The sequence below is a fragment of the Calliopsis andreniformis genome, chromosome 4 (genome assembly GCF_051401765.1).
Source record: "Calliopsis andreniformis isolate RMS-2024a chromosome 4, iyCalAndr_principal, whole genome shotgun sequence".
In the NCBI taxonomy this organism is placed as follows: Eukaryota; Metazoa; Arthropoda; class Insecta; order Hymenoptera; family Andrenidae; genus Calliopsis; species Calliopsis andreniformis.
The window spans coordinates 1,267,505-1,755,091 of NC_135065.1; the positions used below are offsets into that span (position 1 = coordinate 1,267,505).

The 487,587-nt window shown below is 31.6% G+C and overlaps 13 protein-coding genes and 2 long non-coding RNA genes across 27 annotated transcripts; 7 read left to right on the top strand and 8 right to left on the bottom strand.

Moving 5' to 3' along the window:
- Positions 1–1,943: 1,943 nt before the first annotated feature.
- Positions 1,944–42,185, bottom strand: LOC143178569 (midnolin-B). Of its 2 annotated transcripts, none has more exons than XM_076377307.1 (5): positions 41,066–42,185; positions 35,539–35,626; positions 7,070–8,155; positions 5,648–5,987; positions 1,944–4,874 (listed from the first exon to the last, which is right to left on the bottom strand). In XM_076377307.1, exons 1-5 carry the CDS (start codon positions 41,536–41,538, stop codon positions 4,627–4,629), a joined length of 2,235 nt encoding a protein of 744 aa, XP_076233422.1. In that variant the 5' UTR covers positions 41,539–42,185; the 3' UTR covers positions 1,944–4,626. The 2 variants fall into 2 exon arrangements, with proteins under 2 accessions (XP_076233422.1, XP_076233421.1); XM_076377306.1 differs by having other exon boundaries at positions 7,040–8,155; positions 41,066–42,184.
- A 3,397-nt stretch (positions 42,186–45,582) lies between these two features.
- Positions 45,583–52,752, bottom strand: Pmp70 (ATP binding cassette subfamily D member Pmp70). Of its 3 annotated transcripts, none has more exons than XR_013001693.1 (13): positions 52,334–52,752; positions 52,223–52,265; positions 51,967–52,154; positions 51,819–51,888; positions 51,571–51,668; positions 50,862–51,042; positions 50,577–50,789; positions 50,426–50,495; positions 49,869–50,344; positions 48,692–48,991; positions 48,444–48,605; positions 48,166–48,356; positions 45,583–46,455 (listed from the first exon to the last, which is right to left on the bottom strand). XR_013001693.1 is itself a non-coding variant. In XM_076376361.1 (13 exons), exons 1-12 carry the CDS (start codon positions 52,447–52,449, stop codon positions 48,279–48,281), a joined length of 1,995 nt encoding a protein of 664 aa, XP_076232476.1. In that variant the 5' UTR covers positions 52,450–52,752; the 3' UTR covers positions 45,583–46,455; positions 48,240–48,278. The 3 variants fall into 3 exon arrangements, 2 of the variants coding, with proteins under 2 accessions (XP_076232476.1, XP_076232477.1); XM_076376361.1 differs by having other exon boundaries at positions 48,240–48,356; XM_076376362.1 differs by lacking the exon at positions 45,583–46,455 and having other exon boundaries at positions 46,644–48,356; positions 51,967–52,167; positions 52,334–52,437.
- A 1,567-nt stretch (positions 52,753–54,319) lies between these two features.
- On the bottom strand, positions 54,320–68,898 carry Tbph (TAR DNA-binding protein-43 homolog). 5 transcript variants are annotated; one of them, XR_013001796.1, is made up of 7 exons: positions 68,014–68,403; positions 66,796–66,965; positions 66,378–66,518; positions 62,054–62,729; positions 61,768–61,975; positions 56,254–56,430; positions 54,320–56,150 (listed from the first exon to the last, which is right to left on the bottom strand). XR_013001796.1 is itself a non-coding variant. In XM_076377193.1 (5 exons), the coding sequence occupies exons 2-5, from the start codon at positions 68,249–68,251 to the stop codon at positions 63,816–63,818; spliced, it is 1,383 nt and encodes a 460-aa protein (XP_076233308.1). In that variant the 5' UTR covers positions 68,252–68,566; positions 68,870–68,898; the 3' UTR covers positions 63,172–63,815. The 5 variants fall into 5 exon arrangements, 2 of the variants coding, with proteins under 2 accessions (XP_076233307.1, XP_076233308.1); XR_013001795.1 differs by having other exon boundaries at positions 54,321–56,150; positions 61,768–62,729; positions 66,796–66,923; XR_013001794.1 differs by having other exon boundaries at positions 54,323–56,150; positions 61,768–62,729.
- Positions 68,899–69,071: 173 nt separating this feature from the next.
- Positions 69,072–71,838, bottom strand: Slv (sugar transporter SWEET1). Of its 2 annotated transcripts, XM_076377196.1 has the most exons (5): positions 71,298–71,345; positions 70,956–71,033; positions 70,749–70,836; positions 69,490–69,772; positions 69,072–69,411 (listed from the first exon to the last, which is right to left on the bottom strand). In XM_076377196.1, the coding sequence occupies exons 3-5, from the start codon at positions 70,811–70,813 to the stop codon at positions 69,196–69,198; spliced, it is 564 nt and encodes a 187-aa protein (XP_076233311.1). In that variant the 5' UTR covers positions 70,814–70,836; positions 70,956–71,033; positions 71,298–71,345; the 3' UTR covers positions 69,072–69,195. The 2 variants fall into 2 exon arrangements, with proteins under 2 accessions (XP_076233311.1, XP_076233310.1); XM_076377195.1 differs by lacking the exon at positions 70,749–70,836 and having other exon boundaries at positions 71,298–71,838.
- A 174-nt stretch (positions 71,839–72,012) lies between these two features.
- Positions 72,013–73,079, top strand: LOC143178485 (alpha-ketoglutarate-dependent dioxygenase alkB homolog 7, mitochondrial). The gene is made up of 4 exons (XM_076377194.1): positions 72,013–72,337; positions 72,410–72,583; positions 72,656–72,783; positions 72,861–73,079. The coding sequence occupies exons 1-4, from the start codon at positions 72,086–72,088 to the stop codon at positions 72,988–72,990; spliced, it is 684 nt and encodes a 227-aa protein (XP_076233309.1). The 5' UTR covers positions 72,013–72,085; the 3' UTR covers positions 72,991–73,079.
- Positions 73,080–73,827: 748 nt separating this feature from the next.
- Positions 73,828–77,202, top strand: LOC143178612 (uncharacterized). The gene is made up of 7 exons (XM_076377368.1): positions 73,828–73,939; positions 74,510–74,928; positions 75,007–75,230; positions 75,299–75,354; positions 75,580–75,799; positions 76,415–76,623; positions 76,756–77,202. Exons 1-7 carry the CDS (start codon positions 73,863–73,865, stop codon positions 76,832–76,834), a joined length of 1,284 nt encoding a protein of 427 aa, XP_076233483.1. The 5' UTR covers positions 73,828–73,862; the 3' UTR covers positions 76,835–77,202.
- Positions 77,203–77,391: 189 nt separating this feature from the next.
- On the bottom strand, positions 77,392–169,913 carry Centrocortin (cerebellar degeneration-related protein 2-like). Of its 2 annotated transcripts, none has more exons than XM_076377367.1 (7): positions 169,228–169,913; positions 90,497–90,609; positions 90,254–90,402; positions 85,421–85,604; positions 84,826–85,115; positions 83,290–83,434; positions 77,392–79,296 (listed from the first exon to the last, which is right to left on the bottom strand). In XM_076377367.1, exons 1-7 carry the CDS (start codon positions 169,298–169,300, stop codon positions 78,043–78,045), a joined length of 2,208 nt encoding a protein of 735 aa, XP_076233482.1. In that variant the 5' UTR covers positions 169,301–169,913; the 3' UTR covers positions 77,392–78,042. The 2 variants fall into 2 exon arrangements, with proteins under 2 accessions (XP_076233482.1, XP_076233481.1); XM_076377366.1 differs by lacking the exon at positions 169,228–169,913 and adding an exon at positions 92,689–93,112.
- LOC143178194 (uncharacterized) lies at positions 126,431–129,309 on the top strand. The gene is made up of 4 exons (XR_013001732.1): positions 126,431–126,720; positions 128,064–128,293; positions 128,742–128,817; positions 128,934–129,309. It is a non-coding gene; the product is annotated as an uncharacterized LOC143178194 (long non-coding RNA).
- LOC143178050 (uncharacterized) lies at positions 161,384–162,922 on the top strand. The gene is made up of 3 exons (XR_013001714.1): positions 161,384–161,608; positions 162,021–162,100; positions 162,185–162,922. It is a non-coding gene; the product is annotated as an uncharacterized LOC143178050 (long non-coding RNA).
- Positions 169,914–230,848: 60,935 nt separating the features above from the next.
- Positions 230,849–233,268, bottom strand: Prp31 (pre-mRNA processing factor 31). The gene is made up of 8 exons (XM_076376365.1): positions 233,004–233,268; positions 232,584–232,781; positions 232,292–232,496; positions 232,041–232,210; positions 231,790–231,947; positions 231,409–231,699; positions 231,118–231,342; positions 230,849–231,023 (listed from the first exon to the last, which is right to left on the bottom strand). Exons 1-8 carry the CDS (start codon positions 233,119–233,121, stop codon positions 230,919–230,921), a joined length of 1,470 nt encoding a protein of 489 aa, XP_076232480.1. The 5' UTR covers positions 233,122–233,268; the 3' UTR covers positions 230,849–230,918.
- A 1,560-nt stretch (positions 233,269–234,828) lies between these two features.
- Cta (Guanine nucleotide-binding protein subunit alpha cta) lies at positions 234,829–238,633 on the top strand. 2 transcript variants are annotated; one of them, XM_076376574.1, is made up of 6 exons: positions 234,829–236,068; positions 237,059–237,319; positions 237,511–237,561; positions 237,671–237,888; positions 237,965–238,029; positions 238,132–238,633. In XM_076376574.1, exons 1-6 carry the CDS (start codon positions 235,847–235,849, stop codon positions 238,320–238,322), a joined length of 1,008 nt encoding a protein of 335 aa, XP_076232689.1. In that variant the 5' UTR covers positions 234,829–235,846; the 3' UTR covers positions 238,323–238,633. The 2 variants fall into 2 exon arrangements, with proteins under 2 accessions (XP_076232689.1, XP_076232688.1); XM_076376573.1 differs by having other exon boundaries at positions 237,965–238,633.
- A 6,637-nt stretch (positions 238,634–245,270) lies between these two features.
- On the bottom strand, positions 245,271–327,063 carry Frl (formin-like protein). Of its 3 annotated transcripts, none has more exons than XM_076376571.1 (17): positions 326,566–327,063; positions 277,848–277,931; positions 259,661–259,747; positions 258,526–258,605; positions 256,474–256,613; positions 256,180–256,358; positions 255,006–255,082; positions 254,612–254,927; positions 253,694–253,810; positions 253,375–253,615; positions 252,689–252,960; positions 251,992–252,259; positions 251,795–251,922; positions 251,274–251,718; positions 249,801–250,075; positions 249,510–249,623; positions 245,271–245,801 (listed from the first exon to the last, which is right to left on the bottom strand). In XM_076376571.1, the coding sequence occupies exons 1-17, from the start codon at positions 326,782–326,784 to the stop codon at positions 245,589–245,591; spliced, it is 3,255 nt and encodes a 1,084-aa protein (XP_076232686.1). In that variant the 5' UTR covers positions 326,785–327,063; the 3' UTR covers positions 245,271–245,588. The 3 variants fall into 3 exon arrangements, with proteins under 3 accessions (XP_076232686.1, XP_076232685.1, XP_076232687.1); XM_076376570.1 differs by having other exon boundaries at positions 258,526–258,632; XM_076376572.1 differs by lacking the exons at positions 258,526–258,605; positions 277,848–277,931; positions 326,566–327,063 and having other exon boundaries at positions 259,661–259,721.
- Positions 327,064–327,382: 319 nt separating this feature from the next.
- LOC143178190 (uncharacterized) lies at positions 327,383–330,071 on the top strand. Its single transcript, XM_076376712.1, has 3 exons — positions 327,383–327,486; positions 327,552–327,968; positions 328,060–330,071. The coding sequence occupies exons 2-3, from the start codon at positions 327,591–327,593 to the stop codon at positions 328,519–328,521; spliced, it is 840 nt and encodes a 279-aa protein (XP_076232827.1). The 5' UTR covers positions 327,383–327,486; positions 327,552–327,590; the 3' UTR covers positions 328,522–330,071.
- Positions 330,072–344,835: 14,764 nt separating this feature from the next.
- Positions 344,836–468,837, bottom strand: LOC143178080 (uncharacterized). The gene is made up of 11 exons (XM_076376523.1): positions 468,739–468,837; positions 464,943–465,195; positions 462,306–462,453; positions 458,357–458,371; positions 434,188–434,333; positions 433,519–433,616; positions 426,283–426,492; positions 381,482–381,601; positions 377,404–377,675; positions 365,249–365,368; positions 344,836–345,289 (listed from the first exon to the last, which is right to left on the bottom strand). Exons 2-11 carry the CDS (start codon positions 465,142–465,144, stop codon positions 345,076–345,078), a joined length of 1,545 nt encoding a protein of 514 aa, XP_076232638.1. The 5' UTR covers positions 465,145–465,195; positions 468,739–468,837; the 3' UTR covers positions 344,836–345,075.
- Positions 468,838–470,051: 1,214 nt separating this feature from the next.
- Positions 470,052–471,671, top strand: LOC143178283 (uncharacterized). Its single transcript, XM_076376822.1, has 2 exons — positions 470,052–470,106; positions 470,983–471,671. The coding sequence occupies exons 1-2, from the start codon at positions 470,052–470,054 to the stop codon at positions 471,669–471,671; spliced, it is 744 nt and encodes a 247-aa protein (XP_076232937.1).
- Positions 471,672–487,587: the final 15,916 nt, after the last annotated feature.

Here is a 487,587-nt window from a genome sequence, read left to right on the forward strand (position 1 = left end):
CTTTAAACATTTGATACATAATACTATTTTGTCTAATTTTAAGTTAACAGTTACTTCTCATCAAGTTTGTGATTCTAATAACAGTGATAAAGTATTAAATTACGTATTGTCACTGCGTAAGTATTGAGGATAGAATCTACTTTTTCATAACGTGTTTTACACAAAAGGTTTTTAAAATTGGTCAAAACTTATACTCGCTCTGAACAATCCTAATGTACATGTGTTTTTTAAAAGAAACATATACGTACGTGATGATTAAAAATGATGACATATAAAAAGATAATGCAGTATATACGATATTAACGCAAACAGTTAGGTAAATAAACTTAAACTGCCAAATACTGCCACTTTTTTCAAATATTCAATATATAATGAAAGGTTTTTTTTACTGCACTTCTGTCGTGCCATAGTGAATAAAATCCATAAAACAAGTCACCAGAGCGAGTGTCGTATCTTTTGTGAATGTTACAGTTAAATTGTGATATATTTTAGTTATAATAGACTTTAACCCTTTGCAGAGTGCCCTGCAAATAGCCGCCCGAAAACTTTTGAAATTAAATAGTTCTGTCCGAAAAGGGTTAATAGTCAAAAGTTAATATAAATACAAATTAGATATGAAAGATTTATTAAACACTGTCCTGCGTTATTTGAGATTAAATTTAAAACGTTGATATGTTTTTATTGGTACATTTTGATAAGTATATTTCCTACAGTTCACAATTTAACTATAACAAGTATAAGACATTAATGTTTCACTTCGTTTTCTATTTTTGTAAGATGCATATTATTTATAACGTTCACCATATTATAATTGAAACAAAATCAATTAAGGGCAATATATGCAGCCACGAACTTGGGTCGAAGTAGTATCGACACGTTTGATATCACTTAGCGAAATTACGTTCACTATGCTCAATGATACTCAGTCTATGAAAGTGCCAAATTAATATTACCGAATTTTATAGTGAGCAAGTGAAAATTAATGAGAAAACAATATCGCCTTTGATTTGACTCTTCAATTATATGCCACATATAATTCAACAAAATTATTGCTTGGATTTAGCGCATTTTCGATTTGCGATTATTGACGAGCATTACCGAGCATTCGGCAAAGATCATTGAGCGACGTCAAATATGCCAACGCAACTTGGGCCTAATCTGTTAGCCGTATAAATTGTCCTTCAAATCTTTGTTAGGCCGTGGTGACAGTAAACATGATTTTGCGAGACGTTTGAAGTCAGAGAAGTGCGCGCGAAATCATATTCACTGTAATCACGGTATTATCATTTTAATGACAGTTTATCAGCCAATTGATTCTGTTTTGACTAGTAGGTGTGGAGTATGTCTTTTATTTCGAATGACACTTCGCCCGTTATATCCCGTCCATTTTTTACCATTATTTGAAAATATAAGTATCTTGAAAGAGCCTCTTCTTTCTTGTAAGTACCTTAGCATTTTTACACGAAACTTCATCAAATTCTCCAAAATGTTACCGTAAGCAAATGGTGTTAAGAAATTGTACTGCGTTTAAAATGAATTGTGAAGTTCCATTTTATCAATACTTCAAGGAACCTAATGTAAAGTTACGCGTTAACGCAGTAAATATTTATGTAAATAAGCAAACTTCTAGATTTACGTACATATCATAAATATCTTTCCATGATATATAATCTATATAGTTATTAATTGTAGAATATACAGCACTTTCTATTGTTTTGTATGTAATATCAATGTGACATTAGTATCAATATAAGGTTTAGTATGTATGTAAAAAAGATATCGGAGGATATCATTTCTAGCCAAAAGTAATAGATAATGAAAAGTTTTTGTGATTATACAATAAAGAAAGTAATTGATTATTTCTAAAAAAATACTTTTCCATCTTAAATATATACCAGAATAAAATACAGCTGTTTAAGAATATGTTCATAAAATTAAAAAGGTTTGTCATAAAGAACAGACGGTGTGCAATTATAAAGATAGTCACACTATTTCTTCAAATGACAGCAAAAACATAGCTGGAGAATATATAATTGTCTTCTAAATAAATCGTACAGACTTTACTGAAGATATTTGTTAAATTGTGTTACTATATTTTCCAAAATTGAATTATGAATTATGTGCGTAGTTACGCGCAATATATTGTATTTATAATAATCCGATTCATAAAAAAACACAATGACTGTTTTTTTCATGAATGATGGTTGTATTGTCGCAAAAATTTGCGATGCTGTGTAATTACCACAAATCATTAATATAAACTATGAGATTAGTGTACAATTCGTCAGCGTCAATCAATTTTTATAATTTTTGCTTGATTCAAAATATAATATAAATAAACAATTTAAAAATGAATAACTTTAATGAAAACTTCATATTTCTAAGTTCCTTAAATCGTATCATTTTTACAAACTAAAACGAAACATATTCTCAGAAACGTGAAGTCCAACTAAAATATAATCAATTAGAACTAAAATAGCATCAATGGCGTGCTTTCTTTTTTTGTTTTAAGGCAATAAACAGCGATAACAATAACAAACACTCAATAGAGATGACATCATTTTCAAAACAACACTAAAAATGGACTTCTTTCATCTTTTTCTTATATCTTAGCAAGCATTCTTATTTATTTTGGTACTCGATAAAATTCCTTAATCATATGTTACAGTATTGAGCCAGTTTGCAAAACTGTAGCGATAGTAATGATAATATAATAATAGTAATAATATTTTTTTCTCCTAAGTAACCTAACGCAATGTACTATCATTATATAATATTGTATCATTTAGTACCTAGATGAACTTAAATTGAAGTCTGGCATTGGAGCCATGCGATAGGATTATCTAATTTCTAACTATAGGACCATTTATCCATTTATTCATGTGCTTTGAATTCATTCTTCTGCCATTTAATTCCCTCAAAGGGCAATACATAATGATCCTTAGATCTTTAGAGCAACCAAGTTTACCATTCAACGTTTAGAGTTAAAAATACAGTCTGTAGCTAACTTTTTTACATATACCAAAACTGATATGAAATTGTTAATGTTGAATTCACTGATTAATGTCATATCTTTAAATTGTACCAATACGTAAAAACATGAGAAATATCTCTGCATTTAAACAATCTTTGTCAATAAATTCTGTAATGAGTTGTGAATAAATCTTTCTAATTGTAGAATGTATAAAAAGTAATGGTTACCATTCCCAGAGTGAAAAATAGCTTACAATATTGAAAATTAATGTTAAATTACAAACTTTAATTTTTGCGTAAATTTTAAATAGTTTTGTACCGAAACGATAGGTATGCGGTGTAGAATTTTTGCTAAGCTTTAGTTTTTGTGTGTGAGTTAGTGTATGTCTGGGTAATTGGTCAATTTAATATTAACTTTTACAGTTATAAACAATTTATCGCAAATTTTTGTATACACGTTTATCCAGATTTAGAAAGCCAGTTTTATCATTCCTAAAATTATCACTTTCTATACATTCAATACAGGATGATCGGTTTAACTGGAAACCCTATACAATGAGTTAATGTTACTCTTGAGTACGGAGAACGCCGGTGCCATTATATGTAAAATGAAACGTGATATGAATTCAATCAGTTCATCCAACAGCTTTGCAGATATTTCAATAACAACAAAAAAAAGAAAAAAAAAAGAAAAAAAAGAAATGCTTTTATCTTATAATAATTTCCGAAGTATTCATGAGTAAATATTTGTAACACTGTTTTTTCATTAACAGTCTTCCCTGTAATTCGCAAAATTTGATGAATATTTAAAATGCTACTCATGTCTACTAAATTTGAGTATACGCTGATACCAACGAGATGATAGTGATCGAAATAGCCATTGTTCTTTTAATATGAGGCATCTATCAACAAATGTTTCTCTAGCGTATAATTTTCATTTTTTTCATGAAATTTCGCTGCTTTCTCGTCGATTCTCGTTTGTAATCAATAATGTAGACATATGCACCGTGTCACAATTATTGTCACCTACGATCAAATCCTGAGTATAGCCAAAACACTGGTTAATGCAGTTTAGTTACTTTTACATTATATAATTTTCTCTATTAAATAGCATAAAAGTTTCGAGGCGTCGTACACATGTGGTTCCCTGTGAAACTTCTCTCCTACTTAATTACTGTTTATAATCGCGCATAAGGAGGATCGCATATTTTCATTAAGTATTGTTAAATTTCTTCGTTTCTTACTTTCGATACACGTGCCAGTTGTTCGGACTAAACGGAGTCCAAGGTATTTTTGGATGTCCGAAGGTACGTGTCGCCTGGCAAAAATACTGCAAATTATGCGTATAGATTTTTACGTGCATAACTATATAGCATTAGTTGATTGAACAGTCCGTTCGACGGTAGGTGATTGATGCACTTTCGAGTACAATTATATTATCTGCATTATTGTGTGCATGACTTGTTGAGCGTAACAAAGTATAAACAAGGTATATATGTATAGAAGATCAACTTCGCATTTGACAAACAAAACAATTTTTTGATGCAAAGCAATTGAGTCTGGTCGTTGTGTTAAATCAGTGCGATTGTTAGAGACTCATTGCATGTACAATGAGAAAGGGAAGTATTGTGCCGGTGAGATTGATAGACATGTTCAAGCTACAACCGGTTCAGGACTGCACGGTTGAAGTTCTGGTTCATTTTGGGGTTCAGACGTGTTCGTAGTTACTGTACTTGATGTATTTGGGTCGGAATCAGGTGTAACCGCTGCCCATTGCGTAGTGTATGGCGCTGCTCTCGCCTGCCTTCTAGCTTTTCTCTCGGCACGTCGTTGCTCCATTACCAAACGTAAACGTCTCATCTTCCCTTTAGTCGCTTCATTCTCCTTTGATAGTTCCTCTGCTACAGAAATTAATTCATTCATAGACATTAAATTTCACATCGATAATACAGTAAAAATTGAAACTACTGATTTCTAGTTCTATGCTAGCTTCATGAGTCTATGCTTGTTTAATATTAAAGCTTTAGTAAAACGTAAACATTTCAATTATCAGGATAAAATATTTGAATCAATGAATCAAAGAATGTTACCAGATCAAAATTAATCATTTTTAAATAATCTAACAGTTATATCTAGACCCTAGAGTCTAAGTATTAAGTTACACAAAAAACAAATGGACTTAATACACTCTGACTCTGGGGTCTAGATATGTGAAATGCACACAACTAAAGTACTGTGCATAAGTAATTGGACAGCTTCACATTATTAGAAATGCATAAAATACACTTTTTTAGCTATACTTACTAATATCAAATGTTATTCTCATCAATATCTGTAAACTTTAGATAATAATTATCTGAGATCACTTTTGCAGTCAAAACAATAAAGAGAATTTTACTTGAAATGTATTTTATGCATTTCCAATAATACGAAAATGTATAAATACTTACGTACAGTAGTGTATGTACACATTAGGATCAAATATTTTATAACGTGATTTTTATACATGTACTGTGCTTCAACTCTCTAATTTAATTGTTATTTAAATTAATGTAGTAATATTTAACACCAGAATTTAAAAGAACTTGAAATGAATCGCTTTATTTTTATCTAGCTAATGTTGATTTAAACTAAAATGTCAGATTAAACATTTATATTAATGCAATTTAAGTACCAGTAGAGTATCCTGGTGTAGAGGAATCATGACAAACAGTAGGTGTAGAAGCACCATTGACAGTGGTTGTCGTTCCGGAGGCGGACGGAGATGAAGATTGCTGTTGTCGGCCACTCGAGTACCTCAGGTGATGCCTGTAGTGAAATGCAGTAGCATCTGCAGGCGTAGCGCATAGCAAGTCATTTAAAATGTGAATTATGGTACTAATATCTTGTTTCGGACGTCCGTGTCTATCCTGAAGGGCTGGATTCAGAGTCCCACTGAATGTTCCGGAATATACACCCCTTCCATGATGATGCATACTTTCTATTATTGCACCTTGCCTGCGTCTTGCATTTTCCTGTATATTTACAAAATATACAAACGTACTTATTAATATTCTTTATAGATTTACATATTTATGTAATAACTACTAATAATATAGACAAGTTAACAATGGAAAATTTGTTACAAGAAATTAATTCCTTTAATTTTTTATTGATATAATAATGAAAACGTAAAATTTTCTCATTGCTATATTTACCTCGATACAACTGTTAAAAAGTTTAGAAATATTAATTGAAACATGCCTTAACAAAAAAAAAACGAATTAAAATATGTAACGATTAGACCAAAACAACGCAGTCAAATTTTGCTAATTTGTAAATGGTGCAAGTCATAACTTCCACTGAGTAATCTAACTATCGAAATAAGATACATTTCTGTAGCTGTAAGGCAAAACAACCTATGTCACATTTTCAAAAAATTGAGTTAAGGCTTTAATTGAGATCTAAAATACAGAATTTATATTTCTAGAACGAAAAAAGTACATTAAAAGAATTTGATCGCTTAAAAATAAGAGTTCAAGAAGGCACAAGTTTATAAAACAGTATTAAAGTTAAAAACTATAAACACCAATATCTCAAAAACAAAAACTGACTTAGACTTAGGTCGTCGTGTTTTACAACCACAGGTTTAAGGACCTGAGAGAATTTTTAAGTATTTCAACATATGATTTCCATTATCCTTTATGAAGTATACATCAAATGGTTTTTGATATTTTATATAAGTTCTAATGTTTACGTACACACTAACAATAAATATAGTTTTCCCAGAAATATAGCGTGGTAAATTGAGACATCGAGTGGAAGTATCACCTAATATAAACAGATATTAACAACTGATCGTAGTCTTGTAAGAGACTCAAAGCAATCATCTTCCAATATTCCCGTCACTTCATTCCTAGTGCCCCAAACACATTCATTTTACTGTTGAATTAATTTTACGACCATACTATATTTTTAGATTAACTGCACTACAATCTGAAAATCTCTTAGGGCCTTAATCGATAAACTGCTCTAAATATATATGAAATAGTACACAGGGGGAACTGGCATCGGTAATAATGTATACCTCTGCGAGGTCGACCCGCGAGGTGAGTACCTCAGAGGAGAGTTGCTTCAATTTCTGCATCAAGTTATGGGTGGCTTCAGCTAACTCCCTATCGAGAGTCGCGGCTTTCTGTTCCGCCAACGAAGAAGTAGGACTCTGCGGACTTGAGTCTCCGTCTATGGCGTTACTCCTAGAGGAGTCTGTGCCATTTCCATTCTGTTCCATTCTGTTCCGTTTTTGTTGAATATAGTGATAAGCGGTATATAGTTTTTTCCTTGGCGGTATTTCGTAGGACGTCGATTCCGTACATCCAATAGAGGTAGACTGTTGCAGATGGTCCATGGAGGAGGCTGAGGACGAGGATGAGGATGAGGATGGGGATGAGGATTGGGAAGTAGTCCAAGAAGTGATAGGTCCGTGTTTCAAACAATGATGACGGTGGTGAAGGTGGTGGTGGTGATGACTATGATGATAATTGTGACGATGATGACTATGGTGGCGATTGTGATGGTGGTGATGGTGGAGACAAGACCGACGCGTGCTCGAGTTGTTAGGCGCTGCGGAGTTGTAATTATTGCCAGTACGTGGAGTTTGCGATTGACTGGGACAAAATGGTGAATGTGACGGACTGACTGAAGAGTATGAAGACGTCGATGACACAGAGGAAGTAGTGGTGGCGCGACTGGAACAAACTGGACTGGTGGTGGTGGTGGTGGTAGCCGTGGATAGGCTGGTACTGCAACTAGCAGCTGCTTGTAACGCTGATGCCAGAGTGCTCATCAGAGATGTTCGTGCAGCCGTGGTACCGTTTTGCAACCTAGTTGAAGCACTGGCGGTCGAGTGGGCAGCCAGAATTGCAGACCGTCTGCTTTGCAGGGAGGTTGAAACGTGTCTGCTTGGTAAATTGGATCCATTGGAGTTGTTTCCACCAATTGTGAACCCTGTTGTGTTATTGGTTGTCTGGTTAGTCGTTGGCAAAGCCAGTGATACAGTAGACAGTTGCAACTGTATCAACATCATGTGATCTCCCAATCGCATAGTAAGATTTAATGGAGCCTTGCCAGACAGGAAATCGTTCACCTGAGAATCGTTTAGGCTCTCCAACGCTTGCATCACGCTTTGCTCTGGTCGTTGTGCCTGAAAATGTTTGCAATAATTAAATGTAATGTATAGTCAAACATTTGTTAATTTTATCTTATAGCATTGCAATTATAATTCTTAACTAAATCAGATATAAGTACTTGACTACTATACTAGGTGTTCGGCTATGGGCGTGGGCAAATTTAAAGAATGATTGTAGACAATTAAAACAAGACATTTCAAAATTAGTGAAATCCGCCTAAACCTTAACAAATCGAAAAGCACAATGACCGTGACAGACGCTAGACTTTGGAAAGGAGTAATTATCATACTCTATGATTGTCACTGCTTTCTTTAAACGCTTATATTTAACAAACGAAAGCATAAATTTTATTTTGCTTAATATTTTTTATTACATTTAAAATCACCTTTCAAATTTTCCCCCATCAGTAACCAAACACCATATATATAATATATTATATCACTTTAAATTGATTAATTGTAGCCTTATTAGCAACAGAACATAATAAAATTCAACTAAACATTTTGCAACAAGATTAAATTTGTTCTATTTAATTGAGACTAAAAAGACAAGTAAAGAAAACTATGATGCTGAATATTTAAATTAACTGCCCCTTGACGAATTGTATCTACAAAACATATTTTATCAATTGTATTAAAACCGTCTCAAAAAAACTGTCTAGGTTTCTTCAAAAGAAGTATTCTTTCTTTATCAAAGAGTATCTACTCAATGAGTAAGAAGATGTAGAGTAGTACAGAACATCAATGAAAATGGAATATTATTATACGAGGACACTCGATAGTATCTAATGATATCCTAACTGTTTCTTGTACATTGCATTCCCTACACTCTTTACATCCTTTCCATTATTCTTTTTCTTTCTTCGAGATATTAATAAATAGCAATAACAACGATTCTTCCCTTGATTATTCCCCCATCGTGGTAAGATGAGGTTCGAATCGATGAACCTACGACGAGAGATGGAAACGCGAGAAGACCTGCAGAAGAGAGGAAACCTCGCGGAACCGCGGCTCAGACCCTCGACGGCTCGACTGGGCATCCCTCAGTACACCTAACGGACTTCCTTTTACTGACGGTCATCGTATATTCGGTAATTCGATTTGTACACGTTTATTTCGCGGAGAATCTGGGCTTCAATGAATGGATCCTGCGAACTACGTAATGCTTCCTTAACGACTTAGTATCGAGTGAGTTTCGAATAACAAACGTAGCTAGAATGGATAGATTCTATTTTACTCATACGTATATGGGAATAGAATATTCGTATTACATGTGTCCTTATTTAAATTGACTATAAATCTGAAACAGTCGCGTACTGATGCATTTCCCACTATGTAAGCTATGTAATTAAGCTCTGTAATTAGTTCAGCCATGAGATACCGCTATGTCATCTAACAGTGACGTATTTTAATAAGAATGTCAGGCAAGTTCTTCTTTAAAAATTTCACCTGTTATATGGAATTGTGTTGTAAGTTTTACTTATACATTATGTATTATATATGTAAATATGTATACAAGGTGTCGCAATCAAAGCTAGCATCTTGATTATCATAGAAACTATAAGGATAACAGAAACATTTTTCGGTTAAAAATTATTTGGCGCTAAAAAGTTCAATATAAGGTCATATCGATTTTCTTGTAAGTGGAGTCGCTTAAGAGAAGGTTATTTCTGCTTCTTTTAATGGCATCCTATATTTTTCTGTTTATCATTTAATAGTAGCTCTCAAAATGAATACAAATTCCTGTAACACAATGTTGCATAACCTTGACCGATCTTGTGTTATAGATATTTGTATTTATTTTATCAGATGATAAAGAAAAAAAATAGAAATGACCTTCACATCTCTTAAACGGCTCCTCCAACTATTAAAAAAATTGATAGTTTTGTTACTTTTATAGTTCCTGTATACATAAACTATATTACTTGGTGATGTCAAATTTTCATAAATGATAACTTTATAAATCTTCTTTTATCGCGTGAATATAAATAGTAACGAATTGTATCCATGAAGAACTGTTACAGTCTAGATAACTCAGTGATAAAAACAATGCAGATCAATGAAAGAAACCATTATTTGAAGAGAATACAAATCTATAATAATATATTTTAAGGATCGAAGTATCCACAGATTTATAAAAATACAGCTGACGTTAAGTTTTGTCTCTGGATATTTCTCATGAGCAGCACTGAAAAAGCGTTGCATCAGCAAGAAGTTCGAGAACCTTTGACAAGACTGCAATGTCGCAAGTGTAGTATAACAGTCGCCAAGAAAGTTAACGTTACACTCATTCCCCAACCTGTTAAGACAAATTTATATTTCACTTTTGGTAATAAAGGAGTGTTAATAAACAATATATCTACATATATTTTCGGTCAATTGTCCCATTCAATAAGCCTCTAATAAGGAAATATTTATCTTCAAATTAAACATTAATCCACCATACCTACTGAAAACTAAATGCTACAAATTTAGTATCGATGAAATTTGTAGTAAAGAATATTTTCATTTACAGAGTTCTAAAAGACAAAATATTTGAGAATTTTTTTCGTATAGAAAAAGAAGAAACAGGCAGAAACTACTAATCTAGATAAAATAAAATTTCATTTTTATGTTAACAAATTTATTAGTACAAAGAAAATTCCATTAGTCTTAAAAGGTGGTGTTTTTATCCAAGTTCAATTTCTTGTTTCAGTTCAGATAACAAGTATATTCATTTGAGTGAACGATATCTTCGAATTTTTTGCTTCAAATAATTCTGATGCTTATGATCATGTCAATTGTATACAAATACATGCGCCAAAGGAAGTTCAACTCTTTACTGATAAGAGAAGGTCGCAATAAAAATAAACGCTCTACACTCTACAGGGTGTAACAAAAATGTCGCAGTTCCTTAAAAGGGGTGATTCAGGGGGTGATTTGAAACAACTTTTTCCTTAGCGAAAATGTAAGATGAGGCTTCGTTAACGACTTATTAATGAAAAACACCGGCCAATGAGAGCGCGAGTTTGCCGTCCGAGCGACTGCGGTAGCGTTGGGTACGCGCTGGGTGCTACGGTTGTACTCCGAACAAGAAAGTCGGCATGCGTCGAAGGAAATAGCATTAGTATGAAAATATTTGCATAACGTATAAACGAAAAAGCAATGCAACAAAAGAAATGAACGGAGAATTGGAGAATTAACGTTGAGGATAGAAACGTTGAAAGTAGTCTGCGTTAGATTTAAAAAATAATAATCATTAATGAATTAAATGCATTTCATCTGTAGTTTGTAAATCTGTGTCACTGGGTCACTGTACCGATACTGGTCATCGACCGTCGGAATGGTTTGGGTTAGGTTTGGGTAGAATTTTTCCAAAGAAGCTCCTTGTACCCCCCACGTAGTTTAAGCACCTCAGACCTTCCTTGTTCGGACACTCCGAGATCATGTCTCCTTTGAAACCAAAGCAATAAAGCCATAAATTACCTAAACGCGTGCCCTAGCATAAACCATTTCGACGGTCGATGACCAAGATCGGTACAGTGACCCAGTGACACAGGTTTACAAACTACAGGTGAAGTTTGTTCTCCTCTTCCTTTATTTTTTGTTGTATTGCTTTTTCGTTTATACGTTATGCGAATAAGAAATTTACATATTCGTGTTTTTACGTTGCACGTAGTTTTCCTCGATTTTAAGTAATTATTCACTTCAAGTGATAAACAAAAAAAGGACTCGGTATTATTTATTATGTCGCTTTCAGTTTTCATACTAATGCTATTTTCTTCGATGTATGACGACTTTCTTGTTCGGAGTACAACCGTAGCATCTAGCGCGCCTACCCAACACTACCGCGGTCGCTCGGACGGCAAACTCGCGCTCTCATTGGCCGGTGTTTTTCGTTAATAACTCGTTAACGAAGCCTCATCTTACATTTTCGCTAAGGAAGAAGTTGTTTCAAATTACCCCCTGAATCACCCCTTTTAAGGAACTGCAACATTTTTGTTACACCCTGTATAGTCATGATATGCTCAAACTGTAGATTCCAATGCTGATTATGAGTTCAGACCATTCGCGTTGCTTCGAAGCACGGTCACTTGTAGAAGCTAATACATATGTTTATCACAATCTTTCCTTGCTGCAGCTTCGTTATTACGTTTGCTACAACTTAAAGTTAGTTAAAGGGGACGAGTTATATTTACGTGCACTTTCACTCACAATTTTTGATAAGACTAAAGTAGGATACCATGAGTATCAGATGACCTTGAAAAAGCGTCCCACGCTATAAACTCGCTAGTGAATAGTATGCTTATATCGAGAAAACATTGTACAGCTTCAAGCACTTCGAACAGCGCAACCACGACTTCAAATTCTCGTTTGTGCTGCTTGAGGTACTTGCAACATTGTAGATTCGCCACGTGATTCGCCAAGGCCTCGCCTTGTGTCACTTGGCACGTGGTGAGTCCTTACTAAGGATTGCTAAGGACTCCTTAGCAGTCACTTTCTGTACCTTCATTACATTCGTAATTCAATGGGATCACGTTTATTTGTCTACTAACGACATGGCAAACTAGGTCCTGCAAATTCTTTTCAAACCTGCCCTATAATAATACTTTTCTACTTTTTAATATTTTACTTCAACTAAGTAAATTCTTTGCGTAATTAATATAGCTATAAAACAATGGATGGCACATTTATTATATGCAATAATTGTTTGTTTTCTATAATCAATTGAAAGTTTTTGATACATTCGTAGAAGGATCATATTCGAAAGATATTGTATGAGCATGGAGTTGTATCGACATTTGGATAGGGAGCTATTTTGGAGGCGCCGAGGTCCTTAGGAAAGAATTTCTTAATTAGTCGTTCATTTATTAAGAGTTGAAGTTGTATTAACCTTCTTAGTACCAAGGTATTGATCCATCGGTATTTACTTTAAAACTCTTTTTTTACTGTTACATATGTGAAAAAATACAACTTTCTTTGGTTGGTGAATTTTTTCTTGATGCATGAAAACTAGGTAAATATTGGTTTGGCAATTTTCACTCTAAATACCTGTGGTCAGGGAGTTGTCATTAAAAGGATTAAAGTTGATGCGCGGAGGAGATTATGATTATACTAAGGCTAATCGGATCTCTCTTTCGCTAGACTTCTTTTCATCTCTGCATGATGATACAAATATCTGTTTGACAAAATCCGAAAGGTTTTGTAGATACAGCTTTTTTGTGGCTCCAGCTTTGGGACTGATCTGGTCCCACTATCAAGTAGATACTACGAATTTTGACATCACATTACACCGAAATGAAGATCGGTGATTTGTTTTTCTTGCAGAAAAGGACAGTGATTGAGAGAGAGAGAGTCGAGGTCCCGAAAAGGTTTAAATGCCTACATATCAGTGAGACAACAATAACGTAACGTCATTAAAAAGTATAAATTAAGCTATCTTTATTAATTCATCTCCCTCTCCCTCTCCCTCTCCCTCTCCCTCTCCCTCTCCCTCTCCCTCTCTCTCTTTTTTAAATAAAAATTTCACTATCATATTGAGGAGAATTTTCTGATCAAAATGATGCCAAACATGTTACGATTTGATTTATATTTATCGGTTTAACGAATGTTAACATTTCTTTCATTACTTACATATCGCTTTTCATAATTTACAAATGGTCAAAATTATGTCATGCTTGGTTTCATTTTCACTTGCTGCAACATCTGAGCTAAAGAACCTCTGAATGATAACGAAAACGAAAAGCAAAACGGTTGAAAGTGTACGAAATTGGTTCATGAAACCCGATCTATAAAGTATTACAAATATAACTATATATCATATAAGAATATCAACATATCATTAAAGCTGAGTATGTACTGAAGTGTCAAACGAATTTTATTTTATACTGATAAAATACTACATGTACATATATCACTTCTTCTTTTGAAAAGTTTCACAGTACATTACATTACAAGTAATATTGAAACAGAATAAATTATTAGCATTTATTAAAAAGTAAATATAATCGAAATTATATCGTATAAAATCATTTTAATCAGAAAAATTTTACTAATTAATTTGTGAAATTTTCATGAATGAAAACCTAAAAATAAAGAAGTTTTATCAATACATTAGTATTGTCTTATACAGAACCTAGATAGATTAGTACAGGTAAGTTGTCACTAAAATCCCACCCACTTCAAGGGGTCCCCTTGCTAGAAGTTGCAATAGACACAGTAGTATCACTAACGTGTAGCTCCAGAGGTCCGCTATTGCGAGAATACTGTACGTACATATTTAACACATTCGTATTGTACTTCAATATTCAATCATTCTGTTAGCGACAACGTATTTTTGAAAGTTGGCAAAGACAATTAAACCACCGCTATTTCGCTTTCGTACGATTTACGAGGGAGCCACTGAGACTTAAATACTTCTAGCAGCAGGGGATGATTAGTGACCATGTTAGATCTTCCAACTATCGGCTGTTTGGCATTGCTTGTTATTGGAAGAATGGTGATGGCGAACGACTCGACATCACGTTGCAAAAGAATGATATTGTTCCTAAAGTATCTAGTTACGGGGTGGAGAAGCTTGTGCTTTTTGGTAAGATGACTGTGGCCCCAGGACTGCGAACACCACAGCATTTACCCCAGTACCGTCGATCAGGACAATTTTCTTAAAGAATTTCTATATAACGTATGTATAAAAAGGAAAAGAAAAAAGAAACTGCGTGCAAGACAAAAAGGCAGCAGGTTATGGGAAGTCAAACAATACAACTTTAAATAAAGCAAAACAATTTTTATGTAAGTAAAAGAGAGTTTTCCTGACTTTGTTTCTACAATACTAATTTATGTTGACTACTGTAAATGCACAGTATTGATCAGCTTGCACCTGCCAATGAATCAGACCTAGCCAAAGACTAACAATCCTGTTATGCTCGCAAATCTCATTCATGTTTTTGCTTTGACTCAAAAAGCTCGAACAGAGATTTCCGATACTTGCCAGCAGGTCAGAGAACGGTACGAGAAAGGCGGTTCTAGATCCGTTTCTTGATTCGTCTCACTATTAGTTTTTTTCCTTTGCTTTCTTACCAGTTTGCACGAAAAGAAGGCAAATGCTTAGATGCAACTCAAATGTACTTGTGAACGGTTGTGCTTGCAAAACAGCACGAATGTCTGGACCCAGCATAAGGCGTATAAAAACATTTAAAAATTTTAGGGGTTTCTTTGTAACTATTTTAATAAAAAATAGCTTTAAACATTGGTGTCTTGCTAAAAAGTACTTCGAACATGAACGATTTGTCAATAGTGACATATTGTAAATGAAAGAATAATGTTATACTGTGTCTAGACACGAGACTTGTTTCCTTTTTGCGCAAACTGATACCTAGAATACAGAAAAAACTGAAACCAACAGCATGATGAATTGAAGGGTCAGATCTAGTACCATTTTTCTTGTCTGATTTTACCAGACTTACCTGGTATGGGTAACAGAAAATTATGAACAAATTCTCAAAGCTTTTTTATGTAATCCATGCGGACGCGAGAGCTTCTGAATATAACCCTTTTTGGAATGTACCGAAAAACTTCAACTGATTATAGAAAGTTAATCGTGCAGGATATATGGTCATCGTGTATAAAATTTTTGTGTATAAACGTTTGAATTCCTCAATATGAAGACATTTTGTCATATAGACATATTTAATTATGGGAAAAAATTAATTGATTAAAATTGATTTCTCCTCCACCTCCTGAAAACATTACTGCAGTACTATACTATATTTAACGAGTTGTGACACTAGCTATAATATAAACTATAAATAAACGCACGTAATGGCATTTTGTCGGGATAGGGGCATAGTTCTTACACAGCGTATAATTATTTGATGTAAATATAAAACAAAAGGAGACAAGTATAACAAATTAACAAGAATATAACAAATATAACTGTAATACATTAACTATGAATACAAATAGAAAATACACAAAAATAAGGAGCGGGTAAAAATGCAGACTACAGTAACTTGAAATTTTTTAAGACTTCATACAAATCCGCCCTTTGATATTTACAATTGCCTAACTAGTTTGACTCTCATCGTCAGTCAATAGTTATGATTGCTGCTTCTATTACAACATATGCTTTAACACGTGAACATCTAATACCGCGCCTGGATTAACCCCTTGACCTACGATTTTCTTTCGTAATTTTATCACCTTCACTGCCGATCTGCAACGGGTATCTATCCTAAACTGCCAACCGCAGAAGACCCATTAAACGAACATAGACTCCTCACGCGATAGTGCGTGATCGGTTACTTGCAAAACATTCTTATCACGCGTTATCGCGTAATCGGCAGCAAAGGTACTGTAAAATGTGCACGAGCCTAGAGGCCTTATTTTTTCACATACTCAAATAAATTTCTAATAATATGTACTTAAAGAAAAAAGTTTCTTTCGATCTATTAATGGTTTTCTTAAAAAATAACATTTACTATGGAGCTTTGGAGTTTACTTCGGCCCAAGCTAAGGACTGAAAATAGTTATCCTTTATAAAATCCCCTCAAAAGATAGGGGATACCCTAGCATAGTGTCCCATGTGCTTAAACACATATGTATTGTTTTATACATGTAATTCGGTAAACAGGTATTGTAATTCGTGTAATTTTTAACACATGGATATCAGAATATTTAAATACAATCACTGGAATAATCCATCAAATGAGAGTATGGTTTTACAAATGCGTTACAGACTCGTTAATACAGCTGTATTTAAATATATCTAAAATAAAAGATAAATAAATAAGAATTATGAATATCCGTGCAATAAAAATTTCAAATATTGAAGTGTGGGTATGTTCAATGCACTTTTACACATGTATTTACATATGTATGCATGAATCATAGGCCATAAATGCTAGGCTATGAGATCAGGACCCATGGAAAAAAGAAGTAAAAGTAAGAAGCTTTTCTGTCTTTTTAAGCTCATTTTCAAATTTCTGTTTGTTTTCTTTATTAATGATCTATGAATATTATACAAGAATTATAGAATTGTATAAATATTATACAACAGTAAATGAACTGTTTTGATGAAGAAAAAATCTCTTTTTACTGTGACAGTGGATTATATTATCCGCTCTCAATGTTTCAATTGAGATTGTATTTGAATGGATTCCTATCAGCCAAATTTTGCCAACGTAATACAAATTTTCTTATTGGCATAAAATAGAAACTGCAGTAATACCTTGATTATCTGAAGTACCATGAAATTCAAACATGAAACATCCTTTGGTTAGGTTTATTGTTTACAGCAAACTACATACTGTTTGTTCTACTATACTCTTATTATTATTACACTCAGTATGCGCAATTTTAATTACCAGAAATGTTGAATATTCGAAGTTCAGCTAATCGAAGTAGGTATTATTGTATAAATGTTTGATTTCCCATAACTAGCTCATCGTCTGGCGCATTATGTTTGGAACACCAGGAGGTCCGAGGGTTGAGCGCAAGTGGCCTGTACGACCCCTTGGTTGGGTCGAACCCAAAAAGTGGTAGGGATCATTTCCGTCAATTTAACGAGTCCGCTCCGCGTTAATCTATCGGGACATCAATGTATCCCTAAATCTATTTCGAGACATTACAGCAGCATAAACAGTTCGTAACATAGCTATATTTTTTCTCCACGATTGGTTTTTACTTTCTCGTGATTCTCTAAAACAGTCTATTATTAGTAAAAACATATAATTCTATTTTGTTTATTGGTTCCCATATTTTCATAGGATACTCGTAGGATTCTCATTAGCATACGTAACAATACTAATAACTTTATCATCCATAAACAGTTCGAAATAGTTCTCTGTTGTTTGAACATTTTAAACTGCCATTTCGAGAAATATTATACAACATTCTTGGAAACTATAACTGCAGGAGCAATAATCAGATGTTGGTAGTTTGTATTATAAATGTATTATATTTAAGATAAAACAGTTTACAGAACACAATACAACACAACTGAACTTTTCGATTTACATTCGACAATTGACCCAGAACCATTCACTCTTTTCTTTTTCTTAAAGACTTACATAAACATCACACAACCAAGCCTTGTATCTCTGGGTTCTCGATGTTATTCCACGCATTCTTAGAAGCTCTAATACTCAACACACAACACTCGGTCTATAAACAGTAGTACGAAATTCGTCGATACGCAACTAAACAAATTTCAATCACCCAACAATAATCACTCCTGTCGGCAAGCATAAACTGGCTCACATACCACCTAAATAATAATTAGCACGTTTGTTGAGTGACTTTAATTACGAATAATAATTATTGGCGATGGAAATTGTTTCCGGTTACCGATAACCACTATCGATGACGTTTGTCTCCTTTTCGTAACAAATAACCATTTTTGACAGCGAAAAATTTGTTGATTACTTTCAATCACTGTCAATTGTTATTAATATTAATGATAGTTCGAATCTATTGACGATGTAAAAAGAAATATAGGATTTATATATTTTAACAAGATAAGAATGTTATAAAAATTTTGATACGAAGAATGGAATAAGATATTATAGTTTAATTTGTATGTTTAAAAGTTATACATACTAATATTTAATGTGTGAAATCTGCATTTAATTTTATGACTTAGTTTTAGTTTTATGACCTAATACTCCGCCGATCGTTCAGCGTCACCTCGGGAATGAAAAAGTTCTTTTAATACTGACTTTGATAGTTTTATGGTAAAAACCAAGCAAACAATTGACGTTAGTTTTGCTGTATATGGTACCTGGTATCACATACTTCTCCTTTTAATGTTTTAATTAATTACTTTTAATACATCATTATTTCAATATCGATATGGACACGCTTTGCTTTATAATTGTCAAATTTATTATATATTTTCAAAATTTCTTGAGATTTACATAGTAAGATATTATACATAGTAAGATGATAAAAACATAGAATTTACATTTACGTTATAATACGTTTGAGTTCCTCATTTGTCAAATTAGTTAACTTCACAAAGCAAAAGTATTTATTTAAAATATAAAAAGTTAAATATGAATCAAGTGCTCTAGCAGTAAAATTTAAAAAAATTCAAAAAGTGGAATTAATCAATTTGGCTCGTAAACTACTTAAATAATAATTATTTTAATGTTAACATACAGGGTGTTTAGTTATACGTAAGTAGCACTTTAAGTTATGCTTATACTACTGATATAATGAAAAAATGATAGGGTACCAAAGTATTTCATGGTTTTTTGAAATCAATCTATAGTTTTAATCTGAACAATTTCTTTTCAGACAAATCTATGTATTTTGTTTATTATGAAAGACGATTTAGGAGATATACTTAAATAAATTTGAAAGAAATTTAATATATTTCTTGAGTAAATAATTGCATTATTTTTCTTCTTTTATGCTGTTTTAATGTTTTATTTAAAATGTTACCTTACACATGCATTAATAAATAAATCGAAGCGTATTTTGTAAATATATACGTTTCTCCATGTGGACAGTATACATAAAGATCAGAGTGAGAAACTATAGTAGTTAACGAGAAAATATAGTAATCCAAATTACACTATTTAGCGCCTTTCACTAAAGTAATACAGTATTCTTGTAGAAAACTTGACAATGTAATTCGTAGGAAATAAAAAAAGAAAAATGAAAATGTTATAGTTAAAAAAAGTATTGACACAGATCGGGTTTATTTAACAAATATCAGAATTTTTTATTTATTATATGTAAAAGCAGTGTTTAATATTTCACGTATTTTTGTAGTGTCAACTGCTGCGTATAATCGACTTGATATCAATTCCACTAGTATTTCGTTTTAACAAGATTTTTTATGATTCTATTCTCAGAGTATTTTCCAGATCATTTTTATTGCTTAATTTTTTTTCGGATCTCTCAATCCTTTATACATTAAAGATTTTCATTAATATCTGGCGATTACGGTGGTGTAGAAAGCTGTTCAAACACATTTTAAAGTAGCCATTCTCATGCTCTTCTGATCGTATGTTTCGGATTATTATCCTAATGGAAATAAAATGCTTCGCTTGTACCCAATTTAATTGCATGCGGTACTAAATTTTCTCTCCGCATATACACATAAACTTGAACATTCATTATACCGCCAATAAACACAAGACTTCTTACTTCATTTTACGATAGACATCTCTGAACCATGTTGGTATATTTGTAGGATCCTGCTATTTTCTACCTGATTTATACATGTAGAGTCAGGGAGCTGACGATACGACCCAAAGAGGAACGAATTTGCATGAAAAAATAAGTCGAAAATATAGAATAACATCTTTTCATACGAAGCTTCACTTCAGAATAAATCAGTGGTGAAGATTCGTCGAATACTACTAATGTTATGGCTCGTTATCGTGTATCCAATGTAGATTCTCAGTCTTCGTCGCGCAGTCATGATAGCCATATACAAAAAATATTTTTATACTATTATCCATTCTCTACTATGCAATGTAATAATACCAAACAGTTTGTTTTAGAATAAAATTTATATATTATATATTATATTTAAAATAAAATAAATTAAAATAGAATAAAAATTGTTAGACAAAGATATCAGCAAGATCAGGTGTAACTGCACACGTACTCATCAAATCTTTAACATTGATTTTTTCGGAAATGAAGATTTGCATGAAAAATGTTCATCCAGATATATTTATTACTTATGTTTCTATGCAGATTTACTCCTCTTCGGATTGTACTAATTGCCTGACATCCTGTATAGTCAGGGATATAACGATTTCAGTAAAATAGCAGGGTATCGATCCTCCATATTTCTAACAATCGACGTTGCAGTGACAAACCAAGGACCCAGGTACAAACCAACGTATTTTTTTCCGACCTCTTCTACTTCGGGGCCCCAGGAGTTGCAAAAGGGGCGTTATCATTAATGCAGCGTTGTCACTTAATTACGTAATACCAAATGATGTAAAAATTGCTAAAACTCATCATTTAACATCTACTTTACTAAAATGTAACATTTTTTCTACGATACTTTCTTTATTATTTATAATATTTAATTAATTATTAATGTTGTACTGATGATAATAAATTGTAAAATAATGAATCTTATAGAATTAAGACTTGCTTACCGCTTTTGCTACCTCTGTGGTCTTGAACTGGCAGGAACCAGGAAAAAATAGGTTGGTTCATACCTGGGTCCCCAGTTGGCTACCTCAACGCCAGTTATAAATAGTATTAAAGACCAATATCCTGCTGTTTTATTGGAATCGTTATATCCCGCCACCGACTATACATGTTTCAAGTAGGTATGTAATTACTTCGATTTACTCATATGCATACAGTGTGTTTGACAACAATTATCAGAAGCTTTAAGGAATGATTCTACGTGTTAGAATGAAATGGAAATTAAGAGTAATGAAATTGCATTTAAGGCTTCCTTACCGAATTATTATTATCAAAAATATATGTACTAGCTGGAGATCTCACTCTACTACGTCAAACCTGTCTAATGTACGCCGCACTGGCAGTAGTAATAAGTCTCTAATTCAGACACATTTCTCACGCATTTTAGGTTTATCATTAATTGTTATGTATATATATCAAGAGTACAGTATTTACAAGGCACTGGCAGTTTCCCAAAAATCAAATTGATAGATATATTATTGCTTTTGTATGGTTTACAACAGTCGTCATCACACATCCGTTCGACGTCACAGTCGCGACCACGAGAGAGAGAGAGAGAGAGAGAGAGAGAGAGAGAGAGAGAGAGAGAGAGAGAGAGAGAGAGAGACTGAGACCGAGTTCTTCGGCTTCTCGGGCTTCGTCGTAAACAAAGTCTTACATAGAGAAAAATGTACGTATCTCACTCATAAATTTTGTTTGCGTGGTATTATTCAGACCTCATATAACATAATCGTATAACATATAAAATAATTAATTACTGTGAAAAAAGCCTTAAATGCAATTTCATTATTTTTTATTATTCTGTTTTGACATGTAGAATCTCCCCTTAAAATTTCTGATAACTGTTGTCGAACAACTTGTATGTGTATATGTATGTGTGTAGGTATGTTTGTGGATATTTGAAGAAGTGTGGATCCAAACGCTGTATTGGTAAGACGTTGTTATGTAGTGGAACGAGCACTGCGAAGAATTATGCGAGTCTCCAACTATTAATTGATTTGGTGGAAAAGAAGATACCGATTTAGCTAATAGTATAAGTTTATTAAAGAAAAATTGGTAATTATACAAATGTCGCGCGCGTCAGCTCGAAAGTAACTGCTGTCCTCCGGATTTTAGGAGTCTGTTTTGTAAATGCTGTCTCGCAATGCAATCTCGAATGACTAATCCTTGTATTAGTCACCTGGAGTTGCACTTTGAGGTGACTGGGTCAGACCCTTAAAACTTTCTTTCATTTGTAGATGATTCCTTTGCAGTGAATCATTTAGGATCTCTACATAACAACGTACACGAGTTGACTAGACAAGTCGAGGGCAGGCGGCCTATTAATTATACACCTCTAATTTCGTTTTGTTCCTTTTATTTCTATATTCTAAAAATGAGTGTGCGTGAGTCGAGTGACTTTCAATAATTGTGTTAATGATATTAAATTCCAACAGTATTAAATTCTGCCTAAATTCCACTTTCGACTCTATGTTCCTCCCACACTCTTGCACAACACTCTTCGGTTCTAATTCAATGTTACGTTTTCTCTATACAAATTATTTCTCATCAGAGTTCAAAATGCCATCTTTCCTCTCATCAGAGAACATAACGTCTTTTCAAAACGCAATTGGCTTATTTACAGGGAGTCGAGACCGAAAGAATTACGGTCACGGTCACGGTCAGATCAGAGAGCCGACCAAAATGACACGACGGGTCGCTCTCGGGATTATTGCGAGGTTTGAATGGTTACAGGTTTCGTCTCACTCGTATAATCTGACCAAAACAAACGGTCAAGATTTTTGGTCATTCGTGAGCGGTTATAATCGGTCAGGAGCTTTGTCTTGATTGGAATTCGAGAGCAGTTATAACCAATCAGGACTTCGGTCAGGACTCTGGTCTAGACCGTTTTTCGTGAGAGGAAAAAACTGTCAGGTCAGGAGTTTCCTCTCAACCAGCATCGAGTTAATTTGGTCAACTGACATTCTTTAAGGATAGAAATTCACTCAAACTGAATTCACGACCAGAGTTCAGCTGTATCTAATAATGTTATGATTACCTCTGTGATCGATTATTGAAGTAATCATGGTAATTATAATCATTATTCACAGATTAATCATTATTGAAATAAATCAGTAATTATAGATAATTTTTTAAATCTACAATTATAAATGAATAATTTATATTTTAGTAAATACAGTAGATACGTAATAGAATATTTTAAATGAGAATTAGGTAAATTAATGTTAAAGGTAGATATTTAAATTATACTTCTATACCAAAATCATAGTTTTCATCAATTCTCACTACGTAAAAAAATTATTTGGTCATTTAATTATCTAATAGATATGTATTTTCAAACACATGTACACAATATTATTATTATTATTATTATTATTATTATTATATATTATTGAGGAACACTTCGAGGCATGAATCTCCAATTTTTATGAAACTTGACAATTGCATATTTTTGAACGACAAATGTAACTATGTGAATAGCTTTGTAAAAACATCTATTTGTTTAAATGATGTATTAAAAATAGCATGTTTTCGTTATTGTTTCTAAATAAATGTTGATCGATCTTTTTTTAAGCCGAAGTATTAAATACGGGTAAAATAGAACTTTGGATTTTTGCGTTGTAACAAAATAAAAATAATCTGTTCACATTTTATGCAAGATTGAGCCTTGCAACGAGTAGTTTTGAAAAAATATATTCTTACATTTTTATAATTTTATTATGACATATATATATATCCCCACCATTTCATTCTTTCTATGCCATGGAGTAAACAAATAATGAAAATCTTCGAACTCGAACTCTACGCCCACAAAAGACAAGGATAAGAATAGGGATTAAGAAATGTAGAAAGATAAATTTCTTATCTGCTATCAAATTTTAACGTAAGTAACCCTAATCGATCCCTTATGCACTGCCGATGAAAATGGTACCAAACAAAACACGATTCAGTTATTTATAACAAAGATACAGAAAACTTGATTTGTACAAGAGAAGGTCTTCCTCATCCTACTCCAAACCTTTCTATAAACCAAGTTCTAAATATCTTTATTATAAATAAGCGGAATCATGTCGTGTTCGGTATCATTTTCATCGGGACAACAAAAGAGATTGATTGGTGTTACTTGCAGAAAAATCCGATAGCAAACAAGGAACTTGATTTTTTCGACTTCATCTTTCCTTCTACATTATTCGTCTGCTCACGAGCAGAACCGCTCACAAGCCTGCCTGAGCCTGCTTTTGAGGACTTGTATTCCCATAAGCGAGTATAAGCTCGAAGACCACGATCACCACGAATGAGCTACGAATGCTCATTTGTGCTGTCCATGATACCTTCCAAGTATAAAGGTCTTTTGAAGATTCTCTAACTCCAGGGGGCCCCGCCTTTGTCACTCGACACTTGGTGGATCTTTCACAGATATTTTCTGTACTTTTATGGTATTTAGCTCGAAAAGATCATGTTTATTTATTTGGCGACACGACAAACCACACTGTTTCGAGAATTTCGTTCCAATCTATCCTGCAGTACCTACTACTTTCAGGAGGCGGCACAACAACCCCCTTCAGCCAATTAAATTCTTTCCAGAATTAGGTATGGCTGTAAAACAATACGTCTTTACATTAAGTAGTTAAACTGTTCATACATGTAAACCTTTTACACTTGGTATAATTGATTTGCAATCCATAATTAATTGAAGATTGTCACTGCCTTGGGAGAAGGATCATACTCGTAGTACTGGAAGCTCAAAAGATGTCGACCAGAGAGGTAGAAGGGTAAGAGAAGTGCAAAAAGTATATATGTTTGCGTTTAAAAAGGTAACTTTCAGTGATTCAGATCACCCACCGGCTGAGACAATACCCTTCTCCTCACAAGTCTCATTCGTGACTTTAACTCGTAGTCAAAGTCTCTTTAACTCGGAGTCAAAGTCACGAACAGACACTTCTGAAACTTACGAATAGACCCAGAATACGAAATGAGGAAGACGATGCTAAGGCAGCCCCTCGATCCGTCACATTATTGGTTTTCCTTCATTTTCTTTCTCATCATTTTACGTGAGAGGAAGATACGCGCTCTAGAGCTGGCCCAGGCAGGCTTGCGAGCGGCTCTGCTCGTGAGCAAGCGAATGATGTAGACATACCATTATGGTTTACCACTAGGGACCGATCTTCGGGCCTAGGACCAAATTGTAAAACTTCGAGACAGGACTGATGTACTTATGTCGAAATGTGTAAGTACTGGTGACCAAAAAATGTTAACGTAATCGATAATGGTTATCGGTAACTAAACTAAAATTCCCGTGTTTGATAATGGTTATCGGTAATCAAAATAAAATTCCCATCATCGATAATGGTTATCAGCAACCAAAAACAATTTCCGTCACCGATAATGCTTATTTGTAACCAGACATTTATATTTTTTCAAACTTCTTTGAGATTTAAAATCCAACTTCACAATAATCTTTTTCGAACAAATTTAGAAACTGTTATTGTTTTATCTTATACATTTTAATATACGACTAAAAATAATTTGATCTCTGTTAAAGCATTTAGTACCCAAGTATTCATCTTCATTTTCCACTGCAGAAAATGCGTTCAACAATACTTCATCGTTATGATTCCCTTATGATTCCTTTTGATTCCATTGTAAAAATACACCATAAAGGCGCAAACATAATTTACTCAGCTTGCCTGTTAGACTCAATACTGTCTGCTAGAGAGAGAGCCCCCAACCCCCCACCCCAATTTAAAACGTAAAAATACCAGGTAGTTGAGTTCGGTTTAAACTCTGGTTCCCACAAAAAAATCTCCAAAAATGAATCCACCCGAAAAAGCACCTAAAAGATATTAAATCTCGGCAATTACGAAGCCACCAGAAAACATTACTGTATTGAACTTGAAGAAGGTACTGAAATCAAAAGTGGTTGCCCCGTTTCTACAGTATGCTCCACAACACATTAATTAAAAAATCGCAATAAAACATCAATAGTTTAAATGGATTCACAAATAACGGATATATGTGAAAACCAGGAAAATTAAACCTAAGATATATTTGGCGGGCCCTTTTTATCAAAATCAGACGATCGACTTGTGGCGTCATGTATGATAGTGTCCTCGATAGTATACAAATAACGACATTATTTGAAACATTATTTAACACGTTCACGCCGGCACTGCAATTCGAGTTTCTCGAAAATGGACGGCTGCTTTAAGAGCGCTTTACTTTGTCGAACGGTGGAAGCCACTAATGGTACGTGCCGCCTGATGGGATATTCAAGTGTGAGCCACCGGTGGTACATGCCAGCGTGAATGTGTTAAATATACACTTTATGACCTTAAACCTCATTTGTAAAGGTTACATGTTTTTGGAGTTTAATATCTTTTGAATAATTGTTTGGGGGGCGTTTAATATCGTTTAGAGGTTTAATGCTTGTTAAAATTCATTTTTGTGCGTTAATACTTTCTGGGGTTTATATATTTCTTCAATTTAAATTGTTACACCAATTTTACATGTATATGATTTTGATAAAAAGGGCTCGCCGAGTACACTCTTAGGTTTCATTTTTCTGCTTTCCACATGTATCCATTATTTGTGTATCCATTAATATCCATTTAAAATATTAATGTTTTATTCCGATTTTCTAATTAACGTGGCGGAATCTGTACAAACAGAGCAAGTACTTTTGATTTCAATAGCTTCTTCACGTCAAATACATTAATGTTTACTGGTGGTTTCGTAATTACCGAAATTTAGAACACTCTTTATAAATTGGTCAGCTACCTTTAATTTCACTACTTTTTCGAATCAAATGATAATAAACATTCTTTGAAATGTTTTTTAATTATATTTTTTTGAAATTCAATATTTTAGTTTTATTTAAGTTCAATATTTTTTCTTCTTTAGGTGGATCAATTTTTTTTGGAGATTTTTCGTAGGTTAATTATGTGGGAAACTTTTTGTAGGAACCAGAGTTCAAACGGAATTCAACAACCTGGTGTTTTTATATTTTAAATGTTTCTTCGAAGCTATTTGCACTGTCGTAGTAGGCACAGCTTTGATATTATGCTTATTAATTTTTAGAACGATATATATAAGCTTTTATTATTAATCTTTTCATTTAAAACTTGGCGGATTTTAACAGCTTCCTAGTTGCGTAGCTAAAGCCATCTAGCGACAAAAATATAAACGCCTGAAAAAAGTATTGCCGTCGGATGAAACTGAGCTTGTTAAATTACTCCTGCACGTAAAATTAAATATTTCTATATTTCACCTCTTCCTATCCCAATTTACATACGTGAGGGCTCATTTTACGCGTATGGTAATACTTAACAATGTGACAATCGTTAAAGTACATTACGCACTGTGTCAAAAAAAATCGCTATTAAAGTTTTTGGACGTTTTGGTCGCAGAAAAGATACATATACTGCTAGCGTCACGCGCCACTCAACTGCTTGGCGCGAGACACTGACGCGTCTCCTGACTCTCCACGCAGTCATCGTAAATGTTAAAGCGATAAGACTGATTGTTACCCCAGCAAACGAGCAAACGTTACCGTTTCTCTACTTTGCTGCTCCCATTGAATTAAAAGTGATCCAGCATTGGTTGAGCAAAGATTAAAAAATGTATTCAAAATATTTTATATCTCATAGTTTTGATCACCTACTTAACCACTTGTGCTGGAATGACGTGTCACGCGCATTGAAAGGTTTTTGTTTCGCAATTGGAAATGACGTGCCACGCACGTCGAAAGGTTTTTGTCTCAGATTTGGAAATGACGTGTTACACACGTTGATAGTCGGTTATCTCGAGTATAAGGCCGATGTGGTCACGCGTGTCCACGAAACAGTTGCCAACGTAAGTGGTTAAATATCATTAAATGAAAAAGATGAAGAATGTGAACTTATAAGAGTAAAATAACTAAAAATAACACTTCCCATGGTTTCTTAAATGTAATGATACATCTAGACCCTAGACTCGTACAAACTGGGATACAACCGCTAGAAATTTTGTATACTGACCATCTTCTTATCCATTAAATAGAACAAGAAGGATTGCTGTTGTCGTCATGTGTTTTCAGCGATTATATCCGAGTCTGTATCGGTGGCTTGTGATATTTTCTTTGTTTTCATAGTTCCTACTTCTGGAGAATACTAGTATGTAAAACAATTTTGTATAAAAATAGCTAAAAAGAAATTCTTAATACTTTATAACCATTAGGGCCTACAATTTGAGCCCGATCACGATCAAACTATGTTTGTTCGAATCGCGACTTTGCCATATACCCTTACCTTCTAAATTTTCAGATATTTCTTATACAGCTAGACCTTTAAATGGGAGTACCCTCCTAATTATAATTTCATTGGATCATTTTCCATTACATTGTTGGAGAAATATTGTAAGCGTTTAAATATTGTATACATTTGTTACAAGCGACCTATCTCTCGTTAAGAAGCACAAGATAAAAACTGAATTGCAACGCGACCTCGCGACTTCTTTTTATCTCACTGAAATTGAAACGCTTGAAACGATGACATCATCGCATTTATACCATTTTCGTTATTCGTGAGGCGATACAATTTAGTCTGTTTTTCCTTTGGTCAATACGAGCAACTGTCTCTATCTTCATTTAGTAACGTCTGCGATAATTAATCAAGCTCTACGAAACTACAGAACTCATACATCAAACAATCATAACACGATTCCGTGAATTACATTTAATGCTGTTTTTGGATGCATCTTGCATATTATGTGTTAAAGATACTGTGAAAACAAGTATCATTTCAGAGAGCTTCCATATATGGCGATCGATAAAACTTTCTGCCGAGGCATTTCAATTACTCCTTGGTTAACAAATTTTAAGCTTATTTTACGAAATGGCGGTTCAATTTAATGGCGCCTGCATTTCTCACCTGAACATAACCTCGATTTCATTTCTGTAATCCTTATTAGATAGACAAAAAGGTTAAGGATCTCTAACGTGATACGTTTCTAATATTTAACATAGTGTGTCCTTCGTTCTTCATTAAATAACGTAGTACATTTTATGAAAGATGAACATTACGCAATAGTATTGAAAATCCTCATTAACTGTCCTTAACAGTATACACATTGTTAGAATGAGTATGAAGAAAAGAGGTTTAACCATTTTTTCCACTACCATAATCTTAAAACTACAGATCTATGAAAATGCAACCTGAAACATTAAGAAGTTAGAAAAAAATGACAAAAGTTGGACTCTGAATTGACTTGTATAACTTTGTTAATGTTAATATTAAAATTCATGTTTTAATGGAAAAAAAAACGTTTGATTAGTGTTCTAAAGACTTGCCATGACAAAATTCATATAAAAAATTACAGTGAAAAGTATTTTCGAATTTATCAAAAATTGTCAAAAATGATGGTTTAGAAGAAGAGTTTCAAAGTTAAGCCCCTTTTTTCTCACGTACTAAGACTGCCTAATACAGGATGTTTTAGAAATACATGTCAATATCTAGAAGCTGAATCCACACACTAAAACAAGTAAAAAATATCATATGAACATGAACATGTGTTGCATATCTTACTTTTCGAGTAATGAATGATTCAAGAAAATGTTCGAAAGTATCTGCCACGTGCCTCAAGGAACACTATTACATGTTAGTATGTATCAAGCTCAAATAAATAATGTGCATGAACTGTAAGAAAAGATACAAAATGGTTTGAGCCTATTCGAGGAACGCCTGATATTTTTGAACGAATGCGAAACTCAATGTTAAGAGTTCTTTCACACGGCGATTCCTGAATCGTGATTCACATATGATGGATACTGACTATACATGTAATTCAGTGGGACCATTCACGCGACGATTCTCGAAATACAGAATCAAGATACGAATTTTATGTATTCCTGATCGGTTGGCCGCTAGCGGCGATTTTTTACCAGAAAACTGGCAAAATTCATTTTTTCAATTTATGTGTGGGGAAAAAATCAAATGTAGGAAGAATTAAATATATTATTGTTGCTTTCATTCATTATTTTTATCTACATATAATGATATTTATTTTCTGACCTATAAAAATTCTATGTCGGAGTATATCTACATGTTACTCGAAGATTCTATAGTTATTTGAACATGTTCAGAAAATACCAGAATTGTGAGATATTTGTAGAATAGTTAGAAATATTCATATACATACGTGCATTTTGATTGATTTTATAATCTTTTTTTTTAGTGATATACTGCCGCGCATATTTGTTTCGTTCTTTATTATTGAATATTGTATATTATTAAGACGTTCTTCAAATGATATACTAGACACGTGAAAATAATTAAAGAATTTATTAGAGATCCTTTAGAATTCTTCAAATAATACGTGGAAAGTTCCTTTTTATTTTCTTAAGCTATTAACCGAATGAACCCAATATTTTTTATTCACTTTCCTTTTTTTATTACTTCTTTTATGTAGAAGCCAAATGGATAAAACTTCAATTTCATCCATTTTCTCGGGAAAGTTTTTAATCAAAAACGCGTACATCATGAACAAGAACCAACAAGTACAATACAACCGAAGCAAAAGTATATAATCACATTTAAAAAAAACTTGGTCAACTTGGTTTTTTCTTAACAAAAAGTTTTTTTGGAAATTTATAATATCGCAATATGTAGCTCATTTGAAACTGACTAACTTTTGCTGGAAAATCTTTTGTTTTATGATTATCGGAAAATCCTACAAAATTAAGTGATATTTTGACGCGCGAACTTGTTGCAATCATATATCTGTCTTTTTTGTCTGTGATTGGGGAAAACAAAGAACAACATAGACGTGAATCCCGATTCCTGAATCGCCTTGTGAAAGAAGTTTAAGGCGTGCAGTACTGTGTGTTGAGGCACGTGGCCGACATTTCGAACATTTTCTGTAATAATCGAGAAGTAAGGTATATAGGGCATATTGATGACTTAATGCGCAAACGTTGAATGTCCATTTTTGGTCAAGTTTGAGATTTTATAACATAAAATCTATTTACAATATAAAACCCATTTATACTATAAAAACTCAATCCTGATCAAGAGTAGACATACAACGTTTGTGTATTAAGTCATCAATATATTCATATGACATTTTTTACTTATTGCAGTGTGTAAATTTAGCTCCTGAAGTATTCACAGGTATTTCTGAAACACCTTGTTTAGATGTTTTTTGTGAAGAAAGTAAAATAGATTTTGGTTATGAAATAAAATGATTTATTTATAGTAATTTTCAAAATTTTCTTGGTTACTTTTTTTTAAATAAGGTGCAAATATATTTACTTTTTTCTGCTTCTGAACATTCTACATGAGCTCAATCATTGCGTTACTTATAAACACTTATAAACTTATGTACTTATAAACACGGCGTCAGATAATTTCCCTGAAGCAAAGATAAAATATCCACGTAATATCACATGTGGGCAAGGTGTATAAGCTATGCTAGCACGATATATATTACCTATGCACTTTTAGAAGAGCGATATACTAATGTTTTAAACATTAAAACCTATTTTAACGTCGACTTGAATATGTTGTTAATTTTTCTAAGAAATAAATAAATGTATACATATATTCTTTTTAAAGTATGCAAGATAATATTTTTGATAGATATATATTTTAGTCATTAATTTTTATTTTACTTTTTCAATTGTAATTAGTGCTCATTATAACATATTTTGGAGATTATAATTTTGCAAAATTTATTTTAATTCGATATTAAGAAATTGATAATATTCTGTAAAAGGTGTCTGATTATTTTCTTAAAACTTATTTTAGTTCAACTGTTTGAACGAAAATTATTTATTTCTAATTGTAGATTATAAAATGAAATAATTTTAGTCAGTCTTGTGCGTATTTTAGTTTTATTATAAACTAAATTGTTGCCTATATATTGTTGTGTTTTTCCTTGCAATCTGGAACACAGCATGTTTGCATCATTTTTAATAATTTATAATGTAAGTTAATAGCGTGTCAACTATTTTGAATCACCTCTTGCCCACATCATCTGAATTTGAATCATTTTTTGACGTTACACTTTCCATGTCATCTTTGCCTAATTCGATTCCTGCATTTCCTATTCACGCACTATACACAAGCCGCGTCTAATAGTATACATATATGGTCTAAGGAAATTTTTCGCAAAAGATACAGATGGCGTCGTTGTTGGTCAAGTTAATCACTTGAAAAAGCATAGGGATCCGACTTAGAAAAGAGGATTATTTCGAAAACATGCGTGATTTACTATACCCCGTAAGAAACAGTTAAAAAATAGTAAACAAGAGAAACTAATACTTAACACTTTGCAAGTTAAATTATGTCTAAGAGAAAACACAATGAAACAATTTCACAAATCATAAAAATTGGCAACTCGGTTACGATACTTTGTCGACATCGAACGAGTAGCTTATTATCAAAATATAACAGTTTTAGTTCTGGGGTGGGAAGGGGTATTTAAGAACAGTCCTTTTTGCCAATAATACTGGTTTATAATGTGTTAGAACTCGATACAATAAAACTGTCTATAATATTCCGATAACCCAGTCCAGAGATATATAGGAAAATAGACGCCACATACATACATACATAGCTCAGGTAAAGCCCCTCCCTCCCACTTGACCAAATCTTTTGTAAATCTAATATCATCAATGCCTCATATACAGAAACCGCCATACCAAATTTCATCAAATTTCGATAGCTCAGTCTAAAAATATGTAGCAAAAAACAGACACGCGCTCACACACAGGCACACACGAACGCACATCTATACATACACAATTTAGTTATCAGTCTTTTGACTTTTTTGGACTCAAGAGATCTCAAAACGTTGGGGTAATGCAGGGAGAGGGGGGGCTGGACTCAAAATTTAATCCGTATCAATACTTTCCCCCTATTGTTATAATATAATAATAACAGTCGAGAAACTAAAAATGACAATTAACGCATTCTTCACTAATACTAAATAGCAAATAGATGCAATACGATTCCATTGCTTTATAATAGTATTCTAAAATAGTTATGTGGCTCATTACTCGAGTGCAACACATATTGAACGAAATAAATCGGGTGTCCGACATAGGGGTAGGGTCCGGATTTGATCACTTTCCTCTGCCAGTAACTAATTTACTTTGGACGCTGCAACTACACCGTATTGATCAATTTACACCTCCCACTGAATCAGACTAATCCGAAGGCTAACAAATTCCCTTATGTCCGCAAATCTCAATCGTGTTGTCGCCTTAGATTCAAACAGCTCGAAGACAGATTTTCTACTATTTGACTATTATTTCGAAGTTGCTATAAAAATAATTGGAATGAACAAAGAGACCTCGATCTTATTAGACACGAGAATTCTATCGCAAAAGAATGAATGGTAAAAAGGAACTCGAGGTATGCTCGTCGATTGAGATTTTCAGTCGAAAAGAACCGATCAGACTGGCCAACTGTGTAGCGCAAGAACCGGCATAGGTCTCGCCCCGTTTCTTCGTAACCACCCACGAAAGCACGAATCGTGTATGTAGCCACTAGCAGTAATGCTGGGTGGAGTTGCCTCGGCTAGTACGTATACCACCTACACACAAACGCACATTAAAATTGACTGCGGGTGACCGAGACTCGAACAGGCGGTCCCCTTGACAGCCATGCGAACGAGTCTCGGTCGCGATAAGGACCTAAGATGCGCTGTTGCCAGCGCTTTAAGCGCAGACTAGACACTATTTCAATGAGAGTGAGATCGACCGTGTCCTTTGTACGCGCATGCACCGGCTGCCTGCACAGATGAGCTTCCTTTTTATCGATTCAAATCGAATAACTAAGTTCAAACTACTTGTCTGTCTTTGCCTGCGAAATTGAGAAACATACTGCTGTTAGTAGCACCTGTGCGAAATTCTTTAACCATGTGACAGTTTATCCTGAATGAGACTTGGGCATGGCAAGGTGTCGATGAAAATAAAGAAAAGTAAAACGTATTTTTTTTTACATTTTTTACAATGTAAAGAAACATTTTAAAGAATAAAAACCATTTTTTTAATCAAAATTTGCAATTTTATGAAGCTATTGTAGGGTTAAAAAACGTTCCAAATCGATGGTTCTGAGATAAGCGTCGTGGTATTCATCACAATCCTCTTACCAAAAGGCATTGCTCTAGGAACAATATTCTTATGCTTTAGCAATACGGCGTCGGGCCGCTTGCCATTCTCAGTCTCCTGTGTTCAAACAATTCCATGACACTCGATATCTAGAAGACCCAATGTGATTACCAGCCGTTGCCTGCCGACAGGTCTAGGATTGCTTAGTCTCACTCTCTTTCCATGTTACATGCACACTGAGTCCCTATCATAAATCCTTCAAAGGTGGAATAGTATCGACCTTCCCACTTCAAAACTGCCCCAAAACAAGTCATCACTAACACACTTTGGTAAATAATTGGACAGCACCTAACTCCACTATTGCCTACTAATTCTTATCAACTGGGATATATTTACTAACAGCAATACAAATTTAAACGACAACTTTCATATAAGAAAATTGTTTATAAATAATATAATAAAGCTTCCCTAATCCTGCGTTGCGAAAGTGTAAGATGTCTATTGATGAGGATAATGTGAAACACAACGACACCTTCGCGTTAGAAATTTGAACGCCACAAGCTAGGCTAAATTATAGTTTACGAATGCCACTTAACTCACCTTGGAACAATGAAAATGTGAATTGACGGCGCTTATTTTTGTCAAATCACAGCGACACCGTAGAAATTTAAGAGAAACGGGTAACGAGATAATATATACGGAAATATAACAGCGACGATACGGTGACCGAGAAACCAAGTAACCCGATGGTACACGAAGGATGGAGTTAACGGCGTTTGCACGGATCGCGACTTTGCGCGCGTTTTTTGCTCTTGTGATAATTCCTGTTTCAAGCATCCCTCCCTCTTGTATCGAGGAAAGAGTCGCGATTACGGATGTGGTGAAAAAAAAAACGTCTGTAGTGTTGTGTTCGTCTTACAATCGGCAACAAGATCGATCAGTTTTATTAGCAAATGTTCGAGAGTCGTCAATGGTAGAGTATTATACGCACACAGAAAGTTGATTCCTACTTTCAAGAAGTAATTCTATATCTAGAGGTTTTATATTATACGTATAAGAAAGATAATCAGCTTGGCAAAAACAAAATAATTGTTCCAAAATCAGCATTTTTAACTAATTTGTGTTGCAATAGATTAAAAATAAAACTTACCAATAGGCCGGTTTCCACATTAGGCAACAATGTTAGTCGACTGCCATCTTGTAAGCGATTTTCCTCGAGCGTACCCTCGCACAATTGCCTGAAAACACAAATTTTTAAATGTTATTGAAATATTCTGTTAACAAAATTTTTGTGTTAATAATTAAATATTTAAAACAACGAATGGTTTATTACTAAAATCTGTGATAATTGTAAATAAGTCTGCCACGATTGAGATATTATGTACTCATTCTCGCGCAAAACCTAGTACGAAAAGTTTTAAGAGATTTAAAGTTTGAGAACAATTCATTCGCAATCGTTTACCATAATCTTTAATATTACTTGTTCCATCCTTTACAGACCTCAAGTGTAATTGGACATACCTACTGATAATACATTTACACAGCATATAAAATCATGAAAAACCAATTGAAGTTACTACGGCGAAAATGAATTGGAAAAATTCAAAGAAAATAATTGGAACTAGATTATTAAAATTGGAAAAAATAAATTGGACTACAAGGGGTTAACTAAAATATACGTGCCAGTTTGAATAGTTAACAATCTCGATATCATTAGACATTTATTACTACACCTGAAAATAAAAAATATAACAAACCAATATAATTTTAAAAATTAAACAATTCACCAAAATCATACATAATCAGACAATTAATATCCAATGAGCCATAAATAGGGCATGGAGGAATTGGTATTGACTCAGCACATTGCAGAAGTTCTTGAGCAACTTCCTGTTTAAACATTTCACTTCATCTTATCGAAAACGCTATATCTGTTATTGCTTCTATTCAAAAGTTAGAACTTTATTTTACTTTTACTTTATATATTTACGAAATAATTGATTAGCGGTGTTAGAATACGAATTTACATCTAATCAGCACGATTAACTACACCCTAATGCCATAGACTACAGGAAGAGACTTAGGCGTTATTTTCTGGCAGTATGTTACTACTCCCTCTCCTCTTTTCCTCTATTCGCTTACCAATTCTTTTATTCACTACTAATCTCATATAAAAACGGCCTCAGCGTGACAGTACCAATAATAAACATTGACAACGGGGTTGCAATATTTTTCCGACACCAGATAAGTAGTTTATTACCAGAATTCAGCATATTTGTGTATGCGTGTATGCGTGTATGCGCGCGCGCGCGAGCCTGGGGCAGAAATCTTTTTTACCCATAGTATTTTTATAAAGTATTGAAAATTTGATTGAATAAAATGTTTTGTAACTTCAACTTCCTTTAATGATGACACACGGTACTCCATACCTCCGTATCTTCCCGCCCACTTGATCAAATTTTTCAAAAATTTAATAGCATTAATGCCGCATGTACAGACATCACTATACCAAATTTTATAAAATTCTGATAACTTAGTCCAGAGATATAAAGCAGACGTCAACACATACACACACAGACACACATGCTATACATACAGAATTTAGTCATCGATTTTATGATATTTTTAAATTCGAGGGCCCTCAAAGAGTCGAAAAATTAAAAATACCAGTGGAGTCAAAATTTGACTAATAGTAATACTTTTCCTGTCATACTATAATAGTCGGGAAGATTAATAAATTGAAATTCGTATACTGTACGGAGTAATATGTAATACGTATAAGTAATAAATTTGTTAATGCAATACTTCACGTAACGTATATTTGGAAAAAAAAATATTTTTCTGGATATTTTCAGTTATAAATCTCAATTCTTGATAAGCACAGTAAACATAATGTAATACTAGAAGGGCTAATATTTATTTAACACATTTTCAATTTAGCATAGATACAAGCATCAATAATCTAATTACTATACATTCAAATATACAGGCGTGTTTGAAAGTATCTATTACCGAATTATTTAAACAATTGGAAAAATACTGGCATTCCATCATTTATTATTTGTACGGCTCACTTCGATCCCAAAAATACATTCACAAGCAGCTCCAAAAATGGCAAAAAATTGTTTCAGAATTAAACGTAAAGATTTTTGACTTCATTTCCCCATAAAATCGAAATAAAATGCATCTTGACAGCTAATGGACTATTAAAGAAAACGGAAATGCGAGGGTGGTGGATCTTGAAGACTCAACCGCGACCCTGGCGCCACGCGCGTGCACTGTAACCAGCTTAACGGTTTTTCCGAAGATCCTGGTGCGATCGAAGTCGCTGACCTTTATGCCTGTCCACAGTAAAAACGGTCGATATTTAGCCTTTCATAAACGAACAACCCGAATTAATATACTGACATATATTCCAATTTACCAATGGTGACAATATTTTTGAACATTTTTCAGTCAAAAAAATAAATTAATCAAATTAAATTGAAAAATGTATTTTATATTTGGTTCTACACATTTTATCTTAATTTGTGTACCTGTATTGAATTTTTCCATCAAAACGATAAATTAATTAAACAATGTAAAATACAAATACATATTCCTTTCATTACAATTGCAAAGCCTGAACGTTTAAGCAAGCGATACGAAGGCACCAGTCACGTTTCTATGACTGCAGTTTATTACGAGTTGACGAAGATAAAGTGTTTGTTGGGATAAATCTAAAGTTGCATTTTATGTGTAAGATAAATCATAAAGAAAGATATTCAAAAGCAGACCGTGACGTTAAAAGACTTAATGTTGTAAAATTGAACTTTGGCTAAAAAACATGGCTACACGATTGTTCTAAGAATATACGCGAAATCTAAATCGAGGCAAACGTAAGTACACACACAAAGCAAGATGGGACAGGAACACTCATTGTTCACACTACAAGTATTCTCTCCTTATCGTTCCCTTAGGTCAACCCACTATCGTATTCCAATTCCATATTCCGTATGAAAGTAGCTCTGCTTGTTTGTTCGATAGTTTTCTCCGATTACTCGCAGAAAAATCATTGATCATCGAAAAATCATTAATAATAATTTTGTGAATAATTTTCACGTCCATCAACTATACCTACATAAATTAATGTTGTTCTACATATTATACAAAGACCCATTGCATTATTACAGACATTTCAATTTAAACCTTTAATTAATTCTGCAAATTCTGCATAATCTAATTAGGACCTTTATCTATTACAACATGATCTGGCAAAGGTTTCAACGTGTTTCCGACAGATGACCCTCAGTAACAAAAATACGTAGCATATGCAAGAAAGGTTCCGTGCCTTGTATGTACAAAGAGGATGACTGACTAACAGGTATGAGTCTTTTATGATGACACATACTGAACAACGATGCAAAACTGTTAAGGTACACTACCGATAAGAACTCGATCTCTTTTTTCAAGATCCCTGTTCTGAACGAAACAAAGGATACAATTGTTTATTAACCCCTTCGTGGCCGAATGATTTTTTTTAATTATGTTTCCAATGTTACTAGATGCAATGATAGAAAAAAAATACCTGCAGCATGTTTATCCTACTAACCATGAAAGAGTTGCACAAGATCGAGTAAAATTTTTAATAAGTATTGTAAAATATTGGAGGTATTAAAAACTGAAAGAATATGCTTAGTTGGTCAAAAACATTACTAACAGGATCAACATCAGTTGAAATATTCCATTCGATTGACAATTGAGCCCTTCATTTTTCGAATCGATTACCTATATAATACCGAAATATTTATATTTATCTTAAATGCAAAATGTTAAGAATCAGTCAAGTATTTGGGTACTAAAATTTAAAAAAAAAAAACTTTAAAATGGACTTAATCGCTTTGACCTATGAACGGCTCAATTATAGCGAGTATAATTTTGTGCAGTAAAAATCCCTTAAAAATGTGTAACCAATAAAAGAGCGTCAAGTCCACGAGTTCCACAAGGAAAGTAACACTAATACGATCGAATTAGACCGTCGTGAGGCCATGGTATTCTGCATTTAACACGATACGCATGCGTCTCAAGGAGCTGTAAAACGACAGAACAGAGAAAGAGACACAAACAAGCACACATGGACGTGCAACCTTCCTCCCTAACTGCATGCACGTGTCACGTTTACACACAGGCGCACATGGAGAAACGAACACACATGTATTAAATACGCGGCGAGGAACCCGGCGCGGCGCGTGTGCTACCTGCGCCTGAAACTGGCCCGGCAGGCACGAAGGAGCAAGTAGTGATGGGCAGCGTTCACTTCTCCTCGTTGCAAGTTTTCGAGCTATTCGATCGTGCGATGCAGAGGTTCTCAACATGGTCCCTAACGACCACTAGGGGCCATTCCGCTTTACTTGCTACTCATTTTTCTTTATATCAATAAAGCAATCAGTACACAAGGTATCATAGTATTAATATCTTCGATGCATGAATTTAAGTTTCAATTTAAAATCTTCAAAATATTAAACATGTCAAAATTACATTCACATATCCCACTTATCTTGAAAATTTTTCTTTCGATTTCATACACAATTTCTTAAATCTCTACTAAAAGTGTTCAGAATTCTTAATACGCTACTGCGTAAGTGCAGATGTACTTAATGTGAAGTATAACACGCTGCCAATTACTTCAACTAATGTTTCAATGTAACGAAATAGAGTACTCGTTAAGTTCTCACTTCATAAACTTTCATTTACGCTAATATTGAATTGTCTTGAAATTTGAATGTAAGGAGATTTAAGTACCAGAAAACTTACAACAGAGGAGAATTGGATGCTCTATTGTTACCCGAGATACGTAAGGGATACAGAAACAGAGAGCAGAGTAACGAGATCGGTGGAAGGGGAGAGAAAGAGAGAAAATTCCAGCGACGTGTTGCGTACGGGAATAGCCAACTCCGTTGTCATCGTTGCCGTCGTCGTCGTCATCGTCATCGTCATCGTCATCTTCTCCAGCCAACTGTGCCTCTTTCTTTGTCTGCCTCTTACTACGGAGAGCTGTCACCGTTCCACTTTACGGGAACGCGATTCCCAAGATATTCTACCTACTACACACCACCTCCACCTCCTCCTACTCCCAAAGTGAGTCTATGGTATGCCAACCTTCCTCTCCACCATGTTTCATTCGCGTGCTCGTACGAAGGAGGAGGATCAGTCCGTGCCGGCAGCCCCCACGACGCCTACGAATATTATGCCCACTCTCTTTTTCTCGTCGCGTCAATGCCGCTGTTTTCGTTCTTCGTTCTTTCTCTCACGCGCACCTCTCGAATTCACTGCCCGACACAGCACACAACAGAGTGTCGCGCAGTGCAGTTCATGCACACACATTCATCTACCCAGACCTTCTTTTCCTTCCTTTTTTTCCACTGAGGGGAGCACGGAACGAGGTCTATGCCTGATCCCCCCCTGCGACTACTTCATGAGAAAAATCTAACGAACCGATCAACCAGGACACATCATCGACGTATCTGAGATTGAAGAATACCCACTCCACTACAATCCTTTTCTGACCTTTACCCCAAGGATGTTAAATAATTGTTCCCTAATCGACAAACCTAATCTCTGCATATTTCTCGGTATAATATATTCTACGTAGGAATAATACATACGCACATGTGTACTGCCTTTAGCGCGATACCAACCTTTCACGATGTAGTAAACACATACGTTCCTTAGCGACCTTCAGTCTCTTAGAAATGGTTTTCTTAAGATTCTCAACGGTATCGGTCCGATCTACGGTGAGATCAAACTGTCCACCGGTGGTCGGCGTGATGCTAATGGTGATTTTGTTGGGTTCGAGGACGGTGGTGGCGACGCAGCCACACCCCGGTTGCGCCGGCGACGACGTGGAAGAGAAGGAGGACAACGACGACGACGAAGACGAGGCTGTACAAAGCGGAGAAGCGGACCCGGCCCTTATCGAGCTTTGTCCGCACCGTTCCGGCTGCGACGTAGAATATGTCGAAGTGGCGGCATTCGAAGCGGCGGCACTCGATGTGGCAGAAGACGAGGCAGTCGAGTCGTCCGAATCTCGTCGTACCTTCGCTGATCCTTTGTTGTTCTCATCTCCCATCGCCGTCGTCGTGTCCGTCGGCGAACCCGTGCTACCGTCCATTCTACCACAGTAACCGCTAACGACACCTCCGCGATCGTGTCGGCGAGTTCGCGCACCTACTTTGTTCCAGCTCACGTTCTCGCGTCACGCACGCCTATATGTGTACTCGCAGCACCCGCACCTGCACCTGTGCTTCCCGGCGTTCTACTCGTCCGAGACGCGCTCGCCCGTGCTGCACGATCGTACCACCGAGGAAGGTCCGAGTACGGTGCTTTCGGGAACGCGCACGCCACGAGGAACGACACGAAATAAGAGAGAGAGACGGAGAAGGAGGAGAAACGGATACGGTGAGATGATAGAGGCGTAGAAAAAGAGGGAAGGTGACGGAGAGAATTTTTATGCCGTTCGAACACGTACAGAGATCACTCTCGCGAGCGACTTCACGTGAAATATTTCAATATTTCATCCAATTCTTACTATTCTTCCTATCACTAACACACTAGTTGCCCGTCACTCTGCAGATACCCGATGTGCCGAGGATTCTCTTTTTCTTCCTATCGACGGTCTTTATTCTTATCTTCTTTACACATGCGCACACCACAGGCGGCCCAACCTCGACCGCTGAACCCTGCGACCTGCGACCAGCAACTGAACAGCCAATAGCCCGGACTTCTGCTGGCCCAGCAGTGCTGGGTTCCTAGACCCGGCCGAGATTCTCCCGACTGATCGACGGTCAATGAACATGGCGGATTCGAGTCGGTCGAACACTATTTGTCATCGAATATAATGCGCGCGCTTTTTCAGTGCACCGAGATAAATTCGAAATTAGAACGTTCGATATTTTAGCGGTGCACTGTTCGAATATTTTTACACATATCACTCTAATGTAGTAATAGTCACTACTTTTTTATTCGAACAAAAGCGTGTATGTAATTATGTATGATGTTTGTTTCATTAATATAGGGTGTCCAATTTCACTAGAACCCTCGGAAGTGCTATCGGCCAGAGGTGGAAATACAGAGGTATTGTTCCCATTCTAGATATCTCTTAAACGCTGGCTGTAGCCTATTGTGGAACTGTCAGTTCTGTAACCTAAATAAATGCGAACGAATCGATTCTTTACTAATAATTATTTGCATCGTCAGTGCTCAAAGTTTTCAGTTGTAAAATGTTTGCAAAGTATTCGTTTGATTTAATTTGAATGTTTCATTCGATGTCATCTAAAAAATATGAATATAATGATAATTGGTTGAACAGTGCACAAGGATCAATGTGCGTGATTAATAACTGTTTGGACATGACAATATGATGAAACAATAATTTCATAACCCACTAGCATAGGAATGAGATGATGAAGCACCGTATTCCCTAATTTTGAAAGATAGAAGGATAGGTTACCCAATCTAATATTTTATAGGTTATATTGTATATCCTAAAACTTGTAAATTTATTATCTCTCGTATACTTTAGCTTATTTATAACAAATTTCTCATGTCAGGTATTTTATCTGAGACGTAAAAATTGAGTCTTGTTACTTCCGTATTTAAGGGTAAAGACAGATTTTTGGTGAGCAGTAAAGGCCAATAGATAAAGGAAACCTTATGTCGAAGATATCGGAGAACATGATTTCTGATAAATTATTGTTATTATTAAACAATATATCAACTGAAAAAGAATGTAGTTATGTACTGGCTGTTCTACTTTAATCAGTTTAACGAATTATAGTTGTTTCATTACAGATGTCATTGAGGCAAGACATCAAGTCAATGTAGTATACTCTAATTTTAGACAGGCTTTTGTCTCTCATTCCATATTACTATCTAAACTATCTGCTATTAGCTTTAACCGTCCACCCTTTGATTGAATCTCAAGTTTTATAACAGGTAGATCCTAAATAATAAAATTTAATGACAAGCAGACTAATTTAATTAGTTTAGGTGTCCCTCAGGGATTCTATCTTGGATATTACTCATTCAATCTTTTTCAATGATAACTGTAGGGTTGTTATTAATAGTATGTTTTTCTATTCTATGAACGGTGTACAAATGTTTTGCACTGTTGTATATAAACATGATACTATTTCCTATGGATTAATCTTTTGAACTAGGAAAACTGATGTCTCGAAAGCAATCTTAGATTCAATATATTCAAGTGTCTTATGATCCACTATTGCTAGCATTTCTCCTTTGGATATCATATTTACTTCCTATTTATCTTTTAATGATTAGTATCAGAAAATAGGCTTATTCATCGTTGCTCCATACTCTTCGCCGCGAGCGGTTCACGTTTCACTTGGGATGGCTGTTCATACAGGTACACCTGTTTGTGCGTGAATGTTGAAGAGTGCGCGGGCTGGCCACGTTTCGAACAGGGTTGCGATTTGGCAGCGATGCAGAGGGGAAGGGAAAGTGACGGTAGCTTATCGTTCCGTGCTGAAGCTGTTCGAAGCTCGAAGCTGTCCTATGATCTAAGGACCGGACCTCTTTGAGCTTCGGCTCTCTTTATCTCTCTCCAATTTGCAGTTCCTCTCTTTCTATCTACGGACGGTGGCACGTTACTGTTTCCACCCGAACCATTCAGTCGATGATTGCGAGAAAAGATTTGAGATGAAAGAAGAGAAAGACGAGTAAGACCTCCCTTTCTGCGAATCAAATTTTATGTATCTTTGTTATAAATAATCAGAATCATGTTGTGTTTAGTATCATTTTGATCGAGATAAGACAAGGGACCGATAGATATTATTACCTGTATGAAAATCCGTTAGCAAATAGAGAAGTTGACTTTTTTCACTTCTTAATCGCTATTCTTATTCTTAGCGACGCGACTTTTCCCTCGCGCTCATCGACTGAATGACTCGAGTGGAAACGGTAATCTACTATTTGTGTCTCACGACAAGTTCTGTGGAAACAATTGGGGGCAATGATTTCCAGGAGTTTTCTCCTGAGGCACGAAAAATACTCACACTCATACATAAAAACAGAAGGGTGCAAATTGGAGAGAAGCTAGCGCGGGCCTAAGCTCAAAGGGGTCCGGGCCTCAGGTCATACGTAGGCCTTCTTCGGGCTCGAAGGAACAACTTCGAGCTAGCGAGTTCAATACGAGATGACAAATTACCAACTCCTCTTCTTCTTCGCACCCCTATTAAGTCGCAATCCTGTCTGAAACGTGGCTAGTCCGCGCGCTCTTCAACATCCACGTCCAAGCAGGTATATCTGTATGAACAGCTATCACGAGCGAAGCGTAAACCGCTTGTGACAAAGAGTACGGAGCTACGATGAATAAATCCAAATAACTAAAAAATTGAATTACCTAGTTTCTGATAGTGATCATTAAAAGATAAATAGGAAACAAATATGATATCCAAAGAAGGAATACTGGCAATAGTGGATCATAAGACACTTCAATATATTGAATCTAAGATTGCTTTCATGACATCAGTTTTCCTAACTTAAAAGATTAATTCATAGGAGAATAGTACTGTGTTTATTTACGATAATGCAAAAGATTTTTAAGTTATTTGCATAAACGAGAAACTTGCTATTAGTAATAACCTTACACAGTCATTGAAATAGAGTGGAAGGTACAAGTTTAACAATGTGATCCTTGAGGCACAATTGATCTAGCTAAAACTTTTTCAACATACTTATTATTAAAATTTACTATTTGGGATCTACCTATTATAAAACTTGAGTACCCACAAAGAGGGACCACTAAAGCTGATAGCAAACAGTTTAGATAGTAATATGGAATGAGAGACAGGATCATTTCTGGAAGTAGTGTATCGACATGATGTCTTGCCTCAATGGTACATACAATGAATAGATTGTAATTTATTAAACTGGTTACAGTAGCCAGCCACAGAATCCTGTTGTTCTTCAGTTTATATGTTTTTAACTAGAAATAATAATTTCTTAGAAACTATGTTCACCAATATCCCTGACGTAAGGTTTTACATAGTTATCTGTAACTAGAAACCAAAAGACTATCTCCACACTGAAGTACAAGAGTAATAAAACTCACTTTCTACACCTCAGGAAAGATACCTGGAGTAGAAGATTTATAAACAAGCCAAAGTATACGAGGGACAATAAATTTACAAGTTGCTTGAAGTAGCAGGTTGGATAATTTATCCTAGTCTTCACAATTAAGGTACATGGTGTTTTATCATCTCATTTTTATGCTAGTAAATCATTAAATTATTATTTCATCATATTGTCATGTCCAAACGATTATTAGTCACGCATATTAATCCTTGTGCGTTGTTTAACCAATTATTATTATATTCATATTTTTTGGATGACATGAAGTGAAAAACTCAAATTGACCCAAGCAAACATTTTACAACTAAAAATTTTGTGCGCTGATGATACAAATAATTAACAAAGAATCTATTCGTTCGCATTTATTTAGGTTACAGAAATGACAGTTCCATAATAGGCTACAAGCTACAACTAACGTTTAAGAAGTGGTATCTAGAACGGGGACAAGACCTTTGTATTTTCATCTCTGGCCGACAGAGGTAGCACTTTCGGGGGTTTCCAATTAAATGGGACACCCTATATGAAGTGTATGGCATATGATGAAACTTTGAAAATAAAAACTAATCAAGTCCATTTTTTATCAAATTTTTATTTTATCATCCGAACTTATGATTAATAGCTAACTTTTTAAAAAACCAAAATTTCTCCTGCTTATTTATATCTACTTTCACAAAATAATAAAATTATATATGATTGCTGCATTACGACGCTTCATGTATTTCTATAACTATTCTAAGGAATTTTAAGTATTTAGTCAAGAATCCTATAACTCAGGAACAAAAATGATAGTCTCTTAAGCTTAAATAATGCAGCATATTAGATCATTTCATTTATTTACCTTATGCTGTATTGTAAAATGCATTATTCATTGTATCCTTATTTTCTCAATTTTTTCTTTAGTAGAGTTAATTAGTTTCATGTCGATGAATAGTTTTTACTGAAAATGAAAAGAGAATTTACATTAAAAATGTATTATTTAAGAAATTTTAAAATTGTATGTATTAGGTATGGATCTAAGTTCGAATAAATTCTTAGTGAATATGATAATATATTCATTATGATAAAAATTGATTTTTTAATTCTAGTTAGATTGATGTTTAAACAAAAAAATGTTACACTTTTCTAGTACAATTCTATTTATGTAGCATTTAGTAAGACAATGCACACAATATTTCGTAATAAATGAGAAATATTATAAAGAAATTAGCTGTAAATATAAATTCATTGATAGTTTTGTTCATTTAGCCTTTTTATCATTATAATAATTTTATTACACATTCTTATTGTCCAGCAATCCGATATATATGTATTCTGACAATGCCTATTCAATGTGGTCCACACATAACAAATTACAATTACATTCTTAAAAATAGGAAACAAGTCAATTACAATTTCTTTCTTATATATGTACATCTATAATAATTTTGTAATGTATATGGTACATTAAATAGTAGCTAACGATATTGTACGATAAGGTGACAAGTCATTAAGTATCAAAAATATATTGGTTTCAACAGGAAAAAAATGTTATGTCTCAATACTCAAGGACAAAAAATTATATCTCTATACTATTTTCTCCTTTTACATCATTGGAAACAAAAAACTGTCACAGTACGATATTACCTCGATCGAAGTCTCTTTGTAACTTTAGATCGACGTGAATTATCTTTATAACTTTTTGCTTCTTTATGAAACAATTTCGATTCGCAACTGCAAAAGTGAAAACATTAGGTTTAGTTTCTCATTAGATTTTCATGAACGTTACACCGACATATTCGAGGGGTTTTCTTGATTAAATTGATTTCATACGTAAAATTAGTCGGGTCATTTAATGCTATTACATAAAAGAGTGAATTGCAGAATTTAAAAATTATCACTTTAAATTTCATTACACTTGATATCATTTTTATCGGGAGATCACTTCTACTAATAATATTTTCGTAAACATTTAAGAAAAACTATAGATATTACATTTTTATTTATATATATTTACTAATCAGTCGATTACTCTGCTTTTTCAAGTTACCGAGGAACTAAGTATCGTCTTCACAATGATTTATGATTTTGTCGTGTAAATGAGACGATTTGTAATAAGACAAAACCTAAATTCAGATTTTATCCAATGTCGTTAAAATAGTTCAAATTACTCCTTTTTTAATGACATTTTCTTTGTGGAAACACTAGAATTCCAGTGACATAATTTGTATGAAAATCTAGTGAAAAATATATCATTTGAAATCTTCATTAGCCTATTCCTGTCTCTATTTTGTCGGTTGTAGCTATAAATGATAGATCAATGTTGTTGGACAATCGAAATGCTTCGTTTGATTACAGACCCATTAAGGATTATAACAAATCATGTTCCTTTTTGGTTCAAAATTAATAGCTGGTCAATCGACTTCGATCGTGGCAATACTATAGTACTCTTGGAATATACACTGATACAGCAACACTTACACATAGTTATAGAAGGTTAATTACATTAAGGCCTCAATCACAATGTGCGTTAACATTTTCACGTTATTCATTCCATATTGTATATAAAAATTTGATATAAAAATATACAATTATGTACTACAGTTAAAATTATGATATACACAATACTCGCGAATCTGTGTGAATTGCACAGAACACATATAATACGTACATAGTGTTGTACACTATATGCACATTAAATATAGATTCAGTATTGAATCAAAACATAATGTAAATGTCCCTTACATTTTAGCTAGTATTACCGGATGCAAGGGACACAAAAATTCACGATCCAAATTCTTCTGTATCCGGTTTAATGGCTTTGAATTCGTAACCTCCTTTTCCGTCCATTTGTAAATAATACTAAGAAAAAGAAATATATAGAAAAATAGGTATTTATAATTAATAATAATCATTAATAGTCAATAAAAGTAGTAGTTTTTTCGGTACCTCATGATGTTTCCAAAGCGATCGTCGATGTGAAACGGTGAATAAAGTGATATTTGCCTGCCTACAATACGAATACATTGAGTCTTCTACATCGACACTAACAGCACTTGTGCATTCATCTAAAATCGCAAACTGTGGTTTATGGTAAAAGAGTCGAGCCATCTGTGCGAAAAATAAAAACAAAGATTTATGATGAAATTATTATATGATATAAACTATTATATCACATGTTAAAGAAAAAATGTTACCGCTATACGCTGCTTTTCACCACCTGACAGGACATCCATCCAATCAGCCACAACATCCCAACCTTGTCCTTTGCTGTTCGTAAGATTTTCTCTTTCTAATAGGTGACCCAATTGAACTAGATCCAGTAGCTTTTTCAGGTCATCATCCGTCATTTGTCCACGCCTTATCATTTCTGCCTTCGTGTGAGGATAAATTACTTGATCCCTCAGAGTACCCAAAGTCATGTAAGGACGTTGAGGAATATAAAACAGTTTAGTACGGGGTGGTTTAGTAACTGTCCCACTCCAAACTGGCCACAACTGATTAAATAAATTGAGAAAGTTAAAAATTCGTATATAGTATAGCGGTGTATAACATTCTAATCTACTACCATGTATATCTTAATCTATTATTGCTAATATACTGCAAAATATGCTGAGTAAAAATAACACTTTGGTGAAAATATAAGATTTCGAGAGAAATATGAGAATATGCAAATAGAAGAATTATCAGAGGAGGTGTTAAGATCTGGTAAAGATCATTTGCGTTTTTCCCCCTACATTACAACACACTTGACCCATACACGAACAAAAGTCACATACAATAAATGTTACATATATAATGAATGTGTCAAATTGCATATGGTATATTTTTATAGAATGACAGGAATCAATGAAATAAATTCAATCATAGTGTTATCAATATGACCGATTTTGTTAAATAATTCTACGCAATAAAAGGATAAAACTTTTTCAATTCTTTATAATTTCCTGTTGTCGACAAGAAACCAAATTCATTAGATATGATAAACCATATGCCAAATTATTATTAGTAAAATGAGAATAAATTGTATTCAGACAGTCTTGCTTATCCTTAATATGTAAATGAACTTCTTGAAGTTGATATTTCCACTGAATTTCACACTAAGTTTTGGAAAAACTTAGTTGCTTCACTTCACAAATGATTCAACAAATTAGTATGTAAAATGGTGAAAATAAATTTATATTATTACCCCTTAACATCGTGTAGTAAAAATTGTATCATGTACCATTCACAAACGTGCAAATGACTGTTCCTGACCATAACACTTTCACCTGCATGTTATGATGATTTCCTAGAACTCAAATCTTACTACATTTTTTATCTAATATTATTTGCAATAATAGATTAAAATAGTTAAAAAGTATAATGATTTACTTCTCCAAGGATTCTGAAGAGAGAACTCTTTCCGCAACCATTTGGTCCGCATACTAACACATTCATTCCCGATTTTACTTCAAATGATAATTCTTTAACAAGAATATCTCCATTTGGAGTTATCAATGGTACGCAATCAAAACGTATAACGTTATCTTTAGTGATGATCTTTCCACCGCCTGGATATCCAATTGGCTCGTCTTTAAAGTCGGAAATCATTGTCCTCTCATATTTTCCTGTGTTCAGATCTTCGAGAACGACCTTTATCTCCGTGACTCTCGCTGTGAATCCTGCCAGTCGTGTCATTTCTCTTCCAGCTAATACTAATCTTCCTATAGCTTCAGCTAATTTTACCAACATTCGGCCATATGTGTAATAATTCTTAAACCGATGATCAGGAGTTCCCGAAAGCACAGGATGATTTTTTTTAAAAAATGGTAAACTCACTGCATAAAAACCAACTATTGTTGCCACATCTAAAAAAAATAAACTGGTATTACATATCAGTATCTATTACGTAATGATTATTTACACAGTTAAAAGTAGTTACATCTTACATTTGCCAATGAAATTATCTATTATTCCTATTAAAGTTTTGAATTCCAAAAATTTACGTAGATGTGTTACCTATAAAAATTATGAATATGTTTATAAATTCATAGAGTAGAATATTTGCAGAACACTTAATGTGTATATGACAGCACTTACCAGCTTATAGAAGCTAGCTAACAAAGTTAATTTCTCTCTATTATTCCCTTGATAAAATGCAATCTCCTCAGAATTTGTAATTAACCGTGAACTAATATGTCGATATTCACCCTCAAGTCGTTGTTCCTTCACTGTCATTGGCCCAATAGGTTTACGAAGATGAGTTAATACAGTACCAGCAAAGACAAGGTAAGATAACATAATCAATGGTGTCTAGAAAACATGATGCAAATTAAATGATATAAAAAAACATAAACATTTATAATAAACATTTGTTTAACATACTTCACCACCAAGATTAGTTGTCAATCTATAAACGTAGATAAAAATATCCAATAAAGGTTTTGCAATATTACTGTAAAGATCTGTGCAACTTTCACAAAATTTATCAACATCAGTAGTTAAGAGTTGATCTGGATTTGCAATACGGTTATCTAAATTGCTCATTTTATAATATGTGAAGCCCCTGCAATAATTATAAACACATCTACATTTTAAACATTTTAAGAGATAAAATATTCATTATACAAAAATAACTTAATTCAAACAGTCCCTCATTTCAATATATCAAAGTCCTTTGCAGAGTCATGATTCAATTCATTTTATACCAACCTCTGACACTATAAAGTAAGCATGTATAAATTTGTTTTGAACAGAGATTAGATTTTCTGTTTTGCTTATTGACAAAAACTGAGAAAGACTAAAAATGAATAAGTATGCTATTTAGTATTCATATTACTTCATATCAGAATTATATGCTGAGTTACTTCTTTCATTATTTCTCATTCATTTTCAGTGCCTTTCACTCACCAAGGTCAAACAAAAGTAAACCAAAAATTCTATCTACCGTGAGACAAGGTAATGATAAATCCTAAATAGTCATCCTGTTTTGAAATAAAATAATACATGACTACCACAATCAATAATAAATAATTTATTGAACATTATTTTGTTCAAGGTAAATGAAATGAATAATGCAAAAAATTTAACTTACTTAAGGTACTCGTTCATTAAATCTCGTGTGATATTTGTACGTAACCTCAACTTCATTTCGAATATACCATATTTCAGTACGTTGTTCACAACAGATATCTAAATAAATATTAATCATGGAAGATCATATCAATAATTTCTTCCAATTGGTAAAAAGATAAAGCTGCTTGGCAGCCTGAATGGAAAGACCATATTAGCAGCCTACAAAAGCAACTTGGGCTACACTTTATACCAAATAATTCTACTTACCACCGGTAGTACAGCTAAAAACCTCATTAATCTCTTTTTAAATAAAGGAGCATCCATATTAACAATTGATCTAAAATGGAAAGATAATATATCCCACAATTTTTATATGAAGTACATAATTTCATCAAAAATAAAAAATGTAACATACGATTCAATCAAAGTGCCTATGTTTATCATCCAAAGGTCACAGAAAGATCTTGCAACGAGTGAAGCAGCAATAAGAAGAACAAATCCAAATTCGGTAGATATAACTGAAGGTATACCAATGGCAAGTAATTGACGCAGTTGTCGGAAAAATCTTGCGTTAACATAAGCCTTTGGACCTTTCGGTTTTTCCTGAAAAACGTTACTTTTACGACCAACAATTACGGTCTGTTTAATTCTAACATATTTTTCATTTTTACCTCTTTAATGACATACTGAATATCAGCAGCGGGCCACGCGTTTCTACGAAACAAAAATAAGTATTGAATGCTTCAATGATAACGATTTCGGGGTTCGTGTGTACGGTTTACCTGTTCTTGACAAATTGCTTTTTGCCTCTTCTTTTCAAAATCCATATTAACGCGGTTAATGCACAAGCACCAGCCAACGTGCGCCTGCTCGCGAATTTGCTAAGTGCTGGTGCCATTCTTTTTGACACTAGAAGAGATCGATGAAACACGCACCGTCTTCCACGACGGCCTTAACTCTTCTGCGTCAACTTCCAGTTCCAGTCAGCTTCACTAATTTGCGATTTGCGATGGTGAACGTGAACAGATGGTGGGGCCGAGGGGCGAATAAGTTTGAATGAATCAGCTATATTTCACACCACTTATCGACTTCACAATTTCTGTACTTTTATCAATTCTAACCTTTTCATATAGATAAACTGCTTCATACTTTGTACTTATCAAACTTAAACGTAATCCCAATAGTATCAGATTATCAGATTAAAGCACTTTAAATGTTCTCTGGACTTATAATTGAATGTTTTTTAATATAGCAACGTGTACAGAACACATTCACCAGAAACAACTATCGAATTCACTTTATTTGCGGTGGACGAGAAAGTGAAGTTTCAAAAACATACACCTATCGCTCATTTGCTGTAGCACTGACATAACTCAGAAATCACAATTTTTCGGGAAATGAGATGATGTCTTCGTTTTGTGTCGACTGTAGACTGTTCTTTTTTGGATCAGTACTTAAAAAACTGTTTTTTCCCTTTAGTTATGTCGTTATTGTAACAAATGAGCGATATAATCTAACATAGGAGATGTTCTGTTTCTATTACTACTGTGTATACATTCAACGATATTGTATAATATTAAACAAACGCACACTTTTACTTGATAAGAGATGTGAATTTTTGAAGGATTATGTAAAATTATACACGTATAGGTACAACATGAATAGTTATCATTAATCAATTTGCATTATTATATGTACATATGTATGCGCTTGATTTACTTAGTCATTATCAGAGCGCATACATATATACACAATGTATTTACCTCATTCATTTTTTCGTTCAGAAATTATGTACGTAATTAAAATATTGAGTTCTCACTTGTTATTTATATTTTACTGTATATTTTAGTTTTTAGTATAAATTGTTTATTCTATGAAAAAAATTTCCATGATTTGTTATATAACATTGTAGTCAAGTAAACTGGAAAAGTGTACAGAAAATTTCAAATATGTTTAATTACATATCCTAGAAATCAAAATACATAATACAAAAATCACGAATTATGAAGTTGTACTTAAGTGTTCCTGTGTTAATTACAATGGTTTAAGAATTACTAAAGATAGTTTGAATTTGACAAACTAAATGCTTCTATTATTAGTGCAAAGTTCATAGCAGAGCCATGCGGGATCAGTCATTATCGTATTCATTGTTCAGGTTGTGTTGTCAAATTCTGTTATAGCTGCGAGACAAATATTCTCTTACATTAATGGCTATAACAGTTTTTTTAATACTTATGATTAGACTAAGGGTGCTTATGCAAATTCCAATTTTCATAAACAGAATTAGAGAAGTGCAACATAGTTAAAAATATGTTTCTCCCTCAAAATACTATAAAGTATATTTAACTTTCAATATTTGATAAAATTTTCTATATTGTATAAATACTGTATGTTTCTGCATATTGAAATTTGCCATAAATTCATAAAGATTCGCAGTTTACTTATAATCAACAAATAAATGTTTTAACACAATTTCATTATTCTTAATTTATTCTATTCTTCCTCTTCTACTATTGGTTATTAGACAGTTAGTATTCATGTTATTTTCTTTATTCAAATGAAACAGGATTATCTTATTTTTGTTCTTAAAAGTTCTAATTGCTATTATGTATTTATATGACATGTAAAATGATTGAACATTATATAAATATGAAACAACAACAGTTTTTATTAATTATTAACACCATAAAATACATATAATTATTCCATATATGTTACATAAAAATGCTGTGATCACAGATTATCATTAACGTATTATTTGTCTGAAAAGAAAAGTTCAGTATATCTCATTTTCTTTTCTCTTTAACATTAAAATTCCTACGATGACTTACCATAAAACTATAACGATTTGCATAATTGTTACATTATCACTTTTCAGATACTTATTTGAAATCAGAAAGATTAATAAATATAAACTATTTACATTAGCTATTTAAGGGTTTATAGCGCTTATAATAATATGATAATAGAATTGAGCATATTGAATTAGATGTAAATGTATGATGAAACTGTTATTGAGTTTCTTATTATTTGTTGGTTTAACCATTCATTGATGGTATTCATTTTTAAACAATATTTAAAGGCTATGGAAGTAAAAAAATATATTGCAAGCATGAATACTGACAAGGTAAAATATATAAAATACTTGCTTCAGGTAAAATGCCTTCATCCTTTGGTGACGTCTTTTGCAAATATAAAGAATGCTTCTTTTAAATATAAAGACTTTATCAATCTATGTATGTATAATTAAAATAAGATAGTCCTCAATTTGCATTGAAAATTTGTGCATTGTTATCGATGTAGGAACCTTGGCTTTTTGGTAAGAGTGGCCTTCAGTGCATATGAGTAAAGGCTCGAGTAGTGTCTTTTTATGGCTCGAACAGCCGTAAAAAAGTGAAAATTATAGCGTAGTGTAAGTAATTAAGAATCACCAGCCTTTATATTCACAAATTATTTCATTGAAACTTTTGCTTCTGGGACAGCAACCATAGGTTTGATTGCTTAAAGAGCAAGTACAGCTTTTTGCCATCTATGCAAGCTAATGCTTAGAAGGAGTATGCACGGTCTTCTAAGTTCCGATTAAGTTAACTCTATGCACGTTTGATTGCTTACTTATATCGTAGGTAAAAAAAAACTATTAGGTGTATGGACTATCATTTTTGAAAAATTAACCAAAAGCTTTTGGCATGCGGAATGTGTCCAAGAAACAGGTATCATTTAGAAAGAACATGTGTCAAAGAACTTGCACACTTGGATGAGAAAGTGCTTTGAGTTTTTTGTTTCCGTGCTAGTTGAAAATTTGAATCTCAGCAGATATAGGTTTTTACCTTTTTTTACATACTTTTTCATACATTTCATTATATTTCTTTAATATTTATGAATTATTTTTATTCTTCCATTTGAGATATAAAAATTAAAAAGTACTATTTTTTATTTCTATTGTGTATTATAAAAATCAGGCACTTTTCTACCACAATGCATTTATTTTTGAATCATGCAATCTTTATTTGTATAGGAAACTAAAGATTATTATGAAACATTTAAAATTGATTAAGACTATGAATATTTGAGCAAAGTTTACTTTAACATATTACTTATTGTCATCACCAGTGTTCAGCTCCATGATATGGTACACATCTAAATTAGTCAAAGAAAGAGATACATTTAAAAATGCTAATTAGTTACGTTTATAACTTTGTGAATATAGATTTACAAAAATTTTCCTGCAAGAATGCTTTTATAAAATAATTATAGATAAAAGGAACACTTTTTCATTTAGCTATGTTACGTTTCTGACACATCCTTTTTCTTAAACCTCGAATAGCCGACTGTTGTGATGATACGATGGGTCATGAATGCCCCGCTGTTGGTTAGGCGAAAGTTAAATATATTTAACTGAACACATCTAAATGTTTAAAGTTTTTGTTCAATCTTTCGAAAACGAGAATACACACACTCAAGCAGTTCTGGGGTATTTTTACCTACAATCTAAGCGATTGGATACGTATGGAGTTCGAAGTTCGTGCGTATTCCTTGTTAAATAGGCCTAATTGTTATTTAAATGATTGGTGATAAAGCAAATGTAGCAATTGACATCATCTGAAAACAAAAATAAGAAAATATTAAATTTCCTTAAAACTTATTATGAAATATATGGAAAACTTCTTTAGTTTGAAAACACTAATTTTCATTATCTACAAACTTTTCATAAGTCTGTTGTGGTGCATCCAATTTATGCTATTTACTCTGATATTTCCTTTCTCTCTCACATTTTTATCCATTTTCCTGTATCTCCTTCATTGTTCTTGGCTATTACTTGTAACATTTGTAAAATTTATCAGTCCACATGGATTTTTAGACTACAATTCATTCAACTGAGCTGTCAAACAGAACGATAAGCAATTAATATTTGTTTATGTGAACTGTTTCATAAATATAATAAAAAGGAGATTGATTACAACGCGATTTTTTACTCTTTTTTTCCTACTAGATTTTCTTTAAAATAAATACTTAAACTTTGATCAAAGGGTACCATCTACTTGTTTCTTTTTAACTTACAAATAACATTTACATACATGAAAGATGAAGGTTCAAAGAATTGTTCAATTCTAAATTCTAAACAGACGAATTTTACAATGTGTATAAAAAATATACAATTGAAATTATTTCTGTTCTTTCTGAATAAATAATTGAATAATACTTCAAGGTGAAATTTAATGAATAGAAAATAAATGTCTGATATCAATAAAGAGGAGATTAACTCAATGAACAAAATATATCAGTATAAATCACTGATAAATTGTGGAATCAATTATTTTCTTCAAGTATTAAATGTCAACTATGTAATAAATAGAAAAATTTTAAAATGCTAGAAAATGATCAAATGTGGGGGAATAATGTCAAAACCCTAAAAGAAATAATGAAAGGAAATCTCTATACCAAAAATCTTTTGATGAGCATGTTTCAATTTTGATAATGCAAACCCATACTATGTTAGTATTAATTTCAGATCGTAGTCACCTGTTTTTGACGTTCAGTGGACGCTTCCATGCCTCTCGTTTACTTCCAGTCATCATAATCATCATAATCATCATCATCATCACCACCCTCATCCTCATCCTCATCCTCATCCTCATCATCATTATCATCATCATCATCATCATCATCATCACCACCACCACCACCACCACCATCACCATCACTACTACTACTACCATCACCACCACTTCCACCACCATCAGCACCACCACCACCACCACCACCACCACCACCATCACCACCACCACCACCATTACTATCACCACCACTACCACCACCCTCATCAGCATAATATTCATCCTCATCCTCATCCTCAAACTCATAACCATTATTCATCATCATCAACATCCTCATCATCACACTATCACTGCCACCACTATTATCATAATCAAAATCATCACCTTCATGCAAAAAAATGTTGGCAATTTTTATTGTGTAATTCGCAAAGGATTTCATAACTCTGTATGATTCTGTGGATAGAACTGTTCACTCATTCTCTCTTCCCTTTTTCGTCATTTAACAAGACAGTGGAATATAAAATAATACTATGCATATATAAAGGAGGTCCAAGCTTTTCACATTAAGTGTTGAAATTGATGTAATGTATATTCTGTAATTTCCTATTGCTTGTAGTTTCTAAGATTTCAGGTGTTCAGTCAAAATATTTTACTAAAATTTGAAAAGACTGCCAACTAGCTTTATCAAGATCCAAAGAGGTCAATTTGGAACCTAATTGTAATAAGATACTGTTTTATGTTTGAAGAGTAGGAATGTAAATCATAACATTTTAAAAAACCCTAATTTTTTGAATCAAAAGATTAAAACAAGATTTAAAAAATTCAGACCTTCAAACATATTTAACCATTATATCATAACAAAAGAATAAAATTTATAAATAAATCTACTTAGTAATATTTCTTAAGAATCTCAAAACTTGAAGACAAATATAATATCAAATTTTAAAAGCTACACGTAACATGTAAGAATAATATAGAGCATATAGTTCTTTGTATCTTGTAAATTTTATCTAAATTGATACTGAGTGGTTTCAAATGCTTGAACCACCTTGTAACAGGTAATAGCATATATTAGTCTTAAATACAAGAAATATTGAATCTGAAATAAATATAAAACTGTTAGAGGGATGAGTTTGATGCCTAAAAAATTACCTGATCATAAATGTTATTAACTTTAGATGTAGGATTTATTTATTATGTACTTAGTGAACAAAAATAAAGACAGCTATGAAAAAATAGTAGTAAATGAAACACTGTTCTGATACTATACATTATTTTGCGAACTACACTTCATTGGTAAAATTTGCAAAAAAAGTAAAATAAATTAATGTAATATATTCAAGCAGATGTTTAGGTTTATGTTATCTTGTTTAAGCTTAGAGACTGGATAATTAACAAGTGGTCTGATGAAGGAGATTAGAGAGTGTAAATAAACTATTGCCAATTTATCAGTTTTTAATCATACTGTAATGAACTTATTGAATAAGAATCAATCTCTGCTACCTATCAAAATGACATTCTCACATGACAAAACTTTATCGATCTTAATCATTCAATATCTCATTTAAAACGCAATCTTGAATATAATTTACAATTGAAGTGCTACAACAAAATCTGTAACGTTCACGAACGACATTAATGTTCCTTATGTATATTTACACACTTTATGGATCACTTCCAAATCGTTCTGCAAGGCATGTTTTTGAGCAAAACAGTTGTTTCTAGTTGATACTTAAGTATTTAATGTATAAATAGAAACCAACTCAATGAAAATCTTGCACACTCTCAAACAACTCGTATTCTAAGAATGTATAATTGCACAAAATGGAATCAGTTGGGTTATCAAAGAAACTTAGAATGCATTTACTATTCGGCGAACGATTTGAAATAGATCAACCGGCTATAATTATGACCTAGAAACGGCTTTAATGTCTGTTAAAAGTTGTCTTAAACTACAGTCTTTGTATATGAGTTATCATTTACAGAAGGACGTCAATAATTAAATTTGACGCACTTTCTTCCCATCAAAGTTCTCTTTACATTATGTATAAACATTCTGAATCAATAAAGATATATATATGTGTATATATATATATATATATATATATGTGTGTGTATATAGTATACATCAGGCATTCAATAACGACTGTCCCATTCATAAAATATTATTTTCACAATAATTACCTCTCGTGTCACAATTATTTATATACTCACTCACTATATATCAACTCATATGTTTTTCTTTTATCCTTCTCTTTTTCATCAAATACATGTTTCTTACCGTAAACAGCAAATCACTTCTCAAATGAACTTTCATGCCTGTAGTTCTGAGACGACCATTAACAAATACATTCGACCGCCATACACACACACACACCGAGAAAGAGACACATGAGGTAAAACAATCCAATCTAAATCGATTATAATATATAATCTTCTTATTTGTTACTTAAAAACAAAAAGAAAAAAATTATTTCTTCAGTATAAGCAATTTTATATTCCCCGAAACATAGGACATTAGATGTTCCTTAAATATTTGGCTAAACTAGATTAGTGTATATTATTAATTGTAAGAATGATAAAATGTAAATAAAATTGTGTACCAGACTGAGTTTAGAATTTAGATATTACTTTGTATTTTAAATGTAAACAATTAATAATGTATTTTTTGTGCTTACAATTAAAAATATACATTTATAGCAGTTCAGGAAACATTTTGGAAACATCCTCAATTGTAACATAACTTGCATTAGTGATAATAATTGATAAAACTGTTTGCACGTCAAATAGGAAATATCCGTGAGATTTCTACAATAATGTTGTGCACGGAAGATATAACAGCACAAATGTCTCTTATAAGAATGTTTTTATTCTTCTAGAATGTGTACTCATAAATGTTTGAAATAATCACCCTAGAATTAATTTCAATGCAGCATATGATTAACGTTAGAATGTAATTATCTCTGTATTTTTTCCATAAACTTTGTAACTATATAAAAGTTATTGACTATAATCGTGCATCGTGAATGAAACTGTTCATTACTATCTTTGGAAAGTAAATACTCAACTTTCAACTTGTAAAGCTATTCTTTACTTTATCGTTTCGATTTTTAATTTCCTTGTTGCAAAAGCATTTAGAAAACTTGCAACAATTTGTACGATATTGTGTCTCTAAATAAGTATACTGCAATGAGAATTTAATCCAATTTGAAATACCATCTTTCACACGCAATCAACCAGTGAAATTTTGGACACATCATCTATCATACCTAATTTAAAACACATTTCTCATATAAATCGTTCGTGTGCACACGCTAGAAATAGTCTTTAAGGCGACACTTTTCAATAAGTAATGGCATTTTATACTTCGGGTAGCTACGATCAATCTGTATGCAACTGCGTTTCATACATATGCTTATCCACACATTCGTGTTTCTCATACAAGACAAATTTACAATGACACTTACATCAAACACGTTGCATTGTTTTCTTAAAAAAAAGAAAAAGGTAGTGGGAAAGTGGAGAAACAACCTCTGAAACTCCTTTTAGATGCTTGAAAATGTTACTTGTAATCGTGGTTACAAGGTATTAAAAAACAAATAAAAGGACGACTGAATTTTATCTAACATAATACAAGATAAATGCATACTAAAATATAATTGGAAAAATTTCCAAAATTTCAATTTTCATTTGTTTCTTTGGAAACTTTATTCCTTCTGATTGAAATAAAGAATCTGATTTTTATATAACAAATACTAGGAAGAAAAATATTCTATGTATGTGAAAACGAAAGTTATAAATCCACTACATTAATAAGAAATACATTACGCATTTAACTGAATGAATAAAGATTGAGAATAAATTTTAATCTAGTTTTTAGACTGATTATTTTTTACTTTTGTCATTCATGATTACTGATAATGATTTAAGTAAAATGACTAACAGATCTCTAGGGTTTTAACATGTATAAAAATAACGTTTCTCGATTACCTGCGAGTTCAGAACTCAATTTAAAGTACTATCATTACACAATTAAGAAAGGACCAAAGTGAAATTTAATCCAATTGGTTCACACGCAAGAACCGAGAATATTTTGAAATTTTTACGTTCTAAGAACTCTTAAGAAATATGTATGCACACGGTTAATTCTCAGATGTACATTAAACAGACGGTACGATACCTTGCCTTAAATAAACGAACACATATGCGTACTCCACTATAATAAATCTCGTTCTGTTTCTTCTACAACACATTCACGATCATCATCAATGTCGTTATCATTTCAATACAATAGTTATCTCTGAGTAGATTAGACTACACACTTGAAATGAGATCACACAATTAGTATGCAAATTCAGATGATCGAAGCTATCCGTTCTGTACCACACACTTTTATTTATCGTTCGAAAGAAAGGAATTGTGCTAGTCGTTGGTGAAGCTGATAAGAAAGTGAGAAATGGATCAAAATAATTCATCATGTGACGTGCAATGAGGAAAAATGGTACTGTTGTTACTTTGATATTCGACGGAGCACGCTATTTATGAAATGTAATCATACACGAATTGAATTGAACAAAACCGGTTTTTCCGTTACTGAAACCTGTTCCCCATTGGACAGAGGCTTTGGTTCTCATACTTATGTAACATGGTTTATTTTGTACCTACGCGCACAGTTGTCTAAACCACCCTTTTGCCACTGGTTAACCGTATCGGGATCAAGGAACGGAATCGCCGCTTTCCACGATTACACTCGGACCCTCCACGCAGCTTACTCGTACTTGAGAAAGGTATTTGATTTCTGGTCACGCTGTCCTGGATGATTCTGCCAAGCACCTTGGGACGCGTTGGGATTATTTGGACCTGGTCCACCTGTTCCGGGATTGCCTGTATTACCATCACCTCCTCCCTGATTCATCCAACTGAGAAAACCAGAGTTTCCACTGTTACCAATACTATTGTTGCCCGAAGGTGGTTGACCAGGTGGGCCAGGCTGGTTTGAATAGCCCTGATCGTTTCCCTGATTCTGCAAGTTACCGATCAGACCCCAAGATGCTTGGTTCAAGGCAGCGGCAACCAGAGCTGGATTTACGGGTAAAGCTGAGAGATTTAAACCACCCATCGCCAGAGGATTCGACATACCACCGCCGCCACCGCCGCCGTTATTTTGCCCGGTAATTCCCAGCGCTTGGAGATTTGGCATGTCCAGGTTGCCCCGATTCCCTGGATTATTCCAACCATTCGGACCCATGTTGTTACCTGAGTGTCCCATGTATCTGTTACCCTGATAGTTTCCCTGTACATTATTTTCAACGGGGCCTGGCGCGCCTCTGCGCATGTTTGAATTCACTTGGTTATTAAAATTTTTATTATTCCCTTCGGATTTTGGCGCGGCATTCGATACGTGTACCGAAACTCCTTTTATTATGTGATCCTCGCCGCACAGAGACTGGGCTACCTCAGGATCTAAGAAAGTAACAAATGAAAATGCACGGAAAGGTTTTGGGATGAACACGTCCGTCACTTCGCCATATTTGGAGAAATAGTCGCGCAGATCATCAGCAGTTAGGTCTTCTGTACAGCGTCCCACGAATACCTTGCAGGGTACTTGCTGAATCATTCCCTCCTACGCACAAACGCACAATCAATCAATCATGTACAACAGATTTTCACAACGTTTTTTGTTCTGTTATATATCTAATAAAACTTGCGTACAGTGCACGTTATATTAATTGTACTAATTATGTATATAAGAAAATCTGTTTGATAAAAAAATTCAGTATTTTCTCATGTTTAAATACACTATTAAAATTCCTGTATCGATTGTTTTCGTAAAATAGGTATCGAAAATAATATGAGGAAACAATACATTAAACGAATACATATCATGAATCTGTGACAACTAATTTGCACTAACGCCAAGTTTTATAGAAAATTCTTTGATACACAAGTCTAGTTATCGATCTCAGAGAAAAATGTGTCGGCTGGACAATTTACATTTAATCTCCGTGTGTATATAACACTTAAGCACTATGGCCTCTGGTAAATCCATGCATAAATCTGTACAATGTCCTTTCTTTTTCCTTTATATTCGATGTTAAATTTCATGCTATATAAATATATTACATCATCTTAAACTGAATAAGCACAATAGTTGATAAAAGAGTACTCAGTTATTCGAAGCTATTACTAATTATTAAACAATAGTTCTTTACTATTTGTAACAGAGATCACGAATCAAGGGGAATACATACGTACATAACTATCAGTGTTTACCAACCAGGCATTAGTAGTTCTTAATTAACTAAGCAAAATTTAATTCAATTTTAATTCAAATGATCTGAAAGCACAGTTATAATCTTTCCATAATCAACATTACCAGTCAAATAAAAGAAAAATCTGTATTCATTTAAATGCAAGATAATTGGTGTAGTTGATATGCTGCCAAACATGTATTATAATGTAAACTTGTAACTTGATCAATTCAATCAATGAATATTTTATGTAACTCTTATTTGAATCAATTAAAAGAATATTAAGTTTTACATAACTAACAACTTTAAATATTCCTCTTAATTTGAGTTTAAGGGAATTCTTACTGTTGATGGATAAAAAATTTGTACATAATCAGCTTTAAAACAGTTGAACAAAAAATGACTACTTATTCCCATTGAAGCGTGACTTATGTATTTACGGATAGTAACAAAACTCATCAGTATCTTGACGTGTCCGAGACGTGATGATCCCTCGACGGACGGTGTTTGTAATAACGGTCATAATAATTCTCTTTAGGGGGATATCTTGCTGTATCCGCAAACCTGGCATCCACTTCCTTACCGTCCGGAGGGTATCTGGCTTCAACTTCCCTACCGTCCACTGTATATCTACCATCTGGATCCCTACCATCGTATCTTCTATCCATATCACGATTGTCCACAGGATATCTACAATCAGCCTCTCTATTGTCATTTGGAATTCTATTATCTGTGTGTCTGGTGTCTGGATATCGCACGTCCAACGGATATCTACAATCTGTAGATGCATAACGACCATCCGCCTCATAGTAATTTCTATCATAACCATAATTGTATCTGGCTTTTTCTGTATAATCAGGATTTTCCATAACCGGGTACACAGCTCGACCTTCATAGTTGGGGTATCTTCCGTACTCTGACTCAGATGCATAACTGGGATTCGGTGGTGGATTTGTGTGCTGGACCATATAGTTTCTCGCATCATACCCAGGATCCTCGTAAGATGGATAATTCGGTTTCTCGTAGGTATTGTAATTATTCTGGCCCTCGTACTTATATTTACTGTTATCGTCGTATGGATAATTCGGCGGGTATGATGGATAATGGGTGGTTTTATAATCATACTCCGATTCGTACCTAGGTGCGTTAGTAGCCTCGGTTGTATTTAAGTTGATATAAGGTTTAGCCACAGGTACTCGTCGACTACTTGGCGTATGAACCGGTATAGGGCGGTAGCATTCATTGTGTTTGCTCGTATCATACTGACGAGCCATCATTAAGCCATCAATATTCTGCAACCAGATACACCAGCCCTCGACAATCACATACAACTTTTTCTTATCTATATAATTTGTTCGATCACACACATATACGCATTCTCGCACATATCGTAGTAACTAATGACATACTTTTAGATTTATCTGCAATAGTGTCATTCTACATACCAAATATATTATACATTTCAAGACTATGTAATACACTAATGAAACTCTGAAATACTTTGTATCAGAATTTACGAGTTCAAAATAGACAATTCTCTTTAATTTTCACTCATCTATGAATTTTACATTTACCTGTTTCATATAGGGCGTTAACCTACAAGTTTCTACTGAATTTGATTTATGCTTACTAGTGTACTGAATATCACAAGATATTATGTAAAAAGATTCTATTTCATTCTATCATTTCCTGTATCGCGATTTTAAAATATCTCTTTTAGTTCGCAAAATTCCGGTCTCACTTCGAGAAGCATGACAATTTGTAACGTAACGCATCGCATGTGGATAGAGAGTTTCGATCGCACACACTGTCACACAAACCATACCCATTACAACGTTCATTATTTTTAAGAAAAGAAAAAATGAAAAAGATACAGCTTTAAGAGTACTTGAATCTCTATCAGTTAAAATCCACTCTCATTATTAGAAGCATACTACTTGGATAAATGAAAAGGTAATTTATCTCCTTAATTCTTTCAGATTTAGGATTACAATGCAAACTAAGTTTTGTTTGTTACACAAAATTGCATTCAAATTCGCATAGAACTGAAATTCAAATTTATAAAATTGCACCTTGGCTTTCTGCAAATTCTTTTTTAAATATTACGTAAACTGGGTATGTATTCTGGAGTCATTCATAATCTGTTTAAATATGACAGTGGTACTCTCATAACATACTCGAAGATTCCACCACACTTTTTAAGGACACAAACACACCAGGTTATTTACAAGATCACGCAAACATACTTCTTTCTTAAAGTAAACCCCCTTTGTATCATACAACACTCATATAAACATTCATTCACATTTATCACCTGTCTGTATAAATTTATCACTTAGATAGATTACACATTCATCTATTTATACCACAATAGACTTTCTCAAAATATATATGTATATTTAAGTGACATTCAGCGATATATAAGCGGAAATCAATTATGTCGTAGTCTTTTGCAATGATTCAGAATAGAGAAAAAAATTTTTTTAAAGCAAAATATTCATTGTTGTGCTATAGTCAGGTTTCTTGAGTATGTTAATTTCCTTATAATTCGAACTATACTTTAAGATTCAATTAATATTTCATTGCATGCATCTTAGACCTATACATGGCTAAATCAAATATTATTCATAAAACAAAATTTGATTTCAACTTATGTAAACATAACTTCTACCGTTTTTATTCGCATACATTTAAATACACGAATTTTCTACAGAATATATAAGATTCATCATTTTATTATTGAATCTACTAGGTTCATACAGTTTACAACTAGTAATAATTAAAGAAAAATATTAAATCTTCCAAATAATCATTCATTGAAAAATTATATGACAAGAATTATTACAATTATATGACTTGACAACGTATAAAGAGATATGTAGAGGTCCATGATGTGCACGCAAATAATGTATACACACATTTTAAACTTAAATAACACATCAAGTATTTAAATATTTGAAAATTATTTAAAAATATTTAAAGAAATGTATGTTTCTTATTAAATATATTGATGTTCTTACCTTACTGTTGGGAACCTTGACATCACACCATCTGCCATCTATCATATGCCGCTGTGCAAGACACCTTAATTGGGATTCATAACTTCCAAATCTAATAAATCCAAATCCTTTGCTTTGTCCAGATTTTGCATCTTTTTTTACCTACAACAATGATAGGAAATTTTAATAATAACATATTAATTATAACTGTTCAAATAACAATTTCAAAATTATTATAACAATAAGAAAAACAATATATTGTTTATATCTATACAATAAATAAATTTGAAGAGATATTAATAAAGATAACTGTTGTACAATATTTAATGAAATATAAATTTAACTTTTAATTTAGGTATCATATTAATGTCTTTTAAGAATAAAAGAAAGTAGTTAATATTTTTAAAAAAATTTCTGTTAAAACTAAAGAATGACCTACCTGAGCCATGAGTACTTCACCAAAAGTTTCAAAATACTCTCGTAAGTTCTGCTCGGTTGTTTTCCATGGCAAACCAAGTACGATCAAGTCTGTGCAACGCAACTTTGTTTCCATTCTTTTAGTCTTAGCTGTGGAATTTTCCAAATTGTCATCAGATTTACGTTTGTTCTCTGAAAAGATATAAGTGTTCATGTCTACTAACATTTTTTTTGTTTACTAGTAACTCTTCCAAAATTTGAATCTTATATTTCACATTAAATGAAAGATAAATATAACTGCAATAAAAATAATAATAAAAAAAAAAAGAATTCAGAAATCCAGTACAGATAATTAATAATAAAAAATTATGATAAAAAATATGTGTATACGTGTATGTGTATATGCATGTGTATAGTACATACTTTTATTAATCTCTTATATTCTATCTATAAGCATATAATTGCATAGTAGTTTAAATGCATTTATAGAATTTATTAATAGACAACTATATAAATAGGTATAATCAAATAATACTTTGAAATATGTATTAACGATATTATATAAACTAAATTACGACCTACATCTGTGAATGTTAGTATATTCAGTTCAATATTAACATTTGCTTATGTTATTGTTTATATGCAGCCTGATTTCATTCTATGATTTAGAAGGCAGAAATCTAAACTTAATCATACAAGCACTAATCATATATATAAAGACTACCATTATTAATTTTTTCTTTAAGAAAATCATACACGACTCAAGGTAAGTACTTACATTTAAAGTAAACTAAAATAATAAAAGAAAAGAAAATCAATTTGTTTTAACAATTAGCCACATGATAAACACAAACACAAATACTGGACGTTAAGAAATTAATATCAAATGATCACGATGTAATGTTAACACGAATTTCGAGCGAATTATCGATGAAAAAGAAAATTTGTAGAAAAAAAGGTGTTTAGCACGGCTGCATGATAAAAATAGCATATCAAATAGAAGTTGTCCAAAAAAAAAAAAAGGAGCAAAAAAGGTAATGCGACGGAATCGCACGAAATCCTTAGAAATAACGCAAAGACAGAATAATGGCTCAAGCTCGAGCTAGTCCACACGAAGAATTTACGTGTCAATCGATATATACAAAAAGCTCAGTAGTCGGTTGCTCCGTGGCGTTAAGTTGTGTAGAGGGGGTGAGAACGGGGTACATATATGCATATAAATTTGCAATGAAATAAGCACCTTTAGGAAAGACACAGAAATAAACTGCCTTGCCCCATCCATTCTCGGGTGGATGAAGACGTCCGTCAACGAGACGGATACCACGCATCGTCCGTGACTCTGGATTGCGATATTTCAGGCCACACGTTCCGGGAAACTGGGCGGTCACGGTGGTCAATAAGAGCGTGCTATCGTCCTCCGTCGGCAATTCTATCGGCTCGTCGCCTTCGTCCTCAGCAACCTGGATGTACGACGACATTTTTCCTCCTCACAACGACCGCTTACGGTTTTTTCTTTCCCAACAGAGAAAGTAGAATCAGAAAATCGTACAACACAACAAACACACACGCTCGCTCGTCTCGCGGCCAGTCACGCAACACCGCACCTCTTTCTTTTCACCCAGCCAGTCAATGCTGCCAACAGTGTTTCCCCTCCACTCCCGAATATTCCGACATTTTTCAATATGTCTGAAAACTTCTGCACTTGATTTCCGGTCTGAGAATAAGTCTTTTCAACGGAGAAAGTTAAATATCTATATATCTTAAAAACTTTGCATCAAATCGATATTTTTTTCCTGGAAAAATCAAATAATTTGTGAACCATAATGAATCTTTTTCGGGATATTTGAAAAAGAAATGCGGGTAATACTGTAACCAAGAGAGTTACTTATTTACTCATTACTTATTTACGATTAATAAAATATAAGGTCGTTCATTTGTATGAACTTGTGAGAAAATATTAAAAATTTGAATTATAGATAAAACCGTCATTCAATTCTTCAAATTAACACATCGCTAATTATAATATTTTTTGATCTATATAAATGAAGTGTTATAAGTTTAATAAATGTAGTTTTATACTTTAATGTTATACCTACTTTTCAATCTGTTGAATTAAATATTCAACTTTATTCTTAGCGTTACATTCCATTATGTGAACTGATTTACTTATTAGTGTGATAGGGAATTTTTGTAGGTATCTTAGGAGCCAATCAAAATGTTGGATTATAGTAACGCTTAGAACTACTTTTAGCGCCAAAAAATTTGAATTCAAATTTTATTCTTTTTTAAAAAACGACAACAATTGATTCAAAAATATATTTCTCTTTTGAATGGTACAAATTAGATGTTTAAATTATTGATACTAGTACGTAAAAAAATTCAGTACGCTATGTATTTACAATAAATATTTTGAAAACAGTTGTTATATCAAATGATTCTCGCTGGTTTCGTTACTTCGGTACATTAAGAAGAAACAAAGTTGAAACGTGGATAATACACAGCCTAACAAGTTTGGTATTTGTATGAAAGGATCATTAATAAGGCAACCATATGCAAACCACTGAGAAGAAACTACCAAAGAAGCCACTATAATGGGAAATGGTAAACTTTCTGTACTTTTGATCCTTATTACATGTGCCTACAAAATATTGCATGTAATTATCTATTTTGAACTATTATTTTAATTTCTTTTCCTGAAAATTTAGGAGAAACTTACCATCATTACTAAAGGGGACGCAAAAAATAAAACTGTTACTGTACAGCTAAGAAAACCAATATATTTTATAGCTAATGTCTTGTCTTCCTCGTAAAAGCTATAAAAATACACAGCTCCAAGAAAACAAGTTGCTGCGATCATTTGTTTTATAGTTCTAAATTTTTTTACACTATATAAAATGAATATGCAAACATATGATGCTTGAAGTATTACTCCAAAAATATTTACTAATAATATGAAGTGGTCTTCTATAAGCATACCATATCTCATCCATAAGACACATCTGTAACATATTATACAAAACAGTAATTATATTTACAAAGAGAGATGGTCAAATATCATGTAATTTATGGTTCTTTGGTCACTTAAAATTTTAGTACGACATTATCCTATACATGTATATTTCATGGTATCATGAAATATAATTATTTATGGTAAACACATTTAACAGAATTAGTATGAAATGAAAACTTAAACACATGTTGATCACAATTTCAATTCACTGAAGTTGCAGTACTTAAATTTTTCCTACAATTAAATATTAGCAATCTCTGTTTATATTTATTCAAACTCCATTAAATAAAACAAGCTGTAGGATATTATGCTGATCACTTAGATGAAAGCAATGGTTTCAAATTTCAAGTAGAAATAACTACTTTACCAATAAATTACTGGAAATATATCAATTCACATATTAATTTCATAAAATATTTGATATATGTATTGTTACATAAAAGTAAAAGCAAACTTTTTACAATTGTTGGATACACTTATGGGTATGAAGTAGACCAATGTCTAGTGGAATGTTATTAACATGCTGCAAGATTATTGTGGTAATTTGATTTTACTTAAGATCAAATTTTCATATATTTGCCTGCTAACTTCCTCAACCAATATTTTATTGAAAGAATATCATTCAAAGAAAAGGAAGATGAAACATGACAATAATTCTTCAGGTTCTTCAGGTCATTTTGTTTTACAAGTAAGTTATAGTACAACTAGAAACATATTATTTGTATCTAATACCTTATTTTAATTTGTTGTATTTTATGGTTATTAATTAATAATTTGGGCAATATTTTTTAACATATTATATAAATATCAATTTTCCTTCATAAAATAATGTTTGAATTTTTGCATTTTATGCATTCATTTGGAAGTTATGATCATTTACAGTCTTTCCCATCACATTTGTCAGAACTATATTTTCATGATACCTTGGAATATATAAAGTTATACCTTATTAAAACTTTAAGTACCTGAAGAACATAAATTTTATGATTTTTGATCCTTTTTTTACAGCTTGTAACTTTTGAATTTTCATTTATGTTTCAACAATATGTATTACTGTAATAAGAATACAAATAATTATTGTAAAATTAATATTATAACATATTAAAGATAAAAATACAAAAATATTGTAATTGTAATACACAGGTTAGAAGTGTTTAATGTAAAACACTTACGATGTATAACATGTTACAAATGCCAATGCAGAACTATTTCCTGTTGATCCATTTTTAATAATCTTCCTGCAAACCAGCCTAAAACATAATCCTAAAGTTTTTAACAATGAATTCTGTTTATATAAGAGACATTTTGTTTAAAAATTCAATTATTGTTCATGTTACACATTTTTTCAATCTATTATTATTAGTCTAAAACAAGTATATTTCAAATTTGACCCATCAGCTATACAAAATTATATCTTAAAAATCTATTTTACTAATTGTATCTTAAAAGTCATTATCCTTTGAAATGTTTTGGTGAAGAACGTGCTTAGAGAATAAATTTGTTTTTTTACTTACACGCCGGCTAAAAATTGTAAAACAGTACAAATCGATGCTGTCGAAGCTAACGTATCTTTAATCCCTGCTGAAATCATGATTTAAAACGCTCATATGACTTCCAATTCCATACAACATCTGTGATTTGGATTTGTAACCTTGAATGTGCAAGGAACCGATCTAGTTTTATAGCATGAAAGATGAAAAACGAGTGGAGTGATCGATATACATATAAACTGCAGAAATCATAAACGAAGCTGGTGGAAATCGAAAGTGACGAACAAGACAACATGCTCAAATTTAAAACTAATCACTTCATTGTTTTCATATAAGTTCATCATTCTATTTTAAAAATTTTACGTTAATATGTATTATTAAAAAATATTTTCGTATTTTCCTTTTCCTCTGAAATAAAAAACTAATCATCTTATCAGACGTGTACTGAGTACTATTTAATTATAAGCCGTTATAATGACAACAGTATTTTTTATTTATATGTAATATAACTTAACAAATTAATAAATTATAATATAAAGAATTAAAAAATATCCACTATATAGAATGTGCAAAACCAGCTACACCTTTATATTATTATAATCATAACCTAATTGTCATGTATCTAAGTAATTTATAAGTTATCAAAGAAATTCATAATTACATTTATCTATTTATAAACATTTATACGTAAATCCATATATAAAACGGATCTAACCATCCGGTGTATTAGTAGTGACTCTTTTATATTTTTAAGTTATCAGATTTATTATAAAATTTTTTATTTCTAACCTTGTTAAAGGAATTTGTGCAAAATGAAAATTATATTCTGTTCCTTGACTAATTTTGTGAATAGACTTTCTAATCGTATCAATTCAAGGCATTATATACTATCGAATATTGTATGTAACAAAGTTGATACAAATGTTGATAATTGGAAAACGGAACTTCACAATACAATGCTCATTCTCCAAAATTTTATTAGTGTTGAAGAAGAGAATTCATTAATTGCAGAAATTGAGCCTTATTTGAAGACACTTCGATATGAAGAATCACACTGGGATGATGTTAGTATAATAAGAATTCAGAGAACATTTGAATTGTTATTTAATTACAATTGATTTGCTTGACCATTATAGGCAATACATGCTTATAGAGAAACAGAGCGGAGAAACTGGAATGAAAGGAATTTGAACATAATAAATAGAATTCATGAGAAAGCATTTCCTAAAGGGTTGCAGCACCTTCCATTGATACATGTATTGGATTTAGCAGCAGAAGGATGGATAAAACCACACGTTGACAGCGTTAGAGTATGCATTTAATTTAGTTAGTTTTAATTTTGAACAAAGACTGATTTCTTACTTTTTTTTACTTTTTCATAGTTCTGTGGAGAAATTATTGCTGGTTTAAGTTTATTGAGTGATAGTGTAATGAGACTCACAATGGTTGGAAAGGAAGCAACGCATAAAGAAGATTTTCTATTGCCACAAAGATCTTTGTATATAATGAGGTATAAGAATTTTTTTCTAATCTATATTTAACTACTTAATAAAATTAAAGAATTTATTATTCATGAATATTTTATAGTGGTACAGCCAGATACGATTACAATCATGAAATCTTGAAAAATGAAGAATCATACTTTGAAGGACGGCATATACCGAAAACTCGACGTATTTCGATAATATGTAGAACTCAACCAAATCGTAGTACTTAGATGTTATAAAAGTATATTAGGATGTAATAAATTTAATATGAGTACTATTGTTGATTTTAGTAGTTTTCAACAATAAAAATTAAATATTATTTTATGAATACGAATATGTTGGTTCAGATTAATAAGTTTACCAACTGATAAAGATGTTATAAAACATCTTTCAAAATACATAGAATTTTAGAAACAAATACAAAATTCAATGATGTAAAATTATTTTAAAAATTCTAACCGAGTTAATATTTTAAACGTTATGTTCTTAAACGATTAAAATATTTTATAGAATTTAAATTTAAATTTTGGAATTGAAATCTTCTCCATTTGTTAAGTGGTTATTCCCCCTTGTAGGCGTTGATGATAGTACTTAATTCTCTGTGATGATAGGTGATTTGTAAAATAAAAAATCATATGGGTATACAATTACAGACCAAAAGTTGAAATTCTTCTTACATGTTTAGTCATTTTCCAGGATGACACAATGTAATTTTCATGCAATTATCTGCATTATTGAAATTCAAGTTATTGCATGTTTGCCGCATTTTAATACGAAACACCCTATGTAGCACACTGTGGCAAAACTCATTCCTTTTATTCGTCTCACTCTCTATAAGATTCTGTTAAGAAAATAAGAATGCAATGCATACATACTTATTTGTTGTATTTAATCAAACGTGTAATTATCTTCATTTTAATTGCAAAACAGTTAAACTGAAAATTACTTTTAATCTTAAGATACAATACTATAAGGCTGATATACAATTTATTTTAGTAATGCATAACCGACTATTACATGTGGATGTGCCTTAAAACATGAAATGGTTTATAATTTTGATTTCATGATTCGCGTCTGTTTCGAGTAGTCGAATTGGTACGGTATGGCTGATGCGGGCCTAAGTTTAGATGACATAATTAAGAAATCAAAATCGTCAGGAATGAGAAGCAAAGGTGGAGGGTGAGGAAATTTAAAAAAATTAGTAGTAAATTTAGTTCTGTAGTGCTTACTGTGTTATTGATTTCTGTATAACCTTAAAAATGTGAAATCCTTAATCATTGAAGAAGAAATTTACTCTTTGATATTGTCTACAGATACCTGTAGAAATTCCTAATTGTCTATAAGGATTTTTAAAAATCTTTTTTTATTGAGCTAGTGAATTTAACTATCCTGTTTACTAACTCAGTACAAAAAAAATAATTCTTTTATCAAATTGAAAGCTTTTATTCAAGCACACAGTATTGTCATAATCGATTTAAAATTCAATTTTTTCTTGCAGCTATTTTCCAAATTTTATTAAAGACTATTCCTATTACCATACACTCTTCTATTATTTCATTTGTAGTATGAGTTTTAATTAGTATATGCATCGAACAATGATATGTGATTGACATTTACTGTTGTTTAACCTCACTCCGTATTATTATTTTTTTATAATATTATACTAGGTAAACATTTATTTTTGTACATATATAAGTCAATGAAAATTTTATTAAATTTAATTATGAAACTTCATGATTATTTGCTCAGAATTAGAAAAAGAATCAACAGGGGTGCGCGTGCTAATGGTTCAGTAAGAGGACGTGGTTCACAAGTAATTACTGATGCACGCTTTAAAATTATACAAAAGAATCGAGAGAAACTTACAGATGCAAGAGACAAGCTTGCTGAAATTGCCAAACAAAGCGATGCCAGATTGAAGTTAGATAAAATTCGTGCATCTCAATTAAAAAAGATAGATACGCAGTTGCCTGGAATTTCTCGGAAAACAGGTCGTAATGGAAGGCTATCCTTATCAACTAATAAAGTGCCTCTAATCATGCAGCATGCTGTACCACCAAATATTCCAAATAATTACATGCCACCGCCCACAAGAGCAGTGGGTTATAGACCACCTCCAATTGCAGAACATCCTTATATGGGAGACATGAGCATGGATTACAATGATGGTATAAGATAAGTTGGTTCAAAAATTTTAAGTAATCAAAATTCATAAAAATCATTTAATATATGTTTACTCAAATTAGATTATATGATGGAAGCAGCACCTTTGAGAAGGACTGTAAGTAATGAATATGCTCCTACACCACCTCCTCCACCTCCTGTGTTCAGTATTAAACCTTCATCACCATATACTTGGGTAAAACCTACAAGCAGCAATGCCACGAGAATTATACCTTCTCATAAACCTGATATTGATAGAGAGCGAGAAAGACCGAGAGATTATAAAATCATTGCACGTTCTTCAATGGTAAATATCTTCTTAATCAAATTATCATATTTATTTTTTGAATTTCATTTTTTGTATAATACTTTTAGACAAAAGCTCCCTCCCCTTCATATAAAGAAGATTGGAGTTTTGGCACAAAATCACGGTACATACTTCTGTCAGTTCATTTAACACTTTATGGTCCAGTGGTTACAAACTGAAACCATATTTTTGTAACTTCTTAGCATATGTTGCTGCTTATACATTGAAAAACTTGAATTAGAATTGTATTATTTTATTTTAGAATTAGAATTGTATCTTGGGCCACAAAGGGTTAATTACTACAACATATGATATTGATTTGTAATGTTAAACTAGAAATTATTTATAGTACCATATTAGCGGAGGACTCAATAGATTCGAAGTATTATGATTCAAGAAGTCATAGAGATATCAGTGTAAAATCAAGATTAGATTCAGTTCCAAGTAAATCACGAAGTATGGGTGTTTTATCTCGGCCGAAAACAAGTTCTGCTCCGGCATCGCAATCAACTGGTTATAGAATTGTAGTATCAAATTTACAAGCAAATGTTACTCAAGAAGATATTAAGGTACAGTTACTTAATTTTGGAGTAGAATCAATCCTAATTTAAGTAAAATGTAGGGAGGACGAGCGGGGTTTTAATAGGAAAATTGAACGGTTATCATATAGCACTAGTAGTTTATTTTAAGTTCGTAATCCCGATCGACTGCGACCGACTCGTGGACTTCTGACCAGCACGCGGATCGTACACGTTGCTATTTCAATTCGTTTCTCAGACAGACTCTCTGCTGACACGCTGTCTCCCTTAAATCTATCCTGCGTGGTTGTTTTTCCCCACTACGTCCGATCTGCGGAATATTTGGAAAAACCCACCCGCCTAAAGAAGTCAGCGGAGTAAGGGCACGTGGATACCATGGGGTGCACTCGCCCGAGCTCTCGGCCGCTGCCTGGGTTTTCCCCATCTGGCCTGCAGGATGGAGTTTTACGGCGCGTCAATGTCCATTGACAACTTTCGTAAACGCGATTCTTATAATTCTTAAAAATCGCCACGGGTCACGTCTGCACCATAAACTCCACCTCGGTCTCATCAGGTCGACCTTGCGCCCATGCCTCGGCCACTTGCACCCTTACTTCGCTCACTAAATTGCCTACAAAAAACAAAATTAATGTTCTTGTATTTCAGGAATTATTTGAAGATGTGGGAGAATTATTAGTATCCAGATTAGTACGGCCAGGTACTGCAGAAGTAATTTATAAAACATTAAAAGATGCTACTAAAGCTGTTGAAACTTATCATAACAGGCAGTTAGATGGCCATCCAATGAAATGTCTTCTTGTTAATCCACGACCAAAAAATAACCCAACAGGTCCTGCTGTTAGGTCTCTTACAGAGTGAGTATGTTAAAGGATATAATTGTTGTTCAATTTGCAAAAATATCGATGTCCTGTATCTCTATATCTCTTTTTATATTATAGTCATAAAATATTGGTTAAGTTTAAGTATTTTTGTATATGCTTTTACAGATCCAGGAGAAGTGTTAGTTCCAGTTATGTACAACCAAACTTGGGAGCAGTGCATCGTGCATTATTCGATGATTCTTAATTAAATATATCAGTTTTACCCAGAAAATGAAATGTATATTGATAATCAATTTTATTCTTGAAATGTCTGAAAAGGTATAAAAGCGACGAATAGGGATGGAATCATGGGAATAACATACAAGCAAAATATACAGAAAATTCTCGATAAAATTTGTATGAATAAAACAACACTTATTTTATCTTTAATTTGTATGGAATACAGTATGCCTCTATAATTAAAGTGGTGGAATATAATAGCAAATGAATTTAAAATGTAAACGAAAGACAAGACGCTTCTTGTACATTTAATATACTCAAATAAAACAATAAGCATTTAGGAATTTCTAATATTTCGTTTTTAATGAAATTTACAAAAAAGAAATAATGAATACATAAATGCCTCTTAAGATTAAAAAAGAATGTATGATAAATCACTTACTCAGGATATTTATAACGTTATACATTTATTGTTTATTTAGTATTTAGATAGTTCTATAACGTTATATTGAACAATTGAAGAAATTCAATAGCATTTTTTAAAGTTTGCTATAGGTGAAAGAATGAAATATTACTGCGATAGAATCTAACATGTTAAAGATTTTATTTGCTTGGTATAAGATGATCACAATGTTGTAGTTTATAATTACGAGATATAAAAGCTAGTATACCGTACATGCTGTTAATGACATGCACCGAGTCTTTATAGGAGTAAATATTACGTTACTGAAGGAAGTGTGAAGTATTCGGAGTTTATTGATGATTGTAATTCGACGTAGTAAATGGCACATAAATAATTTTATTCTTTCATTACAACTACAATTTCTAGGGGAGAATAATTTTGCGAGATACGACACGATTCAGCCCGTTTACTTTAGTCTCGTATATCGGTTGACAATATATATTAACGTTGCGTACCGTCGTTACCCTCACACATCCACATGAAAAAAGATATACAATTGAGATACAAAATATAATAAAAAAATTAATGTAAAATAGTTTAGGATTTAGTACAGATGTTATGCAGAGTCGCTTTTCTTAGATATTTACAAAGTGTGTTTAATTAGCACTGCTTACCAATACTGAATCTTACGTCTGAAATAATTTAATCTTGCCCTGCTTAAGTATTTGCTTGACATTAAACTTAAACAATTTTGAACTTAATCTCACTTGACTATGCCTTACGTATAAAAGTCTTTCTTTTTTCCTTTGTTGTAGTGTTAAATACATGATTTAACTTCTACGATGATTGCTCGCTTTGGATTTGTTTGGCAACCGTAGAACTTCCGCATAGGACATTTCTAAACGTTTTAATCGGGCAACCTCTTTCGATGCTGTACTTGGCGTGTAGTCCCTGTATTCGAAATTATTATGATGCTGATCATTGCTATTACGTGCATACGTGTTGACTCTTCTTCCTGTGTTGGGCGATTCCTTAGTCCTGTTCGCGTAACTGTATCCGTTGTATCCATTGTACCCATTGCATGCAGTTCCGTCTTGATTAACAGATGTGAAGGGCCTGAATTTTTTCTTTCCACCACTGCTCGACTTTGGAGAAACAAATTTGGGATTGGTCGTTGGGATTACATCGGGTGTTGCCGGCGTCTCGCTGCCTGTTGATTTTCTATTACCATGTCTTCTTGACTTTTTCGAGCCATGAACGTTAATTAACAGATAATCCCCACGAATTACGCTTCGATGGTCTGTGGTCTTTGAGCTTTTAACAGGAGCACGAGTCCCTTCGTTATTTTGTTCTTCACTTACGCCATTTGTTGGAACTGGAGTTCGTATTCTGCATAATGGTTCGGATACAACGGAGGATACAACGGAAGATACAACGGATGAGATAACGCTTTGATTATCGTCTGTGGTTTCGCTAGGAACGTCTTCTGGAACCATCACGGAGGACTCTGGTTCTGAAGCAATTGTACTCGTAGAATTGTCCAACAATGCTAGTAGTTCGCTCTTGGCTTCGGTCGTTCGCTTCAGAACGCTGAGTATTTCGCCGAAAACGTGTCTACATTCTGGCGTTTTTTGGAATCTACTTTCGAAGGGACTATTATCGTCGTAAATGCTGAATTTGCAATCTTCTCCATCAGCGATAGAACAAAGGAACGAACCAGGTCTTCCTTCGGTTTGTGTTGCCTTATTGCTCATCTCGTCCGAAAAACCGGAAGACGAAGTCTCCGTTTCAGAGAAGTCTGTGGGGGTAGCGGAAAACGGTTTCTTACCGCAAATTTCTGTTTTGGCACGTGAACTGCTTCCATTTACAGATTTTGTCGACTCTTGCTGTATTTCTGTTTCCAATGTTTGAGTTTGGAAACTGTTGAATTCACCTGACATCTCCAGTTCTTCTTGCAAAGACATACAGGCTGGTACATTGTCCTTCCGCCGAGGTCCAGATCGCCTTTGAACTTCTAGCAGTGCTTGATACTTTTCTACGAGAACTTTATATGGATTGACCAAATCCTCTTTGTTTTGTGAATCCTGTAACCAACGTATTTGCATGTTTTTAGAATACTATTACGCCATATATTCAATTACTTTTGTTCTACTGTGATGTTATTCAATTTATATTTGTGATTGTAAAGCAAAATGACCTAAACTATGTTCTTTTCTCGAAATATTAACATTTAAAATTTTTTATTTCAATGAACTTATGGACTTGTGTATTCTTGAATATTTAGTGAAAACAATTTTTTAACGCCGTTTCTTCTTTCTGAAAATATAAATTTTATATTCTAGGTCTCAATTAACATGCTTGCTACTGCGTCGAACTCCTCACTCCTCACGACTGTCACAATTAACGCGGATTTGTGTCAACCGCAGCGACCGATAAAGCATTTACTCGAATTTTTTGAAAGTGTGACATATGTAGGTCGTTTTGTTTTACAGTTAAATATGTTTGTACTATCTTATGAACTTTTGTCTTATTGAACCCTTCTCTTCAAGTGAAAGAAGTCTTTTAATGCCTTTTTTCTTTCTGCAAATATAAATTCTATGTATATTCTAGATCTCAATTAAGGCTTTCACTTAAATTTTTTGAAAATGTGACATAGGTCGTTTTGCCTTACAGCCACAGATGTATCAATCAAAGTGGAATTGCAAATTCTGTAGACTGTTATTTTTAGTGTAACTTTATATGTATCTTTTCCTTACAGCACTTTAATTCACTATTAATTATAAATTAAATTATCATAATGCATTATTCTACTAAAAAGGAAATTATCCGAAGTAATAATTTCCGGTTTTTGGAAATTTTGCAGGTTTGTACAGTAGCCAAAAGTATTCGACAAATTTTTTTTATCTGTTCTTATCCATATTAAAGGCGTACAAATCTGTTCAACCAGTTTTTAAAACTAGGTACTTATTTGGTCAAAAAGTATATCGAAGAATGACATATTTTTTATGATGTTTTTAATACAATGTTAATTAATTTTTTTCGTGAATTCGCATTGCACGCTTTGCGATGAAACTATGATTCTATTAGTCATTTTAAGTTATGTTTTTTTTCATTATTTAGTAAGCAATTTATCAATCTACATTGTAACATAATAATAATAATGTAAAAATATATTCTTTTTCCAAAATAATTCGATCTGAGACAATTGTATAGGAAACATGGTAACATATGAATGCAATTATTTTTTAATAAAATTCTAAACAATTCATATATGGTGTTTCGGTCCACAACATTTAACGAGTACACAAACTTTACACAAATTTACAAAATTTATGAAAAATGTTATTTTTTGTTAATTTTTTAAAAAATATAAATTTTCAAGAGTTATTTGCATTTATAAATTCGTTGTTTCACAATTCTTACTTACCTAAGTCACGTTTTTTTTTTTGCTATACTCAATAGTTTTCGAGGTATAGAACAAATATGGATAAGAACCAACAAAAAATATGAGTAGAATACTTTTGGTTACTTTATAAGGTTGCACGGTTTTATAAAAATTAGAAATTATCACTTTGGGTAGTTTCCATGGTAGACATGATTAAGTACATACATTAACTACTAAATAAGGGATTGAACATGGTTTTTTATATTGTACATATTTAAATTTCAAAAATTAAATTTTACTAGTGATGTAATATTTATAAAATATATAGGTAGTTGAAAAATTAGTTTTATAACATGAACAAGATACAAGAAAAAAAGTTCATAGGCGTTATTTCAATTGTATTCAGAATGCAAGGACTATTGGATTGAAGGTAAAGGAAACGCCAGATTTATAGGATATTAAATAAAAAAAACAATATTTGTTGAAAAAAACGTTTTATTTAAGATCGTATAAATCTGGCACTTACATTATATAACACAATTTTAATAGCTACTTCGACTAGATGTACCTACTAATAATATTCAGTCATGCTCGACATAGAATACACAACATTGAAAAGAAAAAACTGAACAGAAAAGTGAACTTAATTGTAAAAAGTCTGCAGCATCACCAAATCCAATCTACATTTAATTTTATACAATTATTTCGAAACTTATATAAACAAATAAAACTTATTTAAAAATTCGGTCATTTAACGCAGTCTTGTCATTCTTTGGAAACTAGTTATTAGTTCTACATTCCATTTCAATAATATTTAATATCTACAAATTCTAAAAACCCCTAATTTTCTTAGTTATTAACATATGAATGTGTAAAAGCGTCTTCGTAACATAGTTTGTATATGGTTAACTTATAATATTAAATTCGTTATGATATTTTAATAATGTAAGTGCTCAGTTTTAAAGTTGACCTAAATATATTGCGTTTGAACAGACTGAATGAAAATTACTAAACACTTTACGATGCACCTAAAAGTATGTATTCACCAAAGGAATAAATAAGAATATTTTCCTTGATGTTACGTGTTTTTGTAAGTGTTTATATGTATTTTTTAATCTTATTCATTGTTGGAGAAATAAAATATTACTACGTATTTCATGTTTTTGTAAAAGAGTAGTAATATTACTACTAATAAAAAATGTATGAATTGTTTTAAATTAAATGAATCATATGGTAACTATGAATTTTTATAAAAGTTTTTTAATTCCAACATGTATACTTTACGAAATGATGAAAGGAGCAATTTTTTACAGTTTGTTGCAATTGCTATAAGTACATTTTTATAATACATGGTTCAAATAACTTTGATGCTCTGTTAACCCCTTGAGCTAATAACGAGTCAGACTCGTGCACTTTTTACAATATCTTCGCTGCCGACTACGCGATAACGCGTGATGAAAATGTCTTGCAAGTAACCGATCACGCACTATCGCGTGAGGAGTCGCGATCAATATTATTGATACTAATACTGTTAATTCAATTTGATAAAAATTTTGATAATCTGCTTCAATCTAAACGTTTGAGTTATAAAATATACAAATTTCATTACTATTCAATTCTCATTTCTCCAATATCTTTAGAGATAGGTATCTACTTAATTTGCAAAACAAGGTATGAAAGTTTAAAAATTAAAATGAAATTAATCCTGATACGAGTACACTTATCAGATATCATCGTTCCTTGCGGATATCTGAACCTTTACTACGTAAAGAAAATAGTAAGCAACAATTCCTAAAAGATTTATCCGTGTTCGTTTGGTGGATACATATCTTTGCCTTTATAAATATCAATGTAATTATCTTTAGTTATTTCGGTAAAAAACGTAAAAAATAATGCAATAAAAACTCTGAACATAAAATCTATAGACATGAAATTACAGAAAGTTATTTAAACAGTTTTGAATTTTAAAAGAAACTTTTGTACAATTTAATGAAAATTAGTTAATATAACTGCTGTCAACTCGATTAATATTAAAAATGTTCATAATTTTGGTTGCAAAACGCGAATTAAAATAAAAGGATTAAAAAGAATCACTCAAATGGTTAATGCACATTCTATTACATAAAATGCAAGAGTTATCGTTTTACTGCATGCAACGGGCGAAATATTTTGACTTCTTTTACTTATAACGAACATTCTACAGTAGCTTTTTGCGTCCTTTCAATGGTAAAAGCTTTTCCAAAATAAATATTGGTATTCGAAATGGTTTCAAGAATAACGGTATAAGATATTCGTTTTTAATATAGCATATTGTTTGAAAAAAAATCAAAATCATTGACGGTGCTTTCCATATAGACGCGAAAGTTGTCCACAACAGAGAATGAAATTCTTTAGTCTCTTTATTTGCCTCGGATTTCTTAATCTTAGTTGTGGATGCGCCCTAAAGCAAATAAAATGTATGTTACTCGTAAAACCCAATTCTTGCGAGTATTTCAAAATACACTGAACACAAATCGGTTCATCATGGTATTGTTTTGAAGATATTCGAAACATACGAAGCTAAACGTCGCTCAGAAATAAAAAGTCAAGCATAACAAGGAAGCAAAATTAGAGAATAACGAAATAAAATATTTTTAGGTTTGTATGGTTCGACAAAAAAAGCTTTAATAAAATTAATGAGATGATGGTTTACCTGTGTTAGTGACTCAATTTCGTGTTGACGATCGAAGGAATCTGCTATACACATGTCTTCGTAGTCCTCCTCCAACATCACAGCAAGTTCATCGTGCGTTTTCGTTTCCATTCCACGTAAACATCGACCACATAATTGCCCTCGTCTATAAAAGTTCAAATTTTTATTATTGAAGCCTTTTCTTTGTGCTATACAATTATACATGTTTAAATTATTTAAAAAATTCACGTTTAATCAATTTTAATTGAAGTTTGTTGTATAAAATAATTTCAATGCTCTAATTGATCTTATAACTATATTAAAATTCAAAATTTAAATACTCTAAGAAAAATGAGTTTTTTATTACTGAACACATCTTAAATAGAGGCTGTTTGGTAGCAGGTGTTAGAAATTGTAAAGGGTGATCATACATGTTGAAATAAGACGAAATTGAAGATACACGAAATTATGTTTCAGACTTCGTTTTAGAGTTATTAATTGTTCAAAAATACTTAAAATAAGTGTGAATTATGTCTGACTCAGGACTGATTTTACTGATTTTGCTGTGCCTGATCTGACTGCTAATGTACGCTGCCCGCAGAATAAGTCCTAAGTCAGGCTAGTCAGATATTCATGCGAAGTTTAGACATTTTTGCAACAATTAATAACTCTGAAACGAAATCTCAAACGCAATTTTGTCATTCTTAATTTTCGTCATATTTGGACATGCAGAATCGCTTCTTCAAATTTTTTACATCTGTTGTCGAACACTCTGTATACTTCAAGGCGGAACACCACTCTGGAGCGTCAAAAAATAAGCAATGTTTTTAGAAATCATTTCAGAGGTAGAAAAATTAGCGGAGAAAAAGTTTCATCCTTAAGGAACAATACAAATGTAGGTATCAGTTTTATTTTTAACTGTTTAAAAGTAAGAATATTATAAAATGTCGGAATTGATCGGTATTCTTTACGGTAGAACATCGATTGTTGGTCGTCGCACTAGACAAGAACTGGGAGGTCTGAAATAAAGAGCTTTTGTTGATTCATAAACTAGAAACTATTATTTACAACGTAGCGCACCAATTTTTTTGATTTCTGAATTAGTTGATTTTTTATACATGATTAAAGTTAGAAAATCATTGTTCTTCTTTGAAAATGCTACTATTTCCACAATTATTAAAATTTTTGAAAACTTGTACGCTACATTTTAGGTAATAGATTCTAATTTATGAATGAACAAAAGTTTTTTTATTTCAGACGTTCTAGTTCTTGTCAACTGTGATGATCAGTAATCAATGTTCTACTTGCAGGAATTTCGGGAACAGCAAGCAACAACATCATTTTCTACCATTTTTACTTTTAAAAAATTAAAAAATAAGATTGGAACTTACATTTATATTTTCTAAAGATGACTACACTTTTCATTCAGTAATTACTTATGAAAAAAATTCCCAAACATTACCTATTTTTTGATACGTCAGGGTCGTGTCCCCCTTTAACAAATACAGTGCTAAATTTATAAAAATGTTCTAAAGTAGTACTTCAGGTTGTACATACCTCACTTCTTCGAGTGCATTTATTTCGTCTTGAAGATTTTTTACGTCTTGTGCCTTACTACGCCAAATATTTAGCTGCTCTTCTAAAGCATTGTTTTCCTGCAATAGGGAAGTCAATTGCTGACTAAGTTCCGTCACTTTCTTTTGTTCCCTGGACCTTTGATTTCGAGCCTCCTGCAACTGCCTTAACAATTCAGTAACTTCTTCTTCATTTTCTAGTGTTGTTATCTGTCGAACATTCCCATCAGCACCCGCTTCTTGAAAAGACTTTTGGCCAAGTGGGGCAGCGTTCTAAAAATTTTTTCACAACATTCTTAAAATTAACAGTTCCAAAAATATCAGGCAATGTAACTCAGTTTTACGAATCAACTTACATCATTTTTTTCATTTACAATTTCAATGTTATGAACTAATTATAGTTTCTTTTGAGTATTCTAGACTTGGTGAAGTTTTGAATCTTTTTACAGAACTTGTATCGCGAAATAAGTAAAAACTCCGCAATAGAATTTCAAATTTTACGAAGAGGCCATGATATACGATTTAAAGTTAAAAGACTAACGGAATAACCACTGAAAGTGAATTTGATTGTACTTTACCTCTAGTATGCTGCCACCTTGCGTGACCGATGCTTTCCATAAAGCGGTCTGTGTTTGTGCGGTGTTCGTCGACTGGTTTGCAGCTTGTTGCCGAAGTAGATTTTCATGTTCTTCATTTATTTCGTCGATTTTCTTCTGAAGTTCTTCACATCGAGCTTCCAAGTTTTCAATTGTTAAACACTGACTGTTGACGAATAGAAAAAAGAGTTTGTTAAATAACATTTATGCATTGTCCTAATTGTTTTAATTTGTGATGATCATTAATCAGTTATTCCGTGTCTACAGGGTGATAAAAAATTTGTTTATAACTTGTAGGCTAGACAAGATTCGCCAAATGAAACAGAGTGTTTCTAATAAACATGAGTCGAAAACTAATATTTTCAAAGTTATAAACAGCATTTTGTTTCCGTTTAAGTGGGTGACTTGTTCACTTTAACAGCTACTGTACCGTTAACTAAGACGTGTAACTAACATTTCTCTAGCGACACATCTCATTATTATGATATTATCTTATTAGATAATCCTGTGTTATGACAGGAATATGATAGGATAGAATGGATACACAGATACTTCATTGTTTGCACATGGTATGATAGCTTTTGAAAGGAACAAGTCACTCACTTGAACGGAAATAAAAAATTATTTATAACTTTGAAAATGTTAGTTCTCGATTCATGTTTATTAGGACCTACTTACTCCATTTGGCGAGTACTACTTACCCTAAAAGTTATAAATCCTTTTTTTGTCATCCTTCCAGAGAGCACACAACGTCTTGAAGACGTCCATTTTATGTCTGAAAATATCCGACAGTGTACGTCTTATGGACTTCCGAAATTTACGTCCATAAGATATTTTAAAGACATACTACATGGATGTCTTAAAAACGTCTGAAATTTACGTCCTTAAGACACCTTAAAGACATACTACATGGATGTCTTAAAAACGTTTGAAATTTACGTCTTTAAGACGAATCAGGTAGGTATCTTAAAAGCGCTGAAATTATTGTTTTTAGATATCTAGGAGACATATCCCAGATAGCACACGACGTCTTGAAGACGTCTATTTTATGTTCATTTTATGCCTGAACGTCTCACGACATAGTTTAGACGTCTTAAAAACATCCAAGAGCGTACATCTTAAAGACTTGCAAAGTTTACGTCTATAAAACGTCTCAAAGACACACTACATGGACGTTCTAAAGACTTATGCTTTTGGACGTCTTAAAAACGTCTAATTTTTGTCTGAACGTCTTATATACGTAACTTGGACGTCCTTAAAACGTCTTATAAACGTTTCTTAACACGTCCTAAAGACATACTGATTTGTAACATCGGACGTCTCAGAGACGTCCTTTGGACATTTTTAGAACTTTACTGGATGTTTTTAAGACGTTTTTATGATGTCTCTGTGCTATTTGGGATCGTACATCTTTTATTTATTACAAGTTTCTGTCTTCTACTCGATACCTGTATCGACCTAGCATCCAATGTGTTAAGATGTACTGGTATTCGTACTGGATACGTATTAAAAACATTTTATTTTGTAACATAAGACGTTCGGAAGGCATGTGTAGAACATTTGCAGAACATTCCCAAATAGCACAGAGACATCTTAAAAACGTCTTAAAAACATCCAGTAAAGTCCTAAAAATGTCCAAAAGACGTCTCTGAGACGTCCGATGTTACAAATCAGTATGTCTTTAGGACGTCTTAAGAAACATTTATAAGACGTTTTAAGGACGTCCAAATTACGTATATAAGACGTTCAGACAAAAATTAGACGTTGTTAAGACGTCCAAAAGCGTAAGTCTTTAGGACGTCCATGTAGTCTGCCTTTAAGACGTTTTATAGACGTAAACTTTGCAAGTCTTTAAGATGTACACGCATGGATGTTTTTAAGACGTCTAAATTATGTCGTAAAACGTTCAGGCATAAAATGAACATAAAATAGACGTCTTCAAGATGTCGTGTGCTATTTGGGTAGTAACCCACTGTTGAACATGTTTATGTAAATACTGCATATGCATTGACGTAACTGTTGATGTTTAAAAAAAATGTCTGAAGAGGATTTGAAATGCTTCTATCAGCTCCATATCTAGCAAGAAAAGTACATAATACTGAAGCAGAGCGAAGTGTTGGGGCTGACAGAGAAAAGTATTCAAAAGAAGACATTTCTAATAGAGTAAATTAAATAAATGATTTAGGTACTGAATAATAAAAGGAAAGTCAAAAAAATGATCACAATGTCATATGAAGACTGTAAGAACTTACTCACAATCAGTATAATTATTAAACCACCAATGCTGCTAAAGCAATTCTTAAAAAAGTCAAAGAACATGATAGGAATCTACACACTCGTGTATTGATCGTAAACATCAGCGTAAATTTAAGAATCTTCCTAAGCCTAATGGGCAAAAATTGTAAATTTTTTCTTGTACTTTTTTTACAGTTTTTTATCTAAAAAAATGTAATCCTAAAACATCATAAACAAATTTGAAAAACTAGCAGTGTTACAATAGTCTTCAAAGATAGCGACGTGTAAGACGAAATCGGCGTGCCCATGCAGTTATTTTAAACGCATTTTTCTCAATATGGAATGTCTTCAACTAGCATCCATAATATCTCAAAAACCAGTCATTCGATTTACTAGCAACTTGACATGGTGTTATTTAATTAATGAAATATTTGTATTGGCTGACATTCTGATTTGAAACCCATAATAGAATAATTATAGATTGTGTAACTATTTCAATTTTCATAATTTTTAAACTGAAATGATGCCGATTAATAGTTAAAATGGCGGTAGCTAATTTGAAATTATTATTGTATGCTGTATATGATTAATTACATTAGACCACAAATATAGAGCAAATAGTTTCATGAAAAAATATATGTAACGGGAAACCAAAGATCATTAAAATTAAAACATCAAAGTCGATCGTATAATAGAGATCATATCACAAATTTGCATAACCATCCTAACTCCTTTTGCTATTCCATTATGGTATGACGTAATAAGAAATGTTTATTCTAATGAGTAATACATTACACCTTTTACTTCAATTACGTATAATATAGTGTGCTCGAAATTTTCGTCCACAAAGCAAGTATGACTATTACTTTTCAAAAAAGTCAAATCCTTTATTCAAATAAATTAATTGGATTAAGAATACACCACTTATGGTATTATAAAGATTAGATGATAATATTCAAAAGGAGTATTTCAAATTTCAACGTAATACTATTTCTCGTAAAAATTACTTAAAACCGTGTATATGTGTAATATATTATATTACGTTGTGTCATTTGTATATATCTATATTTAGGCACGTACATATGTGTAGAGAGTGCTTCTAAACATGTGGTATATTTTTGGAGGGTATTGTCGAGACACGAAGACAATGAAAAAAGTTCATGTGCATACATGTCTGCAAACACTTAGTTTTTTAGTTATATGCTATTTTATATTGTATACGACGTGATACTTTCTTTATGCCCTATCACTGTGTGTCACTCATTCAAGAGGCTGGAATATTCCTGAGTCTAGTAGGACTTTAAAGAGGATAGCACACCGTGCAGGCAAACAATGGACTAGCTTTTATGTAATATAAAATAGCATGTAACTCAATTATTATACGTTTTCGAGCATTTGTGCATTTGAAATTTTTTCATTATCTTTGCGTCTAGAACCTATCCTTCAAAAGTGTTTAGTTTTTCTTATTTTTTACAGGATTTGAGCGGGTATTTTAGGTAACAAAAAACAGTGTACCTATAACTAAAAAACTAAGTATTAGCGGGCATATGTTCATATGAACTTTTTTCATCGTTTAAGTATGTAGAACCTATATTGTACCTATATTGTACCTATATTGTATTTATTTCAAAATGCAATTAAATTAGATGTAAGTAAAACCTTATGCTTCTAATAAGACAACAATTTGAAACTGTTGGCCTAAAAAAAATATTCATAAGATTAATTACTACACAATGCATTCAAGCAACTCTGTACAGGTCTGATACCATCGCAATCTTTAAACATTAACCCCACGGAACACCTATTACACTTATTATTAGAGATTTTGGAAAGAAAAATAAGAAATAAAAATGATTTTAAAAAAGCATTAATCAAAGAATGGTCGAAAATTTTTCCGGAAATTGTAGAATCAATGCCGAATCTATTACAAGGAATAATTAATACCAAAGCTATGCACAGAGAATAGTAAACACTCCTTCTGTATTATGCATTTTCATAATTTAAAATTATGTACCTGCCTCTTTTCTAAACAAATCGCAAGTATGCCAATACCATTTTGATTATGAAATCTTCGTTTTCGTTTTATGTAGTTTTCTGAACCTATATTTACTATATTATTGAGTGTTCTCAATAGGTACATTACTTCGTACATTAAAAAGCATTAAAGAACATACTTGATATTAATACATACATATCAATTCAGTGTGCAAAGATATTAGAAAGAAGGTTTATTTTAATACTTTTTTTTTTTTAGAAAATTTAAGTTTAATAAGTTTTTCTCATTTAATAATTTTATGATTTCGTTTTTTACACAAAGAGAAAAATTATAAATATAATATAATGCAGAAAAATTCATTCCTTGCCTAATTATTGCAGATATATAATATTGCAGCTGTAAATGCAACTTACTCTTTGCTACCTTTTTTGCAACCACTATGAAAATTCAACATATAAAAAATATGTTCCTTCTTAATGATTGTTAACGCTTATAGAATTAATAGAGTATGATAAATAATTAACGTAAAAGAACTTTAGAAAGAACAAGTGTTAGTAAAACACTGAAATAGCTAGTTTTCATACCTTTTAATGAGTTTTTTGTCACTAGTATTCTCTATAACAAGACGGTGATTCGCTCGTTCCAAATCCTGGATGCTGACTTCGAGTTGCTCGTAAATTTTTAGTCGTGAATCGTTCACTTCCCTCAGGGCAGCAGTTTGTTTTTTCATATACTGTAAAAGAAATCACGTTCCAGTAGGTATACGCAAATAATCACTGGCCATTGTGGCTGACAAACATTTTAAAATATAATTATCTATCAATTACCTCTATTTCTTGTGCCTGTTCTTCGACGGTAGATTGGTGGAGTTTAATGATATTTTCCAGCTCTTTATTCCGCTCCAGGAGTGTTTTACCGAGTTCTGCCGCTAACTGCAAATCTAAAATAAGTTATCAATTAATTGGGTGTTCTCATCTTATTTGGCTTGATTTTTATTTTCGGCTTATTTTTTGATAAATTTTGCTAATAAACGTGAGTAATTTCAAAAAGATCAGAAGTTTTTACAATTGCTGTAACTTATGTATCGTACTATATCGATTTTGCGAATTATTTCATCCTTTAAGAACGGGAATAAAAATTTATAGGTAATTTCCGTTCTATGACGGAAATATATATTTCACTTTTTGAATTATAAACTAAACAGATATATTTTACTTTTTGAATTATAAACTAAATGGGGCATATGTACTATGTACTATTTATTTTTTTCTATTATCGCATCTAGAATAACATTGGAATCCTAGTTAACAAACAAAAAGAAAATATATATATATATTGTAGGAATAAAACTTGCTCAAAAAAAATCATTCGGCTACGAAAGGATTAAACTATTTATAAAAAAAAACTATTTCGATAAAAAAATAATTTTCGTAATTTGAACTTTTGTATCTTCAAATTTACTTGTCGCTTGTTTCATACTGATAATTAGTTTTAATTATTTAATTAATTGTGCAAACAATCAGATTTAAAGATTCATTATTAATTCAGTCTCCAAATATGTTCATTTATTTTGTTTTAAGATGATTGGTTATCAACACTCAAATACTAATGATTTCATTAAATCTTTTAATTATACCATTCACAAAATTGTTTCCTTAATTCACTACTAGTTAATTCAGAGTCTGTTTAAATGATTACGAGGAAGATGCAATCTGACTTTATAATTTTTGAAAAAATCCTAATAATCCACTTAAAGTTGGAGTGGCAAAAACCAACGTGTGAATCAGCCGCTGTGCATCTTGGTTTCACTTCTAGCAAAACTACAAAGGATGTGTGCGTGTGAAGATCGACTCGTTGATTTGCCTTTGCTTTAATTATGACTGGACCTACCGCGATTCGATCTATGGTTAATATATTTTCTCGTTAGTGATGACGAAGGCATCGCGTGCTAAAGATCGAGTTAGTCTTCGCCCAACTTGAAAACGATTGCGAATCAAAATTGTGAGAAAATACATGTTCCGAGTAGCTGAACTCGATGGTGAACGCTCTGGTTCGTAACACTCCCCCGTTCTGAAACTGACGACCTCCAGCGAACCCACAGTCGAGGAACAACCGTGTTCCAGCTAGAGCCAAGGACCTTCGTGGTAAGCAAACGACTGAACTATCATTTTCTCCCGACATTCTTCGCCGTAACGTTTTCCAACTCGTTTCAGTACGAAATGACAATGAGGTACCATCACATTATGTCACAATGATACAAGATATGTATACAAGACTCGCGACCTTGAATATGATATTCAAGTATGTTGTCAAAATTCGAACCATGGGTATTATGAATCATTTTAGTAAACGATCTTAATATATGCCAAAAATAAGTTTTCGGTGAAAAATAGGTTTAGGTATTTTACAGGTGTTTAATTTTTATGTAGATTGGAAATTTAAATAATTTTAATCAGTATTGTCCTCTGTTCCAAAATCCAAGAATAGTTTATCTAAATAGTCCCTCTAATGTATATTATACAACTATTGTTTGTGTTATTAGTTCCATGCATATTTTATACAATTTCAAATTTAGTTTTCAAAGGAATGACTCAATTTTAAAAAATAAGTATTTACGGTTAAGATTTTAAACATGCATAACGTACAAGAAAGAATTTAATGAAATTTTTACATAATAAAGCTTATTTGAATACGTGGCACTCTACTTAGAATATCTAAAACTATTTCACTTTTACTATAAAATGTTTTTTATAACATTGTCCTTGACAAAACGATCACTGACATTTAAAACAGAAATATGAAGACCAATAAATGACTTCCACAACTATTGAATTTTTAGAAGTAAAACAATGCTCTCGTATCACAGATCACCTGTTTACAGGTACACGTATCATATCTCTCAAATGCATCATCGTGTTAACTGATTACACAAACGTCATCTTGCAATTCACTTAATCGAAGTGAACGAGTCGTGTCAACAAGCTTTCCATTTCGAATTATTATATCGAAGGTGTCGTACCTTCTGGACCTTGAAGGCAAGAGAGCTCGATGGAGTAATCCCAGCAATCCAGCGAACTCATCTGTGTCTGTGGATCCCAGACGACATCCACGCTAGGCCCGTTCATCCTCTCCACCCCGGAATTCACCCGTTCACTCCAAATTCCGTTTCTTCGTCGTTTCTCCACTTCACTTTCCACTTTCAACTCCTGTCACTCCAATTATCCAACGCGAATTTCCTGACACGAAAACGATTCCAACGCAGCTCCCGACAATTGCTCCGCTGCAAGGTGCTCAATCTTCGCGAGGTGAATTTCGGTTGCCATCGAGGGCGTCCATCCAGGTGATATGATCCGCGCAGAGCTGTTCCACGCGGAGAGACTGGGTTATCGACCACAACCGGTTCCACCAAAGGTAGCCGGTCTTCTGTGAATCGGTAGGTAGCCGTAGAACGTGTGCAAGCCCAAACGTCGAATGCCCATCGAGTGGTAACTCAACCTCCCCCTCTTCCCGTTCTTCCCTCCCACCCACTACGCATTCCTCCGTTCTCTCCCTTCCCCTACCCTTCCCCACTCAGCTCTCTGTTTCTCCCGCAAAATACCTCTCCTCTTTCACTTAAGCGTAATTCCCTTCCGACGGTGGTGAGCACCTTTCCTTAAATATTGCCTCCCTCAGGTACTCTCACTCCGATCGGCCACCTCTTCTTCCTTTCCCTTCTTCCCATTCCGTAAACGCATACGTATATCTGTTTCTGCAGGGTAAACCTTAATGCACGTGCAAAACCTGGCCCACTTCTACCACTTTTATTTCGAGCATGTGTTTTCCTGCATGGGAACCTTCGCTGCAACCTGTCGCTTCTTCGCGTGTTTACGGTTTTCGGAGTTTCGGCTGCAAATTATCAGCTGTTGACGCGTTATAAACGAGTTGATTGATCCATTCACTGGTCTGGTCACGATTTCAAGGAAATTGCCTTCTTCTGGGTTTTGATGGCTTTCAAAATAGACGTATTAAAGTTGAGAAAATACTTAAATTTTTTATATCATGTCTCTTGGTAATACTGTACTTTAGCTCTTTTCCGTTATGCTTATTTAAAGAACTATCTCGCGACTTCTGAGAAAGTCATTCAATTTATGAAATTTATATTGAATATATCGGTTCCTATGCTTTCACGTGAAAGTATTACGAGGCTCTATCACTTCTGTTATCTGTAGTTTTCATACCTTTTGCATATATTAAATAACTCAGTCAAAATTTGGCTGAGCCTTTAGCTGCTGTTTGTATTATGGTAGATATATGGCAAAATCGACGCCCGTTATACCTGCCGACTTTCCATTATTATTTGCATTTCAATTTGCAATGTAAAGCGGAATGCAAACGTAGGAAAAGGATGTTTGCGAGCACACATGCATACAGTAACGGTACAGCGCTATTTCAATACTGGAATCTATTGAAATGTACATAGGAGACAGTCAACCCGACGAAGGTAATTTTTTTCAATTTGAAATTCACGCGATTGCTCGGATCCGTTGCTTTTCCTGGCTGGATAATCAGTTTTGGGTGAAGGGAACCACTTTCTTCTCGCGTATACGTGTCCAATCTATGACTAGGTAACGATTTATTGCTTGATTCGGAAGTAAACGATCTGATTCTGAGTGCATGGAAACCTCGCAATATGTAAACAATTATCTATGGAACATGTCAAGAGGTATTTCTGTGTATGTTCGCGATTAGTGTGTTTGTTTTGCAAAGAATCTAGGTTGTAAGCACTTAGGATACTTTTCCTTAGATTCTTAGATTATGAAGTATGCTACGATACATACCTATAATTACAAATTTCACTAGAGTTTGGGGTTCGTAGTATAATTTTCGCACGGTAGCTCAAAATTTTGTTCCAGAGAAAAGCTCGAATTCGGACAGGCTTCAATGGGTTTGAGTTACAGTGATCTCGAGATCACGAATAGTGGGGCTGGATCATTGAAATTTAAGTGTAATAATTAAAACAAATTTCAGTGAGGGTATATAAATTTAATGCAAGCCTGGCCAAAACTAAGCGCTTACCACTCACTTTGTTCCGTTTTAGTGTTACCCTTTGATGCTTAGTGCTATGTAAACGCGATATTACATTTTAATTGACAGAAGGCATTATTATACTTGTTTTTCATGGAGTTGAGTACATACACTATTGGTTCTTGAATAGTAAATACTAAACTAAATCACACAGTGCTATTAAATTTCATATGACAGTTATTCAGGCTTCTATTAGATACTTAATAACTCATAAAAAAAATTGTGTATAATCAAACAAAATTTAGTTTTGGAAAGGTTCAGAAGATTTAACAAAAACAAAATGCAATATTTTATAAAATATATAAAAAAATATATATGTAAAATAGTATTATAAATATTAAATTATTTAATATTTAATGTTAAGAATACCCTCATAAAACATGAGCATAATGTTAAATTTATTTATAAGAAAACATCAACAAATTTTCGTTATTTTTCAATTATTGCAAATACTTCAATAATAGAATAAGCGTTTAAATAAGGAAATATATAATTCCCGGATTTCCTTATTCAACTGATGTAAAATTCACGGTAAGATTTATCATTTAATTTTGGCGACTATTCTTGTTATTTTTTTTTTATTTGGTCTTTATTCTCTTCTTTAAACTACTGATTGAATCCAAAGAGTGTACGTAAATTTCTGTGACTGTTTGTACTATACATACATGTTTTGTTGTTTACAGTATTGCTTAATGATGTTTATGTTTACTCAAAGTATTTTAAAATTACGAGTATTTTAGAACGCTCCATTTTATTATTTTAATTAAGTTATTCTTAACTAAGTTATTTCAAAAAATCTGTCTGTAGTGAGTGAAAGTTTTATACAATTATTCTTTCCTAATGTCAATAAATATGTTCTTACGAAAATTAAATTTAATTCGTTCAAAGTTGCAAATTGTGGCATCAATTTATGTTAATCGATGTGGCTTCATCGAAAATAGGATTTGTAAATTAATTAATTTTTTTATTCCCTTTCATGGACGAAACAATTTTTGTATTGAGGTTTGAAAGTCACGCTGCGTAATGAAATCTTGTGAATTTAATAACAGCGATATTAATGTGTGATTTCCTTAACGATGCCGTGACCTCGTGACTACACGCAAATTATACATTTTGTTCGTCCTCGTACGTGCAGCAACGTTTGTATTAACAAATGACGAATCACAATCGGATATATTGTTAGAACGTTTAATTTAAACCTACAACTGGTTATTAAAATTAAACCGTTTCTTTAATCGCAAGTATGCAAGTGATGATATTTGTCTTGAATATAGGTATGTAGATACTCATGAAAGTCTTGGTAAAACGTATGAAAATTTCATTTGTATTTAGGATTTTAGTTAACCCATTAAGATCCAAAATTGGGTCAAGCACAATACAAATGCATGAAAAACATAAATATATAGATTTTATACATTGTACACGCTCACAAAATGAGAAAAATGTACACCAAAAATCTGTGACTTATAAGAAACTAACAACAATCATGTTCTAAATTAGGTAAAATATGCAAAGTTGAATGAGTTATTTTTAAATCTAATTTAATTTGTAAAGTAGGTATACCTATGTATCAATCAAACAAAAATCATAGAATAAAGTGGGTTTTCATTTTCATATGCGAGATAATAATGAATTTTTTGTAGTTGTTCAACCTTATTTTTACACTTGGCTGTTATATATACAGACACAGTTATGTTACAGTTAGTTACGAAATAGTTAAGAAATACATTATTTTCTTTTTCTCGCAATATTATTTATTTAATAACGTTAAGAGAATACAACTAAGTTAAGATATTACATTTTTACATACCTATACAAAACACAAAATAAAAACTTGACAGCAATTCTAGCTATTGGTCAACAACGTACACATACCAACTAAAATACATTTGTAATGATTGTAGATATTTAATTATAAGTATCCAAATTTTTTTTTACTATTCATCATTATTTATATTTTACTTATTATGTAAAAAAAACATAGATAATGTGCTTTCATATCTAGTGTTGTGACACAATCATTAAGATATCGTTAAAATACTTTGATAGCTACTCTCTGATCCATTACTGATTCTATTACGATATCGAATCGAATTGTTTTGATAAGAAAGTTACATATTATGTTGTAGACGAACATTGTTTTTTGTACCGTTAATTGATGTCTACAGAATTTTTCAGTAGAATATGAGTAAACATTTCAGATCAGGCTTCATTAGTTTGATTTTACTTGTCCACATTAAACTCGGGAGAATAAAGCAAATACAAATCGCATTCCCAGTCAACACTTATAATGTTTTCACAGTGTGTATTTCAATAGATAGGTACTAGGTACTAGTGCAGCTCAGAGATTGCCTTATCGCGACATTATCGCCTTATCTTATTTATGTGCAATTGATGTTTATATTTATTGCAAATTAAAAAGAATTTAAATGATTTAAATTGTCATTTTTTATGTTGTAATGGGAGCTCTACTTGCATCAGTAAATAATAAGTCGAGTAGAAATTGATTTTATTAATGGATTCGCTGTTTTAGTACTTGTTGATTACAGGTTTTTTGATATTAATGATGTAGAACATTCAATATTAGTATGATACTAAAGATATGTATATACTAGAAAGTGTTAGAAAATATGCACTAATTGTAATTTAAAGAAATTAATTATTAATAACATTTATAAGCAGTGTCTATATTAATAGTGATGCCAGTAGTATGTAATAGTATTGAAATGTTGACGTAGCTAAATACTAATAATTAGAAATTACCTAATATCTAATAAGTTTTTAACAAATTAAGAAGACTGATACTTATCTTAACACGAGCCTTATCTGTTATATAATGTAATATGTATTTCCTATACGGAACGTATTTACATTTTCAGTTACGTTCATAAATTACATACGGTGTTTATAAAAACGGTTAATACTACTTATATGGAGGATTTACATGCCTATAAAGTTTCTTTTTCTTTTATTCATGGAAATGATGATGTTCAATAGATTAAGTAGGATTGAGTTTTCGAAAATAAGATACATTTATTACATTTATTAATAGGATGCATCGTATAAATGCTAATATCTTTTGGAGCATTGAACGAATAAAAATTAATCCATAAGAAGCTAGCGAGGCGACATAAAAATATGGATATCAAATATATATTATGAGTGTGAATAGTAAAGGAAAAATCATAATTATTGCATTAGGTACGTGTACTTTTGAACCCTTGTGTTAGGGTCTATTAAGTCCACTCTTTTTCCGTGTTACTTAATACACTTTGGCTCTGAGGTTCAGAATTAGAAAAGAATAAACAAAAATAAAGAAGCATACGTGTGTATATGATTAAATAAAATTTTTTTTCGAAATGAGCAAGCAACATTCCAGTTCTCAATAAGGAACGTAAAAATATGTCAAGTTCGTAACGTATTACATATAATCTACTTGCTAATAGGTAAGTTAAATAGTAAAATTAGGACTCTTGAGAGAAGCAGTGACTCGTTCTAAATATCTAAGTAAAAGTTCACTTGATCGATACTCGTTGACAGTAAATTACATGCTATAATGTTCACACAACCGTGAATACCATGGAACGATAAGCTTCGAATTGTCTATTTCTATTAATATATCTATTGGATTCCTCTAGAATTGCTCGTGTCCCTGCAATAGGAAATGGATTTATTTTTAATTCGCACAGGCAAACATTGGTTCGCGCAGAATATCGCGATTGCGAAATGTGCGATCTCAGATTCGGTTTTGCAGTGAATGTTGCTAAAGTTATCCAAGTATATTTGAAAAAATTGAATACAAATTTGAATTAAAAGGGAACATACATTAGATATCATACGATTATTAAATATTTAACCTAACTATTAATAATAAACTTTGGGGATACACGTGTCACAATTTTTTATGTTAAATAAGGATAAATCTCTGTGGGAAAACTTCACAATCCTATGTATGTGTATTGTTCATTATGCATTAATGCGTTTTTAAATTCCAATGCGGGTCACAGTTCCATATAACGGGGTTTACAGTCGATAATGCTTTCGATAGTAGGTAAACGTTCACAAAACTGAGTACTGAGTTGCATGAAAGAATAAGCCAGAAACATAGAGACACATTATCCATAAGTGTTTACAAATGCCATTATTAATTTCTTTATTTTATTAGAAATCACTGATAAGAATACAATCGAATCATCATGGTTTATTCTTTCACGCAGAAATACTCTACCTATACCTATACAGTGTAGGTTATTCGATATTTTTATTTTGATTTACGTCAATACCTACATACTACTATTTGTAGGAAAAAATAAGTTACACTAAAGTTGCATCTGAAATGAAATTTTTGTAGCTGGAGATACTTTAAAAATCTGATGATAAGTTTTAATTTTTTGACTGAAAGTTTATCTGAATCTATAATCACCGTAGATTTCAATAATCAGGTTCTGGTAAGTACCACAGCCAATTGTTTATAGCGCTACATTTATATTAGGCAGTTTTTGGACAATCGAGTTATGCAACCTGAAGTTGATCAAAGTTGTCGTTATAAACCCAATTTCAACCAAATTGAAACGACAATTTTGATCGACTTCAGGTTGATTAACTCGATTGTCCGACCAAAGGTTGCCTAGTGTAAATGTAGCTTAAGAGAAACAGAACTGTAAAAAAAACGTATATCATGTCTCTCTATTAATTTAGGTAATCTTGATACTACCATATTTAATTGTAGCAAATAAATGTTGTATATAAACATAGAATTTTTCGAGTCCAGTTCAAGTACAGTTTGCCTACAGATATAGCGTGGTAAATGGTGGTACGTATTGAGTAGGAGTGTCGCCTAATAAAAACAGATAATAACAACTGATCCTGTAAGGAGCTGTAGCTCTCATTTTCCAATATTTCTGTCATTGTACTTGTCCCAATGTCCCCAAACATGTTCACTTTACCACTTAATTTATTTTCCAATCACGCTATCTTTCTAGACCAACTATCCATCGAACGTTACGCAATAAGTATGCGGAGGATTCTGAACCGCGGCTTTATTCACCGCGAAACGTGAAATCCCTCGGCTGGTCTTGGCACTCGTGGAAACGCTTCCTCGTGGTATTTCGATTTAAATAACTTCTCGCGATCCCGGGCTTCGCCGCTGAATCGATTCTCCTGCCGAATACTTTCTCTTGAGAATGCCTCGCGAAACGTTATTAATCTCTTTATCGGTCGAAATAAAAGAGAGAAGGCTATTGTTGGCGTGGACCCAGCGGCGCGCAGCCATTCACAGTCGCACAGGTGCACGTGTAATTGTTATATCGTGCTGACCTTTCGAGACCGCGGAGAAGCACAGAACGGTGTGAAAACGTTTCGAAGATATTACTGATATTAACTAGAGTAGATATGCACACCAGCAGGGCCATTATCGGTTCACCACACCCTGGAATAATGTTTTGTATCCTAACAGTGAACTGTGTATTCTAACTTGCTCTAAAATATAATTCTATTCGTTGCTCTCGCGCGATACCGCCATCATTGTGGGAATTTCTTGGCAGATATAGGTCAAAGTGTATATCGATGATCTTGTGAATTTCCATACTTTCTACCGTTCTTATTCTGCATGGCTGTTTTATTATACATCGACTAACGTTGATTTTAAGTTAGTGATATATTTTACAATGATACGCGGTTGATTTAATGATATATTTAATGACATAGTTTTGTTAGCGTTAACTTTTGTATACCTACATACTTACTTATAGGTTATTAATTAACTAAGTGTCTTCTTCTTGCAACTAGCTTACGTATTACTTGTTCTCGTGTGGAAATAGTATAATAAAATCCACTATACGCTGCGTCAAAAGAATAAATTGCTATCAAAGTTTTTGGACGTTTGGTCACCGAAAGGATACGTTGCTAGCGTCACGCGTCACTCAACTATACGTACATGTACTTGGCGCGAGATGTCGCGTTTCCTAGTAACTATAATATTAATGATACTACTAATTTAAATTAGTAATTTAAAAAATAGATTTATAAATCGGCTAAAATAAGAATTACTTTTCATTCAAAAAAGTAGTAATCATCTATTTTACGGACTTAATAACATCTACCTACTCTACAGTTTTTGGATCCTAAATGTACAAAAGATACACAAATATCTAATTCTAACTAGAAAGTGATCGTGAATATATTCGTTTTACAAAAAACAAAAGCTAGTTCAGAGTATGTAAATGAATAGTAGAGCGTCGACTATCGATTAATCGATTGATTGATTATGGGAACAGAACGAATCGTGTGTATTGTGTATATATAATACATACCACCAGTTCTACGCTAACAGCACATATGTACACTTTAAAATTTGTAATTATACCGAATCAAGTGTTCAAACTTGTGATTGTTTGCTGTGTAACACGTTTTGAGTTTAACAAAAAACATTTCATGATAATCCGTTTTAGTCTTATTAAAGGTATGACTGACTGCACGCAAGTCATAACTCATTTTTTTTAAATAATTTCAAACATAATAAATGTAAGGAATAAGTTTACAAGGAAATACTGAAATGCTTTTTCATATTATGTTTACCATTTGCTTCTTTTTTAAATAAATGTGAACCTTTCAAAATTATCTTTTTGTTCTTTTGCTATGTTCAATTTATTTCTTATTTTAATATTTTTAGACATATTAAGGTAAATGTCCCAATACCTCGACACGTAAGGTATTAAGTGTCCCAATAAGTGGACAAGTTTAAAATAAATGTCGTGGTACCTGAATTGCATCCTCATAAGTATATATAATATTTTTCATTTTTTCAATTTAAATTTAAAATGAAATAAAATTAGCATTAGTATCCAGGTACAGCGGCCGGTTACTGTGACAGTTACCTTATCTAAAAAAACGAATATAAACTATTAGTTGGGGTAATCAACCTAGTTAAAGGCAAAAGCATCTGTAAGTCAATACTATACACATGTACACAGCCTATGTCAGTTTTCCTATAGCAAGGTAACTCGTCGTCCTTCCTTAACAGGTTAAACGAATGTGCTATTCACTTGCATTTCACGAAAAGAATTGCTCGTTCTGATAAACTATGGTTACTGTACCATTCTCGCTTGAAGAGAATACCGTAAAAAAAAGTTGCCATTGGCTGAAATGAAGCTGCTTCCGTGAGCGGCAGAAATAGGTGGGCTTGGTTCCCATCATTGTGCCGGACGGTGCATAAAGCATACGAGCGACGTTCTAGAAGCATTTCTCTCGAAGATGCTCGCACCATAAATTCCGCGAGCCTCCGTCGTTGTCCTGAATATTATTATTTATTTTCACACACCTTTCCAAACGTGGCGCCATTCGAGCGAGGCTTAACGGTGTAGGAAAAACAGTCTCGTGAAATTGTACGGACGATAAAGGAATATGTATAATGATAATTATACTGTGGATGTGCAAATTATACAGTATTCCTGTTCAACTTTGCAAGTCTAGTACAGTATAGAATTTTAAAAAATTACTTTGTTTACCATCATATTTTTTTATGACTTGGTATCTCAAAAACTTGTATAATTTCTATGTTCTCGACATATATTACCTACTGTGTTAGTACGTTCGTATTTACAACTTTAACAACTTTTGCTCGAAGGTAGACATATTTTTAGAGATGATTAGATAGTTGTAGTATATATATATGTATACAGGGTGTTTCATAACATGTGGGACTCACTTCAAGAGTTGATTGTATGCTTAAAATCAACGAAAAAAAGTCATATAAACATATGTCCTATCTGTCTTCATTTATGAGATATAATGAATTTTCTGATTTAATTACTTTTACAGAAGATACTCAAAATGACCACCTCATGTATTACAACGAGTAGGCCATGCAATAGGACCTCCACGATCAATTCATTTATTTGCAAAATGTTGATTTAAAAATTGCCTAATTGTTGCAATCTATGGAAAGTGAGACCGAAGAGTTAATCTGTTTATAAAATTCATTATATCTCATAAACAAAGATAAATAAGATACATGTTTATGGGATTATTTTTCATTATTCTTAAGCATACAATCAACTTCCGAAATGGGTTCCACATATTATGAAACACTTTGTATACATGTACCTACAATATGTATTATAAGATATATTATAGATATTTCTTTATTATTTTAAACTACAAAACTTTTACTTTAATTTACGTTTTTTTAAACATTAAAGTTTAAAATTTTTATAAGAAAATATTAAAAACTGTGTACGTATATTTGTGTATGTAATTGTAATTACATATCACTCACCACCATTCCCCCTCCCTCTTGCAGTTTCCACTCTGAATCAATAATTTTTCAATTATTGAGACTTACTTTTGAATTGTTAGTTTATGAAATAATCAAAGTACTACTTAGTTTGTTTTTTTTATTTATTTAATATAAAATACAGTATAACGCAAAATGAATCCCTTGAATTCCTATTTAACTTTAAGGCGTACGATAAAAATCAACGATTTAATTTCACTACTTAACGGTTGAAAATAAAAACTGGACTAGTCATAATTAATTTTGGCACCGAAACTCGATGACGACTCGGACTGGTCATTTTAACCTAAAAGGTTATTACTATCGTGATTGAATTTTGCTTTGAAAAAGAACAGTAATAATCCAAGTTGATTATTTATTGAATTGTACGTTATTTCTACATTGAATATACAATAATTTATTACTATATGCTTTTTTAGTAAAAATGAAAGTATATTCACTGATTTTTCTCCAAATTGCAAAAGCAAGCTTAACGGGTTCCTTTGCAGACTGTCTCACTATGTTCTGTTTCTGTTTATAGTATGCCAAGGAAAAATTCAAATGTTTCATTCATAATCAAGTTTAAACGAGCTACGCGAGTATTATGCACACCAAACGCCCAGATTTTCTCATGAACCAGAAATCATAACACAATGCGTAATAACGAACGATCTTATCCAAATTACGTCCTAAAGATTCTGAATATTCCAGGCAAGTGGTATAAGTACATAAACATGCGAAGGAGGCTGAGTTGAAAGTTTGAAAGCAAAGGATGAAAGCCGGGGAAAAATTATGGACGAGTCTCAGCTCGATCGACGTGTGACAATTAGTCAAGTCGCACGCATAATGACGTCCCCGATATCCATCTAAATGAGGCATGAAGATTAAATAATTTCCGAAGGCTGCAGATCGTCAGTCAAGATAAAATGAATAGTAGCGTCAATTAGCGCGTAGAGGTTAATGCCCTAATCCGTGAGCATCTCCTGTGGAATGATCTATAATCTATGGTAATCATAATGAAAGAACCGATTACTTTCGATCAATTCGAACTCACTTTCAAATACGTTTTGCGCGAATCGTTAAGCTATGATTTTATAAGGTTTCCTGTCATCATGTACTTTGATTAAATTTTGCGTGTATTAAAGTTAGCAGCTGAGTACGCTACAGTAGTATAGACATCATGTTGATATTGCAACGACAGAAAGGTTCTTTCGATGAGCTAGAGTAATAGAAATGATTACAGGAGAAACCATTTTCATGATTACTTACAATCTTACATGCGAAGTTACAGCGATTCGCATTAATACTCGGACACCACGGTGTTTGAGTTTGAAAGTGTAGAGCTGTATACCTTTGTTTATAACAACGTTAATGCATTGATTGTTATTGAGTTGCCTGGAAAGTTTCTACCGATTTTTAAGTAATGTTTTGTAGTAGTCTTGTATTGTAGTTAGTAAAGAAGTGGTACGATGTAAACTAGAGCTATTTAACTATTTAGCACATTTTACAATCTGAGTTAGTTTGAATCGTCCAAACCAAATTAAGTGTGTATTTGAATGTTTAAGTAAACTTGATTATCCAAGCAAAGTTGATTATGTATTCTTACTTAATTATAATATTAAACTTTAATAATAAAGTTTGCTTGGATCAAATTTGGATGATCCAAATCATCAGGTGTATTAGGATTCCACTCATTTGATAGCATTAAGTCCTGTAATGTTTTTTTAATAGAATATCGCAGCAACATAGATATGCGATCAACGCGCATTATCTCAGTAGCTCCATTAAATACTTTTAAACATTCTATGTATTGTTTTATCGTTGTCCATTCATGGCTTGTTATATATTATCAGGCATTTTAGGTTCACAAAGTACAGGATGTAAAAAAAGTAATGGTCACGGCTTCTAGAGGTGAAAGTAGACCTCTGGATTGGTGGACATTTGAAAAAAAATTGCCGCAAAATTATTTACAGCAATGAAAAGAATATTAAATTTTTTTTTTGCATAAATGTGTTCTATGTGTTGAGTAGAAAAAAAATTCAGGCGCTATCCAAAATTTGTAAAACCGTAATAACATCAAAAGAAAAACTAAAACTATGATTAATAGAAGAGTGGAAGACTCATCATTGTTTGACAAAAATTATTTCTTACGCGTCCAAACAATTCAGACACGTTATTAGTAAAAAAATATTCGTAAAAATTTTAATACAATAATCGTTAACAGTCTTGCATATGCAGCGAATAAGTTCACTTATATCGTAGTGCTCTGAACAAATACGAGTTACTGTAGGTATGTTATTTTCTCAATATTAAATATTTCAGCAAATAAAGTTTATGCAGTTACTGAATTGAATTTGATATAAAAAACCTTATTTCTTTTCAAAATTAAAAAGGAAAAAACTATTGCACTTTTTAAATATTCAGGAATGTAATAAACCAAATATTTCGAATTATAATTAATGATTTTATTGGTAATATATGCAACTGCCAAGTTTATCTTTGTATTCTACCAGTTATCACAAGAGAAGCAATCGCATCTATAAGTATTTTTTGTCTGATTGCAGAAGAATAAGTGTGGCTTATCTTATCTACATCTTCAATATGCAATTGTCCAAGATGATACTAACTCTAAGAGTGGTAAAAAAGTTGATTTTCTAAACAGATACAATAGTATAATTACACCTTCCAAAGCATTTTTTTCGTCAGCCTGCGTTTACTATTGGACGTTCTTGTGTGGTTAATAATTTGCCACGCTTGGGAGAAGTGTGCTTAGTGCTTATATATTTGACAAGCGCAGTTACGCGCAAATTACTATCTTGGCGATAAATACTGAATGGCTACTCTCACATCCTCGGGGCTTCCTCTATTGTGAAGAGAAGTTTCTGTGACAAAAATTAATGACAGGTTTTTATCGTCGATGTCTGATGAATTTACACAGGAGAAAATAATTTTATCACTAATATTTTACGACTAAATTCATAGTTATACATATGTATACATGTTTTTATTATTGTTATTTCAGAGTTAAGATACGTGTTCAGCTGAGAAAGAACTATCGCGAGTTGCTCTCGAGACTACTCTCGGATAGTGTATCTATCCTGGACAGTAATTCTCAGTTATTGGATAGTGCTGGGCAGCGATCTGAAACCACGATGGTTTTCTTTCACGTGGATGCGTATTCTTACAATTGTACGGGATATACATACATATACATAGTGACGGCCAAAAGAAAGTTTAAAATTGATTTTTGTATTATAGAAGTATTGATAATTTCTATAATAAATATTTTAATTTATATTGATGAGATTAATTCATCCTGGGATATCCTTATATTCTGTGTAATATACATAAATACTCAATAATTTAATTTTTTTAAATTAGTGTATTTCTTCATTTTGCTTTCTTTATAAACTTGGTTTTGTCTGCTACTGGATATGTCGTATCGCTTTAGTTTTATATTAACAAATACAAATATTTATATATCATTCCATTAAAAAGAAATGAAGGGATCTTCTAATATGTATAAACATAGATTTGCAAAAGCGTTTGTTGCAAAGATGACATGTACATATTCGTTTAAATGGACAGGTTCATGAGTGGTTACCATGCATTCACGAAGAAATGAAACCTGCGCGCTTTGCTCATTTCATTCTAACCACGCGACAATCTAACCTGTGTAATCAACTACATGCAGGAAAATGACATGTCGAATCAATTTTAGACGTTTTCACAGTGTGCATTTGTAGTTGCGTGACTGCAAGCAAGTGAGCAGAGTACATAAGAACAATTTATAGATATACTGGATTTTTCATTTAACCTCGCGTACCCCAAATAGGTACATCATTTGCATTAATAGAACAAAATATTTTCAACATTTGGATGATTAATGAAATTAATCTTAAAAAATAATAGATCAAATATAAAATAAAAAAGAGTAATTGTATAAGAGATAACGAGAAATGATTTTTTTATGAGGATAATTTACTTATTATTATAAATAGTAAAAGTTTAAATAAATTACATGCGTAATATTTTGTACCAGCAAATATGTGTAAGATTCTAAAATTTCGCAAATAGTACCTACTCGATAAGAGAGTATACCAAAGATTTGTTCTTAGTAGATCTAGTTACTTACTTTACTCACGTAGTGTTTTCATCATATGAATTTCAATGTTTTATGTATGTATCAACAAGTGGAATACAAAATGATTCGTCGTAAGTACTATTCAATATGTACATAATTAACGTACATAGTAAATGGAATCACGTTTACCTTTAAAAGACAAACGGTTTATTTGCAAAAAGTTTCACATCCAGAACAAAAATGCCTGAAGTATCTGTATATTTCACCTTTTACTATTTATTACATTTATAACACATTTACCGATATATGTATCGTTAAATGAAAAGTTATGACTTGTATATCTGTTACACGAAGCGAAAGAAACATAGGAGATACTTTTGATTTAAATAGCTGATAAAGAAAGTTGATTCTTTTCCATTTCGTTCCCTAACGTTTACTTTCATCTGGTTTAAACATATTTTTCTTTCTTGAGTTATTTTCAAGACCATTACGTCACAGGTCGTTAAACTCTTCTTCGTGCATTATGTAAGAAAAACATGAAATGCTTTAAAGTAATCTTCAGACTGACCTTGGAGAGGTATTTTTTGTTATCATTAAATGCATCTCATTGTATTATCAATTATTCTTTAGCCATTTTTTTATGTTTTCAAAGTAATACAAAGAATAAATTCATAAGTGTGATTTATGACAGACGTTCTCTTTATTGAAAACTATTTACATTGCTTTCTTGAATATCAGGATAATATTCTCTTGTGAATTATAATAAATTATAGTGTGCAAATAGATTTGCTCAAAAACATATCTAATGATTTGTTTCATAGCATGTCTCTCAACTAATTTTTTCTTTGAGGGATGTTTTCGAAAAATCAAGAAAAATAAAACGGAACTCTTCGTATCAGGTTTACTAAATCGCTCATTCGCCCTCCAAATTCATACTATCCTTCTCACGCACCGTTATCATTTGCTTCAACTTCACACCGTCAAGACTTATCTAATCAAAACTTATTCCGCAACTTACAAACGTATTTGTTCATTTTCTTTACGTTACATATATTCCATGAAACTTATCCACATATCTTTATCGCTGTTTCAATTTTCACTATATCTGAACTAAAAATAGATAAGCTCATTAAAAAGATTCTATTTCTTGCAGTTGACATAGCCGAGAGTTTACTAGAGCCTACTTAGCGTCAGGAACCAAAAGTGAACAATAAGACAGCTGGCGATACGGCGCGGCATACGGTGTAAGGTCGGCGTAAGGTCTTGGAAATGACTTTCTCAATAATAATCCGGAAATTCAGAATGATTGTAAAACTCCTAGACTTCCTACAAATAATAGACACTTCGTAGTTCTCACTACGTGCACTTGCACGGCTCCGCCAGTTTCCGTACATTGTACGATCAGCTGTTGTTGGTGCTGCCAGTCAAGGTAAAAACGTTTTTATTGATGGGCAATTAAACGTTCTTACTGAAGTGCCAACATCGTTAAACAGTAAAGGTTTATTATACTACTGGCTCGTGTCATGCGGTATAAATAGACAGTAAAAACGGGGGTGAAAGGTACGAAGGGACTCTGCTGCAACGTCCTTTAGGTTTCAAGCGCGGTAATTTTAATCCTACTTTTGTATGTAGAGGTAGACTAATCCAGAGCTAAGGGCAACAGAATTTTGACGATAATTGTAGGTCTGCATAAGACCAGCGGGAGGTGACGCCGTTAACGAGCGGCGATAATAAGAATATGACCGGTCTTCAGGTATGCCCAACCTCTTCTTGTGTGTTTGGTATGACTACCAGATGCTCGGCTAGAAGGTAAGGTCAAAGAATACAGTCGTTTATGATGGTACAATTTCTCCGACTGCATGGAACTGTAGTATGTAAACCTTTTACATATATATCATTTTTAGTTTGAATCTTCTCATTAATATCTGGGTACTCTAAGCTAAGTGATCCAATATCGTTGCTTTTTAAAAGCAATTTTTACCATTTATAAAAGATTTCATTTTTTGTATATGGAGTGCTGCGCCGTTAAGATTGACGCGATATCGAACTGGCAGGGTTAAACTAGTTTTACCACTAGACTGCGACAAGGAAGGAAAACAAAAGCGTGGGAAAATAGCAAACTTTCTGATCAACAGCGTTTAATCGGGTTATGAGGCTGCATGTTACATGAATTTTTTGTAATTTCTATTTTACGTCGATGAGAAGGGTTTTACTGGATCAGCAGGAATCGGATTATTTTGTGTTAGTAATAATTTCACCACTATGATGTTTTCGTATGATAGTCGTGAATTTTGGAACTAGATGGATTAATCTTTTACAACTGAATGTTACTTATGAACGAATTGTGTAAATAAAACTTTTAATAGTAAGAGGAATGAAATATCACTAATGCTTCTATCTCACATCGTTTCGTTATTTTTTACAAGTTTTGTATATAATATAATTCAATGAAATAATCCGATTGAACTCGTATTTGAAGTTATTTTTATCAGCAAGATTTTGTTAACATAATAAAAATTGCCTCTCTAACATAAAATAGAAATCACAAAAATTTCATTTGTTATAACTGGTTCATCAATTTTGTTTTGAATAGTTTTGATACATCTAATTGGTACTTTTACTTGGTAAAAAATGTGCATTATACTAAGCATTGTATATGAACATTATATTATACTAAAAATTCATTTTTCAACATTATGGACAGAAAAGCAGACAATATGAAAAGACTTTTATCTGTTGACTGTTGACACTTTAAAACGAACACTATTTTACCCTGATCATCTTTTACTTATATATGTGCAATAATTGTGTTAGTGTTATTAATGATCGCTGTTTCCTGCATTTTGTGGTTTTGCGGATATTAAAATATCTCTGTGGCCGTCGATTAGGTCATTAGATTATTATTCACGGATACATGAGACAAAATGTATGTTTCAACAAAGATGAAATTACAGTTCTTGTATTATGTTGTCAAAATTTGAACTTAGTTTTAGAGTGTTACTATGAGAAAACTGAAAAATTTAATTTAAAACTTTATAAGAAGGGAAAGGTTTCAAACTGCAGTTTTTGTCGTGGTAATTCTGAAGTTAGCAGCTTTGATTTATATATGTATGTCTCTGAGTACTCAAAATTGAGCATCTTTACGTATTATGTTATGTCTTAAGGAGACCTTGCATTTAATTTTTTTTCTCGAAGGAAATTAAAAGATATTATAGTAATATGCTTAATATGTATTTCATATTTATTTTATTTTCACTAATTTCCACGAAATTATAAAAAAATATGGTCATCCTTTATTTCAAATTTTGAACGCCATTTCTTGCTCAGAATAAAAAATTAAATATTAAAACAATAAAGTTCCATGACGTCTCATAGACATAAATAGATACTGTAAACGCTAACAACAAAAGTATTTTTATAAAAGCGTGTACGAACATCGTGTCGGTAAGTTTGCTTAATGAATCTCTCGGCAAGCATACTTATTCAATCACAGATATTTGACAGTCTTGACGCCATAAATAAAAAATATCGAAATTTATGACACAAAAATTCGAGCAAAATGTAAGAACTTATACGTCCCTAATTTATTTATCATTTTCTATTCGTTATTAGTATCTACATATCACATATTCGTGGAACAGTGCCTTCTCACTGAAAAACCACCGGCTACAAAATAAAGTTCAATGGCTCAATAAAGTTCACATTCCAATGTGATAGATGCTTCATCACTCGCGAAATGGATGTCGCAAAAATGAGGACAAACGTGATCGTTTATTCATTAAAGTTACTGGTCTTGGCCTCCCGGATTGTTGTAACGGCAGTGACCTCGAAACTGAGAAACTGTTAGCGATAGGGAGTAAGATCGTGTGGGCCGTGGGTTTTCGTTCGTGTCGTATACTGTAAGAAAAATCAATTCACAGAACACGAGCATTAATTACAAGATGAAAAAGGCGCTAGCTCTAATGGACAGTCTGGTCCGTCCTTAGTTCTGATCTATCACGACCAGGCCCGAGACTAGCCTCTGGAAAGCGTACATTGTTCCCCGTTCTTCCTGATTGTGCTTCTCATTGTTTCGCTCATGTACGTTCACACCTAAATCCTCGGGCGATGTTAATCGTCGTCCATCGACCAGGAACAAATCGCTTCGTTTCAACGGTGGGCTATTTACTTAAGAGGAAAGTAGTCGTAATGGTCGAACTGATCTCGGAGCCGAGTCTTCCTGTACTATGGAGCAACTGACTCCCTAACGATTTATGTAAACGCATTTCGAGCAACGGCATTCGCAAACGCGTGCGAATGAAGAATATCTGCAGCGTGGCAATAGCGATTCGTGGCTGAATGGAATCGCTAAAGTTTCTTTGATATTATTCAGTCAAGCTAACTGAAGTTTTGAGAAGCTGTTTTGAGACCATCGAATTCGGGTAACAGTAGGTATTCATCCGTTATGACGAACTTGATCTCTCAATTGTCTCTTTTGTCTTTAGTAATACTGGAAAGTGTTTAGGTACAACATAAATAGAATTATTCTAGAAAGACGGTGTAGAAAAGTTTCTTTTTAATTTTTTTCAAGGTCAATTTTTTAATGAATTATTTATGGGGTAATTTCTTGAAAGTTGTCAAATTTTTGCAAGTAAATACGCATACATGTATCTTTATTGCCTCTCTATTGGATGTAAAAAGGTTTGAATGACAATTTTACAGTGATCCTGAGGAAACGAATATCACTTTGAGCACTTATTAATCCTTAACTGTTGACATGAAATCTAGTAGTCTCTCTGTGATATATTTTTATTATTGCTCTCATTAAAATATCAAAGACTTTATAATGAAAGTTGGAAATATGTCGTTCCTTGTCCAACTACGGAGAAAAGCTATATTTATTAAAAATATTTTACTGCCATTTTCCACTAAAACAACATGTAAAAAACTCAATTTCATATTTTTCTTTAGTTACTGCCTTTCATCAAAGTTGGACAGCATATCAATTTTATAAATATTTAATATCGATAGGTTTTAATCGAAACAAAAGTCAAACGTGTTCGAAGTTGATGAGATTACAGTTTCAGTGTTTAAGATATTATATATTATATAAGATTAAAAAACAGGTCCCGAGGTCGTGTTCCAGATATTCTTTAATACATTTTTAAATGTATTACTTCAAATATTGCTTTGTACTGTATTTTTCTTTTGAAACTACTACTATTACATAAATTATTGATAAAGTCAATATTACCATTGCAGGATGGAAAATCCATACAGTTCCGCCGACGAACCACAAAGTATTAACAATTAATATAGTTCGTTAGTACAAGTGTCTTTAAATACTATTTTATGTAGGGTCGGATTAAGATTTTGCGAGTCTCAGGGTTGAGCACTGGAGGGGGGATATTATACTAAAATATTTCTTAGTTTTCGACAGGATTTCACAAAGGATAATTGTTTTCAATCCCTGCGCAAAACTAAACTTTAAGGCTCCACAGTAAATGTGACTTTTGAAGAAAATCATTAATAAGTGGAAAGTACATTTTTTCTTATGTATCTGTAGGAATTTATTTTAGTATATGAAAAATGAGGCTCCTTGAAGTGTAAGACTTTGGGCTACCCGCCCGCCTCCCTATTTAACCCAGACCTAATTTCATGTATTTGAATAGTTCAATACACGTGAAATAATACAAAGATACCTGTGCATAAAAAGTTACACAAATTGAAGTACGGATACGTTAAACATGTGAATCAGAAAACTCTAATTCTATAAAATGAGTACAGAACATAAAGACTGTAACAATAGAGATGTCTGAGCACTTTTGAGACCTATCAGTTTAAATTCAAATCAATGCACGAAAAAAGCACTACTTCTGTAAAATTTGGAACCTGTTGCGAATCGAACCCAGGTAATGGGCATTGAATATGCACACCACAATTCTCATAAGTGAAAGTATAAATTGCAACGTACTAGAGGGCCTAACATGATAATTAGATACAATAGATATGCGTTTGTTAGCCACACTTGTAAGCGATAGTTGAGCACAGAATCGATAGTACGTTTGATGTGTAATCGATTTATTCGACGCCTACTTGTTTTAACTTATACATTATTATCGGAGGCAGGGTTTGATCATAACTTGGTCTTTGAACGTTCGTTCACTTTATTGCCTTTTGTCTTCTCTCACGGAGACAACGAGACACGTCAAGATACACGCATTTGTTATACAATACTTACATAGATTCGGTACACTCCTATACCTTGATTATGCGATCTATCTCTCATAATAATGGGAAACATTCGGAATTGTTTGGTTGGGAACTCGAGTGATCAATGTAAACTCGATGCATTCATCTAACTGTACCAATAAGTATTTGAGTAACATTCTGAAATCAAAAGGATGCTTCTTGGAATGATAAAGATAAATGATTCTCAGATAATCCATCTTTACCGTCAATATTTTAGTATTGTTAATGTTATTGAAGATGTGCAGTAATAAACTAATGTACCTATTGTGAATATTTAATGATTAGAGGCATCGAAAGAAAACAGGCTACATTATGTGAAAGAAGAAATATAATTCATTGATGTAAGAATTAGTCTTAGAAATGTATCTAGTATTTTTATTTTATTTATTTATTTGTACTTAATCTTTACTTTCCTTATAGTTCTATAGACATAATGTACATCTGTCTCTTATCACAGCATGTATATATATATAGTTATAAAATTATAGTAGAAATATATCTAGTACACTCTACAAGTTCATTCCTGGCAATAAGCGAATGCTGTAGCTTGTAAATATTGGATACGCCTTTTATATATTTTGTAAATGATTAGTATAAATAGGATTTACAGCAGGATCTCGAATATACTCTAAAATTCAAATTTGAAATATCCTGTTGATGTCTAGATTACGACAGTCTATTGCTAAATAATTCTTTAAGCCTCAGTCAATGTTCTATAATACTCTTATTTCTGTTACACGTTATACCGAATATTCATAACTCTGAATACATAATAGAAAGTGTGAATGATCGAGGTTTCATTGTATTTCTTTTTATTTTTTGACTCATTATTATTTTTTCTTTAATGACACTAAAAGAAACTCAAAAGACATAAATAAACACTTTTCTAGAAACTTGTCATTTTAGTCACTCTGATAGAAACAAATAATTTTTATTATTTAAATTCAATTCAAACATTAGCCATGTGTGAAGTGTTGTATACAATTTGTTAATCCAGACGAAAATTTAAATTAGCTGGTTGCTTGTTTACAAATCTTTGCATTTCATTTACTCAACGATCGAAAGAAGCCATTGCTTTAAGAAACTGGTTATCGAAATGGCAATGAATCAAAACCATGATCAGTAATGGAATCCCAGAATTGTACTCTTTCCTTTCTTTCGCCCTTTTTTCAAAATAGTACTCTGATAGCCGCTTGGCAACGCTACCCACACAAGGTGTATGACTCACGGGTCTTGTTCAGAAGTCAAACGAGTGCTGTATTCACTTCCGTCACAGCAATTTATTGCATCACTGGAATTATTTGATAGAAAACTGTATTCGAGTGTCTCTACTATACTTTTACTCGGCTTTTAGAGAGAATGGAATCGTTGTAATAGAGTTCCACTTAAAATGTATTCCAGTGTTACTGGAACAGTATTCCAGTATTCCACAATAAATGTTTTTCATGCGTTTATATTAAGTACAGTATTGTTCAAAAGTATTTGCCCACTCATTGTTGCAGCAAACATGACGAAAGCAACATGTATATATGTATATGATCAACATTCATTGGCTATTTTAATTAAATTATACAAAATCAGTCGAAAATATGCTTGCCCTTATAAACAATAACAATAAAACTTCTGATACATACATATAGGTAGATAAATATTTTCCATTTTAACGTAATCTTTTAAATTTTTGGAAGAGTTGTTCATGGATGTCGTCAAGGTCATAACTATCAGCTCAAGAAAACAGAAAAAAGAACTTTAATATCAGAGCTATTCAATATCCAGTATCCACAATGAACACATAACAATCTTTATGAAAAAAATCAAAATGGTCAATTTAAAAAAAATTCGTACTTAATTTAGACAAATATTATTTATTTATTTCTTTTTACATTTTTATATTAATATTTCTAAATTACTGTTTATATAAATGGTCTGTATTCATTATATTCATATATATTATTTATTCTTTATATTCTCAATATTTATTAATGAGAATTTGAAAGAGTTCTTTATTACACAAGCTTTTTTACTCAATTAATAAAATGATACAATTAATTACTCATGCCAGAAATGCGTGTTTAGTTCTGAAAGTTTCAGAAAAATGTGTGAAAAGCCAGAACGTTTGGTTTTTCAAGCCAAGTTAAGTTTTAAGATTTAGGCATTTTTATCATGGGTCAAGAAATTCGTTTCGGAATGAAGACTGTCGAAGCACACGCGTAATTCTGTCGTAGAAAACGGAAGTTACAAGAGAGCCAGAGAACTCTCGGTGATCTTTGCAAACGAAGGAAACTCAATCGGCGAGAGTTTATCCGTCGGTTACTTTTTAACCACAACACTTTCCAGCCCTTCTCTGCTACTTATATTTCAGACACGAGGTAGGAATAGTCGACCACGAAAATAGTTCGAATATAATCATTATACGATGTTGATTTCCTATAATGACGTGACGTTATGTCGTGAACTGAAAGAACTGATTTCGTTACTCTATCACAGCGAGATCTATAAATTCCAATGTTCAGATTAAATGTGCTGGTATACATAGATCTTATGGTAAGTAAATCAGTTACATACAGGGGAACTTAGCGATGCTAAGCCATGTTCAAATTTTAGTTGCGCTATTGAGGTTATCGAACAGGAGTTTTTACTCTAATGTGAATGTATTAATTGCTGGTGTCAAATAATTAGGTATGCATGAAAGTTTTAAGGCCAAGTGTACCTGATCATATCCTTTCAGTTTCCCTTCACTTTCTTTACTGCCAATGTTATTGTCTTTTTAATATTTTGTATATTAGAATACAGCTGATTTCTGATAAAAGTTTACTTTCTATACTTAAGTACAAAATAAAGTTTTATATTTCGTCAAGATATCTATAACTGATGGTATTTATATTCAGAGAATTATAATTTTGTGTTGTGTCAAATACATAGCACAGATACCTACAGCTATTATTAGCGTAATTACTAAATTAAACATCAATTATAATACAGTACTGCGCATATTATTCGTACAAAATTATTGGTGTATTAAACTATTCGAACGATCCTATAATAACACTAGATACATGTATGTATACAATAAAAACACAGAATTTAAACTGATTATGTTAAAATATATTCGGTTTCTTTTGTGGCGAGAACTTTCACTATTTTGTCTAAGTTTTGCTTCTGTACATAATTCTCAGATAGATTTTAATCAATCATTCCATAACCTTAAATGTAGCGTCAATATATTCCACCGATTTCATCTCACGTATTTTTGGCATTGTTAAGGGTCAGACATCATTTCCTGAGATAAGTACAATCTATTGTCAGTGATACATGGATACACTTCAATCACTTTGTAATGTCTGTATATTTATTATGCGAACGATTGTTCTTTGCCCTATGAAGAATGTGCACTTTCTGAAGGTACATTTGCAATGACATCTTTCACACGGTACACATACATATTAGGTCATAATGCGAATAAATTTGCGGAGTATCACGATCAGTGCTGCAGAGTGATCAGAGCACAATTAAAAATACTTTCACAGTGACATCAGTGAATAATTTGACGAACCAGATTTTTAACTATCGAGATAGGTTGAATAAAACAGGACATGTACTCATTATTGCGTTTGTAGGTGTTACTATCTTATTGATGACAGTATAAATGCTTTCTGTATGAAGTAGAACTACAAGGAAAACAATTGAAAATCTTAAACTATACGTATGGTGGACACATAGTGAATAATATTACATCATATATTAAATAAACTACTAATGGTATGTCTGCGTTCAATAATATAATACAGGTATGTACGTATATATGTAAGTAACAAGAAACTAGATTAACTATTTAAGATATTGAATAATATTATTAAGTGGGAAGAGTTATTATAACGAAATCATTGAAAAATCTATTTTTAGAAAAATACTGAAGAATTTTTTTGGTTTTTTAACTTACACCAGTTTCATAATTACCGGCACATTTTATGTTCACAGGGCTATAAAAGTAATCAGCGATGCGTAACAAAATTACATGTAATTACTTAAAAAGCTGTGTTTAATTGTCGGTACCAAAAGACCATCGCTACCGTCAATAAACAAGATCGTTTTCCAGAAGAACAAAAAAGGGAATCTTTTAGACAGTAGGGGTAATTCGCTCCCAGTTGAGGGGGAGAAATTTATGTTAATTGGTCGCGAGTGAGTTCCACTGATCGTTCCAACAGTGACCCGAGAGTGTCGCGTAATTTTCGAAAGTCGTAACGATCGTGTGGCCGCCTATCTATTCTCTCCTTATTCGATTTGGATTGCCGATAGTTCCGGTTCCGAGAGATATTAACGAGTATCTAAATGATTGTTAAATGCATATATGTATGAAGTTGTTTTCCTTTCCATAAAAGGATATTACATTTGAGATAAGCTGGTTTTCTAAAGGCTTTTACATTGCTATGTACTTTGTGTCATGTAACTTTTAGTTTGTTAGAGTTATTCATGCTCTTTAAATGTATTAACTGTTTTATTTATCGTGTCGGTCTTCACATGTGTGTTGTTCTATATATTGTGGTAGGTAAGTATATACAACGAGTAATATTTAGAAAGGAGTCGTTTCCTTCAACAGAGAGAAATTTTAATTTTAATCTGAAAGCTAAATCCATCTTCTTCGAACTTTTTTGTAATAAACATGTAATAACTTCACACGTAATAAAAAAAATTAATATAGATATGTACTGTGTATGATGTGTTAACTTTCAAGTAGCCTTGAACGAGGAAACAGTATGGTAATTTAAAGGACAGAAAAAGATGACCGAAGTTTTAAGAGATGTTTTCAATTACTTGGACTAAGTTTAAGACATTTTGTCTTTTGTCTTCTGACTGATAGCTGGAAAAAATGTTAAACTAGAAATTACCATAATGTTACCAGAAGGATCTATATTTTTCCCTTACTTTTTGAAACGAAATTCTAAAATTCCCTGAAATAAATCAATAACAGCAATAAGATAAGCAAAAATAAGAAATGAAGTTGTATATGAATAAAATGGTATCGATAAATTTTCTTTTGACCACCTATCATTTTTACATATATCTTTTCATACTCATATATCAATTATCAGCTTAATTTTTTTCTTACTTACAATTATATACATAGTCAAATATTACACAAATTCATATTTAGTGTGTTTATACATAAATTAAAGTCGATAGGTTTAGTCTGATCATTTTATCTGGAATTTTACAATTTTACGTAGTTGTATAATTATTCAAAGAGTATTCGATTAATAAATATTTGATTGATAAATTGCATATAATAATTTGACCAATAACAAGTTCTGAGAAATGTGTAAAATGTACTTTTGCAAAATTCTGTACAGAATAATCATTTGTAGAAAAAGTCATACCGAGATGATTAAAAGAAGTTTTTAAATATAATGAATTTCTTTTATTTATTATTTCCCTTATTCTTCAAATTGAGGCGAAAAAATACGATGATAAAAAGTGTAGTTCATGTCGCTGAAGAAAAATCACCACGACAGGACGGAGTAAGGCGTCTAACTTTCCTCGTATTTTAATCAGGGAAAAGTTGTCTCGGGTTTTGTACCACAGCACCGTGGACGAGATAAACGCGGGAAAAGTAATTTCTTTAGTTGAAAGGAACTTTCAGGCTTTTTGCTCTGATTTTTTGCCAACTCGCCACTTGTTTTTTGGCGTCTCGTTGCTCCGAGGATCGCCGCCATTCCGGAAGTTCTCTCTTTCACGCGCTGCGGTACAGTGTAAGAAGAGAACTAATATAACAGGTATAATTAACGAGATTCCATTATCCCGTGAGAACCGCGTATTTCATTCAGAAAGAGATTGTATATGAATAAATCAGTTGCCACGGTTAAAATGGTTACAGTAAGAGGAATTTTCCAGTTCTTCGCACGCACGTTTACGCGACATACCATGCTATCTCTCTTGTTCCAGTTTTTATGGTGGTGCTGTTCTTAACTGAGTCTTTTTATTGTTTCTCTTCGCGCAGTGTGCGTGTCTTGTCATCCCATAACGAAAGATTGTGAAACACATGGAATGAATTCGAACAATGAAATCAGTTTATTATCAATATCTGTGCCCGCGATTATGAAAATAATCCAATGGGGGGAGAGCTGGAAGTACTTCCGTTGAGTTTCTACTTGTTTTTGCTAGATTCTGCTAGAAAAGCACCTACTTTTACGTATAAACTATTTAACTCTTTTAGTGTCAACCTAAAGCTACGACTATTTAGCAGTACATCTTAATATCAATATGTTGGTACCTTGGCACGAAAAGGTTTAAATTAGTACTTTAGCATTTTTTAAAGGTGTGTAAGGCGTGACAATAAAGTATCGAGAATAATTCATTAAAAATTTTTTTTTCGAAATAAAACAGATGTGAGATCATTGTTTTTAAAGAGTAGTTTTGAGGTTATCTCTACAGGCACATTTTAGCATTGGATCTGTTAATCTTAACATTTTATGTGATTATATTTCGATTACTGTTTTAATGCCTGCATTATATTCGCGTGAACTTTACAAATCTGGCTAGGAGTATCCTTTTGCAGATATAAAGAAATCGCAAGGAGACAGATTAAGTGAAAATACTGACTGCAACACTGCATCATGACAATGCTTGCGCTCATTCAGTCATATTACTAAATGTATGTAAAGTGTTGTCTCGATGCAAGTTCAGTGGACATTCAAGTTCCCTTGGAACTATTCTTTCAGCTATATATCTTATTCTCGATTTCAGGAATGTAAATTCAAGCTGCTAAGGCACAAGCTTATCTTAGGTGTAAGTTTTCTTACATTTCTTGTGCATGTAACTGATTACAAATGATGAATTTGTATTGAGACTACTGTATGTAGAGAAAAAGTACGTATCTACTGTTAAAGCTGAAAATAGTGCAAAGAAAATAGCCTAATTTTTCAATAACTCAATATTTTCTGCGTTCTTTACATTAAGTATAATATGAGTTAGCACCTAACATATTAGAAAATAAGTGATAAGCACAAAAAACAACCTTGCCTTCCCTTGAAAGTCCTGAAAAAGAGACTTGTAAGCAGACGAAAATTACACTAGACAAAAATTGTATTTATTAGAAAGGAACATTGGCATATAAGTTAGCGAAATATATAACAAAAACACCAAAACTAGAAAGTAGATACTGTTAAAAGTTAAAGATCATATGAAATAGGAGATAATTAATAGCTAAGTAGGCAAATAGAAACAGACAGGAAGTGAATTTTTTATACTAATATTGGCGCGATTTCTACATATTATATGTATCCGGAGCAGTAAAATCGAGCATAAAGTTAAAGGTAAAATTGATAATCAATCGTAGGTTTCAAACATCGTGTATCACTTTGGAATATTTAACAGCGGAAGATCTATTGCATTAAACGATATCCGAAGTCATAATCGTTTGGTCTATACCAGCTCGGAAATAAACTTTCGATATTAGATATCTAACAAATACAGGTATCTGTTTCCACTTGAAGAACATTATAGACTTCGCGTATTAAAAAAATTATGACTAATCATGTCAGTATTTGTTAAAGTTAAGAAATATCATTGCAATTAAAAAATAATTGAAAAAGTAACAATGATAGTGGCTTATGTTTCTTGCTGCTTGGTAAACTTTTGATAAAATTCAACTTTTTTTACATGAGAGGATAAAACCAATAGAGAAGTAGAGGTATAAACATACCTGTAACGAGCTTGTTACTACAGTTTGAGAAATCTAATTGTACTGGTCACACTTTTCAATTGTTATCAATTATTGATACCTACATTATTAATTGATTTACTTCTACACTTTCCCATGTTTTTGTTTCTGAGATATCAACGTTTAAAGTTTTCAACTTCAATACTGTCTCAGATTGCGGTTAGGTGAATTATTTTGAGATGAAAAAATTTGTTTATTGATCTTTTTTCTTTCTGAAAATATAAATACTACGTTCTAGACCTCAATTAGGGTCCTAACAAGAATTTTTTGAAAATGTGATATAGGTTATGTTGCTTTACAATCATAGAAATGTGACGTTGCTCTGGTAAAGAAGGAACAGTCTCTTCAAATATGTACCTTGGATTTTAGGAGATACTGTCGTTAGCTAACGGTGAGTTTTGGCCTTCTTATGGCACACCTGGTGTGCAGTCATCTAGGAGTCCCTACTTTGAAAACCCTTGATAATAGATCACCTTAGGGCCCGGTGCAGACGTTCGACAGAATGTCGTTACGATTTCGCGCAGACGATGTAGTTTCATTCTTGTATTGTTGAACGAACAGTTGACAACGCTCGTGTGCATTGATTCATCGAAAATACAGGGTGAGCTAGGCCTGATGGTACAAGCGGAATGGGAACGATGCTAGATGAAAAAATAAGTCGAAAATGAAAAATAAAATTTGTTGGCATTATGTTTCGTTTCCAAGAAAATTGACTTTTCATTTTAATTTGTTTGTTTCTCTTGTGTTTCTCAAAATTGTACTTCCTCACGCTTATACCCGACCATAATTGAGAGGAAATTTTCTCGAAAATGAAGCATGATACCAACAAATTTTATTCTACATTCCCGACTTATTTTTTCATGTAGAATTACTCTGTTCCTACTTTTACCAGTTCTAGGACACTTTATATGAGTCTGCCAAATAGTATAGACTTATAGACCATGCCACGACCCTTCAACAGGGTGATTCGCGACACTAAAATCGAAAATGAAGAGTAAATATGCTAGTATGGGAGAGTTTACTGAGGCAATACAATACGTCCAATTTTCTAGACGGTTGCATACTGCATATTATCAAATTGTTACTTCACTTATTATAACAGAATGTCATTTTTAGACCACAGCATTTAATAGTTATATGCTTATCTATTCCCCTTTTGTTTTCAAATTATTTTTCATCTTATTTTGCTTTCAAAAATTTCAAAAAAAGCTTTCATGACTGGTAACGAGTTGCAACATTATAGCGAGTAGAGATTGTATCCTAGACAATAGCTTCGCGTGTTTTTCGATTATCTGAAGAAGTAGTAAACTAATGGACCTACATTTATTCGTGAATCCTCGATTCAATTTCCAAACGCAACGTGCAAGAAATTTGAACGCAATGCACCGTGTAGAGTGTAGAAGAAACATTTTACGTTAGCTTGCATGCAATGTGTTGTTAACTTCGAACCATTGGGAAAGGAAAAAGGCTCTTTCGAATGCTTTCGAGACGTATCCATTCACGATTTATCGCAGCTCCTTTTTGTTTCATTGACCGTGGGAAGTTATCAAGACTGTGGAAGATAAAACCGAACTAGCTCTTTCTCCCGATTATTAGATATTTTAGCCGACCTTTAATAACCGTCGTACAATTTCTAATTGTACGTAAGAACTTCGAGTTTGTAGAAAGTGCAAATTACAGTAACCTTTTTCTAGAATGTTTATTACGTTAACTGCTTCCTAATTTCGTGGCGCAGGTAATAATAATGATACTTTTTCTACTGATAAGATATAGAAACCAGTTGGTATGTATTTTCGAGTGTATTAAGACGCTGGTGTGTTCAATGAGAGCAACGTCTTTTGCACCAGAATGTAAAAAGCGTAAGATTTGCTGTTTTTTGTTAAATTGACGTGACACAAGATACAGTTGTTTCCAGATTTTATAATAAAATCGTGGAATAAATGGATATATGTGCCGGTGATTGTGAAAGTAGTATAAGTCCAAAATTTGTTCTAAAATGTATGTTTTCGTTTTTTATGATTTGTTTCATTTCCATGTGATTCAATTAATAAATTAACTGTTTTTCATGATCACCAATACATTATTATCATTCTTTTATTTTTCATTGCCTTTTAGTTTTAGTGTTCTTACCTTAATGATTTATACAGGGTGTTCCAACGAACACTGTACAGTGCAGTGCAGTTAATTCCTAAAATATTAGAGATAAAAAAAAATTGTTTATACAGAATTGCATGGTTCGAAGGGGCCAAATTATTAGCGAAGGTGAATTTTTGGTAACATTATTATTACATGAGATATGATGGTCAAGTTTGGTTTTTCAAATGGAACTATATATTTTTTTACAGATCAGTTGATAGTGTGTTTCAAGATGAATCCAGTGACGTCTAATTTATATACTTTTTGTAACTAATTTTCGAGGTATTGCGCCTACAAATTTAGTGATTTTCGTAGGAAGGGAACATTTCTGTCCAGCAGGTACTGCGGGCGGTCTGTTGTTCCCTCCCTTAGTATCGGTTTCAAGGGGTAATGCCTAACACGCGCCATCAGGAGGGAACAATAGACCGCCTGCAGTACCTGCTGATCAGAAAGGATTTCTTCCGACGAATTTCATTAAACTTGTAAGCGCAGTATCTTGAAAATTAATTAAAAAAGGTACATAAATTAGACGTCGCTGAATTCGTCTTGAAACACACTATCAACTGATCTGTAAAAAAATATATAGTTCCATTTAAAAAACCAAACTTGACCATCATATCTCATGTAATAATAATGTTACAAAAAATTCGCTTCCGTTAATAAATTGACCCTTTTGAACCATGCAATCCTATATGAACAATTTTTTTTATTTCTAATACTTTAGAAATTAACGCACTGTACAGTGTTCGCTGGAACACACTGTATATTAACTATGTATGTACATACGTAGTTCCATTTGTAGAAGTACATATTGAAAAAAAAGTTACTATAGGCACTTTTATACAAAACTATAAGCTACAAAATTCAAGAATAAACGTGGAATAGATAACTTTTTAAAATTACTGTTCATCTTTCTATCACGAAGATTGTAAAAATATGTGAAAATATATGAAGCAATATTCGGTGCTTAATGTGCTATTTGATTCTATTAAGAATTTCCTTGTAGTATTTACAGCCCGTAAATATTACACATATACGTAAGTAAATAGGTACAGTAGTAATCACTGGGATTGCATTACTTTAAATATGTATATCAATACTTTTAGTTCAACTTTCACATCAGCATTGACCACCACAATTCTTGAACATTACAGCTTGCATTCATAGTCATTACCTAAAGGTTTCATTACTGATTAGTGAAAGAATTCTCTGCAGTTATCATGCTCGCAATGTATTTACATATTAAATAAACTGTATTTTTAAGCAGTGGAGTAATGCTTTTGATCGCTATTCCTTATATTTTAATATATTCAATAAATTCGGTTACATAAATTGATAAGATAATTTCTTGTTAGGTATAGGTAGAATTCAAATACTTTAGAGGTTATAGTACGCACACGTTCACCTAATCTTATTCTGAAGAAATAACGAAAGCATGTTCGATCAGTTTAATTTACTGAACGCATTCAATAGCTTTTTAAACATAGTAATGACACATGTTCACAATTTATTTGATTAGAAGCGTATCTCAGAAATCTTATCCTTTGACGTTGATACCGCCTTATTAGACTAGACAATATCGGAAGGGAATGCGAAAGACATTTCCGGAGAACTGATCGTGTGCGTGACAGCGTGCAAAATCGAACTGTATAATACGACAAGCACGTTTTGGTGTCCGTCATCTTTCAAGTAAAAATTTTTGCTAAGCAGAATTACTTTCATAAAACACGTACATTCTACTGAACAAAATGTAATTGAAAGAAACAACGTCATTATGTGTAGAAAAGAATGCGTTTAGGTTAAGGTAAATTCTCGTAATCAGTTAAGGGATATTCATTTTTCTCCCCCAGATTTCACGCTACACTTACTTACATAGGTATTACATGTTAGTATGTTTTATTTTTTGTAGATGACAAAAGGCAATGGCAAAAGTCTATAAATCACATGTAGTATGCAAATAAAAGATATTTGTATCTACAAACATGTTAAGACGAAACGGTTAAGGGAAAAGAATAGTAATATATTTATATATTTAAATTACAGTAATTTTTAAGAAGTAATACCTTTGAGCATGTAGACATTCGACGAAGTTTATTAGTTTAGAAAAATATATTCCATAAACGTAGATGACCTTCACCTGTTTTTAAAGCGTAAAGTTAGTAACAAACATTTATTTGCATATTATGCTACTCCTCTTGTAATTCCTATAATCACAAGAAAGTACTTGTTTAAGTTTAAGATATTTTAAATTTTTGTTTAAAATGTAGGTAAACTAATAAGATTGCATGTAATAAACTGTGAAAGTAACAAAAAAAAAAAAACAATTTGAATTGAATTTAGTATCTATTGTATTATGAAGATAAGTCATTTTAGAAACTTGTTCAAAAAGTGAAAGTAATATGACATTGCAGATAAGAAATGAATCAGTAAACCAATTTTTATTGCTTATAAACAAAAATCGCACACATTTTATTCGCATGATTCATGCTTCCTACATACGTGTTACTGTTACTACTATATTCATCTTATTTTTCTTGATCTATAATTGTCTGTTGGACCTGAGACTCGGAGAAATATTCGTCCTGTGTATGTCTACATGATTATGAAAGAAAATACCTAAGTTTAATGTCTCACGTGGTGGAATGGTACATGAACACTATAGACTGATCGATAAAGATCTCAAAATATATAATAAAAAGCATATATCTATGTCTGTAAAGCAAAACAACCTATATCACATTTTTAAAAAATTTGAGTTAAGGTCTGAATTGAGATGTAGAATACAGAATTCATATTACAGAAAGAAGAGCACTGAAGACATTTTTTTACGTAAAAATAAGTGCTCCAGAAGTCAGAAATCCATAAGATAGTCTTGAAGTTGAAACTTTTAAATACCATTATCTCGAAAACAATAACCCGTGATTTAGGTCATTCTGCCTTGCAACCACAGATTCTGCCGGTTATTATGTTATTTTTATATTATGTTTGGTTATTCGGCGTCTGAATTGCAAGAAAATGTAATTTGGTTGAATTTCCGAAAGCAAAGGGTTAATCTAATCCTTCTTCCAGTATCTAAACGTGTACGTATTTATGTGCATGCAATCGGTGGAAATGATAGTGCATTCTAAAAGGAACACGTGGCTAGGAATCCGAGGCAGTGTGTCATGTGTCAAGCGTATTTTTGCACGCCGTTCACTCATGAGCAACAATCGATTCCTCGGCCCTGTACATCGAGACGAAACTAGGAACTGGTAACACAGGCTGCGTGATCGGGGTACGGGAAAAGTCGAAGCACGAACGGAATGATCGTTTCGATCGGGTTGGTTTCAATTCGCTAGAAACCGCGAACAGGCTGTCGAAAGGAATTACGAATAAATCCGATCGTAGATTCTGGTGGAAATCGTCGGGTGAATTCAGCGTAAGGCAAATTGGAACTATGCATCGACGAGGTCGATCGTCTGACCCGCGGACCGTTACTTTCCAAATCGAAACTTGTAATTCCACGTGGCCGATGCACATTATGGCCACGAATCGAGACATCTGAAAGGTGACGGATTAAAAAGCTAGCATACTTACATAGTTGTAGTGTGAGCGTTATCAGACCAACTGATTGTGAGTACAGAGATGATCAAAAACTTGTTTAGTACTACAATTGTCTTTTGCGAGGGAGATCATTTTAATTTTATATTTTATTCGTTATGTTTGTATGATTGACCAGTTTTGGGGAATTTTCTAGCTCCATCTGATACTGATGAGGATGCATGTACATTACTGGAAAAATTTATTACTTCACTTGAATACTAGTGAAAAATTATTAAAGCTCATAGTGTTATTTACTTTGTTAATATTTAGGTGTTCGAATTTGATACAACAAAAAGTGTATTAAAGCTTGAACTTTTTACATTTTGATTCTTTTATCCGATTTCATTTAAAATGGTATCTAAGAGTAAAATCTTTCCCTAAATAGGTGGTCATCAAATCATAAAAATTTCTTCACGTCTAACAACCGATATATAGACAATAGTATCTGCTGTTTTAGTGTATATTGAAAACTGTAATCATTTGTTTTCAAAACAACTGAAACTGAGTAAAAAAAGAATAATTATCGAAGTTATAGTCGTTTAAAAGAATATCTTAACGAATACGATAACAAGCACCCTTTTTCATGTAGTTTTATTGGTTTCGAAAAAAATGATCATTTTTTTCGGCACTAGGTGTATGCCAAAATTGTAAACACTGTTGCCTACACGATGTATAAGTCGTCAAAGATGAAGAAATTTTTACAGTTTGATAACCCTCTATTTAAGGAAGGGAAGATTTTATTCTTTATCGGTAATTCAAGCTTTAATACATTTTTAATTGCTTCGAATGTGGGTGGATATTAAAAAAGTTATGAAACCTTGAAGTTTGACAATTTTCACTAGTATTCAAGGGATGCAATAAATTTTTCCACTAGTCTATACTTACCTATACTTTCCTGTTGATATAGTAGAGTATAGGTCGTTCAGTTTTCAAAATATCTTTTGATGCGTACCTACGAAATAGTTGTTCGTTGGTACATCTGTACAGATAATGAAATTGAGCGTCTACATGTATTATAAAAAGAAACTGTATTTCTACATGTATATATAATTGAGTTTTCACGAATTTTAAAATACAAAACTCTGTTCTGTTATAATACACTTTACAATCATTGTCTCACGTTTTAATTTTAATTCTTAGACAATTTCATACTTTAGTTATTTTCGAAACTGTTGTTCTTTTTAAACATTCAACATTTTATTCATTTCACGCAAATTATTTATAGATTATCTTTGTAATCCTTAGAATATGTCATTTTCATGAAGTATTCATTACTCAATATTGAAAATACACTTTATATAACCTTAGGATGCTAATAAAATCACTGGAAAATTGGGTTTCTCCTTTGACGGTTAACTGAAACTCATGCGCGTTGCGATAATTGCCAACGATGCGCGGTGAATGCGTTAAATGAACGTTAAATGGCGCATTTAGGTCAACTGTTGCCGCGGGTACACGACAAACGTGACGAGTAAATTCATTTTCGTTTGCGATATCACGTCAAAACAACTTTTCAATCTTCACCTAGAATACTGAAGGTATCCACAACTTTCAGCATATTTGTATGGGGCAGTAAATAATTACAAGTATTTTAAACGCATGAAATCATTTGAATACAATTGACCAAACTTTTTAGGTACTACAATGATGTGGTATTCAAATTAATGGAACATTTTTTATATAAAAAGGAATCAAGAGGGATGATTCTAAGCTATTTTTAATTTTAATGCTTGAATTAATATAATTGTGAGTAATATTAATTAACAAGAATTTTTAGAGAGACCCATAAAATATAGCAAGTACAAATTAATCAAATAATTCATTAATATGTCACTAAACATGTTATATTGGTAATAACAGCTTGCTTTCATTTTCTTATTGTTAGTGAATATGTTACATTTATCAAAACTGTAATTAACTATAATATACACAGCGATAAAAAAGCACTCTAACGTCTGAATAATAATAAAAACATTTTAATTTTAGAAAAACTAAATGGCTTACACCTAATTGAATAGAATCAGAAAATTCCGCAATTCAAATCAAGAACATTAATTGGCAGGTAAAATGTGGAATTAAAATGATGTAATATATACATGTACATAAATATTATATTATAATATTATACTCTGTATTTGAGAATCATAATCATTTTCTTTTATTTTTTATATATCGAAGGAGAAAGGCTAGCATCCCCTGCATTAAAGAGAAAATAAGAAATTATATACATATGTACTTACACGTTTCACTCGAAAGGAATGAAACAATTGAAACATCGATTTACGATAACAGGAACAGCTGTTCTACGTCGAAGCTATCGACATTTGTCTCCGTAAATACAGTGTTCGCCACAGAAACGAAGGTAATCTTTCTAAAGCTGTGGTGCATCGTTATACGTATCTGGAGATACTATAGAAATGCGAGTTGAACAGGCGCGGTGGTACAGATTACCTACATACTATATTTTTTTCTACTGCACCCACAGTCCCACGTTTCTAATCATATTAAAGTCGTATCCAATTAGATACGTCAATATTATACTTCTGTTTGAACTTATTTTGTTCTCCGCTTTGTTCCACATATAAAACCGAATAATTTTTATCACAGACTAGTTGATCCAATTTTTTTTAAACATAGTATACTGAATGAAGAAGCTTTTCTCAATGCATATTGAAGTACTACTCATACTCCTTCATCTCAATTTTAATGATTTCATACAATTCAATTTAATAAATGTAGTATATTTTCCGATTTCCAGAAACAAGAGGTCATCACTTTGAACAATCGGTTTAAATTAGTTTAAACCAGTACAAATCAATGTAAAATATAGTTTCAAATGAATGATTTTAATTAAGTTAAGTAGCCTGAATGATTACTTGTGGTTTATACATACTACTTTTTTTTCTATGTCTCGAAAATGAGGACAAATCGACCCATAGTATACACGTATAACATTTTTTGCGCAGAAAGAATTCCCAAACATGTTGATAAAGTTTATCGGCTGAGATTTGAAACACCCTATTTGTAATTTTGGAACGTACCTAAAACCAATTGCTTCTTTACTTTGATATGCAGACATAGTTTGCTTTTACTGTAACAGCACTAAGTATTTAAGGCGCTATGAAAAATTTATGAACTTATACTGTGTCTTTGTCTCTCTAAAAAATAAAACAACTTATAAAATAGTTGACCTAGTACTTGATCAGTACCTAGTAGTCGATCATTTTAATAAATAATCAGACAGCGTTAGTTGAATTTTCTGAAATTAATCACACCATAACTTTAGATATCTCATTATATCAATCAATAAATAAATGAATAAATAAATACTTTTAGATCATTATTTATTGAGGTGATCGATTACTGAGTACTGATCGATTATCGAGTCGTAATTGACTCAATATTCTAGATATAGCTATTAATTTTTCTTTGTTAACAAATATCAATTAATTTAAACGATGTAAATTGACTATTAAAAAAGTCCTTCCTTTTTCTTCAGTTCAAACGTATTTTTTCATTAAAAGAATCAACATCTGCTTCTAAGTAAGTGATCGTCCACTGGTCGTAATATAATATACATGTGATAATCGTTCAACTAATTACAGATTAGTTGCTTATTAATGATTACAAATGATTACATAATTATAAATGCTGTACAATTGTAATGTAGTGATTACTAATATCACTATTAATGATTATGGTTACTATGGTTACTTTCAGTAAGTGATCAGTTACAGTAATTATCAAAATGTAGTTGATTACTGCTCAAATCTGTCTAGGACGACAGTGACAATGACAGTATAGCTGTGGAAAATTGCCATAGCTTTTTGGTTACTTATCACGCGAGGCAAATCTGGATCAAATGATAGACCAATAAACACACTTTCTCAAAACATAAATTTTATTTTTATATCTCTAAAAAGTAATTGACAGTTAGTCCAAATGTAAAAAATACATATTAATTTTCTCCTTGTTCTCCTATAATAGTGACACAATTCTTTTTTTCTTTAACGAAGATCTAGAACGCAAAGATGAAGAATTTGATGCAATTTTAATAATATCAATCACTTTACGATACAGTTTTATTGTCACGATAATGATCGCTATTGAACGACGTACGGGAAGCTGAAAACGAGGACATTCGATTCGTTCGACCGATTTGCATTCTTCACTTCGCGATAGGTATCTTGAAGACACGAAAAGTCACGTTGAGGAGGAAGTTTCTGGTCTGCAATTTGCTGCCACTGCATGAATTTATTTGTAACTACGGTCAAGAATATTTAACACTTGCTTACAGTGAAGTGTTATGTATAGTGAAATATTTATTGTCTAAAAATAAATATAATGAATTTATTTTAAACAAACAGCTATTATATTATGCATATACTTTTATAATGTATTTCTATTATAAATATTTTAATCAAATTAATTTTAATACGAATCTTTACTTGAAAATATTTGTATCACAATTTAATACAAGTTTATCATCCTTTCTCATATTTTTACTATGAATATGCTACGATATTTGCAGCAAATAATTTTTGTAAAATAAATTATTATAGACTTAGTAATGCTTAATATTGCTTAGAAAATTTTAAGACAATCTTAAGAAAGATGCAATAACATATAGGTAGGTAGCACGTATCTTTATAGCTTTCTATAATACAGAACAATTACAAATTAATATAATTTGTCTCTGTTTAATTACAAAAATAATTAATTATAATATATGTACATAGGTAGATATATAAAATAATATAATATAGAACATTGATTTTGCTTAAACAGGAAGATAGAGCAAATTCCAGATTAGTGACAGTAATTCGTGTCCTTTCTATATGTATCTCTAATCCAGGAAGAGGTCTAGGTTAGGTCTGGGTTGAGTTTCGTGTCCTTTAGGTTCGTTAGATTCGTGTCCTTTCTATATGTATCTCTAATCCAGGAAGAGACGCAAAGGTTTCTTCACCCTTGACTGATTTTCTCACAACCAATAGAGCTGTTCGTCGAAGAAAACGAATCAGGCGTAGATGAAAAAGAGTAACGTGCAGTCAGGGAACGACAGATGAGAATGATGAGACCGCTACTGAAAAAAGGCTGTCCCACTTCTCACTGAATCTTCATGAGAACGTTACAGATGAATTATAGCACGACACCGTTTGATTTATTGATTATAAAATTGATTTTTACGATAATGTACATTCCGTTTTAGATCGACAAATGACCGCGGATTAATCTTCTGAAGAAGATACGCAGCTGGCGTGAGGGATTCAAAGCATATAAAGTTTCGTCAAAGTGTGAACGAGAGATATACACTACTACTGATTCACGCTGGCATTCTTCTATCTTAATATACCTACACAAGTGTCTATCTAACTAATACGCCTAGGTTCCTGGGACACGTGTGTACTGGTGCAACCTATGGAAGCAAATCTGAGTTATGTGGGTACGTACAATCACCCATTAAACGGCTGCACATACTACAGAAGGAACACGTGGAAAAATCTACGCCTACGTTCGCCAATGTCGACGACAGCTACGCACTAATTGTCGTGGAAAATATGTCAAGAAAGGGAATTGAAGAGTATTGGACGTGAACTGAAGTCTTCTACTACAAGTATGAAAATATGATACTGTTCATATCGACTGCTATAACTATACCATGGAAGGTTTGCAGCAATATTAGTATTTGTTAATGAATTTTTCTTGTCTCTTTTTTATACTTACGTATTGTAACTATATATGTATGCAAATTGGATCAAAATATATCATCTGTGAGGTATTTTATTACCTTTGAGATGAATGTAATTTAACATTGTTATTAATTACAAATGCCTTTTCAGTTTCTTTACTAGTGAAAATTTGGCTGATAAGTTAATCGATTCTTAACATATTAAGTATTTATCAATTTGTAAGCAAATATCTATAGTTGTTGATATTTCTTAGACAAACTGAATTATTCACATCCAAACCTAATTTTTGTACTGTTTCGAAGTTTTCAAAAATTGTGGAATACGTATCAGAGTTTCTTTGAAAAAACTCTAAGGAATGTAGGATTTTGCTCATGTTTTTAAAAACTCATAATCAGATTGTCTACAAAGGATTAATATGGACGCTGGAGTACCTTAACGAATGCTTCAAATCTGTAATAACGATTTTTTAATTAAAATCGTACGAATATATTATATACGTCATTCTTCATGACAGGTATTTGTCGTTAAGAATTTATGCCTGAAGAAATGAATTCTGACACACGGTTCCATGCAGCGGGAGTAAGTACCAAAGAAGGGAGCATACCATACAGAATTTGCATTTGTACAACTGCGTACGTATGCGGAACAGTGATGTGAGTACGGCAAGTGAATGGAGTATGTATTTTCGACGCATCCTTTATGCTTCTTCCTCGTAAAAAGAAGGATCCAAGGATGTGCATCAACAAGTAATTTATTATCCATAGAACTTTTTCAGCGGATTTCGCGAGGAATATTCAACGGATCGCGACGTGTCGTACGAAGTGCATGGTCAATGAGGAATGATATCGCTTGTAAAACTGCTTTTTCTTTAAGCATAAAATATTTTCCAACTTTGTACTGAATTATGGTACTATAATATTCATGTGCAAATGCAATGTGTTTCAGACTGAGGGTAAAAGAATTTTAATATAAATATTATTTATAAGACTATTTGGAGAAAAATGCGGTATACGAACATATACACTGTTTTTAATGCTTACGTAACTATAAAATCGTAAGTGCACGAAGGTGTGTTTAAGAAATTAATTTCTGTGAAATATCAGTCGTTTATGTATAATTTTATTATCGTAAATGCTTGAAATGTATTTCGCGAGTTTGAATGCAAATATTATATTCGCAAATTGGTAGATCGAAATGATACATAAATTATTATATGATAAAGTTGTTTATAGGTGTATGTGTTCCAATACTATTATGGTATATCATTCGTTGAAAATGTCTCTATGAATAGTTTTAAGAATTTATGAGCCAGAACAGGAGGAAGGAATCTGCTGGGATATTTTACCGTATAATTCTACCGTATTTTACAGCATTATACAAATTACACAGTATTATTAGCAAGCAAAAGTTCACAATAAACTTCAAATATACATTTTATATAGGAACAGGATCTGTGTTTATCTTTCTATTCAAAATGATATATTTTAATCTAGTTTATTAAAGAAAATTACTATAAAATTCCTAGAAATTAATTATATTCAACATAATTTTAAAACATAAAGTTCTTGAAATTTAATAGCATTACAAAGATTCAAAGGAAATGTCGAAACGTTGGCAGCAAAAATAAAAAATTTCTTTAGATTTCCTAACTAATTAGATTTTATATTATCACATCACGAGCTAATTTTAATAAGTAGTACCTAAACAGTATGTATGAAAAAAATGACTTTCTAGGAGTTACGTCTTATCTACTTAGCTCTCTGTGAACTAATCAAATTAATAGAGTACAGCTTTTTATCGAACCTGCAAATTCTTCCTAAAAAAACTTATGTTAGCTCAACTGTATGTCAACTAGGCTCTATCTATATTTGAGAAAGTTTCCAGATTCAAGAAACAGTTTACTATCATTTCCAGCAATAATATATCTATATGTGTGAATATAATCATAATAAACGTCGACTTTCGCATGATCTACTATCAGGCTTGTATCGCGACGATGCGACTTGACATTCTCCACGGCAACTGACGCGGCACGCTCAGAAGAGTAATTGTCAAAATGCAGCCACGCGGTACTCTAGCCGCTCCACCTTAAATGCGTGCCAGTCTTATTACATACACGTCGGAATACGTTCAAGTGACTTTCAAACATGCAATTCTTGAATAGGTAGGATATAGAACAGAAAACGTTGCGTGTTATGTAAGACCTTCGCTCGCAAAAAACGTAAGAGCGATAAAACGATCGTTAAGCGTAATCAGGATGGGCGTCACTGCTGCCAGAGGCACAAAGAGAAAAATCCAATATGTGCATACCCATAAGACATTAGCTGCGTTCTACCCTTAATTCTCATACTTGTAGCACTCATTACGCTCAGGTAACCGAGTCGGTGGGCGTCCACGACGGACGCCTTCCTTGAAGAATTTTTTCCCTTGTTGTAATCTCATCTACCGTGCTGCATTCTTATATTCGTGTAGTATCCGACCAAGTATTCCTCGACATTCTAAGGTCGTCTCGCATTAGTGATACTGTACCTACTTATACACTTTTTCGAACACTTAGAATCAATGTACCTTGCATTGCCTTGGCGATGAAGGCTATTATAAGAATCGTTATATGGAACAGATATCGTACAGAGACATTTTCTTCATCCAGTGAAAGGCAGAAGATTAAAAGTAGTAGAATGATGAAGCATTACTTGAATTGGAGTAACTATTCCATTCTAGAGTAACTATTCAATATAATAAGTCCACTTGTCTTTTATATGTCTTATTACACTTTGTCTCTGGGGTCCAGATATAGCTTTGTAATTATTTGAAAATGACGAATTTTGGACTAACGCTATTTTTAAACTCAGCTGATTTGGTCAAAGGATTAAAAAGATATTTTACATAATAGTTACTCGTAATGTTTACGTGAAGTCATCCTCTGGAAAAAGTAGTAACTGAACAAGTTGTAGATTCTCTGCTTTCATTCATTAAAAGATTCGACTTTCCGAATAGTTGCATTTGGGCTGCGATCTATCTAGTACCGTATGCTAGGCTCATTGCTCATTGTCAGATATGTACATACATATGTATATACATACATACATACAGTAAGTCGCGTAGATACATGGATGCATATGTATATTATACATGAGACCGTCGTTCCGTTCCAGGTCACAAAGTCTCGACTCTATCTCTACCTGGATAGGCATCTATGAAGGCACTGCATCACGGCCTCGCTCGGTTATCGTAAATGCACCATGCGCGCTGCAGTTTGCAGTTTGTACCGTTACTGAGTATATAATCGCTCGTTGCTGAGCTGACCAAGACGGCTGGCTTCAGGGACGATTGATGTCCAATCGAATTCGTCCTGGCTATCTTAGGCATTAACGGTATATGGGACACTATGGTGTCGCGAATTTAAAACTATCGTCGAGAAATATTGAACGAATGGCCAGTCCAATTCGATAGCGACTTGTCACACAACGATGGTTCTGCCATAATGGATGTGCAATTGTTTAAATTAATCTCGCGAATGCAATATTAATAGTATTATACATCGCATTATTAGAATGGTGATATCACGAAAAATATTTTTATGATTCTGGAAGTAAGGAGGTAAACGATAAAATTGTTACATGATTTGGTCGATCCAATAATTAGATATCATAACTGCAAAAAGTTGTGAATCTTCATAAGCTTTTACTTAAATATGTTATTCTCAAATATGTCGAACTTATCTGATTAATAATTTGTTACCTAATATAAAGTATAAATCAAAATCTATTAGTTCTGCATTCTTTTATACTGCACTGTATAATATATTAGTACTAAGTACTAGTACCTATTATTCTGCAAAGATTTTGTTATTAATGAGTAGTTAATTTCAAAATAGGAATACATAGAAAAAGTAAAACAAATTTCTGCGATGATCTGAAATTAATGCATATAAATTTATGTGATATTTTCAGTAAATATATAATATTCGCATTAATTTTAGTAAACTATTATTTTAAAAAAATGATTAAATTAAGTTATTTGGTAACAGTTTTTTAAATAAATAGATAAAAATTATATACAATAACGTAATAAAGAAAATGATCAGATTTCAAGTAAAAGTAATCGTATTTTGGAATTCCATAACTTAGATCAGATACGTAAACATAAGTGTTAACATGTAGAAATTTATGGGATTACTAGGATGTGATATGACTTGTTTTGTAAATTTTGCATCAAGAGTTTGGAAACATACGTACGACTGACTTTATAATTCATTAAATTTAATTACTTTATTTGTTACGCTAAGTCATGTATATGGTATGAACATCCTAACAATCATTACGAGAAAAATAAGTCTATTTGCTTCAACCATTTTCAGATATTATATAGTTTTGAATGCATTAGTAGTCTTTTGTGTCTAGAAATAGCCTGTTTAAGGTTTTAAAGTATTAATAATAGTTAATAACTTTTAAAAGAGAAATTGCATTACCAATTCTCTTTCACGGTTTGATTACCTATACATGTGCTCTGAAGCAACACGAAATCTCATTATTAAAGTTTGGAAGAAAAAACTTATACATATGTGCTAATATTATACATTTAAAAATTTTCAGACAATTACTTATGTATCGTAGGGAAAAATCAAAGCCCAAAAAAATGAGTAAACATAATTGCTGCGGATGTTAACGAATTCACATGATGTTTAAGCGACAAGCGAATTTACTTTTCTGCGCCTTCAAAGGACACAATAAAGCCTCAATGGGAAAAACAATTATACATAATTATCAGGGAAACGTAGGCAGCTCGAACGAGTATACGTATGTAAGTACATATACATATACATACGAAACGTTTCACTTTCCCGCGGGTTATGTTGGTACTTTTCTTCTACGAACGAAGGAAGTAGCATTCCGCAATGATGCCTCTCGGTACATATTTGCACGTTTGTATTTCACCACTAGCGACGTAGATTTCCGGCGGATGTACAAGGCCATTGTCTTTGCTGGGGCGCCATGGAAGCATTTTCAAGTAACGAACTACGTAAACGCATGTGAATCTGTGTAAGTACATACCTTATTCTGCAAGCTGTTACTGTCAGTTATAGTTCTTTGCTCTCATTTTCTCGCTCGATTCCATGTATTTCGCGTTCATCGATTGATAAACTCGTTCTTTTTGTAATGTTTAAACGTTCAGCTTTACGATAATTCCATAATCCAATAATCCACTATACTTGATAATTGAGATGTAATATTAAATCAAGATGTAATTGAGGCATTAAGATCCTACGAGTCCTGGGGTTGGGTAATGATTGGTAATAATCTTGATATAAAAAGCGGGAGTTTGATACTGTACTAGAAAATTCCTTACTCTCCGAGTACTTACAGAAATTTATTTGAGTACTTATATGTATGAACAAATGCGGCCCCTTCACTTAAACATTGAAGCCAGGGGCTCTAACCCTTTCTACCAGCCCTCTTCCTTCCTAGCCTGGTTGCCATGAATTATTTAAACCATTTTATTTATTTTTTATAACGTTATTCGATATACGTTTACAAGCAGCAAATGTGAATAAAAGTGGCAAAATGAGTAATCCATTCTACTCTTATTTAAATTACTTTATTAAGTTTGTCTTCTAATGCTATTAGGTTGATCATTTTTTTAATTGATATTTGAAAGTAATAGATTTGAGTAATAATTTAGAACTTAAAACAAAGGTTATGATGGTGCAAGTGGAAAGGGGACAACTCTGCATGAAAAAATAAGATGAAAATGTAGAATAAAAATTGTTTATATCACGCTTTGTTTTCGAGAAAATTGGAGTTGAATTTTGTCTGAATACAAATAAACCGAATTACAGTTTTAGGTGTTCGAAGGGTAAACGGGCAAAGAGGAATGTTTCTAGTGGTTAGACCGAAAGTGTTCCCCTTACCCCGTGTACTTTTCAAACACCCAAGCTTGTACTTCCATACGCTTACACTCAATCATAATTCCAACTCGAAAAAGTTTATTCTATATTTTCGACTTATTTTTTCACGTAAAATCACCTTTTTTCCACTTGTATCATCAGGTTTAGGATGCCCCTTATAATCTTTCCCATACCAGATTTTCTAGAACTTGTCTTAGATAATTGTTTATTGTACAATTCACATTGTTATATTTTTCATACTCTGTTGTTAACACATTACTTGCTGTCGTAAAATATTTTGTTCTCTCAATTCTAACAATTACCTATCTGTAGGTATTATTGATTGCCATCTGTATTTATCAGAGGTGTTTTGTCCCATCAGTGTCATCAGAAAGATGTGTAATTTTCACAAGTGGTTAATTTTAGTTATTGTAACTAGTATGTACCTTATCTATCTCTTTTACGAATGTACAATTTGTATTATGACACGTAATAGGTTTCATATAATTTTGTTAGATGGTCAACTCTATTGACCGTGAAATGATCACTTAAAGGTCTTACAATTAGCTGATAAATGTAGATAGGGAGTTCGATTTCTGTTGCGTTCAAAATTAGTTAGTCATTCCTGTTTTTATTTTCCCTGCGAAGGGTGAGTGTAACTAGTTACTTATTATTAGTCACACTACCTGAATAATTGTTAGGGCTTTGGTTATCTTTACTCCACCAGGAATCAAGGATATAAAATCCTTAGAATTTTGAATATACAATAGAGCACACCTTTCCTGACTCACGTTTAGTTCGTTGTCTACCAACTACTCGGAATTTTTTTCCCAAGAGCTGTATATAATAATTGATTAAAATATAAATAATAAAATAATTTGATAATATTTAACTCAATTGTGTTAATTGCATCTTCAAGTAAAATGTGTTCAATATCAAATACATGGTGGTTAATTATTAATCGTTGATTAGGATAGTGAAGTAAAGGAAACAATTTTGTTTTTTTATGTTTCCAACAGTTTTGGAACATGTACTTACAATAATTAGAAATATTATTACGTATCATATAAAATGTGTACTTATACCGTAAACATTCTAATAGGTGTTTAAAATGACAATCATTATTGCATACAAAACAATTGGATGCAGCATTAATCAACGAGTTCATTGCGACATATTTGACGTATGTATTTCAACACTAAATTCTGTGCTTTCTTAAGGAATTGTCTCTCTGCAAAAGTCTCAGCTCTTACTATAAAATGTTATTCCTCTTTTAATGAACTTCGGTAGAGAGCTATGAATATAAATATAAGATATAAATCTTTTAATATAGATGTCAATGTAATGTACCTACATACTTTTATAATCCTTTAGCTAATAATTTACGAAAGAATTAACATCAGACTTTCTAAGAGCCGTCATTTGCTATGTCATGAGGTTCATTAACAATTAGGCGTGTGCATGCATTGCGAAATGTGTTCCATTCGCGAACGTGTAGCGTATTCACGAATGTCGCGTACCACCGGCCAACTTAATATTAGGTGGCTAATTCTAAAATAAGTAACTATATTTAAATTAACTGAAATAGTCTTTTTAATTGTCGCGTCGTTTAATTCGTTAGAGGATTCGAATGGTCTCTGACTGTTGTCACGTTTCTGACGTTCAGACTGTTTGACTGATTTCGGCGTTATGCTTTTGACGTTCTGACCAAGACTCTTATGTCTCCTGGTTTTGTTTTCTCGGAGTCCGTTCCTCCATCACTTTCATCCCCCAAACTTGCGAATTTGAGGGCGTCACCGATTTGTTGTGACTAGACAAATCAGCATTGATTGGCCTTCGACCCAAAGAAGGAAGCTCTTCTTGGCCACCTTGACGGGGGCAAGGAAACCGCCCTGACTTCCTCGTGACGAAGGTGGAGGAAACCTCTCTGGTCGAAGGCCGCGAAAATTGGGGAGGAAGAAACGGTACTCCGGATCAAAAAGACAAGACCGAACGAGTGTTTCACAGATGTTTTTATGGCCATATTGTCCCGCGAGTCGACTGCAATCCTCGATGACCTTACCGAGGTTGGCCCTGAGCCGTTAACGACCGCGGAGCAATATGGCCTCTTCGATGGTTATTGCTAGGGAAAAGAACATGCCGTTCGACGAAAGTCTCGAAATTATATTGTAAAAATATGCCAGATGTGGAACTTCGAAAACGATGCGAAAAGAACCAAGATTTCCACATCTGGCAACAATAAAAAACAGCGTGTTGCTTCGTCGAACGGAACAAAATGCGTTTTACATTTCAATTTCTAGAACTTAATTATTAATGTGTGTGCAGTCTGCCACATAATAATTGTCTTTAGAAATATTACAAGATTAAGTATTTTATAGATTATTGACTGCTTGGGATAGATCACGTTTTTATATAGAATTTTTTTATTTTATATTTTTAATTGCGACAATTCTTTTATAAATAAGCATAAGAAAGTTGCTAGTGTACACGTAATAGTCACCAAATGATTTAATATTAACAGCTGCATTTTAAGGCCTAATATAATCTGCTGAAGGTCCGTAAAATAGGGGGTGTAAAACTTCAAGTCTTTCCTTTATTAAATCCTGTCCTACCTTTCGACACCTTTAACCATTATTTTAATAATACTGATTAGGTACACTAATTGCTGGAAGAACGCTCGCATCTCAGGTAAATATTATTTTTGACCCATTCATTTGTCAATTGATTTACAGCGGCAGATTTAGCGACTGCCTGCCCCGAGGTTCAAGGTCAAAGGGGACCCCAAACTCGAAAACGCCACCGATTGAAACACATACTACAATCATAATTTTTCGTGGTGTAATTCCTTTTTCAATTCAACAAAAGAAAATTAATCAAATTCTTTATAAAAATAATGCTTTATTAAATATTCATGAGTACAGAAATTATTTTATAAATTCTATTTACTTGAAAATTAATTCGTACGTCATTGTTAAGTGTTCATGTAAATTAGATATAGGGCAAGAAGCATTAAACAATGTCCATGCTATGAAAATGATTGATGCATTTGTATAAAAAGCTAAGGAAAAGATTTATGTAGCTTTTGAAAATTTGTTCATTTTTGTTCTAACATATCATTCTGTAGTAATATACTGTTACATTTTATTTTCTATGTTCAATACATACTATAGATTTTATTTTTAAACATACCTATTTTTATATTCAATATATTGTGAAGGAAACACCTCACTAAATCCACCACTGATTGCTTGTTATTGATTTTGCGGATGCTATTTGTATATTTCATTTTCTGGAAATACTGAAAATAACGATTATTTATTAACATATTCGCGACTAAGTTCTAAGTACGTAGAACTACATCATCGGTATTCAGCTAAAGAATTAGGACTACGTTATTGGTTGCGAATGTGTTAATATATATTCGTCATGGTGTAAACACCGATGATTAAACAAGAAAACACTGACACTTTTCACTTTTCTGAATCATCATGGCTTTAAAACCTTTTTGTTTATTTCCACCCCTCTTCGTTACTTCCTTTAAGGAGACAACCTAGTCAATAACGGATCATTTTGTACTTAAATCATTAAAAGATGTTCGTGTTTCGATCCTAAATGAACTGTATCAGTTTGCCAGTGACCGTCAAGCACAGAAGACGTGTTTAGCCGATGCTCCTTTGTTTTGCTTTCTTAAAGCGACAACCTGTGAATTACCAAAAATGGTTCTTTTCAATGAATAATTTGTGGGCAGTCTCTGCTTTTCTCTTAAATAATTATGGGAAACATAGTTTGTAAGGATTGGAATAAAACAGTGGTGAAGCCTGTTTTTTGTTGAACTTGTAGGATGCCTTCTCATCCCAAATGTATTCGCCATATGAGGCGCTGAATAGTCGTTTCAAGGAGTGCATACCTAAGACCACGCCGTGTCTCTCTTCACCATCTCCCACGCTTACAACGGATCTCCAGGACATGAATGTACAGCCGTTTAACGAGTTCCAACAAATTGTTAGGGAAAAACTAACAAATACCTTACCAGATAGTTTCAAGGCTCACGAAGCAAACATGCTAAAAGTCATTGGCAAGGTGAAGGATGAAATTTTTACTGAAATCAATGCCATCAAGGCTAGACTATCTACCTTATAGGAATCAGTTCCAACATTATCCACTATTATCCGAGGCAGATTTCCTTACTGAGATTGCTGGAAGGGATAAAAGATCTCTAAATGTTTTAGTCTTCAATCTCAATGAACCAGAAATCTCTTAGATCTCAATGTCTCGTGAGGGAGACCCTTCAACCAGTGGCAATCACTCTGATTCAAAATTAGCCTTAGATATTGTTAATCAACTTCATCCCGTGGGCATCTCTTCCTTTTCTAAGACCTCTTTTCTAAGACTTAGACCTCTGAAAATCACTCTCAAGTCGAGGGAGGACGTTTTAACTGTTCTTCAAAACAAGAAGTACAGAGATCCCACTTTCTCCGAGGATCGTACGCCGGAGCAAAGAGCTCATCTTCAAAAGCTTCGCCAGGAACTTAATCGTCTTCACTCGGCTGCTGAACTGAATAAAACAATTCGGTTTGTAAATGGAACTCCGAGGACTGTAAACTCTAATCGTTCTTCTCTTAATCAAAAAAACTAAATGCTTTCCCTTTGGTTTATTATCAGAACGTAGGAGGTCTTAGATCCAAACTAAATATTCTTAGATGCGCTGTAGCTTCATCCTCAGAATTTTATAAAATAATTATGTTAGTCGAAACCTGGCTATGTGATGGCATTGATACTTTGGAACTTGGTTTACCTGATTACATTATACATAGATTTGATAGGAATTTAAATTCAAGTAACGTTTGCATGGGTGGTGGTGTTTTGATTGCTGCACATGAATCCTTATACAGTCGTTGGTTATTACCTCCGTCCTTGTCATATGTCGAGCAGGTTTTTGTGGAAGTCCGCTGTTCTTTCAAGACTGTTATTATCGGCTCGGTTTATTTACCTCCGGCCAGTAACCCTAGTCTTTATACCGACCACTGCTTATGTATTGAGGAATTACTGATCTCCTTTCCTCAGGCTACTAACCTTCTTATTGTTGGTGATTAGAATTTGTCGAATTCCATGTGGTCGAATGATTCCTTTGGCAACCTTTCACATTCTTCCGCTGCCTTGTCCTCTTGCCCTATGCGTGCACAGTGTAATATAATTCATAGTTTCTTTAATCTTTTTTATTTCTTTCAATCTAATACCGTTTTAAACTCTCATGGTAGAACACTTGATCTCGATTTTTTCACTTTAAATTGTCTTCAGGTTTCTTCTTGTTCCCATTGTCTTATTCCTCCTGACCTCTATCACCCTCCGTTGCAGTTTTATGTTCCTCTCTCATCTAATACTACTTCTACATCTTGCTTCACTATTAAAGATTTTAAATCGGCTCACTACTCCTCTGTAAATAATTTCCTTGGCTCAATAGATTGGGATCACATTCTAGCTAACCACTCCATTGAGTCTGTGAAAATTCTTCACTCGTATTTCAGACACTTTCCTTCTTGGTTTACATCTAAATTGACCCACCTAATTACAGCAAAAAAAAGAGAGTAAAATACTCTCAAATTACTGCTGGTGAAACTGTGTTACAAGTATCGAGGGTAATATTTCCACAAATATTAAGGCCTTTTGGAACTTTACGCAATCTATTAATAAGTCGAACGCGTATCTTCTTGTTATGTACTCCAAAAATCACCTTCTTCGTGACGATACTTCTATCGCTGATGACTTTGTTCAACTTTTTAAATCGGTGTATTGTATAAATGAAGAAAACAATGATCTTTCTTTTAATTTCAAGTCTGATTTAGACATTTCTGGTCTCAACATAGAGATCGGTGAGGTCTATAACAGCATTAAATCTTTAAATGCAAATACTTCACCAGGCAGTGACAGTATTCACCCTTTTTTAGTAAAATCATACATCTTAATCTTATCCAGAATTCTTTGGAAGATCTTTAACATATCGCTCTCTACAGATATTTTTCCGACCCTTTGGAAAATATGTATTATTAGGCCCACTTTCATAGGTAACGATCCATATGATATTATTAATTATAGACCGATTAGTTTGCAGAATGTATTTCCCAAGATCTTTAAAGGGATAATTACTAAAAAGCTTTTTTTTCTTTGTAGAACTGTTATAATAAATGAACAGCATGGTTTTATGTCGGATGGGTCAACTGAAACAAATTTTAGGTTATACCAACATTATCTATCAAATGCAGCTAAGCAAAGAATGCAGATTGATGCTATTTATTATAAAAATTTACTTTCCTATGTCATTAGTGTTACGTCTGAAGTTCCTCAGAGTTCTCACCTCGGTCTTTTACTATTTATACTCTTTTCATTAACGATATTTCTGAATGTTTTCTTCATTCTTTCTTTCTGCTCTTTGCCGACAATTTGAAGTTCTTTCATGCTATTGAGAATTTTACTGTACTTATTGCCACTTATGCTAGTACTATACTTATTCAACAAGACCTTGGTAACCTTGCTGCCTGGTGTCAATGTAACAAACTTTGTTTAAACATATCTAAATGCTCAACGATCCGCGTTCTCACATTCTAAAAATTACTTAACATGTAACTACATTATAAATGATGTGCTGCACTTTAAAACGGAAATACGTAATCTTGGCGTTATTTTCTCTTCTAACTTATCTTTCGCTAGTCACATTTTAAATACATGCGACCTGTATATCCAGTGCTGCGTTTCGTACCCTAGGCTTCATCAATAGAGTCTCTAAGCACTTTAATAACGTAAATACCATCAAAATTTTGTATTGTTCTTTAGTTCGTTCACGACTAGAACACTGTTCAGCTGTTTGGTCATTGTTAGTCACTTGGATTGTTAGCCTTCTATGACGGTTCTGTATAAATTTTCTGAGTATTTTTGTATACCAAATGGTTTTAACCCGTATAAATAAATAAATAAATAAATTACATAGAAGAGATGAGCTCTCAAAATTTACAAAGGACTACGCTTCAATAGGGATAGACTCGTAAAATCCAAAGGAAATCATAAATTTTACGGTTTAAGCATAAATCTTGTACTGATCTTAAGAAGATTCAGCTAATCTTGTAAACAGGTAAGTAGGGATTTGGCGGATTTCTTTTGGGTGAAACAATAAGTCGAAACTCAGATGTACTGATGCCTCGGTTTAAGAATTTATTACCTCGAAGGTTACTATAGTCTTTAGGTATTAAATAATTGTTTTACCGAACGAAAGTTACTTTATAATAGAGTATGTATTCACATTGTTATAACCAGTGTTTTTTTCACGAGAGTAGTTTTAGAAGAAAGGAAAGTTGCTTATAATTATTGCAACAAAATACATATTTCTGTTTTTTGAGAAACAAAGGTGCCCTCCACTTTTTAAATAGAATGTTATGTTATTTTACTCAAACTTCAAACTGAAAGCAATTTTCAAGACAAATTCAACTATATGGACGATATGGTATACTATAATCTTCAAAGCTACAAAAGGTTATGAATGAAACAAAAACACTGTTTCAACAACACTTTTTTTGTATATGACATGTATTTTCAACAAAATGGAGTTCCCTTTCATAAGCGCTGATCGATGAAGAGATTTTTGGACATTTTTGCACGAGGCTCACACTAGCAAGTAAAGTACAGCTGACCCACGATTTACGTGGATTATCTATTCCGCGTGAAAAAAATACTTAACAAAAGACATGATGTGTATAAGTTATAAAAATATATATTTCATGTACGTATTTTCATTAAGAAATCTTAATAAAAATTCATAAAGATCATAATTTTGATTCGTTGTCTGTATCTGAACTGTAATAATTTAAAACTATTAACTTTCGGTGTAGGTTACATGCCATTTCAGAAAATTGAAATCACGTACAAAAAATCGCGTAAATAGGGAGATTATTTATTATGTAAAAAAGAACTCGTGTAGATGAAGTGGCGCGTAAATCGAGGGACAGGTATATTACTACGAAATGTTCAAACACTCCTAACTTTTTATGGTTTCGAAGATTAATTTGTTTTGACAGTAAAAAATTGAAATGTTCTATTTCACTGATCATAAAACAGCGTACAACTTGTCTCTTTTTTATTTCTTTCGTATATTTTTTATCTACTAAAAGAAATCTGATTCATAAACATTTTATATATACCTACCTATTGTTAAGTAGTCTACTACTACTTATTAGATGTAAATGCCACAATGTAATTACGCATTGAAAAATATATTTTAGTACACTTATACCTGGTCAAATTTCAATATCATTTTTCTTTACACAAAGAAAATCATTTTTCTTTATACAAAATTTCAAGGAAAAAATATCAAAATATTATTTTTCGACCTACTTTAGCACATATCGTATGAGGGTGAGTCAATAATTATTTGCGACGTAGTTATAGCTTTTATTCCAGTACAAACAGAAGATCCTACTAATATCATTTTGTAATATAGTTTCTTTACTTTTCAACGCACTTGGTCCATCGTCGAAAAAGCTTCCTTATGCTCTCAGAGAATAATATTTTTGACTGAGCAGTGAGCCATACATGCACAGTTTCCTTCACTTTCTGGTCCAAAGTGGATCGACAATCCCTTACTTTTACTTTGAAACAGAATCGCTATTATTGATGAATCATGGCTCCATCATCTCGAGTCTGACAGTAAATGGCAGAGCATGTAATGGAATCATTCACAGTCGTTTAGCAAGATGTTCAGAAGACTAATCACAGGAAAATTGATGTTTACAGGTCTTTGGAACTCACATGATCCAGTACTACTCGTCTTGCTTTTTCTGACTACCAGTCAGAGAGTATTTAGTCCTCTCAAAAAAGCAACAAGGAGATTGTATTTACATCGGACTAAAAAATAAGAAAGCAAAAGAAGCGGCGCATGCGTGGCGTGGTTGAATGCTTAAGTGCTCAATCGAAAATGTTATTTTCTGAAGGCATAAGAAGACTTTATCAACGATGGGCCAAGTAAGTTGAAAAACAAAGAGACTATGCTGAAAAATGATGTTAATGCTATTTTTCTGTTTGTACTGAAATAAAAGTTATAACTATATTGCAGATAATTATTGAATCTCTTGCGTACAATCATCATCTGATATTACTGGTTTTAAATTTTGAGGTACTTTATAGGGGAAGATTGTCGATTTTGACCGCTAAAATATTTTTTTCTGTAGGCTGGTAATAAAATATTATTAATATTTAAGAGATAACGGAAAACTGTTACTATTTATGGCGTTTAGATCATGTAATTGATTTTTTCTAAAATGTAATATTAAAAGTTAGACAAGTAGTTTTTTATAATTGTGACATCAGTCCACTCAAAGCAACTGGTGTCTTATAATGGACCTTTGGTTTCTTAAATAATGTTTAAGTTTCTTCAACAACAAGTTTACAAAATATATAACATAGATGTCAACATACTTAATTTGCAAAATTTCGTAATGAAAGTCAACAATCCAAACAATAATATTCTTTTAATGTCATTTATACTCTTGAACCCAAGTACAACATTTTATATACTTTATCATATATTTTCTTATTTGTTCACATAAGGTGCAAAAACACTAAAAATTCTTCTTCTTTTGCCTTTTAAAATGATATTGCTTTTTTAACATTCTACTATTTTGCCTATATCGTATTGAACTGGTCCAATGTAAGCAACTTCTTTTAGTCCACTATAGACAACTTGACCAAGTAATTGAAAATATTTTACTAAATTTTAATTTCAGGTAAAATCTTAAAAATGAATACAGTAAATTGTAGCGTAATAAATGTACTTTCTATACATATGTATAGATGAAAGGTATGCCACTTACTTTAATAGTAAATCTTCAAAGCTTATAGTCAGATGCTAAAATATTACATTTTCAGTTTTTAAAATAGACTGCGTTCGTTTACTTAAACATCACGTGGTGCTTAAATATAAATTTTAATTTATTTGTATTTAATAGGAAAGCTGCGTATTAGTGGAAATTTAACGAAACTGTTTCATCGTTTCAAAGTTAAAAAAGGGAAATTTAATCTCTAACTTTTATAATCAATCAAAAAATCACAATTTACTATTAAAGGATTGATTAATAAATCCGTGTTGACATAAACTTTCCCTTATAAATCTTTACTTCCTAATCTTTCAAAATCATTTTCTACACAATATTAGAGAAATAAGAAAAAATATTAAACAAACATACATAAGTCATTTGAAGTTTTATTGAAAGGTTATGATAAAACTATGAAACATAGTAAACAATTTTTAACTAATTTTTATCGAATAAACTGTTTTGTCCAAAATTCCTTGCAAACAAAAATGTACTAGCGTCAGATTGATCTCTGATACAAAAGTCAAAGAATGGATTCCTAGTGAACCATACAGTATTTAACACGTTGGGTACGGAGTCGATTTTGGTATGCTTTCCATTCGGCCGACAGAAAAAGCTCAGCATGAACTCAGCTAACAATAAGACACATATAATGCCAGCCCCTAGGGACCGACGCCAGCTGAACGGAAAGGTCAGTGTCAGTCATGTATCTATAAGACTGGCTCAAGTGCCAAAAAGTTTGAAAAAAGTATGCTCGCATTCTCTGGTCTTTCCCCTTTTGATTCCAATTTTAATACTGAAAATATTTTTGTTTTCATGTCTAGGGCGATTTTGGCGTAGAGGTGGTGGAATAATGTGTAGACATAACGCTAAAGGGTAGAAATAGGTAAAATGAGTACGAGATGGAAGTAGACTCGGTATAGGGGCACTTTCGAGGGATGGCGATGAACAGCGTTATGGTAAGTTACAAGAAGTGGGACGTAAAATGGTTGTCATGTTTAGGGTGCAGACAATAGCAACAGCAGCGAAGGAGATGTTGATACATTTATGCTACCTCTTCTTGAATGGGATTAATAAATAAACGCTGGTGTTGTTCTTTCTTTTTGGCGTTTACTGTAGCAACTAGTGATTCATATCATATATGTATACGTTGCAAAGTCTTAATAGACGTGCAAAAAATACAATTTTGTCAATTCATTTCCTTACTTATAGGCGTAAAAATGTGTTTATTTACTTCCAATATTTCTGGCTCTTGCTTAGTAGCGAAGGCTATGAATTTTTAATTCGCGGACGCCAGACATTGTAATTAGAGCACGTCGACAAGTGTCGCGGTGTGCCTGGATTCAGGTAGGTGCTAACAGTTACAGGTGTTAACAGTAAGTGTTAAGTTTACCCATGCGACGTGTCCTAATTACAGTTTTTAAGTGTCCGCAATTTAAAAAATTGGAATCGAAAGAGGAAAGACCAGAGAGTATTTTTCTTTCAAATTTTTCTATACTTGAACTGGAGTTCAAATTTGCAAAAGAAAAATATTTTTATGTTTTTTTAATTAAAGAACCTTTTTCGGAATACGGAAAAATCTGTTTAGATACGCACATCCTTCAAGATTAATAGAAGGAAACGAAATTTTGTATCTTACATAGTTTCGGAGATATAAATTCAAATGTGAAGGCAATTACTGTAAAAGTCTGCACAAAATGTACACTTTGGGGGCTTGTATTTCTTAAGTAATTTCGAAATTATTAAAATGATAACTTAACTTCTTCTTAATTACACATGAACTACAATATATGTAGAAGTCATAAAAATCCATGACACCAAGATAGAAAAGTGATCGAGTTGGAGTGGAATGGCCTGTGAAGGTTTCAGAGTAGTAAACGACATAGCTTCCTAAAGAAGTTCACAAAAATTATTTTGTTATAGAATGAGGACCAGGTAATTTTAATAGAAACATCTTAAAGACAATTAGTCCTCCACTTTTTATTTACGAAACGATATGAAAGCTTCGGAGCAGGAAACGCGTGAAGCTGGAGAACAAGGAAATGTATACGAATAATCCTGTTTTCATGTTTCGACTGATTCAAGAGAAACCTCGTACGTACTTCTAAGCGTAATTGCAGTGGAAAATGGTAAATTCCGAATGATAAATTTCGTTTGTAAGATTGCGATGCGCGTTTTCTTACTACCGAACGTTAATCACGAGAAAGTGAAAACGTGTCTTCGGCAACCTGCGTCCGTCTACGTTCGTAAGGTTTTTTGCTTGTTGCTTAACAGAAACGAGCATCTCCTGTGAAGACCCTTGGCGATAAGAAAATCAACGCCCCGTCTCAGTAAGATCGAAAAACAGAAGCTTTTTTGAAGACTAGTAAACAGAGTAACTAGTAACTATAAATCGCATCATGGAGTTCAATTAGAATGAAGTAGCTGCAGCTACCTTCATAGCCATAAATTACGGTTAGAATATTTGTCAGTTCTCCAATGCAGTTATTTATACTGTTTTCTTCGACAGAAGAGGAACAATGATTTCACTTTCCTGTCATTTAGTTATTTGGTATATACATGTGAAGTAACAATATTTAAACGTCTCTTGTCTATAATTCAATGAATGAATGTTAAGAATGTCGGTTGGATTTATTCAGGAAATGTAAATTACGCTTTAATGTTATTTCAGTATTACTTGACAGTAATATTGCTTAATAGAGTAAATCCTAAAATATCGTGTCAATTAAAATGATAACATGTTTTCATTAAAATGAGTATAGTGAAAGTTCTGCAGAAGTTAGCATTAGGTACATTTCTTTTCAATTTTTTGAAATAATATAAAAAAGTTGTAACTCAATTTGATCTTCTTGTAAAATGTTCAAACACGGCTTTATCAGATTGCAGCTATGGTTTTATCATAATTTACACATGTTGAACAAATAAATTTGGAAATGAGTATACAGACGACTGAAACTTGAGACAGCATTGTAAATTGAAGTGCTCATAATAAAAACGATTCTTGTCAATTTTTTTTCCAGGTGAGTAAAAAAATACTGTGCCATCTTTAATTCTTGTTCAATGGATTAGTGTTTTCTCTTTTTGATTAAATTATTCATCATAGTATATGTTATATTGCATTCTTTTTATAGGAAAGGTTCGATTCTATTGTGAATCTTGTTTCTGATTACTACAATATATTCTGATTAGAAAAATTGTAGAAGATAAGAGCTGCGTTTTTAATGAGCTCTTTAATTGTACACTACGACGCTTCGGAGTTATTCATTACAATTATTGCGTGGCTGTTAAAATGTGTGAAATTTTCTGGTACTTCATTATTATTTACATTTTTGTTCTATAATGAAATACCTAAATTGAAATTGGATGAAAAAGAATTTTATTTTAGGACATTTTTGTCTGAAATGATAGATCTCGAAATTCTTAAACCTTATGTGAATTACCAGGTACAGGTATACCCTAGTACTCATACTCTTTAAATAGCGAAAATGATAGTTCCTGACATAAGAGTTAATGTACGTATAAAGCGACCCTTAAAATGTAAAAGTATTTAGCAGGAAATGATATCTCATGAAAAATGTTGTACTACTCGAGGCTTTACTTTCTAAGCAATTAATTTTGGAGATTCGCCGTGTAGGCGTGTGGCTTTTCTCCGGCTTCATTTCATGGATTTCAGTACTTGCGTTTATATTTACATATATTAACGAGGTAATAATTTCCATTCCGTTGATAGGCTCGCTACGTATCAAATTAACTGTCCATTCCAAAGAGTATGGAGCACTTGAAGGAAATTATTACTTTGCATTTGAAATTCTAACAGGTGAGAATGTATTAGACACAGTATGGAAGCTACACGTTATTGTAATATCTGGAATATAGCTGTGCCTGCATTCAAACAGGAAATATTTTTATCAAATGTAATGGAAGAAATCAAATTTTAAAAAACAAATATCATTAAATACTCTTTCCCTTTTTATACATTAATATCTATGAATATAATTATATATATGCGCAATTTTTACATTGATAAAAATGACAAGTATGATGAAATGTAAAAGAAAATTTTACTAACAATAAATGGGACCATAAACGTATATAGGTCTATACATCAAGAACCATGAAATCAAAATATATAATTGGTTAAGTTCAATACATTTTTTTGAAAATCAAGCTACAAGAAAAAAAAAATTTTATTCTATTTATTTTTTGCGAGAAATCATTATCATACATTTCATCACGGAGAGGGTCTGAGAAATGATTACAAACTGTAACACTTTTCTTGAGAATATAAAATTGCATTAATAGTATGCATACAGGATGGAAAACAAAAAGGATTCACAACTCTTAAGGTAGATAGCATTTTCTCGTCAAGTGGAGTAAAAAAGTTCGAGTGGAACTTTAAACATGAATGGAAAAATTAATATTTTCAAAGTTGTAAATAATTACTTATTTCAAATTTACCCTATATACATAACAAAACATTACTATACTTATTACAAATATGTTTTTAACTTTGTAGAATATATTTCCATAACTTATTACTATGTATCTATCAATTTTAGCAGTATCAACTTATTATACTATTTCAACTATACGACTAAACTTTTAAGCTTTCTTTGAAAGTTTTTCTTTCTTGTTTTTAAATAAGTTTCATAAGTCTGTTGTACAACGTGTTATGTAATACGGGGGTGTATACTACATTAATTCGTAGAAAGTTATCATAACTGCTTTAAAAACATCATGATAAAAAATTTGCTGCTGAGTTTGAAAATTATACACATTAACTATAAAATCGAATAAAAAAGGTTGTTTTATTAAAATGCCAGAGAAAGTTACACATATGCTTCTCGTTCCATTACGACAATGTGCCTGCATATTCTTCGAAAAACTCTGAAGCTGTTCTGTGCGAATTCAATTGGGAATTACATCCTCCCTATACGAAAAATAACGTTAGGATGAAGTTATTGAAGTCTCTTGTAGAATTTACAAAAGTACTCGAACAGGCCTGTGTTTAATAAAGTCAGTAATAGTCGAATTTGTAGATTTAACAAAGCTATTCTTAACTTTGTTAATTTTAGAAAAGTCTATAATAGATCCTACAAAAGTCTACCCTGCTGAAATGTATTTAGTTACTTTAAATCTACTTACTGGAATTGTTTTTGTTTCCAAAGTTAAAGAGACATTTAAAGGGAGTCTGTTGAGAGTCACTTTATGAGGCAAAATGTGCTAGAATGCAGTGGTTCAATTTTTATGATGCAGAATTTTACAGAAAGAAATTGGACCCATGGAAACATTGCTATGAGAAATCTTTAGAGTAAAAGGAGCATAAAGGAGCATAGAAAACAAAATGAAATGTGTTGTTTTCTGTACATAGTGTTTTTTCTACGAATTATTTTTGGGTGTAAGAAAAGGGTTGAAGTATTGAGTAACAATTAAAATCTCGCGTTAGGATCTCTTCGAAATGAAATAAATGAAAGCCGCAAAATGATCTTTTAATTAGTCGACGTAACTGTTTGCATAGTGCAGTAATCGTAATTGACGTTCTCCAATTGATGTTTAATCGTCAAGACAACCTGCCTGTGGGTTGATGAATTGATGCCTTTGGTGAGAGCTAGGTCGCCTAAAGAAAACCCTTCGGTTCTTGTTTGAAAGCTTGTCCATTCTAATTACAACGACAAAGTGCAATGGGGTACGTGTACTTGGAAAGTCGGTGATTCATTGGCTGAAGGTGCAGTGAACATTAAGCACTCGGAAGGCGATAATTTTTCAGAATGGAACTCTCTCCGATTGGAAACAAGAGTCTATCGGAATTCCAGTTTAACAAGTTTTCAATTCTCGCTAATCCAGAAACAATTTCTTACATTATGTATAGTTGTACATATTTGCTGACAATTTCCAATATCTCATAAATAGTTGTTATCAAGTTTGACTAGGGTCATTTACTTTAGTTCTTCTTGATAATTTGCATACGTACCTATACGTGTAAAGTGCAAACATATTTTTATAGGATTAATAATAAACATTAAAAAAATGAAAAAGGTCATATATCTATATGTCTACGTCAGATACTCACTTTTTTAGTTAGGAGCTATTTTATATTCTCTAAACTAGTTTTTAATCAATAGCTATGAATCAGGTTTCTGCTGTCAGTCAGCTAACCAATGACTATCTCCTCAAGATTTAAAGATTCGAGTTTTAAAATTGGAGTTCGAAATTGATCTTTGTACATACATATTATATGACTATTAGTAACTTTGTAATAAATATTTTACTTTATACCTATTGTTAAGATGCACCTATCTATTCAGAGCTATTTTCACATTCAGTACGACATAAATATTTAATAATTTTGTTTCATAAAGTTAGCGTGTTTCTTCATTTTGCTTGTTTTTTAAACTTTCTTTTATCCTCCACTGTATGTCATACATGCATATATAATATATGTAAAACTTTTACATCATGTTTATGTTTCATGATTAACTGATGCCACGGAATTATTGATTGACATAATTAATTGCTGCCTTAGATCAATATTTTAGAAAATATAAAATACGTTCTAATTAAATAAAAAGATATTATTTAACGTACATATAGATGAATCTTCTTTATTTTAAAGTTTATTATCAATTTTCTCAAATTTTTTTACATTTTTTGCAACACTTTATACATATATACATAGCATACATAAAAAGATTACGCCAAACTTTATCGACATGTAACACTTATTAAACCAACAAAGACAATTCATAAAATGTGTGCTTATAAGAAACGTTGTAATTTACCGGGAAAAGATAAACAACTAATATACAGTAATATATGTATCGAGACAAGTGTTACAGAAACCTCCTCTCCCAACTTTAAATCAATCAGGTTTATTTGTACTGCAATTTCAAATATGTGACATAGTTAATATGAAACAGGAATTAAAATAATAAAACAACTGTTATCGAGAAATAAGAGAAAGGCTGGAGATTTTCGAATGTAGGTATATGAGAATCTCTGAGGAAAGGAGTTTGACTGGATATTAAAATAAAAGATTGAAAATATTCACTTGGGGAAAAGTACTATATATAGCAGTAAATTAATTAAAGCTCTTGGTATCTTGAAAATAAACTATTTTATTATTATTAATTTTAATAAGTACTATGTGCCCTTCAAATCTAATACAATTTCTTTTGGACACTTTGTATTTGCGATGGTTACAATCATATATATTTTATGTTAAAATATTTTTTCGCGTATGTACAAAAGCTTCGTTATAGAAAAAAGTTGTTGAAAACAATTTTTGTTATAACATAAATACCCATATACCTATAGTACATACATTTAGAATATATTTAACATTTTTCGAATATACAAATAATTTGTATAAAAATATCACGTTGTATATGTATATACATTTTTTGCGTATTTTCAGAATTAATGATAAATATACGTATAGACTAATTCGTTACAAAAAAGAACATTAAATTAGACTTGAGAAAAGTTACAAACAGGCATAAGTACTTATTTTTATTTTATTTTAGTAATTAAAATCTACATTTTATTAATTTTTATCAATACCTTAGTTTTTACGTATTTTACATAATACTTTAATAGCGGTTAATTAAAAGACCAATCTATATTACAAAATATACAATCGAACTGTTAGGAAAAACAAGGCCATGGAATATAAGAATATAACTACTGCATTTCTTTTACTTCTTATATTATTATATTATGTAATAATCAAACGAATGATAACATCACGTTACTTGCTTTAGTACTTTGTTTTCTTGATCAAATTTCTGCATTGATTTTATGATGTACTGGTTTCATGCATAAGTTTGTGCCACATCACTTCTCCCGTTTTTCTGCGTGAAATTGTTGATATTCATCGAATTATATTATAAATAACACATATTATAATTACAAATAAGTATTTTACGGTATAAAAACACATCTTTGATGCATGAAAAGAGGGAAAAGTTAACCCAATACTTCAGTAAACACTGTATTTCAATTCAAATTCTGAAATCTGCTCTCTGACCATTGAATTTTTGAATTTTAAATTGAATTTTATATAAGTTATTTTATTCATTATTTAGCTGTCATTCATTGTGTACAATTTTTGGAAAATCAGACTATTTATGCTACTTTTTTCAGAAGTATATAGACTATCAATCATCAACTGTTTTTAATGAGACTTTGCTCGTTTTTCTTCACAAATTTTATTTTCTTTATTTACACAACATAATGAAAACTAAATCTGAATATATTTTAATATGTATGTATATCTACGATTAAAAGCTAAGCCTGTGAGATCTGTATTACCTAACATATTCGATGCAATAGTAATCCGAAGTAATTAATATTTTCCTTTATTTTACCTTAAACATATGAACTATCAAACGCCAATGATTGTTCTTTAAATGTGAACTATTTTAAACTAATTAGTTGACACCAATAACAATTACGAATGGACTTTCACAATGCTCAAATGACCTGTCTTCAAATAATAACTCGAACTGTTTGGCCTCTTTAAAATTTCTGCTATTGGGTCGTTACACCCTCCCCCGAACTAGAGCATTTCATCCTTTCACTCAAGAAAGTACCGTAAACATTAATCAATATTAACGTGAATGCCAACGTTTAATCACAACTCTAAACATTCTTAAAGTGAAAGGATCGGGGCAATGTAATTAATTTAATTCACTGTCAAACGTATAAACTGATTTACAGAGAACGTGAAACAGCAGCAAATTGTGAACCTTGAAATCGATAATGACTTTTATTTTGTACCAGATACTGCGTCAGACGACAACACACCTTTTCCTTGCGAAGTCCTGATCTACACGCAACGCATAATTTACGAGTCGTACAGTTAATTTCTTTGGATAATATTTACGACCTTGATTTACCTGTAATATTCTACCTACTATTCTCTCGTGCACAGTTTTCATGTTTGACAATTTTTTCTCATACCTTCTTTTCATGTAAAATACTCACACAGTAATTAATTTTAAGAGAAAACTTCCTGTACCTTACAATTGTTTTAAAGGAATATTTACATGTTTGTAGAAATCTGTAAAATAATTTATATACAGGATGTAATTTAGTAACTGTCTATTATTCTAGACTAGTATACTATGTAATGTACATACAAGTTCTTTTTACGAATGCATCTGCGTAATTGAAAGTGCAATTGTACTTTGTTTCATAAATGGAAACCAATCGTTTTTTTGCATGACTTGATTCCTAATGTTATTCTACATACGTAACATAGAAAAAATATAAGATAAAATCGTTGAAAATTCAATTTTTTTCGAAATATTTTACATTTATTGAAAGTTCATAATAAATACTCAAACGTTTCATTGCTATGTGATAAGTATTTTCTTATTCTTTTCTTAATACAATAAAAACAAGATATAAATAAAACAAGATTGAAGTTAAAATATCTATTGAAATAATGATTTTGTGACTAATAGGTAATACATTTTTGTAAGGAATGTTGAGAATGATTCCATTTAAAAATATTACTGCGGATGTTTCTACAAATTCCTATTTTTATAAATACAATTTAAAAAGTGCAACCTAATTAGAGATCTGTTCCACCTACCAAATATTATAAATTATATTTAACTTTTGATAGTTTCCAGAATTTTGTACATTATATGGATTCTATACGTTTTTGTACATCAAAATTTGATAGAAATGCGTAAAAGCCCGCAATTTAACAATAACATTTTCTCGTCGAGGATTCTACAACTTCAAGATTCGCAGATAAAAAAGTCATAACGAGAGACATGTTTCTGACGTAAAGTACTTTACTTGAATTATTCTGAGATATGAAAAAAGGAAGCAACGAGCTCCGAAGGAAGACTTGTATTAATATTTTTCATGCATGAAAACATAAAAAAAGTGCAAAACTACCTTATTAACAAACAGCTAGAACTGGTTTCTCTCTGTAGTAATGTATTCTTAGCATTGTTTCTTTAAAGATTGCGGAAAATTTTAAAAATTTCATGTATACTTAAAATCTCGTTGCGTAAACTCATGGTACAATTTATTTTAAGTGCAGTCGTAAGTATCCTTGTGAATAATATCATATACTTAAACTTGAAGCAAGAGTTCATTCATTTTTTAAACGTATTAATATCTCGTCTGGATCATTTATTTCTGAAATAATTAAATATCTCAGATGAACGTTATCACAAAATTATAAAGCTTTTATTTAGGCGCAAAAAATATTTTAGAAATGAACTTAATCGGATACTAAAAAAGGATTTTTTCCTCTTCATAGCAAAGATGTCTTTTTGGTTAAACCACACGATACATCTCTAACTACCATACATAAATATCTGAAAAAGCATAATTTGTATCTTTAAGTCTATGTATGTGTACTAGTTAAAATTGTAAGCGTAATTATACTTCCAGTTAGTATTAAGGTCATCTCCAAACTATCTACTTATACTGTTAATATGCACAGCAATATACATATTGCTAATAATCCTGCAAAGCGTTCCTAGCGTAAATAAAAAAAAAATCCAACTATTTTTCAGTGAACAGTCAGACACACTGAGCAATATTTGCATACGTATTATTTACTAATTAAAATAATTATTATGCAGTAAATCTTTAATCGCTAGATTTGTGTATTTTCGAAATTCCTTTTCGTCTTCAAATAATTTGGAATATTTTTCTCTTTATATGATGGGATTATAAAAAATTGTACCACTTTCCTGTTAATCTATTGATAACCCTACACACATAATCTCTGACATCCAGCCAGCACACAGTATTGCAACTGAGATACCGTTAATTCTTCTTGAAAAAATACTTTCCCACATTATATATTGCATATATTTTACTACACACATCTACATAATGATACAGAATTCTTACATTATAAATATATTTTTTTTTTCTATTATAGTAACTTTTTACCGTCAAATTTTCTATATTTCTGTTGTTTTTATATTTTCTGAAAGATGTATTTTAACTATAATTTATTACTGCGTGTACATACATGAATAACTAGACTTTTTTTGTTATAATAGGCATGATGACCATTGTTAAATTCATGTAACACAAACATTCGCAAATTTACAAATGAGTAAAATAATTATCACATGGAAACTATAATAAATATAAACGTGTACTGTGTACCTATTAGCAGTATATTTGATAATCACTATATATAATACACTATTGACTGATCACAAAAGATCTCTTATTTTAATAAATGTACATCCTGATAAATTTATTTCAGTACATGTATACATGGTTAATTATGTTTTCAGTGTTTGAATAATTTGTATTACGATACGCGTATATAAATTCATTATTGATTAAATTATCTATATACAAATGGACAACAATTTTTTAACTTCAAACTTAATTTATAATTATAATAGGTCCTTAATTATTTTAACTACAATGAACATGATATCTTGATAATAGATCTACGTTGACCATCAAATATGAAAAAACGGTTATTATATTTAGTCAACATTGCGTTTGTTCTGCACATTAATTACCCACCCTTACTGGGATATCGGTTACACAGTTTTGTAAAGCAAATATTTTTGTGGCATTCTTATTTTTTATAAGCTCTTCTGTTTTGAATTTTGTTTCAAACCTATAAACTTTTTTTTAAAGTATATAACAATGTAATATTTGTTTAATTTTACTGCTCATATATACTTCATTTGGTCATTATGACATTAATTTTCAATTAATATAGTGTTATTCTTATAATTTACAATGAGTATATATTGCATTTCCATTCTGAAAACTAATTTATATGATATTTCTCATATGAAATGTAAGAATTTGAATTATGTTTGTACAAATAAACAAATGAAGAAACTGTAAGATATTCGCCGTAATTTCTAGTCATTTTTACAAAAATGACATTAAACATTTAAATGTTCGATTTATAAAAAACATTTGCACGAGGATAAACTTAGTTGCCACATAGACCTTTGTAATTATGAAAGTTGGAATATTTCATACTAATTTTTTATATTATCTACTACTTATAACATATATTTGTAAAAAGTAAAATAATATAAAATGTTCTAACATTTTAAAGAATTCAAAGTTTAAAGTAATTTATGTAATTTTGAAACCAACTTTCTGAAAAGTAAACCATTCCAAGTTGATTAAGTTCGTGGAGTATCACTTTTAAGTCGGTCCCATACATATAATTATAATTATGCCCGAGTCGAATCTCCCACACTACTCGATCATACGTAGGCTCAGATTGCCTCGCACTCACGCCCCCTAACAGGTGTCTCAAGTTCCACAAAACACCTCTTTCTTTAGTAAATCAAGAAGTTCAGAAATGTGCTAGTTAAATAGCTCCATGTCTTATTTTATCTCTTTAATTTACCTACGCACATCGAAGTTAACAGCTTCAGAATTCCGTTTCGCGTAGACAATTGACTGCTTGTGCACACGTGCGAATAATGGCAAGGATTTCCAACTTGCCTCTGTAACAAGTATCTCTGTTCTCTCCTAGTCTATGAGTGTTCAGGAGTCTAGGAGAGTTCACGAGTATGATGACAGAAGTAAAGCCTTTAACAGACCAATGCGATTTTCTGCAGCGGCAGAATTGATATTGGTGCAAAGAAGATGTCACGAAAAAATTTCTGTTGCAGAAAATTCACGTTGGTGTATGGAATCTCTAAAATTTTTCTTTCACTTGCGACAATTTCACTACAACGAATGGAAGATGGGCGTATACGAGTACGACTGACGAAGATCTCCAAGTGCCCAGTCCTACAGGTATCACGAATATTCGCCAATGTTGATACTCGTGGCTTTGTGAGCACGAGTACGAGGTATAAACAACAAAGATCTCCGAATGTTCAGTTTCACACTACTTGCGAGTACCATTTATTGTAAATATTTGGGGTGTGTATGGGACAAGCTTTAGGGTCGCTAGATGAGACATTCTGGTGTCATTTTCTATGTCACAACAATGTCCATGTGTACACACAACTCAAGGCGTGACGTGCTCTTCATATTCCAGTATGTATCTTAAAATCAAGCTGAATGCAATCCTGGCCATGATGGCTCGTATAACAGAAGTTTGTAACACGAGTCGTGCAGAAAATGCTTAACATTTTTTATGTTAACCCTGTTGCAATGTTCTTTCTCAGCGAGGCCGTGACGCATTCAACTAAAGTTGAAGTGGTATATAATGCAAAGCATGTTTCTAAGATGGCTGTGTTGCTTTGTGTAACGCACATTGTAATAGACAATATGGAAGAAACTGTATTACCTATGCAGTGCTACTCAAGATAGTTGTGGAAGTATAATAAAGTATTTTGTTTGTAAGTCGTATTTCTATGAGAAAGTTAATCTTCTTTTTCTATCTAGCCCATTAAGGTCCAAACTGGTATCTACGCATGTGAGCAAGTAGCTATAAAAAATGTAAGTACCCATAGAAGCATCAGTATTATAAACTACATCCACTCGAATTCATTGTTCATTGTTTATCATTTATAATGGAATCATTATATCGTTCTTGCTGATTTTATCTGGTTAAAATGAGTCAATCTCTGAAGGTGTAAGTTCAATGTACAACATAAGATAATTTGTTCTCAAGTGTAAGACGTGCTAAGCATTCTAACACTACTGAAAAAAAATTAGATTCTTTTCTAAGGTCGCGTGCGATGAGAATGTTTTTATCGTTCTCCGCATAAACACCGTTATTTTTCACAGATGATGTTTCTCTTAGAACGACCTCGCTAGTATTACAGACAGCAGTTATCTTTATCTATAATTTGTGTACGTATTAATTGCAATGTTAACTATAATGATACCAACACGCTATTGTTAACAGGAAGGAATGAAGAGGTCGTCTAATGATAGTCTGACGAGAAGGGTTTCACTTCCTCGAGAACTAATTTCCTGCAACTCTAGGTAACACTCGATGCTATAACTGTAAGCCGAGCTGTTTCACAGTACAATTTTAATACAAACGCTTCTTTTCGAATTTTGTTACAGATTCAAAATATAATATAATCGTAAAATGTTGTTTATTATGCAGTTAACAAATATTTACATAAAATTTGATCTGTTATGTGGGACAATTCTCGATTATAATTCCTTAGTTGTATCCACAGCTCAATATTATCGTTATTGATGTTGAAGGAGCGTAACATATATGTTAAATTTTTGTAATAAATTAATTTATCTTCGTACAAGTGGTAATTTTTAACTGACAAATTTGTTCGTAATGTGTTTCCAGAATAACAGGTTCAAATATATAGACTAATTAGAAAAAGATTAAAAGATTTAAAGATATAATTATAATACTCTGTTGGACGATCGAGTATGTTAACTATAAATTGTAACTAATAACTTCATTAATTGTTACAATCACGAGATGAACAGGGCTCCAATAAACAATAAAACATTTGTTACTGTAGGCTGGTAATAAAATATTTTTAATATTTAAGAGATAGCGGGAAGATATGTTAGTACTTATGCTTTCAAGGTAATATAATTGATTTTTTCCAAAATATAATAAAAAATTAAGCAAGTAATTTTTTATAACTGTGGCATCAGTCTACTCAAAGCAACCAGTTTCCTAAGATGGACCTTTGATTTCCTAAATTTGACCGCTGGATTAAGGTGTAAAAATGATTAAGTTTTCTTAACAACAAATTTGTAAAATATACTACATAGATATCAACATAATTTGTAAAGGCTCATAATAAAAATCAACAATCTAAGTAACAATATTTTCTTAATTTCGTATCTACTCCCATACATGATGTATAAAAGATTGAACCTAACATTTTATGCACTTTATTATATTTTCTTGTTTGATTTGTTCTTATAAGGTACAAATCACTCAGAATGCTTATTTTTTGTCCTATAAAATGATATTGAACTGTATTGAACTGGTCTAATACAAGCAACTACTTTTAGTCCAATCTAAATAACTTGACCAAATAATTGATAATATTTTATCAAAAAATTAAAAAATTAAAACAGCAGATTGTAGCTTACTCGATGTACTTTCTATATGTATATGTATACTTGAAAGTTACGTTACTTACTTTAGTAAAACTAGAGAGCTTACTGGCGGACATTAAAATATAAGATTCTCAGTTGCTAAAACAGACTGCTTTTGTTTACTTAAACATCTTTTTACTTAAACAAAGTTGTGTACGATAGTAATTATCACATCAACTAACTTAGTATATAAGTAACACATATTGACTGTCATACGGGAGAAATTGGTTATAAATTACAAAATGCATTCGTGATCCAACCTAGGCTCCGCAGCGGTCCAAATTCAACAAGTTTCCTCTATACTGTGTATACTTTAAACAGAGCTGCAGCATGGAGGTCACAAACGTAACTTCAAACTTTTTAATGAGCCTAGGTAGTCGCAATTTGGACCTTAAATAATAGATAAGGTGCAAACAGTCTTGGTTTTCGATAGTTTCTTAGTTAGATATCTGTGAATGACTAACAAGCAGGGTTCGAAAGATCAAGATTCAATGCTGCGACGTGTAATATGCTTTGGACAAACTGTTATTACTAAACTCTTTAAACGATTCAAAGTTAACAATGGCTGGTTATCCAACAAGTCGTTTAAAGATAAAACTGTTCACAAAAAATGTTGGTTTATATTGGTTTACAAATTAAGCCCACATAGAAAACGAAAAGCCATTTTGTAAAATGTTTTAGAATTGGTAGTGCAAATGGAAGGGTGTTGATTCTATATGAATAAAATTCTACTTTTAATATAAATTTTATTAAAAAAATCCTTGAAAAATAGTTTCATTTTTCAAAAAAACTATCTTTGAAAAGTTGACAATGAATACGTGTATGCCAAAATATATGTACTTTTAGTTGCTGAATTTAAAAAAAACGCTTAATTTACAGTAGATAATTAATTACATACTTATGTTTACTCATTTAGTAGATAGTCAGACAAAGTGTTCCGCTTAAACCCAGTTATTTATATAATATTCTTTAAGCACTAAAAGTTACAAGCATAGGAGCAGGCGTACTCAGTTAAAAGTTAAAATTCAAAATCAATCTTTTTAAAAACGGAATATACCATCAAAAAATAGTATTTTATATTTTCGACTGATTTCTACATGTAGTTCTCATCTTTCGGCTTGTCTACCAGTTCTGAAACGACCTGTTCAAATCGATTAAATTTAATTAAGTTACTTTACTCTTGCTGTGCAAACAAATCGTTTGTAAGAAAAACTATAAAACGTTATAGTGCAATAGTTAATTTGAAATATTTTTCAAGTTTTATTGAAGTACTCGTAACTCTGTAAACGACATGAAAGTTATACTTTTACTGAAAGAAGAAACGAAAGTATATCGGTTTATGTACCTACAATATGTACCTTTCATGAGGAATTGAAATAAATCTTTATTTCAAATAAGTGCTTTCCTTTGTTTGACTTCTATTATAATTCATTTTGTAAATTCATATTTATGACTACTTGGACCACATTTGTAGATTACTTTACACCTACAGAGTATTCAACGAAAGGTGTCAGAAATTCCAAGGGTTGATTCTATACTCTCTTTAAAAGTTCCCATAAAAGATGATGCCACAAAAAATTCACTGATCTTATAAAAATAAGATGAAAGTTAAGAATGATAAAAATGCGTTTGAGGCTTCACACCAGAGTTATTAATTGTTGAGAAACCGCTTAAAATTCACATGAAACGTGTCTGATTTGGGACTTATTCGCCTGACATCGCTGTGTCTGACTTGAGACTTATTCTACTGACATCGCTGTGTCTGACTTGGCTAGTGCACGCCAGTAGTATAGTCAGTCAGACATATTTTACGTGAACTTTTGGCGTCTTCTCAACAATTAATAATTCTGAAATTAAGCTTTAACCACTTTAATCTTTATGCTAATAACAGTGTACCTGAGTATCCTGTTCCCCTTTCTTTTTAAGGAACGACAATTTTAATTATTGGCAAGGATTAGATATAATTTTGTCATTTCTAGTTTTCGTTCTATTTCGACCTGTACAAGAATCACCTCTTGAAATTTCTGACACTTGTTGTCGACACCCAGTATATGAGTTAATTCCCGAGATGTTCACCAACATGAAACTACACGTAGCTCGCTGCAGTTATCGATCCTTGTCATGTTTTTAGGGAAAAGCAAGGGGTATCTCATAGCAACATGGTAGAGAGGGTTACACCCTTCTTCTTGCATATATACTACTTCGAAAAAACATGTTTAAGTAAATTGATATAATTTAATACGTTTCTATTTGATGTTATAATAAATTAAAGACAAATTAAAAGAGATACTAGACTTTTTAACGAATTCTTCTAACAACATATTTCTAAAATTCCAAGCTATGAAACAATTAATATGAAAATTGGTATCTTTAAAGTTCTATAGGATAATTTCGTTAACAAACACTCAGATCAATTATATTATAATTAATATAGCAAACATCGATTTTATTATATTTTATTATATAAAGATTAGCATCAAGTTGATAAGACAAGAATGCAATTATTTTTGTGGATTATTTTGAATACTGATATTTACTAATAATATAGTATATATTATTTCTCCCCTATATATTTCAATTTTTCTTATAAGAGTTGTTCAAAGGAATGCTAAGGGTTTCAAGATAATAAATATGCGTGGCCACTTTCCTCGAATACCACGTGACATTAGGTATGCTCAGCCTTAAAGGAAAAGAGCAAACCGTGGCCAGTAATGGTATGAGTCGTTTGCATAAATTACGTGGTGCTCTTATTTATTTCATATGCATACCATCGCACCTTTGCGTACTCCGAGATGGCTTTAGTATAACGGAAGAAGAATTCAACAAAGAAGCTGCTCAAGTTCAATCGATATGTTATTTAATTCTTTAAATAATTTACTTACATTTAGAGTAAGTATACTAGGAAGTAGTAATTAATATTTTACGAAAATTGTAAATATGTATTCTGCAAATTATAATTTTATCGTGTCGAAGCTTTGTTATTTATTATATTAAATTCATCATTGTATTTATAATTAAAATCTTAATAAACATACACATATTGTACACGCAGAGTATGTGCCATTTACAAGTATACACAAGACTTAACCATTTCCTTAACTATTTAAAATACCATTTGCGCAGACATTTTTTTTAATGAGATGCGTTCCACTTTATTCTGCAAAGGGTATTTCTTATTAATAATTTCTGTAAACATTATTACCAAAAACTCATAAGAACTGTGACGAATTCACAATGGAGAACGATACTTTAGTAGCATTAGTAAGCGGTTTAATTTCTAATTACTTCTTTAAAATAGTTTCATACTATCGTATCAGACAAAACGGTAATAAAGTCAATAATACAATAATTTCTTATTTGCATCACTTTCTAAGTAATATTAATTTAATACGTCAAATAGTAATAATTAGACAAAGTAGTCCGGATATTTTTTTATGATACTTGTATTAAGCAATATAGCATATTCTTGAGTAGTATGTATATTAAAACTGCGTTTTTATTAACGCGAAGATATAACGAGGCACATTATTGATTAGATGCTGGGTCATGTATTACTCTCGCTATGGAAGGAAGAATATTCTCGAACACAAAAGAGAAGACGAACAAGGAAGAAAAAGGGACGCCAGAAATAAAGTAACAAAAATAGTTAAGAGCAACAGATAATGTAGTTATCGATTCTAATCACTCGTATATTGATAAGAAAACTGTCGAACAAGTAATACGAAGAAATGCTTATACGTTCAAGCATATATTTGCAGATTACTGTATCCAGTTACAATAATCTGTTCTATTACGGTAACTTGTGAAAAGAAAGGAGCTTTTTGTGCTAATTGAGGTATTCACTGGAGATAGTCTGCGCGCACACGGTTTCTTCGATAATACGACTGTAATGTCTACGTGGTATAACGCATTACAATTAAGTTCAAGATAATACTGTTGAAGATTCACGGGTGCATGTGAAAAACACGTTACGTAAACGTATCTTCAATGTCTATAATTGTTTCAAGAAAATGAAAGAAATCAACAGACGTGGCTATAAATCTTTTTCAACGTGCTGTATACTTGATTATGCAAATATTACAGACATCATTAATGGAAATTCTGAAGAAATTCTAAATAATGAGTATATAGCGACTTTTTTGTAAAGAATTCTGTTGTGAGCTGCGTGTACCTGCGTATATCTATACATTATTAATGTTGGCTAGCGTCTTCATTGTCCGTAAAGAAGACTGATAATTACCAGTCACAGTTATCGATTATATCAGTCGTACTAAATTAATAAATGTTAATCAATCAAGATTAACTGTGTCAATATTTTGGGTATACGATTATACTTGCACATAAATTAGCGACAAGCTTTATGAATAAATTAATTAAAAAAGCTATAACTGAGAAATTAAGACGTCATGCCACTAATTGAAACTTTCCTGAATAATAAGTATTGAGGAAAAATATATTTCGTATTTTATTATCAGTCATAAATTATGTATCGCACGTGGTATACTTGTTTATATGTAAGTATGGTCAATCAATAAAGTATTCATATTCTTTTCAAATGGTAATATTTTAAAAAATACGAAACAAGAACTATTGACTAAACTGTTTATCATTTAATGTTAGGATTATTCTGAAGAATTTATGACATTCATTAAACTCGTTTGCAGAAAATTATTCGGTTATCCAAACTAAAATATCATAAAGACTAATCCTATTCTATCCTAGTTGTACTAAATTGATAAAACTTATATGTACGTAATGAACTGTACATACATAAAGTTGCAATACTTTGAAATTTACAAAGAATTTAATAGTAGTACAATTGTTAAATTATTTAATGAAAATATTTCGAAAAATAGTAATACAATATTAAAGTCAATAACGAGAGAAGCCCAGTAGGTACTATGCAGAAATAAGAAATCCAACGAATAAATGTGATTTAATTGATTCTAGTAAAATCTCCTATCTACAGTCCACCTCTTCTTGAATTAAATACGCCGACGCACTGTTTTGTTTTTATAGTAGAGCGTATATGTGTACTTCCGACATTAGAGATTTGTCACTAATACGTAGACAGAACGACACAGCAGGGCCACACGGAATCAATGAAGTGCATGCCTCTTTTGCCTCTGTGCTGTTGCATTGTACTTTTCATGTCTGCACTCTATGCACGAGATACGTCCTCAGAGAAGATATATTTTCTAAAATATTGCACATTTTTATGATATATTTCTATGATCACAACAAGATTCATCTAGAAAGAATATTTGTAAATGTTCGTCACCGGTGTCATCATCTTTCTGTGCAACGCGCAGACTCGTGGCTTGCCCGGCCGACAGATTCATCCCCCAAATGGGAGTAAAATGTATTCAGATGTTTCTTTAGATGCACCACGCGAATATTTTTGCAATTCATAAATTCATTATCACCCATAAACGAGTTTATCATAGCGCAAGTCCGTGTTATGCCAGATTAAGACCGATCAAAGGTTTAGATAGCCTTTATTGACTGTGAATTTTAAGGAAAAATTGCTTCTGGAAAGTATTATGTTAAATTTTCAATACGACTTTAAAGTATTTAAGTCGACTTATTGCAGTACAAGCAATAATAAAAAAATAAATCGTAGCGATTTGGTCTGTCTTCAGCCTTAAACGGCATGGCACGTAGAACGATGCGCTCAAGGTTTCGGTGCAGCTGCAGTAACTATACGATTCATGACCCGTGTTGATGAGTCATCGCTTCAGGCTGTCAAAGTAATTGCCCGGTGGCAGACTAGATAGATAATAAAAACGACGAATTATCAAAAGTCGGGGAACCCTGTTCCTCAGACGAAAACACGGTTATAATGGAAGCGAGAGTGTAGGCGCGACATACAGAGATATATAGGAACACACTCGGCAAGCGTGATCGATCGCGTCTGGAGGTCAACCACGAAAACTTGCCTGACGAATCGGGTGACGGCTGCAGCTGCACCGATCGGACCTGAAAGAGGTTTAGAGGGCGAATAGGTTAATTTCAGTAGAATTTACCCTGAAGCATGTTATGGTCAGCCTCCTCGTCCGCGAGGCAACGGACGTTGCCGATGGAAGACAGCAGACTCATGGTTCCTTCGGAGGGACCTCGTGCTCGCGTTCGTCAAGTTGGGTCACCGTAACGAAGTCGATCGCCGATGGAATCGCGGAAAAGGCTTCTACCTTTACGGTGGCGCGCGATTGGCCGAGCGGGAGTTGGAGCTCGAGGCCGAACCAATCGTTACGGAGTATCGGCTGGCCGGTTCGCCGAATAAGCCTCTACGAACGCACCTGTCGGCCAAGCATCCGGCCGACTTGAGAACGCTTCGCCGCTGCTCACTTTCACCCGACGTGGAAAGGACGATCGAGGTGCCGTCCAAGAATCACCTGCCAGCAGCGGCGCGTCTCGATCCTCGACGAAAACGTCGAGGAACCCTCTCGATTCGCGGCAGCAGCTGGACCAGCCGGTCGTCTGATTCACGCTGCTCTTCCTGCTCCTCTCGATCGCATCCCTCCGATCCCTCGGTAGCCGACCGATGCTCGTCGAACTATTCGCGTGGACCGCAGGAATCGAATGTCTATGCTTGGCTGCACGCGTCTGCTGTCACTCGCACCGTTCTTGTCTACCTCGCACTGTCGGACGAGACGAAAACACAAGAGAACCCCGTCCAGCACCGTCGCTACGTCGCGAAAGACGGCGAGGACGCATGACGCGTGCAGGGACACCAAGCGCCGCCGAGCCGCGATCAATAAACGCTGCCACCGCGTCTGCGCCGACAATACGATGCCACACCGGACGAGAGGCAAGAGACAGGGGCTGCCAAGGCGATTGTGTTCGTGTGTTCGTGTGCTCGCGTTATCGACGCGACGTGTATCGACGATTTAGACTGCCACCCGTTCCCCCTTCTTACACCTACGTGGTCTGACAGAGAATGGCTGGGTTAATTGGTTCTTCTCTTTTAACGCTACTTCCTTGTGTAGCGAAAACCACGACCACATGGCTTCTTACTGTTACATCAAACCCTTTGCCTTAATTGTCTGGTAGCGAGTTAAGTAATTGTCGAATGAGTTGTTCATGGGCCAAAGTGATTAACTTCCTTTTCTGAATTTTGAAAAATTTTAGACCTAAAGCACTTGATTGATATAGATGAAGCTGAAATATGCTTGTCATTTTCTGAGAAAGATACAGCTATTTGATACTATTTATAATTATTTATGATCGTTTTCGCCTGTAAGTGTTATAGGGTAAAGAACCAATGGTAAATACTTCGGAAGGTGTTGTATACTTAAAAATAATTTTGCATGTATACAGAGAACGTCTTTAAATATTTTATTAAATGTGAATTAAGAACTAGGTGGGTCTCCGACGGTTACGATTCCTAGATCTCATTAAATTGATTAAAAAATTAATAGTAATAATACTAATAACGAATGCAAGAAACAGGAAATACACCGTATGTGATTAGTTGCTGATACGTCTTATTAAAACGAAACTGAAGACGAGAAACTATTAACATTAAGAATCCATATTACAACTAAATAAAGAGTTTATGATCCTGTTTTATTAACAGGTGTAATGATAGCCATATATATAAAGCAATGTACATCATTAACACTTGAAAGACACTATTAAAACACAATAAAAATAATGTTAACCCCACAAATAAGACAGTCAACGATATGATGAAAATGAGATATTGGGAAGTGAAAGACCTGTATGGTAAGCATTCTCATTAATTACAAGAACACATATGTTCGTACGTAAATAGATTATGAAGGCATCGAACATGTGGTTCTTCAAAGAAAATACATATGACATTGAAAGCAACAGACTAACCACACTTGTTTTGAGCGCTGAAAAGATGATTCTACGCCACAAAATAGGATGAAAATCAAAGATTACAAAATTGCGTTTAAAGCTTCGTTTCATAATTATTAGTGAGAAAACGTCTAAGATTCGCGAGAAATATGTCTGCTTTGGGACTTATTCTACTGACTTTGCTGCGTCTGACTTAGCGATTTGGTTAGTTTTATATCGATAGTAGAATAAGTCTTAAGTCAGACATATTTTACTCGTATTTTAAACAGACATTAATTACACTGAGGAATTATCCCTGTTTGGTTATACTATAAGTTTAATTAAAAAAAAAGACTTTAAAATATTACTCTGTATTTTTGTTAATAACTTTTCTTTTTCCTAATCTCTACCACTCTTACAGTTGATCATAGATCTCCTAAATGCAATTGCATTACTCGTTTTATACTTTTCATTTTGCTTTATAACCCATTTATTGTTAGACGACATACTATATAACTGTTTATAGAACTATTAACCTTTGTAGGTGACAAACCTGCACATGTACTCTATCCATGCACGATCAGAGCTATACCGTTCAAAATAATGTCTTTAATCCTTTCACGTACAATGTTTCCTATATGAAAAAACTAGACAATTAATATTTGTTTTTGGTGAGGTTATGTATTTGCATCATTACTCCTCGAATAATATTAAACATAAAAATTTAAAATCATCAAACTTTTTATGAAGCTTATTTACGCTACTATTACTAATAAATGGTAAAAAATATTTTTTCTCATAATTCGAAAACATGCAGACCTGAAAGAGTTAAGCAACCCGTTTCACTATCAATAATCTCGTATTTCCATATAATTACAAAATAGAACTTTGATTATTTATTTGATATTAGCAAAATCATTCTAGAATTTTAGTTATAATATGGAACAAAAATTATCAAAACTATATGTGATAGACTGTTACCTTTCTCTATAAACTGTTTTTTTTTAAATTCGCAAAGAAGTATACTAATAAGTTAATTGAGTTAGTGTAATAAGAAGGCACAAAGGCCCCACACCTTTGTTTATTAAGCAACTGTCGCCATTAAGTATTCGAGAGAGAATGAATTAGCCTTCATCCATAAAGGAACTGTTGGAAGGTCTGACTTCCTCGTTGCAAGGAATTTCATTCTAGGCTGGATTTTAAGGGAATGAGTTATGCACAATCTGCCATTTAAGACTCACTCCAAAAATCGACGCAATATTGGGAACTAGTCATTTTTACAAATGAAAAATTGATACCTTTACCCTGATGGGGTATTTAAATTAAAAAAAAAAATATAACTTAAAAAACAAAACTTGTAATCCATTATAAAATGTGGTGGAAGATCAATTTTAGTTTGTGGATGTATAAGTACCTACAACTGATACATTGATATTGAAAATACATTGATATTTTAAATAACCACCTTCAATGTAGCGCCCACAGACACAGACAACGATCCGAAGCAAAATGCTTATAATTGATTGATAATTGATCACACAATGTTTCGAAATACTTAAAGACACTCCTACAAAAGAATGAATTTTTTGTCACTGTAATAATTTTCTTGTAATTTTCTGATAGGTTATCCCGTATAAATAATACATAATTTCTGTGCGCTTGATAGTTATTCTCAGAATACGAAATTGGTTCGTACTTCTGAAGCCGCTTTCCGATAATAACGTTAACCTCTTATCCCTTTAAGAGCAAGCTACAATGCGACTGTTCTTCAATAATTGAACATTGCTTTCAAACCTAAGCAGTGCCCATTTGCGAAAAGTGCTCTCGAGAGCAACCTGCTATCATTATATTATGTTATATCTATAATAACTTGTTATTATATGGATGTCTAACTTGCAATATACATGATATTATATTACTACATATTTGTAATACATATACGATATTACATACTTATAATACATACAATATTATACCAGTCCTGTTAATATGACAAGTCAAATCTAAAATTAAAGTTCATTTTAGCGTATAAAATAACATCGGTGTTGTGCTCACTCTTTACGGTTACTATATTCTCTATACCTTAAGTTCATTTAATTACCTTATGTAATTAAAATTAATGAATGTTTAATCTAAAATTTATCTAATTATTTTTATGTAATTCAATTAAATGTTAAGAAATTTATATCTTCGAACATTTTAAAAATACTTTCATCATCTTTTCATGCAACTTTTATTAATAGAATAGCTGAGGTGAGATAAGAGTGCAAAGCCTTTCAGGCCAATAATCTGATTTTCCATAATTTCTTAGTGCACGATGTGTCAACTTGTCTTTGACGAAACGCGTGCAAATGTCGTAACATGATAACGTAACCATTCGTGATTGAATCACACCGTGGTTGTGTGCTGTTAAAACTGACAGGCAGGTAAAAAGTCGAAGGTCACTGCGGAAAACAAATAAAATATATTGCTGCTCGTTGCGCATCCGTATTACTGTAATTATTGGATCATTCTCGTAGTTGGACTTTCATAATTAGTACATAAGTAGGTAATAAATTCAAGTAGCGAAGGTTTTAATATGTTAACAATTATTTTGTATTGCTATTTTATAAACACTTAATTGGTAGTTTAGTGAGAAAAATATGGTGTAACCATTATATTCCCAGATAGCACACGACATCTTGAAGACGTCTATTTTATGTTCATTTAATGCCTGAACGTCTTACGGCATAAATCAGACGTCTTAAAAACATCCATGAGTGTACATCTTAAAGACTTGCAAAGTTTACGTCTATAAAACATCTTAAAGACACACTACATGGACGTCCTAAAAAACATCTAATTTTTATCTGAACGTCTTATATATGTAACGTTCTTGAACGTTCTTGAAATCCCAGATAGCACACGACGTCTTGAAGACGTCTATTTTATGTTCATTTTATGCCTGAACGTCTTACGACATAATTTAGTCGTCTTAAAAACATCCAAGAGCGTACATCTTAAAGACATGCAAAGTTTACGTCTATAAAACGTCTTAAAGACACACTACATGGACGTCTTAAAGACTTACGCTTTTGGACGTCTTAAAAACGTCTAATTGTTGTCTGAACGTCTTATATACGTAATTTGGACATCTTTAAGACGTCTTATAAATGTTTCTTAAGACGTCCTAAAGACATACTGATTTGTAACATTGGACGTCTTACAGACGTCTTTTGGATATTTTTAGGACTTTACTGGATATTTTTAAGATGTTTTTAAGATGTCTCTATGCTATTTGGGATGTATTATAAATGTTTCTTAAGACGTCCTAAAGACATACTGATTTGTAACATCGGACGTCTCAGAGACGTCTTTTGGACATTTTTAGGACTTTACTGGACGTTTTTAAGATGTCTTTGTGCTATTTGAGTTATTACTTCAAATAAATAAATTTTAATTTTTATAAGGCTGTTTATTGTTAGTAAAGGTATGTTTGACATATTTTACTAGTACAAAGCTTACTGATTTATTATACGGCTTATTTAAAATACGGTTTTAGGTAAATATAAATAAAGTAGACGTAGATTAGTATAATAAATATAATAGTTCACTTTTGAGAAAACAGTTATAGATTAATTCGAACATGTGCAATATTTAAATTTTCAAATTACAGCAAATTGCAAAAAATTAACAATTAAAAAAGTACATTTCAGTTTATATCAAGTTCTTCCTAGAACGTCTTCAATATGAGAGCTCAAATACAAATACAAATTGCAAAAAATTAACAATTAAAAAAGTACATTTCAGTTTATATCAAGTTCTTCCTAGAACGTCTTCAATATGAGAGCTCAAATACTTTTCATAATCCTAATTATTATTAATGATATGTATACTAAAGCCTCTCGCCTTGACCTATCTCTTGCATTGACCTGTCTCGTATTGAACGCCTATAAGTCATCAATACCAATCAGAGGAATAAACTTTATCTTAAACCTGTAACGTAAATTTATGTCAACTTCTTATGGATTGATAGAATAGTTTAGTGTCCTAATTTAACAAGTTTTAAACTTGGAGAAAATAAATTCGACATTCTTTAACTCACTTATTAATTATTGAATAAAAATGTGTACTAGTTATTATATTATGTATATGTATGTACCGATTATTTATTATAAAAGTGGTGTAAGTATAAAATTCTTTCTAAAATTTATGTTTTGCTTTTTTGTGCATTGGTTCACTTCCAGACCACTTTATTCAATTAATAAAATACCTTTTTTAAAATTTTGAACTTACACCATTTTCTTAAAATAATCTGCCAACATATAAACTGCTTTAGAATTTATCTTTTTGTATCGCCATTCCAAAATTTGACAAAATGTATGTTTTATTAGATGAAATTTCGAAAATTGCTCGAAAATTGTTTATAGAAATGGATTATGTATTGTCTGAAATGGAGAACCAATATCACAAAAAGTTACTTTCTATTCGCACGCGTTTCTGTCTTACTAAACTGAAACCTGACCAAGGTATCATTTATAAAGTTAAATATCTGCTACATAATGACTGACGTGTCTCGGAAAATAAAATTCTATTATGTAAATACAAAACGTTTATTGCAGGTGTGTGATTTGTGTTTGTCATTTGTATATATGGTGAACCAATAAGAATTAGTACGTTAAACACTTTTGAAAATATAGTTTCTGAAAGGAAAGATGAATGTAAGAAGGTTCATTTCGTATACAGGGTGTAACAAAAATGTTGCAGTTCCTTGAAAGGAGTGATTCAGGGGGTGATTTGAAACAACTTTTTCCTTAGCGAAAATATAAGATGAAGCTTCGTTAACGAGTTATTAACGAAAAACACCGGCCAATGAGAGCGCGAGTTTGCTGCCCCAGCGATCGCGGTAGCGTTGGGCATGCGCGCTAGATGCTACGGTTGTACTCCGAACAAGAAAATCGTCATACATCGAGGAAAATAGCTTTAGCATGAAAACTGAAAGCGACATAATAAATAATACCGAGTCCTTTTTTTGTTTATCACTTGTAGTGAATAATTACTTAAAATCGAGGAAAACTACGTGCAACATAAAAAGACGAATACGTATATGTGGTTGTCTTAACCTTATTATAGGTAGAATCGTTTCTTTCGACATCCTACATTTTTATGTTTGTTAGCTAAAGTGAAATACGAAGACCTGTGACAGAATGTCAGTCAAAGTCGTAGATGGTTGACTACAAAAGAAACTTTTGTTACTTATGCTATTTATTAGCATATTAATATTCCATTAAGGATGCGTCAAATAATGTGGAATATAGTAACACGATGATTGCCCAGTATTACTCACTGGATACTCAGAAGGACATAAAATAAATTCTTAATAAGTTCTTATATAACTGAAAATGCAATTGAATCAGCTGCACGTCTACGACATTGTATTGATGTCAGTGGCCGATATTTCAAACATAATTCGTTTATTGTGTAATCAATCTTCCATGACCTTGACTAACTTTATGTCATAGTCATAAGTCGTTGTATCATCTTAAGAGTTGCTATTACCTAATGAATATAAAAACATGGAATGTTCAAAAGAAACACATGAGTGACGATCAGATTTAAAAATATTGGTATGACGATAAAATGACTTTCCTTGTTTCAAACAACTTTTATTCGAAATATTTTCCTCTTTCATGGTTACAGAGATATTCAAGGCGTTAATTTTTAATAAACCACTATACGTATATGCCTACGCGTGTTTGAACACCTGCATGCGTCACTGTACATTTTGGAGTTCATTGAACAATTTTTTTTTTGTTAATAGCTGACAATTTTTACTGAACAAAATTATAAATTTTCTCCTTAGATTTGTAGTATTAAATTAATAAAAGATTAACATAATTCATTAACGAAAGTCTACGTACACTTTACAAATGTAGGTGCCTATAATATTTTTAGGAATTCAGACATAACTTCCGTTATATTTTACTTTATTTCTTAAAATTTTATTGTAAACAAGTTCAATCTATCGCTGTTATTTCCTCATAGTATTCTTAATTTTCATTGCTAAACTTATTATCGGCGTTATTATAAAAAGTGTTCGCCAGGAACAATAAAGCTTTAGAAGACATGAAAAGAAATCTCATATTTTTCTAATTTTTATACTTATGGTCTCCTATTCTGGAACGTTCAAAAGAAGCCCATAAACCCGCTGAATCGTGAAATCGGAAATATAAAATGTATTTACTATCTGAGATAGGAAATACTTTTTACAATCTCATATTGTATAATTACTTAAAAATAATTTTAAAGTATATTAAAATATTTATATGCATTGTAATGTAAAAAAAAACTAGTGTGAAAAGTACAATAGTAGGTGTAAATAATTAGATACAGTGGGGTGCAGTAAGTATAATACATAGAGATTGTGAAAGAAACCTCGTAACATTATTCTTTTCCAATATTTTGTAATTCTTTTTTTGTACTATTTGTTCATAGTCAAACTTTGTATAGATAAAATTAGAACATATATTACAAAAATAAAATAAAAGTAGATAAGCCCCGTAAATGTTTTATCCTTTAGTAAAATTGTATATGATAATAATCTACTACTGATTATATAATATTACATAATCAGCAAATATATTACACTCAAACATTATAATAAGACAATAAACTAATAACGTAATACATTAAAATATGGTACAATAAAATAAGAAAATCATCAATTTTCTTTATTTTAGTATGATCATTGAAAAAGTTGTCGAATATGTAAATAATATTTTACTATTGCTGTTTTATTATTAAGTTGCGTTTAGACCAAGTGAGCGAATATTCGTTCTTCTGATACTTCATGTTTTATGGTTCCACGCAGATTTTTGCATTCCATCTCAGTATTTCCTTTCCTCTAAACTTTTGCACGTCCATCTGACCCACAAACATTGAATTTAGATTCGTTACTAAATATGTATAACTGAATTCCAGAACTCTGTTATTATATTAAAGTGACCTTTAGCAAAGTCAATTCTCTTTCGCATATGAATTCTATAAATAACTTTTCTCTTGCTGTCTGGCCATTATACACGGAACTATACATCAAATGCTTTGATATCAATTATAATTCCTTAATTATACACGAGGAGAATTCAAATAGACTGCTGAACAGAGACTTTTTTGATTGAGTGTAGCAAATCCATCAGAAATGAAAATGTGTAAATTCACAACCGACGATGATTCACTATTTTGTACTGATCCATATATTATGTCTCATACTCCATTTGTAATTACCATTTACAATACCGTATTCGAAAATGCAATTATACATGAGTTACTTGATTAATCCTCGACTCTTAGATACTCTGAAAATTAGGCACTAGAAACTGATTTACTGATTGATCGAAAAATTAAAATTGCTACTTTATTACTTTATAGCTATTAGCTATAGCAAGGTTTGTTGAGTAGCACCTGGGGAGAAGCCTTATTACAGAAGCGGAGTGACTTGTCGTAAATTAATAGAAACTTGGACAACCTTGGTTTAAGGTTGAGGACACAGAAACGGTTCTTTGAAGAACAGTCGTATGTCTTTCCTTGTTTTCCTAATTGAGAATAATAAAGACAGACGCACAATCGTTCGTAAAAAATCGCTCGTGTGGTTTAATTTCTTCAATAACTGCTGAGATATGTCAGAAACGGAAATAAACGTATCGGTTAGTGTCCTTTAATACTGCCAGCTAGAACTGGCGTGATTTGTATGTTTACTTTTAATAAAAAGCAGAAGTGTTGGTTTTTGTGCGTCTAAAAAGTTTTTCGAAGCAAGATTAATTTATATGCTTCTCATACTCCGTAACAAATGTAATATGTTAGTTATGGAGACATAAGTAGTCATAAGGTTGAGCTTCAAAACGCTGGATTTCGATTTTTGAAACGTCTTTCCCATGTCTATATTTCTAAGTTATTATAAAAGAAGGTAGAGGATGACAATATGGACCAGGGTGATCCATGTTACAACCTGGCTTGCTTAATAAAGTTTTTATGTTCTGGATCTGAGAGTGATGTTCTACTTGTAATTTTCAACTGTCAAAATTTCAAAAACTTTTATTAAATATCAAACTTACACTGAATTACCTTAATTACCGATAATATTTTTCAAAAGAAAATTCATTTAATTACCTATTTTCTATTGTTTCTACTTTCTGGTTTCATTTGTAAATTTTTTTTGACATTTTTTAATTATTTTCCATAAATAATTTAAAAATATTACGATATGAAAAAACTTAGTTTAATCTCAAAATACAAAAATTGCAAAAAATGAACTATTTTTCACGCATTTTTGATTTCTTCAGCTCTGGTCTATATTATCACCCCAATTTTTGAAACTATATTTTTCACACAATTTTGTTAGAATGATATAACTTCGAAATAATTGAATTTTCACATTAAAAGGCTAATGATGATGAGCTACTACTTTCATCTTTCGTTCATGCAATCTTTATATGTATTTTCAAAATTTAAAATAAAGAAAATGGGCCACCTTCTCCCCTATAACTCCCTCTTAATTCTTCACAACAAATAATAAAAAAAGGAAAATACCAATCACACAATTACTGCACTTACAATTATGTTCCTGTTCAAAGTGTTTTATTCCTTAAACAAGCAGAGTAAAGAACCAACAACGACAGAGGGAAGCTAACCAGACTAACTGATTAAAATCAACATCTTACAAGATTTCAAATACAATAAACGTAAGTACAATTGATTGTATTTGAACTGCGAGCTACTTAAAAAGGTTTCTTCTGGCTCTTTCTGTAACCTACTTTGAGGTATTCCATAAATTGTACACGATCATTCGATAAATCTTTCATAAACGCGAATCAATACTGAATTATGATCGTATTTGAAACACTCTTTCGTCACGATTGACGTTTAGTCGTCTTGGTAGTGAATTCCGCCGTGACTAACAGCTAAAGGTGGTTTTCTCATTTGACAAACGCAATCTCCTATAACTTATGTGTCAACTACCTTATAAGTTCGATTTACGTGCTTGTCAGAAGATTAAAATCTTCAATTTTACAACGTCCTGGGAATATGTGATGGAAGAGATGTTTAAACGTTATACTTAACCCGTGTAATAAGATACGTCATTAACGCCTGGGGTTTGCGTGTCACTGCAGTTTTCTCAACCTGTTGGTCGTTCCCTTCAGAAAAATCCAGTCGTTCATCAGTGAGATTATTCTTATATTTGTATGATCCATCGTTAGAGCAAAATACACGTTTTCGTTTGGCAGAGTCTTCTAGAAACTAGGTTATTAATAATAAGAATCGGGTCATTACGTACTAGGAGAAGATCAATCTCTTTGAGCTACTTTCGCACCTGCGATGCCGTCTCGTAGGTGATTATAGGTACACAGTTGATTGCGAATTTTTAATAAGCAACTGTGCTTTTGCAACATAGCTTTACTTTCACGTGGTGAATGAATTATGAATTGTCAGTCACTTTATGTCCACCTCATTTGCATTATCTGTTTGAGCTCTTACAAACAGCCAAATTGAGTAAATCTAAAATTTGAGAGAATACGTTTCTTGTGACAATGACTAATAACAAGAATAGCTTAATATTTAAAATAGAAATAGAGATAGTTTTCTGGAAAATATAGATATCTATAATAGAGTGCTAACTGTGTCTTTTTCATAAGAAAAAACAGAAATAAATTTATTGGTTTAAATATAATGAGTTTGAAGATATTTCGAGTCGTAACGTAAATTCACTTGCTGGATTTTGATGGTTAGGAATTTTGAAATAGAACAATAGAAATTTAAATTGTAGGGGATGAATTGAAATGATAAAGTAGTTTCTTATAAAAAATAGAAGACAAAACGTCTGAATTCCGAAAGAGACGTTTTATTAATTCTCCAAAACTAAAAACTGGTGGCAGACCTCAAGATGTGAAAAGCATAAATATCATTCAAATTCTTACGAATGTGTGTAACTAGATACAATAACAAATATAAAACATTTATCTTATCATATTATCCTTTATCTTTTTCAAGAAACAAAATTATTTAACGCATTAATTTATAGTTCAATTGTAATACAATTCCATCTCTTTATCGCTAATTAGTCGATTTCTGCGGGCGGAAGACATATATGTACATTTACCAAGCTTGTATATTATCGAAATGAACTATTTCAAAAATGATCACTAAAATAAGTACTATTATTATTATTATTATTCTTTATTTGTTCTTGCTTTGCAACTTCGAATGACTAAAAACGAATGTGAAATGAACAAAATATATCAACATCAAAATGCAGTATTCATAGATCTGTGGCGTGACTCTAATTTAACTATCAGTCTGGTTAATAATACATATTAACAGATAAATAAAGACAAGAACTAATAACTAAACTAGAATAATTTGACATAGGTAACTTAAACTGAATTGAAAACAGGAAAGAAATCTAACTGGTTTGAGCCTATTAAAATAAGTAATATATTATTTTATTGCGATTAGATGAAACGGAACACTATAGCTAACAATAAGTATGAGAATATAATTATAACAGTGGAAAATTGTTTCTTGCAAATGAAATAAGGTTTTTACATTATATAATTACACATTTCAATAAATCACTGGATATTGTAAATTCTTTTTCTGAAATGATTGTTTCTGTACTTTAGGCATAAGAAGAACAGGAAAAATGTAATTTATTTATACATTATGCGTCACAGGGCAATTTTGTTGTAACTATGTTATAGAGCATAAACATTTAAACAACTTTTACGTGTATTATTTTCTTTTATTTCACACTCATAAAAAGATTTATTGAAAAGAAGAACGAAAAAAAGTCCAAAAATTTATAATCAGATTTCGCACTTTCAAAACGTTTTTCGACCGGAAAAAATTGTTCTTTGCATGCTCCAATGTGCTTGTTCCACATTTATACGAAATTTCGTTACATTTAAAGTTTTCAAGTTCGAAAACTTTCTGTTAATCGTTCTTCGTTCACTATACATACCGCATTCATAGTATAAATGCTTAATCCAGGATAACGGTCCATCTAACGCCTAACTGTCATACCAAATCGTAAACATGAACCTATCGCCGAAGATCAACGTGTCTCGTAAAATACTCAACTGTAAATTCAGTAGTACTCTTCGTATATTCTTTCTTGTTCATGTCGAGCAAGGTGTATTAAAAAATCTCTGCACAGCGCCTAGACACTAAGTTCTCTTAGTAACTGACGTTACCCCTGGCCAGGAAGGTCAGCTTTCAAACAGCTTTTCTCCAATGTCGAAACAGGATTTGAAATTGAGAACATTTCCCACAACAGTGAAGTTTTAACATATTTGCTCACATATTCTTTCACCTGGTTAACACTTTCAAAAATTTAACTCTATGAGATTTGATATTAGTATTCTTATTTAAATTTAAACTTGTTTTAATATCCACACATTCTGGAGTAAAACAATTACAAAATTTGTTTAGGTAAGTTGGAGCAAGCGAAGTTCGAGTTCGGTTTAAGTGAGACGAAACTTTCCTAAAATAATTCGGAATCACGTACTACACAATCATGTAACAATGTGTCTACTGATTAAACCATTCAGAACAACTTTCTAAGCTAATAAATTTTTGTGGACGGAAGCAAAAGACGTTTTGAAAAAATAGCGACATTATTACTAGGAAACGTTACATATAAAGTAAACATGAATACGTGATAGTCATTATCGAAATGTTGAGATCAGTTGCGTGCAAAAACGTGTTTGCTTAATACTCATTTTCGTATTTTTATCTCCGACCGTCTCTGGAATTGAGGCCGGTGTCCGGAAGAAAACTGTCGAATTACAACTACATACATAAATGGGTACATGTATGTATGTACGTTGCACCTTATAGCAGCAAGAATTCAAACGACGTTTACCGTTTCCTTCTACTTCTATCTTTCTTATTCCTCCTGCGTTCAATGCAAGGTGATCAATATCGCCGATTACTGAACATGCATATTCACGGTTTATGTGCTAATAGATTTTCAGAAGTTTCGTTAATTTTGGTTCCGTTTGGATTTAGAGGATAATCCAAAATATAAAGTAGATATTTTGTAACGTAAACAGTATTTAATGGATTAAGTACTAAGTAAGTAGACAATTTTGCACTGCAAAACTTCAGTAGTATCTCTATCTGAAATATTTTATCAATTTATATAAATTTTCCTTAGATAAATATATAAGACAATTTTGAATACGTAAACGACTGAAAGTTTCTTATTAAAAATATTGTGTCTATTTGCTTAACGTAATTGTTATTTTTTTATTGTAATTAGTAAACAGATACATAAATTATTAAATTATTAAGTAGTGCATATACATTACATAAACTCGATCCCAAATGAAAAATGTAATTCTAAAGTTACAGATATATGTAGAAATAAACTTTCAAACATCGTGCTGACCGAATATTAATATGAATTATTGTACATATTTTGTAGTTATATTATAATGCTCTCAACAAATAGTGAATAATTTTTAACAAGGCATTTTCAAATTAAAAACATAAGTTTACTATAGCGAATGTAACTTCAATGTATACAGGGTGTTCCAGTAAAAGCTACCACTTTAATTATCCCCCAAACTGTAAGAGTAATGGAAAAACCTTGTATACAAAAATTGTTTGAAAATTGTTTCTAAATGACATCCTACATTCCTTCGCCTAGCATCCAATAATAGCTCTCAAGACGAATACAAACACCCACAACACAAGGTCATGCAAGGCCATGCAAGGCAGGTTATGTATAATAATTAAACTCATTTTCTTTAAATATAATGTTCGACATAACACATGGTATAACAAATCGTGGTTGTGCGTGTACATGTCCATCAATGTTTTTCATAAGAAGTAAATGTAAATGTGTCTTCAAATGTGCCATACAGCATCTGCACCACTAGCAACACATGTACAGCGTTGTATTAATGTCAATAAACGACGTTTCGAACATTGCATCTAAAGAAAGTGAGCCCAGTCATTATTCATAATCTCTTTTGTATGGCCCCGAATGACCCTGTGCTATATGCACCTGTATTCGCCTTAAGAGCTATTATCGGATGGCAAACAGAAAAATGTAGGATGTCATTCAGAAAAGCAGAAATGACCTTCACATGTCTTTAGCAACTCCATCTACAAAGAAGTGAATATGACCATATGATGATCCCTTTAATATGAAACAACTTTTATTTAAAAAATTGTTCTATTATTCTTACACTTTAAAAGATAATCAATGTGGTAATTTTTATTGAGACAACCTGTATACATCGATATTAATATTAAATAATTTTATTTTTTATCTTTGAGGTTGGTTTTATGTGATATAGTCGATATACAGGATGTTTGTCGACACGCGTGAGATATTTTAAGGACTTATGGTACGCGCTAAAATAGTACAAGAATCAAGAACGATGAAAATACATTTGAAACTTCGTTTCAGAGTTATGAAGGTAATTCAAGACTTCATTCAAATTTTGAGCAAAACTAGTTTGCACTACAAAAACGATTATGCAAAATATGGAATTGCTTTAGCGTAGTTATTCAGAAATTATTAATAAAGGTGACGCAGTTTAACATCGTAACATATAGCGGAGTTGAAAGAAGATTTTTTTTCTGTTACTTTTTATGTTTGAAATAGGGAAACTGTATTCAAGAACCTTACCAAAATTAGCACATTATATTGAAATGTTGTGAAGAGAATGTATTAATTTCAATAAAACTGTCCGTATAGATTTTTTGGAGTCGCTAATGAAGAAAGAGATTTACGTGCAATTTTTTCTGTCAATTGCAGTGAAGTTAGTTAATCGTAGCTAGTCAATTGAATACCCTATTTTCTTGTTACAATCATTACATTATATTTAACTTTTTTCAATAAGTCTAAATAGTGTTAAAAATTATTACTATAATTTACATAATATCATACCACTTATGAAAGTTACCATAATGATAAAAAAGTATACCACTTATAAAATTTACAAAAAACATAAATTCATCGTTTAGTAACGAACTCCCATTTGACTAACATAGTTGGCTAAGAACTACCTCAATTGTTGAGAAAATGCCTAAAATATGTCTGACTAATTCTACTACTGACATGAATTAGCCAGGTTAGACAGTGAAGTCAGTAAAATAAGTCCGAAGTCAGATACACTTCTCACTAGGCATTTTCTCAACAATTACATAATAACTTTGGAACGAAGTCTTAAATGTGTTTTCACGTGTTTTCTAGAGTTTTGTCCTATGCATTTTAACACGCAGAATTAACCTTTAAAATTTTTAAGACCTGTTGTCGAACACCCTGTATACACTGTTCTTAACATCCAACCTAGAATAAATTGAAAAAATTAGGTACCTATTAATAAAATAGTAGCGTTTCGAAGGCAATATTTTATCACTCTTTTGAGGACATTTTTCAAGAGGGACAAATAAATTTATTTATTAAATATAAATTATGGTACAGGTATCACATCTTCCTTGATTTAAGTTACAGAAACATATTTTGCTTTATAATGACGATTCATTTGGAGAAAAACATGTACCAAGTTTCAGTCTGGAACGATGGTTAGTGAAATAGCAATTGGGTATAGTGCCCATGCTGTCATTATTTGTATGAATTTCAATTAAATCTGCTCGTAGAGTAGTTTCGATTCAAAATAGTTTTTTCTCAATATGAATATTGTATTCAGAGTATTGTATCCACAGTATGAAATATTTACTTCTTAAATAATTGTAGAGTTAACTGAAAGTAAGTGAAATTTCACGTAAGTGACATTCTTTAACACGTTTACTACCACCTTAAATTCACTAAAAATTCTATCACTTTGGCAGTGATTCCACCTTTACAAATATTGCTTTTAATTCATTTTTATAATTATTTTAAAGTATCTTTTTTTATTAATTATTCCTAAAATTCTGTATATTACTATCACTTATAATTATATAACTTATTGGTATTCACAATCAAGTAAAAATTGTCACCCACATATGTGTGTAACATGTCAGTTAAAATATTAAAAACCCAAAATTGGAGTGAAAAAGTAATATAAGTATCATTACTGTTTTATTTTTTGTGAAAAGCATGTTTTACAAGTAAATTGTAAAATAGTTACAGAGCACATCATGCTTGCTTATACTTTTTTATTTCAATATTCTCTATTGAGACATATAGGACCTTTTTTATTACTTTTTACTACTTTTTTATTTCAATATTCTCTATTGAGATATATAGAATCTTATTTTTTATCAGTTTGTAATTGTAAATCTTTTTACATATTCAGTGTAGTGTGTATATAAAAACAATAAAACTTCTTTCACACGCCGATTCGTGAATCTCGATTCACGTCTGAGGTATGATTGGTATTGACCATACAAGTAATTCAATGGAAGCGTTCAAATGACGATTCTCATGAGATACAAAATCGCGATACTTTCTTCGTATTAAGATAGCTGAGGAGACGCATAAACAAATTGTTGTACTTACACGTTGCAGCGATTGAATTGTCACATCCATTAATCACGATTTACGAATCGCTGTGTAAAAGAGATGTAACTACTTTGAAGCAACATAATTGATTGTCAACTTTAGAAGAATTAAATAAAAAAAATATATTACAATAAAAGATTAATATTTCCGTAGCAAATGATTATGATAAATACAGATGCACACGTTTTTATCAATGTTTTGTCTATAATACATTATCAACATTTGTTCTAACTAAAATATGACTTTTCAATGTCGTAGATAATTCTACAATTGCGTTATATTACGAGAATAACATCTTTGTTTAGTTTAATTGTTCGTTAAATATGTAGATATGAAAATGAACGTTCATTTGAACGTTCTTTTTAGAAATTGAATCTTCACAATTCCACCAACTCTGGAGATAGTTGAAAAAGAGAAGGTTCTATCGACTAGATGCTGAGTCACGAAAGGTCAAGCTGAAATGAGTTTACACGACCTTAGAGGTAAAAGTTTATCTAATATAATCAGATGATAGATTGAATTGACGGTAGCGTGAAATCGGAGCAATTGCTTCTAATCGTAGAAATGGAAAAGCGATCTATTTTGCAACTCTCCCTTGCTTACTTAACCATTCCATTTTGCATCGTTCTGCATAATGAGATTAGTGTATGCTTTTGCTCACTGTGAAATACGTCTAAATGTTATCAGATAAGAAATACACTGAACATGATAATTTCAAGCGAAATAAAACCTGTTTTTCACTTCCTAGATACTACGTTTGCTTTGCTGTAAGTACTTATCCACCTTCTCAGATGCCAACTTTCTTTCTGGATTCCTAATTTTACACAATCAGTAATTATTTATTTCGGCTATTGTAGTGATATCTTTTCCTTCGGTGAAAATACATGTATTTAACAAAATAAAAAATATACAATCTTTCATAAAAATATGACCTTGAGAAAAATTATAACGCGTGTAACTCATGATTATTACATTTACTATTAACTTCTATTATTAACTTCTCTTTGTCAATAATATTGTTATGTCAAGGTTAAGGTACAGAAATTACCATTTTAGTGATATTAGGTTCTGCACGAATTAATAAATCGAGAAAATTAAATATAAAAGACTGGACATCTTCCACATGCACACGCACGCGGACACGCGCACTCCCAAATCAGAAATAGCTTTAAAGTAATTAAACATTTTATAAGTCGAGTAAATAACTGATAGTTGATACGTTTTCTCCCTTATAAAGAGAAACCAAAGATTTTCAACGAAACGAAAAGCAATCAGGCTTTCAGACCATATAATTCAAAATCAAAATTCTCAAAAATTTATTATTAAGAATTATTACTGTAAAATGTATATATAGCATGTTTTATATACCGTTCATTGTGATAAAACACCTCATAGGAATTAAAAAAGCTACAGATATAGTGCATGTACATAAAGCCACGTAATATCTTCTGATTAAATTAATATAAACATTTTAATAGTGAGATTATATAGTAATCTATATAGTAATTATATAGTAATTATACAGTAATATAAAACTCATTGTTCTCATTAGTGTTTCCCGGATGAAGTGACTAATGTTATAGTACAATCAAGACCATTTTTTTTGTTTATTTAGAGGACGAAGATAGCAATTGTCGCAACTAACATTGGAGTGTCTAACAGCCAAGAACGAAAAAGTCATAAAACTTAGGGATACATTGTTTAAGTTCCACATTTTTCTTTTTCCTTGTATGTCTCGATAAAAATAACTACAAATAGATATGACATAATTTGAGTTATAATCAACAATAATACATTATGTGATTTTCATTGAGAAAACTTAAGGAAGCGATTGATGATATTCCTGTTTTGGACCAGAAAAATATTTTTTATTTTTAGCTGGGAATAAAATATTTATAATACTTGAGAAATAACGAAAAAAAGTTACTACTTATGTCTTCAAGATAACGTAACCGACTTTTTCCAAAATATAATATAAAGTGTTAGACAGATAGTTTTTTATAAACGTAACAATTTACTTAAAGCAACCAATTTCCTATGATATTCCTTTAGTTTTCTAAGTTGGACTGCTGGATTAGAAGGTAAAAATAATTATTAAAATAATATTACGTAGATTTCAGCATACTTAATTTGCAAAATCATAGTAAAGGTCAACAGTCTAACCAATTGTATTAGCAATAGTATTAAAACAGTATTTCTTTTCATTTTCGCAGCTATTCTTGCACACAGTGATATAAACCCAACTACAAGATTTTATACAGTGTATCATATCTTCCTCTTTGGATTCTTCAAATAAGGAATCACTCAGAATCCTTTTTGTTTTTTCAAATAATACTGCTTTTATAACATTCTATCATTGCCTATATTCGACTGGTCCAATGCAGGCAACTATTTTTTATCTAATCTAGAAAACTTCACCAAGTTTTAAAATCAATACAGTAAACTATAGCTTAATTAATGTACCCTCTACATTGTGTATAGTTGAATGTTATACTACTCACTATACTAGAATAAGTGGACAACTTTCAATTTAATGTTTAAATTTTAGATTCTTAAGAGTTGTAACAGATTATGCTTGTTTATTTAAACTTCAATGAAAGCTGTGTGAGAGTTCTTCTATACCAACATTTGTTACAACATTTGTTACCAACAGTAGTTACATTTAACAACACTACTTTTTAAATTTAACATTTCTCGACCCATTGTATTCGATGAATGCCGCTGAGTATTCGTCAAGTTTCTACTAAACAATACAATGACAAATATCCTCACTATTTTTTTTATTATTTAACACCAGAACTACCGACAGTAAATGTATGCATTTGTTTCAAAATCATAGGAGCACAAATAATGCATAATTAAAGAAAATAGAATTCATGTACAAATATATATACTTCGTTCACTGGGAGAACGCAGTTGTCGGTTGACGAGTTTTCGTACCCTTTGCGCAGTTCACGCCTACGCTCATTAGTTATTGGCTCTGTCACTCCCGAGCACATCCCTACCCATGAACCCCTTGTTGGGCCCTTGGAGGTCCTACCATTTCTAAAGAAAGTCACTTCTTCAAGTGTTAGCGCATAAACGGTGTGAAAGAAATTTTGAGCAAGCAAACGATATTCTTTTAGATTTTAGTTTTCTTCGAAAGTATTAATGCGGCTGTGTTAGCAAATAAAAATCTACTTGAATATCGTCTCTGTCGACCGAAAACGTACTGGTACTAGTCAGAATTCTTACTGCGTTGCAATACCATAAACGACCCTAGATTTCCCGTGTCATAAACTACCTGGTCGCATCGAACATTTTGTAGGAAATCCAGGAAACAGTTCTACCGTTGCTGTTTCTTTATAATCAAATAAGCTGTGGATTCTTATACATTGATATCTCAATAAATATTGTTTCTTAATAGATAGAAACATTTGTTTCATTTGGACACTAGGTATACAGAGTAGAGAGAAGCAAGGCGTGTCCTTTTAGGCTCTTGAATCCTTCACCAATCTCAGTGGAAAAGTTAGTCGGGGCAATGGAAGCCATCTGCGTGAAACGACTGCGTTCTCTCAGTGAACGCAGTATAGACATTTCTTCAATTTTATTCGGTATTAGTTGATAATAAACTTAAAGTTTTCTTAGAATAAATCGTAAATTAAAAATAGCTGTGCGGGTCATTTTGACTTGTTTGGTAGTTCTAGTGTTAATCACTTATGAAAGTAACATCTAGCAATCGCGTTGTCCATGGTGTACTGCTTGATAATGCGGAAGCATCACCAGACGTCGCGTCGGGACTTAAAGGTTTCGGAGCCGACAACGATGGCGATGTAACTACGTGAATAAAGTTACCTCAATTGCTGTAGAGGGTAAAGGACGAGTATATCACGCATTTATGAAAAATTGGTAGTTACCTACTTACTAACATTTTAATGGTCTTATCCCTCGTTTAACTATTTTAATTTTAATGCATTTGGTAATTAGACAACTATTTTCTCAAAAATGAAGTTCAGATATATTTCGATCGTCTACTTTGAAGATCTTAATTTTATGATTTGATTGATAGAACTAAAAAACTATCTGGATTATTCAGAGATTATCTGAAGATCTAAAGCAAAAATACAAAGTTAAACATTTTTTAGAAGATACAAGCAGAAATTCGATCAAATCATTTTCCATTAGAACATACATATCTATAGATATATATTTATTAATTAGATTTTTCCAAGTTGAAAAGAGAAAAATATTAATAAGTAACAAAAATATTGTTGTCGATAGATAATATGACAGTGGCCGTACATTTATTTTAATTATTCAAAAATTCAGAATAAGAACTCTCACAGACCAACGTGAATTTGTCGCAGCGGAAGCGATTTTTAGCGTCACCCTGTTTGCACCAATATCAATGATTTTTTTATTCGCTGTCGCTGCGATAAATTCGCGTTGGTCTGTGAAAGGCTTAAAACAGTAAAAGAGAGATTACTTATTCCTAATTTCGTTTAGTTCATAGTCATAGAATGTTTACAATATTAAAAAATATACCACTCAGCAAAAAAAAGTTTGGTTTCATTTCTATTTATACCTTCATTAAAAAAAATTCTATAATCTCTACTTTTTTATTTCTAAATTCTAAATAGATGTGATCGTTTAAGTTAAATAAGCTAGATGTTAGTTTTGTAGAAACGACGAACTGCGGTTTAAATATCTACTTAAATTATTTACTAATTACTTTTTATTCATGGTTACTATTGTTGTATGTAATTTTTAACATGTGTAAAAAAGATTTTGGACTGAAAATAAATATTGCTGCTTTTCTTGAAAAGGAAGCAACGCATTAGTTGAGTGAAATTATAAAAAGAATGTATCGATTTTTTCACTTCAATTTCAATTAAAATCATGGAAAAAAATTCCACACATGTCAAAAATTAAAGTAGAGATAAAATGTTTATATTTGTGGAATTTTATGAATTTTGAATTTCAGCTTGATTTTATTAAAGTTTTGGTTATGTTACAAATGTGTTAATTTAATAAAAACGTAAGCGTGACTCAATTTCTTAACGTAAGTAAGTGAGTTTTTTAATCCTTAAGAATGCTTGCTATAATTGACGAAGCTACATCCGTATCGGAGAGAGTTGTCTAGTAAAACCTGTTTAGGTTTAATTGGAAAGTGATTATCTTCAGTACATCACACATTAAATGATGTTATTTACACCTAAATCTCACTGGATACGTACATTACATAATCGTGAATACTCTTACACGTTTTATCTATATGACTTATTTCCAAAGTGAATAACTTTTAACTCCACATACCTACTATGAGTCTTTTATGAAGCATATTACAGATAATCTAGACAAAAAAAGTAATATAAATTACGTGAATACTAGTTAGACAATTCTTAAGAGATAAAGTTAATCATTAATTATTGTTTAATTGTAACTTCCTTGTTGTTGTTGCTTTTTTAACACCTCTTTCTTCGTTGAAGAAGTAAGCATGTATTTTTTTAAGGAAACTGTAACTGTGACTAAATTACATTATTTTACGAGTTGTTATTAAAAAACAGGGATTAATATTTGTTTGTATCATAACAAGTTCCTGTATAATACTCAATTAAAGGAAGAATTCTGGTTAGGATGCGAACACATTATTATCACGTCACGTTTATATTTAAAAGAAAAAAGCAGGGTGCGAAAATAAAAAAAATAGAAAAAAAATTAAAAATTATCCGAAACAGGAATTGAACTCCAAAACCTTAGACACGTGAAACATCTGCCTTATCTTGCTCGGCCACATACTTATTTGAGATAAGGCTTAATACTACCTGTTATAAAGAGATTTCAAACCTTTTTTATTATTTTTCTCATTAACAAAAGCCTATGGGAGAAAAATCTGTTAGAGTTTTCTTGTATGTGATGTGCACTATTATCATGCAAACTTTCATAAAAATCTGAAACATTATTTTGGCGGCTTCTCCTTGTAAGATGTCTTAAAAGATATTCATAAGACGTTTTAAAGACACCCATGTTACATCTATAAGATCTTCAAACGAAAAACAGACGTATTTAAGACTGTCAAATGTTTCTGAGACGTCCAAATTATATCGTAAGACGTTCAGGCATAAAACAGGCATAAAATAGATATCTTGAAGACGTTATGTATTATCTAGGAAAGCTATCCTGTGGGCCAACGTTTTTTCCTTGTTTTAAATATATTTTATAGCTTATCAGAGAACTAACTAACGAATCATCAATTTTTAGGTACCAATTGAAATGTTCAAATTGGAGAAAATGCAACAAAATTAAACATTCCAGAAAGCATTTGTGATTTAAATATCTTATAGATATCCATGTTTAAAAATGTGCCATCAGAAGTAAATAATTGATCAATATAATGTACACAAAAATTGCGTTATACCGGAGGTAGCGCTAATGTTTGAAAAAACTCATTTTTACATAAATAATTTTTATAAACAATATGTGCAATAGTTATAGTAGTTATAGCAATAAGAACATGCATTTTCTAAATCTTGCAATTGGCTTCAAGACAAAAAGAAAATACAAATTTAACTAAAATTCTTATCAATACTTCAACGATTATCAAGTGGATGATGTCCCTTGTCAATTGCGTGGACTATGCTATGTGGTATGTATGTATAATATAATGAGTATAAATAGCATAATCCTAACTGAACATAAGTATTATATAAGTATAGTTTCTTAATATTTACAGGCAAGTACAATGTGTCGAGTAATAGTTTACAATGCATGTTACATAGTTGTAATAAAAATGAACTATAATTAAATTAATGGAAGAAATTTTTGTTAACTTTTTGTCTGTTTGAGCACCTTAATGTGAATAGAATTTAACTAACAATAGGTATCTTTAATTTGAGAGATGGAACCATACTTTTATCTTTAACACCTTTTGAATTATAATTCTTTTGCAAATAAATGGTGATTTTTCTTCTGCTGGATACTTAGAACAACTGTTTTTACTTATAACGATTTAAATTTAAAGTCAGAATAACTGCTTTTACTTATAACGGTTTAAATTATGACTTTAATGAAAAAGACAAGAATTAAGTACGATCTACCTTCTTCTAAAACAAGCAAGCATGTGGTGTCTAGGATGAAGTAATTTGTATTTAGGGTCAGACGCAATCAGTACGTATGAAAAGTATTCTATTAAATAATGTTCAGTAATACTACTGTAATTATAAATAAGACACCTTAAAGACGTTGCGATATGATGGTATTGTCTAAAGAGCTGCGTTTGGTTTAAGCCAAAGCTACTTCAGATATCTTAAAGATAGTATATTTATCGTTCTGTAACTTTGACCTTTCAAATTATACTGACCATGGCCTTAAGACACTCTGAATGAATAAGTGTCACTGGACATCTTTACGCTATCTATGTGCCATATGAGACGTCCTAAAGACTTACGCTTTTGGACGTCTTAAAAACGTTTAATTGTTTTCTGAACGTCTCTTATACGTAATTTGGACGTCCTTAAAACATCTTAGAAATGTTTCTTAAGACGACCTAAAGACATACTGATTTATAACATCGAACGTCTCAGAGACGTCTTTTGGATTTGAGTAATTACCCACATAGCACGGAGACATCTTAAAAACGTGTTAAAAACATCCAGTAAAAGACGAATGTTTTGAAAATGTGACACAGGATATTTTGCCTGCTGATACAGATACGTATATCATATCATTAGAACAAGTGCATGTTCCATTTTATTATATACAAGAACTACCAAGAGGAGTCAAAATGACCTGTATGTTCTCTTTTTATGTAAATTTTATTCTTTGACAATATTAACGCTAAATAAATGTAAGAAAATGAAAATTACACTTGAATAAAAAGAGAAATATGTACCCACTATTCATGTTCTGTGGAAAGTCGTCTGGAAAACATTAGGGATAACACCAAGGAATTCCAGCCCCGGGTCGCCAAAAGAGTTTCCTCTTTAGGTATAATATAGATAATTGAAAGATAGGGGAAGAAATAACAGCTGTCCTATCTAGGGTTTAGGATCTACGGTCTAGACCTGTACCAATGAAACATTAGTATTTCTTCTACCATCTCCCAATTTTCCACATTATACCCAAGGAGGGAATTTGTATGGCAACTCTGCTTCTGCCCTTAATACTTTGCAGGGAACTTCTTTTCACGAGTACTACATCAGCCTCAGTAATTCTAGGGTTAATTTTTTTTATTATTATTCTCTAGTCTTTACAATTTGTCCAAATGTGAACATTTGGTAAATTGATTTATCAATGATGTGACTGTAGCACGTAGACCTTTATGTCATTGGAGAAACGTCTGTCAAAATTGCATAGATGCAATTGTGTTATTTGTGTTTTATGAGAGTTCTGTATATTTTACAGATAATTAGCGCAGAAGATCAATGGAGTATTTTCTTTGCAGTTTTCTGGGTTGGTCAGTTGAGTAAAGTCTTGTGGCTGTAGTATTGGGATGATGATTTAATCTAGTTTTGTAGTTTCTACATAGCCTATGTATTTCATCAGAGAATGGTGTCATGTTTAAGCCCTTATGAATTTCATCGTTTCTAATGTACCATGCAGCATTAACAACTGTTCTAAGTATTATTGATTGTAATGATTTAAGCTTCGTAATGTGACTTTTGATGGCCATACCCCAAAATTGAATTCCATATGTCCAAATAAGCTTTATAATTGTTTTGTATAGTAGTAACTTATTTTCGGATGATAATTTACAGTGTCTACTGGTGAGCCCAGTATATATCTTTCTTTTTGAGTCTGATTTGTTCAACTTTTGTTTGTATGTATTGTTTCCAGCTAAGTTTGGAGCCTAGATGTAGTCCAAGGTATTTCACTGTTTTGGTTTGCTGTATGATGTAATGGTTGAGTGTGATAGGAGGTGTACTTTTTCTTAACGCGAAGGTAATGTGATTACATTTGTATTTTGTTGTTAGATAGCATGTTGGTTAGTAATTGTATCATAGTGTTTATTTGTTGGGTCTGTTGTGACAGTAATTTGGTTTGTTCAAGAAGCATGTTTGTTATAAGTTCCATGTTTTTAGTTGATTGTATTAGTAGTTTTTTAATTTCAGAGGTTTCGTTCTTTGAAGGTAGGATTATATTTATGTTTGTGGTAATAATGCTTGGAAGGTAGGATTATATTTATGTTTGTGGTAATAATGCTTGGAAGGTAGGATTATATTTATGTTTGTGGTAATAATGCTTGGGCATAGCTTCTATTAGGTGTATTAGCCTGCAGGGTTTTATCATTATTGTTTTGGTCTAGGATGTGATTTTGTGGGAAGTTTTTCGGGTTGCTAGTTACAGTTCTTTACCTAAAGGCAGGATACAGTTTCTATTAAAGTTGTTTCCTTATGATGTATCCTTTGTAGCTGGCAGGATGATTACCCTGGCAATTATGGCATTTCACGCTTTCTATCTTCCCTTCTATAGGACAGTTGGAGGGTTAATAATACGTATCTTCCTATAAGTCCATTATTTAATCTTTGTAATTAAATATATCCGACGTTTCTTTATATCCGTTTTCTTACTCGAGATGCAACGAGAGGCACAATTGAGCAACATATTGTCTATATCGAATTCACATCACGAACCTGGGGTTCATTAGTAGCACAACTTCGCGTATCGTTTAAACGCTCGTTACAGGCTGTCTGTAACTGTCAGTCGATTTTCTGGGGCAGCTGTTCGCAAAACAAAATCAGCGGATGCGACAAGAGCTCATGGCTAGCTAGTTCTTTCCTAATTAACAACAGCCTCGAGGAAATCACGAGCAGTTACAGTGTTCGCGTTGCTTTGATGCACGCATGGATTCTGCAGATCTATTCGAAGATCCATTTAAAGGGGAGAACGACTTCTAGTGCTAACGAATGCAACGGAATAAATACCTAATGGCGAATATCAGTTGTAATCAAATCCCCTAATGAAAGTCACACGTGAACGGCTGCAGGCAACGTTAGAATAATCAGAATTGATGAAATAAAAAGAAGTTAGAATCTATTCCGATTGCGATCTAGTTTGTGACATAAATTTAATACATATCTAGCTATATAATCTGTCACCGACTTTTCTTTATTAAATATCGTAAACTGAAAGGATATTTGCAGTTATAAATTCATATATTTTTTAATTCATATAATTCATATAATTTTTGAAGACTTGAATGTTGAAAAATTGACGAATTTGAATATTTGAAGATTCGAATTTTTGTATTTTTATATTTTTAAAGAAAGACTGTAGTTCAAATATTTAAAATTTTTAAGATTTGAAAATGTCAAGCTTTAATTATTTAAAGATTTGGATTCCAGTGTACGTTATATCTGTATTGAACTTGCAGAACTTACAATTATGAAACTAAGAAAATTAGATAAATATTTATATTGAGTCTGTTAAGAAAATAACTAAAGTTTAAGTAAAGATGTAAATAAATAAGTAAAAGGTTCATTCCTAGTAAGTAACCACTTTATTTCTTTTTATGTCTTCATTTTATGTCTTTAATTGTATTAATAAACTAATCAAGTCAAAAATAATTAATCATTAAAATAAAAAATTAATAAATAAATGTGATCTCAAATCGATAAAATATTAAGTGTTAATATTATTTACTTTTAATTATCTAATGACTTAATTATCTAACATATGGTGAACAAAATTTTTAAATATAATTGTATGCTTTGTTACACAATATAAAATTTCCAGCAAATGTAAACATCCTATTTTTTGTATTATGTAGCAAAATTTTATAAAAACCTGCTAATATTCCCCAGTTTACGGCATTAGTAATAAATATTTATGAGCTGCATCATATAAGAAATATATTGCACATAATAATGGTAATAAATGATAATTTGTATATCTATCTGTATTTATGTTTTTTTAATAACATGTAATATTTTCTTATACAGATTGGGAAAGAATAATAAAACGAATTGAATTAGCATGCCCCATAAGTTATTTCATGTTATACAGGGTGTCTCAGTAAAAATTACAACCTTGATTATCTTTTAAACTGTAAAAGTAATAGAAAAGTTTTTTAAATAATAGTTATTTGATATTAAAGGGACCATCATATGCTCATATTTACTTCTTTGTAGATGGAGTCGCTAAAGACATGTGAAGGTCACTTCTGTTTTTTTAAATACCATCCTACATCTTTGTATTTAGCATCTTATAATAGATCTCAAGACGAATACAAATACCTATAACACAAGATCATTCAAGGCCGTGCAAGGGAGATTATGAATAATAAATAAACTCATTTTCTTCAAATTTAATGTTCGAAATAACACATGGTATAACAAATCGTGGTTGTGCGTGTATATGTCCATCAATGTTTTTCATAAGAAGTAAATATAAATGTGTCTTCAAATGTGCCATAGAGCGTTTGCACTACTAGCAACACATTAATACATATACAGCGTTGTATTAATGCCAATAGACGACGTTTCAAACATTACATCTAAAGAAAGTGAGTTTATTTATTATGTATTCATAATCTCCCTTGATGATGACCTTGAATGACCTTATTCATAGGTATTTGTATTCGTCTTGAAAACTATTATCAGATGCGAAATAGAAAAATGTAGAATGCCATTTAGAAAAGTAGAAATGATCCTCGCATGTCTTCAGCGACTCCATCTACGAAGAAGTAAACATGACTATATGATGACCTTTTTAATATGAAATAATTTTTATTTAAAAAGTTTTTCTATTATTCTAACACTTTCAAAAAAACAATCAAAGATGTATTTTTTATTGAGACACCCTGTATATATGTGATGTTGAAATCAACTGTCTTTTACGATATATTCCAAACGTTCGTGAAAGTTAGTTATCTTATTTCTTAAATTTTTCAATAACATTGCAAATTAAATGATACAGATTACGAATGCATTCGTCTCACTATTATCTACTATTTTATCGCTAGTATACCAGTGTTAATAACATGCATCATTAAAATTTCCATATATACTATAGTGTTATTTCCCAATCTATAAATCTTAGTATCTCCTAAATTAATGGTTTTTTAACATAAATGGTTCTGTACTCTTTGGTAGAAAGTTTTGATTTGCATCGATTGATATATAAAAAATTATACGATACCATTAAAAAAACTCCACTTATAGACAAATTTAAGAGCTCATAACAGAAACGACTATTGTCAAATTCTGTCTTTTTCTAGGAGAACAAACAAAGTACTGTAGCATCTTGAACTCTCGTTCAAGCGATTAATATTTTTCTTTTTCACAAAATATTTATCATACATAGTACCTACTTGCACATGTTGCGTTTTTGATATAATACGTTTCATTATGTTGTGAATCTTGTTTTTGACAACTAGAATGTGTTTGTATTTAAAAAAATCGTAAAATTTGACAAGGATATAATATGCATATGTACATATCTAAAGAATTGTGTGCATCACATAAGTTTTAGGAGTGACTTTCCAATTAATTCAAAATCTTTAGTAATATTATCAAAAACTATTTTATCTGAATGTAATATCCCTTCTGTTTCTGTCTTCTAAGCATTCTCTTCTGTACGTTCTTTATCGAAATTGTACTCAGAATAATGTAAAAAGCACTTGACCTGGATATTGGTTTATCTCTAACATTTGGGTCAACATCTGAGTTTCTGTAACCAATGATAACAATCTTATGTTAATGTTGCGACTTCTCAATAGCAGCTTTGAAAACTTCGTTAAACAAATGCTTGTCGTTGCTACCTAGTTAATTAAGTAGAATATAGTTGGAGATATTATAACAGTCAATATGATAGATCTATATTATCTTTATCAAGATTATTGTTATTGATACTAAATAGTGTTGTTACATAAAATAAGAGTTACTTTTATGTGAACATATATATTTACATTTTACATTTAATTTCATTATGGATAGAGAAAATTCTGGTAATTTATTCATTTTAACGTAAATTTAATATATTTTCTAAAAGTTCAGTGTTCTCCAATTCCAGTTCTGAGGAAACGTATTTGAAGACTTTCCTTATGTATGCATAGAACACAAGATACAAGTAAAAAAACTGAAAAGAACAATTCTTTGAGAGGGAACAACGGAACGAGGGAATAACGGTCTAATTTCAATGAGATTATCTTTCATTATTACCGATCTCTAATTATGTAAATACTGGTTTTTAAAGTTTTCTTTTATCATCAAGATATAAACATGCAAGTATTCTCCCATCAATTTTTAATTCATACTTCTTCAATGGAATTAATTACAATAGCTTGCTCTCTTTTAAAAAATGAATTTTTATAGGTATGAGTGCTTACGATAATTAAATTATTTACACCATTTATTTACACCAATTTTTATACCAAAAGTCTATATATTCTGATATTCTTTATTTTAATCCAAGCTCATAATTTACAAATAGATTATTGCAATTACAGTAGAGTGAAAAATGCTCACATAAAGTATCGTGTTATTGGTCTGGCTGTCTATAAGAAACTATGTTGACTGTTATAGTTATTAAAATAAAGTAGCTGGTGTATATTAATGAAATTATTTAATCATTTAATATGTTTGTAACGACGAATTCTATTTACTTTACTTAGAGGGTTATATGTGCTGCGTCACATACAGTTACTCGCATTAATCTTCGGGCATCATGGTGTTCCTGAATCTATTGCTGTATATCTTCACTTATAACAATATTAACAAATTGATTATTTTTTACTAAATTAAAATATCCATTGCAATTAAAAAAAAGACATATTTTATTTATATAACAAGCAATAAAATTAATAATATTCAATTTTGACGTCGCAAAAGTATTCGATTTAACAATTTTATATAAATGTACATGTGTATTTAAACAAAATCATAAGTTTCAATACTCTGTTGCAGATCCATTTTTATCAGTAATTAAGAAATTAATTAACATTATTTAAAAACTAATTTATCAATTTCTACCGTTAAAATACCCCCGTAACCATTACACTTCCGTCACTATTTTTCGTAGTTGGTCTACTATTCTGCATTCGCAATTTGTTATTAAGTTCATGCCATATTATTATTTAAATATATTCTATAGATTAATAAAATGTGTCTTTCTTTTAACTACAATCTACAGTAAGTGTTTTAATACTGTAAAAGACAATCAATTTGTTAACATTGTTATGAGCGAAAACATACAGCAATAAACTCACGAACAAAGTGGTGTTTAAATATTAATGCGAATCATTATAATAAAGTTACTATAATAATACTTCATAACATATACGTAAACAAGCAAGATTAATTTGTCGTAATGTACCTGAATCAGGATACAGTGCGCTATCTCTTTGTTATTATACCCTGCCACAATTTTTAATGTCAGATATGTAAGACAAAAATAATTATTAGTTGTATCCCACACAAATGACACGTAGAATTCAATACAGTTCGGTTAAATCTAAAACACCATATAATTTCTCTGACTGTGAGAGATAATTTCCGAAAGTAAATTGGTAGCTTCTGATATAGCACAAAGATAGCAATGAAGAACACTATTGCTCGATCACCCGAGAGCAATTAGATTAACATCTTGATCAAATGACAGAGTTTCTTGATTTCTACGCCACAATTGCATAGCTAAAATCACAGTTTAATCTCCTTCATTGTTCAATTTAATTGCAATGGTAGGTCTTGGAAACTATACGCTTGCAAACTATAAACAACCAGCGGAGAAAGCTATTGTGTTCTGCTTTTCTTTACGGTTTTCTACTTCCCTACATTTTGTACGAACCCTATGCGCAATTCATGTTGCAAGTTTAACGCTTTATTCCACTACTTCGTTAGTAATATGTAGCAAGTATTTTTCATTGTTGCAGAACATTTCATAAAATAGTCGATAAACGAAATGTTGTACATAGAAAGATTTATATAGGTCTGTTACATATTAGAGGGCATTTAACAGATATGCATAACGGCACAGTTATATTGCCTTAAAGGTTACATCCGCTCGATTAATCGTATGCCTTCCCATAAAGATGCAAAGTGTTGGTGGTAATTCATGCATGTAAAATCGATTTTACTGATAACTTCTAGAACCAAGTTATTATCACGAACTAAAGTGAGCAATGTAATATTTGTTGTTTTGATAAATCGATGTTCAAGATTCGTCGAGTACATGCACACTTGCTCATGATCGTATTTTTATATCTATTTGAGAGATATCACTGTGTGAAGTACAATTATTTTAAGATCAAGAATTGTTGTATTAATTAAAAAATTGTTGGAAATGTCTCTTATTTTGTTGCCAACATCTGCGTATTAAGCTTCTGTGAATATTTTCTAAAATGTTGTCTGTTTTCAAATGTTCGAACGCAAATAAAATTATTTGCTTAAATGTTTAAAGTATTTTCTACTTGAAATCTTGCCGTCGTAAACAATACAAAATAATTTTATTTCAATGTTTATCCCTTATTATCGAATGTAATAAATCGAAACTGCAATATGAGTAGCATAATGATATCCTTTAAATATATGTAAGCACGATCATATACAAGTAGACGCAAACTTAACGAATATAGAACATCGATTTATTCGAGAATGAAGCTTCGTATGAAAAAATGTCAGTTTATATTTTCGATTTATTTTTTATATGAATTCACCACCTTTTGGCTTGTACTACCAGTTGGATAACACTCTGTATAAATGTAACTGTAACTGTGGTTACAATATTTCCCTCGAATTTCTTGTAGAATACTGCCGTCTCTAAATATTAGGGGTCCTAAACAACTTTGTTTGTCTGGTTTGCACAATATATAGATAATATAATATTACATAATTTAACAATCTATGTATATTTTTCAAGAAACTACATTTTACGTCACGTCCCTATTCTGTTGATTTGATCTGTAATTTAAATTTACTACAAAGACAATACAGTTCGCAAAAGTATGTTGAAAAGTTGGATGCCTCGACTATTCCAATTACATTCACTTTGTTTTGCAAGAAAAGCAAAAAGAACTTAGAACGATATTGTTTACTAAATAAATAATTAATATTAACAAAATTATCTAATAAAAATTATCTTATAGTTGAACAAGTTGAACAATAAATTTTCTTGCTATTATTCATATAATTTCTGATATATATTTAAAGAGTTCTTTGAATAAACCCTAAAACCTTAACGTTTAATTAGCAAAAATTTGATAATAAGTAAAGATTATTTACCAAACTGATTCATCGTTATAACTTGAAGATTGCATTTACTGAGTTGTGTTTTTCCTCAATTCTTTCCCTCTGTTCGATAATACACAGTTTCATAGAAAGCGGAGGTGATATAAGAAGCATTGATACTCTTATTTAAATTTGTCACAGATTAATTACCTTACAAAACCCAGTAACCATAACGATATCAGAGTGTAGCTAATTAAACAACTAACGTTACTTTCTTGTGCGTTACCATTTGATCGAGGATTTCTCTGTGTATCGACTCGTAAATCGTTGCTCGTTCGAATTCTAAATATCCGCAGAAGGATGTCCGTAATTTGCGTTACGCGTTAGAGCGGATTCTCATGCTGATAAGAAACCCTTGTGGAACGAAACTGTACGTGGTAACGGTGCTTGCCAACGTGTGGTCGAGATAACCCGAGGTATTACGAGTTACCGGATGATTAAATATGCATGCTATAAGTAATTGAAAAACTATGCCTCGCGTGTGCTAGAGCTGCGTTTGCGTAACTCATGTCGCAGTTTTCATGAAGGGCAAAGGTACAAGGGTGAGCTAGTAATTGTTGTGTTATTATGCGAGCTTTGGGATCCATACTTGCTCTGCCATACCTAGGCTTTGACTATTCCCAACGATGTTAGTTTAAGTCTAAATTTTCCCTGTCTGCATCTTCTGGTACAATGTGCTTAATTTGTATATGGGTTTTGCTGTGTTTATTACGGTTTTCTGTATTATATATGCTGTTTGTTTGTTTCACTTTTCCAGTTTTAGGGTATGTTGCTCTATATTTTTCCTTCTAATGTACTTTTTCTAAGAGTATTGCTAGCAAATGTTTTGAAGTATTTAAACGTTATTTTTTAATCAATTCCTTATATGAGCTAGGCCAGTTTGTGTGCAGGTTTTTAATTTTTCTGATTAAATTTTTTCTTTACTCGCCTTCTCTTTTATAGCTTATATGATGCGACTCACGCTGATAGAGTTCCGTGTCTATCAGGTGTAGTTTCTTAAGATCTGCTTTAATGTGTCTGTGTCCTGATAGTAGTTGCATTCTGTAATGGTCCAGCTTGATCCAATCGTAGTTCATTCTATCTGAAATATGGCGTATGAAGTTGTAAATATTTCTTCCTTTTGTCGTATATTCCTATTGTTATTGCCATTGTGCTATTGTTTCCTTTCTTATTGTTTATTTCATCTGTTGTGTTTCAGTTATACTTGCTATATGTTGCTCAGCTGATACATATTGGATGAGTCAGTAATTATCCGCAATGTAGCTATAACTTTTATATCAATAGTACAAACAGAAAATCAGCATTAACCCTCCGTGGACACACCTGATTTCCGTGCCTTTTGTAAGCACACTGAGTTCATTGTGTTTGCGACTACTTTTTTTTATTATTCTAACCTTTAAAAAAACCGTTAGATAATTAGTATAATATGGAGAATGTCTGTAATATGCTACGTTGTTACACACGATGTGCAAAAACTGACCAACAACATCCCCATGGTGCACATTGGTTAGTAATGTCGGTGGTACTTTATTTAAAAATTAAATATTATGTTTTGTAATTTATATTTCATAAATTTTATATATTTATCGGTATAGGTAGTATCCTAAATACAAACATTATCAACTGTAAAATGGGACGAAAAGGCAAGGAAACCTCTGAAGAAGAAAAGAAAATTGTTATAAATTTACATAATAAGTGTAAAACACTGAGTGAAATTCCTAAACTTTTAAATAGACCGAGATCCACGAAGGAATCATTGACAGATATGGCGATCAAAAAACTGTAAAAAATAATCCAAAAAACGAACATAAACGAGTAATAAATGAGTACACTGACAGATGGATAATTAAAAAAATAAAGCAAAATCCAAAAATAAGTGCGTTAAAAGTCACAGCTGAACTTAAAAATGATCTGAACATTAATATATGCAGTAGTATAGTGCGTAACTTTTTACGGAATAGAAGATATCATGGCAAAGTAGCTCTTAAGAAATATTTCGTAAATGAAATTAATAGAAAGAAACGATTGCAATTCGCGAAAGAGTACGTTAATGTTCCTGTGGAGTATTTGAACCGTTTTATATTTACTGATGAGAGTAAATATAATATATTTGGGTCAGATGGACGATGTACAGTATGACGGAAAAAAAATAACGAGCATGAAAAAAGACATTTGAAGCCGACCGTGAAGTTTGCAGGAGGATCGGTCACAGTTTGGGGCTGTATGAGTGCGAGCGGGGTTGGATTCCTCCATTTTATCGATGGTATCATGGGATCACAAAATGTACATCGATATTCTAAAAGAACATCTTCAGGCTAGTTCAAATAAAATGGAGTTATAGGACAATTATATATTTTTTCAACATAATGATCTGAAGCATAATGCTTATAATACACGCTACTGGATCCTATATAGTATGCTGCAGCAATTAAAAATCCCTCCACAGTCTCCAGACGTAAATGTGATAGAGCACTTAGTTGAGTAAAAGTTCAGACCATCACATTTCTTCGCAACAAGATTTAAAAAATACACTTTTAGAGGAATGGAACAAAATTTCCGATACTATAACCAAAAATGTAGTAAATTCGATATCGCAAAGGCTGAAAGCGATTATACAATTGAAAGGGAATCCCACTAGATGATAAAATAGTGTTAATAATGTTAAAATAATGTTTATGTACTAAAATTTATAGTTTTTGTTGTAAAATTAGAAGTGTACCAATACTTATTACGCATATATTTTACGCTAATTTCTGGAAATTTGTTAATATTTTCATAATAAATATAAATAAATAGTTTTTTATTAACGACATTTATTCTAGAGATTTCTAAGAATATGTATATATGTTTTTATAAACAAAGTTCTGCAAAGTTTTTGTTCAAATTGACTACTGTACGAATACTTTTTACACTCACTGTACATTGTTGGCGTTATCTAGATATTATCTATTTTAATTTATTTATTAATTTCACCTTTATTTTCGTTTTCTTGTCTTTTACTATAACTGACTATCAGCGCCTCTATATGCATTAGTTGATAAATTTTTATCAGAATTGACTCTAATCCTTTATCTTTATGACATACCGATATGTTAGGTTAAATTGAAAACAAAACCTTAAAAATTAATACTTTTTTCTCTATGTTGTGCACGCAAGCGACGTGCACGTAACGTAATACATACACAAGATAGAGAATAACGTAGGCGACATATAAAAACGTAAAAAGTTTGTTTTCTATGGTTGCGCAGCAACGACTAAAGCAAGGACTGCTCAGAAACACAATGAATAGTGTTATAAAACGCCCAAAAAAAACAATTACAAAAATCAGGAATACCGTTTTATAATAATAATACTGAGTACCATTGCCAACTAACCGTCAGTACTTCATTTTTCCCTAATTAATGCGATCAGTTTGATCGATTCAAACATTTTTCTGAGCGAAAATAGAGTTTTTCTTCTCTGAGCATGCGTGTTTCTAATATAACCTACATCAAATATTTCCAATACCGTCAATAGTATCAACTCAGCATTTACTGCAGATGGGGGTACGAAATCTGCAAAGCTTGCGAAATTTTGTTTGTCTAATGTAAATTTGAACGTTTTGAAAAGTAAGAAATTTTAAAAATGTACCCATTTCTATATTTTTATAATAAAAACATTTTTTAAACATAATCCCAATAGTATGATTAGTCAAAAAACGTTTGTTACTCTACGTATTCGCGAAATATATACTGATTGCTTTACGATCGATAATAATTAATAACAGTGCATTGTTTGAAGAAACGCATAAGGAATGACTTCAGCGATGATATTACGCCTTTCAACTTTCCGGTAAACATTAATCAGCTTGTGAACGCGGAAGACGCTTGAAACGCTGCATAACCAGCCGTGAATGGGAGACGTTGCCGTGCAACCTTTGCATGGGTAAAGGTGAAAGAAAAGTTGAGAGAATTGAGAATACAATAAACATACGCTATGTAAATTTGGTATAGTTTTGAGTATCTTTGTAGGCTTTATAACTGAATATTCTTTTTTAAATTTAGTTTATTTTATTACGGGTGCCCTATTTGACACAGGAAAAGTTTTCATATCACAATAAATTATTATCTTACTTCTGCAGGTAAATCGATTCAAGACTGTTTAAATAATTCTATGTATCTTTAATGGCTGAAAGTTGAATTCATTCATAAAAAATTTTCTGATTGCCTAGGAGGGATCTATTTTTTTTTTGGAAGTGTTTTCAGTAAATAGAAAAATTGCTTAATAATTTTCTGATAATTTATCACAATATGTATGTCTAAATAAATAAAAATTTTAAAACTAAATACAATTTCGCTTACGAAATTAATTTCATGTAATATGAATAAACTTTTGAACTTATAAGAGACTTAATACTGTAATAAATGAAAAACATCATGGCTCTTTTCTTATTTAAAAATGTACAATGTATTTTAAGCTAACAATGAAGAAGTAATTTACAATGAAGAGTATTTTTTACGTAACATTCTCTGCACTACTACTACATATTAGAGGTGAAATGTAGTTTCAAGTTACTATCCAGGTAACGTACGAAAAAGAGCAATATCATGCTTTTCATTAAATTACTTAGTCCATGTTGGAGAAATTAGGGATGGGTTAAAACTTTATTTTTACATTCTCGAAAACGAAACTGAAACTTTGTGAGATTTGGAAACTCTCGAAACTTTCGAAATTTGAAAATTATTTTGTTTTAAGAATTGAAATCTCAATACAATTTTTGCATAAATTTTTCCTACCTATATTGCACAAAAAAAATACAAAAGTATTTAATCTAAACTTTTATTCAAGAACAGCAATATCCGAACTCTTTCTAGATCTAATTTATTTCCTTCATTATTAACCATATAGTATCGGATATATGTATTGAAAAGTCTATCAGAGAATGGTTGCAGAATAGATTCTTTTACTAATTTCCTTAAAGAAAACTTTCTCCTTAGATTGGTTTCGAGAATTTTAAATTATGATAGAAGTTCAAAGTTTCAAATTCTAGAAACTCGACAGTTTCTTAGGTTTGAGGTTTCGAGGTTTCGACGTTTCGAAAAATCCATCTCTAGGAGAAATGCTTTATAATGTTCACTTACGTTTAAAGTCTAAATTACAGGATTCATGTATCTCAGCTATTGAACCATCTTATTTAGATTTACCTATCTTCTGTTCTATGAATAGATAGCAATAGGAGAAACTTTGAATAAAGCATTTAACAACCTATATTGATACAATACGTTTTGTATTACTGATACAGTTTGAACATTTGCTGTTGAACTATCCTACACAGATTTTTAATTCTAAAATATATTTTAATTATAATTCAAAGATCGAACGTTCTACAAACTATAGGTGGTAGATAAGTAGAAAGTTGCGTTTGCAACTTCACAACAAAAACGTGAAGAGTTTCTACAAAGTATTCCGTAAATATTGTTGAAGCATCAAAATTGGTAACCATTAACATGTTGAGTGGCGTACCATCTTCACTTGACTTTCTACTGAGGCAACGTCGGTCATAGATGGGCCACGTTATTGCACTTTTCTCATATGAAATTATTAAAATGCCTGAGGGGAAAACTCAGAGTGAGGCATAGATAGCCCACGTGATATTCAATGTGCTAAATAACTGTGGCTAAATAAGTACAGAGATCGTAAAGATAGACCTTTTATTACACGATCAAGATTTCCTTATGTGACAGAATCTTTTCACTTATTACTTATAATTATTATTATTAATCCTTTTAGTGTGTATAGGCGTTTATATAACTTTGCAAGTGAAAAATTTATCTTTATAGGCAAATTAATTTTCATTATTTTATAAGTAAACGTAGTAATGGTGAGTAAAAAGAGTAATATGCACAATATTGATACCAGAAGCAGAATTTGGACCAGATAGTCTGTAAACAGAAACTTGTTTTTGTAACTGATGCTCAGAAACTTGCCGAATAGCATGGTCTGTCGCTCTGAGCAACAGAATAAGCCTACAGCGATACATGTAAGATTGTTGAAAGGCTGCTCAGGCTATTCGAAGAACTATTTTAAATAGGTGCTCGAATAACGGAACTGAAAAATCGAATCGAAGTGTTTTTTTATATGATATTTTAGTATTTCGAATTCTGTATCTACAATAACGTTTTTATTCCACTTTCTACTACAATCAGGTGCAGATCAACGAATCTATTTAAAGTGTTTCAGTTCCAAGGACGTACATACTGAGAAACCATGGAATAAAATATTTTAACGTAATATGGGAGATGCTACGTTTTAAGAATTAATTTTTAAATTACCATTGTTGTATTAGATAATACAATACTGCTAGGTGGTCGGAAAAGTCATAACGCATTTTGGCAAACAGACGACGCTAATTCATTATTGAGGTACTAAGGTCATTCGCATTTATGTTGTTGTTATGTCATTTGACAGTTGACAATTCTAGTTTCCGAACAATTGAGCGATTTGGTTGAGTTTTGGAGATTTTACAACAAGAGTAAGATGGAAGAGCAAACTGTGCATTATCGCCATATTTTACTGTTTTATTTCCGTAAAGGGAAGAACGCGCGTCAAGCGTGTGCAAAGTTGCGTAAAGTTTACGATGGTTCAAAAAATTTCGTACTGGTGATTTTGATCTTAACGACATTCCTCGGCCAGGAAGGCCCAGCGAGGTTGATGACACCAAAATCAAGGCATTAATCGAGTCAAACTAACGTTACACGAGAGATTGCAGAAACATTGAACATCCATCGTTCAAGCGTTTACGACTACCTGAAGAAGCTGGGATACGTAAGCAGGCTCGACATTTGGGTTCCTCATGAACTCAGATGCATCATGACTTTTCTGACTACCTAATATTTTGTGAAATTGAGTTTAACCAGTGAATGAATAATGTAATTTAAAGAAAATGGAGGAAATATATTACAGAGCTAAAACATAGGAAAATGTAGAAATAGCATATCATAATTTGTAGCATATTTTCATCCCCTCATCCACTATCTTCAAACCATTTTTAATAAACAATAAAAACAACTTTCTCTTTGATATAATTTAACGTTAGTATTCTCGCATTTTACATAAATATACTTGGAGAAAATCCTCTAACACCTTTTTGTAGGTATCTTCTCTTCTTTAACAATTACTTGCATGCAATACTTGTTTAAAGACAGCGTTTACATTACAAGTTAGTAAACGTTGCATTCCATTTAGGATTATTGGTGTTAGGCAGATAACATCGAGGTCTACGCTAAAAATACAAGGCACGAGTCTCACGTTGAAAATATAATATGTGTACATGTATGTTACTATGCATATGGACAGATTATAATGTATAAGTTAACAACTCGTTTAAAAACTAGGATATCCAGATCATTATTACGAAATACAACGATAGATTTCTCCACATCTGATATTCATTAGCGAGGTCGATTGTACAATAGTAATTGTAAAAATCGCTATTGCAATATTATTGATACAGGTCAATACTTGCGAAATGTTAACCCATCGACTAACTTTAATGCATTTTTCGATTGCCTAAATAACTACACAGTAAACTGTACGATCAAGAAAACAATCGTTTATAGTTTATAATGCCGGAGCTGACAAGGAAATATTCAAGTTTAATGATACAGGTTTATACAGTAGTCGAAAGTATTCGACACGTATCCTGTTTTATAGATTTTTATCTACGTTACAGTGGATCTAAGTTGATCTAGTGGAAAAAGGTAACGCACACTGAACTATCTTCGAAACATAGAATGGAAGATAAATTAGATTTAGGTTACCATTGTCCATTTAGGATGACTTGGATCAATTTAGATCCACTGGGTCCTTATAGGGTGTTGGGTCGCCTGGGGAATTTTTTTTAGACTTGTCCACTGGGTCAATTTATTCCATTAAGTAAACTAAGTAAAGGTTTCAAAAACAATGCTCGAGTTCGACAGTTAAAGTCCACTCCTTATAATATTGCGTCGTATAATAATACGTACGTATGTATAACCAGAATTCAATGTAATAGGAGCAACAGTTTTTTGCAAATATCTCGGAAACTAAAGCCGACCGCCTATTCTATGTATAGGAAAAAGTTATTTAGAATAATGAATTTAACAATATATTCAAAGATTATCGAAATCGGTGGTGGTGTGACTAATCTGCAGGTTCACCTCGATTTGTTTATAAGTTTACACATATATATACATAGATGCTAACACCAAAACACAAAATACGGACACAATGTCGGATATCGATACTACAAACGGATTTTTAACAAAACTACAATGAATTTTAGTGCATTGAGTGAAAAAATATATGTGGACAAAGATTATTGTTGAGTTAATATTTTAATAAATTGTGATGATATGTCGAGACCAAACAAATACTCGATGGGTATGAGTACATTGGCTTATAGATCGATATAATTTCATTCATCGATCGGGTGGATTTTATCGGTAACATCAAGACCGTCACTAGAGACGTCCGCCGCGCGTTGCGCCGTGGTAATACACTATTAGAATGCTACTACTATCAGATGATAGTAATCAATTATTTATACAAGCGCCTGCGTGTGAAATTCCATACTGCACATTTTATGTGATTGACGAACTTATACCTATCTCCGTAGATTGCTTTCTACGTTATTACCGCACCATAAAGAGTTTGATATTCGATACAACATATATCCCAGATAGCATACAATGTCTTGAGATGTCTAGACGTCTAGACGTCTATTTTATATCTATTTTATGCCTGAACGTCTTACGACATAATTTGGACGTCTTAAAAACGTCCAACAGCGTACGTCTTAAAGATCTGCGTTTACATCCATAAGACGTCTTAAAGATACGCTATATAGACATCTTAAAGACTTACCCTTTCGAACGTCTTAAAGATGTCTATTTTATGTCTGAACGTCTTTATAGGCGTAATTTGAACGTATTTAAGACGTCTTATGAATGTCTTTTAAGACGTCCTAAAGACATACTGATTTGTAACATCGGACGTCTCAGAGACGTCTTTTGAACATTTATAGAACTTTATTAGATCTTTATAAGATCTTTAAGACGTTTTCAAGACGTTGCTGTGCTACTCAAATAGCACAGAGACATCTTAAAAACGTCTTAAAAACATCCAGTACAGTCTTAAAAATGTCCAAAAGACGTCTCTGAGACGTCCGATGTTACAAATCAGTATGTCTTTAGGACGTCTTAAGAAACATTTATAAGACGTTTTTAGGACGTCCAAATTACGTATATAAGACGTTCAGACAGAAATTAGACATTGTTTAAACGTCCAAAAGTGTAAGTCTTTAGGACGTCCATGTAGTCTGTCTTTAAGACGTTTTATAGACGTAAACTTTGCAAGTCTTTAAGATGTACGCTCATGGATGTTTTTAAGACGTCTAAATTATGTCGTAAGACGTTCAGGCACAAAATGAACATAAAATAGACGTCTTCAAGACGTCGTGTGCTATCTGGGTATATTGTTATGTTTTTCATTACATATTTCATTTCACATTTTTTATTCAAAGATCTGCAACGTGTTAATAGTTATCAACCTTTAGCTCTATTCGTGTAGTGACATAGTACCTGAAATCTCGCTATGTTAATCGATTTTATCATTCAACCATTAAAACATGTACATATGCGATTATAACAAGGCTATGACTGTTCCACTTAAAAATTATAGTGCTTGTACCTACTATGATAGAATATATGTAATATGCATTAAAATATTTATCAAAATTGTAAAGAGCTTTAATAGTAGAAAAATTTGCCATGCAACAAAATACCGAAAAGTCAGCAGCAAGATTTTAAACAAAGAACAACCTGTATACATGGGATGGATTTTTACACCTTTTAGCTGCATGAGAAAGAATAGTGTCTTCTAGAAGATTCTTCAATTGTTTACAGACAGTGCATCTGTAATTATAATGAACAGGATAAGTTATCACAAAATTAGGGTTTTTGGTCCAGCAATAGCACATATCAGTTAAAATCTTTGTTATAAATATTTTGAATCTCTAAAGCCTTATACAAATTACACTACTGAAGATAACTACTTGTCGTGAACCATGTGGAGTTCTTCCGAATTCGAAGTGCACGCACGTTTTACAGTCCCTGTGTTGTCTATAACCAAGGATATAACTTCGGGTAGTGATGAAGATTCTTGAATTTTATGTAAGAATTTCTTAGGGAATGCTTGTTTTAGCCCAAAAGTTTAATCGAAATTCCTCGTGAACAAAGATAGGTTTCTTTTTAGATTTTTCCTTTGGGGAATGATTTCTTGTTAGAAAGTGGCGGGAAATTTCCAAAAAAGTGACAACAATACCAGCGGAAAATATCCATGACTTCTAAAAAACCAGCATCGATGACACCTTTATATGCTGCTGTCTAATAAACTATTCAATACAGAGTAAAAGAAGACAGAACATGTTTGAATTTTCAACTTAAACACGCCAAGGGCAATCTATACAATGAAATAAAAGATGTAAATGTTCCAAACCTCCTATGTAGATTGATACGACCAGCATCAACAAGAACTGACGATATTATACTGAACACGTTAGAAATCAACCACGCGGTGATCAAAAGAGGGAAGGAAATCATTCTCACCTAGATACCATCACATACTGGCGTATTCAGCAAAGGATGTAATTACTTTACCACCAACAAAGAACCCACATAAAACTCGCCCTTCCGATTTATAGAAAACCTTCAAACAACGTCTCCAACACCAGTGGAACAATAAATGAAAGCACGAAGAAAATTCACGAAGAATTCTTCAATAGAATTTTAAATACATCAAATTTCGTGAGGAAACAGCAGGTAGTAATAAATAGACTTAGAATAGGACATTCAAAACTAACACATTCCTGCCTCGTTCCGAATTGCAGTAGAGTACAGTACAGTAAAGTTAATAATAGTAAAAAAGTATCTCAAGCTATTTTCTTCTTAAAATATTCCTTGTTTTCTAGTGAACTCTAATCATCACATTACTCCCAAATCCCAACTGTAACAGTTATCCCTAATAACCTCAAAGTGCAGTTGATGCGACGTAAAGATTCGTTACAAAAAGATACAAAAAATAAATAAAACGAATATAGGAGTATCAGTATTAAGCATTTACTCTATGAAAATTGTCATGATACAGCAATTTTGATGGCTAAAAACTCGCAACAAAAAGAGAGGTTATGCTTCTTAGAGCGAACAGTGGTATGTACATATTTCGTCGCTTTCTCGAATAACATTGCAGAATTGTAAATCGTCGGTGCGAGAAAATATTCGCGTAACTAATAATCCGTCAGTTACATCATTGCGTATCAGACATTTGCTTTAACCTTCGCTCAGCGAATATAGTGCAGAATATAGTGCAAAATCCTTCAATTGCTTGTATATAGTCAATAATAATTATTGATGCAAAATGATTTATAAACCATCTTTACTTGCTATATTTTCATCTATGCAAGGGTCATTGACACTGAACCTCTCCTACTGTTTGCAACGGGTGTGAGATGTCGCAAGTATTCATTAGCGATATTATTATTCATACATTCAAGAACATTATAAATGTTTTTCTTAAGGCCACTCGTTCCAGGGCCCAATTTCACATAAAATGTAGTCTAACTATGAATGTTATTATTTCGTTTATAACGTAAAAATTCAAAATTCTATTTTATCCGTATTTTGTGTTTTGGTTCATAGTATTCGCATATAAATTTTTGAAACGATCGATCAACATTTAGTCAGTGAAAACAACTAATTTTTTAAATAAATTAATATTTTCAAAAACTGTTTACATGAGTGGATTCATCGTTCAAAAATACGCAATCGTCCCATTTACATTATTTTGCTATACACGCAATAGTTTTGGAAATATTAAGCGAAATATGTTTTCCACCCCAAACTTTGGGGGTGGTTTTAACCCCCTTAACATGAGTTACAATTGATAAAAAAAATACGTATCAAATATTTTCGGCTATTCTACAATCCTACTAAGTTTCATCAAAATCGAAGATTTACACCTCACGATGTTCCCTTCTTAGTATCATCATATTTTGTCGTCTATTATACATTCCCGCTAAAAAGGTTGAACATGCTAAAACATCAAAAGAAATAGTGTCTTCCTTAAATCAATATTTTATTTATAATATTATACTTTTATACTATAGAGACTGTGATTTATTATAATTAAAAACAAAAGTAACATATGTATATCTATAAAAAATTTTGTTTTTTCTAAAAAGCGACGGGCACTCCAAACTTCTGAGCGGGAATGTGCATCTCTGCATACATACAATTGGTTTGGCCAATCACGAAAATGTCTGTACCATATCTTTCTAATTGTGTCCGAGTATAGGTTAGCCCATTTCACTATAACCAGTCAAGCTCCATTTCTTCCTAGTGCTAATTCCTGACTTCTACACAGTAGGAGAAAGTTGCCAAATTTGGAGCAGCGGCCCCTAGGTTAAACCATTCATATCGCTTATGATGGGTAAACAATTTGCATCGTATGACATATAATGTGTGTTGTTTATATACTTAGTTAATTTAATGCAATTGCTATTATCATATCATATTGCCCACTTTGACGTTTAATGCTACGTTTACATTAGACAACTTTTGGTCGGACCAATTTGTCGTTTCAACATGATTGAAATTGAGTTCACATAGAGAACTTCAATCAACTTCTGGTTAATCAAGTCAGTTGCCCGACCAAAAGTTGTTTAATGTAAACATAGCTTAAGCAAATAAGTGTAGTCTATTATAACGATTAAGAATCTTTTAATATTCAACTGAAAGTTCTCAAGTTGTTCTAAAGTAAGTAGTATTACATTCAATTACATATATTGAAAGTACGTTAAAAAACTACGATTTGCTGTATTGAATCTAGAAGTTTTACCTGAAAATAAGGTTCAGTACAATATTTTCAATTACTTAGTAAAGTTACGTACATCGTACGAAAAGTAGTTGCCTGCATTCGTAGAATGTCATTTGAAGGAACAAAAAAGGAAATATGATACAGCGCATAAAATATTGCACGTGGATTTATAAACTGTATGTAAGTATCTGTTGCTCAGATTGCTGATATTTATCATGAGATTAGGTACGCAGATTAGATATGCTAATATCTGCGTAATATTTTTTGTAAACTTGCTGTTGAAAAAGCTTAATCATTTTTGCACTTTAGTCCAGTAGTTCAACTTACAAAACCAGAGACCTATCTTAAGAAACCACTTGCTTTAAGTGGATTGATGTCACAATTATAAGTCATTAAAAACATAATTAATATCTAATATTTTTTTTTACTATCTTTCAAATATTACAAATATTTTATTACCAGCCTACAGTAAAAAATATTGTAGTGGTCGAAATTTGACAACCTTCCCCTATGCTCTATCATTTCGGATCCATCTCTATGAACAGTCGTTTCGTCTTACACGAAAAGAAAGTTCTTAGAAATCATTCAAAAGTCTCTTACGTAAACTTAAAGAGAGTAGATTTTTGTAGGATCTGTTATAGACCTTTGTAAAATTAATAAAAGTAGCTTAACTATAGTAAAAGCAACATTGTTAAATCTACAAAGTTACTTTTACTGATTCTGTTAAACCCAAACCTGTTAGAGTACTTTTGTAAATTCTACAAAAGACTAATAAGTTCAGTTTAACATTTTTTCCGTGTATGTTTAAATTACTCCCTTCCCTCCTCCTTAGACTGTAGTGCAGTAAGATATGTTTTCAATATATTTAAAATATGAGAAGTATGTATTTCTAGTGAGGTATGCGTGAAATGTAATGAAAAATGTGAAAAACAAATTTTTGATTAAGAAAATTTTATGTACTTTGTACATAATATTATAATCACTTTTTTATGTGATTGAGTCAATATCCACTTTATGGTTAACTACTAAACGATTCATCATGCAAAAGTTAAACAGTAAAAATATGTATCACACCACGTGTATTAACTAATTCAAGTTTCATTGTTAGCTCTTTAGACTGTTTAAAAATTAACAGGTATTACTGAATTATGAAATATTTGTCATAGTATTAATTAAATGAGAAAACGTGAGATTCGTCCAGTAATCACTATAATAATTAAAGAAATACATACTTCGTTCTACAAAGAAAACGTTTTTGTCGATAAGCAATGAATTTCACGCAAAATAATAATTACTAAGATGCTATACTCATATTGTTATTTCTTGCGCGTGACACATGATATTATGAGGAAAAAGTTCGAAAAAATTGCTGGAGTAATTATATTGACATTGCAAAGGAAGCTAGATATTGATTATGTATTCTAACTTGATTTTAATCGTATAATAATTTTATAATCGTTATTACGTTAAATCATTTGGAGCAAAATGCACCGCTGTGTTATGAGATTGTTATATGTTTAATGACAAATCTTTCCTCAGTGAAAAATGAATAGATTTTGTAGAAATATAGTAGATATAATTAAATTTGTCCTGGCCCAGAAAGCAGCATTTGTTAAATATACAAATTTCGTGAATATTATCTTCTATGACTCTCTCATTGCAATAGAAACAAGTAGCGTTTGTGTAAAGTTGGCGGGTGTATAAATCATTTGTGGTTATACTATGTTTGACAAGTTAAGGCTACAGCTATAAATAAATATTCAAGTACACGCGGCAAGTGGTGACATTTAAGCTAAATAAGACCATAATCATATTTGTTACAATTAGATATTATAACACTTTCCCTACGAAATTTTCAGACTAACTGTAACTGCCACCATATATTTATTTTTTTCAACACAGTGTGTAACTATTTGTCGTGAATATAAACGTAAACAATGTAATAAACAGAGCTAGTTTTAAACAATTAATACTTTATTATTCTGAATTGTATTCCAAACTACTATCGCCATTATTTGCATTTATGGTTACAGAGTCAATATTTCAATCAATAATGTGATTTAACTGCCGAAATTCACTTTTAATTTTCATAATACCATATTAAATACAATTTATCTAGTTTTCTTCTATAATTGCATTCAATGTTTCATAAAATAAGTGATTATTTGAACATAGCTTAGAAGAAATCAGTGATTTTAATTAAATTAAAGCTTACAGAAATTTAAATTTAGTTTTCCATTTTTATTTTGTAATCGTAGCAAGACTTACGTTTATCAGACATAAAAAATAACAGTTTTCTCAAATATTTTTATGAAAACAATCATTAACAAAAATTTGTTTGTTATTATAGTTGAAAGTAATAATTGTAAATTCTAAGCTACTTTAGAGCAAATTTTTTAAAAAAGATTAATTCTTAAACTTTGTGATTATACAATAATAATTATTTATTAACCAACTGACATATTAAACGTTCGTTTCTGATAACGGTTATGAGCAACTGAAATTAGTTTCTTCTATTGATAACTGTTACGAGCAACCGAAATGAACTTCCGTTACTGATAACGCTTATCAAGAACGAAAAAAATGTCAGACCTTTATAACCGTTATTTATAACTAAAAGCATTTTAGTCGAGAAGCTAATTGTTATTCTATATCTTTTTTTTGTTTTGGTTAAAACAGATAGGATCCCAATTGTGTTTATGTTCATCTGTGGGTACACAATAGTGCATGTACAATAACGCCTGTTTAGTGCAACCTGCTATACACACCTGCTTGCTCTTTGCATTCTTTGCACCGAACTACACCCTAGGTCCCTAGGTAATTACTAGACTACAGATATTTATACAAATTCCAATTTTTTATAAACACAAATAGAAAAATGGAACGTGTTTAAAGTTTTATGTCTACCCTACGAACATTAAAAAAGGTATTTCATTTTCGATATATTGTACATTTTTGTACATAATGTGGATCCTATACTTTTATGTATATCACAATTTTCCTAAATACGTAAAGATTCGCAATCTATTGATTGTTTATACATATGTGTATTTTTATCGCATAATTACCATATTGTGGATCAATATCAATGATTTTACCTTAAAAACGAAGAACATATGCGTGCTTCATACATCATATTATAACCGTGAAATGAAAAACAGTATGTTTAAAACTAAATTACTATTATATAAATAATACATTACGATTGTAAATGTAGCTGCAATAATGATAAAGGGAGATTTTGCTAGAATGCATACTAATGTCTTCAACAGTGGATACTAGGATTAGACAGGAGAACTCCGAATTACATCCTGAATGAGGAAAGTAAAAGTAGAAACCTGAATACCAAAGCAGTGGAAAGGGCGATAAAGTATCAGGAGCGAGCTAGAAAGGCAAATAATAAAATTATAAGAGAGTATATAAGGGAAATGGAGAGAGAAAGGATAGGGGAGCTGGGAAGAAAATGGGAGAGAAAAAGGAATGACAGATGGAAAAACTGGGAACTAGGAAAAGAGGAGATGGAAGACATCAGAAGAGAAACGGAAGGAGAATATACAGAGTGGTGGTTACAAAAGTAATGAAGAAAGTGGCCAACAAGGTGAGAGGGGTTAAACTGGAAAAGATCAACGAATCCAGGTATAATGAAGAATACGGGAAGGTAGTGACAGAAAAACTGCCAGAATATCTGGTGGGGAGGAAGAAGAAAAAGGAAATGTGCATAATTGCCAGGTTCAGGTGTGGGAACGAATTAAGAGGAGGTCAGTACTAGAGGGATGAGAAAGACAGAAAATGAAGAATCTGTGAAAATGGGGAAGAGAACATAGAACACATATTGAGAGAATGTCAGGTCACTAGAGGAGATATGACGACAGAAGAGTTTTTGAGTGAAAAGGGGTCTGGTCTAGAGAAGATGAAGGAAATTTTGGAGGGGAGGGAGAGGAGGAAAAAAGAGAAGGAAGCTGAAATGCAGAATACCAAAGACAATGACAAAATATTTAGTAATTAGGGTTAGGTAGTTAGAGTAAAGGGACAGAAACAGATCATTAAGGAATAGAAATAGGAAATCAGAAAAGAGAAATTATATTTTATTTTATAGTTGGGAGGGATAAAGATGGAATAAAGGAGGTTATGTTTTCACTTTAATTTTATATAATTTCGTATAACTCGGGACATAGGGATTAGATTAAGGAATAATATCTGTTAAGTTATGTTGGCAGTGCAATATCTGTAGGGCGCAATTAAGATTAGTATAATAAGATAGATTTAAATATGTATAATCAGAGTATAATGATATATATGTAACAAGTGAGAACTGTAACTGGAAGTCGGTCAAAGCCGAAATACAAGACCTAAATAAATATCTATCTATCTACTAGTGTCTACACCACTTGTCAACCACTTGTCACAATAGAGACATTATTTTCTCTTATTCAGTTATACTTCAATTACTAAGGATGAGAATCTTATTGATTTGTATCACAAATTAGGACGACAGTGAATGCGTTCTATATAAAAATACAAGTTTGTTATTATCCATACAGGTAGTTTGGAATGATACCTATCTATATTATCCATAGAAAAAGGACTATGTACTGTCACGTACGTTTCGATCTGACGTCACCGTGTACTCGAAAATGGGGTACAAGCAACTTCACCATTCCACACCCTGCAAGCTACACAATTATCGAAAGTAATAAAAGATGGGCGCCAGTCACCCGAAAGTACTGATTTTTAAATGATTCACAAAATATACGAAAGGACACAACTCGAAGGATGCGAAACGATGGAAGGATCGACAGCCTTCGATAACGGTCGTGGTAAACACGCGATAAACAGAAGAACACCCTCACGACCAAGCTACAGAGGTGAGAAAAATCGACACAACTGCCTTTACAGATATTTATTGCGTACAACAGAGAGGTCGCAAAGCGGCAGTCAAATGTAAAGCAGAGTAGAGTAGATGTTAGATCGCACAAACATGTTAGGTGTTAGGTACAAGCGAATGCAGCATACGTTCGCCATCAAGAGTTTCAGTACTCTGGCAAATGTAATTACAATAATTACACTAGACTCATGTCGGCAATCTACGTAATATGCAAGATGGTAACGCGATCTTGACTGGAGGAATTTTGAGGAAATCGCGCCGCTCGGCAAGAGATCCTGTTATGTACCTGACGGGACCTAGAATTCGACAGTACTGCGAAATTTGCAGAATAAATTATGGAAAACATTAGGATTCTGCAAAGCAGAACGACTTACGAAATCTTTCCGTCGGAACACAGCGAACAGAGGAATTTGTGCAGCTTACCTAAACTAGATCTTCTCGATAAGCGAAACATCATCGGTATGCAATTCATGGCACAAGTGATCAATACGAAATTATCTGCCCTCCCCTACCAGGGCAGCCTCCTCAGCATACTTGTATGGGCCTAGGCTAGTGATGACAAAATATATGCCATGATCGGATACTCTCTATTACTACCTCCATTCGGTTATATCAGAATGCCTGTCACTGGCCCAGGCGCGAGACGTGAAGAGCAAGAACCCTCGGAAGGGTGGTTCTTCAATGGCAGCGGTCCTTTCCCTTCGTACTATTAGAAACAGTTGGCAAGCGCTCGATGTGTCATCGAGACACTCATTGTTAGGGGTGTGAGGAACTTGAACCCCTATTGTTTGTATGAAGTCACTATATTTCCGAGAAGCACTCTACATTATGGTGTATCTACATTATTCGTCTGCTCACGAGCAGAGTTCTCTTTTAAGTACTTGTCTTCCCATAAGCGAGTAGAGGCTCGAAGACCACGTGCACTACAAATAGGTTACGAATACCCATGATACTTGCAAGTATAAAGGTCTCCTGAAAATCATCTAACTCCAGGGAGCCCTGCCTTTGTCACTTGACTTAGTGGGTGTTTCACAGATATTTTCTATATGTTCGTGGTATTGGTAGTTCGAGAAGATCGTGTTTATTTATTTGGTGACACGGCAAACGATACTATGTCTCGGAGATTTTTTTCTGCAGTACGAATTGCTTTTAGGAGAAGACACAGCAATCCAGTTTCAATCAATTAAATTCTTTCCAGAATTAGATATAGCTCTAAAACAATATGTCTTCGCATTAAGTAGTTCACCCCTTGACCTACGAGTTTCTTTCGTAATTTTATCACCTTCACTGCCGATCTGAAACGGGTATCTATCCTAAACTGCCAACCGCAGAGCACCCATTAAGCCAACATAGACTCCTCATGCGATAATGCGTGATCGGTTACTAATGAAACCTCCTCATCACGCGTTATCGCGTAATCGGCAGCGAAGACACAGTACAAAGTGCACGAGTCTGACTCGTTGTTATAAGTCAAGGGGTTAAAGCGTTTATACATGCAAACTTTTTACACTTGATATAATTGACTTGCGTTCCATAATTAATTGAAGATTGTCACTGCCTTGAGAAAAGGGACACACTCGTAGTATTGGAAGTTCAGAAGATATCAGTGGAGAGGTATAGAGGCAAGAGAAGTACGAAAAATATATGTTTGCGTTTAAAAAACTAATTTTGAGTGATCCAGTATACAAATACTAAGGGTCCTTTATTTTTTCAGCCATTTTTTGGGCAGATCTTTTGCGACGTGTGTCGAATTAACAATCGATGTCCTGATGAAGTTGTGCTGCGTGAGGGAGGAAACGGCAGATTAAAGGAAAGGGAAAATCCGTTCTCTGTCTCAGAGCGTCCTGACTATAATTCTTTGGAACTTTATAGTAGCGTTGTCCAAACGAGGGCTTTGGAATGTTGAGGGAAGGCTAAGAAAGTAAATGTGATCAAATAAGATACAGCCCTGAACCAAATAGCAGAGAACACATTTGGCGGCTTGCATCCACAATGGTATTGCATGCCACTTGATTAGGTCTCACCTAAGTTACTGTATATTTCTGAGAAACATATACACCCGCCTGAACAACGGTTTGCAAGCTCTCCTCTAACCTCGCCTTTCCTAGAGACTTTTCAGAATGACAGCGCCGCAAGACTATCATCAAGGCTCGTACAGGGTGATCAGTTTATCTGGAAACTGTCGAATGAATGTTAGCAGCTCTTACAATGCTAACAGTAATTACAATAAATGCTGCCAACACTCGGAGGGTTTCCAGATAAACTAATCACCCTATATATCGATAGACAAGCTCTAAGAAAATAGGGTGTGATTTCGTGCAAGGCGACCGTCATTTTAATCAATGGTAGGCTCGTTTACGGCATCTTTCTTTTTTTGTCACAAATTTGTCAGACTCTTTGAGCACAGTGCAAGAGTTTACTGCAACTACGCGTAAAGCGACGAATTCTTCAACTCCAAGGGTGAAAGGCCTCTACAGTCTCTTGTTGGCTTGTCCACTTCAGGGATGCCAGACGATCAGAACTTTCTGACGTCACTACAGTAAGAGTAGGATTGGGGAAGTGTGGGGACCCAATACTGTCAGATAACGTTATTCCCCTATTTCTACTCCTATTGTAGTGACATCAGAACATTCTAATCGCCTGGCAACCCTCGTCCACTTGGATCCGAAGACTGCGTGGTCAGAGGACCGGAAATAGGGATGCTATTGAACCTGCTGCTCGGTGACGTCATGACGCAAAAAGGGAACTGTTCGAATGAAGAGGAGATTGCACCACCAATCAGTGATTACTAGAAATCCCCACCTCATTCGGAAAAATTCTTCTTTATCTCGTGACGTCACCGAACAGCAGGTTTCATAGAATCCCTGATCGGGAAGTCAATGAGTTACGACCTAGCGTTACAGCCTTGAGAGTGCGTAACAACGACTAGCACGAAAATATTTCGAATTATGTAAGTCGTTTGCTTAGAATCCTCGAAATTTCTCCAGAAAGTGCGATGAACGTCTCGCTGGGCAGTCAGGGTTGGTAGAATCGTTCGGTCCTTTGTTCGAAATCCATATCTCACAATCAACTTAGGCAAAACCGTGACGTACGAATACGCAACGTCATAGTATTTAATGAATACGTATTTAATTTGAATAACATGAACTAAGATAATAGATAGATAAATAAAGTTTGATTCTAACATTATTGTCGAAAAAACAATTCAATTTCACAATCTCGCTTGTATCTTTCCATATCTTATATTATTTTCTGTTTTTTGAAGTCTTCTGTTTTTTCTCGGTTTATTTTTCTTCTTATTCCCTATTCGCTATTTCACGTCTTACAATATTAATGTAATTACGGGAGAAATATCGCATTGTCGGTATTTAAAGGATGGAGGTAAAAAATAACTGCACCGTCACTCGCACATGCTTAATGCTGTTTGAATTTTTTATGTTATTTTCGAAGATTTTACAGTTTTTCGAAACAAGTCTATCGCCCATTGCCTTTGTATTTCATGTTTATTTATACTATGGTAGTAATTAAAAACTCATAGTTTTTCATACTCTAACTTTTGTAATACGTTAAGGGTATTCTGCGGAATATTTCTTTACTAGAGGCAAAATATATTTGGGGTAGATGCCGCACTTTTAGACGGAATAGATGTGACAGTTTCAATGGAAGCTAAGTTGACTAAAATGTTTTTAATGTTTAAAATACAAAAAAGTATTTAAAAGTATCCATCTCATCTTCAAAACACCTCCATAGAATTAGGTCCCTTTTTGCTTAATTCTACAAATAGAAAATATAATCGGCAAAAATTTTGACGTTTCCAAGAAATATTATTTTACAAAAAGAAAAATACTAGAAAAGACTGCAATTATTCTCCTTTTACTAGTATTTTTAAATAAAAAGTTTAAATTACCAAGTCTAAATTGAAAATTACAAATTTTTCGAAATGTGGCACCTCTACCAAAAGTGAGGCGTCTCTCTCAAAAAAGACAATTTATAATTTCATTTGTTTAAAAGTGATAGGTACGGAAACTTTAATTTATTATGAAATGAAAATACCAGTACAAGATGTCCTATGAATTATATTGATCCTTGAAAGAAGTTCATCGCTGCGAACTTGCATATATATATATATATATATACTTAAATATATATATATACCTAAATATATATATATTTTTTAAGAGTTGAAAAGGAAGATTGAAACAAGTATTTTTGATTAATGAACTATGAATAAAAAAAGTACATATAATATATGTACATGTCTGTAGCAGCTTGAATATCAGAATATATAATTCTGCTCGCTGAAGCAGATTTGCTGTAAAGAAGCCAAGCATATGATATAATAGATAAAAATACTAGAAGCTTTGTGTGTACAATGATTTAGTATTAATTAAAAATACACAAGTATTGAAATATCAAAACGTTTTAATACAAAAGTTTAAAAACATTCTAGTTGATATTTTCATCTAAACGAATGTGAAATTTATAACAGTAATTACAATTTATAACAGTATTAAGATATTTGTCAATTCAAAGAATGCCATATTCTAAAATTAATAATCGATAAGTCTATAATAATATTATAATGACCTATTACTTATTTCATTTTCTTCAATTAAATATCAACTGTCTTAGCAAACTGGAATTTGTTATATTATACGAAAATAGAAAAATAACAAAGATAAGTATTCTTATATGTATATGTTTCAACAAATTCTCTATATTAGTCTCGATAAATCACGATTATTATAAAATAATATTATGTTTATACTCTTTTTTATCGCAAGCAGAAAATATCAGTTCTTTCAAAACACATAGAACGCTTTCTACTTTGCTCATAGATAAGATTTAGTTCTTCAACAAATCTTAAATAACTACAAAAGTTAAACACATTAGAAGTTATCTGTGAGTGACAGAAAATAGAAATGATATCGAAGTTGAAAGTGTGAATGCTCTAACCACTTGTAAAATGGAATTATTTAGACCACGTGACAATACGCATGCCTTTGTTGGCATGCGACGTATATAAATGAACCACTCCTATAACGTCTGGAAACGTACGATGAATGGTGGAATTTTATATCACATTTCTCAGCGAATATGACGTTTCACTGGAAGGAAAGTCCTTGAAAACGTCCGTTCATTCGTTTAACGAAACCTTCGAAGTATATTACAGTTTAGGTCGCAGAGATAATGAAATCAGTACCTAAACTGTGACATATAATGTGTTTTAAAAATAACAACTTTGGGAGCACATTTTGTTCATTTTAAAGATGAGATACTTATACAGCATATCATGCATTACACAAAAAGGGTTATGGAAGCCAAATTACATAATTTTAGATGTTTCAGATTTCTAAATACATATAAGCCGCTAAACGAAAGGGCTACCCCAAAATTGCGAGAAATCGTTACATATAAGATATGTAGACATTAGACGTTTGTAATGATATCAAACTGACTGATATTTACAAACATGAACAGAAACATAGACCCGAAGAGACAAGTAAATTCACTTATTGGGGATAGTCGAATTCTGTTTTATGAATTTAAAATTAAAATGAGTTCTACATCTCACATCAAGGACCATCTTGTTTAGAAAGAATCCTGGTGCATGTGTAACAAATACGTGTATAAAGGTACTTTACACACAAGTATTCCATAGAACAGAAAAAACTTCTCTCCTTTTTGATTTCAAAGTTTCCTAGTTATGATAAACGATTAAAAGCTATTAATTACTGAAAAAACTTTATATTTAGCGCTGATTTAAAAATAAGAATTCATGAACATTTTTAACTTTTGTCCTAACTAAGTAGAAATTATTTCCAAGAAAATCTATCTGATATATTTCTATCTCAATAATGGATAACACACACGCTTACCTAATAAATTTTAAGTATGTCAAATTTCTCAAATTAATGTATAATTTTTTACGTCAAGTAATACATATATTATGTGCATAAAAAATCAATAATTTTGAAGAAAATAAAAGTTTTTTGTGTCAGATAATCTACCTCTCCGTTATACTTTTTCCTCTCTGTTGTAGCAAAAATTGTTAATAATTTGTTGGAGTATACTAGGAATATCTAATATGTCAAGAAAGGACTCTAATTTATTATTACTTGTAATTCGCAATTGAAGTATTTTATATTTCATCAGATCATAAGTAATATGATTTACTTATCAAAAAGACGTAATTCAAAGATAGTTCAGGCACAAGCCCCAATACGAATTTATTAACTATCGTTAAACGAAATCTCGAAGGAGCTCGAAGAAACGAAATCCCATCAGAAGTCAAAGTCATTGAAAGACTAATTTAACATTACAATGAAAAAGTTAAAAGTAAATTACGAATTTTTTAACAAAAAATAACTGGTTGTCAGAAGACATAGTTTTCTAATAAGTTTCAAATGAAAATAAATTTCTTCTGATACCATTTGTTACATTCCCTTCACAAAGTTTCTCTTGCGTAAAACACTTTCCGCTATAACTATTTAACTATGCAAACCAGAATAAAATGTCTTACGTAAATGTTATTAAGTTCGATAAAACCTTTAGTTGAGTAGAGAAAAATTAATATGCCACTTCATTAAAAAAATAGGAGTAGCATCCCCCACTCCCACCCCCCAACCCTTGGATACTCAAACCTCAAATTGTTTGCACCCTAAATAATTGGCATTTGTATAACATTTAATTGAAAAAAAGATAAATAAATAAATACGTCGATATCTGTTATAATTTCGGAGAAAGTATAGCCTTCACTCTTTGATGCTTTAAAGTCTGGTAAGGGATCTAAATTGGAGCACGAAATATCCTATCTGCTAAATTAACAACCAGAGGATTCTACAACTTTACAGATGTACTAAAAGACAAAAATAGAGCAGAAAAGTCTTAATACATTATGTTGTATAAATTGAATTTTTATAAAGCTTTAAAGATCCACGAACTACTTCCTATAAACATCTTGGATTTAAAAATTTTGAATTTTATAATTGAAGTATTTTTAAAGCTTTTTTTTAATGTTCCATTGACAAAAAGTATTTCTCAAACACTTGGCTCCCTGTTCTTGGAATGCTATGTACTATGTATACTGTAGCTAATTAATAAGCAATAGTAGTAAAGTCTCCAGTATTATTACATGGAAACGCAATACCTATTGATACACCACGACAACGCTTGACCACACGTGGCATGAAACGTTCAGGTAGGATTGTATGAAGTTACTTAGGAAATTTCACCATGTACTCCGGACATTGCTCCCTTTGGCTATCATTTATTCCGTATGTTAATTTATAGTGACTTAAGAATTGATCCGCCCATTTGCCAAATCGATTAGCTCCACAAAAAAATATGCACTTATATTTATTTTAAATACAAAAAATGTTGTACCAATTAAGTACTTTGGCACTAAAATTTTAAAAACTTTAGAAGGTAAAGTAAAGTAGGTGATCCCAATTTCGCCATTCTAACGTTTAAAAGATTGTATAATATTTCTAAATACATATATAGTGAAATTATTGAATGTGTTATAAAGCTTAGAATCTTATCTGACACCTACAATAAATTATTATCCATAAAAGAGACTTTTAATTATAGTTTAAAATAAAATAGTGAAAGCCTGTAGCTGGCGAAATTGCCATACACGGGGTACGTAATTTCGATATGTCGTAACAGAAAAGGTTGCTAATTTGGTCTAAGAAAATTCTTTTTCAGAGTTTACTAATCATACTGAAATGAATGTCTGCTTTAGTACCAAATTTACACACGAAACAAGACAAATTTTACTAAACAGAGAGCTTCAGTCATTTTGAACCCCTTACGCGAGCATGTCGCGTTTTACAAAAATGTTTATTATTCATCAGCACGTTGTAATTTTTTATTGAAATGTAAAACGAAGTTCATTCTCCTTACAAGTCATGTTTTATGAAAACGCTGATTATTATCCAGCATATTGTAATTTTTGGTTGAAGTCCATTCCCTCTTTAAATCCCACAGTGGTATTAACTTGCAATTTTGATTATAAGTTAACGAATTTCTCTTGTGTGGCGATTTTCAGGACACTGGCGAAATCAGGGTCAAAATATACATATGCATGTGTATGAAATAAAAGTTCGATTGAAAACTTGGAAAAATAATCGGAAGAAAAACCAACTACATTTCTTATAGAATACAGGAACATCAGATGTATGCATTCGATCATTCGATGTATTATCAACCTAACATTATGTACGTACTTTCTTGACGCTCAAATGAGAGAAGATGAAAGGATGAATTCGAAAGGCAGTTATTATGCAAAATACCCAGAATGCAGAAAAACTTACAAAAGTTTATCACGATGTGAAATAAAAATCTGTAACTGAGAAAAGTTCCAGTTAACTCATGAATATTTAATGATCCGCGATTTACTTGATCTCATGTAATAGCATTTAAGTGAAAATTAATTAGGTATAATTCCATTACTGATCCAGACATGCGATGTTAGGCTGTAGTTGTAGATACAATTATATTACTATCGTTTTGTCAACTAAATGTGAAGATAGAACAGATGCAACTTTATCTGTAAATTTTTAATGTTTTACACATTCAATCGTCAAAAAAGAACGTCATAGAATTCATAATATATTTAAATACGTATGTATCTTAGTTTCCCATTTTTCATGCACCGAAAAACTATACATTTATTATATCGACATTTCCATAATCAAGTAACCTTCGAATTATTTTCATAACGTAAAGTATCCCCGAGTTATTATCGTAATACGTTACGCCTGATACAAGTATGAATTTATCAAAACAATATTATTACAATCATACGTTACAGTATGGCTTTCATGTATTATTAATCCTACTTTCTTTTCCACATTTTATTAATATCATAAATGTAGAAATAACTACATACCGAACAATATGTAATAACAGTACGAATAGATTTGTGTTTATGTAACTCACACAGCAATCAGGGGATCACCTGTTGGTCTATATTGATAACTCAAGAAATCAATTACCACGAGACGAAAGAAGTTTAACTTTCCACCTTAAGTCATCATTAATCATCTATTAATACTTCATAAATTAAACATACAAAATTAAAAGACTTATTTACAGACACTCGCCAACTTTCAAAACAATTTCTTTTCATTTCGTGTTTATTAAAACTGCATTAAGTTTAATCGATTTGAAAATGACCCGAACACAAGATAGTGAATGGAACGCATGCTACGTATGTAGAAGATGAGAGAACTAAAAACTCACCGGAATGTGTCCAGCACTCGGTGCAATCCTGACATAACATGGACCAATCGTTCTTTAAGTCCTTAAAAGTCGCCATGGTCGGTCGTCAGGACCTGTTCCTTCGCTACCGGTTCCTCCGATGGGTCCGCAACGAAGAAACTAGAATTTCCACCTTGTCACGGCAATGTTGCCTCACGTTTTCCGTGTCACAACCGAAACACAACCAAGATTCCCGCGTAATGTTCAGCGGAACGCACGGCCGACACGAAACTTCGCATAACACACGCAATCAACGTTCCCAAGAGGAGATGAGAAACGATGTTGGGGCACACACGAGTACTCGGAGCAGTCAACTCAACGATTACCTTACGACATCCAGTTCTGGTTTGCTGTTCGTTCCAGCCGGTGTTCTCCCCATCCTTATTCTGTCTTTCACCGCTACAGCCGCAACTCTCGTTCTTTCACGAGTCTCACACATCTACAGCTATCCTTGTTTCACTAATTTCGTTACTCGTCAACGTTCCTTATCCTTCTAGTTACCAACTCTTTCGTACTGTTTACTTTTATCATCGACTTACTGTTACTGTTACGTCGCATGTCATTTATTAAATTTCTTGTAAGGCGCGCACATATATTCAGACTCATTTATTTCTATTCTATTTTCGCTAAATTGGATGCTCATAAAGGAAATTCGTGTGAATTGTAAATTTTACATGCCCGAGTGATTATTATGAAGTTTCATGTTTCATAACAGGCAAGGCAGCCGATTGGTCAAAATTCAAATGTTTAATAATGGAGTCGTAAGGATATTCTGTATGCTCAACTTTTAAATTCTTACTATTATTAAAGTGAACAATTAATCGTGACTTAATATATGTAACATTAATATGTGCATATATTGATATATATTTAATATATAAATAATGTATATCTATGTAATATCTAAGTTATATAATTTAAAAATTTCTGTGAAAGTATGGAAAAATAAAAATTTCATACGGGTTATAAATAAACGATTTCGTTTTCATTAAAAAATACATTTACAAAAAAAGTTAATTTCATTTATATAATTCATCGTGATATTATTTCACATTGTCATTTTTCAAACAATATTATACATATAAATAAAATTCATAAAATAAAAGGTGTACATAAAATTATATTTATTCAATTAATATAACATCATTGTGTACGTTATCTATATTTCTTTTAGGGCTTTTTTACTTTCAAAAAGCCAGCCGTATTAGAGAAGTATTTGGCATTAGCTTCATTTACTTTCTTTTCTGCTGCTTGTGGATTTACAATCTCTAAGCCCTATAAGTAAATATATTCAATTTAATATCGAAATGTTCGTCAGGAAAGGACATAATAAATATAAGAAATAAAAAATTTATTAAAGTGAATATACCTGCAATGGAGTAAATGCGACACTAGATGCTGTACCAGAGACTTGTTTTTTTACAGTTGTACTTCCACCCCATTGTTGCTGTTTCTGTAAATTCTTTTGAAGTGTCTTTGATATCCGTACTTTTGTCTTTTCATCAATTTGAGGTAATCTAATACGACCTGTTCCTGCCTTTCCAATCGTGCCACGCGAGTATCCAAGATCTTCCTGATAAGCGTCGTTTTCAATCTGCATACAAAGGAAATAATTAGTTAAAATGGTTAATGCTATCAATTATAAAATGTTAAAACTTACATCTGCGAAATTCATTCTATTTGCATGCTTTCTAAATTCTGTAATAGCGTAACGCTCTTTCATTTTTCTAACACGTTTGCCACCGCGTTTCTTTCTGCCTGGGTCAATAGGTTTTGGTAAAGGCTTTATAAATTTTACAGGTGGAGGTTCTTGGAGCTTATCTAACTTTTTCTCAATTTCTTCTCTGAACATTTGACCAATGCGACCATCTGTACTTTCGTGACATGCATCAACACGTGCAGCTAACATACTTTTGGCAGCTACAAGTCGTGCTGCTTTTCTTCTTAAATCCTGAAAAAAGAAATAAGCAAGAGTAACGAAACAATAAATATTGCAATGGAAAAATACATAAAATGTATACTTTATCACACATAAACCTACAGGTGGAGTTTCTTGTACAATATCAGAATAATATATAAAACCAGTATGAGGTAAAGTGGCTACTTGTGAAAATCCAGATAATGTTGTTTTTTGAGACCCTAATACAAGGACATTACAAGCTGGCATTTTTGAAAGTTTTGTTAAACCTCCAGCAACACCTAGAATAAAAAGTAATACATAAAAAATACACAGTATGCAAAAAACATAAAACTTTCTAAAAAATTTACAAAAAATATATTTATGACTAGTACCCATAATTTTTGCAGCCGTTGATGCACCGACTATAATAGACAAATTTGGAGCGATGAATGCCATTCTACTTTCAACATATTCAAATATTTTTAATTTACAATTATTTAATTCTACAGCCATATCACAAGCCTCACATATAGCTTCTTTCTCTTCTTCTGTTAATAATTGTCTATAAATAGAATAATGTATTGAAAAATTGTTTAATTATTTATGCATGTTTTGTAAAGCATGAATTTATTATGTAACATACCCTTGCGTTGTTGATGCAGTGACTGAAACTACCATAATTGTAGCTTGAGTAAGAAACTGTTGTAACGTTTCATTATTTTTTGCTCTGTCCAAGTCATTTCCTAATTCTCTAACTGTCATTACATACTCCAAAGGACCAACAACTAAAGATTCTAATTCTGGAAACCTCTTAGAGTATTTGTCCCTTGTAAACCTATGTATTGTAGCTGAAAATATGATTTATGTTACTTAATAGCAAAAGAATATTGATAAGAGAAAAGAGAATATTAATGTTCATAACACTAATTATATACCTATTTCATCATCTATATCTACAGCCATGTTATTAGCTTCAACAATTAGTTGATATTCTGGATCGGATTCAACTGGTCCAATAATGTCAACAGACTTCCTAGGAACTTTACTATATTTTTCTATTTGAGACATGACTTTTTGAAGTTGTTCAGAGTCACGAAGTTTTGCTAATTCCCTGACAGAAGCAACTTTTACTTCTGTAATTCAAATAAAAAATTATTTAAATCGGTAGTATTTAACAATGTTTACATCAAGAACAATTACAATTATTACATGCCATGGACTCGTAAGCCACAGGTTTATGTAGTATAAGAGTTTATTTTCAAGTTAAAGAAATGAAAGAGATAACAAGTTTATAATGTGTAATTGTTGTATTATAACTATTAAAATGAAATGATATTAAAAAGAAAAGTCCTAACCTTCTTCAATAGGTTTAGATACCGAAGTCGGAATAAAATCCGGCTCCGGTTCTTCCATAATATGATCGGAATCATCGTTCTCCTCAAGATCCGCTAATAATTCGTCCGCTAATGACATGGTATCTTCACAAAAGAATTCTTCACACGTATGAATTAATTTCTTACTTTAAACCTCTCTGTTTGACAACTTTTAAGAATCCACAACAGTGTCATTTGTACATTGCACAACTTCAGCCATCTGATCGCAGGTCGTTTGCCGCTTCTATGAAGCGAAGTGGGTAGCGTATCGATATCGATATCGTCTGGGATTGGCTAATATCGATATAGTCTGGAATTGGCTAATATCGATATCGTCTGGAATTGGCTAATATCGATATCCATCAATTTCCTACAATCTCGCGATCGATTAATCCACACTGAACCACAGTTTGAGAAAGCGACCTTAGGCAGTAGAAATCTGTCGTCACTGATATGTCTGTATCCCAGAGTTGAACCAGAGTATATTAAGTTTTCTGTAATACACTTTGAGTAATTAAACGGGCTTTCACTATATTAGAGCATCAAAAATATAGATGCGTACTAACAATATAGGCAATTTTTAATATTTTATCATTATTTAATGAATCAATTATTATTTTTTGATTTCATGTCTATAAAAAGTAGTCGACCCCATCAAATTTGTCTCGAACAAGAAGGAAAGGTAATTATTTTTATAATTAGATTGAATTCTTGTTCGTCTCAGCCCAGATAGTACACGACATCTTGAAGACGTCTATTTTATGTTCATTTTATGCCTGAACGTCTTACGACATAATTTAGATGTCTTAAAAACATCCATGAGTGTACATATTAAAGACTTGCAAAGTTTACGTCTATAAAACGTCTTAAAGACACGCTACATGGACGTCCTAGAGACTTACGCTTTTGGACGTCTTAAAAACGTCTAATTTTTGTCTGAACGTCTTATATACGTAATTTGGACGTCCCTAAAATGTCTTAAAAATGTTTCTTAAGACGTCCTAAAGACATACTGATTTGTAACATCGGACGTCTCAGAGACGTCTTTTGGACATTTTTAGGACTTCACTGCATGTTTTTAAGACGTTTTTAAGATGTCTCTGTGCTATTTGGAAGATAGCACACATCTCAATGACATCTTTTTCGTGTCCATTTTATACCTGAATATTTTACAACATAACTAGGACATCTTAAAAGCATTTGACAGCTTACATCTTAAAGACTTCTGAAATTTACGTCCATAACACGTCTTAAAGACATCTACTTTAGTCTGAGCGTCTTATAGATGTAATTTGGACGTTTTTAAGACATCTCTGTGCTATATAGGGTGGAATGCTAAAACTCTTTGATAATGCAAATGTACAAGACGATTTGCTTGGATGAAAAAACTTTATATTCAAATTTCCTACTAAAATGTATATTTCAAAACAATCTTCACGTCTTGACTTCTAGATATTAAATGCATCACTCTTTAATTTTACACTGCTAACATAATTAATACATATTTTGTTTTTGTAACGAGTGTTTTTACATATCTGCAATAAAAAAAAGTGAAAACTACAGTTTATACCAAATACATAATTAGTTGTCTATAAATATCATTAATTTTTACATTACATGAAGTTTGTAGCGTTAGTCTAAGTTCAAATCTCCCTCCAAAATAAAACCTACGTTCATATAATCATAAGATCGAATACATAACAGTGGAACGCAGTAGTACTCCAGTCGCTGTCCAGATAGCGCAGGCGTTCGTTTCTCAAAGATGTCAGCCTCCACAGATTCACAGTCATTATGGGCCTACGCCTCATCCAGTCCATTAATCGCGTCGACCGACAATGCAGAGAAACGACAAAATGAATCGTCTCCTCCCCACCACGCAGCTAAAACAGTGTGATCGTTGACGCACGATGTTCAAGGGGGATCGTCATCGCGTGCGTTGCAGTATCGACAAGGATAAAGAAAAAAAGAAAGGTCTTCCGACGAATGACAGCGCGCAAAACCGATCACGCGGCCAAGGGAAGAGGTGCGCTTTCGGTCGGTGTCACGGACCGTGTGCGTGTATATGCGTGACAGTATCTAATAACAAATATGTCGTCGTGGTGGGGAATACGTTTTCCCGTTCGCCGTTTCGCGTATTTCTTCCCTCGCATAATCATCATGTAGTTGAGCATAGGCGGATTCTCGCGTGCGTCTCCTCGACACGGAAAACTGCAGGTGTACGCGTGTGTTGACTCCGATACTCTGTTCACGCTTGTGTAATAACACGCTCTGTTAGCGAGCGAGGAACATTTCCAGATCCGAAGCGAGGAGGGTTCGTGTCCCGTGATCGAAAATACAGCACAATGACGGCAATGCGCAAGTTAGTTCCTTCGCTCGGTAATTAGAACGATTATTTAATCATGTCCAATTCGCGAGGAACCAGAGAGGATCGTGGGCAGCCAACGGCGTGAGTCTCGCGATTAACGGTAGGTGCGGGCCTCGAACTCGGTGGCTCGATGCTCGGCTGCTCGCGTTTCCCGGCTACGCCTAGGCGAGAAATGCGGTTTTGAATCGCGACGTGCGCCGATCCCGTGCAATCGCGAACAGGTTGCAATCACGGAAGGGGTGGCTCCTTCGTTGCGTGCACTACGTTACGCGACACGTACTGGTGAACACGTACTCCCGTGTGTGCCTGCTACGCGTTCACGTGCCTCTGTGTGCGCTGTGCGCGGGTGCATAGTGTTTAGAGACAATCAAGGATATATATTCGCTCGGAAGGACGGCCTGACACGGAAGGACGGAAGAAACGCCGGAAGGAAGGAGGAGGAGGGTAGCAGGGTAGCAAGATGGCGGGGTCCTTAACGTGGTCATGTACTTGTTGCCTGCGGTTCAAGTTCAGCCCCGAGGAGATTGAGCAGCGTTACAAAAGTCAGGAGATCGATCGGATGCTGGAGAAGGATCGTCAGACTCTTCGCCGACAGGTCAAGCTGCTGCTCCTCGGGGCGGGTGAGAGCGGAAAGTCGACTTTTCTCAAACAGATGCGAATTATTCACGGGATTAAATTTGAGGTAAGATATCCTTCATTTTCTTTCACCTCTGAGTCAGTTCAATTCTGGCTGGGTCGTTCGTCAGAGTGTCTTTATGGACCTGCTCATTTACCTACTTGACAGTTTCTTTATTTGAATCTGTGAAGTTGCAGAAAACTACAGCTCATATTTCTTGAATGTGTGGTAATAATGTTGTTGTTATAGGTTTGTAGATGTATGCAAGAGTGGTTGATTCGAACATAAGAGGAGTACATGAAAAAGTGGATTTAAAGTACAGATTCATAATCTTCATAGTAGTTCACTTATTGAAACACTACTTACATCTTGCATATTTTAGCTTTGACCATGTATACTGCATCGACTCTTATTGATATTTCATTTCATGCGATTATATTTCAAAATTAAATAATTTGCACATCATTCTTATCGTTAATTCATTTATAGAAACAAAATCTTTAGAAACAAAAAGAATATCTATATGAGTATTATGAAAACATTATGGATATGTCCAAAAGCAATGTATTTTGAAATATATTTATAATTCTACTTTAGAATGTAGTACAAGCTATCAAATATATGCATCAGTTATTAATCCATTTGTTTGGATAATTGTTACAGTATCAGTCATTGTGTACGCTATATAAAATAGGTTATTGACTGTCCATAGAAGACTTCTGTATCTGAGAGCCAGTGTGATTCAAGTTCTTTTCTGTATCTGTGATTACCCATTTCTTAACTTTGTGTTTGGAGTAGTTTATACTATTAAATTTCTTTCACTTATAACATAACTTAACTAAATTCTTATTATTCTAATAAAATGAAGAAAAAGCAATAAGATTTGTAAATAACCTGTAAAAAACTTAATTTTGAAAAAATGTACGGGTTAGTTCTGAGATACAGAATTATAGACAAGTCTCTTTAAATTGTTATCTAGATTACACGATACATATAAGTAATAAATTAACTTATATATTTCTGGTATTCTTTACAGTACTCTTTTCTTCTTTTCAGCCTGAATTAATTAAAGAATACCAACATGTGATTTATCAAAACATAATTAAAGGAATGAAGGTGTTAGTGGATGCTCGTGATAAGTTGAATATTCCATGGGAAAACCCTAAAAATTATGACATTGGCTATCAATTACTGAAATTTGAAAATACAATGGCATTAGATGCCAGGTTATTCCTCCACTATGTACCAAGTTTACAAAGTTTATGGAAAGACGCCTCAATAAGAAAGGCTTTTGATAGACGAAGAGAATTTCAATTAGTAAGAGAATTTCACATCATTTCTTTCTTAGTTATAATATGCTTTGTATTACATTTACATAATTGTTTTCACTTGGTCTACTTATGACTTTATATAAAAATAAAATATGCCTATCGAGTTTTATAAGAAACATATAGAAAAGTTTGAATATGTCTTACATTATTTCTTTAAAAGTATCTTTTTCATTGCAGAGTGATTCAGTTCAGTATTTCTTGGACAATCTTGACAGGATTGCTAGAATGGTAACAAATTTTTATATTGTCTATGCATTTTCTACAAGCTCGTTAAATCTATCATATTTTTTGATGAAAATGATGAAACAGTTTTGAAATATTATTAATTCTATTACAGGATTACGTACCTACACATCAAGATATATTACATTGTAGAAAAGCTACAAAAGGAATTTCAGAATTTGTTATACAAATTAATAATATACCATTTTTATTTGTTGATGTTGGAGGGCAAAGATCTCAAAGACAAAAATGGTATCAATGTTTTGATTGTGTTACTTCTATACTTTTTCTTGTATCATCATCTGAATTTGATCAAGTGTTGCTGGAAGATAGGTATGCTTTAATTACAGTAAAATAGGAATGATATAAAAAGGGATAAAATTATCATGTAATGTACTTAATATTACAGGAGAACGAATCGATTGGAGGAATCAAAAAATATATTTGATACAATAGTAAACAATATGATATTTGGTGGAGTGTCTATTATTTTATTTTTAAATAAAACTGATTTGTTAGATAAAAAAGTAAGATCACCCGATACAAATGTTCGTTGGTATTTTCCACAATTCACAGGAGATTCACATTCCATGAAGGATGTGCAGAATTTCATATTGGATATGTTTATATCTGTCAAACGGGACCCAAGGAAGCCACTCTTTCATCACTTTACTACTGCTGTGGATACAGAAAATATAAAAGTTGTATTTAATGCTGTAAAAGATACAATTTTGCATAGAAATTTGGAATCTCTAATGCTCCAATAATGATAAATATATGTAAAAGGTGAAACAACTTTGGATTGGAAGGTATGCATTAAAAATTTAATGTTTGAGTACATAGTGAAACAAAATTATAGTTAAATTAAGTATTAGAATATCAATTAGGTGAAAGAGGAATCCACTAGAGTAACATGTATACATATAACATGTGTCATACATATATTATTATTTACATAATTATTTACATGTGTTATATGTTGTATGTTATACATAGTGAGTATCATGTAAATCATGTGATTATCTCCGTTTATAACGGTAAATTAAACGTTTTCATGTTACTTTTATATAAGAAATGAAGTAAAAAAACTGCCTAAACAAAACATAGGTTAAAAATCTTACTAATATATTAGTACATACAATATATATGTATATTAGTAAGATATTTCCATCCTTTTTGATGAATATTAAAGGGTTGTAAGAAGATTATTACATGCAATTCATTGTACATAGTAATTTGTATTCTATACATTGTCAATAATAATGGTTTTATATATTTGTATAAAAAAGGATCAGTTTGCTAATAGTTTAGCTAAAATTTTCTATTTTGTACAGATATTTAATCCAATGCTTCTTTTTTACTTTAAAGTGTATAATAAAAATGCTGGTCATATAACCAGTTTTCACAAATGTAAAAGTAACTTATTTTTTACGTAAGATTAATTATTTTTGTTAACATGAATATATTAAGTAACAAAGAAACCAAATACTAGATCCATGCCATATAAACCAAATAAAGCAAACCAGTTTGTGTTCAAATTGCTGTGTGCAAAATTTTGTTAAATTTTATTTACTGTTTTTTTTCTTTTTTTTTTTTTTTTTTTTTAATTTGACTTCAGAAATATACACAAGATTTCAATGACACAATGTAGCAATGTAACTTTTTGTATACTTCATTTTCATTACTTTTTTGGTTTGTCATTTTTGTAGCTCGAAATCGAAATTCATTTTTCAATTGACAATAAATTACATTTTGTATACTACTATTAAACTTTACATGATTCTAACAATTGAATATTATTTCTTTACTTATATCTTGTTCATAATATAAACATTCAGTATTTTTTATAAGAAATTAGATGAAAGAAATTGTGTGGTGAAAGCATAATAAATGTTTTAATTTTTGTTTTTTTTTCTTTTCCTCTTTTAAAGTAATTAAGTAATAGTTATTCTGCTAAACTTCAGTCTGGATAACTGACCTTTGTTTCAATATTACTTCTTCGAGAAACGTTACACTAATCAGTATTATTATTTCTTGTATACAAAGATTTAAAGTTGGTTTTTCAATTTATATAATACAGCAGTTTGCCAGAATTATATGTAATTTCGTATTATATAAACATATGGTTTATATTAAATATTGTCAAGTATTTTCCTTACATAGATATAATTTTTTTTCGTTTATACAAGTCTTTTTAAATATATGGCAGTCAACATAAGCACAAGGCAGTTTACATAATTTAATCAAAATAGATTTATCAGAGTATAACGCTGGATAAACTATTAAGTGATATGTTTTGGTTTTGTCATGAGAAACATGCAATTCAGATTTTTGTAATAGTGAGGAAACAGTGTTTAGAATTGAAATTGTAAGCACTGTTGTGACCGAGGATTTTATGTAATAATGTTTATGATGAAACCAAAGAGTTTTAAGTAAAACTAATGAATTTCTACATAACTTATTTTCCACTAGTTTAATATAACAGGTATGTTATAAATATTTTAAAAGATGATTTACACTTGTGCACGCAGTTATATCGGTCTAAAGGTTTGGCCATTTAATATATACGAAATATTTACATTTTTTGACCTTTGTAATAAAAAAAGATGTAAATCTCACCACATATAAACGAATTTGACTTTAAATAGTTGTTTCTATAATTAATGAAAATAAAAGTGGTATTTTGTTGAGTATGTATATAAGACGTTTTAGATGTAAAGTAATGACATATAAAATGTTAGGAAATTGAAATTTTTGCATGAACGTCTCATGCAAAGACTATGAATTTGACCTTAATAATTGGTACACTTTCTTAACTGACATTTTTACATTCCTGTAAAGTTAATCAGGTTTTTTTTAAATTTTGACACATTTTTATAATGTAAGAACATTATTACTGTCTCCAATGGAGTATTGTTTGTAAGGTAAATGATATAAATTTTATACAGTTTATATACTCTACATATACAGAATTTGCATACCAGTCAATGCTGTTGGTTTAACTGGTCTTTTCAGATATCCAACTATCTGTATGATCGTTTAATGACCAATTGATCAATTTAGTACACAGGTATATAGACACTATGGTTGCATATAACCAAACATATACATAATATAATTATCTGAATAAGGATGATTAATTAAAACAACTTTTTATAAAATAGAAGTGGTAATACAGCAATAAATAAAATAATAGAGAACTGTTCACAAGCAGTATTGTTGGAAACACCATTTAGTTCATAGTTATTTAAACAATTATTAACAAAGTTGAGCAAAGAATACTTTATTTTAGAAAATTGTAATTAAATAATTCATGAAGTGATTTAGATCTAAGTTATTGATAAATCATAATAATAATGATTCGGTTCAGGTTTTCGTTACAGTGATTTATTAAATTAAAATTAATATACTTGTAATATTTTTCTATTATTTTATATTTTATTGCATTTATAGCTTTATTTTATAAGAAATTGCTTTAACCTGTTAATTTTCATTATTTGGTTAATGGTTGTATGTGTCTGTGTACATACTCATAACCGATTAATATGTTAATCGGTTAATAATCGAATACAAACCTGTTATTCGATTTCCAAGACTTCTAGTATCGAAAATAATATCTGTAATTTTTATAGAAATATTTTAAAGGAGAATGCATACTCTTGGTAATAGAATTAAAAGAATTTACCTGTGAGTCCATGTAGATATATAACATATGTGTAAAAAGTTTCTATTTTATAGAAAATTTTCATGATACTTAGGTCTACTCTATAAAGGTGCAGTTTATTTCATAAAGACTTAAACGTGATAGATATTCTTTAAACTTGTTAAGAGAGGTATACGTGACACGTTTCGCTATAATTTGGAACATAAACGAAACTAGTTTGAAATTTTTTATTCACCAATTTACGTCACACTATGTATCATGTAAGTTTTCTGTCATACTGTTGTAAATTTAAAAAGAAAATGGTAAAAAATACCGCGAGCCATACACCGTAACACGTTCAAAACTTTTATTGTAATGCGAACTGTGAATGCATAAATAACTTTGTGATACGATGTCGCGAAAAGTAAAGAGAAAATGATTTTCATATTTTTAAAAACACGAAAGTTTTAATCTGTTTAATCTAATCGATTGTCTACATTTCGGTGTACGTAAAAAAAAAAATGAAATTTACATATTCTATTATTACGATATCATTGACGATGATACAACAGTGTTTTATATATAAATATATATACGTTCAAAATGATTTTATTATTTACATTAGGTATTTTTGTGTGCATACCTACATCCTCAAATCATGGGACACAGATATTCGTAAATGTTCGATACTGACGTGTTTTTTTATGCAATCACGAAAACGTTTAAACTAAAAAGGCGAACAATTACAACGAACAAAAACAGCGCTAGCGTTATGAGTGATTTACGATAAATTTACTGTGAAATTATTATTAATTTTAAATTCGATTATCACATTTTAAATATTTAATCATCATTGTGTCAATTGTTCAAGACAATACTACCGCATTTTTATATTTGTCAATAAATATTGATCGCATTGAAATATTCATAATTTATACAAATTAATTTACATTTTTCGAAGAACGAAAAGTTTTTTTGAAGAGTGAACTTTAATAATTTTGATAGCAATAAATAATACTTTCGAATCTGTCGTTGAATTACAATTTAGTAAAGGACATATGCGTGTATTTTGTAACAAATTACAGTGAAATAAAATATTTTCGTAAAAGTTTGTACGATACTGATAAAGATGTAATAAAAATAGATAGAACAGTTTCTTAAACATCATACGCGATTGCATACCGAGCACATACATCAGATATTTTTACATGAAGCACAATTTTTTACTATTTCATCTGAATACGAAGCCATAGATAACTGTTCTATCCGTTATTGATAGTCATTTGTATATTTGAAGTTTATTTTATTTGCATTTTGCTATACATGATCTAAGGAATGTAGATATATTGTGCCTTTTGTATATTGTATATTTGTATATAAACATATTTTACATGAAATATAATAATGTAGTCTATTCACATAAACAATAAATAAAACTTTAGAAAATGATTGGTTTCATTGATCAGTTATCCCTTTATAATTACCGAAGGTTTACTACTGGAAAGGTAATATTATAAACTTATTCTTCTAAATGAAGCAATAAATAAATTAGCGCACAATGTGAGAAAAACATATTGATGGCCACATACGTGTATAGTACATCTGTATCATTTTTATTTGTAATGAATTTTATACAAAGTAGAGCACATGCTTATTTTTGTATAACTTATTTTATAAAATGCACAGTATTTACATTTTTGCAAAAAATACATAAAATACGTTTTCCTTTCTGTTGCAATTGATTAAAATTGTACCATTGGAATTCAGCAGTGAATGATATTACTTACGCAATATTTATAACACAAGGATGTTATGCCTATCTAACCATCACATTGACGATTCGTCTACAATTAATAGTAATTACATTTTCTTTATCTCTACCAGCGCATGTCGTATATTACAGTAATATTTACATTATTTGTCGATAATACGTATATAATATGAAAAACGTACAAAAGTGAAAATATAATTTTATTTTTTATCAAAAAAACTTGAGATATGTAAATATCGGGAAAAAGCTGTATAGAAAATTTATGTGGAATCCTATCGAGTCATCCCTTGGCAATATACTTCAAAATCTGTTTGATATTTAGTAATATGTTCCGTTTCACAATAATGGATATAAAAGATTGCTGTTACGGTAGACCTAACGCGTGATTTCATTACGCTACTTAAGTGTTTACGAAAATACACAAAACATTTATTACAATTCTCAAAATTCCTATAAAGTTGCCAATAAAAGGTGCATCTATTTAAGTTACTTATTGTATGTTTTACAATTAATTTAGCACATATCTTAAATTCAATTTCATTTACTGTCACGGAAAGATTAAGATATTCTAGTAATTTTATTAGAAACTAATAATTTTATTTTATAGAGTATCTTTTCAGGGTAACATAGCATTCTAATTTTAATATAAGTGTTTTAATTAGTCACTGCGATCGTTATTTTTAACGAGGTCCTTCGTAGAGCTTATTTAATTATTCATATTTCTAAGAATTTTGATCATTGAATATTTGACACATTCTATTACTCGTATTTCCATTCTATTCTAGCTTATTACTTTTGTATTAAATGCAGCTAAAATCTTTTCTTCTATGCGTTATAGTAGAAGTGACTGTACTAAATTCTACTATGCAGTTATTGTTATATTGAGCGTATCTTGAGGTCCTGACGGAATGTATCAAGTTGTGCTAACTCTATATAATATATGTATCAAAATAAGAGATTCTGTAAGAAGATTTATATTGATTATAAATTGTTTGTGCACATACTGGCTGCTAAACTATACAGTTTTAATGATCAAAAATTTCATTTTCAGACCTTACGAGAAACGCCATGCAATTTGGAACGATCGTACCTTTATCTGTATAAAAATGCAACTTTATATTTCGTTTGTGCAAAATAGATATTCTGTTGTTTAAAAGTTGTATGAGGAGTTTTGGACTCTTATATCCATGGAATGTTATGATATAGTTAGAACCTACGATTCTTTAGAAGTTTCACAAATATCCAAATTTAATAGCTGAATTTCGTTTCAAAATAAATGTCCTTTTTATTGTATATGATCATCAAAACTATTGAATATCTTATCTGCTTAGTTTTTTTTAGAAGCTCTCTTGAATAAATGATCAACATATATCAATTAAATTTGAAAATTATAAATATCTCAAGCATGAATAACAATTAACAATAATTAAATACAAACAATTTCTGTGTTTAACCACTTAAAGTTAAATCGTGGAAAACAATGTAAAAATAATCATACAATTTTTCTTAATGCGTGCCTTTAAGTTAGCTCGTTTTTTTACTAACATTTTATGCAACAAAAAAACGCAATAAACAATTTAAAGGACCGATGCCTTATTATTATTTATTAAAAATCGTATCAAACAATTTACCTTTTAGATTTAAACTGGTTTGGTTGTTAGCAAGTTTATAGCACCGCATGAGTGACTTATGTGCGTGACACTTTAATATCAAACTCGAAAATTTCTTTCGATTCGCCGTATCTACAATTATCGATACTACATTCACTGTTTCTAATGCTTTTCCCAGAATGTATTGAACAATTAAATTTTCGGTGGTTAGTAAGTTAAAGCCTTTATCGCGTACTTCAAGATGATTTCCAAAATTGAATGAAATCAATGCTGATGCAGACATTCAAGTAATAAATATGATTGTTCAGAAACAATAAGCAACTTAGTCTCCTGAGTTATAATGGCAAAAGAAAAATTTATTAAGTAGAAGCTATATTGTTTAGAACAAATACCATATAATGACGATAACGTTTTTTTTTCAGTTTTTTTTTTTTGACAGTATCATTAGACAAATGGATGACTTTTATTTTGTTAAAAACTACCATTTTTATATTACATCAAGATAGTCAATAATACAAATTCAAGCACATATTATAATATCCACAATAAATAAAAAAAATGAAAATTAGACACTGGCGTAGTCTTTAATATCTCAATTATCACATAATTATGATATTAATATAATTAATATCACATATAATATACATATATATAATTATATAATTAATAATTTTGTACGTCATTGTGTCAATCAGCATTGAATTCAATTTAGTAGACTTATATTCAAATACAAAGGTGAAATTGATATTTTTCGAATAATGTTCCCCTATAAAGAAACATTATTCATTTATCAAGAAATTTTTTCCTAATTTAGTAAATGAATCACCGTCTGCGATAAGTATATCTCTTCAGATTGTTTAAAATGATATGTAGCTTTAACTTAGGTCAAAATATATAAATGCAAAATTTCATGTATTGTGGGAAATGGAATTAATTTGCCTTTTAGAAAGAAACCTGTTTTCCTTTCCAAGCTGAAAGCTGAACAAATAGATGCTGAAAGAGACTTGGCTTAGAGCTCCAATTCTTCGGCAGTACGAGAAAGTCTGTGGTTATCGATACGTCTCCGTTGGCTACGCCTGACCGCATCTGCTCGTCGATACGGTTCTGATCTCAGCCCAAGAAGAATATCCTCTAGAGCACCATTATAAACCTCATCCTGCTGCAACAGCTTCTTCTCTTGAACTAATCTTGTTTTGTTCTTTAACTCGTTTATCACAGCATCCTATGAACGTGTAAAGTAATAAATAATCAAAGTCATTTGAGTGTTTATTAAACACTTAATAGGTACATACATATATATATATGTATGGACGCACAAAAGATTTATTCATTTATAGTGGCAAAAATGACTTGTTTGGAAATATGCATTAATATTAGATAATATGTTATAAATGTTGCTTTCATTTGTTTTGATTATTTAACTGACTCAGATGTTTTAAAATTTTCTAATAGTATCATTTGCATAATTGTTTCACATAAAACTATTTTGTTTTCATTGTTTTAGCAATGATATGTTAGTGTAGTTTTTGAAAATTATTCTAATGTTTTCATAATAAAGGTTCTTCCTTGCCACAAATGGAGTCTTATTAATAAAACAAGATTACGTTAAAATATACTCTTTCTTTTGAACTATAGTTTAGAACTTTTACTAGAATTTCATCATAAAAAATCACTTTCGTCATTTTCTTATAATGTGTAGTTATAAAAATGATTAAGAGTTCTTTTGAATATTTTTATTTTTCTCTCTCTTGTTTTTTTAACACTTTACCTAACAGGAGTCCATTATAATAAGTTTATTAATAGATTCCTGAGGGATAAAGTACTAATAATAGAAAATAGGGAAATTGAGATTACATGAACTCTTGTAAGCATTTATATTTTAATTTTTTCATTGAAAAATTTTTCATTCAAAAGAGTTTGTAATTTAGTGCTCTGATAGAAGCCATAATTATACTTCTGAAATAAAAAAGCTTCTAAATTAATCTGTATGTTATAGCTGTTCTGTTTGTAGATAAATTTTTGCAATACTAATGAGTACTAATTATGTTTAACATAATTTCAAATCGATCTATTCTATTGTTAATTTATGCATGTTTAATCTATACGATTCTTTGCAGTAGCATAGGAAAGTAATAATAGAGGACTTCTCTCAGGCAACATCAATGCAAGCTAGAACACATGCCAATGCATCTTTTAATTCTTTGTTAATTGTATAAAACGAGTGAATATTATTTTTGTACCACGCATATAAAAAGGCAGCTTTTTAAAAGAGTAATGTTTCTTCAAATGGATGGCTACAATTTATGATGTTCATATCCATATAAGTTGGTTATCTCCAATGAAAAATTAATTTAATGCAAATTAGTGTAGATGTTTTTGTGAAACGAAGTCATTAATATTTTCTCCAAAATCAGATATTGTTTGCTGTATATATAGTATGAAAGAACTCATTTATACACAACAAATTTTTGTAAACGAATAACGTTTTAAAAATAAATATATCTCAAATGAATTTGGAAATACAAAAATCTAGCATATTTGTTTTCTAAGTTTAAACATTTAAATGAAACGTTTAAATTTTCTTTTTAAATCAGCAACAAATAATATTACTTTATTAATTCAAATATAGTTTTACTGCATTACATATATATTATTTATGTCTATTATTAAGATTAATCATAATATGATCTTAGAAATTTAATATTAAAAGCAATTTAATTTATTTCACTTAAATATATACTTGAAATATTCAATATAATATTCTGCAATCGCAATATATTATATAGAATATAATATCTTCATTATTTCTTAAGGAATTGTTGTGTGTACTTTAATTATATGTTCCATTATATTATATGAGATAGGTCAATATGCAAGGAATAAAAGTATACCACCATTTCGTAAGAGAATGAAATGAACATCCTTAAATTAACAATTACGAAGAGTATCAGGACTTTAAAAGGTAAATATGTTTCTTTCGTAGAAACACCAACTGTATTCTAAACATTTTATATTTCCAAATGTACAATAAATATTTAGACATCCTGTTCCTTATGACTGAACCTGTATATGCATGTACGAGTTGCATGTATCAAAGGTAGAACTGCTTTCAAGGTACGTGGTATATGGTATGTGTTGTCTAGGTGCAGTGTATGCGCTAGTGCAGTCAATAAAAATATGTTATTAGGAGGAAGTGAGTGAGTAGAGACTTACATGTTGTGAATTGTTTCTATATTGTTACGTTCTGAGCTCCAGTTCATTAAGATGCCGGTGTAACAGACTCTTGTTCGTGTTACAGCAAAATTTCGGTGACTTTAAACCCAAATAAATATGTAACAAATAAGAAAAATAGACTTTCGTGAGATACCTTAATAGGCATTTTGTCTGTTCGAGACACGGAAAAAATGCTAAAAGAGCACTCTCGTCAAGTTCATAATTATCGTAATTAAGTAAATAATCCCCGTAAAATGTCATGCTATCTCACAACATGCAGCGAAAAGGAACTGCCTTTATAAATTAACTTTCACACGAGCACTGAAATTTGTGAAATTTATTCACGAATACTATTTACTGCTTTTGAAATTGACACTTAATAAAGGTGTCTTAATCAGTGTTTTTAGGTGAAAAATTGTTTTCCATCTTAAATTTAAGCTGATTTTTTTAAAAATAATTATGATTGTGAAATCATCAATTCGATGAATTAATCGACCAATACAAATTCAATTTAAATAAGTGTTATTCTGTGATGGTAGATGATTAATCTTCAAATTAAAATGTATAAACATTTAACAGATATTTTAAGTGCCAAGATATGCAAGCCTCTTTTACAAAAGCATAAATCATGCGTTGTTATAAAATATAGAGGAACATATTTGAAAAGCACAATCAGTGTTTAAGATTATGGATTTTTGTAAATATAAGCCTCAAACAGAAATCAAACAGTGTGTATTTTCAATGCAATTGTGAGTTTTACTACTTTTACGTTCATTCTCAATTTTAGAAAGTATAATAATAGTTCTTCATAATATCTGAGATAATGAGATTTGGTTTATATCGTTTAACTAAAGGTATTAATACTTAATCCATTCAACATATTTCATTAATATTTGATTATTCATGTTTCCAATATTATTTTGAAACGCTAGTATTAATGTTTGTAGCAACAACATGTATGTTTTACTCTATTCAATATTTGTCTCAAAATTATTAATTGTTATAATATATTATAGTATATGTATGATGAAATGAAATTTAAATATTCCAACAGTGGTTACTAATAATTTTATAATAGGATTGAACAAAAATTCTAGAGCATTGATGTTGAGAGAGATTGGGAGGGGGCGCAAAGAAAGAGAGAGAGAGAGAGAAAAATGTGTATTTTTTCTGTTAAAGAATAGCTATAAAATAGTTAGTAGCGAGTGATTAGTAAAATATATTAGAATGAAATGCAAACGCGTTAATGCAAATGCAAATGTAAATGCAAATGCAAATTGAATTATTTTTGGAATAACTAAAATAAACGTATAAAAAACAAGTACACGAGGGGCGTTCAAAAAGTTTTTCACATGTGGTATTTATAATCATGTCTGGGCTAGGATGCAAGGAACTTTTTGAACGTCCCAGGTATTATAATATATTTACTAACTTCAAACTCAGAAATAAGGCTATCACAATCAAAACACGATAGTATCATAGAATTAAGTACATTCAAATAGGCAAATAAGTAACAAGCATAAAAGTAAAACAAAAAATAAGTCAAACCTATTTGAATACAATGATATTATAATTTTTCTTGTCCTTTTTAAGGAACATTACAAATGTTAAATGTACAACATGCAATATAAGAATCATGATAACAAAGCTGTGCCATTAGAAGTACATTTTTTACTATTTCTTGAATAATAAAAAGTATGCAAGTAAAAAAATATACCTGTTGTTTCTTCTGATTTAATTTATTTCGTTTAATGACCTCTTCCGAAGTATTCAAAGCTTCTGCAGCAGCAGCTTCTAGCCTTCGACGTTGCTCGTTTTCTTGATCCGCAGCCTGTAAAAGTATTTTTCTTAATAATAGTTTTCGTTTTCTTTTAATAACAAATACCAATTAAGTATATTAATATGTAGATGTAAATAAAAAATGATTTACTTCCATTGAATCATTTTTTTTAACAAAGCGGAAGGTAGCAATGTATTAATATGTATTTAATTTATATACAAAATTTACCTTAAATGCTCTTGCGAATCTAACAAGAAGAGAGAAGAATGTATTAGCATCCACCTGTCTCGGACTTTCGCCGAAAAATTCAACACATTCTCGAAACGCTTCACCAGCAGTTCGAGCATCAGATTTTAGACGGCGTAGCTTTTCTTCAGAGTTATTCAAGAAATCTCGCAGTACCGTATTATGTTTTTCTTTGCCACGAAGTTCAAATTCTTTTCTTACAAGGTCCATACCTTTCTCTAACTCGTGAACATCAGTTGTTATATTTTCTAAGGAAACTGAAATTAGTAAATAAAAGTAAATTAGAACATATAAAATTCAGAGAACAATCATGTACAACGCATGAAACTTGTACACATATGATATATCGTTTTTTTCTAATCGCATGCTGTTCAGTACAATTTTTACATTCACTTTAAATAACCAAGTAACTCCATTTTTATTTCAGTTTACTGTAAATTATATCTTTTTCAAAGGCTCATAAGAATGATAATTAGTTCGAACAAATAAAGTTTCAGTTCTACTTGCAACAAATTTGGTACTAATTTGAAATATACTAATAGTAAGATTGAGCATTCTACGAATTTGAAGGAAGCTTAGTATGTTTCAAATTAAAGCGAATTTAGGCTTTTCTCTTTGAAAGATCATCGCGGATGTTTCATCCACATTCAGAATGAAAGATGAAGTATTTATACCAGGCCCGTGGTTGAATTCATTAGTTTTCAATAGTGAGTGTCGGACTCGAATTGATAACTTTAGCTTTTGTAGAAAAATATTGCTAAATATCAGAAACGTGGACGTCAACAATTATAGGTTAAACTGTGTATTAAATGGGGAGAACAATTAAGAGTATCGACACAATTATTAATGGAACTTGCTGCAGATCCTAAAAGCTACAGGAATCATTTAAGAATAAATAAAGCTCAGTTTAATTTCCTATTTAAAAAAGAAATTAATCCTTTGATATAGAAAACCGGCACTGTCTTCAGAGCTTTGACTACAAAAACTGTTCACTTTTAGGTTTACATTTATCCCTAGAGGTTCAGTATGTATGAACCATCCATTTGTTTCATCAGAAGTAGAGTGAGGCTGTACTTTCTTCGCTGTTTACTTTCAATGTTCACTTTAGATGAAATGCAAATGAAAACAATCTTTATACTTTTCACTATGGATGAATTATCCGAAATGGAAAACCTAAATTCGTATTTACTGAATTAATGGGTTTTACAATGGATAACGATATTGACTTCATTTCTTTTAAAATTATAATTCTTGAGCTATATCACTGTTGCAATAAATAACCGATATGTAATCATCAATTTGAAGTTCCATGGAAACGATATCACATGTAATAAATAGGTCTACAATATTCTGCATACACATGCATTAAAATAAATAAATAACTATGTAAAACAGTGAACTACTGCATCACTGTAGACTTTTAGCTTCTTATTGTAAAGATAAATGTTTACATACCTGTCGCAGCTTTGTCGATGTACATAAGCTCCGATTCAAAATTGATAAGTTCGGGAAACTTCACACGTATTGTTGCTACAATGTAATGTAGAAGGCACATTCTCTTATCTGTTGATTTTGTATCGAGTAATGTGTCTAAGCTCTGCAATTTGAAACCATATGCAGGGCCACGTTTACTACTGTTCAGATAATTTCCGAAGGCAAGAATAATCTCTAATACTGCTCTCAGCTTTTTCGAACTTTTGACAGAACTCGATGCAGATATCACAGCATGTATTTGTGGAGTAATGAGGTGTAAATTGTCAAAAAAGTTTCCTATATAATTCATAATGGATAATTTTGTTGATATTCTTTCCACTTTACCGAGTTGCATTAAGAATTTGTCTTCCTCCGTTAAAAGATTAACGTTTTTCTTTTCTATTATGTATTCTCTGTATGCTTTTATCTGTAACATTACAAAAGTTTCGTGTTTTTGTAATTATCGATAACAGTTTCTAATAGTAAATTACAATTAAGCGTACCTCTTGATCTGTAGGCACCATACGTTGTAGCAACTCTACATTTTCGAGCGAAAGTACTTTCAAATCAAGGGCGTTTACGGCTGAAATGACTTTTTCTACTGGCATTTCCATTTTTCTTCGCGATATAGCTGTAAAAACATCAACGTATATACTTTCTAGTACTAAAATATGAAGTAAAGAAAAATTAATGTACATACCAATATTTCGTAATCGGGTGTGTTCCAAAAGGGAAACATTTTCTGGCTTCTTGAATCTCTTACTGGGAAAGCTATGAAGACCGTCGATTTCGTTGGTTCCATTGGCTACGTGCCCACCCATACCTATCTTAAATCGTTCTTCGAAATCGGAAAAGTCTATGTAATTATGCAGTCGATCGTCATCCAATTCATTAAAAATAGTGCCTCGAACTTGGTTGGGTTTTAATGCGATCCAGTTGAGTGTAGGAAGTTTGTACTTCGTTTGAACCTACAATGGAAAAATAGAAACATATGATTAACATTAATATGCAAATTGTACAGCAAAAGAAGCCATTTTATGCAATTGTATTATTTTGGAATTGATATACTATAAGGAAATTGTATCTGGTGTAATTGTAAGGCAAAACAAACTATGTCATATTTTTAAAAAATTTAAGTGAACACCTTAATTGAGACCTAGAATATAGAATTTATCTTTTCAGAAAGAAGAAAAGGCATTAAAATAACTTATTTACTTAAAAATAAGAGTTCAAAAAAGATACAAGTTGATAAAACAGAACTGAATTAGAAAACTTCAAATGCTAATATCTCGAAAAGGAAAAAGTATGACTTAGGACGTAGATAATTTTTCCTTACAACTACAGGTATATTAGCTGTGTGCGAATATGTTTAAGGAAAAGAAGAGGAAAATATATACCTTTCGTTTAATAGTCATTGCTCCATCAGGTGCTTGCATCATGCCAGCAGGTGGTGGCGGTATAGGTGCAGGTGGTGGTAATTTTTGATCTCCTGGAGATAAAGACACCATGGGAGGTGGGGGTGGACAGGGTGGTGGAGGTGGCGGAGGTGGCGCAGGAGTCACTGGCGGAGGCTGTTCCAATGTTGGCGATGGAGTCGAATTAAATGTCGAAGATATAACGTTATCTGGATTATTCAGCGGACTCGTTGCTGATCCATTTCGAAGATTGGCTATTAATGTCCAAAATATCATTTGTTAAGTTCTTATACTTCATATGGAGGGTGTTCGACGATAAGTATCAGAAATTTTAAGAGACGATTCTATAGGTCAAAATAGAACGAAAATGATTTGAGGTTTCGATTTAGATTTATTGATTGCTACAAAAACGCCTAAAATACACGTGAAATGTGTCTTGGGACTTATTTTACGGTCGCCTTTTATTATCCAGGTTAGACATAGTGAAATTAGTAGAATAAGACCCAAATCAGACACATTTCTCACTAAACGCAATTTTGTCATTCTTAATTTTCGTCTTATTTTAGCATATAGAATTGCCATTTAAAATTTCTGATCAGCTGATCTGACCAGCTGGTCAACAGCCGAATACTCTGTATACTTAAAGTATAGGAAAATTTGAAACATACCCGAAGAACCTTTCGTGAGAGTTCCAGTTAAAGTTTCCAACTCGATGATTTTGTTTTCTAAAACGCTTTGTCTTCGAGCAGAATCCTGTTTCTGTCTTTTCAGGGCTGTAAGCTCCTCTTCAGCTAATCGACGAGCTTCCACGGCTTCGGCATATTCCACTTTTAACGCACCTAATTCAGTTTCTAATTCTGCTAATTTCGCAAGAGATTCTCTTTCCAATTCTGCCATTCTATCGTGTGCCTGTTTTTAATCAATAACACATTTATTTAATCAGTTATTAAAATATGTGTTAAATTCTAAAATACTGTATACACTTACATGACCAAGTTCATCTTCCAATTCAGCTACTTTTTCTAACGCGGCAGTCTTAGTTTCACTGTCTTCCATTAAGGCAGCTACATCGAATACATTATCTAAATACGCAGAGATTTGAACCTGAAAGGAAATTGAAATTAAAATTGAAATAAATATTCAAAACAGTTTTATTACTAGAATTACGAAGTCATCGTAATATAAACAAATTAGTAACTGTCAGTTTGTTTCGTATTTAATATAATATATAACATATCACAATAATTTTTATTTCTAACACTATTTTAAATACATATAAATTCTCATAACATAAGTCTGTTATGTCTTGAATAAGTCTGATTTTTCCCTGTCATTTTTTATCATAAACATGTGTAATTCAAGAAAATAAAAAGTGCTTTTAATATGTACATCACGATTTTTAGGAACAAGACATAAACATATGTTATAGTTAACTTTTTTCTATATAAATAAGTTGCAAGTATTAGTAAGAAGGAATTGCATTCAATATATTAGTAAAGTGTATCTGTTTTAAGCATTTAGGTAAAATTTAATTTTACAACAAAATAAGTGGTACTGTATAAAAACAATTTAAATCAATGATATCGTTGAATTCAAGTACTAGGTAAAACTATTCATTAACAGAATAAAATGGTTAGAAAATTCGAAATAAGTTCATTCTTCGATTTATGAAACTTGATCGCGAAGTGATAACTACTTATGGCTACTTAAAAATTTATTACAAATATTTTGCAATTATTACAACAGTATTTTCAAATGCTTTACACTTGGTATCTTCAGAAGTCCTCAGGGAGGACTTCAAGAAATGTAAAAGAGCGCAGAAAATTTGATTTGGTACTGACGTATTATAGAAACAAAAAGATGAAAGGAAATATAAAATTGTATGAAATATATACTTTCACAAACCTGCAAATCCTCGCTTTCAGTATGCCTGAGTTTTTCCAGATACTCGTCCAACCCAAGCTTTGTGAATTCATATTGCAAGTGTACCCTGAAGTTCATATCTTCTACCGAATGAACAACTATATTCACGAATTGCATACAAGCAACTATGAACTCAATGTGAAAAGTGTCGTATTGGGTGAAGTATGCCATGAGAGTTGTAAATCGTCGCCTTTCCGAGCAAACTTCCTTAAAGTTATCAAACGCGGACAGAATGATTTCATGGCCACCCTTCACGAGACATATAGCAGCAAGAAGTTCTAATACTAGAGCCTTCGTTCTGAAACAATAATCTTCGTGTTCATATCCTGCATCGATACGAAGAGAACAGTTTGCACGGGAGGAAGTAGGAATTTACCTTAAACTCTTGTGTATTAAGCTAAGAGCGATACAGTTGATGGCTTCTCGATGCTGTATGACCATATTAAAGCCGTACTGTAACAAATAATTATAAAATCTTAAAATGTCTGCAATTAATAGCCTTTGTAGTGTTCAAATTTAACGTTAAAAGTTTTATATGGTATATTTTGTTGCTATAAATTCACGACTAAAGGTAAAGAGCAGATGGTTTGTTCAAATTGACTTGCCATCGATGAATCAATTTGGCTTATTAAAAAGCGAAAACGAAAGAAAATAAGAGATGATCTTGCTCCAAAAAATGAGAAAAAAAAACCCATGACGAATTTATAATGAGAAGATATCGTTGCTATATTTATTGCACAGTGGACCTTAATACAAAAGAAATTCTTTTCTTTTTAAATTTGTATTGTACGAAAATGGAAATTATACACAATTTTTTTTCGCCATGGTTACACTATACGAAGTTCAAGAAGCACTTCTCTATATAGGTAGTAAATACTGTACACATTACATTGAAACGTTGTGTTCACATGTACAGGATCGTTTAAAATAAATGTACCTATCTACTAGCCTTTATTCATCTAAAAAACTTGTATTTTCTTTTACAATACTTAAGAGTTTGTAATTAATGGTGATAAATTAAGAGACACATTTTCTGTTAATATTAATAAATTTCGATACGGCAAATATGTTTCGAAAATGTGATTGATTGTTTAGTTTTCTACTTTTTGAATTCAATTGATGAGTTGAAGAATTGTACCTACAAGTTCAAACTTACTTAAACATTTTCAAATAATCTCAAAATTGTATATAGAGCCCAGAGCCGAAGTGTATTAATTTACACAGAAAACAAGTAGACAATACACTCTGCCTTTGGGATTCAAATATGTAAAATGCATAGAATCACACATTGTGATTAAATATCTCAAAATGAGATTTTTCGACTTCTACTGTTCTCCAACTCGCCGATCCAATTTAATTTAATTATACCTATCAGTTATAAAAAAAATCTCCTGCAAATATTTACGTTTGCCTCAATTTGCGAGTCAGTGTAATGAGAAAATTGTGTAAAAAAGCAACGAAACACAGAAACATGAAATCAGCTAATTGAACAACCTCCATCCTCCTCCAGTAAAGTCTGTACGCCAATTCTTGTCCGCACAGTTTCGTACCTTATTATTCATAATTGCACGCATGCACAGTATGCAAACGTGAATGTCATCTTTCGCTTCGCCCATATTTAGACGTGCCACGTGCCGAGATCTCCTTTTAACGCCGGGGCTATCCTTGAGCTCGTGAAGAGACGGTCTGAGACAACCGTTGTTTAAGGGCGAAGTGTCCCCAGAACCAGCTGGAAAATAATTACGTCATCCGTGATTTGCATTGACCGATTAAATCTGTTCTTGGACGCCAGTTATAGGAGAGGTACACTCAAGCTCGGTGCAACGGTGCTGGGGTACTCTTACCGGATTGTAATTTTTCTTCGGAACTCGCGTGGGATTCCAAGAGACGTTGTTCGTGCCTCATCATGAGCAACCTGAAGCTGAGGTAGTCTATAAGGGCGTCCAAGCCTTGGTTCTTCTCGTCTAGGAACTCCCTCACCCACCTAAAGCATTGTGTAGATCATACACCGAACTTTAGAAAATAATTTTACACTTCCCTGCTGCATCGTTGCATAATGGAGTATTTGTTAGGAGAAGCTGGTTAAAAGTCGATTCAAATTTTCTTTAAGCTGTGAAATGTTTATTTCTAGAGATAGTTAAATGTGGAAAAAGTGTAACAATAAATTTGTTCATTTTTTACAACTAAGAAGAATTTTTATACTACATATTCCTGTCACAACCATTCTCTGAAACATCGTTCGCTTATTAATGACTTTTAGGTAGCTTTTCAGGAGATTTTTAGTAAGTTATATAATACATTTTTGAATAATTTTTACTTTTTTATTGTCTACTTTTTCTGTGACTATTGCTGTCTGAAAATGACTAATATTTCAGTGAGGTATTTTTCACTTCTAGCATTTCATAAATGATTTTGTTATACCTACTTTCCAGCGATTTTCCATACTTCTTTTTGGTGTCATTGGAATAAAGGTTTCTGTTTATAATACAAAGAGAATTGACTACCAACTCGTGTCTATATGATTTTTTAAATATTTTATTTCTTGGAGTGTGTCGAGCAAACGCATCGTACTTTTCTACTAATTTATTGATTATGTTTGATGTTGAAACATAATTTTGAAAAATTGTCTACAAAGTTTAACCTGGACATAGTAAATCGACTTCTACTAGCACAAGTACACAGTTCATATTCTAGGTTACAAAAGAGGAGCAAATCATTTCTTAGCGAAACTATAAAACTTTAATTCAAAATTTATTATTTTATTATTTTATTATTATCTTACTGCCTTGGATAAGGGTATACCAAATTGAAATAAATGATTAATAGAAAAGCTGAAGAATTAGACTTGAAGGATCAACTGAGAATCAATAGAAGAACAAGAAAAATGCGACATAGAAGAGTCCAATTAAACTAACTATTTTGTACATCATTAAAAAATTACTTTGAAATTATTTTAAAGAAGAAAGTTATTTTTCGTATTATACAGTATGTATGTAACTTACAAATTGAGAATTTCAATACGAAAATGTCATAGTAAAATAAATCATGCATATACATAAATCAACTTATTTTTGAATTTGTGTTCTGTCATTTGACTCTGTTAAAGCCAAATATGTTTGGTCAGTTTTTCGGGACAAATACTCCACTGTGCATCGTCTTATTGGTAAAAGCACGTTGATCGACAAATTAATAAATTATGTTTTACTTATTGCTCTTCCATCTTGATTCAACATTAAATTAAGCAGTGTGTTTATCCATTTGATAAGAGCTTTGGCCATAAATATTAGAGGTCATCGATGACTCATAGGGTATGGATGTGTTAACAATCACATAAATTATGCCACTAGTTACATACATATGGATGATGTGGCAGTTATATTATCTACTAAAGCACAGAGCTTAAATTAGCGTTTACTAAAGTATTTTAAATTCACAAAAAAAATATTTTCCATTAAATTATACGTGTATTCATAATGATGTATTATTTTTACAATATAGGTAGTTTTATAGTCTTTATAATATATACCTTAATATTCATCTATACGATCTATTCCATCGAATAAATTTCACCTTTATGATTAGAACATTTAAATATTTTATGTCTACACGACAGCTGCTTAATACACATACACATACCCATACCTTATTTTAGTGAACTGTTTAATTCTCACGGCTTGTTTTATTGTTTGATATCTAAGATACAGCACATAAGTGTTTACTCGCCATAAGCTAGTCAGTATCCTCATTGTTTCTCTTTATTTCATCGTCACTTCTGATAATCATCAATACATTAATTGATATTAAAAACGCGCCTTTTGTATTATATAAGTTCATTAGTGGCTACACAAGATTATAGCGAGCAAAAATTTACTTTTGAATATAATAATGAAGCTTACTCTATGTGATTTGTACGCAAGGAGATTTCCAAATCCCGGAGTACTTGGGTGGACGTCGACTCTCCCACCATTTTTCTTTTCTGGAAGAATGTAAGGAAACGATACGACTATATAATCATTAGTATCCGTTGTTCACAATTTTAACGAGAGAAAACGAACAGAAAGTAAACGGATTTTTTGTCATCAAAAAACTAAACGGTTTCTGAAGTGTACATTTTTTTGGTACACACATACGCAGTTACACAAGATGAATGAACTCATCGTGATATAATTCAAAATAAAGTTTGCACATGCGATGCCTTATTTTTGGAAAAAAATAATATATATATATTTTATAATAATAATAATAATATATATATATCTTTAGGGTGTTCAACAACAGGTTGAAGAAAATTTAAGTAGTGATTCCAAATATTAGAGTAATTATTTGTATTATGTTTATAAATTATAGGAAATAAAATATTTTATTTAGTCTTTAGTAGAAATAAAATCTTTTCTCTTCTAGTTATAGTGTTTAAAATGCTCAGAAATGTTTTCTTTTGTTGCATTAGCAGTTTAAATTCTAAAGTTTTCGGTTTCCAGAGACAACAGTAAATATTTGTATTGGTTCTTAGAGATTTCTGAAAATACTGTAATAATTTAATTTCATGTTATGTCGTTTGAAAGTAAAGTAACTAATTATAAATATTATTACTTGGAAAGCGTTGCCTCTAATGCATTTCAGGGGACTTCTTATGGGACACTTACAGTACGTTCTTTCATACTGTTTATTATTTCATTTTTCTCTGTAGATTTATTTCTGTATTCAGTTTAATTTTCAATTATTCGATGTATTAACAATAAGAGTACAGTAAGATTTCGGTTTGTGCCATTATTTAATACTAATATACTGGGAATAAAAAAATTGGCTATCTAATGGCTACTTCAAATTTAAATAAAAATTAAATCAAATAAAGACTAATAAAGATTCTCTAAAGATTTACCATGCAAAACTACTCCTTTTCTTATTATATCACGATTATTGATTCATGATGCAAAGTAAAAAGTTAGTATGTCCGAAATCGCGTAATAACGCAATGGATAACGAAAATTTGAAAATAAAAAATAAATAAGATGTAAAATTAGTGCAACATACTCGATGGCTTCGCGATGCTTTTGGATCCAGGTAGGTGCGCAGTTTTGCTAAATAATGGGACGGTGGATCCTTCGCTTGTACTCTTTCCTGAAAACATTCACATCGAATACAATTAGTACATTAATGATATAGATAGGTATTATTTTAAGCTTAAACATAGAATCACAGAAATTTCAGTTTCTAGTAATTTTAATATAGATATTTTTCGTAATTTCAAAAACAGTCTGACAGAGTTTTAAAAAAAATAGAACTAAAAGCTATCAAGATCAGAATAGATTTATGTATCCTGCCCAACTATGAAGAAAGGCAGTAACTACAGAAAAATGTGAAAGTGAGTTTTTTGCATTTTTGGGTAATATTAAACATTTTGCCTCTGTTTTAGTGCAAAATAGCTGTAAAATATTATTTAGTAGATACTGTTGTTTTCCCATAGTTGAACAGTACTATTTATAGTATATATATTTTAAAAATTAGTTACACTATTAATTTATTTACTATAGGCTTATGCTTCTGTATAATCTTCCCAGATAAAGTTATAATTTTAGCACCGATTAAGCTAATAAAAAATCATCTCTACCACCATTTCTTCGTTGCTTAGGAATTAGGGAGTGAGGACAGCGGAATCATTAAAGGCATGAATGGGAATTTCACGTTTCGAAATTCTATATCTTTCTTTTCTTAATGGTCATATTCTTATCTTTCTCATTTTCGTCTTTAAACTTCAAGATCTATAAAACCCAACGAAGATCTATAAAACCTTACTTTTTGGAACCTGAAATTATGAAGCATGCTTTTTATAGTAGTCTAGCATACATATGTGTAATATATTCCACTAATACAGGCAACTTGCATTCAAGTAACTTGATGTCAAACTTGTGTTCGCATAAGTCAAGTTACTTGGATTCAAGTGGTTCGAATTCGAAAATAACTTGAATGCTGGCTATCATACAAAAATAATAAAAATGGCATAGTGCATGCTGGTTATTTTATTACGTATTTTTCAAACCAGACATGCACTTTTGACAGCCTTCTTGACATTTACATATTTGTCGACTTGCTTGAAATTTGCCTTTTAGGGTACAGTATACGTCATGTAATTCACGGTAGTAGTAACGTACAGTATACATTAATTAATGTGTACTTCAAGGCAAGATAAAGCTGAAAGGACCTCAACTTCACTTAAAGCATGAAAGGATATTTCAAGGCAAGTATAATAAAACGTTCACATTGGTCAAATTACCACAAATCACTTGCATTCAAGCCACTTGAATTCAAGTAACTTGACTAGGTTTGACGAATTATTCGATATTGTCTCCTCTCTTTCAACTATTTCAAATGCCTGGAAATATAAGATGATACCTGCCGTATCCCTATCTTTGAATTTTCGAACAGTTCACGTTTTAAGTATTTCCATAAAAAGATATAAGAACATTGAGAAACTCGTAGATGTCCTCTACCTTGGTCATAGTGGACAATATTATTAAACAACAATGTGTTAACACAGCAACACCATATATCATAAATTAGTGTAATATTCGTCTTTGCAATTAAAAGATATTAACTTTTGTTCAAGCTTTCTATATAACGAACTTTTGTCTATTAAATCTCTTTTACTCGAAAACTTCGATAAGACGAAACCTCCCACTGGAACATTTTACCTATTTCCTCGAAATTCGAGTTACCGAGGTTCGACATGAAAAGAAAGAATTCATTGAAGCGATGAGTATCTAGACTTTAGTGGGTTTCAACGAATGCCTTCATAATCGGCAAGCGTGTAATTCCACACTGGTTTTAATGGGTGAGGTTCCCGCAATTTTGTTCATTCGTACGGTGTAGAACAATATCCCACGGTTTCCTAAATACGTAGATGTGCGAGTGCGTGTCTGCCTGCGCCACTAATTTGGGTAATTTCACGCGTGTGGGCTCACGCTCTCTTCGTACATACTTTCATCTCGTATCTACGTTTTTAGGCCAGTTTCAAAGGATCTTCATTACTTATTTGTGTTCCTCTTCGAAACCCCGTCTTACTTCGAAGTTGATGAGCTTTTTGTAATTACTGTTAATGGTAAGAACTGCCAGATTCATTCTATAATTATACACTTTATGGAGTTTAACATCATTATCATTTCATGTAGGTATGTAAAATAATTCTGAGTTTCACTATGTTTCATTTGAGCGATTTAACCTTTCGACTTTTTGTAAATTTATTGTAACATTGTGGTATTGTTTTTCAAATTTTGATCAGGTACTGTATTATTTAAATTGGGGAATTCAAATGTTTGACGTAGGATTATTTATGTAACGGTTTTGCAATTATGTAGAATATTTATAGTGTTTAAAGGGTACAGAAACAAATTCTACAGAATCTAACTGAAATAGATTAATAACCCACACAGTGGTAATTTATTTCAGTTTTTAATTGCATAGGTAAATTAAAACCTAATGATACTGATTTTATATCAATACTTTCACTGTATAAAGTATAAAAGTAACAAAATTCTCATTATTTTTGTTTTACCTCCGCATCGTTTATTTGTAATTTACGAAACAATTTGAAGCAATTCTTATTTATACACTTCCTTTACATACATTATGATAATCATGAATTGAAACACTTAGATATTTCTTTATTTTTATTGTATATCAAACAGTCCTGACGAAATTCAGTTGTTATATTGATCCACTCTATCATGTAGAAAATTGTTTGTATAATAATGTGATTAACACAATCCGATTAAATCATGATACGGCACTAAATGCCACAGTTTGATAATCTTCTGAAATACTGCTTTTGTACTATATTCAGCTTAACACATTTAAAGCCCAAAGCTGCGTAAGCGCAATATTATTAAAAAACGCATACAAATCCTATATATTATACACTTATATATTATTTTATTGAGAGAAAACAAATATTTGATAATATAACTATAGACAATAATATAACTATAATATAACTATAGTAATTCCACACTGGTTTATAACTATAATATAACTATAGACAATAATATAACTATAGATAATATAACTATAGACATAACTATACAGGCACCCACTAAATAAAAAAGATCCACACAAAAGGTTTAGGACTTACAAAAGCTGGTGTACATCTAAGAGTTATAAACACTTTAATTTTTTCTATTTTCAAAATATTGTAGAATCTAAGTCAGAAAGAAGAAATAGTAAGAAAAAAAAATATTAAGCTAATTTATGCAATTCCCTTCCATAATGATAGCACGAAGAAACAAAAATCAATCATGTAAATTTACTAAAAAAAAAAATAGTGTGTGTTTATGCAACTTGGGACCTTAATAGGTTGCTAGCTGTAGCTGTAGAACTATAGGGTCTTTCATTAAGAGTGATAACTCTACATACAACTTATTTTATTTAAATTTGAAAAGTACTGTGAAAATTGTATTTAAATTTAATGTACTTTTATTGCCATTAAACATGGAAAACAATATTGCTTAAATGTCTACCACAGTTTCGTCCACAGAGAATTGAGGCTCTATTTCACCAATTTCACTAATAACAAGTAACGTAGTCTTTAACATCCTCAATTATTCTCGGTTTATTGATATAGACATGAGATTTAACGTAGACCCACAAAAAATATTTGAAGAAGTTAAATCACACGACCTCGGAGGCCAATTTATGTCATGCAAGAGTGTCATAAAAAATTATGTTTCTTCTAAGATGGTACCAAACGAAGCTGTGAAGGACATTTAAGCGATATTGTTTTCCACGCTTAATGGCACTGAATGTACACTAAATTTAAATAAAGATTTTCACGATACTTTACACACAACTTGTTTTATTTAAATTCAAAGATTCATCACTTTTAATGAAATACCTCGACAATCGTATGGGATGAGTTAAATTGCCATTGTATTTGTGCCTGTACGGCTAGAATCAAAAGAATCGACTGTATGTAATATATCTATTCGCGAAATAGGATATCTAATGCGAAAGGATTGCATCCCGTCTCTTTTCTTCTCTTCGGGGTCATCGGTGGGCCGCCTCGATTTTTGAACAGGCCTGTAGGGCATGTGGGTAACTCGACACGGATGTAACGCAAGCCGTGCTATTATACGATACAAGAAAATGGGCCACAAAAAAATGCACAGCATCCCTGGCACACCGGTGCAACTGTGCATGTGTACACGTGTGCGTGTCTGTTCGAATTTGACACTTTGCGCAGTCTACCCATAGATCTCTTTTTCAGTCGAACATTTTGAATGCACAGCTTGTACTTTTAACAACCTTCTGAATGCTGGAAACTAGACTGCAAATTTTTATGGATTTATGGGAAGTTTCAATACGCAAAAATATAGAAAATCCATATAATATGAAAAAGTATAGAAAATGTCGAAAGTTAAATACAGTTTATAATGTTTGGAGGGTGAAAGAAGTCTTTAATCAGATTCTGCTTCTCTAAGTGAATCTGGCTCTGAGGTTGAGATACAGTTTTGAGATTTTCTGGAAATGGTTAGTATTGAACTTGTACTGTTCCTCAACTCATCACTTTAATTGTGTCTATGAAAATAAGAATTTACATAAACATCCACAGTGTACTAGAAGCTTTCTGAGTTAATATTCTTCTGCGTGGTGTAAACAATTAAAAAGTGGAAATAAAAGTGGCTCTAAGAACGATTAAAAAAAAATTGTATTTTTTCCATAAAACGGATGTTTATACGAAGGCCAATATTAGTAAGTTTTTTCCTCACAATTTTAATTTTGGTACTTACAGCTTTTTTTGTTTTCATTCTTCAATTTATGTCTGATTATAACATACATGTAAAATTTTAAAATCATAGTAGGTAGTATAAAATAAATAGTATACTTGAACTACTAAAATTAAATTTTGTTAAATAAGACATACGTATACGTACAAAATACAGGGTAATTCGAAATGTATGTATATGTATACTTAAGGGGGTGAATCTACACATTCAAATAAATAAAAAACGTCATATGAATGTAAGTCCTATATTCCTTACTATTCGAGTTATGAAAAATTAAAGAAAATGATCAGTGTCCGTCTCGTGTTTCAATACATTCTACTGCAGCCTTGTTACACCTTGTTCATACCTAATGTTTACAAACAATGTTACCGACATTGTAGTAGATTTGTAAATAATCCTAATTCGCTGTCAGTATCTCAATCTCACAAGTCTAGTACGTCTCTAAAAACAACAAAATGGTCGTGTATACTTCTGTTGAAATCACTGATATGCATTCCAGGCATGGCCTTGCCAACGAAAATGAACACGAAGCACGTCTGTTGTATGAAAAACACTCTCCATAACGTAGAATTTTGAACCGTAGAATGTTTTCTTCGATTTATAGGCGACTTCGAGAAATGGGTATGTTTAAAGTGCGAGTATACGATCATGGGTTGTCAAAAAGAAGTCTACCCCTCAGATGGAAGAGGAAATCCTTGAAGAAATTAATGAAACTTCTACGATAAGCAGAAGAAAGCTAGAGCTGCGGCTCATAGTATTTCTCAATCCACAATCCACAATCCACAGTGTACCCAATGCAAGTCAACAATATTCAAAATCTACCAGAAAGGATTAACATGAGTTTGAGATTATTCAAGGAACACCTGACATTTTTTAGCAAGTAATTCAAGAAGAAAGAAATGAAGAACAAGAAGAATTAAGAAATTCAATACCAATAGTTAGTCCAGATGATGCGGTTTTTTGATCGATTCGATAATTTTGCCGAAACGTAGTATCCAAAAGCAGCGTTCACACAGTTTTGTGTAAACAAATAAGGAAAATAGGAAGAGTTAAATTCTTAGTGAAAATATAGAATCATGTGAACACTGCTTTATTATCAATTCGGTAAAATGATCGAATCGATCAAAAAACCGCATCGTTTAAGTTAGCTGTGAGGTGTACAGTAGCACATGCTGAGGCACTAATCACTGATTCTTCATAACTCGAAGAGTAAGAAGTACTTGACGTTGGATCACTAAAATGCTTTTTACTTACAATTGTAATAAAATATTTTATGTACTTAAGATATTGCCGAAAAAATGTTACTATTTATGCCTTCAAGATAATGTGATTGATTTTTTCTAAAATATAACACAAAATGTTAGACAAGTAGTTTCTTATATTTGCAACATCAGTCTATTTAAAGTGATCGGTTTTCTAGGATGAACCTTTGGTTTTTTAAATTGAACAACAGGACTAAGTGTAAAAATGATTAAGTTTTCTTAATAACATGTTTACAAAATATATTACATAGATGTCAGCATGTGTACTCCTACTCCTATACATGATGTATAAGTTCAAGTGCAACGTTTCGAGCACTTATATTTTCTTCCTTGGTTTCTTCACATAAAGTATAAAATCACTCAGATTTCTTTTTTTGTCTTTCAAAATAATATTACTTTTGTAACATTCTACCATTGTCTATACTAAACTGATCGAATGCAAGCAACTACACATGGTCTAATCTAGACACCTTGACCACCATAATTGAAAATATTTTATCCAATCTCAATTTTCGGTAAAAATTTAAAAATAAATGCACTAAATTGTAGCTTAAGAAATGTACTCTCTATATGTATACTTGAAAGTCATACCACCTACTTTAAAAAAGCTGGGGAACTTACAGTCGCATGCGAGAATATTAGATTCTTAGTTGTTAAAACAACTAGTTGCGTTTGTTTACCTAAACATCGAGAGGTATTGTATAATAGTGATTATTGCATTAACTAATTTACGGCGAATGCACGCGAGCGATATTTTTTTGGCAGACCTCTAGGGGATTTATTTCTAGCGTCTCCAATGAATATGTGAGACTGAAGTTAATTCTTCAAAACAACTACTTTATTAAAAACTTTGTAAAATATAAATATAAGGAGCAGATTAACAATTCTTGGTAATGCAAATCTTTTGATCCTTCTTCCTAGAATTCCCGGTATCGATTAAACATTTTGTACCTTATTAACTAATAAAACAATAACGTTCTTTTAACATTTGAATCTTCAATAACTGCAACTTCGTATCAAGGAGTGTCGCCACGGTCGCCATATTTTGACGAACTTCAGTTCACTTCAGATTTCGTTGCGATCATATGTTTTTCTTTATTTTCCCAATTATAAGTAACGAAGACAGACACATGATCACAATGAGATCGTGCGTCAAAATATCGCTCATGTGCATCGAGCCTTAGTGTACAAGCTACACATTTTGCCTCTCATACGCCGCAAATTGTTTATACATGACATGGCAAGGTACGCAGGTGGTCTAACCTAGGTGCCAGTCCAAATTCAACTTGACCCAGACCTATGTTTATCTAACATTTTTAATTTATTTTAGTGTGTAGATTCAGTCCCTGAAGGGATGAAGATGAATCTATATGAACGTCTATGGACGTGCATTTATGAATCACCCTGTATGTTTACCTTAATATTAATCATATCCTCAAAAATTGATTTAGCTTGAAATTACTTCAAAACGTGTTCTGGATTTTTGAACATCTGAAGTAGTTTGAAACTCGAAGCTTAATCCCTCTGTACATTTCGTTCCCTTCGATCTGGACGACTCGTCAAATCCATTTTGTACTTTCTACTGTATCTATATAGCCGAGCTCGCGAGGAGAAAAGAGAGTACATAATTTCCACTCGAGACTAGTTCCACCCTACTTGCTTGCCTCTTGTCGGTTTAATGAGGTGAACGGTCCACCTAAACCGTAAAAAGCTTCTTTGAGAAACCCCTTTATAGCGTTTTCTTCCATGGTTTTGGGACACAAAACCGATAAAAGTATGCATTATACCGTTTTACTCCTCCACTCAAACGCTTTCAACAATTGTTTTCTTCGTGAATAACGTTGAGTAACTTTTATCATGAAATTGTAAAATCTGGCTACATGATTAAGTCTAAGAAAAATACTGTTGTACAATTTAAAAGTAATCAATTTTCCTTTTGTACTTTTATCAAGTTTAGAATTCTTACAATATTAATAGTAAAATTGTTAAAACAATAAAAGTATGTAACATGGTTCGGAATATTATAAGTTTAATATCTATGGTAAGAATATATTCTTCTGCATTGGCACAATAATAGAAATAACTAGACATTATTATCTTAAATTATGTATGCATCATCTTGAAGATGCTCTACTAATAATAGGTACAGTATGTACTGTTTTGTATGTGCTTCTGAGTACTATACCTGTATTCGCATATGATTCTAGTGATTAGTGCATACTTGTCTTGCGAGAGAGATAAATACAGAGTACGAAAGCAAATGTTGTGTACTTTAAATAATAGATAGTTGTCCAAAGAAATGTGCCGCTATGACAGTAGTGTAAGTGTAAGTCACGTATTTTTCCTTGTGAGATGTTTTTTTATTAAGTAACGTGAAACCTACTTAACATTCCAAAATTTTACGAATAACTTGCTCGAAAATGTGGTTTTTAAACCCTTCAGTGATTTAAATAATTTTAAATAAATAGTAGGTATGTATAATCAGAATTGGTTATTAATAACACAAGTCACAAACCAACATATTTACGAGTATTTATTTATGTTATTGCAATTTTACTTAACCAATTTTGTATTAATATTTTATTTCAGTAAAATTTTTAGTTTCTGATATTTTAAAGATTTGAAAATAACATTCCTGATAAATTGACAGAATGTAAGGTACTAAATCCATTATGTCTATATTTTTCTTTTGTCACTGGCCTTATGATCGTATATTATAATTTCAGCCTCTCTTTCTCAGTAAGTAGTGTAGAACAAGAAATTCTACTTTATTATTCATTGATCTCTTGTAAAACATTTTGTAAAAACCGTATCTACGGTATCCTTAATTAGCTAACAAATTGCCTTCAGTATTTTTTATTCTTCTGGTTACTGCTTATTCCAGCTATAAATTTAAACTGTTTACTACATTGTGCTACTAATTCAGAATAATTTTCCAGTACATGAAATAACTTATACCATTACTGACTGTTGCGGCTTATTATATGAAAGTGAGAAATACATATCATTGCTTACTTTACGCATGTCTTGCAATCATTTTTCCACAATGTCAGGATGTAATATCAAATAAATGAAAAACACAATTTCTTTGGCATCCTGAGTTACACAACTTTCATGATCACCATCACAAAATTTAAATTTATGACGAGGTTATAACGAGACAATATAAGTTGATTTTTAATAATTAAATTGATCATTCTAATGTTGAGGTGGAAAACTAGTAAGCGTAAGTACCAGCGGAAGCGCGATTCACGTGAAACGTCTCTTTGTGTTTAGATAAGACACCCACCGATGGCGATAGTGAAATAGACAAATGCATACTCAGATATCGTGCAGAGGAAATTTAAATGTAGTAGAAAAGATACATTAACACCCTATTGTCACGCTAGATTCGTCAGAATTTTAATTACACTTAAGATTAGAATTTCTAATTTTAAACGACACTACTTCTAGATTATCTAATTATTTCTAATTATTAACTTAACTTCTAATTATTTCAGCAATTTTATAGAATCTTTTTCGTTGTAATACACCCTACTATTTAAGAATCTTTAATCATTTAAAATAATTTAAGAATCACATAACTGTAATAAAAAATTGCAGACTGATGTTCTAAAAAAGTATTTAACAAAATCGACCTAAAAGTTAAGATTTTATTTCGAATTTGCTCTTCGCAGAAATTGTAATTTAATTGAATATATGAAGAGTTGATTATAATAACACGTTATTATACAGATTACTATCTTCAACGAGAAAGTTCACGAACTATGATTGAACACAAAATGACTTGCATAATTACGTTACTATGCAGGCAATATGTGCTAAAGCAAGATGTATTTTTTGTCGATTATCCTTGATAAAATCAAATTTGATTGAAAGTTCTTGAATTTTCCAAAAGATCCAATACCGACGTTGAATAATAAAATTACAATTACAGAAAAAATGACCAAACTTTGGGTAGCTCTGGCAACTAAAATATTGATAAGATATAATTCCTTAGGTTCTAAGGAATTGTAAACCCATAATTATTTATTGTCCATACGATGGAAAAGTTACTATAAAAGTAGATGAAATAAGAAGTGCACCGAACCAAAAATTGAAAATACATATGTATGTAGTTGATTTCAATTGATTAGAAGTTCGAAGCAAATGCATGAAATATAAAAATTCAAGCGCATAGGCAAAAATCAGTATTCATATTTTTTTAACACTCTCCTTTTTTCACGATACTGCAATTAAAAAGATAAAACATTTATGTGCTACTTATATGCGACGCGATTAGATAAATTTTTACCTGTGAGTACAACATATAAAAATATGGTAAAAGTTGTGGCACCTACAGGTGTAGGCATTTCAGAAGTAACGCAGGTGGTTCACCTCTTTTGAAATTTCTCTATACGCAAAGATTCAATGACAATATTTTTTATAGTTCAAATGTTCTGTATTATGGAGGGATTTCTGGTAGATATTTAAGAAAACTACAAAAACAGTTTAACGTGTTCACGTCAAAGTATCTATTAAGATATACAAATACGTAATGTGACACCGATTAAAATTTCGTCTGCAACTTGAGTCATTTACAATTCAGCCATTTTGGTTCCTAAATTTCTCCCCTGTTTCGTTTAAAATAATTAAGGGTAACATATAGCAATAAAAACTATTGCATATTTTAGAAACTTGGTGGTGTATTTAAGAATTCTTTGGATTTTTTAAAATACAAATACAAAAACATACTGTATAGACCCAGTTTGCAGATGGCGTCAATAAAAATAGGGTTGCAGACGGAGGGTTAAAATTGAAATTGGAATATTTTGTCAAATAAAGGTACCAATTCTATTAAACTTTTTAAATATTTTTCTGTCTCCTTTCCTCAACCATTCTGCCGACACTGAGCGTATTACATTAACTGTAACATGGCATTTTAACAGTTCAAAGATTAATTTGATCGTAAAATTTAATTTCTCCCAATTTCAGAACATCATGTGACAAGTTCATATACACCTACAACACGAGTATAATCTACGCCCTTCATAGATCAGAAGAAGTGTCTCGTTCGACGACACTTTCGCTCGCCCTCGATTAATTCAAGATTAAATCCACTTAAGCGGACCCCCACAGACGTGCATGAGCCATACAAATGGCTAAGTACGTTTGCTCGACGATATCGCAGTCGCTCATTAAATGTCTGGGATCTATATATAGAATAAAATGTGCTTCAGATTTTATGAGAATCCTGTATCATGTGACGTCAATACAGTCAGTTAACTCGTGTTGTAAGTAAAAAGAATAAATAATGTGTTTTTATTAAAAGTACTCTTTTTCTCAATAAATAACTTTCTTTTCATAATAAATACAGAGTAGTGTATAAGTATGTTCATATGTTGTTCATATGAATATATATGTATACAAAAACTAGGAAAATATAAATTTTGATAATAAAAAAATAAACGTTAATATTTCCAAGTTGTTCACATTAAGTTTTGAAAATAATATCTTTTAAATAGCGGATTTCATTACTCTTACGTATCTGAGATTTTCTGAGGACATTCTACATAATCTCTCTTAGAGTTTCAGCGCTTATTCCCCAAAATTTCAGCGCAAATATTTTTTTAAGTATTGTATAATGTATGTAGGTATATTCACAAAAATATTCTTTTTCAAGTAATCGTAGAGGAGGAAGTCTGAGCCCGACAAATCTGATGATCTTGGAGGCCATCACATATTCATCAGAAAACGCATCCACTATAACTGCAACCTAAATTGCCATTTTTTAATATCAAACGATTTTGACTATGTGAAAATTTGAATTATTCAAGCTAACATAATCCAAGAAATATTTTGGTTTTGTTTCAGTTTCAAGGCGATATTTCAAGATACATGGAATAGCAAGAAAAAGTTCTTTGTTATTAATTGAGTGGAGACATAGCTTTAGAATACACTTCCTTGAATAGCTGCAACAATTATCGTAACGCGAATTTAAACTTTTCACTTTAGGTGATCATCGCGGGTGATTCATCCACAGCGAAAATGAAAGATCAAAGCTGAAATAGTATTTAGAGCTCAGCAGATGGTCTCTAGAACGTACAACATCCGCATTATTTCCAGGGACCATCTCCTGATCTCTGAAGTACAGTTTACACCAGTGGTTGAATTCACTTCATTAATTTTCAGTATGCCAGTGAGTAAAATAATCATAATCAAAATATTACGAGTATCAGGTTTACATTTACCACTGCAGCTTTACCATGCATGAATCATCCGTTTGTTTCATCAAAAGAGAGCAAGGCTCTAATTCCTTCACTCTTTAAAATTGCTGGTCAACGATTGTCGGTCGTGTACGCTTGGACTAAACTCACAAAATATTGCAACTGAGCGAGTAACGCTGCATTTATCGTTGAAGAGACTCGTAATTTTAAAACAAGATTTTAATATGTTGCGACTATCGCTAAAGATTATTATTCTCAACATCAAAGCGATAGAATTATCTTTCTGTTTACATTTCCACGGGATTTAGTACACTATAAACAATGCACCTACCAGTATCAGAAGTGTTAAGGTGGGTCTATACTACATGTTATATAACAAGATTATATAACCTTTCAGAAAACATAAAAGAGAGATGTTATACATATGTAACTTTGTTACATAAGATGTAATGTAGACCCACCTTTAAACTGCATTCTACTTAACCTTCGGATGGCCAACTGTTTGAACTATGTATTATGCCGCGAAGCCGACGCTGGATCAAAATGACCCAGCACTCGTTAGGCAAAGGTTAAACAACGGGCAACTTTTTGTTACTATTCCATGTATTTAGAGAAAGTCACCGTATGTTGCCGAATATTTTTCTAAGTTCACTGTGTTTATAGCAACAAATACCGCCGCTTGTTATCTGTTTTCATTCAAAGCGAGAAAAATCAAAGAAAAATAGGAAACACGCGATAACACATGGCAACTGAAACAAACATTGGTCTAAACAATACACTTTGTCGTTCGATTCATAACACACTGTATTGAAACCATTTTTGCTACGTTGCCTATATGTATATTACGGAACATCTTGCATTTTGTCAGGTGTACAAAAGCTCTTGACACGAGCAGCAGCTTTCCGTAGGTAATATAAATCATAGCTGGCAAACTCTTTTTGTAAAAGGTCAGATATTAGATATCTTTATAAGCCAAGAGCTAATATTGAGATTTTTATGTAGCTGGGTACTTAGGAGATAAAAACTGTTTCCATAAATCTTTTACTAACGAGATTAAAGTATATTTACAAGTGCATGTAATCTGTTTATTAATAAGATGAATGAAACTCTTTTTACTAATATTTTGAAAGTACAAACATTACCCTTAATTTATCGACCAGCCAGAAACAGGCAGCAAACCAAATGTTGCCCTCAGGCAGTAATTTGCCGATCCCTGATTTAAATAATGATAAGTAAGTTATCCAAAGAATGAACCAATTAAGTAACAGTTAAATGATACTTTAATCAAATAGATAATTGATTGTGTAAGTAATACTATTTTTAAGGAGAAACTATTGACCCTTATCACGCTAACTTGTTAGCGCGACTGTCGACCAGCAACTCCAACTTTCTCACGTTCTCGCTTATAGACAGTGCCTGACAGGCACACTTAAAGTGATAAGGGTTAAATATTTGAATTACAAACATTTAACGTTCAAATGTTTGTAAATTGCTTTTTTCTAAATTAAAGTTTAATGTCGCGTCAATTTCCTATATTGGTTATTAATGACAAAAAAGAGAAGAAAAAACATGGAACTGTGTAGGGGCCTAGGTCAATCAGTCAAAGAACTTTGTTTTTTGAAGAAAGGAAATCTCGTTATAGATCTTGCTGACGATAAAATTGTCTTTGAAATTTAACTCTATTTGACTTTTCTGATAGTTAATTACAAATTTAGGGCAATCTCTGATGAGGTGTTTGACAGTGATTAAAGTATTACAGACTTCACATTGTGGGGGTTAACGTTTGACTAGTACGTAGAGTAGAGTGTAATTTTTGCATATCCAATCTTTATTTTGTTAGAATAAATAACTGTTTGTTCTGTTCTTTTGAGATTTGAATGTGACTTCTCTGTGAAGCCTTCAATTTCCAAAATATGAGATGGCGCAGTATTTCTCCATTTATTCTCCCCGTCATAGGTGGTTTTTAAGGGGTTTCCTTACTGTGACTCCCTCGAAACTAGTGAAAACTATAGAAATTAATTCTGGAAAAACTACAGATACGATTTCATTCATTTTTAGTAATTTACTAATATCCATATCAGTAAATACATATTGAAAATTTTATGAAAAAATATTGATATTTGTTGAAGTGTGTAACTTCGCGCCTAACATCGTTATTTGAACTAGTGTACATAATTTGGCTAAAAAGACAATTTTGTTTTTTGTAAATCAGATAACATTTGCTGTGGTATGATCAATGATTTTCTCAAAATCATTTTCTGTTTACGAAATATAAGCAATAAGAATGCAAATTTTTGTGATGGTACCGCAAAAATATTCAAACATTTTTTTATTATCAATTAAAAAAGGTAACAAAAAGGCTCCGTCTCGACATAGCAAGTACAATCTAGTTTGTTTTTCTGCATGAGATCAATGAGGTGGCCAAAATTGTGTCCATAAAAAATGAATAAAATCGTATTTTTAGTTTTTTCAGAATTAATTTTCAAAGTTTTCACTAGTTTTAAGGGAGTCACAGGTAGGGAAACCCCTTATAATTTGTTCGAAGAATATTTCATTATATTATTTATTGAAGTAAATAAGAATTCTTATAACAAGAAATTGCAATCAAAAATGGATGATTTGCATTTAGGTACATTTTATATAACACTATTCTGAAATCGTACAATAATCATTACTCGCTGGGGAGTGAACTTTGTACCAAATTCATCTTGTGGGTATAAATGACAATTTTTCTATAGGGAGTTGGCAAAAAGTCTTAAAACACTTGTTATTAAAAGGTTCCAATGAAATTTGATGAAACGTAAACAAGTAATTGGTAAAGTGAAATAAATAAATAACTTGAAGGAACATTGTAGGACGACCTCTAAAAAAGTACGGGTCGTAGACCCGCATTCACTGACATTCACTGTCGGGTGCAGAATTAAATGAGTAACCAACCAACCGGACAAAGATCTCAGAGCGCACCGATTAACAAAACATACTTCAAGTTAAAGGTTTATTACGTCATTCTTATAATTGGTTATGATGACAGAATCGCGTCAATTTCGCGAGAAACTTTTATGAGTTACAATTTAACGAATTATTTATTCTGTAATGTAAAATGCAGATATAATGGGTGGGTCCCATAAATGATTACACAAGATACCTCTACTGTTTATAATAGTATGAAAATATATCTATATTGTTCGAAATGTCATTAAATGTTTTTCTATGGATTTTAACACTTCGTTTATGTACGTTTTTTATATATCTATCTCTAAAGATAAGTATCAATTTGACGCCCGAGCAAAACCATACATTTTCTTCAAAAAACAACATAATTATACGCTATTAAGTTAAATATGAAACTGATAAATAAAAAATGAAATGAAACATTAAATTATTTATTTTAAGCTTATTATATTTACAGAAACAAGTGCTGTCGGGACTCTCCTATCAGATGTGAGGTATCGGATTCTCAAAGTCGCCGCTTGTCACATTGTTTATTTTACTTCTGATGGTTACTTTCTTGGAGAATTAACTCTTTCATTTAGATTTATTACTGCAGTAAGGCTTTAGCAAGTGAAGCCAATCCACTAGCATCAATGCTTATTTTACTATGGCGTCAAATTGATGCATATCCATAGAGATAGGTATACCACACAGAGAATTTCAAAATTAGATGGTTTTGAACAAAATGAATTTATATATATATATTTATCTCGTTGAATGGATAGAAGTCTATAGATAGAAGAAGAAGAAGAAATTATATATATAATTATTTATATATATATATGGGTCATTCCACGCGAAATCGGGCACGTTTCGGAGCAAGTTCTTGTAATTTGCTCAAATTTGAATATGTTGTAGTCTTTAACGATATTTAAACGTGCCCTAAAGGATTTGTCAAAATTTTGAAAATTGTCGATTTTACAGCTGTTTGAAGTCAAGTGCTACCTTTTTTTTAAAAAATTATAGCTATTGAACTAGTAAGCGGATGGAGATGAGCTTTACGGTGCTTATAGAGAAAACATTGAAGTTTCTAAAAAAAATTATTTCATTTAAAAAAACTTGTTTTTTAATCATCTTTTTTGCAATTATTTTAAACAAATGCAGGTTTTTAAGATGATGCGCGATTTTAAAAATCTGAAAAAAAAGGAGAATATAGTTTGATCCTTCCCCTTGATGGACAAACTTTCAAAAAGATGGACATTTTAAAATTGGCCCTGTGAAAATTGCTGAAAGTTGACGCTGCGTCGAGTCGCACTGCTGTGGCGGGCGCGTCGTCGCTGGCAGCCTATTCGACTCCAGCGGACGAATGTGCGTTATTATTTGCAATCAAGGCGCCAAATATTGGTAACTCACTCTTTGTCAATGATACTTATTGACAAGTTCACATTCATTTTTGCCATGTGAAGTTGCAAAAAAGTGTCATTCTGCATTAATACCAAAATCTTCGAAATGAAAGCTAGGATTTAAGAGATTGTATTTATGTTTTCAAGAATAAGACGAAGATTGAGTTACCAATATTTATTGATTGCATTAAACCTTGCAAATGCTCGGAGATAATGTAGAGTAATGTTGGGTGAAGTCGCCTTGATTCCAAATAATAACGCACGTTCGCCCGCTGGAGTCGAGTAGGCTGCCAGCGACGACGCGCCCGCCACAGCAGTGCGACTCGACGCAGCGTCAACTTTCGGCAATTTTCACAGGGCCAATTTTAAAATGTCCATCTTTTTGAAAGTTTTTCCATCAAGGGGAAGGATCAAACTATATTCTCCTTTTTTTTCAGACTTTTAAAATCGCATCATCTAAAAAACCTGCATTTGTTTAAAATAATTGCAAAAAAGATGATTAAAAAACAAGTTTTTTTAAACGAAATAATTTTTTTTACAAACTTCAATGTTTTCTCTATAAGCACCGTAAAGCTCATCTCCATCCGCTTACTAGTTCAATAGCTATAATTTTTTAAAAAAAAGGTAGCACTTGACTTCAAACAGCTGTAAAATCGACAATTTTCAAAATTTTGACAAATCCTTTAGGGCACGTTTAAATATCGTTAAAGACTACAACGTATTCAAATTTGAGCAAATTACAAGAACTTGCTCCGAAACGTGCCCGATTTCGCGTGGAATGACCCATATATATATTTATCTCGTTGAATGGATAGAAGATGGTATAAGTGCCACAAAAAGAAAAAAAACACCTGATAAAATTCGAAATGCGTCAAAATGACGCGCTTCGTAAACGGAGTGTTAAAGGGCATCTTGCATTGTTTTACGGTCTTATAAAAAATAAAAATAAAAATATATTTCTAATTATATAACCTGATTTCAGAATCTATAATTAAAGGATCATATGTCCTAAAGTTGACAACAACATAGGGATATAGGAGTACTTCTACCTAAATACAAATCATTTTGAAAATCTATCCAATACGATACTTAACGTGTGTTTAAATGAAATAAGTATATTATCCTGTACAATTCGTAAAACATATTATTTATTCATTCCTACTGCCACAAATTTTCGTAGGAATCCCAAACATTGTAGTTTCTATAGCAACTATATTTTGTATCATATCTACATATATTATTGATTTTTTGACATCCATAGTTACGTCTTATGAGTAATATTTTTAAGGATTATTTTATTTGCAACACATTAATATTTAGAGCTGCATTTAATTATTGATATGATGACCATTGCGATTTAAATTTACATTTACATTTACCTATCCATCATTTTTAAATCACAAAAAATGTAAAATGAGCAACGACATTCATAGGACCATTTAATTCTTATCTATGAACAAATATATTTGCATAGTAGATACTCCGCAGAATTTACTTTGAAAACTGATTTTGAACTTTGTAACAAAAATAATAAGAAAACTGCTTTTTATAGAAAATAAACGTGCGTTCAAAAAAGAAAATTATATAAATTTGTTGTTATTTTACCAATTCAATACAAATTATGTATATTATGGACTTACTTGATCGCAGATAATATCCCATTTCTTCTCATTGTTGTATTGCTTCAAAAGCTTTGCCTTATCTGGCGGCAAATCCATCGAAGCCTGAAACATAAAAAAACAAGGCTTATGTTAATATCTCACGAACTTTTCCTTTATTTTCGGAAAAAAGCAGTAACATAAAATTAAGTTTTCACTTAAAAATATTTATCTGAAACGATTGGCATGATCTTATTTGTGCATGATTATAATTACAGAAGCCCAGTAAGTAAACCTGCTTAATTAATCCTTTAAAAGTTTCATTGAAAATCTTTAATTCAAGAAAAGTTAAAATATTATTAAAACCAGTCTAAATTATGTCAGCCTTGCTATCTTCTTGTTTAAAATAAAAAACAGTGAAAAAATATATTGATATGCTCTTAATAATTTATATCTAGAACAGACATTTTTTATAATTATCTTTTTGTTTCTGTTTTAGAGACAATCTAATTTAATTTTAACAAGATTTTAAATGGTTTCATATATTCATCAGTATACATATATTGCATCAAAGAAAAATCCTATCTAATTCAATTTTAAATTAAAATTAGATTGTATGTACATATATGTCAATACCATGTTTATCTGAACTTACGTGGTATACGTGTATTATTTATAAATGTTACATCCTTGATACAATCCTCGAAAGAAAGCTATTCGCGGAAAGTAATCACGTTTTACAAACCCACTGATATAAAACAAGTAAATTCTGTTATCGCAATCATGAACACCTATAACAATTTAATCCGTTAAACTAGACTATGGAGCCATCATCTACGACTCAGGTAAGCTCCATACATCTAACATGTTAAACCCAGACCATTCATCAGGGATGAGATACACAATAGGAGCATGTAGAACGAGTCCTAATATGAGCATCCTTGCAGAAGCAAATAATGAACCATTATATATAAGAAGAAGAAAACTCTGTTTTTCCTACGCAGCAAAGATGTCCCTCTCTCCGTACAACTCGACCTATCATGTCTTTTCAAATAGATATACCAAGCTTTACAACAAAGACAAACATTTCCCAAACCGTTTTATTTGCGACTAAACACCTATCTGAGTGACATAAATACTACTTTTTCTGAAGTAACCAGACAAACACCAAAATACTATCCACGACAAATTCCACTTACTGGAACATACACCTGCCTCCATAAATTCCAAAAGTGTACAAATCCCATAATATAGCAACAATTGTTCAACAGTATAAAAGATAAATATTTCAACCATACAAGAATTTTTACAGACGGATCATGTACTAATGAAGGAAAAGGATGCGCCATAACTATTTCAGATACTAAAAGACTATACAGACTACACGACTCTCTTCTATCTTCTTTTGTGAAGCTTTTGCCATAAAACAAGTTCTGGAAGCAATCAAATCGTTTCATAACTCCAGATTTATCCTACTTACGGATTCAATGAGCGTTGTACAAAATCTCAATAACCTTAAACCATAGTCAGCAGAAGATCCAATAATTGAATCCATAATAAATCTAAACTATGAAATTTCCGCTATGAATAAAGAAGTTGTTTATGTATGGATCCCATCACGACCATGTAGATGAAGCTGCTAAAGAAGCTACGAAGTGTCTTTACTATAATCTACCATGTACCCACAACGACATAAAGAGATACCTACGAAAAAGGAACAAGGAATACTGGAACAACAAATAGATTCAATCGAGTCCAAAAAAATCACCGAAATTAGGAAACATATTTGAAAACCCTCAACCTCAGCTCAAAAATAGAAGAAGTCAAGTAATCTTCACTCGTCTACATATACGCCACTGAAGATTGACCCATGAGTACCTGATGACAAAAAACCAACCCGAGATATGTTCACACTGTAATATTCCCATCACGGTGAAACACCTTTTGATTGAGTGCCACTCGTTCCAATTAAGCTGAGTTGAATTTAATATTCCTGATAACTCATAACTAGCATTGTGTGACGAACAAAAAGCAAACAACACAATTAGTTTCTGATATAAATTTAAGAAACAAAATATGATCGGTATAAACTACAAAAATTCCCATTCAGAATTAATTTTAGAATTAAGTAAAGTTAAACAAACAATGTATACCTCCCAATTTATGTAATTATAATAAGATACAGATACAATTAAGTAGAAAGAAGCTAATAATATAAACTTATATAAATCATAGCGGTCGCTAATAACCTATGATGTTGATGCGACCTAAAATAAATCAAAATAAAAAGAATTTCTGTTATCTCGTGACGTTCAATCAACCATTCTGCTGCTGATATGTCAAATACTAAAAGAGGATGTAGATAATGTAAAGAAAAAAGAAAATTAATTTTCTAATACTGTTGTACCTATGTGCTTAAACAATCAACTTACAGTTGACAGTTAGTTCAAAAGAGTACAACTAATAACAATGAATAAAATGATTTATTCAGAAATGATTTATTTTATAGGTATAAAAAAACAGGTTTTTAGTACAACATTTAATTAAAATACCCTTAAATTTTTACTATAAGGAGCCTACATTTTTTATTGCTTTCTGGTTTTAGTATACATATAGAGGGTTTTCGATAACAGGTGTTAGAAATTTCAAGCCGTGGTTTTACATTCCGAAAAAAACGAACACCAAGAATGATAAAAATGAATTTAAAGCTTCGTTTCGAATTAATTGTTGAGAAAACGCCAAAAATTCCCGATAAATATGTCTGACTTCCAACTCATTCTATTGACTTCAAGCTTTGTTCAGATTAATCAAGTTACTGGAATTCAAGCAGCTTGAATAAAAGTAATTTGAAGCAACTTGACCAATGTGAACTTGTATTACTTAACTTGAAACATTCCTTCAAGTTTCTATTTTGCCTAGGCACGTTCACGTTAGTCAAGTTACTAGAATTCTAGTGGCTTGAATACAAATGACTTGGGGCAGTTTGACCAACGTGAGCGTGTTATATTACTTGACATGAAATATCCTTTCAAGCTTCAATTGAAATTGACGTCCTTTCAACTTGTTCTTGCCTTGAAATGATGTAGATTTTACCTTAGAGGGCAAACTTCAAGTAAATCGACAAACGTGTGAATGTCAAGAAAGTTATCACAAATGCATGTTTCGTTTGGAAAATACATAACCAATAACCAGCATGCATCACCTCTTTCGACGCCATTTTTATTATTTTTGCATGACAGCTTGAATTCAAGCCACTTGAATCCAAGTAACTTGACTTGTTTGAACAGAAACTTGACATTAAGCTACTTGAACCCAAGTAGCTTGAATTCAAGTAACTTGACTAATCTGAACGAGGCTTCACTGAGTTTGACCTGGCTAAATAATGCAACTCGGCAGTAAAATAAGCTCTAAGTCAAACATACTTCACGCATATTTTAGGCGTTTTCTCAACAAACGATGTTTTATCGTGTAGAATTGCCCCTTAAAATTTCTGACACCTGTCATTGAACACTTTATAATACGTTTTTATTATATAGGGTGCTTCTGAATAACATGTATAAGCGGACAGGCCGTGATTCCTCATGAAAGAATAAGAAAAATATAAAGAATGAAATTTTTCCATTTTCGAAATAATGCGAACTTCGACGTATGATGTTCACTGTGTTTATAAACAATGATTGTCGATTTTTGGTACGCTATTCGAATCGTCGGTTCATTGTGAACACTCAATTTTCGTTAATTTACCATGACGAGTTACACGAATCAGGAATACATTAACATGATTCGAGCTTTGTGAGTCTGTAACAGAAACTCTGCTATCGTTCGTTATTACAGAGAGCAAAATAGTTAATAAAATCTTCTGTTTTTTTTTCCGGAATGCAGTAACTCGTAAATATCATGTAAACATTATTTGCAAACATTGTAGACATCATACTTCTCTAAATGGATCGTAAGTTAACCGTAAGTGCGTATAATACGAAGCGAATCTTCAAACTTGATTACCTTGAAAACTAAGTCGATAACGAAACAATTTTATTCTTTACATTTTTCTTATTCTTTCATAAAGAATCACGTTCTGTTCATTTGTACATGTTATTCGGTAATACCCTGTATATAGTATATAAGTATGTATTTATCTTGATTGAAGATCGCTGAATACAAATTACTACACGCTGTTTTTCTTCTCAAGGAGCAAAAATGAAGTAAAATTTTAGTGGAACTGAAATGGAAATAAAATAGGAAGAAATGAAAAAATATATTTTTTTCATACATGTACATGTACATTATTAAAGGTAAGAATTTTAAGTTATTCCTAATAATGCTAGAACGCGCAAAAGTTGATAAATGTTTGAATGTAATTATTGTAAGTATTTTAAGAAATACTGTAAGTCGAGGAAGATAAGGGGAACAAAGGCAAAAAGTGGAATAAAAGACGAGCGCAAGCACGAACAGCAAAACCAAAAGTACTAAAAATGCAAAAATATAGAAAGAAAAGCAAGCAGGAAAAGAAAGTGAAAGAAAGGAAAAGTGAAGAGAAGAGGCAGATAAGAAGAATAGGAAGCGAAGGGAGACATTTACTGTTTAAGTTCTGATTTGTCTCTTTTCTTTAATGTCCGAAATACCAATTTTGTTTTATACTATTTTTTAACAAATTACAATTTATTGCTTTATTCAATACAATCTTTTAGAACGACCATTAGTATTGCCATCTTGTCTTCTCTTGCGCATTGCCAACACACATCCGAGTCAGTCACTATATCACAATGTAAAAGAAAAGACTGGAAGTCGTCTGAAGCCAAAAGGCAAGGATTAAGAATATAAATAAGAAACATACAGGTAATTAATCATTCTCATGACAATTAGTTAATTAATAGGTGTTTTGATCTAACAATTCCATAGAAAAGGTGAATTAAAAGTGCATGAAATGCAATAAGATTCAATCTTCAGTGCTTGAAAAATTCTTGAAGAAAACTACAAAATCGTGAAAAAAAAAGTTGGAATAGAACAGCCAGTAGTGAACGTACCAAGTTATGTAAGTTTTTTGTTAAATATTTCATTGATCTATAATATTTACCAAATATACAACTTTCGCCTATCAAAGAACCTCTTTACGCTTATAAGTAGGTAAATAAAAATACCGAAAAGGTGCAGATTGTGAAATTCGACGGAATATTAAAATAAATCATTGGTTAGGACAATACCGTATCGTTATACCTAATGTTAATATTTTCTTGATTGATGTACAATTAAATTCTGATGTGAATTGAGATTGATTCATTTTTTATCAATAAAAAGTGAAACAGATGATGCTTTAAATTAATATAAGAGATATAAAATTCAGTAATACCTAACTTATTAAAGGACAATTGTTGGACAATGTCAATTATTGCATCAACAATAAATTTTCAATTAAAAAAAAAGGTAAGATAGAGTACTTTGTCTTGTTTCAAACATAAATATAAACAATTTCTGTGGATCAAAATGTGAATCGCACTAAGATTTTCGTTTTTTCAAGTAAATTTTCTGGCGATTACTTTTTATAAAACAAAATGTTTTATAATTTAAAATATTTTCATCTTTACGAAAATGCTAGACGACTGTCTGAGAATGTAGAATAAACACAGAAATTATTCCTTTTAGAAAATAACTGGTATTCACATTTATCAAAACACAGCACTGTGACATAGATAATGCATTTTGTATACATATTTGCACGTGGTTTAAGTTACAACTGACGCTGAAGTTTCGCGAATGTTACCTTCGATAGTGATGCCGAGTTACTTCCAACCAATAATGATGAAGTTTCTAACGTTTTAAGAAAATGTTGCATTCTTCAAACAAAAAATCTTTGATAATTCACTGTAGTTACTTTTTGTTGCATATAATGAAAATTGCTTCAAGTGATCATTTCAGTTCAACGAATTTTCAAATTTTAACTTATCATGTATATTTATTGTTTGAAATTGACATTTAGGTATTTTGAAACTTCAAAGAATTGAAGTGACTATATTATACATATATTTTTTTAAATTGAACAGCTGACTGACTCTTAATTACAGACCACTTGTATCATCGTGAAAGTAGAGTCGCAAGCTAAATGACTATAAACAGATATCTGTGGTTAAAAGCTAAGTTTTACAAATATTGTTCATTACTTTTCATGTCATTATTTTTTTTATAATTACAAATGCGCGGTAAAGAGAATTATAATATGTATATAGAGAAGAATTATATATATATATATATATATATTATATATATAAATTAAATTTTATATTTATATATATGTATAAAATTTAATTTTTATATATATTTATATATAAAATTTCAGTGACGTTATCCGAATTGAATTGTAACGAATATGATCTGCGGATGTCCAAAAAACGAGTGGAATAGCATAGCGGAAACAGGAAAGACCGAGAGGAAAAAAGAAAAGAAGGCTTCCCAGGGCCATCAGTCAGAAAGGATTGACGTGTTGTTAAATGAGAAAATAATTGTTATATTTCCCCGTTGAATTTAAAAAATACAGGTTCATTAAAATCTGAAAATATTTAACTTTTTCGTTGAATATTAAATTTAGTTTTTGATTATAAAAGTTTTATTCTGTTCCATTTTCGTTCGTTCGTTGTAAAATTTCGTTCCTCTATTTTTTAATATACATATGTAGAGAATTATATGTACTATATATTATTTTAATATACGATCTTTTTTCTTTAAATTATGGTCAATTTATCTTTTTGTAATTATTATTCATTTACACAAATTTGCTATATTTACGAGATTATTTCACTAATGGAAAATTCTCTATAAAAATAAAAATACTGTGCTTATATAAATTTATAGACCTTGCTAACTCACCAGTTTAACAGTTTCTTGATCAGAAATGATAATAAAAAATTTATTGTTATCATAGCATAAATCTTAATGTTACGACTGTGAAACATAAAAGTGTCATTGGTGATAATGACAGAATACGATTACCAATGACCTTAATATATTTCATTTAATTATTTCACTTTCTACAAAATTGGCCATGTTCCATGTTCGCTTCGCTGAGAATCCTGCGCTGATTATTCAAGTACGCTAACCCTCAGATTGTATAAGATCCCTTTTATTCAGCTGCTCCTCGTTAGGATAATGAAGTCATTGGCGAGGCAAACGTTGGGGTAAAAAGAATCGTGGAGCGAGTACCCAGGGGTTAACTTTATTGAGTGGCTTTCGCTTTCACAAACACGACATTCTTATGTATAACACGATTCACTGTATTTTAATATAACGTATTAATACCATGAAAACGTTACATTAATGAAGCTTCCATTGAGGGGAGGGCATTCACTCACATTCATTGTTCATTAGCATTTTGTAAACGTTTTGTCTTTCCTGCTTTAGGAACACAACGTTGATCAATCTATCGAACAGATTTGTTAACATTCTCAACAATCTTACTATTTTAAGCAAATTTAATTTGTTTTATTAGAGAATACAATAATCGGCAAAAATTTCGAATTAAATCAGAAAATATAATCTCACTCTTGATTGTAAGAAATTTAGTATGTATGAAATATTATTTTGTGCTACTAGTATCTGTAATAACAAAATATTACTATTTTTTAACATTTAAGATTTTGTCCTGTTTTCGACATGTCTTCACATTTTCAATTTCGTATTGCTTATCTCACTTTTAAATAATAACGTTAGTGATAAGTATTACTACGCGTTTCAAGAACATTCTGACACTACTGGCTCTGACAACATAACCATAAAATCAGTATAAAATAAACAGAGTTTATATTGCTATAAACAGCATTAATAGTTATTTAATATCATTTTATTCGTGACTTATTACTAAACTGATGTTTATTTAAATTCCTATTTTCATATTTCACTTCATATTTAATTTTCCTATTTTCAAAACTAGAAAAATGGAATCTAATTAAAAGCTTGTCTGTCTTTCGATGCTTTCTCCGTTTCTACGTTTCTCCATGACCTCTGCACCTTTTACTGTAATGTTTTTAGTAAATTTCAAGAATGAAGATCGTTCAAGATAATTCTGGTTTATCTTGAACCACACTAACATGAAATAAAAGTAAATATGGTAAATGACATCATACCGCTGATTGACCATAAAAGAAGATTGCAGAGAAAGTTGACACAAGAATAATATTCAGTCGTCGTAACGTGTATGTCGTCATAGCTAACGTCGTGCACGGTCGACGAATAATTATCAAAGAGCGGATGCGGAAACCATGAGTACATGACATCACTGACTTGCGATCCACATACTGGGTGACCCATTTCGATCTATGTGTGTGTAAACGGATGTTCAAGACGAAACTATACCTTTTCTACTGATTACTAGAAGAAATTTTAAATATGTAGATATCTTCAAGAAACTTAAGGAGAACACTAGTGAACATATTTGATTTTATTAAAAAATTCATAATAATTTTATAAGAAACTTATATATAATTAAAATCCTACAATTTCTGTATATCATAGCAACGTAATTGTTTTCATTTTCTAGAAACATAAAATCCAGTAACACATGTTTAAATTATTAATTAAAAAGAGAAGGAAACGAATCAGTCGTATCATTTAACAATGCCATAATAATTATGCCTGTCACCACCAACGTGAGTCTAGGTGATAGCTTTCCATCATGGGTTTGCGATTGCGCGAGTAGAATTAATTTGAATATTTTTAAACATACAGGATGTTAAAAACAAGTTTAAATATACATGCATCCAATAATGGCTAGTTTGTTAGTTATATGTTTTATTTCGAATCGGCTAAAAACTGCTTATATACTCCAGAACGCATAAAAAGTAACAAAAATTTAAGGTTTTTGTGAAAAGAAAGTTCTAAATACAAAAATCATGAAAAAAGGTCATGTGCATATTCCCCGAAAACACTTGGTTTTTTAAATTATATATATAAAAATAAATACACTATTATACGTTGGATTTTAGAAGTACTTCAGACTCGTCAATAAGCACTCATTCACATCTGAAAGAGGTATCTATTTCATTTATCGGATTAAAGAAATTTTATCTTTTTACTTTGAATGTTTATCGTTTTTACGAAGAAGTGGAAATGTTACTTTATACCCTTGAAGCAAATAACTGACTTTTAGTGCACGAAATTATCTTTAATGTATGAAGAAATATATATGAAATTTTAAGCACAATTTTTTGTAAGTAACATTTTTCAAGCTGGCAGAAGCAGTATCCCTGAAACTAATTGAAACACTGGCAAGAAATGTTAACAATTTATGTTAAATATTTCTTTATGTTTGGTACCAAAATTATCTAAAGGTATAAAGTATTTTCTTTTCAAATACTGGAAATTGTTTTTATCTTTCCTAAAATTTCGACATCGTGTCTTTTAATTGCTATTATTTTGGATCTTTCTATCACAGAATGTGTATTTCAAAACCAGAGCTCATCATCTCACTGTACTCTTATTATTAAAAAAAGTCTCCTATTTCATAAAATAAAGTAAACTGTTAATTCTGTCTGACTTTATCACTAACCATACTTTAGCCATTTTTGTGTATCAGCTATAGTTATATTGTCAAGCAAAAAAATTATTAAAATATAGTAAATATTGCCACAATTTGTGTTTACAATATCAATGTTGCACAGTGTAGTTTATGAGCAACAAAAATGCAAAGTTTTTCATTTATAACGTACAGATTATTCCATATACCAAGAATGAAAGACTAGCTCATTGTTGTCACAAAAATATTCGGATATTTTATAAACATAGGGTAGAAAACTTAAAATAACTTTTTTAGAAGTTTATTTGGTCAGATACTCCTTCTGTTTAATAACGACTTTTAAGCAGTTGAGAATATTAATACTAATTGTATAAGAATAGTTATACCCTTGTAAAAAAATTATTACTCTAGTTTTTTAACATGTGTTTATAGTGTTTGCAAGGTTTACAAAAAAAAACTTAAAACGTTCTGATTTTTGTAACACTTCAAAGTAGCTTTATTAAGATTGCTCTGAGAGACTATTGCACTCTATTAAATTTGCATTTCGATAAAAATACACATCTCGGTTAATTTTGTGACTTTTTTTTATAGTAGTTTAATTCATTTCATTCACCATCTTCTATACCTCTGTTCATTCCATTAAAAAAGCTTTGATGGAAATAAACGTTTTTTATGTATCATTTTGATCTTATTTTTAAGCTTCACGTAACAAGTTCTAAGAAACATTTTTTTAAAATTCGTTCTTTTTTCAGTTGGGTAGTCTAAGTAATACCAGGAAGGTCACACCCATGAAAAGTCCCACATGTTGGTTCGTTCTGATAGTCAATGTTTTTGTGTTTCTCTTGTTTCACTTTCTGCTTCTAGGTAACATCTGGTGCATAGTAGCAACAATGACTGGAAGAACAGAAATGTAAAATTGTGGCAAAAAGGTCATAAATTTTATACTCAAATGATAAAGAACTTGCCTTTAAACTGTAATTAAAACTACATTTTATTATCATCACACATACATTTTGTTATGTGAAACACAGTTCTCTCTAGAATCTGCCATTGTTCTTGTTTTATTACAAGGATAGTGCAGAACCATCTTAAAAAATGCTTCTTATCATTCATGCGAAAATGATGCAGTTTACTTTTATTCAAGATTTTCTTTTCAAATGAACAAATATTTGAACGTTAATGATTGATAATATTAACTAATGTATCCACGTACCGTGTATCCACTACTATTTTTTTTAATTTTATGATTAATAACGAAACAAAAATTTTTATTTCATACGTAATCGGTTTATATTTATGTTTCAGGTTACAAAATAAAATAGAGTATAATAGCGCCATGAATTATTAGAAACTTTAATATATGAGTAGGTTAAGAGAAATGTGTTCAATATCTACCATTTCCAACTATTTATAATTAGTGATTGTCTAGTGATCATTTATGTCCTACTTAATCAGAATAAAGAAAGCAAAATGTATAAGGAACCAAAATATTTACGAAAATATACAAGATGTGTATTCATAATCATTTTTCGAGTCTGAATCTACTATAACAAATCCGCTCAATCGAATTTTCCAAAAACAAAAGCACTATTGCTTATTTCTGAGCAAAGTCAAAGTAAAAACAGTGCCATATGCATGTGCAATTTTTTATGGCAAAAAGTTTTACGGGTGAGATAAATTACAAAGGTAGTTCTACTCGTCGAAAAATGCCTTAACAAGGAGTAACAAGTGAAATAGAATCTTCTTTCTACAAAATTAAACTTGCTTCTGATGCAAAATGTAGCTGTGGCTATCCAGACCTGCATCTTAACCATATTATCTGGCTGAGGTTTTTTCCCCACCCATAATCGATATCTTTCTTTTTCAGTCATTAATTTCCCCCCTGATGATTACTTTTAAATGTCTAAAGAACCACGGTTGATGTCTTCAACTTTCTTTTAGTTATTTTTTCTATATTCTTACTTAATACTTGTATCGTATATTTTATATGTTACACGCGTAATTAATAGCACTCCTAATGCTGTTCTCGTGTAACCTTAATGTATTTGTACACTTCAAATGTTACTATGCATATATCTACGTTTGCTAGTAATCTTGTAGAAAGTTACATAGCTTAAAACAAAAGTGAAATATAAATACTCAGTACCTCTTTATAATAAATGTACATATTCTTAAAAATTCTCGCTGAACAGAGTTCGAGCATACAATGAACTGGCACAAAAGACCTGCACATGCACTACAGAAGTATAATCAGAATGAACTGCCAATGAGTTAACGAAGGTAAATAGCTGGTCTTACGATAGTACAGATTGTGATAAATGGAGACCTATTGTGATGGATTTTTATGGAACATGGTTCGTGTTTCCATTTTTAAAGGGAATTTTACGTCGAAAGATGAATGTGTTGCTTGTAGATTAATAATCGGCAGTTTTAAAAAGGGAATAAGACCAAATGCACGATAATACTTTGAAGAGGGAAATAATTTTCGAATTTGTTTCCTTCTCCAAATTAATGTACATTTCACGGTAAGATTGAGGCCTCTTAGGAACTGCCTTCGATATTCTTTTTATTTATTTTGCCGCTAATAAGTAGGGCAAGGTTTCAAGTACAATTCCAATTTCTGTTTTTTGCTCATTCTCTTTCTTTACACTACCGATTCATGACTGTACTTGCGTTTATTATTCTACTCTTCGAGAACAATTTATTTCTGGCATTATAACGTATTTGTAGAAGTAGGTTCGTAAGATTGACAAAGTAGTTACTGCATATAAGGGGCACGTTTCCGAGACCAATTTATACACCAGCGGCCACGGCTCTGTTTCGCCGACGCTGAGAATGAAAGAGAAAGAAAACCAACGAGAATGTCGATTAGGTAATTGTGAGTTCAGAGAGTTAGGACGATCGTCGTGCGAGTATGCCTTATAGATTGAACTCGACATTGCTAAGGTAAAGTTTTCTAGCATGAGTAAGTGTTAGGACAGCAGGGTGCAATAGACGTAGATCTCCAAATGTCGTAAATTCAAAACAAAATCTACGACTATTATTTTTTATTTACTTTAGAAGCACCGACACTACTTAAAATTGAAAGGTTTTTTTCCAAATTCTCAAAATATTAACTTCTTTATTCATCTACATCATTTATTTGTGTAAAGTGTAGTGTAGAAGTTATTAAAACAATATCTGAAACTTACATGTATATCTTCTTTACTCAATTTAGGAATATTTTCTAAAATGGCAGTAGAAAGCAAATAGAGACAATCATAAATAGATATATTCAAAATGAGTTCTTAGAAACTCTCCGTTTTTAATTAGCAGTGACAGTATGCATTATACCCTCATTATACTATATGCATATCAGACACAAAGGACATTTTCTAACTATGCTTATGCATATACCTACACTTTAAAACGTTTTACTCAAACTTTTAAAGTTAAAAGTAATAATTATGTCATCATATTCGACTTGATTTTATATTCATAAATATGTAGATGCAGAAGGAGCAGATTTCCTTCGGACCACATACTTTGTAATTTATTACTTTTAAAAGCGCAACATAACATTATTTATTCCCCTCGAGAATCTTCTTTTGTATAACTGCATAATATTTATAAACAACAGACTACACATTGTAATTGTTGATTATAGAGTTCTTATGTTTTGAGATTATGTTGGCTACCCTTGATGTTTTGTATTATGCCTAAGGTTACTGCGGAGGCTACTTCAGTTATAGACTCTCTGCCAATGCGCGTTGTGGACATTCACCTAAAGAATTTTTAATTTCATTTACTTCTACCAAAGTATACAATTTTATTTTGCGTTATATCATTTATGTATAACAACGCCATCCTCAATAAAGGTTATATCACACGTACATAGTTTTTCACGCGCCGCCATCTTATTTCGAGTATAACCTCAACAGTAATTACCCAAATTCTTTAACAATTAAAGTGTCCATTACTATTCACAGTTGACATTCATTGTTTGGAGAGTGTGCACAAACATGTCATTCATTTACTGCAACAATAACATAACTAACAAATTTACAGTTTTTGAACTACTATTATAAAAGGGACGGTTCTTGCATTAAATGGCAATATTATTTCATTTCTCTGAAAATCATAATTCTTTAGTTATGTTATTGTTGGCAATGCATGGGTAATGTAACCTAGCTAAGTAACAGCCAGCTGGTCGATTTAAGATCTAGAATAGGTAGTCCCTGTAGCTCCAAGAACCGAGCCAGGGCAATTATGCTACAGCATAAAACGGGTATACTAGTGTACGTCCAGATTTGTACTATGGGCCCCTATAGTTTCTATGCTTACGTGTGGTACCACCACAAAGCATGGTTGCCAGAGATGTGGTTTCTAGCTTCCAATAGCTATACACTTCTAATATGTTCTCAAAAGAGCCATTTCTGGGGTTACGAGCTATATAGACAGTATTATGCTAGCCATTTGAATATAGACACACAGATGAGTTTCTACTACTCATAATCAGTATTATAGCTTCTAGATAAGTTAACTGTTCATAAACGTCCGACAAGTATAACTAACGAACGTACTTATAAAATAAACGACTGATTTCTGAATTCTCCATATAATGTATAAAATTCTCCTTTTTTCATATTTTTTTGCTGCTTTGTGCTGGATAAATGATGAAACTCAACTACTACCTTTTCTATCGCCTGCTCCAATTGCCACTGATTAAGCCGAAAAAATGAAGAACAAGGAAAATAAATCAACACAGTTGTATCTCTCAATTTAAGACATCAGCTTATTACCAACATATCCGCAAAATTCCAGAGGCTCATAAGAAATCTCGTAAAATCGCGTTAAGATGGGTAATGCAATAAATGGAGAATCGTTGGATTACATTTGTCCCAGATGACACAGCGGTGTAAGTAAACTGGTTGAACACGTTTATTGCGAAACCGTCTGTTTTACCATGGTTCAATTCGCGACCACGAGCTATGCAAGAAGCAGAGATGATTTTGCGAATTCAAATTCAAGACCACACTGACCTGTAACACCTACCTTCGTCAAGTTTCAACATTTTAGCTGTGAATGTCTTACATATGTACGTATATAGTGTTTTTATTGCCTTGACCAATTTAATACTTTTTTTTATTTTTAACAATGTGAAAGAATCGCTAAAGATATACTTGTTTGCTGATCAACAAATTAAACGTTCAGACTGACGTCCTCATCTTTCAGTTCAGCTTTCAAGAGTATAAAGTTGTCGGTACATGTTTGGATATCGTTTTCAAACTAGGACGCATTACATATAAGGTGCATGAGCCTGAACTGCTAATCTAACCTCAATTTTACTTAATTGGAGCTTCTGACCACAATATCTAGCTCAAGAGCTGCAACAGAAAAATTAATGTCTTTGATTTCGAAGTGTAATAATGGCTATTAAACTATTATTTTATATTAAGTTACTAAGGTATTAAGAATTATCTTAATAATCTTTATAATATTCTAAACATGGACATTTTTGAAAATATAATGAGTGAATGGCTCTTGAGCCCATGACTACTAATGGCACTAAACAAAACTTACTGACACTAAAAAAAAAGACAAGAAAATTAAAATATCTCTTTTTCTTTTCTGGGAGTATCATTGATAAAACAGATTGAATCGTGACTTTGTTAGGACTTTCCTTGATTGCATACTCTGTTTAAGCAACGTTTGCAGACGACTGTTAAACTCGTAATTTCATATGTATGTTTCAAGTATAAATTAGGATTCTAGTATTATTAGAATGATATTTTTAGTAAAAGTAAATGTAGCTGATCACATGTTTTTCCCCGAGATATCAGTGTTTAACATTTTCAACTTCTTATGGATTTGTTTTTTTCAGCCCTTATTTTAAAGTGAAAAAATTCTTTTAATGTCTTTTCTCGTTTATGCAAATATAAATACTATATTTTAAATCTTAATTGAGGCCTTAACTCGAATTTAGGTATGTTAAATTTAAGAGATTATTATTGCAAAGTGAAGGCAAATCGGACACTATGTCATAGGACATCGTATGTTTTAATTTGGATATCCTACCACCCTTTAAAATATCGAAAGTTATATTTGTTACATTCTGTATATATGTTCATATAACATTTTTTACTTATTTTAGTATGTAGATTCACCCTCTAATGTATGGATATGCATTTAGAAGTCATTGTGTGCTGTGAATGAAAGACTTCAAATACTATTTATTTAAAAACAATTAGTAACATTTGATGGTGTAATCCATCAACAGTAATTCTTAGTATTACACGTACGTAGATAATATTGAAAGAAGGATATTGATCATAGTCCAATACGCCTAGTTTAAGATTTTGTTTGTGTTATCTATGGTATACACATGAAATTTATTAAACACAAGTAGACTATTTGTGCACCCACCGACTATAACTGTACGTCAGTAGAATTTCATAATATATAGCAATAAGTCCATGAAGTGCCCTTAAAGAAAAGAAGACATACGCGGCCACCAATTTGAGATGCAATTATAATTAATTATTCAAATATTAGTTTTCCAAGAAAATGTCTCCAAAACATGAATATATAGTGCAGATACTGTCGGTAGTGAAAGGACGAATCGATCTTCCTTAATATTTCATAAAAGTATAGCAGAGCCCCGATGGCGCCGGTATGGTGGACGCCACAGAAAGGTTTCGCGAGACGATCAATCGCGGAAAGTCCCCTCCGGAAGAATCATATGATAGTGGGTTCAGCGTTTTTCTGACCAGTTATTTTCCAACAATCGATGTCAGGAACGAGGGTCGAATCTCTTTCTTATGAGCTACCAATGCAAGTTGACGATGTCCCTTCTATCGTTTATACTTGCGCAGATGACAACTGCGTAAAGGGCACCATCACATGTACAAATTTACCACTGTGAACACAATTCAGGTTCACTTAAAGCACTCAAAGCAAGGAAAGAGATCTTGGGTTTCGTCACAGACGCCCACTCGGCCATTCCCCTTTTCTCTGACTCCTCCAATCTTTCTTCTATTAACGAACACTGTGGATGCGTGACATGCTATAAATATTCCTGAGGAGTCGTGAGATTGATTACGTTCAATTGAGCGTGAGGTAGGTAAATTGATTTTGATACAGTTACAGTTGTATGTTATATAATTAGGCTTAATAGAAAAAAGTGAAAACAGGTAAAGACGTGCAAACATTCCTATGTTTTGCTATAGCAGCAAGTTTTGTTCTTCTTGGAAAAACATGTACAAAAATATACATATCAGGTTTCTAAAATAGTTGTAAAAAAATATTTTTAGATATTCAAACATTTATGGAAAAAACACATTATCTTCTGGGCAGTACACGATTTTTTTTTGTGTTTTAATTTGTTTAACTAAAAAACAAGTGAGAAGGTTTAGGTACAAGTGAATGACCATCAAGGTCGTATTTTTACTCAGGCAATTTTGCACAGTAAAATAGATTTTCTCTTTGAAAGCATTTCTTTCTATATTTAAGTGCAGTTACTTACATAAAAGAAGATGCCAAATAAAGAAAATAGAAAATCTGGAAAAAAATATTAAAATTACACCCAGAAAGCACTGACAAATGTAGAAAATGCTATACCAAAAGGAATATCTAAAAGTAGCACATGTGATATATCACCTTTTACGCAATTAGTAAATAATTAAACTTGTTCAAAGAACTCTTTATATATTTTTTCAAATAATAGCTAATCTGTTATTAAAGAAATCGTAAACTATTTTACCAGGTTGTACCAACAAAATTGTTTGCACTTTCTTTTATGGCGACTAAACACTTAAATCCGTAGAAATTGGAACATTTAATTTATAGATCAATAAATTCGATACGAAATGTGTTACACGTTTACCTAAATGAAAACTTATTGTACTACCATACCAAAGGTTTAAATAGAAGAACCTATATATTAATAAAAATTGAAGATACTACATTATACATATATTTAAATGAAATCTAAACAAAAAGAAAACAGAATTATGCCTGACTTTATTTAATCTGCCAAAAAACATTCGTTTAATTATATAAATGAAAGCACAAAAAGTGCGGAAACAAAATGAGAGAAATAAGTATATAATGACAGATCTCTAACTTTAATGTGATGTAAAGTTCATTTTATATTCTAGTCTTATGAGACATGTATTGGAATAGTTTCACTTACGTTCACTTTCTAGTTGATTATAGAATACTTTCTACTTTCATAAAAATTATTAATTGCTGATAATATAAATGCAAATTAATTCTTTTGAATGCAGATTTGTAGAAAAGAAGCTGACATTAAATTAATAGTTAATTGCAAATGATATTACACTCTACAAACGTAAAATTACAAATAACCATTAAGAAATTTAATTAACAAACGAATCAATGCCAAATCCCCAATCCTATACATACGTACACATGCTTAGCTATCAAAACAAAAGAATTCTATTCTATTCAAACTATTTTAATGTCGGAATAATGATATATAAATTATGTCAATTATACACCATCGACTAAAAGTTAATTATACTCCATGGGACCATACCCATACAGTTAGTAAAAGAATAGAAACTATTTGCTAGAAATTTAATATATAACAAGAAAGATGTAGCAACAAAAACGCCACCATATTAAATACAGATAAAGACTAAAAGGATAGGCTCACATTGGATAACAGAATACAAAATAATAAAAAGCCAGATAGTCCCACACTTTTGGCTGCAGTGTAGTTCACTTCAATTTGGGTTTGTTGGAGTAAATTTAAAAAAGATTAGAGATCGCAAAAGGTTAACTGTCTTGAAAAACACCGAAACAATAATCCTAAATGAGAGAGCGTCGTCTAAAATTAAGCGATAACGTCACGTGCACTCGTGTCGACTGCACATAGTGACATCACCTCGCGACTTCACGCACGAGTAAGTACTTGTTCCTTTTCTCAACCGCCACACCCCTTTCTTACTCTATTACTCTTTCCTTTTCCTTCACTCACATCATCCATCCCTCTTCCCTCTCAATTCCTCGCTATCTTTTCCTGCCTCATTTCCTTCGCCCGTTCCTGTTTTTATTCTACCTTCCGTTTAATCTCATTTTTTACGTTCTCACGTCTCTATCCCATCAGTGTTCACGATGGTTGTTCTCTTGCATGTGCTTCAATCGTTTTACTTCACTCGGCGCGTAGCAACATAAACGCACAAACGATCGAGGCTCGTTTGAGCCATCACGATGTAGCGCTGCTACTACTCCTATTATTACTCTATTACTTTCCCGATTATTGTAATATAACAGAGGGAAAGTGCTATCACTCAAATTTTGATCCCCTCCACTCCCTGATTTTTTTAATTTCTCTACATTCTGAGGTTCTGTAAAACCAAAAATACTAAGAAACCGATGACTAAAATGTGTGTGCGCGTGCATACGTGTGTTGGCCTCTACTTTGCTTTATATCGCTGAATTTTTTTTCGTAATTTTTCAAAAACAGAAAAGAAGCAACAATTTACATAAATATTTTTTAATAAAATTAGACCTAAAACATAAAGGATAATGGTAAATACATATAGATGTTGGAATTTCATGAAATTTGATATGGTGACTTCAGTATAAGGAGCATTAATGCTATATTAAATTTTCAAAAAAATTGGTCACGGGGGAGAGAAAATATGGAAGTATAGGTGTACCATATCAATTCTTCACAGGCCAAACTGATTTAACTCGACCTTTTGAACTTTTTTTAAATTTGAGTGCTAGAACACTTGATTGAGACTTAATTTTCTAAATCTAAAATAAATATAAATATTCTTGTTTTGTAGAGTTTATCGATTTGACAAATGAGCAGCTCATATTTTTATATTTGAAAAGATAGTATTAGTAAGGCTGCAGTTACAGTGGATGCGGTTTCTGAGGAATATATTCAAACTCTTTATCGTACGAGCGAGACAAGCTGAGACACAGTCATCAGTCCCAAAAATGGAAAAATGCTGAGTTTTGATAATAAGTTACTTGTCCAGTGTCGGGAAAGTAGCGCAACCCTGTTGTTTCGTTTAATATGTGCCATGTAGGATAAGAAAAAGTGCAAAATATGTAACAGCAATCAGTTTCAAATTACGTTTGTAGCTGTCATATACAAGGGTAGAAATAGGGATTAATAAGAAGTGAGAAGAATAAACTTCCTCATCTGTTGTCGAATTTTCACGCAAGGGACACCAGTTGATTCCTTGCGTTCTCTCAATGCAAATAACACCGAATACAACGTAATTCAGATTTTATTTTTTAATGAAATTACATAAAAGTTAATTGCGAGATAAATATGACAGCTCGTGGACTATCGTGTCTCATTTTCTGAAATATCGATTTCCGAATGTGAATACTGTAGCATTTGAATACTAGGTTTTCTGATACTGAAGGTTCCCCTGCACCTTAGATTTTATTTAAAATATTTCATAAACTATTTTTTTCATTTTAATAAGAAACTTTTTTAACACTAGATTGCCTAAGCAAGTCATTTTGACTGCTTTTGAATTTCAATTAAGAAAATAATGATTTAAATAATGACACAGCTTCTTATAATTTTGTGACTTTTTCTACAACATATAAATGGGTTAATTAATCATTGTTGTTGCCCCCCCCCCCCCCCCCCCCCCCCCCCGTCCTTCACTTCCGGAATATATACGTGTTATACCTATATTGCCGAAAAGCAGTCATTTTGACTGCTTGGAAAAGACCAGTTCGATAACATACAAGTTCATGATAAATTGTCGATTTCGACATATTCTTGATAAGTTGCAGTTGTTCAATAACTAAAGTTATTGTTATTGTTATTGTTATTCGTATTTGTTATTCGAATCTTTATGCCAGGCCTGGCCACGCGCTTTGTTCCCTTTGAACGCGCTGTAACGTCATTCAGATGGGAAGGAGGATCTCTGAGTGTGAAATACATTTTTTTTATTGTTAATACTTATTAATAACTTGTTATATGACTGTAAGTGATATAAAATATATTAAAAATTACTGTTAAACAAATTTCTTTGCGCATTAGTTATTTTTTCACAATGCAGTCATTTTGACTGCTTTCAGGCAATATAGGTATATACTAAGCTCCCGTCTTTCTAGTGTTAAGCAGAACAACTTGTATGAAATAATTCTATAGTAACTCGGCAAAACTTTATATCACAAGATGGTAAAAATAAAATTTCCTCACTGTCCAATAAGTTCTAAAAGACACGTAATTCCTATCTAGAACTATCGTCGCTAACAACCACAAGATGCAGTTAATGTAACGTTAAAATTCATTATTTAAAAAAGGACAAAAAATAAACGTATGTTCCGAAAATGGTTTCTATGAGTTACAAGTTTGTAACTGCATACAGCAATTATTAAATAATTATTTTAAGAATATCACATTAATGTTGCAGATGAAATATGTTTGCTGTATAAATTTCTAATTAATAAACTGTGCTGGATACACGATAATAAATACTACTCAACAAGAAATCTTCACAGGCGCAAGAAATTGGAGGAACACGCGAGCTGGAAGGTTTAATTGCGCGCTTTCTTATCCAAGAAAAGTGGTTAATTACAAGGAGCTATGTAGCAGTTTTTATCATTGATGTTACTTCTATCTTCTTTTACCTCGTTCTCAGAGCTAATTGAAATATCGTACAAATTATTTATCAGCGCTATACTATTAATTTTTTCAAAGACAAAAAAGGAGCAACAATTTACATAAATATTTTTTAATAAAACTAGACTTTTAATAAAACATAAAGGATAATGGTAAACACATATAGATACATAACTCTCTATAACATAGATAATAATTGTAAATAATAATTACATAAATAAAAATATAAATTCTAGGATTAAATTTGACTAATTTCTATATTGTGGAAGTATGGAATTTAATTCTGTAGGATACACACACTTGATGCAAATTCAAGAAGAGTAAAGAAATACGTGAAAGCAGTATTACTAATTTTATTTTCGAGATTTCCATACCACACTTTGTTTTCTAAAATATTTAACTACAAAATCAATGTTTAAAATCAACTTCTACCTGAGTGATTACACATTGTTACCTAACACGTCTGAGTTTGAACTCCAACGTTGTAAATAAGCACTTTTTATATTAATTTTAATATGAAAAATAACTAAATACACGAACCATTTAAATTATAAGTACATGTTATATTAATAGATAATTTGTCAATGCAAATTACTAAATCGAATGTTTGAGGAACAAGAATGCCTACCAAATCGATAGAAAATAGACAATTATAGAAGGTTCCGAAATTTGCACTTGGGCTCATTCCAAAGAGCGTCGCAGATTAGAAAAATTATGGTCCTGACGACGTTGATCAACACGGAGGGATGTGAAATTGCATATACGCAGTCGAGTACAGCCAGATGAAAGTGAGAGAGGACGCAGTGAGGGTGAAGCAAGGGTGCACAGCCTGCGTGTAACCAGACCCGTTACCAGGGATACAACGCTAGGTACAATACACTGTGCTTCGTGATGGTCCACGAACCGTGTAACTGATTAAACCTTTACGGTACTAAAGTATTCAATATCCAACTTCAATGGTTCATTTGAGAGACACAACCTTCAATTTTCGAACTTTACAGTTTCGATTTTACAATAATTGCTACGTATATATTTCGGTTAAATAACCGTAGTTGGAATCGCAGAACAAATACACCTTTGCATAGCATCAAAGATATATTTTATGAGGTGAATTATTGAATTAGAATTTTTCAAGAGAAGTATAAAACATTACATTAACGACAGTACAGCGTACATACATGTAATATGACACATGCATAGCATATCGACTTTACGTTATGTTTCCATTCTGATTATTACGTGTGTACAGTATGTGCTGCGATATCGCACTTCAGCACAAGCTATGGAAGGTAAGAAGTAATTCAAATCGAAAATGGAATATTCTTGGAAACAAAATTGTTTCAATATTTAATTTCTACTGTTTTTATTAGAAATATTATAAATAATAACCGATTATAAATATTTTATTAAAAACATAGTATTATAGAAATACTACATGTATAACATTAGTAATATAGTATCTTGATAATAATTAAATTGCCTATCTTTACGCAGCAAGGAGAAATTTCTATTTGCAAAAAAATACAGAATCTATATAACGTGCAAAAATATATGTACAAAATATCAAAAGTTAAATACACTTTATAATATATGTAATGTGAAACGAGTCCCCATTTCTCTGATTGTGCTTATGAGAAAGTGAAATTGCATAAACATCCTCAATTTAACAATAACTATCAAACAACTCGTGAATACAATATCTAACTTATAAATCTAAAACATAATATATCTACATCTTCAATACGTATAATAATAATCTAGGTGTACTACAACACTCTCATTAAAAACATTTAAACTGCCCTTCGTTTACCATAAAACTGTCTTAACATATTATGTATTTCTTAAATCTCAAAACTTAAACAAGAAACAGAATACAAAGAGCGATTAACTTGATAGTCACTAGGGGCAACAATCTAATAAGGCGAACAAATTACGCGATGTGGATACATCTAGCGAATATACGTGCACGCGCACAGCGAACAGTCTGAAGAGTCTGACCATCCAGACAGTGCATGGAAGAGATAGACCTGTAAATGATTGTAAAGCCAGAATCATTGGCGCTCGATTGTGCGCCAGCGAATTGACCGTTTTCTTGGTATATATTTCGTTGGGACGTGACCAAGATCGTCACGTGCTATGTATATCGTATTCCTTTACAATAGTAGAACACACACAGACGAGTGCGTGTATGATAAAACGGGCGGATAACTGTAGCGGTAGGATCGCGCCCATGCACATACCGGTTGGCGACACACCTAGGATTCTCTGTTGTGGCAGTCGTCGAACTGCCAAGTCGACACCCTCACCCACGTCACGGTTGAATAAACTTACACATGTATATAGCTCATGCAGAAACTGCAGGGAGATAGAAATTAACAAAAGAGACGGGGCGAAAGCGAAAGGGGACCAAGATGAACGTAGGTTGAAAAGAAAAAAAAAGGCAGAAGGCTGCGAGGAGACCCCGCGTTTTAGCGTACAGGATAGATGAGTAAAAGGAGCTTCTAATAAAAACTAAATCTAGATGAGGAAAGGAAGTGTGAAGGAAAGTTGGGTTTGAAGATGATAGATGTGAAAGTATAGTTGAAGACAGCGGTGCAGCATTATAAAGGGTAAGAATGAAAGGAGGAAAGTGGAGTTAAACAAGCGGTGTAGAAGATTACGCGTGACACGAGGAGAGGAGGAAAAAAGTTAGCAAAAAAGAGGAGGCAAATGGAGGAAAATGGTGGCGACGGAAATGGACGCGAGAGGGAACGAGACAGGAACCGAGTGAACGAGAAAGATAGCAATATGAGGGGAGCTTTTAAAACGACGCACATGTAAGTGCACATACGTTCACTGTACCTTTGTATTTATATGCCGCGTTTCCAAGCGCAGACATCAATGTACGTCTGAGGAAGGCGAGTTGAACCCCTAAATTTAGTTCTCATGATGACGAAATCGTCATGAAAATTTTACGTTACAGACTATTTTTCTTCCTTTTACACTTTTCCTTTTCCTGTACTTCTATTTTTATTTTCTTCGCAGTTTTTCTTTTAATGTTACCTATGCTTACGTAATAAAAACATGTAATGTACATTTTCATTTTTAAAGGAGAACAGTTAAATTGCTAAACAATAAATACTGTTGAATATCAATTACGACTTATGTTATATTAAAACTTAATCTATTTCCTTTTATTTTGGCCTTGTTTGAAGACTCCTAATTACTTCAGCTATTTTGATTATTCCCACACACGATCCTGTATTATAGTTATAAAACTGCATGACTAACGAATGCCATCATCGTTATAGTTATCAGCGATGAATCACATGATTTCGTAGGAAATAATCATAATCGGATGTGGAAAGAGTATTACGTCATAAAATCATGAGACAGTTTCACATGTAAATATCCATTAAATAGAATAGAAACTAAATATTTTAATATACTTTAAATTAAATATAACATGGAAAATGTATTGATTATTCTTCGATTACTTCTTTGTACGATTTATTATTTTTTATTTCTCGAATTTAGCCATTGACTCAATGATGCATTATTCTTATTTTTATCATGTAATCGTTCATTAGTTTATGATGTTTAACATGTATGTATACATTTCGTGAATGTAGGTATATACGAATTGATGATGCAATCTAATTATAAATATAAAAATAATAATATAAATTAATAAAAATTTATATATAAATTTTTAATAATTTTGGACAATGAAGTAATACAATCGTTAGCATGGTGCCATTTAACTCGACATTGAGATGCGTACAAAATTTCACATAAACTTTGGTTGAGAGAAGTTTATAAGTCAATAGTTTTTCGTCAAAGATTGAGAGTGTGAAGGTTTTTAACAACAGTGGTCTTCTCGTGATTACGATGCACATCTGCCATGCTGCTGCGTTTCTTATGGTACTTTATCATATCCACATGTAACAACACTTACACATGTGAACCAGTAACCAGCCTGTCCGTTGTTGATGCATCTTTTTTTATGTATACACCTTCAGAGTATTGTCAAGTCGTTCAACAAAGATTTATGAAAGCTTGCAATATGCTTCGAATGTTAAAACAATTTTTATTGTATATACTTTTAATTTTTAAATGAATGTTCATGTACCTATGTATGTAGATACATACAATGATTTTAATATGTTAGACACTTAATCAATCTATGAGTTCCTTTTATAACGATAGTCATAAAATATTACCTCATGTCACAGAACATTCGTTATCTGAAACACACGTGAATTTGTTATCTAAATAGATAAAATATATAAATGTATACGTGACTAAAACCTTACATTCTTTTTTGCAATTTAAAAGTTTCATTTTAATGTATCTATTATTCATGTCGCTTATTACTTTTCCGTGTTATTCTCAAATTTGTTTTATAAATATGCACGTAAATCCTCTTAACTCTTTTCAAATCATTTTATTTAGATTCCTAATTTTTTATTGGGTAGAATATTATATGCCTTTAAACAATATATATCAATTTAATGATTTAAATTTCAGTGCTTGATTTAGAGAAGAACCAAATAGATTTTCATAAAACAATAAGGATACACATTCCTTACTTAATAATAATAATAATGAGGATACGAAAATGTAGTACGTCAACAATGTTTCTCATAATTATTCGAATTCATTCATTTGTATAAAAGTTCAAGGAATACGTGTCTTCTTTTTACGACTTGAAGGAAAGAGTTATTAAGCGAACAATGAACGTGAGTCTTTTTCTGATTTGGTAGACGACTGCTAGTTCACGGTCAAGTAAAAGCGTTAGGCGCCACCGAGAGCAATGTATGCGTCTGATGCGTGTAGTGGGACCTTTATTCATGATGCAGAAATAGCTCTATTCGCACGTGCATGCCATTTGGCCACAGGCCATTTCGCGGTATGCTCCCCATTACTTCCTTTCTTTTTGTTTACTAAACACACTGCATAGATGAAAAGTAAATATAATACAGGGTGGGTAGAAAACCGTAGTACAACTGGCCAGGTAGTAATTCTATGTAAAAATAAAAATAAAAAAAAAAAATAAGGAAAAAATTTAGTATTTAATTTCTTCATCCGAGGCTTTGTTTTCAAGAAAATTGTATTTGAAGTTTATTACTTTTATTTTAGTTCATTACTTTGCAAGTACTGTTGGAAGTGTCCTCCTCGTTGCTGTATACATAACTCTGCTCGATGAATTAAATATTACTGAACGGATTGCAACGTATTATCATGTTTCAGTTTTTCGAATACTTGAAGAATTTTTTGCCTTAGCTGTGCAATGTTGTGCATATTTTCTTTGTACACTTCTTCTTTGATATGTCCCCATAAGTAAAAGTCCAGGGGTCTGAGGTCTCGAGACCTTACAGCTATCTTACCACCACGACCTATCCAACACAAATACTTTTCATTTAAAAAATTTAAAACTGGTCTCGCGTTGAAAAATAATTCTAGTTCTGATAACTAGTCGTACTTCTATGAACAATGAATACAACGTATCACATAAAAACTCTAAATCGCACTACCTGGATATTTCCTACAGTATAACCTATCATTATTAATGTTTATGATTACTAGCAAAGAGACAACTGATAATAAAATATACGATAAGTAAATCGCATTGCGTAGTTGAGCAATGTTTCAAATTCGATTTTCTCCAAAACGAAGCCACGGATGAAAAAATTGTATACCATATTTTTTCATTATTTTTTTACGTAGAATTACCCCCTGGCCTGTTGTACTACGATTTTCCACCCACTGTATATTCGAATTTTAAAAATCTTACTATTTCTTTCCATAAAATGAAACCCGTGTTTCTACAAGGTGACAAAAATCTAAAAATTATTGGGTACTGATGATTCTGCTCACAGAGAACAGTTTATTAATCAAAAGTGTGGCTTTGATAAGACGGCTGACGATGAAAATTGGATGAGACATGTCTCCTCGAAACCTCGTGACTGGACTTACTTTGATATTCATACCGAAGCGACCTTCGAGAGATATTCTTTAGTCTGGCAGAAGGCGCCCGCTGGACAGTAAAAATACAAAACCTTGATGGTTTTTAGCTAAAGATTCAGCGCCCTTTAGCGACATCTTGTATAATGTAGTGTTCTATGATTTTTATGTTGCATTTTAGTCGTATGTTTAATCTACAGACTTTTGTCCAAACTTTGAAAAAATAAAAAAGCGGTTGTTAAATAAATTAGATGAGGTTCGTGCTGTTCAGCAATGTCATTTAGAAAGAATGTGCAAAACGAAAAATAATCAGATTTCTATCGCAGATAGTACATTCTTGGTAGGGTTCAATTAAAGATCGATATCAATCTCGATCCGTTTCTGCTTCTCTTCGACACTTTGACTCACTAAGGCCCAAAGTTCCATTAACTCAACATTTCATTCACTATTTTTTTTAGTGAATTTACATTTCTTAATTCTGTTTCTTCGTGTTACTACCATGAAAGGGGATCCTAAAGTGTATGTGAATGATGATAGCTTTGGATGTCTTGATATAGTACAATAGTTTTTGAATATTGTGTCACGAATGGGCTGCTTCATCTATCAAATAAGCTAGAATTATTCAGTTTCCTCTGAAAAATTCTGTATATTGGTAACCCACTATTTAGTGTTGATGGTCGCACTGGACATGTTGCATTATACATATATAGAATTCATGACTATTTTTGGGGACAATAGTTTAGTGTTTGATCACTTGAGTCTTCCTGAAGATCAATGCCTACAATATGTCGTTGTGAATTATTTAATTTAGAATCTAATTTCTTTGTTTATGAAAATTTGTACTGGTCAGTTTTTGATTAACGTCGACAACTGAGTGCTCGTTCTAGTTCGTTTAATACTCGCCACGAAACTCGAACTAAAAGACCTAATCAATTATAATTACTTGAAAAAAATATGTCTTCGTACTTAACTTGCTGTCGCTGTTCAATCATTTTTATATCAATGCTCCAATGGCCAGAGCTCTGTGACAGATATGGTTGATCATCACAGGGGTACAAACATCTATCGTCATTGGGACAATTAATAACCTACATAGTGAACAATAAAAAAAATCCATTCGATGTTTTACATCGTTGAAGGAGTGGTTCTCTGTTATGATTCACTTGTTAATTCATTTATTACGATTAAATAGTTTCGTTAAATACGAAAATTGTCACTCTATGACTTAGTTCCGTTGTGCAGAGAATTATAACCTCAAATTTAGAATATTTAGTGAGCAGAATATGCATCACACGTTCGCATTGATAATAACCAATGCTCAATATGCTCATTGTGTTCGCGACGTCTTGCTCGCTTTCGAATTTAAATTAACTTTTCCACAAACCCTAGCAAAAATTAAATATTTTAGAGAGTTTTACAGTTTTTTCGATATTTTCTGCAATATCTGTATGGTGAATTGCATTCGCAGAAAGCAAATCAGGGTGAAATGGAAGTAGTGATAAAAGAAGGTAAACTTTTCAGCTTCTTTAAACTGAACAATAAATACTTAAAGAGATACTTATTATTCTTAAAGATATTTATTTATTTTTTTAACCATCTCACACATGATTCATTCGGTATATAAGAAATGCGCAGCCAGCTTTCGAATACCAGAGATATGCGCATGTAACAATTATTCTTAATTAAAATTCGTTTGCATCGTTTGTTTTATAATGGATATATAATAATCCAAAAGGTTGTAACAAATATTAATACAATTGAACAAAGAAAAGAAATGTATTGGCTGCCACAAATCACCTAACAATTTAAAATGGTATAATAACAAACAAAAAATATCCATATCCTTTTTGTCACAATTTCGCGGTAGTGTCACTCGTAAAAAGACGAGGTTTTCCAATGAAAATAAGTTTAAATATGATCTCATTCGGAGTACTGTTAGCGTGTCGTGACGCGTTGCGAATTATCGTTTGAAGGGGCCGCAGGGACTCTTAAGCGCGTTCATTGCCATGGATTCACAAACCAGGGATTTCTGGACGTCTGCAAGCCAGATGTGCCTAAAGTGGGCAAATTTTACTGTTAACCAGCGGCAATTGCCAGGAATCCCTTAACACGCCGCCTAGCTTCAAGAGGCGTTCTTTTTTCCTGTTAGATGGTCCCATGCTTAAACCAATGGGGTGAAGTGTCTACCTCTGCCTTTGGTAAATCGATTGATGTAACTATGTACTCATTACTATATACACGTACATCTGTATAGCTTGGAACAAGGGGATTATATATGTAGGGAAAGATTGCTGAATTTGGACCACTAAAATATTTTGTACAGTAGACTGGTAATAAAATATATTGAATATTTAAGAGGCAGTGAAAATGTTTACTACTTATGCCTTCAAAATAATATAAAAATAATATAAAAAGATAGATAAGTAATTTTTTATAATTGTGACATCAGTCCACTCAAAACAACCAGTTTCCTAGGATAGACTTTTAGTTTTCTAGATTGGGCCACTGGATTAAAGTGCAAAAATGATTAAGTTTTCTTTACAATAGATTTACAAAATATATTACATAGATATCTGTATACCTAATTTCCAAAATTTCATAGTTAAAGTCAACAATTTAAACAATATTTTTTTGATTTTGTATCTATTCCTATATACGGTATATGAACCCAAGTGCAACATTTTGTGCACTTTATCATATTTTCTTCCTTGATTTCTTCACATAAGGTACAAAACCGCTAAAATTCTTTCAAAATAATATTGTTGTTGTAACATTCTACTATGGCTCGTATTGAACTGTATTGAACTGGAATGCAAGAAGCTATATTTAGTCTAATCTGAAAATATTTTATCTAATCTTAATTTTCGGTAAAAATTTACAAATGAGTACAGGAAATTGTAACTTAATAAATGTACTTTATATATATAATCACGCTACTCATATCAGAAAAACTAGAGAACTTACAGTCAGATTCTATAATATCAGATTCTCAAGTGTTAAAACAGATTGTGCTTGTTTACTTAAACATCAAGTGGTGCTGTATGATAGTAATTACTGCATTAACTAACTTAGTATAGAAGCAACACATATTTTGCCTGTGATAGGGCACAAATTGTTTATACATTATAAGATACACTGGTGGTCCAACCTAGGCGTCGCGCCAGTCCCAATTGCCAGGCAACCTTACTCTATGTGTCGAAAAAATAATCAGTCAGGAGCACGTATAATAAAGGCACTTTGAAAAAGTAATAAATTGAATTACTGAATAGTTACCACATGTAACACTTATTTAAATAAAATTTTCCGTTATTTTCAATTGCTTAACACTAGATTGCCTAAGCAAGTCATTTTGACTGCTTTTGAATTTCAATTAAGAAAATAATGATTTAAATAATGACACAGCTTCTTATAATTTTGTGACTTTTTCTACAACATATAAATGGGTTAATTAATCATTGTTGTTGCCCCCCCCCCCCCCCCCCCCCCCCCCCCCCCGTCCTTCACTTCCGGAATATATATGTGTTATACCTATATTGCCGAAAAGCAGTCATTTTGACTGCTTGGAAAAGACCAGTTCGATAACATACAAGTTCATGATAAATTGTCGATTTCGACATATTCTTGATAAGTTGCAGTTGTTCAATAACTAAAGTTATTGTTATTGTTATTGTTATTCGTACTTGTTATTCGAATCTTTATGCCAGGCCTGGCCACGCGCTTTGTTCCCTTTGAACGCGCTGTAACGTCATTCAGATGGGAAGGAGGATCTCTGAGTGTGAAATACATTTTTTTTATTGTTAATACTTATTAATAACTTGTTATATGACTGTAAGTGATATAAAATATATTTAAAATTACTGTTAAACAAATTTCTTTGCGCATTAGTTATTTTTTCACAATGCAGTCATTTTGACTGCTTTCAGGCAATATAGGTATATACTAAGCTCCCGTCTTTCTAGTGTTAAACAGTATGCACAGAACCTTCATAGCCATGTAATAGTTTCAAAGTAGAAACACATGAAAACCCGCATATTATGTACATGATATTATATACTGCATTGTGTGAAAACACATGCTGTCACGTTGATATTATAGTAAATTTGTTTTCAATAGATTTAAAGTTAGGGTAAAACATTGACTTACACTATGGATATCACGTGAAAATCATATGCTTTCACGTGACGCGATATTAGGGTATTTTTACATTTACCTACATACACCTACATTTAATTTACCCTTGCCTTGCATCATAGTGATCAAATCAATCTCTTTATATTCTTTATTTGTACTATACCTAATTATTTAAATAAACAGTTTCAAATGATCTACATAGAGGTATTTGTATTACAATATTTTCTGCTCATAGATTTGATTTTTGTTACCCAGAGAACATGCTGATGAAGTTCGATATAATCGAGATATTTTGCGCAATATATTTAAATAAATACAAATATGATAAAAATGGGAAAATCGTACGTCAACGATATTGTTCGCCTATGCAGAAATATCAAGTACATTGTATGTTTTAATATTCTAATTCATTTACTAATTCAATGCTTATCAATTTACGTATATACATAAAATGATCCACATATTAGCAATATCACCATCGACAAATCCCTCTGCATCATTTATAAAAAAAGCTTCGATAAAATATATGAGGAAGCATTTACTGAACATTTCCTATTATGAACAAGCGAAGAATCATGGAACGTCAAAATTGCAATGTTAGCAATAGCAGTACCGTTCGGACATCCTGTTTGCATCGTTGGAATCACAATTCGAAGGACATTTGGTCCGCTATGCGAGACGAAGCGGCGAGTGAGAACTAACAAACAGGCGCGCGCGAACGTTCCATTGTCGGCTGAAGAGGTGCATGCGCACGCGCGTGCATATAGGTATACAAGGTGTTCCAGAATTGGTGGTACAAGCGAAAAGGTGATTCCACATGAAAGAATAAACCGAAAATAAAATTGTACGATATCGTGCTTCGTTTTCGAGAAAATTGACTTTGAATTACGATCTGATACAAATGTACGAACGTACAATCTTGAAGGCTTGTAGGGTGCATGAGGTAAGGGGAATACAGTTCGACCATTGGCTTTCTCTACTCTAACAAATTTAAATATTCCCCTCTCCCAGTTTGTCTCTCAAATACCTAAAAGAATTTAGTTCGAGTTTACGTGTTTCGTTTAAGAGAACATCTATTCCTGCGGAATTTTGACGAGAGAAAATGTTACCATTAGGAGCTTCTTTAAAAAGTGTTATAGCGGAACAGATTTCGAATCCATATAATAAAAGTTCCATGAAGACATACTATTTTATAACGTTTATTAGAGAAGATTCCATAAGACAAATAAAATCACCAAACTAGTAGAGGCTAGTTTTATCACGAATTGTAAGACACGAAAATCATGAGTAAGTAATCGTTTCATAAGAAGTATTAAATAGAAAAAGGAACTTGTCAAGAATAACACCTAAATATACAAATATCCAGTAAAGTTCTATCCAGACTAATACTTTTATTTTCAGGAACTTTTTCTCACCTGTTCTCACTGGAACTTATAACATGAGAACTGTTTTAGATAAAGTTCTACAATCTGTACAATAAACTACGATACTAAACTATCTCTACGATAGTTTAAGTTTCATAACTATTTCGATCCATGCCTATAACTGTACTTCGTTATTATGTACATCCAGCTCAGACGAACTGGCTGCATCGATAGTCTCTATCTCTTTCTTACATAGGAGCCATTGAATGAGAGAGAGAGAGAGAGAGAGAGAGAGAGAGAGAGAGAGAGAGAAATGGCGATGCAGCTAGAATTGCTTGAGTTGGCCCTACTTTTATCCTCGGTTAAAATTTAAAGATAAGTTTCTCGAAAACGAAGCGCGATATCAACAAATTTTATCCTATACTCTCGACTTACTTTTTCAGGTACAATTACCACATATTCCCGCTTGTACCAGCAGTTCTGAAACACCCTATACGTATATGCATATGTACAGCTACGCGATCGCATACAGCTGGTTTAATTCACCCGTAAAAATCACACAAAGCTGTCTGCCAACGATTCAGGTTAAAAATACCCTGCTGCTGATATGTTTTCCAGTCTGTCGATAGTGAAAGCATTTTTACGCTCTTTCGTGTCTTTCGACACGCGTGCCGTTACGTAATCCTCAAAACAGTTTTCTGCTCGATTTACCTCGCGTTTTAAGATCAGTCTTGACGTCATCAACTTCACATCATACGTATGAATATCGCCTAGTCCTTTCCACAGTGGAGCAGAGATTTTTCTTTTCAAAGACTTCCGTTTGTGATACGTCAGCGAGAATCAAACAAAAATGGAGGGACACGGAAATATGAGAAGGTATGAGCTTCAGTTATTTATGTAAAGTTTAATTTAGTTACTTTTCTGATTAATTTTCAGTTAAAATTATTGTGCAGTTAGAATAATATTGATTTCAGAAAGGGATCGTTGCCTTTGAGTGACACTAACTACGTACTATCTATGATTTTTCAGGAATCATTTATGAAGAAAACAAGTAACTTTTGTTCTGTTTCCAAGACACTTGAATTTTGTTAACTTTGGATTTTGTCAGATATTTTAACTTCTTAACAATCAATTTGGTTTTCTATATCTATAATCTATATTAATGTAATTTAACCTAATTTAATATAGGTAAATCGTTTAACGATATAAACTCATAAATTTTCAAATTTAGGAAATGCTCAACTACATACACATAAAATGTAATTTATGAAGATTTTACTACCGATTTCATAATATTTATTGTTTTCTATTACAATGTTTAATGATTTTATATGGGTTTTTTAAATTCTATGTTTACTATTATAACATACTTTGTATTTTTTTGTAAATAAGTAAATAGTAAATGTAGAAACCACTGAAAGTATACTGAAATTTTTCCACTATTCTAGACTATGTGTATACATATTTACGCAATAGACGAGCATTCGTCTTTAGTTTGATTTATATCCGTTTGATGCATTACGACTCTCCCTCGCACAGTAATGAACTTTCCAAAAAAATAGAAAAATATACACTTGGAAAGGAATGGTCACGATAACAGCTACATGTTTTGCAATACCGAATGTGTATTTTCTATTTAATAATGGCATTACGTGGCTCCTATTACTGAAATTTGATCAAAGTGTTGATTTCACGAATGCGTAACGTTTCCGCAGTGAAAATGTACAATACAATATGCTCGTGCCCTGAAAAAGCAGAACGATGGAATTAGACTACATAATTACAATTATTATGAGGACCGTAGTTAATAACGTAAACGAAAAATTATTTGTGCATAACCGTGTTTGCTGTTTTAAGCAAGATCTCGATTTATGTATGCATACTTTTTATCACGATTGCAATTTATTGTTAATTATTAATTACGCTTGCAATTAAGGGTGCAACCAAATCAATTATAGTGCGATAGATGACATAAAAAAACAATTAACAGTATGTTACTGTTTAAACGTGAGTGCTGAAAAGTTGAACAGTGCTAGGAGAAATGTTAGAAAATGTGTAATAATAGAATATTTAAACATTTGTTGCAGATATTGACACGAGGAATCAAATTGTGCAAAATCTATGAGAAATAATTACAAAACAAGTGCGCTTATGCTTTGCAACTGCCCCATATATACATGAAAAAAAATGTACAATAGTACGATAGAGCATGATAGGAGGTGCAAAATTTGCCTGTATGTTTTTTTTGCACCTTCATTTGGAACCTGGTCTGAATTGAGAGTGGAGGAGTATAGCCTAAGGATAAAGCCTAAGCTTTAAATTTTAAGAGGCTTCATTTTATTCACACATAAAAATAAATTTCTCCAAATAGTTCAGAAAAAAATTATTTTCGATTAATTAATAGTGTTTTTTTAGAAGTCACATTTACTGTGGAGCTTGGGAGTTTATTTTGGCCCATGGATTGAAAATGATTGCTCTTTATAAAATATGTTCAAAAAGTAGGGAATATTTTGATATTGGATCCCCTCTCCAATCATTTCCAGCACTGAGTGTCACAAAATTTTAATTCGACCCTGTTTGAAACAGAGTTACAGCCCATCATTAATTCACATATGTATTTCAAGAATGACACAGCTCAAAAAAGTATGTTTCTGAGAGGGAGCAAGAAACTGAGTCTGGGAGAAAATTATTCATTAAATACATTACATTGACGAAAAGAATAGTTTTACTTAATGAATATCATCTTACTTGAATAATTAATCTAAAAAATAGTTACGTGTTACTTGCATTAAACGATTTTCTTGTTACTTAAATAATTTATAATTTACATTTGAAGAGTTCCTTGAATAAATTCTATAATTTTGATCTTCAACTAGTAAACTTTTTACAATGAATAAAGGTGCATTTACCGAACTGATTTATAGCTGCGATTCAAGAATCACATTTTTTAAGTGTTACTTTTGAAGTACAGGTGCGATGTGTATAACCTATGGCTTTCCTCCATAAAATTTCTAATCAGGAATTGTACACTGGCCTGTCTGTGCAGTGAGTAATTAAAATAATTTAATTGTAAAGTGAATTAAAACAGGAAAAGCAGAGAAATACGACAACCACCCATTTTCGATAAATGTATCACTGTACTCTTCAAGATTGATTAACTTTCTGTGCATAGGTATACGTAACAGACGGGTTAAAATGATCTGGCATCAGTCGAGCGAGGATTACAACTTTATGAAGTAGGAGAAAGTTTTATACATATAAAAATGTTTCATTATAAATTCTTGATAGGCAAAGAGAATCATAACCGTGTAAAAACTACAACGAAACAAGAAACTATTAAAAAGTCATTGAAAGCATGTGGAACAGTATGGAATGATATCTGGAATTCAATTTTACGCGATTTATACATATTACTCAATTTCTTATCGTATATATTATTACTGCTAGACAAATCTGTTAGATCAATTTTTGTATTGCTTTTATTTAAATAATAAACAGTTCATAAATATTTTAATCGTGTCAAAATTAGAGCAGTAATGAAAACTAGAATAGTGTAACAATTATTAATTTTTCTATTCTTCCTGGTTATTTAATCATAAGCACGCATGATTCGATAACTAAATAACTAAGGTTTCATTTTTTATTTCGACTAAATTTGATGAAATGTTCGACTGTCTATACATGTACTTCAAAACTGTGAAGAAAAGTTACGCATGTAAAAGAATTTTGATTTTTATTCATTTCAAAGCGAAAGAAGAAATGTTAACGACTGAATGTGTCAAGATTTTGGTGTATGTACATCGTTTGTAAACACAGAAGCTGCAATCAATCAGCAGCGCATAAAAATAAATACACACATGGCGGAGAAAGTATCTTTTCCTGAGTGCATTAGAACTTTAAGCGTTCAGTGATGGCCTAAGATTACATATTGTGGAATCACTAGATGATTAGACTAACGTTTTCAACGGTATGAATCCAAGTGTATCTAAATAAAAAGAGGTACTTTCACTATCATACGTTTGCGCTGATACTAACGTCATTAATTGAGACCTTTACGTATATTTCATAATATCAATGAAGTTATTTTAAAATATATGACTTTAGTTCCTTTATTTCATTTGAAATATAACATAAAATACATACACTGAATACTTATATACAAACAATAATTACTTTGTAAACAAATACTCAAATTCTATCTCAGATTACTTTTCATTTAAGCGCACAAATCCTTAAATTCTTAGATATTGGAAAATTTTAATTAATAATGAAATTAATAAATTAGGTAAATTCTAGAGGGAATTAAAATCTATCAGTAATTTTTTTTAATTAGATTTAGAGTTTTATGAATTGTCATTATTTGCATTTCTGTCAACATCTACATACAAATGATGTTGACAGTTACCATTACCATTTCCTTGCTTCAACCTCATCGTCTTTCCCACTACTTTCTTAGAAATAAATTTTCTAATAAAACAAAACGATGTTAATACTCAGAATACTTTACTTCTACAAACTGTTCATTGGTAGTGAGTCACGAACGTATATCAAGAAAAAAGTACGTATCTAATTATTTAACTCTGTATGTTTTATAAAATAAATTAAAAACACATATGAAGTTTTATTTTTCCATAAATATTATAATTGACGTATACAATCATGACCAAATAATTAAAACGAAAAATTCCTCAAAAGTTAAGTAAAGCAATTCTTAATTACTCTGGAATAAAGTAATTCTTAGTTTAGTGTTACAAGTTCTTTATTACATCCGTTATAGTGATCTTCGGCGATGACTGTGCACTGGCCTAATTTATTGAGGACGATGGACCAGCATGAGAAGCACTGCTTCGAACACCCCTCTATATATAGAAATGCCGGTTTTATCTTTTCCTGTGGATATTTTCAGACGAGCCTCGGCCGTCGGACAGTATTGTTTAGCTTCGAACAGTCACATTATCGGCAGCAACTTTTTCACATCCTTAGCTTCATTTCGTACTAATCGGTCGTACTCGAGCAATCGTATTCGACCATGGTTGGTCGCATATTGCGCGATTACGTCAATAGCCAATCGCGACGGTTGATAAGTTACGACCATTGAGGGAAACAAGAATGATTTATCTATCGATCCACGTTACTGCGAGATGCGCACCCGTTCGAGATATCACGCAAACATCCGAATGAGCAAATTACTTTCTACTCGAACATGATATGGTACTCAATAGTGGTTCTCAAATTATTTCGTTTATATTCTTTTTATTATTTATTTTTAATATATTTTAGGCTTATGTCTATTGCAACCTTTTGTGTGTATAGGTTTAATAATAGATTTTTTTCTGGGTAGCTTACACTTATTTAAGTATGTAAGCTTTAATAGTATGCTAGAGTAATATTGAGATAATAATAAAATATTGTTATATATTACAAGTAATTGTATAGTTTTTATCGGCTACACATCATATAAGGTTTGCTATAGTCTAATATAATATTTCTTTGGTTTAGTTACTACTGTTTCTACAATTTTATTTCTAAGCTTGTTTCCCTAATTTTCATGGCATTGTTGATGTAATAGTATTATCTTTTTAGCTCCTCTTCTTTATATTTTATTAAAATCTGTGCACTACTCTTGTTTTTATGTTCTATTGGTCTGCACTCTTTATACATTGAACAGTTCTTTATTATATGCTCTATTGTTTTAAGCTCTTTTCTATTACATATTATACAGTCTTCATCTTCTTTTACTATTTGTATTGCTTCTTCCTTTGTTCCTATGTGTCCACATGAGTCTTCCTGTAAGTTTTAGCTGTGCTATGGTTCTTTTAATTTTAATTGTAATATTCATCTTTAAATATGCCTCTGTTGCTATTATATCCAGCCTCTTTATATTTTTGTAATTTGTACTATATGTGGACGTTTCTACTCTTCTTTTGTCTTCTTGTATTAAACTTATTTTTATTGTTTTTAATATGTATTCCGTTTATAACCGAAACAATAATTTAAATCATCAAAAAGAAAAAAAGGAACAGATACCTGTGTTAAACATATTAACAATTCTACAAATTGATTTTTTTTAACTTCTTCTATACGAATGTACTGAAAGTACTTAAAAGTTTTAATTAAACGTCAACTATAACTCAACATAAATTTACGAGTTACAGGAAGTTTTTATTTTTCAAATTTTACATCAATTTCCTCTATTCTAGAACAACGTTAATCGTAAAAAAGTTAAGATAATAGCTCGTAATATTTTAGTCTTAAAAAAGTAATAAATAATTTACGATATATAGCATGTTCTCGTTCTCTAATTTTTTATAATTTCTCTTCCAACATCCTTTTTCTGTTTCTTTCCAAGTTTCCTTTCCTTTATTTAGACTAAATTCCTAGCGACACTTTTTCTTGATTTAAACTTTCAAATCTCAGATGAGGTTTATTTGCTGTACAGTGAAGTATGTGTACTTAACCATTTTACCTTAAAGTAATACAAATAGATAGTAAATACATGGGTTAGGTTGGTAGAGTCAGTTTTAAACCATTTAATTGCTGACACAGTTTTGATCTTTGAGATTTGTAAGGAGGACATTGCTAGACTATATGGTTGATGTCTTGTTCATTACTCTTACGTGAACATCTGGGCTGGGGTTGTCCGTTACGTCGACTCGAAAAAGGGAAGATGCTAAAGCATAATGGTTAGCTCTGCAGCAGTTGATCATAACAATTAACAGGGAAGCTTTTTCTACAAACCAAGGTTTAAATTTTTTAGTATAAAACTGTTGAAAGCATTTTTTCCCTTCATTCATATTAACCCTTTCCCTTACAATGCTCTTTCGTAATATTATCACCTTTGCTGCCGATCTGAAACGTGTAACTATCTTAAACTGCCAACAGTAAAGCTCCCATTGAGCTAACATAGACGTCTCACGCGATGGTGCGTGATCGGTTACTTGCGAAATATCCTCATCACGCATTACCGCGTAATCGGCAGCGAAGATATAGTAAAAAGTACACAAGCCAGACTCGTCAAAGTAACGCAAGGGGTTAAAATTCTTAATATAGGCTATTGTGTTACTGTTCATAGTTCGCTTCAAGTCTTGGCAAAAAATCCGTGAATGGGAACGAAAGTTTGTGCATCAGAGTTTATGTTCCTCATTCCTCTAGCGACAAAATCAGCTAGCTCATTTCTAAAATGCCAATATGAAAAGGTATCCAGTCAAACTTGATGCAGCCCTGTTAATTCTTTATCTGTTGGAATTCCAGGTACTTTTTCTTGATCGAAAAAACATACAGGTTAGCTGTAATCCTTGCAACTGAGTTAGCAATTTATTCGAGACTGATTGAGTCAGAAAAAATAACACTATTTAAATTTACGTTATCAAGAGGAATATCTAGATCGTCGTTGATCGGACACATTCAGCAGTAAAAGCAGACAGGTTTCGAATTAAGGACTTTTTATTAGCTATGTCTAACGGGAGACATGTTGAGGATGAGCCGACTGACGGAGACTCTGAACTTTTGCTTCCGTCTGTAAATATCGCACACGCATGTTCTTTTTCAATGAGATGGCTAATGTGTCCATTAGGGTCATTTGATATTTTAATTAAACTACCAAAGAGAGTGTCGATAGGAATTGAGCTAGTTAAGAGGCTGTAATAGTGACACAATCTTTACATCTGTTGCTATAATTTAGAAAAATTTATATTTGCTGTATTGATAAACTATTGCTATTAATAATTATAATATGTAACTCTAGATATTTTATAATCATTACTGATTATTATTACGATTTATTCCTTAAGAAATTGTTTATTTTGAATTAATGTAAATTGAAACTAAAAAAATAGTTAAATAAATAAGTTTCTTAAATTACAGATACATTTAATCAAAGATTAGTCGTTTCAATTATCTGGCAGAAAAATACACAGAATAACTCGCGATAATGATAGCGTTAATACTTAATAGAGGATAATAATATACAGAGTGGTACGCTTAAACCAGGCTACCTAACGTATTCTCTTCCTGTTGTCACGATACATAAAATATTTTATATGCAATTAGAATGACATTAAGAGGCCACTATGCTGCAAAGAATATTGTTTATGGTCTTCTTATGCGGCGTTTTCAAGGTCATCGATGGTTTTTGCACGAGTTCATATTTTTCTTCTATGACATTTTATAGTTGATGTTAAAATAGATGCGTATAATGATATGTCCTGGAAATGATCTTTAATTCTGAAAATTAAAATTAAACGTATGTACAGTTCGTGTCTCATCAAGATCGTGGGATTTAGAGGCGAAGACGACTGAATAGCTTGAATCACATTTTGTGACATCAATTTATAATTGTAAAATTTTGAAATTTTCGTAAGATTTTCGCTGTGGAATCTACACACATTTGTATTTAGAACAACCTTCTCATCCAGATTAATTCACTTGGCAGAACTTGATCGCAAAACCGCTTTACACTGTTTATCGCAACGATCAAACGAGTAATTCCAATAGCCAGTTCCACGAAACACAATTTTCTCAAATAACCCACATAATCCAACGTCTCGAAAGGAAGAATGCTCTGAACAGTTTGACCATTTTCTTTGACAGTGTTCCAAGCGCGTATCACAAAGAAGCTTAAAAAGGGAAGAAGAAAAAGAAGCACGATGTTGCTAACGACTAAAGAGGAAAGAAGAAAGAGTGAAAAGATGGGCGTCGGTCAGTGAGGTTTCCCCTCGGTTGGGAGAATGTTGAAGATTTTCGTGTTCGACGGGAACCTTCAAAAAGGACCATACTCCTGCTATCCAGCAACCGAGTAGGCACATATCTTTTCTAGAAGTCTTCTAGACAATCCTTCAAGAATGCGATAGGACCTAACACAGGGCTGGTAAGCTCGTTAGATTTCTATGTATTGATCAAATAATTGTCTATGGCTGTGATTCGCCAAAGCTATTCAATGTCAATTTAGTATATAAATTAAAAGTTATCTATTTACAATGCTTCTGTGTTTATTTACAAAAATAATAGAAGGCGTTGGAAATACGTATGAAAATGAATTAATATATGAAATAATTAATATTCACACTTCTGTAATAAATATATAAGTATAGAACTTTATGTTACGAATACATCTTTCGATTTCATCGTCAATCAATTTTTTCATCACAGAAACATAATTTTCTCTTTTTATTTTCAAAAACATTTTTAACTGTTCTTGTTTTTACATCGAATCATATGTAATAAAATCTGATTTTAGGTATAAATGAAATTAGTTGTGTAAATCTGTTGGACCTCGCTTTGCTTCGTAAAATTTAAATTCTTAAACAATATTATTTTGTTTAGTAATTAATTTTTTTAATGTTCACAACTAGTTTTTACTTTTGAAAAGCAGATTTTACTTATCTATACATTTCTGTGTCGAAATCGAAAATCAATTTTTTAACTTCCGATCCGAATCAATTTTAAACCAATTTTTTCAACAAGAATTGTCATCCTCAGCTTCAAGTATTTAGAAATAATGGTTAGGAAGTGTTACTTTTAATAATATACTAACAATAATTTATAACGACCGGTTTTCTACTTGATAATTCTTTTCACTGAATAATAGTGAAAATTTGTCATGCCGAAATAAAAGAGAATAAAATGCAAAACTTTAATATCACTATTAACGTATTTAAAACTAATATATTTGTTATTATTGCTTAAAAAAGTGTGCTGAATGCGAACAAAGCGCATAACTCAATAAATTCTTAAATTCCTACAATTTAAGAAAAACTTGGCATAGTTTCAGTCCTAATATAACAAAAAGCAAGTAAAACTTGTAGATGGCAATTTGTACGCTATTATATTTAATTTCCCTTTCACTTTATTAATCTCTAGCTAGCTGTTAGATAGATCCATATTGCCAAATAATATTCAGATATTATAAGAAGTTCAGTAAAAATATTTACTATTAATCGTAACGCGAAATTGTTTCTCGAAAAGTTGTACGAGAAAAAGATATCAACACACATCAATTTTTAAATTAAAAATGTATTCTATAATAATGAAATATTTGACAGATACAAAGTAAGACTTTAGATGACGAAAACATTGATTTACAGGTATTAAGTTTATTATTAAACTAAGTTTAAAGGCGATGTTTACAGTTGTTAATAATTATTAATAATATACCTATATGTATTATTAATATTCTCTTACTTTTTTCTGCACTCAAAATTAATATGAGACACACTATATGACACTTTTATTTGCTAAGTAAACTAAATTTTCATAAAATTATATATCTCCATCATCAGACATCTTCAGATATAATGAAAATTGAAGCGTAAAAAATTAGTGTTTCGTTATATCTTTAAAGTAACCAAATATTTCAAATAAAACAGTATGTACTTGCAATAGCACTGTACATATATGTTTATTTGGTATAAAATACATTTTATAAGATTTACATGTAAACGCGCTCAATCGAATAATATTTCATTCGCGACACAATAAGAACGGAAAGGAATGTCAAAGTTTAATGAATTTCAGCCACACAAAGGTAATAATAGGAGACTAAGCCAAGAGAAATTTTCGTGTGATCCTGAAGCGATTCTCTTAATTCAAACTACGGTTTCTACACACAACGCATGACTGTCTACCGATGACTCACCGACAAGCGCCCATAATGAAACAAAATCCCACGATTGTTTCTAACATTGGCAGACTATTAATGGTTCGTTAAAGTGCTGGCCACATTTCCCTTGCTTGAATGAGTTTTCATATCCCTTCTATTAAGATAATCATAATCTGTTTAAAAAATCATAAAATATAATACGTAATACCCACTAAATCTTAAAGGATTATACTTTGTAATATAAAGCAATTATTCTCTTAATTTTATTAATGTTAATACTTTGACCTTTACGTTACATACAATATGCATTGGCTAGACATTCAACTAAAATGCAATGATTTTGGTTTTAAATATTACCTATCATATCACTAAATGTTTTTATGTATTTTATGGTACATACACTTTCAAATAGTAACACGTATTCCATAATTGTTTAAATTAATATCTATTTATAGTTATGTAAGTAAAACTATCGCACATATAAAGATAACGTAATATATTGGCTGTTTTTAATCGAAATGAATCCAATCTTTTTGGGTTAATGATACTGCTTGTTTTACGTTCACATCGTTAGTTGTTTATTGGTCTGTTTATGATGGATTATTAGTCGTTATCTGAATCAGAATTGTGCTACATACACATACAATGTCAATATCGTAAAAGAATCAGAGAATATGTACAACTGTAAATGTATTTTGTCATTTTATGTAAATGTATTCTACTGAAAGTCGAACAACCATTAAAAATGAATTGAATTTATATGGTTTAAAAAGGTCAGGTTCATTGGAAAAACATTACTAATCCATTGATAATATTCTCGATAATGTATCATAAAGATTGAAATGTTTACTTTTAGTAAAGGATGATTCAATCCCAATTGCATACGTACGTATACATGTGTATGCATTATCACTTATGTGCGAAAAATCACAGCTGAATAAATTAAATATAGGGTGAATCAGTAATCTTTTAATAAAGAATAGGGAACCTATTAACTCTCGACTGACAATGTCTGCTGATATTAGTTCAGATACATTATTCAAAAACATATCGCAACACGGATATTATATACCTTCCACTTTTCGAATGGCGACGAAGATCAATACGTTAAAATTTGTTGCAGCAATTAAAAACGCTATTCCGTCTTTTTCGATAGACAATACCGCTGCTATGACGACCATAATTTGTGATTCACTAACGGATGTTATGTGCCCTCTTGCTCTTTTTCAGCCTTCTCGCTCACTGTGATAGAGAATAAAGGCACGCTAAAGACTGGTTTAAAATATGTATGAACACGGTCAGCTTCGAATCTTTTCATAAGAAAAAAGATCCATGGATGTATGTATATATAACTGCCACAATGTCACAAAGTCACAATAATGCGTAGATCTTGCTATACTGTAAAAATTATTACTTATATAATTTACTTATGTAAAACAGTACTTATGTAATATGGATGTTCTTAACCACTTGTATTTTTTACATTATTGTCGTTTTTATTAGATCTAATATCGGCTTTATAATGATTTATGATGATCAATGTATTATATACAGAACCTTATGCTTACGTATTCTTATGCATGATACGATAATATACATACTTCATTAATGTAATATATTGCGACTAGATCAGTGACTTGTTCTAACGTATTACAGTAATAAATAAAAATTGATAAAGAATGGAATAAGTGTGTAGGCACTGCAACCTTATGAAATACACATCAATGAAGAAACAAACTAAGGCAATGAAAATAATAAATTGATAAATTAATTGCAAAACAAAAATAGAGTGCTCATAATACTCTCCTTTTATATTACAATTATAGATGCATACCCATCTTAATCTTGCTTCGTCTTATTAAAATAATTCTACTCTAATTCTCAGATCAAACTCAGACTCATATATACCACAGTCGTATACGCCAGTTGCACTTAATCGTAATCGGTATTGTAAATAGAAATGTTATCGAATTATATTATATTGTAAAGTATAATTGGTCTAAAACTGCTCAGTTGTACTTTTAATAAATTGTCCATTCTACATTAAAATTAAATTCAATCAGAAAATTCAGTCAATATAAGTGGTTCATTAGATAATAATTATTTATATTTATGTAATTGGAAGATTTAGTAGGATGCTATGCGCTACAACCATCGTTGTTCCAAGTATCAGTTGCATGACTGATCATTATATTTACAATACAGACTTTTTCTAATCACAAAAATAATGCATGATATAGTATAATCTATTGAGCTATTAATATATTATTATATAAAAATCATATTAATAAATTATTTTTAAAAATTGCAGCTTTCACTTTCAGAAATTATAGCCTCGATTGAGTAGTATATCAATAAAGAAAACTATAGAAATAATGAAAGAAACTTGCATGACTAGTATTGTAATAATAACAAAATGCATTCGTTAATGATTTACTAAGCTTCCTAAAGATAACAACGTAATATTAAAAAATTACGAAATCACTATTTTATTTTCTAATTTTTATAATTATTTAATGACTTTCTCCAATTTCCACTATTTGACTTCAGTGTTCCTTGTAAAAGCTTCTCCTTTTACATTTATTTTATAAGTAAAATAAAAAAATCAATTACAGAAACTTGAAAATATATTTTTATTTACTTTTATGAAACAATAGATGATGATCCACAAAGTTGTAAGTGTTGTTTACCATACTGTATTCAAATAAATTTATTCAAACCTAACCAAAACCCGACCTAACCTAACGTAAGCTTTCTTCATACATTTTAAATATTAAGTGAATTAAATTGAAAAAATTTCAGTTAATTTTCTTTCTGAAATAAGGAAAATTTTAAAGTTTGATACTTTCTTAAGAGAATAATAAATATCTACATTAATTTCCTAGGCTTGATCGATCGATTTTTTCTTCTATTGGAAAAATAAAATTAAAAAAAAAAGTCAGATAAATAAACCTGGAACAAGTTGCTAAACTGTATAATTACATATTGAGAAACACTAGTGTCACTGTATGTCATTTCAATATTTATTAAACACTAAACGTAAAGTAATGACAGCTCGTCGAATCTTTAGATCAAAGACTTAAAAAATTATAATAATAAATAACTGTCATTAACTCATTTGCTACTTGTTAGTAAGAAGGTGAAATACGTTGTTTTATTTTCCCTATACACCATTATGCGTCGTAAAATGTCATGTAGATAAACTATACTTAAAATTATGGTGTTTGGTTGTATTCTAAACAGGCGTTGCATTAATATTATTACAACTCCCGATAGCAATAAATTCTCCTTTTAGAATTGTTAGTAATTTTAAATATAAATATGATCAATAAGAACGTCATTTTATTATATCATATAAATATATATCGCATATGTATTATAAAAATGGCGCAACTCAAAGAAGTATGTTTTTCAGGGGAAACAAAAAACTATGAATTCAGAAGAAAATTATTTTTTAAACACATAATAGTAACATAAAGAATAGTTTCACTTCATGAAAGTTATCTTACTTGAATAATTACATCTAAAAAGTAGTTATGTGTTACTTGTATTAAATGATTTTCATGTTATTATTTAAATAATTTGTAATAATTCTGATTTTTAACTAGTAAATTTTTTATAATGAACAGAGGTGCATTTATCAAACTAATTTATAACTGTAATTCAAAAATCATGCTTTTTCGAGTTGTCACTTTTGAAATACACGTGTGATGTAATAATTATATTATACGAATATAACTAATAAGGAAGATACTGAATTGTTCCTAAATATAGCATTAAATATAAAAGGTTATTTGGTAGTAGCTAGGGAAATACAACGGTTCGCATTCATGATATCGAAATCGTCGAAATTATCGATGTTAAGTAAGATCAGAGAGGCTGGAAGCTGAGCCAGGACGAAGATGGTGTTAGAAAGACAGGAAAAGAGTAAAAGGGATAGTGAATCGAATGGCCGCGAGTTAATGTGAGTCGTAAAGGGGTCTCTTTGTTTACGATATGTTCGTAGTCGCTGCGATGGTCGTTCCGATGCACAATCGAATCTTATTTGGTGAGAGCTGCCTCTACGTAGGCGTGCATATCTTTTCACTCTCTTTCTCGACTCTGTCCCTCGCGCCGCACGGATTCCCGTTCTCGACCCCTCGACATTTCATCTCGATGAAAAAAATTAGTGACCCCTGAGCAGCCAACGATCCTCGCCATGAAAACTCGTCGAACATATTTTCTTCACAATTATATCGAATACTATACACATACGTACATCTGTCACTATGAAAACGATTTTACGTCTCTTTTTCTGTTCAAATAATCTTTTCCAAATATCGAAATTTTCGTATGCTGAACTGGGTGTTTCTTAAGAATCGGAAGTAAAATGTGATGTATCTCGATGATGGCGAAGGTAGAATGAAAATGATCAGTAAACAGAATCTTACATTCGCTCCTATCTTCAGATGAACATCGATACTCGAGAGAACCACTGTGTCGTGAGTTCACTCGAGTTCAGACATTAGCGGCTGTAAGTTACGGGTCACACGTGTTGATACCGATCAGCTTGTTACTTACATTACACCTTGGGGGTAGCAGATAATATGATCGCGCCTTTACGTCAATGTCTACGTTGTGTGCACGAAAGTATACACAAAGCACGTCAAGCAGCCATTGCAACATAAAGTACCTATTGGTTATAAACACGCGACTCGGTGCAAGTACCGAGTTTAGAGGGAATTGGAAATACTTAGAGGTCAATTTACACGTCGGTAACTCATTTCTACCTTGTTAGCTGCGCGAACAGCAATGAGCTTCTAATGAGGGGATGCTGCAGATTTCTGAATCTGGTAACGACATGCCAGATACATTCATTCTTTTTGTTCACGCGAACTGCATCGTCCGACAATCGATGTGCCATGTGATTTATGGTGGATCACAGGGATTCAATTAATATCCTATTACTGTAGCATCCACGCGTGTCGGCGTAAATGGACTCCGTCTAAGTCTAGCGTTTCGAAAAATAAGCATTGTAAGCATCGTTTGTATGCACGTTGCCGTCTACTTCTCCGAAATATCGTATGCACCACGCATTTTAAATAAGAGAAAGAATATCACCACGAAGAATGAGAAATAATACGCACATATCTTTATCCAAAGTGGAAAAAATCAATGATTAATCAAAGTCATGAACTCAACTGTACAAAATATTCACTGAAAACCAGTCAGTACAGAATAGATAACAGAATGCAACAATGCATTTTTAAAGATCCATTACCAATAGTTTACTTTCATTATACTAGAGGCAAAAATTTCAAAAAACGATAGGAATACTACATGTATCCATCCAGAAAACATAGTACATGTGCATAGAACACATAACACATAAAAAATGTCAAGTTTAAAAAGCAAAATAGTGTGCATTCGATGCTTCACTGTCCTCAATAACAATATTACAGTTCCCGTCGACTTCCAGAAAGGAACCCACAGCAACAGTGCTCGCTGCTCGAACCTGCTTCGGCACAGATCAAAGGGGCCTTCATCTAAAGCTAAACGGTGCATGCATCTATGTACTTAATCCGCGCTACGTGCACGCGATGGAGGTACGGAGAGAAACGATGGAAACTCACAAGTACTTTGGTGAAGCGCCTCTCGAGCTCCACAGCGTCGGGCATCGGCTGCCTCGGCGCGCCACGGACGCTGCCGCTGCGTGCGTGCGGTCCACCCAAACTCCCCATGCCGAGGCTAGGTTGACAGGATTGATGAGCCGCGCCGCCCTTGACACCGCCGATGAAGACCTCACGCACACCGCCATCGTTCTCGCCGGCACGACTCTGCACGATCCCCATTGTCTCGCCCCGACTCGACACGTATCTGCGCCGTGCTTGCACACGAGAGTTGCGAGACACAGTAGCGGCGGCGGCCAGCACTGTCACACCACGAGAAACGTCAACAATCGCGGTCACGACAGTTCATCCTCCCCCGAACGCGAGCCACTTCTCTATTGCGACGAATGTCGACGCGTAAACGACTCGATCCTGTCCGCGCCGGGTCGTGCAACAGGTACCAAGCCGTCCATCGCGGACACGGAGCCTTGTAACATGCGCGATCAATGCACGATGGGTACCCTCCTGCCTCCACTGGACGAAGCACTCGCTGCATCTGCGATCCTCTTCCGAGTTCGCTGTATCAACGCCATCGCACATGCGCGGTAGGGGCCTACCGGAGCGCCACCTGTATCGGCGGGATAACCTTCGAATGAGGTTAGACTCTGCGAGGTTGGCAGGCGTGGGCTTTTGTGACTCGAGGTAGGGGGAAGCACATGCTTCGAGATGATGTTTTGGAAAATAAAAGTTGGAATTTTGGAAGCTTTTTAGGGAGCTAGTGTTTAAGTAAAGTATAATAATGGGATATTTGTAGGGATGAATGTTCGGTGAAAAGGGTTTGGAAATATTTGAAATTGTAGAAGTTTACGAGTCGATTTAGGGATTATCGATATATCGATGTGGAAGAGACGCCATAGTTTCGAGAAATCGAGTAATTATCTTAAGGTAAATAGTATGGCATCGGTTTAGTATTTTGTGTTGTTAAAAACATCCGTTGTAAATATTTATAGAATTTATGAATCGAGATTAGTGTAAAGATAAATTTCAAAATGAAAAAGTCTCCTTTAAGTACACCAAGTGGAAGTATGGGAAAGGAAAGGTACAATCGGAGGTCGTACGATCATAAGAGTACGACAGGTTATAATTTCGATAAAAGTGACAACTTTCAGTGTCTTTCACCAAATAGTAGGCGTCAGATGCATTGTGGAAACGATTTTATTCCTTTAAATGTCAGTACACCAGTATTGGAACATAAAAGGTTCAGTAATAATTGGCATGGTTCTGGAGGAAATCGTAATTATCGTAATTCAGGTAGCGGTGGATTCAACCATTACAGGAATAATTATCATGCAACCCCAAAGTCAAATTTCAATAATTCATACTCTCCTTACAAGCATTCTGGTAAACAATTTTATGGTCAAAAGAAGGTAATTGTAATTAGATTTTATAATTCAGTACATTATTGTTAAGGTTACTAATAGACATTCAGTAGTATGGAATATGTTTTTTCACATTCAGGGTTACCATAAAGATGCACAAAAATATGTTAACATATCAAACTACATAGACATGAAATCTTTTCTGGAAGATCCTTGGGCAGAATTAGTAAAAAAATTAAATAGATCGGAAGGTGCTAATGAGGAAAAATCATTGAAACATGAACAGTTGCTTCCAGTTCAATCCGTTTGTGTAAATTCTGAAACAGATTTTGAAGACAAATCTGTAATAGACGAGGATTTTTGTTTTAGTCAAGAATCAAAAAATGATTCTCCTATGAATGTATTGGGGTTGGATGATGCAGACGTTAGCAGTATATCACGAACAGAAAGCTCAATTGATTTAAAACTTGATAATGTGAGATTTAGTCAAGAATCGAAAGATAAAAGCATTTGTAGTGACACTACATGCGAAGACATTCTTGAAGAAAACAGTGTCCATCATGCGTGTGATTCACAGACAAACTCGATTGAAGTTATGTAACCATAATCTTTCTGTAATTGACAAAGAACAAAGTGTGCTGTTGAGAGAAGTAATTATTTTCTAATACAGTGCATCAATATATTGCACATTGTAAATTGAGACTATCAGTTGTATATAAGTATTGTAAAAATCATTAAATGTTTACATGAAGTTTTGGATTAACGTTCTAGCATATAGATGAAAAATTACTGAAGTCTTTAGTAATGCAAGTTTTCTTTCTGGAGGTAATTCTATTTCAAATGAACACTTGGGGTATATACATGATATGATATATTAAAATTATCTTCTAAATTATATTTTCACAATAAGGCTGTGAAAAGAGATGAACGTAGATTACATTAAGAAAGATTGTATATGTGCAATTCTTTAATATGTACTAGGAAAAGTACATATGTTCAGATACGAGGGAACAGTAAACACCAATTTCTCACCAATAAATTAAGTGTTGATGATCTATCTAAAATGCTACAGTATACATAAGGTTCATAGCTTCAGTTTCAATCTAATAAATTTGTGTTTAGGTACTGTAGAAGACAAGTATTTTCAAGCATTGTTAAATACATATTTTTAATTTTAATCCCTCAATCTACATGTCTATGTATTCCTTGCTGCAATAGCATAGAAATATATAAAAGAAATTATTAGTATATAATAATATTGTGTCATGTGTCTGGACGAATACGTTATAATGTACATGAATGTAGAAGTAAATAGTTATTATTCAAGTGCAAGTACTATATATGATATTAATTTCAAATTTGAGATAATTAGAGGAATAGCAATACTTTATATAGATATCATTTAATTTAAGTACCAATCAATTGTACATTTTTGTTAAAAGTGTTTAAGTAACATCTTAATTAGGATTAACATAGAAAGATGGAACATAACGAATTTGTAAAACTACAGTAGTGAAATAATGCTATAGTAGATTTGTACAATTATTGTCATAGAAATGGTACAGCAAAAATTACTGATTTCTGATCTTCACACAATTTTATAGTGTATTAGGAAGTGACGAATTATTGTAAATGATAAAAACGTCTTACATGTTTGATTAACATGCTAACTTAATGTACAAATGAAAGTTTGGTACAAAAATCTTTGTAAGTTAAGAAAGTGAAGTTTCTTTCTACTTTACGATTTTACATAATCATGTAAAATGCATATAACTGATGTCTAAAACAGTAACTGTATGAGCACTCTGTACAAGTAAATATTGTACATAAATATATGCAATTGATTCTAGTAATATTCAGTTTAATATTTCGAATACGAGTGTTGCTCATATTCATATTTTTTTGTATTTTCCTTCTCAATAAAAGAAGTAAAGAAATTGAGGATTTGAAATAAATTTAATAGAGTATTCTGATAATTCAATCAGAAGGATTCTAATTTTGTCCTTAATATCTGATTAATATGAAGTACATATTCATTGTTACTACAATTCTGCATTGCCGATAAAATTGTATACATTTATAGAATGAAATTTTTATTTTTTCACAAGATTATTACAAATTTATAGTTTCATTTGCTTTATTGTTTCTATGTTTTTATATTTCGTTTTGTTTATTGATTGTACATATTTAATTTTCCAATGTAACTTTGTATAATCATCATAAAGGTTACTGATTATTATAATATAAATTACAATTTTGTCTTATTGTTGTCAGTTTTTGCATTGCTGCATATACCTACACACATATTTATCCTTGTATATACTTATGTACATATGTATGTAGTTTCACACGATTTGATATTATCATAATTTGTATTACATATGTATGTACATACTGTACATCATATGATATAGTTCATATATGTATAATGGCTAGAAATTTATACAGAATGTTTTTCTGCCGTTGACCATGATGGTTTATCATTCTTTCTCATAATTTCTAATGTGTTTTTAAGAACTCAATTGGAACATGTAATATTGATCTTCCTATTTTTTTTATAATGCGAATATATTTTTCATTAGTTACTGTTGAAAACCTGTACAAAAATATCAATAGAAAAAAGGTTTCTGGTGATTTTTTACAGTAACTATATTTTTATTAACTTCATTACTACCGTAAACTATTTATAAATTATTTGTTACATAAACAAATTTTTCACAGAAAAAGTGTATGATATCTAGCAAAATATGAAGATTACTGTGAATTTTTTAATGTGATGTGTAGTATTACACTTTACAATTTTAAGAAGTATTGAATGCTGACTAAAATACTATTAGTAAACGCCAGTAATTCCCCAGATATTCTTTGAATGATTTTGGATACAAGTAACGTTTAAAATGTCCATTATAAATCAATCCAAGTACGTCGTCGATTAATGAGTTTTTTATTTAAGCAATTTGCAATCTCTGTTGAGATTATTTTGCATACGTTACATTACATGCGTATTACATAAAGTGTATATACGTATTGAAGATCGTTGTTGCGGACAAAAAATTACAAGCGTCATAGTTAGATTGATACATTATAATTTTTCAGGAACGACTGTATGGCACTGCATATTGCTATTGTGGGCCTGGAAAAACACTGTTGCACGATAAAAGGAGAAAGTATTTCAGCTCATAGAGTTTTCTGATGAAACTTTTTCTCTGTTCGTCATATAAATGGCACGATTACAATATGTACATTATCTAAATCCTGCCTATCATACTCGTATTGACATTTAGAATTTTTTATTACAGCTATTTTAGCTGTAAGCCAGGCCAGGTTGTACAGGCCTGACCTACATCTGTTTATTGTTCAATTTTTTCGTTTCAGATTTTTCCTGGCAAACCATGGCTTGGTTTTGTGGTCATGAAAGAGTTGGAAAAAGTGAATTCCCTTGGTTGTCGATTAATGAGCGCGAATTTAAGTAATTCAGTATTTTTGGAGTTACAGTATTACATGGGTTAATGATACAATTCTTTATGTCTTCAGGTTCTGCTGATGGCTTGCGATTAACTTCGTTTTTTAAATACCTACGAAGAAGGTAATCAAATGGTGTCACGTTTAGAAAATGACAACCCAGCTATGAAGTTTTCCCGGTTTTTCAAGTTCAAATCGAGTATGCGAGACAGTCATTATGTTGCTACCGCGTTGTTAATCAAATTTAATACAGTAAATCATCTAATACATTTGTTGATTGTAATAAGCAATAGTTTGGATGTTATTTATATTAAAGATCATTTAAAGAATCTGTTGGTAATTATTGGTTTTTGAACCCATGTATACACTAAGAGAGCTATTAGAAATAACTAAAAACATCTCCCAGGATCTCTATTTAATTACGTGATTTCACTTTTACAAGGTTAAAACATGTAGAATTTAGATATGTTCGAGGCGAACGTAAAAGGCCTATTAATGGACAGTTCCTGTGATGTTATTAGTGTTACAACGATGGCAATGGCAGCGACGAATTCAGTTAGAATAATTATTCTCCATTTAATTTATTTTGATTAAATATACCCAATTTATACGTAAAACAACATCGATGATCTTGAGAACTCCGAAAGAATGACGTTAAAAAAATTTTGTTGCAACAGATTGGTCTCTTGATACCATTCAAATAACACAAAATTTTTGTATAATTATAATTGTAGGAGATATTTAGGTTGCTTGGTTTGGATGGGGTACCCTATATAAATACATTGAGTATATTTCTCTTCCTTATTTACTTAACAATATACGATTATCGGAACAGTATCTTCCGTTAATCGATGTTCTGATAATCAAAAGCGATATCTGAGAATCGGATAATCGATAATCGTTAATCAGTGTTCTGATAATCGAGGTTTTACTATATTTATCAGTATTGGTTCTTTACAAAAAAATGCATTTTCAGAATTTTGCCAATTTCTGTCGGTTTTGAACCGTGTAATATGATACATGGTTTCCCTCTTGAAACCATCCAGGTTGTAAGACCCTTTTCAAATGTATTCTGTTTGACAGTCGAAATGTGGCTGTTCTATTGAGGAAGTTCGAATTGTATTGACCTTCTAAATTGTGTTTTCCTTCTTCCTTGCTAACAAAAGGCATTTTCTAATTCATAATGTTCGATTGTTTGCATCCTGAAGAGAACGGGTCGCTTTCAGGTTGTTCCTCTGGTTGCAAAATGACCTAACTGTAAATCGAAATATTTTTTTCGAAATATTGGTGTTTGAAGTTTTAACTTCAATACTATCTTATGGACTCGTGTCTTTTCGAATTTCTATTTTTAAGTTTAAAATTTCTTGTAATGCTCTTGTTTTCTGAAAATATCAATTTTGTATTCTAGATCTCAATTTATTGAAAATGTGACAGGTCATTTTGTCTTATAGTCCCATATGCACTTCACAGCAAAATTAAAGGATCATTAATTTTGGATCGAAAAATGGTAGATTTTTGTATTGCTATAATTTTGTGAAAAAAATCATCCAGCCATGATCCTGTGCTTTCTTTTATCGGGCAAAACCTCTATTTTTACACTTTTGAATTAAATTTTCCCTGAGGCCCTTTTATACTCGGATGTGAGGCGAAAAAGAGAAGGTGGCTTTTCTCTCCAATATCTTCCAACTTCAAACGCATGTATACAGCTTTATAAATTTTTATCGCGATCCGTTTCAGGGTGACATTAAAGGCCGAAGGCTACCCTTTATAACGAGCCCTTAGAAATCGATCTACGCTCTTTTTTGCTCAGTTATCGCACTTTGAATGAAAATTGTTCCGCCGCCATTAGAATAACGCAAGGTATTTTCGTTCAAAGTGCGATAACTGGACAAAAAGCATCGTAGATCGATTTCTAAAGGCTTGCTGTAAAGTGGAAACTTCGGGTTTTAATTTCACCCTGAAGCTGATCGCGAAAAAAATTTATTATCTGTATACAAACGTTTGAAGTTGGAAGATATTGGGGAGAAAAGCCACCTTCTCTTTTTTGCCTCGCATCCGAACATAAAAGAGCCTCCGGGAAAATTTAATTCAAATCTATGGAGGTAGATATTTTGCCCTTTAAAGTAAGCTCAAGCTCATGACTGTACCACTTTTTTCCACGCAGTTACAACAGCTCATATATCAACAATTTTTAAAAATTGTTAAAAAATATCAAAATTAGTAATGTTTTAATTTTACTGCGAAATGTATTATTTACTCACATGGTTCAGTTTGACCACGCCGAATTTTCGAGTCTGTCAACACTTCTAATGGCAATGCTTTATGGTCGCGAAGTGTCGGAAACAACTGTAGATGATCCTGAGTATTGACTACACTACTAGAAAAAATGATTGCATCAACTTGAATCCTAAAGAAAAATTATCTAATTTCAAAAATCGGTAACTTTGTTAGTATTCATCTCAATGTGCAAGGAGAAACAAATTAAAGCTTGAAACTTCTATTTTTTGATCCCTACAGTTAATTTCAGCGAAATGATATTCCAAGGGGAAAAAGCTTCTCTTGTGTAGAGGCAGTCAAATTCTAAAAATTTCTTCATGTTTAGTAACTAATGTAGCTTATACAGGTAATTGCTTTCAAAATTTTTACGTATAGTATCAGAAAGTGTGATGGTTTCCGTTCAAAACATACAAGGCCACATTAAAAAATGATGTTTTTTAACAGAATTATAGTTATTTTAAGGAAAACTTGCATTTTTGTGGTTTGCACGCTTTTTTTCAATGGCACATTTTCAGGGATGGTCTGGCAAGTTGAGACTGGTCCGGTGATTTCAGTCGTATCCAACCCTTGACTGGAGGGTCAACTTTCATTTCAAATTTAGCGCCAGTCTTTTCGGTAGCAAATAAGTTGTGTCCCGCGTGGTGACTTCGCAGGACGAGGAACGGGATATGACCTTAGGGTTCGCGAGCGGTTAAAGGATTAGAATCCACCGGGTAATTTCAACAAAACTCCGTTTATTGAGCAGAAGTACTGAACAGTTCGGACGGCTCTCGTCGTTACAGGTTATCGCTAATTGGGTTGGTTTCGGCGCAACGTAGATCCATGTTCCCGGGTGTTGTAATTCTATTATCATTGTATAATTTAGTGTTATGACGTGTACGTTACAATTTTTGGGATGTTTTGTTATACGGGTTACTTTATTTTTCTGGCATTTTTCGCATTTCGAGATATAGTTTTCTGTGTCTTTCTTCATTCCGGGCCATAGGTGTTTTAGTTTAATGCGTTCTAACGTTCGTTTGACTCCTAAATGTCCGCCGAAGGGAGTGTCGTTTCGAGAGGATACGTTTCTTTTCGTCCTCCGTGTATATTAGATTGTTAGTTTCTGCGTCGTCTTCTTGTGAGGGCTCGTCTTTGTTGCCTGCGTCTAGTTTCGAGGGATCTGGCTTTATTCCGTCTTCGCTTATTAAATGTCCCAAATATATTGTTTCCTTTCGCAAGAATTCGCATTTGTCTGGTTGTAATTTTAGTTCACTTTCGCGGATGCGGTCGAATATTAAGGCTAGACGTTCGAGGTGTTCCTTTAACGTGCGTCTGTAAACTACCATGTCATCTAAATATACAAAACATTTTAATCCTTGTAGCCCTGATAATACTGTGTTCATTAGTCTTTGGAACGTCGCAGGTGCGTTTTTGAGTCCGAATGGCATCCGATTGAATTCAAAGTGTCCGTGGGGTGTCGAGAACGCTGTTTTCTCGCGGTCCTGTTCTTTCATGGGAATTTGGTGGAAACCAGATTTTAAATCCAGGGTCGAAAAGTATTTGGCACCGCCTAGCTGGTCGAGTATGCCTGTTATGTTTGGTAGTGGGTGTGAGTCGCCTTCTGTTACTTCGTTCAGTTTGCGGAAATCTACTACTACTCGGAATTTAATTTTTCCTGACGCGTCTGGTTTTTTAGGGACTATTAGTAACGGAGCGTTCCATTGGCTAGTGCTAGGTCTGACTATTCCTTGGTCGATCATTTCTTTTACTTGTTTGTTCACTTCTTCCTTTTGGGCTTGTGGTAGTCTATACGGTTTTACGTTGATTGGTTTGGTTCCCTGGACTAAAGGAATAGAGTGTTCGGTCATGGTTGTGAGTCCTAGTCTGTCTCCTTCTAGGTGGAAGATATCGTTGTACCTTTCGCACAATTCTAAGGTTTTTTCTTCTGCGTTTAGATGGTCTACTCTAATATTAGTGCGCGAAGTTTGCATTCTCTCATAATTTTTTTTGTTTAAAATCGATTTAACTTTAATCTATTAATAATTCTTTCTGCGTGAAGCAAAATCACAGTAATTAATTGTGTTATACTGTACGGCCATCTTCGTAACATGTAGCTAAGTTTAGTTTGAAACACTTTTTTATGTGCGTAACAAGTACTTGATAAGTAATATAAGATAGGGGTGGATTTAAAGTTTTACCGCCTTAGGCCATCATATTTTTGCTGTCCCGCACTGAAACGAAAGGATAGGGAAGAATGGGGGATCGTAAGCACTTAGAATATGACATCTGAAAGTGTTTTTTGTGAAAATTTCTTATTTATTATTTAAAGTCTTTTAGTATTTATGTATTCTTTAAAAACTTTTTACGTCTACACTTAAATTCTGTAAATTTATTGACTAAATAATTAAAATCAAGAGGATCTAAAATTGCATGCTCTATATTTAGTAATATATGGGATGTTTCCAAACATGTGGGACATTTTTAGAGGATAGGCCCTACATACATAGTCAATGAAAAAAGTTCACATGTCCAGAAATGGTTAGTTTTTTAGTTATACGCTATTTTGTGTTGCAGAAAACGTTGACTCAAATCCTCTAAAAAAATAAGAAAAACGTAACACACTTTAGGAAGGTAGGTTCTAGATACAAAGAAAATAAAAAACGTTCAAATATACTTATAGTTCATTAGTTACATATTATTTTATATTTTGTAAAACACTGGTTTATTACCTGTCTGCACAGTGTATTATCCCTTTTAAAATCCTACTAGCCCTAGAAAAATTCATTCCAACTCTTTAAATGAGTGGCGCACGGTCATGGATTTTAAGGAAAGTACCATACCGTTTGCAATATAAAACAACGTGCAACTAAAAGATTAAGCGTTTCCAAAAATATATGTACATGAACTTTTTTCATTGTCTTCGTGTTTAGAATCGACCTTTTAAAAATGTCCCACATGTTTAGAAACACGTTGTAGAGTAACATATATAGATAATAAGAATAATTTTTTATATAGCTTGAAGCTGAAATTAATTATTTGAAATTTTCCCCAAAAATCGTCGTATCGTCCAGTGTCCCTTAAAGCCAATATCTATGTAAATCTGCTTCTAATGTACCAGATAGTAAAGTCAAGTGACTTAGTATGTATACTTACGTTACGTTCCTAAAAATGAGTACGTTAAGGATATAAATAACATAAATCCAAAAGTGGTACTTATAAATTTATATTTTTTTTTCAGTTGTTACTTTTAATCACCACAAATGAACAGTACATTACGCATGACAGAATTTATCGAATAAAAGAGTAATTCTGTTCGTGCTATCTATAAGAAGAGAAATTACTTACAAATATTTAAAGATAGACTTCCGTTTTTTCTTGCGTTTACGTACGCTCTATACCTGTGTTGTGTACCTACTCATAATTGATCGCCTCAATCATCACAATACTTCGATAATTGATTGTTCAACATACATTGGACGTGGATATGTTTACAAATGAAAAATCCTCGAACAATACGTAGAACGATTTCATCTTAAAATTTGAAATATTTATAATTTGGTCTGAGTAAATCACAGACAACATTTATTTTAAGTTGCATTAACCCTTTCAATGTTTTCACCAGTTTAGTAACCCTTTGGCTGTGACGCATTTTAGTTGGAAAATTATTTCATTCTACACTCTAGCTATCGTTTAGATATTAAAATCTAGCGAATACAAAAAAAGTTCTGTTTTTCTGATTTTCTGTCGATGAAAATTTTTCAGGATACATATACAGGGCATTTGATAACAAATGAAAAGAGAGAATTCGAGATTTTTAAACAAAGCGAAACATAAGGATAACGAACTATGGTTGAGTTTTTATTTCTTAATTTTAAGCGTTTAAAAATTGGTAGCATCTGACTGAGACTTTATAAACCACCTAACACTATTGCATATGCAAAGTTCGTAGCTAGGGTTCAAACCATGGAAGAACAGTGATTATTATCATAGTCACGTGAAATGAGTACATTTACATACATTTCCTTATATGAGTAGGTATAATAATTACTGCCCTTCTTAAATGCTTCTAATTAATAAACGAAGATTCAAATACAATTTTCCTTTTATGTTGATACCTAGAATTGCGTTTCAAATTTTTTGCCACGTATCGAATACCCTGTATCTATCTGTATACACTGACTACAGCGAAAGGATTAATGATTTGCATCTTACACTTACACATTTACGTTATGTATAAATTATACATACAATATTTGTATCTTTTAATTCTATTTTACATAGTTATTTATACATAGAAAAACCAATTTAGGTAAAAATATTATAAGTTATATCACCTATCAAAATTTTTTATTGAAATTATATTGGAATCAGTATTATCCATTAAAATATACTGTTTGTTACAATTAAATTATTAAATATCATGGAAAATATAATAACACTTTAATTAATCTTAATTGACCATATAAGTAGTATATGTTATAATAATAATAATAATAATAATAACATAACGATGTTCTGTCTGGTAAAATGATCTCAGGTTTATTTATTATTACAGATAATATATGTATATGTATGAAAGGGTTAAAGCTTGTTCATTCTTATTGATTTATTTATTTAAACTTATGTCTTATTCTCCTTAACGTACCGAGGAACAGAAACTTTTTCTATTCACGATTACATTAAAAATTTATATTCATTTTCATATGATTAAAAAATCAATGCGTCATATAGTTATATATATACATACATCTACGAAAAATGAACATGGGTCATAATGCTTTTAACATAAAATATCGTTTTGATTTGTAAAAGATCGAATTTTCTCGAATATCTACCATGTTTTCTGTATGAGTTCTTAGGTAATGAATAGAAAAGTTACCTGTACGTGATATAAGTACTGGTATATTTTCGATCAATGTGATCAGAGCTGTAATCAAAGTACATGTATGTGTATATACAGAAACACTACAGTACATTAAATTACGCCTCTGTCATTCTTTTTACAAAAATCGTATAATTACGGATTCCTTAAGATTGATTTTTTGTAAGAGAATATGAACTCTTCTTTACATATTTGGTCTCTTCATTAAAGCTATAATTATTAAAGACTGCAGGTAATTGAATTGTTCTTAATTAGTCACAGGTCTCATGCTCTCATAACAAATTTTCTTTTGATTATTTACAAATGACGAAATTTTGATCTTGATTTTTATTCGTAGGATTTACATGTTTTCGTTGTATAAGATTTGGACATTGTTTTTCATACGTAAAACAATAATGAACATGGATTCATTTATTTTATAAGAAAACTTAAAGAATCTTTCGATATTTTTACGATAATTAACATTTTGATGGCTGCTTGGTTCAGAGTGAAATCACCCCTCCGTTTTTTTTTAGATATTAAAACATTAGTAGGGCATATGTTCCATATTGCCAGTTAACATGTTATGATATTTTTTAGAACATTTCTTTAGATGAAGAAACTGAATAATTCATTTTTTTATCATCTCTACGTAAAGTATTTTAAAATTGTGATCTTTTCTTAGCTATGTTCCTCTTATATGAATTGATATTAATGAACTGCAATACATTTTCAAAAGTACGCAATCAAACGATATGAAGTAAAACACTGGAAATAATTTTCTAAACTTATTGACTTATGTTCGTTACAATAAAATTTGTAAAGATATTAGTAATAATACAAAAGCATACAAACAATCAGTATACAATTTAAAAATGAAATTAAAAAATCCTAATAAATATAAAGTTAAATGGATCGCAAAATTTATAGTGATAAAAAGGTCGAAATCTTGCGATAGTGGCCATCAAAATGTGAAACTCTTCGAATAAAATGAAAAGTAAGAATAAATGTTGTTTTTCCATTTTCTCGACGTTTCAACAATACAGTACGCTCAAAGTATTCTTTTTGTCGTAAAAAATATACAATTTCAAAAGGTATGTTTGTAAACATACTGAAACGTTATAACATAAAAAATGATAATTTTTAGAAAAAATGTGATAATATCGCCATTTATTTCTGTATTAATAAAGATTCGAAAAGACAAAATTTGTTAGTTATGTCATTGTTGCAGTAAATGAGCGGTATTTAATTTAGTGACATATTTAATAAGAAAATTATAGAATATTAAGAAATCATAATGAAATGGTATTTGTGTAATTAATGAAATTAAATACTTTAGTTTTATGTTTGGCAAATAGCATTAACATTAACGAAGACATTATATAATAAAATAAAAGATAATTTTGGTGTGTAATTCAGAAAGTATTACAGTGAGAGTGAACAGTTTTTATTTATTTTTGAAGAAGAATCTTGATCGAAATAACAATAAAACCGTAAATATAATAAACGCTGTATAAGATATAGGTAATTCGTTTGACAAGAATGAATCAAAATTACTTCGATAGCGTATAAATGATATATCGTTGTTTTTTACTGATTCGTTGTTTATATAGACTAAAGCGCTTACGATAAATAAGGTTCTTAGTATTCATGAAATAAATTGGTATCAGCATGAGCCCTGCGTTACTGTTAAATAGTACGATTCACGTTTAAATTTCTTTATCATAGATGTTTTACATTTCTGTACACTGAAGAATAAAAATAATATCGTTTATTAATCTATCGGTTAATTTTTTCTTTACCATTTACGTACGAATACGGAAAATATTTATAGATACATACTCGTATATGAATCTTCGTTGATCATTAGCCGCTAACTCCAAAATTGCTATACATACATATACTGCTCAATCCGTCACTTGATACCATCGAGTCTTCTATCTTTTCTTTTACAACATTTGTGACATCATGATCCCTTATTTGGACGTAGAGGCAAGATTAAGATAAGTTTATATTTTGTGGGAAGTCGCATTCTTTCATAATAATGAAAGAATAATAGATTAATAAATCTAATATTTTGTATAATTAAAACGCGTGCTGTCTAAAATTTAACGCATTACCATAAATTGTTGGTAGTAATAATAATCTGCTTAAATGAATTTATGCAACCATTTGGTCTTATGTTATCAATAATATATGTGTATGTACTCTGTGTCTGCCTATCTTTGTATTGATAAGTTAAATAGTAAGTGATAGTAGGTATTACTAGAAATCAACAGAATAGATGTCTATAACAGAAAGACAGTATTTTGACTAATATCAGTAATATCGTTAACTTATGATTTCTGCTTTATTCGTTTTCCTCTTCCCATTACTCTACTAATCGTTTATGAAATTAACTGAATTGAAACAATCGGTTATACGAGTAATTGTATTTCAAGATTCTTTATCGAGCAAAAAACTATGTTATGGTCTTTTAGTTTCGTTAAAATAGAACAAATTAAGATAATATAATTCGGGCTCTGATTAAAGTTTGTCGTAGGATGTTATGATGTCATTTTCTGAGATTCTAGGATACATGAAATTTTATAGGGAGTTTATAACGAGAAAATACTACACATGTTTCAGGAGGAACGTACGCAAGGATAGTGCTGGGGCTCGCACTGGATCAATAGATGAAACAATAAGAATGTATGAGAATTGTAGTGATTGTAAGAGCTAAGGATATATTATTGATTTGCTTTCATAGATACTATAATGCGTCATTTATAGATATGTATATTGTACTAATCATCTACTTAGATCCCGTTAATACGTGCGACAGTATTCGTAGTTGTGCACTTGCGTTAGAGGAACAGAAAACTGCAACGAGTGATACTATTGGGCGTCTTCATCACCCACGCACTATAGAATTAAAGTTACAACTTTAACGGCGAAGTAGAATTTTTCTTTGGTATATAAATAAATATATTGTTTGATATACATGTACATTACTTTTTAAAAATATAAACATCTTTGACGATGTATCTATCAGAAGGGTCACAATGGAGAAGGCTAACTCGTAAGGCTATTTGAAGGAAATTGAAATCCGTCTACACCAGTAATAGCTTTTCCTATCATTACTTCACAAATTTGTAGTCAGATGGCAAGTCTTAATACGTGCCACGATTTTCTAATTTTTCAGTACAGCAATTTTAGGGTTAGGTAAATTAGAAGGTAAACTTACATGCCAAGAATTGCCATCTTGTTCTCTTTTAAATTGCGTGATATACAGGTATCATCTTTCGCAAACTAATATATATTATTTAGATAAACATGGAATAGTATATATTACGATTTTCAAAAGAAGTAACATATCAGGTTTTGCCATCTGACTACAGAAATACTGTAAGCAGTTAAGTCTCATGTAATAGGCTTCTAGAAACTTGGAGCTTGTTAATACATTTTCCATAGCGCTTACAAGTACCCACTTAGCTGCCAGCAAGCTCTCACATTTGCTGTTACAGTAAATATTTTGAACAACACGCAGTTGTAAAACATTACCAATTCTGCAGTCTACATTTTGCAATTAATTTAGACACGCGTGTCAAAAATTAGAAGTCTTTAGGGATCATTTTTTTTTCAAAATTAATTTCTGCTCTAAATGAACATTTGTAATATTGTTAATTCAATATTGTATATAATATATAATTTAAGATTTTTAATATAAGGATATCAAAATAATTTGAAACATCAATGAACTTATCAGTTTAAACCAAACAGTAAGTATTGTAAATAGTGTAAAAATGATTAACATTAATGTTCGTAATTCATTACTTTAGCCTTATTATCAGCAATAGGATAGCACCGTTAAAAGAAAAGGAAAAATTACAGGTGACCTTCTTAGATGATCAAAAGCTACATATATTTATAATTATTTATTTGGTCCCTGAAACTTGAGAGTATCATCATCTTCTCTACTATCGGAATGAGTAAAAATAATTATGCGCAAAAATAAGAATTTTTGGTACTTAACATTCAAACAAAATTTTAATAATTTGTATCTAAGAAATTCGTTTTCATGGAATTCAACTTCGGTCAAATTTAAAAACTGTACTATTATACTGCTAATACAAAATCACGTTATTCCTGTTTGCGTGTAGCTTTATACGTAATTATATGCAATAAATGTTTGAATATTGCACAAATTTAACATCGGTATGAGGAAATTATGGCCCCATTTTTATCATACTGATTGGTCCTATGCAATAGATGACAATATAGTAATAAAATACCTAAATTAAATGTTCCTACTGAACTACATACATATATCGTTGACAAGCTCTCGTTTTTCAATATTCGAGATAATTTGGGCAAGCACTTGAATCTGTCGCACATATTTCACAATCTATTGTTCCCACGTAATAATGAGCCTCGATAAGTGATGATGATCGTGCAAATTCCGAAATCTCTATACATTTTCATTTCACCCTTACAACAGTTCCCTAATGACAGACAAAAATGGTAAATTCCATAAAAGGATAGTAGAGATATTGACTATACAATTCTATTTGGTTTCACAACTTGGATGTCGTTTATAGAGAATATCATTTTGTAAATTTGTCGCGAAAATGAGAGAAGCACATATCCAATGCCAATAGAAATTGATAAATATGTAAAATTGCTTATACTCAATAAATAATTGCGATAAGAATGTGTATGTGTATTTAGTTTGTGTAAAGGTAAATAAATCTCAAATTCATTTTTAATGTTAAAATAGAGAGCTTCGGAATTTGCTTATTTACTTAAATCCACATTTAAAGAGTGTGTTTCCATTAAATGGTCGTCTTAGTTTTACTAAACGGAAAGACCAGACGAATGATATACGTAAGAATTACTCAAAGGCATTAAATAGCATGTTCTGTTACAGGATGTGTAATATTGACTTCGATCGACTTTTGTGTTTGAGCACTGATAAAAATGTTTCTTTTAAACTACATGAGCTTAAACCTGAAGTGTACGTTCATTACTGATTGTTGGTAATTTAAATAGTAAATTGAATTGTTGTCGTAAGAGTTTGAATACTGTGTTTGCAGAATTTCTTTAAGAAAATACAGACAGTAATTAATTAATCCATATTTGACTTGTTAAGTTAGTTTTTTATAAATCAGGAGTCCATATTTTTTGTCACATCTTTTTGTCTAGTTTAACTAATCCACATAAGTAAACATATAAGTATCAGTTTCTCCTATACGATTTTTTTTCCATTACGTGTATGTACTTCATTTTACTATTGTACAAAGCGTTCCGTAAAACTGTTTATATTTGAATTTGAGTTTACATTTCAATATAAAAACATTTATGGAACACTTTGTACAATATTGGAGAATTAAATGATTATCAACTTCTAATTATACATGCTCTTTCACAAATTAAAAAATATATTATTTTAAGATACGTTTCGTTTTTCATCTTTAAACATAATTCTCTTATGTTATGGGATCTCCTTTATACATGTACTATATTATATTCATCTTGTATTTTTTTGTGTCAAATTGTTTAAGTTGTAGTACTCCGTTGTCCTTTATACCTTCAATGTTTGCTCGCGGACAATACGTACATAGTACTTGCATAACAAATCATGTAACACATATCGTTTAAATGACAATACGTAGAGTGTAAATAATTAACTAAGAACTCTAACTGAGTTTACTATATACGACAAAAGTGAACGAGGTGTATAATTTTGTACAAGTAAGAAATTATACGTCTCGTTGGTAGAACTTTATGACTATAATATCTACAATACCTTTTGTAACATTATAACACTGTAAATTATAGTGTTTTAATACGTTGCACTGTACTCGAGTTATTTTTCATCGATTTCCAGTTAACAACGTTGCACGGAAGCATGACAAGGAGAAAAGGGTAGATACAGAACATCGTATGACGGCGCACGTATGACTTTGATAAATCGTACGGAACCATATATCATATCTTAGAATGAACATTACTTCAACGCCTGCCGAGTTGCATGATTCTCGGATTCTCTGATTAAGGGGAAAAGTTACACACGATTTATCTGCACAATTGACATTATGGTGTTACAGTAATATTTTTATCGGTAACACGTGTATATTTCCCCTAATTTGTTTTTACGAAACGGAATCTTAAATACTATGCGATTTCGCTGTAATTCCCGTTCATTTATCGATTCTGCCACAATTACCACGCAATCTGGCTACTCATATTGGAAGAGATAACATTTGATTCCTTATCCTTAAAATATCGTACAGTTGTGACATTTCAAGGGGCAGAACATTAACGGAGCAACTGATAGTGTCGTAGCAGGACATTTCATTTGTCGAGTGATTAGAAATAATTTGCTTCGAGTGTACGCGTACGTGATCAAAAATTGCGTATTTTCAAATGGTCATCAGGTAATTGCGCTTATCACCGTATGATCGAGAATTTGATACCGAGTTTACCGCACAATTGGCGCATTATTTGGCCCTTTCGACTCAAACGAAACGATGATAGAGTAAATGTCGGGGGTCACACGAGGAGCTCCTTTAGGAAATCCTCGGCAAGCAAATCCTACAAATAATCGTCTATTCGATCCTTTTCATCTGGTGGACTGGGCTCGCTAACACTAAGTATGGGCAGACCAAAATGTTGATCCTTGGTGCTTGATTCGGGTGTGCGCCTCGCGTAATCGCAGCTTTTCGAGTGTCGCTCGATCCCGGCACGTCGATGATAGTTGTGATAACGGAGTAGGTGAGCGTCGATATCGTAAGATCGCCGATAACACCTGTGAATTTTAGTGAATATCTTAGTCAATTAGATGGTACAACGAATTATGATTATTTTAAAAAAGAACATTTTTTTCTAGCAATTTCTACAGATTTGCAGGCAGCCACAGAAATTCATCCATACTTTAATTTTATTGTAAATGATACAACTATTAAATGAGATCGATGCGATATTTTTATTCTTCCAAATCGTTTTCTATCTTTGGTAATTGATAACCAACTTAGGTAATATTTATACTTGAAACATTTCTTTTCGCGATCGAAATTATCATGGATTTGAAGATCCTCGCATTTACAGAAATCTGTATTAAAGTTGTGTGATTTTTTGTTACCGAGTTATTTGACTTTGCATGAAGTATGCAATTAGTATCGAATACAAATTAACTTCAGTCCTAATTATTATAACTACAATAAGCAAACCCTAATTGTTGTAACTACAATAAATAGACGGTATTTTATTTGTTTCTGTTCATCACGACGAATTTGCATAGCCATATTTGTCAAATACGTATTATTGTAGTTATAACAATTGGAGTCAAGGTTAATTTGTATTGGATACCAATAGCACACTTCATTCAAAGTGGAATAATATGACAACAAAAAATCGCACGCCAATTTCTATACAGTTTTTTTTTAAATGTAAGGCTTCAATTTTGAAATTTATGGAGATTTCGATCGCGAAAAAATTTTTTTAAACAAACTGCAGCCGTTTGAATTTTTACAATTTTTTAGACATAAGTCATTTCCACTTTCCCATTTGCTTCTTACTGTAGAAACATTTTCGTGGAAATTTAATATACTATATGAATGTAGAGGATTCATTCTTTAACCCTCGTGTGGCCAACGCTGCGCCGCATCATTTTGATCCAGCGTCGACTTCACGGCGAAAGTCGACCATTCGAGGGTTAAAATGGCTATGTACAGGAAAGTGAATGTACGACTTCTTTTTTTGAAGTAATAGTAATGCAAAGATTGACAATGTTTTGGCCTGGTACTTGATTAATTTCGTAAGTGACTGTAATTTTTTTCTGAATTAAATTTGCTACAATATAAAGTTAGGTTATACTAAATAGTACCCTCACAATCTTTGACAGCGTATAGTAATATTAATTTTAAAGATTTCTTCTTTAAGGAATATGGACATATTTTTTTGATTAAAAAATTACCCAGACAAATCAATTTCTAAATTAAAATAGAAATAGAATGAAATCAATAGGAAAAAGTAATTTTCGAGATATAAAAATCATGCGTACAGTTCATTTTTATAAAAATGGGCCAAAGTTAACAATATCAAAGTATTCATCTTGTAGGTAGATAAATTACAAACCAGTAAAATGATAACATAATCTCTAGCTCTACCATCGTGTTCCTAATTTCCCATGGGTTACCTCATATTTTATTTTGATCAAGATCGTTGATATCAAACGACAAGAATAATCGATTTCGTGTGAAACGACTCTACAGAACTTTGTCTAATATTATAAAGTGAGAGAATTCCATTAACAAATAAGATATTATTTTGAAGTAAGGTATAAAAATATTAGGAATAAGGGGATGTTATTGGTTTATTTTGTTCGATCGTGCAGAAATGGAACATTTAAATATTTAATGTTTTAAATATTCGTTTGTTCAGAAAGTAATTTCATTTTTCTCAAGAGTGTCGTTAGTTGTATTTTGAACGAAACTACTTTCAGTGCAGCTCAATAAATGAAACACTGGCATTTGCTTAGAAAATATATGTTGGTAAATACGCTCTAGTTTAAATGCTATTTTTTAAGTCAAATAATTAAATAATTTTTTAATACAAAGGATGTCAATTCATATTTTGTAATTTCAAATTTAAATTTCTGGTAGCGAAGAAACAAGACAACAATCGCTTTAATGAACATTTTGTTCTTATTTTGAAGAGTTAAGATCCCCTATCTTCATAAAATAATTTATTTTTAAAATCTATTTCATTTTCTGTTCGGAGTAGTACCTTTATTAGTTATTAATATTTTTTTTTTACTGAAACTGTGAGAAAATCTAAATGGTAATAAATAAGTATATTTTTTAATGGAGAAAGAATTTGTTTCATATCCACGTATATCTTTTGTAAGAAGATTTTCTAATTTGGAGCTTCTGTCTAGCTTCTTGATAGATACTGTAATCCCTTCAAGAAAATTGGTGATCATGGTATCAAATATCGTGCAATTTGACGTAGAAAGGCTCGTGTGTCCACTTAGGCGTATCATGTGATATTTGACGTGATCCAAATGTGACTAATGACATTAAAAGGGGTAAACTATACTATATTTCTAAACAATCCTTCTTCGTTAAATTCTTCCATTCTTCGTTAAATTTTTGGAGTCTTTTTCTCTTTTTATATTCTTCTTTCATTCTAACGATTTAAATCATTTGCGATATTATGATTCCATATTTGAGCATAGAGGCAAGATTAAGGTAGTTTATACATATTATGTGGATCAAATGTTTGCAATACATATGTTCAGTATTGTACACATCATTTTAAGCACCTACTTCAATATACTCTTCTATTATATAAGTAATTACTTGTTTATAATTTATTAAAGGGCTTAAAAGAATTAAAAAGGTACCTACATATTTTGTACTATGCACATTCAACCTGTTTTTATAGCTGATCAAGTCGGAATAAGTTACTTATTAATTGTTTGGCTATCCATATTTCAGTTTCTAAAATTAAAGTAACTGAAATAATATTAGAAAATTAGATTTCTATTGTCTTTTTTTGAGAATTCAAAAGCGCTCAGAATGATAGATGGTAAGGTAGCAACAGCAAGTTAAATCGTTTCTCGGGATTATGCCTTTTATTGGAACTGTTTATGACGTTAAAAGGCTCCATGGACTATTATATGACATTGTAACCTTGAGCATGAGGTTGCGTGTGAGTAAGTCTCCAGGGTAGTTTTTAAACGGGAAAGTATTTGCAGAATGAGATAACGTCAGCTATGATAATACATTGAGCAGTTGTGTTATTATTGTCCTATAGCCTGTGAAAGTTTTCGATCTTGATATTGATATCAATATCGACAAATAAGAGCAGTTTTAATTTAATAAAGATATTGATTATTTTATATATAAAATAGTTGTACAAGAAACGAATTACAATTATTTGTATGGTAAAAAAAATATGAATTAATGTATCAAGTCATTGAAACTGACATATGTAAAAAAGTAGTGATGTTACACGAAAAAATAAGTGGAAAATGTAAAATAAAACTTTTTGGTATGATGCTTCGTTTTCGAGAAAATTGGATTTGAGTTATGATTGGGTGCAGGTGTACAGAAGCATAGTTCTAGATGCTTGAAGGCTACACGAGGTAAGAGGAATATTCACGGTCTGACCATTGACCTTCTCTACTGTAAACTAAATAGAAACATTCTCCTCTCCTCGTTTACCTCTCAAGTTACTAAAACTGCACTTCGGTAGTTCTGTTCTTGGCTAAAATTCAAAGTCAATTTTCTCGAAAATGAAGTATGACGAAATGAAGTATGATATGGACTTATTTTTTTTATGTAAAATCTCTACGTTTCCATTTACACCATCAGTTTTGGAACACGTATATGTATACAGGGTGAGTGAACTTAATTATTTTTGCAACTAATGGATGAACAAAAAGTTTTTGTTATTATAAGCGATACAATTTGGAAGAATTTTTAACGTGATCACGTTTGTTTCTTTGTATGTATTTCTGTATACAAATTTTCAAGATCATCTTTAACTTTTATATGCACAGCCCTATATCATTTTCTGCCCATCAACTAGCAGAAATTGGGAAGAATCAAACAAGCTAAAAAGCATTCTTTCATTTGTAACAGAACGATTCAAGTAAGTTCGAGTTTAAAATTATCATATCGCGTGTCATTCAATTTATATAAAATTATTAGATAGATAACTTTTCTCTAAGTATTTTTACTACCGTTTTAGCATATAAAAAGATGTTCGTTTTTTAAAACTCGTTGAATTCATGTCGATTTCTATAGCTGATGGACAATACTTGTTACAGCGTACAAAAGTTGTCTGATTTTGAAAATTTACATAAAAAGAAATATACAAAAAATAAGATCTAATCATCTTAAGGATCATTTGAAATCATATCATCTGTGATAAAATAAAATTTTGATTTGTCTAATTTTTACAAAAATAATTTAGTTCATTACGTTAAAACGTTCATCCTATATAGTTTAGGAATCACAATTATACAGAATATAAATATATACATAGCAATATTTTATAGAGTAGTAGGGGAGCTGAAATAGAACGAAAAATTTCCTATTATGCCATAACATAATATCCCATCTGCCTCTATTTTACAGTAACAATGACTTAAACTGAATATGTTTATACACTAAACTAACATTCAACAAATTTTGTAATTTTACAGATACATTGAAGAATTTTAGTAGAATAAAAAGGTGTTAATACATTTTGTTGTTTTGCTTACGATTTTTATAAACTCTTATAATGTTCTAGAAACCAAAAATGTTTGTAAGAATTTTATGGACTTTTTAAGATTTATAAAAGCGTGAATGAATTTTAAAAATTTATAATAATTAAACCGTAAAAGATATATCAAAATGTATTAAAACTTCTGTGCTTTATTTCTGCTCTTCAATGCATTTGTAAAACTGTAGAAATTATAGAATTTTCTAATTGTTAATTTAGTATTTACTTCAAGGCATTGTTATTGTAAAATGGAGGCAGACCTGGTATTATATCATAGGACATATTGTGTTCCATTTGGGCTCCCACATCCCCTTCAAAATATTGCTATGCATATCGTTTACACCCTGTAGTAAATAGCGTCCAAATATTAACAGGGGTCATCGATCTTTTCAGTCGATTGACCCTTTTAAAAGGACAAAATATATGGGCAATTTACAAATTCTGAATGCAAAGTGCTGATAATAAGGGTAAAATAATAATGAAAATTATTATACACTTTGAAAATTCATTTTAAAAGATAACTTTTGCAATTTTGAAATTTATGAACATTGGAGCTTCTCCGATTGTTCATAAAGTTATGAGCGCCTTTAGTTCATTCTTTAAAATTATGGTAATTATTAAAAATATAATTGAATTCTAAATTAACCCTTACATTGCCATTCATATTTTCGGACAATTCTTGAAAGTTGAAAGTTTTTCATGAAAAAAGGTCTTTAAGTTTCTTTTCTATTTCACATATTAGTATGCATGTTAGTTTATGTGTATAACATTATAATCATAAAATCGCGTGGACTAAAGTTGAAATCGACAGCAAACGAGAATGTAGCTGTGTTCGAGACTATAGTCGAATACGACAGCGTAAGGGTTAAAACATGTGTCGATTATAAGGATAAAAAGGAAATATAACTAATTTTAAAGGAAACTTGGAGTTTTATGAAACGAATTTTATGAAGATTTGAAAAATTTGTTGTGTGGATCAAAATTATTCTTGGTCTACGGTCTACAAAAGAAATATTTAACCAAAAGAACATTTCTGAATTGGCGGAACGAATATCTCCGAAACAAATTGAGTTTTACTCGACAATTTAATAACTCATAAAGTATCACTTCAACAGATATGAAATTAGGATTAATTAAAAATATAATTCTCTCACGAGGCAAGCTTTTTTTTGAAAATTAATTTTTTGTAGTAACTGTTTACAAAATGGGCGATTTTATCGATTTCAATGAGATTCAGATGTATCGTCAAGGTCAATGCCCTGTAATATGATTAATACACACATACAATCGCCGAGGTGACCAGCCATAGCTTTAAAGATATGCGCAAACATATTTTCGGTATTAAATATTGTAATTTTAGGGCTTGGGATAAAATAACGATAATTTTCGAGTAGGTTTGGGTTAGGTAGGTATGGTTCAGATCTTGGTTAGACCTGGGTCAGATCTTTTTTCCTATTTTTTTCTATTTTCTATTTTTCATGCCCTAATACATAGAACACCCAGACCCGACCCAGATTTGACCTAGCGCTAACCCAGACTTGACTCAGAATTATCTCACCCAAACTTATTTGAAAGCTATCCCAATCTTATCCCAAATTTAAAAATACGATATGCAATAGCGTAAATATTTTATGTACGTCTTTGACGTTATGGTTGAGTAGTAATTAGGTATGTGTATAAATAGAAATTGTTCAGAATCTTAATTTTGTCTATATATTTGAAGGTCATTGAAATTGATGAGGTGGTTCATTTTGTAAATAGCTATCCTTTTCTTTTAAAAATGCAGCAGTTTGAAAATTATTGATTTGGAGCTGTGTGTAATAACAAACACAGTCAAAATTTTGTTAAAAAAAGGAACAATCGGAATTGTTGTTTCGGACAACGTGTGAGCAAGATATTCGTTTCACCAATGGAAAATGTTTCTTTTGTAACTCTTATTTCAATGACTCATGTAAGATTACTGTATCCATATTTTGTACACAAAAGAAATATAAAAATGTAACAATACTGTCTATAGTTCTATGTTAAATCCCCAGTTTAATTGCACTTACATCTTTTTTAGAAAATATTCTCGAAAAACACCTTTCTTTCTCCGCTTCTCAATAAGAATAACCTCTTATTGCGTTCCGTTCCGTGTGGGTCACTGGTATCTGGTAACCTACGGTATTTATTGAAAGTGAAATATTTGTTGAGCGCATAAACGTGTTCTATAAATCGAAGTTGAAATAAGGCAATAGAAAAAGAAGCTGAAACGAAAAAGAATTCAATGCTATAGCTTCTACGCGCTGGGGATAAGCTTACGCCGCACGATGTGTGTTGCAGAAACTGTGTGAATGTATAATAAATTGCATAAGACATTCGAATCGTAACGCTTACATGGAACGGACTTTTACAAGAAATGCACTGGAGAGGTATAACTTTAGCAGCAATTTTTCTCTAGGGTTTAACTATGCAAAATACCTTTAAATTATTGATGAAAACTTAATAGATTTATAACACCCACTATAAAAGAAACGAAGAAGATTTTATAAATTATAGTTGTTAAGAGGATAAGGAAACTGAGGGTTTTGTGCTATACGTGAAATTGAAATAAGTAATTATTTATATATATATAAGTAATAAGTAATAAAAAGATCGTCTTGAAGACGATCAGCCTAGAAATAGTAATCTACAAAGATGAGGCAGGATTTAGAAAGGGGTTAGTTTTTTAATGGTTTAAAAAGATTATTGTTATATACATATAATAAGTGTACTGAAGTTTATAGAGAATGTATTAAAACATATCGAATCAATAATTTTTTATTCTGTAATATCTCTATTGCAAGAATATATTGACGCATCCTCTCTCGTATATTTTAATATAGACCTGTTATTCCCTTTAACGTATTTATAAACACGTTTAATTCTCACTAATATGCTTAAGAATATTTCCATAAATATCATTGACGATATTTAAATGAATAATAATTATTATTCTCGTTTACGTGGGCTAGATCAGGTCTAGTCAAACAGAACAGTTTTCCATTAGAGGGAATAGAAAACATTAGAAAGTACGGAAATATGCATTTATAAACAACCCTGTGATAAAAATTATCTGAGTACTTGTAGACTTAGTTTCATTAAACCAATTTTTCTACGATGTTTTATAGATTGTGATGTTACTTGTTCTTCATATTGCTCCTAACTTTTCTCGAGAGTAACTAAGAGTAGTTTTACTCATGGGAATAGAATTGTCTTGACTTAGGCCTTTGACTAGCCTGCTATTAACACGGTGCACTGGCGTTTATGTACGAGGCCTTTGAAAACAGGTGTCAGACATTTTAAAGGGTGTTTTTACATACTAAAATATGCCGAAATTGTGTCTGAGGCTTCGTTTCCGAGTTATTAGTTGTTTAACAAGCACTTAAAATATGTGTGAAATACTATGTCAGACTAGAGACTTATTCTACTATAGCGACAGCATGTAGGGACTAGACAAGCCAGACACAACGAAATAAGTAGGATGTATGCTCCGAGTCAAATACATATCATGTATACTTTAGGCGTCTTCTCAAGAATTCATAAGCTGGGAAGCAAAGTCCCAAACGCAATTTTGTCTATATTTTCATTTTCGTCCTATTTTAGCGTGCAGAATTAATGCCCTGAAGTTTTTGACACTTGTCAAATACCCTATATAGGGAGCTGAAAAGGGGAGATTCCTAGGGTAATTCTAAACAACCTTTTTCTTTGCAAAAATGTTCTCTGAAGCTTTGTTAACGAGTTATTAAGGAAAAACATCGACCAATCAGAGAACGCCTATAGCAGACGAACAACTGTCCAGTGACAGGGCACAAGCTACGCGTAGCGTTTACTACTCGCTGTGTTCGAGTCTTGTACAAGAAACTCAAGATCTCTACGTTATTATCCTATTTTTCTTAAACTATTAGACGGAAAATTATGCAAAAAATCAGAAACATGTTAAATATCGGTTTTTATTTTTTAATTATGACGGATCAAAGCAAAAAATGTTCAAATAAATTGAGGTTAATAATGTGACTCCCTCTTTCGATTCCAACCCTTTACTGAATGGTGACTAAGTAGACATGTACTTACTATCGATAAAACTCACCCATTCGAAGAGAAATTCACCTGCTGCTTGAACATTTGCTCCACTGGGTCAACTGTGCCGATTTCAGTCGTTGGGGGACGACGCATATGTAGCGTACAAGTACAGGATCTGGTAATCGCAGGTATACTATACCACAGGAAGCCACTTTGCATTTATAACACTCCGCGGTCACTAACACTGATCACTTCACCAAACGAGCACTTGACCTTTTAACGACCGACAACCGCGAAACGCTCCGAATTAAAAACCACACGGTCGTGATAACGGTAATAAAATACCATAATAAAATGCATGCCGGTCGTAGGACTCTGATATCGCAGTAGCTAGAGAATGAGAATACAATTGACGTATTTTCCCCTCATGGACGAGTTTGTCTGTCTGTACGAGACATCCATTGACCAAATGTTTAACGTTCAGAAACTTTCCCCAATTAGTACTTTTACGACGGGAATTTCCATATTTCATCCGTCCGAATGCATTGAAAGGACGTCCATGGTAAGCGTGACGCGACCCTCACGGCCTTCGGTCTCGGGTACCGATGACTCCTTCGAACTTGCAACGCAATATCTGTGATCATTGTTACGAGCCGAGGGCTAGATGGTCTGACCGAGGGTCAGGGTTTTTGGAATATTGTTATTTTTTCGTGGACGAACCAACGGGTAACTTTACACTCGTTGGGAGCCACTTCACGGATGTGGACGAACCAGTGCGCAACTGCCAACACCGGGAGCCACGTTAGGATTTGGGTAGGTTTTTCGTGGACGAACCGATACTCAACTTGGCGAGCATCGGGAGCCACTAGGATGGAATAAAGACTGCGGACGAACCAGCGAGTAACTTCGCACTCGCCAGGAGCCACCGGGACGTGGACGAACCAGTGCGCAACTGCCAATACCGGGAGCCACTTGTAGGTTAGGAAAAGGACCTTTGCAAGGATTGCGAAGATGTTAATATAGCCTCGTAAGTTTTAAATTTACAATATATATCTCGAGCGGTAAAGATATATTATTTGTGGGATCGTTTACGCGTTCGCTTCTTATTGGATTTAGGAAAGGTTTTGATTGAACTAAATCCAATTTAACAAACCTTATAAAACTGTATATAATTACACGTTTGAGTTGACTCGAAGGAATACAAGTGTTTATGATTTTACGTGTCGCGGAACTAAGTCCTCTCTCTCTCGATTACGCACAGAGGTATGCGGGGGACGCGTCGTTAAGACTACGTTACAGTGAGTTTTTACGTACTGTACTCAAAAGATTTTTGCTTGAAGGAGAACTAATGCTCGATCTTGCTTTCCGGTTTAAGCCACGTACTAACTTCAAAACTGGATTACGAGTGAGCCCCCTAGACCGAGTTTCTTAGCCTTTTTATAGTCAAAAATCTATAGGGAAAAATGGTGGGGACTCGGTTGCATCGCAGAGTTTCCAAGAAAATTGAGAGATATTAATTTCGAAGAAAATCTATTAATTGGGTGCAACGGAAATGCCTATCGGCCCTTACATGGTGATTTCCAGGCAAAGTCAAAGGTCAACGGAAGCAGCTTTGAATCGAGCCCTTTCATAGTTACTTTACGTAACTCGTCTGGACTCGTAACATCATAAACGGCCACATTTGCGATACACCCATTACGGTCTCCTAAACTAATCCGATATGCCTTTGCTTTCCCCCACGAATTTGTTTGCCACTTTTTCGATCTGAAGAAGAGACTACCACTTCCACTAGAAAAAGTAACCGAGGAAGACCCAACCTCGTTCGTGACAACTGACAAATCAAATTCGAGTATTTCGACGAAGCTACGCCCCGAGAAGTCGTGCTGGAGGGATGCGAGGGCACGAGGAAAGAGGCTTCGGAAAAAATCGGCAGTATCGATCGTAATTCTGTCGCCGAACTGTGTAACATCTTATTTTTATTTACGGAATGGATTTCAAAATAATCTACGACAGTGTGGTTTTTAATTCGGTGCGTTTCGCTGTTGTGGGTCGTTAAAGGGTCAAGTACTCGTTTGGTGAATTGATCAGTGTTAGTGACCGCGGAGTGTTATAAATGCAAGGTGGCTTCCTGTGGTGTAGTATACCTGTGATCAGCAGACCATGTGCTGTACGCTACCGGGCATCATCCCCCAACGATCGGGATCGCACAGTTGACCCAGTGGAGCAAGCGTTCAAGCAGCAGGTGAATTCCTCTTCGAATGGGTGAGTTTTACCGATAGTAAGTACATGTATACTTACTCACCATTCAATAAAGGCTACAATCGGATGAGGGAGTCATATTATTAACCTCAATTTATTTGAACATTTTTTGCTTTGGTCCGTCATAATTAAAAAAATAAAAACCGATATTTTCGTACTTTTTACTGATTACAGCAACTAATACGTCCAATTTTCGTTCATTCATTATGAAATAAGTATTTTTGTACAATTTTCAATGTTTTGATACACAGAAAAATAATGTACAATCCATAAGAACTACGAAAATATTGCTTTTTATTTCTTTACTATGGCGTATCAAGTTAAAAAATGTGAAAAATAATGTTACACAATGGTATTAGTGATATTTATGTACTGAATTAATATGATCATAAATCCGGTTTTGCTGCAATACTAAATCGGCATTTCTAAATTCTTTTTCCTGGTTTTTTATTTTTTACAACTTGGATAATTCATTTAAAAATCTGAAAAAATTCCATAATATGGGTCGCGATAGCTAACGTGTTTCTGATTTTTTTTTCATAATTTTCCATCTAATAGTTTAAGCAAAATAGAGCAATAACGTAGAGATCTTGAGTTTCTTATACAAGACTCGAGTACAGCAAGTAGTGAACGCTACGCGTAGCTTGTGCCCTGTCACTGGACAGTTGTTCGTCTGCTATAGGCTCTCTGATTAGTCGATGTTTTTCATTAATAACTCGTTAACGAAGGCTTCTAGGAAAATTTTCGCTAAGGAAAAAGTTGCGTAGAATTACCCCAGGGATCACCCCTTCTCGGGACTTACACTTATTCTGGGACACCCTGTATATTCGAACACGGTATACATTTTTTAATCTGCTGCTTTGTTAGTGAAAGGATGACTCAAGTATTGTGTTTGTTTATTTTATAAAAATATGAACCACTTCTAGTTTGAAAATACATACACAATTTAACGATAAATTTAATAAAATAATAAAAAACCTCCTTAAAGCTTTCAAGGTTTGTTTCAATATCAAGAATATCAATAATATCAATTTTTTGTATTTTCTTTTTACGCTATTCAATAGATTGTCGTTCAAAATGTCCAAATATTTGTTCTTATTTAAAATATCTTGATTATAACTAATTTCGCACTAACATTTGAAATATACCCGTATAATTACTTGAGAACAAATATTTCAACATTTTTAAAGGAGATTTATTAAAAAGTATACAGTGAGACGTACAAAAAAACTGACATTGATGATGTCAGAATAAACCCTAATACTTTTGAAAGAGTAAAAAAACCCTAATACTTTTAATACACAAAGTAAAAAATCGGGAAAAACGTGGTGTTCGAATATTATCACATGTAATATTCACTGTATCGTATCAATGAATTTTGAAAAATATTTAATCTAGCGATGACTGCTGAGCTGCAATGTGTAATGTAAACATTTCCGTAGTCATCTAGGAATTCCAAACAATGTTGATGAAGTTTAACGTGCACATACGCTAAATAACGCTAATTTTGGTAATTATAACATATTTCATATTTCTTGAAACACTAATTTAAGACATCGATCAATAACTACATATTGACGCATGGTTCTCGTTAGAAGGGTACAACGGATGCATACATATAGTATATCATGTTAGACGAATACATACGTACATATGTATGTGTGTGTAAATATGTATACACACATAACACATGAAAGTTTCATTTTCCTGTACTACTTGAGTCTTGGGAAGATAATCATTTGTTCTTATCATAACTATTAATCGGTAGCCTAAATCAGTATTTTAGGATATATGAAATAATTTATAGTTAAAACAATATGTATTAAATGCAGATGAATTCCTTTCACTCTTTAAATGTATACTATCAATTTCGTAAAAGAGTTCTACATTGTGTGTGACATTTTATGCATTATTGGATCGACACTGTGTATTTGCTAAGTGGCTTGGAGAATTCGCTTTTATCTGATGTGTCATCCCCAGATAGGAAATCATCCATGCAGATATGTCCCAGCGAAACGTGGTGTTCTCATCGTAATGGTTTTGCGGGTCATACACTTATAAAACGCAGTTCAGAAACAAAGTCTAGCAAACGTAAAATTAGCACGTTCACTGAACCATATCTCATTCTGAATCAGAATCAGTTCGCACTCATGTACGTCCACTGACCCATATCTAGACCGAGACATCTCTGACTCTACACGTTCGTTGACACAAATCCGAACAGTTTTAACAAAGGAGATTGTAATCGTGGAGCTTTCTTTTCTTAAGTGTTATACTTCCAGCATAATTTAATCAAATTAGAAAACTAGAATAATTGATACAGTGCCTGGATAACTGAATAATACCGGTTGTTAAAATAATTAAAAAGATATGAAATGCTAACATTTCTCAAAGGAAAGAAAATAAACGAAACAAAGATATAATGATACATGTATTGTATACAAGGTGATTTTAGTAACTGGGTCAGGCAACAAATCTGTTCCGAGTAAAGTTAGAAAAAAAGCGTAGAGGAAAACTTCGCTGTTTAATAAGCTCTATCGTTCTATTGTACGATTTATTTTATACGCGCAGCGACACACTTGCAAAGTGCAATTGCGTTCTTTTTTAAACAGAGCTCTAGGATTTAGTTTGCATAAATTTATTTCATATGTTATCCCACGCATAAAAAGTATAAAGTAAGATTATTAAAAACATAGTACTTTTTGATTTTTCACGTCCTACACAATCGCTATGTTAGCATTCAATCATCTTGTTATTATTGTACGATTTATTAACATCGTACTTATGATTAATTTTCTGATGATTTTATTATACAGGGTGTTCTCAGGTTAAATGGTCAAATTTTAGATATAAATTTAGGTCTGTAAAATGAACAAATTCTTCCTCCTCTGGATGTATGCTCGCAAAGGCTTCCTTTATGAGGCATTTACTCCTAAGACATTTATACATTTAAGATCTACATTTAAATCTGTGGTTATAAGACGAAACGACGTAAGTCACATGTTTTTGTTTTCGAGATATTGGCGTTTAAAGTTTTTAGCTTTAATACTGCTTCATGAACTTGTGTCTTCTGGAACCTTTATTTTTAAGTAAAAAAATTCTTTTAATGCCCTTTCTTTTTTCTAAAAATATAAATTTTATATTATAGATGTCAATTAAGGCTTTAACTCGAATTTTTTGAAAATGTGACATAGGTTGTTTTGCCTTACGATAGACATGTTTAATGTAAATATTAATTGCTATAGGAATGTATTGTAATGAATATTCCAATCTCTATAGCAAATATGGTACAAATCAGTCCTGTAAGTCGAATCTTGAAGTTGCAAAAATTTTCTAAAAAATAAGGCGCGTGTACATGCTTTTGTTTCAATAAATAAGTTAAAAATCAGAATTGAAATTATATCTTTTATACATAAAATAAGATAAGGAACCGATTTACATAAATTATATAAAAGATGTAAGGTCTGTTAACAAAAAGTACAATTGCAGTTTGTAAATATACCGATGCATCTGTGAAATAAGTCATACGATAGAATGATAGAACTTGTTAAAGCAATGCAAAATTTCTTTCTACGATTTTTTTGTAACTGTAGTCTGGTCCAGTTATTAGAAGTACCCTGTACATACTTATATATATATATATATGTATTCGATGAATAAAAATGGGACGACAACTTTATACTAGAGTAAAATTATGAATTGTGAAGAAATGAGTTTATCGATTGACGATCGATTTTTGTTCTATAAATCTATTATGTATATAACGAGACTGTGTTAAGAAGTTAGAAACATGTGTGGACAATCGCAAAAGAAATGTCACTCGATTGAAATCAATTCGAAGAAATGAAAATACCGAAAAACTAATAGAAATTGTCGAAGAAAACTTGTATTTCTCAAAGACAACTTAGAAGTCTTTTCATCATGAGCAAGGAATCAGTTCAGAGTATCATAAAAAATGACGAATTGAAAAAATGATGAAAAATGATATTGAAAATTTCATAAACTGATTTCCTTTTAAGTGCTGGATTCAAATTTATTTATGTATTTTGTTTACTAAAAGTAATAATTACGAATTAAATGTCGCTTAATTTTTGTCCACCTTCTGTGTAAGTCTACATACATGTAACAATATTACGTATGTAACGGCTACATGTACATATCTACATGTACATATGTAAGTAAGTAAGTATGTACATATAAATGAAAGGCTAAAACTTTATTTTGGTTGTTTCATTGCTTCACGAAATATAAGAATAGGAATTATATCCTAAACTATATCACTGTATAGATATCTAATCTAACACATCAAATTAATATTGCTGTTCTGGAAACTTTCATTATAACATGACTTTACATATGATTGCGTCGGAACAAAGTTGTTATTTCTTTACATATAGTTGGATATCGTAATTGTAGTTCTTAATCAGTTTTTAAGTTATCAAATTCCCATATGGAATATAATTTGTTACGAGTATCGTTTGGGATATTATTTTTTAAAGAAAATATTATTTTAATACCACTTAAAGCAAAGAGTATTAAAAAATTAACAGTTGTTTTGCTACCAAAAACGAAATACAAATATGTTCCGAGAAAGAGTATAGTATCAAAATATTGATCTGCCGCCTTTCTATTTTCGTGGTTTCTTTATATCTAATTCTCCATTTAATTTTTATAGTTCAGAAAATGTCATCTTATTGACGTCAATTCTGGGTGACAAATTATAAAAATTTAAGCATGCCTAACAAGTATAGAGCTTGCCCTTGTTTTGACATAATTAAATTATTATGAGTATACAAAATTGTTAACCAAAGTCTGCCAAGACTTAAGATTCACTTTAATAAATTCTATTATGCTTTTAATGCTAAGTTAATACTAGGTCAACATCAACTTCTGTATGAAATCTTAGAATATCAAAGAAGCCTGCGATATACGTAGCCAATTCTTGTAAACTTTACTCGTTAATAAACTACTCTACTCTCTTTAATTTACCATATGCGTGAAAACCAGTTGATGTTGCAATAAATTTATACATATACTTGTCGTAATCCAAATGGGACACGTGAAGCCTAGGGAGCACGACGACAGGCCTAAGTACTTACTAAGCTAACTAATTGTAAGTGCAGAAATCAGATCATTAACATCGAACTCATGAACTTTGTTTATGTACGTACAAATCTGACCAATCGCGTTTGTCCATACTATAAGTGTGTCAAAGACTTATGTTAGATGAATTATGATACTCCTTGGAAAGTTACAGTATCTCATAAAATAATCCGTAGGAAGAAATTTAATGTATATTGTAGCTTTGAAACATAAGTTTATGAAATGTTTTGAAATGATTAATGTACCATTTAAATTAATTACAGTTAAATAATGTTGTAAATAAAATAAAGTATATTTATTAAGTATATCTATTATATTATTAAGTATATTTTTTAGTAAAATTTTCACTGCAAATTATAATAGTATTAACACACTTATTTAATTTATATTGAAGATTAATTGGATAAGATAAAAAACCAATATAAATCTTATTTAAATTTTCCAATGCGTACACTACGTATAACAAGCTCGAGTTAGCTGGAGATTATCTTAATGACAATGAGTTTAATGATTAATTCAGACCCTTTCAATTATTTGAAGTATAATTCATACAAAATAATACTGATAATCAAATAAATTTACCTCATTATCTTTTTAATTTTGCCTTTTTCTTCCTTAATTATTATTTTTACGATAAAGGCTAATACCAACAACCATTTTTAGAGAAGTATTTGTTTACGACAGCTTATTCTGAAAGTGTTTCGAAGGCAGACAGCTGATACTATTTCGCTTTCAATGAATTTATAACAGAGATTCAGGGTGAAAGTGGACTCTTGCAATGCCCGTGTGGCTCGTATGTCTAATGATGGGTACTGATTTGAAATTATATAGCCAAGGAGGGTAAACTTGTCGAAAAGGTGCGTTCTCGTGCCTTTTCATGGGCTTTAAATATATTATGAAGGACGATATTGCGAACAACTTTTTCTTATACGTATAATAGAAGGTCGGCCTTAGTTTCTGAAATATTCGCAAAAACTGTTGCTACTATTAAGCCTCGTTCAGATTAATCAAGTTATTTGAATTTAAGTCACTTTTATTTAAATAGCTTGATATCAAATTTATGTTCACATAAGTTAAGTTACTTGAATTGAGGTGGTTTGAATTTAAACGAAACTTGAATTTAAGCTGCCATAGAAGAGTAACAAAAATGGCGCCGATAGTAGTGGCGCGTGCTGGTTATTTGTTATTTGAATTATTAGTTATTTGAATTTAAGTCACTTTTATGCAAATAGCTTGCTATCAAGTTTATGTTCACATAAGTCAAGTTATTTGAATTGAAGTGGTTAGAATTTAAACGAAACTTGAATTCAAGCTGCCATACAAGAGTAACAAAAATGGCGCCGAAAGTAGTGGCACGTGCTGGTTCTTTGATTACGTATTTTTCAAATAAAATATGGACTTTTGATAGTTTCCTTGACGTTCATATGTTTGTCAATTCGCTTGAAATTTGTACTGCATGATACAATTTGAAATGTTATTAAAGGGAAACGTGTTTTCTACGTAGTGTTAATAATGCTTTTCTGTTCTTTTAATACATATCAATCAATGTATGTATATTTCAAAGCATGGAAAAGTTGAAAGAAACTCGACTTTACTTGCAACTTCAAAGGATATTTCAAATTAAATAAAATAATATGTTCACATTGATCAAATAACTTGCATTCAAGCAACTTAATTAATTAGATTGATCTTTTACATTGAATTCTCCCTATACGTGAGCATCCGTGGCATCATATGCTTTAGGATGCAATCTCCACTTATTTATCGTTTATACGAATACATCACAGTAGAGTGTGATTACCACTTGGTGGTGTATGATGTGATATGAGGGTGCTTGGTTAACATTAGGTGGTGTTAATACCTCTTGTAATTTCGGTGGTCCAAGAAAAGTTTGAATTAGGGAGGTTGAGATACTTCATTTCTACCATTGCAATTTCATTTTCGTGTTTCACGCCTCTCACGTACCAACTAACGAGATTAACGAGTGTTACTCTCGTGCTCAAAATCCCACACACTCCACTTAGTGTTAACTACATACTCCACAAAGCTTTTTGCGAATATCTTACGAACTACACCGACCGCCAGTTTCATGTGCTTAGAGGCAAAAGTTGTTCAAAATATTGATTTCTTGCGTTTATACAAACAGTAGATAAGCGGCGGTTGCATACTGACACTGATGTATGCGCTGCCACAGACTCACATGTTACAGACACAGTTTAATTTATAATGCTCTGTCTACACTGGGCAGCAACGAGGGACATTTTGTCGCCACTTGTGTAAAAAATAAGAAAAACGTGGGATATTTTTGGAAAATAGGTTTTACACACAAAACGATGAAAAGTTCAATTGCACAGATGCCTGAAAACGCATAGTTTTTTAATTACATGCTATAAGCAACAAGAGGCGACAAAATGTTCTTCGATGTTGCCTCAGTATAGATATAGCTTAATGCTATTGGAATTTAACCAGCAATCTAATCGTGGGGATTAAAACTAATTCCCATAAAAACTAAACAGTTGTTCAGAATGTTAATTTCTATAATATATACAGAGCGTTTCAGATATATATGTCAAGAGGAGCTGAATCTGTATACTAAAATAAGTAAAAAATGTTATATAAATATATGTCCTATATATCTTACTTCTTGAGTTATAGATGATTAAAGAAAATATTAATCTTTAATCATTTTAAAGAAAATGATAAAAAAAGAATACCCACCATACGACACAATAGACGTATTGCAATCCTTAGTATCAAATTTCGCACTTGCACGAAAATATCAGGTGATTTTTGGATAATCTCAAATCTATTTTATATTCTTTATTGCACTTCGTGCACATTGTTCGTTTGCGTCGACTACACAATAGATTTTAACACTGGTAGACCTGGTGCACATTACGGTGTACATTGTTTTACTACTTCAATATCTGAATTAAAGTGTTAAAACTGTGACTACAATCATGTATATGCTTTTCCTTTTTATTTGGTTTAATTTGGAAAATCAGGGTTTAAGAGATTAAATGGTCCCAAAGATAAAAATTTAATGAGTGGTGATCAGGAGACCGTGGCAGTCACGCGATGGGTCCACCTCGCCCAATTCATGTAAATGTAATGCATGTACTAGGGTGTGTTGAGGCACGTAGTGGACACTTTTAAACATTTTCTTTAGTCATTCATAACCCGAGAAGTAGGGTACGTAGGACATTTTTTATTTATTTTAGTGTGTAGATTCAACTCCTAAAGTATTGAATGTATTTCTGAAACTCCCTATACAGAGTGTCCTGTAATAAGTGGGTAATACTTTAGGAACTGTTAAGTTAATTAAGCAACTAAATGCCATGAAAAAAGTTCATATAAACACATGTCCTATCCTATTTAATCATGTTTATGACATATACCGAGTTTTGTGTTCTATCATTTACTATCTGATCACCTTCATAGGAAATTGGTGACACCTCGTTATCGATGTGACTACACTTCCAATATCCTATATCTTATAATATTTCTCGAATTTGTTCAAACCCCTGTTCAATTTTGTATCAGAGTATTTTAACACTGTAAACAAGCCTTGTGTATGAGGAATTTCAAGTATTCTGGCATATTTCCTAAACAAGATCAAATAGGTTATGTGTTTATATTATGAAACACTCTGTATTAAAGATCATCAAACTCAGTAAGAACATCTTTTCGATAAGTTTACCTTAAAGAGCGCTTGCTAAGTGATACTTTACAATTTATTGATATGGAAATGTTTGGAGATGGCAAGCAACCCATTTATTGCATTACCTAAGCTTAAATAGGAACGTTGTTCCTAAAGGATCTAGGTTCTGCGCGGGGAAGGCGATGCCTTTTTATGAGAAGACTGTGATGAATCTCATGACACTTACTCTAGAGATGCTGAAGGTGATTTCTCGATATTTCTCTTCTCATTTTGAAACGTATTTCTAACATATAAAATAGTTTATAATTTAAGATTATTTATTAATCAGTTGCAATTAAGTGTTTATTTAAAGAAAGGAATGGAATGTCTATTTGCATTTCCGTTTGCGTAGGAAGTCACATTAATTAGCCATACAAAATTTCTTACCGCTCGTCCATGGAAGCAGGCTGTCGTATAGGACATCGTACATATTCATGACTTCCACTGGTTCGCCATCCCCCGAAACGTCGACCAACAAACGACGATGTTGACGTCACTGGGGAATCCCTAAAACATTGGAGGGAATTTTTTCTAATTTCTCTGGCAATTTTCACCTATTATTTTTCTAATTATACGTGTTTGCTTTTAGAAAAGACCAATACTTTTTTTATGAACGTTAGAATTCAGATATCGAATTTTTACTATTGTTATTTCTATTTTACTTTCTTTTTCGCAAAAAATGGTGTTCATGATATTTTTAATAGCAACGATGTCAAGAGTTTTTTCAATTGTAGTTTCAAATTGATTTTAGTGTTAAAAAAATATACAGCATGTTCCAGATTATTTCGACCTAGTTTTATCACTAAAGATTTTTTGAGTAGAAATAATAAAAGAATATTACATAAATATAAGTGCTTTAAAACGGAATTGAATATTATGACAAAAACATGAAATATGAGAGAACTAATAGTGAATTTGTTTTTACATTTATAAGGGAACATAGTGGATTGTTAATCACTAATTTTAATGAAATTTAAATATGATACAGTTTAGCAGTTCTTATATTAATATTTAATATTTATTTTTTATCGGCAATCGTTGATATTAAAGGGATGAAAACCGCCACGAAAGTTGATGTTTGCGAAACCTATTATAGCAAATACTCAAAAACAATTAACTATAAAGCAATTGAATAAATCAATAGAATTAATTTTTTTAACAACGAATTCCTTTGTCGTTTAAATAGTATTTTTGTTAATTTTTTCAAGAAAATGTTAATACATTTTCTTGGATGTTTGTTTATAAAAATTAGATATAAAGCATTAATGTTTTTTGCGCTAGTAATATTTGAAGGCTATCACATCACCACAGTGGTAGTATTATCTAAGTATGTACATAGCTACGTGTGTATGTTGGAACCATACAGACTGAAACATTTAAATAGTTAACATCAGACAACTAATTACAAAGCAATCATTGCAATTTCATGATGTTACTCCGTAAATACATTAATATTGATATCTGCATTTATTGTTAAATGTGAAATCTTTTTTGCAGATATCTTTATATGTATGGATTCTCTATTTGGAAAAATTTCGAAAGAAAGATTTCAAATAAAATACTAATTTCATCAGAAAAATAACTTTCTTTTAGAAAAAATATTATTTTTATCAATTTGCATAATTACTTTATCTCTAATGTGTATATAAGGACCTTTAACAAGAGCAATTGCCAATAAAAAAAATGTCTCAAATATAATTATCAGAACTATATCGTATTTACATTTCATTGACATCAGTTGATGGCATTGGTGTGTGAGCTTGTTAGTATGATACGCTGCAGGAATAAATAAATTTTTAGACGTGGTATTATTTGCTTAATGGATACAATGGATAAGTATTCAATCTTTAGATTGATTAGCACGTAATTGTTCAATCTTTATACATTAATATTTCGAGAAAACTAATACTTTTACCTTTGAAATCGCTAAGTTTTTCAATTGCTCCGCTGACCAATTGAAAGCATTTTGATTTGTATATAATCAACCCGAGCATAAGCAATCCACATTATAAAAGTGAGTCTCTCGATGACACACACCAATGTCCATGTCTCTTGACCCCCTAATAATAATAATAATACAGCCAGCTGGAATGCTGGCGAAACGTTGAGATATTTCGTTCACAAGGACACAGCTTACATCCGAAAGTCTCAACAGTAAGAACTGCTTAATTTTACGTTATTAACTCTTTTCTATGATGTATTTCAACAAAAAAATTTCTTATGAAAAAAAGTTAATAATTCATTAGGATAATCATATAAATCTGAGAACTAATATATGAAAATTGGTAAATACCGGAGATGTGCGGAAATTTGATGCCCGAGATTGGTTGAGAAGAGATCGGGATGGTTTGGGTTGAAATCCCAGAAACAGGATTCGAGAGTATGCGGGATTCTCAAAAGTATTAGATTTCCCAAAAGTATTAGATTTCCCAAAAGTATTAAAATTTATGTGAGTTATGTGATTTTTGGCACTTCCGAGAATTTCGATATCTCGGTTTCAGTTTTACGATTTCTGAGTCGTATCAAGTCTTATCTTATAAAATATCTATAATTTCATAAATTTGAGTGGTGCATGTTTCTGGAAAGTTCATTTGTTCTATGGCAATCTTTAAAAGCTTAAAGCCTCGTTCAGATTAGTCGAGTTACTTGAATTCAAGCCATTTGGATTCAAGTAGCTTGATGTCAAGTTTATGTTCACACAAGTCTTGTTACTTGGATTTGAGGGGTTTCAGTTTAAATGTAACTTGAATTCAGGCTATCATGCAAAAACAATAAAAATGGCGTCGGGAGAGGTGATTCATGCTGGTTGTTTGGTTATGTATTTTCTAACCGAGACATGCACTTTTGACAGCTTCCTTGACGTTCATATGTTTGTTCATTTACTTGAAGTTTGCCCTGTATGGTACAGTATACAAAATATATGTATATTTTATGGTAAGGAAAAGTTGAAAGGACGACGACTTCACGTGAAGCTTGAACAGATATTTCAAGTCAAGTAATATAACACTTGGTTAAATTGCCCCAAATCACTTGTATTCAAGCACTTGAGTTTAAGTAACTTGATTGATCTGAACGTGCTTAGATGAAATAGAAATTTGAAGTCAAACTTCAAGTTAAGTAAAATAACCGGTTCACAATAGTCAAGTTTCTTCAATTCACTTACATTCAAGCTGTTTGAATTCCAGTAACTTGACTAATTTGAACAAAGCTTTAAAGTAGTTGTTTCCGCACAATCGTATTAGAAAGTTAAGTGCATGGTTTCATTATTCAAGACTGTTGTGTTTCGATATGCCGCGCCGTTTGCCCGCTGTTCACACGTACACACATAATTGCCCTCTATACATACAAAGAAACACTGACGTGGACAATAGAAAACGATATGGTAAAGTTCCTATGGCACTATACTTCCGAAATTCTTCAGAATTATACTAAATTATGAGCTTTATATCGCTGTAATTGAGTAATTAAATGGTAAACTGTTTTGTTTCTGTTTTTCTTAAATTCTTATAGATGTCCTGCATCATATATTAGTATTTTAACATATTACTAAAAAACTGTTCGGAGATACAGCTAAAAAACGTTTCTTCAGCGAAGTCTTGGCATAGGAATTACATACGTGTTAAAAGTTGGAACTTTGAAAGCTAATAATTCGAATTTGGGAAGGTGATATTCTTTAAAATTTTAACCAAACGTAGATAAGACTTTAATTACCGCATTAACATGTGTTTAAAATTGCTAGACATTTTTAAGAAACTGGATTTCAGCAGCAGCTACCTTGAAGGTATCTTAAGTACTTTGCGCAGACTTTAATGTTTGTTGGGGGGATTTCTGATTTCTGTCTTACAAAATTTTCGATACTTTCAAGACTTCCAACTCTTTTGCGAATCTCAGACATTATTGAGAATTTTGGATACTATCGAGAAATCTGACTCAATCCAAAAAAACTTCTATTCTGATCCAATTTCGAGGTTATAACTTTTCTGGTAAATAAATACGTGCCATTGAAGTATGACAACTGAGAACGCGTTTCCTCACTACGCTACAATAATACTAATTCTCCAAGAGGCGTGGTAGCTACAGGTCAAGGATAAGGATAAAAGACATCTAAATTTCAATCTTCTCAGAGCTATTTTCCTTTCATTTTCTGCGTTTTCTTAGTTTTAACAGTACATTTTCGAAGACTTCTTTTATACATATGTACATATATACATATATTATATGCATTTGAAAATGGGTTTCTCTTTTAATTTCAATTGTACTAATGCGATAAATGTTTTAACCATTCTAGAGAGGCAATTATAGAATGGAAGTTTTTAATTAAAGAAAATTGTTGAATTAGTCGATAAAACATTGAGGATAGTAATAAGAGAAATAAGCAGTTAGTTCTGCGTTATAGCCACGTATGAACATGTGAATATTTAATCCCGATTATTGCCTTTCCAACTTTATTACGTGTCTCCTCATATAGTAGATATTACCTGGGTAGCAATATGCACAAGTTTTTTTAAAGTAAAACACGAAGTTAATTAATACGGCGGAAATAGAATATTAAGCACCTTTTAATATATATTTCTTATTAATAAAGTATATTTTTTTCACAAAAAGGTTATTGAGTATTATCTCTTTTATCTCATTCAAATATTTTCTTTGCTTCTGATGATATAAGAAAATCTTTGGTAATTTATAACACACATTAAATGATATTAGAAAAAGAAATACGACGCGGAATAAATTTTTCTTCAATGTCGTTTTTCCGAATTTTTTAAGATTATTGATAATTCTGTTTCATGAGCATCTACTTCTTGTAAGTACATTTTTTATTATTTATCAATTCATTCAAGCAGATTGAAGTGATAAACTTCAGAAGAATTGATGTAAATTTTAATCCGAGTTATAAACTTGAGACGAATTAATTTAAAAAATTATTTCTGGGGTTATAGTGGTACCTATATATTTGAATTGTTTGCTCTAACATGTTTTGTTAAATTGCTAGCGGCAAATATATTTCTTATTTATAGTTCCATCTTTCTCTACGTAACTAAAAAATATTGTTTAATAAAATATTGTGAAACGCGCTACACCTTATTTCTGCATAACAATATTATATTCAGTTTAGAAGTATCTAATTACAACATATTTTAATTACTATCTGACAGATTGTATATCCCTATTAGAGTTTAAAATTTTAGTGCTATTTGTAAAGGGTAAATGTTCTTTAAAGAAAAACGACTATACTAGCCATAGTATACATATGTATGCACTACATTACTGCATAGGTATTAGGAGCGCATTTATCACAAGAAAAAATGCCATCTTGTAGTTGTTCGTTTTAAGTGATAAACATCACTTTGGTTAAATACAATCAATGTGGTCTGCTTCTTGGTATTCAATTATTGCAAGATTATAATTTAAATATGCTGAAATAATTATATGTTAATATACATTAGAAACGGTAAATAATAAAAATGAATGTACTTCTGTGGAAGAAAAATAATTCAAAAAAGTGGTTTTGGAAAAATGTTGTACTCCACATTTATTTTCTTTAAGTATAAACATTTTTTAAATTTATCCATTTGTGTTTATTAACGACACAGAAAGGAACAACAAAAAATGGAAGTCGTTTGCTGTATAATTTGGTTTTCTATTTTTTGTTTTTTAGATTTTAGATTATTCTTTAAGATATATAGGTGGTATGTATTGTATGTTTTTGTAGCATAAGTTAGTGTAGCTTTACCAGAGATATCTAAGAAAAGTATCGAATCCTAGTGATAGGATTCTGAAAATCATTGAAAGATATCAGATAGAGAGTAGATAAATTTAAACTTTACTAACAAGGTCTTTTCCTTTGTGTACTATTAATATTCATGAAACATTTTAAAATAAACGATTGTCATCCCTCCTAGTGGAGCTTCTACTGTATTCTAATTTTGTAACAACAACTCTCATAATACATTTTACAGTACCAATAAATGTTTTTCGTAAAACCCCAATTTTTTCCTGGAATTGTACACAATAACTCAGTTACAAATTGTTAGTTTTTTCGCATATAACTGAAGCTTTAAATTCTTACATATTTTTGTTAATTTGCAGAAACAAACCTCATAATACCATGTTTAAGCTCATAATACCATGTTTACTATGAATATGTTTACTAAAATCTTTTCTACGGAGATTAATTTCGCAGGGATGAGTAGATGTATGATAGGAATAGAATATTTTTGAATCTCATGTATCACGCAAGCAGTATGTAATACTGATTATGTAGCGACAGTAGTAAATTAATCTGTGATAAAAAATTATATAAGAAAGCTAATACAATAGAGGGGAATTACATAAGGGTCGTGTTTATACATGTGTTTGACTGTAATATTATTACGTAATCCTGTCTTCCTATTAATTCTACTCATAAGACGAATATATAGTAATAAAGTTCATTTTGAATATCCTAGATATTGATTCTCAAAATCAATCTAAATTGTTTATTTCATCTGAAATTCGTGTGCGTAACCACAATAAATATAATATTAAGTGGTTACTTCACCTTATAGTAATGTTATTTTAGTTTCCAAATAGTACACATTTTTGTATAATCTCGTATCCAATCTACGTATTGAGTTTTCAAAAAATATTAATGAATTTACTTCTTTATGTAATATGTAGGTATTATAAACTGGGAAAGAAAAACTATAAATAATTTGTCTTAAATAAACTGGTTTTATTGCACTAGAATAATAATGCTTATGGACGTAAACTGTATTATTATAACATAATCTATATACAGGATGTTCCAAAACTGATGATACAAGCGGAAAGGAGATGATTCGATGTGAAAAAATAAGTCAAAAATATAAATTAAAACATTTCGATACTGTGCCTAGTTTTCGAGAAAATTGACTTGGAATTACGATCGAGTACAAGGGTACGAAAGTACCCTTAAAGCATTCCCCTTTGGTCGTTTATCTCTCACACGTCTAACACTGTAGTTCGGTAGATTTGTACTCGGCCAAAATTCAAAGTGATTTTTTACGAAAACGAAGCGTGAAATTGAATATTTTAATTCTACATTTTCTTTTTCTTTTTTCGTGTAAAATCACTCTCTTTCTGCTTGTACCACCAGTTTTGGGACTATATATGTATACGGGGTGTTCTAGAACTGGTAGTATAAGCGGAAAGGATCCTACATGAAAAAATAGGTCGAAAATATGAAATCAGATTTTTAAAAATGAATTATGATGGGGTACAAGTGTATAGAATTCACGGAGTGAGGGGAACACTTGCTGTCTAACCATTGACTTTTTCTACTGTAAACTCGAGACATTCCCCTCTTTTCGTTTATCCCTCAAATACTTCAAATAATTTCGGTACACCTGCCTAGCGCTAAAATTCAAAGTTAATTTTCAAGCATGATTCAAACAATGCTCTTTTTATATTTTTGACTTCTTTTTTGTACAGGATTACTATCTATCCACTTAGATCACCAGTTATGAGACACTCTGTGTATCTATGTGTATATTGATCGTAGTGACAGACTGAAATAAATGTCATAATATATTAACTAAATTTATTTTTTTTTTCAGTCAAGTATAGAAATTATGATCTATCGTACAATAATACTGTGAGTTGACAAAAAATGAATGCATTCATAGCATGTTTTATTTTAAAATAATATTTTCCACTAATATGAACAATAGTTAATATAAAGAAGTAAATTTGAATTATTCCACTATTACAACTTACAAATGCATACTAATAAAATATTTCATTAGAAACAAATTTTTATAAGTTTGACTTTAGTTATTTATAAATATCTAATTTTTATTATTTACAGCTCATACTTAGTTGCGAATTACTTTATATTTCTAAATTTTTTGAAGATTTTTTAATTTCTTTCTCTGTGAAATAATTTCTACTCAATAATATATCATGAGAAATTTATAATATAATTTGTAATACATATTCATGTAATATTTTGCCTACGGTATGCTATTTTTTGTACACATAATCAATTACGTCACATTGTTTTAATATAAAATTTGATGTTGAGCAAAGGATTGTAAAAAAGCAGTTTCTTTGATCTCATATTTCCACATTATCGTGAAGGAGACAATTTCCCCGTAGTCAATTGATTTTTATTAAATAAAAAGTTTGTCCCAAGCAGAAGTCTCTCTAGATTCTAGTCGATAAACTCAATTTATCAGGCGACGCGTTAAGGAAATTTATGTAATAGGATGTGTGGGTGGTTATGCATGTAATCCGCGTATCTAAACACGATTCGCCTTACGAGAGTCACTTTGCCATGCTAACTAGAGCATTGCAGTTTTGACGTGTAACAGCGACCAGGGAACAAGAAGTTTCAGCTCAAATTCCCTTAGTAGACATAATAGGAATAACGAAACTCTGGTAAAATTATGTTTCGAGATGGTCCACGTAATGCAAATTCATAGAAGCGTAAAAGGAGAAGTGCACTTATGGAAATACAGTTACAAAACACAACTGATGCTGTTAAAAGGGATGGTACGCGATTTACGAACAAAATGATTAATTTCTTTTTTAATAGTTCCAAAGATTACGCAGAATTTTAATCCTGATCGATTCTTTAAATATAGACACTAAAAATTCTGTTCTATTACATAGTATGCTCCAATTTTTAATATCTAAAGTATGTTAAATAGTACGTTAACAAAATGTTAAATGAGAATTAAGTATGTATAGAAATGTAGATTGAATAATTTTCGAAAGATTTATATCTAATACGGAGAAGTACTACAGCTGTAAGTATTTAATTGAATAAGAGTATGGTAATACCTTTTATTTAATACTTGACTTTAGTGTTCCTTATAAGTGTTACAATTATGAATTTGTAAAATGCATTTTGAATGTCACAGTTAGTGAAAATTGTAATGTTTATGTATTTCTGGATTTTTATCATGTATTTGAAGATAAAACAGAATATCTATTTCTGTATTATAAAACAGAATATCTATTCTGAATAAAAACAGAATATCTATTCTGAATAAAAACAGAATATCTATTCTGTTTTATAATACAGAAACTTATAACAGAATATCTATTCTGTTTTCAGGCTAAAACAGAATATCTATGAAATATTTTTGCATTTGTATAAGAATCGAAAAGCTAGATTAAAATGCATAAGAACTCTTGTATATTTTATCAAAATTAAAATAATTCAATATTATATGAAATATTTATAGACAGTACTTTGCAATTGTAAATAAACATAGTTGCACAACCATAAAAGTGTCGATAACTGAACACTTTAGTTTATTCAATATTGAACCAATATGCAATATACGTAGATACACTTAATAAAAATATAAACTATTTATTTAATGTATTTAATTTACATTTACAGAATGAAGAAAAATAAACCGAAAGTTTCGAAATTTCGAGTTTTGATTATGCCATCTTATTACTTCTAAGAGGAAGCATTTAAAAAATATAATTAATTAAATTTATTTTGTAAAAAGAAATATTTTTCATCTATTTTTTTTCCTAAATTCGAATACATAAAAACTTTTTCTAATATAAAACGTTTGGATTATTTTTGCTCATCAATATACATTAAACATAGTATATTACACATAGTATCAATAATTAAGAAGTCATAAAAACTGATCGAAAAGAATTGTTCAATTTTAAATGCGAAATACGTGGCAACAATGAATCTTTTAACAGTTAAAAAATTTTAAACTTCCGAATGTAGAATAACGAATGTGGAATAACAGATCACCTTCAGTGCACTTAAATCATTTGCAGACGATCTTCATATTCAAGAGCGCTGCAGAGGTATCGACTATCGATCGCTTAGGTACATACGGCAGGGATGCAGAAATCGTACCACTTGAGACACGTACTACTACATAGTTAGTCTCCTTCCAAGACGAAAATACTCTGTTATAAGCGTTTTTCAAAGTTCAGCTAAAAGGTACAGTTTAGATCACCTTATGGTGGTACGATTTACTTCATGACGTTTTGCTTGACTTATTGATGACTATCGATATTGATTTAATTTTTACAATGAATGTAACGTACACAGAGTGTCCGACGACAGGTGTCAGAAATTTTAAGGAGCGATTCTACACACTAAAATAAGACGAAAAACAAAAATGAAGAAAATGCGTTTGATACTTCATTTCAGAGTTATTAATGGTTGAGAAAACAGCTAAAATACGCAAGAAATATATTTGACTTAGGATGTATTTCAATACCGACTTGCTCTAGTAGGTCAAACTCACAAGGAACATCACTTTAGTGTTATTTTCCAATTGGGATAAAACTAGGTATGGGAGTAGTGCATAGAAAAATATTAGATACGTATTCTTTTGTGAGTGCTGATATTCCTGTTTGGTGAGCGAAAACTATTCCCAGAGTTGTGGTGGACAATAATTTTTCATAAATATCTTGAATTTTGTTTAGGTCATTTTATTGCTTATAAGAAACCACGCATTTTGTATATTTACCATTTTTTTCTGCCTGCATTAATTTTCGAGATATTTATGAAAATGTATTTTCCATGCCAGCATTCGGGGTGGTTCTCACCACCAAAACATGAATATTGGAAGCTACAAGAAAATGTGTCTCTATTATTTTTCGATGCTCTACTCGTATACCAAGTTTCATCTAAATCAGATGATGACACTAAAGTGACATTTCTTGTTAGCGAAGTCAGTAGAATAAGTCCCAAGTCGAACACATTACTCGTGAACTGTAGACGTATTTTTAATTAATAATTCTGGAACGAAGCTGTAAGCGCAATTTTGTTATTTTTGAATATAAAACATTCTATAATAATCTTAGTTTCAGAAACATTTAATGCTGTGGATTAAAAGTGTATTGTTACATTATAATCAACCGAAGTCGATTAGTTAAAAGTTACATCAAACTCATCTAATATTTTAAATATTTGTGGCTTGCATTAAGTTTGTTTACTAAACTTAAATAAATTGTTTGCTACTATTTTTCACAATTCATTTATTTATAACGTTAGATGTCGTTTATACTTGTCAATGACAAAGAAATCGAAATCAGTAGGGCACGATTTAGGAGACTGGTGCGATATAAAGTATTTTCCCATAGCACATGTATACATGTGTACATATACACTCCCATGCATGTTTACTTCTTATTTCATAACTATTAATTACAAGTGCTAAGAACTGAAGTATTGTAAGTAAACTTGATTCTAAAATAACCAAATGAGTTTTTACCTTACACATAATTTTTGATTTGTGAAAAATAACGTGGGGTTGGTAATGATGAATTAGAATATTTATTAGCTAGATATTAAGAAACCAAAGTAATAACATGACAAATTTTGGCAAATTAAATAAGTATTTGAAATTAAGGATTCAATTTAGACAAATTAATGCCTAAAATAGCAAAATTACGATATGGAGGTACAAATGTACATACATAAGAATAAATAACAATTTATTAGTTTTTTTTTATCAAACGAGATCTATGAAATACCTTTTATCATATGTTCATAATGATAATAAAGATTTAGTTACATAAGAAAAGATAAAATATACAAAGTATACCATTGGTTACGAATATACATACATATACATACAGATGTATACAGATGTATAGTATCAAAATATTGTAAGATAATGTAAACTAGAGTAGTACATATAATAAATCAATCTTTATCAATTGCGTTAATAAACAGCATATTGAGAAATAAGAACAACATTTTAGTACTTTCATTTTTTATATCGACTTTTGGTTATAAAATAAACAATCCAGTATTCTACTGGGAAAATATTTTTAAAAATGAAGTAAGTGATTTAGATGTGATTTGACATTTCACAAGATTGAAAAATAAGAAATAAAGTTCGTTTTCTTTAAAAAAACGTGGCAAAATAAATTTAATTAAAATTTTCATTTTGAGAAAGAGATACTAACCAAATATAAACAACGCAAATAAAGTTCTTTCGTTATCTTGCTGTGTACGAACCGGCAAGATTTATGTTTCACTTACCTTGAGGGATATATTGCACCGGTCGATGTCACAAAAAAGTTAATTGAACGAATGTACCGTGTAATGTTTCTAACACCTCTAAGGTAAACCGTTATTACGATTGATACTAGCTCTAATATTATATATACATTAAAATGTTACAAAAACAATCAAATTCTTTGGTTAGAATTAAATAGATAAATTGCCAAATGCAGGATTTAAATTTTCTGAAAAACTAAGATACATCTACAGCTATGCAGTTGAAGTAAATTAAATTAAAGTAGAAATAAAATTATTTAATAGAAAGCATCCGTAGAAGAAAGTTAACAACTCATATCTTATTTCCCAAGTTATAGAGAACGAAAATGATCTGCAGACTGGAGAATATCAGGGCTTTGAAGATAACAGCGATAATGTTCTTTTCATTTTCCTAGTTACCGTGCCATTTCTGACCGAGATGCTTTGATGACGTCCCCAACAAAAACTAATAAAACTTTCCGTTTAAATTGCGATTGAGAGAGTTAAACGACGAGAGAAAAGTTGCTGCAAACGGAATTACCTTGAAGACTGTTGTTGATGACTCGGATTGAGTAACGAGACCTCTAGATTATCCTTCGGGCTACCCTCCAGGCAATTCTGCCTCTTCGATTCCGAATCCTCGAATTTCTCTTCCTGTGTCGGCTTCAGGAACGATTCTTTATCACCGTCGATACCCTCCTCCTTCGAATTACGTTGATCCTGTTGCCGATTCGTCGTTGCCAATGGCAAGTTATCTGCACTGCGAACCTTTCGACACAATTTCGACGTAGAACCGTGTCGCCGTAAGAATTCCTGAAAGTTAAAGCGGAACTGCGTTACAGAAAAAGCCTACGTAAAATCAATTTTCCACTTTAATCTTTTTACTAGGCACGAATATCTCGCAACGTCGAAACCTTAAAACCCAAGACAGTTTCGAGTTTCCAGAATCTGAAACTTTGTATTTTCTTCGTGATTCGAAATTTTTGAAATCCAGATAAGAAGAAAGCATTCAAATTTAAAAAAAATATCAGAAAAGAATATTTCATTACGTAATTATCAATGGTATTCCCTAAAAGTTTGTTAGTACATTCTGTACAATGTCGATAGAAAAAATAGATTAGTTTTAGAAAACCTTCGGATGTTAGTGTTTTTCAACAAGAATCAAGACTAAATATTTTTATATATTGTTATGTTTTTGTTTGTGTTGTGTTTAACTATAGCCAATAAAAATTAGTGCAATAATTTTATTAAGACTTCAACTCTTAAAATAAAATAGTTTCAAATTTCGAAATTTTACAGAATTTTAGATTCTAGTTTCGAAATAAATCCTCTTAAAGGATTTTTTTTCTTAAATAAATCCTCATAAATACTTTGTCACTTTCGTGGAAATACTACGCTTATCATTTCTAACCATTAGCGCTATGTGCGCTAATAGTTACAAGAAGCTCAATCTAATTTTCGATAATATCGACTAATTTATTTGAATTGTGTTAAATTTTTGCTAAAATTCCATTAGGATCTTCTATGATCGTCTTCAATATGGAAGAAGAGGTAAATAGTAATCTGATACAGTGTTCATGCTGTTTAACATTTAAACGTATGTACATCTCATTCACTTAATCAGCATACTGTGAACATTGTAATAAAAATTCAGTAGGTAGTTGCAATAAAAATATGTCATAATGAATATCTAACTACACCTAGTCAGATTTAAATTAGCTCAATTTTGAAGTTCCAACAAGTTTTTGAAATATAAAGTGTATTCACAATTTTTGTTTTAATAAATAACCTAAAAGAATTAGGATTCATTGTTTAAATATGAATACTAAACAGCTAAACAATATATTGAGAATTTTAATGAAACGTTTAGAATATAATAGTGAAATGTTTAAGTAAATACTTGCCCCAAGATTTCGAAATATCTCGTGAAATAAATGAAAATGAAATATCTCATCAAAATTCGTATTTTTAATGCTCTTATACTGTTTATACACAGAATTATACGAGAACTGAATTTATGTAAAAAATTGCAGAGTTCCATTTTTTAAACAAGTGGCATGGTATTTTAAAAGTGATTGGTATGGTGGCGTAATAAAATTTGTTACATAGCACAAGATTTTCGTCTACAATTTTTGTATAACTTTATTTAGAACAGAGCTATAGTCTTATATAGTTGCAAAAATCACTCTCATATAATCTTATATTTTACAGCTCTCAAACCATAATTACAAATTCTATTATCGACATTAATGCAAAAAGAAAATCTAGAATACTTGCGAAAATTATTGAAAGACAATTATAATCATATGCTTTCATCAAGTTTTTAGCATGTTGTGAACAAAATTTGACCGATAGTCAAAAATTTTTTCTCAAATATCTCTCTCCCATTTCTAACAATAGATGTTCAGCTTTTATAACGAAATGAAGAACTGTATTATGATATAAGCATAAGCGATCAAGGAATTCGTATATGTATTCAAGTGTATGATTCATTATCAGCTATGTAATAAGTACATGCAATTTGTAAAATGTTGTCTGCGATTACCGACGGTCGTCCACACTGTCAGAATATGAATGCAACGACTTCCTTACAAGTAAACCACGAACTTATCGATCAGTCTGTGAACTACACTTCACTTCTAACTACCTTGAACTTTAACGTTTGACGTATCTGTTTTGCGCGGTCTCTTTCATGTTCGTTACTTATTCAAATATCCGTCACATTAGAGGTTAGCACTTTCTAAATTTTATTGTATGCAAAGTTTACAAGTGACTTTTATTATTATCAATTTATACTGTCCTGAAAAACTGTGAAAAATGGACCATCAATAAGTTACTTATCTTTTTTGCTACTCAAGTTGTTCATTTCCTTAAAATTTCACATCAGTTAGGATTTTTTTAATTTGAATCTATGTTATTACTGAATAGGTACATACTTTTGTACTTATTCTCCTCTCTAAGTGCATAATGTTCATAAAATTTGTATAAATTTGATTAATATGTTTAGTGAACAGTAGGAACTATAGAATTGTGAAGAATATTTACGTTATATTATTCATCCTATAATCTATAAGTTTGTGTGGGATGTTCTTATAGAGGTATTCATGGATGTCTCAGAACTATTATTCACTGATCATAACATGAACAGAAATGTTATCAGTAGATTGCTGATGTTTTTGCATGTATAGAAAATTTACATATGTAAAAAAATACAGAATGAACATAATTTTCAAAAATGTACAAATTTATTACTATAAAGTGCACGTACTTAGTTTCCATTACTTTAGGAGTATTTTTGAAAATTTGAATTTACATAAAAATCCATAGTTAACTGATCAGTTATAAAACACATAATTTTCTTATGATAAGTGTCATATCTATACAGGTTGTCTGGAAGGAACAAAACTAAACTATAAGTTCATTTAAACTTATATGCACCCAAAAATACTTTATTGTCATCTTATAAACTTTCAAAGATTTATGGGAAAGATTGTTCTTATAGTAGAAGACCAGTTTTAGGAGTATTTTCGAAATGCGTTTATTAGGTACTATTTTCAATACAGTAGCAATATACAAAAGAATTGGACAATCGATTAGTTCGACGAATGGAAGACTTCATTCTTGCGGAAGAAAGAAATTTTCGAACATTTCTGCCAAAATTGAAAAATGTTGGTACTTATACTACTTGCCACAAGAACGCTTCAATTGTTATCATAATTGATAAAAATCTTTGAACGTTTATAACTTTTTAGTAAAGCATTTTTGGACATAAGTTTCTCAGAACCTTTTTCACCTACTCGACCTTGTCACGCTGTGAAATCATAAGATAATGAGTAGTATTATATGTAGAGTGTAAGTGGATAATGAAGAAGCTACCTTCTTTACAAGATAGTAAGTAACTGTACTTCAAATTTTGTATACCGAAAAAGTTTTATGGAAAAATTGTTTTAACTAAATTAAAAGAGCAAACAGGACCTGCTTCTAAATTAATATTAAAAGTATAAATGTATTTAAAATAATATTAAAAACAGTTATATTATCCTCCATTATACCCTTGATAAAAGTGATTGTAAAAGAAACTACTTTGAAAATAAAAATTTGTAGTAAAATACGATGTAATACTATTCCATTCGAAGATACAACTGTATCCACAATTGAGCCATCCACAGGCCTAAATGATTAATTTGACTGTCTGAATTTATAAAAATTTTAAGGGCAGAACACTTGATTGATGCTTAACTTCTTATACATAAAATAAATATACCTAAATATTTTTGTATTTTGGAATTAATCGATTTGACAATCGAGCGACTCAGTTGTAACTGTTTCAAAGAATCACAGTTCCTGAAGTCTGTATTGATACCACTCGTTGCAAGATCAGTTGGAAAATGAAAGTGAACTGGGCTTTAACGGTTACAATTTGTTACATATGATTCAAATTTCATCACCTCCCAGACAATTGGTTTCTTATTTCATTGTCGTGACTGCGAATTGACGGGCAGGTTGATAGGAAGTCAAGGTTCGATCGAAAGTTTCAAGGTCGCAGATCAAGGGAACGGTTAATTCGCTACGACAAAATTGGTCGAGTTGTTGCTGTCTCGTTTTATTCGATTACGTACCTGGGATAGGAAGCCAGCCACGTCGATGGCACTATTCACTCGCGGCCTCGAGGTTCTTAGCCATCCTAAGCCGCCTCCGCTATCCGAGGAGTCTACGTGATGGTTCGACCTGTGCAGATGCTGGAAAATGCGGCAACGCAATTAGATCACCTTACTCACGATCAATTTCCATTGAAATGGCCTTTAAACGTAGCTTCCTTCGAGCTAGAATTTTTGACCAAGTATACCGGAAGAGAAAAATTTGGTACTCGTACCCACCAAAAATAGGCTCATGTTGCTATGGTGTTATAGAAATACAAGACTGCAGTGCGTACCTCAAGAAACACATATTTCCTAATTATGATGTAATTAGTTTTCAATAGAAGTTTTGTGTAGAACATGTTTCGTTATTAGGTGCTAAACTATGTAAGTGTAAGACAAATTTTGAAGAAACAGTTTTGTCACAGAGGCACATTGACAACGTAAGGGCACGCTACATGCTGAAATATACACATGTACATATTCTATATGTTTACACGAATTAACGTGACAAAGAAGGTTATAAGTAAGGATAATAATTGTATTCGTTTCTGTTCTAGTAACAAAGAAAAGATTATAAAGAAGTTATTCATTTTGAATAAATAAGTATACAGTAATATACTTAACATAGAATGTTTTATGTGACTTGAATTAGCAATTGAATCAGCGAGTTGAAGAAGAGTACAAGTCGAAAATTATCCATTTACAAATAATCTCAGAACTATATTTGGATCGCAGAGTCACAGTATATTAAGTCACAAAGAAAACAAATGGACTTAATATTAATACATTCTGGCTCTGAGATACATGCCTTGGGATTAAATATCTCAAAATATGATTCTTGAGCTTATAATGTTCTACATTACAACTCACCAATTCAATTTCATTGATCTCGATAGTAATAATTGATTTTTGTTACATTTTTTTCAAACTTTTGTGGGAAATGCAGATATATTCGTTAATTACTTTTGTCTTCATGGTAATATACATTGGTAATATACAAATATTCGTCAAAATATTTCCAAATATGGTAGCAAAGAAGTTACAATTTAAACTCGACTTCAAAAGATTGACATTTTATCTGACCAAATTGCAAAGTTTCAAGTTTAGTTGCACAACAGTAGCAACGATGGTCTTAATACGATGTTATACTGATACACAAGATGTGCAAAATCAGATCGACAACCTCTTCGCGGTGCACATTCATTAATGCTAATGTCGACGATATTTCACATTTTTTCAGGTCACTGCAGTTCGACCGTTCTGTTTTATCATTCTGTAGCTGAGGACCAACCTGAGCCAAGTGCTTTCTGTGATTTTTCAGGGGAAAGCAGAAAAACAAACGCGGTGACCTATTTCTTCGCATACTAGCATAGTACTCGCACTTGAAGTAGTCTATAGAATTAAATAAAGATTTATAAGTAAAGTATATAGAAACTTATAAGTAAAGACTTGTAACTTGTACATATAATTTTATTAGATTCCTATTAGTTTAATCAAATTTATTAGATATCTAATAAAATTAAGAAAAAGAAATAAGATGCTGTATAAAATTTAATTTTGAAATAATGGTCTTTAGTTAGTTTGGTTCTCAGGTACAACATTTTTTTTATTGTTTATAAATCATAATAAATTCATTAAAAGGATGTCATTCAAATCTATGAGAGAACGATTAACCGACAAGTTAACAAAATAATAAAGAAAAAAATTAAGTAGCACAGAATGATGTATATGTTGATATTAACTTTATGCCTTTTGTGCATCGATGCATTACTAAAATGCAACTGTACGTTTCTTTTTTAAATTACACTCTATATTGTCCTATGAACTTCAATGTACTTTTCGATCCTCCAAAAAAATTATTAAAGTACTTATGTTTTTGCACTATTAGTTTAAAAATTATTTCAATTTTATGTTTCACCATGGTTCGCTAGATATGTCTAAAATTACAGCAGAAGACTTAAGTTATGTTTTAGATAATATAAAATAAAAAATGGAGAAATGTTCATGATGATTATTTGAACATTTATTATAGTTTCACAACATAAGTTTTTCAATATTTTTTTCTAGGGGATGAGAAAATAGGTACATCTATTAGTCTATGGGAAAGTATAAAGTACTAATTAAAAAAAAAAGTGCAGGTACACTTTTGAAACGTAAATATGTACAGAAATGCATAAAGGTATTATTACTGATTCATTTAATTTTGTCTTTGTCTTTAAATCCCAGTTATATGAAACAACCTATACATCTAAGTTTAAATATATAAAAAATTACAAAATGTATATGTATAGTATATGAAAATGTATATAATATTCAAAGTAAAGTAGACATTAGAATATTTCGAGTGTCAAAATTTTACTTCGACTTTATTTCTTGAATTCTTATTGTTAGTTGCTGTTAATTATTAGTTGCCACTCACATAAAGTAAATACATAGATATTCGTTGCTATATTGATATAGAATACTTATACAGTTTAAAACTTATTAAAAATAATAGTCAAAAATCAGTCTAGAAGAACATTAACAGAAAATAGAAAACAAAATTTCTATTCAATTTACAAATCTACCAAGTACTGTGTTGATAAGAATATGCGTTAAAATTTACATCATCGACTATTTCTTACTTTAAACATGTATTAAGTTTTGTATATAAAAAATAATATGTCCTCCTTTTCATATCACATCAGCTATTATTGATTATTAGCAACGAAAGAGAAGAAGAAATTAGAGAAATAATACAATTAACATTTAGATCAATCTATTGGACAACGTTTAGAAACAAAAATTCTGTTATTAAAAATAATTTCTTACATATAAATTAAAAGATTAAGATAAAGATTAATATTTCAGGATATTCTTCTTTTGTCACGTTATTGTAAGTCGTTAAAAATTGTGCGATTACATACATATGTCGTACCTAATAAACCTATAATATTAATATATTGAATAGTCGCACAACTTCATTTATAACATGGGGTAATACGTAACTGATATTTCTTAACGAAGAAATGTGACTATTTTTGGTGAGTATTTGAAGTATAACGTTAGGCCAAGTTGACTCTTAAAATATCACAAATCTACCTGTATCAATTCTTAAAATTAATTTCTAATATTGTAATATGAATCGCTTACACCTCGATGAACTTGAACTCTTCTCTTTTTTAACTTGAAAAACGCATTAATACATGCGTAATAGTATTTTCGACTTAGATAAAAGTATAATAATAAACTTCATAAGAAAATATATTCTTTTAAGTATTTAGTGAGTAAATATCAATATTAAAAAAATTAAGACGAGAATGGAAAATATTATAATGTTTTTCAAGAGAAACAAACGATAGTCTATTTTACTCATTCATAATAAGATTATGAAGTCTATGATATAAATAAGAACACAATATCAATTAATGAGGCAACATATTGTTTTACAATAAGTATAATTTTACGAATGCATAGAAAAAATAAATAGCGTATCAAGTAAAAGATCAAATTTTTCAGAAACTTTCCGTTTCTCATTCATATACATAGATTATCTATTATTTTTTCATTATGGAAAATAATTTTATCTGATAAGTGATTCTTCATATATACCTACGTTAATTTAAATAAAATAATACTAATAATATTACAATTTTTTTAGAAGTACAGTATACATATGTTGAAAAGTCTAGCTTCGGTTCGGTTGAGATGACGTCATTCTAATCATCATTTTTGGTTCATCTAATACACAATTAAGTACACATGCACTTTTGCGATCAAGCGTTCGACGTTTGAAAATATTAAGGCCATATAAAACAAGGACAGCAGTCGCTATTAAGGATTAAAATTGTCAACTTCTATACTTCTTATTAGATCTTGATAAAAGTGATATTAATCGATTGTTTATGCTTTCATTGTGAAAATAACTCTAAACACGACACTGTACGTTGAGTTATTTTTAACGAAGCTTGATTGAAATTCTTCAAATCAATTTCGTCGTATGCAATTCCAATATTTTTTAAATAATGTTTTGTGTAATACGTAGGGTGTTAAAAAAAATGTGGAACATTTTTACAGGTAGAAGAAATAAAAAATGTTTATATACCTACATGTTCCGAAACGAATAATTTTTGCATTATACATCACTTTATACAAAGTAATTTTTGAAATGGAATAATGGACCCACAGCGTTTTAAAAGTTGATTGCTACGTCACTCATCGTGAATGGTATTAACAAAAAATTGTAGCGTCAGCTACCTAGAAGAAGGATGACAATCTAGAATAAATACAAAAATAAACGAAAAGTAATCTTTTTTTCAAAGTTGGAATCAGTTGGAGTTTTTAGTGAACATAACTTGGCAATCAACGTCTTAAAGGGGATATCATCGTACAATTGAATATTTTATTTAAAAAAACTAGTCACTTGTTATGTTTCAATAGATTAAACTTAACTGTTGATATTCAATGTAAGATTAAAGAATTTATTAATTTTATTTCAATTTTAATCTATTGCATATCAGGAGAATAGTTCATGGATTATGATGAAGAATGTTGATATTTGAAAGTGATATGCAATAAAATAATATTTGTATTATTATTCTGAGAAGAAACTTGAATGAGCAGGTAAGAATAATTGTGCCTGGTATCAGTTTTCGTCGGAAAACACAAAGAATCGACTGGCGTCACTTTCGTAGGGATCTAATATGAAATGCAGAGCTCAATAATTTTTACTTTTTGGTAACTGTTCTTATCCTTACTTTTTAGTTCTCTGTTTTCGAACGTTGGACGCTGAGATCTAGTGAAGCGTAAAATCAGAGTTGTGAATTCGATATACTTCCTTGGTTTCAAGGAAGGCTGTGGAACTTGAAATTTCCATCCTATCTACGGAATATGATAAATATAGGGTGTTCGACAATACGAGTCAGAAGTGTTAAGAAATGATTCTACATGGTAAAATAGGACAATAGGATCAAGAATGACGAAATTATGTCTGGAGCTTTTTTTCAGAGTTATTAATTGTTGTAAGTTTGTTTAAAATCCGCGCGCAATGTGTCTGACTTGGAATTTATTCTACTGGCAACATGCAGAAGTCACGTCAGACACAGCGAAATCAGTAGAATAAGTACCGACTCAGACACATTTCACGCTTCTCTACAATTAGTAACTCTGAAACGTAATTTTGTCTATCTTCATTTTTGTCTTATTTTAGTATTTAGAATCTCCCCTTAAAATTTCTGATATCTGCCATCGAAAACCCCGTATATGTATACTAACAAGCAAACAAAATCAATAGCTTACACAAAATTATGATAACTTTTTCTTACAATTAATCACTATTCATCGATGCCTTCCATCATTCTACCTAAGATATAAAAAATGATATAGGAAGTAATTATGAATAAGCAGTTCATTTTGCTTGCATAATAATCTTAACGTAAAAAATGCTTCAGTTGACATAACAATTCTTCAACCTGAAAAAGCCTGAGTAGCGTTTAAAGTGTGTAAGCTAAACATCTGTTACTTCGTAATGTGATCATACTATAAAAACGTGAACGTGTACGGTGCATTAGATTTACGTAAATTTGTACTGATTTCTAGACGCGACTGTGTTACGCTTTCCGTGAATGAAAACGTTTGCTAAGTGTGCACGTTACTTGCAGAAGCGATTGCGTTAAAACGTATTGAAGTGAATACAAGCGGACTGAGAGATTTCTAAGTAAGACAAATGCACGTGTGAATTAGCAGGGGGATTAATGTGAATGGATTGCAAAGTAATTGGTACATTTCAGTCGCAACTCTTTAATTTCACCCATACATTTTGTTCATGCAGTTTATGTATAAGAAAGATACCTGAATCCAGAAATTTTTATTTTAGCGAAACTCTGTAAGAGTGTAGAGCATGATGCAGTAAACAGGAGACATTGTTTTCGGTGGAAATCTAGTTTGCAGAGTCAAAATCAACCATTAACATTTTCGGGCGTTTTAGGTTTTTAAATATAACTTTGTAATGATACAAGATGTAGAAAAGTTTGAGATACTTTTATGAGAAACAATTTTCTGTATTTATAACCATATTTCTATGGGTATTTCATGATTTAAGGTTAACAGCTGGATTAGTATTTTCGCAAAATAATGTTTCATGTGTTCAGGTTGCTCCATTAATTTTTTTACACGATTACCTTTCCAACTATTCGTTATTGAAAGAAATGTCTAACGATAAAATTTATTCTGATAATAAAATATTTTTTCAAATTACAAACTATTTGGAAGATAAATGACTGAAAGTATTACACTAAACTGGAGTATATTGTATTAATTATTCGTATGATATTGAAATTTTTCATAAAAATTTTTCTGAGCAGGTAGAAAAGTATAATTTATCCTAATTGTTAAATATATGTAAGATTTATATGGAAACAGCTTGTACAAAATATGTGAAAAAGTAGCAAAAAATATATCTCTATTATTTTTTATTGCTCTAATGACTTAGATGCTACTGGAAGCTACTCGTAAAGACAAACGTCTGAAATTTTGAAAAAACAGAAATGAATTTTGACTCTGTAGCACTCTACATAATTAAACGAAGTAAATCGGATACATTTGCTTATTATTAATTGCACAAGACAGCAAATAAGAGAATTAGTATAATACGAGTTCTGATCAATAAGAGGAGTCCACTATGCTGCTTATCTATTTTCTTGTATCTTGTGAAATTTGCGCAATCCATATAATTTAGTGTCGACGTAATGTAAATATCCTAATACCTGAATGATTAAGATGTTCCAGTATATGGATAACCTCAATGTACTATTTTTTATTTGTTAGTAGATACACAAAAATTTAAGTTTAAAATTAAAGAAATTTCGTATTAGTGTTCAAGCACTAGGACATGGTCGGCTACTGAAACATTTATCTTACGCACAAGCTTAAAATATGAGAATCAATATCCTCTTAATTGTTATTTGCGAGAAGATTCTACCTTGGCAAAACTTGTAAAGAGCAGTACATATAAGGATTCAGGGATGCTCAATATGTGCCTTATAGTATTCAGTCTTCAATTCTCGATAAAGTGCCTCATGTTGGGGTAATATTTATGCATTATGCACACAAACACTCCAGCTACCACTGTTTCGTGCTCACAATGAAGGAATAGTAAAGCATGCCTAATCCAACCAATAAGATTGAACTATCATTAAATCTACGGTTAATCCTGCGCGGTTTCGACTTCTCTGTTTAATCAGTGTATAGTGAGAGCCATATTTGTGACGAGTTACCATTTTACTTTCTCGTTGGACATTTGCAAATGTGACTTGATATTGTTGATTCATAAGTGTGTTTCTGTTAATTTTTATTTCTCTCGTTTATTATTTATTCTAACAGTACAATTCGAGGGGCAAAAGATGACGTGACAAAATTCTAGTACATAAACAATATTTGATCTTGATCGTTATACCTTCAACGAAAAAAGATTGTGTTATTGGCGCGATGTTACGGTCTATAAAAAATGTGATTAGGAAGGAACAATTTTGCTAGTTAAAACATTTCGATCGTATTTTTTATAGACCATAACATCGTACCAATAATACAATCCTTTTTCATTCTAGTACATACCTTCAACAAAATGGTAGAAGCTTTACAGTCATCGTCACATGTTACTGAGCACATAACAATATATTTCGCAATAAAGAGGGTATCATTTAAAACGTAATTTCAGTTCTATTCTTGTTGAAATTTCAAATAAGTGGTAATTTCGAAGTATTCATAATAATTTGATCACCCATTATGTGCTTCCATATGTTGAGAGGCAGTAGGGAAGCTCAAATGGAATATAAAATGTTTGTTTCACCCGCCCCTGTTCTGCAGCAATAGTGTGTGACAGTTAACGGTACGACTTCGGTACAGAGAGTAAAATTGTGCATATTGATGAGAGATAGACATGGAAATATGTTGTCAATTTGGACCTTTCAGCTATCTAATATGGTGTGCACATGTTTTGAAAAGCAGATATGGTCTCATAAATAGACAGTGTATCTGCAACTATAGTGGACAATTATCGATGAATTTGTCGAGAAGGCGTTTTCTCTTCGATTTGGATGATTTTTATCTCTTTTTTCTCCTACGTAGTCATATAGCTACATATCAATTACAATCTAAATTGAAATTAAAAAAAAATATATAAAATGCCCCTTGTAGTAAATGTGTACCTACTATTTATAGTGAGCACCCAATGTTTCCTTAATTTACTTTTTCCTAATTTTAGTATGGCACAAACCTTTTCTTCTTTTTTAATTAAGACTTAATGTTGCATCAACTGCTATGTTATTAATTATGCGGTACAAACTTCTGCTCTTATGTATGTATATCGTTCATTTCCTCCAAGTATCTATTCTTTTTGTTTTATTATTGCAAAACTATGAAGTTTTCCGATTATTGCGATAGTTTATACTTTGGCTAATTTTTTCATGGAACTATTTGTGTTTCGTTTAAGCTCCCCAGAAATATCTGATCAAAATAGGAAAAGCTTTTTTGAAGCACGAGGAAAGCTAATCGTCTGTCATTGTTCTGTGAACTGGTAACAGCTTCAAATTAAATATAGTTGAATATGTCATATTGTAGCTTTAAAGTAAACGGTATTTCGTCATGGAAAGATTCACCATTTTTGAGATAATTATGTTCTATTCAATACGTGTCTCATTCATGCTACCTCTCCCCTATATTTGCTACGTCCTGTATATTCTTTCACACGTAGTTTACGTCATGGAATTCAATTAATCGGTTTTACTCGCTAAAGGATTACACACCATTGATTTCTCATATGTCTACATCTTGACGTCAACGTGCGGCTTTCTTGTCTCTAGCAGATTCATGATCCCGCTGAAAAGGTCAGAAAACTTATTCTGTGGTCCCTGAGATACGTTATGTGTGGAATAACTTTGATTTTTGTAAGTTATGCTTACCATTTTTGGTGTTTATAAGAATGAGCTTTCCTGTTTTGATTTTAAAAACTTATAAAATATTAGACTATTGTAATAAGATAATTAATCATTGCAGGTTGCATTACAAAATCAGAATTTATTTTATTTATTTCGAGTTGTTACCTAGAAATATTCAGTTTGCTATTTTTTTTGCTTACTATTTACAATTTTGGAACTTTACAACCTTAATTGAAACTTTTGGAAAATTTTGGAAGTTTACAATCTTAATTGAAACTAGTACTGAAAGTATTACTATCTTATAAAGAAAACTAATGTGAAACTTTGTTAAATATACATATAGTAAAATATTGATTTCTCTCCTTGTAATATCTATTTTTTAGTGAAGAAATTTTTAGTTGATTGACATGTGTAGTATAATAATATATGTAGATTGTTTTATTTAAAAAAATTTAAATTATTCAAGTATAATATTTTTTATTAAAATATATTTCACAGAATTTTCATTCTAATCTACGCTGAATTTAGCTTATTAGAATTATTTTCACTGACAGACAAGTATGATAAAGCAGTAAGAAGATAGCAAGAAGAGAGTGGAAAAGTATCGAGTATTGAAAATTGTGAATTACAAAGAAGGAAAGGTGGTTGCGAAGCACGAATGTAAGAAGCATTTTTAAGAGTGCTACTTGCAACATTCAAGTGCGATTCACTGACACACACGAACACTTGAAGTGACTTAGGCACTGGTGTAAAGTAAAAATTTGTTCATATTGCGCCTCTATCAATTACCGACCGCTTCCACTTTCTGAGACGACTTAACGTGATTATGTCATATAATTTTCACACCTACATATATTATACTATATCTATATTTTTCACGTTATAAGTTCACTTGCATCGAATCATTTCAGTTCGATAATGTTTTCGAGTTTCAATTAATATCATTCGAATAAGCGCTGTTTTAATTAACAGAAATGTAGTAGATATTAAAATGAATAATTTGATATAATGGGGAGTTTGTATTATGCATTATTTCATGTGGTTTCTATTTTCTTTAAAAATGTAAGCACTTATTATTTGTGAGCATAAATGTGTTTACAATGAAAATTTGTAATGTAGATATAGGAGGTTCATAAATTGTTTATTCTGTGCGGTTACTATTGTCCAAATTATTTAAAAAACAGGTTTGTGTAGCAAAATGAATATCGTAAATTAAATTAAAGGTGCAATATTTTTTTGTTAAAAAATCGATTTCTTCAAAAATGTTTATTAATGAGAGTACCAAGTAAATTATTTAGTCTTTTGTTATGTTTTTGTTATAGATTTAAATAGTTATGTTTTCAGAGAAGATTCTATTACGCATTCCGCCGCGTGATTTACTTCAACCGCCATTTTTCTCTGGTTGACATGATGTGAAAAGAACGAAAGAATTTGAAAGATTGACTTCAAATTATTGCTGTATATTAAAAAAGTATTCCTTTATCTTGTGACGAAGAAGAAATGTGACATTTTGTACATTCTTTCTTTATTACAAAAAAATCATCAGAATAAAATTAACTATGTATTTAGGTTCAACAAGTCGCTTTTTTCTCAAATTTTTTATTTTTATTATCACTATTCTTTAAACGTAAAATAAACATAAAATAAACAGTCATCTTAGTTCATTTTTCGTGATCTGTAGGGTAAATATGCCAACCATTATAAAAGGGACATGGTAGTTGAAGAAAAATGTGTATACATAAATGGAATGTGTAACAGAATATTCCCTTAAAAAATTATATTTAAACATATAATGAAATCACTGATGAAAAATGGTATAAAAATTGATTTTTCCCGCAGTTATGAATGCTATAAATAGTGAGTATTAATAGGTGGATGATTATTAAAAGATTTATAATTTACTTGTACCTATAATACGAAAATGCACGATATGAATGAAGGAATGCAAAATTAAAGAACATTATAATTTTTTACAAACAATATGATTGGTACTATGTGTAATAGATATTGTTAAGGAAACGAAGTTCGTACTTATGTGTCATAAAAAAAATCGTAATTACTTTAGTCATATGATATGCATTTAAAATTTGAAAAATTATTCATATACTTTGAAACACGTTTGAAGTAGTACAAAATAAAACCGTTTCTTTTTGTCCTGTTTTTTATCATAGATCTAATAGAAGGAAAATGTATTTATAATAAATATTCTAACTAGATAGTAATATACATCTAGTAATGGTAAATGAAACCATTTTTCACATAGTATTTCTATAAATGTTGTAAGTCACGAATGCAAATTAGGATTGAAAGCAAGCAAGATGTGACTACCAAAAAGTAGCTTTCAATTATCGTACTTGAACTTAAACTTGAACTGAGTACGAAAATATCATTAAGTTTACATTTTCTTTTTATCAAAAGAATGGGATTTTATGGTGAATCAGATTTGAGGATTAGGGGCAATGCTTTCCAAGGGACTTCTTCTGAAACACATTGTAGTCGAACTCAAACATATAGTCATAGTAGGGATGTAGCCCAAAATTAGCTGAGGTTGTTAATACTGCTGAAGCTGAATACATGTATTAGCCGTAAGCAGTATTAGCAGGCTCAGCTAATTTCGGACTGCAACATAGATGGGTAACGAACTGGCGACTCACAAAGCAGTTGTGGCTCCTTCCCCCATTTTCTTCTTTCGTTCAGACATAAAAGAGCTATTATCTCCGTGCTGACTAAGCAGTGTTGGAAAGCTGGTTTTTAAGGCGACGCGACACGATATAAAGACATTGAGCCTGAGAGGGAAGCACATAGGACTCCACTCCTTTTCAATGTAACTTAATTCCTATTAACCCTTTCGTTACAGAGGGCGAAATATCTCGTCACCAGAATGTCGCTTGATCAACACTATGGATGAGATATTTCGTGTTGCAATTTCTGTTTTTTGGTGTTACGAACAAAATATTTTGTGCCTATCTCTAAAATTTCGTCTCCTAATATAGAATACATAAAATATCTTATCCATAGCATTGCAAAACAGAAATTATGATGCAGAATATTTCGTCCATAACAATACAAACCAGAAATTGCGACACGAGATACCTCATCTATGACACTGCAAAACAGAAATTGTGACGCGAGATATCGTCTGTAGTGTTGCACAAACGACATCGCGGTTAGTAAGGTATCTCGTCCAATGTAACGAAAGGGTTAAAGAAACCACAATGAGTATCCACTCTCGAACATCCACTACAGTCAAGCTTCTGAATGAGAATAAATTAACCCTCATCCTATACTAGCATTATTGGAATAGGTTCGGAAGATTTCACTTAACTTTTTTGGCTGAAAGAGTTTTTGCTCTGGGTTAGATTAAAATCGAAGAGACGACACCCAATTCACCCCAACAGGACTTAGCCCCAGTGACATAGGGATTATTTTGTTGCATCCACTTTCACTATTCATCTTTAGGAACCGATACTGAATATGAGACACAAAAATGAGAGAAAAAACAAAGCAACCGTGGTGAATTTTTTTAGATGCAAGTGAGACGAGAAACTGATAATTGGAAAATTAGCCAATAATTTATTTATAGTAAGCTTCTGTGGATTTTGGTGGAGAAATTAGTCACCCCCGTTTTAACTATGTGTTGGATCCAAATCTCTTTCATTATTTGTGAACACGGTTGGTAGCAAATATGCCTGAATTCCTTTTGAGTGTTTAATTATTAATGTGTTAAGTTTCATGTCTTACAAACTACCACGCCACGACATAGATGGCAGTATTATTTCTGTGGCACAATATGTCTCAAAATCATATTTATTATTACTTGCTTCCTCTGAGAAACTTTATCGCTACTGTCCGTCTACGATAAAAATGTTAGCGAAACGGCACATGGGTCTAAAGGGTATTCTTTAGTCTCGCTGTTGACAACGATTTGTTGTCGATTTTCGATACACCTTTCAGCCAATACCAACAATTTATATGTACGTGATGGCACGTGGATGTATAGGATTCCTGAACTGGAGTGGGAATCTACACGCCAATCAGACCCACAGTCTTTTGTCTAACCTTCTTCTCGTAGACGAACAGTATAGATTATAGGTGATGATGGGATATAGCGATCTAGTAAAACAATAGAATATTGGTCTTCCATACTTCTGACAATCGGCGTTATGGTGATAAACCAGGGACCCAGGTACGTACCAACGTATTTTCTCTTGATTCCTTCCAATTCCTAGTCCCAGGAATTACAGAGAAGACGTTATCATCAATACAGTGCTGTCGATTAATTACGTAGTATCTAATTATGTAAAAATTGATAAAACTCATCATTTAACATCTACTTAACTGAAATGTCAAACTTTTTTCTGCGTTACTTCCTTTACTATTTAGAATATTTAATTAATTATTAATACTGTACTGATAATGTTACATTCTTGAATAATGAATCTTATAGAGTTAATACTTATTTGATTTCTTTGCTACTTTTGGTGCCCCGAATTGGCAGGAATCAGGAAAAATACGTTGGTTCGTACCTGGGTCTCCATTTGGTCACTGTAACACCAATTGTTAAAACTGTGAAGGACCAATAGCCTGCTATTTTACTGGAATTGCTATATCCCACCGTTGACTATACATACTTGCGGCGCGCGATTCGCTAAACGTCTATTGCTACTCTACAGGAAAGATGCTGATGCTGGGAGACCACAGGCTACTTAGAGCAGGTTTCACGCGGCCTGCGAGGAAGTTCGTCATACTTGTTTAGGTCTATGTGCTCGAGCCTATGTAGATAGTACCGTCGAGGACTCAGTTCCTGATCACTTAAGAGTAAGAAGCATAGTTTTCCTAATGTATTCACGAAAAAAGTAACTAAATCCAGAAAATTTTTGTTATAAGTACTTTATGTGTTGTCTTCAATTTATTACTGAAAGAAGTGCGAAAATAGTAATAGTTAAATCATAATTTAGTTCTTAAAGTAAAACACATGCAGGGAGCAATAGCTGATTACTTAAACTATGTCTCATTACCAGCTCTTTTACGTACAAATATCAAAGCAGGTAACTATTTACTAATTTTTTAGATCAAATTCTTATCAAAATAAATTTCATATATGTATGTAAATACTAAACTCATTAGGAATTGGGTTCTGATCAGCAGTTGGGTCCTTGACGGTACAGCAAATCAGCTTTGCAAGTAAATTACGCACACTGATGAAGCGAGACGATGAGGCGAATGACGTTAAATAAAGATAGCTGAGTTACAGTACAACAAATCTAGCTTTGCTGGTGGCGCAGTAGACCATCTGTCAAAATGGGAGAGGGAAGTCATCCGTCGAAATGGGGGCTTCATTCTTTGTAGTCGTAACTCAGTTATCCTACTTTAACGTCACTCGTCTTATCGCTTCTCATCTCGACTCACTGACAAAACTAGATTTGTTGTAATGTATTATGGGTTGCCAGACGAGCAGAATTCTCTGACGTCATTATAACACAAGCAGGAGTGGAGGAGCGTGGTGATCCAATAAAGTTGAACGGTATCCTTCCCCACTCCTATTCTAATTGTAGTGACGTCAGAAAGTCCTGCTCGCCTGGTATCCCTTAATGAGAGTCATGTGTTCAAGAGCAGTCGTGCTCACAAAAAGCGTGAATGATCTGAATGCATCATTCTACTTAAGGAGAGATTATGGGAAGCCCTGATTTTGTATGAATACGTAGCGTATTGTAGTCATTGACACACAGAATGTACATCTATGTATGCACATTGTTTTCTATAGGGGTTATGTACATTATATGTAGGACTTAATTAAGTGATCGTTGAAACCATGAATAAGGGAAAGTTAATGGAACTTTTAATCTTTATAAAATGTTTTTTATTACTTTTACTGAAGGAAATGTCATTCAATCCTGGAATGCAACCACCTAGTTCAATGTACTATGTATATTTACTGTCTCACTGATATGCTCGAGGAACTTAGTTTCTGTCTTAAAATCGTGCTATACATAGCAACTTTAACGTATTTTTACTGCAATGCGGGAATAGACCAGACATTTCGAGTTATATCACAGTAAAATACTTATCTCATTCTTATGTGTTGAATATTTAAAAAACTATCCAAAGATAAAAAATATCTTGCTCAGATTTTGGTCCATAAAGGTAAACACGGATTATAAATGCGATATTATTTAAATACACCTGGGTAATAGAAATTTGTAATAGAAATCCTTGTACTTTGCACAGAAAAAATGTTTCTCATGACAGCTCCAAAATATAATTTCGAAAGTTTATTTGTAGTTAACTTTGTTATTTTTAGTGTCTAGTAATATCAGAGAACCTCTGGTTCTTAACTGACGAGTACAACAAGGGATTTCTGTTAAAGACACCTCTGACTCTAAAGTTCGTTGCATCTTTTATCCTCTTTCTTTCCGCTGTGTACAATCATTTCCTCAGAAAATAAATTCAGAAATGCAGCTGTTTCGTTTTCTTCAATTACATGGAGCTGAGGCGGTTGATCGTTACCTAATTCGATGAAAATTTATTTATAACTTTTACTCGATTGAATACTGAAATAGTCAGAAAGCCTGTTTATGATGAGAGATGTGTGACTAATCGCACGTTCAAGTTTTGCGTGGTTTCTGAAGGAATATTCGGAGAGAATGAAATAACAGGTTCCTGAGGTGCTTTTATCCTTTTATTGGACTCTGTCATCAGTGGAATGATAAACTTTATGGACTACCTATTTTGCGGTTTATTGCGTTATAGAGGTAAAACTGTTTTGCCTTAACAATAGTTAGTTTTCTAGTTTATGGTTTAGACTGGAAAAGTCGGTAAATGTTTAATTCCTTCTACCTTTCTAATGAAAGTAGGTTGATGGAAGTATGATTACTTCTACATTTCTAAAGGTTCGTCCATTCGCAGTAATCTCTAAATCGCGAGTTTTCGTAAACATAAAATTAAATATATGCAAGAATTTCGAACAATTTAACATCATACACAGGGTATTCCATAAAACCGTTTCCATTTGATTTTTAGCTTACATTTCAATATAAAAACCTTTATGCTATAGCCTGTACAAAGAAATATAATTCAAAGCATTTCAATTTATTCATCTCAATAATCCCAAATAAAGGTTTATAGAAACTCTGGGGAATTATTTACGAGATACAAATTGTCTATTCGTTTTTAACAACTCAAGCTGACTACAAAATGTTATTGAACAACATGTTAATTAAGCAGTAACAAGAAAAAATTCAATAATTGAATTAAAATATTGGTTTTTCAAAATAAAAATTACAATTTTTTACACAAATTCTGTTAATTCTAAGTATCTTTTAATTCTCGAAATATTATAGTTCGTCTATTTTTTAAAAAGATATATGGATATTATAGTATTTTTTTAAGCTGATAATTGATATCATAAGTAGGGTATATGTATCAACTACTCGTAAAATTTGGTTTTATTCCAATTTAAACACCAGAAGTAATTATAAGGATGTAAGACAAGTATGCTGCTTAACTCTTTGAGGTTAGGTAGATTAAAAACTGTTCTACCTTCTGCTTAGCTTTTTATGTATGGTGAGATATGTATATGTATTTTAACCCACCTCAAAAGATTGAAATTACTCATTGACATACAGTTTAATATTTAATATTTTATTTCAAGTTTTTCATTCAGTTGGCAATGCTATGAACCAACAGTAAATACGTAAATAAATGAAAATAAAAATTTATACAAGTCAAAACGCATTAGTAAGTTGTTGACACTGTTGCGATTAATGTACATCCTGGGTTTTTATTTTCTTTAAAATCGTATGCATTAAAGAGTTTAAACTTGTAGGTATAATCCTAGTATATTTAGTTCCAATGATTTCTAGTTGTACGAAAAACAGAAAATAAAATAGACTTCATAATTGTATTATGAGAGCCACCATTCAAATGATAATTGTAAGTAATAACTGCGTAGCAACATCAGATTGCATAAAATATGGCAGAGGGATTGCATTAGCATTTCAATGGTTAATGCAGTGATAATGCATGATGACTCGTTAAAGCAGTCTCAAAGGGAATGTATGTAAATAAACTAGCAAAGAAACGACCAGTTTGTGAAAAAAAAGGAAAAAAATTCGAAGCTTCTTCATATTCCCATACTTAAAACATGATTTGTTAAACTTACATAATTTTTTGAACATGACTTCGTTAATTCAATATAATCTTTTTGAAAATAAACTTTCAGAAATTTAAAAAACATTATCTTTTCTTAATTGTGAATTGTAAATAATTGTTTTTTCTTAGAGCAAAATTAGTTTCAATAAAAGTGAAACAACCGTCAAATATCATCTTTTGTCTAAATTAAATATTTCGACTATTTATTTAGTCACAACCTAATTAGCTACCGCAAGAAAATATATGTAAACAAAGTAATAAATATTTAAAAGCAATAAATGACAGTTTATCTGATACCAATTAATTCCACACTATTCTATTAATTTTAATTATTTATATAGACTTGTTGAACATTATTTATAACTTAATTTCTTTAATTTTCTAAGAAGTGTGTTGCAGAATAATATTGTATATACTCGTATAAAAACTGATTCAAGCAGTATAAAAATATTATTAAAGAATTAAGATGGTAACTTTAGTTTAAATAAAAAATTGTAAGATATGTAGACTTATCAACTTTGAAGCGTGTAGATTCTAAATATACATTTAACTTATACTACTCTAATAAAATTGCGATGATACTAGTATTGAGCATTTGATATCTACATATGATGCAAAACCATTTAATTAAAAGCACTTTTTTTGCAACACTGCTGTATCAAAAATGCACATATGTAAGTTCTTTAAAAGCTGATCGAAGCTATGATCCTTACGAGAATTTAAATGACATTTACTTCGAATATAGGTAAAGTACCTTCTTCCTGTTCTATTATCAACCTACCTGCATTTTCAGTGTATTTTTCTTAACTGAGTTCTATTGAAATGATCTTTTACTTATCCTCAGGTTTATTGGAAATTTTTTTTTACTATAGAATGTAGATCATAATAACGAAACGAATTAACTCCTTTTCTGCAAAATATTTCATGAATAAATATGTTCCTTGAAATTACAAATATGGACATATAAAATAATTAGTGTTCTCAATTATTCAAAAGTAACATTATATAAATTTGTTTATAACTAAAAAACAGGATGTCTCTGACCTAAAACAATGAAAACATACCGCATTTTTATCTACTTAAAAAATGACATATCTGAAGAAAGTATATTTTTCAGGAAAAATAAAGAACTGTTTATGAGTTTCGAAGAAAATTACTTAGGTATTAAATAAATAATAATGACGAAAAAAGTAGAATTATCTGATGAATGTTATCTTATTTGAATGTATAGTCTGGCTCTATAAGAGAGTAGTCATGCTGAACCATCATTACTGATCATCAGCCACCGACCAAATTTCAAACATTAGAAATTGCACATTTTATACAGTAATTATATCTAAGAAATAAGTCCTAGTAGATAATTTGCTGTTAACATTATTATTTCTTGGATATAATTACTATACTGAACCTGTCGTTTCTATGTTTGATATTTGGTCAGTGGTTGTCGATCAGTGGTGGTGATTGATCGTGACAGCTCCCTAATAGCAATTAATCATTCTTTTATTTAAATAATTTGTAGTTCATTTTTGAAGATGTTGAACAGATCCTAGAATTTAAAAATTTAATAAGAAAAGTTATTATGACTAATACCTAGAGGTCTGTTTACAAAACTATTTTATGGTTGTAACTAAAAAATCGCATTTTTGTATCGCGATATATTAACATTTTAATATAGAAAGTATTTACTGGTTAGTACAAAAATAAATTACGTTTTCCTGTATTTTGAACTTTTTTCAGGAGTGATTCTTCAAGTTATTTTTTCATTATTTTAGTTTGTATATTTATACATATTAATTCATATCTATTTGATGTATTTGAATTTGAAATTTCTAGAACTACCTAGCACACTAATTACGAGTACCTTACTCTTGAGTACCTAATTTTTGGAGTAAGTATTATTCTGTACAGAAAATATGACATTTAAGGGATCCTTTCTAAATACAGATCCCTGATTTAAAGATAATAATGTAATTTCATATATGTAGACATACAGTAACGCGCTCATATTTCGAACAGTTTCACAAGTTTGAAGAAGTATAGAAGTATATGAAGTATATTTATTATTCAGAAGTATATTTCATTAGAAGTATATGAAGAGCTAACATGTTCGAGTTAAAAGGATTTGAACTTATCGAAACTTTTGAGTAAGATTTTAGATTTGAATAAGATTGATAATTTGCTGATTATAATAATCTAAGAGAGAAAAATTCAATTTCAACTTATAAAATATTAGTGTTTTAGGTTACTTCTTAGAATTCACTTTACTTATTTTGCTCAAAATTTGACTCAACGTAAACGCGAAGACGACAATTTAAGCCGATGATGGGAATTATACGTTCGTTTTATAACAAACGATCAACTTGCATGAATATGCATGGATGAAGGAAATGATACAAAGCATGTGTTATCTTATGTTTTCTAGCTTTTATTTGTCTGACAAATTATGACACATAGCTATAAATTCGAGTTATGGAGGTAGCGGTGATAAAAGTTTGACTCATAAAAGTAAACTTCGACTTATAGAGAAATCTGGTTATTCTAAATTCGAGTTGTAGGGCTAAAAAATACACCTAAAATATGTGGTAAACAATTCGAGTTAAAGTAAGTTTTATTTCAATTTATAAAGATTTTCGTATCTGAGTGGAAAGAAATGAACAAAATGTTTGTCTTAAAGAGGGTTTCGAGTTAAACAGGCTCCAGTTATCGGGGTTCGACTGTGTTAAAAATGAAAAAAGCCAGGGTCGTATTATTTGAATTCGCAGTAATACATGTTCGAGTAACCAGATCAGGATAAACCAGCATGCTTGTATGATATTCAAAAGTCATTCAAAAGTAATTGGTCTCGAAGGAGCATAAAAATTTAACAAACCAAGAAGGTGAGAACTGTTGAAATCCTTAATCAGCTTTAAAAGGAAATGCATATTAGTTATACACTTCCGTGTTTCGAGAGATTACATAGTAAGCCTTAAATATAATAATTTCAGTGAAACAGGAGGGTGTTGATCCTCCACACTTCCTAGCAATCGGTGTTGCTGTAGCTAGCCAGGAATCCAGAAACAAACTAGTACACTTTTTTCTTAAATCCTGTCAATTCGGGACATTTTTATAGCATATGTATTTCAATTTCGTCAATTCGACTTATAGCGTAAACATACTACAAAAAAATTGTGTCTCAACTACTATATTCAATTCGTTTCATTTTTACAAAATGTGGAAGTGACTAAGTATGTACTAAGTCTCGAGTGGACTGAATTTTATTCAATACTGATCGTAATAAAAAGCTTATCGTTTATGTTTTACTATAATGTGTGATGCTGTATAATACTTACAGATTATAGAAATTATAAAAGAATGTATTGGTAGACTACTTATAATTTAGCATTTCTTTTCGATTTTTCTAACAACGTGCCGTGACGACGCGATATGGGACACTAGATGAATCACATGTGTGTTAGCTTTAAAAAAGAATTAAAAAGAATAAAAAAGAGTTTATCAAAGCTTGAGACGTTGAGGCATCGATTGAGTTCGCGATAAGTTGCGGAGAAAATTTTGGATTCCATGTCAGCAGTGTAGTAAAGTTTAATATCACGAATATATCATTTTGTTAATTTAATTCACAACTGATAATACTTATTACAAGATAACCGTGTTATAGTAATTATACTTCATTCCCCTCGTTCTCCAGATTACTAATATAGTACTCCTTTCATGGTCACCAGTGGTCACTGCGTTTGAAGTAAAATAAAACAAAAAACTGCCTGCTCATGGATATCTACTCCCTATGATGTCCCTACATATTCTTTCGTAGTGCATCACGGATAACACATAATTCGCAATTTTCTTTTTTTCTATGGTCAATAAAGGAAACGATATGAAAACTTTAGCGGAATTAAGGGCGCAGATAAAGGAACTGCAGGATTGTGGGAGTAAATTAGTAGGGAAAACACGAAAAATTGCGAGTGAGTCGGAGAGTGATAATGAAGAAATCGAGCTTACAGGCAAACACAGACGTGGCAGTAAGAGCAGGAGATTATATTACGAAGTAGATATAAAAAAAAGGATTTTAAATCGATCATAAATATACACGCATTACATGTAAAAATATTAGTTGAACTATTTGTGAATACGCACACTCGCAAGACGTGTATAGATAAACTCTTCAATGGTAAAGAGATTCACGAGATCATAAGTCGTATTTAAAAACTAGCCCCACTCGTAAGACGGGTTCATATGCCATTCAGTTAACAAGGCTTCGAATACATTGACAGCCATTTTGTATTTGTTAACATTACATGACGACAGGTCAAGTTGATCAAATTCAACGTTTATACGCTCGAATTAGGTATTAAATTCTATTGGTTCTTTTTGTAGATGAAGAGAACTTGTCAGAAGGATTTAACCAGGTAGAGGTACAAAATGTCACAGGACAAGAGAGTCCGTTAAAGAATGAATTTCCCAATGTTCTGGGAAAGAATACTTCTACCTTAAAGGCTTTAAAGCTAAAAAACCATTCAAGTAACTACTAAGCAGATGGAAGTATTGGTATTTAAAAGGAATCGGAAACGAGGAGAAGGAGAAACCCTCAGAAAAATATGCAAGTCTGGCAGGATTAGAAACTCCAAAGTTAAATCAACCGACAGATAGTAGTTGGCTGCTGCAGCGTTAACATTCATTGAGTTAGCAATGACGAGTATGACGACTTTAATAGAAAAGACAGAAAGTCTGGATAAGGTAAAATTCATAGAGAGACTACACAAAGCAAGAAAATTTGTGACGGAATTAATACATAGTCAGACTGAATTCAGAACAGCGTTTATTTTAGCAGGTATAAATAAAGATGCAAGAAATATTTTACAAGACACAAAGGCAGAGGACTTCCTATTCGAGAAGGATTTATATGACAAATGTAAGGAAGCTAAGGCGATGGAGAAAGTGGCAAATGTTGTGAAAAGATGGTTGTCCCCTAAGGTACAGGGAGTGGTGTCATCAACGAGACAGAATTTAAACTACGTCAGCCTGCAGGGAGGGAGGCTGTTCCCAAGTCAAACAGGCGGATAACAGGCCTATCATTTCAATTCGAACCAGCTGAAGAATGGTTTAACGTTCTGATCAAAATAGCCGATCAATTATAGCGTTTATTATCAAAGGTCGTTCAGGTCCAAAATTCTAGCGAGAAATAAGTAAATGTAGATATTAAACTGGGTAGGCTAAAGTACTTCTTAGCAAATTGGGAAAAAATAACATCAAATAAATTTCTTTTGAATTGCGTGAGAGGATTACGATAGAATTTCAAATAAAACTCACCCAGCATAAAGAACCGTGCGTAAAATTCACTTCTTCAGAAGAAGTTAGTAGAATTAGCGCAGCCTTAGATAAACTAATTAAAAAGGGAACAGTATAAGTATTGCAAGCCATTTAAGGAACAATTCTTATCAACTTATTTTTCAGTTCCAAAATCAGATGGTTCTTTTTGATTTATTTAAAATTTAAAAAAGCTTGACAAAAGTATTAAAATTAGTAATTTTAAAATGGAAGATATACATACTATGGCAAAAATAGTTTTCCTCGGTGATTATAACATACAGGGTGGAAATTATAAAGATGAAATTACAGACGACTATCTCCAAAAATATTGACTATACGCAAAAATGTTTCAGATGAAAGTTGTTCAGCATTGAGGGGAACAGTGGAATGGTGGAACTTTTATTTTTCCCGGTGGACACGCAAAGGTGAGGTGAAGGTCACAACCATTTTTTCAAATGGACCTATACTTTTATTTTTTACTGGTATTATAGCTTATTTAAAAGACGAATTTGAAAACTATCTACAGAATCTTTTGAACATTTACTAAAGTACAAATAAAATGCAATTACGTTAAATTATCAATTAAATTATCATACATTTATTTCAATCACCTTTTCGGTATTTCCCTGCAAGTTTGACCTTGAATGACCTTCTCTAGATAGTTTTCAAATTCGTCTTAAAATAAACTACAATACTAGCAAAAAATAAAAGTATGATTCCATTTGAAAAAACGATTGTGACCTTTACCTCACCTTTGCGCGTCTACCGGGAAAAATAAAAGTCCTACCACATGATATTCCCCTCGGTGTTGAACAACTTTCATCTGAAACATTTTTACGTATAATCAATACTTTTTGTGATATTCGTCTGTAACGCTTTATAATTTCCACCCTGTATATATTTCATAGACTTAGAGGATGCATATTTTCTGGTACTGTTTCTAAAAGTAGTTCGAAATTTTTAACTTAATTTTTCAGGAAAATATATCAATTACGTTGTTTACTGTTCGGTTTAAACGTAAGCTCGTTTGTGTTGACCAAGCTTTTACAACCAGTTATCAATCATTTAAGATCTAAGGACTTACGTTAGTTGTACACTATACCGAAACCACAGTTCACCTGTTATCGTTTTCAGGGTTTTTAGTAAACTGACGGAAGAGTAATTTAGTACCCTCAACCAGATGTAAGTTTCTTGGATTCGTATGAGACTCTAATCTATATTCAATCGAATTATCCGAAGTAAAAAGAGAAAAATTGGAGGATCAGATAAAAAAGTTTTCTTCTAAAAACTCATGTCTGATCAGAGATTTCGCACATCTCATTTGTAAACGTGTTGCTGCTAGTTCAGCAGTGGAACACGGCCTATTCTATACTGCGCTGCTAGAAAGAACAAACATTCTAGTCTTGTCTGCAAACAACCTTAACTATGAAAGAAGGATGAGAATACTAAGTCAATTCTACCCGATTTGAGGTGATGGATAAAGAAAGTTCCTGTGACAACTAATTCTATAAAAACAACCAATTTCGAGACGGAAAGTTTTACTGATGCCTCAGATACAGGATACATAGTTTAACTATACCCAGAACTACGTATAGAAACAAATATATAGCGTCTGGGATAATGAGCAAAAGAAATACCACTAAGCTTCCTGTTGGAACGTTTTGAAACAGGAGCATCTGTTATATAATAACAGAATAATAATAAACTCATAGGTCTGCGATTGCATTAACTTCAAGGAACAAGGTAGGGGACGATCCATCAATAACACGGTTTTTAAAAACATCGTTCAGATTGAGGTCAATGAAACTAAAGTATTCCGACACATGGGGTGTATCATGCGTACTTAGTTATTTAAATAATTTACATCCTTTAGAAAAGTAAGATTTGAGAGCCCTCACAGAAAAAGTTGTAACTTTATTAGCACTAAGCACAGCTTATAGAGTCCAAATGTTAGCATCAATCAGGATTTAGGATATTAGAACGACACTTAGGGGGCTTGAAATTCAAATTCCAGACATAATCAAGTCGTCAGGTCCTGGCCGTTATTAACCTGTATTGATTTTGCTACGGTTCAAGGAATGGCCTAAGCTTTGCGTCACATCGGCTGTCAATAGGTGTTTGGTTATTACTGATTGTGAAATTATGAGAGAGGAGTAGGATTAATAATTTTTAGTAATAGAAATCATATAAATCTGTGGTTTCTTAGACCATTGGTAGTCAAATAAAAAAGTAACTAATAAAGAGCGGGCTAGACATAACAATATTTTCGAGCCATTTTACCAGATACGCGGCGATATCAGCTGCTCTGCTTAGAAGAGTTGATTTACAATTAGCCAAGATTAGGCAAATTAGGTAGTCTGAAAATTGTCGCGTTTTTTGCAAATTGTTATACCAAGCCGATAGAGTCAGATAGCTATAAGTTCGCAAGTAATATTATTTATTCAGATTGTTAAGTGTTAATAATTACTAATGTTTAATTGTTGACTTTAATGAGAAAAGGATTTCTAACAAAAAGTTTACTGATATCATTTTATTTTCAGTACTGCAGTTCTTATTTAAGATTATCGTTTGTATTAATTTATATTATTCAACAGAATGATAAAAATTTTATGTCTATATTTAAAATTGTATTTTTCGTTAAATAACTACATAATAGATTATAATCCCAGCCCACCCCTCCCCCCAAAAAAACCAGAAAGAAGCTATTATATATTTTTTATTTCTCTAATATTGCTGTCGAAAAACAATTTTGAACATTCTCTGTTCTAAATTATGAAAGGACATCATAAGGAGTGAATATGCACGAGTGTGCAGTTTTCTGTTTTATTTTACTTTAAACGTGGTAACCACTGCGACCATGAAAGGAGTACTACATTAATAATCTCTTCGAACGAGGCTTCTTCATATAACTGCGATCGAACTTCACTGACAGGTAAGTTCGTTTGATCCTTCAAATTAATATTATATAAAGTAAACTAGTTTTGCTTGATTTATTTTGTTTTAACTTTAATATACCTTATATGTCGGATGGAACTAACTTAGGTATCTCTGCTACAGAAAGCACAGCCTTTGCAAATGATGCATTGCCGAGCATGTGAAACGAGAAGTATTTTACGGTGGTCAAAGAAAAATTAGAAGGAAAAAATGAAACATCCCTGTAAAACATCGTTGGATGTGTTTGGAAAAGAGAATTCAAATTAAAAGACATATTACATGAACTCCTAATTTCTGTTCACGCTTAAAACGGAAATGCAGAATTTCATAAATATGATGTAAAAGTAACCAGAAAGGAAACAGCCAGTGATGGACGATAAGAAAAGAAGACCTCAAGCAATCAACTTGAAAAGGACATTACTATGATTCCTCTGAGGTTTTCAGATCTGTAGAAAACATTTATTTTCGTAAAATTTTAAAAAATCTTTTTAACCACACTAGAACAATTTCATAAAAGATAAGGTGAAAATTATGAAAATTTAAATTACATTGTAACGTGCGAGGCTGTCCTTCAGTTCCTGGCATTGGGTGCTCAGCGTCCAGCGCCCAGCGCGTTCCCGCAAATTATTTGAGGTTAAATACAGTTATAGTTAAAGTTAAAAAAATTTTTCGACGCTCAAGGTGAAACTTCACGAATACAAAAATTACCTTCATTCTTCCAATAAATTTTGTATTCGTGGCTCTTTGAATAAAAATAAATGGGATTATCTTTTATTCAGCGAATGTCGAATAAGTGTAACTTGTATTCGATTCATTATTTAAAATTTTTATCTAAATAAAATTTTGCTCATCTCAGGGTAAATATTATCAGTAGTGCAGAAAGTGACGCAGAAGACATGTTTGATGTTTCAGTGAAATTAACGTTGAATGATGAATTTTTAGTAATTTCTACATAATTATTGTATAAATCGTTGAGAATGCTCTATCGATGGTAATAAAGTTAATAATAACTTTTTTACCATTTCTGCTACTCAGAATTGACAGGTATCAAGAAAACGCATATTGGTTTGCTCCTGGGTCTTTGGTTGACGATCGCAAGACCGAAGTGTGAAGAACTGATATCCTGCTGTTTTATGGAATGGCTATGTCTTGCTGTCAACTATACAGAGTTTCGATGGCGTTATTTGTACCTTTGGAACAGTTTTACTGATCCCTTGCTACCAATAACTTATGTGACTAGCTGTTGTACACAGTGTGAAAAAATAATGATTTGTAAAATGATTGGTGGACATTTGTAAAAGAAAGATCTTTTAGCAGCATATAGCTAAACTAATCACTGCCTTGGGTTCTTTTATATCTTTTTTATATTTCCATTTTCTCGTGAAAGCAACCAGTGTTACCTACCATTTTTTTATTTGACAAATATGACTACACTACGGATGTTTATTCAAATATTTTCGTACATACGATTAAAGAAATCGAACAATGATGCAGATCTTGTTCAATGCATAAACATTGGTAGTCTAAATATAAAACTGTGTTTAATGTATGTAATATGGTACAGAATAATACATACTACTGTTACATTCCTAATTCCCATATTTGGAATGATTTCATTCACACCATTTATACGTTCCTTACTTTGCTATGACGATCACTAAGCAAACATGCTTTTATTTCTATTTAAGCGTTATAAAAAAGCATTACTATTCAAGTCTAAATTAGTAAAACTGCTCTAGGATTACAAATGACGTTAATAACATGGTTATGAGATCTATTGATTTTGTTGTTGATATCACCAATTAGTTACACAAGTTGCAATAGCGCATCACGCGAATATTTAAAATGAGTCGTCTTACATTCTACAAAGAGTTCCATTATATTTTTTTACAATTTTCAAAAATATGATCTGTACTTTAAAGGTAAAAGCTTAACACCACTTAAAAAATATTGCAAAATAAAGAAATTTACTTGAAAACAAACAAAAGCAGAATCTGAAGCTTTGTACTTTTCAAATAAATTTTGAATTAGCAAAATGATGACTAGAATATCATGGAATTAGAAATTTCTTGTAAATTACGTAAAATTTTGTTTAGAGATCAATAAAGCATGATTCAGATAAATATAAGAGGTTTTACTTCTGGATGTAATTACTTTTTGCAAACTATTTCTAAATTTTACACTAAAAAGTTGGCAAACCTGCCTTCTCAAAATTATATAGATCCTCAAAATATTGTTGAGTCAATTGATTCAAATTTTGTCATTTCGAAAATCTAATATACATTTGCTAAAGATTTGTTCAATAATATAATAAATAAAAATACCTACTAGTATAAAAATTCACTTTGAAAGACAAGTTTACTTATTTAAAATTATTTATAATGACAGGTTTTGCAAAATTGATTTGCTTTATGTCCTTTCAATTGAGAAAATGGGTGTAGTGTTCGATTGTAGTTAAAAGTGAAGAACTGTACGCTTCGAAAAGAAGACGTTTACAATTAATGAATATTCAATAAAATCAGTGGTTTGCTCTTCACGTTTGCATTTAACGGTAAGACCTCTTTATTCACAACTATGCAAATTGCTTCCAAACTCTAAACAAGAGGATACGAAGTTGTTGACCTATACCCATCAATTTAAATCAAACTTCGAGTTTACTCTATAACTGTTACATGTATTTGCATCCTGAATCGGGTAAGATGTATGCAGGGTGCATCCTTAACTTTTAACTACCATTTTTCAAGCATTTATGATAATCTGATAAAGTGTTTTCAACAAAAGTTTGTCAATTTCTGGTCAGCTACACATTTAGTACTAGGTTAAAAACTATTATTTTTTCAATAATTTTCACCTTGATTTAAAAATAATACCATACATTTTTGACTTCACAGAATTGTAGCTGACATTAACGTGAATTCTACGAGCTACTGTACCGTGCCATATTTGAATTGAGAAATTCGGGTTCAGTTAACAGAAACGTTTGTAAATGTCAAATTGTTTTGTTTCAAGTTACATATTTAAAATCAGATCATAATTGTAGAATCGGTAAATTTAATATACCTAAACAAATATGCTCACTGATTAAATCCACCGATGGCTGCAACGTGATTTTGCATATTATACTATAATTCTACAACGATGAATTATAAAAGATGGATTATTATAGATGATATTTTCTGCAAATAGTTGATTGCTCGGAAGATAAATGTAACTACTCATTTAAAAGTAACATGAATTTGTAAAAAGAGAACTTATAATAACAGTATAATTACAGTCAAAAAACTTGTAAGTTGATGCGACTTAAAACACAGAGAAAACAAAAGATTTATGAATATGAGTCATAGATGCAAACAATACACATTGAAATAAATTACATGTATAATAAATTATATTGCAACCTATATTCAAAGAAACTACTACACTTTTACTATTAATTTCTAAAATTAAAATTAAAAAAACATTTAAAATTAAATGTATAATAAATTATATTGCAACCTATATTCAAAAAAACTACTACACTTCTACTGTTAATTTCTATTATATGTATATCAAAGTTTCAATAATCTGATAAAAATAGTATTATCTAAAATGATACATCTTTCTGACGTGTTGCAGTATATTAAACAAAACGTCATTGATGTTACCACTGGATTTATTTAATGAACTTACTTGCTAGAATAAACTTATTGGTTTGATACTTTTGATCTCATTTTAAAAATATAACTTTAAATACAACAATTTGATAATTATGAACGTTTCTGTTAATTGAATCCGAATTTCTCGATTCAAGGACATCCGAAGAACATAGTAGGCCGTTGAATTTTCGTGCCATTATATAAAATCAAAATGAAAATTATTCAAAAAATAGTTTTTTTAATTTAATATTTGAATGTGTAGCCAACGAAAAAGTCGGCTAACCAAACTTTTGTCCAAAACGTTTTTTGATCAGATCTTCAGAAATTCTTGGGAAATCGTGGTTAAAAGTTAAGAATACACCTCGTATATTCGCGGAAAAAACTCCTTCGATGGCGATACCGTCAATTTCCTATTGGACTATGGCTATTTGTCACACTGAATATCAAAAAGTGGATTCAGTCGGGGCTCAGGTGTCGTGTAGAGAGAAAACGAGCCACAGAGGTCATATAAAGAAAAATACATGTGAGACATATATATAAAACAAAAGGCACATCGTGAGAATACTGGACAGAAACGAGACAAAGAAGAGAGAATAGAACAGTAGTGAGCTTACGTTCAGTGGAAGAAACAACGTTGCCAGTACGAATGGGTGAAGAATAAGAAGAAATAAAGAAAGAAAAAAGTTGGCAAGTACCGATGGTCACGCGATGTCGGCCCTGTGGAGTAGAGCGAATTGGCAGCCGCAGTCGCGGGGTTCTCGAGCTCTCCTCGGGTACTGAAAGCACTGCTCCAAAACGCAACAGCCCCCGCCCCCGCACTGCATCACCATATCCGATAATGTGGTCATTACCTTCGACACGTTTTCACAGATAATATTTGTTCGTTCCCAGTCAATTGTGAATTTTTACGTGTTCATTATGCAAGACAAGAAACAGCGGTTATGCGATGGATTATCAAATGGTTAACATTTAATTAGTCAACAGCTATAACGGTACTTATTCTTTTATTATGTAGAAAATGAGCTAGTCACTTTCTTTTCTGTTTTCTTTTTCTCATAGATACCTTTTCCTTACCTTTTCTTGGTGATAATATTTTTCTTAATAGAAATTATAGTGTAGAACGTTTACCTACTTATTAGCCATGATGAATTTCAATATATGTACTCGTTACTATTATTAGAAAATAACAATTTCTAATAAATTAATGGATTGGTAGATTATATGTGTACAGTGCGTAACGATGCCCTTATATAATATAACTGTTACTAAAGTGGCTAGTTGTATATTTTTTATATCTGGAATTGCAGAATTCTGTTTAAAAAAATACTTCAATTCTAAAGATTTCATCAATAGTAAATGTCTATTTTGTCAAGTAGAATACCTAAATATTAGATGATGGAATCTGGTAGATTCCACATGGTATAGTTTTATTAGTGCTGTCATTTAAAAACGAAAGACTTTATAATAAATACTCGAAATACGTGGGACATTTTGTTTCTACATTCCAGTTAAGAAAATATTGATTTTATAAATACATGTTTAATATCAATATGCTTGAATCAAAATCTTCGTATCTTAAACTTGAGTATCCCTAGTTAAGGGTTAATATTCAAATTAGATCTTTTGTTAATACATATAATTATATTTATTATAATTATATTTCAAAGACTGAAACTATTGATATATGTGTTTGAGCATAGATTCCAGTAATTTCAGAGGTTCCTGGAATCATTTCAGGCTTCCAAGTATAAATAGGAATCGTATCCCGACATTTGATCTCTAATGAAGCTAATTGCAATATTGCCGAACCGTTGGTACACAGATTATATTGAAGCCTTAGATCTGAAAGCCGCAAACAGCATTGAACATAGATTATTGACAGTTTACTCAGTGTTCCAGATTGAAGATATTATTGCATGTAGCTTTTTCGAAGTATAATCACTGAACTAAAGTTATAGTCGTATATTTTACAAAAAAAAAGAATTTCACTTTTGCCATGATCTGCAGCTCGTCCGACTTCAATATAATAGAAAATTCTGATTGAAAACAGATTCAGAACTTTCGGGTTAGGGTAATTTCCTTGAAATATAGAGTAAGTAAACTTTTGTGACAGACTATATGTCCATTTATCAACAGAATGTTCAAGTGTGCCATCATTTCGCCTTGAATATTTATAGTTTTCTCGGCACACAGTGAATATTAGAAAAAACGATTTTCTTTAATAATAGATTACTTCTTTGTGCGTCACAACATTCATTTTTCATATACGTACATAGGTATTTGTTTCGTTTAGAAATTTTAAATTGATTTAAACAAATTGGTAGCACTTTCCCAGAACAACCTGGCGATTAAAATTTATGGGATAAAGTGCAGTAAAATTTTGGTAGTAAATGTCTTCTACGTTATGTGATTTAATTGTTTGAAGTAACAAAAAGGCATTAAATGTTTTTATCATTTTTAGGCGTTCGTTTACTGTGTATTATCATTTTTCTCATAGCTAGTTTATATTCTTTACTATTTAGGCACTTGTGCCACAGAGATGCACGTTTGGAAATTATTCAGTTTTTCTATTGTTCTCGACATATTTCTGTAATACATCAATAGTTCTGTACTTTCGTTAACCTTCTGTTAACAGTTCGTTAACCAAGTGCTTACTGTTGTTCGAAAATCTGTCTGAACATTTACACCTAAGACTAGGGGCTTATTGATTTATAAGAAGTTATAAGCCATTTTGGTAGTTTTATCGCGGTGTTGAAGAAATATTGGTCACTTTCTATTTACTACTTGCTATCATGTCTGGAAGTAAAATGACAAAAATTAATTGGCCAACTGAAATATCGAAACTCGTAATAACCAATATCAGTAGTTGCAAAACTTTGTTCACACCTATATTATACTTCTCTTCCTCTAATGATGTGACGTGATCCCCTGCAACTTAACGAGAACTTTCTTTTTCAGAGAAAGTAGAAATTCGTTAGAGTGTCAAAACTGTATTGTAAGCCAATCGATACTTTTAGAAAGTGAAAAAAATCTCTTTTTTTTTAATTAGCTGCTGGTAGTTTTTCTTTTGCACTAATTTACTTTTTACATTTACAAAGAAGCTAGAGAACCCGGAAATTCGTAAATTATGAAAATTTGTTTACAAATAGAGTAATTTATCTGTAATAGAATCATATTTTTTGTTTGTACTATAGCCTAGGAACTGACATCACCCCTTTAAGAAAGTACAGGCTTGTCTTTTTTGTGGAATATCTCGAAAACACTGAGAGATATAGGAAAAAAGTACAAACAGAAGTTGCACATTTTTGTCATGTATAAAAAATTGCGTGAAAATAATTTTTAAATTATTCTAAACACTAACCTTCAAAATTTACTTTTTTTACTTTGTAATTTTATGAAAAAGTAGTCTTCGACCATCTATACATGCATATATAATATATTTATATGATACATATTTTTTTATAAATATATAAAACCGCTTATTATCAAACTGAAAGTCAGTTTCAGCAGTTTCCATAAATAAAATGGTTTCATAATATGTACAATAAATTACTATTCATATAAATTTGAGACGCTCAAAGATAAAATGTATTCAAATTAATCAATGACGTGTATGATTTATAATAAGAAACCATACATACATATGTACCTATATGCTTTGTTTAATATAATATCTTATTAAAGTATTTTGCAAACTACATGAAGATTTACAATGAATTTTTTAAACATAGGTACATTTTCATTAAATGGCATATTCACTCTGGAATAGGATTATTTTATCATATTTCTATTTCATATGCATGCAATATCTACTTCTTGCGTCTTCTTCTTCATACAAATATGGTTGAGAATAGAGCTTATTTGCAGTTATATTTACGATAGCAATCACGTAGTACTCACTTTTTATTTTTATAGGTACTTCCTATTTTTTAAAGAACAATTTAACCTTAAAAACGTAGTGTAATATTAAGAGTATTGTACAATATTATTCAAGTAAAAAAACTTGTAAGAGAGTTGTAGATAAAAATGGATAATATTCAGATATCTTACAGTTAAAATCTGAAATTTGTTAGTATGCAAACTATCTAGATCTGATTCAACGTTTCATTTTATTAGAGTACTAACTACTTTTACTCTTACAGATAACCAAATATACTTCACAAAACTAGTACGACCTAAAAATCTCTCAGTTAAAACTTGTTCTGTTTAATTTGAATCAGTAGTTATTAACAAAACTTCTTTCTTATTAAAACACATTTTCACGTAAAAACGACATTTGAAAAGTATCACATACGTACTCATTTGGAAAAATGATGGAAATTAACGTGATTCAGATATTAAAAAGTATTAGACATTCGATTTTTTTGTATCTACTTTGAATCATCAGAACTATAAATATGTCTACTGAAATACTTTCTACAGTTGTAATTAATATTAATCAATAAATTTCCGAATGAATTAGTTAAACTAGTGCTGATAAAAGATTTGTTAAAATTAGTACTGACTAGGAAGGGCAGCTCTTAGTTATAACAAATACACAGAAAACAAATAAGAATAATAAAAATAGTCGTTATGTATCTACTTCTTGAATCCAACAAAATTTTTCACTTAATATGTGCATCAATAATTTTAATGAGACAAGTTTTGTCATTATAGGAAATCTGTATAACAAATCGGTATTACGCCTACAATTTTTTCTTGTAAGTTGAAATATACAGTTTAAATTTGAGCAGAGGGAAGAAAAGCTTCGTAGGCTTTGATTATTTTTTTATACGTGGCCTTTATGTTCTTATTTCAGTTACTTAAGTTCTTTAGTATATCAAAATTATTGAACTCTATAAAACTAAGGGTTCCTTTCAATTTCCTTTTTTATATCGAATACATACATACGAAGTATATACCACCACCATTCTGTTTTATTTATTTCACACCAGCAATTTTCTTACGTGTATGGCATTATCTGACAGCTGATTGTGTACGATAGAAAGTTTCATGCTAAATATCCAGTCAGAGATGAAATATTTCTTCTTTTTAATCGGTAATATAATTCGTATGTACATAACTAAAACTTAGAGTGATTACAATATTTTGAGTCAATGAGTTCCTAAATAAATAGGTATTTGTTTTTAAATTAATATGTTATTTATATTATGATAAAATTATTATTTTATGTTGTAGGAATTTTTATGTATTAAAGTGAATTTTTTTTTAATAGAATATGATAACACTTTTCAGTAAGATAATATTATATGTGGAAATGTAGATAAGACTACATGTATTTAATAGATTAATCAAAAAAATTGTAAAAATTGATTAAATTAATTGGGTGTGATATCGTTATGAGTATCAAATAATGAAATTCATACATATTCTTTTTAAGTTTATAGAAAATAAAAGTCTAGATTTCCATAACAACTCATTTTAATCAAATAAAAATAACACAATATTGGTATACATTATATTGAAAAATGTATACAAATAATTCAATTCAGATTTTTTTTTTTTTTAATTAAAAAAAGTAATAACTAGAGAGTCCACGTAAAATAAACACATCTGTTATGTCAAGAGACTGGAGTAACGAGATATATTTTCAGCAATTTTTTTATACTGCGTTGTTGTTTAAATTGTTGTTTGTAAGGAGTAAAGGCTTAAAATGTGGCCACATAGAGAATGAGTTCTAAGTTTGTATCTAATACGCCTTATGGTAAGTGCGGCCCTGGTACTGTAGGATGTATACTATAAATAATAGATGTATAATATGAGTTAGAATACTTCTAGAATAAAGTATAGATTAATTTAAAAAAATTCGTGTACATATATTGCTTCACTTTGACCCTTCACTGATTTTTTCAAATTTTTAAGAACACTTTAATACTTTAAATGAGTTCAGAGTTGTCGTAACTAAACTGCTTCATTCGAAGGCTACTATGATACCTTTCTGAAGCTCTTCCATTAAATGTAGATTAAATAAAAATCTAATTAAGATGAAACAGTTCCATATTAATCTTTCTATATACATTTGTCATTTGTATCATTCAATTACTGTAATAATGTTTTTATCAGAAAATATTCCGTTAATAATCAAACAAATTTAATCCATGGAACCTATCATTAGCTATATGAAAGGTATTGCAATAAGTTAATTAGCGTTTTCACAAATTGGTAACGTTTAGCTGGTAGTCATAATTACTGCGTCTGAAACTTTCCAGGCAATAAGAGGTTCTTGTCGCTATTAATTATGAATGCAATTGTGAATGCCAATCATTGAACTTGGAAAACTTCCAGGAGTAGGCAAGAAATTAAATTCTCAATGTCGCAACAGCTCACAATTTTCGAAGTTCTGAAGTGCAGATTTTATGTGTTCCACAGATTTTATGGACTCTATGTGAATATTTGAATCGTTTTCATGTATTAAATATTGAATATACGTATAATTATATTTAATTTTTATGACTTTTTACTTTGAAAAGAAAACTACCTATTTTTGAATAAATATGAGACAAACACCCTTTTATTCTCTGCTTACTAAATGGCATGTTTTTGATTGCATTAATGTATCCAACGTGTTGATTTCTTAGTAAAGAAAAAAGCATTATCGTGATTGATATTGAAAAGTTTGATCTTTACTTTAGGAAGAATAAGGTTTTGAATAATAAAAATTTGTAATTATCAAAATGATCACACGTGGAGTAAAACATAAAGACAATGCCCATGTTTATTGCCAAAAATATTCATTTTAGTAAGTTGGATATTAGAGGACGGTTTCAAATAGCAAATTAGTTCACGTAAAATCAATAACTGACTAATCTAAGTAAGTAAAGTAGACCCTCGATTATCCAAGCTAATTGAAGAACATGAGTGTTGGGTAATAGAACATATACCTTCTTCATGTCGATTTTCATTTATTTCAGAAAACGAAGACAAATATTATATCTTTATAATAATAGCAATCAGAGATAATAAATTTAAACTTGGTTTAGTTAACGATATATTGGTCCCAAATTTTGTTAGCTGCTAATTCACATAACTTTTTAAAGACATTTAATACAGTACAATTATGTTCTTTTATACCTCTGTACCATCTCTGCCTTAGGTATTGCTAAAGCCTTATATGTTTCAAATTTTGGGATATATCGTCATCATCATTATATTTATGTTATTATGCTTTTGTATTATTATACTATGGTGTTATATTACATTATACTGTATTGTGATTGGTAACGATTAGACTAAATCGTTAATGATTTCTATGTATAGCAAATGCTGTTGTATATGTATACCTAACGCGGTTTAAATTGAAATATGTACATACAAAATGTGTTTGGATAATAGAGGATTCGAATAACGGAGTGTTCGGATAGAAGAGAATTCGGATAATGAAGGTACAGATAATGGAAGTTCGACTATACTGATATTTAGTAATTATTTAGACAGTTAATTTAAAATATCCATACCTACGTTCTAAAATATTATTATTATTATACTATTCATGTAAAATATAAATAGAAATATGATTTACATATAGGAATGCACACGAAAATTATTCGATCAAAGACATAAACACTGGTCAAATCAGTATTCCATTCGAAACGATTAGTCTCTGTGACATATTGAGCTATCTAGTTGGAAACGTTTGTTCCATTCATTCTTGCCATCACGTACACGGTCCAATTATGTACATTTCAACTGTATCCGATTAAATCAATGTCGCCAACATGCTTAAACGTTTCCTGCCGTGTATAATATGACATATAACTCATTTAGAGTAAACGTTTGCTTATTTGTTAGAAACCAGGGTTATTGGAAACTCAACCAGATCAACTTAGACGCTTTTCAAATACGTAAAACCAACTGATGAAATATTTTCGTGTCACGAATTCGTTACTATTTTTATTTTTAGAAGTTAGTCTTATAGTTTTATTTAGTTTCGTCTTTGATAAAATGAAAATAAAATGTCACCGTATAAATAGTTTAAAAGAAACACTTTTTATTTTCCATGAGTTCGATGCTTGTAACATTGCGAGTTTATAGTAAATTAATACTATATGTATTTGCAAATGTTAACATATTTATAATACGGAAGGAAACTGTTTAATATAATTAGAAATCCTATGAAAATAAAACATTCTTTTCTGTGAAAACGAAACTAAGGTTAAAGTTTTGAAGTGTTATAGTAAGACTACTGAAGCTTGCGCAAATTCATATTTTCATGTAAAAATGATAAAAAAAGGGAATAAGAATTAAATATGTAGGTATTTGTTTCCTTGCACATGTATGAATTATTTTAAGATAAAAAAAGTATGAACAAATGAAAAGGAGAATTCGACTGCTAATAAACCCCTAATAAACTCCTATATCCCTACTAAACACTTCAATTTAAAGCGGTTTATACATGGCAGCATTTACTATACATAGAAATGAATAACAATTTAGCTTAACACTGTAACCACAATACAGTACATACAATGTAATATAATAGCAAAATGTAATAATATAGAAGCATATTAACATAAAGATACTGATGATGACAATGCCAACGTTTTGAAGCATTTGAGGATTTAGAAAAGAGGTTAAGATGGTATGAGGCACAAAAGGAATATAATTTTATTCTATTAAATTTACCAAAAAACTTATATGATTTAGCAGTGAAGAAAATTTAGGATTCATAAATCTTTAATTAAATTAGCTTTAAATTTATTATTTGTAATTGTTATTATTATATTCTTAGGGAAAAAAGGATGTATTGTGTTATCCGAAAATTCTTTTATCCAAACACTCAGCTTCTTTAATTAGTTCCGATAGTTGAGATTTTACTATATTACGAACTACCCCAGAGCTCATTCTCACGTTTAAGATAAGAGGTAAATATACATTGGCGTACGAATACGTTATTTTAAATTTTAAAATACATATCACAACCTTGAACAGTGTTATAAATAGCATTATTTTATTGCATATTAAAACATTTGCCTTCAAAAAATTATAATTACTTTGCCCCACATAAGTAAAAATGTTTTATGCTCTTTAAAACAAGTGAAAGTGAATGTTTACAAATGTTCAAGTGTTTCTTACTCTAACGATAAAGAAAGATCGCAATTAAAAGAAAGGTACAGTTTATGTACCTATCCACTATACTTCTACATGATGAATCTATATCAGAATACTGTATTACTACTACATCCAGAAAATATTGTCCTCTTTGAAATAACAGAGTAATTTGAAATCGATCAAGATGTACAATAATAATTTGATGACGGAAATATCGCATTGCAAAATTAGATTTCTTAAAATAGATTCATTGCAGAAACTGTAAATACTTTTCCTTCTTCGCCTTTCTGATAAACAAGTAGCCTTCGAATAACACTGAAATCAAGTTATGGACTATATATCCATGATTTGAACTTATTGAAAATAATGCTTTCCAACTGCAAGTTGTAAAAAATTTATGAATTATTAAATAAATTAGTTGCACCAATGCAGATAGATCAGGAAATAAATTTCAGTAGATGAAGGTGATGTGAAGCATTTGTGTCATATATGTATGTATGTATAGTTAGATGATAAATTAGTAGACGATAAATAAACCGTTGTAATCATTATGTTTACATATTGTAGGGACTACAATATAAGATAATTTCATAATGTTCTGTTCATTGATTATTTTTAAGGTCATCATTCACCATCAAATATTTATCACAACAATAATTTTATGTTAACATTGTAAATGAAATGAATAATAATGTATATCCTCGTGATTATATGTATCAAAAAAAGTATATTAAATTTTAATCATAAATAGTGCTCATGAAAATAGGCAAAACATGTTTAACTGCAAGTAAAAAATAAATAAATAATCTTCATGAACTTACGATTTTTCTTTGCGGAAGAACAAATTATAAAAAGTAATAATTATTTCAATTAAAGGATTAAAATTTATTAATTGTCATTCGAGTAAACAAACAAATTTTATTGATCAAATCTGTATGTATAGATTATGAGAATACTATTTTGCATATACAATAAATGTAAAAAATAATCAGATGACATTTATAGTATATGTTCATAAAACAAACAATTTTTACATATTCAGAGAAATCTCTAGAATAAATTTTAATATAAACGAAACCTAGACTTACATATGGGTATTTCATAAAACTATTGATAAAAATTCAAAAATTGGCAGAAATAGTCGCTTAATATGTACTCGTACATATATACTATCATAAAATAGTAGGTGATACATAACACCTCGTTAATTGCGACATGAATATCTTCACTACTTCTTGAAATCGACTCGAACGAGCAAAATCAAAAAGTTCATCTACGCTCGGCGCTTAGGTCAGTGATTACTGAGTCGTCATTTTGATCTATGAAAAATGAAATTTTGATAATCTTTATTTTATCTCAGTGAATACATCTTTAATGAATTGACGAAGTCCTTTTCGTCAAAATAACTTCAAACAAGGTATGAAGTGATCTACTTTCAAAAATATCGTTAGATCAGTAAGAGTGTACACAATCGGCTCAAAAATAACGTGTCGTACAACCACACATGCATTGCTAATTATAATCCTATCTGCTGTCAACTAAAACAATATCTGAATTCAATAGTTAACTTGTTAATCAGATGATCCTTATTAATGAGTAAGAAACGTTAATATCTAAGCTCAAAAACGATGAAATCTAGTTTATTAAATGGTATTTGCTTAAAACAAATTAAGAATGAAATTAATTTAAATTTTGCATAGAAACTGTCCTATGTTATTCTACAGCTCAGAAAAAAGAAGCCCCTTTAACGACGGAATTTGAAACCGCGACAATACTTGCACCTGCGAACTAGTAAGCCGTACCCTTTTACACGTTCTGCTAAGGAGTCTTCCGCTTTTTGTTGTGTTCGTATAAAACATGTTTGAAAACTTTAAAAGCCCTGATTAGACTTGGCACAATTCGTTGTCCTTTGAAGTATATTCTTGCAAGCAATTAAAGAAAGTGATGAATAGGAAATTCGTTGTTTTTTGGAATAGGGAAAGTTTCTCTAGCATCAGAGAGCACCTAGTATTGGACATTGGTTATATCTCTAAAAAATGAAACGCGACATAGCGACCAAATTACAAAAGCGATAAAGGAAATCCTATATTTATTGTTGCAGTTTGACTATTTGTTTAGTATTAGATGCCATTCGGCGCTAGACAAATTTCTCTTATTTTCTTGCAAGCATGAATAACAGTTAATGAACAGCAGATGTGTTACTGTGATTAGTAATGTTGCATACTGCTTTTGACAGTTTTCTTATGTGTAAGTAACTTTGCACGAGAACAATGGTGAACTTCTTGCGTAGATCTGTTATAATTTACATGTTTTCTAATTGAACTTTTTAAAGTTACGAATTACTTTTTGGATTAAATTAACTTAAACAGCGCAGGAGGGTTACTTTTAGTAATTAAGGTTTTCTCTGATTGAAAAGTGAAGTGAAGTGTCAAGACATTGAAAGTCAACCAATTAAATGATAGATATTGTGACGCACAAACGTTACATAACAGAAATCTTGAAGAGTTAAGAAAACACTAACAATTCCTTTATCGACTCTATATCACAACTGTCAGTGTTGCCAATCTAATTACCTATTTAGTCATTAGCCAAGTGAATGACCAAAATGCAATTTTATATTTCTGATACTGGTCAGATACATTTTTAACCCCTTCGTGACGATGAAGTTTGTTTTCAATACATTACCGTCGGATATACATAGTCGATGCTAGGCGCAAAAGGGTTAAATACACTAGAAACTATTCGTCAAATCGAAACTATGTAAGTACTAATAAATTTCTTTTAAACAACATCTGATACAAACCATGTGCAAATCTTACAATGAACAAACAACTCGAAATCAATTACAAGTACTAACAAACCGAATGGAATACTGAACATGAACTATTTTTCTAAATAAAAGCAAACTCTATATACAGAATTTATTCGCTACAAGACAGTTGTTACTTTCACAGCCTGTTAATTTTGTTATGAAAGTATTGTCATTTTCTTTCAGTCTCAATTAAATGTTACATAAAACACAAATCGGGAATATACATATCTACGAATTAATCTCAGAAGCATAACCCTTACATTCCATAACATCACTTTCTAAACCAGTACTCATGAGTCTCTTAGGATTTCTCTACTTCCGTTACTATTGTCAGGGAATTCAAGCGACACTGTAACTACCGTCATAATAAATTAATGTCTCTGTTCTCAAGAAAGCTCAAACACTACAAACTACCTAACATAACACTAGCACCGATTGCACGTGACAAACAAAATGTATTCGTTAGTCCTGCTCCTAGTAACGTCTGTGCGAAGTTCGCAAAATTGCATGGAACAACCCCCTTGGCCTGGTAGCTTCCGTGTAAGGTAAATGACCCAGTATCCAGACGCTTAAGGTATCGTATGACCTAGTAAATGGACAACCTAAACATGTACGTTTCGACACCTGAATTGCATTCCAGGAACTTAATATTTCTGTTTTCTTTTATTTTTCTTTATTGTTCTTTATTAAGCACATTAGAATTTAAGCTTAAAATGAAATAAAATTAGAGATTAAGTTCAGATATTGAAAAATGGTCGTTTACTAGGTCGTTTACTAGGTCGTTTACCTTATCTGATATACTGTATCTCAGAAGCATGATAAGTTTTCCGCGTAGAGTCCGCAAATAGTAGGACCCGGGAATCAGAACTGCCCCACTTGGGGTCGACAGCTGACGTGTCGTGAGCGTCGTTAGGTTTAAATTAAGCTTTCTGTTTGGTACTTGAGAATCATTATATAATTATTCATATCTTACAAACGTTTATAATATATATTACAAACTTTATACTAAATCAGTAGCAACAACACAACTTCGATGTTCCCAATCCATATTTTAACACGTTAACCATGTTCATGTTAGTCATGTATGACTGACATAGCTATGTTTCTCACATGCGGCAATAGTTACATGTGTCTAACACTCAATTTCAGTAGTTCTATTTCTGAAACTGTAAATAACTGAGTAACATAAATTACGAAGTGAAATTAATGTGAAATTATAATATCAAATTACCAAATACTTTTTTGGCCCCAAACTTTCGGTCGAAACTGGCTTGGCGATCAACGCGCTGAAAGTTCTGGTGTGCACCACCGACAATCGACCCAGAACTAAAATATTGGCGAACTCGCTTACACGACCGACCGAAGGCGATTATTCATTTGCAACGCGCATACAATCGACTAGTTTGTCGAGAATTATTATTAATTTTCTAAATAATTAATAGCGAACAGAAAATCACTGACGTTGAAATAATAGAAGTACTGTTTGGAAAAGTAAAAAATGTTCAATAATAATAATAAATAAAAAGTACACAACTGGTTTGTAATTTATTAAAAGTCTTAGTATTTTACCTTTTTTCGGGCTTACTTTTCTGTCTAAACCGACACCCTTCTCATTTATGCAATTATGAAGCACTATGTTTCGTCGAAAGTTTAGTTGAGTCTATCCTCCGAACACAGACTTCAATAATATCGATTTAAAGTGATCAAAATAAGAAGTATAAATTTTAAGATAATTTTTTTCCTCATCTGTTTTACATGAACTCTAATAAAGTCATGGAGGTTTAAAATTTCACAGGAGCTTAAAACAATTTTATCCGGCATTTCAGGTCAAATACCCTACTGCGCAATTGACAGCAATAACTCTCCTGGATCAGGCCACACCCACAACCTTTGCGTATCGACAGAGATAGTAGCGAATTGGGTTACAATAATACAGTATGCCAATTCTGTATTTTAATTATTTAAAATATAGATATCTGATACGAATAGTCGCGACTGACTCAGTATCTTATCTTATTCTGCACTTTTCCTATTCTTCTACCCCATAACATTAATATTATACTGAAGGTGTCCTTCAGGTCGTTTTCAAATGCTCAAGACGAACCTTCTTTGCTTAATAAAAAACTAACAGAATTATCAATAAATTCATCATATTTTGTTTCTTTTTTCGGTTATTCCACAGTATATCGTTATTATTAAACTTATAATTTTCGTAACATAATTGCAACTACACGTGCGTAGTTACCACAACAATATAGAAAGTATTGGTTGTAAAATCAGTCAAGTGGTAAAGTACTTAAAAATGTTTTGATCAGTAGAGTAAACGGAAATGACAGAAATATTGCGAAATGCTTAAAGGCTTTAGCGTCTCTCGGGACCAGGAGCTATTGTCATCACCTGGTTACAGTAGGCGATATAGCCTACTATGGGGCAATTTATTACGTTATATTTTTGTAGCGACTACTTATTAGACAAATATCTTCCCTTATTAGTTTCTAAACTTTCATTAATATTTTCATAAAAAACACAGGTGGTTCATAATTATTTATACAAAATTTATGTTAGAGATTTCTAAAATCATGCAATATATTGTTTGTTTTATCAAAAGTCAGTGAACAGAATTATATATTTTCTACAAATTAATCTGTATATGAATAATTTTTTAGTAAATTTTTCTGAAACTTACAATTAAACGAAACGTTATTTGTGATAAGTTGGTGAAGAGTAGAGAGAATTAAAATGATCTGCAATATAATGTAAAAAAATGAGTTGTAAGCATGACAATTTGTGCAGAGGTGAATCAAGTGTTTAATTAAGAAAGACAAACCAGATTATTATTTGTTGGATTACAAATTGGAAAATATATCACAGCATTAATTAAAAAGGGGTTTGTAGGATTACAACGGCTTATTACAATGAATAAACAAGATTGAAATTCAAATCATAATATATTATCGATCCATATTGAAATGTGTTTGCATGTACGATTTGATCACGAATTTCATTTAACAATTTAAACCTTATTTCAAGTAATACTCCTGGACAATGTGTAACTCCATTTTATAACAAAATATATGCCTATTTAAAAGATTTATAATTATATAGATGCAAATATTATTAAGAAATATATGTGATTTTCTGAAAAGTATAAGCTTATTATAAAATTTAACAGTGATATTTAATTGATTTATATATTTTCAATCAGTCACTTATTTTACATTTGATTAGATGTACTATCTAAAAATTATTCTGGTCAACATTACATTAGATGCATACAATTTAGTTATATATTTTTTAATATTATACTATTATATGAATTTTAAATATTTAATCAACGTTTATAGTTTAGCGCGGATTAGATTTATATTAAATATTTCATTTGATTCGCTTTTGTGGTAAGATAAGACGTATGGCGAGGATATGAATAGCGCCTATTCATAAAATCATATGGTTAACAGTCACTGCTATTCAATGTCTGATCCATTGTTTTTGATTTCATAGCTTCATACATAGTATTCATTGTAGTATTATACCTATGATGCTTGTCAATCCATTTCATCATCAACAAAATCACATCTTTGATGGTCAATAACACCCACTACATATGTATATTTATGGAGCTATCAAAAGACTATATCGATTGCCATTTATCAAGGATACCGTTACGTAACAAATAAATAAAAAAAAGGAATAATATTGCTATACTACGAAAGGTATTCACTTGTTGTGAATGTCCATACAATTTGATATATGTACAATTGTTTCAATAAAAACACTTAGTGTATTAAATTTTTAATCGCTACCTAACTAGCCACTAGCGTTAATTAATATAGGAAACATAAAAGGGCATCTTTTCTTTGTAAGAAGATAAGCTTAACTATTTGGAACAATTCAGTAACGGAAGATCGTATACTGATGAAATTTATATGCATTTGATTGTGAGAAATTACTATATCGAGAGAGTGCTGTGTAATTATGCGTTACCTGAGAGCAGGTGTGTTCAGTCGAGTGTTGCGTGTAACCAGCGTTCGCCCCTGCACATACCCCAGTCCCAGGAACCTTTAACTGCTCTTTGTAATCCGGTTGATATGGTAGCAGCATGCGAATCTTGCCCCAACGATTGAAGAAAAGCGCTATTGCGCCCGCCCAAAAGATTAGCACCAACACCACTATACCCACTTCTACACCACGGACCTGTAACTCACGCAATCATTCATATATGCGGGCTTTCAATATAGAAGTACATAGTATTCAGACATTTTTTAAATATAACTGTTACAAAATCTTATTATTTATTTAGACTACATGCACCAACTATAATAATTGATACACAGAGTGGGGAACGTAACTGGAACCACTTCTATTATGCCGTGAGTAGTGATATTAGGTCCAGATGAAAGTTGAATTGTTACGGGGAGAAACATAGTTTAGCATAATTAATTTTTTAGTAAATAAATGTATAAGGGATATATGAACATCGAGTTAATTTTTTTTTAAATAGAATCGTATATTGTTTGTTATAGTTTTTAATGCAGCTCATTATTCTATGTAAAAAAAAGTGTTAACCTACTTATGTCAAGAAACCATTACTTTAGGAGATATTTTAACTTCAAATGTGCGAAGTGGTATGATTGTTATCAGCGCAACTCCGAAAGTCACAACTACAGTAATTATTATTTCAAACAAAATCTGCATGGTTCGAAATATTAGCAATTAAATATCTTTGAATCTTTTTTAACATCTACTGTGACGACATTATTAAAGTTTCCATGCTATCTGTTACTTTCGCGACAAAAACATTTTTATTTCCATTTAAAAAACTCATGTGACATGAATAAATCGAATACTTCACTATCTGCCCTCATTTGAGCCACGTAGATTTTATCTGAAGTAATATCCTGTGAGTAACTTTCGGAGATGCAGCACTGATTCCAGTCGTACCAATTCGTATATTTGACGTTAATATATCTCTTAAACTAATGGTTTTTTGACATAAGTAGATCAAAAGTTTATTATACAGAATTACGAACTACATCAAAAAATATGTCCTTTATACATTTATTTATAAAAAATTAATTATGTCAAACTATATCTCCCGTGACCATTCAACTTCTGTCTGAAAAAGATTTTGTACTAAAATCATTACTTAGGGCATGTCGCGGAACTGGTGGTAGAAGAAGAAACATAGTGATTTTATATAAAAAAGTAAGTCAAAAATAGAGAATAACATTCGCTGATGCTTCGTTTTAGAGAAAATTGACTTTGAACTTTAGCCGAGGTTGAAAGTCCTGTAATACAGTTTTAGGCATTTGAGAGGTAAACGGAAAGAAGAGAATGTTTCTAGCTTACAGTAGAGACGGTCAATAGTCCAGTCGCGAATATTCCTCCCTCATGACATCTTCTCCCACAAAAATGTCATAGGAACAGATATTCTCTTAAATAAAACATATGAACTCGAGCAAGCCCTTTTTCAAAACGAAAAATAAGTGTCTATTTCGATCCCTGGTGTTAAATATTTAACGAGTAAACAGGGAGAGGAGAATGGTTCCAGTTTACAGTAGAGAAAGTCAAAAGTCAGACCCTGAGTGCTTCTTTTATCCCATATACGCTTCAAGCACCCAACATTGTACTTAAATACACTAGCACCCGATCGTAATTCAAACTTAATTTTTTCAAAAACAAAACAAGATATCAAGAAAATGTTGTTCTCTATTTTTTATTTATTTTTTCATGTCAAATCACTACATTTCCGCTTGTACCACAAGTACTAGGACATCCAGTGTTTGTCTTAAAGGACTCCTATGGTTCTGAGCGCTGTAAAGCGACAACATTTAATGATTTTTCTAATCTATCACTGTCATTAATAGATATACTTCTTGTTACATATTATTAAAAAATCTCTTATTACTCTATTACTCTAATGTAGTGTTAATATTAGCCGAAGTTAACAGTTTCGATTTTTTAAGTCCTTTTGATAGCATAAATAAATAATAAAGTCTAATATTTAGTATGAGTATACCTTTGTAAATAAAAGAAATTGTTTTTAACACATTCGAGTCCAGTGTATTTTGCCAAGACTGTCCTTAGTAGCTGGCAACGTCTTTTCAGTTCAAAAATGACTCTCACGCTGTGCTATCGGCCAGTAGGAGAGGTATAGTTAGTTCAAGTTCTCGGCATAAAAATATTTAATCACAAAATACATTTATAGAATAAATACACACCTATGTTTCATTATTTTTATTAAATAAACAAAAATTTATCTCATAACATAGATAAAGTAAAAATTTACGTTGGTATATGTGAATACCTTATACATGTAATAAATCTATCTCTTTTTATGTTTTCTGCTTACTTTGAAATCAATTAAATACCTACATAGTACTATGTAAGCTCAAAATATTATTTATGTAATTAATGATCAAATTTACATACAATCTATACATATACAGATTACGAAGGTTACGAAATCTAAAACAATAGGTTGATGTTGATACCATAACTGCGTTAAGCATTGCAAAAGTTGTTTCTATAAATGTAATATACCCACATATAATCAACATTTGACAAAACGAAATAGTATATTAAATTTAATTCAAAGAAAATATTAATAAATATAAAGTACTTGCAATGTCATACATAAAACATAGTTTTAGTTTAAAATATTAAAGTTAAATTTACAAAATGTATATAAATCTTTATCCAAATTGACCAAATCTAATTGAAGTTAAACAATCTTAAAGAATACTGTAAAATTTAAAAGCGTAATCGTGTTCAATATAGTTTTCACTTTAGCTACCTTTAAATAGAGTGGAACATTTCCATTAACCACTCAACTTGGAAAAATAGAAGATACCTCTATGTCTGTAAGGCAAAACTAAGTACTTATGATACACTTTCAAAAATTTCGAGTTAAAACCTTAAGTGAGATCTAGAATACAGAATTTATATTTACAGAGAGAACAAAGGGCATTAAATGTATTTTTTCATTGAAAAAGAATGGTTCAAATAAAAATTTTAAATGCTAATATCTAAAAATATGTCAGTAATCAAAATTTCTTGGAACAAAAACATGTAACTTGGGTCATTTCATTTTACATCTACAGATATATTACTTTTTTTCATACTCTACACATTGTAAAGTCTACAACTAACAAATGCTTTACCAGTTCCGTTCAATAATCAGGCTATTGTGTGAAGTGATGAGTAAAACTATGATATTTTGATTTGTGCAAAATTCTAACTTTATATGACGAAGACAATAAGCGTTCGCGTGTGCAGGTAAACAGAGTGTAAACAATATTGTTGTGAATTTCTTAAGAAAATAGGTTTCAATTGTAATGACGCATACAAGAATTGAACAGGCAAACAGGTATGTTTGGTTCACTATAAAACAAAACAAATTGTAGTGCGTTGTAATTTGATTCTACAGCTATTCTACTAGACTCTCACACTCAATCACTCCCAAATCTGATCAGTTTCATTCCTCTCATATCAACCACTCAATGAAATTGCCTAGAATTAAATTACGAATAATTATTTTTCCAACAAATATACGTAGCATTATTTTAAAAACAGCTGCATAAAGGGAGGCCCAGTAACCACGGGTGGCTATTGCGTTTATTCCATTTTTCTCGTTTGTAGCTCATGACCTGACGTAGAGGCTTCCCCCATATTAGCCTAAAGCGATGGTTGCACATAAAGAGTTACAGAATAGATACAATATTCAAAAATATAGAAAATATGAGAAATTGAGAAATAGGTGGAAATTGTAGTATTTAAAAAGCGACGCAAATTTTCATTTAGGTTACATTTCTATAACTGTGTTTATAAAAATATAAAATTCCATAAAAATTCACAGGCTAGGTACTACTTTAGCTTTGGTTACTGAGCTAGTTTGAATTACATATCCCTGTTTTAAAGAGGAACAAACATCAGCAGTTCTTGCCAACTGCGATGGCTAGTAATCAATGTTCTACCTGCAGGAACGGCCAATAGCTTCGTCATTTTGTATCGTTTTTACTTTTTAAAAATTGAAACTTACACTTATATTCTCTAAGAAAGATTACATTTTTCATGTCAGTAATTACCTATAAAAAAAAATTCCCGAATTTTACCTAAAATATTCTAGTACATACTGTTAGATCTGTCTGTAATTACAGTAATAATACCCAATGTTAACATGCCTATACATTAAACCAACAGTCAGAGGATTCTATAATTTTACAGATGCATTGAAGAGCAACAGTAGAGCAAAAAAGTCTTAATACATTTTCTTGTATATCTTACGGCTTAACTTTTATGAAGCTATAAAAAACTGAAATCCATTTCCTACGATCATCTCAGATTCTAAAAGCTTTATAAAAATTCAATTGTAAGAGATTATTTGTTTAGCTATTCATTATCTTGAATTTGAATAAACAAGATCATCATTTCTGAAGCTGGTTTTGGAATAATATAGCAGCATCGGTAACCCGTGGTAAATGTAATCACGCATGGCCATGTAACAACAATCTGGCGGCTCTTAGGAAACGGCCACTATTATCAAATGCTGCTAAACATACCTTTGGCCATGTATACGAATTTCGTACACTAACTCAAAATCAACGTTTACCCGTAGAACGTTTCTAAACACATGGAAGGAAACCGATGCTGACACCCGATATTGACCCTGATATTAGTGGCAACCTTGTTATGAAGTGATACGAGCACCACGTGGGATGTGTTTCGAACTATTAACGGATTCAGACTAAAAGGGACCCATACATGGCTAATGATATTGTCAATATCAAAAAGTATTTCACAATATTGTTGTGCATCTTCGGTTTATATCGAAGGAATGAGGATTGAATATTGATGAAATTTTGATATTTTGTAACTCAACCGTTTAGATTGGAGTAGATTGACAAAATTATTGTCAAATTAAATTAACAGTATTAATGTCGATAATATTGGTCGTGTGCAAATCCCTAAAGGAATACTAATTTTGATCAAGAGTACAAGGTTTTATTAGTACAAAAGGTAACCCTGACAATGAGAACAAATGTAAAAGTTCAGAATTAATTGAATCTGATGTGGACTTGGAGATGCCTTTATAAATGGTAGTCTATCATGTGAATAATTCTTGTATTAATCATCTATGTTTAAACTTTAGAGATGTGTCAATGATTTGACAGACATTGACTAATCGTTGCGTTTCACTTAGGTTCGATCTTCGATAATATTGATGGTATCTAAGTAATTATTTAGAATAGGGACTCTAGCTCAGGTTCACTCTGATCCATTTTTCTTTTAAAATTAGGAGAATATTGAGCTACTGTATGTTTCGAGAACTTTACAAAAATTGTACCTTGAAATTCGACAAATTGTTCAAATTCCACGTAAAGCAATCCATTTTAAACTGAAAATGTGTTCGTGAAGTAGATTTTTTTGATCAATAAAAATTCATAAAATATGACCTAATATGTCTAAACTGCCATCGCCAACATGCATTATGTTTACAGCTGTCGACTGCACTCATTGGACGGAGTATGGGTAAGAGCCAATATGGCATCGAGATAATCTATCAAATACGTTAAAAACACGGTTTTACATGTACATAATTTTTTGCCCGTAAATTCCTATAGATAGTTCTCCGTCTGTAACCTTATTTTTACTGACGCCATCTGCAAACTGGGTCCATGCAACTTTTTTTATCATTTTGTTTTAAAAAATCCAAAATAATTTTTCAAATAGGTACTCTTAGAAGTTTCTACAATACCATTCAATAGTTTTTATGGCTATATGTCAGCTTAATTTTTTTAAAGAAGGCAAGGAAAAATTCAAAAATAAAAATGGCTTCAAAGTAAGTATGTATCAATACAAATGTATTTCAAAATTAAATTTACAACGAAATTTAAAACAACAAGAGATTCAATATCAAAAAAGAAGCATTATGATTATTTACGATTGGGTGGTGGTGTGAACGTTGTTATATAGATATTACACATTGGATAAGACTTAAATGTTTTTGTCAAACACTCGCTGTACTTGTAAATGTTTCTAATTTTATATTATTCTCTTAATTTACATTGTTTTTCCAGAAGAGAAAGACGGATCAAGGAAGTTTAATTTCTCAATTCTCTCAATGGTGGATCATTAGAATTTTTCTCATTTGTAGATAATTACATACTTGTACACATTTCATCAAGCGAAAGTAACTTTTTTTGGATTCTATTCGTCTAATGCTAGTATATGAGAAAAAACGAATAAAATAATCTTGAATATTCTGAAGTAAAGTTTACACTATTTCGTAAATCTTCGTCGCGATCTCCACCATTTGCGGTGGTGTCCCTCGAAAGCAGACAAGTGTGAAATGTAATATAATGCTGACTATCGGCATTATATTCGGTTTCGTTACAACAAATTTATATCCCTACTATTTCGATTGTAGTTTACCACGATAACGACAGCTACAAGTTATAAATTTTGCTTCACGCTACGGTTGCAGAGCCTTTATAACTGGAGTCGTATTCCGATTTTATTCACTTTTACTCACTCTATTCATTCAAACATCTCTCTCGATTTATTATATGTATATACAACGCGTTTCCGATGCATGTGAAACATTTTTCGAAGGTAGGTTCTAAACACAAAAACAATTACAGAAATTCAATAAAAAAACAATGGAACACTGAAAATAATATGCCATATAGTTTCTTTAATAAAATCCTGAAGAAATCGATTTTTCATTAACAGAAAAAAACTTCCCTTTTTAAAAGACTAGAATATTTCTGAGTTTAATAGAACGCAGTACAAACAAAGCAATGTACATACATTAGAAAAGCTTCAAAAATTAATAAGTATTTATACTTTGGAGCTATTTCATATTATTAAAAGAAATATTTGATATTTACCTACATTTTAAAACTATGATCTAGATATGGTTTATTAGAAGTTAGGCTTTGCACAAATATATTTGTATTAATAGAAAAATTTTATCGAAATATATTATCTTCTTATTATACTTGTGCATAATATCTTAAGATGTAAATAGTACCTATCTATGATGTAAAATAGTATAAATGTATAGGTCTGAGATTGTAATAAATTATTATACTTTTTAAAGCTATACTTATCATGTCAGTAGGTAATAAACAGATATTTTACTCATTTTGTCTTTAATGAAATAAAAATTTTAATTTATTTAAAATTAATTTACTGAAGTATGCATTTTAAACTTACTTGTATGTAGGTTTGCGTCTGCTGGGAAGAGGGTGGAGGAGGAGGAAGAGGACCACCAGTTACCGCTGCATCCTGTTGAGGGGATGTCCGTGGTGGCTCTGAAATATTTAGACATTCTATTTTAATTAAACAGTTTACTATTACAAATACTAACAGGGGAAATAAGATTCGTGTAAAATGAATTTTTGTGTGAAATCTTGCGAAGGATTATTTATTAAAGTGACGTAAAATATATAAGTGGAATGTATAAAATTAACGTAATCTCATTAATATTATAAAATACCAAATGAATCCTTCATTGAATAATAAGTAATTCTTGATATTTAGTATTTTTAAAGTAAACATTTAGCACATTAAACGAATCTCGTTTGTCAATTACGGAAGTCATAAATCTAACTTCTGATTTAGTATGTCTTATAATTTGAATATTATGTAGGCACTGATAGTAAAGCGTGTTTAGAAGATTAAATAAAATAAACTCTCAATGTTTCTTAAATTTTATTCTATTTGACTATATTAAAATTTTATTAATATATTTCACTAGTAAAAAATATATTTAAAAAGCAGCAAAAGGATGTAAAATACCAAATCGAAAATTTTAAACGAAGTAAAGAGAGAAGAAGAGTATGGAAAATTCATTTTGACAAAAAAGGCAGATTTAAAACTTACCGAGTGTACGGAAGACGATCGGTCGGCTTCGATATTTTTTGCCTGCTCTGACGGCAGTGACGTAGAGTTGGTATTGAGTGTCAGCTCTGAGGCCGCTCAACGTGACTGCTTCACTGTTTCCTGCGACCACCGCCACCACCCTGTAACTAACCATCTAGCCATTGTGTTTCGATTTTTACACTTGCTTCCTTAATAATATAACTTTAAATTGTTATTATAGTTGTTGCTTTACAGATAATACAGAGACAACTAGAAACAACAGTTTTTTTTCAACTAATTGTGCATTATACGATTAATATTGATTGTTGTATAACTATACACAGTGTTCCAAAATAAGGGGGTATAATTTCAGGGCTGAATTTAGTACATTAAAATAAGAAACAAAGTTCATAGAAATTGTTTGAAGTAGGCACCTTCGACTTGTATACAGGCTTCTACACGTTTTATCATAGACCTTTTCATCTGTGTAAAATTATCACGTATTGTTCGTAGTTCCTAAACATTATTTATAGATGTGTTGCAAACCAATATTTAAGTATATACGACTTTAAGTCGTATTAAAGTATATACTTAAGTATATACGACTTTATCCCCATGAATAGAAACCTAGAGAATTTAAGTCTAGAGTTCAAATTTGCTCCCTACAACCAATTTATTTATTTGAAAATCCCTCATTTAAAAATTATCCTGCTATTGGATTACAATGAGGTGGAGAACCATCGTATATAAACTACATACAACTGACAACTTCACGATTTCAGTCAATTATTAGGTTTTCTAATAATTCAGTCTTCCTTTAAAAACTTAGTGCATACTTGGCCAATTAGTTTCTCATTTAGAAAAACTGATATAATGGTCAGCAACTACTCCTGCCCATACGTCAATGCTAAATTAATGTTCAAGCTTTCATTGCGTATTGGAATGCAGATTTTCATGTGCTCAATCATTACAATTGTGAAAATTAATCTACTTCGTTTCTAGTGAAATCAGTAAATAATATAGCACTTAGAAACTGCCGATTAGCAACATATGTCTGTGAAAACTAGGTACAAAAGATCACACGTGCAAGGAAATCAGTATGAAGCCCATGAACTCTTTAAAGGTGATATGGATATGGATGGTTATCTTTTAAAACTCTCCACACAATTGTATCCTACATTCTTTACTCTTGTGATGCTTCAAATGCTTTCATTGTCATTTTGGCCAATGCATTTGGGGACTCGTTCTTCTAAAGCTATTGCCATCCTGGGTTTGCATCTATCAGCATTTAGCGAGCGTCTTTGGAATATACCAGTAGCCCGATGCTATTCATGTAGTTTTCCAAAAATTTCTTATCTAGCAAACATGTATTAGGAAAACGTCCTCCATATAATCTTGCTAAGACAGTATTGCATTTATCAAGATCATACATTAAATGCATGTTTGCTATATCTGCATTTGTATAACATGTCATTATGAGTTCAAAGGTAAATTATTACAGAACTATGTTAGAAAGTTTTCAAACATCATCAAAAGAAAAAATTGTATATGTATATCGATTGTCTTTTTACCCATTAGGTAGAAAAAGAAGCATTGTTTAATCTATAAACAGTCTTTAGTTAGGCCTATAGAATTGTCAGTCGTGTACGCCTAAGATCAAGCCTACAAAATGGCGTTTAGATGGCAGATAGAGAGGTCTTATATGAAATAAGAAACGTTATTCATAAACATAGCGGACATATGTTTATATTAACTTTTTTCTTATTTTAGTGTATTAAATTCACCCCTGGAGTTATGTTGATATACTTTAGAACACACTGTATACAGAAACTAAGTACAATAAGATGATCAGTCAAAGATAATAACAGGGAAATAAGCTAATTTTATGACTCTAATAACAATTTACTGTTTAATAAATTGATTGCTATTTACTACACTCGGTCTACTCAAAAAAAGTTTCTGTGATAAAATTGTTGTCCATTTACAAATTTTAACAAATATCCGATTAATTGTTATTGTAGAGTGAATTAATTACTTCACTAACAACTACTTTACAATCGAACATTTTTCGTAATATTTAGTGGTCATTTATGTTTCTAAAAAAAAAGAAACACTTTATACATTTTATTTCAAAGATTATAATGTTATATTCTGATTACAATATATAAGGTCCTGGATATTATATACATTCTGCTTATCTACGTTAACTATTAGTCGAACGTAGAATTTAATTTGTGTTGCGTCGATGACCATAATCTGATCAAAGCGTTCAAAGCGGGAATAGACAATTTCACTTTCAGTTCAATACACATTATCTATAGTCTACAGTTTAAAAGTAACAGTTGAATACAGTCAATTGGCTGCAATATATGCATGCATCTGCATAATAATTGTATGATCAAATACAAGCTCCAGCTATGTAAACACACCATGTGGACAAAATCCAACTTAAAGAAAAATGATTTATGCAAAATCTGAATTTTTCACGGCCTCTTTTCTCTTTTCTTTCTGTTTATATATAAATTTATTTGAAATATAAACGCAACATGTCTCCTTTCTTCATTACTTTATATTATTGTAACATTATACTCTAAATGTATGTACATGTAAGTCTTCGGTCCTTGAACTTTGGAGGGGAGAGGAGACATTTGTTCGTTAACTGATGGCAGGAGACAACCAATCGATAGCTATTGATTGCTGTTTTAGGGGTTAGCATGGCACACACTTCTTTTCACGAGAAAGACAAACCCCTCGAAAAGGGATAGCTAATGCGTCATGAATGGATCCTTAACTCTTAAAACTCTCCTTTTGTAAAGTGATTACAGAAAACGTAGCAGGATTTTCTCACAAGAAATGTTGCTAATAAACAGGATTTCACAATAAAATAAATTGTAACTGAAGAAGAGATATATGTGAACAAAATCGGTTAAAAAATACCTTGTACACATGCATCGTTTATCCTTTCGACACAGTGGAATTGATTTTTACGTAATTGGTCTTAGGCGCAAAAGTGTTAATTTGGTAAATCGAAAACAGAATAAATTGTGCTGAGTCAAATCGAAAATACTTTTATCCAAGTATTGTAAAGTACTAGAAATGTGCGGTATAATATTATGTTTAGATATACTACGTTTTTTTAGATATGGATGATTCGGGTAGGGGAGAGTCGGACATAACACTTAAGTAATTTAATGAACACTTAACTGTGGATTATGTTAACAACAAATTAGTAAGCAAAAGAACTATTTAGCTAGACTAAGAGCCTTAAGTAGACCTTAGACTACACAAAAATAGAACTTTTTGATAAAAAAGATATTTAACAAGGAAGAAAGATAAGTTTTTCTGGAAGTTTTGAAATATTCGTTTGGCTCAAGTAATTAAGTAAAATGGAACATTCATTGGAAGCCATGTAAAAGTACAGAAACTTTATTTTTATGAATGAAAAATTATTAATTTATGTACAAAGACAATAAATATAAGTCTTAAATATAAGAAATATATTACTGTATTAGGAGAAGAAAAGAATATTATTTACCCCATATTTAAATGTTCTATTTCCCCCCCTGTTAGCGTCTTGTGTTATTTTATATGAGGTAATTTAATTAATAACCAATATTTACACTTCAATTAGAAATAAAGGATTAGATAAAACATCAAAATATGTGTTGAATTTACTCCTACAACATCTTTAACTGAAAATTAAAAGAAATGGTAATTCGTCACCAGAAATTTTGTCAACTTTATCAAACGAAAAATAACGTATACAAATAATAATAAATAATAACTGTCACAAATTGCTGAGGGAATCATTTAGTTTCTAGTTACACGATAGTAACTGTGAACGAGTTACTGTGAAAGAAAGACAGCGATGTTCTGATTTGTTTACCCGTTCCATTTTGACCCACTCTCCCCTATGTGGTTTCAGATGGGCATGTATACAATATGTACGTGTATATGTATACATGGTTTTATTGCTTTAAGGCTAGCAATTCCTCTGAACTCTGTGCACTATCGAGATGCTTCTTGTTAGTTGCAATCAAAGCTGTACGTGAGATGAGCCTCAAGCGCACATTCAATCACATTGAACACAAACACCCAAGAGAATATGGTTATAAAGTAACGCATTTAGATAATTATTTTAAGAAACGACAAAAATCCCAATTCTTATTTTCTCGTTATGTTCTATATTTATCAGAGCCTGGAGATGAAGTATCTTCCATTACCTACTAAAAAAATTTATTGAAAATAGGTTTATGCACTTTCAAGAAACTAACGAGGGTTTTATTATTTCTAATAATAATACAGGCTTCAAAATGGAGAGACAATATTAATTATAGGTTATTAATGTTTTTGTACAAGTTGTTGTGATTCTACGTTTCAGACTTCGTTTCTATGTTAGTATTTGTTGAGAAAACGTCTAAAATACGCGTGAATATGTTTGAGTTAGTGTTTATTCTATTGACTTCGCTCTGTCTAACTTGATTACAGTCAGGCACTCCAACAAACACGCGTGAATATGTTTGAGTTAGTATTTATCCTATTGACTTCGCTCTGTCTAACTTGATTACAGTCAGGCACTCTGACAGTAGAATAAGTTCGAAGCCAGGAACATTTCACACGTATTTTAGGCGCATTCTCAGTAATTGATCTCTGAAACGAAGCACCAAACGCAATTTCGTCATTCTTGATTTTCGTTCTACTTTTCTAGGTAGTATCATATCTAAAAATTTCCGAAACTTGTATGATATAATTTGAACAAATATTGTTTAAATATTTACAAGAATGTTTATTCTGAATTTATGTCTAAAATTTTGAATTAGAAAAATTCATTAAATGATTATTTTCAAATTTTTGTTCATTGTTCAAAGTTTGAAAGACTCATAATTTTAAAGATGTCCTAAAAGCTAGGTTGAAAGTTCACGTATTTCTAAAATACCCAATAAATCCAAGAAGTTTTAAAACTAAAATTCGATGTTTTTCTCCTATTCGAACAATTGTTGTCCGAAAATGCAAAAATATTCTATACCTTAGAATTTACTAAAATAATCAAAAGAAACCCTATATTTCTTTTCTCTTAAAAGGTTGTAGAAATTACAGTGTAAGACAAAGTTATTGAATAATAGGCATTTATTTTAATATTTCCGTAATATCCCTTATGTAGGCATGTTCAGGGTTTTACTCTAGAGATATACATATATAGTGAGGTTGCGTGTTTAAACATTTCGGGAAACCAACTCCTCAATCATGATAAGTGAATCAATTTAAAATAATGAGTCTGCGAAAATATAAGATACCATAGATGTCTACTATTAACACTAAAATTACCAGAACGGTCAAATTACCGACACAGTTACTCCTTATAAACATTTTCTTCTGCAAGTATATAATAATTTTTGTCTACTAATGTCGAATAAAAGTAGAGAAGTGTATAACTCATGATTGTTCGTATGAATTACGTATTTTAACAAAGACCTATCATTTTTACACTTTAATAAAAACAGATATATGTCACCCTCGGTAGTTTTAGTGTTAAAAGTTGTTAACATCTGTATTACACGTTTTGATCTACGTTAAATTTTAAAATATTAATAACTCATTTTTCTATGCACCACAATAAATTATCAAAGCAGAATTATTTATGGCAAATATAATGTGAAAGTTATAAAAAAGCGGGTGCAGCAAACAATGCACAGAATAAATACTTGAAAATCGTTGAGCTGAAATAAATAATCGAAACTTCGAAAGAAATTCATGAAATGTGAAAGTTTAAATGTTTTTTTATAGACAACAGTCGATATTCATATTGTATCGGAAAAGCTGACAAACGATAAATTGAGATAACAGTATAAATTTATTGCGCCATTAACACTTTATTTGACACTTAACATATAGATCGAACAATTGATCTCGAAAACAAGCAAACAAATTATAAAACTGATGGTGTATGTGACCTTTCTGATTCAGTATAACCTACTAAATATTTTGGTAAAAGATGCGGTTTCCTTCTAGAATACTCTGTATATTGCGTTATAATGTGATGTAATACAGTAGGACCCCCTATAATGCGAGAGATACGATCCACGTTATAAGAATCTCGTGTTATATGAAACCACGAGCGCAAAAAATTAGAATTGAATAAATACTTCTTTTTATAACAGAAAATAATATGAAATTTATTTTATTTGAAACAACATAAACGTAAAATTTTTCATTTTATGCCAAACATAACTTCATGTCAAAGAGCAGGTAAAAATAAAAATTACTCTCAGAATGGCTAAAAATTACATTTCACCGATGTTTTCTTTTAGGTGCCGATTCTTCTTCGTCATTTGAATTTTGTTGAGCTTGGGAATTTGTATATTCTTCATTTGCTAATGTGTCTGCTTGCATCATTTTCTCATTGTGGTTGACGCTTGCCAAATCTTCTTTAATCTTAAGTACGGGGCTAAATGTATTACAATTTTTTTTAATTTGGTAGAGTGATCCATTAAAGTATTGTTATTACAGTTCGATTTTCTAGAGTTGAGTCCTGGGCGACCAAGCGACCGCTCGGCAGGGGCCCAACGCTAGATGGGTATTTCAAGCAACATTTTCAGACTGTGTAGCCGATCGAATCTCTCTTTCTATCTGAAGGAGCAAGTGCGTCCTTCTCATTGACTCGATAAACCAGATTCCTTCATCTACAGGACACCATTCACGAGAGCTAGAAAAGCGACATCACAAGTCAGGGGACCCGACCATCAGAGATCAATATTTATTTTTCATCTTTTTAAAGTATATGTCTTCGAAAATGTGTTTGCACCTGTTTCAATCGGAGCACTTCGAATAGAAGGAAGGACAATTATATGGACCTGAAATGGCAGATTAATAGACAGAGCCCTATCGCATGAACTTCGGATTTTAAAAGATGTTGATTCCTTCATATTTTTTAAATACCTTTTTTAATACTTTTTCATAGCTTTTTATTTACAAAAAAAATGAAAAAATCAGTATTTAAGTTTAAAACTACTGCAATTATTTTGATTATCAAAATCTTTCATTTTCGGAGGTTCACACGATAAACACATTCGTACTAAACAAGATGATATTTGGTTTGTTTCGAATTAACGGAACGGACTCAAGCAGACACAGCAGTAAGATATTTAAATTAAAGCAGCTCACATAATTCTTATTATTTTTGCTTTAAAAAAATAATTTATATACTTTAAACGTTAATAAACATTTGTGTCGAAACTTATATAAAAGAGTCTTACGACGTCTCTGAAGAAAAATCCCAAAGAGCTAAAAAAAATTGCATTATTAAACAAAATACCCCCTTAAGTAAAAAATTAAATCCCAGCAATTTCCTAATCTCGTTATACAGGGTCCTGTTGCATATTTCTATTGCTTGTTTTATAGGTAGTGAAGGGCTAATTCTTAGAAGTTCACATTATACTAGTACTCCAATATTGATAAGTACAACTAATGAACAATACAGGGTATTCGACTAAGAATGGTGAAAAATTGAATCTAAAAAATTTAAACTATGATTCTAGATTTCGTATTTTATAGACTTTTTACTGTGTTCAAGTATTAGAAGGAGAGCTTGAATATTATATGTACACTTCGATGGAAGCTAAGGAGGATGAAATTACGATTCAGCCTCCGTTTGACAGTTATAAGCGTTTCAAGATTTGGTCAAATTCGTCTGCAACTCAGCAAACTGCCTAGAACCGTGCCAACGTGAAGTATATGATAGAAGTCAAGTGATGGGAGAGAAGTGGTTGTCATAGCTACTGACGCAAGAGACCACTTACCTCACACAGATGCGACAATTCTATACTTGACCCGGTCAGCGGCTTTGACAACTACTGCTCGCCTAAATTCTGATTATCAAAACTTTAAACATTTATAATTAACAAATGGAGCTCACCCGCAATTTTATTACTCTTAATTTTCACTATATTTTCACTTTAGAGTCATTTCTTAAACGGGAGTAACCGTTTGAAAGTCTTAAAATACTAACTTTTTCCTTATATATTTATATAGACTGACATTTTAAGAATATTCTAAGAAGGTCTCGTGAAAAATTTCAAAAAACTAATGGAATTATAGATTTTTGAATGAAACGACGCAGATAACAAGGAAAAAGAATTTAAATGCATTTTTCCTAAAACTTCCTTTTTGTAATGCGGTGTATTCACTGATGATACTGGACTTCCAATCTTGCACGTAGATCCATCGTGAGATTCCGCATCTAGTAACGAAGGTTTTTTTTTATATGGTTCTTCATTATTTAGTTATAAAAAAAAACTGATTTTTCTTCCGAAATAACTAATAATGTCATTATTTTATAGTTTTTTATAATTTTGAAAATCTTCTTGGATTATCAGATATCTATTAACATGTTTAATTCAATACGATTAACAGATCTTTTCAATTTGTCAATTTTTCAAAATACATTTGTTTTGCCCAAACTTTTTTCAAATGAGTCTAACCTCTTTCACACACTCAAAGTCCAATAAAATAGAAATAAAACACATGAAATCGTTGAGTTGCAATAAAATAAAGTAATTTCACATATTCTACAGCAGTTGCAGCTGTTATCTCCTCTTATGTTTTGTCCCTATCCATAACCGAATGTCATAAATCTCAGTTATGGCGCTCGTAAAATATAATTTAAATTTTGGAATTGTGGAAAATACAAATAAAATTATTTCTTAGTAAAAAATTAAAATATCTTTACAGAAGTAACTATGTATTTTTAACTTATATTTTTAACTCGCTTGTTTTAATCTGGTACAAAAGAGGTTATCTTATGATCACATTAACTCTGTTTTAGGTGAAGTAGAGTTAACTTAACATGTATGAAGGTTATTCCTGTCTTTTCTTAACAACTCTTAAAATAAATACAAGGATTTATTATGTAACAAAAGTTTAGTAATGACCCCTGTTATATCAAGCAAGTTTTATTTTGTTTATTTTTAGAAAAATAATGAAAAAAACTTTCACTCTGAACAAAGCTTTTTTTATTGGACCACTCTGTATATTTAATATAATAAACAGGTTGTTCGGTTGTTGAATATTGGAGTAATATTAAACATATTAGACAAACATAAATCATGAACACTTTGACGTTGAAGTTATTATTACTAAATGTTTTGTGAACTAAAGTATATAAAAATTAACTTTGATATAGGTATGTACTGTTTGTATTATATTAATCATCCGTAAAGCTTGATAATATACGCATATATTTTTCTTATATATTATATAAATTGAAGTGTGCTGTTGATTCTCCCGGTCGTAACAGGAATTTAAATATTTGAAAGTATTAGGAATTAGGAATTTTCAACACATCGACCTAAGATACTAATAATAATAAATCTATTAAATCTATTATTTACGACTTAAAATACGTATGTTATTTTGAATATTCCTTCTCTGTACATAAAAGTTCTTAATTATTTTCAAGACTATGTAGTCACATTTAATTAAATGTTATTCCTATGAGTTTGCAATCCTTACTTCCTATTATATTTGAAATCTTTATCTACCCAGAATAGGACCATTAGACTTTACGAAAGTGTTCTGGTTAAACGAGTCGCTATGGCGTTAGAACTTCCTTGAGCTGAACTATTTTTTACCGAATAGATAAGCAAAATTTAAATTCCTCGAGAGCACAGTGCAAGGACAAAATGTGCAAAAATCCTGTCATCCAAACATACCAACATATTCAAGTTTTAAAAACAACCAGTAATAATATTGAAATTATATAAATTATAGTTTAATTAATATCGTTTCATTAAAAATTTTTTTACTACGTACTTTTTCTGTTTTCTTTCACAGTCGAATTACATGTAAGTTAAATACACAGTGAATACACTAATTGAGTTTTTAAAGAGATCTATGTTAACATTTATGGTAAACTCGTGACAATATTAATGAAACAACATATACCTATACATCAAAACTTATTTAAGCACCGATTTAGAGATTACAAAAATTTGTGTATGTAAATTGTTCACATTACATTTTGTTATCCCTCTTTCATTTTTAATATCTTTAGCAAAAGCTGAATTATGCTATATTCGAAGTTCTAAAAATTAATAAGTGTATCTCATTAACTAATATATGCATAGGCAAAGATTAATTACACATGAATTATTACCTTAAATTTTGAAAATTTTGCAGTGAGTGATACATTTATTTTATAATATTTTTACGGAAACATATGTAACTAAACTTTTATATTAGTATAGTATTTTAAATTGTTGTTAAATAAATTAAAAACATATAGATATATTTACTAGATAGAGGTGTAAGTTCCATTAATTTAATTTTGATTAGTAGAATATTAAATATGGTGACATTTAAGACTATTTGAAATTGCATAGCAAACAACTAATGGAACAATCTGGAAAATGAAATTAGTTTGTAATAAAAGCTCATTTAAGTAGTTTTAAAATTAATGGAACAGAATGGAAAGACTATCAACAACTATCTAAAATATTCATATTCAACTATCTAAAATATTCAGCAACAAATGAGAGAAAATTTAAGTAGTGATCCTAAAGAATACACAAAAGAATTTACTAGCTTTGTTCAAATATTAATATCTGGCAATTTTAGTTTATTTTTTATGACAATTATTTGTTCCTTTTTTATGTTTTCCTGCCGAAAGTGCTACCACTCTTATTCACCATTCTAAACTGTCGGTTTTCAAGCAATAACATTTTTACGAGCATTTTGAGTATTCTTTTAAAATATTCAAATCCAGAGATATGTCTAACTGACCAATCCAGAAACCAACTTTTTTTAATAACATAAAATATTTTCACTCCTTTACTATGAACGTAAGCATTTATTCTGATAATATATGAAATCTTGTTTAGCAATTTTCATGGTAGATACAATTGTTTCTTTGTTTTTTAGTAAAATCTGGTTCGGCTTATACTATAGCGTTGTTACTAACTTTACATATAGTCAGATGGTAAAACTTGATATTACGTTTTTTCAAAATCAAAAAATCTACTCTTTTCTGTGCATATAAATGAGATCTATCAGATTGCAAAAAATGATACTTGAATATCACGTAGTTTAAAGAAAAAGCAAGGTGGCAAAGCATGAGATATGGGTTTATGTATTGGTTTATTTAACTTAAAAATCATATCAGGTTTTGCCATTTGATTACAGATCTATTTAATATTTATCAACAATTCGAAATTAGCTACTCTTTTTTACAGAAGAATACGTGACTTTATAGAAAAAATAATATTTACGAAAGAAAGAAGAAGAAATCAATGATAAATAAATAATGGTAGTATTATAACATAGACACCTTGGACAAATAGATATAAAATTTACTGAAAGACACGTGAGTAAATTAAATAGTAATAAGTATACGATTTCCATCAACAAATGAATAAAAGAAACGAATGATTGTCGTAATGAAAAATAAGCAAAATTTAATTGAACACACAGACATTGTACGCAGGGAGAGAAAATTTCTGTGCAGCAATAACACAGTTAAAAAACCTCTGACAATGTAAATACACGTTCGTACGCTTGAAAAAAACTGAAATACCTATGTACATGTACTACATATTCATGTATTCAAGAGAAGGATCGCAAGATTCGTCTTTGACGTCATTCTCAGACACGATCATTTCAATTTACGTCAAGGTACCTTATGAATCTGGAACTTGTGCGTCTAAATTTGCACTACGTCGTATTTTTCTGTATATTTTCTTTATCCCTCGGGAGAAACTTACAACTAAAACTGATAATGATAAAAGAGTACTATTTTAAATCATGCATTTTTTATTTTCAAACATTTGACTTTTACATTTACTGTTACTTTTTTTTTATTGTTTACTTTTTTACTGTTATATGATATTATTTTGTCTCTCTAACTAAAGGCTGAGGCTTATAGACTTAACAGAATTTTATAAATCGATTGTTTTCTTATTCATTAAATAGAAAAGGAAGGATTCCCAGTGCAAAGAATTGCGTGGGCACCTAGACTAAAAGTAACTTGAAAAAACAATATAAATTTCGATTCATAGTGAGTACTAACGATGAGAAGTCGTAAAGAAACCATCCATTTTCTTTAAATAAATGATTTCATTGTATTAATTGTGCAATATTCTAAATTTTCTTTTTCTTCATCAATACTAAAATGTCCAATTCCTGATATCTATTCTGAGGGTTGAAGATCTCATGTAATATTGATGAAAAATTAACGGTATAAACTCGATTTAAACTTGGTAGTATCTTGTCACTGGTTAGACAAACAATGTAAACCAACCTTTACACAGTTATCGAGTTGAGAACAAGCCGTGTCGACACGTTCGCTATTCGATTAGATCACATCGACCGCTTTTTGAGACAAAAGGTTCTGTTCGCGCAGTATCCAAAAGCAATGCTACCGAATTATAGTACGTGACACATCACTACACGTCAAATTTCATATCGATTGTATTTTTTTTCTTTACTATGTTACGAGTCCAGACGACTTACGTGAAGCAACTATGAAAGGGCTCGATTCAAAGCTCCTTCCGAGACCTTTGACTTTGCCTGAAAATCACCATGCAAGGGTCGATAGGCATTTCCATTGCACCCAATTAATAGAATTCTTTGAAACTAATATCATTGAATTTTTCTCGGAATCTCTGTGATGCAGCCGATTCCCAATTATTTTTCCAATAGATTTTTGAGTATAAAAAGGCCAAGAAATTCGGTCTGGCGAGCTCATTTCCAATCCAGTTCGAGTTTAGTACGCGACTTAGACTGGAAGCAAGATCGAGCATTAGTTCTCCTTCGAGCAGAATCTTAGAGTACAGTACGTAAAGTAAATTCACTTTAATGTAGTCTTAACGACGCGTCCCCCGCATATCTCTGTGCCTAATCTAGAGAGAGAGGACTTAGTTCCGCGACACTTGAATTCATAAATACTTGTATTCCTTTGAGTCAAACTTAAACTCGTAATAATAAACATTTTTATAAGGTTTGTTAAATTGGACTTAGTTCAATCAAAACCTCTCCTAAATCCAATAAGAAGCGAACGCGTAAGGATCCCACAAATATTATATCTTTACCGCTCGAGATATATTATAAATTTGAAAGTTACGAAGCTATATTAACATCTTCGTAATCCTTGCGAAGGTTCCCTTTCCTAACCTACAAGTGGCGCCCGGTGTTGGCCATTGCGCACTGGTTCGTCCACGACCGTGAAGTGGGTCCCAACGAATGCAAAGTTATTCGTTGGTTCGTCCATAAAACAATAACAAAATTCCAAAAACCCTGACCCTCGGTCAGACTGTCTAGCCCTCGGCTCATAACAACTATAATCGTTGGCATAAAAATCAACCAAGTCTTTAGCGCAAGAATATCAAATGTGGCAACATTAATTGTAATTTGGAATTAGGGAATAGAAGGTGTTAGTAGTAAACAAATTCGCTTTAGTTTTCTAGATCAAACCTATAGAAGCTAGTGTCTATCAAAACAACATATTTTAAGATATTGCAATGATCTTGAAGTCTTAATTTTTTAATTGCTTAAATATGCCATATATTTTAAAAACAAACATGATATTGCATACTTTCTTTCAAAATAGACTTTATGTAAGAAAAATTAACAGTTTTCAAATATTTCTATAACGATTATTATTTTTTTAATTTTGTACCGTTTTTATATTTCATAAAAGGACTGAATTGTATAATAAAATGTGAATGCAATACAAGACAGAGAAAAAGTTCATAGGCAAATAGAGCTCGTTATCTAAGTATAAAGAACACAAAATTAGTAAAAAAGTTATTACTTACGAAAGTCGTAAAAAAATGATTAAATCAATAGAAATAATATCTTTTGAGTGATTTATAACACCTTGACAAATTTATTGGTGAAGTTTAGATTCTAATAATTTAAATACCTTTTTAGAACCTAACATTTGTTTACGATTGAAGGCTATAAATATAAAAATTCTACCTTTTGTCTCATTTCATGTTAACCAACATGACTCGTTCCCGATTTGCTGACATTATAAAGCCCAATTTATAGTATCGATTAACCAAGCTGAACGATTACACCGAGAAACACGCATTCATAATGTTTTATCATTTGTAATTGTGTGTCTGTGATTTTTCGCTAGTATTTATAATATTTGCTCGGCTGGTGCTCAGTTCAACGATTATATAAATGGGCTTTTAACTGATCTCTGTACACTAATAAATGCGGAATAAATGCTTTTCTTTGGTTAACAAATAGAAGTTTAACAAAAATTTAGTAGACAGTAAGTGATAGACCATTGCCAAAAAAAGAAATGAACCGATTGTTATTTAGCGATACAGTTTTTAATACAATAAATTTACACAAATAAATTGACCAGTCGAAGATTCGAACTCGTGTTAAAATTTCAGGGTAGTATATTAGCTTAATTGCTTTAGAGATAAGATTTATGGTTTTCGACGCTTGAGAATAGAGATAATATCTTCACAAACATCACGTTAATCAATCTTGTCCTTTCTTCGATGAAAATGATGCTCAATAAGACATAATTGAGATTGTAATTAATCAAATTATATAATAAAATTAGTTTGCACGATTGAAGTTCCATTTCTTTAATATGTAATTATACATGACAATTATACATGTTTAGCAGTAAAAGGGAGAAAACTTGAATGACGCTTTGAAATAAAACAAGACGAAAATTAAGAATAAGAAAGCAGTGGCCATCATAACCATAAAGAGCATTCGTGTCGTACAACTGGGATGAAATTCTGTGACACTCCACTTGGACAACGACTGTGATGATTGTTACTCTCCCTATCACAAGTTTCGCGCTTATATTGGTGTCATTCAATTACTCGAGCTTTAATCGAATTTTACCAATATTTAAACAAGTGTAATATAAATCACAATTTCATTGTTCTTGATTCTTGTCTTTTTTCGACGCCTAGAATCACCTTTTAAATGTTCTTTCACTTATTGTCTATCGCCCTGTATTTAGTACTATCTTACGTAATTTTGTCTAGAAGAATAACAAATTTGACCTTTTGAAAGTGATCAACATGCAACCGAAGAGAATCTAAAAACCGGCAGGAAAATATTTTTCCAAGAAGAAATGATTTAAAAAAACGTAACACTTCATAAAGATATTTGAATTTACAACTCTCGAATCTGTGACCCACATAGAATGTATGTATGCGTCATAAATACTATTCCGTGACATATTCGAATTACCATCTTTGGCGCATTGCGTGCAACCATGGGAGGTTGCAGTACTTGGTATTATCGCATTTTTTGTAATACACACTCAGTTAAATTGTTATAAACTGTAATACAATTAATAATTTCAAGCTTGCCTAGTTTTGATTAAATAGAGTAAAATAAATAAAATAGTATCGTGTCACAAAAAATCTTAATTCTAAAAACATCGAAGTCCTCAGATTATTAAATATTTCTGACTCTAAAATATACTGAATTTTCAACAAATGTATCTTCGTTTAATGATGCCACACTAGATCCATTTTACCTGCCGCTTTTTACATTTTACATTTTACATTGAGAAATTAGAATTTTATGCAATTGTGAAATGAAATACATATGTGAAAGAAAACACTATAATTTTACAGGCAAATTTTTAGCACAATTTGAATAGTCTTTACTTTTTTGAGTTATGAAACTTCAGTTTATGATTAGCATTAGGCGCAATGTATATTTCAACGAGAGAAACTGAAGCCCATTGCAGATTATTATTTGGAGTCTTCATTTCTCGCGCCCTCAATAACAATGACGTGTCAAAAATTGCATGATTTCATACATGTCACACGTATGTCACACAGTAGTCCCAAATCTTGATTTAGTGGTCAGCATGAATTAAAACTCTGTAAAAGGCATATTTTCTAATTTATTAAATCATGGTCTAATAAGTTGTTACTTGTTACAAACGAACTCAATAGGATCTGAAACTGTATAGTGGACACACAGAATATTTTAAAATATTAATATTGCTTAAGTTATTTAAAGGCTTTGGCCACTAAATATTGACTTCAGACCATTGTGCGTCGGTCCCAGAACAGACATGCAGCACTCAGGTGTTCCTCAGAGGAAATTTCCGTTGCTGCCTCGATTCTGATTATCTCTTCCATGACGAAGGTATTGGTGACCTTTCTCACCAAGAAAAATGCGTTAAGGGCAGAAAAGAAGACAGGTTTCAATTCTTCAGGCTCTCGGCTTGTCGAAGATAAATTCATCTTTTCCGTAAATCTTGACAAAGTGTCGACACTATAGACTAAATGGACTGTGGTCTCAGTTATCGCTTGCTTATCCGACTCACTCGATTGGTCCTATCATATCAACATCACCTGTCATTGTTAGAGCAAAAATATTCTTCCAAGATTCATGGAAGAGTATGATCCAATACCCGATCTCGTTGCTCGAAAATAGCCATAATTTCACGAGGATCAAATGGCCATACGCTCCTTGCCTGTCCAGCTATGGCTTTGACCTCTTTTTTCTCGACTATTAATCAAAATTCACAGCTTCTCGAATTGGTTTATTTTTAGTCACCTGTGCGAATAATGTTGGTGAAATTTTTCCAAAACGTTTTTTTTAATTCCTTTGGCTGTGTTTAATTATGTGTATAACTAGTCTTTTAATGTTCTTTGGAATTAATTTAGATTACTTAAATATATTTTCCTTGCATTGAATAGTTGTTTGATCTATAAGAGGTGTATGAACTTGGATAACTATTATTATAAAAACATTCAAAGCATACAAATTTTAAATTTCAACTATTATAATGTAAGTGTAATGTATGTAAATAACTCTGAAAGTGGTATTATAGTGAGTCTTTAGAATGAGTTAATAGGATATATATTTGTCAATTCCTATCTCTGATTTTCTCTTGCTACGCCGCTTTATTTTCTTTTATAAATCGTATTATATCTCTGTGATAGGTACAAACCTCTCGCGCGAGAGCTACTGATCTCCATGAAAATGATAAAAAGAACAGTGCAAGATAGGATGATTTTAGTACATAGGAATTATACAGAGATAAAATTCTGACCAGTTTCCAATCTAAATTTTTAGATTTTTTTAGATGCACATGCGTCTCTAAGGAATATCATATCACTATAAATTACCGTGTAATTCCAGAACTTTGAGATATTGATAGTTAAAAATATAAAATACTGTAATGCATAAAACTGAAATAATATTATTAAATGATTTAATATTTTTACTTAGTCACACCTGTAATATCTACAGATATACAGAATGTAAACAATATACCTAGTACTATTTTAATTGTTTGTTTAAAGTGTGATAGGGGAGCTCAAATGGAATACAAAATGTTCTATGACATAATGCCCGATCTGCTTCCACTTCGAAGAAATGATTTAAAGTTAATGTGGTGATACGCTAAATTAACAGTCAGAGGATTCTGTAATTTCATAAACGCATTGAAGAGCAGCAATAAAGCACTTATAACTTTTATAAAGCTCCAGACACCCGAGTTGCTCATAAAAAATGGATGCTTGGTCCCTTCGGGAAAGACACCCGCAATCCCAGGCTTGCTGTTGATGTGCGTAATTGTTTTTTCCGTATTCCCTTTTGCATGTGGTTCTTTTAAACTTTTGCTATTTTCATAACATTCGGAGTTACACTATCCAAGTACTGCTGCTGCAATCCAGTTTTGTCCGTGATTATGCAACGACCTCTGCAAGAATCTCTCAGGAAATTGCATCATAACGCATTAGGAACTTGCCGTGTGTCCACTAGCTTCGCCAAATTTACAAAATCCTACACTTTGATAGGTCGTGGGGTGCACAAAATACAACGTAGTTCTTGTTCTATTAAGATCTACATGATATTCATAGCCGTGTCCTACAACCTATCAGATTCTTTCATCTCATGTATGATGATGTTCGTCGCTTTAATCCGTTTTTCATTAATTTTATTTAAAATTTCGCTTGCAGTTCAATCATACTCCTAGGGAGAGGAGGTGTTGCAATTATTCAGAAGATCGACTCTTACCGATAGGACTACTATCATATTACATGCGTCCGCCAATTCTGTTTTAGTATTGATCATTAGATCTCGTTAGGAATTGGTGAATTCATAAAGGATTAAGTCTCTAATATTGTTCCCCGTGAGAAAAGCAGAGACCATCAGTACCGACGGAAAAGTAACATGTTCAATCAGGAATGGTACGAAACCTTCTCCTCGGTGACGTCACGAGGTAGAAAGGAAACTTTTCAAATGGAAGGGAGTCCTAGCAATCACTGGTTTGTAAGGCAATCCTCATCTCATTCGAAAGGATCCCTCTCTACCTCGTAACGTCACCTGCAGCAGGTTTCATACCATCCCTGGATTCAGAATTAATACGTGGTTCTGCATTCAATTTGCAGTTTACCATGTTCAGTATGGGACAATATGAAAATGTTTGAGAGTTCTATCCCGCGTACGGAAATCTTTTTTTCTTGTGTTCTCCTTTGTCTTGTGATGTCTAAAAACATCATACGTATTGGGCCCGTTCACGCTGCTTGAGGTTATATGACATAACCTGTACTGAATGTGTTAAAAGTCCTCCTTTACCCTTGTATCCTTTCAAAACATGCGCAACATGTTTTTCAATTTATTTCTACTGTTTTATTTTTCTGAGGATTTTATATCTCTCGATAGTTTAGCGATAGTTTCGTGTTAATTTCAACAAGTATAAACAGCTAATAGAACTGGAATAAATGCACGATATGTACAACAAATTAGATTTTTTATTTAGCATTTGATTCCCTATAATGATTATTTCTGCATTGATATACATTTTTTTAAAAAAGTATCAGAGGAGGGAATTCATTATGAAGACATTATACATATACTGTACATGTAACATGACGTACGATTAATAATGAATGTCCATTAACCATTTCGCAGTGTAATAAATTGTCGAAAAATGCATAGAAAAATGTGTATTTTGCTACATCTAAGTACATCATTGATTTTCCAAATAACAAACATAAAAATAGTGTGATCTACTCGTTTTGTGTAACAACTTCGTACGCAACGCTTTGCCCAAGCGAAACTCGGACAACATTGTTGGGTACTTTGACTACCAGGGCCTCACTCGTACTACACTGCAAAGAGATTAATAAGTGCAACCGACAAAGAATATTTAAACGTGTAAAAAGTTCTCCTTTTGTATTGAAAAATGAATTTAATACACAGAACAGATTTTTTGTGTGCAATTGCAATCAGGCAAATAATACACTCAGGCATTCAAGCGATCAGATAACAAAAGAAGAGTAGCAAACATTTAACACCTATATTGTATACGTACTCTAAGTAAAATATAATATACAAAACGATTCATAAATGCATGTCAATAATTCAGAGTTGTATGTATATTGAAACAAATAAAGGAGGTTACCTACCCATAAATCGTTTTTATTAGCCTCGAAAATTTGGATCGCATATTTTGTACACGCTTTGAAAATAACGAACGATAAGATTTTAATGACTTCCTGAATTAAAGAAAACCAAAAAATGTTTAATTTATGTTAATGTTAAGTCAAAATTCCTTGAAAAATACTGCATACGTATATTACAAATTAAAAATTTCAATTATTCGAGTTCGTTTTAAAATAAGAATTGAGAAAAGTCAGTATACATTTTCTGATTGAGTTTCGTGCACCATCTGATAGAGACTCGGTAGAGTTGCGTGACGTTTGAGAGTTATGAAAGGATTACAAAGTGACATTAGTAAAAATAATGGCTCAGTAAAACCATTGTCATCACTGATAATACAAAACGAGAGAGAGAGAGAAAGAGAGAGAGAAAGAGAGAGAGTATGTGTGAAACGGGGTGGGAGTACAGACTATAAGTTTATGTCGGATGCAGTTATTTCAGCACAAATTATTTTGCTGACATATATTACTTCTGTGAAAAACGGTATTTTATAAAAGCCAGTATTTTCGCTAGAAATTATTAACCGTGTTTAATCAATTCATCTATTATCTGGGCGAGGTAAAAGGGGATATCTGTGTTTATTCATATCCTTTTGGAAGAGAATAACAATTTTAATATTTTTTTCTAATTATATCCATTAACTAGAAACTAAATAGGCACGTAATTATGCACAACTTGCTCTGACAAGGAAGTAACTTCCTAGTTTACAGGAAGTAAAAATGTTATAGTCGCTAATATAGAGTCTTTAATATATTCCTAACAAGCTTCTTTTGTACTTATACTTGCATTTTAGTTCTAAGAACGTAATTTCGAATTTACATGAAAAGAGAACTCTTCGAGGGGTTTTTCACTTTGTAGAACAATGCATGGAGTTCTCACTACATCGTGGAATATTAAAAAGCAGTTACAGAAGTAGAAAAGTAACACGCAATGATTTTACTTTTGAATAAAATAATTATCTGCAATAAACACATCAATACTACTATTAATTGTTTAAAACGTACACCTGTAATTTATTTCAAAATATAGATATTCACCTTTCAATAGTCTAATGTGTTAGAGCAAATTTGTTATCAGCGATGGATTCAATAGCCTATTTAATATTTCCAGCAGACTGAAATTTGTAGCAGTAACAACAGAAAATTACCTCTCACAGAACAGTGTATTGTCAACATAGCGTTACGAAAAATCTGGCTTCACTATTTCTTATTACATTTTTTCAAAAATGGCCCCACAGGGCTCTTAACATTTCGTAGAGGAAAGTAAGATTAAAGACAACTTCATTCGGGTAATTCTTTTGATTGTATGCCAAGAAAGCTTAAAAATCCTGAAAAATGATGACTAAAAGTTCATCAGAACAGCTTTCGAGAACATTTCACATGAAATTATAAACTCGAAATACCCTATATTCGACGTGGAACACTGGATTCAGTTAGGATAATCAAATTGTGGGTACCTGACTTTCCATGTATCATGAGCTTAATCGAATGACATTGCGAAGCTGCCATTGTCGTCCACAATTTTCGAATATCGAATAACTGCATTCGAAAGCTTTTAACAATGACACAAATAAAAATCGTCATAATGTGTAAGCGAAATAACTATATTTTAAGAAGATAATCTACTTCCCTTAAAAATGAATAGAAGCCAAGTAAATGTGTGAGAATTCTTCATTTCCCAAGTGTACACTATTTGTTCATATTTATGTAAAATAATTATTGCTACTGATTTTCATTTGCAGAAATGTATATTTCATAAAAATATTTAAAGCTTAACTACTTTTAATTTTGTTATACGTATGCCATTGGGAACCTTTAAACTTTTAATAGCATTTTAAAAAACTACAGTAATAACATGATTTAAAAAGCACAAAGTTAGAAGATTAAACTAAAAGCTGTTGCGATTACGAGGCAAAGGCGAATGGAGTACGACCACGATATCAAGAATTGGTCGTTTCTCGAGTTAGTAACAGACATACCACTGTATGGTTAAAGGTGAGAACTGTAGGATTTCGAATATTTGGATAGTCTGATCAAATCGATGAAAAGCTGATATCAGGAACTATGAGAAAAGACTGTGGGAAAACCGATATGTGACTAATACAGGAGCACACACGAAGTGTGTAAGACCTCTAAGACATATACATAGAAGAGTCATATATGACTGACGAGCCATGGTTTTACCATTATTGGTCTCCTACACCTGGTCAAATATATATTGTGGCAGTAACATAAGTTCCCTTTCAGAGTTCATATAACGAGTACCACAGGCATCACTAAATTATTGCTTAACAGTAAATTTACATACTATACAATAGGATATTTGATTCGAAAGAAAACTACAACCCGATCTTATTACAAATAGAAGGACAGAATAACGTACTCCTAATACTCAAGAAATAGCTCTCTAGAGAGCTGTATAGTAGTGCATACAAACCCTTTTTATACCCAGATTTTAGCCCTAAAAATAATGGAGGCTAGGACGTTACCTACTCAAAATTCCGTTTTCTCGAAAAATCTTTACATAACTTGAACCAAAGCTACTACCTTATATATCGACCCAGTGCATTCCAATTTTCAATAGAGATAAAAAAAGTTTCACAAAGGACTTTCATATATTTATTTATACAGTTTATATCGAAGAGTTTCAGCGATATCCAATGTCATTCTGCTTTCACTGGACTTAAGTAAAAGTGTCTGGTCTGTATAGTCTGCTGATGGCTAATGGTTTAAAATTGTGTAGATATGGAGTGCCCGCCAAATGACTCTTTTCAGGCATGGAAATGTTTGCGAATGACAAGTAACCAGATGTGACAACAACTTAGAGGTAAAGAATAGGAATATTTCTGAAGTACCTTGTCACAGAGTTAGACAAGTGAAAAAAACTTTTAAGACTGTATTGATCTACACGGGACTTACGCCAGAACCGCCAAGGTTGATTTTTCTACAACTTTTTTTTCTTTTCTAATTTAATGGAAATACGAAATTTAAGATTTAAGAATAAAATAATGAAGTATTTAAACAGTTACAAGTTAATAACTTCTATAAATTGTACCATAAAAATTTGTCATTTTTGCAAATAAGAAAATATAATGTAACTGATTATTGTAATTAATTAGTTAAACTTCTGTTTGATTATTTCATGTTTTTTCCAAGTAGTCATTCCTATTATATTTTCTAATTATTCAGTACGGATTATCCTTTGTGCCACGTGCAGTCTACAAATGGTAATCGATAGCGAAAAGGTCGGTGCATGTAAAGTAAGTCAGGTACTAATGTTAATTCAAATTTTTATGACTCCTATAATAGTCATTCATGAAAATTTTAAGTAATATCTCTCAGATGAAGATCGAGGTACTTGTTATCTCGACTTGGCGATTCGATAATTAATATTCAGAATTAGAATTACCCTGAATAAAGTTGTATTCAACCTAAGAAAATCTCAATTATTTGTAGCATCTATCTTCACCAATTTTTGTAGAAAAATAGGTATAAAAATGTTTACTTTTATCGTTAAATCACTTTCTTAATCGAACTATTTCAGTAACACCCTGATTTGTATGTTAGGTTTTGGTAAACAAAACGCAACCTAGTTTATCTTCTACATTTAGATCGCGGCTGTCTGTAGTATACGTCGAAATATAGAAGGTGAGTCACGAAAAACAGAACACTTAAACATTTCCATTATTTGCTGTTGTATCAAAATATTTCTCAGAACAAAGTTACAGTACTTTGAAGAATCGCATATGATAGGAACAAAATTTGTTCATTTCACGTTATTACTAAATATACATCATACTAAGAAAGTACAATCATGTTTTGCAAAAAAATCAAAACCATTGATAATATATAAAAACCAAAATTAAGATATAGTCGCTAATAACGTACGTTAGCTGTTGCTGATTAAATTTAAATTTATTCAATGCATAATCACGATCGGTCCCAAGACTTGACCACGTTTGCAGACATATCTGTATGGCTAAAATTTGTTTATATTATAGTAATCTCTATTGAATGAACGCTAATAATTACATACCATACCCTACAATACTGCATATGTATATATAAATTCTATTTCGACTTACGTCGATTATTCTAGAACTAATTAGGATGTAATTTCGGGGTATTACTGTAATTAGAAGAGGTGATTTCGACTGTATGACTAAATAATCAAATTTGAATACGTGTATTATATGCATAACTATGTACGTATATGTATATGCAGCTACATTTAGTGCTTATTATTTACATGATGTAAGTAATTATCCATTATCTATTATAATTACTTACATAACTTTCAATAACACTTTATTAGGTTTTATAAAGCATATCCCATCAAATAAACGTACACATACGTAAAGGAATGTACTATGAAGAGATGAGAAGAAATTCAGCGAAAAGAATCTGGTTCAAATTGATCCTACTATAATCTGTTCTTTATGGCTTACCTTCTCGTGAATCGGATACGTCAGCGTATTCTTTTGTTTCGATATTCAAAGGTGTGTGCTTATGTAGAGGATTAGGGATTCCTTGCTAAATAAATCATAGGCAGAATAACACAAGCGAGTAAACGCGGAACTGGGAAGTATCCCTGTTGCTTGTGTACTGTTTTACTGGATTTCTTCTTATCTCTGCATTGAATTTACTTATTGTGTCACTACTGCCAGCGTTAATTTGTAACTACCTTGAGCCAACACAAACATGTCTTTAAAAATGCATAAGAATACCTTAAAAGTGTTATGTACCTGTCATTGTGTTTCCTGTGCCGCAGTAGAAGTGAAAGCATTAATTAATATATCAAGCCCATGTTAACTTTGAAAACAGTGGATTGATACTAAATAATTAATAAATGAATCAGAATATTAATTTCTTAAAATTAAAGATTCTTCTTTTAACTAATAAATAGTTAAAATAACCAGTAATGCTTGAAATAAAATGAAACAGATGGAAACTTTAGTATTAATTTTACACCATATACATTATGCAAAAACTAAGTTAAGATACATTAATAAATTATTTGCTTTATAGCTATAATAAAGAAGGTCATACAAAATGTTTCTAATATCATTTTACTGTACTATCTAACAAACTTGATAACGTATATAAAAGTTACTAATATTACCAGAGGATTTATATTATTAAAATTGTTATGAATTTGTAATATGTGATTCACATTATGAGGTCAAGATTTTTATAATTATTTATTTACACACACTAGCATTAATCATTTATAATTTTTATAATAATTTTATACATACTCTTTTTAATCTACTTGAGAACAATGGAATAACAGTTATGAATTTATAACATAATAAAGAAAACATTTACGTAAACAAATGAGTATCTATTTTACCTAATTCTATATTAAACGAATTTTAACTTGATTCTACTAAAATTAAAGCAAAATGGAAGTATAGAATTAAAGAAGGAAGTAACACTAACATTCTTAAGTAGATAGATAAAGTTAATAGATAAAGCTATAAGAGAGTTCACACTACAGTAACATCGTATTTAAGAAGCATTCAGATGTCGTCAGCCGATTAACACAAAGAGAAAATAGACAACGACGTATGAAGTTTTTGTAGAATTGTAAGTGTAAAAAGCTGATGTATTACATGAGTATATTTGTATACAATAGATTCCCTTTTAAACGGTCCGTATGACACCGAACCTCTGGCAAGGTAAATGAATGACTAGTTAATTCAACTAAAATAAAAATACATGTGTAGGTACTGATTGTCTCACAAGCTGTCTTCTAATTATTACAACTTTACATCATTAAATATTTTTATTTACTTTATAGCTTTACAGAGCTTCATAGAGCATTTATTTATTTATATAGCTGTTGATTGTCGTATATCGAAATCCATTATTCCTATAAAAAAATCACCATCTGTTTCCATAGCGACTGTTGGCCATTTAAAACAGAACTGAATAAGAGGGAAACTACTGTACTTATTTGTACATGAAAAAATTCTATCCTTGTTTTGAATGTCATACATACAAATGTGAATATAATTGAGGACTAATATAAATAAATAGAAATAAATTCGTTGCCATTTTTGCAAATATCTGCTTAGTTAGTCAAAAAAGTATGTAACAAGTTTTATATAAAAATACTTAATATATGTAATAAATATTTAATGATTTGAGACGTAATCAAAATTACTGAAATCATAGAGTATCATATATTTTAATGGAATATATTATAAGGAAGAATGTATTATATGCCTGTGATTTAATATTTCACGTATACATATACGGTGTCCGACGACGAGTATCAGAAATTTTGAAATGTGATTCTACATACTAAAATAAGACGAAAATCAAGTATCACAAAATTGCGTATCATACTTCATTTCTGAGGTTGAAGACAGCCTAAAACACGCGTGAAAAGTGTTTGACTCGTGACTTATTCTACTGACTCCGCTGTATTTAACCTGATGCACGTCGTCAATAAAATAAGTCCCAAGTTAGACACATTTCATGCGAACTGTAGACATTTTCTTAATAATTACTGTTCTTGAAACAAAGTCTCGAATGCAATTTCGTCATTCTTGTGTTTTGTCTTATTTTTACGCTGTAGAGTTACTACAATTTTCAAAATTTCTGACACTTGGTGTTGAACACTCTGCATATGGAGCAACACTACTGATATTAATTTACTGTAAGTAACTTGAATTAATTTATTTTTACTGCGTTTATCGTACGTCAAATTCATTACATGTTTTTCCTATAGAAAGTTAATTGTTTACTATCTGTACTTTATTGTTTTGGTTGCAAGAAGTTATAAATTAAACAGTATTTTTCTGCGCATCCATTAAACGATTTTAAATTATATTTTACTGTCAAATATATTTTATGTTATTTTTATTGTATGTGACGCTCCATATTTAGTTACCAGTATAATTAAATTTCAAATATACATATTAATATACAAAAAATCGAGATATACTCAAACAATGCAATTGATTTTGTCAATAATACATGTATATTTAGCAAATAATTTTTTTCAGACAGTCAAATTGAATTTTAATTGCAAATCTGTAATAATTGAACGCAAGTTGCTTTATAAGTTAAAAAATGAATGATGTTTTAGGCACGTTTCAAAAAGAATTTCACAGTTTTAATGTAATAAATTGTCCATTTCTATTCAATGTTTGACACAAATTTTTTTGTATAATATTTATATATATAAACATAATTAAATACACGATTTTTCTGTTATATTTATAAAAAATACAAAAATGATTGTTGCATTTAATATTATAGAAATCATAGTAAAGTTTTCCTTTTAACAGCTAGATTTTATAATTTCGTATTTCTTTATGAAAAAGAGTTAGACTAACTATTTGTAACATTATAATATGTAACTTCTTTAGCTATAAATATCTTTATAGAGTATTCATTATATCAAAATATAATTTTATTCATATTATTCATTGTAACAGTACTAGCTGACGACAGTATAAATCCAGAACGGTATTAAGCGACAACAATAGTGAACGATATTCATATTTCGCAATTGTGAATGGTAATACATATCAATAAACGACTCTAGATTGATAATAATAGAAGATTTAGAGGAAAATGACGTTTTTTAATATAGAAATGTAAGACATAAATACCTACAGATTTATTTGAAAATTTGTTAAAAATAAAAGTATACATTGAACTACTTAATAACGATACAGAAAATGGATATTTTGCTACATTTATACATATAGAGAATGTTCATTTGAAAACGTTACATTTGAATATTTAGAAAACAATGCATTTTTAGGAAAAATGTTAAATACAAAAGTGTTACGATTTCAAGGGGAAAAGACAATTATCCTATTTTTTATCCAATTGAGCGCTTTTAAGATTACCTGATATTCTTACAAATTTGCCTTCATTATAATATAGAACCCTTATTCTTGAAAAGATTTTAAAAGATTCATGACACATTTGTACATTAAAACTGTTATTTTTCTCCAACTCCTAAATATTACGAAAAGTGATCAGTTTAATTTATTATGTATTACTGTCCATGATTCACAAAATATACATCTCGGTCATTATTGTTATCGATGAATACTATGGTCAATTTCTGCTGGTAGATTCAATCTTACTCAGAAGGAACATTACTTCAGACTCATCTTCCGATTTTGATGAAACTTGGTATTCGAGTACAGCATCGAAAAATATTAGATATGCATTTTATTTAGCTGCTGATATTCATTCTTAGAAAGGTGAAAACCATCCCCAAAGTTAGGATGGAAAGTACACTTTCGTAAATATCTCGAGAACTACTGCAGGTAGAAAAAACGGTAATGTAGAAAGTGCATATTTTTTACAAGCAATAAGGTGACGTAAACGAAGTTTGAAATATTTAGGAAAATGTATTTTCCATCCCAACTTTGGAGGTAGCTTCCACCCCCTAAACGTAAACATCAGCAGTTAAAAAAAGACGTGTCTAACATTTTTCGATACACTACTTGTATACCAAGTTTCATCAACATCGAAAGATGACACTAAAATGATATTCTTCTTAAGAATTCTTATTAAGAATTAAATCTTTTCTTATATAGTTTTCTTACTTTTATCTGAGCGTGCTAATACGTGGATCAGAATAAGCACATTATCTCTGTATTTTCGTTATGTATGCCGTGCATATTATGCAAAAAAAAGAATAAAGTCGGTGGAACGCACCTGGCATCAGTTGGTTTGTATGTGACATCGTATTTCTCGACTTGGTCAACTTGACTGGTGCTCCAAGAAACACGGACGGACGTTGGATTTAGGAACATCACCGTTATATTTTCCGGGACGCCAGGTATACCCGTAATCTGGTGTGAGCCTGCAAAAATTCAATTCAGAAATCCTTGTGAGTACGATTTTCCCTGTATTGTATACAATGTGTATGTATTTAGATTATATCACAATAAGCTAGGCCTATTGTTAGTGTCATGAACAATCTCTTCCTTTGATACATATCTAACATATCTATACTTCGTTCACTGGGAGAACGCAGTTGTCGGTTGACGAGTTTTCGTACCCTTTGCGCAGTTCACGTTCATGAACCCCTTGTTGGGCCCTTGGAGGTCCTACCATTTCTAAAGAAAGTCACTTCTTCAAGTGTTAGCGCATAAACGGTGTGAAAGAAATTTTGAGCAAGCAAACGATATTCTTTTAGATTTTAGTTTTCTCCGAAAGTATTAATGCGGCTCTGTTAGCGAATAAAAATCTTCTTGAATATCGTCTCTGTCGACCGAAAACATACTGGTACTAGTCAGAATTCTTACTGCGTTGCAATACCATAAACGACCCTAGATTTCCCGTGTCATAAACTACCTGGTCGCATCGAACATTTTGTAGGAAATCCAGGAAACAGTTCTACCGTTGCTGTTTCTTTGTAATCAAATAAGCTGTGGATTCTTATACATTGATATCTCAATAAATATTGTTTCTTAATAGATAGAAACATTTGTTTCATTTGGACACAAGGTATACAGAGTAGAAAGAAGCAAGGCGTGTCCTTTTAGGCTCTTGAATCCTTCACCAATCTCAGTGGAAAAGTCAGTCGGGGCAATGGAAGCCATCTGCGTGAAACGACTGCGTTCTCTCAGTGAACGCAGTATAACTGAATATGGATCAAAGTGTTAAAGGAAAAACGTATTTTCATATTGAATGCATACTTAAAATTATTTTCAACATTGTCTATAGTTAATTTCAACATTGTCTATATATGTATAATTTTTGATTTCCTGAAAGCTTAACTGGGACAACTTCCTACACTTTGAGCAGAAGTCTTATATTGTATTATGTGTTATTGCTTTATACACACAATAACATAAGTTAGAGAAACGAAATGTTATTAAGGCAACCATAAAGAAGAGGAAATTCAATAATACCGAAATTTGATAGCCAATCTAGTATCTAATATTGCGATTCGTGTGTACGTGTTTTAATAACCCTTACCACTGGCGTTTTACTCTTATTTTCTATAGACAACACCGCTGCTGTTGCAACCCTAACTTAAAACAAATAAACACGAGACTAGCACTAAAATTTTCTGAGAAAAAGTTCCACATGTGTACAACTGGATCTGTGTCGTTCAAGGATCAATTATATTTCAATACAGTTTCAAGGCACAACTGTATGTATGTCTGTATACGTAAGTAGACAAGTGTATTTTACGTTTATGTCTGGCAAATAGATATTATGGTTATTGATGGATGAACTATTATGATTTTCAGTCTTTGGTACTAGAGAGAGAAGAAGTAAAATTTGCTAGAGTAGTCTGATTATTATTCTCCATAAACATTATAAAAATTGCAAATTATGATTGTAATGAAGAACAAGAAAATGAAATAATATAAAGATTATAATTTTATTTTGAATATACAGGATGTTCGACATCAGGTGTCAGAAAGTTTAAGAGGTGATTCTACATGTCAAAATAAGGCGAAAATAAATAATGATGTAATTCTGTTTAAGACTTTGTTTCAAGATTACTAATTGCAAAAATGTTCAAAATTCGCGTGAAATGTATCTGACTCGGGACTTATTTTACTGATTTTCCTGTGTCTGCTCTGATTTATGCCTGTCGGTAGTAAAATAACTCTCAAATCAAAAACATCTAATACGTATTTTAAGCGTTTTCTAAATTCTTAAACGAAGCCTTAAACGCATTTTTATCATTTTTTATTTTTGCCTTATTTTGAAATTTCTGTCACCTGCCGTCGAAAATCTAGTATAACAACAGAGTGAGTAACCTATACATAAATGATGTAAAATACTTATTTTTTTAACAGTTGTATATAATACATTATAATATATTATAGGTAATATGTAGAATTATACACGAAAACAATGGCCTATTTTTGTAATACAAAATTGTAATTTTTGTAATACAGTATTGGTCAATCAAATTGCTCCACGTTACAAATGTCAATACTTTTAGTCTAACTATCGCACGAGAAGTAATCGTCTGTGTTATTTGTTGTTAATCTAATTCTGTATTTTTGCTTGAAATTTTGATTTGTATAACAATTTAAACATATTTAAGTATCGCGTTTATAATTACTTTCATATTCAACAATTAGCATTTTTAGCAAGTGTTGCAATTTTATAAATCACTACTGTGTGTACTTGTAAATCTAGAAATATATTATAAATAAACAGTTTTTCCATCGAAAATTATAAAATGCAAAATGGATAATATAATTTATTATTAATATGTCAATACATCATAACGTCAATCTATACATCTCGATTTTAAGTTGCCAGTGAAGTGTTGAAATAATTAGATTAATATAAAGAAACTTATGAAAAGTTGAAACTCACCTACGAAACCAGCTCCTTGCAGGAATAGTATAGTGGCCCAAAGGACCATGCCGCCAAAATGGCAGGCCAGAAATGGACCTCGTATCCTGCCACACACGTGTTTGTTTCCACTGTTGTGTTCTCTCAAAGATGTGCGTTTTTCTATTTGGCTTACGACTCTTTGGTAAACTGTACATGCACCTGTCTGAAAATAGTGGCTCATCTAGCCTCCTCTGCCGTGCTGCATTCTTCCCCGTTCACTACGCCACAACCACTGTAAACAAATAGTTAACCAAAATATTTAACTACGTTGCAGTTTTGAATTACTCGATGTAGAAAAAGGTAATTAAGTTACTATATTATTCGATTTGACTACTATGCATACGTATACAAGATGTTTCAAACTATGTAGTTATAGCTTCCAGAGTGAAAAGAATATCAAAGTGCCGAAAGACACATGTCCTTTTCTGAAATGGGGCTTCACTTATTTTTAGGAAAGATAATCATACTTTCCGATACCATACACTGTGGCTCTGGGTTGAAAGTCGTGTCAAACATGAAGTTTTTATAATTTGACAGTCTCCTCTAACATTTTCGCTGTTACTAAAATGTAGCTTTTCTTTCTCATGAATGGTAGATTTCTTTCTTTGTCAAAAATGTCACAGTTTTTAAATAATGTTCTGACGTGTAGTGACATGATATTAAGGAATATTCGATACGAAAAAAACTCAACAGTTGCGTCGATAGTGTCGTTAAAAAAATTGACGAAATTGAAAATTGACGAATAGCAGCGAAACTGTTAAAGAAGGATTTTATCCCTTAGGCTGAGGAACCGAAAAGTATAGAAATCAAGCTGTAATACTTTTCTCGTTACAACACTTTCCAAGAAATTTTAACAAAGGTATAGTATTTTGACATTTGACAATTTTCAGTAGTATTCAAATGGTCCTAATTCAATTGTCAGTGACTATAAATAGTTTTGTACATATTTCTATAATCACTTTTATAAAGCTCGTTTTATAAATTCTTTCAGTCATTTCTTTCGAAACAAGGAGAATGCGTCTACACAGGCTATTCAATGATAGGTAAATAAAATCTAAGGAGTGTTTCTGGGCACCAAACTAAGTTGATCGCTGACAACAATAAAATTGTAGTGGGGCTTTGGCTTAATAACTATAGTCCTCTATTTAACATTTGACAATCCACTTAGCATCACTGTTAATAAAAATTATAGCAAAGTTTGGATTATAGGAAACTAGCGATTATTATAGCCAAAGCATTTTCAAGTGCTTTAGGATTTCGCCACAGCTGTGTAAGGCAAATACCGCCTTATTTATATTATATGTACAGACATAGGTACCTATGTGTAAAGTGACTATGACGATTACTGCTCTCTTTAAACATTTATAGTTAACAAAAAAAAGCTCAAGAAATGTTGCATCATTCCGTATCAAAGCGTGATACGAAGGGACAAGCGTTGTATCATGCTATACCAAAACGTGATACGAAGATATACAGCGGTTATTTATAGATATTTGCAGTTTTTTCCTCGTTGCATCGAAGGATGCAACAAAATTAATTACCTGATACAATTATAGAAAAACAAACATAGTGGTTTCGATGATCTCTGCGATATTTGAGTCACCAAGTTGTCGAGTTTGGTCGCCATGTTTGATCGTCAATAACCAGGTAGAAATAAGCGTACAGAGTATTCCTCATAGTTTCCAGCCACGAAATGGCTCAAATGAATATTACATTATCCTTTGATGTAACCAGCGACAAATCCGCAAATACCCAATCGATCCGTCGTATGCCTTCGTATCACGTTTTGATACGGATTAATGCAACGTTTGTCCATCCAGAATGATACGCAATGGTGATACGCAACGTTGATACGAAACAATGCAACGCTTACTCCTTCGTCTAATTTTGATACGTTTTGATACGGAAAGATGCAACACTTGTCTATTCAGAATGAAATATAGTTTCACATCTTTCGTGTCTGTTGTCGACCAACTTGTAATTGTGAAATATTGATAGTAAAAGTATCTAATACTTGTAATACAAAGATACTATTAAATAGGACAAATGTTTGTATTTGTCCTGATTGCTTTTGTACGAGTTCATTTTTATTTATTCTTATAGGTATGCTCATATACTTGCTGATCATGTTTTGAAAGTCTCTACATGAACAAAATGGTCAAATAATATGTAATTTAGAAGTTTATAATGAATTTCGGCTTTTACCATGATTAAAACTTTCTATTCTAACTTGATATATATTACATATTCATATAATTTTGTAACGTTAGAAAAAAGTTATTTTTAAATATGAACGTTAAACGTAGCAAATAAATAAAAATATACTGTTTGTAATACATGTATTAATAGATTGCAAAAATAATAATTATGACAGTGAAATCTTATTATATCTATCTTGTCACAGGTAATACACTACCTAGTCGTACAATATTTATACAGGGTGAGTCACCTAACGTTTGCACCTCACATGTCATTGTTGTTTTTAAAGATACGTCAAATATCTTAAAGACGAAGTTGAATAGTTTAATGGGGCTCATACAATGTCCAAAAAATGTTTTATTTTCTTGTCATTTTTTTTTTACAGATATCAAGGTCACCTCCATTTTTTTTAATGGAACCATTTCTTTTTAAACACTTACAATGGTAGTCCCTTTCATTAGGCATACAGTGACTATTATTATTCAAGGTCATTCAAGGATAGAGAAAACGTATAAGATTTAAAAAATGAAAACGGAACACCTGTGTTTTATAAATGTTCGAAATGATGGCCGTTTACGTCGATACATTGCTGTAAACGAGCTCTGAAGGAATGTTGAACTGTAACAAATCTGTATATCCGAGGTAATATTTGCACATGCTGTGATGATACGCTGATGCATATTTTCAACTGTTGTTGGAGCATTCATGTACACGATCTCTTTTAGCAGACTCAACAAAAAGAAATCCAGTGGATTTAAATGAGGCAAACGTGCTGGCCATAAAACAGTTCCACCTCGGCCAATCCATCGGTTTGGAAACATAGAATCCAACGTCTCTTTTGCTATTCGTGCATAATGAGCAAGACAGCTATCATGTTGGTACCACACATCATGGCGGTTTTGTAACGAGACAGATCTTCTTACAAAAATTGAGAATATTTTTGTCCTGTCATCGTTCCGGTAATAAAGTGTGGCTCAATTACTTTGTCGTTCAAAATACCACACCACACATTTATGCTTCATTGTGTTTCTCATATTTTAAGTCTTGTAAATTAAATGACTTTCAATTATAGTCATTGAATTCTTAATGAAAGGGACTATCATTCTAGGTATATAAAACCAGGTGGTTCCATTAAAAAAAATGAAGCTGACCATGATATTTAAAAAAAAAATGACAAAACAACAAAAATTTGTTTGGTATTGTGTGAGCTCTATTCAACCATTCAACTTTCTCCTTCAGACATTTAACATATTTTAAAAAACAACAAATATATTTGAGGTGCAAACGTTAGGTGACTCACCCTGTATGTACATAAGTACATATATATGTAAACATTTATATTTGGTCTTACTGATGAGTGTTATTCTTGAGTCTGCATATTCGGCTGTATGTAGAAGGGAGACAATTTAAGGGACAATTCTATACGTCAAAATAAGACGATAATCATTGTTAATTACAAGTGTTTAAAGAAAGCAGTAGTTATGATAATCATTGATATATAAGAGCACTGTCTTACACAGTTGCGGTGGAATTCTACAAGCCCTGGTCCAGACAGTAATACTTAATACATACATACCGTCATAACAGGATATTTTTGTAGCATCTCTACGTAGAACATTGTATTCGTATTTCATTGCCCACATGTCTTCAAAGCAAACTATCTTCAGGCGCCGTCTGTAACAAAGTTTCGTACATTAATATTTATTACGTGCTTATTATAATTAGTATTACATAACGTTTCTAAACATACATATGCAAAATATATTTTTTGTATTATGCAAAAAGTGGAAAATAAAAAATATATTTTTAGAATTCTCTAACTGAAACGGTGTGTTGAAGAACAGTACAACTTAAAAAATCACATTTTGAGATATTTGAAAAAACAGTTTTAGTTTCCGTATATTGTTAACGTCATTGACTTTATAGCGTTGTTCATATTTAAATATGGTTATGCTAGCTCAGATGAACGTTTATATATACCTAATTATGGATAAACTTTATTCACAAATTTTTAGTAAATAAAATAATACCATTGGACTTATACTGTTTTTTAACTCAAGCCATTTTTTAGACAGGAAATTTAAGAAATAATACAGTACATAGAAAAAAATCCCTTTATTAATTTGCTTTAAATATGTATAATTGAAGATGAAATTATTTAAGAAAAAGTGAATATTAAAGGAAATTTAACATGACATTTAAAAAATTAGTCATTATACCTTGTTCATCAGTAGTAATCTTTCAAGAACAAATTTTTCAATAGATTATGTATTATATTCATTTTAAATAGCTAACTTTGGATTTGCATTGTTCTTCAACTCATCGATTCAATTACAAAATACATTTCTATTAAGGTCCTGTAGCCTTATATAATTTCTACAAAATATGCATTTGCATAAATACTCGCAATATATTAATTACTTTCAGAAAAACAATGAAGAAAGTTTTATTGTAATTATTGTATGCTCGCTGAAGTTTTAATTGATGTATAATTTAGTTAATTATGTAATTAAGTTCTTATAAATTCAAGAATCCTTATACTATACATGTGGGAATGAATCTTCTAGTATAAGCACAAAGCGTTAATTGAAGTGAAGCTAGGCGAAAAGATTCAAATTATTGATCAAATACGTATAAAAAGACAATCAGTGTGTTTATAAAATGAACGTCCTGTTTGAAATTGATGCATTCTGTAAGGAAATTTTTTAAATTTGAAATGTCTTAGCGAAATTGTATTGTAATTGCGTTCTAATCATGTTGTAACTGTGTTGAGATTATATTGTATTAATATTATTGTTATATTTTAAATACATTTAATTTAATAGCATTCATAAATCTTACCATTCATAACCGCATTTCTAAATTCTAGTATGTATTTGACGTGTCACTATGCCATTGGTTTACGAATGGGTTAATATAAGAGTAGATCTGTTTTACAAGATCTGTACGTTAAGCAACGCCTATTATAATCAAATATGTTTGTACATAGTGTCAGATTATTCAAAACTGATCTTTTTAGAGTAATTTACAGAGAAGAAGAAAACCAATAAGTCTTTAATTTCCATCTGTAATAAGTATTACTTACAGTCATAGTACATAGTAGACTCTAGTGTATCTGTACCGAACTGCCTCACTGTAAGGTTACAATAGCAGGCATTCCCACTATGGTATGGTACGAAATCATTACGAACGGAGGGGGCGATTCTCACAGATACCATTTCTTAGAAATCATTTATTACGCTTCCACTTGTTATAACAGATTTAGTAAACGTTAGACAGAGATGGGCAGCTTGACAGAACCCTAACTCGCATTGATCATACCCACGTGCAGTTATAAACAATTATGTCCATTGGAAGCTTTCTCGAGTTATTTTCTTAGGTACCCTTGCCATCGGGTAGTTGGTTGCTGAGGTGCACTTGTTGGCACAAATCTGCTCCCAAACGAGCATAAACGCACCTTAGGAAAAGACCCTCATTATCCTCCCGAGACATGAGCTATCAAGCGATTTCACCGAGTCGTGTAACTTGACAAAAACTTGCTCTCTTCGGAGCATTATCACAACTCTGTAATGTTCAACCACTATCCACCTTCGAATCTCAATAAGAGTCCCCAGCCTCGCTTTCCGGACCGCTCCGCTAGCCACCCATCCGTTTACAATACTACTTACTCTGGGCCCCGCGGCGTGTTTTATTCTATTCCCTACTCCGTTTCCTGCTTAATGAGCCGACATACTTTGTTCAAACATCAACAATATAACAATAGTCATGGAACTCAATATAACACAAACACTGAGGTAACTCAGTACAACAATAATAATAGTCTTAAAAGCACTGGAACTCATAAAAAAAATAAATAATAGAGAAGGAAAGTATACTATCTACACAGACTCCAAAAGTACCCTATCAGCACTAGATAAAAACTCCAAAAATCCAATTATTAAGCAAATTACTGAGGAATACAACAATATAATAGTAAACAATCAAGCATCGGAAATCCTACTCGGCTGGGTTCCAGCTCACGTTGGAATTCGGGGGAATGAAAGAGCAGACGAAATAGCTAAAGAGGCTGCGAACTCGCCAAATGTTTTAAATATACCAATGCACCACAAAGAAGTCCTAAGATTCTTAAATAAAATTCTCAAAGAAAATTGGAATGACACCTGGATAAATTCTCGGAACACAAATATCCACAACATCAGAAAAAATATGCACGAAACAAGTCCAGCATTATCCTTCGACAGGAAACACCAAGTAGTCATCACAAGGCTAAGAATTGGTCATACAAACTTCACGCATTCCTTCTTGCTCAAAAAAGAAGACCAACCACTGTGCACCATTTGCAACACCAAAATCTCGATGGAACATATCATCACTTCCTGCCAAAAATACCAACGTGAACGGAATCTGTACCAAATCTGCGGAAATCTCAAAGAAGCGATCAAAAATGAAAAATCATGCTCCGATGTTATAAACTTTTTGAAACATGTTAATTTACTAAACCAAATTTAAGCCAAAGCCATGTATACCAACCGTGGTTGCTAATGACCTTTGAGGGTAGATGCAACATTAAAAATTAAATAAAAAAAAAAAACAATAATAATAATAACATATGTAAAACGCAATGTACAATCCTCTCTCAAAATCCTGTGCCGTCAACAGTACCTCTATTTGCGGCATTTTTCGCCTTCTGGCACTTTATTTGTTTTGAGTTTTATACGCTTGTATATAAATTAGCTTTGTACAAATAGGGCATTAAGCTGTACAAATGCATCGCTAGATCAATATCTACATTAAAAATTGGCAACCCGGTGCAAAACTCGGCAACATTGAACGGTTAGTTTACTCTCAGAAGATTGTATTTTGGTGAATACTTTCGCACTCAACGTGTTTTTGTTGGAATTGTAGTTTAGATTAAGGAGTAATAGCATACAAGTATGATATAATATTTTTTATAGTATTCCTTATTGCAAGAAGGAAAATCCATTAAGTTAAAATTATTTATTCATAGGAATTTGTGACAAACGCACACATATTCAGGTAACCCCCATCCCCATGATCAAATCTTTTGCAACTCTAATGGTATTAATGCTCCATATACAGAAACCACCATACCAAATTTAGTGAAGTTTCAAGAACCCAGTCCACAGATATATAGCCAAATATACGCCAACAGACACATGTATATACATACACACCGAGGGTTGAGATTTGACCCATCATAACATTTTTCCTCTGTTATTATATTCTAACAGTCGGAAAAGTAAAAATGATTATTCAAAATTGATGTTCAGCGAAGAAGTCAGGAAGGACAAAATAACAGAATTTTGTAGACAAATTTTTGGTATTTTTCATGAAATATCTAATATTATAAAAGAAATATAATGTTTATAAAAATTTAGAAGATTACGTGCTACTTGTACTACTTTCTTTATATTTCAATCTATTATGTAGTCAGTACATGCAGTCATGAGAAGCATTAAATAATGTTACTCTTCCTCACGTTTTTACATTTGTGAAAATACACAGAAAATATAATAGGAACATGGTAGGTATGTATATTGAGAGCAATTAATTTACCGCGTGATATGAGATTTTAATGAGATCGCTTCTACGTGACATTGTAAAATATACGCTTTGGATATAATCCAAACCTCCTTAATATTAACGGAGTAAAGGTGTCTGCAATGGTGGGTTCTTCGAGCTTGTACAGGTTGTAAACTGCATGATATTCGTCGTTCGTGATGCACATGTGGGAACACTTTACAAAAATTTCTACGTGCATGCCTTCAATGATATTAAAAATTAATATTACCCTTGCTATTTCCACAATTTCCATGCACGTTTACTCAGACCCATAAAAGAAATAAATTTATAGCTCTGAGTAATGCTATAAAATACGTATCATATACATACACCATATGTATATATATTATATCGTGACTTTCAGATCACAAATATTTTCTTGAAATTTTAATTCCATTTGTCATTTATTTTAAAGAGAGAAAGGTTCTTATTTATACTTGATTATGACTTCGATCGTAGCTAGTAATAGCAAATTTTCTAGAGAAACTCTGAAATTACCATATGGAAAGAAATGATACAGTTCTTTCTGTGTTCTTATTTTTTGGAATATAAAATGAGACAACTGTGATGTTTTCATTTTCACTCTTTTAGAGAATAAGAGCAGCGAGGTCACGTCTTTCGCGTAATCTAGCTCTTACTAACAAAAGTATTAGTAATAGTAAGAAATATACAACACATGAAATTATTATTAGACATTTCATTTTTGCCTTAAATCGTAGAGAACAATTGAAAACAATAAAGACAATTCCTTTTTGTATAAAAACTAAAGTTTAAAATCTTATTTCTCGAATTTTAAGTAGATGTTTAATTGGTTACCCACACTAATGATAAGTAGTGTACTATTTAGTATATTTAATACTTGCGATAGATTTACTCTTTTAAATATGAATAATATTGCAATATAATGATTGTTGTGAGTCGTTTCACCTAAATTTCACTGATCCAACCTCACTACTTATTATGTTGAGGGTCAGTGTAAATCAAACCTATTAAAATTCACTCGAACTCAAATTTTTTCCTTAAACTCGATCTGATACACTTACAAGTATTATAATTCGAACCCTTGACTTCATTGGACTGCGCGATCTACTGTAGGAGTCTCTGTGATAATTAAATAATTTTCTTCGTGGCTTTCTACAGTTTAGGTGTAAGGTTATACACACATTTCATCGTCCTATGGTTACTACGTAACGAGAAACCTGGTCGTCCATGATTAACAACCTCGACACAGGTTCATGTTGTCTTAAAGTTTATTACAGGCAGTACTACAAAATTATATTCTGTTGAAATAGTACAACAAATTAGTTGTTACACACATGTTTCGGTTAATATGACTATTTATATACAATAATATGTTTATAAATATATAATAACATAGTACATGTATAGTGTAATATATTTATTATAAGAAATGTCCATATATGTATTTAATGTATATTTGCTTATTTGGATTGTGCAATATTTTTTTTTTTTTGTCATTATCTAACATTATCTGTCATTATCTGTACATTATCTAACTGTAAGATAACAAAGATTATTTCGCTTTTTCAGCTTTCAATTGAAACAATCATTTAGATTTATAATTTTTTAAAAGAATTCTGTTAAAAATATTGTATCGCAATAAGCTCGATATAAAATTGAATTCATTGATCTATGTATAGTGTCTTAATTCATACTTCGGAACGTACAGATAATAAAAAAAGTTCATATAAGCATATGATCTTGCTTACGAGATATGCCAGGATATTAGAAATCCTTAATGTACGCAAGGTCTTAAAAGTATTGAAATACACTGATACAAAATTCAACAAGGGTTTGAACGAATTCGCGAAACATCCAACATGCGTTGAAATGCAAAATAGGCATTTTGAGCATCTCCTATGAAGATACTCAGATACTACATGACGGAACACAAAATTCGCTATATTTTGTAAACAAAGTCAAATAGGAGGTATGTTCATATGAATTTTTCTCATTATTTTTAGAAGCTGAATCAGCTCTTATTGCTAACTTATTACGGGACACTCTATATAGTGTGCTTCTCTGTCTTTTAAATTGTTTTAACTGGCCTCTACGCTAAAATTGCTGTCTATAGTAGTAGTATCTTTTACATTGTAGTTGTAAACTAGCTACTTCGTAAGTTATGAATTTAATTCGATCTTTTCCATGACAAAGAAAAATGCTTCAGGTGCCTCTAGAAATGAAAAAGTGAATGGAGAGAGTGTATCAAAAGCGCTTCAGTAACACCCATTCACACGTTCACTAAAGAACGAGAAGACAATACAATTCACGGAATTGTTAGGAACGAAAATGAAAGAACCAAATATAGATACTTTTCCGAGGCACTTCTCAAAAAACTCTGTAAAATATACACTATTTTACCAGCATTGGAAAACTTGAAAATGAAATCAGAGTTTTTATTAAAAATAACTACATTCCATTTAAAATATCCTTACTATGCAAGTTTATTAATTAACAATTAACAACATGAACTGTGTTTACTGCAATAAAATATGGAAAGTGAAATAAATATAGATCTTGAGGGAATAGCAATTCTGATAGAAGGTGATTAGAAATGTACATACAAATATAAATGAGGTTTTATACAAATGAAATTTAAAATAGACGTCATCTACGCGGACAAAATTACATGAAATAAACAACACCTATTCAATTAATCTAGCTTTTTCAAAAACAAATAAAAAGAACAAATCACTTTAAGAAGATAGAGGACAAAAGCACGCAAGTGAAGTAAGAATAAATATGAAGTCAATTACTCCAAATTATTTAAAGAAAGTTATTTCTCTTTTAAATGACGGTTCGTTAGCACGTCAGACGACGAAAAGTTGTAGTGTTAGTTAATCGAAAATGCAGAGAATAAGAAAAAAATAAGAAAAAAATGTAAAAGTATATTATTAAATGTTAGAGGAAGACCAAAAAATTATTATCGCAGGATGAATAAAAGATTATACGGTTTGTCACATCTGGTGAAGCTTCAAGTGCTACTATGACTGCAAAATTATTAAAACAAGATACGAATATACAAATAAACAAAAGGACAGCACGAAAAATCCTCAAATAAGCTGAGTTTAGAAGCATTAAGAAAAAAAGAAGCTAATGTTATCGAAGAAAAATGTTAGACTTCGTTCGGAATTTGCTAAAAAATATCAAAACTGAGCAACTATTTAATTGGGACGGTTTATTTGGTCAGATGAAACCAAAATTAACAAGATTTGTTCACATGCCATGTTCTAGTGCTGCATTCGTAAAAATGAAGGACTTAAACCACACATGTAAAGCAAACGGTAAAGCATGGAGGCAGAACCTTAATACTTTGGGTTCTAATAGCATCTGGTCTTGGATTACTGCACTGAATTAATGGCATCACGAATTAGTACAAGGATATTTTATAAAATCATTCCATAGATGCTGTTGAGAATATGCCTTTTGAAGAAGAAAATGTAATTTTCTTGCATAACCGAGACTAAGCACACTGCTAAAAGTACTAAAAAATTTTATGTTCTGGAGTGGCCTGCACAAAGCCCCAAACAGAACCTATGGGGTTTACTAAAAACTTCAATCACAGATGTGTATGATAAAATTTAACAACAGTGGGAAAAAATATCCCCGGATTATTGCAAAATATTAGTAGAAAGTATGCCAAAGCAAATTAGTGCAGTTTTACAAGCAAAAGGGTTGTGAACGAAATATTAAAAATAAATAATATATTAAATATTGTCAAATACTGGACGTGCAAAACCCAGTCAATCTATTGTTCTTCTCATTTCTAAACAACAAGATATTAATTATTGAAAAGATGTCTTATGTGACTTCTAACTGTGATAAAAATAATTATAATGTTTATTTTTTGTTATTCTTCTATATTCCTAGCAATAAATAATGATTTATACAAAACTTGTGGTTATTGGTTCAGTTATGCTCCTTACTGTATGTATTCATGTTGTGGTCGCTAATGACTATTAAGCTAATATGGTTATAGATAAACAAATAAAAAAAGAATAAAAAAACTACGTACTACATACAATTTCCTTTGCTTTTTGGTATTCTTTCCTATTCTTTCATTTATTTCTTTACTACTTGTGCACTTCTTTTGATTTTTATAAAAAAGAAGTTTTCATTTTACTCATCACTCATCTCTTCTTCAATCGATACTGAAATGTATGAAAAATAAAAAATCTATTTACGAGATGTGAGAATATTTAGTTAAATAATTGGCAATTTTCCAGTGGAAGCTTTGTAATGCCTGTAGTATCTTCTTTATAAGGTGTCTTGATTCGCGCTCTTCTGATGGAACAAATCCTACATAAAGCTTCTTCTTTTATCAGCTTAAATGTTAACTTCAGATAATCCAATTATTCCCTGTAAGATACTTAAATCACTTGTTTTTTTACGTGGTAGTAGCTTATTTAATAATGTGCCATTTCTACATTATGGTACTTGACATACACGTGAAACTTACTCTACTACTTTTAACATAATAATACTTGTTATAAGATACGAAAACTGAGTAATTTTTCAATTATTATAGTAGGACGATATTCCCAAATTATTAACTGTAATTATATTTACTCTCTTATTTTCTTTTAGTATCAGTTCTGAAAAAGCAGAAACGTGTTCTCGATACATAAATTGATCTCGGGAAAGTATTTCTTATTCCCTATAGACTGATTTCTTCAGTCTAAGTGAGGAAATACCATTTGAAATAACTCATTAAATAACTCATTTGAATAACTTATATTTATACAAAGTGATATAACTAAAACGAGTTACCAGAATAATTCGTGTATTAATGATAAAAGAAAAATATTTGTGTACTGAAATTTGTTTAATTTTGAGGGGAGCATAATTTGGTCAATGATATTATTATAGGTAAAAGTATAAAGCAAATAGTATTTTAATGACTCGTGACTCAATATCTCGCATAAATCTTTAGGAAATTTTAATCTTCAAATACAAATATTTTTAGATAAAATGATCATAATGATATAGTTAACAAGGTCGTTGAATTTGTCTTTTCATGTTCTAAGAAGATATATAAAAAATGTAGGATTCGACTAAAAAAATACCAGTTTCGTAAAAAAAAGGAATCTCGTAAAAAGATAACTTTAAGAAAAAATTCTTTTCCCAATGATATGTGCGCCTTGAAACACTTCAATTTTATCTTGAGAAGTTTTTTCTTACAACAATAAATAAGGCAACTAAGGTAAGAGCGCCAGTTACTGTGAGCTGACCAAATTACTGTGTCCGTCTTTTTATTTTTACATATAAGAAGATGTGGGACTATTAAACCGAAAATATTTTCTTTTATTAAAACACATAAATATTTTTAGCTTAATAGTGTTACATTCTATTTCATACAAAGATAGAAAGGGCGATGGAGATGGGGCACAATAATTGGAACCCTTACCCTATTCAAATGATCCCATTTCGCTGCTCCACCTAGTATAATTCCTTAGTTTAAATATGACGTATAATTTCAGAAAGCTATTTTACAAAGTAGGTACATACGAAACCTCTGTCCACCATAATAATAAAGCAATAGGGTTACATGTCTCAAATATAAGACGTAATGAACGTATGTTTGATAATATGTTTTCATAGTTGGTGTAATTTAGAGGAGGGCATTCAGAAAATCAGAAATTTTAGCGATATCGCAATAAATACCTGTCATTCCCGAAAAAAATGGGCTGTTAGTTGGACTGATAACAATTGGTCGATTCTCGGGACACGTATCAATGGCAATTTGCGTGTAAACGCCAGACCAATCGTTAGCAAGGAAGCGTGGGGTGGGTGCTGACGTTTCCGGATTGCGTGCCACGCGCACAAGCACGGCACTGTTCTATATCAACGAAACACTGAACAGAGACACAGTAGCTGCAATAGTCGACCACAAGCTTTCGAGCAACAAATGAAGATCGTGGTTTACATAGGCTTCCATTTAATCGCAGCTTCCAGAAGACATGACTTTAGAGCTGAAACAGGAATGCTATGAGCAACCACAACTTTCCGTGCTTCTCGCCAGTGTTAAAGGCTTCCTTCCTGAAGTTTCTCATCAGCTTTGTTCTAACTGTCATTATGTATATTTCTCTCAGACTCATGAACTTGTATCAGATTATGAACACGGTTGATTGTAGGATTATGATACACTATTTTTGGTAACTTCGGCTTTGCTAGTTTAAGGATTAGTGATTACATAAAAAGAGATTTAGTATGAGAAGCTTATTTTGTTAAATTTTGCAAAATGCAATATAGAAAATTATTTTAGTCTTAATAATTGGCTAATTAATTAAGTATTAAATAATATGGTTTGAGAAATACTAGAAGAAGTTATTCTTTAGTGTATGTATAAAGCTTTTGATGGAAAATGATTTGAATATGATCTTAGTGATCCCAAAAATATGTGATCTATAATAGCTTCTATAACTTGGGCCAATAATTTTAAAACGTATTTCGATGCCTGACGAATTAAAAAACTAAACACTTTTCAATATGCAAGTTTGATTATTATCGGTCACTAGTTTGAAATGTAGTAGGACGAAATCTTATATTTCGATGATGGAACTCTATCATCAAGGAAGTTCCATTTACGAAAATAGACTGTCAGTTCCCGGAAATTAATGCCGGCGAATTTCGAGAGAAACGAGTCTTGTGTAAATTATCTTGCAAGATGAATTTTAGTTTAAACATGCATTAAGATGAAGAACATTTTACCTAACTGTAATGAAGTTTAAAATTTAAATGTATAGTGTAAAAAAGTGCAAATTACAAAGTGTAAAAAAATGTGTTTTACTTTACACTGTATGTACTTTATAAAAATGTATTAATTCTATTCTCTGCTACGTGAAATTGTGTTACAGTTTTTGTTATTTTAGAACAGAATGACAAATGTTTATTTTCATTTTTGAAATAGAAATAAAAGTACAAATTCTATATCTTGAACATAAATTGAACTATACATTCCAATATTTTAAAGACCTGATTTATGTTATCTATCATACTTTAGAACCAGATACTCATTTCATTAAAAGTCTCTTTGTAGCTACTTAATGATTGTATATGATACGCCCACACAAATATGAGAAAACATATTTATTATACCTTAAGTGAGTAATAAACAGCCAAAATGAAGAAACAACACTTTTGAATATAATTTTTAATCTGTTTTAATAAATTCAAAAATTTTAACGGTAACCAGCTATATACATTTCAAGTTATCTTTTAGTTGTTTGTTTGAATATATACTTAGTATAAAAATGCTTTTAATTTTCTAATATAGCATTCCTAATTGTATAGATATATTAGTAGTGTATAAGAAAGGCTTCTATCATGAAATCTAAATTGCTTGTTATCAGACATACACAAGTGTGTAGCTAGGGTGAAGACAATAGTAGGTTTCCCGCATTGCGGTAAATTCCACTTCGTGTCTCTTCACAGATTACGTAAACATTTAAGAAGGGAATCATAGACGTATATTTATTAGCAGATCAATTTTCTATAACACTTTTTTTAAGAATAACAATTTTCTAATAAAAGAAATAACGATTTCACTAATAAAGTATAGTTATTCATATAAGACTTCAGTATTCATTTTTTGATGGGCACATCCGGAAGTATTAGGACACCTACTGTTTTTAATGGACTTTCGCTTTGCAGATTATCAATAAGTATTAAATCACTTACTTTTACAAACTTCATTACGAATATACAGTTAACGTGCTTTTGTTGTATGGATCTGACTAATTTTATTATTTAAATCCCCAAAGTTGTTAACTGTTTGTAGGATGTGTCTTTGCTGGATTTCATTCTAGTGTTTCTAGATAGTTCTTAGAAATTTAAACAAAGATGTTGTATAATATAAATCTTAATAGCCCAGACCAGAATGATAAAAGCAGTGACAAAAACGCAGAACGGATGTACAGGGTGGACAAGCTAAACGGGATCACCTAAATATCTATTTTATTTATTGTGATCTGGAAAAACTTTTCAGGAGAAAGCTGCACTGTTTCGAAGGGCACATGTAATTATAGACAAAATTTTTTGTCAAGCTCAATTTTTTACGAAATTTCAAGGCAATCACTATTTTTTGAAACAGAATCTTATATTTCTTTTTCGTTATCCTTGTATAGCATGAAAAAAACAAGTTCAACGATTATGTTAACATTGTTAACCATATCATTTTAATCATTCTATCTCGAGGTATTTGCATCTAAAGGTTAAAATCTCTTAAGGATATACGTGGCATATCGACTAACACTTTTGTATTCAAACAATAATAAATGAAGCAGATATTTAGGTGATCCCATTTAGCTGATCCATCCTATATATCTGGTTTTCCCATTATTTGAAATGAAATAGAGAAGCAAATTTATAATAATGGTGATTGTACTATTGATTAAAACATATAAACCTTTTTTTATAAACCTGCTTATGCATTTCATTTCAAATATGTCATTATTTTTGAGAAAACCTGATAAATGAGAAAAAATATCAATATCTATTATTGAATGTCTTTAATACGGTATTGAATGAACTTTTTATTGAATATATGCTTTAACGTGGTCGAAAAAAGTAGTTAAAATTTGGTCAAATTCATTAATGGTTACATTAATTTTTGCAAAATATTTGGTGAAATCTATTAATGGGTACATTAATTTCATTAAAAGATTTGTTAATCAAGTATCCCAATACCTATTAAGTAAAAATGACCATAGATGGGCATATTTAATTTTTAGATTTGTGTATGCCTAAAAAATATAGACAGATTACTTAAAATAATTTTAAACGACAAAAAATTCATGTCTCAAATTGATTTCCATATCGTTAAATAAAATAATGTCCATTTTTCGGATGAAAATAGTGTTATTTAAACAAAATAAACCATTTATAGTTAATATATGTAAGAAAATATAGTAATATGTGAAATAATATTAACTAGTATATTGCGACATTATTCGTATTCAAGTTTACTTAATTAATCAGGCAGTTGCAAGTAAGAAGAATTGATTCTTGTTGATATGTGTTGGTTAATTTACCAAGATGATACTTAGGAAAATTTCAATAATGTAAACCATTCTCAGGGCACGATATCGAATAAATTAGAAAATTAAATTTAGAAATAATATTCAGAGTATTAATAATTAAAGGAGATATGTAGTTATTAATCCCAAATTTATGGTACTGTCACTTTACGAGCATTTATCTTTGTAGGATGGAGCATCCTCAAGAGTTTCACGATAATTCATTAACTTTCTATCGTAACTTTTTATCAAATTTTTATTGTCAGGTTCAAGCTTTTTTGAATACATTCTTTCCGTTTTAAATCTTTCCATAAATCAAAGTTATTAATTAAGTAGGCACTAAAGTACGTAATCCGCCTCTATGTATACAGGATAAGTCATTTCATTCTGACGTCTAAATTTACTTGCAAACTAATTTGTGATATAAAAAATATTTCAATCCGAGGTTATTTGGTATCAAGAGGAATGTACAATGTAATAATTCGTTTTTTGCTACTTATTTGTCGAATCAGTTAACTTCAGAAAACAAAAAGATTAATATTTAATTTAAATATAAAAAGTTAAACGTCAATTCAAGCGTTTTGGCACTAAAATTTTAACATTAAGCAAGTAATTATTACATTGAAAGCCTTATTTGATATAAAACAACTCTTGCTTGAATAATATTTTTATGTAAGGAATAGTTTAGGTGGCAGAGTTGAATGACTCACACGGTGCTTCATATTTTAAATAGTTTTTTAAGAATATATTTAAGAATATTCAAATATCCAATATTTAAAACGACATTTTATACAATGGTTTCACTAGAAGCAACTATTAAAGAAATGAAGTAGCTTAAAAACATAAAAAAAAGGAAACAAAAATTCTTTTTAAGTTCTTTTTAAGTTCAAGATGTTTTCAATTATATCTAACATCAATAAATAATTAAAATTATTCCAGGTGTTCTTAAATTATACTGACTTGATGACAACTAAAAATAACCTTTACTTTGTCACGAGACGGGATGCGAGCAACGCGGGAGACCGATGAGGTTAGATATATTTTCAAAGAATACAGTAATTGAGGTGTTAGTTGGTACAACGCACAAAACTGATGCAAGATCAGTGAGCAACTGGGATTCTTGTAGACAAAGATGAACGTGATGTAAAATCAGGTAGCATCTGAGAATGGATGTGCTTGCAGACAAAACTGACCTGTGGTCAGTGAGCCGCAGGTGTGTGAGTTTCATGAACGCACCTGATGCAAAATCAGGGATTCACTAGGATCAGTTTCACAGAAGAACCCAAAAAAATTATAGTGCTGTTGAGGAGGTTGGCTAGTTCAAACGAACGAACCTGATGCAAAATCAGGGATTCACTAGGATCAGTTTCACAGAAGAACCCAAAAAAATTATAGTGCTGTTGAGGAGGTTGGCTAGTTCAAACAAACGAACCTGATGCAAAATCAGGGTGCTGTAAGGAGGTTGGATAATGTTCAGACGAACCTGCTGTTACAGGTAGCTGTAGAATGCAGACGAATCTGATTTAAAATCAGAGAGCCGTAAAAAGTGTTAGTAAGTTCCGTAACTTGTTAATTATTAATTGATACAACTCGAACGGTTAAGCTGTACTGTGGGGAATCTGACAACTTCGAATGGGATCGCTTAAGGTAATTGTGGGTTTGAAAACAGTCCAACTATGACGAACTTAACTCTCAACGTGACGGTTGTAGATCCATTAGGGCTAAAATCTCAGGGTTTATATAAGCCGAAAAATGAGTGGAGATTCGTTAGAAATATTTCCATAGAAGGAGATTTTTCACGGCGTCGTGGTTGCTATCCAGCTGCTCGGAGTCGCGCTCCCATTAAGTTAAACGAAAAAAACGAAAGTGCTAGGACCTTTTCTTTCAACAGACAGAGACTCGAATATTTGACAAGAAATGTTTAACAGAAAATATTGTATGTAACAACTTTAACAAATATATTGCTGTCTCGATAGAAGTGCAAGTCCCAGTTTTGTTACAAATAGACTTCAATCTTCCACTATTATGATTGCAGTTTGTTGTGACTTGGACGAGCGGCTGAGGAATTGAGGGTTCGTGATGCAACTGACGATAGCTACAAGCCACGCATTCCTTTCAGCATTGCCTTTGTTATGGGACACGAAATGCGATATCTTCTTCTCAGACTACACATTCATCCAACCTGTCATGTTTATGGACGAATATCTTCCGATTCTATTCGTTTTTAATCATTTGCTAGTTATACACGTAATCATTATTTTCAATTACTTACTACATAAACATACGTAAGCACAAATATGAATTGATAATTAATTTAACGATTAAGAATAGTTATGCCATATGAAATTAAGGCAGTATTGACTTAAAGAAAACATAGCATAGAAAAGCTGTATGCTATTCTAGAAGGAATGCTTTAATGGAGTAATATAAACTACACACTTATTTTATAGTATTTATTGAAATTATAGTATTTGTTAACATATTTATTGACTAAAGAAAAGTGTGTATTATGCTTTAAGTTCATATTTTCTTGCTCTGATAGATGAATTTGACCTTATCTTATAATGTGAATTTGGAGAAACTTAATATTAATAAATTATGTATGGAAATATCAGGAAAAAATGCTTGTTTGCATTGTGAATTAATTTGCAATAATTGAAGCGCCCTTGTGGAAAGTAGTGTAAGAGTCAATATTGAAAAATGTTGTTTTTCGTTAAAAAAATGTACGTGTCTCATTTTAAAACTAATTTTAACACCGAATTTGAATTCAGTACAAAATCACAAAATTTATGTCTAATGATGTGTAGTACATTAAAGACAAAATCTGACAACGCACATTGTAGATAAACCGAACATTTTTCCTTTTTAAACGTCAAGTTCGAGATACTTTTTCATAGACAGAATTATTTGTTATATTTTTTCTATACTTTTTCTTTATTTTGCATTATTCATCTTTAACTTCGTTTAAAAGTTATCAAGGTATCTGATTTCTATCAAAGTTCTATGATTTTGAGTTTGTTCCACTTTGTCCCATTCTGTGGAGCCCATACATCAAGCTTGTTAAGCCTCTTCCATGTCGTAAAACAGTTATGGCACTAATGTTTGGTGCCCGTGTAACCTCAGGCGGCGTTAAATACCGCTGACTATCAACTAAAGTCTAAATTTTACTCATATTTGTGGTAACAAGCCTCCCAGCACGAGATGCACCTTTGACATCAAAATTTCTCTTTATAAATTTCCAGGACCACTTTCTGCAGGTTAAATCATTTACGTTATGGGCTTCCTATACAGTACAAAAGACAGTTTGAAGTCTCTAAACTGCGAACTGACTCGCAGAGTATGCAATAAAATCTATGCAGAGCCAAAAATTTCAAAAGGCGATTTATACATACTACAATAAGAAAAAAACCTAGAATGATAGAAATGCGTTTGAAACCTCGTTTTAGAGTTAGAAACGCTTCAAATTTGCGTGAAGTGTGTTTGACTTTAGACTTATTTTATACATATAATGTATTCCAGAACTGATGGTACAAATGATAAGCCAGTGTTTTTACATGAATAAATAAGTTGAAAATATAGAATAAACTTTTTTGACATAGTGTTTTGTTTTCAAGAAAATTGAGTTTGAACTATGACTAGTGCAATCGTACGGAAGTGCAGTTTTGGATGTTTTGAAAGAGTGCAGAGGATAAGGGGAACAATCTCGATGTGACTACTGACTCTCTCTATGTTATATATGTATACTATGCATATTATGGTATTGTATACGCTAAAAGCATTCCCTTTATCTCATTTACCCCTCGAACGTCAAAAACTATAGTTCTGTACACTTGTATTCGGTCAAAGTTCAAGGTCAATTTTCTTAAAAACGATGCGTGACGTCAAAAATTTGTATTTTACATTTTCGTCCTATTTTGTCATGTAGAATCACTTGCTTTCCACCTATACCGCTAATTCTATGTATGAGATATTTTAGATTCTAGACACGAAAAATATAAAAAAAAGTTAATGTACACATTATATTACGTGCAGTGTGACATTTGCTTTAAGAACCTTGAGCATGCACCACTCATTTAAAGGGCTGGAATATCACTTTGCCTAGTAGACCTTTAAAAGGACTAGTGCTAGCGAGAAATAAGCCAGTGTTCTACGCAATATAAAATAGCGTATAACCAAAAAACTAAGCGTATTCATTACCAACGTATGTAGATCCTTTTCTCTAAAAATGTCCCACATGTTTAGAAACATCCTGTATAATGTCGGGATGCATTAGTCAGTTCAGACAGAGTGAAGTCAGTAAATTAAGTCCAAAGTCAGACACATTTCACACGATCTTAGGCGATTTCTCAAGAATTCACAAATCTGAAACGAAATCTTAAACGTAATTTCGCCATTTTTGAGATTCGTGCTATTTTCTCATGTAGGATCACCTTTTGAAATTTCTGACACCTGTTGTACATCCTGTATATCAATGGAAGGATCTCGCCAAAACGAATCAATTCATACGTCTTTTAAATCCAAAATCATATGGGAATACCTTGAAAGATTCATTTCTGGTCTGAGGGTCCACATTTAAGGAAAATTCGAAGAATATAAATGATACGCTGACACGCATGATTCTTGCACTCTTCACTCACATATCGTGTGTATGTTGTCATGGTAAGCGAGAATGAAGATAAAAGTAACATTTTTTTGTATTTGGCCTGGCTGCCAATTACCTTTTAAAGATATAAAACCAAAATGTATGTTTATTGATCTATCATTTGATCCACGTTTTAAACTCATGGAGTAAGTAGTTAAAGAGCAATAATAGTTTTCAGCAGTTACTGCCGTTGTTACTTTCGACCTGGAGGGTGAGAACGAAAGTACCATACTATGAGAATAAACGTAACACTAACTGTTTGGAAGAAGATGAAGTAAAAGCATGTTTTCCAATACAGTAATAAAATATTTTATTATAAAAAGCGATAGAAACAAACATTTAAATAAACATATTTTAAATAGCGATAAAAATAAATATATTTCAAATAACGAAAGATAAAAAGCATAACCAACTACGCATGTACATTTCTTTAGTACCGTGTATTTAATATTGTATAAGAACAACTTTCACTGAAAGACTTCAAATAAATTATATCCTTATGATATTTTGCTTGTCTTGTTCCTTTATTATTTCCTTGCCAATATGTAGATTGAACTTTCATGTGGACAAAAAAAGTAACGTGTTACTTTCATCCTTGTAATAACGTGTTACGTTTATCCTCACCCACGATTTTCAGAATAAAAATGTTATAGCTTATAAACTACAAAAGATTTATTGGAACATAACACATAATCTAAGACTGCTCTGGCAAATGGTTGGTTCAATATTTATATTTTAACTATGAATATTAACAAGAAAGGCAAAAGAACAGAAACTTATCTGGATGATATGAATACACAAATTCAATTTGATCACTTGCGATTCGTGTTACTAATCAGCTCCAATTGATGAAATAAATTAAGTATTGCTATACACATGTAACTGCGTAAAAGACATTTTTTGGAAATATTTGTGGCAGGGGGAAAGAGATTTGTTATTTTTGTCCCCATTCTCCCCTACTCCTATTTTTGTAGTGTGTCACAATTTTTTCTTTCAGATGTACACAATTTGAAATAGATACTAGTTAACGGCTTTAATTGTGTAAGTGAAAAAGTCAATAGCGTTTGCATATATTTTGGTGACGTTAATCAGAACAGAATTTTATGGAGAGCATTCTGCTAACCCAGGGAAGAGATATTATTGCGGAGAGAATAACGCTACG

What these genes read in the sequence shown, in the direction of transcription:
- LOC143178569 (XM_076377306.1), bottom strand. Translation starts at nt 41,538, where the DNA reads ATGGACGGTAGCACGGGTTCGCCGACGGACACGACGACGGCGATGGGA. An exon ending in CGCGGGTCGACCTCGCAGAG is followed by an intron (nt 5,988 to 7,039) that starts GTATACATTATT and finishes GTAAATATACAG; the next exon opens with GAAAATGCAAGACGCAGGCA. An exon ending in TACACCAGGATACTCTACTG is followed by an intron (nt 4,875 to 5,647) that starts GTACTTAAATTG and finishes TAATTTCTGTAG; the next exon opens with CAGAGGAACTATCAAAGGAG.
- Pmp70 (XM_076376361.1), bottom strand. Translation starts at nt 52,449, where the DNA reads ATGGCACCAGCACTTAGCAAATTCGCGAGCAGGCGCACGTTGGCTGGT. An exon ending in TTTTAGCTGTACTACCGGTG is followed by an intron (nt 51,669 to 51,818) that starts GTAAGTAGAATT and finishes ATATTTATTTAG; the next exon opens with ATATCTGTTGTGAACAACGT. An exon ending in AGATAATTTCATTGGCAAAT is followed by an intron (nt 50,345 to 50,425) that starts GTAAGATGTAAC and finishes TATTTTTTTTAG; the next exon opens with ATGTGGCAACAATAGTTGGT.
- Tbph (XM_076377192.1), bottom strand. Translation starts at nt 68,251, where the DNA reads ATGTCGTCGTACATCCAGGTTGCTGAGGACGAAGGCGACGAGCCGATA. An exon ending in TTTCTGTGTCTTTCCTAAAG is followed by an intron (nt 66,966 to 68,013) that starts GTGCTTATTTCA and finishes ATATCTTTTCAG; the next exon opens with AGAACAAACGTAAATCTGAT. An exon ending in GTGAAGTACTCATGGCTCAG is followed by an intron (nt 66,519 to 66,795) that starts GTAGGTCATTCT and finishes TCATTGTTGTAG; the next exon opens with GTAAAAAAAGATGCAAAATC.
- Slv (XM_076377195.1), bottom strand. Translation starts at nt 71,374, where the DNA reads ATGATTTCAGCAGGGATTAAAGATACGTTAGCTTCGACAGCATCGATT. An exon ending in TTACAATTTTTAGCCGGCGT is followed by an intron (nt 71,034 to 71,297) that starts GTAAGTAAAAAA and finishes ATTATGTTTTAG; the next exon opens with GCTGGTTTGCAGGAAGATTA. An exon ending in TTTGTAACATGTTATACATC is followed by an intron (nt 69,773 to 70,955) that starts GTAAGTGTTTTA and finishes AATATGTTACAG; the next exon opens with ATGTGTCTTATGGATGAGAT.
- LOC143178485 (XM_076377194.1), top strand. Translation starts at nt 72,086, where the DNA reads ATGAAAATTATATTCTGTTCCTTGACTAATTTTGTGAATAGACTTTCT. An exon ending in CACACGTTGACAGCGTTAGA is followed by an intron (nt 72,584 to 72,655) that starts GTATGCATTTAA and finishes ACTTTTTCATAG; the next exon opens with TTCTGTGGAGAAATTATTGC. An exon ending in AGATCTTTGTATATAATGAG is followed by an intron (nt 72,784 to 72,860) that starts GTATAAGAATTT and finishes AATATTTTATAG; the next exon opens with TGGTACAGCCAGATACGATT.
- LOC143178612 (XM_076377368.1), top strand. Translation starts at nt 73,863, where the DNA reads ATGGCTGATGCGGGCCTAAGTTTAGATGACATAATTAAGAAATCAAAA. An exon ending in GAGCATGGATTACAATGATG is followed by an intron (nt 74,929 to 75,006) that starts GTATAAGATAAG and finishes TACTCAAATTAG; the next exon opens with ATTATATGATGGAAGCAGCA. An exon ending in TTACTCAAGAAGATATTAAG is followed by an intron (nt 75,800 to 76,414) that starts GTACAGTTACTT and finishes CTTGTATTTCAG; the next exon opens with GAATTATTTGAAGATGTGGG.
- Centrocortin (XM_076377366.1), bottom strand. Translation starts at nt 92,794, where the DNA reads ATGAACGGGCCTAGCGTGGATGTCGTCTGGGATCCACAGACACAGATG. An exon ending in GACAAAAAACTCATTAAAAG is followed by an intron (nt 85,605 to 90,253) that starts GTATGAAAACTA and finishes ATTCGTCAACAG; the next exon opens with TCAGTGTTTAACAATTGAAA. An exon ending in AAGGTGGCAGCATACTAGAG is followed by an intron (nt 85,116 to 85,420) that starts GTAAAGTACAAT and finishes AAAAATTTTTAG; the next exon opens with AACGCTGCCCCACTTGGCCA.
- Prp31 (XM_076376365.1), bottom strand. Translation starts at nt 233,121, where the DNA reads ATGTCATTAGCGGACGAATTATTAGCGGATCTTGAGGAGAACGATGAT. An exon ending in ATCTAAACCTATTGAAGAAG is followed by an intron (nt 232,782 to 233,003) that starts GTTAGGACTTTT and finishes TTTGAATTACAG; the next exon opens with AAGTAAAAGTTGCTTCTGTC. An exon ending in ACTGCATCAACAACGCAAGG is followed by an intron (nt 232,211 to 232,291) that starts GTATGTTACATA and finishes TTCTATTTATAG; the next exon opens with ACAATTATTAACAGAAGAAG.
- Cta (XM_076376573.1), top strand. Translation starts at nt 235,847, where the DNA reads ATGGCGGGGTCCTTAACGTGGTCATGTACTTGTTGCCTGCGGTTCAAG. An exon ending in TTCACGGGATTAAATTTGAG is followed by an intron (nt 236,069 to 237,058) that starts GTAAGATATCCT and finishes TCTTCTTTTCAG; the next exon opens with CCTGAATTAATTAAAGAATA. An exon ending in TTGACAGGATTGCTAGAATG is followed by an intron (nt 237,562 to 237,670) that starts GTAACAAATTTT and finishes ATTCTATTACAG; the next exon opens with GATTACGTACCTACACATCA.
- Frl (XM_076376570.1), bottom strand. Translation starts at nt 326,784, where the DNA reads ATGGGGATCGTGCAGAGTCGTGCCGGCGAGAACGATGGCGGTGTGCGT. An exon ending in TTGCGTACAAATCACATAGA is followed by an intron (nt 256,614 to 258,525) that starts GTAAGCTTCATT and finishes ACAATGCTTTAG; the next exon opens with GTGGGTGAGGGAGTTCCTAG. An exon ending in CTGAAAGCGAGGATTTGCAG is followed by an intron (nt 253,811 to 254,611) that starts GTTTGTGAAAGT and finishes ATTTCCTTTCAG; the next exon opens with GTTCAAATCTCTGCGTATTT.
- LOC143178190 (XM_076376712.1), top strand. Translation starts at nt 327,591, where the DNA reads ATGAAAAAGTCTCCTTTAAGTACACCAAGTGGAAGTATGGGAAAGGAA. An exon ending in AATTTTATGGTCAAAAGAAG is followed by an intron (nt 327,969 to 328,059) that starts GTAATTGTAATT and finishes TTTCACATTCAG; the next exon opens with GGTTACCATAAAGATGCACA.
- LOC143178080 (XM_076376523.1), bottom strand. Translation starts at nt 465,144, where the DNA reads ATGAGCCACTATTTTCAGACAGGTGCATGTACAGTTTACCAAAGAGTC. An exon ending in GATCGTCTTCCGTACACTCG is followed by an intron (nt 433,617 to 434,187) that starts GTAAGTTTTAAA and finishes TAAATATTTCAG; the next exon opens with AGCCACCACGGACATCCCCT. An exon ending in CCTGCTTCCATGGACGAGCG is followed by an intron (nt 345,290 to 365,248) that starts GTAAGAAATTTT and finishes TAAAATTCACAG; the next exon opens with GTGTTATCGGCGATCTTACG.
- LOC143178283 (XM_076376822.1), top strand. Translation starts at nt 470,052, where the DNA reads ATGCCATTGGTTTACGAATGGGTTAATATAAGAGTAGATCTGTTTTAC. An exon ending in AGATCTGTTTTACAAGATCT is followed by an intron (nt 470,107 to 470,982) that starts GTACGTTAAGCA and finishes CAATAATAATAG; the next exon opens with TCTTAAAAGCACTGGAACTC.